This window comes from Loxodonta africana, chromosome 23, assembly GCF_030014295.1.
Source record: "Loxodonta africana isolate mLoxAfr1 chromosome 23, mLoxAfr1.hap2, whole genome shotgun sequence".
NCBI lineage: Eukaryota > Metazoa > Chordata > Mammalia > Proboscidea > Elephantidae > Loxodonta > Loxodonta africana.
The window spans coordinates 58,159,091-58,735,806 of record NC_087364.1 but is presented as its reverse complement, the minus strand read 5'-3'; the positions used below and the strand labels follow the sequence as shown (position 1 = coordinate 58,735,806).

The 576,716-nt window shown below is 43.5% G+C and overlaps 2 protein-coding genes and 1 pseudogene across 2 annotated transcripts; all 3 read right to left on the bottom strand.

Annotated features, from left to right (window-relative positions):
• Positions 1-5,839: 5,839 nt before the first annotated feature.
• On the bottom strand, positions 5,840-31,793 carry TRIM42 (tripartite motif containing 42). The gene is made up of 5 exons (XM_003416179.3): positions 31,362-31,793; positions 27,574-28,274; positions 21,506-22,326; positions 16,537-16,761; positions 5,840-5,962 (listed from the first exon to the last, which is right to left on the bottom strand). Exons 1-5 carry the CDS (start codon positions 31,700-31,702, stop codon positions 5,876-5,878), a joined length of 2,175 nt encoding a protein of 724 aa, XP_003416227.1. The 5' UTR covers positions 31,703-31,793; the 3' UTR covers positions 5,840-5,875.
• Positions 31,794-130,943: 99,150 nt separating this feature from the next.
• CLSTN2 (calsyntenin 2) lies at positions 130,944-564,355 on the bottom strand. Its single transcript, XM_064275381.1, has 17 exons — positions 563,995-564,355; positions 560,683-560,805; positions 277,520-277,715; positions 276,285-276,493; positions 268,733-268,882; positions 243,434-243,619; positions 230,884-231,132; positions 224,454-224,575; positions 179,134-179,296; positions 160,960-161,126; positions 149,070-149,218; positions 146,522-146,739; positions 135,243-135,413; positions 134,606-134,751; positions 134,353-134,476; positions 133,413-133,597; positions 130,944-131,533 (listed from the first exon to the last, which is right to left on the bottom strand). Exons 1-17 carry the CDS (start codon positions 564,353-564,355, stop codon positions 131,336-131,338), a joined length of 3,117 nt encoding a protein of 1,038 aa, XP_064131451.1. The 3' UTR covers positions 130,944-131,335.
• Positions 235,965-237,883, bottom strand: LOC104846449 (eukaryotic translation initiation factor 4E type 1B-like; annotated as a pseudogene).
• Positions 564,356-576,716: the final 12,361 nt, after the last annotated feature.

The window sequence follows — 576,716 nt, the reverse complement described above, 5'->3', positions numbered from 1 at the left end:
AATGTAGCAAATAAAACCCATTCCCTTATGGAATTATAATCACAGGTATAAACCTATTGCCACTGAGTCAGTTCCAACTCATAGAGACCCTATAGGATGGAGTAGAATTGCCCCATAGTGTTTCCACAGCTGTAAATCCTTACAGAAGCAGACTGCTACATCTTTCTCCTGCAGAGCGCCTGATGGGTTTGAACTGCTAACCTTTTGGTTAGCAGCCGAGTGCTTTAACCACTGCACCACCACCGCTCACGACCACATGTTTAGGGGCCAGGATTTACAACACATTTTGGGGGGACACAATTCAATCTGTAACAGTTTTATCTCTTTATTTTCTGGAGTGGTACAACTGTTGAAATGATACCAACATTTCTCTACAAACCTACTTATAATCCCTTAAAATAAAAAGGGAGGCATGGCAAACGGTAAACTCAGAGTTTAACAACTGGAACCAATGAGCATCTTTTGAGTATCTGTTGTGCCTGTTTCCCCATTCATTGCTGCCTCCCTGTTCTTTTGCAAGCTGTCAGTATGGTGGCCTTTCATCTGTCCAATTCCTGCCCATTCTTCAAAACCTGACTCTGGTCCTTCTGTGGCCAGATATCACCTCCAACAACTCCAGCCACCATCTTGTGGTTCCCAAGTGCTTGTTTGTCTGGGAAAGGGCTGCTCACCAGAATCACCCAGAGGCCCTGCCCTGCAGAATCTCATCAGTGGATCTGAGATGGGACACCATCTGCTGTTGTAAAAGCTCCATAGGAGACTCTGATGCTCGTCTGGGTTTGGGACCCACCACTCCAGAGGCAGAGTCACAGATTGAAGCACCTGAAGACAGGAACTAGCTTCAGGCCTCTCTGTTCTACCCCACTGAGCTTAGCTGCTTTTGGGGCACTCTGTCATTTTAGAAGAATCACAAAGTCACATCCACTGTTGACTGCCCAGTTTGTGACCCTGGCTCAGGCCTATCCTTTGAACTCTGGTCTTGCATCCTTGTGCTGATTATTAAGCTGCTGTCTCTCAGCCTCAGACTATCCTTCCTCAGACTATCCTTTCTGTACTACATTTGAGAGTTGGGACTGGGGCTCTGCAGGCTGCCTTTTTCCTTGCCAGCCGGCTCCATTTAGGCTCAGCCAATAGGGGGCGCCAGAGGAAGACTGGAAGCCGGCGGGTGGGAGGTAGAAGGTGCTTTTTTCTGTTTTGGTCTCTGTTCTGGGCGGGATCATTGCGGCCATAATAGTCCTTCCCTGGCAGTAACAGTGGGGTCTTGTAGCAGTTGTTGCTTTCAGTTTTCAGCTTTTTTTCCCCACGCTCCTAGAACCAGCCGCTTGGAACCCCCTCAGACGCACCAGGCAGGCAGGGATCTCTCCGCAGACATTTGGTTCCCAGCGGAGGAGGGCTGTGCTTCCAGCTTCCGACAGCCAGGGGCACATTACCCAGTAAGCAAGGTTCGCACGGGCTTAATTGTGTTTACTTACTGTTCACAGTTTCACGTGGTTTTCACCACGTCTTTGCCGTGGTGAAAACAGGTGCAATTGTGCACTACAGATTAGTAAGTGAGCGCAAGTAAACCCGAGCGTAGCTTGCTTATTGGGTAAACCCACACTGCTGATAACCCACCCTCTTCTCTTCATCCCCCCAGCCCTAGGGGTGACCGTGCTCCCCACATTTGCTATCTGTGTAACCTCAGTGTCCTTCTTCTGCCCTCCAATATCTGTTTAACCAGTTCCCCATATTCAGTTCTCTCTGTTAAAATAACTGCTGTGGTTTGTTTTCCTGACTGAACCCAGACTGCTACCATACCCAACTGCCACTATTTGATTCCACTTAGCTATCCTTCAAGAATATCACACTTCACTTATCTAAGGCAGAACACTGACATTACCCCTAAACTTGTCTATTCTCCCCTGTCTAGATCCATCCTTCTACCCAGCTGCTTAGAGTCTTGGGCATGGCTCTTGATTCCTCTCTCTCCTCATCTCCATACCCCACTGGTCAAAGAGAACTGTTAATTCCACCTGCAAAATAGATTTTGAATCCACCCCCCCAGGCTCAGGTAACCCTACTTTTGTGCCTAGGCAATGGCCGATAGTCTTCCTGCTTTTTCTCTTGTCCCCCTACAACTCATTTCCCACACAGAACCCAAAATAACACTATTAAATATAAACAAGATCATGATGCTGCCCTGCTTAACATCCTTCAGTAGATTCTGGATGTACTTACAAAATCCCTAACCCTCTGTCACAGCCTACAGGTCCTACCAGGGCCATCGACCTGTTCTCTCCTCCTTGTGCCCTGTATTCCGGCCTCATGGACCATGTTTCTGTTTGTTGAATACCAAGCCCTTACTATCTCAGAGCCCTGGTGGTGTAGTGTTTAAGAGCTATGACTGCTAACCAAGAGGTCGGCAGTTCAGAACCACCAGCTGCTCCTTGGCAATCCTACTGGCGCAGTTCTACTCTGGCCTATAGGGTTGCTATGAGTCGGAATCCACTCGACAGCAGCGAGTTTTTACTGTCTCAGGGTCTTGGCATCTGTTGTTCCTTCTGTCTGGAATGCTTTTGTCCTCTGCTCATCACCAGTTGGGTCCTTCCCGTTAACCTCTTTGAGGAGTCCTTCACAGATGCCCACTTTAGAGTTGATACCCCAACTCCAAGCCCCTTTCCTTCCTAGCACTTCCCATAGTTCTCAGTTATGTACAGATTTACGTCTTTAGTTTGTTTCTCTCATTAGACTGTAAGATCTGTGGGACACGGACCACGTCTGTTTAATTTGCCACTGTGTTCTCAGTACCTTGCACAATCCCCAGATCTCAATATAGATGTGCTAAATGAATGAACAAATCTAGAATGTATATCAAAAATAAATAAAAAAGGAAGGAAAACTAATGTTTACTTAGCTAGCAGCTGTACTAATATGCTGGAAGGTGTTTTTACATAGACACTGTTATTAACTCTTTCTGTAGCCATAGACCCTTCTCTAAAACAAGCTGATAATCCAAAACCAAACCTGTTGCCATCAAGTTGATCCCAACTTATACTGACCCTATAGGACAGAGTAGAACTGCCCCATAGGGTTTCCAAGGAGTGGCTGGTGGATTTGAACTGCTGACCTTTTGGTTAGCAGATGAGCTCTTAATCACTGAGCCACCAGGACTCCAAACAAGCCGATAGGGGTGTTGAAATATGTAGCTATACAGAGAGATTAGTGCTCAGCATAGTGGAATATATTTGTAAGTATATATTTATGAATCTATTGATTATATTTGACATACATACATATATACATATGTACTAATCTACTCCTCACTTATCAGTTATCTCATTTTCTGATGTTTTGCATTTATGACAATAGTAAAAAATCTAGTATCTGATATTTTGTGTATTAATGGCATACATCTGGCAGTAATGAAATGAATGCTGAGGTGTGAGGCAAGAGTAATGCTGACTGTGATAGTTAAGATTATGTGTCACCTTGGCTAGGCCATGATTCTCAGTGGTTCAGCAGTTATGTAGTAATTTGGCAGTTATGTAATGATATAATTTGTCAGTTTTATAATGATGTCATCATCCTTCATTTTGTGATCTGATGTGGTCATCCTCCATTTTTGCACAACACTGATTTTCATGTAACTACCTGATCTGTGGAACCTAACCACCAATAAGTAAGAAGGGGGTGTGTGTATACACACACACAGACACACACACACACACACACACCCCTTATAAAATTTTACCCTTTTAAATAGTAGTTTCCAGTTTGAAACATGCTTTCATATATATTACCTCATTTGAACCTGACAACAACCCTAAGAGACAGGACAAGGAGCATTATTCCCATCTTATTGAGGATTATCTGTAAAACATCTCTAATCAAATCACATCATTGTATATATGAGAGAGCTGATACCAGAATGAGAGAGGGACTTGTTCAAGGTCACACAGCAAGGTAATGAAGAGCTAATGTTAGACTCAGGTCCTCTGCCTCCTAGCCTGCTTTCAAACCTCTTGAGGGTGTTTTAGGAGGGGGCACTCCCTGTGCATCAGAACCCTGGGGACCAAACAATGAGCAGAGGCTTCTAAGCCATTAAGAAATCCCATCTTGCATTCGGTAGAATGACTCAGCTACTGATTAAGTGGGCCTCTCAGAGGATCCCTCAAACTGTCTTGGTCACTGAATGCAAGTTTATGTGTTCTCTAGAGAGGCAAGATCAAGGTGCTGTGGCTTAATTCTGGCCGTCCTTGTTTGCACCATGAGTGGGTGTGATCACTGTAATGCTGTATTCATTCAGTTCCATTTTTTTAGTTTAATTTCATTTCAGTTTATTGGTAGCAAAATCCCTGCTGGCATGTCATTTAATTCTCTCCCCATGTTAATAATGATTCTGAAGGCTTTTACAGAAATGATTATATGGTAATACCAAATTTGCTAGTGGATCCAAGCCATCATTTACAGTAATAGGATCGTAGTGAAGCTCCCTGGAGTATCCCTTCTTGTAATATGTTGGAGGGAGGGTCAGGAATCTGCTCAGTATCATCTTCTCACATTATGCGATCTCGCTAGTGACTCCGACACCAAGATTCTGGGAAAAGTAAAGAGTTGCAGAACAGTGGTCCTGCTGGTGAGGCTAGATGGGCTGGTCATACCAACCAATGGGATGCTCATAAAAAGATGGGATTAGAGGAGGTGGAGACCAGTCCTTTCAATGCCTGTCCCTTTCAATGCCTATTCCCACTTCCATGTGTAGACCTTCATTGTGCAAGTAGACATGGTGGGCGGGGGGGGGGGTGTCTGGAGGAGAGTCATTCTGTCTGCCTTGTGGCAGTAGTTCTTCCCTCCCTCCTACTAATGTGTAATATGTGCTTCACTGTGCCAGGCACCGAGGGTACGAAGGTGAATGAGACACCGTCTCTACCCTCGAGATTGGTAACAAATGAGGGCTCCTAAGTGTCACAGGGGCTAGAATGGAATCTTTATGGGAAGTAGGGGTTGGGGAGGAGGGCCTAGTTTGGTGGGAACCCAGAGGAGGAACCAACCTGAAGAACCAGCAAAAGCTTCTCAGAGGAAGTGGCTGAGCCAGGTTTTGAAAGGTAGGTAGGCACTTTCTAGGCAGAAATGGGATAGGGTTTAGGAGAGAGGTCATTCTAGGCAGATGGGGGGCCCTGTGAGGCAAGAAATCCTCAGACTTCATATTGTCTGAGGGCCAGGCTGAGTTCAGCAAGGATGGAATGGACCATGACTCAGCCATTCTTTCATGCCTTGCTTCAAAGAACCATCTAGCTAGAAGAGCCTTGACCAAGCATTCCACCATCCCCTCCTTTGCTCTGAGGCTCAGGGGAGCGAAGAGAAGAGGAGATGCTCTCATACTTGATAGCTCAGAGGCAGATCTCAGAGATGGGGTGAAGTTGTGGGAAGGCAAATTCAGGCTGAATACATAGGAAGAGTGTTCTAACAATGTTGGCTGCTTAATATGAAAATAGACTGCATTGGTGTGTAATGAGCTCCCCGTCAATCTGCCCAACGACCCAAAGCTAGTTAGGTCAGGAACCGAATGCACACTAGGAGTCCTGACTGCAAGTAGAGGGCTCTTTTTACTACCCAGAGGCTTGGTGGATGCCTATACTAATTGCCCAGGCCTGAGCAGATGAGACATACAGACTTGATGACTTTTTGTATCTTAGTTTCATCATAACGAACAAAGTCAGGCATTTCCTTTTATTAGTTCTTAGAAGACTCCTGTTGGAATAGCTCAGAGGTCCCAGGAACATTCGTCTACAACCTCACTGAAGAATGTGGTGAGAAAAATACATATATATGTGTGTATATATATGTCTATTTTGTGCTGTGTCTCTGAGAGGCTGCTGCTTGTTCTGTGAGGGACTCAGAAGCGCTTCTGAAGGGCAGACTGGATGTTCTTCAGCAGGCCCCACTTAGCTCGGTTCTTCCCACGCCCATCTGGTGTTACCACCTGTAATCAGAAGCAAAGAGCTATGGTACCAGCCATGGGAGAAACAGCAGTCCCCAGGAAGCCAGCCCCTGCTGTGTGCCAGACTTTACACACATGATCTCATCGACTCCTCATGCAAAACTCCTAAGGCAGGTGCCATTGGCTCCATTTTACAGATGAGAAACTGAGGCTCATAAGGGTTAGGCAGCTTTCCCAAAGTCCCACAGCTAATACGTGGTGGGGTTGGGATTCCCCAGATCAGGTCCCATTTCCTTTAAGGCAGCTCCTGTGACTGAGTGCTTTTAACTTTCTATGTTTGTACTCAAAGGGAAAGGGTGAAAAAATTAGGCACTATTAACATATGCTGTCTAGTTTTACAAACTTTATTTTCAGTTGTAGGGAAAACATGGCTGCTTGGGAGGTAAAAAGCATGTCATATGCATGGCATTAGATTGCCCATTGCTGAGTAAAAATGGAGATCATAAAAGAGATAACCTGGATAAAAGTAATATAAATAGTAATATAAAGAGTGTAATAGTGTAATAGAGAGAGCTACTGGAGACAGTGAGGAAGGGGGTCATGAGGGGTCAGGAACTGACTCATAAAAAATAGGGGATTTGACCTCTGCCTTATAATCAAGATCTCTAAAAGTAAAGATTGAGGATTGAGGGGTGTCTATGAACAAGGGGGTCTAGGATGGAAGAAAAACAACTCGAAATATAAAAGCAATTGAAATGATAGTTGATATCCTCTTCTTCCCAAATTCCCCAGGAATCATCCAAATGATTCCTATCAAACTGTAAACAAAGAGTAATAGGAAATAGGAAAAGAATAAAAGCTTCTCAGATCATTTTATGAAGCTGATGAAATATTGATTTTAAAACCAGATGAAAACAATATAAGCAAAAAACAATAGGTCCAGTTCACTTATGACCATAAATGAAATAATCCAAAATAAAATATGAGCTAACTGAAACCAAGTCTTTTAAAAAATAATACATCATGATCACATTGAGTTTGTTCCATGAATGCAAGAAGAGCTTAGCATTAGAAAAGCAAATCAATATAATTCAGTTCATTAATGATGGCCTAAAGGAGAGAAACGATATGATTATCTCAATAATGTAAACAAACTCATAAGATTCGCCTACTTATGTGCAAATTTTTTTAGTAAACTAGAAGTAGAAGGACTTTTTCTTTATTTAATAAAGATTATATGCCATAAAAATGAAATAAAAATCATAACTCAATGGAAATATACTATCACTGCCACCATTTTATGTAATACTCAGGTCCCAGCCAAAGTTATAAAGAAAGAAAAAGAAATTCAGGTTCAAGGATTGGAAGGAAAGAGAAAGCGATCATTATTCGTAGATATTAGGACAATGTATCTGGAAAAAAAACAGAATCAACAGATAGACTCTCAGAATAACAAGAAAGTTTACTGAAATTGCTGGAATCAAGATTAATCTACAAATACTAATAGTTTTTATTCTAAACCAATGATACATTATAACATATAACCAAATATAAAATAACATTTATAACATCGATAAAATTTATACATTATCTAATTTAAGCAGGAATACATAGTTCCTGGAAACGCTGGTGGCATAATGGTTAAGAGGTCCAAAAGACCAAAAAGGTTGGCGGTTCAAATCCACCAGGGGCTTCTTGTAAACTCTATTGGGCAGTTCTGCTCTGTCCTGTAGGGTCACTATGAGTCTGAATCGACTCGATGGCAGCAGGTTACATAGTTCCTGAATAGAAAAACTTAAAATCCCTAGTAAAGCACATAGAAGATTCTTTGAATAAAGGGTCAGACATAAATTAATTTGGAGAGAATTAATTTAGAGACTCAATAAATTCTAGCTGGAGTTTTTTTTTTTTAGGAATTCAATTTACTTATTTACTCTACAATTCACTTGAAGAAATAATTTATATGTTTAGCAAAAGAAACATTAAAAATGAAAGAAAAATAAGGAGTAGACTTGCCTCAGCAGTTTGTCAAGATGCAGCACAAAGCTGATGTTAAAAAAATAAATAAATAAAACAAGGGTGGTATTGACATAAAAAAAAAAAAAAGACATAAGAACAGACAAATAGACCAACAGGATATAATAGAGAACTCAGAGACAGGCCCCTAAATATATGGGCTTTAATATAAGATCAAAGTTATAACCCTATTGAATACTCATGGAGAAAAGATATTGCTTGGTAAATAGTGTTAGAAAAACTGGCTCACTAGATGGTGAGAAGGTACATCCCCACCTAGCACTACGCGCAAAAATGGACTCCGAATGGATTGTTGCTGTTGCTAGCTGCCGTTAAGTGGGTTCTGACTCATAATGACCCTATAGTAGGAGAGTAGAACTGCTCCATGGGGTTGCCAAGGAGCAGCTGGTAGATGTGAACTGCCAACCTTTTGGTTAGCAGCCAAGCTCTTAACTGCTACGCCACCAGGGCTCCCCGAATGAATTAAAGACCTAAATTTAAAACAGTTAATAAAAGAATGTGTAGAAGGTTATCTTTGTGATCTAAGGCTTGGGGAACATTTTTTAAACAAAATTTCCAAAGGTTAAGCCACAAGGAAAAAAATTATCGGGGAATTTGATCACAACAAAATTGAAGATTTCTGCTGTTTCATGAAGTACGCTATGAACAAAGTTAACAGACAAGTGTCAGAATGGGAGAAGAGATTAACAATATCTAAAACCATTATGTGGATCCCTGGTGGTACAGTGGTTAAGAGCTTGGCTGCTAACCAAAAGGCTGGCAGTTCAAATCACCAACCACTCCTTGGAAACCCTATGAGGCAGTTAGCTCTACTCTGCCCTGTAGGGTCGTTATGAGTTGAAATTGACTTCATGACAATGGGTAAAACCATTATCTAGAATATAAAAGGAATTCCTGCAAATCATCCAAAAACAGACAACAAATGCGATAGAAAAACGGACAAAGGATATGAACAGGCTATTTACAGAAGAGGAAACCTTCAAAATTAACAATCATATGAAAATGAAATTTAAAACAATAAGGAGATATCACATTTTACCTATTGGACCAGTAAAATAGTAGAAATCTGGATCATACCAAATACAGGTAGGGATTAGGGCTATAGGGATCCTATAAGAATGTAGCATCAGGATTGGAGGAAAACTCATTAAAAACCTGAGATATGTAGATGACACAGCTTGCTTGTTGAAAGCTAAGAGGACTTAAAGCACTTACTTGTGAAGATCAAAGACTACAGCCTTCAGTATGGATTATAAAGGAAACAAAAACCCTCACAACTGGACCAATAAGCAACATCATGATAAATGGAGAAGATATTGAAGTTGTCAAGGATTTAATTTTACTTGGATCCACAATCAATGCGCGTGGATACAGCAGTCAAGAAATCAAATGATGTATTATGTTGGGCAAATCTGCTGCAAAAAAAAAACCTCTTTAAAGTGTTTAAAATCAGAGATGTCACTTTGAGGACTAAGGTGAGCCTGCCGAAGCCATAATATTTTCAATTGCCTCATATGCATGCAAAACCTGGACAATGAATAAGGAAGACCAAAGAAGAATTGATGCCTTTGAATTATGGTGTTGGTGAAGAAGATTGTATATACCATGGACCGCCACAAGAACGAATACATCTGTCTTAGAAGAAGTACAGTCAGAATGCCCCTTGAAAGCAAGGATGGCCAGACTTTCTCTCATGAACTTTGGACATGTTATCAGGAGGGACTGGTCCCTGGTGAAGGACATCATGCTTGGTAAGGTATAGGGTCAGCAAAAAAGAGGAAGACCCTCAGTAAGATGGATTGACACAGTGGCTGCAACAATGGGCTCAAACATAGTAAGATTATGAGGATGGCGCTGGACTAGGCAGTGTTTTGTTCTGTTGTCCATAGGGTTGGTCGTTATGAGTCAGAACTAGTTCAACGGCACCTAACAACAACTAAAAACCAAAAAACCAAAGCCAGTGCCGTCAAGTTGATTCCGACTCATAGCGACCCTATAGGACAGAGTAGAACTGACCTGTGGAGTTTCCAAGGAGCGCCTGGTGGATTTGAACTGCCAACCCTTTGGTTAGCAGCCGTAGCACTTAACCATTATGCCACCAGGGTTTCCCTAACAACAACAACAACAACATCCAGTCCTGATGGAAGTATACATGGGTATAGTCAAATCAAGTATGCATATACTCTATGACCCAGAAAGTTTACCCCTGGTCTATATCCCGGAGACATCCTCATACCCATCCTGACCACAAGCCCAAAGATGTCATGTATGAGGTTGTCCACTGCAGCATTACTGGAGGTCACCTGGGTGTCCATCCTGGCTGACACATGCACATTGTGAAGGATGAGGCAGCGCTAGGAATAAGGGATTAAATGTGCATAACAACATGGATGGTGCACAGTGTTTAGGAAAAAAAAAACTAAATAAGATATGAAACACAACACTATTTGTGTAAATTAATAACACATTCAAAACAATACATATCATGTTAGAACACATAAAAACAAAAAGATATATATCAGAATGGTTGTCTAAGGAGGAATGGTCACAAAAAGCAATAAACAAGGACCTTGCACAGACCAATGTTGATAATGGACCGTGCAATGAGGTATATGATGAATTCAACCCTCCATAATGAGGTTAAAAAAATAGGTCCAGCATGAGCCTAAATTATATTCTTGGTTCCACGGTTCAAGCCCATCTGGAGGGGCAGGTAGGGAGGAACCAATAGGGTTTTATTTGCATGATAGATCAAGTTGATCTTTGGAAAAGAATTCTAAGGAGATAGAGAATGCAAACAATTTTATTTCATTTCAGGGCAGAGGGCCACTGTGAGTGTGTGGGTTGCAGTGGGGGTAGGTTTAGGGTAGTTAATCCGAGTGTGGAATAATGTTGGTCACTCAGATTGTCCTCCAACCCCAACCTTTCAATATGTTGGTCTCAGCCTACGGAGCAGGTCTACAGTAGAGAAGGGAGAAACCAGATGGGCAATTTCATGAAATCAACATAAGACAGACACCCCAGAGGGCAAGGTAGCCCTGCTCTGTGGCTGGACTTCCAACATGGGCGTGACCTGTTCAGAAAGGCAGGGGCACTGCAGACTCATGTAGATGGCAGGTCTACTTCATGAGCACGTGAGATGCCCGGTAAGGTCTCCCAGTGCAGACTGAGAAGGAATTTGAGGGCATGGGTGTGGGCAGGGGTCACTGCATTTCCTGATGAGCTATAGAGAAAGACCCAGAAAAGTACCCGTTTGTGACTATTATTGTGCCTGTATTTTTACCCTCAACTCTAATGTAACCTGGGACATCCAATTTATAGATTGTTGTAGGCAGAATAAGGTGCCCCCACCCCAAAATATCCACATCCTAATCCCTGCAACCTGAAGATATGTTACATGGTAACATAAGAGAATTAAGATTTGCCTATAGAACTGTTTGGAAACCCTGGTGGCCTAGTGGCTAAGTGCTAGGGCTGCTAACGAAAGGGTGGGCAGTTTGAATCTGCCAGGCGCTCCTTGGGAACTATATGGGGCAGTTCTACTCTGTCCTATAGGGTCGCTATGAGTCAGAATCGACTCAACGGCACTGGGTTTGGTTTTTTGGTTTATAGAACTGTTTGCTAGTCAGTTGACCTTAAAATAGGGAAATAAGCCTCAGTCATCCAGGTGGGCCCAATGTAATCATAAGGGTCCTTAAAAGTGGAAGAGGGAGGCAAAAGAGAACCAGAGAGATGGCAACCTGAGAAGGACTTGGGCCAGTGTTTCTGGATTTGAAGATGGAGGAAGGGGCAATGGACAGCCTCTAGAAGCTGGAAAAAGCAAAGAAATGAATTCTTGCCTAGAGCCTCCTGAAGGGACACAACCCTGCAGACACTTCTACTTTAGCCCAGTGAGGCTCATTTCAGATTTCTGATCTCCAGAATTGTAAAAGATAATAAATTTGTATTGTTTAAGCCACTAAGTTTGTGGTAATTTGTTACACAGCAATAGGAAACTAATATACAGATGAAAAGTTAGATTTGTCATGGCAAGACCTCTTGGAAGTGGCAATTCCTTAGCTGAGATTTTAAATTCAAAGGAAGACAGTAGTCAAAGTAAGAGGACTATTTCCAATTGTGGGAATGGTACACTGAGGATTAGAGGAAGAAGAGAGGAGACAAAGAGGCCAAAGGGTTGCATGACTTGCCTAAATGCATTTTAATGTTTATATTCCTGCAGAAATGTCAGTTGCTAAAGGGTAAGACAGTACACAAAACTGGGGAAGCCAGCAGAACTTATCCAAGGCAAGGTCATGGAAGCGCCACCAAAAACCAAAAACCAAAACCCAAACCTGTTGCTGTCAAATTGATTCCAACTCATAGAGATGAGGAATCTCCATAGACACATCCAAACTCCCTGAAGGATGGAATTACTGGGCTGAGGACTGGGCACCATGGTCTTGGGGAGCATCTAGCTCAATTGGCATAAGATAGTCTGTAAAGAAAATGTTCTACATTCTACTTTGGTGAGTAGCATCTGGGGTCTTAAAAGCCTGTGAGCGGCCATCTAAGACACTCCCACTGGTCTCACCCCTGTGGGAGCAAGGGAGAATGAAGAAAACTAAAGACACAAGGGAAAGATTAGTCCAAAGGACTAAGGGACCACAACTACCATGGCCTCCACCAGACTGAGTCCAGTACAGCTAGATGGTGCCCACTACCACCACTGACTGCTTCAACAGGGATCACAATAGAGGGTCCCAGACAAAGCTGGAGAAAAATATAGAACAAAATTCTAACTCACAAAAGAAAGACCAGACTTACTGACTTAACAGAGACTAAAGAAACCCCGGGAGTATGGCTCCCAGACACCCTTTTAGCTCAGTAATGAAGTCACTCCTGAGATTCACCCTTCATCCAAAGATCAGACAGGCCCATAAGAAAAATAAGACTGAAGGGGCACACCAGCCTAGGGACAAGGATTAGAAGGCAGGAGGAGACAAGAAAGCTGATAATAGTGAACCTAAGGTTGAGAAGGGAGTGTTGACATGTTGTGAGATTGTTAATCAATGTCATAAAACAATGTGTACCAAATATTTAATGAGAAGCTAGTTTGTTCTATGAACCTTCATCTAAAGTACAATAAAAAAAAAAAAAGTCAATTGGCCCCTTCTATATTAGAGGCTGTCAGCAGGGGATCATAAGCAAAGGGAGGTGAGCAGAGTGGACTTGGTGCCTATCCTCTTGGGGCTTACAGCCTATGAGGACAGTGGGGTTGGCACTTGGACCTTGGTGCCTGAGCCCAAATCCAGTGTTCTTTTCAATGTGCAATCTTGCCTTTGAAAAAATAGAAGTTCAGCTCTCACTACTGTTGGCTTTGATATCATTCTCCTAATGTGAGGTACCACCATATCCCCAGGGATGAGCCCACCCTGCCCCAGACTTAGTTGCATCTAATTACGATGCAGAAGGGCAAAGAGTTCCTGCTTTGGATACGAACCTAGGTTCCAAACTCCTCTGGGTTATACGAGGCCAGACGCTTTCCCAACAGAGACAAAAACGCCTCCCTTCCCTAGTGGTTAGGATGATCAGGGACAGTGAAAACACAGTGTCTGACAGAGAGTCAGCCTTCAATAAATGGGACCTTTAGAAAAGCATTAAAGTTAATTTCCATGTATCATGTCTTATACTCCAAATAAAATCCCTTAAAAAAAATCAACAAGCCTCAGACTATGAAAATCAAATAGAAAAGGTGTTATTTCTCTCTCTCTCTTTTTTTTTTTTACAAAAGTACACGTGATGGAAACATTGCGTTTGGATAAGAAATGATCCTGCTACCTCATTGTAGCATTTTAAATGGAACCTTTCTGGGATACCTGCATAGAACTGATGCCAGAGAAAAATATATTTCTATTTTATAGGAAAGAGCTGAAGCCATTACTTTTATGAAGCTTTATAAATGTCATTCAGACACACCATCTTACTTTCATTTGCTACTGAAGACTTTACTTATGCAAATCATGACAAATGTTAAGGAAACCAGTGTTTCCCCTGGAATGCTAATAGAGTCGCAAGGAGGGGAGGAAGAATTACTTTTGAAGGAAAAACCTATATTTCAGCTCTGCAAGTCAGATAAAAATGAAGTTTCCAGAAAACCTCATTAATTAGGGCTTTGCTCATTTAGAAATGGTGTTAAAAAGCAAAGGCTCTGGAATGAGTTTCCCTTCCTTACAGAGAGTGTGAATTAATCGCATAAACACAATTCCGGGGGAGTGTTATTTCTTGACTAATTGTATAAAACACTTACCAGCTCTCAGGCATCTTATTGTACTTTACAATTATTAATTTTACTTATGAATTTATTTCTTCATTCTTTAATTTAGACATTCATTCATAGACTCATTTATTTGGTCACATTTTCACTCACGTATTCATTCAATAACCATTAAGAACCTGCTGTAGGCAAAGTGCTGTGGTAAGCACTGTGGGAGAAAGAAAGATGAACAGATGAATTAGACATGGGTTTTGTTCTCGAGGAGTTCATAGTTTAAGAAGCATGACAAAACTTCTACCTAAGAAAGGCCTGGAGTGCCTGGTGGACTCAAACTGCTGTGCTTTTGTTTAGCAGCCATAGCTCTTAACCACTACGCCACCAAGGTTTCCACCAACTTATTGCAACCCTAGAGGACAGAACAGAACTGCTCCATAGGGTTTCCAAGGAAAGATCCTGCTGCATTGGCTGAGAATCTAACCTAGGCCTCCCACATGGCAGGAGAGAATTCTACCACTGAACCATCAATGCCAGTGCTAGGGGGTTGCTATGAGACTTGACGGCAATGTTCTTTTTTTTTTTTTTTTTGGTAAGAACAGCCTAAGAGGGGCTGAGATGGCAGACTGATGACACGTTTAGTCTCTCTGCTCCTGCCCCTAGAAAATAGTCCCCTTTGTGGGTAAGACATTTTTGAGTAATTCTTCAAAATAGCAGATGGAGTTAATGGAAGAAAAAATTCATAGCCAAAAGCTCATGTTGCAAAATATGGTAGCATTCCTGGAGCGTTCCATGGTCTGACGAGAAGGGTATCAACCAAGAAAGACCCTGGGGTCAATGACAGCATAGTTGACTGGGGGCAGTGCTGTTGGACAGACAGGTACCGCTAAGCCACCAGGGGTTAAGAGCTACAGCTGCTAACCAAAGGTCAGCAGTTCCAATTTACCAGCTGCTCCCTGGAAATCCTATGGGGGCAATTCTACATTGCTAAGAGTCGGAATCAACTTGACAGAAATGGGGTTCTTCTCATGTGAATGCCTTACCTCTGTGGAATGGTGGGGGTAGGGTGGGGAGCCTATGGTTTCTGGGCTCAAGAAGCAGAGCACAGACCCCAGTGGCTGACAACCTGGATGGAGTAGAGAGCTCCTACCCCCAAAAGACTGCTGCTGGCATGGCAACCATGAGTATAATTCCACCCGACCCTACCTCACTTCCTGCTTCCCCTTTATCCCTAGAAGTTGCAACCAGATTCTTTTCTTCAAACATTTGACCAAGGACACAAAGAGAGTGTAGCTGGTCAGAAGCCTTTGGGCTTTGGAGTTTACGGTTGCATAGAAGTTGTGCCATGGCAATCCCCAGATCACATGCAAGCTGAATTCAGGAAAGCAGAAACTAAAGGCTAGCTGAAAATGATCGGTATAGATTCAGAGAGAAGCAGAGATGGAAGTTGAGAGAGAGAGGGACTCTGATGACTTTCCAGTTCTCTTGGGTATCAGATATACTTCCTGAAAGTGGTCTCATAAAGCTCTACTTTGTAAATTTCCATTTTCTAAATCTAAAATGAATGGGCTTACCCTCTTTGCTTCTAAAGAATTTCTAATTACTACATAGTCTACTTTCATGCCGAAGAACACCATCATGGTTGTACAGTAAGATAGCTCTCGGCAGTCTTGATGTTTTTCTTTCTTTTTATTGTTTTAATAGCAATAAAATTATACTTATGAGTGTGTGTCCCGTGGGAATATATAGAAGAATCAGCCTTGCGTCACAAAGAAGATAGGAATAATCAGTTCCTTTGTTTTTGATGCTCATCCTGACCTGTTCAGTGGCTATTCCTTGAAATTCAGATATACATTGTGTGTGTGTGTGTGTGTAGTACCTAATTGTGTTCCAAATATTGTAAAGGACATAACTTACATTAAAAAAAAATTATTTGCTGTTTGTTGGAAATTCAAATTTAACTGAGCACATTGTATTTTTATTTGCTAAATCTGGCAACCCTATTCTTGCCTTGAGTCACTTTGGGGGCTAACACCTCTCTTTTTGTCCTTCTCGTACCACACACAATTATTTGTTTACTAGACCATGAGCTCCCTGAAGGCAAGAATTAGGTCTCATTTTCCTCCAGATCTCTACATCCTAACACAACACCTGGCCCAGATGTTTTTAAAACCAAATTGAATTAGCAATTCTCAGGCCTCATTTGCAAAGTCTGGTTGAGCCTAGCAGTCCTCTCTTTGGCTCTGAGTTAACAAGTTTTCTGGGATTAGAGGAAGAGTCTTGTGAAGCATCCAGAACTTATAAATCTGTCTGAGAAATAATATGCACATACCTTGCAGATTTCACTCCATTGCCCAGGCCCATTCTCGTTGATGGCTCTAACTTTAAACAGATATTCAGTGTTGGGGGTCAGGTTGTGCAGTTCCAGATTCTGCTGCATTATGTCCCGAATTTGTCCACAGAGCTCTGTCTGCACATTGTTGGGAGAGGAAGTAATGATTTCATAGAATTCCATCTCAAAAGAGTCCACGTCTTCCATTGGGCATGTCCAGTAAACCTATGGAAGGAATGAACTTATTGGTGTGGTACTGGTACACACCATTCAGCTTTCCTTCCCATAAAGATTTGCATTGTTGACTATCTGCAAGGGAAGATTTAAGCTGATCTCATCCCCTTTACCTGCTGAGGACTTTGAATTAGTCTGTGTACAATAGTCTTGGAAGACTGTGTGATGAGGCCTTACATGAAGGTGAAATAAGTTTCAAGACCAAAAGAATGACCCTCTGGGTTCTGTTACTGTCAGTTAACCTGGAGGTGACCATTGTCCTCTTACAACACTAACGAAAGTAGCTACCATTTATTGAACACCTCTTATGCATTTGATTCTGTGTCATTCTTTTTCCTAATTCATTTAATTCTCACAACCCCTTGGAATTGTTGTGTTGTTGTTAGGTGCTGTCGAGTCGGTTCCAACTCATAGTAACCCTATGAACAACATAACAAAACACTCCTAGTCCTGTGTCATCCTCACAATCATTGCCCATTGTTGCAACCACTGTGTCAATCCATCTTGTTGAGGATCTTCCTCTTTTTTGCTGACCAAGCATGATGTCTTTCTCTTGGGATCAGTCCCTCCTGATAACATGTACAAAGTACGTGAGATGAAGTCTCGCCATCCTTGCTTCCAAGGAGCACTCTGGCTGTACTTCTTCCAAGACAGACTTGTTTGTTCTTCTGGAAGTATATTCAATATTACTGAATACTGAATATACTGATATCTTGAATATTGAGTATAGCGGTATATTCAATATTCTATATTCAATGTTCTTTGCCAACATCATAATTCAAAGACATCAATTCTTTACTCTTCCTTATTCATTATCCAGCTTTCACATGCATATGAGGTGATTGAAAAATATCATGGCTTGGGTCAGGTGCACCTTTGTCCTTAAAGTGACATCTTTGCTTTTCAACACTTTAAAGAGGTCTTTTGCAGCAGATTTGTCCAATGCAATATGTTGTTTGATTTCTTGACTGCTGCTTCTGTGGGCGTTGGTTGTGGATGCAAGTAAAATGAAATCTTTGACAACTTCACTCTTTTCAACACTTATCATAATGTTGCTTATTGGTCCAGTGTGAGGACTTTTGTTTTCCTTATGTTGAGGTGTAATCCATACTGAAGGCTTTGATCTTCATCAGTAAGTGCTTCAATCCTCTTCAGTTTCAGCAAGCGAAGTTGTGTCATCTGCATATGGCAGGTTGTTAACGAGTCTTCCTCCAATCCTGATGACATGTTTTTCTTCACTATAGTCCAGTTTTTTCGATTATTTACTCACATACAGATCTAATAAATATGGTGAAAGAATACAACCCTGACTCACGCCTTTCCTGATTTTTAACCGCACAGGATCCCTTCTTCTGTTTGTACTACTGCCTCTTGGTCTATGTACAGGTTCCGCGTGAGCATGATTAAGCGTTCTGGAATTCCCGTTCTTTGCAGTGTTATCCATAATTTGTTATAACCCACACAGTCAGATGCCTTTGTGTAGTCAATAAAACACAGGTAATATCTTTCTGGTATTCTCTGCTTTCAGCCAAGACCCATCTGACATCAGTAATGATATCCCGTATTCTACATCCTCTTCTGAATCTGGCTTGAATTTCTGGCAGTTCCCTGTCCATGTATTGCCGGCTTCCAACCTGAGGGGCTCATCTTCCGGCACTGTATCAGACAATGTTCTGCTGCTATTCATAAGGTTTTCACTGGCTATTTTTTTCAGGTCCTTCTTCCTAGTCTGTCTTAGTCTAGAAGCTCCACTGAAAACTGTCCACCATGGATGACCCTGATGGCATTTGAAATAGCGGTGGCATAGCTTCCAGCATCACAGCAACATGCAAGCCACCACAGTATGACAAACTGACAGACGCATGGTGGCCCCTTGGAATATAGATATTATTATAGAATATAGATATGAATGAAGCTCAAAAAGTTTATATTCAGTGTGTTCCAGTTGAACCACAGAATACTGGAAGCTTAAAAATGTATCTATTCCAATGCTCTGTGTATGTATGTATTTTATACACAAGGAAATAGAGTTCCAGAGAGGTAAGATGACTTATTTAATTAATGGAGAATATACGTTCACACTCAAAGCATAGAATATCAACTCCTGGGAGGAGATAAACAAATATCAATTAGCAGATTATGCCTGGCATATAAATATTTTATAATAATTGTATTTTCAAACAGATGTCTCATGTTTTTATTAAAATTTTAATAAATTTCAATGTTATAAATTTATAAGAGTAGTTTATAATTAGTGTTACAAATTTATAAATGTTTATAAATTTACATAATTTATAATGACTTTTCTGTATTTACAATATAAGTATTTTTTATAAATTTATAAATCCTATTCATAAAAATTAACTTTTTTTTCCCTGATTATCAGAACAAGACACTCAAATTGTAAAATATTTGGGAAACACAGAAAAACATAAAGAAAAAAAATAAACATCACTTATAATCCCAGTATTCAGTTAATAAGTCATTATTATTTCCTTCCAATTTTGGTATATATGTGTACGTATATATGATATGTCTGTCTATCTCTCTGTGTTATCGATCTATCTACATACATGTACACACACAAATATATGAAATTTGGATATACTGCTTGAACCCTGCTTTCTTTTACTTATATTTTATATTTTTTCCCGTATCATTAAAGCACCAGCTTTAATATGCACCACATAAATGATTTAATCCTATAGTTGAACATTTGGGTTGTTTCTGATTTTCTACTTTAATAGATAATGCTGAAATGAACACTTTTGGGCGTGAATCCTTATCTGAATTTTTAACCATTTCCTTGGGAGAGATTTCTAGAAATAAAATTAATAGGTTTTAAAGAAATCTCTATAAGATTTTTTATTGCATATTGACAAGTTACAAGACTAATTTTAAAAATATTTTCCTATGCCAAAACCCTGAAGAGGAGTGTTAGTCAACCATCATTGGAGAATGATGTCACCACAGACTTAGTCATTTGTATTATTCAGCAGTATGATTCACTCATAAATTTCATTCCATGATCTTAAAATAAGGATCAGTGATATTTCTACATTGAATCCCACTGTTTGATGGTAGGTTTAGGTATCCTCTCTTGACAGCCAGGAGTCACACACAATGACTTGACTAGGTTTTTCTGTGTAGGCCCATTTTGAGCTCATCCGTGAATGACTAATAGGTGGCATGGAATGACTAGTCCCCAAGCTCAAGTATAGGGCAGACATCACCAGTCCTTTCTCTGCAGAGCCAAATCCTCCCAACCTCCCAAGAGGTCAGAGTTGACACAGAACGCCATCATTGAGCTAGTGTCACTACACTGATCCAGCATCATTTGGAAATGTAGGTTCAACTGCTTGGCATGACCATCTCTTACGTGAAGAGCAGAGATACTTTGTTGTGTTCTGATAGCCCATGAAAGGGTATGTTCTACCCTGCAAAGTATGGTTATATAGACTTATATAGACCCCAAAACAGATTATGATGTCTCAGGAAAAGTAAAGTTTTGTCTGTCTCTGGCCTTCATTTCCTTGATTTTAGACCCTTGATACTAAAGTGTGATCTGCAGACTTGGCAGCATTGGCAACAACTGGAAGCTTCTTAGAAACACAGAATCTCAGGCCCCACTGAGATCTGCTAAAACAGAATCTGCCTTTTAACAAGATCCCCAGGTGCACATTAATGTTTGAGAAGCACTAGTTTAGACTTCAAGGATCCCGAAAATCTTTGGGGGTATTCTCATACTGTGGAGGCATATGATGGGCCCTGCCACATGGGCTGGCCTGGGAGGCATCCCTGTAGGGAAACCCTACCTAGCTGCATGTTAATCTCTTTTCTTCCCTAAGTGTTAACAAAGTATTCTGTAAATAGTTCAATTTATGAGTTGAAAAGTCACATTAAGGGAAAGGCCATTTGTGCATGTTAGGTCAAGAGGGTTAAGGAGGAGTGTGACTCCCGAGGCCAGTGTGATAGCAGTTGTAGAGATCTACAGTGAATTGAATTTGGCCTCCCTCAGCATACCCTTCCTTTCCTTATTCTCTTAACACTTCCCTCAGGTATAACCAGCTATCCTCGCTGGCATTACTTCTATCTTGTAATAATAATCTCTGAGGCTTTGAGTCCCAGGTTGAAAGACTGCCTTCTGCCCCTGCCCCCCCCCCCCCCCCCCCGCTAATACTAAATCTCAAAAGACGAGTTGGAATTCCATTGGCAATTATCCTTCCAATCTTTCCAAATCATGCCGAGTCTGGATATTTTCTTTAGGAAAGGCAACAATTTAGCTGATAGAGAACAAGACCTGTATTTCTAATTCCAATTTATGGGCTCAAAAAAAAAAAAAAAAAAAAATTTTTTTTTTTTTTGCTACTATTTCAGGCTTTCCTTTGGGAACTATTACACTTCCCAAGCAGTCCCTTCAAATTACTTTGACTTCCCAAGTTGGCTTCCCTTTTGAAAGAGAATCTTCTTACTGCCTTTTGGATAAGGTTGGGGCTTTCAAATGTACTTCTGACTATAGTTAAACAAATTGACTGCTTAGTTTAACCCAATCTTGGGCTCCTTAAGATTTCAGGAACTTATCCCTTTTGAATGAACTGACTCCAGAGGAGCAGATTTGAATAATCAGACCTCAGGAGTCAGAGACAAGTGTAACCTTTCCCAAATACCCACTTCCATCCCACCCCTCTCCGCCCTCCTACCTTCCTCACCAGGTGGGGCCCAGAACCTTTCTTACCTTGGCTGCTCTAGGATATACCAGAGTTTGGTAGATAATAATTGGGCCTGGTGTCTTCACAGAGCCATCATTGAATGAGTACCAGTTGTGGAAGCTGCTGCTGTTATGCACAGACTGGTTTTCCGGGGCTGCACTCCAGTAGGTGTAGAGGCCATCTGTATGTTTAACAGGTGTGGCAGACTGGGCTCTCCCATGGGCCTCCAGACCCCCCTTGGTCTTCTCGCTGGGGTTGTTGAGGGACAACAAGGACGAGCTTTGCTGGTATATCTGCTGGTTGACTAAGCTGTGGGTGCTGAACGTGACCTTCCTGGAAATCATCATTTCCGAGTGCATGGGGTAGGGAACGTGCAAGGAGTCCCCTGAGGAGCATACCTTCTTGGGTCCCGTGGGGAAGAGATCATGGATGGCACTTGAGAGCTCAGCAAAGTCCAAGGGCATGCAGTGCAAGGAGTGCAGCCGGAGCTGTGGGTCAGGCCTGTAGGTGCTCTGAATGCCATCCTCGATCTGGTCCACCAGAATCTTGGCTGACTGCAGGAATGCCACTTGGCCCGTCTCCTTTAGGGCCTCCTTGGAGTAGGCAATCAGGCCATCCATTTCGTTCACTTTCATGGTGGTGACATACACGTATTTTTCAATCTCCTTCCGCCTGGCCACTTCCAGGTTCTCTATCTGCTCCATGATGATTTTCTCTTTCTCCTGAAGAATGTTGCGCAGCTTGAGAAATCCGTTTCTGATCTCCTTTCGCTTTACCTCCTTGTCAGCTTTAAAGCTGTTTTTTAAAATGTTGAATTCCATCAGGTCATTATCAATTTCATATCGGACTGCAAAACAACCAAGTTAGTTACTTCAGTTAAAATTTTACTTGAAAAAAAAAATGAAAATCAGCAGCCAAGCAGAGGAAATTATCTTGGGCTCCAAGGTTGTGAGGGAAGGAACCGTAGTTGGGCTAAAACACCCTGGAACAGGTTTAGAAAATGAATTTGGCCTTCCTCAATATACCCTTCCTTTCTTCTCTTAATACTTCCTTCAGGTATAACCAGCTATCCTTCTGGACATACTTCTGTACTGTAATAGTAATCTCTGAGGCCTTGGGTCTCAGGTTAGAAGCTCAAGGCCACCCTTGATATTGGTTTTCACCTGATTTCACTTGTTTGGAAGTTAGACCCGAGAAGCTGTGATGTCACAAAGTGACTAGCTCTATTTTTCCCTGAAGGCAAGTTACTTTTGCAGGGTCTAAGAAAAAACTAGAATTTCTGTTGACTACTTCTAAATGCTACCTTGCCTCATCCACCAGGAAGTCAGCCTTTGATAACAGTGGAAAATCAGCAAAGTTTCCTTCACTGAGGTGGCTGTTTTATATGCCGTTATTTCTCCACTGGGGACTTCTATCTCTCTTGTGATTTAGCTGTCCTCTCTCTCTTGCCTTATATCCACGTTCTTTGAGGAAAGGATCTGCTGTTAAACTTCAAGGAGAACTCAATTCATCCTGCATCCTAACTGATGACATTTGAATTTTAAGTTTACTCAGCCAGTCATTCAACAAACACTTACTGGACAACTGCCACGTGCCACGTGCCTTTCTAGGCTCTAAGGATACAGATATGAAATGAGAGGGTACTGTTCTCAAGGGCACTCATGAACACAACACTACAGTGTGGAGGCTGCTATAACAGGGTGAACATGCTGCACATCTCTGTCTGTGAAATGGACATCTTTCTTAGCTTTAAAGGGTCTTAGGCATTAGGCAGCAGCTTGAAGACATGTCAACCTTCTGTGGGTCATGCTATAGGTAGGGTCCTCCACATGAAAGGCCAACTCTGCAGTGAACTGATGGGCTATAATCCTCACCAAATCTTACTCAGGGGTGGAGATGACCAAGCCTTATTATACTTGGCTCTTGACATAGTCCTGGGCCCACAGGAGTCTGTAGTTCTGTCGGTGGTGGTCATTGTAATAATGCTGTTTGTTTGAATAAGATGAACCCTAGAGTTCCATCAGACCACAAAGGCAGGGGCCATGCCTGTCTTGCTTACCACTATGACTAGAATGTGTAGAAGGTGCTTGAAAGGTGTTTGTTGAGTGAAAGCCATTCTGGCTTGTTTTCTAACATCTTTGGAGTGAATGTCAGCAGCATCACTCCCTGGCCCACTTCCCGAAACCCCCATTCCTTTGCTCACCTCCTCTCTCACACTGGCCTGGAAAGGATGGGAGGAGATGCAGGTGGGGGCTGATGGAAACCAGCAGGGATGACTTCAGTGGTGCTGAGAAGTACCCTCCCCAAAGACAAGCCACACTGTGACATATGGCAACTAAAATTCCATTTTATGGATTGATGTCTTTGACTTTCTAATAGTTACTCAGTGTCAAAAATACTTGGATAAGAAACTTCTTGCTTTACTAAGGAATTCGTTAAGTTTACGTAGAACGAGGTCTTGAGGGGTAGAGCGAAAATCTCTTAGATATGGGTGAAGAGTCAGCACCAAGAAAGGAAACAAGAAAGAGGGGGTCAGAAACACCCCCAACCCCCAAACCTTACAAATACGACGGCTTTGCAAAAGGTGGCCTTAATGCCAAGTCAAATCACGATCTCTTTCAGGCAGGACACTTAAAATTGGCTACTATTTGGTAAACGTTTATTATGGACCAAAAACCAAAGCAAACCTGTTGGCGTCCAGTCAATTCTGACTCATAGTGACTGTATAGGACAGAGTAGAACTGCCCTATAGGTTTTCTAGGCTGTAATCTTTACAGAAGCGGACGGCCACATCTTTGTCCTGTGGAGTGGCTGGTGGGTTTAAATCACCAACCTTTTGGTTAGCAGCTGAGCGCTTAACCACTGTATCACCAGAGCTCCTTATTATGGACCAGGCCCATTATAATCATATATTATACATATTTTCTATAAGAAAGATATTGTTCCTATTTATATTTGCAAAAACAGACTCAGAGAGGTTAAGTGACCGTCCAGCGTAACACAGCAACTAAATAGAAGATACCTGGGCCTGTTCCTAACTTTATTCATCTAACTCCAAAGGCCAAGTTCTTAATTGTTTCAGCTGTGGTTCTCAGCTCTCTGGAAGCATGAGAATCACCTGGGAGCTTTAAAAAAAATCTCTTCTCTTGACTTCACCTGCTGAAATTTAGACTCCGTTGGTATGAGTTGGGGCCCAGGAATCTAGGTGACACAGTTCGCGCCTAGGTTTAGAACCTAATCCAGGGAATCTCCTGGGGATTTTGTTAAAAATGCAGATTCTGATGCAACAGGTTTGGAGTGGGGCCTGAGATTCTACATTTCTGATAAGCTCCCTGGCAGGTGGGATCACCCAGTAAGCAAGGTAAACCTGGGTAATCCATCCCTGTCAGAACTGTAACTAGGAAAACAGGCTTTGATTCTGTGGGAAGGTACTGTGGGGTTGGGAGAGAGATAGGTGCAGCCATACCTAGAAGCAGAACCTTTAGATGTGGTGAAAAAATGTGGAATTGTTCACTACAGATGATGTGGTAAGCAAGGTAAGCTCGGTGCTGACCTTGCCTATTGGATAATCTGTCCCTACTCCCTGGTGAGGCCCACGCTGCTGGTCCTTGGACCACGCTTTAAGCAACAGGGTTCTAAACTTCTGAACTCTCTTTAATCCAGTGGGTCTTGACCTTGGCTGCACATCAGAATCACATGGGGAGCTTTTAAAAAAAAAAAAAACCCATTGCTCAAGATGCACCAAACTAATTTATCTGTGGGGTGGGACCCAGGTGGCTCCAGTGTGCAGCCAGGGTTGATCCCTCAGCTCTAAACAATCAGCCCCAACTGGATCTCCTCCAGGGCTCAGAGTTTCTCAAAATACGTTCTTAGACTCCTGCTTTTGAAATTACCTGAAGATTCATTTACAACGCAGATTCAGGGCACCTCCTCAGTGAACTGAGTCCTCAAGAGCAAATTTTTACCCTGGTTAAATGATTTTTTCTTTTTTTTTTTGTTCCTTCAGTAACAATAATAATAAAAAAAAGAAATGGACAGGCTAAATTCCTTATCTATATCTAAATGGATATGCCATGGAGATGACCCCTGCCTCCTTCCTAAATGCTGAGCTCTTGGGGATCTGTACTGGTGTCCCCTACCCTTGGAAACCCTGGTGGTATAGTGGTTAAGTGCTACGGCTGCTACCAAAGAGGTTGGCAGTTTAAATCCACCAGGCGCTCCTTGGAAACTCTATGGGGCAGTTCTACTCTGTTCTCTAGGGTCACTATGAGTCGGAATCGACTCTACAGCAGTGGGAGTGGCCCCTACCCTGAATGGAACTTCACTGTCTGAAGTTTTCTGGACTCTGATAAAACTATCGTAGGCTTCTCCTGTGTTAAAGACCCAGGCCCCCTGCAATTTCATGGGGGCCACAGCCCTTTCCCCATGCTTAGGCTGCAGAGAATCCAGCAGAGCCAGATATGGGCACACAGTAAGTTCTACTTAAAGAAAAACCTTAAGGAGCCAATGGGGTTACCCATTTGCTTGGCAACCTGGCTCTTGTAGGTTTTTTTTTTTTTTTAAAATATAGAAGCTTTTCTGGTTGTTCTAAAACAGAATAAATGCCAATTGACAAATTATGTTTCCAGATATTTCTTAGTAGGAATTGAGAAAATCAAGGTAATCCTGAAATATTCATGTTGGTGAGAGGTCCTCGATGACATGACAATTAGCAGAGTCTGTCTCTGACACATATTTGCATTCAAAGCTTAAGGAAAAGTTTCCTCCCTCTTTTATGTTTACGTTCACGGATGTTAATAGGATGGAGGGTAAAATATCTGACAAGGTGGAAGGGCTGGTTTGACCTGGTACACTTTGGTCACTTGACTCTAGGCCATGCCTCAAGGAAATAGATTCTGTGTGTGTTTAATCTATCTTTAGGTTTTGGCCACTGTAGAACAGTTTGTCAATTGAATGTTGTGAAACTAACATGGGCATTATAGTTAGATAGACTGAATTGGGCGTTTACTAGCTGCCTTGTGCCAATTCTTTGAACCCTGGTTGTCTTATTCATGGAGGGGATTCCGATGTAGTACTTCAGGACTATTAATCAGGTGGAGAAGTGCCTGGAAATCATGGAGCTCTTTTCTGAACCTTGTGAAATATTGTTGTACCTGATTTCATCATGGAAATTTGGGTCAGTTTCCCGTACAGAAACTAAATAAATTATATATAGCTGATAAGAAATAAGGAGTCCTCAAGAGACACAAATGGTTAAATGCTTGATTAGTAGCCAAAAGGTTGGAGATTCAAACCCACCTAGGAGTACCTCAAAAGACAGGCCTGGTCATCTGCTTCCCAAAGGCCACACAGTCTTGGAAACCCTCTGGAGGAGCTCTACTGCTTCATACACGGGTTGCCATAAGTCGAAATCGACTCAACGACAACGAACAACAACATGAAATAACCATGAGCAGGTATGCAGAGGAAAAACAAGCTGTAAACAGAATATTATAGGCTATTTCCAAATTTCCTTGTCATTACATGTTTGCTACCGGCTCACTTGCTTTGTTTGCAACTTTTGGGAAAAAACTCATGGGGGAAAACTTAAAGTTGAGATAATTCCCAACATTGACTTAATTCTTTCCCCCAGCAAAGTTGGTAAGTACTGAAGAAATCCAACTTTAGTAAAAAAATACCTACCTCCAACAGGTTTATAGAACTCAAGGTTCCAAGAGATCAAACCCTTCATTTTTCAATGGGGAAAATGAGTCCTGAGGACATGAAGATAATAACAAAGATGACAGAATTTTGAGCGCTTATTATATGCCAGATACTCTTCTGTATGCTTCACATAGAATAACCAGCTTAATATAACAACCCAACGAGGGTATCACTACTATTGTCCTCATTTCATAGATGGGAAAACCCAGGCACAGATAGGTGAAATGGCTGGTGGCATTTGGGGTTAGCTCAGAGTTTCCCAGTACTTGGGATGCTCCACTAAGTAGAGGTTCATCTCTCACTAAACAGACTGCCCCAAGCCATTTCCCCCCTCAGTTCCTGAGCTACTAGTTATTCCGGCGGAGGGCGGGGACTGGAAGGGGACCAGGACCTGCTTTGAACTTGGCGATGGCGCTGAAGAGCGCAGCGGCCCTCTCGGAGCAGGCGTCAATGAGGCTGATGGTGTCGTGGCCGTTGTGCAAGGCAGTCTTGCAGGAGTGGCAGAGAAGCTGGTTGTCGCCACGGCAGTACTCGACGATGCGGCTGGACGGGTGGTGGATGCAGATCTTCTCGTCCTGGTCCTCGGGGCTGGTATCTACGAAGACGTGGTCCTGCATGGCCACGTCCGAATGGAAGGTCTTGAGGCAGTCGTTGCACAGGTTGAGGCGGCAGGTGACGCAGCGCTTGTAGGCGATGCGCCGGCTGCGGCAGACCTGGCAGAGGATGGGCCCGGTGGAGCGGTCGAAACGCCACTTGAGGTAGCCGTGCTCCTGCATGTAGCGCTTGGTGAGGCGCCCGCGCAGGTAGTTCTCGGGCAGCTGCATCTTGTGAGTGTACGGCATGCAGTGCGAGCGGTCGCACACAGGGCAGATGAGGATGAAGAAGTTCTCGGTGACCTCGGCGTGTTTCTGCAGCTGCCGCAGGCACTTCTCGCACAGGCAGTGGTTGCAGGGCAGCATGAAGGAGTGCAGGCGCAGCCGGTTGCACATGGGGCAGGTGAGATGGTCGACCAGGTGGCTCTTTCCTGGTATCTGCTTCGTGATGTCTTCAATTTGGGAATCGCTGCTTCCGATGCGCAAGGCGGTCTTGGAACTGAAAGTGAAAGCAAACACAGGGCTTCAGGAGGCAGGCTCAAGAGCTCCCTCCGTTCCTTGGGCCCTGAAAGGACCTTGGGGTCACAGAACAACAGTCCAGTGTGAAGGTGAGGTGCGTGGACTCAGTGGACAGAGTGCCTGGGTTCCAAACATGCCTCCATCACGTGCTGGCTGGGTGACCTCAGGTTAGTGAGTTAACCCCTCTCTGCTTGTTCCCTCATTACAAAACTAATACCATGTTACAGCCTTTCCTGAAAAGCCGAAATGCAGTTTATACCCGTAGGGACTTACAGAAGTCCCTGGAACACAGTGCCTGCTGTACAACTGCCGTTGTTGCTCTTGTTATTTTTGAACAAGAGAAAAGCAGGCCCTGACAAACAGACCTGGCCTGCGCTATCAGTTAGACCTTGGTGTTCTTCTGTTGAACATAGTATCACTGAGCACCAACATCATTCAAAGCCTCTCTGGTACTGTGATGGAGCAAAACAGAAACAAGACGACTCCACAGTCATGTCTGAACTTAGACAAAACCAACAACATTGTCCAAACCACAAAAACGCCCACACATTCCCCTACCCTGGCTAATAGGAGTGGAGTGACTGCTACTTCTTTCCCAACTGCAGCTTTATGCTGTCTTCTTTCCACATTCAAGGTAAGATTTATTAAGATATCCAATAAGAGACTTACACCGACGTTCTCACCTAACATGAGTCCAAATCCTGTAACTTTTTAACATCCTTTTATGGAGTTACCACACAGTTCCCCATGGTATATGATCTCAGTTGTTGCAATGAGTCAATAAACCCATTTTTTGTTCAACTAAAAAAATCTGTTGCCATCGAGTCGATTCCAACAAATAGTGACCCTATAGGACAGAGTAGAACTGCCCCATAGGGTTTCCACAGAGCAGCTAGTGGATTCAAACTGCTGACCTTTTGGTAAGTGGCCAAATGCTTAACGACTGCGCCACAACTACAGGTGTGTTATCGGTGGTTTTGCCTGGAGAGTATTGAGATTATTATCATTACTGTCAATAGGATGGAACAGAGAGTAGGGTAGGTAAAGGGCTTTTCCCAGGACATCAGGAGGTCAATAGTAGACAGGCATCAACAGCCAAGAACCTGTGTGTCCCAACCACCAGACTAGTAGGTAACAGTTCAGAGCCCGGGCTCTAGGGGAAGATTATATGTGATGGAATGTGCCAGCTTAGAGCTGCTCCTTTGGGATGAGTTTCTTAACCTCTCTCATCCTCAGTTTCCTCACTGGTAAGTCAAGGCTCACAATAATGCTTCTGTCATGAGACTTTTACAAAACGTAAATAAGATAATCCATGATAAGTGCTGAACTGCTGGTACGTAGTAAGCTTTCAGTAAATGTGCCCATTATAATTACTTTCCTCTGTTACTAGTTGTCTAAGTCCACAGTAGAGGAAAACAGTGGTCAAGTCCATGGAAAGTGTATGCTGCCACTGTTCTGGGTGTATGTGTTTAGTCTTTGTCTGCTTACGTTATGCCAAACGCCTGAGGCTGATTTCCTATATTTAACCATAAGAACTATGAGTGAAGTAAAAGCATACTGGTAAAATTCATGTGTGTGTTCTAAGAAGCTCCAACCAGGGCAAAAGCAGTGTATGAAAAGAAATGAATTAGCTGTGGGAATGGAGGGGTAAACACAATTTGTGGCTGTACCTATCCCTTTACCCCCGTTGACATTGATAAGGATTACATTTTGATCTTGACCCTGTGGCTCTGTTCCTTTCTGCCTCGACTTCTTGCATTTTCTGTATGTCCCTGTCTCCAGGTGATTCTAATGCACAGCAAAGTGTGGAAGTCACTGGCCTGAGTCATTTCCCCAAAGCACCAGCCAATATCATCCCAACTCCACTGAAATGGGCTCAGAAACTCTTTCTTGCTGATACATAGAAAACAGAGCAGTTGAGAGGAAAGGGGTTTGTGGATACAATTTTCCACACCCTAGAACTTCCTGACTTGCATGCAGAATCCCTGGATTCATGCAAACAGCAATAAGAGGTCCATGGGTAAAGGGTAACGTTCATTAAGTGTCTACTATGTGCGTAACTGCAAGATGGATCACACTCCTCTACCCTGAATTCACTGAACCTTTGTGCACAGAAGTACTTTTCCAGGCTTGAAAGGCCTCAATCCTGCCTCCCGTTTCTCTGCCTCTCCGAGTCCTGCCACCTTCTAGGGATGAGCTTTCATCTTTCCTCCTCTAAGATGTCTGTCCTTACTTCCCTGTGCTCTGCTCATCTGTGATATAAAAAGACTGGTTTGGCCAAACTAAGAAGAACATACAGAATGCCTGGCATGGAGGGTTAATACCCCAGATGGGTACTTGAGACCCTAAATGTAAAGGCTTGTGGATGGGAAAGAAAGAAAGGCTGGCAGGAGTCACAGGTGCCAAGGTACCTAGATAAGCCATAGGAGTTAAAAGTGGCCGCTGAAAGTCATCACTTACTCAATAAGTGTTGGCAATATCAAGAGTTCAGAGGAGAAAGGGGAAGAGCAATTTCTGTTTTTATATCACATAACAGGTTACAAAGCATGCCCTCATACCCAGCACATCATGGCAGGTATTGTTCTCTCCGTTCTACAGAACGGCCTTTTAAAAGTTAAGAGCATGGACTCTAGGTTCAAATCCTGACTTTGCATCTTACTTGTTGTATGATCCTGGGAAACGTAGCCTCTCAAAGGCTGGGTTTCCCCATGGGTACAGTGAAGATGATGGGAGGGTTAAATGGGGTCCTGCATGCGGTGCCTGACAAGTTGCTGACGCACTCAGCATTAGCCACGGAACTGTCACTGTGTACAGATGAGGAGGCTGAGGGCCAGTGCTGCACTCGGTCATGGAGTTAGTGGAGCTTGGATTTGGAACTCAGGTCTGTAAGTGGTTAGCACTTGTTTAGGATACATTTAATCACTACAAAATTCTTGGTCTCTTTCTTTTCAGGTGGAAAAGTGGGCCCAGGGGGTACCTGGCCTGCCCTGTGGGCCCCGCAGCTGGCACAGGGCCCCTGGTTGTCCTGAGCCAGCGCGACCTCACATTGGAGACGCCCGGCACTTACGAAGTGCGGATGCTCTTGAGACGGCCCTTCTTGAACGTGATGGTGGCGTTGCGGCAGCAGCGGCTCTCGTAGTAGTGGCACATGAGGTTGCTGCTGGCCGTGCAACAGCACTTGCAGTTGGGGTCGTTGGCCCAAGAGCAGCAGCACCAGTGGCAGTTGGGGTTCTCGGAGCAGGTGCAGTGGCAGCATTGGCAGTTCCGCTCGTCCTTGTAGGGGCAGGGGAAGCAGGTGCAGTTCCGCTCCGAGGTGAAGAGGAACTTGCAGCACAGACAGGAGCATAACCGAGGACAACATCTCTGCCATGTACAACATGGAGAGCAAACACACATAGCAGTCTCCATGGTGCCTACATGATGGCAGCCTGCCCCTTAGGACTTTGACGCCTCCTCTACCAGAGTCCCGCTGTTACTTCTCCAGTAGAGGGGTCCCTCCTCCCCCTGATGAGGCTTCAGCTTGGTGGCAGCAACAGGTTGGCTGTTAGGAGGCCTTCACAGGTGATGTCCCTACTGGGAGGCTCATGGGCTGTTATTTACGCATATCAGCCTGAGGCTTTTTGCTTATGTCACAATCCCTGTCTCCCCACCATTATCTCACCACCCTGTGTAGGTGGGGCAGGAGGGTGAGACGTTGGGGATGGCAGCGGGTGGACTGATGGACACTCCATGCTTCCACAAGACCAGCTCCAGGGGAGTGATGTTACAATGACATTTTGAAGGTTTAGCTGTCACTCGTCGCCTTTCAGCTTATGGGCTGGATTTCAGAAGCTGTTTCTCCTTGCTTAGTGCTGTGCTTGCAGTTTGGGCAAGCTGACTTCAAGGTATGTCTGCATGGGCTACAAGGCCTGGGTGTAATTAATTGGGAAAGTAGACTGACATGTTTTTCCTCTCCTTGGGCTTTTTCTGCATAGAGAGAATTCTTTATTTGATGAACACAGTGTTTACAAATACTAGCAATGCCACACTTAAAGGGATATCATCATTTGGAGAAAGAATTAGAGGAAAAAAACAGATACAGGCACAATTAGGCACTTTCAATACTTAATGGTTTTGTCAGTCACTGCATAATCGCTGCTGATTTTCATGAGGCTTCACGTATAAGTCGGAAATCCTGGTGGCATAACGGTTAAAAGTTCAGCTGCTAATCAAAAGGTCGGCAGTTGGCATCCACCAGGCGTTCCTTGGAAACCCTATGGGGCAATTCTACTCTGTCCTATAGGGGCACTATGAGCTGGAACAGACTCGACAGCAATGGGTTTGGTTTTTTTTTTTTTTTAGTTTCACGTGTAAGTCACTATGAGTGTTTCTTGGTTTTTCTGCAGCTTGATGGAGTCTGGCTGAGGCCCAAGCTCTGTTTACTTTCTCTCAGTGTACTCCCATCCCAGCACCTCTATTAGCAAGAGACTAGAACTTCATATGAGAATCTTTAACTGGGCTGAAGTTTCCTTGTTCTACTAGTACATATACTCTGAATCCCTAGAAACCAGACCTTATATTATAGGGGAGAATTTAGATTTCTACTTTATGTAGCTTGCAGAAATTAAAAGAGCAGACATTTCATGATTATACCACACTGTAATATAAACACTGTCTTATTATTTTCCCAAAACGAAGCAGAAGCGAGAGTTGAAATTTAGCTGCAGGAGTCTTTTGCATAATTTATTATCTCTTCTTATGATTATCACATTCATAATAGGAAAGAGCATTCACTGGGTGCTCTGTGCCAACCACATGTTGAGTCTAGATTCCTACTAGTAAAAATCCTGGGTGATAGGACATGTACTTTATCTTTTTTGATAGATATTATTAAATTGCTTGTTAAAGTGTATGTGCCAGTACATTCTGACAGCAACACTGTATGAGAGACCTAAAAATTAAACAGTTAAACTCATCAAAAGACTTCTCCAAAAGAGTAGAAAGAGAACCTACTATAGACTGGGAAAAAAAAAATTTGGCTGTGATATAGCTGACAAGGGTCTAATCTCTAAAATTCATAGAAAACTTCAACGCCTCAGCAACAAAAGGAGAAACAATCCAGTTAAAAAATGGGCGAGGGATATGAACAGACACTTCACCAGAGAAGACATTCAGGTGGCTAACAAACACAGGAGGAAACACTCATGATCATTAACCGTTAGATGCAAATCAAAACTACAATGAGATACCATCTCATTCCGACAATAATGGGACTAATCCAAACACACACACACACACACACACACACACACACACACACACACACACACACACACCACAGAAAATAATAAATGATGGTGAGGTTGTGGGGAGATTGGAACTCTTCTACACTGCTGGTGGGAATGTAAAATGGTACAGCCACTATGGAAAACAGTAAGACACTTCCCTAAAAAACTAGAAATAGAAATACCATATGATCCAGCAATCCCACTCCTAGGTATACATCCTAAAGAAATAAGAGCTGTGACACAAGTAGGTATATGCACAGCCATGTTCATTGCAGCATTATTCACAATAGCAAAAAGATGGAAACAACCTAAGTACCCATCAGTAGATGAATGAATAAACAAACTGTGGTACATATACACGGTGGAATACTAGGCAATGATAAAGAATAACGAATCCACGAAACATCTTCCACCATGGATAAATTTGGAGGGCATTATGCTGAGTGAAATAAGTCAATCTCAAAAGAACAAATATCGTATGAGACCGCTGTTATAAAAAACAAGAAAAGATTTACACACACACGTTGTTTTGATGATTACCACCGATGGGAGGGGGAAGGAGGGAAAACTACTAACTAGGTAGAAGACACGTGTTAATATTGGTGAAGGGAAAGGCAATACAAAATATGAGGAAAGTCAGTACAACACGACCAAGGCAAAAGAAGAAACTGAAAGGAATGCGAGAATTAAGGACCCCTACGGTAATTACTGTAACATAGATAATCCTGCAACAATAGTATTAACAATAATCTATGAATGGATACACAGGTAAATAAGTATGCTAAAGAGGTGGGGGGGGGGTGTAAGGGAGCACACCTACCCTGCAGATATAGGTTTGGTTGTGGATATTTCTACATATATAATTGTAGGTGCTGCAAGTATGTTAATATAGACAATAGAGCACACAAGGGGCACAGTCATGGAAATTTCTTAGCCATAACCAAACACCTCAATGAAGTTCCTAGGCTTAAAGGTGAAGGACCACAGACTCGGGGACATCTACTTCAATTGACACAACATAGTTCATAATGACAATTGTCTGCATCCTACTTGGCGACTAGCATCTGCGGTCTTAAAAGCTTGTGAACAGCCATCTAAGATACAACTAATTATCTCTTCCCATCTGGAACAAAGGAGAGCGAAGAAAACCAAATACTCCAGTGAGCAATTAGTCCAAAGGACTAACGGACTACATAAACCACAGCCTACATGACCCTAAGACTGGAAGAACTAGATGGTGCCCAGCTACCACTACTGATCATTCTGACTAGCATTGCGACAGAGGGTCCTGGACAGAGTGGGGAAAAAAATGTAGAACAAAAAATCAAATTCACCAAAAAAGACCAGACTTACTGGTCTGACAGAGACTGGAGGAACGTCTGAGACTATGGGCCTAAAACACCCTTCTGACCTGGACTGAAGCCATTACCAAAGACCACATTTCAGCCAAACCATAGACAGGCCCATAAAATAAACAATAACACCTGAGAGGAATGTGTTCCTTAGAAGTATCAATTATATGAGATCAAAAGGACAACATTTGCCCAAAAGCAAAAATGAGAAGGCAGGAGGTGGTAGAAATCCAGATGAAAGGAAACTGGGAACTCAGGGTGGAATTGGGGAGAGTGCGGACACATTGGGGGAATGCAACCAATGTCATAGAACGGTTTATGTACAAACCATTGAGTGGGAAACTAATTTGCTCTGTAAAGTTTCATCTAAAGCACAATTAAGAAAAAAAAAAGCAACCCAGTGTATGAGAAGACACCTTTTCCCCACATTTGCCCAAACTAAATTTTACCAATATCCTTCCCCATCTTTCAGGTACAGAGGTTTGAGTTTTACTCCTGGATTTATGGTTCATTTTCATCATTGGTCTGTGCAAGGTTTCTCTTTTTTTTTTTTTTGAGATGATTACATACCATAACGTTTCCTATTTTAAAATGTACATTTCAGTGGTTTTTAGCATATTAACAAGATTGCATAACCATCATCATATCTAATTCCAGAACCATATCTAATTTCATCACCCTGAAAAGAAACTCTACCCAATAGCAGCCACTCCCTGTTCCCTCTTCCCCTAGCACCTGGAAACCATTAATCTACCTTCTGTTTCTGTAGATTTGCATATTCAGGATATTTCATAGAAATGAAATTATACAACATATGACCTTTTGTGTCCGACTTTTTTCACGTAGCATTATGTGTTCTAGGTTCATCTATGTTGTAGCATGTACCAGTGTTTCATTACTTCACGGCCAAATAATATTCTATCGTATGGTGTCTTAGTTACCTAGTGCTGCTATACCAGAAGTACCACAGGTAGATGGCTTTAACAAGCAGAAATTTCTTTTCTCGCAGTTTAGGTCAGAAGTCTGAATTCAGGGTGCCAGCTCTTGGGGAAGCTTTCGCCCTTTGTTGGCTCTAGAGGAAAGTTTTTGTCTCCTTAACTTCTGCTCCTGGGCGATCTTCATGTGGCGTGGCATCTCTCTTCCCTCATATCTTTCTCGCTTGCTTATTTAATCTCTTTTATATCTCAGAAGAGATTGACTCAAGACCCTAATCCTGCCTCATCAACCTAACAAAAATAACCTACTCCTCATTAACATAACCTAATCCTGCCTCATTAACATATGTTCTTGTTGTTGTTAGATGCTGTCGAGTCGGTACCGACTCATAGCGACCCTATGCACAACAGAATGAGACACTGCCCGGTCCTGTGCCATCCTTACAATTGTTGTTATGTTTGAGGTTGTTGTTGCAGCCACTGTCAATCCATCTCATTGAAGGTCTTCCTCTTTTCTGCTGACCCTGTACTTTACTAAGCATGATGTCCTTCTCAGGGGACTGATCCCTCCTGACAACATGTCCGAAGTATGTAAGACACCGTCTCTCCATCCTTGCTTCTAAGGAGCATTCTGGTTGTACTTCTTCCAAGACAGATTTTGCTCATTCTTTTGGCAGTCCACGGTATATTCAGTGTTCTTTGGCAACACCACAATTCAAAGGTGTCAGTTCGTCTTCGGTCTTCCTTATTCATTGTCCAGCTTTCATATGCATAAAGATGCAATTGAAAATACCATGACTTGGATCAGATGCACCTTAGTCTTCAAGATGACATCTTTGCTTTTCAATACTTTAAAGAAGTCTTTTGCAGCCGATTTGCCCAATGCAATGTGTCTTTTGATTTCTTGACTGCCACTTCCGTGGGTGTTGATTGTGGATCCGAGTAAAATGAAATCCTTGACAATTTCAATCTTTTCTCCATTTATCATGATGTTGTTTATGGTCCAGTTGTAAGGATTTTTGTTTTCTTTATGTTGAGGTGTAATCTATACTGAAGGCTGTGGTCTTTGATCTTCATTAGTAAGTGCTTCAAGTTCTCTTAACTTTCAGCAGGCAAGGTTGTGTCATCTGCATGATACAGGTTGTTAATGAGTCTTCAGTCCTGATGCCCATTGTTCATATAGTCCTGCTTCTCGAATTATTTGTTCAGCACACAGATTGAATAGGTATGGTGAAAGAATGCAACTCTGATGTACACCTTTCCTGACTTTAAACCAATCAGTATCCTCTTGTTCTGTCCAAACAACTGCCTCTTGATCTATGTACAGATTCCTCATGAGCACAATTAAGTGTTCGGGAATTCTCATTCTTTGCAATGTTTTCCGTAATTTGTTATGATCCACACAGTTGAATGCCTCTGCATAGTCAATAAAACACAGGTAAACATCCTTCTGGTATTCTCTGCTTTCAGCCCGGATCCATGTGACATCAGCAATGATATCCCTGGTTCCATATCCCCTTCTGAAACCAGCCTGAATTTCTGGCAGTTCCCTGTTGATATACTACTGCAGCCGTTTTTGAATGATCTTCAGCTAAATTTTGCTTGCATGTGACATTAATGATATTGTTCTATAATTTCCACATTCGGTTGGATCACCTTTCTTGGGAATAGGTGTAAATATGGATCTCTTCCAGTCAGCCAGGAAGCTGTCTTCCGTATTTCTTGTCGTAGATGAGTGAGCGTTTCCAGTGCTGCATCCGTTTGTTGAAACATCTCAATTGATATTCCGTCAATTCCCGGAGCCTTGTTTTCTGCCAGTGCCTTCAGTGCAGCTCGGACTTATTCCTTCAGTACCATTAGTTCCTGATCATATGCTACCTCTTGAAATGTTTGAACATTGACTAACTATTTTTGGTATAATGACTCTGTATATTCCTTCCATCTTCTTTTGATGCTTCCTGCGTCGTTTCATATTTTCCCTGTAGAATCCTTCACTTTTGCACCTCGACACTAGAATTGTTTCTTCAGTTCTTTCAGCTTGAGAAACGCTGAGCGTGTTCTTCCTTTTTGGTTTTCTATCTCCAGGTCTTTTCACGTGTCATTATAATACTTCCCTTAGTCTTCTTGAGTAGCCCTTTGAAATCTTCTGTTCAGTTCTTTTACTTCATCATTTCTTCCTTTTGCTTTAGCTGCTCAACATTCGAGAGCAAGTTTTAGAGTCTCCTCTGACATCTGTCTTGGTCTTTCTTTTCTTCCTGTCTTTTCAATGACTTCTTGCTTTCTTCATGTATGCTATCCTTGATGTCATTCCACAACTCGTCTGGTCTGACCATTAACATATAGAGGTTAGGATTTACAACACATCACAAAATGGAGGATAATTACATCAAATCACAAAATGGGGCACAGCCATACAATACTGGAAATCAGAGCCTAGCTAAGTTGACACATAGTTTGGTGGTGGTGGTGGGGAGACACAATTCAATCCATGACATATGGATAGACTACATTTTGTTTATCCATTCATCACTTGATGGGCAATGGATTGTTTCCACTTTTTCACTATTGTAATATTGCGATAAACGTTCACATACATGTTTTTGTGTAAACATATGTTTTCATTTCTCTTGGGTATACATACACCTAGGAGTGGAATTACTAGGTCATACGATAACACTATAACTTTTTGAGGAACTGCCAAACTGTTCTACAAATCAGCTGTACCATTTTGCATTACCACCAGGAATGCGTGAGAGTTCTAGTATCTCTGCATCCTCCCAAAACTTGCTATTTTTTTTTTTTATTATATTCAACCCAGCCAAAAACCAAACCTGCTGCTGTTGAGTCAGTTCTGACTTATAGCAATCCCATAGGGTTTCCAAGACTGTAAATCTCTATGGAAGCAGACTGCCACATCTTTCTCCCACAGAACCACTGGTGGTTTTGAATCACCGACCTTTCAGTTAGCAGTTGATCACTTTAACCACTACGCTGTCAGGGTTCCTTACAGTCATCATAAAAAAAAAACAAAAAACAAATCCATTGCCATCAAGTCGATTATGACTCATAACAACCATATAGGATAGTAGAACTGCCCCATAGAGTTTCCAAGAAGCGCCTGGTGGATTCGAACTGCCAACCCTTTGGTTAGCAGCCATAGCACTTAGCCACTATGCCACGAGAGTTTCCACAGTCATCATAGTGGGTATGAAATGGGATCTCACTGAGATTTAGATTTTTCCATTCTCTGAAGCCTAATGATGTTGAGAGTCTTTTCATGTTCTTATTGGCCATTTGTATATCTTTTCTGGAGAAATGTCTATTAAGATCCATTTCTTGTTTTTTACTGGGTTATTTGTCTTTTTTTTATCGTTGTAAGAGTTATTTATATATTCTGGGTACTAGACTTTTATCAATATATGTTTTGCAAATATTTTTTCCATTCTGTGGGCCATCTTTTTACTTTTTTGATAGTATTGTTGGAGCACATAAGTTTTAAATTTTGATATAGTCCAATTTCTCTATTTTTTTTTTTTGATGTTGCTTGTACTTTTGGTGTCATTTAAGAATCCATTCCCTAATCCAAAGGTGTGAAGATGTATACCTATGTTGTTTTCTAAGAGTTTTATATTTTTAGCTTTTACACTTAGGTCTTTGATCCATATTGAGTTAATTTTTATATGTGTTATGAGGTAGGGTTCCAACTTGATTTTTTTGCATGTGGATATCCAGTTGCTCCAGCACAATTTGTTGGTAAGACTATTTTTTTCTTGTTGAATGGTCTTGAAAAGGTTGTTAAAAATTGATTGACCATAGATATATGGTTTATGTCTGGGCTGTCAATTTTATTCCATTGATCTATGTGTCTCTTCATATGCCAGTACTACACTGTCTTGATTATTGTAGCTTTGTAGTCAGTTTTGAAACTGGGAGTGTGAGTCCCTAACTTTTTCTTTTAAACATTATTTTTTATATTCTTGGTCTCTGGTATTGCCAATCTAAATCTTAGGACTAGCTTTTTCATTTTTTTCACAGAAGGCTATTAGAAGTTTGATAAGAACTGCATTAAATCTGTAGATCAATATGGGAAGTATTGCAATTTTATAATAGTAAGTCTTTCAATCTTTTATTCATTTACCATGATGTTGCTTACTGGTTCAGTTGTGAGGATTTTTGTTTTCTTTATGTTAAGGTGTAATCCATACTAAAGGATGTAATTTTTTTTCTTCATTTCTCAGCAAAGTTGTGTCATCTGCATATTGTAGGTTGTTAATGAGTCTTCCTCCAATCTTGATGCCTCATTCTTCTTCATATAGTCCAGTTTCTCGGATTATTTGCTCAGCATATGGATTGAATAAGTGTGGTGAATGAGTAAATCCCTGACACACACCTTTCCTGATTTTAAGTCATGCAGTGTCCCCTTGTTCTGTTGGAGCAACTGCCTCTTGATCTATGTACAGGTTCTGCATGAGCACAGCTAAGCATTCTGGAATTCCCATTCTTTACAATGTTACCCATAATTTGTTATGACATACAGTCAAATGCCTTTGCATGAAACACAGGTAAACATCTGTCTTAGTTATCTCACGCTGCTATAGCAGATATACCACAAGTGGATGGCTTTCACAAACAGAAATTGATTCTCTCACAGTCTAGGAGGATAGAAGTCCAAATTCAGGGTGCCATCTCCAGGGGAAGGCTCTCTCTCTGTCTGCTCTGGAGGAAGGTCCTTGTGATGCATCAGTCTTCCCTTGGTCTGGGACCATCTCAGCGTAGGTACCTCAGGTCCAAAGGGTGCGCTCTGCTTCCCTTACTGCTTTCTTGGTGGTATGAGGACCCCAACTGTCTGCTTGCTTCCCTTTCCTTTTATCTCTTGAGAGATAAAAGGTGGTGCAGGCCATGCCCAGGGAAACTTCCTTTACATTGGATCAGGAATGTAACCTGGCAAGGGTGCTACAATCCCACCCTAATCCTCTCTAACATAAAATTAAAATCACAAAATGGAGGACAGCCACAGAATACTGGGAATCATGACCTAACCAAGTTGATACACATATTTTTTGGGAACATAATTCAATCCATGACACATTCTGATAAATGTAATTAATGTCACTGAACAATCTGTGTGGAAATTATAAAATGGAAACCTAACTTGTGTAAACTTTCACAATACAATATTATTTAAAGAAAAAAATCAACGGGTAGACTTTGGGACATGATTTGAAGACATTAACTAAAAAACAGGTCTATTTGATCTGATAGAAAAAGTGTGAATGTGGACTAAATGTTAGAAATTGAGAAGTTATTGCTTGTTATATTACATATGATCATGGTGCTATGGTGATGAAAAAGAAAAACAAAAGCCGTCTCTGTTGGAGAAGCAAATGGAAGTTCATGGGTAAACTGGTATCATATCTGAGATTTGATTTAAAAAGAAACCCAACAAAAAACAACCACCACTGCAACAAAGCAATGATAACATAAAACCCCACGCCAGTCGGCCATCTTTGCTTTTCCTCAAGTCATTTTTTTTTTTTTTTTTTGATTTGCACGGGAGCCTGTTTTGTTGCCAGAAAGCTTCATTATGTGAGTAATAACTTTTCTTATACCTTCTTGGTTCATGTGTGACATCATTATTCTCAACAACTAAACCAAATTTTTGGTGAGGGGGGTCCATCGTGTGTCCGTAGAGGATCATAACATGGGGATGTAAAATAAACAAGATTGGAAAAATGTTAATTATTGAAGGTAGGTGAGAGAAGTACCAGGACACAACAAACTGTGCTTTCTAGTTTGTGCCTGTTTTAAAATGTTCACGATAGAAAGTAAGAATAAAGGCCTTTTTTTTTTTTTTTCATTATAGATGAAGGTTGTGTGGAGTTTTTGGTACACAGCTTTTTCCATGTTATGAAAGGGCCTCTCTCTCTTTTTTTTGGTAAGAAGTTTCTAACTCTCCCATTTCCACCTCATTAGTCAGCATAGGAATTTGTCAAATGATTTCTGTGTATCTCTTGAAATAATCATATTAATTTTTCTCCTAGACTAAACTATTAACATGATAACCAATAGTAATAGATTTTCTGATGTAGAGTATATTCTGGGTAAACTCTCATCGATCATATATTTCATTATTTTTAAAAAATCCCTGTTGGATTTAGTTAACTAATAATCTAAGATTTTTTACATTAATTTTCATAAATATATTTTGTATTGATATGTCTTAGATTGCCTTGCCCAAGATTATGCCCCTATTCAGGGCTTAGCCCTGCCTCAAATTGGGCAACTCAAAAGGGCTGTCCCAGCTACTGAGGTGGTTCCTGTTGAATTTGCTAAATTTCCAGTTGCAGCTGTATTATAGTTCAGCTTTTTCCTCTGCCCAGTCCTGTTACCCTCACTACTCAAGAACACTCTCCAGTAAACCTCTTGTACACAAATATATATCCCATAGTCTGTTTCTTGGAGAATGCTTCCCAAGAAAGTGGTTATGGGAGCCTCTCTGATTTAAAAGTCTCATTCCCCAGAGGAGCCATTATCTTTTATTGTATCCCATGGGGATACAATCCAGGGGTCTCAGCAAGGGACCTGCCTAGTTACAAGAATGCACTGTATTCAGAGAAGCTTAAACTATGGATTCCCACCAGGTATTTATAGCCTCCCAGGCCAGGCATAGTTACTAATTAGGGGTCATTTTTACCATAAGCAGTGCTGCTTGGTAACATACCTGATGCTTCACCTTTATCAGGTTTCCAGGGGAACAGAGCTAGAAAGTTAATTCATGGTCATTTGTTTTCCATAGAGGAAGAGAATACGTTTTGTTAACTCTCTATTCACATTTAGAATGTATGAGTTCTTAATGATAACTCAAAACAGAAAACAACAACCCTCATTTAGAGGATTCTAGGAAACTAACTTGTTATTTTGAAAACTGGTAAATAAAGGGCAAGAATAATTTATCTCAACTCTCATATGAAATGTGCCTCAGGACACTGAGTGAGTTCGTAAGGGAAACTTTCTCTTTATAGACGTATTCCTACTAATTAAATAAAGACAGAATTAGGATATGTCATGGATTGAATTGTGTCCCCCCCAAATTTGTGTCAACTTGGCTAGCCCATGATTCCCAGTATTGTGTGATTGTCCTCCATTTTGTGATCTGGTATAATTATGTTTAAAAAAAAAAAAAAAAATTTTTTTTTTTTTTTTTATAATTATGTTTTGTAAATCCTAGCCTCTATGCCTATGGCTCTGGTCCCATTTGGGACTGAATTGTCCATTAATGAGGCAGGATTAGGGTGTGATGTATCTTGAGTCTCTGCCTTACAAGGTGTGACTCAAGTCACTACCCTTACCCCATTTACCACCCTTCAAGTCATACCCTTACTTGAGTCACACCTTTTATCTTTCGAAAGATAAAAGGAGACAAGCAAGCAGAAATAGGGGCCTCAATACCACCAAGCAGAAGAGACAGGAGTGGAGTGTGTCCTTTGGACCCAGGGTCCTTGTGCTGAGAACCTCCTAGAATCAGAAGACACAGAGAGACAGCTGTAACACCAGAGATGATGCAAGACAACAAGAAGTGGTGGCAGAGAAATGGTGGCAGCAGAACTAGGAGACTGGTGTGAGATGGTGTGGGAGCCAACCCCCCAGAAAGAGATAGCTGAGTGCCTTCAGGCAGAAGGCTTCCTGGCAGAGTGGGGTGCCTCTGAGTACTTATTGGCAAAGCTAAAAAGCTTTGTAATACTTGCCCGAGCAGGGCAGAGGCCTAGCCGAGGGGCTGAGGAGCTGAGTGGTCGAGGGTCAGAGAGAAACTTACCTGCAGACATGTCTGAGAAGAGGCTGTGTTGATTGACACAGATCTTCCTCCAGAGCCAATAGAGAGGGAGCCTTCCCCTGGAACTGGGGCCCTGAATTTGGACTTCCAGCCTCCTACACGTGGAGAAAATAAATTTCTGTTTGTAAAGCCATCCACTTGTGGTATTTCTGTTTTAGCACACTAAGTAACTAAGATAGGATATCACCCTTTTGCAACTCCTACTGAAAAGGTGAATCTAGGTAATAATCATCAGTGACTGCTAATATCACAAGAGACAACCAGACATTGAATACCCTGTAATGGAATTGCATTGCATCACTTATAAGGTATTCTTGTAAAAAATTCAAACCTGAACTGGATCAAACCTCTAGATCTTAATGCCAAGTGATAAGGACAGAGGAATATGTTAAATGATGTCATGGTGATGGAGTTTGCAAAATTCAAACTGTGGTGTTTCTTCAACAAAAATTGAGGGAGAGAGGAAAAGATAGAGGGCAAGAGGGTGAGAGAGAGGGTGTATGTGTGAGTATGAGAAAGAGAGAGAGAGAGGAATTTATAGATTACAAGAGACCTAAGGGACATATCAACAATCGTAATGCATGGATCATATTTGGATCCTGATTTGAATAAACTGTAAAAACGTTTATGATTCAATTGAGAAAACTTGAACACTGTCTGGAGACTGGATGACAAGAAGAAATGATTGTTAAATTTTTAGATGTGATAACGGTTTGTGGTTGTTTTTTTTTGTAATTTTATTTGTTTTGTTGTTGTTGAGAGTATACCCAGCAAAACATACACCAATTCAACAGTTTCTACACGTATAATTCAGTGACACTGATTACATTTCTTTGAGTTGTGCAACCATCCTCACCCTCCTTTTCTGAGTTATTCCTCCCCCATTAACATAAACTCACTGCCCCTCAAAGGTTCCTATCTAATCATTCGAGTTGCCATTGTCAATTTGATCCCATATAGATAGTTCTTAAAAGAGCAAAATAGGGCCTTGGAAGTGAAAGTTTTGATTATTGGTTGGTTATTTTGGTTATTGCTATCTGTAATGTCTAAGAGGAAAGTAAGAGATGTTATGCTGTAGCAGTGGATAGGAAAGCTGCATCTAGAGTGGCTTGGGGTGAAAGCCCAGCAGATTAAGCAAGATGATTGATAGGGGGCCAGGATCTTCTAGTTCAACCCAGCCAGAGACCTAAGGCCATATGCTTACAAATGGATAAGATAGAGAGTGCAAAACAGAAAAGGAAAACTTTTTATCTGGCCCTGGGCTGCAGCCTGCCGTGTGATTGGTCTATTTTACATACCTTGCAGGGACTGGTCAAAATGCTTATGCAAATGCAGTAACTATAGCCTACTATGCAAATGAAGTGATAGTGGCCTAGAGAGTGGCAGTCAGTTCATGGCTGTGATGGGAAGGCCATGCTTTGAAACTGACAAGGAATTTGCTTATATATGCAGCCAACTACAGAGGTTGGTAGACAGAGAGAAGAAAGAAGGAAGCAGTAGAAAAGAGAAGAGGCAGAAGAAAAAAGAGAAAAAGCAAAAAGGGAGGAGGCAAGGAACCTCCTAAAAGAGCTGTAACACAGGTCAAGGTCTATAACACTTGAAGAGGTCTTGTCGCAGAGCCACTGGTGACAGGCCCAGAAAGGGTCCTGCATTAAAGTTGGTGGTGACAGCAGAAACCTACCGCTAGGAATGCAGCTAAAAGATCTGAACAGAACTGCTACTCTGGCTATGAGCTGAGTCAGTTTTCAGTGGAGAGGCCAATGGCAGGGAGGTCAAAGGTAGAAAGACCTGTTCTGAGGGGGCTGAGAGGATGCCTGTTCTGAAGGGCCAAGAAGAAGCCTGTTCTGAGGGGGTGGAGAGGAGGGCTGCATGACTGAGAGAGGGCATGCATGGCAGGGTCTGCTTGCCTGTTCAGCCAGAGTAGCTGAGAGAGCTGTCCCTTACTGAAGAAGGGAGGGATGCGCTCTTCACTTTAGAGGACCCTTCAGGACTTCGCCTGTGTGCTTCCTGATCCTGATCCTGAGTTGTAGCCTGTTGATCCTGATTCCAAGTAGGAGGTGAGGTCAGATGGGAACAGCCCAGATCAAGTGGCCCTTGGAGACATTTGAAGGAATTTGGCTTTCACTTTGAGTATAAAACCAAAACCAAACCCATTGCCATTGAGTCGATTCCAACTCATAAAAAAAAAAACCCTATATGACAGAGTAGAACTGCCCCATAGGGCTTCCAGGGAGTGCCTGGTAGGTTCGAACTGCGAACCTTGTGGTTAGCAGCCATAGCTTTTAACTCTTATGCCACTAGAGATTCCACTTTGAGTATAATGGGGAGCTATTGCAGGTACTGGGCAGAGTAGAGCTATAATCTGGTTTGTTTTTAAAAGGGTCACTGTATTATTTTCCTTTTGCTGCTGTAACAAATTACCACAAACCTAGTCACTTAAACAATACAAATTTATTAGAGTTTTAGAAATCAGAGGTCCAAAACGGATCTCACGGGGTTAAAATCAAGATATTGTCAGGGCTGTATTTCCTTCTGGAGTGTCTAGGAGGGAACCTGTTTTCTTACCTGTTCCAGCTACTGTATGCTGATTGCATTTCTTGGGCCATGGCCCCTTCATCTTCAAAGCCTCCAACAGTGAGCTGAGTCCTTTTCTCATTATGTTATTACGATCTCCTCTTATGTTCTGTCTTTCACTTCAAGGGCCCTTGTGATTACATTGGGCCCACTTGGATAATCCAAGGTAATCTCATATAAAAGTTTTGAATTTAATCACATCTATGAAGTCCCTTTGGCATGTAATATAACATAATCAAATCCTTTTGGATAGGGTTTGGACATGGACACCTTTCAGGGACCATTATTCTGCCTACCAGTCACTTTGGTGGCTATGTTGAGAATACACTGTAAATGGATGCAGAGGGCAGAAGCAGTTAGGAAGCTATGGCTGTGATCCCAGCAAGAGATGATAGGATATTAGACCCAGAGTAGGAGAGAGAGGGGAGAATTGGTGGAGTAATTTCCTCAGGTAGAGAAGTGGGAATGGGATTTGATGTACAGGTAGAGGGATTGGTTTCAGAAAGACATGACATGGGGACTAGCCATTTATGGATATATATAATTTAAGTTATTTTCCCTTATTTTATATTTAAAGAACCTAGCAAAATATCTGACTACTTGTCTCAGTTTGTTGTATAGTGTTGTGCTGTGACAGCAATGCTTGTGTGTTATTATCATGCTGGAAATTATGCCACCAGTATTTCAAATACCAGCAGGGTCACCATCACCCATGCTGGACAGGTTTCAGTGGAGCTTAAAGACTAAGACAGACTAGGAAGAAGGACCTGGCAGTCAACTTCTGAAAAAACTGGCCAGCGAAAACCTTATGAATATCGGTAGAACATTGTCTGATATAGTGCTATAAGATGAGCCCCTCAGGTTGGAAGGCATTCAGAATATGACTGCTTCCTCAAAGTAGAGTTGACCTTTATGACATGGATGAAGTAAAGCCTTCGGGACCATCATTTGCTGATGTGGCATGACTCAAAATGAGAAGAAACAGCTACAAACATCCATTAATAATTGAAATGTGGAATGTATGAAGTATGAATCTAGGAAAATTGAAAGTTGTCAAAAATGAAATGGAACATATAGAGATCAATATCCTAGGCATTAGTAAGCTAAAATGAACAGGTATTGCCCATTTTGAATCAGACAATCATATGGTCTACTATGCTGGGAATGACAAATTGAAGGGGAATGGTGTCACATTCGTTTTCAAAAAGAACATTTCAAGATCTATCCTGAAGTACAATGCTGCAGTGATAGGATATCTATACACCTACAAAGAAGACCAGTTAATGGAACTATTATTCAAATTTGTGCACCAACCACTAATGCCAAAGATGAAGAAATTGAAGATTTTTATCAGCTTCTGCAGTCTGAAATTGATCAAACATGCAATCAAAATGTACTGATAATTACTAGTAATTGGAATATGAAAGTTGGAAACAAAGAAGAAGAAACAGTAGTTGGAAAATATGGCCTTGGTGACAGAAACAATGCTGGAGATTGAATGACAGATTTTACAAGACCAACAAATTATTCATTGCAAATAACTTTTTTCAGCAACATAAGCAGTGACTATACATGTAGACCTTGCTGGATGGAATACACAGGAATCAAATCGACTACATCTGTGGAAAGAAACAATGGAAAAGTGCAATATCTTCAGTAAAAACAAGGTCTGGGGCCAACTGTGGAACAGACCATCAATTACTCATATGCAAGTTCAAGTTGAAGCTGAAGAAAATTAAAACAAGTCTACAAGAGCCAAAGTAAAACCTTGAGTATATCCCACCTGAGTTTAGAGACCATCTCAAGAATAGGTTGGACGCATTGAACACTAATGACTGAAGACCAGACGAGTTGTGGAATGACATCAAGGACATCATACATGAAGAAGGCAAGAGGTCATTAAAAAGACAGGAAAGAAAGAAAAGACCAAAATCGATGTCAGAAGAGACTCTGAAACTTGCTCTTGAATGTCGAGTAGCTAAAGTAAAAGGAAAAAATGATGAAGTAAAAAAGCTGAACAGAAGATTTCAAAGGGCAGTTCAAGTAGACAAAGTAAAGCATTATAACGAAATTTTCAAAGACCTGGAGTTAGAAAACCAAAAGGGAAGAACACGCTTGGCATTTCTCCAGCTGAAAGAACTGAAGAAAAAATTCAAGCCTTGAGTTACAATATTGAAGGATTCCATGGGCAAAATGGAGCCCTGGTGGCCCATCAGTTAAGAGCTTGACTGCTAACCAAAAGAGCAGCAGTCTGAATCCACCAGCAGCTCCTTGGAAACCCTGTAGGGAAGTTCTACTCTGTCCTGCAAGGTCACTGTGAGTCAAAATCAACTTGACAACAGTGGGTTTGGTTTAATGGGTATGGACAAAATATTGAAAAACACAGAAAGTATCAAAAGAAGATAGAAGGAATACACATAGTCACTATACCAAAAAGAATTGGTCAACTTCTAACTATTTCAGGAGGTAGCATATAATCAAGAACCAATGGTATTGAGGGAAGAAGTTCGAGCTGCACTGAAGGCATTGACAAAAGACAAGGCTCCAGGAATCGACACAGTACAAGTTGAGATGTTGCAACCAATGGATGCAGCACTGGAGGTGCTCACTTGTTTATGCCAGGAAATTTGAAAGACAGCTACCTGGCCAACTGACTGGAAGAGATCCATATTTGTGCCCATTCCGAAGAAAGATGACCCAACAGAATGTGGAAATTATTGAACAATATCATCAACGTCACACATAAATAAAATTTTCCTGAAGATCATTCAAAAGTGGTTGCAGCAGTACATTGACAAGGAACTGCCAGAAATCCAAGCCAGATTCAGAAGAGGATATAGAACTGGGGATATCATTGCTGATGTCAGATGGGTCTTGGCTGAAAGCAGAAAATACCACAAAGATGTTTACCTGTGTTTTATTGGCTATGCAAAGGCATTTGACTGTGTGGATCATAACAAACTATGGATAACATTGCAAAGAATGAGAATTCCAAAACACTTAATTGTGCTCATGTGGAACCTGTCTACACAGAACAACAGGCAGTCATTCAAACAGAACGAGGGGATACTGCCATGGTTTAAAATCAAGAAAGGTGTGTGTCAGGGTTGTATCCTTTCACCACACTTATTCAGTCTGTGTGCTGAGCAAATAATTGAAGAAACTGGACTGTATGAAGAAGACTGTGGCATCATGACTGGAGGAAGACTCATTAAAAACCTGCATGCGATATGTGGATGACACAACCTTGCTTGCTGAAAGTGAAGAGGACTTGAAACACTCACTGATGAAGATCAAAGACTACAGCCTTTGGTATGGATTACACTGCCACATAAAGAAAACAAAAATCCTCACTACTGGACCAATAAGCAACATCATGATAACAGAGAAAAGATTGAAGTTTTCAAGGATTTCATTTTACTTGGATCCACAATCAACGCCTATGGAAGCAGCAGTGAAGAAATCAAACAATGCATTGCATTGGGCAAATCGGCTGCAAAGGACCCCTTTGAGGTGCTGAAAGGCAAAGATGTCACTTTGAGGACTAAGGTGCGCTTGACCCAAGCCATGGTATTTTCAAGTGCCTCATATGCGTGCGAAAGCTGGACAATGAATAAGGAAGACCAAAGAAAAATTGATGCCTTTGAATTATGGTGTTGGCAAAGAATGTCGAATATACCATGGACTGCCAGAAGAATGAAGGCATTTGCCTTGGAGGAAGTACAGCCAGAATGCTCCTTGAAAGCGAGGATGGTAAGACTTCACCTCACGAATTTTGGACATGTGATCAGGAGGGCCTGGTCCCTGGTGAAGGACATCATGCTTCATAAAGTAGAGGGTCAGTGAGAAGGTGAACACTCTCTACGAGATGGATTTTCATAGTGGCTGCAACAATGGGCTCAAACATAACAAGGACTGTGAGGATGGCACAGGACCATAGCGTTTCATTCTATTGTACATAGGATTGGTGTGAATCAGAACCAACTTGAGGGCACTTAATAACAACAGCAAAATATCTAGTTCACAGAAGGCCCTCAGTAAATGTTAGTTTCTTTCTCTAGCATCTGCCCTGCCCTGCACTCGCCCCACACTTCTATATTCCCAACCACTCATCTTAATCTTTGCCGGCTCTGTAACTAATCCTTATAGAGCGTGAACTGCTAGCGGCTTAAAACAATGAGTTTATACGTAGTCTTCTGAGGAGTGCTAGCTTTCTGAGAGGGTGCATTGGGGCCCATATGAGGGTGAAGGAGATGCTAAGTGGAGGGATTGCCAGCTATCCTTGCCCATCCCATTCTCCTGCTTTATTCAGAGTACCTCCACATCTGTGTTTTGTAAGTAGAGGTTCCTTGAAGGATTTTATTTAAAAAAAAAAAATTCTATTTTTTAAATAAAATCAATTGTCTTAAAGCATTCCTCTTGTCTGAGACATTTTAAAATCCTGGGTGGAGCAAATGGTTAATGCGCTTGGAAACTAACTGAAAGATTGGAAGTTCAAGTCTGCCTAGAGGAGCCTCAGAAGAAAGTCCTGGCAATCTACTTCTGAAAAATCAGCCATTATAAACCCTACGGAGCACAGTTCTACTCCGATGCACATAGGTTTGCATGAGGCACAATTCAATGGCAACTGGTTGGTTGGAACACCAAAGCAATGAGTCCGTAACGGTGGAATTTCAGATTCTGGCTCTACTGGTTTTGCTAATGTCTCGCTACATATATCAAAACCCAAACTAAACCCATTGCTCTTGAGTCAGCTTCTACTCATAGCCACCCTGTAGGACGGAGTAGAACCACCCTATGGGGTTTCCAAGGATTGGCTGGTGAATTTGAACTGCTGACCTTCTGTTTGACAGCTGTAGCTCTTAACCGCCAACCCACCAGGGCTCCTTTGCCACATATAGTGCTTTCTAATGCATCAAGTCATCACGATGATGACCGTAATAACTAATAGTCATCCCTGTTTAGGATACTGCATAGGAAATTATGGAGAAGGAGGCTATGCAGAGTAAAAGTCAGAGACTCATGAAGCCGTAGAATGTTAGAGCTTGAAGTGCTCTTAAAAAAAAGTCTAGTTTCAGCTCACGTTTTACTAATAAATTAACTAGGTCTGGAGAGAGAAGTTGGTTTGGTCAAGATCACCCAAGGACAGCTGGGTCCGGAATCTTAAGCACCCTGTGTTTGAGGTTCTCAATTTTTCCATTACATCCTGCTGGGAGGCAGGTGTCCTCAGAACGAGGACAGAGTGCAATATTACAGCTGTTGAAACAAAGGGTAGACAGGAAGTGTGCACTGAAGACATTTGATGTGACATTTACTATCCCAGGGAAATCAGGTTTACAAGCTCTACCACATTTAAGAGCCTTTTAAACTCTCTAATTGCTCATTTATCTGATGTTACAAAAACAGTCCCCACAGATAGAGACTGATGGGTAAATAGCTCATTGAGAATTTATTTAAAATGATAAACTAACATAATGCATCTTCTCTTGAGAGAATTATCAAAAGCACAGGATCGAGCCAGTTTGCAGCAGTATTTCTTCTGTAGTCATTACTGGCTGGAGCCTCCTAATTTTCTTGGGAAATATTTCATTCCCTGATCCATGAACTACTGCACTGTAAGTAAACCTAGCAGGTCCTATGGGATGAGTAGATCAGAAGCAACATGACAAAGAGTAAAGAGAACAGCTTTAGGGGTGGACAGATCTGGGTGTGATTCCTGTCTCTGCCTAATAGATCTGTGTTATTTAGGGCAAGCACTTCAGCTCTCTAGGCCTCAGTTTCCTCTACAGTAAAGTGGGACTTATACCTAATTCATAGAATAGTTGTAAAGGAACCCTGGGGGTGCAATGGTTAAGTGCTTGGCTGCTAGCCAAAAGGTCGGTAGTTTGAGCCCACCCAGAGGCTCCAAGGGAGAAAAGACCTGGTGATCTGCTCCCGTAAAAATTACAGCCTAGGAAGCCCTATGGGGCAGTTCTACTCTGTCATATGGGGTCTCTATGAGTTGAAATCAACGGAACACAACAACAGAATAGTTGTGGGAATAAAATGAACAAGGCCTTATTTATTTATTGTGCTTTAGGGGAAAGTTTACAAATCAAGTCAGTCTCTCATACGAAAAGTTATACACACCTTGCTGTGTACTCCCAGCTACTCTCCTGCTGATGAGACAGCACATTCTTCCTCTCCACACTGTATGCCCTGTGTCCATTCAACCAGCTCCTGACCCCCTCTTCTGTCTCATCTTGCCGCCAGACAGGAGTTGCCCACATAGTCTCATGTGTCTACTTAAGCCAAGAAGCTCACTCCTCACCAGTATCACTGTCCTATAGTCCAGTCCAATTCCTGTCTGGAGAGTTGACTTCAGGAATGGTTCCAATCTTGGGCTAACAAAGGGTCTGGGGACCATGACCGTCAGGGTCTCTCCAGTCTCAATCAGACCATTAAACCTGGTCTTTTTACAAGAATTTGAGGTCTGCATCCCGCTATTCTCCTGCTTCATTAGTGATTCTCTATTGTGTTCCTTGTCAGGGCAGCGATTGGTGGTAGTGGGGCACCATCTAGTTCTTCCAGTCTCGGGCTGATGGAGTCTCTTGCTTATGTGGCCCTTTCTGTCTCTTGGGCTCATCTTTACCGTATGTCTTTGGTGTTCTTCGTTTTCCTTTGCTCCAGGTAAGGTTGAGACCAATTGATGCTTCTTAGATGGCTGTTTGCTAGTGTTTAAGACCCCAGATGCCTCTCACCAAAGTGGGATGCAGAATGTTTTAATACATTTTGTTATGCCAGTTGACCTAGATGTACCCTGAAACCATGGTCCCTAGACCTCTGTCCCTGCTACTCTGGCCTTTGAAGTGTTTTGTCGCATTCAGGAAACTTCTTTCCTTTTGATTTAGTCTAATTGTTGAGCAAAATCTTTAAATGTGCAATGTTTGGCTTGTAGTAGTTGTTAGATAGTAGTGAACCACTCTAGTGAGAGGCAAAATAGAGCAGTGCCTGTTACTTCAAGTGAAGTCCTTGGGCCAGCAGTGTCATCCTGCTACACACTACAGGTGTGGCTTTTGAGTCTCCCTGGCTGGGATCAAGTTCCAGTTTGACTACTAATTAGCTGTGTAGTTTTGGGTGAGTCACTTAATCTCAAAGTTGCTGTTTGTTCATCTGTGAAATAGGGATGATGATGATAACAGTACCTATTATGTGGGTTGTTTTTACATACAAACGAGATGCTGCAGAGTCCTTACCCAAGGTCTGACATGTGAAGAATCACTATTAGGATTTTCTAGAGACCACCATCCAGAGGCAACAAACCTCTAAAGAAAACAAATTTATGTGGCATTTTATTTGGGGTAAGGCAAGTGGTTTCTGTGTTGCTGCCTCAAAACAAAGTATTAGATGGATCTTAGGTTTCCAGACCATCTCCTACCACTTGTTCTATGCACTACTGAGCCTTATTAGTGATTAGGACAGGTTGGGGTGGCTGGGCAAAAAGTGAGAGGAGGGGCCTGGAGGTTGATTTGATTATACCTCCCAATAAGAGACTCACAATAGCAGGACTGGAATGGATCTCAGAGGTCATATGATCCAGTCCCCTCTTGGTACTGCAACACTCTCCTCAACATCCCTGACCCAAACATGCTCCCAGCTGCTCTTTGTATCCTCTGGTGATGAGGAGCTTCCCTTTCTGCCTGAGGAAGCCCATTTCAGTCCAGTTTGGGACGTCTGTAGCTGCTGGGGAATTGACTTGACGGCACTGCGTTTGGTTTTTTGGGTAGCTGTTGGGAAGCTCTTAAGTTGAGTTAATATGTGATAAAGCTCAAGGAAATATAGCTGGTTGGGAACCAAATTCTTTGAAGTATTGTTTTCTCTTTGAGAAATCATTTTGATTGATTTTTGTTGACTAACCAATTTTGGTGTGTGTAGGGGGGCATTCCTAGTCCTAAATGATTGGCCACATTTTTTTCTGTGACATATTTGCATATTTAATTTGCAATAAAAAGGTTTTTGAATTCCACAAGAAATTAAGTAATTTCTTGATTGAATAAAATAAACAACCTATTTTGTATTAGCTCCAAGCTATGCTCAAAACCTCAGGTTTCTTTTGTGCTAATAATTTGAAAGATAACTTTGGTGCTCTTATTCAGAACCCTCATTCTATGGCAGTCCTGAGTTTTTTTTTTAACAATTGCTGCTCAATATTATTTACTTGAACGATCTACTCTACCATCCCTGCAAGGCTTGCCTTTACTGGGTAGCAGGTGTGCACTACTTGCGTTCTGGATATGGCCACTGCCTACAGCAATGCAATTTCCCCTTGATAGTTAGAATAATCTATCTGTACAGAGAACTGATCCACCTCTTTGCTTGCTGGATCACTAGGATGCAGAGTCCAACTTGGCCAGGTGTCCATCTTGACTTCCAGTTTAATGAGGCCATTATCATGTTACCAGTGGGAAAATTTTCTTCTTGGGATCTAAGAATTTTTTAACTAGTAGAGCCTAAGGTATAGGTAAAGGAAGTAAAAATTCTGCAATTATGCTATCCAGGTGTAATAATGAGAGGGACTTCTACTTGTACCTTTTCATCCCTGGACTTGTATATGCTAGCTATGGGGGAAACAGTAGAATATATTGGATGCAGATTTAAAGCTGCCTTTAGGCTAATGTACCACCCTTGAATGGTGTAATTTCCCTACTGGCTCTGTAATGTGTCTTCAGCAGGCAATTCTACTATTCTACAATTCTACTATTCAGGCTAGCTGCTTCTAGGCGATGGGGGTATGTGGTAAGACCAGATGGAACCCATGAGCATGAACCATGGCTATACTTCGTTTGCTATGAAATGAATTATTTGATCAGAACAACATTGTGAGGGGTAACAAGAGAATAACTAAGCATTGAATAAGTCCACAGATGGTAGTGGTAGAAACATTTTGGTTAGAGTAAGCGAGTCATTTCACCATGCTTATTCAATCTGTGTGCTGAGCAAATAATCCAAGAAGCTGGACTATATGAAGTAGAATGCAGCATCAGGATTGGAGGAAGACTCATTAACAACCTGTATGTGATATGCAGATGACACAACCTTGGTTGCTGAAAATGAAGAGGACTTGAAGTGCTTACCAATGAAGATCAAAGACTACAGCCTTCAGTATGGATTACACTTCAACAAAAAGAAAAATACTCACAATTGGACCAATAAGCAACATCATGATAAATGGAGAAAAGGGTGACATTGGCAAGGATTTCATTTTACTTGGATCCACAAGCAATGCCTATGGAAGCAGCAGTAAAGAAATCATACGACCTGTTGCATTGGGCGGATCTGCTGCAAAAGTCCTCTTTCAAATGTTAAAAAGGAAATATGTCACCTTGAGGACTAAGGTGCACCTGACCCAAGCCATGGTATTTTCAATAGCCTCATGTGCCTGCAAAAGCTGGACAAGGAATAAGGAAGACCAAAGAAGAATCGATACCTTTTAATTATGGTGTTGGAGAAGAATATTGAATATACCATGAAGTGCCAAAAGAATGAATAAATATTCTTTAGAAGCGAAGATGGCAAAACTTCATCTCAAGGACTTTGGCTATGTTACAGGAGGGGCAAGTCCCTGCAGGAGGACGTCATGCTTGTAAAGTAGAGGGTCAGTAAAAAAGAGAAAGACCCATAACAAGATGGATTTTCACAGTGGCTGCAACAATGAGCTCAAATATAGCAATGATTCTGAGGATGGCAAAGGACTGGGCAGTGTTTCCTTCTGTTGTGCGTAGGATCGCAATGAGTAGGAACTGACTCGGCCACACCTAACAACAATAACAAGCCAATCCATATTCAGTAGAAAGGCCTATTCCAGTGAGGATAAATTATTGCTCCCTCTGTGATGGAAGAGGTCTAGTGTAATAAATCTTCCACCACATGATGGGGTATCACTTCAGGGAATGGTGCCACACCGGGCTTCCAGCATTGATCTCTGCTGTTGGCAGGTTACTATTTAGCAGTGGTAAGAGGCATATTAGGCTTGGTAAAGGGAAGTCTATTTTGAGTTCATGCATAGCTTTCATCCCTGTCACTATATTCAGGATCCCATTGAGTAAACACTGTGGTGCCTAGGTGGGAGATTGACTGACATAAACAGATTTTATTTTGTCCATCTGATTGTAACATCCTCCTCCAAGTGGAGTGCCCTTTAGTGAGCAATCATATGGGGCACAAATGCCCTCACACTTTGTGCCCATTTTGAGAGGTCTATCTACATGATTTTCCCCAGACCTCCTGGTCACCAATCCTTTTCTTTCCATGTTCTTGACCTGGTAGTGAAATCATTAACCACTGCCTATAAACCAATATAGATATGTATTTCTGGGAATCTTAACTCCAGGCAAAGTATACAACAAAATGTACTGAACAATGTTCTGTATACTGGGAAGATAGCCTTTTAGTACTATTATTTGGGGTACTCCTGACTGGGGTTGAAATTCTGTAGCAGCCCACTTCCTGTTTGTGCCAGCATATTTTGCAATACCTGTTGCCGTCGAGTCATTTCTGACTCATAGATACCTTATAGGATAGAGCAGAACTTTCCCATAGGGTTTCCAAGGCTGTAATCTTCACAGCCCCGTAGAATTTCCAAGGCTGCAAAAATGGGCTCAAGCATAACAATGATTGTAATAATGCAGGACCAGTTAGTGTTCCCTTCAGTTCTTCATAGGGTCACTATGAGTTGGAACCGACTCTCCAGCATTTAAAAACAACAGCAATCTTTACAGAAGCAGACTGTCACATCTTTCTCCTGCAGAGCTGCTGGTGGTTTCAAACCGCTGTGTTTTTGGCTAACCGCACGTCTCTAGGGCTCCCTATAACCAGACCTAAATCTTTTATTCCTTGTCAACTGGTTATAGGATTTTCCATGAGGCTAAAGGTTTAGGTAGAGGGAGAGATAGAAGTCTGAGATGAGTGCTCATGCAGTTTACTTATGTTCACGGGACCTGCTCACATCTTATCTTGTCTATACCATTTCACATCATTATGGAGCTGCTGCACATGCCTAGTCTTACAGCTTTGTGACCAGATAATACCCAGTTCATGGAGGACAGTTTATGGATGATAACTTGATGGTTCATAATCAGGGATTCAGCCTCTCCCAGGGTACAAGCCAGAAGCTGTTTCTCAGAAGTTTAAAAGTTAACTGCAGAGAGTATTCATGGCTTTGCTCCAAACCTCCATGATTCTGTGCTATGATCTTCCTTTTGAAAAATTCCAGAGGTTTCATACAGTATCACTATTTACCTCAACCTCAGTACCATTGTGTCTTCTGATCATAAGATCTAAGTGGCATGATAGCTTGTAGTGCACTAGAACTTCTGAAAAGCCTTTGTTTTCTCTGTTTCCCACAGAAAACTGGAGGCCATATGGGTTACTCAGTAAATAGGTCAGAACAGCACACTTACGGTCTATAAAAAAACCAAACCTGTTGCCGTCGGTTGATTCCGACTTATAGCAACAGAGTAGGACAGAGTATAGGACAGAGTAGAACTGCCCCATAGAGTTTCCAAGGAGCGCCTGGTGGATCTGAACTGCCGACCTTTCGGTTAGCAGCCACAGCACTTAACCACTACACCACAAGGGTTTCCTAAATATGGTCTTGTGAGAATATGGTCTACATTGCCTTCAAAATCCAAGAGGCTTAGCAAGCATATGGCCTTTCTTAGGGGTAGGCAGTACAATTAGCAGCAACTTGACTTTTATTTTGGAGGGAATATCCTAGCAAAGTCTCAGAACATTAAATCCCTAGAAAATGTGCAGGTTGGTTGGTCTCTGAAGTCTTATGAGATTTATGTCCTACCCAACAGCACACACAGTTAGAGTTAGGTATTTTCTCTTTCTTTTTGTCGTGTCTGATCAGCATGAAAATCACTAGTGTATAATACATAAGTGTAATGTTTTGAAGAATGTCAAGATGCTTTAAGTTCCTAAATTATGGAAGAAAACAAGAGAGCTGACTTAGCCCTGAGTGAAGAGAGTAAAAGTGCACTGTTGTCCCTAACATGTGAAAGCAAATGAATTCTCGTATTTCTGGAAGAGAGAGAGAAAGAACAATTGTCAGATCAATAGCTGCCTACCAGGTGACAAGGAGTGTATTGATTTGCTCTATTAAAAAGATACTGAATATCTGGACCACCACCTGATCGAGTGTACAGTAATCCATAGCCATTTTTCAAGATCCATCCCCCTTCTTTCCAGGCCGAACAAGCGATGAAGTGGGGATGTGATAAGAGTCACCACCTCCACATAAATCAAGTGTTTAATGTCAGTAATCTCTGCAATTCCCAGTGGGATGCAACATTGCTTTCGGATTAACTATTCTGGTAGAGAGGGAAAGTTCTAGGGGTTCCCAGTAGACTCTTGCTACTATAAAAGTCCTCACTCTGTAATTTTTTTTTTTTTTTCTGTAGTTCAAAGAGTCAGCATGGGGATTCTGCCAGTTGCTAACTATGTTTATGCTGATAATACATTTCAGGAAATACGGAAATAAGCACAGAGTGAGTTTGTGGATCCACCAGACCTACTGTGAGACATCCTTAGGTCAAACTCTATTTACAACCCGATCTCCAATATCCTCAGTTTTTAAAATTTTTATTCACTTATTTTTGCTGTTGCAAAAATGTCATTGGCCAATTTAACATTTTCCAGGTGTATAATTACATTAATCATGTCACGTAACCATCACCCATAATCTTTTGACAAATTTCCCGTCACCATAAACAAACACTCACTGTAAAAGCCTCAGTTTTGAATGCTGCACCACAATGACAGTTTTTGGTTCTTAGGGAATAACGTCAACTTAAAGCCAATATCTAGTAATCCCTGAAAATTCCCTGTATTTTCCTCTCATAAATAATGGCCACAGATCTGTCTGAGTAAGGCTTGAAAAAAAACTTGCATTTATATACTTGTGGAAGTGTTGCAGGGACTTTCCTCAGACGGGCCCAGCCTTACCTTCAAGGAGCTTTGGGTCTGAGAACTGGTGAGAGGCTGTCACTCTCTGTAAGGCGATTCATCAGGTTTTTTGCTGCCAGACCTAGAGTATTTCCAGTTATATCGATAGAGTAATTCTTTAGTAGGCTGCCCACGTTTTTCATTTCTAGGGCTTCTGTGATCAGTTAGCCACTGCCAAAAGTCCCATAGAGTAAAAACATTCTGATAACCACTTCATCTCAGTTTCCCGGTGTGGTAATTACACCAACCTTGTCTCTGGTGATTAAGTTCTACCACATGGCCTCTGCCACTTCAAGATCCCATTTCCAGAATCCCATGATGAAACCATTAAAATGACAGCAGTCTTGCACATCCTTTGTTAAATTTATTCCTAAGTGTTTTATCTTCCTCAACAGTACTGTAATTGGGAATTTTATATTCATTTCCCAGTTGTTTGCTGCTATACTTGATTTTTGTGTTTTGAATTTGTGACCTTGCTAAATTCACTTAATAGCTGTCATAGTTTCTTTGTAGGTTTCTTAGTCTTTTCTAAACAGTCATATCGTTTGTGCTTAAAGGTTTACTTTTTTCTTTTCAACCTTTATGGCTTTATTATTTTTTCTATCCTTATTACACTGGCTAGGACTTCCAGGACAATGTTGAATAGAGGTAGTGATATTGAACATCTTTGCTTCTTCGCAATCTTAAGGGGAAATCTTTTACCATTGAATGCGATGTTGACTGTAGTTTTTCATGTATCCCTTTTATCAGTTTCTTCTGTTGCTCGTTTTTAGGAACTGATTTTCTGCTTCAGTTGAGATGATCAAGTGATAAATATTTTTTTAATTTTCTTAATTCATCAGTGAGACCATCTATCATTTGAGTTTTCTTTATGGGATAACTTCAGATTACAAACTCAATATCTCTAATACTTATAGGAATGTTCATATACTTTATTAAAGCTTGCCAGTTTTGATAGGTTGTGTTTTTAAAGGAGCTTGTCTGATTTTTTTTTTTTTGTAATTTAGTGAATATATATAAAAAAAATTTTTTTATAGATATACTTATTCATAGTACTCCCTTATTTTTTAATGTTTATAAGATCTGTAATGACATTTCCATGTTAATTTCTGATATTGGTAAATTGTATCTTCTCTCTTTTTTTCTTGATCGGTCTTACTAGGGGTTTTTCCATTTATTAGTTGTTTCAAACAACTAACTCTTGGCTTTGTTGATTTTCTCTATTATTTGTTTTGCATTTTATTGACTTCTCTCATCTTTATTATATTCTTATCTTTATTCATTTTGGCTTATTTTGCTCATTTTTTTCTAGTTGCTTAAGGCAGAAGCTTAGGTTATTTATATAATCCTTTTATTCTTTTCTAGTGTAAGCATTTAAAGCTATGAATTTCCTGATAATCACTTCCTTAGTTTTATCCCATAAATGTTCATGTATTTTCATTATTATTGTGTATGTGATATTTATAATTTTCCTTGTGATTTCTTTTTTGACCCAAGAATTATTAGAAATGCCTTATTTGTATTTAAAGCTTTTCTCGATACCTTGTGATTGATTTCTAATCTAATTTTATCGTGTTTAAGAACATACTGTAAGATTTCAACCTTTTGAAACATATTCAGCTTTGTTTTGTGGTCTATCTTGGAGAACATTCAGTGTGCGTTTGGAGAGAATGTGTGTTCTTCAGTTGTGTTATAAATGTCAGTTAGTTAAAGGTGCTTGATGGTATTCTTATCCTCTATATCCTTAACTGTTTTTTTTTTTTTTTTTTGCTAGTTCTGGTATCAGTTACTCAAAGGAATGTGTTAAAAAATCTCCAACTATGATTGTGGTTTTATTTATCTTTTAGTTCTGTCAGATTTCATTTATATGTTTGGAAGCTCAGTCATTAGGCACATATACTTATATGATGGTTATGAGTTCCTAATGAATTGACTGTTATCATCATGATAGCCTTCTTTATATCTGTTAATAGACCTTTTTAAAATACTATTTCGTCTTGTAGATGAAGTAATTCTTTAGTAGGCTGGCCACCTTTTTCATTTCTAAAAATTCTGTAATCAATTAGCCTTTGCCCAAAGTCCCATAGAGTCAAAATTTTTTTATGCTCAGTGTTTGATGGTGTGTCTTTTGCCATCCTTTTGCTTTCAGCCTGTTGTGTCTTTACATTTAAAGTGCATCTCATGTCAACAGCTTTTTTATTTAATTCAACAATCTCTGGCTTTTAATTGAAGTTTTTAACCCATTTACATTTAATGCAATTTTGATTTTTTAAAAAAAATTTATTTATACCATATTGTTTATTGTTTCTATTAGTCTTATCTTAGTTTTCATTCTTTGTTCCTCTTTTGTTTTTGCCTTTTTTTTTTTGGTAATCAAATATATTTTGGTGTTCTATTTTAGTTCATTAATAAGATTCTTGCAATGGTATAGTTCCATTTTATCCCCAGTCCTTTGTGAAAGAATACAAGAAGTAACGTATATTATATTTGCATAGGTTATAAATACCACAATACAGTGTTATAATTTTTGCTTTGAATAATCGTGTGTCCTTTAAAGGAATTAAGATTTCTATAACATTTTGTATTTGCACACACTTTACCATTTCCCATTCATTCTATTTTTCTTGTGCATTTGAGTTTCTATGTGATGTAAGTTCCCTTCAGTCTGAAGAACTTTATTTAGTATTTTTTGAAGTACCTGATGGCAACAAATTTTTCAATCTTAGTTTACCTTTAAAAAGTCCCTTTTTCACTTCTATTCTTTGAGGAATATTTTTCCAGAATTTTTTTTTCCCAGCATTTTACGAATGCCATTTCTTTGTCTTTTGGCCTTTGTTGTTTCTAAAGAGAAACAAGCTGTTATTCATATTTTTTGCTCTCTTTTATTAATGTATTGCTAATCTCTGACTAGGGAAACCCTGGTGGCATAGTGGTTAAGTGCTATGGCTGCTAACCAAAAGGTCAGCAGTTCAAATCCACCAGGTGCTCCTTGGAAACTCTATGGGGCGGTTCTACTCTGTCCTATGGGGCTGCTATGAGTCTGACTACTATCAAGATTTTCACTTTAACTTTGGTTTTCAGCAGTTAATCATGGCGTGCCTCACCGTGATATCCTTAGTATTTGTGTTTTTCTGAGCTTTTTAGATATATAAGTTGAAGTTTACCAAATTTGAAAAATTTCAGCCATCATTTCTTCAAATACGTTTTTCTTCCTCATTCTTTTTCTCTTCTGCTTCTGAGACTCCTATTACATGTATTTTAGACTGTTTCGTATTGTACCACAGGCCACTGAGATCCTTTAATTAAAAAAAATAAATTCTTTGTTCTCCCTGCTCTTCAGATTAATTTATATTGATCTGTTTTCAAGTTCAGTCTCTTCCCATTCCCAGTTGTCCTTAAGCCCATTCAGGAATTTTTAATTCAAATATTATACTTTTCAGATTTTGATGTCCTATTTGGCTCTTTTATATAGTTTCAATTTCTCTGCAGAGGATCTCCATCTACAAATTCACTGTGCCATGTTTTCTTTTGAGTGTTTGAAGATATTTATATAGCTACTTTTAAGTGCTTATAATTTCAATGTCTGAGTCATCCCAGATTCAGTTTATACTGGCTGATTTTCTTTTTTTTCCTTGACTATGGGTCATATTTTCCTGTTTATTCATATATCAAGTAAGATATGTTTATGTACTGGACATTGTGAATGATACATGATTGAAGCTCTGAATTTTCTTATCTTCCTCTGAAGATTGTTGATTTTTGCTTTAGGAGGCAGCTGTCTTGGTTGGACTCAAATTCCAAACTTTGTTTCCCCTGTGATGGGCAACAGCTAAAATATACATTCAGTTACTTTTGCCTTCCAGCTGATGTTTTCTGCTGTGTCTCCTGGTGTTTCCCCTGGTGTATGTGTAGTTAATGGGTCAGCCAAGGATTTGGGTCAGCTTTATATGCAGATTGTGGGGCTTCACGTCAAAGGTTCCTTTGTTTTCAGGATGCTGTCTTACATCCTGCCACTGGCAGCGCGGAACACTGTCCTCTGAGTCCTCGGGCTGCCAGGTTGCGAATTTATGCTTGACTTGCACTCCTACTGTGTGTGGATTGGGGAATGCCTGCAGGTGAAAATCTGCAGAAACAAGTATCAGTGCTGTCCCCTCTATTAAGTGCCTATAGTTACTGTCTGCTTTTGATTGCTCTTCAGTATCATCAAATAAATTTTTCCCAATGTTGACTACAGCTTAAAATTGTTATCTATAGGAGACTTTGTCTGATACAAGCGACTTTTGTTACTAAAGCAAAATTCCCGTATCTTAAAATTTAAATTTCACCATAATGTATATAATTGCAGATCAATTCACCTAGTGTTTGTTGTGGAGTTTTCTTTGCATATGTGCGTCCACCATTTCCAGTTTGGATTTTGTCAAAGGTAGAAAAATAACTTAAAAACACTTATGAAGTGCAAAAGCCCATCTTAGTGGTCTTAGGCTCAACCTGACCACAATAGGCCACACTTAACCCCAGCTTCAATCAGAAAGATATGGGACGGTGAGTACAGCATGCCAGCAGGACAGCATAAAGCACATTTCCTGCATGGAGTCATCAAAATAGTCAAGAGTCTATTTTTTAGCCCTATGAATGACAGCTCAGGTGCTAGAGAAGGAGACCACCATAGTGGGTGTGAGAGTGTGACTGATTGTATTTCCCAGTTGTGGCCACAGCAATATCTCCCATCTCACATGCTCTTCTTAAAAGGTAAACCTGAGACTCGTTTCATCTAGTTGTTGGGACCATGTCTGCTTCCTCTGGGCCTACTATGGAACAGATTTTCTGCCACAGGGTTTATTTTGTCAGTTTTGATAATTTATATTTTCCTTGAAAAATCATACTTTTTTTTCACATTTCAAAGTTATTAACACAGTGTTGAACAAAATGTTCTCCTATACATCTTTGGGTTTCCTTTGGATTTGTATTTTCTCCTTTACTCATTCTTAATTTTATAGTTTTATGTAAACTTTCTCACATTTATTCTTGATTAGGCTACCTAGTGATATATTAGTTGTATTGATTTTTTTCCAAAGAATCTGCTCTTAAGATATTTAATTGTATTATTTCTTGATCACACATTCATTATTCTTTTGAGTTTATACTTTCCTTGAACTCTTGCGTTCCTTAAATTGTGGTAGTGCAATGGTAAGAGTTTGCCTGTTAAACAAATCCACCAGCTGCCCCTTGGAAACCCTATGGGGCAGTTCTACTCTGTCCTATGGGGTCACTGTGATTTGGAATCGACTCAACAGCAACAGTTTATTTGTTTATTATTTTAACATTCTATAGTAAAACCAGTCCCATTGCCATCAGGTTGATTACAATTCACAGTTACCTTATGGGACAGAGTAGAACTTTCCCACAGGGTTTCCAAGGCTGTTTTAATCTTTATGGAAACAGACTACCACATCTTTCTTCTGCAGAGCGGCTGGTGTATTTGAACTGCTGACTTTTTGGTTACCAGCCAAGCACTTGGATGCTAATATTCTATGCTAAATACTTATTTAATTAATTTTAATCCTTGCTCATTTATAATAAAAATGTTTGAGCTTATGAATTTTCCTTTTGGTATAATTTTGAACATATCCCAATTCTAATATGTACTGCTATTATTTTAGTTTTTAGATATCTGACAGTTGCAATTTATGTATTATCTTTGACTCAATAATTAATTAGGAGAAATGTTTCCCCCCTCATTTCCAAGGCTTTTCTATGTTTGCAGCTTGTTTACTGTTTTATTGTATCACAATCAGGGAATGTCATTTGTATTATACCAGCTTTGTGGAATTTATGCCTTAAAGATGATTAATTTTTGTAAATACACCGTAGAAACCTAGAAAGACATAATTTTAATTATATGGTTCATATCTTTTATATCCTTACTTATTTTCATATACTTGTTCTGGCAGGGATCTAAAGAGGAGCATTAAAACCTTTTATTACTTTTATATTTTTCTGAGTTTCTCTTAAATTTCCTGTGGTTTTGCTTTACAAATGTTGATGCTTTGTTATCTGATTTCTAATGGTTCATGACAGTATTACCTCCACTGTGGATTGCAGCCTTCATCATTATGAAGCAATCACTTCTGCTCCCATGCTATGCTTTTGACCTTGAATTCAACTTTGTCTAATACCAGTGTCACGATTCTTGCTTTGCCTCCTTCACTCAGGTTAGGATTCAGGATTGGAGACAATAGAAGTGGTGTGAATGCCCTTCTCTGTCAGCCTGCCACGTTGTTTCCTCTCGTTGTGGAGGAACACCCTCCTGCAGGGTGTCCCTCCTTCTCCCGTTGCTCACACAAGTCCAACGTTACCATCTCTCCTAGGTGAGAGCCCTTCACGTTCCTCTTCCTTATTTCTTCAAGTTTTCTTAGTGCTGGGGATGCACCAGCGAATGAGACACAGAGCCTAGGTCTTAAGGCCCCCCCCCAGTCTAGTGGAGACAGTTGCAGGAAGCAGTCACAGTACAGAACAAAAAGTTTCTGCTCTGCATAGGGGGGTGCTGTGGGACACAGACAAGGGGCACTTCCCTAATCCAGCCTCCCTGTGGAGGTAGCCCAGGGTGGCATATAGATGAATAGCAGTTACCAGGCAAATAGTGAGGAATATGTCGGTACTCGAGACAGAGATCCACCAGCTGCTCCTTGGAAACTCTATGGGGTAGTTCTGCTCTGTCCCATAGAGTTGTTATGAGTCAGGATCGATTCGATGGCAAGACAGAGAGGATGCAGTTATCAAAGGAATAAAAAACAGACAAACCAAAAGAAACAAACAAACTGTTGCTGTTGAGTTGTTCCTGATTCATAGTGACCCTACAGAGATAGGTATTTATGTTCCCATTTCACAAATAAGGTAGTTGACTTTTCAAGGAATTAAGGAATTAGCCCAAAGTAACGGTTAGTAGATGGTAGAGTCAAGATCTGAACCCAGGTCTTTCTGACTCCGAAGCCTGTGCTCTGCCCACTCCACTGTGTCATTACCCCAAATACCACTTCCTCCCTCAGTGGTCTCCCATTTCCTTGTCTTCTTCACATATTTAAGATTCTAGTTATCACACTTGCTTCTCTAGTGGCAAAACTTCACACACAGGAACAAATGACAATGGTTTAAAGTCTGAGCCACTTTCTCTCCAAAGAGATTTGTATTGTAATGGGATTGAAGTCAGAAGATAAAAAAATAAAACTCCAGCAGTGGAATTCCATTCTTTGTTCAGAGAACGTTTGGGAGTGTAGAAAAGCCTGAGAAGTTCCATCACTTGAGCTGAACTGAAGGTGGGCCCTACTCTGAGCCTTCTGTATCTGACGACCCTTTGCTCACACTAATTCACAGCTCCTTTATTTTATTTATTTATTTATTTTTGTGCAAAGGAACCTTTGGCCCATTTCCTCTGGACTGGGTTCAGGGGCCAGAATCACAGAAGAGGCCTGGACCTCTGGGAGGAAGGTGCTGGGAGGAGACATAGCAGTCAGTGGATGAGAACAGATCTTTGCTCAATTTACAGTTTGCTAACCCTGGTGGCGTAGTGGTTAAGTGCTATAGCTGCTATCCAAAGGGTTGGCAGTTCAAATCCGCCAGGCGCTCATAGGAAACTCTATGGGGCAGTTCTATTCTGTCCTGTAGGGTCGCTATGAGTCAGAATCGACTCGAAGGCACTGGCTTTGGTTTTTTTTTTGTTTTTTTAATGCTGTTCCTTCTTATGGCTCAGCTTCTTCTTCCTTTCAAGGACTTGTGGAAATTCTTACTCTTTCCTGAAGTTTTGGTCTGAAAGTGTTTTCAGAGTTACCAGGGACGTTTAACTTGCCAGAGTCAGGAGGAAACCAGTTCCTTCCTGCCATGGACCACAGGCTCTCCAGGTGTTTGAATTCCATAAATTCATGTTGCCCCTTTCAGCCCACACCCCTGTTTCCTCTTTGGGATGGGGACACTGTGAGACACTGAATCTGACCGTTTACTGCTCCAAGGTGTATCTGCAATGTGGGGGTGGGGTGGGGAAGAGGAGCCTTCCCTAAGGTTTTGTCTGTTTCCTGCCTTAAGGGGACAGATGGCTTTGCCAAGGCCAGGCAGGGAGCCTGGTCAGTGAGAGCCTTTGTGCTTACAGGCATTTTATTCTGTGGCTCAGCCTTTACCGAGCTCTACTGTTTGAAACCATTGTGTTCCATAGTGCTTTCATTGGCTGATTTTCAGAAGCAGATGGCCAGGCCTTTCTTCCGACTCCATCTTAGTCGGGACGCTCCAGACTAAGATGGAGTAGGAAAAAAGGCCTGGCTATCTACTTCTGAAACCTGTTCAGCATCATAGCGGCAACATGCAAGCATCTGCTGACAGACAGGTCCCATTCGGAACTGCTCATGAGGATGGCATAGGACAGGACAACATTTTGTTTTGTTGTGCCTGGGGTCATCATGAGTTGAGGGCTGACTCAATGGTAGCCAAAGATAAGAACTCATTAAAAATTGATTGGCAGTTGCATATGTACTCAGGAGGTTGTTGCATTGAAACCCAGAGATTCCCTGGCACTTGACATGAATTATCCTTGACTTTCCTTCTGTATTCATCCAATGCATTGAACACTCATGCACCATCTTGGGAAGCTAGAGTATGCCCAGGTGTGTGCTAGCTACTTTAGGAATTATAGAAATACAGGCTGTTTGGCACACCACTTAGTTTACTTTTTATCTTCAGTGAGTGTATTTTTCAAACCTAAAATTAGGGTACCTGGTGGGGGCATTCAGGGTTTTTGTTTGTTGTGTTTTGTAAGTAAATGAATACACAGTCAAACGTTGCTTAAGCAGAAATTTTAAAAAGAAACTTTTTGGCTCATTTAACTGAAAAGTCCAGTGGTATAGATAATTTCAGGCACAGCTGGATCAAAGCACTCAAAAATATTATCAGGACTCTTTCTCTCGCATCTCAGCAATACCTTTTGCTGTCTTAGCTACAGTCTTGGGCTTCATGTGGTATTGTGATGGCGGCTACAGTTGCACAGTCTATCCTCCTTCGGGTTTCAACCCAGAAAGGAAGAACATTGCTTTCTCCCAGAAGCCCCAGCAGTATCTCATTGGCTCTGGTTGGGTCATGTGACCATTTCTAAACCAATCTCTGTGACCAAGGAATTTCAGTGTGCGGATTGGTTTAGGCCTAAGTTACATGCTCACCCCTGGAGTTGGGCTTGAACTGATTAACTCATGTGATACTCAGACCACATGGGTGGGAGGGGTGGTTCCCCAGAGGGAGATTGTGGTCACTTACCAGCATAATGGTGAATGGACAGTGGGAGGCAAAAGCTACAGATGTTTACCATATCTGGTTTGACCAAAAAATTTTGACCTTCTGGGCATAAAACAAGATTGGGATTCTAGACATATCCAAACACCTTGTGGGATTGACTTACTGGGTATGAAGGCTCACGACCATAGTCCCGTGGGACAACTAGGTCAACTGGCATAACTTAGTTCATAAAGATAATGTTCTACATCCTAAGTTTGTGAGTAGCATTTGGGGTCTTAAAAGCATGGGAGCAGCCATTTAAGATACAACTATTGGTCTCTTCCCATCTGGAGCAAAGGAGACTGAAGAAAACCAAAGGCGTAAAGGAAGAAATTAGTCCACAGGAGTAATGGCCCATGTGAGCCATAGCCTATTCTAGCCTGAGACCAGAAGAACTAGATGGTGGCTGGCTACTACCACTGACCATTCTCACCAGGGACACCATAGAAGGTTCCAGTTAGAATGGGATAAAAATGTAGGACAAAACTTAAATTCATAAAAAAGACCAGACTGACTAGACTGGAGAGACTAGAGGAACCCCTGAGACTATCACTGTGGAACTAAAGCCAGTCCTGAGGTCACATTTCAGCCAAATAATAGACTGGCTTATAAAATAAACAATAACACCTGTGAGGAATGTACTCTTTTAAACAATCAACTATACGAGACCATACTGTCAACATATACCCAAAAGCAAAGATGAGAATGCAAGGAGGGGCAGAGAAACTGGATAGATGGAAATAGGGCAAGCAGGGTAGAAATGGTGAGAGTGCTGACAGATTGCGGGGATTGTAATCTGGGTCACGGAACAATTTGTGCATGAATCGTTGAATGAGAATCTAATTTACTATGTAAACTTTCACCTAAAACACAATAAAATATTTTAAAATAAAAACAAACAAAAAAAACCAGATTGAAAGAAGTAATATGATGTCATTGTATTGTAATTTCCGGAACATATTTTTTGGGCAATGACAAACCTGTCACACAAAATCCATGATTTATGGTCACTGGATTGCCTCAATTCTTATGGTTTTTATAATTATTCAGCAATCTCTCCCAAGGGAAAACAACAGGTAGAAAAAATAGTGTCTTGCCCAGTCTGGATACTATTGATAATTTTGAGAGAGATTGTTTTGAAAACCTATTATGATATGTGCTGAAAACCTATAAATTGCTTCCAACATTTTCCAGAGAAGTGTGAAGTGCTATGTAGGCTGCCAACAAAATGTCAAGTTTCATTGACAGAGAAAGGAAGAGAGCCTTGGAAAAAAGACACTGTTGTTCCCATTAGCTTACATCCCATCTGAATCTAAGCAGCTGACCTGAGGAAGGAGGCAGGAGAGGATAAAGGGAGGAAATGCTGAGCAAACCCTTTACTAATGGTTTCAGTGGGAGAGATGCCACCTTCATCGTTGTAATTTTAAGGGGAATACCCATCGCTTCAAAGACGTTGGAGGCCTCTGCTTATAGAGCAAAACTTACAGAGTAAAAAAGAGACCTCAGCACAAATTTCTATGGGCATCTGTTATTAACAGACTCGGGCTAGGCAAGTGATTCCCCAAAAGCTCTTCAAATTTCCAAGAAAGGCAAGCAAAATATTCATAATTGTTATTGTACATATTTTAGGGAAAACACAGAACAGTGAAGCTATGCCAGGACAATAGTCTGATAGTGTTGGGGGAGAGAAGCTATGGCTGCATTGAGGGGAAAGCTGTGTGGCAGGAAAGTGGATATAGACCAAAAACCAAACTTGTTGCCATTGAGTCAATTCCAACCGATAGCCACACTATTGGTCAGGGTACAACTGCCTCTAGGGTTTCCTAGGCTGTAATCTTTATGGAAGCAGACTGCCGCATCTTTCTCCTGCAGAGTGGTTGTTGGGTTCAAACTGTAGACCTTTCGGTTAGTGGCAGAGCCCCTTAACCTCTGAGCCAAAATCAAGGACTTCCAGGGGAAACTCCTGTTCCAGCGGATGCAGGGGCTCACTGCCAGCTCCATGAAGTATTTGGGCAAATTCACTGAAGACAAAACCATGGTGACCTTCTGGGGAGTTGAGGTGGACCCATACACTTTGCGCATTGGCGTCTCCGGTGGTAAAGTCACTGGAAGTCCCATCAGCTCAATGGATGGAACTTCTCTGGTTCCTATACATCCCCAGACTCCTTCTTGGAAAGGTTTTTGTAAATTAAATTAACATAATATGTTACCTTTTGGAACGATTTTGTGCTAAAGGTCAATGGTCCTGAGGTCTTCTAAGGGACTAGCTTGGGGACCAAGAGGGAAACAGGAAGCATAAAAGCTCAGTGGTCTTATCTGATCCAGAACTGCAAGACCGAATGTACCAACTGGGTTTTCTCTCTCTTTTCCTCCATCTCTTTTGTCCCATGTGCTTGATACGTATATATCAGAGCACCTTCTACATGGAAATTGCCTCACTTGGAAAAGGCCCAGGAGGTGGGCTGAGAAAGGCAGCTATGCTCTTGGTGTTAGAAATTCCTTTCCTCCTATTTTTGGGGGAGCTTTTCCTTGGGTTTACCTTCCCTCTTGTTTGGAGAGGTAAGATCCAGAAAGGGAGCCACCTGGATGACTTTGGCTACAGCTGCTTCTCATTGAGGTAAATGAAGCCCTCCACATGGCTTAGCATGGAGTTTGGGACCAGTGGCTCATGGTACCACAGAGGGTGTCTCTGCAGGTGGCTGTACTTGGTATATCTGACTCCCAAGTAGGAGGAAGGGAAGTGGGGAGAGGAGGCTGTGGCAGAAGTAAATCCTGAATCTTTGGAGCCCTTGTTCCAGATAAATTTAGCCTCTTTCCATCATTTATGACTGTCCTAGGTAGAATTTAAACCAGATCGGTCAGTCTGCCATCAAAGCTTGTGCCCTTTTTCCTAAGCTTCTGCAATCCAGGAGTAGGGCCATGAGGAATAGGCAGACGTTAGAGAAGCAAAGAGATGGAGAAAAGCACAAAGGTGAGAAAGCACTAGGGGTGGTGGGGTGGAAGGTGGGAGGGTGAATGAGGGCACCTCTCTTGCCGGAACTGGGAGGTCTTGAGGGTAGAGGTAATAGAAAAGTCATGGCGGAGAAATGGTGACCAGGAAGGGGCTCTGGTCTTTGAGAGGTGGATGGAATATTTTGGGAGGTTTGAGTAGACATAGGATATGGTGGCAGCAGAGTGTGAGGAACAGGAACCTGGTGGCCACTGTGGTCAGCGCTGAGTGATCTCCCTGCACTTCTTCAGAGACAGACCCACGCACTGGACTCCATTTCTATCATTGCTACTGAGAAGGTTGTGCTGTTGACTCTTTCCATGCTCTCAGGGGCTTGCGGGTCCATGATTAAAGAGGTGCAGTTCCCAGCACCCCTCTCTCAGCACTGTGGGTTGGAGGAACTTGAGAGTGCAAAGGCTCTTGAGGGGTGTCTCAGAGTCCCCACAGCCAAATTATGGCCAGACTAAGACCTTTGTATTAAATGTGGGGGAGATATTGGAAGTGGAGGAAAGTAGGTTTAGAAAGCAAAAGTGGTTCTGTATTTGCTGGACTATGTCATAAATGAACAAAGAAAACTCCTAGAGGCAAGATGACATTCTAGATAGACAGATGGGGGATGGGTTCCAAAATATAAATGGACTCCATCCCACTCCCGACTTACCTTTAGCATTTTGGGGACGGTACGTTAAGGATGGAGCCCTGGTGGCACAGCGGTTAAGATCTATGGCTGCTAGCCAAAAGGTCAGCAGTTCAAATCCACCAGCTGCTCCTTGAAAACCCCATGGGGCAGTTCTTCTCTGTCCTTAGGGTCGCTATGAGTCAGAATTGACTCAATGGCAATGAGTTTGGTTTGGTTTTATGGTAAGGATGCACTTGGCTTTCAAGTGACAGAAAGAAAAAATAAATAAAACAACTGGCTAAAACAAATAGTAAATTCATTGACTCACATGACTAAAATATCCAGAGATAAAAAGATCAGCCTTCAGGTACAATCTGACCTGGGCTTTGGCTCTATTTCTTTGGCATTCTCTCTGCTCTGCCATCTTGTGGGTCAGCTTCATTCCCAGGCTGGCTCACTTAGCGTTTAAGATGGTTGTAGCAGTTGTAGACTTCTCATCCACATACCACTATACTCAGGGCAAGAGAGCTTCTCGTTTCCAAAACATCAAAAGTCCGAATTTTTCCTCTAATTGGACCAGTTACTCTGGTGAGGAGGAAGGGATTATGCTGATTGACTTAGGATATTGGGGGCCAATGGAAGGAATAGGGATGGTGAGCCAGTTGCACCTAGACCTTGTGCCTGCTACACAGTGGGGGTGGTGAGGGATGAATGTGGGGGATGGGGGGTACAATGTCCTCTCCAGGCCCAGGGACAGGTATATCCATGGGAGAAAGAGAGCCACCTTTATAACAACAGTGCATAGCTGGGGGCACACCTGGAATGGGTATGCCATTGCGATGGAATGCAGTGGACAACTACTTCTTTTTTAAATTAACCAATTGTCTTACAAATATAGTACTAGAAATTCTCATTAAAAAGTTTGTCCGAATGTTGCATTTATAAATGTGCTGCTTGTTCAAGGCAAGCTATTTACTTGGGTATATAATGGTGTTTGCCAAGTAACTGAGTACTGAAAGTGAATAACAAAAATTTACTGTAAAATAAAGTATATATAAATATATATTTGCCACAGAAACATATCATTTGCGGCAAAGGCAATACTTACAGAGTCATTTACTTTAGGACATTTCCATAGCCTTGTCACAGAGATATATAGATTCAGATATATAGGTACAGATACAGAGCCCTGCTGGTGCAGTGGTTAAGAGCTCAGCTGCTGATCAAAAAGGTTAGCAGTTCAAATCCACCAGCCACTCCTTGGAAACCCTATGGGACAGTTCTACTCTGTCCTATAGGGTTGCTATGAGTTGGAATTGACTCAACAGCAATTGGTAGGTTGGTAGGGTAGGTAGGTAAAGGACAGATAGATAGATGATAGATAAATAAATAGGTGATAGAAAGATAAAGAGATAAAGGTGGATTCCTGCCTTTTTCATGTTTTTCCAGTGATCTTGACAGACACAGGCTTCTGGTTGCTTCCCTCTCAATGGGACACAAAAGAGTTGATGCCAACTAGTCACCCACTGGAGTCGCAAACTGGAGCAGTGTTTCTCCATGTAAAAATAATTTGAAAACCAGCAGGTTTTCCTTGCTCTCTTTTTCTTCACGGTGATTTGAAACAGGAAGGGCAACTCACTGCCACAGCCACAGCAGAAGGAAGAGAGGGCACACTTCAATTCCCTCACTCCTTCAGCAGAATGGAGAAGTCAGGACAGGCTTCCTCCTGTCCGTGTGGAGAGGGCTTCCTTTACATCTCTGAGGGAATCAGAATGAGAGGAATGTGAGATGGTGTTAGATTTCTAAGTCCCTGGGGAGTGTGCAAAATATTCAGTGTTCATAATGTTAGGATTTAATTATCAACATCAGTAAAGATAACACATCTGAAGAGACAGGACTAAATTATATCCTAGGGCCAGAAAGCATAACAAGCCACCCAGACCACGTGGTTTGCAAGTTTGTAGCTTTTGGTCTAGTCAAGAACATGGCTGCTTTTGTCTAGTCTGTGGAACGGCTATGGGGAGGGTCCTGGGATCCCAAATCTTCACCTTATTGGCCTGTCTCAGGAACTGAACTTTCATTTCAAATTGAAACTTGTTTTTTTTTTTTGTCCTGTAAGACTCCAAAAAAACAAAACAATACAAAAACACCCCAGTTGCCATTGAGTTGATTCCAACTGGTGGTGACCCTCTGTGTTTCAGAGGAGAACTGTGTTCCGTAGGGTTTTCAATAACTGATATTTTGGAAGTAGATCACCAGGCCTTTCTTTGGCAGTGCCTCTGGGTGGACTTGAATCTCCAGTCTATCGGTTAGCAGCCGAGTGTGTTAACCATTTGCACCACAAAGGAACTCCTCTGTAACACTCATAGTGACCCTATAGGACAGAGTAGAACTGCCCTATAGAGTTTCCAAGGAGTGCCTGGCGGATTCGAACTGCCGACCCTTTGGTTAGCAGGCCTCGCACTTAACCATTACGCCACCAGGGTTTCCCTGTAACGCTCAGATACTCAGAACTAGTTGGTCATATATATCAGCACAAGGCATATCATCATCGCTTGTTTGGTGCAAGGCCCTCTTGTTTATTTTATTTCAGTTTTCATCCATTATTCCACAAACCCACTCCGGTTTATTCCATAGGAACCCATTCTAGAATATTTTATGTGCATTTTTGCAATCCACCTTCCACAGGTTTATTCAGATAAGTGTATTCTTAAACATATATAACGTGGTGTGTGTTTTAATTTACATAAATGGCTCTATGTTCTATACCTCATTCAGTTGTTTACTGTTTCTAACTCAATAATATATCTTTTAGGTCTACCCATGTTGCTGTATGAAAGTTAAATTCATTACTTCTTCCTCCTGCATAGCATTCTATCACTTGCAGATTCCATAATTATTTCTCCAGACAGAGGGACACCTTCATGGCTTTCTTCTCTTTGCTATCGGGAACAGGGTGGTGATGAACACCTTGGCATGCGCTCCTTGTGGACTTCCGTTAGAGTTTCTTCCAGATGCAGACTAGGGAATGGGGCTGCTTGTTGTCCTTGGTACCTGCCAGACTGATCTCAAACACAGCGACACCAGTTACTCTTCTCCTAGCTGGGCACTTGATGGACTGTTTAATTTTTGTCAATAATTGAGTGGGGAATATTTTCTTATAATTTTCGAATGAGGTTCTTCGATTGCCAGTGAGGCTGAGAATTTCTTCTTATACTCATTAGCAATTTGGGGTTCCCTTCCTGTGATTTGTCCATATTATTTACCTAGTTTTTATTATTATTATTTTAGATTTTCTTCTTTTTGCTGGAGAAGGGTATGTGTAAACCACAATTTGTTTAACTATTGTCCTGCTGACATATGGGTTATTTCCACCTTGTGGCTATTGTGAATAAAGGACCTATGAACGTTATTGTACAGTGCCTTTGTAGAAGTGTTTCTGATTTCACTTGATAAATACCTAAGAGTGGAATTGCAGAGTCATAGGGTATGGCTAACTTCATGACGCTTTCTCAAAGAGGTTTCACCATTTTACGTTCACTCCAACCAGTAATGTATGAGGACTGTAGTTACTCCATCTGATATTTTCAATCTTTTTAATTTTAGGCATCCTAGTGGGTGCGAACCCTGGTGGTGTAGTGGTTAAGAGCTATTTAGCTGCTAACCAAAAGTTTGGCAGTTTGAATCCAAGGCGCTCCTTGGAAACTCAATGGAGCAGTTCTCTGTCCTATACGGTCGCTATGAGTAGGAATCAACTTGATGGCAGTGGTTGGTTTTGGTTAGTGGGTGTGAACTGGTTTCTTGCTATGGTTTTATTTGCATTTCCATCACGAGTAATGATGTTGGGCACCCTTTCGTTTTATAATTTCTTTTGTGAAGTGTCTGCTTAAGGCCTTTTCCTTTTTTGTTATTGGGTTGTTTTCTTTTCATTACTGAATTTTAGGAGTTCATTATGTATTTTGGGTAAGCGCTCGGCTGCTAACCAAAAGGTCAGAAGTTTGAACCCACCAGCTGCTCCTCGGGAAAAAAGACCTGGAGATCTGCTCCTCTAGAGATTATAGACTATATGGTGAATTACATTGACTGGTTTTCAAATGTTAAAACAATTTTGAATTCTTAGAATATACCCCACTTAATCATTGTGTATTTTCTTTTTTACATTTTGCTGGATTTGATTTCTAGTATTTTGAAAAGGATTTTTGTGTCTATGTTCATAAAGGCTATTGTTCTATAATTTTTACCTTGTCATGTAGGGTTGCTATGAGTTGGAATCGACGGCACACAACAATAACAACATGTTTATATATATATTCTGGGTATACATATTGTCAGATATATGTATTTTCTACCGGTTCATGACTTACCTGTTCATTTTTTAAATTTTGTCTTTTGATAAGCAGACCTTTTAAATTTGACAAAATCCAATTTATGATTTCTTTCTTTTATGTTTAATTCTCATGATTTCATGCCTCAGAAATCATTGCCTATCCCAAGATTGTGAAGATATTTGCCAAGCTTACTTCTAGAAGCTTTTATAGTTTTAGGTTTAGATATATGGTCCATTGTGACTTAATTTTTTTTTTTTTTAGTGGGGCAGTTCTGCTGTGTCCTACAGGGTTGCTGTGAGTCGGAATCCACTTGACGGCAAAGGGTTTGGTTTCGGTTTTGGTGGCGCAGTGGTTAAGTTTTGGGCTGCTAACCAAAATGTCAGCAGTTTGACTCCACCAGCTGCTCCTTGGAAACCCTGTGGGGCAGTTCTGCTCTGTCATATAGGGTCACTAGGAGTTAGAACCGACTCGATGGCAACGATTTCTTTTTGTGTGTGTGTGTGACTTCAGTTTTGGGCAAAGTGCAAAGTAAATGTTGATGTTTCTTTCTTTTTTCCATACACTTAACCAGTTGAATAAGCACCATTTGTTCAAAAGACTTCTGTTTCCCCTATTCAATTGCTTTGGTAATTTTGTTGGAAATCAGTCAACCATATGTACGTGCTGTTTCTGGATGCTCTGTTTCATTCCATTGGTTGATTTGTTTCTGTTTACTAAGACCATACCGTTTTGATTGCTGTATATTACTTAGACTCTTATCTAAGTATTAAGATAGCGTCAGTCATCCAACTTTATTCTTCTTTTTTGAGATTGGTTTGGCTATTCGAAGTTCTTTGCATTTCCTTATAAATTTTAGAATTTACTTATTGACTTCTAAAGAATGTCCAGTGGAATTTTGACTGGGTTGTATGGAATCTATAGATCAATTTGGGAAGAATTGACATCTTAACAATATTGAATCTTTCAATCAGTGAAAATGGTTTGTCTCTCTATTCATTTAGGCATTTTAAAATTTATCTCTTTTGTAGTTTTCAGTATAGAGGTCTTGCTATATTTTGTTAGAGTTATTCTACCTATCTGATATTTTTTGATGCTATTTTAAATGAGATTTAGAAAATTTTATACTCCAGTATTTTGTTGCTAGAAAATAAGTTCAATTGATTTTGTTAAATTCACTTATTAGTTTTAGTGTTTTTGGGAGAATGGCATCACTTAAGATTTTTACATATATGATTATGCCATCTGGAGAGAAGACACTTTGGCTTTATCCTTCCTAATTTGTATGCTTTTTTTTTTTTTATTGTTTGGTTGAATGGTTGATTGCCTTGTGGCACTAGCTAGGACCTCCAGGACAATGTGAATAGAAGTGGTGAGAGCAGATATTTTTGTCTTGATCCTGGTATTAGGGGTGAAACATTCAATATTTCACTATTAAGTATGCGATTAGCTATAGCTTTTTCATAGATGCCATTCACTAGGTTGAAGAAATCCTCTTCTATTTGCTAAGGTTTTTTGTTTTGTTTTTAAAAATATGTTATGAATGGATGCTGAATTTTTTTCCAATGATTTCTCTACATCCGTTTTATAAATACGGTGAATGACACTGACTTTCAAATGTTAAAACAATTTTGAATTTTTAGAATATACCCCACTTAATCATCGTGTATTATCTTTTCTATGTATTGTTGGATTTGATTTGCTAATATTTTTTTTTAATAATTTTATTGAGCTTTAAGTGAACGTTTACAAATCAAGTCAGTCACATATAAGCTTATATACACCTTACTCCATACCTCCACTTACTCCCCCCCTAATGAGTCAGCCCTTCCAGTCTCTCCTTTCATGACAATTTTGCCAGTTTCTAACCCCCTCTACCCTCCTATCTCCCCTCCAGACAGGAGATGCCAACACAGTCTCAAGTGTCCACCTGATACAAGTAGCTCACTCTTCATCAGCTTCTCTCTCCTACCCATTGTCCAGTCCCTTCCATGTCTGATGGGTTGTCTTCGGGAATGGTTCCTGTCCTGTGCCAACAGAAGGTTTGGGGACCATGACCGCCAGGATTCCTCTAGTCTCAGTCAGACCATTAAGTCTGGTCTTTTTATGAGAATTTGGGGTCTGCATCCCACTGATCTCCTGCTCCCTCAGGGGTTCTCTGTTGTGCTCCCTGTCAGGGCAGTCATTGGTTGTGGCCGGGCACCATCTAGTTCTTCTGGTCTCAGGATGATGTAAGTCTTTGGTTCATGTGGCCCTTTCTGTCTCTTGGGCTCATAGTTATCGTGTGACCTTGGTGTTATTCATTTTCCTTTGATCCAGGTGGGTTGAGACCAACTGATGCATCTTAGATGGCCGCTTGTTAGCATTTAAGACCCCAGACGCCACATTTCAAAGTGGGATGCAGAATGTTTTCATAATAGAATTATTTTGCCAGTTGACTTAGAAGTCCCCTTAAGCCATAGTCCCCAAACCCCTGCCCTTGCTCCGCTGACCTTTGAAGCATTCAGTTTATCCCGGAAACTTCTTTGCTTTTGGTCCAGTCCAGTTGAGCTGACCTTCCGTGTATTGAGTATTGTCCTTCCCTTCACCTAAAGTAGTTCTTATCTACTAACTAATCAGTAAATAACCCTCTCCCACCCTCCCTCCCTCCCCTCCTCGTAACCACAAAAGTATGTGTTCTTCTCAGTTTATACTATTTCTCAAGATCTTGTAATAGTGGTCTTATACAATATTTGTCCTTTTGCCTCTGACTAATTTCGCTCAGCATAATGCCGTCCAGGTTCCTCCGTGTTATGAAATGTTTCACAGATTCGTCACTGTTCTTTATCGATGCGTAGTATTCCATTGTGTGAATATACCACAATTTATTTACCCATTCATCTGTTGATGCACACCTTGGTTGCTTCCAGCTTTTTGCTATTGTAAACAGAGCTGCAATAAACATGGGTGTGCATATATCTGTTCGTGTGAAGGCTCTTATTTCTCTAAGGTATATTCTGAGGAGTGGGATTTCTGGGTTGTATGGTAGTTCTATTTCTAACTTTTTAAGAAAACACCAGATAGATTTCCAAAGTGGTTGTACCATTTTACATTCCCACCTTTTTCTAATATTTTGAAAAGGATTTTTGTGTTTATGTTCATGAAGGTTATCAGTCTGTACTTTTCTTCTCTTTTAGTGTGTGTGTCAGGTTTTGGTACCAGGTTATGATGGCCTAAAACAATGAGTAAGGATGCATTCCTGCATATTCTATTATTTCAGTGACTGTGGAAGATTGTATTACATATTTCTTCCTTAAAAGCTTGATAAAATTAACCACTGAGGCCACCTGGATCTGGAGTTTTCTTGAGGGAAGATTTTTAATTATGCGTTCAGTTTCTTTCACAGATAGGTGACTATTCAGATTTTCTTCTTCTAGTGTCATTTTGGTGTGTCTTTCAAAGGATTTGTCCATTTTATCTAAGTTGTAAAATTCATTAGAATAAACTTGTTTGTTATATTCCCTTATTATTCTTTTAATAACTATAGAATTAACAGCGATGATCTCTTTTTTATTCTTGATATTGGTAATTAATATTTATCTTTTTCTTGCAATTCTAGGGTTTCCCAGTTTTATTATTATTATTTTTTAATGAACCAACATTTGGCCTTATTGATCTTCTCTAATGTTTGTCTGTTTTCTATGTCATTGATTTCTGCTCATAACTTTCTTTGAATTTTATTTGTTTGACATTTTTTAGATTCTTATGGCAACATACAATGCATCCTTTATCTCTCTATATTTCTAAACCTTCCAGAGAATCAAAATCAAAAACAAAAAACATTGCCCTCAAGTCGATTCCGACTCATAAGGACTCTCCTATAGGACAGAGTAGAACTGCCCCACAGGATTTACAAGGAGTGGCTGGTGGGTTCGAACTGCCAAGGGTTTTGGTTACCAGCTGAGCTCTTAACAACTGCACCATGACAGAGCTACAAAATATTTAAAACAAAATGGATAGAACTGGCAGAAGAAATAGATAAATCCACAGTTATTGCTAGAGAATCTTAACACCTTTGTCTCACTAATTCTTAGACTAAGAAGACAGAAAATCAGTAAGGATGTAGAATATTTTAATAACAACCAGCTTGACCTAATTGGCATTTCCAAAACACTCCATCCAACAATAGCAGAATGTACATTCTTTTCAAGAGCACATGGAACATTCATCAGTATAGACCCTATTCTGAGCCATAAAACAAGACACGATAAATGTCACAGAACTGCAATCATATAGGGTATATTATCTGATGACAATGAAATTAAACTAAAAATCAATAACATGAAAATATAACAATAAATTTTTGGACATTAAACAGCTTACTTTTAAATAACCCAAGGGTTGAATAAGAAATCTGAAGAGAAAAGAAAATATTTTGAACCAACTTAAAACAAAAGCACCACACTTTAAGCTCATGAGATGCCACTAAAGCTTAGAGGAGCATTTATACTGTCAAGTGCAAAATTTCTTTAAAGAAATAGCAAACTAAACCCCACAATATATAAAATATGTCGCAACCAACTGAAGCTTATTCAAGGAAAGCAAGGCTGGTTTATTATTTGAAAATTTATCAATATAATTCACCATAGTAACAGAAAAAATTGTGTTCATCCCAGTAGATACAGCAGAAGGTTTGACAGAGTTCATACCACTTCATGATAAAAACTCTCAGAAAACTAGACACAAAATGGAATTTCTTCAACTTGATAAGGGAATCTAGGCAAAATGTATAGTTAAAATCATACTCAATGGTCACGGATTGAATGATTTTCTCCTATGTTTGGAAAACAAGGCAAGCCATTCTCACCACTTCTATTTAATATTGTACTGGAGTCCTTAGCCAGTGCAGACAGGAAAAAAATTAAAAAAGAGTATAGATTGGGAAAAAAGTAAAATTATCTTTATTCATAGAGGGCATAATTATCTCCATAGAAAATCTTAATGAATCTATTAAAAAACTAGTAGAACTAATAATTACCTATTTGCAGGACACAAAGCCAATATGCAAAAATATATTTTTTATATAATAGCAACAAAAAATTGAAATTAAAATGCCATTTAAAATAGCATCAAATACATAAAAATACTTAGGAAAAATATAAAATACTTAGGGAAAATTTTAAGGATGCACACAAGATCTGCATATACAGAATATATTTTCAGTATACTGAAAAAGCATTGCCAGGAGGAATTTTAAAAGAATTAAGAAATAGAGTAATATACTGTGTTCATGGATTTGAAGAATTAATATTGTTAAGATGTCAGTTCTCTCAGAATTGATCTATAAATCTAGTGCCATCCCAATAAAAGCCTTAGCTTTCTTGTAAAAATTTAGAAATTGATTCTATAATTTGTATAGAAATGCAAAAAAACCAGAGTAACCAAAGCCATTTTTTAAATGAAGAATAAAATTTGAACATTCACAGTTCCTGATCTCGACTTACTATAAATCTACAGTAATCAAGGTAATGTGGATTTGGCATAAGGATAGACATACAACTCAATGGAATAGAAATAGGAAGAAAGAGTCCAGAAATAGACCCATATATGGCCAATTGATTTTCAACAAAGGTGTTATAATAATCAAATGGAGAAAGGCTAATCTTTTTAACAAATGAAGATAGATTGTTGGGTATTCATATGGAACAAAATGGACTTTGATCTCAAACTCATTCCATATACAAAAATGAACCACAAATGGATAAAAAAAACAATACCTTATTAAAAAGACCAAACCAAATCCACTGCCTTCGAGTAGATTCTGACTCATAGTGTCCTTATAGGATAGAGTGGAACAGCCCCATAGAGTTTCCAAGGAGTGACGGGTGGGTTTGAACTGCTGACCTTTTGGTTAGCAGCCGAGTGCTTAACCACTGTGCTACCGGGGCTCCAAATATAAAAGCTAAAACTATAAAACTTCTAGAAATAAACATAAGAGAAAATCTTTGTGACCTTGCCTTAGGCAAAGAATTTTTTAGATAAAACACAAAAAGCAAAAGCTAAAAGAAAAATTAATAAGTTAACTTCATCAAAATTAAAACCTTCTGTTGCTCTTTGAAAGACCCGGTCAAGAAGATGAGAACACAAGCCTCAAACTGGGAGAAAATATTTGCCGATCATGTATCGGATAAAGGAGTTGTATCCAGAATATATAAAGAACTCTCAAAACTCAATATTGAGAAAACAAACAACCCAATTTTCCAACAAAATAGACAAAAGATATATTTGAAAAGTCTCTTCACCAAAGAAGATACATGAATGGCAAATAAACACATGAAATGATGCTTAACATCGTTTGTCTTAGTGGAAATCCAAATCGAAACCTGATTATTGCTGTATGCCGTTGACTAACTAAAAAAGACTGACAATATTAAATGTCAGAGAAAGTGGGGAACAGTTTGAACTCTTGTAAATTGCCAGTAAGTGAGGAAAATGATGCAACTACTTTGGAAAATAGTTGAGTGGTTTTTTATAAAGTTAAACCTACACCTACCATGTGACCCAACCATTCCACTAGTAGATATTTATCCTAGAGAAATGAAACATATTCCACGTAAAGATTTGTACGTAGAAGTTCATAGAAGCTTTATTCATAATAGACAAAAATATGCATTAACCGGAGCCCTGGTGGCACAGTGGTTAAGAGCTACAGCTGCTACAAAAGGCCAGCAGTTTGAATCCACGAACCACTCCTTGTAAACCCTATGGGGCAGTTCTACTCTGTCCTGTAGGGTCACTATGAGATGGAATTGACTTGATGGCAACAGGTTTGGTTTTTTGGTGTTTGGCGCATTAACAGGTGAACAGATAAATTGTAGTATATTTATACAACATCCTAATGATACATGCAACAACATGGATGTATCTTAAAAGCATTGTGTTAAATAAAAGAAGCCAGACACAAAAGACTATATACTCTATGATCCCATTTATATGACATTCTTGAAAAGGCCAGTTGACATTATATAGATCCGTGGTTGCCTGAGCCAGGAGATTAGGATACGGGCATGGGGGAACTTCATGGGGTGATGCTGAAAATATTTTATAACTTGACTGTACTGGTAGTTACAATTGTCAAAATTTATCAAACTGTGTACTTAAAATGGGTGACTTTTTGTATGTGAGTATAAAACTGAGTTGAAAAGTTGTCACGGTGCTTGCTGTTGTGTTAGTTCCAACTTTCCCATGTTACTGACGGTGGCTCAGGTATCGGAGTGCTCGAGGGCCTGAGTTGGAGTGTTGGATGGAGCATGGTGAGGAACGGGGAGGAGTGTGGGCTGTGGAGGTGCCAGAAGCCTTACAGAAGGCACCTCCTTCCTGTAGTACCTAGAAGGAGCCATCACCTTTCTTTCTGCTACAGCCCCCATTGGTAACCTGGAACCCATATTCGATTGCACAGGTGAAACTCCCAACTTCCAGATTCAAAGGAAGAGTGGGCACAAAAGGTTTAACGAAGTGAAAGGAAAAGTATCAATATTACAGTGAAGAGAACAGTGGTGTGGGGGTCAGACAGGCCAGGGGTACACCTGGCTTGTGGCCACTCGCTGATTCTCTGACCCTGGGGCTTTACCCCGCTGAGGAACTCATTGTTCATGGAGACTGGCTGAGCTCTTTCCTATGTCTGGCCCTCTGCTGTCCACTGGGACTACAGTGATGACTCTAATTTCTAATTCTTTTCTAATTTGTCTCTAATTCCAAGGATCTCACAGCCTAGTATGAAAAGCAGACATAGCCATCAGTAATAATGATAACACATTTGGCAAGTGCCATGCTATAAAGATGGATTTGGGATAATATCTGGGCTGGGACTCACTTGAGTGTCAACATCCTCACCTATTAAATATAAGCAATAACCATAACAACCCTCAAGATCATTGTGAGGAATGAATGGAATACCTAAAAATGCATTTTCAAACTCTATATTGCCCAAGTTGCATAATGAAGCGGTCTTCACAGTATGTTTCTTGTCTCTCCTGAGCCCTAAGTGGCTTTATGCCCACCTTTACCAAATGGAGTATGGCTTTGTGTCTGAATAAACTAATCAAAATAATAGCTACCAGGTGTCATGCAAATCTTATACAATTTAATCCTCATAAACACCGTGGAAGATACGTATCATTAGTCCCATTTTACCCATGAGAAAACTAAGGCTTTTAAAAGTTATGTCACTTGTCAAGTCACCCAACCAGTAGGCACTGACTTTTGTGGAAGGCAGTTAGAAAGGCGGGTTCTAGGTCATTTTTTTCTCTTAGTTAGACTTAGGCTGGCTTGGCTACAATCGTGTCGGTTATCAAGATTCACAAATCCAAAAGCGTACAGCCAGGCAGGTGATGTAGAACAGGCAAGAGGGCTGGTGGGGACTATGGGCAGCTGAGCAACAAAGAACAAAAGTATCAGTCGCTGTGGAGTCAATTCCTACTCATGGTGACCCCACATATGTCAGACTAGAACTGTGCCCCATGGGTTTTTCAATGGTTTATTTTTTGGAAATAGATCATCGGGCCTCTCTTCCGAGGTGCCTCTGGGTGGACTCGAACTCCAACCTTTTGGTTAGCAGTCGAGTGTGTTCACCACGTGCATCACCCAGAGACTCCAGCAGGGAACATGCCCTATCTAAAGAGAGCAGCAGCGTCTCAGCCTCGGCCGTTTGTTGCCAAGCAGGAGTGTCCGTTCAGGAGGGCCAGCTCCTCTGATTTTCCAAGAGAAGCAGGAATCTGAATTTAGAAGTTAAATACCCAGATTTTTAAATGTCAGTAGTATTCTAAATTAACAAAAAATTTGTGCTGGTCAAAGCAGACACATCCGTGGGCTAGATTTGGCCCATGAGTTACCAACATTTGGTCTGTATAATTTTCTTTTAATGTAAGATTGAGAACCAGAGAAGAAAATTTGCCATAGGCTATATTAAAAGATCCGGCATATTTTATCAGATTTTTGGATGAAGTGCTACTGTAAACTGTCTTGGTCAGTGATGTGGATCTTTGAGGGGCAATTTTAAGAGAGAGGGCCGGGCTTCCTTTGGGGTCTGGAGTGGTGCTTATCTGGACTGTGATCAGCTGGTTTATATATGGGGACTGTGTTCAGTATGAGCCGTCCATAAAATACAGTCCAGCAAAACCCATAGGGAACTGGGAAATGGGAACAATAGCCTGTCTTTAAGACCCTGGCAGCCTAAATAAAGTAGCTTTCAAGGGAAAGGCTGAAGAGGTGCCATTTGTGGCTTTTTGCTGCCTCTTGGAACAACTTCATTAATCAGTACTGGCCTCGGGGTTAAAAGTCAGAGAGCTGAAGAAATTGAAGCGAAAACTTCTGATTCAGTGAACGGAGATTTTACCTGGCTATGGGTCTATTTGTCATGCTTGGCAAATGGACAGAAAGCCTTGCTCTGCATATTCAAAGACAAAGAAATCCTCCTTTATTAGTTCAGGCTTCAAATGGAAAATGCAGCTGCCTAGGAAGGCACAGTGGTAGGGGAGAACAAGGTGTCGTGCTAGGTTTGGATGCATCACTAGTGCTCAGAATCCGTGCTGTGTCCCTGGGCACAGAGGTTCTGCAAGGTCAGGGACAAGGGCTTGTGCTGAGGGCTGGAAATTTGGGTTCTAAGTTGTGGGTAGTTCCTTAGGTGCTGGGGGCCTGGAACAGCTACTGGGACCCTCAGTGTCTTCACCTAACACATGGGAGAGTTTCCTGTATGACCTGGTCTTGTTACAATTTTGACTGCATACTCTGCCTTTTCATGTATCTGTAATTATGTAATATCATTTTTATATAGAGAGAATTGAATGGCAGTTCAGTCGTTCCTCCATGTGATTGATCCAAAATTGCTTTTTATTATTGGCGGTTTTAGAAATGGTTCTTTTGGGCTCACAATTCATTTTGGAAATATCATGTAATTTTTTAGGGTTGTCAAATTTGGGAAACCGTCCATTAAGTTTCTTTCATATATGCTCCAAGTAATGACACATGTGCTTAAAATATCTGTGTATCATATTGGTGATGTTTCCTATACAATTAGACAGTTTTGGTCCTTTGTGGTTTGTGCACGCTTCGAGGCATTTCTTTCTGTCTCACCTTTTTTAATCTTTCAAGGAATTTTAGCCAAAAAAAAATTGATATGTCCTTAGAGGAATTGACTAAAGCATCCTTAAATTGTTTAGAAATAGGCAAAACAGAAAAAATAAATAAATAAAAAAAAGCTTTAAAAGGAGCTATACAGACCACATTGAATATGAAGAACTGCATATGATAAATACCTATTTACCAAAGATGCACATTTAGGCAAATTGCCTACCTTGACCAGCTGCGGCCGGTGTGATGGGAAAAGCACATACCTCATCATGCCCTATTTTTCAGCCTGCATCCTTCAGAGGCTTCAACAGGCCACCAGAGAATAGGGTTTCCGTTTCAAAATCCCTGCCCAACCTGCTCTGGCAGCCCTAGAAATGGTATTGAGGGTGAAAGTAAGAGAGCTGGCAATAGGGTCCCATCTCCCAGACTTTTGTATAGAAAACTGATGTTCTCCCTACCAGCTGGCATACTTCTATGTTATGGAAACTATAAATATTGTGGAATGTGTTTCTCTTTTTGCTTTGGCCACTTGGAAGGTCACATTAAACCATGTGATCTTCGTAAATATGAAGCATCACGTGGTTTGCGTTTCTTGGAATTCTGGCTTCAATGCCTTAGTCTAATGATTGCTAATCCTTTTTCTTCCTTCCTTCCTTCCTTCTTTTTTTTTTTTCCATGTATTGCATACAGCTTTGAAAGGCTCTGCAAATTCCATGTGGAAAAATAATAGAGGTATAAATAAAAGAAATGCGATACTCTGGAGGGGGAATGAATGAGATGGAGATGGGCTGTGAATTAAAGAGTTAAGATGGTAAGGGGAGTGGGTTTTGAATATTGAGGAAAATGCTGGGAATGAAGTAATGTCTTCTTGTTGTTAGTTACTGTCGAGTCAATTCTGACTCATGGAGACAGAGTAGAACTGCTCCACAGGTGTTTCTTGGCTGTAAGCATAATGGAAGCAGGTTGCAAGACCTTTTCCTCTCTGGTACTGCTGAGTGGTTTGAACCACTAACCTTAGGTTAGCAGCAGGACACAAACTGTTTGCACCACCTAGGGACCTTCAGAAAACCAACCAAGCCCATTTCCATTGAGTTGATTCCAACTTACAGTGACCCTGTAGGACCGAGTAGAACTACTCCATTGGGTTTCCAAGACGCAGCTGGTAGGTTTGAGCTGCCGACTGTTTGGTTAGCAGCCAAGCTCTTAACCTCTGTGCCACCAGGGCTACAATGTTTGAGAGGGTGTCAGCAAAGACAATGTGCTGAAGTCAAGTGCAGTGAGGAGGGTAGCTAAGGAAGAGGGGTGAGGGCTTCCAGCCCTACTCCAGAGCAATCTACTTGTCAGACTTTATTTCATTAGCTACCTTTTTTTGTATGACTGCTTTTAAGATTTTTCCCTTTATCATTTTCACTATGACCAGTCTAATTTTGGATTGATTTGTATTTGTCAAGCTTTGTGCTCAGAGTGACCTTTAATTTGTGGACTTATGTCTCTCTTAAATCCTAGAAAAATATTCTACCTTTATCTCTTCAAATATTGCTTCTTCAGTATCTTCCTTTTATCTTAACTGTTTTCTCTGATAATTTTTATCTCTATATGGCTGTCCTCTGGGCCATTTCCTCTGGGTAAACTCATATACTTTGTCCATTCCGAAGTGTACTTCTTCACCTATTGAATCTATTTTCATAACTATATATTTAATTTTTAAGATTTCTAATTAAGATTTAAATATTTTCTTGTTATTTTAATTTTTGCCTAATTTTGTCTCAGAATTTGTGTTTTTTATTGATGATACTCTTATCACTAAGAATTTTAGGCATGTTTATTTGAAGTCTTTGTCAAATTGTCTATAATTTTACTTTCATCTGAAGAGAACTCATATTTGATTATTAGCTTATCTTGTTTTCTGTTTTTCATTACATTTGATTTCCTCATGTTTTGTAATTTTGGTTTGTGGGCTCATCTTAAGAGGGAGGTCTTCCTTCATCTCCCTACACACACACACACACACACACACACACACACACACACACACACACTGTTTCAAGTAGGATGCATTTGGTTTAATGTAAGAGGAAATCCAACTGTTGTTGTTGTTGTTGGGTGCTGTCGAGTTGATTTCAACTCATAGGGAACCCATGTGACAGAGCAGAACTACCCCATAGGGTTTTCTAGGCTGTTAAAAAAAAAAAAAAAAATTTTTTTTTTTTTTTTTTAATCTTTATAGGAGCAGATTGCCAGACTGCCAGAGTCACTGGGTGGGTTTGAATAGGCAAATTTTCAGTTAGTAGCCAAGTGCATAACCATTGCACCCCAGCTTAAAACCATAATGATATTTATTATTTGCTTTGGAATTGTAAAGGCTGAGTGTCAGCAATGTCAGAGCCCCAGGCCAGTATTTCTCTTTCCTTTTCTTTGATAGCTGCAAGATAGCTGCTTCAGCTTCAGGCATCCAGGCAAAACACAGTAGCATATCAGGTAAGAAGGGAGGTGTAGGTAGAAAAAGGTACTTTCCCCCAACAAATGTCTTCATTATTTAGAAGAAAATCTCTCCTAGAATCCCCGAACAGTGAGCCTGACTTGGGTCCCTCATCTGATTTTTAACACATAAACTCCCTACCTACCCTGCAAAAATAAAACTCTTAGCTCTTGCAGACTAACTGAGAGCTTAGCAAGACAGCAGCTTCAGCCTCCACTCACCACTTTGGATCTCTTCCATTTAACATCCATAGGCATGGTCACTTTGATTTTGAGCTTGGCTATTTTTGCGTTTTCTTTTTATATTTCATTTATCATTGCTGTGTGTTCAGATTGGAGGAAATGAAGGAGCCTTCTAATTATGTGTTTATAATGCTATCTTGACCCAAGTCCCACTCTCCTTACTGGTTTAAATTATGAGTCATATATTGGGTAAATGATAAAATTGATACGGCTAATGGAGATAGAGTTTACTTAGCTTAAGGGGTGTGGGTCACAGTGGTAAGGAGAGGGCCACTTTTATATAGGGCTACTTTTATAACCCTTCTGGTTGTGTGAGGCACAAAACCTGTTGCTGTTGAGTCGATTCTGACTCATAGCGACCCTATAGGACTGAACTTCGTAGGGTTTCCAAGGAGCGGCTGGTGGATTTGAACGGCCGACCTTTTGGTTAGCAGCTGTAACTCACTATAGCTCTTAACCACTGTGCCATCAGGGCTCTGTGTGAGGCACAGGTGAGGCTCAAAACAGCAAGACACAAATATTCACTTTCAACTTAATGAGATACGTATTCAACTTTAACCAGACACACCTGTGCACATTCAGCTGCCTACCACTGGAGGGTGGCAGAGTTTGTAGCCCAGCTATGCTTTCCATATATACTCCAAAATCAGCTCTGGATCCATCAATTTCTGTTACCTAAACCTTGAATTAACTACACTATGGCACTTTTGGAGGGTATCAATATTTAGTCTTGGTTAATTTTCATGTTAATTAACTGGAGTGTGATTTACTTCTTGGGAACAATGTGCCATTGATTCGGCCCCTGACTAATGGTGACTCCATGCGCAATGGAGCAAAATGCTGCTCAATCCTGTGTAAGCTCCATGATCAGTAGTGGATCGTACTGTTGTGATCCATAGATTTTTCACTGGCTGACTTTCAGAAGTAGATAGCCAGGCCTTTCTTTCTAGTCTCCTAGTCTGGAAGCTCTACAGGAACCTGTTCAGTGTTGCAGCTACATGCAAGCCTCCATTGACAGATGAGTGGTGGCTCGTGCCTGAGGCACGCTGGTCTGGAGTCAAACCCAGGTCTCCCGGACGGAAGGCGAGAATTCTACAACTGAACCAACCACCAGTGATCCCAACTGGGAACAATAAGGATGGGATATCAACCCCTCACCCATTAAAGCCTTTTGGCCTGCCCAGCAGGATCTTTATTTGTACCTCATAACGTGGTGGTAAAGGACAGGGATGGCGGGTGGGAGATGAGAGGACTGTTTCTATTTCTCTGTCTAGGGGGGACATATTTTTCATATAAGTTTCAATAGCAAGCAAATAGCACATTTAGCTCTAATTACACCTACTTGTGGAAACCCCGGTGGCTTAGTGGTTAAGTGCTATGGCTGCTAACCAAGAAGTCAGCAGTTCAAATCCGCCAGGGGCTCCTTGGAAACTCTATGGGGCAGTTCTACTCTGCTGTATAGGGTCGCTATGAGTCGAAATCGACTTGACGGCAGTGGTAGTGGGTACACCTACTTGTTATCATTAGCTTTTCTAGACTGGCTGGACCCATCTTGAAGTGGAGGTGGGTTGTTTCAAAGTCTTTCTCTCAAAGGCTTTGTTTTCAGAACCCATTTTTTTTTTTCTTTTTTCCAAAGGGATACAAAAAATTAGTTCTATACAGTTTCTTTGCTAGCTTTTTTCCCAAGGGTATTGAAGTTCAGTTTCTCAAAGGCCTGTTTTTGGAATCTCTTTTTCCTGCTTTTTTTCAAAGAGTAAAAGTGTTACAGTTTACTAAAGGAGTTTTTCTAAGGGTATATGAGATGGGGAAACCCTGGTGACTTAGTGGTTAAGTGCTATGGCTGCTAACCAAAGGGTCGACAGTTTGAATCTGCCAGACGCTCCTTGGAAACTCTATGGGGCAGTTGTACTCTGTCCTATAGGGTCGCTATGAGTCAGAATCGACTCGATGGCACTGGGTTTAGTTTTTTGGTTTTTGATATATTAGATGGCAGCTTCTAACAGTGCCGTCTAAGCCTACACTGCCAGCTTTTCTCCAGCTCCCCGTCTGCTGCTCTGGAAGCAGAACTGGGCTTTGGCCTGTCACTTCTGGCCACATCGTTGATGGGCGAAACCCATGTGAAATTGTTTACTGCAGATTAATAAGTAAGCACAAGTAAGCCCATGTTTACCTTGCTTGCTGAGTCATCTGCCCGTGTCAAAAAACGGGATCGTAAATTTGAAAAGAGGCTTTGATTCTGTAGGAAGGTGCTTTGGGGTTGGGAGAGAGGCAGATGCCACCCACACCTAGAAGCAGAATCTTTAATGTGGTGAAAAAATGTGAAATTGTTCACCGTAGATGATCTGGTAAGCAAGGTAAACACTATGCTTACCTTGCCTATTAGCTAACCCACCCCTGCCCCTACCTCATAACTCAGCATCCAGCTTCACAACTCTTCAGCTCTGGCCACTTCTCCAGCCCCATCTCTACTTGTGCCCACTTCCACCTTCATGCCCACGTCCATCGTGGCCTCTAGCCTAGATTGGGGCTGGTCAAGGACTGCCTCCACCCCGAGCTCCTCTGTGAGTCCCACAAGCACTTGCCACACCCTGTCCTGCCTCCTCATCCTTCACCTGAGATGGTGGTCTTTGAAACCATCAGCTGCAGGTTCAGCCTCCTTCAGGTGAATTGAGCTTTAGCTGAAAGCTGCCTCAGCTCTGTCTCATGCAGCAACCCGTTGTCTCTCAGCCTCCACGTTTCAGTTGTCCTCATTTTAGGAGCTGTTATTGCATGCAGCTCCTCAGCTGCTGAGGGGCAGGGACGGTTGTGCTAGCTGCATGTAAATGATTGCACTCATGCAGATGCTGTGAAGAGTAAACCAACACTTTACTTTGCTTTAAGGATGTAGAAACAGCATTGTAGGGAGGGAGCATATCAGAGCTGTTGAACCCCAGGAAGGATCTTTGTCATGTTGGTTTAGGGAGCCTACTATAGTCTAGAGCAGGGGTCAGCAAACTACACCCATGGACCAGATCCAGCCCGCCATCCATTCTTGTAGATTACAGGAACACAGCCATGCTCATTTGTTTATGCATAGTCTATGGCTGCATTCTTAATACAGTGCAGAGTTGAGTAGCTACAGTGGAGACCATATGGCTCGCAAAGCTCAAATTATTTACTGTCTGACCCTTCACAGAAAAAGTTTGCCAAGCTTGGTCTTGAGTACGTTGAGTAGAAGAAAATTGAGACTTCCGGCAAAGCTCCGAGGGATGCTGGAACATTTCTGAAATTTTTCTGGCACCTTTATATCTGTTCTGTGTATATGGTGTATGGGTAGTGCTTACCTATATTCTAAGATAAATCTAACTGCACTTAATTTCCTTTGCCTGTACTTGACAGCCTGAGGGTGCTCCATAGCTCCTATGCCTCATTCATCCCCTCTATAAAAACCAAAAAACCAAAGTGTTGCTGGCGAGTCTATTCTGACTCATAGCAACCCTATAGGACAGAGAACAGCTGCCCTATATTTTCCAGGGAGTGGCTGGTGGGTTTGAACTGCCAACTTTTTGGTTAGCAGCTGAGTCCTTTACCACTGTGCCACCAGGGCTCCAATCCACTCTATAGGTTTTTATAAGGACCCCTGGTGGCACAACCAAAAGGTTGGCAGTTGAACCCACCTAGCAGCTCCGCAGGGGTAAGACCTGGCACTCTGCTCCCATAAAGGTTACAGCCTATAATTCCCTGTGAGGCAGTTCTTCTCTATCCCATAGGGTCACTATGAGTCAGAATTGACTCCACAGCACGCAACAACAAAAGATGTTACGTTAATAAGAAAGGACAGAATCCATAGGCAACTACAGAAGATATTATAATGCTAAGAACAATAACCACATGGGTCTGTCAGTTTGTCATACTGTGGGGGCTTATGTGTTGCTGTAATACTGGAAGATTTACCACCGGTATTTCAAATACCAGCAGGGTCACCATTGGTGGACAGGTTTCAGCAGAGCTTCCAGACTAAGACAGGTAAGGAAGAAAGACCTGGAAGTCTACATCAAAAAAATTGGCCAGTGAAAACCTCATGAATAGCAGCAGGACAGTGTCTGATATAGTGCTGGAAGGTGAGCCCCTCAGGTTGGAAGGCACACAAAATATAACTGGGGAAGAGCAGCTCCCTCAAAGCACGGTTGACTTTAATGACATGAATGGAGTCAAGCTTTCGGGACCATCATTTGCTAATGTGGCACGACTCAAAATGAGAAGAAACAGCTGCAAACATCCATTAGTAATGGGAACATGGAATGTAAGAAGTATGAATCGAGGAAAATTGGAAGTCATCAAAAATGAAATGGAATGCATAAACATCAATATCCTAGGCATTAGTGAGCTGAAAGGGGTGGGTATTGGCCATTTTGAAACAGACAATCATATGGTCAACTATGCTGGGAATGACAACTTGAAGAGGAATGGCATCGTGTTCATTGCAAAAAAGTACATTTCAAGATCTATCCTGAAATACAGTGCTATCAGTGATAGGATAATATCCATATGTCTATAAGGAAAAAAAAAAATAAGACCGGTTAATATGACTATTATTCAAATTTACGTACCAACCACTAATGCTAAAAATGAGGAAATCGAAGGTTTTTTTTTTTACCAACTTCTTCAGTCTGAAATTGATCAAACATACAATCAAGATGCATTGATAATTACTGGTTATTGGAACGTGAAAGTTGGAAATGAAGAAGGAGGCTTGGCAGTTGGAAAATATGGCCTTGGTGATAGAAATGATGCTCAAGATCGTGTGATAGGATTTGCAAGACCAACGACTTCTTCACTGCAAGTACCTTTTTTCAACAATGTAAATGATGACTATACACTCAGACCTCAATAGATGGAAAGCACAGGATCAGATAGACTATATCTGTGGAAAGAGACAACAGAAAACTCAATATCATCTGTTAGAACAAGGCCAGGGACCCACTGTGGAACAGACTATAAATTGCTCATATGCAAGTTCAAGTTGAAGCTGAAGAAAGTTAAAAGAATTCCGTGAGAGCCAAAATATGGCCTTGAGCATATCCCATCTGAGTTTAGAGACCATTTCAAGAATAGATTTGACGCATTAAACACTAACGACCAAAGATCAGAGGAGTTGTGGGAGGACATCAAGGACGTCATATATGAAGAAAACAAAAGGTCATTAAAAAGACCGGAAAGAAAGAAAAGACAAAAATGGATGTCAAAAGAGACTCTGAAACTTGCTCTTGAACGTAGAGTAGCTAAAGGGAATGGAAGAAATTAAGAGCTGAACAGAATTCAAAGGGAGCTCAAGAAACAAAGTAAAATATTATAAAGAAATGGCAAAGTCCTGGAATTAGAAAACCAAAAGTGAAAAAACACACTTGGCATTTCTCAAGCTGAAAGAACTGAAGAAAAAAATTAAGCTTTGAGTTATGATTCTGAAGGATTCTGAGGGTAAAATATTGAATGGCACAGGAAACATCAAAAGTGGATGGAAGGAATATAAAAGTCACTGTACCAAAAAGAATCAGTCGACGTTCAGTCATTTCAGGAGGCAGTATATGATCAAGAACCAATGGTATTGAAGGAAGAAGTCCAAGCTGCACTGAAGGCGTTGGTGAAAAACAGGGTTCCAGGAATTTACTAAATATGAATTAAGATGTTTGAACAAATGGATGCAGCGCTGGAGGTGTGCACTCATTAATGCAAAGAAATTTGGAAGACAGTTACCTGGCCAACCAACTGGAAGAGATCCTTACTTCTGGCCATTCCAAAGAAAGATGACCCAACCGAATGTGAAAATTGTCAAACAATATCATTAATATCACACTGAAGTAAAATTTTGCTGAAGATCATTCAAAAGTGATTGCAGGGGTACATGGACATGGAACTGCCAGAAATTCAAGCTGATGTCAGATGGATCCTGGCTGAAAGCAGAGGATACCAGAAAGATGTTTACCTGTGTTTTATTGACTATGCAAATACATTCGACTGTGTGGATCATAATAAAGTATGTATAACATTGTGAAATATGGGAATTTGAGAACACTTAATTTTGCTCATGAGGAATCTGTACATAGACAAAAGGCTGTTGTTTGAACAGAGCAAGGGGATACCGCATGGTTTAAAATCAGGAAAGGTGTGCGTCAGGGTTGTATCCTTTCACCATACTTATTTAATCTGTATGCTGAACAAGTAATCTGAGAAGCTGGACTATATGAAGAAGAGTGTGGTTGCATCAGGATTGAAGGAAGACTCATTAACAACCTGTGATGTGCAGATGACACAAACTTGCTTGCTGAAAGCAAAGAGGACTTGAAGTACTTGCTGATGAAGATAAAAGACTGTAGCCTTTAGTATGTATTACACCTCAACATAAAGAAAATAAAAATCCTCACAACTGGACCAATAAGCAGCATCATGATAAATGGAGAAAAGATTGACATTGTCAAGGGTTTCAATTTGCTTGGATCCAGAATCAACACCCATGGAAGCACCAGTCGGGAAATCAAAAGACACACTGCATTGGGCAAATCTGCTGCAAAAAATCTCTTTAAAGTACTAAAAAGCAAAGATGTTACCTTGAGGACTAAGGTGTGCCTGTCCCAAGACGTGGTGTTTTCAAATACCTCATATGCATGTGAAAGCTGAACAGTGAATAAGGAGGACCGAAGAAGAACTGATGCCTTTGAATTATGGTGTTGGTGAAGAATATTGAATGTATCATGGACTGTCGGAAGAACCAGCAAGTCTGTTTTGGAAGACATACAGCCAGAATGCACCTTGGAAGCGAGGATGGTGAGACTTCATCTCACATACTCTGGATAAGTTATCAGAAGGAACCAGTCTCTGGAGAAGGACATCATGCTTGGTAAAGTAGAGGGTCAGCAAAAAAAAGGAAGACCCTCAATGAAATGGATTTTCAAAATGGCTGCAACAATGGTCTCAAACATAACAATGGTTGTGAGGATGGTACAGGACCGGGTGGATGGCGCAGGATTGGGCAGTTTTTCATTCTGTTTGTTATACGTGGGTTCACTGTGAGTTGGTACTGAGGCAATAGTGTCTGACAACAACAGCAACAACAACAATAAAATATTTGTGATTATTTTCATCTTTGTGAAGGTTTTGGGGTAGTGCGTTATTTGCTTTGATGATATCTGGTTAGATTGTGAGGTGAGTAAAATCCTCTAGCCTCTCATCTTCAGTTTGGATGACTCAAACGTCCTTGGTGGCCTCTAGGTCAGGGAAGGCAAGCAGAGCCGTGGGCTACCGTAATTGTTCCCGGTCCAAACCAATCCACGAAAGCAGCCACACTTGGGGAATGAGCTGTGCCTTCCTCATCTTGGGTTTTCTGTCCATTCAGTCCTTGCCACTTAGATGGAACAACTGAAGCAACACGGTTCACAAAACGTGGCTTATTTTCATTGATTAGCTATACCAGCAGGAGATTCAGCAGGTCTGCTACACCTAAGATGTTCCTGAGCACACAGGAAGTGGGGTATCTAGGGTATTGCAGTGGCCCTGGGTGCGTGGCACCACTGAGCAGTTTCTATTAATCTGGTATGACTGAACGTCCCTCCTCAAGCACAGTAATGTGTTAATTAAAAGATTAATGAGCTAGACTTTTATATTCAAGCTGATATTATGGTAAAGTTATCTAAAAGAGGGGTCAGATGTTTGGACGGGGCACAATTACAGTGCTTGCCATAGGCGCTATTTTCCATAGATATGACGCTGGCCGTACCGTGATAATAGAAACTGCTCAGTGGCACCAGGCACCAGGGCTGGTGCAATACCTGCTGGACTTGCCACACTCTAGTTATGCCTCTGCAGTGCAGGTCAGGGAACTCTTCTGTTTACAATCTTAAGACCATTCTCCATGATCTCTATGTGTCCCTCACATGACTATAAAGAAAAATTACTTGAAAATAAGGCAAAAATCTAGGAGCATATCCTTTTAATGGTTAATGGGCTCAACTAAAATTTAATTATCTGTGAGAATGTACCTATCTTTGACTTTGCTATTTGCTATTTTATTGGAGTCCAGACATTTTAAAGTTACATGTTAACGTTTAGTTCTGTCCAGTAGAAAAGACAACCTCAAATGTTATGGTTTTATTGCCCTGTGGGGCAGAAAATGGAAAATAGTTTTGTATCTGACCTAGCAATCCTATTCAAATGTTCTTTTTTTAAAAAATGCCTTTTATTGGCAGGCTGTATAAATCCTGCTTCTCAAAGTCTCCTAGAAGCTGCTCTCCCATTTTACCAGCATGCATTTCTTGTGGTAACCCAAAGGCAAACCCAAACCTGTAATTTCAAGCCTCTGCTTCCATAACATATTGTAACTTTTCATTGGCCAAAGCAAATCCCAGTAAAGTCTAGGGCAGGGATGTCTCAAAAGGACGTGGGAATGAATATTAGCTGAAAAATTATCTAACCTACCTAATGGGTAAATTGGGGCATCTTATTAGTAGCAGTCATTACACTGTGTATTATCACATACTTTGAACAAATAAAAATGATCATGTACTATGTAAAATACAAAAGCATGCAACCTGACTTCTCAGGGAAAGTACTTATTCCAAATGGTCCCCCATGAATGTGTATCACAGACTGGGTTGAGCATCATGAGAATAATAAGTAAATTCAACCAACCCAGACGTGGTAATACCATAATCCTGCACTGCTGTCATGCACAGTTTTTTTTTTTTTTAATGAAGGCCACCTGTTACGACTTTGTTGGCAAATAGACATAGCTGTTATAAGCATGTTCTTAAAAGACCAAAGTTATACCCATTGCAAAAAACAGGTTGCATGTTTTTATATTTTACATAGTACATGGTCATTTTTATTCTACGATGGGGCAGAAAATTTGAATTGTAAAGAATCGGGAGACTCTAGAATAGGGCTGGCAAACTATGACTCATGGGCCAAATTCGGCCCACCACTTGTTTCTATAAATAAAGTTTTATTGGAACACAATCACACACATTCCTTTACATGTAGTCTATGGGTGATGCAAGTAGTTAATGCATTCAGCTGCTAACAGAAAGGTTGGAGGATCAAGTCCACCCAGAGGCACCTAAGAAGAAAGACCTGGGGATCTAATTCTGAAAAATCGGCCATTGAAAACCCTGTGGAGCACAGTTCTATTCTAATACATACGTGGTCACCATGAGTCAGAATCAACTCGATGGCAACTTTTTTTTTTTTTTTAATGACGGCTTTGGCACTATAATGGCAGGGTTGCGAGTCATTACAGAGATCGCAGAGCCCATAAAACCTAAAATATTTTCTATCTGGTTCTTTACAGAAAACATTCGTTGACCCTTGATCCAGAAGAATGTCAGAGATGATTTCTGCCTGTTCGTGAGCTGCCTCTGGACGTGCCACCGTCTGTAACACCTGCGAGGTGACAATGAGGGCAGCATGGTGAGGATTATGAATGCCCAGACGTGAGAATCGGAGCCTCCACCAAAGTGTGGAAGCAGGCATCTGCAGAAAGATTTCTAACCAGGGCTTCGAACCAGTTTGTTCCAGTCTGGACCCTACTGAGGATCTTTTATTTCTAACAAGTTCCCAGGAAGTTATACGTAAGAATCACCTGGAAATTTTGTTAAAATGTAGCTTCCGGTTCAGTATATCTGGAATGGAAATGCAAATTCTCCGCAGGGAACTTGTTAGAAATGCAGATTCTCAGCAGAGGTTCAAACCAGAACGAAGAACCGGTTCGAAGCCCTGCTCCTAACAGAAGCCCCTGCTTGGGGTACCTGGTGATAGCTTCTCCTTCCCTGCGCCTTCTCAGGAATTGTAGAAAAAAAAAGTTTTCTGAAGGGAAAAATGCTCTGGGTATTATCATCTCTCAAGGATTGGAAAGCTTTACCCCTGTCGCACACCTCGAGCTGGAAACCGGGGCTGTTTATATGAAATGTGAAAAACTCCGTTTGCAGAGGTAGCGACCGCCAGGCACATGCAGTGTCAGGGTGCTCTCTCCCCACCGACATTGCTGGGCTTAAAAATAGCCATTCTGTTTGTCCTTCAGCCCGGTATTGAACTGGAGCCTCTGAGCCCAGCTCTCCTTAGCCTCATGCTTAATGAAGCATAATTGGTATTAAATAGCAGCTATTAAATATAGAGTGCTTAATAGGAATTTAGAGTGCAGGCCCCGAGTCACCGAGCTCCTCGCACACGGTCCCCAGAGAGCTAAGCTCAGGCCTGAACGCCAGTGGCAATGAATCTTGGGCCTGGTAAGCTGAAGCTGAGACAGCCGTGGTGGACAGGAGGAGGAAGAGGGAAACACAGCTTGGAATCTCTAGCTCAGCCGGTGATTTTGTTGGGTCACAGGTCCTGCCTGGTGGCCCCTTGGTTGTGCCACAGCTGCACTTCCAAAAAGGCATTGTTGGGCTCTGGAGAAACCGTGGACTTTGCATTTTTACAGACTGGTGTTCAGATTTGGGCCTTACTCTCTGACCTGAGGTTAAGAGTCTGGTTTCTTAATCTCTCTGAGCCTCAGTTTGCTCACTTGAGAAGTGGATATAATATAGTAGGGATATATAATATAATGGGAGTTGCTATGAAGATGAATATGGAAAGGCAGGAAGGTACTTGGTGCATAGAAATGAAGCCTCTGTGTTGATGCTGTACCTCTATTTTCCCATCCTTCTCTAAAACCAGTTCTATTTCGAATGTGATATGGAAAGATTTCCATAGAAAAATATTTTGGGAAGAAAACAGTTCTGTTTTGGACTCCTATTAGCAAACATTTCCTGTCTTTCCCAGGCTTCCCTCTATTGCCCACTATCTTAGTTATCTAGTGCTGCTGTAACAGAAATACCACAAATGGGTGGCTTTAACAAACAGAAATTTGTTAATCTTCACGTGGTGCGGCGTCTATCTTCCCCCGTTTTCACTCTCTTGCTTATTTAATCTCTTTTATATCTCAAAAGAGATAGACTCAAGACGTGCCCTACACTGATACTGTCTCATTAACCTAACAAAGAAAATGCACTCCCAAGTAGGGTTATAACCACAAGTATAGGGGCTAGGACTTACCACACGTATTTGTGGGGGACACAATTCAAACCATAACACCCACATTATGTATGTGTTATCACTGTGTTGTCACTCTCCCGTTCAAATGTCTGTCTCCACCCCCTGCCTACCCCACTCCCACTGTGAGCTCCTTCAGGGCAGCGGAAGAAGAAGATGGGTTTTTTTTCACCTTTGGCTCCCCATTACCTAGCACAGGGTCTGGCACCAAGTAGGTGTGCAATCGAACGTGGTTGCTGTCATCACCGTTATTTTCACAGTTAAGAAAACGGTGTTCAGCACAGGGTCTAATTGTCTCTTTTAATATCATAATTAGCTGCTTGCCCTTGGGAAAATCACTGAGTCTCTGCACCTCAATTTCCACATCTGCAAAATAAGATGAATAATAGCACAAACTTACAGGTTGTTGAGAGGAGTAACTATAGAAATAAAGCACTTAGAGCAGTGCTTGTCACATAGAAGTGCCTACGTTATTTTTATTAGTGCAGGAAAGGTGCCCTTCGGCGTGTAGCCTGCAGTGTATTCTGACAGTCGCACATTTAGCATGAATGTCCTTTTATGCACAGGGCTCTTGCGGGGGGGCGGGGATGTCCACGTGGTGCAGGCCTGGCTCCAATGCATGACCCCTGCTTAGCTCTTGGGTGGGTGGGAGTTAGCAGCAGATTCTGGACGTTTAAAGAAATGATCAAATGGGACAGCCTGCCTTTGGAAGGGAATGGTTGAGGAAAGCCATTACCACAGCGCCCCAGAACTGTGTAAATGTAGCCAGGAGAAAAATCCCTTTAACAATCTACTAAAGCCTGGAAACAGGAGGATTTATAACAACAGCCCCTGCCTTGGACTCAGGCAGCCACCAGGAATAGCGAAGACCTGGCCATACTGGACCACTGTGAGCCTGAGCATCCTTACTGAGCATACCTTTCCAAGGAACCAGCCGGGGAGGGGATGAGAGACTTCTCTACCATGTTAGAGGACAGGGAGAATGTCTCCATTTCAAGTACAAGGTAAAGAACCTGTAGGCTGTCCACAGAATAGAACACCAAAGAGTGGCATTCCATTTCAGGTGAGTATCCATCCCTACAATGCTGGCTTATTAACATCTACTTAACCACAGAGGCGGGGCCCTTCGCTGGGCTGCGTAAATCACAGGCAGCATTCTCAGGGCAGTTCCTTTGTGTGGAGTGCCTTAGGCTGCTTCTGCAGGGCTGCTGACTGACTTGGCAGAATCTGGGGTCGATCCTGTAGCCCTAGGTATGATAGCCCTTTGGACAATAACCACCAGTTGCCTTGGAGTCAATTCCAACATATTGCGACCCCATGTGTGTTTCATAGGGTTTTCAATGACTGATTTTCAGAAGCAGTTCCCCAGGTGTCTCTGGGTAGGCTCAAACCTCCAACTTTTCTGTTAGCAGCCAAGTGCATTAGCTGTTTACACCACCCAGTCACTCCTTGGACAGTAAAGGACTCTGCATTTACAGAGGGATAAACTGAGGTCTGGAGGAGTAGAGGGAGTCCCTGGGTGGTACAAACAGTTAGTGCACTTGGCTGCTACAGAACTAGGTAAGAGGTCTAGTTCACCCTGAGGTGACTTGGAAGAAAGGCCTGGCCATCTATTTCTGAAAAATCCAAAACCAAACCCAGTGCCATTGAGTCGATTCCGACTCATAGAGGCCCTATAAGACAGAGTAGAACTGCCCCATAGAGTTTCCAAGGAGCGCCTGGCAGATTCAAACTGTCAACCCCTTGGTTAGCAGCCGTAGCACTTAACCACTATGCCACCAGGGTTTCCCAACCTGAGGCACATCCCTGGGTGCGCAGCCACTGAAAATTCTACGGAGTACAGTTCTACTCTGACACCTGTGGGGTCTCCATGAGTCGGAATTGCACAGTAACCGGTAGAGGAGGAGAGTGATTTAGGGAGTCCCAGAGCCAGTTAGCAATATGGCAGGACAACAACACAGCTGGCTCACAAGCTCACCCCTCCTCCAGTCATGCAACAAACATTTGCTGAGTAACTCTGAGGTTCCAGGCACAACGGTGCCTGAGGGCAGAGGCAGGGATGGAAATATGGAAAACAGAGTAGATCCAGCTTTTGTGGGTCCTTTTACTGAATAGAATACAAGGTTATGAAAATAAAATTAGGAAAAAAAGTAAATATTAAGAAAATGAAAAAATTGCAACAAATTACATATTTTAAAAAGTTGACAAAGCTAGAAAAATACTATTGTACTTGGATTACATAACAACTAGACACATCTCTATTTTGGTTACATCCTCTTTGACTATTCCGTCTTATGACAATGATTTTGTAACGTTATTTTCTAAGGAGGATAGAAAGATGATTCAGCCTTTTCCCTTGCATAATTTATCAAAAATTGCTTTGTATTACTGGTAATTTGGAAAAGTTTCTTTCATCCCCGTGTATCTTTATAGTACTATCATGTAAATGTGAGAGTTGTAAATTTGGGGAAAAAATGCTGTCTCCAGTATGTGAATTGTATACTCTGTTTCTCTGTTCTTTTGTCTCTTGTTTGTTAGTGTCTTGATTCTCATAATCTTTTTATCTCTTCTGTTATCATTTCGTCACCTATGTATTTTTTGGTATCATGATTCTTTTCCTTATTTTCGTCTGGACCATCAGCGTGTTTAATCTGTTCTGATGTAAGAGGTTTTCATGTCTTGAAGCTTTTCCTAGTCTTTCTTTCAGTTATTTATTTTGTTTCCCCAGGATACTGTCTTTCTGTCATATTTGGATTTCGGAGAGATCGTTAATTCTCAAAGAAGACACACAAAATCTGTCTGAAGCTAAGGCACACACCAAAGAAACTCAAAGTACATTTTTAAGTACCACTACCTTGTGTTTTACTAGGAGTCCTTGGATGGTGCAGTTAAAGTGCTCAGCTGCTAACTAAGGTTGAAGGTTCGAGCCCACCTAGAGGTGCCTCGGAAGAAAGGTCTGGCAAGATACTCCTGAAAAATCAGCTGTTAAAAACCCTATGGAGGCACAGGACAGGAACCATCCCCGAAGACAAATCATCAGGCATGAAAAGGACTGGCCAGCGGCGGGGAGAGAGATGCTGATGAAGAGTGAGCCAATTAAATCTGATGGACACTGGAGAGTGTGTTGGCAACTCTTGACTGGAGGGGGGATGGGAAGATAGAGAGGGAAGACGGCAAAATTGGCACGAAACGAGAGACTGAAAGGGCTGACTCAATAGGGGGAGAGCAAGTGGGAGAAGGGAGTAAGATGTATGTAAACCTACATGTGACAGACTGACTGGAATGGTAAATGTTCACTTGAAGCTTAATAAAAATTAAAAAAAAAAAACCCTGTGGAGCACAGTTCTGTTCTGACACACATAGGGTCACCACGAGTCAGAGTAGACTCTACGGCAACTGTTTTTGTTTTGTATTTTGCTATGTAAGTGTGAGATCAACGTTTATACTACATACACTGCCTGTGTAGGAGCTTCGCCATGCTAATTTCTTCAGGTCATCTTCCTGAAGAAAGACTTGGTGATCACTTCTGAAAAATCTAATTATTTAAATGAATATAGATATTCATGATCTCAGTAAATTAGTCTGATTAATGCCATGTAGCTTAAACCAACAAGGATTTATTTCCCACTCGTGGTTAATATCTGCCACGGGCCTGTGGGAGTTCTGCTCCTCATTACCCAGGAACTAAGGCAGACGGAAGGTCCACCATCTTGGAGCAGCACCATCCAGAACACTTGGCTTCCTCAGTCACCTCAGCAGGGAAAGAGAGAGCTGCTGTTGCACTTCCTGGCTCTAAAATGTTTTGTCCCTGAAGGGATACATAACCATTTTGATTCATAGCCAGTTGGCCAGGACTAGCTGTAGAGCCCCTTCTAACCTCAAGGAGCTGGGAAATATGGAGTACCTCTGTATATGGTGAGCAGTAAATGTCTTTACCACATTCAATATTGTATCTGGCACTCCAAAGTCCCAAAGGCCAATTAATAAGATCAGAAAATGTAAGCAAATCAATAATAAAATACCTTATAATTAACATTGACAACTATTAGTAAATTTTTTTTCTGAAAATTATCTAAACAAAATAAATGGAATTGCATCTATATAATTTTACAATATCTACCGTATTTTTACATAAATAATGCACACCTTCTATGTTTGTTGGCCAACTGAACCCAACCCTGCGAGATATTTTCCTAAGCACAATATGCTAATTTTTTTTTTAACAGTAACATGTAAAAAATTAGCATAGTGGCACTTACAAAAATACCTCATGGAGGGGTGGGTATGGTTGCCAACAAACGTAGAAGGCACATGTTATTTGGATAAAAATACGGTAAGTTTTTTTTTTTTTTTTATTGAAAGCTTATGCTTAAAAATAAAACACAATTTAATCATAGTAGTATTTTATCTTTTGATTTAGAATTTATCTTAAAACTGGTATAAGTTATAACTTGTAGCTCTTTACAAGCACTTACATGTATTTCGTTTTTTTCCTGATAAGAGCATATTTGTTCCTCAAACAGACTTTTAAAAAGAAGTTGATAAAAAACATTTTTCCAAATGGGGCTTTGGGTTTTCTATCACATGTTTTATATTGGATATTCTGCAGGAACCTTGGCTTATCAGACAACCTCTCTCTCTCGTTTGAGACTCACAATCTCTGAATATCATTTGAGAACTATAAATTACTTTACAAGACGTTTATATAAATTATAGAGCACTAAGTTCACAGCTCAGGTTTAGAAAACACAAGTCCTTGTACTGAAAGATTAAATATGGCATTGGGAATATATTTGTCTGCAAATAACAGAAAACCCAACCAATACTGGCTCAACGGATAATAAGAAGTCAGGAGTGGGGAAGGGTAGGGAGCCTGGCCTGTCCTGGTGGCTTATCAAAGCCGCCAGGAGCCCACACTCCTTCACATCTTTCTGTTCTGTCACCCTCAGCCTTGGTGACTTATGACTACAACATGTTAAAAAAAAAAACATGTTACTGCCCTTCAAATCATCTCATCCATGTTCCAGGCAGGGAGGGGCCAAAGCCTATATCTTAACAATGCTTTGCTTTTTTTTTTCTAATTCTATTTTTTGCAAAAATATACACAGCAAAGGATACCCCGTTTCACCCAATTCCACATGTACAATTCAGTGACATTGTTTACATTTTTCAAGTTGTGTAACTGTTTTTGCTATCCTTTTCTGAATTACCCCACCGCCATTAACCGAAAGCCATTGTCCCCTAAGCTTCTTATCTAGCCCATCAAAGTGCTATGGTCAGTTTGATCCCACGTAAATAAATCTTTGAGAGAGTACCATGCTCAAGGCAGACAGGCTTTACTAATTAGGCTAAACGGTTATTTGGTTCAAAGCAGACTTCTGGGAAGCGTGTGGGTTTGAGATTTAAACTTTAAAGACAGGAACGTCTTCCTTAGTGCCTTTCACCCACTTCTCATTGGCCAAGCTGTCACATCGCCGTGCTCAGCAGCAAGGTTGGCTGGGGGACTGAACAGCTGAAATTGCTCTGTTAGTAAGCAAGGAAGTGGGAATGGATATTGAACAACCAATTAGCAGGGTTTGCTGAACTTACATGAGTTACAATAAAGTTATGGACACAGTTAAAATAATAATTATATACTTGACCAGTGTAGGGGCCATGTTAAATTTCCTTTAATTGTCCTTCTTTTATGTTTTTCTTCCTATGAAGAGAGCCGTGTTAGAACATTTCTCAGCTCCATTCTTGTCACCTTCCAGATCTGACCCCTGGCCATTTATCTATATTTTTAAATAAAAGGACTTTTGGTTATTTTAAAATTCAAATGAGGAGAACTCTTTTGGTTAATTTGTGGGGTAAGCAGGCAAGTGTAAACAGACCCAATTAAGGAAATGCTAGACGCCTTAACACTTATAAATATAAGTGTGTATATGTAATGAGTACTATACTAAGAAATGTTTCACTTCCTGGCTTTGTTGTGTAATATGTTTTAATTCCTTTTGAACTTGCTTGCGTAAAGTCCAAAACAAGTGTTCCTTCCAATGATTCCATCTCCTGGGTCATCATCTTCAACACCCCCTTTTAAGGCTGCAGGCTGATCTGCAGCCAATGGGCAGAAACAGGACTGACTGTTCACAGGAGGGAGCTTCCAAGGGCCAGACTTGTAATGGCTGGTGTCACATCCACACACATCCCATTGGCTAGCACTCCATCACAGGCCCACACTAACTGTAGCCCAGTAGCAAGGAGGGGGCTGGGAACTGCTTGCCAAGAAGAAGAGGAAGAGGGTTTTGGTGAAGAGCTAGCTGGCCTCTGGCACAGCCCATTTGGCTCTTCAACAATCATCAGGTTCTTCTGGCAAATACTGGTTGGGTCTGGCAACTAGAGGCTGTGGTTTTTGTTGGGTGCCCTTGAGTTGATTCTGGCTCATAGTGACCCCATGTGACAGAGTAGAATTGCTTCATAGGGTTTTCTAAGCTGTAAACTCTATGGAAACAGATTGCCAGGTCTTTCTCTCGTGGAGCTGATGGGTGGGTTCAAACTGCCAACCTTTTGGTTAACAGCTAAGTGCTTAACCACTGCACCACCAGGGCTCCTTAGAAGTTAGTGGGGCTATACTTCTCTCTTCCACAATTTTGCTGCAGAAATGACCAGAATAAAACCAAGTTTTAAATTAAATTTTGCTAAATGTATGAACAGTTACCAGAACAGCCATCCAATCTATTCCTGTAAACAAGGAAGTCCCCACTCTCTATCCTTAGTCACTGTAATGAGTGCCTTGAATAAAGGTTTACTCCAGGGCAGATTCAGGTTTACTCCAGGGCAGATTCAAAGATATTCTGATGGCAGAACAGTTAGCTATAAAGTTGAGTGCCATGATGGAATACTCTAGAAAGTGGGGGCTCACAGGGCCAGTGCAGTTCTAGACTTTAGGGCTGTTCTGAAGAAAGCGGGCTGCTGCGCTTATGTTCTTACTTGTTTGTAATACAAGGGAGATCCATGCCGCCTGTGTCTGTAGGCAGCCACATATCCAGAACCGCCACTCATTTCATCAATTACAATTATTTTATTGTAGTACTAATTTGGACCTCACATGAAAAAGGGATGAGTTAATTATGAACCCCTTCTACTATTCATGTCACACTGCCATCCTTGGTCTCTGTTCCCCATTCACACTCTGTTCCCCCCTCCCTCTCGTAGACAATCCAGTTTATGCATTTGATGTATATTCTTTTATTTGTTTGTATTCTTAAAATGTGTAGTTTTGTGTGCATCTATTGTTAATTTATACGTGCTAAAAAAAAAAAATTTTTTTTTTTTTTATTGAGTTAGACCTTAAAACAAGGATGGCGAGACCTCGTCTTATACAATTTGGACATGTTATCAGGAGGGACTTGTCCCTGGAGAAGGAAATCATGCTTGGGAAAAGAGTGTCATCAGAAAAGAGGAAGACCCTCAGCAAGATGGATTGACACAGTGGCTACCACAGTGGGCCCAAGCAAAACAATGATTGTAAGGGTGGCGCAGGACCAGGCAGTGTTTCGTTCTGTTGTACTTGGGGTCATTATGAGTTGGAACCGACTCAATGGCACCTAACAACAACAGCATGGAGTTAGAGATCTCACTTTGTTACTTTTTTGTTTCCTTATCACTATGTTTACATGATCTAGCCATGTTGCTATGTGCCTTAGGTCGGATTTCCCAGGAAACAGACTTTGAGATAAAGATTAGCATGAAGGAATTTACTGCTCTGCTTCGGGACCAACTCCCAGGAGGGAGTGAGGGAAGCAGGCCTGGGCAGAGGGAGGAACTGATCCCTGATGCAGTCACAACAAAGGCCTCAGTGACCACATGGGAAGTCTGGAGCTGGCGTGGCTCAAGAGAGTTGGCCTGCCTGCCAGTTATTAGATGTGAGCGGCTCTGGAGGTGTGAGGGGCTTGCTTTGACTGAGACCAGTTTTCAGAAGGGCACTCAGCTGAGAGCTGTCGTGGCCAACATTTCCAGGAGCTGGGAGAATGAGTGTCTCAATTCTCAAAGGTAGTGGGCAAGGGCGGTACACCATTAATACCTGCTACTCTGGGTAAGTCAAGTCTGATATTTTTCACCTCCTCTCCACATCCCACCACATTTACTCATCCATTTCCTTGGACCGCCTCAACTCCCTGGTACCACAAGTGATGCTACAACAAGCATCTGTATTTATTACATGGACGCTGAGAGAGCGTGTCTAGGGGCTTGCTCACAAAGGGAATTGCTGGGTCATAGGACAGTGGTGCTGGACTGCCCTCCAGCTGGCTGCCCCAGCCTATGTTACCACCAGCACAAGCCTTCCTGGGCCCCACCGACCCATCAGCGTTTGGTGCTAGCTGGCTAAGTTTTGCCAATCTGATACATCTAGGATGCCTGGTTTTGGGTTACATTTGTCTTTCTTTAATTACTAGCGAGTTTGGGAATATCTTATATGCTTTTTAGCCTCTCGCTTTTCTCCTGTGAAACGTCTGTTTATATCTTTGTCCATGTTTCTATTCAGATCTGAAATACTACTTCCAGCCTCTTTGTGGGTGGTAAACAATCCTCCTGAATAGATTTATAAAATGATATCCGAAGAGCACAAGCAACCATTTCTGGAGTGTGGATTCCTGCTCAGAGTATTTCAAACGTTAACTAACCACTCCTCCTCTCTCTGTCTTGCTCTCTCTCACACACACCACTCTTCTTTTTATCACGAAGCAGTTTTGAAGCAATTATCACTTTGATGATGTAACAATCTGTCCAGTTAGTTTTTAACTGAGGATTTCTTTGGAATGGATGATTTTTTTTTTTAATTCTTACTTTTTTCTTTGTGCCTGCTATTAATCTTTTTTATATCTAAATTTATAGAAAACTTACCGAATATTTTACCATTTCTGTGATAGAATGCCTGTCTTCTTGTCTTACAGCCAATTGAGCCTATTAAAAGAGCTGAAGAAGGTAGCAGGCCTGGCCTTCTTCCTTCCAGCTCCCTCCTCTCTTCCCTCCCTCTGTCTCTCTTTTTCTTCTCCCCACTCCCCTCTCTCTTTGTTATACTAGTTAAAATAAGAGTCCTGGAAGCCCTGAGTTCTCTGCTTTTGAGGATGTTTTTAAGTTACACGATTTGTCTAAAACAGAAGGCCCTATTAGATGGAAATGTTTCTTATCCCAGAAGATAGTCTTTATAGCCACACAGTGTGTGCCATTATCCTGCGGGGAAGCATCCTTGGGTTCCACCTTCGTACCTCAGCTCCCACAGGGAGAGAAACACCCCCAGGCTAGTCCCCTTTAGTTTCTCCCCAGGGGGAGTTTGAAGTCAGGGGAAGAATACATTCAGACCTATTTGTCTTGGGTTAAGATGTTTGCTTTCAAATCCTCCAGGGGTCCTTCTTGTGGAAGACCAGGCTGCCTTTAAACTGGGATGACAATGTAGACTGCGGGTACTCCTCCACTCCCAGGAGAGTTCAGGGGTTCCACCTCAGCTAGCAGAGAGTTCTGAAACTCTCACCTGACATTTATTTTCTCAGCTAGAGGTGCGTATTCTTCAGTGCACCTGGGGAGACACGCTCACTGCCACCACAATTATCCTCGAGTGTAAAAACTGTAGTTGCTGTTGGTTGGTTCCGATTCATGGCAGTCCCGTGTGCGTCAAAGTAGAACTGTGCTCCATAGAGTTTTCAATGGCCGATCTTTCAGACGTAGATCACCAGGCCTTTCCTCTGTGGCACTCTGAGTGTACTCAAAGCACCAACCTTTTGGTTAGGAGCTGAGTGTGTAAACCATTGGCACCATCCAGGGATGACTCCTGGAGTATAGACAGCATATGTACTCTCTTCTTAACCTGAATGAATGGGAGACTCTGGCAGCAAAACTGATCAGGGCTGCTGCGCTGACCACACTCCTCCGAGTTCCTTAGTAGGGAGTCCTCCCACTGCCTTTCTGTCAAACACAGCCTCTCTGAGTCAGGTACCTCCTAGTGGAAGAATCCAGCTTCAAGTTGTGTTTGGGTCAAAATCTGTTAGCAGCACACTTTCCTGATAGCTATTGTTGGATGAGAGAGAGTGTGTGTGCCAGAGGGTCTTTCTAATCAAAGCTTTCTCCTGCCAAGTGACACAGGTGACATATTTTTTATCATGTGAGAAGTTACTCTCTCATTTATTAACAGAAAAAACTAGATATCATTCAGCTTTCCAGTTTTTTGGAACGTCTTGTCGAAGAAGGATTGTGGCTGCCTAGTGCTGGTGTTAGAGATAAGTAGCTACCTTTTTCAGAAAGCAGCCTGCTTCTTGCAATCACTTCTCCATTTCCAGCAGGCTTAGCCTATGCTCAGCTACATCTGAGGGACACAGGGATGAGCGCTGGAATGAGGAAAGTGTGGGCAGACGTGTCCATTGCATATAGGAGGTGGCAGGGACTTTAATGCAAACCCTGGTGGCATAGTGGTTAAGCGCTAGCTACAGCTGCTAACCAAAAGGTTGGCAGTTCAAATCCGCCAGGCACTCCTTGGAAGCTCTATGGGGCAGTTCTACTCTGTCCTGTAGGGTTGTATGAGTCGGAATTGACTTGATGGCAGCGGGTTTTTTTTTTAGGGTCATTTTTTTAATGGTAGCGTGAGGCATGCCCATGGGTTTCACTTTTATCTTGGAGTAATGGAGCTCTCTCGGATTTTGAGCAGGGGAATTACCTAGTTTTGACTGATAAAATCTGAGCCCATTGGAAATATCCACATGCCTACTCTATATACTCACTGGCTCTCCTTCAGGTGGCTCATCCCAGCTGAGACACGGTGTTTCAGGATGTAGAATCACAGAGTTTAGGAGTGAAAGTCTTAGGGAAAGAAACAAAAAGAGGAAAAAGCAAGGTGGAAATCCTCCCGGACCTCCAGCCCATCTCTGTACTCATGCCTTGGTTCCCTTCCTCTGGAGTCTAGGCTGAAAGCTCCTCCCAAAGAGCCTGTGAGCTATCAAATATCCCTTCATAAATGCCTTCCATCTTCAACTAGCTGGAGGGGACTTTCTTATTTGAAGCTCAGAACTCTGACTGATACACCCCCCACCCCTTTTCTACCTCTTCTCTCCACGTAATCATCACTTCTTTAGGGAGAACACTGACCCTCCCAGTTATGGCTAGTCACCCTGCTATAGATGCTCGTGGCTCCAGATATCTCTCCTTGGTGGTGCTCATCATAGGTGCAGTTTTACATTTACTCATAGGATTAAACCAAAAACCAAACCAAACCCACTGCTGTTGAGTCGATTCTGGCTCATAGCGACTCTGTAGCAACTCACTCATAGGATTATTTAGTAGTTATATTTCCTTCTTCCACTAGAACAGGAACCATGTTTTTGCTCCACTGATGTCCCCTGTCCTAGCACAGTGTATGAACTCATAGGAGGCACTAAGTAGTAGTAGAAGATCTTTGGACAATGAGTGAGTGAATGAAGGTGTCTGAGTTGCTGTGTGTCTCCAAGATCATGGTAGGTTCCAGGACATGGAGAGGTCGACAGAGACCTTGGGGATAGTCTTCCCATTACTGTTCCAGTAGAGGTGATCTGTTTGCATTTGTTTATAGGTGCATATTTCCACATTATTTGCTTTCCTGGTGATTTTTAGTCTCACTCTGGCTTACTTTTTTTTTTTTTTTTTTTAACACTCATTTTATTTCAGGAACTTTAGTTGTTTAACCCCGGCTTCTCAGTTCTTATCTGGTATGTGTTTTGGGACTGACTGTAGCCCAAAGTGCTAAAAATGAAAACAGCCTTCATCACTGGGCTCTGGCCCCCAGAATGCTCTCCTTGTTCAAAGGTGGAATTTCACTCTTCAAGGCTAGTTATTCCCCAGCAGGGTGGGCAGACATTTGGCTCAGCTGCAGAAGACAGTATTGAGAACACAACATCTGAGGAGGAATCTGGGCCCTGCCACTCACCAGCTCTACGACCTTGGAGGAGAGACCTAATCGCTCTGGGACTCATTTCCTTCATTTATGCAAGGGGGATAAGGATACTTTCCATGCAGGATTAAGTTAGAAAACACTGGTGAAGTGCCTGGTCCAAAGTTAATGCTCTGCAAAGCTTTGCTCCTCTCTCTGCCTGTCCTTTCCCTTTCTTCTTTTTCTGAGGAAGTCAACATTGCGAAGAGGAAGAGGAGGCCACCCAGGGACACGGTTGTCCATGCTAGACTCCAGAGTTACTGAGTGGATGAGTGAAGGACTGAATGAATAAGGGGGTGACCTATGCTGTCTATTCCAAGGAGTGTCAGAATAGTAGCAGTAATAGCTGCAGCGATAGTAATCCAGTCAGTGAGTGCCTAGGGACAGACATTGTAGCAGACACTTCACAGAGATTATCTCATTTAATTATCACAGTAGTCCTTTAAGAAAGGTACCATTATCCCCATTTTACCAACGAGGAAATGAAAGCTCAGTGAGAATGTCACATAACAGTGGTACCATGACTGTTAAGTGGTTTTACTATGATATCATGAAAGTAGAGGGCCAGAGATATGTATGTGTGTGCATATATGTCTCTGCAGATATATGTATATTTACATGCTCATATATGTGTGTGCAATGGTTACTTTTATGTATCAACATGGCTAGACTATGGTGTTTGGTCGTTTGGTAAAACACTTGTCTAGTTGCTGTTGTAATTAAAACCAGTTGTTATCGAGTTGATCCTGACTACTGGCAGTTCCGTGTATTACAGGGTAGAACTGCTCCATAGGATTTTCTTGGCTGTAATATTTACAGAAGCAGATCGCCAGGGCTTTCTTCTGCAGGGCTGCTCGGTAGGTTCGAACCACCAACCTTTAGGTTAGTAGTCAAGTGTACCGTTTGTGTCACCCAGGTATCTGATGGAATATAGATACCCACATTTTGAGTTGCACTTAAGTAGTCTGTCTTGAGTGAGTATATAGGTGGAAACTGGTTTGAATCAGATGGGCCCGGGTGACCCTGAAGTGTGGCATCAGGTACCCTGGGATTATTTTTTTAGCTTCTCTGTGCTTTACTTTTCTCATAAACGTTTCTATGAGGTTAAAATGAAATAATGCATGTACAGCACAGCAAAGTTTCTGGCTCCTAGTTAGTGAATAATAAAGTATATATGAAGAAAACTGTTAAAATAAAAACATTTCCAAGCCTTAGTCCATTCACCTCCAGCTTTATTGTAAGATCATTAAAAAGACACACAGAGGCTCTTTGGGAGATTTGAGCTTTAGTTTACTTTGCAAACATGTTCTGGTCACAGTTTGGTGAGATCAGCCCAGGGTGAGTTGTAAGCCAGGACTTTAACACAGTGAGCAACTCGTGGAGAGAAAAAAGGAAGGTGTTTCCCAATGATGCCATGTGCTGCTTCTGGTACTGGGCCTTGGAAGACAATGTTGGGTCTTTTATTTTTTGTGATTTCCCCTCAGCAGCTAAGCATCCTGGTGCATATTGACACTAGCCAGTTCCAGCACTCTGGAGTCACCACTCCATGCAGTCACTGCTGCTGCCACCACGCCCAGGCTCCACCGCCTCTCAGCTGCAATTCCTGCATCCTCGGACAGCCCCATTTTCCGAAGCCTTTGAAGTGGATTCACTGAACCTGAGATCTTGTCTTCATGTGCAAGGTAGTGAGGACAAACTGGGAGATTAAAGCATAATATTAAGTGGGCCTGGGAGATTAAAGCATAATATTAAGTGGGCTGTCCGAGCAGAGAGGCCTTGAGGTGAGGAAGAAGAGCAGGGTCTCAGGGAAGTCATATCTAGAATGATATTAGCTGTCTGGTTGAGGATGGTTTCCTCCTCGGATGAGGCGCTAACAAAGGGAAGACGTCTGGGCCTCAGCCCCAGGTCCTTATCTCAGGCTTAAGGCAACATTTTCCGAACCACGTTGGAGTGAATGCTTGTCCCAGAAGACTCTTTATGAGGTAAGGGGCTTCATAGTGGAATTGGTCTGAGACACTCTTTCCTATATTCTCCTCTGGACAATTCACAGTGCACATTCTGAGAATTCCTGGAGCGGAGAAACCTGTTTAATCCATTATTTCCAAGAAGAGAACTTTACGAGGGACTCTTTCCTTTTTTCTCTTTTTCATAGCACCGGTTAAGGAACAGCCTGTGGAATATGTATTCTGTGCAGCACACGGTGGGAAATCCAGGCTCACGGAATTCTTCAACAGAAGCAATCCATGAGGAGTTACCTGTTTGATCTGCCCAGCCCCCTCCCCTCTTCTGGCAGTGATACTCTGCGTCTTCCTTGAGGAATGCTCCTCCCCTGTCCCCCAACTATTGCTCTGGGGGGGTGTGGGGGGAGAAGGAGGGCTGTCAAACATGGACTCCACTGCCACGCCCAGCCTAGCTAATTAACCAGTTGCCTTTGACTCCACTGGGACTCATGGTGACTCCACTGGGACTCATGGTGACTCCACTGGGACTCATGGTGACTCCACTGGGACTCATGGTGACTCCACGTGTGTCAGAGTAGAACTGTGCGCTGTAAGGTTTTCGATGGCTGGTGTTTTCAAGCAGCTTTCCAGGCCTTTCTTCTGAGGTGCCCCTGGGTGACTGAGAATTTCCAACCTTTTGGACAGCAGCTGAGCACATTAACTGTTTGCACCACTCAGGGACACCCCACTCCCAGCCATGGTGGGCCAAAATAGTCCTTAACCAAGAACTTTTGAGCTGATCTTAGACAAATGAGCCCCTTCCTTTCTGAAGGTGTAGCAGAGAAGATGTGAGGCTGGGAGTTGCCAGCAGCCACAGATCCCACCTAGTACTGAAAATCTGCCCACAAGGAAAAAGGAGCAGACATGAGGGGTGGAGGGAGTGAACCTGAAGGCTACAGTCGTCAGTGGGGCCCAGCTGTTCTCACTGTTAGGTTACGAGAGCCCAAACGTGTAGCCTCTTGCTTAGGCTTATCCGGGTTTCCACCACGAGAATCCTGGTGAACACAGGTAGCCTCTGGTGTAGTCTGACCCAGTGCTGTCACTAGGGTTAGTGTCACCCAGGAGGTAACTCACGGTGTCACCACCCCTTCCAGGGTATGTAGTGCTGGCATCCCATCCCCCAGTGACTCTGCCCTGCTCCACCCCCTCGCAGGGCCCAGCACCAGGCAGCACAGTTCTGCCCCCTGCGGCTCCCCATAGCTCATCCCCTCTCCCATTAGCCAAAGCAGAGACTGGCAGGTGAAGTGGTGGGGGGGGGAGGGGAGGGGGGAGATGAGTGATACCAACTCTAGTGATGCCACTGCCTTAGTGGCCCCTCCCCCAACAGCCGCGGCCCACCCATTGCTGCCACGCTGCCATGGACCCTGGGGTCATTTTGGTGTCACCCTCTCTGACAGTGTCAGGGGATGCAGTCTGCACCCCCCCCCCCCGCCCCAGTGACACCACTAGCCTGACTCCACATCTCAAGCTTGGCCTTAGATGAGGAAATACTGGTTCCAAAGAAGATTTTAAAATCCCTTACAGATTCCCAAAGGAGAGCACAAGGGAGCAGAGAAGTCAAGGCCCTAACTGAGAATCCTCCACCCTCTTAGGTGGAGACCTGGTGTTGCTGATTTTATTTCCACTTGAATATCCTCATTTCAGGTCTCCATCATTGTGTTCTTTTCCTTTCTTCCCACTCCTCCAGGTCCCCTGGGTCTGCTCGCTTCTCTGTCCTGAAAAGCCAGGATGTGCAGGCTGAACGGTTTTTGATAGAAGAAAGCAGCCCGGCCCTGTTCCTGTCCTTTCCCCTCACCTGGGCTTGCTCCCTCTGTCTTCTGGAGCACACTAATGGAAAGCACCCCTTTTCTATTCTGGTTCCTCTTCCCCCGCATACTCGGTCTTAAATGGTAATAACAGCTTACTTAATGTAACCAGCAGCACACACTCAGGTCATTTGGCAATTAAGGGTTACAGCTCTAAATGAAAGTGGCGGTATTTCATGCCTGGTGGTGTGAAGAAATTGATGGAGGTCACAGAGCCTTCCCCATACCAGGCTGATCCCTTAGCAAGGTAGCAGCTTTATCTGTTCGTGCGCACAGGTGCTCCTGGGTTTTTCTTCAGACCTGGCCTGTAAACAGGGGTGGGCTGGAGCCGCTCCCAAAAGCCAATTGTCAGCGTCAATTCCTAAGTCCGCATTCAGTGATATCACATGGGCAGCTTGCAGTCAGGCATGGTGGGAGTATTTATACCACAGAAATCAGCAAATGCTACCCCTGGGCTTTCTCCCCTCACCCCCAGAGAGCTGATTGGTAACCATTTACCAGCACACCATTACCCAAAAGCCTCTTCACTTTGACCACCTTTAGACTCCCACCTGGCTTACCTTTGATTCTCCCTCTAGTCTTTCAGCCACCCTTGAATTGGCACGCATGAGTACCTGCCACTCACATGACCAAACAACCCGAATTGAAGATGTTGCGACGATTTTATTTTTCTGATTAGGCAGACTGACCTGGTCCACACTAACACAGCCTGAGGAGGTCACCAACTGGTCGCCTGTGTGCTGAGTTCAGCCAGTCAAACCATTTGAATTTGGCCCACTCAGCACTTGTTAACAAATGTAAATGCATTGCCAAAATTTAAAACCTGGTGAATTTCACCTAAAGATCTGTGTTTCTGACGCCTTTTGAAAAGGAACACCAGAATATCTGGCAGTAATGGGCAACCACCCTTGTATTGACAGTCGACTGGAGGCTGAGGGACAGCGCCCCCTGTGGATTTGGCATGTATTTTTCTTTTCACTGTGGGCCCCACCCAAACAGCTGTGCTCACTTTCACTGTAGCCATTTGAGTTTGGCAGGGAACACCACGTCCTGTGCTCGGCTCTCCCTACCCTCTACCCCCACCTTCTCCTCAGGGTACTTTAACAATGAGGCAGAACATGCCCTGTTGCTGCAGAAGGTAAGAGGATCATATTCCACTGGGAAAACCAAGGATGACATCCTGGTAAATAGCTCCGGAGTGGAACCTCCAGGTGAGGTGAGTTCCCATGATCTAAGATATGGGAGGAGGGATGGCATTCCAGGTAGCAGGACCAGCAGGAGCAAAGGTACAGAGATGGGAAGGTTCTCCGTGTGCTTCGGGAACACCAACACCCAGGATTCACGCTACTGAGTTGGGTGATACAAAGGTGCAAACTTAGGCTGAGGCCAGGTCATAGACGACCTTAGATTTGAGATTTAATTTAGTTCAGTTTAATAAATTTTACTGAGCCTTTGCTGTCCCAAGGTCTGCACAAGGGCATGAACACAGGTATGACTGAGATGGAACCTCTGCCCAGTACTTTTTATCCATAGTGAAGTAGTTTGCAAAGTTGTTTTTATAGTGGTTTGTAAGTTTTTGCCATGAGCCCTCTATTAGCTTGACCTAATACGAAGCCTTGTATTCAAACCAGATAAACCAGGGCTTTCTCAGGTTAAACACTAAAGCTCATTTTACCTGATGTGACTGGGGAATCCCTAGAGTTCCAGGGGCCTTTTGTGAAAGCGTAAGTTACTAGGGGTCTCTGTAGCTTGTCAGACCAGGAAGGCACTTCCCAGAAGCGTTGGCGATGCCAGCCTCATGGCAGTCAGTATTCAGAGCCTGAGAGAGGAAAGCCAGGGAGGGAGCTCCTGTGGCAGCTGCAAGATAAGATGATGCTTTTGAAAGAGACTAGATAGAGGGTGTAGGCACAGAAAGAAAACGAGGAATCTGATCAGCAGACATTGAGAACGTGGGCCCAGATTGTTCTAGGGATAAGGGATATGTGTGAGCTGTCAGCGGTCTGGGAGTGAATGATTACATGGGTCTCCAGGAAGGCTCAAGGATAGATAGGCGCGTGTGCGTTTGTGTGTAAGCTGTCAAGGTGAAGCATGGTAAGAGCCCCAGATAGACAAAATCTTGGGCTCCTTGCTGACCCTGAGATGAAAAAGAAAAAAATGGATAGTTCAATATGATAAACGTGCTGTCTTAACACACGTGGTAGACAGGCTCCACTTAGGGTGTTAGTGATGTGTATCTGGGAGAAGATCTTGATGAACTGCTCGGGACAGACAAATGGGCATGGGTTTTGGCAGGAGACCAGGCAGTGAGGAAAAGAGGAGGAAGCTGCTCTTTGCAGAGAAAAAGAAAGGAACTTGATTTTTACTTCTGAGAAGGGATGGAGGGAGATGAGAGCAGGGGAAGAAAAGAGGGGTGGAGAGGGTGGGCAGGTAGCCAAGAGGAGTTATAAAAGCAAGAATGCCTCTCGTGATATTCAGCTGTTGGCTGTATCATATGAATGTGACTTCTCTCCATGACCCCAACACTTCTTCCAAGAGCCCTTTGTTTGAATTTCTCCTTCTTCCCTCTGGAAATCAAGCCAAGGGTAGTGGCTAACCCCTGGGTACACCCAGTATGGAAACATGAGGGAGAAGCAGCAGCAACTATGAACACACGCGTCCTTCCCAGGAACTCCCAGAATCCTAAAGAAGGGCTCTGCATCCCCACCACCTTTGGATGGGGAAGGAAGTTATACTTTCATGGACCTCGGGCAAGGTGGTCCTGGGTGGCTTCTGGAAGTGAGGGAAGATCAGCCTGCGGGAGCAGGAGGGACTGGCTAAGAGAGGGACAGAGCTGTGCTCAGAGGCCACTGCCCATCACTTCTAGGTCTCTTCTTCATTTTAAATAATAACTACCTACTTGAGGGATTGTGGAGCCCTGGTGGCACAGTGGTTAAGAGCTCAGCTGCTAACCATCAATTGCTCAGTTTGAATCCACCAGCCACTCCTTGGAAACCCTATGGGGCAGTTCTGCTCTGTCCTGTGTGGTCACTATGACTCGATGGCAGTGGGTTTGGTTTTTGTGTTTTAATTTAGGGATTAATTAGGATCACACATTTAGAATTCCAGCACTTCTTAGGTGCTCAATAGATGCCCAGTGTTATTATGATTGTCTTCTTATTGGTCTCCAGTAACTCTGCTGCCACGTTCAGCCCGGCGTGTAACAGGGTGTCCGGATCTAGGGCTGATAGGGATCTATTTGCCAAGCCACCACCCCTCATGTGCCACATCTGTCTCTTCCCCAAGCATGAAATGAGGACAGAGCCCCAGAGAACCCTAACCGAACCCAAGCAACTCTCGGCATCCCACCTTATCATATTTTGTCTGAAGAACAAAAGCTCTCAAAGGCCATCTTTATTGTGAAATTCTAAAATCATATTTATTCACCAATTCACAGAAAGTGTCATAATGACCACCAACATGAATCAGTTTGTAGGCATTTACAAGCCAAGGCTGAAAATAAATATCTGTCTTTGTTGAATAGGCATTTAACAAAGTACTTGGAAACTGAAAGGATCTTAGTAGTTCGAAATTTAAAGTTTGTAATTCAAACGTGGGTAAGATCACAGTCATGGGAAGAGGCCCAATAGATTCCCGTCATGGTCCTAATTTCCTTCCTATTTCTTTATGTACATGTAGACTCTCGGCACACCACTCTGTGTCAGTCTGGATCAGATAGGATGGCCGAGTTAGGGGAGGAAGTGGGGAGGGGAAGGGCATTTTCTCTGATCTTCTGCAACTGGGACAACCTCGTTCATTGAGCAAGATGATAACGTGCTCTTCTAAAATTAGCTTCAATTTCCTATAAATGCACACAGTCCTTATAACGAGAGTCCCAAAGTTCCCATTATATCTCACTCATACACACACGATAGTACATTTTGCAAATAAACACATTTTCTAGCTGGAAAGATTCACTCTTGGAGGCAGCCTGAAGGGCTCAGCAGTCTGACCTGCGTCAGGCACACAGTGGGCCACCAGGAGCCGCTCGGGCAGGCCGACGAGAACGGTCTGACAGCAGCAGAGTGAAGGCAGTTCTGTAGGACTGTTCTGCTGCTCCTTCCTCGCTCTGCGGTGCCAACACCACAGAGGCTCCGAAGAGAAGGAGAACCATCTTCTCCTTTAACTCAGACACTTACTCCAGTGTGGTTGAACATCTGGGAATAAACAGCCATCCGAGGCTTCTAAATGGTGGTGACATCTCCAGACATGAGAGAAGGGGAAGGCTGAGAGAAGAAATTGCTAAACCGTTGAGACTAGCTGAACCCAGAAGCTTCGCACTTAGTTTCAGAATCGTGGCTGGAGTTGGAAAAATTTAAGAGCATTTCATCAATTGCTCAGGCAATGGCAGAGGCAATGGCAGAGGAGTCCCCAGACTCGTTCCCTGTAGCAATAGCTTGTTGGGGATTATGTAGATGTGGTCTAAGTGTACACAAACCAACTGTGTGCCACAGCCGGTCACTGCCCCGTACCGGACAGCCAGACCCAGGGCTCACAGCTGGCTGAGTACTGCACCGAGTGTGTGAATTCGCCCAGTGGTCTCCTCAGCTAGGCTGTGATTATGGAAGAAGGGGATGTGGCCGAACTGATTTTTGTGGCTCATTTAATTTGGGGGTAGAGGGGTACTCTTGGGTCCCTACCAAGTAGTGACAAGCTAGACCTTCAATTTCCAATATTTATTGAACCCCTACTATGTGCCAGGCACTGTTCCCAGTTTTGGGGGCTAAAAGTAAACAAGAAAAAAGTGTGACATCTAATCCAGTGCTTCTGAGGAATTTAAACTGTGTTGGGACTACTGACATCTTCATTCTACCTATTCCTTATATATGATATTTATCAGCTGTCTTTAGCTTACTTATCTCTGATAATTTATATTTAATGCACTCGCTAATCTCCCAAACTAACGTCCTACCAAATCATTCTGACTTTCTTCCCTACTGACATTATAGTGTTCATGCCAATAACATACCAACCCAACTCTAATACCTACAGATTTCTTTGGAAACAACTAACTTCTACATTTCCATTTCTTTTCTAAACTAACCAAGTGATTTTTATCTCTTGTCAAGTCTGTCCAGCCCAGGACATCAACAACCCTTCATGGAAACCACTGAGTTCAGGCTGGAAGCAATCAGGTGGCTCATTGATGAGATCCATCACAACTAGTTCAATTAAGAACTGAAATCACCTTTCAAGCAGCCCTGACTGCCTCCTTGGTCACATGGCCAGACATATCTGTAATTTTTGAAAGTTGGGTACGCTTTAAATACAGAGCGGTGTTCTGGCTTCTGGGTTGAGGGTGTTGTGTCTGTTGCTATCACTCCTACCTAACCTTGCCTGTTCCCTCTCCAACTCTAACTCACCTTTCTTTCCATCTCTCTTCTCTTTTTCAGTGATCTGCCCTAGGTATCAAGTCTAACTTCCTCCCCATCAAAAAAGCTCTTGCTTTATTTCCACCACCTGAAGATTGGCTAGTGGAAATGAGCACGAGGTCTTCTAAATCCCACATATCTGGTGCTCCTTCCAGCAGTTGTAAGGGAGCTCAGGGTGGGTGGGGGTGGGACCCAGGTCCTTGTCTTCCGAGCTGACTAGGATAGGGCTAATGTTGTCTCCAGGGGTGAATATGTGCATTGCATTCATATCTGTGACCCAGAAGCACAAGCAGAACCCCTCATCGCTGAGCCCTAATGAATCCCTCTTGATATAGATACTGCCTCCTCATCCATTCCCTTTTCCATGGGTTCTGGCATCTGCAGCTGAGACTTGTGGGTGTATTCTCTGCTTCTAAAGATCCATACAACCTGTGGACTCATTGACTCATTTCTCTGATAGCTCTTTCTGCTGGGCCAAAGAACCTACAACATCTCTTTCTCTCTGTGTGTGTGTGTGTGTGTGGCCCATTTCTGTTCTCAAATGCTCAGGAACAAAGTGCCCAGGCAGAAAGTTGCATTTTCATTTAAAGATAAAAGCAAACAGACCTTAAAGCCAACATGTTTCTGTTGTCGGTGATTAACACACACTGTCTGGATTTTGGTTCTTGTCACATCTGTTGGCCTCTTTAGTCTATTGGGAATTGAGCTTCGTCTTGATGCATCTTCTCTGCAGGAAATCTGATAACAGGGATTGGAGAGCAGCAGGGGCTGGGGTCATTAACAAATTAGGGCTTTCTCTCTTCAGTCAGATCCTGCCCTTGACCTACAGGGTGGAGCAAGTGGGGCTCATCAAGGTTCATCTACTCAACTCTTTGCTTGGGGACTCCTTTCACTGGTTGTATCTGGGACAACCCCACTCCTGTTCTTTCTCCATTTGGGTGACAGGAGTGTGGTCCGCCTTCCACTTCCTTTCTCAATCCAATTTTGTAAAGGACCTTAACTTACAAACTAAGAACATGGAAGAGTCTTTTGGGGGCATCTTAATTTTTCAAACAAGTTCATTCATTGAGGTCAGGTGACCTATGCGGTCACCTAGTCTCTTTTGGATCTAAGTGAAATGAAGAAACACTTTACCTTCCCCTTTGGGGTCTCTCTGGTTTTCCCCATGCTACCGCACATGCAAACAACTGGCAATCCCCATTTTTACGTTTTAGTGTATTCTAATTTGTTAGAGAAAAGTTATTCTTGACACTTTTTTGACACTTATCAAGCACGTGCTGTGGTCCAAGTATAGTGCTGAGCACCCAAGGTGCTAAGATAGGTAAATTATTCTTGCCTTGAGGGCGTAACCTGTGACTGCAGGGGAGGCAAGAGTCGCGGCTCCATGTTAGTCTCATACCACTCTGTTTTGCAGGGTCATAGTCAGTTACCTGGAAACCTGGTGGTGTAGTGGCTAAGTGCTATGGCTGCTAACCAAAGGGTCAGCAGTTCGAATCTGCCAGGTGCTCCTTGGAAACTCTAAGGGGCAGTTCTACTCTATCCTCTTGGGTCGCTATAAGTCGGAATCAACTTGATGGCAATGGATATAAGTCAGTTACCCATCAGATGCCTGGAAAGTAAAGATGGCAGTTCCATTTTATTTTACCAAAAGTTCTCATGTACTGCCTCAGCAGTCCTGAGGTATCAGCTCTCTCTGCTCTTCAGAATGTGAGGAACTGCCAGGAGACTCCCCAGCTTGGTTTGTGAGCACTTCTCTCCAGGAATGACCCCCTCTCCCATCATTGTTTCCGACAAATGTAAATGGCTGGTATGGTCTGCCCAATGATCCACTCTGTCTCCCTCGTCTGTGCCCAGCCTTCCCATTGGATGCCCCTACTCACTCGTACCACCTGGTGTCCTGGCTGGATCTGAGCTCCTAGCCTCCAAGCCATAATTTCTGCCTGTCCTTCCTGACCTGATACAGACCCAGGCCTGCCATAGAGAACAGGACCCATCCTGCTTCCAGAACTACTGAAGGCCTCCTTGACCCACTTCCTGCCTTTCCATTCCTTGTCTTTTTGTCCCACAGGCAACTTTTGTAATAAACAACTAACCCCTAAGGGAAACATAAAATTGCTTCAAGGTCTTGGGACAGAAATGTTTCATCAGAGAATTGACTAGGAGAGCTCAGGCTTTAAAGAAAGTCTCTTCTGGGTCTAAGTGAAATGAAGAAATACTTTACCTTCACCTTTGGGGTCTCTCTGGCTTTCTACATGCTATTGCACAGGCAAACAACTGGCAAGCCTTATTTTTACATTTCAGCGTATTCTAATTTGCTATAGAAGAGTTATTCTCGACATGGTCTCAGGACATCGGTTGGGCATTTAATCAGAAGATCTCCCAAGCTGGCCTGGAGACACGGGTTTTCTTTATGCATTCAAGGCACTCAATGAGGAGACCATTGAGAGGACCAAGAGATAGTTTGAGTTCTTAGGAAATAAAAACTAGGTGCTAGTTCTAAAAAAAAAAAATTTTTTTTTTGTTTTTGTTTTATCTAGGAGCCTGGTGGTGTAATGGTTAAGCACTTGGCTGCTAACCAAAAAATTAGCGGTTCGAAGTGACCCATCTGTCGATCTGTTCCTGTAATGATTACAGCCCCAAAAACCATATGTGGCAGTTCTACTCTGTCTCATGGGGTCACTCTGAGTTGGAATCAACAACAGTTCTTCTAAGCCATGTGTCCAGACTCCTCCTTAGTCTATTCCTCCTCTGTCCTTTCACCCCAAGACCCAGTGCCCTGGTCTTCTGACCTCTAATCTTGAAAATCCTTATATGAGCAGAGATTTATACTACATTTATGTATAAAGGGCTGCTAACGCGCCAACCAGTTCATCCTGAAGGTTTGGGAACTTTCGCCATTTAAGCTCTAAATGAAAGAACTAAATCAATACTCACAGGACCTCAGGGATCTAGGGGTGGGGTAGCAGTGAGTGGGGCATTGGTAGAGCCTAGCACCTTTGAAGCCCTCAGAAGTCAGCATGCCCAGACACTCAGAGATTCAGTCTGTTGATAAGACTGCAGGTTTGTTTTGGGTTTTCTGCTTTTAGTAAACATCCAGAATGAATTACTGCCCTTCCAAGAAAGACCATTTCTTCCCTATCCAATTTAGTATTCGCGTTGTGACACTGCAGGTCCTAGTCCCAATACAAATGGAGCATTGCAGCAGGAACCTGCTGGTGTCCTTAAATGACTGCACTCCGCTCTCTCCCAGGCCTGGTACAGTACCACCCACGTAATGGCTGTGTGGAGACCAGCTTTTCTAATGATCCAGAATCGCCACTGCCTGGTCACATTGTCTCCCTATAAAATATGGCCCTTGAGGATTCTGCTCTAGCTTGGGGAACCTGGAGGGCGGGCTCCTCGACAATGGGTGGCCTCACTAGAGCATCTCCTGGCCTGGTCTGCCTCCAGGATGAAAGGAACCAGGCCTGCAGGAAGTGGCTCACATGCTTGCGGGGAGGAGTAGAGCTGGGACCAGGGTTTGGCCTCCTTGAAACCCCTGTTTGAAGTGAGTGGGAACTGGAGCCTGGAGGGCCCTGGAGGGTGGGGTGGGCACTCTGTTGTGCTTCCCTCTCATCAATACACTAGTAATTAATTATTTACATTGCTAGTTAATAGCCCCTTCCAATGCCAGCTCAAGGCACTCTCCCCATCCTCCTCATCAGTGGCTCTCAAACTTGAACTGCATCAAAATCTGAAAGCTCGTTGAAGCACAGACAGCTGGACCCCACCTCCACAGTAGCTGATTGAGTAGGTTTGAGGTGGGGTACAGGAATTTGCAACTCCCACAAGCCCTGAGTGCTGCTGGCCCAAGAGCACACTTTAAGACCCCCTGCTCCACAGCATGAAGTGAGGCCCCTTAGCAGGTCCTCAGAGTCAGGCCCATCTTCTCCCTTTAGCTCTGACTTTGGGCCTCAAAGGTTCTCCCTCACAGCAGACTGTTTCATGCCTTTGGACCTTTGCTTATGCCGTCCCCTCTGTATTACCCTCCTAACTTTCCAGGTCTGGCTGGCTGCTATTCATACTTAAGAGCTTCCTCTGGCCCAGTGTCACATGACGTTAGCCATGTCTTTCTGCCCAGTGGGCAGGGTGACTGACTTTCATCTATAGATGAACTAAGCCAGCCTTGGGAAAATTAAAGAACATTAAGGGCTACATAAGGAGCCCCTGGTGGCACAGTGGTTAAGCTCTTGGCTACTAGCTGAAAGGTTAGCCATTTGAACCCACCCAGTGGCTACGTGGAAGTAAAGATCTGGAGATCTACTCCCGTGAAGGTTATAGCCTAGGAAACCCTAGGGGGCAGTTCTACTCTGTCACATGGGGTCGATGTGGGTTGAAAATTGACTTGATAACGCCCGACAACAACAAGGGATGCATTGCCTTCTTCCCCAGAGATCTCTTCAGTCTGCCTCAGCAACACATCAGGCCCCCTAGAACTTTACCTACCACCTGATTTAGGGTGGAGAGCTGCCAAAATAAGCAAACTTACCTTCCCAGTCCCAAACTTCTGCCCCCAGCAGTCCTGACTGCTCCCAGACAGCCTCCAGCATGACAGAGGAAATATGTCAGCAGCTCACGAGACAAGGGATCCTCATGGGCAGGGCCAGGCCTCATTCATCCTCCTTTCCCCTGTTCCTGGCACAGGGCCTGGCATACCATGGGTGCCCAGTGAGGTTTTGCCAAATCACCTTGAGCCTAGCTGCAAACACCAAATCCCATCTGTTCACTGACTGCACATAGGGAACATCTGACTGCTTCCTGGGGTGTTGGTGGAGGTCACTATTTCTGTCTCTCTTTGTCTCCCTGGGAGAGAACCAGGCTTGTTTCCTAACTCACAACCCTTGTAAAGCCAACTTTCCTTTTCCAGTTGATGCCAAAAGGAAAACTAGAGCAAAAGCTATAGAGCCTGTACAGGATACATTTATAAAGCAGAGCAAATACAGACAGGGAAATGAGGGTGCTGGAGTAGACTTCAAAACATTCATTGCTCATTTCCTATGCCTACAGCTGGACAAGGGGAAGTGGTTACATGAAAATTAAATTGTGCCAAGGGCTTTGGCTTGTCAGCCTCGATAAATGTCTCATGCAGAGAGACTCCTGTACCATCCTAGCCCGCCAGAGTACATTGCAAGAGGCTTTGGAGATGCCCAGAAGGTCTGAAAATCATCTACTCTTTGCTTGCAAATTCTTTCAAAGAATTAGACCTACTCCCTTACTTTCTTATGAAACCTATTCGGTTCATGTAAGTGAGGGAAAGTTAAGGAAAAGTCCTCTTTGTTCTCTTGCTAATATTGAGTCACAGAACCAAGAAGACTGCTAATTGTAATGTGTGCTGGGTCAGGCTTTCTACTGATTATGTTGCTATTGGTTCAAAGAGTCATGAGACTTTAGGGTCATTTTTGGGCACCAGCATGAGCAGGGCTGAAATGAAAATTGGTCTGAGATAATGAACACTCCTGCTCAGAAGTCATCATGGGTTCGGCAGGGCTGGGGAGGTGCTGAGAATGGAGAGTTAGCAGTTGGCTCAACAGAGTTAGTGTTCAGTAATCGGTCACCTTCCGGGATCCAAGGCTTTCAGCTCTTGAGGAATGTTCGTCTGAGTTTGAGTCAATTCAACAAGTAACAAGTGTTTTTTGTTTTTTGTTTCTGTCCTAGACCACAGCCCTTTAAAAGAACTTGATTTAAGACTGTGGAGTTTTCATGTAGTTCAGTTTGGAGGCAAAGACCTTCAAGATAGCAATTTACTTTCTCCTGGCAAACAGGGCTGGTTTCAGTGCATGGGGTTAGCAAGGTCTGGCCCTTGGGCCAAATCTGGCCGACTGCTAGTTTTTGTATGCCTGTGTAACAGGTTTTTACCTATTTAAATGGTTGAAAATAAAAGAATAAAATTTCATGACGTGGAAATTATACGACTCAAATTGCCTGCTTTTTCATTACCCATAAATAAAGTTTTATGGGAACACAGACATATTATTTATTTATGTATTGTCTGTGGCTGTTTTCACACTACAATGGCGGAGTTGAGTAATTGTGGCAGAGACCTTAAGCCCTGCAAAAATCTAAAATATTTACTACTTGGTTCTTTACAGAAAAGGTCTGCCGCCCCCTGGTGTATAGGAATGGAAGGTCCACAAGGTGCCCCCTTTGTTACATGCAAGGGTATTTGTCTAACCTTCTGATTGATAGGACGATTGAGTGAATTCAAGAATGTGATAGTCTAAAGAGATCCCACTGAAATCATATTTTTTGGTATCTAGATGACCTTGGAGCCTGGTGGCATAGTGGTTAAGAGCTTGGCTGCTCATCAAAAGTTGGCAGTTTGAATCTATCGGCTGCTCCTTGGAAACCCTAAGGGGCAGTTCTATTCTGTCCTATATGGTCACTGTGAGTTGGGATCGACTTGAAGGCAACGGGTTAATAACAGGTTACTTTAGATGACCTTGGTTAGATTTATGACATTTGGTTAAATCTACTAGAATATATTTTTAGTAGTCTTTAAGACAGATCATTAACTAGTTGATTGCTTTACTCCACTGGGGTAACACCTATACTGGCCTTTTCCAATTTCAACCTCCCCTTCTTCCTCCTTACTGTCATCTGAGTCACCCAAGAGGTTTCAGCCTATCTCTTTTCAAGCTCTGGATAGCAGAATCTGGTCGTCAACTTGGCAAGACAAGTAATGGACTGGCCTACGGCCAAACTGGTCAGCTGTTCCTCCCTGGCATGAGCCTGCATCTGCCTGACTGCTGACGTCTGGATGAGCGGTCGCAGGTTGTCCAGACCATCTGGGAATTTTGGTTACAGGATGCCAGCCATATGGAGGCTGGAAAATGCCAGGCTGATTAATGACATGTTTCACTTGTGGTCAGAATAGTTCCTGGAGGGCAAATTACATTACCTATCACTCACCTGGATACTCCTAGAAACTTCTTTTTTAAATAACGGTCCCCATCTTGTTCTCACCATGGTTATGAGTATGATATTGGGAACATGATGCAACAGTATTGTTCTAGTGTCTTGTAGTTGGAGCTGGCACACAGAGTATGATGTCTCACAGCAAGAGTTGAGGGAAAGGGCTCTTTTTGACTATTGTCACCATTGTTCCTCTACAAATGAGTGCAGTCAGACCTTCTTAAATGATTCATCTTTGCTGCCCTAGCCAAGTGCCACTCTCGCCTGTTTTCTCCTCTTCCCTCAAAGACCTGAAACCATATACAGATTTCACAATGCTCCAAATAACTCCCTCACAATGAATAGGTTATACAGCATCAGAGGCGGCCAAAGGGCATGAGGAACGCGTTTCCCACCTCAGCCAAACCTAAAAGACCACACAGAAAGTGCCCTTAAAAATACTAGACTTAAATATTTGAAGTCAAAATATAATTCAAAGAGAACTGATTTTAAGCCTGTAAAGTGTTCATTTCACTGCCCTAATTTCTGAAGAATTAGCTCTTACACGCTCAGCTGAAGAACCTCACTTTATTTAAATAAGGAGACTTCGAGGACTAACCAATCCTGCAGATTTTCTTCTTGTAGATGTAGAGACACAGCCTGATTGAAAAGGGCTGTTTGGTTGGGAGGACTTCACAGGAGTGTCTGTAACCAGTCAGTGAGTATAAACTCCACACCTCTTCCGGTGTTCTTCCCTAAGAAGGGAAAATGAGAACACCAGTTGAGTTTGTGAAGGTGCCCCACTACTTCCTGTGACTTCTCATCTCCCTCCCTCTTCATTTTTCTCTGTATCATTTCTATGACTGTTAGTTTCCCCTCTGCAACTGTCTGATTCTCTGATCTTATTCAGCTTCCTCCCTTTCACACAGTTGCCAGGAGAGTGCTTAGCACATAGTAGGTACTCAGCAGTGCCTGTTAGGTGCTCTGTGTGTACATAAGTAGAATCAGGGTGGTGGGCAGGAGTGGAAGGTGGGGAGGCCAGGCTTGTCTATACCTGTGAATGACTCTGAGAAGACACTGAATCTCTGAGCCTCAGCTTACTTATCATAAAAATGTGTCTAACAGCAGATGTGCCAACTACCTCATAGGATCATGTGAGGCTCTAAGGAGAGAACAGACACAAAAAGCACTTTAGGAGATGGAAGAAGCTGCAGAAAGTGGTTCTTCTAGATCAGAAGATTGCAAAGACCTGCCATGGATCCTCACGGGGTGGAGGTCAGACCGGAGGACACTGATGACTCTCCCTCGCTTCTTAAGCCCTCCCTGATTTGACGACACAAGGACTAGAATGAGCAGACTCTGAAATTTCTTTTTAACCTGAATGCCACTTTGACCAGGGACCAGCTCTGTGCCTGTGCCAAGCCAATATGGGATGGACTTGGTGCAAGGGTAGGGGGATGGGAACAGACTATACATAGGGTAAAGAGGAACCCGAGACATTTGAAACAAAGACGATCTCAGAGCCTCACGGAAGGCTTAATTCTTGCCAGCTAATTTTTTTTTTTTTAGTCTCTTGGTCACCAAAGATCACAGACCAGTTACCATAGCAACAGTTCTCATCACAAGGTGTCCATGTTAGGATGGAGATGGGAAAAAAAGAAGAAAAAAAAAGAAGAAGAAAGAAATTTGGTTTTGGATATATTTGTTCTCTTAAAAAAAAAAAATTTTTTTTTTTTTTTTTTTTTTTTACCCAGAGTTGCTCCTTTAATGAAGGGAAAAAAAAGAGGCTGTTATTATCTCAAATATGCTTCTAATTCCTAGCAGAGAAATTTCCAAACTTTCAGTATAGACTCAGAGCAGTTCACACTTGAGCTCTACAACATCTGAGAGGAATGTATTTTCTCAAGAGGAAAACAGTGTGGAATAGGAGATGAGGGGCATGAGATGAGGTGGTGAGGGGCCTTGTCAACCTCGGGCTGCCATCCAGCCTGGAAGAGAGCCCAGCCACCTCTACCTCTGATTCCCTGATCTGCTCCCATGGTGAAGCCCTGCTGTGTTATAACATCAGCCTTTCCTCTGACTGCTGGCTGCTAGGCTGTCACCTCAGACAGTGCCTGTGTGGGCCACTTCCTGGGTCCCATGATTTCGTGTGGTGAGCGCCCTCAGCTGATCAGGCAGCCCAGCTCAGACAGCTTGGCTGTGGACCAGGCCCTGCTGTGCTGAAAGACCTCTTCTTGGTTTTTGACTTTTCATAAAAGCTTCTGTGGCCTCAGAAAGGAGCAAAAGGAGAGGCCTTCCAAATTGTTGTATGTATGTGTGCATGTGCATATGAACCTTTTCCTGTAAATTAATTCAGCCTCAACAAGGACTTTCCTTCAAAGTGTTGAGTAATAAGACCTTAGGTGCATGAAGTTCAGCCACCCTCCCTGTATAAAAACCTGGAGGGCCAGCGTAAGGAGAACCTGTTGGTCTGTGTGGATGGAGACAATTTAGTCAGGTACACGGACAGTGAGTTAGAACCCAAGGGCCTTGGGAACACTGAGCCTGGGAGAGATGAGTGACAGACAAGCTGAAGCTCTCCCCTGCAGAAAAGAGCAAAGGCAGAACTCTGCAGTTGGTGACAGGATGCTGGATGAACCCAGGGCAGGAGAAGTGGGGGCTACAGGATGAAATCCAGCCTAACGACCCCCCTGATGATGATGCTGGGCTTCTTGGGACCACCCCAGGGCTGGGACATGAGGAGTACCCAAGGAGTAAAGGGTGTGCTCCAAGGGGCTGGGGAAGGCCTTCCCAGACCTGTCACAGAAACCAGAGGTGATGTGTGATAGACTCAGGCAGACATCGAGTTGGGGTTTACAAAAGGGACACATGGGCTGAGCACAGACAGCCGGGGTACTAATAGGGGAGGGTGGAGTCATCCCACTCCAGCTGGGCTTGCCTGGCTCCTCTCTGCCCATGTCTGCCTCGGCCCCTCTCTTCCTCCTCCTCCTCCTCATCTTCACTGTCATCTGAGTCGCTGCTGCTGGAGCTTATGTCTTCCTCTTCCTCCTCTTCCTCAGTCTCCTCTTCTCCACGCCCTGGTTCTTCATGTTTCTGGATTGCCGGGAGAGAAGATGCATACTCATCAGGGCAGAGCAGAGGTTACTTGGGATCTTATGTTTCTCCCTTCATTAAGGAAACATTTATGGCCCCTTGGAATTCCTTTCAGGAGAAAGATGTGGCAGTCTGCTTCCTTAAAGATTTACAGCCTTCGAAACCCTATAGAGCAGCTCTGTTCTGTCCTATGGGGTCGCTATGAGTTGGGATTGACTTGACATTAGTGGGTTTGGTTTGGTTTGGATTTCCTTTCCGTTTAAGGCTTTTATGAAAGTTAAGTTCTCTGGTGAAAGGGAAATCAGAGCGCTAAGAACAAAAACACAACAGCAGCAAATTCTAAGACATCGGCTCGAGGTAAAATGTTCCATGTTTTAAACACTAGACGTTTAAGCCAATCCCATCTGTCATTTAGTGATCCTTTCAGGCCAAAGTGTGTTTTCTGAACTTTCTAAAGAGCCTATTTTCATGATTTTTTCCAAGTCTAGGAATCCCTGGGGGGTGCAAAAACGGTTAATATACTTGGGTGCTAACCAAAAGGTTGGTGGTTTGAGTCCACCTAGAAGTGCCATGGAAGAAAGCCCTGGCGATCTACTTCCAGAAAGTCAGCCATTGAGGACCCTCTGGAGCACAGTTCTCCTCTGACACATGGGGTCACCGTGAGTCAGAATCAACTTGATGGCAACTGTCCCCTCCCCGCCCCCGGCCCAGGTCTAAGTGTTTGCTTCTCAGCGAGAGAATGATATAGGCTTGTACCCCTTTCCAGGTGGGGATATAATCTCCCTGGGAGCAGAACACCTTTCAAGCCAAGACCCAACATGTGCTGCCACTCCAAAGTACTTTTTTTGGAAAAGAAAAGCTCATGGTCCTGACTCACCATACCTGTCCCTCACCCCCTGACTCGTGTCCTCAAAGCCTACCTCCCTCTTTTCCAGTCATATTCCTCCTCTCTCCCCGACTCCCCCCCCCCCGCCCCCAAGCTTTTTGGTGGTTGAGACCCTTTGCAGCCAAATCTTACATCTGGATTTATGTTCTGAGTTGGTGAACCAGGTGATAATGACACACGCGTCCTCACTCCGCTTCATCCCCTCTTTTCTACCTCTGCCTTTCCCAAATCCTACCGATGGTACAAGTGGCTTCCCTTGGGATTCCACATGTTTAGAGCAGAGATCTTGGACACCCATGGATAGATTCTGGGGGCTGTTGGCTAACTGGAAGGATAGGAGCTTAAGAATTAGACCACCTCGAGTTTGAATATTGACTCTGCCATTACCACCTGTGTTTACTTCCCAATTTACTTCCAATCTCTGAGCCAGTTCCCAAGTTGGTATACGAGTGTGATGACTCCTCCTTCATAGGTTGTTGGAAGATTAAAAGATGGGGTGTATAGAGGGCATACTGTATAGTGTCTGGCATAATGGGTGTTCAGTAAATAGCAGGTATTGTTGTTTTTAAGCTATTCCAAGCCTTGAAGTGAGCTCTGCAGACGTTAGGGAGCAAAGTCATCTCATTTACACTGTTAATCAAGAAATTTAATACTGAATTCCTAGTGTGATTTAGCTCTGAGCGAACTCCTACAGGGGAGGCAAGGGAGAGACACCATGTGACTGCTTGCCTTAAGACATTTCTGGATCTGTTTGTGGAAGGAGAGCAATTCACACGTTTTAATCAGTGACTGCAGTTGGTGGGAAAGTATAGTCCCTTCAGGTTGAGAAGGCTGGAGGAACACAGAGAAGGGAAAACCCAGCGGGGCTGGGGTAGTTGAGGCAGGGCTTCTAGGAGCGGACTAAGGCTAGGCTTCAAGCACAGGAAGGACTGAGCTGGGTAAAGAGGGGAAGACATCCTGCCCAGAGCTCCCCAGCCCTTGGGTGAGGTTTACCTCCATGGGGTTGACGGTAATAGTCAGCGCAGAGTCATCCCAATCCATCTCGGCCTCCTTGGCAGCCTCAGTCTCCTGAGTGAAGTGCTGGTGGGCAATCCGGACCCGGTACACACCCATGGCCACGACAAACACCAGCATGCACACGGAGATGATGATGACCACTGTGGCAATGCTTGGGACCACTGGAACAAGGAAGGAACCACTCATGGCATGTGAGCAAAGCTCATTCTTGGGATGGAGCATAAGTGACATAACATCTATGCGTAGGTTAAAGTCTGCCCTGCCACTTCTTGTCTATAGCCCTCTAGGTCAGCAGCTTCCCCTGTCTGGGCTTCACTTTCAAAATCTATGTAATGGACTTAATAATTCCTATCCCAGGGGTACTTGTGAGGAGTAAATGAAATAACCTATGTGACTTTCCAAGCTCATGACTAGGCACATAATAGGTGCTCAGTTAATGCTAGTTCTCTTCTATCCCTTGCTTCTTTTCTCAAACTATAGGAGAGCACCCACCAAACGCCAGATATAATGGAGTTCAGTAGGGACAACACTGACACTATGGCAAGGGGTCAAACAGAACTATGGGCAGGGGCTTTACAATATGACGTGCACATCTATGTGTAAGTGTGTGTAAGGGGTTTAGGGAAAACTTCATACAGGATGTGGCTTGAATTAGGCCTGAAAGGCCTAGTAAGATTTTGCCCCAGCCCTTTGTACAACTCTGTTATTATACGTTGTGTGTAATTTCTTCCTTATTTGCCTGGCTCTACCGAGGCTGAGTGCTTCAGAGGCAGGACCTACATTTTCTCTATCCCTGAGTTCCCTCCCTTGGCACTGGGCACCCATGGCTGCTGCACCATAACTGTCTGTTTAGTGGATCTTCTTGAGTCACAATAGCCACCTGTTGTCCCAAGGTCATTCCTCCCAGGTACCCTACCTGAACTGTGCCGGATGCTGCTCCGAGGCTCGGGGTGATGGACAGACTGGAGGAAGGGAGGCTGCACGATAAGGTGGTTGACATGCTCCTTGTCTGAGACTCCGACCTCATGGAGGACACTGACCTGGGAAGATCAGGTAGAGGTGCTGTTGACCAGGAGTGGCAGGCAGGCCAGTTGCAGCAGCCCTCCTGAATGACTGAGTGCGTGAATGGGCGAACCTGGGCTTCCCTGACAAAAGCAGGACTCGCTCACCTCCAGGTTGAACTCATTGCTGGTGTAGCGCCCATTGAGTTCGGAGCACTTGATCCGGAACCGCCGGGTCTCTAGAGAAGCCGGATGCCAGTTGCGGTAGCGGACATGGTGCAACACCTGCTCGTAGCGACTCATGGAGCCCACACCTGTTATCAGGAGGTAGAGGAGAAGGAAGAGGAGCCAGGGGAGCCAGGCTGGGGCTTGTGTACCTCCTAAATACATCATCGGTAACAGCTTGTTGATAGGCAGACAATGTGCAGAAGCAGAAATTCCAAGGAGTAAATTAAAGTGATCCATGCATGACATTCCTACATAGACTGAGCTCTGACTGGAATGTTCGGCCTCAGTGTGCCAAACATTGCTATAACGTTTACTGAGGTCAAACACTGTGAGAGAAGGCACCCACCTAGTTCTACAGATTTCCCCAAGAGATGGGATAGGGGACAGGTACTAAGGATCTTGGAGCAACTCACCAAAAGAAGGTCTAGAAATTTATGTTCTGAGGTCAAGAATTTGAAGCTGATTCCTGGGCCTTCTCAGTGCATCTCCATGGGTGATAGGGCTGCCATCATATTCATCACCCCTTGGAAAAAGCCATTCTGAAAAGAGGCCATTGGGGCACCAAGCATGGACTTACCATAGATGGAGTAGCCGGCAGTGGAGTTGGTGGCATCCAGGTGTTGCTGGTGGAGCTCACTGTGGTTGAGCTCCAAGCACTCATGTCTTGGGTCCAGGTCCCCTCCAAGTACCAAAATATCACAGAAATCTAAGTTGTGAAGCATTTCTTCTAAGACCGTGGATTTGGGGGCTGTGGGACGACAGACATGTGGGAAACATGGGCATGAGCGAGAGCTCAGACACCAGCTCTTTCTCAGCACCATCCTCTCTGTTATACCCTGGGTTAGGCAGGGTGATTCTGCTTGGCTCCACTGCTTGGCTGTAGTGCCTAAATGTTCATCATTGATGTTACTATGGGCTGAGAGTATGTCCAGGCAGCCCCTGAGGTTGGGTGGTATGAATTAGTGGGAAGGGTATGAATACTGTAGTCAAACAGCTGTGACTGAAAAGCTAGCTTCTGCTATGAGAAGCTGTATAGTGTTAGAGAAATTATCTACCACTCAGTTTCCTCACTCATAAAGAGGGCAAGGGTCTTGAGAGGATTGAAAACAGTGTCTGGCAAATAGAAGTTGCCTAATAAGCAATAGGTGTTATTTGGGGGGCAGAGATAAATGCTCTTCCACCATGTCCCTGTGGCTTTCTCCATGTGATCATGGTGTGTGTGTGTGTGTATGTATGTATGTATCCCTCCCACCTGACTCTGAGGTCCTCAAGGGCAGAAGCACCATCTTATTATGACTCAGTCCTCAGTGTTAGATCCAGGGGCTGCCATGGAGCAGCTGTTAATACATATTGCTCAAATGGAGCTGGATTGGTAATATATTTAAATAATTAAGGAAACTTTTTTTTAGAAGGAAATATGTTACCCAGAGTGCACATTAGCGAGTTGGTCAGTCTAGTTGTCCTTGTCTGATTTTGAGGCTCCAAATGCCACGATGGAATATCAGAGCGTTTGAATGCTGAACAGAGTTTGGTAGTCCTGAATTAAAATCCCACCTTAAAATAAAAGTGCTTTGTATTTATGGAGTGCTTGCTATGTGTCAAGGCAAACACGATCCCAGCAGATGTTAAAACCAGAGTCAAATCTGACTCGTGGTGACTTCATGTGTGTCAGAGTAGAACTGTGCTCCACAGGGCTTTCAATGACTGACTTTTTGGAGGTAGGTCGTCAGGCCTTTCTTTCAAGGTGCCTCTGGGTGGACGCGAACCTCTAATCTTTAATTTCGCAGCCAAGCGCGTTAACTGTTTGCACAACCCAGGGACTCCAAGAAACTTTAAAATGGGTAGTATTATAACCCCACTTCACCAGTGAGGAAATAGAAGGTTAAAGGGGTGAAATGCCCAAGGTCACATAGTAGTAAATAAAAAAGCAGGATAGCACCCATGTTCTTCTGACTCCGCTTTGGAAACTCTTAACCTCCGGGCCAGAAGTCTTCAAATGTCTTTGACCTTGTACCTCTTTATTGGAAGATTTGTGAACCCAGGCTTTTGATATATTTGTTTATAGAGTATATACATGGACTAAAATATTTTGGAGGTTATAAAACATTTATGAAAATGGAAATTAAAAGGTATTAAAGATGAGAATAATTTTGAATATATATTTTTCCTTATCACTTAGAATTTTTTTATTTTATATGTTTTAAAGCTCTTTTAGACTTATTTAGACAGATTTTTCATATATCAATGTTATACATATATAAAAACAAAAATATGAGAGGGTCAGAACTAGCTCCTTTGAATCAATTTTTGACCAAAAATAGGTGATGTACGTATTTTCCCAAACATTATTATCTCCTGTGCCATCCTGGCATTGGTGTTGCAACTTTTCTTAAACGAATGCTTCACTCTTAAATCCAGGATTTTCTTCCAAGCCACTGACATCCGTTATATGAGTTTTAACGGTTATACATTCTATATCTTACCAAAAGGTATTAACACAAGTTTTTGGACCACAATCAGGATTCATGCTTTACTCAAACAATCCTTAATTGGTTTATTGACTGAAATGTGAAGTTAAATTTGTCTAGTCACGCCGTCAAGTTCATACAGTTGTCCAGTAACGACCAAGTTCATGCATATGGGTCAACCACATCTAACTGCTGCCTGGCCAACCAACAGTCATTGTGAGATCCTGTCAGTTAAAAGAAACGTTCTGTTTTCAGAGATGTCTATATGTGAAAAAATGATGTGTGTTTTATAATGGTTGAAATACAGTCTCAAGCCTCTCTGGACCTTGATTTTTTTCACCTCTCAAATGAGGACATTCATCTATCTTTAAAGTCCTTTCTAAATGTCTGCTATTGTTAGGTGCTGTTGACTCCTAGAGACCCTGTGTACAACAGAACAAAACACTGCCCAGTCCTGCCCCATCCTCACAATCGTTGCTATGTTTGAGCCCATTGTTGCAGCCACTGTGTCAATCCATCTGGTTGAGGGTCTTCCTCTTTTTCGCTGACCATCTGCTTTACCAAGCATGATAATCCTCCAGAGGTTGGTCCTTCCTGTTAACATATCCAAAGTAAACGAGTCAAAGTCTCACCACCCTCGTTTCTAAGGAGCATTCTGGCTGTACTTCTTCCAAGACAGATTTGTTCATTCTTCTGGCAGTCCATGGTCTATTCAGTATTCTTCGCCAACATCATAATCCAAATGCATCAGTTCTTTTTCTGTCTTCCTGCTTCATCGTCCAGCTTTCACATGTGTATGAGGCGATCGAAAATACCATGGTGTGGGTCAGGCACACCTTATTCATCAAAGTGACATCTTTGCTTTTTAAAATTTTTTTTTATTGTACTTTAGATGAAGGTTTACAGAACAAACAATACACACATTGTTCTGTGACATTGGTTGACAACCCCACGACATGTCAACACTCTCCCTTCTCAACCCTGGGTTCCCTATTACCAGCTTTCCTGTTCCCTTCTGCCTTCCAGCCCCTGCCCCAGGACTGGTGCACCCCTTTAGTCTTGTTCCATGGGCCTGTTCAATCTTTGGCTGAAGGGTGAACCTCAGCTGGGTTGAAAGGGTGTCTGGGGGCCATATTCTCAGGATCTCTCCAGTCTCTGTCAGGCCAGCAAGTCTGGTCTTTCTTTTTGAGTTAGAATTTTGTTCTACAATTTTCTCCAGCTCTGTCCAGGACCCTCTATTGTGATCCCTGTCAAAGCAGTCAGTGGTGGTAGCTGGGCACCATCTAGTTTTACTGGACTCAGTCTGGTGGAGGCCATCATAGAAGTGGTCCATTAGTCCTTTGGACAAATCTTTCCATTGTATCTTTAGTTTTCTTCATTCTTCCTTGCTCTTGAAGGGGTAAGACCAGTGGAGTATCCTAGATGGCCACTCACAGGCTTTTAAGACCCCAGATGCTACACACCAAAGTAGAATGTAGAACATAGTCTTTATAAACTATGTTATGCTAATTGAGCTAGATGTTCCCTTAGACCATGGTCCCCACAGCCCTCAGCCCAGCAATTCGGTCCCTCAGGGAGTTTGGATGTGTCTATGGAGCTTCCATGACCTTGCCTTGTACAGGTTGTGCTGGCTTCCCCTTCACCAATGATTCCATTTATCTATTGTCTATTAGGTGTTTTTCTATCCCTACCCCTCCCCTTCCTCGTAACCATCAAAGATTGTTTCTTTTTGTATGTAAACCTTTTCATGACTTTTTACAGTAGTGGCCTCATACATTATTTGTTGTTTTGTGATTGACTTATTTCACTAAGCATAATGCCTTCCAGATTCATCCATGTTAGGAGATGTTTCAGAGTCATCGTTGTTCTTTGTCTTTGCATAATACTCCATTGTATGTACCACAGTTTGTTTATCCACTCGTCCGTTGATGGGCATCTAGGTTGTTTCCATCTTTTTGCTGTGGTGAACAATGCTGCATTGAACATGGGTGTGCATGTGGCTATCTGTGTTATGACTTTTATTTCTCTCAGATATATTCCTAGGAGAGGGATTGCTGGATCATATGGTAGTTCTATTTCTCGCTTTCTAAGGAAGCGCCATATCATTTTCCAAAGTGGTTGTATCATTTTGCATTCCCGCCAGCAGTGCATACGAATTCAGATCTCCCTGTGGCCTCTCCAACATTTGTTATTTCCTGTTTTATTGATTCATGCCAGTAATGCCAGGGTGAGATGGTGTCTCATTTCCATTTTGATTTGCATTTCTCTAATGGCTAGAAATCATGTCTGTTGGCCACTTGAATGTCGTCTTTGGTGAAGTGTCTGTTCATTTCCTTTGCCCATTTTTTAATTGTGTGATTTGTCTTTTTGTTGTAGAGGTGTTGGATTTTCTTGTAGATTTTAGAGATTAGACCTTTGTCTGATTTGTAATAGCCAAAAAATTTTCCCTAGTTTGTAGGTTCTCTTTTTATTCTTTTGGTGAAGTCTTTCGATGAGCATACTTGTTTAATTTTTAGAAGGTCCCAGTTATCTAGCTTATCCTCTGGAGCTTGTGTGTCCTTGGTTGTGGTTTGTATCCTGTTAATGCCATGTATTAGGGCCTCTAGTGTTGACCTTTGTTTTCTTCTATGAACTTCATGGTTTTTGGCTTTATATTTAGGTCTTTGATCCATTTTGAGTTAGTTTTTGTATATGGTTTGAGGTATAGGTCCTGTTTCATATTTTTTGCAGATGGACATCCAGTTTTGCCAGTACCATTGGTTACAAAGACTGCCTTTTCCCCATTTGATGGACTTTGGGCCCTTGTTGAAGATCAGGTGACCGTAGGTGGATGGATTTACATCTGGGTTCTCAATTCTGTTCCATTGGTCAATGTATCTGTCATTTACCAGTACTAGCTTGTTTTGACTACCATAGCTGTATAGTAGGTTCTGAGGTCAGGTAGTGCAAGTCCTCCTACTTTATTCTTCTTCAGTAGTGCTTTAGTTATCCAGGGCTTCTTCTCTTTCTGTATGAAGTTAATGGTAAGTTTTTCCATTTCTTTAAAGGATGTTGTTCGTGTTTGATTGGTATTGCATTGTATTTGTAAATTGCTTTGGGTAGACTTGTCACTTTCACAATGTTGAGTCTATCCATGAGCATGGTATGTTTTTCCATTTATGTAGATCTCTTTTGGTTTCTTGCAGTAGTGTTTTGCAGTTTTCATTGTAGAGGTCTTTTACATCCCTGGTTAGGTTTATTCCCAAGTATTTTATTTTTTTAGGGGCTATTATAAATGGTATTGTTTTCCTGAGTTCATCATTCTCTTTATTGGTGTATAGGAATCCAACTGATTTTTGTATGTTTATCTTGTATCCTGCTAATCTGCTGAATCTTTCTGTTAGTTCAAGTAGTTTTCTTGTGGAGTCTTTTGGGTTTTCTATGTATAGTATCATATCATCAGCAAATAGAGAGAGTTTAACATCTTTATTACCAACTTGGATGTCCTTTATTTCTGTTTCTTGCCTTATTGCTCGAGCTAGGACTTTCAACACAATGTTAAATAGGAGTGGTGATAAAGGGCATCCTTATCTTGTTCCTGTTCTGAAGGTGAATGTTTTCAGCCTCTCTCCATTAAGAATGATGTTGGCCATTGGTTTTGCATATATGCCCTTTATTACGTCAAGAAATTTTCATTCTATACCTATTTTATTGGGAGTTTTTACCAGGAAAGTATGTTGGACTTTGTCAAATGCCTTTTCTGCATCGATTGAGATGATCATATGATTCTTTTTATTTATGTGGTGGATTGTGTTGATTAATTTTCTAATGTTGAATGATCCTTGTATACCTAGTATGAATCCTACTTGGTGGTATGCTAAATTGATACAATGCTAAATTCTATTGGCAAGAATTTTGTTGAGAATTTTTGCATCTATATTCATGAGAGGTATTGGTCTGTAATTTTCTTTTTTGTGATGTCTTTGCCTGGTTTTGGTATCAGGATTATGCTGCCTTCATAGAATGAATTCAGAAGTATTGCTTCCTTTCCTGTGTTCTGAAATAACTTGAGTAGTACCAGTGTAAGCCCTTCTCTGAATGTTTGGTAGAATTCTCTACTAAAGCCAGCTGGGCCGAGGCTTTTTTGTTGTTGTTGGGAGTTTTAAAAAATTTTTTTTTTATTACCTTTTCAATCTCTTCTCTTGTTATGAGTCTGTTCAGATTTTCAACATCATTTTGTCTTAGTTTGAGTAGGTAGTATGTTTCTAGAAATTTGTTCATTTCCTCTATGTTTTCAAATTTGTTGGAGTATAGTTTTTCATAATACTCTGCCATGATCCTTTTTATTTCAGTTGAATCTGTTGCAATGTACCCCATTTCTTATTTGGGTTATTTGCATCCTTTCCTATTTTTCTTTTGTCAGTTTGGCTGGTGGTTTGTCGATTTTGTTGATCTTTTCAAAGACCAACTTTTGGTCTTGTTGATTCTTTCTATTGTTTTTCTATTTCCTATTTCATTTATTTCTGCTCTGATCTTTATATTTCCTTTCTTCTAGTGGCGGTGGGCTTCTTTTGCTGTTCTCTAATTGTTCAAGTTGTGTAGCTAATGTTCTGATTTTGTCCCTTCTTTTCTTGTTGTGTGCATATTTCTATAAATTGATCTCTGAGGACTGCCTTTGCTATGTCTCAAAGGTTTTGTTTGGTATGATGTGTTTTCATTCTTGTTTGATTTCTAGGAATTTTTTGATTCCATCTCTGATTTCTTCTATTACCCAGTGGTTTTTAAGCAGGGTGCTATTCAGTTTCCATGTAATCATTTTTTTTTCCTTATTCTTCCTGTTGTTAATTTCTACTTTGATGGCATTGTGGTCAGAGAAGATACTTTGTATTATCTCAGTGTTTTGGAATTTGTTGAGGGTTGCTCTGTGGCCTAAGATGTGGTCTATTCTGGAGAACGTTCCATGTGCATTAGAAAAGAATGTGTACTTTGCAGCTGTTGGGTGGAGTGTTCTATATATGTCTCTGAGGTCAAGTTGGCTGATTGTGCTCTTTAGCTCTTCAGTATCTTTGCTGAGTTTCTTTTTAGGTGTTTTGTTCTTTACCAAGAGTAGTGTGTTGAAGTTTCCTACTATTATTGTGGAACTGTCAGTATCTCTTTTCAGTGCTGTAAGAGTTTATTTTGGAGCCCTGTCATTGGGTGCATAACTCTCTATTATGCTTAAGTCTTCATGAATGGTTGTCCCTTTAATCATTATATAGTGCCCTTCTTTGTCTTTTATGGTGGATTTTGTTTTAAAATATCTTATCTAAGATTAGTATTGCCACTCCTGCTCTTTTTGGGTAGTTATTTGCTTGATATGCTTTTTTCTATCCTTTGATTTTTAATAAATTTATGTCTTTGTTTCTAAAGTGTGTCTCTTGTAGACAGCATATTGATGGATCCCATTTTTAAAAAATCCATTCTATCACTCTGTGCCTCTTTATGGGTGCATTTAGGCCATTTACATTCCGTGTAATTATTGATAGGTGTGAGTTTATTGCTCTCATTTTGTAGTGCTTTTTTTTTGTGGTGCTAACATTTTCTTTGTTCTTTTCATTGTCCTGTGCTGAGTTCCTTTGTTTGTGGATTTCTTTTGTTTTTATTAAGACTTTGTTTTTCTTCTTTATTTTGAGGAGTAAGTTTGTTAATGTTCTCTGTGGTTACCTTGAAATTTACCCTTATTTTCCTAGGTTTGAACCTGTCTATTACTTGGTATCGCCTTGCCTTCCTCTCCATTAGAAGGTTCTATACGTATAGCGTTTATTCCTTCTTTTATTGTTCTGACATTGTCATTTACAGATTAACCTCTCTGGTTCCCTGTTGCAATTCTTTTGGATTTGGATAGTCCCTGAGAGTTCATTTCCTATGTTGCTATCTGGCTGGTATAATCTTGTGTCCTAGATTCACGCTGTGGTCTGATGTTTGTTCTCAGATTGAAGGACTCCCTTTAATAATTCTTGTAGGTTTGGTTTGGTCTTTACATAGTCCCTTGGTCTTTACATAGTCCCTTGATTTCTGTTTATCTGGAAATGTCCTAATTTCATCATCATATCTGAATGAAAGTTTTGCAGGATATATTATTCGTAGTTGGCAATTGTTTTCTTTCAAGATTTTATATATGTCATCTCATTGCCTTCTTCCTGCATGGTTTCTGCTGAATAATCAGAGCTTAGTCTTACTGTTTCTCCTCTGTATGTGACTTTTCATTTTTCTTGAGCTGCTCTCAGGATTTTTTCTTTGGTTTTAGCGAGTGTGATTTTGATATGCCTTGGTGTTTTTCTTTTGGGGTCTATCCTATATGGAGTTTATTGAGCTTCTAGGATGGTCAGATTTTCATCGTTCATGATAGTAGGGAAGTTTTCTGTCAGCAATTCTTCAATGATCCTCTCTGTGTTTTCTGTTTTCTCTCCCTGTTGTGGAACTCCGATTACTCGTAAATTTTTGCTTTTGATTGTATCCCACATAATTCTCAGGGTTTCCTCATTTTCTTTGTTTTTTCTGATTTTTCCTCAGAGTTGTATCCAAGTGTTTGTCTTCAATTTCACTGATCCTGTCTTGCATCATTTCAAACCTGTTCCTCAGCCCTTCTATGACACTGTTCATTTCTGAAATCTTGTTTATCTTTTGGATTTCTAATTGCTGTTTTTGTATGATTTCTAGTTGTGAATTTATTTTGGCATTTTGTTCCAGTATTATTTTCCTGAATTCTTCCATTTTTTCTGTATTTTCCATGAATTTGTCTTTTTTCCGCATTTTTGTCTGCTTTTTGCTTCAACTCTTGAATAGCTCTGAATATTAGAGATTTGAATTCCCTGTCAGGTAGTTCTAGTGCCTTTTCTTCTACTGGAAAGTCATCTGGTGTTTTATTTTGCACACCTATTGGAACTATCTTGTCTTTTTTTTTTTTTTAATGTTTTGATATTGTCTGCTGTCTTCAGGGCATTCAGTAGTTATTTTCTTCATTTCTTGATTGTAGTTTGTTTTGTCCTTTTTTTTTTTTTTTTTAATTTGGTTATCTCTGAGCAGGCAGGTTGTGCGTTTTTTGCTTGTCTGTAGTTCCAATACTATTCACCTCTTTGTCCAATGGGCAGGGCCAGTCACTGAGCTATGGTGCAGCAGGGCAGGTCTAGCTGAAGGGGAAGGGCTGGGATGGGTTGTTTGTGGCACATACTAGGGCCGACAGGGTGGGCCAGGAACCAGTGCCAGGGCAGGTGGATTTGAACTGCTGACCTTTTGGTTAGCAGCCTGAGCTCTTAAACACTTTGCTACCCTTGCTCTCAGTAGACATGTATTTTAAACAATGTTCTGTATGCTTAATTTTTAAGTGCTTGCTAATTTCAATGACTTTGTGCTATTATTAGCAAAATCTAAAACCAGAATAATACATACTTGAGGCAAGGCCTATCACTGACAAGAGTGTATGTATATCTCCATTTCAAATGGCCCGCTCATAGTTTTTGAGTTTTTTTGGCCACCTTCTTATCAGGTCAGGTTAAGCATGCTTGTTTCTGGCCGCATGGTGGCTGACTGGGAGTTCATGTCTCGTGTCATTGCTGTAGTTTTTTCACTGTTCTTCTGTGCTTGCATGATGGCCATTATCTTGCATCTGCAGTTTCCTTGATTCCCACTGTGTTGAAGGGACTGTGCTGGGCCCAGGGGCTCAGAGGCGAATCAGCCATGGTTGAGCCCTTAGGGAGCTCCTAGTCTGGCTCAAGTAAACCACCAGGACTAGAACATGTTCTGTGTTAGAGGGAAGGAGCACACAGCAGGAGACCTCACCTGCCTGGGGGACAGGCAGTAGCCAGGAAGCCTTCAGGAGGAGGAGGTCCTAAAGGAGGAGATATTTGTCAGCACTGAAGAGGAGGGGGAGGGAGAGGGACCTTCCAGGCCAAGGTACAGCACGAGCAAAGGTGTGTGCCAGCACAGAGCTGTGAACAGGAGTGGGGTGTGCAGGCAATCAAAGGGTGTACTGAAAGCATAAAGAATGAGACAGGAGGGGCAGGAGAGGATGCAGGGCAGGTCACCGAAGCCTCATGGCAAATGCCATCAGGCTGCTTGTTTAAGACACCCATAATAATGATGATTCTAACAACAATGAGAGTAAAATTTAAAGAACTAATAATAGCTGCAGGGCGCTTGGCTCTGTGCCCTGCAAGCACCTCTCACAAAGGGAGAGTGAAATGTGGGCTCAGATCATTGGTTTTCCCTGTGCTGTCTGTGTGCTGGAGTCAGGTGGAGTGAATCCACATGCGGTCTGTTACCACTCACAACCACTGAGGTTGGAGGCCCTTCCTTTAACGCTCTGACTTTAGTTACAAATGAGGACAGGGGAAGAGGGAAGATCACAGACCTAATGCACTTTGGCGTGTATGTAGGAACCCATCCTGCCTGGACAGGTGGTAAAACACCATCTATTTTTGAGCTGAGAAGGGCCGCCTTGCCAGGCACCCTATTCACTAGGGACCAGGGTGGTTTACGGCAGTGGGTAATTGGGATAATTACAGAAGCAGCCCTTCAAGGACTCGGGCCCAGCACGTCATTAGCAGCAGCTTTTGGAAGGGAAGAGGGAAAGTATTTTCTTGGAAAAGGCCACAAAGGACAGTTCTCAAACAGGTTATTTCCCTCTGAGTGACAAAAGAAAGGTTTTTCCTCCCTCCCCTTCTTTCCTTACCTTCCATCATTTCTTTTTCTCCCCTACCAGCATATATTATGGGTTTCAGTGCAACTAAGTGTTTCTCTCTGGCAGATAGTTCATTACTTTCACTGAACAGCCCTCCCAGTAATGAAACTCTGGGAAAGAACTTAAAAGTTTCCTGGGAGGTTCGAGTAATATTGCTGAAATGACACATACCTTTTACGGTATATAAGTTGAGATACAGATATATATATATATATATATATTTTCCCCCTTTGGTTGGGCTTCTTTAGCTTTTCTTCTGATTATCAAAATAATACCTGGTCATTATAGAACATTTTTTACAGCTGCAGGGAAAGTGGAGGGTGGCAGAGACAGATTGGCTGTTGTCACGATTCTCAGAGTATCACTGTTTGCATTAGGCATATATCTAGGCATTCTTTTTCCTTCACACAGTTGAGATCACTCTATGTGTGGATACTATGTCGTTTGGCACCTAGCTTTCTGCGCTTATCATTTAGCTCAGCACCTTCCCTCCAACATCATAGCACTTACATGGCTGTGTCCTAATTTGCTAAGCCATTCCTCTCCTGTGGGCCATTTGGGTTGTTTCCAGAGTTTTTTTTTCTGCTATTATTAAATTACCCTGCTATGGTGAATAATGCTACTGTCCCAAAGTATGATTTTACAAGACTGTAGGAAGTTAAGGCCCACAGCCCCATTGATAACCTGTACCTGTGGTTTTCAAGTCCCTGGGGGCCTCGGGTTTGGCAAACGTGCTCACGATCTTGATGTCTGGGAAGAGGATCACCCCTCTCGCACTTGCAAACTGGGTGGCAGGCCTCCAGAAGTGATCTGTGCCCTGGAGGGTGATGCGGGGTTCGATGGCCTGCAGAACCATCACATAGGCGTCCAGGTCGGGGATGCTAATGCACACATCTTCTCCAAAGCACCTGGGAAAACAGCTTCCATCACAGCAGGAACAGCCAGCAGTGAAACCCTCCGTCATACAGCTGAGGTCACAGAATTGCCACCTCTACTCATTAATGGGGCATCCTGACTGCCTAAGAGTCTCCAAGGATGTCAGCAGACATTCAAATTCAAAGCCGCCTTTCTAGTCAAAACTACTAGTAATCTAGGGACTTAAAAAGATTGGCTCTTGGGAGAGACGGGAATTTTCTATATGAGCAACAAGTAAGTGCTAAACCTTTAATTATCCTTTAAACAAGTAACCAATGGCAACGTTAATTAGGTAGCGATGGCTTGCACGTTAGTCTTTGGTAAGCGAATTGTTGTCTCACTGGCTGACTACAGCCATCTTACTAACTGAGACCCCACGGCAAGACTCTCCTTCCTCAGTGTGTCTGTGTCTACGAGGATCTCACACAAGTGTGCCCCTCCCAGGTGTGGGCCAGGGGGTGATTGTAATCACACTCCTTTCCTGATTAAAAAAACAACACAAAAACTGTTGCTGTGGAGTCGATTCCAACTCATACTGATCCCATGCGTGTCGGAGTAGAATTCTGCTCTAATGGGGTTTTCAACGGCTGATTTTTCGGAAGTAGATCATCAGGCCTTTCTTCTGAGGCACCTCCGGAGGGAACTCGAAAACTCCCACCTTTTGATTAGCAGCTGAGTGCGTTAACCATTTGCACTACTCAGATACTGCTTATCTTATAATTGTTGTTAGTTTTAGTTGCCATCGTGTGGATTCCAACTCATGGAGACCTCATGTGTGCAGAGTAAAACTGCTCTATAGGGTTTTCGAGACTGTGACCTTTCAGAAACAGATCACCAGGCCTGTCTGGGTGGGTTCCAACTGCCCACCTTTCAGTTAGCAGCTGAGTGCTAAACCATTTGCGCCACCAGGGCTCCTTCTATCTTATAATAACCTTTGCTGTCAAGTCTATTCTGTCTTATAGCAACCCTAAAGGACAGAGTAGAACTGCCCCATGGGGTTTCTAAGGAGTGCCTGGCGGATTTGAGTCGCCGAACCTTTGGTTAGCAGCTGTAGTTCTTAACCACTGCACCACCAGGGTTCCCAGCTTATAATAGTAAGGATTAAAGGCAAATGATATACAGAAGATGAGTCAGGGCCTGGATCATAGTTTGAGCTCAGTAAATGTCCCTAGGATCTGACTGTCTCTCATCAGACCGCATTAGGGTGTGGGTGCCATTGGCACTGTCTGCTGCTCCTGTAGTCCAAAGACCTAGGCTAAGGTGGGGAATCCCAGGGTCCAGGTGAAGCTCTGGGAATCCTGGGTAGGCTCCAGATGGTGGCAGTCATCCTTTCGTGTCCCTTGGGAAAATTCCTGAGGGAAGGCTAGTCTAGTTGGACCCTATACTGAGCCACTCTATCCCCTTCTATGGGGTGGGTGAGATTGCTGGGGTTGTGGTGGGCTCCTGCTCCCAGTCTCCTCTGGGTCTCTGCCACATCAACCCAGAACACTACACTTTTCTGGCCAGTTTACAGAAGCCTGGTCCCAGAGCTGGAGACTGGCCAGCCTGAGACCCTCTTCTTCACTCCAGTGTGGAGCTGATGTGGAGGTGGGTGCCCCTTCTCCATTGCTCTAGAACTACTGAATGTAATGACCACCTGTGGGCATTATCATTACCTTCTCCCAGGTGCCAGCAAAGTGGCAGGCAAAAAGCTCATCTTCCCCATCCTTATTCCTCCCTTTAGAAATTGTTCACCTGGTTCCAGGTACCTGGAGATGCTGCTTCCACCTCCCAGGAGTTCCTCTGGGATCCCTTGCCTAGCTGCCCTCCCAGGTACATGCTGTGGCTGTGAAATGATATGACAGGCCAGCAAGTGAGTTATCCAAAAGCTTCTGCAGTAGTCTCATCTCCTTCATTTAGCTCTGCTCTCTGAGGGCAAGAACCATAGCCTCACTTTCTCTTGCATATCTGCTGGATTTAGGAGCTCTAAAAAGCTGGGTTGGTTAGTTTAATTCAATTTAATAAATGTTTGTTAAGCACCAGACCCTGTACCTTAAATCAGACCACTTAAAACCCAGCTCTCTGGAATTTTACAGGAAACAATACCTTCTAGGCATTAGCACAGATACAGTATAAAATAAAGAAAGTTGGATTTGAGTTGGCAAAATAATAGAACATTTTCCTTAAGAAGAAAACAAAATAAAAACACAGACCCACTGAGGTGTCCTCACAGGGAAGGTAGAAAAACTAATGACAGCAGAAAAAAGGGAAGTCTATTTTGCGAGGGAATATCTTCAAGGAACCATCCCTATTGTCTTGGTTGGACCCCAGGGTGACCACTCACTGGACTTTCGAAGAGACTTTCAGGCGCCGCACACCCGCTGTCGGGAACTGCCTGGAGTTGATGTAGGAGACCTTCTGGAGAGCGCGGTTGATGTTCCCAATGTCGTCACCTTCCATCACCAGGACGGACTGTGAAGGGTTGAAGTGATACTAGAAGACAGAGGAGGTTGGGAATCATGGAGAGAGTGAGCAATGATGTACACAGTCCCATGGAAATCTTCCATTTCCATGAAAAGACCATTAAGGCCACCATCACACCAAAAAAAAAAAAAAAAACCCAGTTTCCATTAAGTTGATTCTGACCCACGGTGACCCCATGTGTGTGTAGAGTACAACTGTGCTCCACAGGGTTTTCAAAGATGTGAACTTTTGGGAGCAGATCACCAGGCCTTTCTTCAGAGGTACCTCTGGGTGGGTTCAAACCACCAATCTTCCAGTTAGTAGTCAAGCACTTAATGGTTTGTGCCACCCAGAAACTTCTTAAGGCCACTATAGTCATCTCCAAAGCATCAGCAAGTAAAGTAGTTACGTGCACAGATGATTGTTTTTAACCCCTCAAGCAGTTCCTGTTGCTCCCTGGTGGGCTTTGGGACCTGTGATGGGTAAGATTGTGTGTCACCTTGGCTGAGCTGTGTTTCTCAGTGGTTTGGTAGTTATGTAATGATGTATTTATTCTCTCTTTTGTGATACAATGTAATCACCTCCACGATGTGAGCTGATGTGATCAACCAATCAGTTCTAAGGGGAGTTTCCTTGGGAGTATGGCCTGCATCCAACGTGTATGGATATCCTGGCAAGGCTTGCTGACTTTTCTCGTTCTGGATCCTGCATTCAGCTCATCATCATCTGACCTCTGGTTCTTCAGACTTGAGCCAGCATTCTGCCCTGTTGCCTGGGAATCTTCGGATTCTTTGGTCTCTGCAATCTGTGAGCCAGCAGCCTGCTATCTGGCAGGCTGATCTTGGGTATGTTAGCCCCTGCAGCTATGTGAGTCAGGATTAGCCTCCAGCCTGACCCATGGACCTGGGACTTGCCAGCCCTTACAACCATGTGAGCCATTTCCTTGAGATAAATCTCTCTCTCTACATATGCTTCACTGGCTTTGCCTCTCTAGAGAACCCAGCCTAAGATAGGACTCTTTCCTAGGAGGTTGCCCCAGGAATTATAAACTCCTGGTAATATCAGCCTGAACAACAGGATCACATTCAGAAAACCCAGTCACAGTGCTGTTGCAGCTCAGCCCTTGCTGAGGGGGTGGTCCATGGTCTATGCTACCCGTGTGGCCCTGGCCAGCAACTCTTAGTCCTTAGACCACCTGCTCCCTCAGCTAACAGCATGGAAACCCGGGACTTTGGCTCTGTCACTGTTCTTGTCTTTGGTCTTGGACTGCTCCTCAGTTCATCCATCCCACTTCCTGATTCATGCCCCTTCTTCTTAGCAACCAACCTTAAAGCTCATTTTTCAGTTCTTGCCCCAGATCTCATACTTGGTCTTGCTTTTCTGTTACTAAACTCTGGTTTCCCATGGGTTTTATTTCACCTGCTGCTTACCTGACTATCAGCGTCCCTAGGTTTGTTATCTCCATCCTGAGTCCCTATTACCCACATTCAGTGAAGGTCTGTGTGGCTGGGATGCTCCCCACTGAGTCATTTGGGTCACTGTATCAAGCTAGATATAGACTTCCTGTTTGCCCCCCCGCCCCCAGCAGCTCTGCATCATTGAATGGAGCACAGAGAACTGCCTTTGTGCTGCTCTATGAGTTACTGGCACACTTTTGAGCAAGAATTTTTAGGAACTGCTATCAATAAGATATCAGGAACATAGTTATGGATTCTATGTACCAAATGCTCTGCTCATGTTACAGAAATAGAAGACATGTAGCTGCTTGGCCTAACAATTATTTACTTGAGTAGATAACACACACATATTCTTAATGAAAAGCTATTCCTATCTCCCATCTACCCAGTTTCCACAATCCCATCCCATGAGTAATCACCGTTACTAATTTCTTAATGGAAACTTTTATTTTTGTCCGTAATTAGTTGCTTCCCCTCCCTGTGGGAGGACTATACATCCCTGTCCTATTGTCAACAAGCCTGATGACTTGTGGTACCCTTCCCTGCAGGGTACACATTCTTCCCTGCAGAACTCAGTACTGGTCATGGGAGTCGCTTGGTCAGAGAAATGTGGGCAAAAATACTGTTTGGTTTACACCTATGTGGAAGCTTTAACAGCCAGTTCATGGTTTTCAATGTCCCGGTTCCTCTGCCATGAAACCAGCAAAGTAGGGGCTGACCCATCAGCCTGGGTCTCACAGTGAGGATGGCATAGAACAGAGCTGCAGCCTATGCATAATGGACCTGAACTGTAAACAAAAAAGTTTTGTCGCATAAGCCAGTGAGATTTTTAAGTCATTTGTATTGTATGAATAAACTGTAATTTACTTAACCAGTCTCTAATATCGACATTTCAGTTGTCTCCAGTCTTTATTAACAATGGCACAATGAATAATCTTGTACACACACCATTTCATAAGTGTGCAAGTATATCTGTAGGATAAAAAAAAATTTTTTTTTTTTTTATAAATCCCTACAAATAGGATATCTAGATGAAAGAGTGTTTCATTTTAATAAAGTCGACAACTTCCACATTGTTAGGGATTGTATCTGTGAAGAATGGGAATTCCAGAACTCTTGATTGTGCTCATGAGGAATCTGTACATAGACCAAGAGGCAGCCATTCGAACAGAATAAGGGGATACTATATTTTTATTGTATGGTTGAAAATCAGAAAAAGTGTACATCAGGATTGAATCCTTCCCCCATACTTATTCAATCTATATGCTGAGCAAATAATCGAGAAGTTGGACTGTATGAAGGACGTGGCATCAGGATTGAAAGAGGACTCGTTAACAACCTGTGATGTGCAAAATGATGCAACCTTGCTTGCCAAAAGTGAAGAGGACTTAAAGCACTTACTGATGAAGATCAAAGACCACAGCCTTCAGTATGGATTACACCTCAACATAAAACAAAAATCTTTACAATGAGACTAATAAGTAATATTATGATAAATGGAGAAAATATGGAAGTTGTCAAGGATTTCATTTTACTTGGATCCAATCAATACCCATGGGAGCAGCGGGCAAGAAATCAAATGATGTATTGCACTGGGCACATTTGCTGCAAAAGACCTCATTAAACTGTTAAAAAGCAAAGATGTCACTTTGAGGACAAAGGTGTGCCTAACCCAAGCCATGATATTGTCAATCACCTCATGTGCATGTAAAAGCTGGACAATGAATAAGAAAGACCAAAGAAGAACTGATGCCTTTGAATTATGGTGTTGACGAAGAATATTGAATACACCGTGGACTACCAGAAGAACGAACAAATCCATCTTGGAAAAAGCACAGCCAGAATGCTTAGAAATGAGGATGGCGAGACTTAGTCTTATGTACTTTGGACATGTTACCAGGAAGGGACCAGCCCCTGGAGAAGGACATCATGTTTGGTAAAGCAGAGGGTCAGTGAAAGAGAAAGACCCTCAATGAGATGGATGACACCGTGGCTACAATAATGGGCTCAAACAGCAATGATTGTGAGGATGGTGCAAACCTGGGCAGCCTTTCACTCTGTTATAAGCAGGGTTGCTATGAGACAAAACTGACTCGACAGCACTTAACAACAGGGCTTCATCAATATAAACTCCCTTCAATAGTGTATGAGAGCTCCTTTTTCCTCAAAATCTCAATGACAGAGTATGCTGCCAGAGTTTGGGATTTTTGCCAATCTGATAGGTGATAAAATGCCATCTCAGGGTAGTTTTAATTTGCATTTCTTTTACCATGAAGGAGACTGAGTATCTTTTCAAAGGTTTAAGGAAAACTCTCTGTATTCACTTTTCCCTGCCTTGACTTGACTATCTTTGTAAGAGTGCCCTGTCCTGTGCCTGAACCTTGACGAGAGGTGGGTGGCTCATGAGCACTACTGATGATGAACCACATGAATCCCTTGCATCTTGGCTCCTGGCCAACTGAGAGCTCCATCTTTTTCTCCTCAGACTATCACGTGAGTATTTTATTGTTATCTTTTCCTTGAGATTTCCCCAAATTCCCTCACTGAGGCCCCGTTAGACTTTGGTGCAGGTACCATTAGCTCACTGAGGAGAGATACCCTGACTCTTATCCCTGAATCCCAGAACCTAGTGCTCTGAAAGCCCCTGTGAGACGAATGAGTGAATGCTACCTCCTGGCCCACCTTTTACTCAGTATTATCTACTGTCACTCCCTCGAAGGACTTTTTTTTCCTCATTTACTCATCCTTTCAGTCAGGCCCCTGTGGGAGTCATTATCAGTACTCACCATACCCTATTCTTTCTTTCCTGGGAACCCTGAAGACTCTCTTTCCCAGCTTCCTTACCAGTGGGTGGGGTCATGTGACTACATCTGGCCAATGAGATGTGAGAGGAAGTGAGCACTTCTGGGCTGAGGCAGCGAAAAGTCTTATGGGATGGTCTAGCCTCTTCCTCGGCTTTGCAATCAGCAGCATTCTGTGTGGAATCCCCAACCCACCTCCCTGATAGGCAGCAGACTTTGTGTGAGAGAAAAATAACTTTTAAGTGTTAAGCCATAGTAATTACGGAGTCATTTGCTATTGCCTGTTTGGGTGAGTTCTCCGACTCTCACTTCTCCAAGGCTGTGTGGACTATCATACTCCAGTTCCAGGATTATTAGCTGTACAACCTTGGACTACTGACTTCCCTTTTCTGGACTTCATTTCCTCAACTAAAATAATGGTGATATTAATATTTACCTGTCTGGGGCTTAAATGAGATAATGTATATAAAGTATCTGTCACTTTAAAGGTGCTTTTATTATAATTAATTGCACTGGGTCTTTGCTCAGTGCCCCTGCCTTCACCGCTCTTCTTCCCCTGTGCTTCAGTTCCCTCTTGTCCTTGGAAGCCCTGAGGAGGGTCTCTCTGAGCTGTGACATCTGGTTGCAAGGACTACTCCCTTGTGCTAGATTCTGGGGCACCCAGGCAGGGGACTGGCTTCTCTCTTGGGTAACTCACCAGCTTAGTGTGCTCAGCCAAGGAGCTGCCACATTCTAGTGGGTCAATTAGTTTTGACGTGTTTCACAGGTCATCTATTTTGAATTTGAGCAGCATCAAGGTCATCCTTCAAAAACTACCACCTATGTTCCAAGATGGGTTTCTGCCCCACTGAGTCCTGAGTCATCCCTGCTATAGCAGACATCGTGTGGTGCTGTTTGTCTGCCTGCCTTCCTGAGCAGACTGTGAGCGCCTGGAGGGCAGGGTGTAGTGACTTTTCCTCAGCACTGCCATAGGGTCTAGCGCATGAGGAGCATGAAACAAGATGATGAGCTACTGCAGAGGGGACTGGTCTCTGAGCCTTGCATGAAGGCTGAGTAGGAAAATCAAGAGATTCTTCTAGAAGGATAGATGGGCAGCATCCGTGGCAATCAGCAGAGGGCACATTCCCACTGTACCTATCCAGTGAGAGGACAGGCTAGGTTACATGTTGGCTCTCTAGTTAATACCCTGAGCTGGCTGCCAAAGGGCATGAAGGTGGGCACTGGCATAAAGACATAGGTCTTGCAGGATCAAAAACAAAACCTGTACCAAATTATTTTTTTAAGTTGTAGTATTCCCAGCCCTGCAGCATTGACTGAACTGGCCTTTGGTCACATGGAAGATGTGGTTGTCCTGGCATCACCACAGAAGCAGGAGATGGTGGCATCTTGGGGCCTCAGCAAAAGATGAGTGCTCACTCTGCCTGAGAAGCTGTGCTGTGTCCAAGGTGATCTCTTTCTTTGAGCTAAAAAGGTGCTAGACAAATGGGCTTTGCAGAATGGTCAACTTTGCTAGTGGCTTGGCTGGCCTGTTCCTTAAAGACAGGCTGACCGTGGCACTCCAGGTACCCACCATTCCCTTGGACATCTGCCAGCCCTACTGGGCAGGGCCAGATGAAGATTTGCCACTTTAGAGGCTCCATTGCCCCAACTGTCACCTAGGCTTGCCTTTCGATAGGAGCCTGGGCAGCAGGAACGTGAAGTACCGGGCCACCCAGCAGGGAGTTGTGATTTGTTGAGAGCCTATTATGTTTGCTAGGGCCTTTGTAGTCTTATTCATTTCTCACAACATCACTACAAGATACATAGCATCAAGTCCGTTTGATAGACCAGGAAATGGGGACTCAAACGGTTAGGTATCTTGCCCAAGGCTGCCCAGCTAGTAAATATTGGTGTTCAGAGTTGAACCTAGGACTATCTTGTTCCAAAGCTTTTGATCCTTCTAGCTCTTACACACTGTAGAGATGACAAATTGGCAGAGATTATGCAGATCGGAATGTGGTACTCTTCAGGAGTTTGATGATTCCACAGTATCTTGTAAAACAGCAGTCTCCCCAACCAGACATGATGGAGAACAACTCACAAAACATGCATGATCCTGAAAAGGAGCCCTGTGAGCAGACAGGAAGTTAACGTCCCTCAACTGCAGGAGAGCCTCACTCCTTCCAACTAGCCAGAGAGATGGGAGAAGGCCAGCAACTGGTTAAGAAACTAACAGTCATCATTGAGAATGCGATGGATAAATGGAGGGAGGGAAGGAAGGAAGGTTTAATACTTTTCAAGAACGTCTTCTAATCTGATTTGCTGGTGTGGAGGAAAGAGCATGGACTTATTGTGGGCAAGTCCCTGAGCCCCAATCTCCTTAATTTTGAAATAGGGTCATATTTGTTTGTGAAGAGCAGGGATAATGAATGTAAAATAATACCCAGTGGGTGCTCCATAAATTGTGTCTCTTATTAGCTTTTAACAAAGTGCTCTAGTTCTTACCGGCCACACCTAAGGATGGAAAGGAATCATTTGCAGTGACTCGGATATGAGAAGGTGGCATGGTGATTAACCTCCCTACCCCTCACAGGTTTTTGGGGGGCTACTTATTTTAGCACATTGTCTTTTCATAGGCTATTTACTCCTGTGCAGAAACTGCTGTGGTTATTTATAATTCTAAGAGTTTGTGACTGTTAAGTCCAGCGTCTTAGGCTTATTTGCTCTATAGTGGCTCTATAGGGCCTGGAACCCTGAAACTGTGGCTCCACAAAATGGTCCAGAGCAGAGAAGATTTACTCAGAGGCAAGGAGTGAATCCAGGATCAGAGAGGGGAGGTACTGTGGACTAAATTCTGTCCCTGCAAAATATGTGTAGAAATATTTAACTCCTATACTTGTGGACATGATCCCATCTGGAAATAGTTTTCTTATTTATGCCAATTAGGTTATTCTTAAGTAGGGTGGCTCCTAAACCTAGTAACTTCTGAATTATAAAAAGATGCATATGAAGACAGGCACCAGGGGGAAGACAGACACCAAAGAATCTCATGAAATGCCAAGGAACTTCAAGAATTGCCAAGGACTACTGGCAGACCCCAGAAACTAGGAGGGGCCCAGAGAAGGAACTGACATGGCCGAGACTCTAACTTGTACTTTTAGCCTCTAGAACTGTGAGGCAATTTCTGCTACGGCAGCAGCAGCACTAGGAAACTAAGAAGGGTTGGAGGATGGATTTTCTGCCAGCTTTTCCAATATAAGATGATCATGTGATTTTGCCTTCAATGCCAGGTGACTGGCCATCAAAAGTACCAGTATATTTAGGGGGCAGTGAGTTTACGTTAATGGGGAAGGAACAATTTGGAAAAGGAGAGTGAGAATGGTTGTACAACTTGAAGAATGTAATCAGTCTCATTGGATTTTACGTGTAGAAATTGTCAAATTGGTATATGTTCTACTGTATATATTCTCAACAAAAAAAATAAAATTTTTAAAAAAGCACCTGCATGTGTGTGTGTGCTGAATCCACATTTTAAAATGTTCTGCAGTAATAATTTATAAAGAACATGTTCTACGTCCTACTTTGGTGAGTAGCATCTGGGGTCTTAAAAGCGATACTTCACTGGTCCCACCCCATCTGGAGCAAGGGAGAATGAAGAAAACCAAAGTCACAAGGGAAAAGATTAGTCCAAAGGACAAATGGACCACAACTACCATGGCCTCCACCAGACTAAGTCCAGCACAACTCGATAGTGCCCGACTACCACCAGTGACTGCTCTCACAGGGATCACAATAGAAGGGTCCCAGACAGAGCTGGACAAAAACACAGAATAAAATTCTAACTCACAAAGAACAGACTTACTGGTCTGACAGACTAGAGAAACCCCAGGAGTATGGCCTCTGGACACCCTTTTAACTCAGTATTAAAATCACTCCTGAGGTTCACCTTTCAGCCAAAGATTAGGCAGGCCCATAAAACAAAACGAGACTAAATGGGCACACCAGCCCAGGAGCAAGGATGAGAAGGCGACAGGAAAGCTGGACAAGTGAAATGGGGAACTCAAGGTCGAGAAGAGGAGAGTGTGACACAACCAGTGTCACAAAAACAATGTGTATTAATTGTTTAATAAGAAACTAGTTTTCTCTGTAACCCTTCATGTAAAGCACAATAAAAAATAGAAATGTTCTTGCCTTACCATGTCTGGTGTACTCCTCCCATCTCACCCTCTGGCCCCTTCTGAGATCACGCTTCCTTGCCTGGAGCCCTTAAATGGCTTCCTGTTGCCAGCAGAAATAAGTGTCTACAAAAGGCCACATATTATACGGTTCCATTCATACGAAAGGTCCAATAGAGGGAAATCCAAAGAGACACAGTAAATTTGTAGATTTTTAGGGCTGGGGAGGAATGGGTATATAGGGGGGTGCAGGATAGCTAAAGTGGGGTTTCTTTTTGAGGTGATAAAAATGTTCTAAAATTGAATGTGGTAATGATTGCCCATATCTGTGAATATCCTAAAAACCACTGAATTGTACCCTTTCAACGGATGAACCATATGGTGTGTGAATTATGTCTCAATAAATCCGTTAAAAAAATAAATAAAAACGTCAACAGCAAACACGGTTAATGAGATCCTAATAATGTGGCTACTCCCTACCCTCTGGTCACTCTTTCCACCCTTTTCCCCCTGCAGCGTGCACTTGTGACCCTGGCCAGTGCAGGCTGAGCTATTCCTCAGCCCCTTACCATGACTGACGCCCTGAGGATGGAGACAGTCCCCTCTCTCCATCCCCTCTCCCCGCCTTCTTCCTGGCTAAATCCCTACCTATCCTTAAACATTCTGCTCAGGCTTCGCCTCCTGCAAGGAGCTTTCCCTGACTGTTGCTCCCAGGTCTGGAGCAGGGCTACCTGAGTTCAAACCCTGGCTCCGTTTGTTACTAACCCTGGGATCTTAGGCAAGTTGCTTTTCTTCCCCTCCTGGCCTCAATTCATGTGCAAAATGGGAATACGCTTGGCACTCAGGAGCTCTCGGGAAGCATTAGTGCTCATATAATCGTGGCATAATCACACTGCATTACAAATGTCTGCTTGGGCCACTGGGCTCCTGGGTGACAGAAACCATGTGACATTCACTTTGTATCCCATGTCCAGCCCAGAAGTGGACACATCAGTGTCCGTGGTGTGTTCGCTGAGGTGACTGCAGCTAAAAGAAAACCACAACGTGCTCAGACCAGTATGCCATCCCGGTTACCCAGCATCAGAGCCTCACAAGTAGTGGGCCTCTGAAAGGGTCAGTAAGGGGACTTTCTGTTGGAACAGTGGGATCACCCGTCCAGGAGGGCAGGATTGAGCTCCAGGGTGTGGCACGGGGTGGGGAGGTGAGGGGGTGAAACCTCTGCTCTGGCTACAACATCTGTGGGGAATCACCAATAAAGGAAGCCCTTGCAGCTGCTGGGGGCTCTGCGGGGGACGTCCTGTGCTCCAAGGGACCAAGCATGGGCCACCCCAACTTCCAGAGAGAAGACTGAGTGACTGATTCTCACACCTGGGTCCGTTATAATTGAGTGGGGCTCAGTCTTCGTGGATGATTTTTACCCTGTGTTTTGTGTGTGTTGTTAGTTGCCATTGAGTTGATACAGACTCATGACAACCCCGTGTGTGCAGAATAGAAGTGACCTTTTAAAGGCAGATTGTCAGGACTGTCTTCTGTGGCGCCACTGGGTGAGTTTGAAACACCACCCAGGGCCTCCTTCACCCTGTATTTTGCTCTGGACACCAGAGACCTGATGCCTCCAGGTGCTCCTTAAGTCAGGTGAGGGCAGAACTGACCCCTGCTTATCAGAGGGTTCTTGCTGAGGCGACCACATCCTTTCCTGTCCACCTAAGGAGGAACTCTTCAGAAGGAACCTCTCATTCTTTTAGTTAACTTGAGTGTTTTTATCTTCACAGACTATACAAATCATGAATCTCTTCCCACTCCCTTTGACTATCAGAGATTGCTCATAACCTAATCTGTGCCTCAATTTAACAATGTAGGGCCCAGTAAGTGACCTCCATATCTACTTGCTAATTCCACACCACCCCTGTTTTGACCTTTCCCTTTTTTTTTTTATTTGTATTGTTGAAATGAGTTCTTGCATGCTGCCTCAGTTTTATTAGGCAAATAAACAATAAAGCAACTGATTCAGGAAATAATATTGGAGTCATTATTCCCTGACCTTGAGCACAGAGAATGTGACCCAGCTGGAGCTGGGCTCACAAGGACACATCAACTGGGCCCTGAGGTATAAAGACAATAGATAGGATAATCTTGGAAAATACCTTTTAGGGAAACTTTCTCATAAAACAGAACACAAAAGACTTTCCACTGTTTTTTCTAGTAGCATTCAGTGAACAGAAAATTTCTGGGACCAATGAAGACCCTCCTGACTGTCGTTACTGAAACTTGTACTAATGATTGTTAAGAAAGGCAATTCAAAATGTAGGATCACAGTTTTTACCCGATCTGTGAGGAGGTGAAGCTTTCGCTGGTTTTGGCCATTTTGTAATGTTGATATGTACGGATCGCTCTGTAGTATTGCTTGGACTCGGGCAGACACAGCTGTGGCCGTTTTCCCATTCCTGTCTAGTCTATAATATTCTTTGGACTTGGCCAGACATGGCTCTAGTAGCATGCTTGTCTGCTTCTCACTTTTGCCTTTTTAAATATATGCTAAATAAAGCTCTCCTTTTGCTTTATTAAACTTCGTGATGTTTTTTCCCTACAACACAACCAACCAACCCATGAACAAATGAAGTATGACAAGTCCCTCCAGGCTGACATTGAATATGGGCCTACTTTTGTGTGGTGAACTGATTATACACAGGGCTTATCTAGTAGTTTCAGGAGATAGCAGCAGAAGTCCATTGTGGAAGTCAAGGTTCCTAATGCCATCTCCCCCTGAGGCAGCACCTTTGCCATGGTCCCTTTCTATGCATCTTTACAGGACATGACTCCATTTTCTGGAGCACACTGGTGCTGGACAGCTTCAGCCTCATAAATCAATGTTCCATTGTTCTGTTTTCTCAGGGGTGTTATGGATTGAATTATTGTTCCCTCACCGCCCCCCCCGCCTCAAAAAAAACCCAATGTGTTGTAAATCCTAACGTCTATGCCTGTGTTTATAATCCCATTTGGGAATGGGCTGTCTCTGTTATGCTAACGAGGCAGGATTAATGTAGGGTGTATTTTTTGGATCTCTAGAGTCAATTTCTTTTGGGATATAAAAGAGCTTAAACAAGGGAGAAAAGGAGAGATGGGGTAAGACAGATGCCAAGACGCATGGAAATCTCCCAGGAACCAGAAACTGAGGTGACAAGGACATTCCTCCAGAGCTGACAGAGAGAGAAAGCCTTCCCCTAGAGCTGGGGCTCTGAATTCAGACTTCTAGCCTTCTAAACTGTGAGAAGATAAATTTCTGTAAAGCCATCCATTTGCGGTATTTCTGTTATAGCAGCACTAGTAACTAAGACAAGGGGTGAAGCCACATCCCTTACCTTTATTCCTTGGCCAAGGCTTTCCAAGGAATTAATATCTAGCCCTTCCTTGCAGGCCTGCAAGCAGGAAATCACCTTCTGACTCTCCATTTTGCCAGGGCGGATGGTGAGACTGGCCAGGCTGCCATGGAAGAATTGAGCAAACCGGGGTTTGGTGACCTCTCCTCCTAAAAGAAAGAGAAGCAGTGTTATTTGCTCTGTGGAGACTGAGTAGGAAATACTACCTCCAGGTACCATCTTATCATGGAGCCAAGGATAATCTGTGTGTCCCCAAAACCTGAGCTCTTCCTTCTGAGTGAACTCAGGAACCAGGATCTCAACAAGAGGATGGTATATGCCACTAATACCTTGGCAGTCCCCAGCTGCACCAAATATAGAAATCCTGGAATTTCTGAACTTCAAAACAGTTACTCTCAGGGGCATAAACTCTCTCAGAAGACAGGAGGGAGAGGGACCTACAGTGTGAAAATAGCAGGCAGAGGAAGTTAGTATTGATTATAGGCCTCCTGTGTGCCAGGCTCTCTCCCAGGAACTTCATCTGAACGTGCCTGCAATTAAGGTACTATTGTTTCCAACTGGCAAATTAGGAGCCCTGCGTCTTGGAAAAGTTGAGGCAATTCCAAGTTAGTTGTGTAGTGTCTGGGATCTTAAAAGCTTGCAAGCGACCATCCGAGGTACAACAATTGGTCTCTATTCACCTGGAGCAAGAGAGAAGCGTCAGGAAGGGGAAATGGAATGCATGGTTGATTGCCTCCATGAACAACTGCCTTCGTTGCCATGAGACCAGAATAGCTGGATGGTGCCCGGCTGCCATTACTGAACGTTTTGATAAAAGATTCTAAAGAAGAATCCTGATCAAAAGGGAGAAGAATGCAGAAGAGAATTTCAATTCTCATGGAATCCAGACTTTCTGAAACCATTAAGGCTGATGAACTCCCCAAACTACTGCTCTGAGACATCTTTAAACCAAGCAACAGTCTAGCTTAACTAGTAAAGAATGTCTACGGTGAGCATTGTGCTCTTTTAAAGAACTTACTATATGGGATCAGATCGTTAATGGCAGCTCAAAAAGTTGAATTGAAAGCCTAGGGGGAAGTGAGTCTATGTCAACAGGGGAGGAAGAGATCAGAAAGAGGGTGAGAATGGCTGCACAATTTGAAGAATGTAATCAGTGTTACTGAAATGTACATGTAGAAATTGTTGAATTGTATGTTTTGCTGTGTTTATTTTCAATGATATTAAAAAAAAAAAAAAGGAAAGGTTGACATATTTGCTCTGGCCACACAACTAGGCATTGGAGCTGGACGTCTCATCCAGGTCTGTCTGATTCCAAAGCGGGTACTTGCTCCCCTATGTTCTGCTAAGACCTTGGCATGCAACTGAGGAATTTTAGAAGCACCATTTCCCTAAGCTGGGGTTCTTGCGATGACTTGATTTCACATCTGCTCATATTCAGGGCCACTGGCATATAAAGACCTCCCTGATTCCGTTCTACCTCTGGCACAGCAAAACGTTCATCTCCTGCTTCCCATTTCCCGTTGTTTTTGCACCACCTGTGCTGAATCCTGTCTGAGCTCAGGTCCAGTCTCACCCACGGGAATGTGTTCAATGAGGCTCATGTTGCAAAACCAGGCTGGAAGGCTACCTCTCCCATTTGCTCCCTGGTTTTCCAAATCATGTCTCCCCTTAGGTGTGTTTGAAGCCCCCCTCCTTCAGGAGGCCTTCACCACTGACTTCCCTGAACATAGAACTCTTCCATCTCTGGGCAGCCTACACTGACAGACCAGGCCTTGATCTTACACTGGAGCTTGTTCAGAAAGGCAGCAGAGCACATAGAAAAGATGGATCTGGGTTGCATTCCAGCTTTGCTAATTCCATGGGAAGGTTTTTGTAACCTCTCTGAGGCTTTGTTTGCTGTAGGGAGACATTCTGGGTTTTGCTCCCTGCTTCTCTTGCACTCTCCCTGAAGGCTCTGACAGTGGTGTGGTGTCCCCAGTGCATGGCAGCCAGCAGCTTCCCCCAGCACTTCTGGCCCTGCGTGGTTTTGTAGTAGAGTGCTGAATAGTTCACGATGAGATACCTCTCTGTAAGTAGCTTCTCCCACGTCTGAAAGGGCAGATTTCCAGCCAGTTCTGGCAACACAACACCACAGCAGTTTCTCTGCCACTGTGAGCCAAAGCAGTGCCAACAAAATCTGGACCTCGATCTGTAGTGGGAGGCTCCCTTAAGTGCTCTGTCTCAGTCCTAGGGGTTGTTGCTGCTCCTTACACCTGATATTCCTATATTATTTAGAGTTCCCTTTCTTTCTGACTAGCAAATCCCTTGTTACTCCAGCCTCCTACTATAGTTAATAAGTCTTTATATTTCCCTGTTGAAATCACTGTAGCTTTCTCTCCTGATTAGATCTAAACTAATACACTTCTTCCACCCCCTCTGCCTCATTCCTCTTCATACTGAAATGCTCACCTCCAAGCTTCCCAGACTGGGCAAATCCTCCCCATCTTTCAAGGCTCCTTAAGCCCCCTAAGCTCATGAGCCCTCTCCCAGTCTAGATTTCCCAGCCCACCATGCCTTCTCCCTCTCCTGAGCCTTGGAATATTGGCAGTTCATTTTAAACGTATCTCTCACAGCCTGGCATTGTTAGCACTGGTTTACATGTGTATGTTTTATGTCCTCAATAGGCTATAACAGTGGTTCTCAACCTTGACTGCATATTTTAATCATCTGGGAATCTTTCAAAAGAAAAAATGGATGCCTGGTACTGGGTCCCACCCCCAGAGAGTCTGATTTAATTGGTGTGAGGAGTTTTAAAGGCTCTTCAGGTGAATCAAATGCAAAGTTAAGGTTAAGAACCACTAGGCTATAAGCTCTTAAGATTGGTTTTTTAGCATGCTCCTGTGTGATCCCTATCCCTCTATGTTCTTGTCACTCTTGGCAGCTGCTGTAATTTATTTAAGTTTCTCTCTCTGTCTTACCACACCACAAGCTCCTGAGTAGCAGGGATCACTCATGCATTATTCATTTTAATGAAGACAACACTGAGCAGGTATTGGGGGCCGAGCGCTGCACCAGGCACTTTGCGTAAGTGGCTTACTTATTGCTCTCATCAAGACTGGACCCTTCGTGTCGTCCTGGCATACTATATCCTGTCTGGCGTGCAGCAGGCATGTTATAATTACTTGCTGGATTGAATGAGATATTGAGTTGAATGTCAACAAGCAATAGACACTATGGTTGTCCATCCAACTTCTGTCCCACAGTTCCCTCTTGTGATGGCAACCCTGAGGCTTGGGGGATTGACTCCAGCACCAAGGATGGACTTGATTTAGCCTAAGCTAATCAGGTTTTTTTTTTTTTTTTTTAAATCAGGTTACCCCATCAGCATTGTTTCAGCGACTGATTAGGGGTGGACCTGGGACCCAGTACCATTATCAAGTCAATCAGCACCTAGCATTCAACAAGCCACAGGGTTCAGGGATAAGCAATGAGACCAAGTTTAGGCCAGTGAGATGCGAGAAGATGACTGGTAGCTTCTGAAGAAAAAAAAAAAAATCTTCCATTTTCTCTCCAGAAAGTTTCTGGAACCAACTCTCTTTCCCTGGAGATTGTATGTGAAGATGGAAGACCAAGGGCTACAGCAAGCATGTGCAAGCAGACTAGCGGCAAAGCATGCATGCAGGAGGACAGAGCCCCAAGGGGACCTCATCACTACTCTACTTGGGATGCCCTCAGTTATGGAATCAATCATCCATCTTTGTGGTTTAAGCCACTTGACTCATGTTCTTATTACTTGCCATTGAAAGCGTCTTCCCTGAGAAAGGAGAAGCCTCTCTCGAGGGGCAGTTCACAAGGAACTCTAAACAGATTTTGCTTTCCGGAGTGGCCTGAGATGGCCATGGCCTGAGGTCATGGGGCTCCCCTAAGTCATCAGTATTTTTCTGCGCCAGCAAAGGGACATCTCTGCAGACTTGTAGGAAGAAGGGTGTGAGCCTGGGTGTGAATGGTGGAGCTGCCACTCTCAACGGCACCCAGATGGTCATCTCTTTCCTGACTTGTCTGTACACGCTCCCTCCCCTCCCCGCCCCCACCTTGGAGTGGCAGATCCAACAGCAACAACTATTATTTACTGGGCATGAACTATGTACCCAACACCACGTGAAGTCCTCAATGTACTTCATCTCACTGCATCTTCATAAAACCCCTGGAGGTAGGTTCTCATTTTATAGTTACAGAGGAGCAAACTGAGGCTTAAAAAAAGGAGAAATAAGTAGCCCAAGGCCACACTGGTAGGAAGTGGGGAGGCGGGCCTACGGCGTGGGTAGATCCATACACGCACGGGACCAGCTGGTGCGTGCTATGGGCCCAGCAAGCCCAGATGACAGTGAGGCTGAGAGAAAGCCCACAGCAGTCCATCACCTACGCCCTCTCAACCCCTCACTCCACAGCTTCATCCTCCAAGGCCCACCTTTGTGACTCTCTAGGATACTAAGATATTTTCCTACACACTGTTCTCTCTCTGCAAAAAACATTCATGTTCTACATTTTTGACTCTAGCTTTCCAGATCTGTGATGTACCCTATTAATGACACAACTCCAGGAAATTGATTCAATTAGTGTTCTGCAATAGGAGGCCAACATAAAATCTGAAATATATTTGCACTCAGGAGTGGTTCAGATGTACAATTAAAATAAAAGGTAAATTGAAAGTCTCTTTTTAATATCTAGGGTGTCTGCATACATACACCACATGGCTCTGCTGTTAACATTTAGACATAAACCTCTCATGAATCATTTTAAGAAAAAAAAAAAAAAAAACCTGATTTCTTCCACAAAGAACCTTCTTTAAATGTCCGTGAGCATGATTTTGTATTCCTGAGGCCAGATCTGTGCCCATTTTTAAAGCATTTGGTGTATCCCTCGCCTTCTGTTAGTCTGTTAATTATAAGATGTGGACCACGTTCTCCAGGAATTTACATGTAGTTGAAGAACAAAAATATAGACACAGGGAAAGTAAAATAAAAATATAAGAGTAAATTGCAAGTACAAGAGACATTCTAAGGCAAGTGATACCATGTGTCCAACAGGTTAGAGGGAAAACATAATAGCCATCATTTCTTAGGTCCTGAAGACATGGCAGGCACCTTGGAAGAAAGACCTAGTGATCTGTTTCTGAAAAATCAGCCATTGAAAACCCTACTGAGCACCGTTCTACTCTGGCACACAGGGGGTCTCCATGAGTTGGAGTCGAGATGACAGCAACTAGCTAGATCCTTATGAGATAAGGAAAGATAATAGGTAGGGATCAGCATTTGGGGAAAAATTAAGAGGAAGAGAATCTGGCTTCTCCCAGACTAGGAGAATGATGCCCCCAACTGGGGGTGCTAGGGTGGGTGATGAGAAGGGATAAGACATCAGAGATTCAGAGAGAGTGCACCGGAAACCTGCTTCCTGGGCTGAGGCCTGGCAGGGCTGCGAGATGCCAGAGAGAGAATGCTGGCTTGGCACATCTAGGCAGATGGACCACAAATGGTCTTACAGAGAGAGCATGAGAAGCAGTGGAAATTTTTCTGTGTCCCTAATTCAGGCAAGGAAATACTAAGAGAGGTGCCAATCCTGAAGGACCAGTTGAGACCGAGGAGCGAAACAGGTGAAGACCATTTCAGTGGACACCTGCATGGACAGGAGGCCTGCTCAGCACCTTGGCACTGTATAAAGCATCACAATAAGGATATGGGAGAATTCCAGGTTTACTGGGCTAAATTGCCTCCACTCAGATGGAAAGGGGGCCTGAAATGAAAGTAAAAGATGGGTACAGAAAAAGTGATTTTTTTTGGGGGGGGGATTCAGATTCTTGCCTGCTATACTTACAGCTCCTTTTACAGATGAGGTTTTGAAAGTTACATAAATTGCCCGAGCCCACACAGCCACAAATTAGTCAAGTTTTAAACTCAGGTTTTACGTGGTCCCAAGCCTTTGCCGGCATATCCTACAATGAGATGAGGTGGGAGGGATCAAGGAGAATTTCTTGGAGGATGTAATAACTGGGCTGCTTTGTAAAGGTGGAAGGGACATTAGTGGTTCAGTGGTAGAATTCTTGCCTTCCATGCGGGAGACCCAGGTACGATTCCCAGCCAGCCAATGAACCTCATGTACAGCCACTGCCCATCTGTCAATGGAGGCCTGTGTGTTGCTGTGATGCTGAACAGGTTTCAGCAGAACTTCCAGACTAAGAGACCAGGAAGGGAGGCCTGGTGATATACTTCCAAAAACCAGGCAATGAAAACCCTGCGTATCACAACAGTCCGATCCTCGGCCGATCGTGGCGTTGGTGCGGGACCAGGCATTTTGTTCCATTGTGCATGTGGTTTCCATGTGGTCCATCTGCCCAGATAAAGGTTGGGACTGACGTGACACTTGGGGCCAATGTCCATTTATACTGGGTTTTGTGGGCACTTGCTGAAACCCTTTTTTTTTTTTTTTTTAAAAAAAAAAAAAAGGTTTCAGCAGCAACTCTAAATTATCAGTGTCAAGTTCACTGGGAAACACCGTTGTCTTGAAAAGCAGTAGTATTTAGCAAACATGATATAATGTAGCCTATCTCATTCTGGGAAACCCTGGTGGTGCAGTGGTTAAGAGCTATGGCTGCTAACCAAAAGGTCAGCTGTCCGATCCACCAGGTGCTCCTTGGAAACCCTGTGGGGCAGTTCCGCTCTGTCTTATAGGGTCGCTATGAGTTGGAATCGACTCTATGGCAATGGGTTTGGTGTTTTTATCTCATTCTGAGCCCCAGGGGTGCATCGGGAATGCAGAGCTGCATATCCACTGTGCCTCTGCTTTCTTTCATCTGAAGGCCGGGGCCCACCCACAATAGATACAACATTTGAATCAGTAATGCCCACTTTTCTCTAATGAAAAGATCTATGTAGTGTGAATATACTCAGTCTCCTCCCCTTGCAAAGTGTGTGCAGGACGCCGGCCTTTGCTGCTGTCCACAGCTACTTAGTCTGAGAAAACACATGGAAAGGAGGAGGGGGCCACGCTCCCCCTGGCTTGAGTTGGATCCTGCTCTGTGCATGGCTTGTTGATGGGGACGCCCCTCAATGAACACAATTTCATGGATGGTTGGGTATCAATTTTGAGCAATGCAAATGGCGAGGCCATCTGAAATCTCACTTTCACTCATTTCCTCATTCAGTGATGGGGGCACCCACAGAAAACAAAGACTAAGTGAAGTGTGTAGTAAACCCTCATGAGCTGCAGCTCTCAAACTCTGTTCACACAAGCCCGGGGGTGCTCATGCAGCTGCAGGTTGCAGGTGATTTGTGGAGACAGACATGGCCGCTGGCTGGGACACATCTCTAAGCAGTCTATGTCAGCCCTTCCCGATTTTGTGTATCTATCTCTCCAGGCTTTCCAGCCAACATTTAGATGGCACGTTCTAAGTGACTAAAATATACAACCTAGTGATGACCCGAAAAGTCAGTTCTCTGGGTTGAGGACTAATTCATGGAGTTGGAAGTGTCTTCGCATATCATCTAGGCTATCTCCTTCATTCTCCAAATGAGGAAGCTGAGGGGCAGAAAGGCAAGACTGTTCAAAGAGCCAGAGCAAATAAGCAGCAGCAATGAGGGTCCAGAATTCGCCTCTTCTGACTCCAAATTCAATCCTGCTCTCCCTCCCCACCAAACCATTCTGGCTGATGGCCATCTTCAGGCTTCAGCTTAACTTTTTCCAATCTGTGGAGGAAATGCCAAGGGAATTTGGGGAACTGACTTGACCCCATATTCCAAAATTCCCTGGTCTGTCTTGGCTGTGAAAATGCCACCTGATTTTATGTACCCCTAGAAGTCCTGATGGCTCAGTGGTAAGCACTTGGCTGCTAACCCAAAGGGGGGCAATTCTAATCCACTGCGGCTATGTGGGAGATAAGACCTGATGATCTGCTTCCATAAAGATTACAGCCTAGAAAACCCTACCTCCGGGTAGATGACTACCCTAGATAGGTACCTATATAGTTTGACCTACAGGGTTGCTATGAGTCAGAATAGACTTGATGGTACACAACAACAGCAGAAGCAGTGGTGGTCTAGCTAGCGTAATTAAGGGTGAGGGCTTTGGTGTCACAGACATGGGTTCAAATCCAGGCTCTATGTGACCTTCAGCCAGGTACCTGTATTCTGTATGTTTCAGTTTCCTCATCTGCAAAATGGGTATGTAGTCATGCCTGCCCCACTGGGTTGTTGGGAGGATGAAATGAGAACACATGTAAAGTGCTCAGCACAGTGCCTGGCGTATACTGAGAGCTAGTTATACTGGTAGAAGGTACCTAGGAACCCCAAGACAGGATTATATCATGTGAGTTTTCTCTGTCTCTCTTTTTGGTAGTCTCTTTCCCTTTTGCCCTCTAGTGTGTCTTTCAAAGAATCTAAAATGATACAGTTTTTGCTCCAAGACCCTTGTCAAGTTATCCAATTAATATAATCTTCAGGATAAAATACAGAATTAGAAGCATCACTCAGTTATACTGTGCTTCCAGACATGAATCATTGAATTTTAAAGCAATTTCATCTGGGTCATAATTAAACCAATACATCCCCACGTCAAATTGACTCCAGGGCCTAGAGCAATCTGTCCTTTATTTTATAAGACAGACAGTGCTAAGAGACACCCTGTTAGTCACCCCTCCATATATGTCAGACCATGAGCCACATACCTTTGTCAAAACAACCTCAAAAATGAGATGCAATTCAACAAACCTTAATTATCTACCTTCTTCCATAAAAAAAAAATAGGTGGTGCAAATGGTTAAGGGCTTGGCTGCTAACTGCAAGGTTGGTAGTTCAAACCCACCCAGAGGCACCTCAGAAAGAAGGCATGGCCATTTACTTCCAAAAAATCAGCCATTGAAAACCCTAAGGAGCACAGTTCTACTGTGCACATGGGGTCGTCACGGGTTGGAAATAACTCAGCACCAACTGGTTTGGTTTTGGTTTTGGTTTTCTAGCCCTAAAAGAGAGGGAAGGGAAGGAGAGGAGAATCTGTGAGGGCAGACAGTCCTTGTCCTGTACGAACTCATGACCTAGTAGGGGATAGAGACCTGTGTTAATAACTCCAACAGGACGTTTCCCAAAAAGGGCTCTGGGGACACTATTTCACGAAGAGAGGTGAAGTAAGTTTGGGGAATATAGGTATGTAAAGTCAAACGGGGTTCTTTACTGGTGGCCTTTTGAGGGCCTTTCATAAGCTAATGTGCATTGTGACTCTCCAGCGTGGTGGTATGGGGATGGTTGATGTAGCGTTTTTTTTCAAACTTGACCTTGGAATCCTGGTGGAGGGGCATCCTGTGGGACTGGAGCTTCATGAAGCCCCCCTTGGGAAACACCATTTGGAAGTCAGGCAGACTACTTTCTGCTAGTGTAGTACCTCTTTCTGCCACTGGCAGAGACCCTAGGGATGCAGAATAATTTCAACACAGACTTTATTAAGTGAAATTTGCACTAAATTAGACAAAGCTTATTAAGTGAAGGGTTGTACTCCAAGTCTCTGCACTAATGTTAGTATCTGACAGAAAAATGACCTGAAAATATACAGAGGATCACAGGAGCATATATAATTCCCTATATCTGAGGATCCTACACTATTTGATTACTGTAACTCTCAGGGGTTATTTCTGCCCTTTTATCTTTTTTATTGACTATTTCTTTCCTTTGCTCTTTCCAAAAGCCACAAGTACGGATTCTGTATGTCATTTAACAGGGTCTGATTTTTAGAACCATCCTCTTTTCCATCTCTTGCTGGCTTATTTGTTAAGCAGAGGATAGGACTCAGCAAGACCAGAAGCCAGGGTAGAAGTGCTCCTTATCCAAGGCCAGGGGGCATCACAGTCAGAAGTAGGAGAACTGGACACTGGAGGAATGCCAAGGTTGAGAACACTGCAGTAGAGGGATAAGGTAACTCTGGGGGAAAAGTCTCATGGAGGGAACCCAGTGAAGAGATCCACCAAGAACAGATGAGGACTGAGCAAGGGGTAGGGTGGTGGCTTCTTGAGTGAGCGACTAGAACTGTGTTTCTTCAAACAAGATTAGCCATTTCATCAAAAGAATGACTGCCCAGGTGCCTAACGCAAAATAGGTAAAATAGAACTGCTCTGACTGTAGTGTCGGTGGGCAGGTGCTCTGGATTCCCACCTGCTAGAGTCCCCTGCAACAATGGGCTCAAACATTGTGAGGATGGCACAGGACTGGGCAGTGTTTTGTTCTGTTGTACATAGGGTCGCTATGGGTTGGAACGGACTCACTGGCATCTAACAACAACCCACCAGCACAGAGACCCCTACAGCAGCCACTGGGGCATCTTCCTGAAACCCCAGGAGCTCCCCAAGGCACCAGTCTGGAGCGATCTGCAGCCTTCCTGACTCATTTCCATGGACAGCTGGGTTACTGTTCCTGAGTGGCTGGGCCCAGTTCAGAGGGCTGGTGAAGCAGTTGTGAGTGTATAATTTTTATTATTTATGAATAGAACTTGGATTTTTATTCTCAGGAATAACATAAGTAGGAAATCTAAGGAAAAGAAAGAATTGACACAGTCATTTAAATGATCTTCTTCCATGTCATGACCCATAGAGAGACACCACCACCATTGGTTGCTGTCAGGTCGACTCTGACTTATGGTGACCTCGTGTGTGTCAGAGTAGAACCGTGATCCACAGTGTCCTCAATGGCTGATTTTGGGGAAGTAGATTGCCAGACCTGCCTTCTGAGGAGCCTTTAGATAGACTTGAACCTCCAATCTTTTGGTCAGCAGCTGAGCTCATTCACCACTGGCATTACCCAGGGACTCCAAGGAACCTGGTGTTTGTCTAAAGGCAGCAGTTTCTGAGTCAGTCAGCACAGACTGAGTTGCCGCCATGTGAGAAGGTCAGATTCCATCCTGAGAGTATTGTGATACTCCCAAATACACAAATGATGGAAGGTAGTGTCTGTGGTCCATACAGAGGAAGCAGAACTCTTGTGATGTGAGGCCCATCCTGATTGCAAAGTCTTTCCCTACAATTAAGATACACTGCTTGCTCTAGGCCTTACTAGCAACTATTCTTACGTGTAAATGAAGTCTCAATTTTTTTTTTTTTAATGACTGGAAAAAATACTAACAAAAATGAAATACCACTGATTACTTCAGCTTTCAATTTGGCTAACAGGACACGCTAGGGTAACTGGGGCTGCAGAACACTGCCCAGTGACAGGGCTGGAGTCAATTCCTGGGAGAGCCCAATAAGCAGCTGCTAGCAAATCATTTTCTATTCCCATCGTTTCACCCCAGTTGGAAATTTCACAAATGGAAATCGGTTTCTTTGTCAACTTCAAAAGCACCTGAGAAGCTCCCCACAATTTCCAGCCCAGAGGCAATTTGAGGTACACACAGAGGGCTTATAATACAGAGATATATGGATTTCAGAAGGTTTGGAGCCCTGGTGCCACAGCGGTTAAGTGCTATGGCTGCTAACCAAAAGGCTGGAAGTTTGAATCTGCCAGCCACTCCTTAGAAACCCTATGGGGCAGTTCAACTCTGTCCTATAGGGTTACTAGGAGTCAGAATCGACTGGATGACATTTTTTTTTCCCCCCAGAAGATTTAGGGACATACAGAGATAAGGGATGTATTACAGGCCATTAATTTCACAGTGCCATGGCCTATTGGAAGATCTTTTGATGTCTCCATTCAAGGCAAAAGACCTGGATCCAAGGAGGATATAAGTATTTATGGGAGTCCAAGCTTCTTAACAAGGAATATGTGTCCTATGGTCTGGTCTCAACTCCTTTCTCCAGCCTCTTCTCTACTCATTCTGGTCCATGTACCTTCCAGTGATAAGGGACCTTGGGCACATCTTGAGCACAGCCTTTTATGTTAATTGTCTCTGCCATATAGTATAATATTGCATCCTTTACCTTCTTAGTGAACTCTTAGGCACCCTACAAAGCCCAGTTTTAAGAATTTTCTCCTTTGCAGAAAAGTTGCCAATGAGTTGTCTTTCCTCTTATGGAAAATACTCAAATCTTCACCATGGCCAAAAATTCTCTGCATGACAAGGTTCCTGCCTACTTCTCTAGTTCCATCTTCCAATACATGTCTCCTGACTATTCTCCAGCTTCACTGACCTTCTTTTTGTCTCATGGGTGGATCTTCAAGGGCAGAGTCTGTGTGCAAGGGTTAGCCATGGGGGGAAGGAGAAAAGTCAGTACATGCAAAGAGCCATGGGAAATGTGGGAGCCATGAGAACCATGGGAAACCTGGAATCACAGACGCCAGAGTGTGCCAAGGTCTTGCAGATTGTCTGCAGTGTTGGGCTTAGGTGAAAGGAACAGAGAAGGGGGTAGAGGAGAGAACCAGTGGATGTTTTATACCTTACACATCCGTTCAACAGGAACACGCCAAGCACATTCCATGGGCGCAGCACCTAATGCTTATAATAACCTTATGAAGTAGGTATTGCTATTATTTTATAGATTAAAAAAAAAGAAGAAGCAGCTCAGAAAAGTTAAGCATCCTGTTGGGTCCACACGCCTAGTAAGTGGCAGAGCTGGAATTCAACTCATATTTAAAATTTTCTGACTCCAGTGCCTAAACTTTCTTTCATTGTTTTATGGAGGGTCACAGGAGGTATATGGCAGGAGGAAATCAGAGCTCCTAATTTTTTTTAATCACAGAGCTTTCAAGTATCTCCAGGGGTAAAGGATTTTTAGCATTTGTATTAATATGCATCAGCTCCTGCATTTCCCCAAACATATAATTACATCAAAAAATGATCAACCAACAACACAGGGCAGTGAGCCAGTGAAAAGAGTGTAGATTTTGGAAGTGTGGGGTGGGGCAGATTGAGCTGGGTGACGTTAGGTAAGCTATTTTACCTCTCAGAGCCTTAGCTTCCTTATCTATAAATTGGGCCTAATGACACTTTCTTACAGGACTGTAAACACTCCCACATATATGAAGGGCCCTATTGCAACACTGGATCTTAAAGCTTTAACCAGGAAGTGACGTATGGTACTTCCACTCACATTTCATTGGCCAATGCAAGTCACATGGCCACATCTAACTCCAAGGGTGTAGAAAAGAGCAGTCCTAGCATATACCTGGAATGAGAGCCAGAAATATTCTGTGAATGCCTTAATGACCACCACATTCATTTAGAGTAAATATATATTTATACTTTTGTTTAACATTTGGAAAGTGTTTTTGTGAAATAGCTTTAAAATAAATTATAATCATTTATATAATATTAGAGCTGCTATTTATGGAGCAACAATGCTGCCTTCAGATGTGGCCAAGGAGAATACTGGGGAAGGAAACACCTCTCAGAATGGAGCCAAAGGTCACAACAAACACTTGCCCTCTAGTGACCTTTACAACATCTGCCGGAAGGGATTTCAGAATTGCTGTGGACCAATGACAGCTATATTTCTCTCATTCTTCTGCTGCTTAGTGGAAGTGTTTGTGTGGTTATTCTTCCTGGTTCCACTGTTGTGTAGCGTGTGTGTGTGTTGACGGGAATGGTGGTTGTGGTGGCAAGTAACTCTATTAACGTATCAGTCTCCAGATCAAGTGGAGCACATCTGGGCTGGATGTAGAGCCTGAGCATCTCACCCTGAAGAAGAGATCACAGGTCATGGGGAATCACCCAGAGAGCTGGACTTTGAGCTTGGAGCCAGTACCAGATGGAACTTTTGAGTTGTCTCAATTAGGGAAGGGCTAGGTGATGACCTGTTGGGCACACTGGTGTTCATCAGTGTTATACATCAAAATGTCTTTAGTTCTTCTTCTAGACATCACTGTAGGCTTCACATCCCTGGCTTGTTGGACTTAAGTGTGGCCATTTGATTTGCTTTGGCTAGGAAAATGTGAATAAAATTATTGGCATCAGTTCTGGGTGGAACTTGAAGAGCTTGTGCACAATTCTCCATGCTTTCTCTTTCTTCTTCCTCAGTACCCAGCAATGTGGCTGCTCTGTCTGCTTAGATCCCAGAGTGGGGACAAACCAGGGCAGAGCCCTCAGTGATTTGTTTTAAGTGACTAAGGATTGGAGCTAGTTTATTACTGCAGCACACCTTAGCCTATTCCGACAGATCTGAAGAGATCATCTTAATTCTTTATAAAATCAATTTTTATTTTGGTGGGATGAATTCCCTGCCCAGTAGGCATGTAACTGGGGAAGCAGTGGTTGTAGCTGGCATTGTAGAGATGGGGGCAGGCTGCAGTTGTAGATTGAGATAATAAGGATCCAGATGTGGTCTCTGAGGGCCTCAAAGGAACAATCACGGTAACGTTCATAATGAGGACATGACTAGGGCCATCTTATGGACATTGTTAGGTCCTTAGGTGGTAGAAATGGTTTGCACTCAACTGCTAACCTACAGGTTGGCAGTTTGAAGCCACCCAGTAGTACTGTGGGAGAAAAGGCTGGCATTCCATTAAAATTACGGCTAAGAAAACTCTATGAAGCAACTCTACTCTGTAACACATAGGGTCACCATGAGTTGGAATTGACTCTAGGGCAACTTACAATAACAACATGGACATTATTATAGATTGAATTGTGTCCCTCAAAAATACGTGTTGGAATCCTGACCCCTATACCTGTGTATGCAATCCCATTTAGAAATAGGGTTTGTCAAGGCCGGCATTAATCCAAAAAACACAAAATAATAAATGTTGGAGAGGTTGTGGAGAGACTAGAACTCTTATACACTGCTGGGGGGAAATGTAAAATGGAACAACCACTTTGGAAATCGATTTGGTGCTTCCTTAAAAAGCTAGAAATAGAACTACCATACGATCCAGCAATCTCACTCCTCGGAATATATCCTAGAGAAATAAGAGCCTTTACACAAACATATATATATATATATATATATATATATATGCACATCTATGTTCACTGCAGCACTGTTTACAATAGCAAAAAGATGGAAGCAACCAAGGTGCCCATCAATGGATGAATGGATAAATAAATTATGGTATAATCACACACACATCGATAAAGAACAATGATGAATCTGCGAAACATTTCATAACATGGAGGAATCTGGAAGGCATTATGCTGAGTGAAATTAGTCAGCTGCAAAAGGACAAACATTGTATGAGACCACTATTATAAGAACTCAAGAAATAGTTTAAACATAGAAGAAAATATTCTTTGATGGTTACCAGGGTGGGGAGGGAGGGAGGGAGAGGGGTATTCACTAATTAGTAGACAAGAACTATTTTAGGTGAAGGGAAAGACAGCACACAATACAGGAGAGGTCAGCACAACTGGACTAAACCAAAAGCAAAGAAATTTCCTGAATAAACCGAACAATTCGAAGATCAGAGTAGCAGGGGCAGGGGTCTGGGGACCATGGTTTCAGGGGACATCTAGGTCAATTAGCATAATAAAATCTATTAAGAAAACATTGTGCATCTCACATTGGTGAGTGACATCTGGGGTCTTAAATGCTAGCAAGTGGCCATCTAAGATGCATCAATTGGCTTCAACCCAACCCACCTGGAGCAAAGGAGAATGAACACCAAAGACAAGGTAATTATGAGCCCAAGAGACAGAAAGGGCCACATAAATCAGAGACTACATCAGCCTGAGACCAGAAGAACTAGACGGTGCCTGGCTACAACTGATGACTGCCCTGCCAGGGAACACAACAGGGAATCCCAGATGGCGCAGGACAGCAGTTGGATGCAGACCTCAAATTCTCTTAAGAAGACCAGACTTAATTGACTGAGACTAGAAGGACTCTGGAGGTCACAGCCCCCAGACCTTCTGTTAGCCTAAGACTGGAACCATTCCCAAACCTAACTCTTCAGACAGGGATAGGACTGGACTATAAGATAGAAAATGATACTGGTGAGGACTGAGCTTCTTGGCTCAAGTAGACACATGAGACTATGTGGGCAGCTCCTGTCTGGAGGGGAGATGAAAGGGCAAAGGGGGACAGAAGCTGGCTGAATGGACATGGGGAATACAGGGTGGAGAGAGGGAGCAAGCTGTCTCATTGGGGGAGAGCAACTAGGAGTATATAAAAAAAAATTTTTTTTTCAAGGTGTATATAAATTTTTGTATGAGAGACTGACTTATAAACTTTCACTTAAAGCTTAAAAAAAAATGTGTTGGAATCCAAACCCCTATACCTGCATATGTAATCCCATTTACAAACAGGGGTTTCTTTGTTATGTAAATGAGACCACATCAATGTAGGGTCTGTTTTAAACCTAATTGTTTTTGAGATCTAAAAAGAGCAGATTAAGCACAGAAACAAGCAAGCAGACACAGAGGGAAGACAGATAGAGGCAGATGAACCTACCAGCCCAGGAACACCAAGGACTGCTGGCTACTAGAAGTTGAAAGAGACAAAGAAGGACCTCTCCCTGATTTTGGACTTCTAGCCTCCTCAACTGTGAGAAAATAAATTTCTGTTCTTTAAAGCCACCTACTTGTGGTACTTCTGTTACAGCAACACTAGGAGACCAAGACAGTCATTATGCAGGCTATGTTCCATCATAACAGCCACAGGCTAGCTGTGGTGTCTGGCTGAAGTATCAAGCCACACTAGAGAGCCATTACTTTTAGCACAGCTGTGTTCAGCTGTTAATGATTCCTGCGCAACCTCTCAATCAGTGCACTGCTATACTAGTTAGTTTCATGGACTCTTGCCAGATGACATGGTCACCCTTTCCTGTTACCCTGGGGAAGCCCAAGATACTGACGGAGCTCTCATCACCAAGTTCTATGAAAATGTTTAATGAACTTTTTACTATCACATGACACATGTCAGATGTCAAGTAAGTGACCTCAGCTAGCTAAAAAACACATTCTCTTCCCTGACTTGTTCATGCTTTATTTCCTCCCTGAGTTTTATCTGTAGTGCTCCCAGGGCTGTACTATATGCACTTTTTTCCATTTTCTCATGCACAGGACTCACTATTTGTCCGAACCCAGAGCAGCTGGTGTTTGGCCTAGTTCACTCCTGGGTTAGCTAGCTCTCTGAAGGCATATTCTTATACTGCAGACCACCTCCCCCTGAATTCCGCACGCCGAATGATCAAAGTCACAAATTCTAGTAGCTTTCATAGAATCCATCAAGATGAGGTTGGTTTATATCTCAAAGTACTAATCTGCTTTTTTGGGGAACATTTTCCTCCCCATCTGCTCTTTAAAGCATCCCCAGCCCTTAAGGTAGCAGAAACAAAGACTTGGAAGAGAGACAGAAAGGTTCCATACAAGCTTGGAGAGCCACTGTTCCTGTGTCCAAAGAGGAGATCAGCCTGGGTTTGAGGGATTGTAAGAGAGACTACGACAGAGGAAGGGAGGAGGGAGCAGAGACCTTCAAGTGGGGATGTGGGGATGTAACACAGAAGCTCAGTCCTTAGAGACCATGGGAAGGGCAGAGCTGAGCTGACCTTGAGAGTGGCCTCCATGGACTCACGGACTATGCACAACCTGCCCCCCACAGTCCTGGGCATTTGTGAGTCCCCTGAACGGAAGGGTGGGCTGGGGCCTTCGACAGCCTGTGTGGGAAACATGGAGGGAAAACCTTGGCTCCTGACCAAAGTGGAGCTCAACAGAGCCAACTGGGAATTTTGATATAAGAGTCTATGTTCAGCTTTTTCTCTATATATCTCCAGTTTGGAACAGAATAAGGTTCCAGAAAAATGAAAGGCATTAGTAACTCAGAGACAACCATGAAACTGCTCATGTTGATCTAAAAGTCTGGTCTCAAGTCAAGCGCTTTATCATTGCACAGGTTTAGTGTCTGGACTAATAAATTTTTTTATAAGTCCTACTTTATTGGTACCAGTTGCTGTCAAGTCAGCTTCAGCTCATGGAGACCCCTGGCGTATCACAGTAGAACGGTGCTCTATAAGGTTTTCAGTGGCTAATATTTCAGATGTAGATTGCTAGGCCTTTCTTCTGAGAAGACTCTGGTGGATCAGAACCTCCAACCTTTTGGTTAGCAGCTGAGCACGTTAACCATTTGCACCATCCAGATACTCTACTTTTTAAGCAAGGAAGAGTAGTTGTCACACCACATGCTTTTCATTTTTCTAAGTATCTTTCATGGAATGTACACGGATAGGTCAGGTCAGGGAGAAGGGCTTGAGTTAGGTCCCCTGTCCTTGACAGTCTTACCTTGCCAACAAGCACCGACTGTCAGTTGCATGGCTATGTGAGATGGATGAATGGGCCAATCGTTGGTCACCAGGTACGGTTCATATGTTGCTCCATCCATGTATAAGGTTACCACTGGAAACTCCACATTGATGACATAGTAATGCCACTCCTTGTCACAAATCTAATGAAAAGAGAAGAAACATTCAAAATTGAATGTGTGATGCAAAACCAAACAGACTTGCATTTTAATTTTAAGAGGAAGAAAAGACATTTCGGGTCAACAGTTTTTCCCGCAAAGAACTCAATGAATGTAATGGTTGACACAAGCTGAGATTAGAGATGTTCCATCATGGAATATGATGGGGTAAACCATGGGGAAGAAGAACACCTGAGGATCCAATCATGGGGCATATATTTGATTCTGGCCAGGTGATCTCGGTCACATAATTACCAACTTGGCTTGGCTGACAAGCTCTTAGTGAGTAGGTGGGGTGTCAGCTTAAATTTGCTTTGTATGGAACTTCGCTTACTTCTTTGGTTGAGAAAAGCATTAAGTTGAAAATATTTTTCTAAGTTTGGGGATAGATGGAGCTGTAAAAAAAAAAACAAAGGTGCTAGATTGAAAGTAGGAATGAAGATGAGAAGGAGGAGAGGAGGAAAGGAAGGGGAAAGAAGGAAATGCAAAAGAAGGGGATCAGGAGTTAAACCAACCGAAAAACCAAATGCGTTGCTGTTGAGTTGATTCCTACTCATACTGGCCCTATAGGACAGAGTACAACTGCTCCATAGGATTTCCAAGGTGCGGCTGCTGGATTCGAACTGCCCACCTTTTGGTTAGCATCCAAGCTCTTAACCACTGCACCACAGAAGTGGTAAAAGAGAAGGCAACGAGCATAGGAAAAAGAAGAAAGAGATGCAGAAGAATAGGAACCTCCCGTTCTTTTGTCTATATTTTAAGGGTTGCCAGAGAAGCTGGTATAAAATCATGGCCTCTTCAACTCAAGCAAAGTGAACCCTGAGGAGGTAGCCTTCTCAGCAGATCTCAGCTCTGCCCTTCCCCCCATACCTGCGGAGGTAGAGAAGGGTCATACATGACTTCCATGGGCCCGGACTCTGTGTGGACCACTATAACACACAAGTCCTCTCACAACCTTTTGCACCCCAGATGTCTGGTCTTAGGGCTGGGAACCAAAGGCAAACCTTATGGATTGGTAGAGATGTTGGAGGGCTAGGTGGACTCAGAATTCCTGACCTCAGGGACTAAACCCATAAAGCATGATTCAAAACAGGAACCAAACCTGGCATGCAAAGGAGACAGGAAGTATAAAAGGTGGCAAGACTGGGGAATGGAGCCACCACCCCTCCAATCCCCTAAGCAAGTATCTGGGAGTCACACTGGATTCTCTCTCCCTCACATTCCCTCCTCCCCCTCTAATCCCTCTGCACCCTGTGGTGTCCACCTCTAAAGTGTCTCTCATTTGCATCCTCTTGTCTCCATCATCCCTGCTATCTGTGGCAGGGAAGACAGATGAGTTGGCATGAAGGTGACCCCAAGGCAAGGGCATCAAAGCCCTCCCCCCTCCCCCCTCCCACTCTGGATTAAATGTTCTGTTTCTCATGAATAGATAACACTAACAGGGATGCTAAATGATCTTTCTCCTTTCATTTTGGAATAATAATTTTTTCCTTAATGTTCGTTTTATTTTGTCCTGTCTCATGTCTCGGAAAATTGCTCTTTTTGAAGCCCATTAGTCTGATAAAGGCTGATAAATATTTTAGGGGACCTTGGAAAGTAAGCAGGAGGGTCCAAGCAGATCACTCCAAAGTCCTGCTACACTCAGTGAGAGGGACTGACCAGTTCACACTCCCTTCCTGGACCCACCTGGGTGCAGGGCTCTGGGGCTGGGCTTGTGACTGAAGTGGGGTGACCCAGGTGTATAGGGATGGCACAAAGGAAGACCTGAAGACTGAGTCTAGGGAGATGGAAAAGTAGGGAATTAAGGAAGGTATCTGAATGAAATGCCCAATCCAAGGAGGCCTAGTACTCGCTGGACTTTGGGTTTGCCATTAAGGATAGCCAGGAAGCAAAGGGATCCTGGGATATGGTCCACGAGACAGACCCTGGGGGTGTTTCTGGAGGCATCTTGAAACCTTTGACCAGGCCCAGGGTGGGGAGGGGAGATGGTGGGTAGGTAGTCAGAGTCAGGGTGACAGTGCTATGACCCTGACCATGCCCACGTCCTACAGAATATAGGCAGAGCACTGAGAGCCACACCTACAGCACTCAGGAATGTCCTGCTCTCAGTCGCCACCCTGAAAGCAGCCTTCCTCTCTGATGTGCCTGGCATGTTGCTTCTGTGGATGCTACCTTATAGCATTCCTAGTCTGCTCCAGGTGGATGGACAGTGACCCTTTGGCTCCTTTTTTTCATAACACTAACTGCATTCTGAAAGTGAAGAGGACTTGAAGCACTTATTGATGAAGACCAAAGACTACAGCCTTCAGTGTGGATTACAACTAACATAAAGAAAACAAAAATCCTCACAACTGGACCAACAAGCAACATCATGATAAACAGAGAAAAGATTGAACCTGTCAAGGGTTTCATTTTACTTGGATTCACAACCAACGCCTACGGAAGCAACAGTTGATAAATCAAATGACGCATTACATTGGGCAAATCTGCTGCAAAAGACCTCTTTGAAGTGTTAAAAAGCAAAGATGTCACTTTAAGGACTAAGATGTGCCTGATCCAAGCCATGATGTTTTCAATCTTCTCATATGCATTCAAAAGCTGGACAATGAATAAAGAAGACCAAAGAAGAACTGATGCCTTTGAATTACGGCGTGGGCAAAGAATATCAAAAATACCATGGACTGCCAAAAGAATGAACAAATCTGTCTTGGAAGAAGTACAGCCAGAATGCTGCTTAGAAGCAAGGATGGCAAGACTTCATCTCACATACTTTGGACACGTCATCAGGAGAGACCAGTCCCTGGGGAAGGACATCATGCTTGGTAAAGTAGAGGGTCAGCAAAAACAGAGGAAGACTCTCAAAAAGATGGATTGACACAGTGGCTGCAACAATTGGCTCAAGGATAACAACAATTGTGAGGATGGTGCAGGACCAGGAAATGTTTCATTCTGTTGTACAACATAGGGTTGCTATGAGTTGGAACAGACTTGACGGCACACAACAACAACAACTGCATTTATGAGGTGCCTGGGTGGCACAAATGTTTAAGTGCTCGACTACTAGCTGAAAAGTTGGCAGCTCAAACCCACCCAGAGGTGCCTCGGAAGAAAGGCCTGGCAGTTAGCTTTCAAAAGATCACAACCTTGAAAACCCCATGGAGCACAGTTCTGCTCTGCACATGCAGGGTCACAATGAGTCAGAATCGACTCGATGGCAACTAGCAACAACAACAACATTGCATTTTTGTAGGACAAAAGAAAATCCTAATCCTAGTGCTGTCGAGTCGATTCCGACTCATAGAGACCCTATAAGAAGCAGCCAAATAATTCTATAATCCAACGGCAACAATAACCTCTCTCAATATTGCAGTATTTTCTTAGGTACTCCCCCCCAAGTTTTTCTCAAGTGTGCAGAGTTGAACAGCCGCCCCTGTGATGCTCCATACTGAAACAGTGACTCTGTTGAGTCTTCTTCTTGGGGGTTTCCTGTTCTCATTAGCACATCCAAGGCTCTGAGAAGCTTCAAAGTGTATTTGACAACTTTCCAACCTTGCTGGTAAATGGAACTTTCCTATTTATAGCATCCCTATGAACATCCTGTGAGACAACAGTTGGAAAAGATCTATTTGGATCACACTGTAAACACAATTTGAAAGTTTGCATGTTTCACTTAACATGAACATTAAAATGCCTCTCAAACTTCATTTTAAAAGGCTGCATAATATGGGTGTACTATAATACATTTGATGATGATGCTGAGAGCTGCAGTCAAGTAGACCCCGACTCATGGTGACCTTATATACACCAGAATGAAATATCGCTCAGTCCTGCGTCATCCTCACAATTGATGGCATGTTTGACTCCATTGTTGTGACTCTTGTATCAATCCATCTCACCGAGGTTCTGCCTTGCCTTCCCTGGCCCTCTACTTCACCAAACAATGTCTCCCTCCAGCAAATGATCCCTCCTGATGACATGTCCAAAGGTAGCGAGTCAGGCAGCATTCTGTTGTGATCCATAAGGTTTTCATTGGCTAATTTTCGGAAGTAGATCAGCAGGTCTTTTCTTCTTACCCTGCTTAGTCTGGAAGCTCCGCTGAAACCTGTCTACCATGGGTGACCCTGCTGGTATGTGAATTACCAGTGGCATAGCTTCCAGCATAACTGCACTATGCAAGCCATCACAATATGCCAGACGGACAGAAGGTGGTTGCGGTACAATGAATTACTTAATGTGGGCCTTCTGGCCATGGTCTTAGTGACTCACACACAGCAATTGGGTGGGACTGTGCAAGTGAGGTAATTGTGGCCCACCAAGGGAATTGGTCAGTTTTGCCATCCTGCTAGGCTTAAAATGAGCCATCCTAGCAGTGGGAAGAGAGAATCTCACCACCAGCAAGGAGCAGAGTGTGTCCTTTGAACCCAGGATCCCTGCACTGAGAAGCTCCTGGAACCAGAAGACACAGAGCAAGAGACAGAGAGAGACGGAGAGAGAGAGAGAGAGCTGTAACACTGAAGACGGTAAGAAGCAGTGGCAGAGAAATGTTGGCAGAAGAGACCAGCAAGAGGCAGCATGCTGGGCTTCCTAGCCCATGGAGCGAGAAAGCTGAGTGCCTCTGCGAAGGAGGCTTGCTGGAGAAGTAGGGTCCTCTGGGTACTTGGTGAAGCTAGGTTTGCTGAGTCACAGAGCTAGAGCTGAGAGCTGTCTGGCCAAGGCTTACTGGCAGAGTAAGTCAGGGCAGTTATTGGCAGAGCTAAAGGAACTTTGTAATACTTGCCTGAGCAGGGCGGAGGCGAGGGCCAGTGAGAGGCGTGCCTGTGGGCACAGCTGAAAAGAGGCTGTCCTGATGGAAGAATTGTATCTTGAGCATTCTTGAACCTGAATTGTAACCTGTTACTTCCCTAGTAAACCCCATAATCGTGAGTATTGTCTGTGAGGTCTGCAGGGCCATTGCAATGAACCATCAAACCCAGTAGGGAAGTAGGCAGTGCTGTGGGAGGAAGAGTTGGTGTCAGAATTGGTAAAAATGGCGGAGAGAGGAGGCATGTCTGACCACTGCCTCATAGGAGTCAGCCTTGGGCTGTTTATTTTGTTTCTCCCTCCCCCTCGTGAAGTTAGAGGAGGTCAGATGCCTCGCTCACACCATTTTTACAGTGGTGGGGATAATATACTTAACCACTAAAAAAACCCCTCATTATCAGCCATTTACTATGTACCAGCTACTAGAAATGATGCTGTAATGAATATTTTTGTGCATCAATGTTTGGCTGTTTCTGATTATATCCTTAGGAAATATTCCTCAGAATGGAATCACTGGTCAAAGAGTAAGGATATTTTTAAAGCTCTTGATACATATTGTCAATTTATTTTTTTTCTGCAAGAAATTGTCTCTTTACACTCCTACCAGCAGAGTGCGAGAGTGCTCACAGACCACACCCTCACTTCATTGAGTATTAAGAATGCGAACTCCTGGCAATTTGAAAGGGGATACATTTTTATCTCATTTTAGTATGGGTCGCAAAAGATAGTAAGATTTAAACTCTCCAAGATAGATAGGGAGGACATTCTGGGAATGGGAAACAGCCGGAGCTAAGACTCAGAGGTGGGAATGATTGGGAACTTCCCCAGTTACCTTCCCAATGGGCATCCAAACAGGTTTTCCCCTCATACTCAGGCTTATGCCTGTAGACTTCCTGCACTATATAATCTATGACCACAGCTAAAGGAAATGCCTAATTATGGCTTCACAGACGTGGATCTATGGTCATGAAGAGACCCACATTAACCCTCTGTTGGAGCTGCAGGGACACACTGTAATTGAAAAATGATCAAACCAGGGGCAGGAAAAATAAATATGTCAAAGGAAGAAGGAAATTATGCAAAGTGACCTTTCCTCGGGGGAGAAAAGAACTTTCATTCCTGAGCTGTTCGTGAATCATGGTGAACCCATGGGCACCAAGCGTGAGAAGATGCCCAAGGCCTTAGTGAGACCAGACACACTTAGCTCTCTGAAAACCTGAAGATGTGTTCTCCAGGTGGGCAGTTGTGGCTGCCGTTCAGTTGGTGAGAGAATAGAGACCAAAGACCCAGGGCAAATGCTGAGAAAAGGCAGCAGGGACAAAGCCAAGGAGGTCTGAGTTAGGAGTAGGCTGGTGCTCCAGGGCCAGAGAAGGCTCTCCTGACAGTAGGAGATCAGGTGAGAACTTCTCTATGTAGGCTGCTGACATACTCATCCAAATGCCATTTCAAAAATACCAATAAATCAAGTATTTTTGAACGTAACTATTCAATGTAAGATATGTTTACCTACCAACTACTATGTGGCAGGCAGTGCTAGGGGCTTGAAGAGATGCAGCCCTTACAAGTTGAATCCTTTCCTGTCAAGACTTTCAGTCTGGTGGACTATCAAGTGCACAAAAGGCTCAAATGTAATGAGAATTGAGTTGAGTGTCATAGACCAGGTACAAAGCACTGGGAGAACTCAGAGACTGGAGCGATTACTTCTGGCTGGGAGGAGGTGGCTTTTAGGGTGGATATTGAAGGGCTGTTAAGGATCTCTGGGAGCGCAATGGTTAAGTGCTCAGCTGCTCGAATCTACCCAGCACTGTGTGGGAGAAAGATGTGGCAAGTCTGCTTCTGTAAAGATTACAACCTTGGAAGCCCTATGGGGTAGTTCTATTCTGTCCTATAGGGTCACTATGAGTCAGAATGGACTTAATGGCAACGGGTTTGGTTTTTTCGTATTGAAAGACTGTTAATCTTTCATTAGGAATAAATGGTGAGGACTAAATTCCAGGCAAATGGAGCAGCAACCCCTCATTCCTTTATTCATTCATCTTGTCTTTTCTATTGACAAAGAAGGTACTAAGTTTGGGGCATATAGAGAATCTTTCATTCATTCATTCATTCCTGCAGATATTTATTAATATCTGCATATCCTACTTTGTGGATATAAGAAAGCATCTGTCTTTATGGATCTTTAAGTCCAATTGGGGAAGAGACAAAAAGGCCTATCCCAGACTGTGACTCCTGCCCATCACAGATGTGTGGGGTGCCACATTCACCCTGTGGCAGGGGGCACTGGGAGGTTGGGAAGCAGCAAAGACACAGAGCTTGGAAGGGTCAGGTTGTGTTTGGGAAAGGTGAGGAATGAGAGATGAGACTGCAAGAACAGATTTGGAATGGAGGATTGAGGAGTTGGATGGCTTTTATTTTGTGGGCAACCGGAGGTCTAGAAGTTTCTGGACAGAAGGAGGGGGATGGTAGTCATAACAACAATCAATCTTGGGACCATGCTTTTCAATTTTGAAGCTGCTTTTTATATTCCTCACACCATTTAATCCTCGCTGCCACCCTATGAAATAGGAGTGCCAGATCTGTCCTGAGCACTTTTATATGATAAAAGAAACGACGTGGTTTCTTGCCTCAAGGAGCTTACAATCCTATTGGGCGTGAGCTGCAGGCCTCATTCATGTTGGACCCACCGTCTTTCAGAAGTTTCTGGACAGAAGGAGGGGGATGGTAGTCATAACAACAATCAATCTTGGGACCATGCTTTTCAATTTTGAAGCTGCTTTTCATATTCCTCACACCATTTAATCCTCGCTGCCACCCTATGAAATAGGAGTGCCAGATCTGTCCTGAGCACTTTTATATGATAAAAGAAACGACGTGGTTTCTTGCCTCAAGGAGCTTACAATCCTATTGGGCGTGAGCTGCAGGCCTCATTCATGTTGGACCCACCGTCTTTCCATCTCACACACAGCCAGTGGCTCAGCATCACACTTACTGCCCCGTGTGGATCTCCAGCAGAGACTTATCACCTGAGTGGTGACTTCCATGTCACATTGTCTCCTGAATGACCCCACTTGGACGTTCTACAGGCACTTCAAACTCACCATGTCCAACATGAGCTCAGAACCCCCATCTGTACCCTAACTTGCTCCTACTCCTGTCCTCTCTGCCTCAGCAAACGCTCCATCATCTGCTCTTGTTATCTAAGCCAGAGCACTGGGCATTGTTTTTGAATTACCACTATTTCCCTCCCTCCTGTTAGTTTATGGAAACCCTAGTGGCGCAGTGATTAAGAGCTGCTGCTAACCAAAAGGTCAGCAGTTTGAGCCCACCAGGCACTCCTTAGAAACTATGGGACAGTTCTACTCTGTTCTACAGGGTCACTATGAGTCTGAATCAGCTTGACGGCAGTGGGTTTGGTTTAGTTTGGGTTGTTAGTTTATGGCTGAGTTCTGATGATGCTTTTCTCTTATCCATTCTCACTTCTCCTGCCTCACTCCTACTCAGAACTTACGGTATATACTAGGTGGGGAAAGAGATGGGGGGAGGGCAAACTGACTGAGAAAGTGTGTCTGGAACAGGCTGGTGCAAAGCAGAAAGGACTTGAGGAGACAGAGAGGACCATCTGTAGCGGGGAAATGGTAAGAGAGCTTTGGTGCGTGTGACAGATGGAGTGAACAGCCTGCTAGTGACCAGCTGCCCTGGGGCTGGAGGCAGCCACAGAATGAGCTGGGCAGGGCAGCAACAGGTGGGGTGGGAGGGAGTCAATGTAGGCCAAGTCTGTGGGCTAATGGGTTGGGTATCACATCTGCTCTATAAATTTCTGGAGACTCATGTTCTGGACTTTGGAAAACGTATTAAACTTTTCTAATCCTCGGCTGGAGTCCCTGGGTGGTACAAACCATTAATGTGTTCAGCTGCTAAGTGAAAGTTTGTCAGTTCGAGTCCTCTGACTGAGAAGAAAAGCCTGCTGATCTGTTGTTAGGTGCCGTCGAGTTGGTTCCTATTCATAGCGACCCAATGCACAACAGAACGAAACACTGCCCGGTCCTGAGCCATCCTTACAATTGTTGTTATGCTTGAGCTCATTGTTGCAGCCACTGTGTCAATCCACTTTTGAACAATCAACCATTGAAAACCCTATGAAGCACAGTTCTACTCTGACCCATGTGGGGTTGCCATGAGTCAGAATCAACTCAATGGCAACTACAACAAAACCCAATGGCAGCCAGTACTGGTTAATCTGGGGTTGCCTCATTTGTTATGTGAGGTTAACAATAGGATCCACATCATTGGGCTGTTGTATAGATTCAGATAATCATATACAGTGCTTAGCCCAGCCTGAGCAGATATGGGGGCCATTTTTCTGTTCCAAATACATTAAGTTGTTGGATAAAATACAACAGAACAACAAAAGAATCGAAAAATAAGAAAGCTAGAGAGGAACTCCTCAGGTATCAAAAAACAAAGAAACTAAAGCTGTGACTAGGGGGTGAAACTGAACGGCTGTTGAGGAGCTGTGACCCACCCTATCAGTGGTGGTTTCAATGCCCTTGAGGAGAGAGGAATGGAGACCCAGGCCCTCTGCACTAAGAAAACTCCAGCTAGGATGTCTTCATGAAGCCTGCAGCTTCCAAGGGGCTGTCTGAGCACTGGGTCCTGGGATGACTGCTGGCATCGACCTAGGGATGCAGGGTGGAAGCTAGGCAGCCACTCTGGGCAAAGGGTGGAAAGAGTCACCTCCGAGAAGATGGACCTCCATGCCTGTTCTGCACAGGTATACCAGATCCAAATGAATACAGCTCACATGGTGTGGGAATCCCAAGCTCAGAAACGAACTTAAAAATGTGTCCATGAAATCTTGAGGACCCTTAGAAAAGACAAACTCAGACCGACTGCATAGAGATGTACCCACAAGCTAGGGCAGGAGCGGGAAAATTCCTCTCAGAGCTGAGCGCAGAATAACAAAGGACAAAACCAGGAGTGTGAGACAAAGCAGGTGACAAATGGTTAAACTCATATTCCAGGAACCACAGAAAACGGAGCAATTGGAAAGAGAATGGGGGGGCCGGGGGTGGGAGGCAGATCTGAAAAGGAGCTCAATAAAAATTCCAGGAAAAAAAAGTCATTAAAATAAAAATAAATCAATGAACAGGTTCAACTTAGATGAGCAAGCTGAAAATAGAAGTAACGAATTGGGAGACTGATCAGATTATAGCAAAATGGAAAATTTGATAGTGTTTATGGATAATATGGACAATAGGTCCAACAAACGTCCTGAAAGACGTGTGCGGCAGGAGGCGGGGTGGCTGAACGCAGCGAGACTAGACTCTGGAGACAACAGGTACCCTGCTAAGGAGGGCGTCACTTTATTTTAGTGCCTTGCATTCTAGAACCAGTTGGATGGAGTTGATTCCGACTCATAGCAACCCATGCGTGTAGAACTGTGCTCCATAGGGTTTTCGATAGCTGTTTTTTTTAGAAGTAGATTACCAGGCTTTTCTTCCAAAGTGCTTCTGAGAGGACTCACTCCTCCAACCTTTCAGTTAGCAGCCGAGAGCATAAACCATTTGTACCACCGAAGCCATTATTTCAACAGCCTTATCACTAGTGTTAAAGTCAGACACATAGAGCTACATAAACCCCTGCTCCACTGGATGTATTTGATGGGGAGGCCAAAGCTGAACTTCATTTTATGAAATGGAGTAGTGCTATTTTATCCGGTTGGATTGAAACCAGGCAAATCAGCCTCTCGCTGCAGACGTGCAAGGCTGCTTGGCCTCAGGCCACTGTTTGGGAACATTAGAAGATGAGGTTTTGGTCAGCACCAACACCAGCCTCATGCCAAAGCAAAGATGCCACTCTTATTTGTAATTCTGTTTGAGATCTTCCCAGGAGGTCGCCTGTGGTTCCAAACTGGCAGGGAGAAGTTTTCAGTGGAAGGTAATTATGACAGCTCAGAAAGCACCTGCTGCGCGTTGTGTCAAAAGGTAATTGCTGACTTAGGGCGGCGGAGCGCAGGGGGCAGGAAACATGAAAGGTGGCCTCGTCAAAGGGACTACCCCTCTGCAAACTGGTAAGACAACGTTTGGACGAATCCCCAAAACCATCCTGAAAAACTGTCCTTGCAATTTGTGCTTGGAGCATGTACATCAACAACTGTTAGCATCCAGGATTCAAACTCATCATAGGGAGAGACAGCACACCTTTACTATGCACTGATGATGGGCCTGGCGCCATGCTGTGAATGGGCCCTGTCATGGCTTATTGGACCAGCTGGCTTATTCCTTCTCACCATTGCCTGCAAACAGTGTCCATCAGATCTCCCTTCCCTGATGTCACTGGGGCAGACCATTTGACTTTTCCAGTCACCTTCAGGTCTTAATGAATGGGCTCACTTGCATATATTAGAAAGTCCAGTTCAATCTCTTACTCAGTTCAAAGCTTCTCCCCTTCCCCAGCCTGGGCTCAAGGGCAAAGCTCTACAGAGGTAGGTTGGTGGTATTGAAGTGGGAGCCAGTGGTTTGGCAGAAAATCAGCTCTAAATGCAGTGGGGACTCTGTCCCCAAAGCAGTGGGGAAGAGGGAACAGAACCACCAGGGGAGACGAGAACCCTTGTCAGCCATCACTTTGGGAAATGTTCTCCTCAGAACCTTCCGGGCGTTTTTCAACTGGTGTTCTATAAAGCACTCTTCTGCAAGATGTACCATGAACAAAGGTGCCCAGGGTCAATGAGGTTTTAGAAAAGTCTTCACTTGGCACAGTTAAAAAGGTTTCTTTCAGCAGGCCTCCTAGGATCAGTATGTCCCCTGAACCAGCAGCTTCAAGGTCACCTGGGGAATTGTCAGAAATGCGAATTCCCAGGCCCTGCCCCAGATCTGCTGAATCAGCAACTCTGGGGGTGTCTGCATTTCATTAAGCCTGCCAGGTAGCTCTAATGCAGCCAAAATGCTAGAATCATTGCTTCGGGGAATTTAATGTGCTACCGCCAGGGACAAAAAAAAAAAGTAGGCTAATTTACCAAATTTTTTGCCCTTGTTTATTATTTTCTTGCTAGGCATCTATGAACATCACCTGGAACAACGAAAGAAAATTTTAGAAAACACATGCTTTTAAATTCATTCAATTCATTCAACACGTATTTATGGAGTAACTACTGTGCCCCAGATACCTTCTGGGCACTGGGAATGGAACAATGAATAAAACAGAGATTTTGGTCACCTTCCAGCATATGCCATAGCTCCTTCCCCCTCAACCTTCAACTGCCCCCCACATTAACCCCACCCCTCTTGAACATTAGGGCTCCTTTTACCAAAAAACCAAACCCACTGCCATCTAGTTGATTCTGTGTCATAGTGACTCCATAGGGCTTCCAAGGCTGTAAATCTCTACAGAAGCAGACTGCCACATCTTTCTCCCAAGGTGCTGCTGGTAGTTTAGAACTGCTGACTTTTCAGTTAGCAGTCCAGTGCTTTAATCATTGTGCCCCTAGGGCTCCTCTTGCCAACCCGCCCCCCCCAAAAGAAAAAAAAGCCTCCCTTAAGCTCCCCAAGCTTTCTTTTTCCTCCCAGTTTTTGGCTTCCAGGACGTGCCTGCATTTCCTGAACTGGCTGACATCTGTCAGGGCCCTGGGGCACAGATCTGGAAGGGCTGTGGCACAGCCTGCTTGTTGTAGGTTGTAAGCGCCCATGTACAGACAGTTTAATATTTTAACAGGCCAGGAAGCACATGTCTTCAATTTGACAATTAGGAAAGGGACTATCTCTCCTCCAATGAAAAGCTCCTGTTCCTTCCCTGAGCACAATCAGCTGCACAAAGCCCAGGCAGATTGCTTGCCTTGAAACAGGAATTGCCTTGAAAAGGAAGTCGCTTCAGGATGAGGTTGAGATGGTTAGAGTCTCGTCCTGTGGGTTCTACTCCCTCCTGTAAAAGACTGTGAGCTGCTCGGGGTACAGTATAAGAGACAGAAGGTTGTTGTTAAGGGACATTGAGTTGATTTCAACTCATAGTGACCCATGGGACAGAGCAGAGCTGCCCCATAGAGTTTTTTAGGCTGTAATCTTTATGGGAGCAGATTGTCAGGTCTTTCTCCCATGGAGTGCTGGGAGGGTTTGAACTGCCAAACTTTTGGTTAGCAGCCGAGCGCTTAACCATTGCTCCACCAAGGGATATTAAAAAAACAAAAACAAAAAAACGAACCCATTGCTGTCAAGTTGATTCCGAATTCACGGCGACCCTGTAGGACGGAGTAGAACTACTCCATAGGGTTTCCAAGGAACAGCTGGTAGATTCGAACTGCTGACCTTTTGGGTAGCAACCAAGCTCTAACCACCATACCAGCAGGACTCCAAGGGATATAGCATTGTTATTGTTAGGTGCCGTCGAGTCAGTTCTGGTTCATAGCAACCCAATATACAACAGAACGAGACACAGCCTGGCCCTGCACCTTCCTCACAACCATTGTTATGCTTGAGCCCATTGTTGCAGCCACAGTGTCAATCCATCTCATTGAGGACTGTCCTCTTTTTCACTGACTCTACTTTAGAAAGCATGATGTCCTTCTCAGGGACTGATCCCTCCTGATAACATGTCCAAAGAATATGAGACGTAGTCTTGCCATCCTTGCTTCTAAGGAGCGTTCTGGCTGTACTTCTTCCAAGACAGATTTGTTTGTTCTTTTGGCAGTCCACAGTATAGTCAATATTCTTCACCAATACCACAGTTCAAAGGTGTCGATTTTTCTCCCATCTTCCTTACTCATTTTCCAGCCTTTGCATGCATATGAGGTGATTGGAAACACCATGCCTTGGATCAGATGCACCTTAGTCTTCAAGGTGACATCTTTGCTTTTCAATACTTAATTTTAAATTGGTCTTTTGCAGCAGATTTGCCCGATGCAATGCGTCTTTTGATTTCTTGACTGCTGCTTCCATGGGTGTTGATTGTGGATCCAAGAAAAATGAAATCCTTGGCAACTTCAATCTTTTCTCCATTTATCCTGATGTTGCTCATTGGTCCGGTTGTGAGGATTTTTGTTTTCTTTATGTTGAGGTATAATCCATACTGAAGGCTCTGGTCTTTGATCTTTATCAATAAGTGTTTCGAGTTCTCTTCACTTTCAGCAAGCCAGGTTGCAGGTTGTATCACCTGCATAATGCAGGTTGCTAATGCACCTTTCTCCAATCTTGATGCCCTGTTCTTCTTCATAGAGTCCAGCTTCTCGGATTATTTGCTCAGCATACAGATTGAGTAGGTATGGGGAAAGAATACAGCCCTGACACACACCTTTCCTGATTTTAAACCAATCAGTATCCCCTTGTTCTGTTCTATCGACTGCCTCTTGATCCATGTACAGATTCCTCATGAGCAGAGTTGTTTTTGAATTCCCATTCTTCATAATGTTATCCATAATTTGTTATAATCCACACAGATGCCTTTGCATGCTCAACAAAACACAGGTAAACATCCTTCTGGTATTCTCTGCTTTCAGCCAGGATCCACCTGACATCAGCAATGATACCCCTAGTTCCACATGCTCTTCTAAATCCGGCTTGAATTTCTGGCAGCTCCCTGTCAATATACTGCTGCAGCCATTTTTGAATGATCTTCAGCAAAATTTTACTTGCGTGTGATATTAATGATATTGTTCGATAATTTCTGCATTCAGTTGGATCACCTTTCTTGGGAACAGGCATAAATATGGATCTCTTCTAGTCAGTTGGCCAGGTAGCTAGCTGTCTTCCAAGTTTCTTGGCATAGATGAGTGAGCACTTCCTGTGCTACATCCATTTGTTGAAACATCTCAGTTGATACCTCATCAATTCCTGTAGCCTTTTTTTTTTTTTTTTTTCCCGCCAATGGCTTCAGTGCAACTTGAACTTCTTCCATCAGTGTCATTGGTTCCTGATCATATGCTGCCTCCTGAAATGGCTGAACGTCAACTAGTTCTTTTTGGTATAATGATTCTGTATATTCCTTTCATCTTCTTTTGATGCTTCCCGTGTCATTTAATGTTTTCCCAGTAGGATCCTTCAATATTGCAACTCAAGGCTTGAAGTTTTTCTTCAGTTCTTTTAGCTTAAGAAATGTTGAGCGTGTTTTTCCCTTTTGGTTTTCTATCTCCAGCTCTTTGCACATGTCATTATAACACTTTACTTTGTCTTCTCGAGCTGCCCTTTGAAATCTTCGTTCAGTTCTTTTACTTCATCGTTTCTTCTTTTTGCTTTAGTTACTCTACATTCAAGAGCAAGTTTCAGAGTCTCTTCTGACATCCATTTTGTTTTTTTCTTTCTTTCCTGTCTTTTTAATGACCTCTTGCTTTCTTCATGTATGATGTCCTTCCACAACTCATGGAGTCTTCATTCATTAGTGTTCGATGCGTCAAATCTATTCTTGAGATGGTTTCTAAATTCAGGTGGGATATACTCAAGGTCGTACTTTGGTTTTCATTGACTTGTTCTAATTTTCTTCAGTTTCTACCTGAACTTGCATATGAACAATTGATAATCTGTTCCACAGTCAACCCCTGGCCTTGTTCCGACTGATGATATTGAGCTTTTCCATCGTCTTTTTCCACAGATGTAGTCAATTTGATTCCTGTGTATTCCATCTGGCAAAGTCCACGTGTGTAGTCACCATTTATGCTGTTGAAAAAAGATATTTGCAGCGAAGAAGTCATTGGTCTTACAAAGTTCCATCATGCAATCTCTGGCATTGTGTCTATCACCAAGGCCATATTTCCCAACTACAGATCCTTCTTTTCTGTTTTCAGCTTTCAAATTCCAATCACCAGTAATTAACAATGCATCCTGATTGCAAGTTCGATCAATTTCAGACTTCAGAAGTTGGTAAAAATCTTTAATTTATTCATGTTTGGCCTTAGTAGTTGGTGTGTAAATTTGAATAACAGTCACATTAACTGGTCTTCCTTGTAGGCGTATGGATATTATCCTATCACTGACAGTGCTGTATTTCAGGATAGATCTTGAAATGTTCTTTTTGACAATGCATGCAACGCCATTCCTCTTCACATTGTCATTCCTGGAATAGTAGACCACGATTGTCCAATTCAAAATGACCAATGCCAGTCCATTTCAGCTCACTAATGCCTAAGATATTGATGCTTTTGCATTCCATTTCATCTGACGACTTCCACTTTTCCTAGGTTCATACTTTGTACATTCTATGTTCTGATTATTAATGGGTATCTGCAGCTGTTTCTTCTCATTTTGAGTTGTGCCACATTAACAAATGAAGGTCCTGAAAGCTTGACAATAAAAACAACTTGACAATAGCCACTCGATAATTAGTTTACTGATGGAATTAATGAGGGTGGAAGGAAGGAATGACTGCAGTAAGCACAGGAATACTGGAAATGGTTCCTCTAGAAAACAGGGACATGAGGGTTTAGCTTAGAGAACTGGAGCATGGTCCCATGGATAAGGGCTTATCTGTGTCAAATGCTTAGCAACCCCCCACCCCTCCCAGGTTGGTGGCTTAAGAAAGAGTTGTTGCAAAACCCTAGTGGGTGTGAGGGGCCTGGGCAGAGAGTGAGCACCTCATTGGGAGGAAGGTGCAGGTTGTCAGATACAAGCAAGTCCCAATAAGAGCTGGGGTAAAGAGTCGACACATGCTTTGTGGGCCTTCTCATGAGCCTTTGGTCTGGATGTACATCCTGGGGGGATCAACACCTCTCTGTGTTCCCACTGAGAAGCAGTGGCTTTGAAATGCGTCGGCTCTGCTGAAATTTCAGTTCTACCCACTGGGAAAGCTTTTTAAACTTTCTGAGTGACAATGTCTTCATCTGTAAAATGGGTATAACACCCATCTTGCAAGAAACTTTGTTCATTCATTCATTCAGTAGATGTTTATTGGTAGCAATTATAGGTCAGGCATTACTCTAGGTGTTGAGTATGTAAAGTGAACAAAAATACATGCAGTTTCTTCCCTTAGGGATTAGACAAAAATAAAATAGTTGTATAAATACATGTAACATTATAACTATAAGAAATACTATGGCGGGAAGGTACTGGGTGCCATGTCAGCCTGTAATGGGGAGATTTGACTTAGGTATGAAGATTGGAAAGTGATGGTGGAGATACTCTGTAAAGGAAGGGACGGTGGTAAATGGGCCAATGGGGATAAGAACATTCGAGGCAAAGGGAACAGCACAGGCAAAGGCCCTGTGGCTGGACGGAGCACAAGAACTTGAGAACTGGAAAGGATGTCCAATGGCTAGGGCACACAGGCTGAGTGGAGAGAGTGGAACATGGTGGGCAGAAGACCTGGACCAAGCAGGTTCAGGGAAGCATCAGCCTCTCTCCTTCCCCTACCCCCACTGCCACCAGTTGCTCTCTTGGGTCAACCCCAAACACCCCACCCCTAGATTAGTCTTCCCACCTCCTCCCACTGGACTTTTCTCTGTCCAGAACCTATAGGGATGCCCATTCCCCACAAAGTGCTCACTTCTCAGCCCAGAGCCAGAGGGGGACTATATAGTACAGTTCAACACTGAGGCTCTGGAACCACACCTCCTGGATTCAAATCCTGATTTGACTACTATTCCTTGGCTATGTGCCCTCAGGCAAATCACTTTCCCTCTCTGTGCCTAGTTCCTTCATCTGTAAAATGGAAAGGATGACAATAGTAATTACCTCATGGGGTTGAGAGGATTCAATGAGTTAACATGTATAAAACATTTAGAACAGTGCCTGACACAGTGAGAGCTAAAAAAAAAAAAAAATGTACTTGTTACTACTGGTCTTCTCCCTTCTTCCCCATTACCCTAAATTATTTATATTGTTCCTGGCATGAGCCCTCGCTCTCACCCCACTGAGTCCAGGAACCTCCCCTGCCCCCATGCTGCTATTCCTTCCTACCATGACACTTGGCCTCCTGCGCCATCCTCCCTCCATCCAGCCCCTTACACACACACTCAAGACACATATGTAATTTTAAATTTTCTAGTTACCACACTAAAAATTTAAAAAGAAACAGGGGAAATTAATTTCAATAACATACCTTATTTAATCCAATACATTCATTTATCATTTCAACATGTAATCAATATAAAAATTCATTAAGGTATTTGACATTCTTTTTTCATACTAAGTGTTCACAAGCCCATTGTATATTTTACACAAATAGCACACCTTAATTCAAACTAATCACATTTCAAGTGGTTGATAGTCACATGTAGCTAGTAGCTAGGGTGTTGGTTAGGGCAGCTCTTGACTATGAAGGCAAGGACCACGACTACCAAGAACCTCCAGGTACACAATAGGATCTCAATAAATGCTGGTTACTCGAATGGATGGATGGATAGATGGATGGATGGATGGCTGGATGGATGAAGAACAGTGGCCATGTTCTACAAAGCCTCCCCATCTATCCTCCCCTGAGGCTTCTTACCACAGTATATTAAATAGATTACTGTGATGCAGGTAACTAGTCAGTAATGTATTTGAAGAAATTAAATTTTTCATTCTGTCACTCAGAATATTGAGGTTGGCTGTCCATAAATAGAGTCTGCCCCTGAAGTAAGTGAGCAGGGATGGACTCCTCCTTACAAGTTAAAAAAAAAAAAAGATCTCAGTGGATATCTTTAGAGAAACATAATTATAATTTAGTTGACGTATCTCATATCTCTGTGCCGATGACTAAACCTCCCTTGAATAATTCAAATAATAAATTCTGTCCCCTTGGAAAATTGAACTGATCTGAAATGGAATTCGTTAAGTGTTTCCACTTCTAAATACACCACACGTGCTGGGAAGAGAGCACGTACTGCATCTCAAAGCTCCCGGGGCTTGCTCAGGTACAGGCTCTGCAAGGTAGCCCGCGGCCTGGTTAACGGGGCTCTCCTTCAGCCAGAGGCCAGTGGGGTGTGTCTATCTGCTTTCTGGAGGAGCCGCTGGAAAGAGGAATGTACATTATAAATGGAGCTCTTGGGTCTTCAGCCCAGATCTTTCACCACATGGGCTTCCCAAATTGAGCTTGCTCTGGTGGAATTTGGAGTGCCTCTGATTTAATTCGAAGTCCCTGGGTGGCACAAACGATTAAGTCTTCAATGACTAGCTGAAAGATCAGTGGTTGGAACACACACAGAGGCACTTGGAAGACAGGTCTGGTGATCTGTTTCTGAAAGGACACGGCCTTGAAAACCCTATGGAGCGGTTCTGCTCTGCACACACAGGGTCACCATGAGTCCAGATCCACCCTAGGGCAACTAACAATTGATTTAAATGAAAGGCTGTCAGCAGGCAGTGTCCAGGAGCACCACATCACTGCTCCAGAAAAGATGAGCTGTTCTCGAGACATCTGGATCACCTGCTCTCCTGGCAGAGAGATTTTCCAGGAGAGGCCCATTTGCAATTCACAGGGCCTCCTGGGAAGGCGTGCGAACAGGTTGCTTCTGCTTGGAATTTGACAGCAGATAAATTGTGTACTTTTTTTGAACTACAAATCAGCCCATTAAGTTTGAGGGAATTTGCAGGTATCTTTGGGGAAATGTTGCAGTTTTAAATCCATTAGACCATCCGAGATCTTAAGACCAGGCCATTATGGATATTTGCCAAGGGGAATTTTCACACCTGGGTTTTGGTCTCATAAAGCTTCGGGAACTGGCTAAAACGCAGCAACACCTATCCTCTGCCCCCAGCACTCAACACCAGCCTTCCTTCGTTTGGGAGAGAAGCTGAGGATGGCTCCATCACCTCAATGCCCAGGCTTTGATTAATCACTCAGTAAAGACTTCCTAGCAAAGTGTCTATTTGATGATGATGCAAAGCATTCTTCCATTACAAGCTTCAGTCTGGTTGTGTGTAGATGCTGGAAAACTCAGATATAAATGACCCTCTGCATTAGCTGAGATAAACAAAACCAAACCCGTTACAGTCGAGTCGATTCCGACTCACAGCGACCCTATAGGACAGATTAGAACTGCCCCATAGGGTTTCCAAGGAGCAGCTGGTGGATTGGAACTGCTGACCTTTTGGTTAGTAGCCAAGCTCTTAACCACTGCGCCAAAGAGGTTAAATAACTTGCTCAAAGTCATACAATGAATTTGTGTCTAGAACCTGTGCTTGAAACTGGCTTTACCATTCCAAGGGCGGGTCATCAACTGGGGGCATTGGCATCGCCTGGGAGCTTGTTAGAAATGCACACCATCAGGCCCCTCCCCAGGCCACTTTAATCAAACCTGAATCTGCATTTTAACAAACTCTCCAGGTGATTGGCAGGCACATTAAAGTTTGAGAAGCACAGCTCTGAACCACTGTGGTACTATCACTCACGGAGAAAAAGCAAAAAACAATCATTTATTGGATTTGAATTTGAATAGCGTGGCTGTGTAGGGATTCCTGCCAGTCAAACTGAATTAGACACAGTGGGAGGCTGGTGGGTCTGGGGAGAAAAGATGGGGAAACAAGAGGCTTCCTGAAAGATTCTATTCAATCCCTTAGTGAGGAGACCTGGTGGCATAGTGGTTAAGAGCTCAGCTGCTAACCAAAAGGGCAGCAGTTTGAATCCACCAGCCATTCCTTGGGAACCCTATGGGGCAGTCCTACTCTGTCCTATAGGGTCACTCTGAGTCAGAATTGACTTGATGGCAATGGGGTTTAAGCAAGGAGCTAGGGAGTGACCCTCTTCCCACACTCGGCCCCCTCTCCTCCACCTCTGCCAGGTAGGTGAAGACTGCTTGGCCAGGTTTGCTAGATTATTGTGTTTGTCCTCACATGCTGGCCACAGGGAACAACTGGGGCTGCTTCTTGTAAACATCCCTGTTGGGAAGGAATCTTCAGTCTCAGCCTAGGAGGAAGCAAAGGTGGAAGCTCAGAGAAAGAGGACAAAGCAAGGTTGGGTGGGGAGAGAGAGATTGACTTGGGGACGAGGAGCTGTGTGCACTGCGAACTGTGAGTGAAAGGCTGGCTTCCTCCACACCCAGACTCACTCCATTAAACAGCACCAACAACCCCTTCACCCAGCACTCAGCAGGGGCAACACCTTAATCATAATCCTAGCTGCCTTTAAGCCAATTAATTTATATCGTATTTATTTATACCTACCTCATTCCCCAGCTGATTTAGGTTTAATTTCTATTAATAACAGATACCTAATAACCATCATTAATAGCAACAGCACTAATCATTTTCCATTAATGATACTTAATAATTTTCAGAGTACTTCCACAATAATTGCTCCACTTTCCTCAGCATCCCCGGCAGGAGAAATGGGTATTATGTGAATTCTACAAAGGAAAAAAGGCAGGTCTGCAGAAGGACAGTGATTTCATCAGAGGTTTGCCTAGCTTATGGGGGTTTTGGTGTGAACCTGAGATCAGTACCCACAGAAATATGAGGAGTCCATCAGCAGCATCCAGTTCATGAGGCGGGGAGGAGAAGGGGACTGGGATCAGAGCCCAAACAAACAAAATTCAAATCCATTGTTGTCAAGTCAATTCCAACTCATAGCGACCCTACAGGACAGAGTAGAACTGCCCTATAGGGTTTCCAAGGAACTCCTGGTAGATTTGAACTGCTGACCTTTTTGGTTAGCAGCCATAGCTCTTAACCACTACACCACCAGGGTCAGTATTTCTTCCTTGACTGGCTGTTTCCAACCAACTAAACAAACACAGAAACCAACCAACTAAACAAACACGAAAATCAAATGCAGCAGAGACCAGAACGGTTTCAGTAGGAACATTTATTCCAATTTCTCCTCCTTTAACACAATCATGCTTTGGATTTATGACTGTAGAATCGCAGTGGAATGGTTGGGTTTGGTTCATGGTGGGATTGCTCATATCTACTGGAAAGTTTGTCTCCTCATAGTTATTCTGAGCATATTCCTAATTTTCAAATAGGCTTTTCTTCTGTGGTCATATGTAAGTGAATATGTTTGGTTTGTTTTCTTGGATTCTCTGATATTTTCTGGGTCCTTTAAACAGTTACTAGCCAGGCCGCTTGTAGGGCCAGGATCTGATACTCAATTAGAAGCAGCACCTGTGTGACGCTAAGTGGATGAAAACAACAACAAAAAAAACCCAAACCCGTTGCTGACGAGTCAATTCCGACTCATAGCAACCCTACAGGGCAGAGTAGAACTGCCCCATAGGGTTTCCAAGGAGTGGTTGGTGGATTCAAACTGCTGACCTTTTGGTTAGCAGCTGTAGGTCTTAATCACTATGCCACCAGGGTTTCCTGAGTGGGTGAAGGAGATATTTATGCCCAGAATCCCAGGGCCATAAGCTGCCTTTGACTTCCTAAGATCCCACTTTCAGTTTCCTAATCTGAGCCTCCCTGACCTTCCCACGAAATGTCCTCCCCTTTGCATTTTACAGAAGTCTTAGGTACCCATATCCCACGGCATGAAGAGTGAGAACTTCAGGCACTGGGCAGGCCCATCAGAGACCCTCTGCAGAGATATTCTAGAATAGGGTAATTTTACTGTCTGCCCATTCTGTCCTTGAGAAGAACTGCCTCATGCAAAGACCAGCCTCCCTCTTCCCAAATGCTACCCCAGCATCCCAGGCTTGGGGGTGGCTCAGCGCCAAGAAGGGTCTTTGTTTTTTAGGTTGCACTTCTCAGGGCCTCAGCCCAGAAAAAGAAAGGATGCCCAAGCCAAAGGCACCCTCCCAAGTGCTTTGCTGACCATTTAATTACAAGGTCCAATCAAACTAATTACATATTAGGGACTTGGAGACATTAGGTAATTAAAGGCCGCCTGGCTGCTAAGTTCAAGAAAGGTAGATGGTTTTTGTTGCAATCAGTAGATGGGGCTATGAGTCATGCAGTGAAAAGACAAGTCTTCCTGAGACCAAGGGAATCTGGGGAAAGACAAAGTATCTCAAGACAGTGAGCTCTTGAAGGGCACGATATTGGATTAGTGGGTGCTCTGGACTTTTTCAGACTCAGAGAGGTGTACGATTTTTTTTTTTCCTACAAAGTCCATAATCATGGAAATCAGATTTCCTCATCAGATTATAAAACTGAGCCATAGCTTTTAGGAGTTGTGTGAAAATTAAACAAGATAAACTAGTTTGCAATGCTGGGCACATAGTAAGTGTTCTATAATATAGTTATTATAATGTTATTAAGTATATATTGTAATGATACATTGTAATACACTATTATCAATAATGTATTGTAATACATTATATATAATTGCTAATTTTTTTGTTCAGTGCAAAAATTACTTAGTGGTCGCAATGGTAGACACAGTGCTCAGCATTGGGGATGCCAAAGATGTGCTGTCCTTGCACAATCTTGGGGTTTCCAATGATAAATATAACTGAGGCTGAGAGGAAACACTTCAGGAAACAAAAGGATGCTTGCTCAGAGTTAATACGTTTGGCACGATATGGTGAGTTCAAGGCTACCTTGTATAAAGAGAGGTGGTGATGATGGCTAGTAGTTGTGTCAGTTCATCTTCAAGCACCTACTGTGGTCACTCCAGGGGATAAAAGGGAAAGGGTATCTTGAGAATACAGACTGTCATTGGACAACACACAACAATTAATTGTTGACTTTCATTTAGACTCTGACCTATCCCAAACTGAATGTGGCTTGTGAGAATAATAATAAAAAAAAAAAAGCAGGAAATAAGAAGCCATGGAAGGGAAGATGTGGGTAGGAACATTTATCAGACCCCTCTCTGGGCTATCTCACATCCTCTTGGCGCCATGTCAGAGGCGATGGCCACTTGTTTGGTTCTAGCAAACAACACTGCAGGGCTCACCCAGCCGCTGCCCAGGGACTGACATCCCAAGGGCACAATGCAACAGCACCTCACCTCACCTCTTGCCATGCCTTGAGCCCCGACGCCCACGGTGGGGCTCCTCGGTCATCTCTGAGACGTGAGACACAGCAGGACCATGCACGTGCCACCCAGAGGCAGAGGCGCTAATGCTCCTGGGTCAGCCTCAGGCCAATGTAGACAGGTGCCACTGGGTGAGTTCTTCTCCTTTTCTCCGGTCCACACAGCAGCTAATCATTAGCAGTTAATTGCTTTCGAAGAGCAATCAGATGAACCTGGACACAAGCAGTGTCTAGCTTGATAGTTCCCCAAAAACCGTTGCTGTCGAGTCAATTCCGACTCACAGCAACCCTATAGGACAGAGTAGAACTGTCCCCGTAGGGTTTCCAAGGCTGTAAATCTTTATGGAAGCAAACTGCCACATCTTTCTTCCCTAGAGTGCTAGTGGGTTCAAACTGCTGACACTCCGGTTAGCAGCCAAGCGCTTAATCCACCACGCAGTCAGGGCTCCTCGGCTTGAGAGAACGCCCTTTTATTTACCTCCCTCCTTCCCTGCCTCGCTCCCCTCCCCCCTCACTCCTGCTTCCCTGGGTTTGTACGAGGCTCATTGACTTTCGCCTGAGGCTTTGCTTTTTAGGGACTAGAGCTAAGATGGAAAGTTAGATGGAAAGTTAAGATGAAGCTTTGGAGGGGGATATGTGGTTTGTACCCCAAATGCATGCTGAAAGGTTCTCCATTCTTTACCATAAGGGGGAGCCAGCTGGTTCAAAGCAGTGTAGTAGCTACTACAAAGAAGAAACTTGATGAGTCCTATCATGTTATCACGTCCATAAAATGAAAAGATACTTATTGTTAAAGAGAAGCAGAGCTTTTTCTCCCACTGAGGCCAGACGGGAATCTCTCTTATGGGTCCTCAAAAGAAGAAACTGTATGATGGAGAGACCATTGCCCTTAATATCACCCTTTATTAATCTAATAATGAGTTAGGCGAGGCTGGTTTTTATAACGTCTGAAAGTTTAGGCTCAAGGTACACCCTAGGTAGTATAACCCAACTCCGACTTAAAGTGACCCTGTAGGACGGAGTACAACTGCCCCAAAGGGTTTCCAAGGTGCAACTGGTAGATTTGAACTGCCGACCTTTTGGTTAGTAGCCGAGTTCTTAACCACTGTGCCACCAGGGCTCCAAGGTAGAATAGTGCAGAGGTTAATAACATGGGCATTGGGGTGTGATGGACCTAGGATGACTCCCAGTTATGCCACTACCTGTGTGACCTTGGCCAAATTCATCTCCCTAAGTCTTCAGTATTCTTCATCTGTAAAATGAGTTGAGGTGAGAATAAATAAGTTCATTCATGAAAAATGCTCAATGTGACACCCAGCACCGTAGAAGCTTCTTAGTGGGGCGAGTGCTCAGTAGAAACCGCTATTGATAAAACTGTTCTGCAGATGGCCCTGGGACAAGGCCCGGGTGCAGTGTGGTTCTCGGATGGTCTGCCCTAATTCAGGGACTAAGCAGAGAGTATTTTCATTGTAGTTTCCATTTTTTTCATCAATGAAGATCTCTTTTTAATTTCAAACATTTCAGGCTTTACATATAATAGTTGTTATTCACGGACTGAGACTGTACTATAATAACCTAAAGCTACCGTTTATATTTATATGAATATGTTATTTAATTAAGGACCATAGCATTTGAAAGCCAGAAGTACACACAGGCTGTGTGTCAGGTACTTTGATGGGCAAGGAATTCAAGACCCCTTCAGAGTAACTCTGAGGTCCGTGGCTTGGGGATCCTGAAAACGGAAATTTACCGTTTACTTTTCAGAAAGAGTGGAGAATAACCAAACTTTAGGCTCTGTTTGGGTGCTTGTTTTTATGGGCTACAAATGCCAAAGAAGTACAGAGAAAAGAATATTGGGATGAGTTAAGCAATCACAGGGGTTTCCTAAAGGAAGAAGTCTTATTTCTCTTCCTCTCTCCCTTCCTTCTGCTTTCTTTCTTTTTTCATTTTACAAATACTGTTCCAATTACTGTGCTGCGTGCTGGAGATTCAGTAATAAACCAAACAGATGAGGTTTCTGACCTCATGAAGCTCACAGACTGTAGCGGAGACACACATTAAACAAACAATCATACAGAAGACTATGTACTTTATACTGTGATAAATGCTTTGAAAGGAAAGAACAGGGAGTGACTGAGTTTTTATAGGGGGTCCTGTTAGTCTAAGGGTCAGGGAAGGCTTGCTAAAAACTGTCAGGGAACTCCTGGGCAGGGGGGTGAGCCTTTGGACGTGCCTCCCTCCTCTGAGTAGGATGATGGGAACACATCACAGCTCTGAGTAAGGACCCCCAGGAGGCAGTGTGCTGAGTGGAAAGAACACAAGTTTTTAGAGAGACCAGTTAAGAAGCTGTGTGACCTAAGACAAGCCACTTCAATTCACTTAGCATCAAGGTGCCAATTGTGAAATGAGGGTAACGATTCTACTTTACAGGCCGCTGAGATGATTAGCAGAGTGAGTGCAGAGGAAGCACCTAGAGCAGATTGGTAGAGAAGCTCAGTGACTTCCTTCTTTTGACCCTCTTCTTGCTCCTCTGTTGTATTATGACCTTGCTATGTTATGCAGCCCCTGGATTTGACCTGGCTCAGGGGCTTTGACAAGCATTTTTGTGACCCTCATAGCACCTAGCTTAGTGCCTCATATAAAGTAGGTATACACAGTAGGTGCTTCTCACAAAATTTTTGATTAAAGAAGTAAACTTGTCACATTGTCCTTAGGTTCCATGACTAATGTTAGTTACAACAACAGCACCACTGAGATTCCAAACGAACCCTTAATGCACGTAGATGATTCGATTCTCCACCATCCTAAATAATATCACACCAAACCAAATCCACCGCCGTCGAGTCAATCCTAAATAATAACACAGGTTTAATCAAAAAGAGCTTTAAAGGCATCCTCCCAAAGCCTTTCCCCAACCCTCTGTCCCTTCATCAGACTCTCAGTTTGCTGACTTGAGTGTACTTTTCGCTGAAAGCTCTGAACGGCAAAACTACATCTTCACCCCAAAGTGTCAGAGATAAAGCCATGTGAGAGGATGGAATGATTCAAGGCCAAAGAGGTCAACCCGGCCGGGGTGCAAAGGGAAAACACGCACAAGGCAGTGATGTTCGCTGGCGTCTTCTTCTTTTCTTTTGCCGATGAAAGCAAAGGTCTTGGTTGTAAATTACAATCTTGTTCTCCTGAAATATTAATCTACGTCCTAAGTAAAACCCCGTGGTTGATTACAACAAGTCAAACTGCTGGCGAGTGTCCTTGGCAGAGACAAACCCTTTGTGTGTTCCACTGCAGGAAGCCCTTCCTGCCAGCAGTGGCAGAGTTTACCTACAAAATCCTGGTATCTTCCCAGCAATGGTCAATTTCATCCATGCTTGCATGTACTCATCCACCCCTCCGACATATACTCATGTACTTACTGAGTCCCTACTATCAGTCAGACGCGCTACTCCTGGTACGGGGGATATGGCAGAGAATAAGATAGACAAGGTCCTGATTTCACCGAGCGAGATTACATGATTATATATGTGAACCAGGGTTGCCTGTATTGATATTCATTCAACCAAATTTCCTTGAGCAAAGTGCCAAAAGCATGTATGTCCTGACTGTACAAGTAAGTAACTGTGTTTTCCTGAGAGCGTAAGGGCCATCTCTGATTTAGTCCTGCATTCCTTGTGCCTAGCATGAGACCCAGAGTGCAGTGTGCACTCAGAATAAGTATATTCAGTTATAGTGATCTATTCTGGGCTCAAGGAGAGGACAACGTCTTACTGGCTTGTACAAAGAGTGCTCCAGGTAGGCTTCAATTCATTCAACTAGCATTTTCTGAGCCCCCCGCCCCCTTCATTTCCAAAGTGTCGAACATGTCTTTTTGTGAACATATGTGTGCATTTCTGTTGAGTGGACACCGAGGAGTGAAACTGCTGGGTCGACTTTAGTAGATACCACCAAACTGTAGCAGTTTACACTCCCATGGGCAATATATGAGTTTCAATTGCTCTGTGTTCCTTCCAACTCTTGGTATTGTTCTTTCTTTTCTTTTCTTTTCTCTCCCTCCCTTTCCTTCCTTTCTTCCTTCTCTCCTTTCTCTCTCCCCCTCCCTCCCTCCCCTTTTCTTTTTGCCATTCTGGTGGATGTTTAGTATAGCTCACTGTGGATTTCATTTATAGTTCCTGGTGTGTCTAACAGAGCTAAGCACTTTTCATATGTTTACCAGCCCTTTGGATAATGTCTTTTGTGAAGGGCTTGTTTGGGTCTTTTGGAAGGTCAGGAATTGCTTCTGCTTTGTTCCCTGTTGTATCCTCAGAGCCCACGGCCTGCCACGTAGTAGGCGCTTCAGAGAAGTATTTGTTAATAAACAAGTAAATTCACATGCCTCTTCTACTATCGTTTCCTTCGTAGTTTTCTTTTACTCAATTCATTTTACTTAAAGGAACTGATTCAAAATGTAACTTTATATCAGTTTATAGCTGTGAAATCCTGGTTGTAATGTGCAAGTTACAGTTTTTCTAATATACATTAAAATAAATGGGTAATTATTAAAATTTTTTAAAAGTTCATTCATGTATTTCTAATATTTCCCCCTTATGTCATTGGTGATATGCTAATATCCCCCCAACTAAATGAACTGATGCCAGCGGAGCACTTGAATGCTCATTACCCATTAGTTACTATTAGCTTCCCATACACCATCTGTGGTCTGTGAGTCACGCTGGCAAACGGGGGTGTAAGGGTGAAATGGGGGTTCTAGAAATGTGCCTAGGCAAGACAGTAATGTCAGGGCCCTAGTTACATTCTTAGAAAGATCACAGAGGCCGCAGAGTGGAGAAGAGGCTGGAGGGGTGCCAGATGGCAGGACCCACGGAGACACGGAAAGATGAATTAACACTCGACTCCAGGTGTAATGTTAAGTATGTTTTTCAAGATTTTAAGTGACCAGTTGTGCTTTACGCCACAGATAAAAAGTCTCAGTGTATTAGGGACAAATGTCTGATGGGGGGTTAAGGCTGTGCAAAAATCTTATTAAATGAACAGGCTTTAAATGTCCTGTCTCTCTCTCCCTAGATGAGCTTCTATTAGGTGAATTGCAGAAATGGAGCAGCCCAAGTAATAAAGTGTAATGAGGAAGCCTCATCGCTTCTCAAATTGGCCATCACCATGAATGCTCTCCAGCTACACCTGAGCCTGCTCTGGACCTCCCAGCAGGAGGCGGGGCAGTGGGACCTTCCGGAGGGGTAGGGTTTGGCTGCTGATTGCAGAGCAGATGATGGTGTGAAGGTTCAGCCCACCATTCTGCTTGGTGAACAGGCTGCCCATAACTGAAAGATCGGAAACCACAGAATCCTGCTCTTGGAAGCCGAGAGCCTGCTCAGAACACAGTCGTTAAGAGGTTGTGCCACTTTCTGCACCAGTACTGGGAAAATGGCAGTGCAGATGAGAGCCTTCGCTGAGGCTCAGCCCCAGGTTTCGGGATTGAGAGTCAGCAGGAAGCCCCCAGCCCTTGGGCGGTGAATGATGCCACAGGCTGCCCGTTAGCTGATCATAGCATTGTAAACTCTAAGTTCTGTCAGGGCCAGGATGGGATTTCATTCATTGCTATGCCCTTAGCAACTAACTGAATCTCTAGAAGACAGCGGCCCTCAATACATGCTGCTGCTTCTTCCTTTTTGAGGTACTTTATATTGTAACAAACCAGTGCAGAACTTAAGGAACTATTATAGAGTATACATCTGTACAGCCTCCACCCTGGCCAAGAAACAGAACTTTACCAGCTGCTTGGAAGCCCCTTCCCTGTGCTCCACCCCAACCACAACTACCGCCCTCCTCCAAGGGGATCCACTATTTTGACTTTTATAGTCTTCACTTCCCTGGAGTTTTATCACGCAAATCTGCATCCCTAGAGGTTACAGTTTTATCCATTAAAAAAATCACCTGTTATGTTTTTTAAGTCTTTTTTCATCCACAGACTCCCCCTCCATCATCTGCTTCTCCTTACAGTGTATCTGATGAAGAACCAGGACACTTGGCCTATGGAGTTTCCAATCTGAACTTGGCTAATTGCACACTCATCTAGACGTTCCTCTGTCCCTTGTATTTCCTGCAAATTAGCAACTGGATTCAGGCTCACCTTGTTCATGTTTTGCTCCAAGCCTAGAATCAGCTATTCCTTCTAGAATCCCTGATTGCTTTTAGTACAAATGGTATTTCCAGACCACAATCTGGGTAATGAGAGTACGGACCTGTCAAAATTCTGTTCGACACTCTATGCCCAGCTCCCAGGTCAGTGCCTGGTATGTAGCACCTGCTAAAAATCGTGTGTTAAATGAATTCATCAGCAGGGAAGTTCTCATTCCATCTACAGTGCGTGTGTTTGTGTGTGTGTAGGACTGTGCTGGCTCAACAAAACACCTCCATGGGTCAATGTCCTGGTGTCACTACCGCATTAGGCTCATCTCATTACATCCTCAAAGTCACCCCTGAGATGTTTATATTTATTCTCATTTTACAGATGAGGAAACAGAGGCTCAGAGAGGTGAAGTGACTCACCCAGGATCACACAGATAATAAAAGGCAGAGCTGACCTATAAACTCAGGTTTGAGAGACACCAAGGCCTGTATGCCTTTTCCAGCTCCTTCATGAATATGTGCCCCCATGGTTAAGAGCTTAGCTGCTAACCAAAAGGTTGGCAGTTTGAATCCACCAGCCACTCCTTGGAAACACTATGGGGTAGTTCTACTTTGTCCTCTGGAGTTACTATGAGTTGGAATTGTCTCAAAGGCACACAACAACAATAACAACCATATGAGTATGTTCATTTTAATTGATTTTAAATAAGAAATTTCATCTTGACCAAGATTTGCTGAATGAATGAGTGAGTGAGCCTTTCATAGGGCAGAATGTAGACATGCCTAAGTCTGCACTCTGACCCACTAAAAAGAAAGCGTTTTTGGTTCCCAATGTGACGTATTTTTGTTAAATATGGCCGAGGGATATGTTCAGTATTCTGAAATAAACCTGAAGGTATATTTTTGTTCTTGGCTTGTAAGCCTCACCCTATTCATATGTATACAGATGCAAAAATAAGTGGATTAAATCCAACAATTTTTCAAGTAATTCAATTCTCAATTCACATTTATGTTCCAATTATGACCTCATTTTTTGAGTCCAGATAATAGGTATATAGGTCTTTCTTTGCTTTGTGTCCATATAATTATAGCTTCATTGTCCCCTTGCATTTGTGACTCTAATGAAACCTTTTCACAAGGTTGTGTTTGTTTGATGGAAAGGTATGTCATCCTTTAAACACATGCAGACCACATTAGAAGGCTGATACCAAGCTGTTTCCAGGGCTGCCCCAACACAAAGGCAAGGAACACTACTTAAAATTTCCCTTTGAAGTCCCTAATTTACGGCTAGAACCATCACTTTTGCAGACCGCTTCACTCAATTCGTGTCTATACTAGCATGAACTAACTGAATAATAGTAATATTTCTGTTTACAAAGGAAAAAAGTCTCCTTATTCCATCCCAGGTAAGCTGATTGTACAGATCACACAGGCCTCCAGCCCGGTTGGGGTCTTAGGAAGGGCCCACATTGAGACAAGGCTGATGTCACTGTGTGTAATTCTGACAGCAATAAATTCCTTCTTGCTTTATATCTCCGTGGAGCCCTAGTGGCACAGTGGTTAAGAGTTTGGCTGTTAACCAAAAGATCAGCAGTTTGAATCCACCAGCCACTCCTTGGAAACCCTATGGAGCAATTCTACTCTGTCTCATAGGGTCTCTATGAGTCAGAATCAACTCGACGGCAATGGTTTTTTAGGTTTATATCCTTATACTCCTAGGTCATTCTCAAAATCCCTTGAACTTACAAATGCTGGTCCTCTTGCTTTCTTTCCCACATCCGAACCTCAGAATTTCCTCTCTAGGCCCTTTAGAACCCTGCTCCATGGTAAACAAGTGAATCTTCATTCTCTTTAATTTTTTATCGTGTATTAGGTGAAAGTTTAGAGGGCAAATTGGCTTCTCATTCAATAGTTAGCACAGAAAGTGTTCCATGACGTTGGCTTCATTCCCCACACAAAACTACATTCTTCAGTATTGTGCCCAACATCCAATTCAGAGTTGGAAGGTGATATGGGGTCCTTCTAAATCATTCATGACACCTCTGGAGCACTTTCCTTCAGCATTGTCTAGAAATTCCAGGCTCAGTTTCTCCCTTCTTAGCTGTGGCCCATGCACCACCAACTGTTCTTTGCTATTTCTCTGTCCACTTCCAGAAAACTACAAAATCCTGAATTTGGATTCCGTGCTTAAGCATCCCTTACACCACGTGGTCTTTAGCCTCAAGCAGGCCTTCCTTCATATACATTGTTAGCTTGTCACAGTGTAAGTACTTGACATACACCAAGGGAAATTGTATGGAATCAAATTATCTCTGTGAGTTCCTGCTGAGACCAACAGATGAAGAAACACAGTGACGACTTGGTGGAAACCCAGTTCCACCAAGCTACGCAGTCACTTCTCAACAAGATCAAAACATGGAAAAGAACATGAGAATGGTGGGCCTAGTGTAATACCTTAATCTGTCTGTGCCTCAATTGTAGTATCTGCAAAATGGAGTTAAGAAATAACTCCAAGATCTAAGGTATGTAAATCAAACAGCTTGGAAATTGGCACACAACAGCCTCTCAAAAATGCTAGTTTTCCTTTTCTCCCTCACATGTAATGTATTACTGGCTGGCTGCCATTCTTGCACCCCAGGCCACAAGGGCTAATGCAATCACCAGACTTGTTTCTCTTTTGACTCCTCTTTCTATTGCCTCAGGAAAGCTACTGTCTTCTAAGTAACCAAGGGATGCAGTTTCAAAATGAGGCCTTTCTTCTAAATATGCACTGATTGTCAAGGTGATGGAGGAGGTTCATTACTTAAAGGCATAATTAAAGGGCACTTCCTTTAGCTAAACTAATGAGCAGTAAGCGCAGCAATATTTGCATGTTTGGACATTAAGGATAGAAACAGATGACTCGTAGGAGATCGGGGAAAAGCAGGGAAGGTGGGGCAAATTAATCTCACCGCTGGGCCTCCAGGGTTATCGCTTTTGAAAACACGCTCAAAGGAGCGGTCTTCCCTGGGAAACCGTTCCACCGTCTTCTCTTGTTTTATGCGATGAACAGCCCGCTCATCACCGTGCCTCAGTAGCAAGCTGATCTTTGCTTAAAAGGATGCTAAAACATGATTCCTGAGGAGCTGAGTTTGGAATATGTTTCTGGATAGACATCCATACTCTGTTCCAAACACTTCAGTAACAGCATGGATACCAGATGTCATCATCTTGTGTATTCACAAAGGTTGCAAACTCTCCCATGTCAAGAATGGGGCCTTTTACCATCTTGGGGTATGTGTTTTTTGAGGTCAGGTTCAAGGTTCTCCCACTTATCAGATGAGAGGTGTGAGAAGCACCTTGCCATGTCTCCCATTCTTCATTCCTAGCCTAGATTGTTGTTAGTTGCCATCCAGGTGGCTCCAGGTCAAGGTGAGCCCACATGCAGCAGAAGGAAACGCTGCCTGGTCTTGTGCCATCCTCATGCTTGAGTACATTGTTGCCTTCCCAATTAGGGAGCTCCTCTTCCAGCACCATATCAGACAACACTTTGTTGTGGTCCATAACATTTCATTGGCTAATTTTTGGAAGCAGATCACCAGGCCTTTCTTCCTGGTCTATCTTAGTGTGGCAGTGCCACTAAAACCTGTCTGCCATGGGTGACCCTGCTGGTATTTGAAATACTGCTGGCATAGCTTCCAGCATCATAGCAACACACAAGCCATCACAGAATGACTAACTGACAGATGGGTGGTAGCTAACCTGGGTGCAATGCTTAAATTGCAAGGTTTTTGTTAGAATTAAACGAAAGTGTCTGGCACAAAGTAAGAACTCAAGTAATGCAGGTTCCGTTTCTCTTTCTGACTTCACGGGAACTTCACAGTGATTACTGCTTTTGCCTCGGGTCCTCTAAATAATGGGAGTTAGTATTAGAATTTGCCGTTTTATTTTAGAATTTAAATTCAGCCATTTCTTGCCTCTCTATAGCATGGACGTGACAGAGAAAAACATCTTTCATATAAAGAATTCTGACATTTGGGTTCAATGCCAACCAGGAGTCTCCCTGCCTTCCTACTGGCACCCAATTCCAAAGGAGACTAGAAAAGTAGGAGACAGGCATGGCAGTGCAGCGACCTCGCTAATGCTGCTCCCATTGGGACTCCCCAAAGGCTGAGAGCTCCTTAATTTATTATTGAAGAGGTTATTTGATTTACTGAGCATTTTTAATTGTGTTGACATTATTTCCTTCTCTTTAACAGTAAAATGAGAGACACTGTTATTAAATATGTATTACAGAATGTCTACTGACAAAATGCATTCATTGCCTCTGGGCAGATGTACAGGCTAAAACACAAATGATGATTTCACAGGAGCACAGGAAAGGCAGCTACTCATCTGGGAAGAGAGACTAGAGAGCAGCCACGTCTGCCACCAAAGGCAGAAAGGTATAGAATAATTAGCACTTTTGATTGGTTTACATTTAATGATTTTATAGCCTTAAATCTCAAGTCAGAAGGAGACATCAGCAGAAGAGAGCAAGGTTGTCACAGGGAAGAGAACAATAACATCCCTGTAGCTTTGCCTTCACCCAGAATCTGGATTCTCCTTAGTACCGGACTTTCAGATGCCAAATTAAGGAAAATCCTTTGAGTAATAAGGTAAATCCAAGAAAGCCCTGAGAAATCAGCTCTTCAAGCAAATGTGTTGATAAATAGAGCTACAGAATTCTTTCAGCGCGTTTGTGGAGAATACGTCCACAACAGACACAAGTGGAATGATCCAGTAATCATCAGATCGCACCACTGGGTAGAGATGAGATACACTCCACTAACATTTGGCAGCACTGTCCTTCACTTCACTAAACGTCCCTCTCTTCCTTTATTCAGTGCCCCGTGGTCTCTTAGAAACATCCACCTTTTAGTCATGGTTCTGCCTCTGGAACTCTGCAGAAGTCTCTTTCTTCCCAATAACAATAATAACAGCAGTCACTATTTGTTAACTGCCCACTAAGTGAGGTCTCTATGAGTGGGAATCAACTTGATGGCAACTTTTTCATGGGTAAGAAATGAGGGCAGTGGTGGTTCAGCGTAGAATTCTCGCTTTCCATGCAGCAAACCTGGGTTTGATTCTTGGCCAATGCGCCTAATACGAAACTACCACCTGTCTGTCAGTGGAGACATGCGTGTTGCTATGATGCTGAACAGGTTTCAGCAGAGATTCCAGACTAAGATTAGTAAGAAAGTCCCAATCTATTTCTAAAACTCAGCCACAATGGTCTGATAGCCAGCCCGTCATCGGATCGTGCAGGACTAGGCAGTGTTTCATTCCACGGTGCATGGGGTTGCTGTGAGTAGAGGGTGACAGAAGAGCAATTAACGACAAAGACCAGAAACTTCACCTGGGCTACAGAGGTGGATTAGAGCAGAGCTCATTTGGGAAGTGATTGCAGGAAGGAAGAAAAAGGGAGTAGGGATAGTGAGTCAGGGAAGGAGGAAAAGCCAACATCAAAGGCATTGTGGAGATCATTGCTGCGGGCAGTGGGGAGCGCCTTCAACTGGGACCTCCTAGGTAGAGGGCAGGATGCTGCCCAGAATGTCCCTTGCTCCCGGGGGCAATAGCCCATCATACCCTGGACTGTGCTCTCTGGAGCTAAGGGGACTCATGCTGCCTTCCTTGGGGCAGAAAGCTGAAAGGCATAGTGGAGTGTGGTGAGAACTTGGGGAGGGGGGGGTCTGCCTAGGTGATGCAGAGGTCTCTGTGATGAGGGGAAGGTATGCATCATCAAGAGAATTGAGTTCTCTTATCAACTTTAAGCTTTCAGGTGAGGCTCTGTCAAGAGAGACAGAGGATTTCCTCCATTTGTCTTAGCATTTCCAGAACCAAGCACAGAGGACTCAGTGTTTCTTCCTTCAGGCAGAGAAGGTACTCTCTCCATTTATCATGGCTGGTGAGGAGGCACAGTGCTAGGCTGTAGGAAGAATATGGCTTAGAGATGAAATAAGGCCAAAGCCTGCCCTTCAGGACCCCAGCTCAGAGATTTTGGAGGAAGCTGGCCTGGTGAAAATCGAGCAACAGGCTGGGAAAGAGGAAGGTCATAGGCCAGTGCCTCCTCCTCCTTCCTCCTAGGGCCAAACTTCAAAAGACAGGGGCTCTTTAGAGAGCTGTGGGAGAGGTACTATTCCCTGGAGGTAAAGAAGAGTTCAGAGTGCCTGGGTGGTACAAATGGGGTTAAAGGTAGAGGTTCAAGACCACCCAGAGGCACCTCAGAAGAAAGACCTGATGATCTACTTCCAAAAAATCAGCCACTGAAAATTCTATGTGGCATAGTTCTACTCTGGCTCACATGTGGTTGCCATGAATCAGAATCTCTCCATGACAACTGTTTTTTTTTTTTTTTTAATAGGAGTTCATAGCTCTCTCTGAAAGAGCCTGGCCTGGGGACACATCAACAAGTTGTGGAGTAATGGCAGATGCCTGAATTTATGAGCCTGAGGAAGCTCTCAGGGCTCCCCAAAGCCCTGAGTGATGTATTAGTTTCCAATAGCTGCTGTAACAAACTACCACAAGCTTTGTGGTTTAAAACAAATTTACTATCTTACAGTTCTGAAGGCCTGAAATGAGTTTCACTGAGCTAAAAATCAAGGTGTTGGAGGGGTTGCATACCTTCTAGAGGCTCTAGGATGGGATATGTTTCTCAGTGTTTTCTAGCTTCTGAAGGATGCCCATATTTCTTGGCTAGTGGCCCCATGTCACTCTGATCTCTGCTTCTGTCTTCACATCTTCTCTGACTCTGACCCTCCTACCTCCCTCTTATAAGGATCCCTGTGATTACATTGGGCTCACCTGGATAATCTCCCCATCTCAAGGTCCTTAACTTAATCACATATTCAAAGTCCCCTTTGCCATGTAAGGTAACATATTCACAAGTTCCAGGGATGTAAACATGGGTATCTTTGAGGCCTGTTATTCTGTCTACCACAAGTGCCTAACAGGGGACCTAGAAGTACCCTGGTGAGGTGGCATGGAGGTAATGAGGGACAGCAGTGAAGCAGAGACTTGGGCCATGATGAAAAGTTATGAAAGGGGCTTCAAGACAGTGGAAACATGGCCCTATGTGTAGTGGTGGGTGCAAGCATGTTGGCACCCTCTCCCAAAGAAAACAGAACAAATGGGCTAACCATGTGTTGTGCATTGAACTGTGTACCCCAAATTTATGTTGAAATCCTGACCCCAGGACCTGTGAACACGACCTTGTTTGGAAATAGGGTCTCTGAAGATGGTATCAGTTGACATGAGTGGTGGGTCCTAATCCGGTCTGAGCAGTGCCCTTTTAAAAAGAGAAGAGGCACAGAAACACAGAAGGAAGACTGCCATGTGAAGAAGGAGACAGACTGGAGCAATAGATTTAGCAATAGGCAAGGATTGCCAGGAACCACCAGAAGCTGCAAGAGGCAAGGAAAGATCCTCCCTTAGAGCCTACAGAGAGAGCATGGCCCCATGGAGACCCTGAGTTTGGTACTTGAAGCCTCCAGAACTATGAGATAATAAATTTCTGTTCTTATAAGCCACAGGGTTTATAGTATTTTGTTACTGCAGCTCCAGGGAACTAATGCATCATGTCAGCAGCGATCTTTCCAGAGAGCAGGCAACCGGTCCCACAGTGTACCATGTGTGTCTGAGGACCCTTCTCTGGAACACTGTGAAGTCATGTAAGCCACCTCTCCCCAAACACCTAGAAGCTTTCTTGGGGAGGAAAGAGGCAGGGAGGGGGACTCTGAGACAAGTGAGGGCTTTTCAGGGAGCCCATATGTGCTATAGAGAAATAAAGAATCTAGGTTTTCTTTGCACATCCAAGTGAGAGTCACAGTAATTGTGTCTTCCCCATGGATGTTATTTACCTTAACCCTGAAACTGGGCATCTTAGAAAAAGTCTTTTGGAATTCTGCCTAAAAGTACAAAAAAGGAGGCTCTGGGAATTCTTCCCACTCTGTTTAGGATGTGTTCCTAAAGGAAGGCAGATCTTACTGGAGGCCAGAGTGTAGGGCAAGGGTGCTGAACAGGGCCGCATTACTGCATCAGAAGAAACATGGCCAACATATCCAAGAGTTAGTCTTTAACAGCAGAATTAGAGTGCTGACAATGCCCAATTATTTTGCTCATTGAGACGACTTTTCTGGGCTGGACTGACCATTCTCCAATTAACTCCTTGGCACTTGGCTATAATAATGATTGATTTAACCCATCTGACTCCCAATACGTAAACCGACTCTGCATCATTCTTCTACTCTTTCTTCACAAGTCTAAGGATTTATGTACTTTTAGCTTCCACCAGGAGCTCTGGAATTCTATGCGAATGGAATGGACTTGATAGGCAAAGACTTTAGCCTAAGAGAAATATGTGCAAATCCTGGCTCTGCCATTTGTTGTCTAGGAGAACTTGGGCCTGTAATTTACTCCCTCCTTTTTTTTTTTTTTTTTATGTAGGAGGAAGGGAGGCCACCATCAGTACCAGGGCCTGGGTTTGAGGGCCTAGACCATTCATACCTGTTCTTCCCTCTGGGTGTGGCTAGTGGCTCTTGGGGACCAGACATGGTCCAGATCCCTCCCTACCCCAGTCCAGAATCTTATATGGGGGGATAGGGACTGGGAGAACTAGAAGTGTTCACAAAGGACAAAAACCAAACCCAACCCATCGCCATGGAGTCAATTCCAACTCATAGCGACCCTATAGCACAGATTAGAACTGCCCCATAGAGTTTCCAAGGAGTGGCTGGTGAATTTGAACTGCCAGCCTTTTGGTTAGCAGCCAAGCTCTTAACCACTGTGGGCCTCATTTAAGAAGATCCAGACTTTCCAAACAGAAACATTATTGCATGGTTTTGTTGTATCGAAATCATTTTTTCTATCAGTTTTCTCAAACTGGCTACCAGAGGATAAAGGTGAACTATTGAACATTTTGTTGGGCCTGATAGTATTTTTCTAAAAAACTGAGGAAATACTAAAAATTGGAAGATTTTACTTAAAAATGTCTAACTTTTGAACAACTAAAAGTGCAGCACCGGGCTTAGATTCTCATATGGTTTGGAGATGTACAATGGCTGAATCTTTAACGCAGACCCACCGTCACCCAGCCAGATGTCTTCACTCATTCTTGCTACCTCTCTCCCCCATAATCATTAGAGTTTGGGGCTCCTGCAGCAGAATGCTTCCCAGGGAACATACGCTGGGTGTAAACTCGGCCAAGCTGTGAGCTCCCTCAGGTCAGGGCCATACCCTCCTGTCTCTACCCCTGATGCCTACGACAAGGTCTGGCACAGAGAAGACAATGGCCCATTGAATGAAACTGACATTTATATCTTGTGCTTCTTTTGATTTTTCAGAGATGCAATTGTTTTTTTTTTTTTCCTGGTAGTAAGTGGGAGCATCTGTCCTCTTGCTGGTTGGTTAGGGCTGTCACTCAAGTTGTGACTTCCAATAAGTAGAACATGTAAAACGACAGCAGGTTTCCCTCCAAACCCCAACAGGTCCAAAGGGAACATCATTAAATTCACGACACTGAGTCCACCATATCTAAATAATATTAAAGCCGGGAGGGGCTGAAATTAATAAACCTTTCCTGTGTTTGCTGGCAGCTGGGCGCTCTCCTCTGTTCTCGTCTGGGTTTGCACATGACTAACTGCAAGCTTGAGGGATTTGCATTAGCAGATCAAAAGTAAAAATCCCATTAAAATGACATTCTCCTCATCATTATGATCGCGTTAGTGAGGTGCACTGGATTGTCAGAGGCATTTCCTGGAGCTGCCTGGTAATGGATTTACCAGGCTGTCTGCCCACCTTGGCAGAAGCCTTCCGAGGCGTGGGGCCAAGGGGCTGGGCTGCCAAAAGCACGCAGCTCACCTGTGGCCACGCCTCACTCAGTGGGCACACTCTTTGGGTGCTATGTGCAAACCATTCTCCTGTAGACCACACCCTGGTTTCAGTGCCCATGAGGCTCTGTCTGTCCAAACACACACATCCAGTTTGCTTGGTCCTGAGCTCGGCTATGGAGATACAGGAATGGGAGAGAAACTGGCTCCTGACACTGGCCCCATTGCGTGGTCTGGCCTGAGTTATAGTTACTTACATTTTATCAATGTCCTACTAGTATTCTTCAGCCCCCAACTCATGGCAACCCCATGCATACACAATGGGATCTGACCAGGGGCAGATTATCTAATAAGCAAGGTAAGCACTGTGCTCACCTTGCTTACCAGATCATCTGTAGTGAATGATTTCACGTGGGTTTCACCACATCAAAGACTGAAATTGTTCACTACAGATTAGTAAGTAAGCACAAGTAAGCCCATGGTTTACACAGCCCTGAGCCCTCCACTCGGTCCTGTCAGAGATTATAGAGTTAAAAAGCAGATTTGATTCTGTAGGCAGGTGCTGTGAGGTTGGGAGAGAGACAGATGCCAGTCATACCTAGAAGCAGAATCTTTGATGTGGTGAAAAAAATGTGAAATTCTTCGCTGCTTACTTTGCGTATTGGATAATTTGCCCCCGGATCAGACTGTCAAGATCCACAGAGTTCTCACTGGCTGATTTTTGACAACAGATTGCCAGACCTTTCTTCTTAACTTATCCCTAAAGGACGTCTTTTATTGAATAATGAAATGTTTCAATTGTGGCCTATTACTTTGGGGATAAAGGACCAACTTAATAACATATTATAAAAAGCCACTTGAGCTTTAATTCCCACCTGATCCTCCAAAGCTGGCTCCTAACACCTGCCAAAGCCTTCCCCTCCCACTCTATCCCTATTCTCTGCCACACTGAAAACTGACAGTTCCCCAAAGATGACCCTTCTGTTCACCCTTTGCCATCGTGGCTGCCTGGATACATACCACTGAGCCCTCCAGTCTGCCAAAACTGCACCCCCCTCCGGGCCTTTCCCAGACCTTATCCCCAAGTGTGTGCCAGATGCCCCCACCATGGTCTCCCACAGACATCCCCTGCCTGCCCCCACCTTCTGTCCGAGCGCCCATTGCATGGGACTGTAAACTGTCTGCTTACATGTTTGTTTGACCTGTTATACTGGAAACTTCTGGACAGCAGAGGTTCCCATTTTAGCTGCTGTTCCCTGGTACCTAGTACAGAGCCTGACATAGAGTTTGTGCTCAGAACATGTCTGGTGAATGAAGTACAAATGAGGCATCAGGCATTACAAACAGATCTGATGTTTCTGAAATTCCCCGTCAAGCATTAGAACAGATATGATGCTTCTGGAATTTCCGAGGTGGGCAGAGAGCTTGAAAACACAGAAATATATTTGGCCAGCTTGAATCCTTTCTGGCCAAGGCCCTGTAACAACTACAGAGCCATTGGTGGTACATACAGTAAGAGGTCTGAAACAAGATATCAAGATCAAAGCTGAACAACAATCAAAGACACAGAGAGCAAAAAATGACAATATTTTTTAATTTTAAAATGCTCAACAAAATTAATCAATAGATCAATTAATCACCAGGAGGTTTTAAAAGATCTCTGGATTTTGTTTCTTCTCTTCCTTCCTCTCTCTTTTCTTCCCTCATCCCATTTCTCCCTTCTTTTGGTCTCAGTATCCATTCGCTGTTAGGCAATTATTTACCAGGCACCAACTGTATGCTTAGGGCTATAATATGGACTAAGGAGTTGGAAGTAAGACACAGTCCTGCCCTCCTGGAGCTCATTGCCAAGTGAGCACAAAATCAATAAAACCAAACCCATTGCTGTTGAGTCAATTCCGACTCATAGTGACCCGATAGGGCAGTGTAGAACTGCCCCATAGGGTTTCCAAGGAGCAACTGGTAGATTCAAACTGCTGATCTATTGGTTAGCAGCCAAGCTCTTATCTACTGTGCCACCAGGGAAGGCAGGATAAATGGGTAACTATGGTGTAACTAAGCCTTAGGATGTAGTCTAGGTGGCACAGTGGGGAGGAAGCTACCCCACTAGCTGATCTGGGAGGGCTTCCTGGGAGATGAGATATTAACGGTTGTGCACATGATGGGCATCAAGTTACTTACATCCAAGAAGCTTCTGGTACATAGGGCGCCAAGAAGGGGAGAGAGGGACCTGTGAGCTGGTCTCCGTGTCTCACTGGATTGCCACCACGGGTATGTCTGGTGTCCTATATCCTATCCACTGTGGCTCTCTTTGGAGGGAGGACAACCATCCAGGTTAGCTGGGCTCCTGGTCATCAGTCCACCACCATAACCAGTTCCCATCAAGTCCGCTCCGACTCCTGGCGACCCCGTGTGTCAGAGTACACTGGGCTCCACAGGGTTTTCAGTGGCTGCTTTTTCGGAAGCTGACTGCCAGGCTTTTCTTCTAAGGAGCCTCTGAGTGGACTCAAACCTCTAACCTTCCGGTTAGCAGCCGAGCATGTTAATAGTTTGCACCACCCAGGAACTCCTGGTCACCAATAGGCAGGCTTTCAAAAAGGTTTTAAATACTGTATACATATTTTGTTTCTAATGGAGGAAAGACACAGAGCTTGAGCCAAGTGAAGACAGTTTCATGGGTTTCCATCAAGACTATAAGCATCTCGCATTTCAGAGATAGTTGGGAACTCTAATTTAAAATTTTTTAGATTTTAGATTAGTAAGCTCACCAAAGAAGAGGCATGGCAGAGTGGAAAGGGAAGGGCTTTGGCACTAGCCTGGTTGGCTGTGTGACCTTGGGTCAGTTCCTGGACCTGGGTTTCCTACCTCATGACATCCAGCTGTTAGGACTGTGGCTGAGTTGTGGGTGAGCTTGCACCCCCGTGTACCTGGCCCAGAGCAGACACTGGTACATGGTAGTCAATGACATCAGGGTAGTTTGGAAGGCGTTCAGTGAATCTCAGCCCGACCTTAAACTCATGGCTTTGGGAATAGCTTTTAGAATTACTAGATTCATTGTATCTTTCTCTGTAGACCAGAACTCCTTCCTCAACTCTGTGACTTTCAAACTCTGTGACTTCCTTTGCTTCTATCAGTGCTTCTCAATCCCATCTTCAGAAACGCTGCAGGGTATCTGTAATTATCTCAACCAGTATAGTGATGCACTTATTAAAAAAAAAAAGCCCTCACAACATGGAATTTATTTTAATTCACTCCCATCCCTATTACATATTTAAAAACATCCCATATAAGCCATATGGCACTTTAGGAGGTAGACGAGAGATTGCTGGGAAACCAAATAAACAATGTCAAGATTTCACAATTCCTGCAAGACCTGGAATTCCTAACTTAGAGGAATATGTACTAATCCAGATGCCACATTTGCAGAACGCTGGGATCCAGGAGGCTGGGGTTTACTGAGAAGGAATTAGGCAGTTGCCCTAGGCTCCCCCTAACATCTTCCCTGTCGGCTTGGCATCCTTGACCTTGCCACACTGCCTGAAGTTCCACCACTGAATGATCCCCCGGGGTTAATGGATCTCTCTTTTAAAGAGCCTTTATCTGTACTTCTGTGAGGATGAAAGGGGTCTGCAACCATTCACATCTCAACATGAATTAGTTCCCCCTGGAATAAACTGACAGTAACTCTCTCTGAAATCAGCTACACCGGGGGTGTAGGGATTTAGGTAGTACAGGGAGTCCCTGGGTGCTGCAAATGGTCAAGCACTTAGCTACTAAATGAAAGGTTAGCCATCTGAACCCTTTCAAAGGCGCCTTGGAAGAAACGCCTGGCGACCTGCTTCTAAAAACCCATGGAAACCCTATGGAGCGCAGTTCTACTCTGTAACATATGGGGTTGCTATGAGTCGGAATCGACTTGGCAACTGGCAGTGGTGGTGATGGGGGGTGGGAGGGAGAATGGGGCAGAGAGAGAGTAATTAGGAGAGAAAGGGAAAGGATTATGAAAAATCCAGCCCTCAACAAGGCAAGGGAGGTAGTATACACAGTGGGTTTTGGAGGAAGGAAGGGATATGAATGGGTCAGAAAGAACCAGGAAGGAATGCTGGGGGACTCAGGCAATGAGGACCATAGAATGGCACTATTTCATCTGCTTCATTAAACAACACTCATTCTACGATACCTTTCCTGCCTGCCTCCATTCTCCTTCTTGATAATTTAAAACCCTTTAAAAAACTCTCTCCCAAATTGACATGAAGGCCAACTCCAGGCGTGCCGAGGTCAATGCTTCCTCAGGAGCGCAGCCGCCCTGTGCAATTAGTGCCACCCTCGACACTGCACGGCACTCAGAAATCGTTACTTCAAAGCTTCAGACTCAAACCAGACACTTCATCTGTCATTGACAAGTGTGACACTGTAGCCTTTGTGATCAAAAATCATGAGGCTCTGGAGTAAGTCATAGATTATCCACTTCAGAAAGGAACATGTACTGCTCACAGCCAGCGCCGTGTCACTGTTTTCTTCAAAGTCCTCAGGCCCTGTTCTCCACCTTGTATCACTACAACCAAGGCTGCACTGTCACTCAGAAAAGATAGTGGAGCATCGGAGACAAGACACTGATGTAGAGATGTGCTAACAAAGATCATGAACTCAGGTGAGGCAGCCAAGGGAACTAGCTTCCCCTGAGCTCAATGTAGTGCAAATGGATGGGCTCTAAGTTGGCAGGTCCACTGACCAGTGCTGGAAATTCTGGTCCTACCCAACTCCAAGTTGTGGGGAGATGGACAGTTTCCATCCTGACTTTAAACCCTTTCCTTACCATTGGCCTAAACAGTATGCCAGCCACTTCTTATGCCTCTGGGACTCAGAGGTAAGGCGTTACTCAGGTTCTAATACATTTAGCCTCAAGGTGGGTCCCTTTCCAAACGCATGAAGCTCAGCAGATGGGAGTTGGAGCCTCATTGTTGTGTAGGTTGAGCGTTCTATTGGGTGATGCTTCCTGGATGTTTTAGTTTTATAAACTTTTGCCTTTTCCCCCCTTATTTTTGTGAGATCAGGCTTGTAAGCATAATTATGGCTTTCCTGTGTGATCGTTAGGGAGCTCTGATGGGTTTGTTGTTTTGGCTTTTCTGTGTCATATTTGGAAACCAGAGGTTCCCCAGGTAACCTCATGGAAAGGCATCTGCATTAAATTATTTACCTAGTTCTCAGTGACACACTGTCATGTCACAGATCCATGGCACCAAAGTGCTACTCTCTCATTGACAGATTGTACTGCCAGATCCTATTTCTAGAAATCCATATTACCAGCCCCAAATCTAAACACACTCCATTTAGTAAGAATGCATTCCAATACTGAAAACATATGCCATCAAAAACTAAAAATAAATTAATTAAAATTTGGTAATGAAAGGGTTATAACTAAGACACTATTCTCTTCCTGGGCTGATTTTTCCAAAAATCGCCAAGTGAAAGAACCCAGTACTTACCCACGGCCATCATCACTGGAGCAAGCAACCTAAGCCTACGAAGGGGTGTGCAGAGACAAGGTGGAAGGGAGCACCATACCTGGTCCAGCTTCCAGTGGAATTCTGCGGGTCGAAAGGTGTCGGCCTGGTCAAAGTCCTTCCGCAAGAGGAAGACAAGGCGGCAGTTATGGACATAGAGAGCGTAGTGATGCCGGTTCATTTCTGAAAAGCAGAGAGAGGATTTGGGGAGTGACAGACTCTCTGTGTCAATTTCCCTGTGTCAGTGGGGTCTTCCTGCCACATCACTTAAATCGGTTGCTACTGAGTTGACTCTGAATCGTGATGAGCCCACGTGTGTCGAAGAGTAGAATTGTGTTCCACAGGGTTTTCAGTGGCTGATTTTTGGGAAGTAGATCACCAGACTTTTCTTCTAAGGTGCCTCAGAGTGGACTCAAACTTTCAACCTTTTGGTTAGCAGCCAAGTACGTTAGCCATTTGCACCACCCAGGGACTCCACATCAACCGAGTTCACCTCAAAGACAAAACAAAGGAGTGAACATTCTCATTTTCTCTTTTATAATTAGTTCTGATGAATGTTCAGGAACACACATGGTGGAGCTCACTGAAATGGGAGAGGCAGAATCAAGAAAGTCCAAAGCAAAACTTCTGTCAAAAAGCCATTTGGGCGCACATTTCTTTGGCCTACTTTCTTTTACATATGTGAGCGGTGTTATTTGTTATGTGCTATGCAAATTTTTTTTGTTTATGCAAATAGTTGAAGGTTAATTAGCAGTATAAAAAACAAAAATAACCAAACCCACTGCCTTCGAGTCGATTCCAACTCCGAGGGACCCTATAGGACAGAGTAGAACTGCCTTATGGGGTTGCCAAGGCTGTAATCTTTTCGGAAGCAGACTGTCATGTCTTTCTTCAGAGGAACAGCTGATGGCTTCAAACCACCAACCTTTTGGTTAGCACACCACCAGGGCCCCTCAGTTAGCAGTATAACTAAATAGTACTGCGGCCAATCTCCTTCAAATAAATAAAATGAAATTAATAATTAATTAAAAAACGTCAAATACTGAGATACTCAGATACTACATCAGACCCAGGATAAAAATTACTTAAATTAAGTCTTTTTTTTTTTTTTTTTTTAAGTGCAAATGCTTCCAGAAGGGCTAAGAAGGCTCACTGCCTATCACATCAGCCATTCTGGGCTCCTTTAATACAGTTGGCTTCTCCTAGAATTCTGGACTTTTCTTTCATCAGGCTTGCTGATGGTACCCATAGACTACGTCTCCTTCCTCTACCTAATATGGGATAAGTGGAGCTGCCTCACTTTTAGCAGCTGGACAGAGGGAACAGATTGATTTTTTTAGCATCAGACATAGCTCAGTAACTTTCCAAAGCAATGACTAACCACCCCTTTCCCATATGCAAGCAGTCCATGAGACCCTTCCTTCCCCACTGGTATGAAAACTTCCTTTCCTGTTTAGGGAATTTCGTGTCATGGGTCCCAGCCATGATGCCTGTAGCCACAGATACTACCCATTGGGCAGAGAGGAACTGCTCTTTGACCCATACTCACATTTTACTACATTGTAGCATTTACTACCACCAGGTACGGGCTCCATAAATGCTGGCTGAATGAACAGGTGAAATGGAGGGAGCATAAGTCTGAGATTTAGATAGACTTTGGGTTGAGCAGAGTCTCTAGGGCACCTTGACAGAGTTCTTTAGACTCTCAGAGTCTCTGTTTCCTTGAATATATTACGGGAAGGCTGTTGGATTATCCTAATGTATCATGAGAATAGGATATTATGATTGATTCCTGTGCATTGATCCACTCTTTGCCCATGAGGTTTGGGTGGGAGGAATTAACCCTACTTCTAGGGATGGGCCCTGATTTGTCCAGGCCAAACAGGCTCATATAAACCTTTCTGCCACAGAGATTGGTTCAGGAGACCCAGGCCCAAGTCCAGCAGCACAGGACAGGAAGTGGAAAGTGATCCAATTCAGGTCAATGAGATGGGGGGCCTTCTGAGCATTTCTGGGAAAGCACCTACCTCTCTTTTAGCAGAAAGTGAATAGGAGGGACATTCTCTTTCCCTCTGAAAGCTGTAGTGTATTTCTGGGAGGCCTGGAGCTGCTACAGCGATACTCAATAACATGAAATCAATCCACTTATGGGGCAGATCTGAGACAATTGTGGAGTAATGGAGTCGAAGCCTTGATCAAACTCTGCCTGAGGCTGTTATTGTTCAGAACATTTTCAGTTACGAGAAGCCCACATTCCCTTTATTATGGAAGCCAGTTTGATCTGTATTTCCTGTTGCGTGTAACCAAAAGCATCTTCACTGATTAAAAACAAAAAAAAATTTTTTTTCTCCACTGATACAACGAGAAAATGTGTGTAAAGCATCTTGCCCAGAGCAGATGCTCGATAGTGTTAGTTATTATAAGGACCATTACACTGCTTTGTGGCCATAGCAATGTAACAGTGCGATGTCAGATGCTGTTTTCACAAAAGCATCATCCATTCTTCAGCACCTAACCAAAGAACAGCAGGAAGGAGAACGGTCAGATGCTAAGGCTGGCAGGGGTGGCCTAGGCAACTGTCTCGGTGCCTCCTCTCCTGTGGATTACCAAAACACTCACCTAGACCTGGTTTTGGAGATTTCAGTAAATCTTTCTTATCCCCTTCACTAGCATATATTCATAGCTGATTTCCTGAAGTTCCTGTGGATAACTAACTGTTAGGAAAATGTATAAAGAAAGAATTTTTGCCTTTAGTTTTGTTTGGAGCCAGGAGGAGGCTGGGGGTGAAGAGGTGGAACAAGAAAAATGAAAGACTGTACCTTACTCTGCTAGAGCATCTTCTAGCTTAGGCTTCTTCCTCCACCCACCTCCTTTAGTCTAGACAACTGCAGTCACGTAACACACCGGGGCAAGCTGGTTTGGTGAATGGGCTGGTGATAGATTACACTCAGGAAACAGTTGTATTTCTTTTCCTGTCTTAAGGCACTTTTTCTTGAAAAATTCTTTCCTTTCTTTGTCCACGTCTCTAGTAGATCCTAAAGCCTTCTAATCACCTTCAGATATTAGAACAGTATTGAATGGTTCGAGCCAAATCAAGACATCAATCTCTCATCCAATTAAAAGCTAAGCCTCTTGCCCCTGAAGTCATCTTTTAGCTAAATAACAGATTGGCTTACAAAATAAAGAATATCGCCCCTGAGTACTGTGCTCTTTTAAAAAATCATCTATGTAAGACCAAATGGTCAGCAATTACTTTAAAGCAAAGATAAGAATGTAAGGGGGCAGGGAAGCTAGATTAACGGGAATGGAACAACCAGAATGGAGATACTGAGAATTGCTCATAAATTGTGAAGAATGTAACCAATATCACTGAACAATTTGTATAGAAATTGTTGAATAGGAACCTAAACTGGTATGTAGGTCTTCACCAAAAGCATAATAAATTATGATTTTTTTAAAAAAAATTAAGCTCCTCTCCTCTGCTGTCTTGACCCATGGCTTGGTGGCCAACAGTGGGGAAAGGATGGGGTAAGGTCTATTCTTTCATTCTTCTTATTCCACCTTTTCAACCCCCCACTGGCTCTTGATTCCAATCACCATCAGAGGCAGGAGGAAGAGGGACAAGAGAGAAAGAAGCAAAATAATATCCTTATAAAGCTGGTAACCTTTGTCATTTTCTCACGGAAGTCAAACGTCCTCTTTCATGGCAGGTGTCTACATGAATGGATTTGTTCAGCTGCATTAGCTGCAGTTTGGAGAGGCCCTGGAGAGATCCGCCCACTGTACCCAGGACCACCAAAGGAAGTCTGAGTCCTAGTAAAATATATTTTCCAGCCTTCTTCTCTACAAATCTTTACACAAGAATTGAAGTGGCAAGTGGTACAGTCCCTGTCTTAGTTATCTAGTGCTACTATAACAGAAATACCACAAGTGGATGGCTTTAATAAACAGAAATTTATTCTCTCAGAGTCTAGGGGGCTAGAAGTGCCAGCTCCAGGGGAAGGATTTCTCTTTCTGTTGGCTCTCGGGGAAAGTCCCTGTCATCATTCTTCCCTTGGTTTAGGAGTGTCTCAGAGCAGGTACCCTGGGTCCAAAGGACGCATTCCCCTCCTGGTTCTTCATTCTTGGTGGTATGAGGTCCCCCTCCTCTTCTCTCTTTTATATCTCAAAAGAGATTGACTAAAGATACAACCTAATTCTGTAGATTGAGTTCTGCCTCATTGACATGACTGCCTCTAATCCTGCCTCATTAACATCATAGGGGTTCGGATTTACAACACATAGGATAATGACATCAGATCACAAAATGTTGGACAACCACCCAACACTGGAAATTATGGCCTAGCCAAGTTGACACACATTTTTGGGGGATGCAATTCAATCCATAACAGTCCCTTTCTGGATGGCATGGGGCCTTCGTGCCAGCTTCAACCCCTACCTTTGTTGGCTCCTACCTCTCCATTAGTTGGAATCAACGGCAACTAACAACTACAACAACACCTCTCTGCTGCAGTTCCTGGGTGATGCAAATGGTGAATGTGCTTGGCTCCTAACAAAATCTGGAGGTTCAAGTCTACCCAGAGGCACGATGGAAGAAAGGCCTGGAGATATACTTATGAAAAATCAGCCATTGAGAACCCTATGAAGCACAGTTCTACTCTGACACACATAGGTCACCATGAGCAGGAATCAACTTGGCTGGTTTATTGGTGCCTTTCTATTCCCAGGTATGAGTGATGCTCTTTCCAGTTGACCCTTTATTACTCCCCCTCTGCTCCTGCCCTCTCTCAGTAACTCACACATCTGCTCCTCCTGCTGGAATTCCGTCTTCCTGGCACGCAGCCCTCTTGGCTCTAATCTTGCCAATTTCTGGATGTCCACAAGACTAAGAACACCTGCATCCTACCAAACTGGGTAGGAAACCTGCCTCCCCTGCTGCTCCTCTCTCCTCGGCCATCATTGAGTGAGCTCCAGGGAGCCTCTTGCCTTCAGACCCTGTGCATAAGAGTCAGACCCAGCTTTCAAGCACCCTAAATTCCTGGGGATCAAGTCCAACTTTCCCAGAGCTCTCTTGGGCTCTGCTCTGACACCAACCCAGAGCAGACCTAAGAGTTTTCATAGCTTATCTGGCATGCCGCTGGGAGTGAGGCTCCAACTTCCTCTCTACAGCAGGCAACCTCAGTTTTCTAAGTGGTGTTCTGGGCAGCCCTCACTTGGCTTAGGAGTGAAGAAGCACCCCTTCCCTTTCCCGCCAGGCAGAGGGACCATCACAGCACTCTGTAACCAGGCCAACAACTCTGTCTCTCTGCCCTCTCACCTGGGTCAGGTTGCTGGGCCAAGTTGGCCACCTCTTGGCAAGCCCTGTAGGGAAGTGGCTAGCACTGAAGGTGGCCACTTATGTGTTGTTCTCATTGTAATTCAGAGATAACAAGAGGGCTGCATGCTAGGAAGAGGGATCTCAGTAGGAGGAGCAGGAGTGTGCAAGAGGAAGGGAGTTACTGAGAGAGGGCAGGAGCAGAGGAGGAGTCATGGAGGGTTGACTGGGAACAGCCTCACTTACACCAGGGAATGGAGAGGTAGGGGCCAAGAAAGGTAGGAGCTAGAGCTGTGCGGTGCAATGGATCACTGTTGTGTGGCCTTTCTCACCAAGGTCTTGTAACTCCCACCCAAGTGAGCGGGTAGCACTGTGCTAATAAGGTAATTGTGGCCCACCAAGGGGATTAGTCAGTTTTGGCATCCGCTGGGCTTCAAATGAGCCATGCCAGAGACGGGAAAGAGAGGATCTCACTACCACTGAGGAAAAGCAGCTAAGAGCAGAGTGAATCCTTTGTACCTGGGGTCCCTGCACTGAGAAGCTCCTGGAACCAGCAGACTGAAAGAGAGAGAGCTGTAACACTGAAGACGGCGAGAAGTGGTTCAAAGATACAGTGGCAGGAGAGAATGGAAGGGGATGGAATTGTGGGCTTTGCAGCCCACAGAGCGAGAAAGCTGAGTGCCTTCAGGCAGGAGGCCTGCTGGCAGAGTAGGGTGCCTCCAGGCACTTGGTGGAGTTAGGTTTGCTGACCCATGGCACTAGAGCTCAGTACCTTCAGGCCAAGGCTTACTGGTAGATTGGGGTGCCTCTGGGCACTTATCAGTAGAGCTAAATGAGCTTTTAACACTTGCCCAAGCAGGGCAGAGGCCAAGGGCCAGAGAACGGCATGCCTGTCTTGATGGAGGAACTGTATCCTCAGCATTCCTCAACCTGAGTTGTAACTGTTACTTCCCTAATAAACTTCCCACCTTTTGCTGTCTTTGTGTCTGTACCTGTACTCTTCCCCATTTCTGCTCCTGCTCTATCCCAAGCCCAGGAAATCAGCAGTTAGAAAACCAGAGATAAGAATATATTCCCTCACGCTCCTGATTTTCTTTTGCATCCTCTGTGACTGTGTCTGTGGCCAACCAGCTTGGATGCAATGGGCAGTCATGAGGAGGCTGGGCTAGAGACTCACCTGTTTTATCTGAGTTGCAGAGGATAGTTTCCTTCTCAGCTCTCACGCCTGGGCTGGGGCCATGCTTCATCCACATGGTGATGGTGAACTGGTCCGTCAGGTTCTTGGGCACAATCCCATCGGGGATCTTGGCACCTTGCTTGCCATCAAACTTGAAGATCATCTCGCTGCTATCCACCAGCAGTCCCGCAGTCCAGTTGGTGGCAGCGCTGGGGGATGGCAAGAGGTCAATGATGCCGGAAGAGGCTCCTGCAGGGGACAAGAGACATAAAGAGAAATAGGTCATTCCTCATGAGGTGAGTGTCCATACCTTCTGTGTTCTGCCCCTGGGTCAGGATGAACCTCTCAATTACTAAGAAAGTCTCTGGCTATTGCTGAGCTAAGTGACTTGAGGAAAAGAAGGGCTAAATGCCATCCCTGCTTCTGAGTTGTTTATGGTCTATGTGGGGAGACATCAGTAACTTACAGACCAGAAAACGTTGCATGGGCAAGATAGGGTGTGGTAATTACATAAAGAAAAAGTGCTGGGGGAATTTAGAGAACGGGCAGAACACTGGGGGCTTTTATAAGCAGGGAAGGTTCTTGGAGAAGACCAGGGTTGAAGGACTGATTCATTCATTCTTTCATCCATTAACCCGACGGCCATTTATTGAGCACCAACCATGTGCCAAGACCCCTGCTAAGTGCTGGCAATATAGAGGTGACAGACGTAGTTCCTGATCCAGGGGCTGGGGATCAGAGCCAACAGTAGTTACACGGTGTGATCACAGCTGCAACTGGGCTAGAGTTCAAGTGCCGATCCCACGAGGAGTGTGAGCCACCATGTACTCCTCACCCTTTTTTTTTTTTTTTAAACAACAATTCATTTAGGCCAAATGGTACAGTGGTTGAGAACATGGGCTCTGAAGCAAGCAAAACTTGAATTTGACACCTGGCAGTGCCATTTACTAGCTTTTTGATTGCGAACAATGTACTTAACCTTTCTGATTCTCCATCTCCTTCTATAATAGCTCCTGGTATCTTGTGAGGACTGAACGTGATAACGGTTTGATGCCGTCAGCACTGTGCTTGCCACACTGTGAGTGTTCACTTAATGTTACTTGTAACTATACCATTACTATCATCATTACTGTTATTATTTCTGCTAGTACTATCATTCCAGGCTAAGGCACAAGAACTGAAGGCAGTGGGAGTGTCACGGGCAGATTTGTGTTTTAGGAGCATCATGACAGCTTTATAGAGGGCGGAGCTGAGGGATTCTCCTGCTGGGAGGATCCTTGGGGCTCCACTGTCATTTGTTAGAAGCTCAAAGGCTGCCAGCAGAGCTCCCTGCATCCTTATGTTCCATATAGGAGCAGGGCTTAGCTACTCAGGAAAGAGGGGGCCAGGGGGCTTCCTGATACTCTCAGGTAATTAGAGTCAGGGAAAAGGTGTGCGCTATGCTGGGGGCTGGGTGTATGGGGCTGCCTCCTGGTACAGGCACTGACTAATCGGTCATAAACTCTGATGGGTTTAATGGGCAGTGGTTGTGTATATCACCTGCCATTTGTCAAGGAACGTTGGCTTTTTGAATTCTGTCTGCTGGAGCCTAATCTCATCCCGGGGCTGGATCCTGAAGTTAGCTGCAACAAAAATCTCATAGAGTCAAAATGATCCTGAAAATCCCACAGGAAGGTGCCATATGGCAAACCTATATAGTTCTTTGGAAAAGTTCAACTCAGCCAGTTTTCCTTCCAACCTTGATACAGATCATTGGGTCTAGCCTTAGCACCCACTGGCTTGCAATCCAAGGTTATGTTATGTGGCAAATGTTTCCTTAGAGTTCAGATGCTCACTTAGCAGTGTGAGAGGCTCACCCTGGAAGAAGCCTCCAGGAACTGCAGGGTCTGAGGGGGTGGGAGATTCAGGCCTTCCATCCATGCTTATTCTATAGCTTGTGCCAACCAAGGAAAAGTGTGGGGAAACTTGGCTGCATTATTTGCCCGAGTATTTCCTGGAGATTTTGCCTGGTACTGTGCCTGACCTATATTAGGCAGTCAATCAACATTTATAATTGCCCTCCCCGCTTCCAGTGTCCCCATGAGATGCCTCAAGCCATCAATGCCAGCTGACCTGCCCATGCAACCTCTTGTCCATGTGCCACGCTTCTCATCAGTACTGCTTGTCCTGATCCCATGCCCCAGATCCTCGTTTGGGATCCATTTTACTTACCTGATAAACTAATTCACACTCCTGTTTCAATGACTAACAAAGTCTTAAGCACATCACCTTCCATAGGTATTTGAATCATAAATAAAAATATAAACCTATCTTGCTATTAGCAGGTAGAGATTTGTGAGTGGTTTACGGGTAGGAGATATATAGCACCCCCAGAATAATATGACATGGCAGTAGCTTCGCTAACCTGTAAGTAAGGTTGTGTTGGACACCAGGATTTGTCTAGAGTGAAGACAGCCCAGTGACTGGGGCACACAGAGTGTGTACCATTTCCTGGAATCTGGGGTTGTCAGAAAGATGCAGGCTGAGCAGCCAGGGCTCCTGACTTCTAGCTCAGACCAACGAGGCCAATGCAATCTAGCAGGGCCCACTACACAGGCATGATAGGAGGCTGCCGAAGCCAGCTCTGCCACCATACTGAATGGGCAGGCCTCCGCACAGTGAGACCAGGCAGGTTTCAAAGGGCTTGGAACTCCAGCATTTGAGATTTCTTCTTTTGTATAAAAAATTGCTAGAGTTAAAGAGCAAATGTTCATACAATAATTAAAACCTTGTGTGCCGTGGAGTCGATTCCAAGTCATGGTGACCCCATGTGACAGCGTAGAACTGCCCCACAGGATTTTCCAAGGCTGTAATCTTTATGGGAGCACATTGCTAGGTCTTTCTCCCACAGAGCTGCTGGGTAGTTTCCAACTGCCAACTGCCAGCTATTCGGTTAGCAGCCAAATGCTTAACCTCTGTGCCACTAGGGAGTCTTAATTAATACCTTAGACTAGTGCAAGTGTTTATTGTAAATATCTCCCAAAATAGTTGGGATAGAGGGAGAGGTGTAGAGCAAGTACTGGTGTGGAATGGTCATAGCTACGCTATAGGACAGAGAAGAACTGCAGCATAGAGTTTCCAAGGAGTGCCTGGTGGATTCGAACTGCTGATTCCAACTCATGGTGGCCCCATGTGACAGAGTTGTAGCACTTACAGACTACGCCACCAGGGTTTCAAAGAGAAGTTTAGGGGAGCAAAATTGGTTACATTTTTCTCAAAGGTCAGCCCTGGTAAGGGCTATTCCATATTTACATAATTTTTCTATTCATAGTTATGGAACTTTACTATTATTTTTCTAGTTTATCAGATAAGTAAAATGAATACCAAACAAGGATCTGGGGCACAACACTAGAACAGGTTAGTACAGATGAGAGATGTGGAGAAGGGGCAAGAGGCCGCACGAGCAGGTCAGTTGGCATTGAGTAGATGGCTCAAAGCATCTCATGGGATACTGGGAGGGAGTAAGGCAATTATAATTACTAACTGACTGCCTACTATGGGCGCCAGCCCGTGTTAAGTACTTTGCATGCTTTCCCTTAGTTACTCCCTGTCATGGATTGAATTATGTCCCCCCAAAAATGTGTGTATCAGTTTGGCTGGGCCATGATTCCCAGTATTGTGTGGTTGTCCTCCATTCTGTTAAAGAGGATTAGGGCAGGATTGTAATACCCTTACTAAGGTCACATCTCTGATCTAATGTAAAGCAAGTTTTCCTGGGGTGTGGCCTGCACCACCTTTTATCTTACAAGAGATAAAAGGAAAGCATAGCAAGCAGAGAGTTGGGGACCTCATACCATCAAGAAAGCAGTGCTGGGAGCAAATCGCGTCCTTTGGACCCGGGGTCCCTCTGCAGAGAAGCTCCTAGTCCAAGGGAAGATTCATAAGAAAGCTGACAGAGAGAAAAAGCCTTCCCCTGCAGCTGACACACTGAATTTGGACTTCTAGCCTACTAGACTGTGAGAAAATAAATTTCTCTTTGTTAAGGCCATCCACTTGTGGTATTTCAGTTACAGCAGCACTAGATGACTAAGACACTCTTCTATGAGGTGAATACTATTATTATTCCAGTTTACAGATAAGAAAACCCAGGCTTTATGAACCCAAGATCACAACCAGCTAGGGAGTTGGCCCCATCAGGATGATCTAGCTCCAATACCCACACTCCCTATGCACCACTGGGGTGAACTTGGAGGGAGCTCTTGTCACCTCCTGCTCATTTTCCAAATATGGAAAGTGAGGACCAGAGAAGGGAGATGACTTGACCAAGGTCACACAGCTACTTGGAGGCAGATCCCAGTCTAGAATCCAGCTCTCCCAGCCAAATGTTTTTTTTTTCCACATATTACAGTGTCCAGCAGGCCAACTAGCTGACCTGTTAAGCACAGCCCAGTCCTACGGGACTCCACCTCCCTACAAAAGCAGCTGCTCCCATAGGGAGGCTTGTTGAAGACACCATGATGCCCTGGCAAAGCCACCGAGTGCAGAGTTCCTGTGTCTTCCCTGGTGAGATGGAGCAGCAGGCCTCCTCCTAACTCACAGATGTTGCCTCCCGGAAAACGTTAAGCTACACTTAACCAGATGGTGCAGACTTGCATAAATTTAACAGACTGTATTTCATTTCTTGGTGCACTTAAAAACTGAGATTTACTTTCTTCTGAAGTTCTCTTTCCTCTCCCCCAGGGATCCCTTGGGAAGGCAGTTGGTAAACAAGACATATCACTTGCAGAGATGGTGCCACATCGGCTGCACATCAGGGTGTTTAAGACGTTCCTTTGGAATTTTGCCTGTAGGTCTCCAGGGGAAAGTTACGCTGCTCTGCAGCACAGCAGCTGCAGCTTGAGCATGGGTGGCATGGAAGCACCAGTGAAGCCTGATTCAAGGGCCCTGAACACTACACGGGAAGATCCAGGCTGTTTGCCTCCTAGGCAATGCCCAGGAGCAGCTGTGTAGGCGCTCTACCCCCACCATGTACACACACACACACACACACACACACAGGCCTCAGGTGGTGAAACTGAAATACGAGTGGTGCCAAGACCACTTCACACCACGAACTTGTTCCTGGGGCTCTTGGCAGCTGTGTCTGTGTGGCCTTAATAACCAATAATAGCTTTTCTCAAGAGGCCCAGGTGTTCTTGGTATGCACGCGCAATGTGCAGTATGCTGGCCTGGTTCTCTACCTCCTGCGTCCACACCGAGATCTTGTCCCCCTTGATGTGGATGTTGATGACAGCCCCCACACACATTCCTGCTGTGTTCCTCAAAGCTCTCCCTGTCTCCAGCCAGAGAAGGTCCAGCTTGCTATAGTGCTGGTGCTTGGTGAGGCTGACCAGCCAGTGGCCACCCCTCTTATCCCTGCTGTCTTCCCACATGGGCTGGATGCCATCCTTGAACAGGGTGTAGTCACAGCCGGAAGAGAGCTTACTGGCCAGCTGGATGTGACTGTATATCACCCAGAAGCTCTTCACGGTGTCAGACTTGGTAACCAGATACAAGTTGTCCCGCCAGGCCCAGCTGAAGTCATTCTCGAAGAACCATAGAGCCCACCTGTTCTGCACAGGGTGTACTTCCAGCTCCACCTCTGCTACCTCCACGGGGCCCTCATCGTGGCTCTTCCTCCCCAGAGGCAGCAAAGCTCTGGAAGAGTTCAGAGCCCCCTTCTCTTCTTCCACCAACACCCCCACCGCTGCCTCCTCCAGAGGCAGAACTGGAGTGAATGGGCAGATTTTGGGGTACACTGTGGTATGAGAGCCCAAATGGGGCCTGGGGTCAGCGGTCACTCCCTGCTCTTCTTAACTGAAGAGTTTGCTCTCTGCTCTAGATGGCTTTGGTGAGGGAACACTGTCCTTGGCACTTCAAGGTGGGCCTTTGGCAATGGTGATTGACCTGGAAACTTCAGGTGATGCCTCCCTGATGATATACCATGGGGCCTCGGAAGGGATGGATAAGTGGGGGTCTCAGAGAAGAACCATTCTGATCAAGGAATCGGGCCTCACTATGTATTCTCACATTGACAATATCAACCCCATATAATTTCAGTAAATATTTACATAATGTCTACTGTACGCCAGACACTGTGATGAGAATGTAGAAACAAACCAGACAGAAATGGGCCCTACCCTCACAGACTCAGTAGAAAGTCTTCTATTTTCAGTGGGTAGAGCAGTTCAGTGGTAGAGAATCTCAGGGGAAACCAGGGAGGCAATCATGACAAACACCCTTCTGATCACTAGGGCTGAGTGGTGGTAGAATATATTCAGTTCACCACATACTTTTCTGTCCCACTGATATCTGGCTTGGCCATGTGACTTGCTGTGACCAATGAAATGTGAGTGGAGGTGACACTTGTCATATCCGGGCAGAAGATTTAAGAGTCAGTGCATGGCTCACCATGTGTCATTCCCATCTGCCATGAAACAAAAAGCTGTTCTAGACAGAGGCTCCTCCATTAGCCTGGACCCTGGTAGGAAGGCAACATGGAGCATAGCCACAGCCAACCAAAGAAGGACACGTGGTATGAATGATAAATAAACTTTGTTATGTTAAGCCAATGAGATTTGGAGGTCATTTGTTACTGCAGCATAACCTACCCTATGCTGCCTGATAACCCACATAAGTGATTGACTTTGGCAGCTGCAGTTCCTATTTCTCCATCTGCAGCACACCTTAAGTATGAACAAGGAGGAACTTCTGATGCCCTAGGCAAGAGGGGTTCCCCAAGGCTTAGGAATTAGAAACTACGATCTTTAGGTGAAGCAAGGGGGACTTTGGATGAGGGACAGTCAGTCAGGCTCCTGGGGCAGGGTCACGGACACACAGCTGCTGGTCAGCTTGGGAAATGCCACTGCAGGCAAAACCTTCTTCCCAACATAGCTGGGCATGTGGCACGGCAGCTACTTAAATGCTCTTGAAGAAATAAGCATATCCAGAGAGGAGCCCCCTGCTCACTGTCACCATCCATGACTCAGTGTGTATGGCCCTTTGCTGATGTATGACTGATAGTTTAATTTAATCTGATTCCCAATGGTGTTCAACTATTTTCCTTGAAGTAAGAGGCCCACTTCAACTCTCTGAGAATGGTGCACTGGCTATGACTAAAAAAATGGGGATGGATAATGGCACCTGTGGAAGCACCAACTCTTTTTTAAAAAATATATTATTATTATTTTATTGTGCCTTAAGTGAAAGTTTACAGTGCAAGTTAGTTTCTCATACAAAAATTTACACACACATTGTTATGTGATCCTAGGTGCTCTCCCTATAATGTGACAGCACGCTCCTCCTTTCCATCCCAGAGTTCCCGCGTCCATTTAACCAGCTCCTGTCCCTTTCTGCCTTCTCATCTCACCTCCAGACAGGAGCTGCCCATTTAATCTCATGCATCTACTTGAGCTAAGGACTCTCTTCACAAGTATCATTTTATGTCTTATAGTCCAGTCTCCAGTCTAATCTTTGTCTGAAGAAAGCTTCAACTCTTTAGAGGTGTCTTAGAGAAACTAACAATGGCTCCCTCTAGTTGGGCTATTCTAAGGGTGTGACAACCTCTGACACGAATTCTCAATGAGAATAGGTTCTGTTAAACTGCAAGGTATAGTAGAAAAAACCACGGACTTGGATAGCTCCTAAAAGAAGTTGCAATGTAATTTTTTAAGCATGTCTTTCTTCCCTGGGAAACTGGATTGTTAAGTGATCTTTTGAATTTCTATATAACCTCATGGGTTAGCATAGAATTAGGACACTCAATGAATATTTGTTGAATTAATAAACACATGAATGAATGGATGGATAGATACATGCGTGCATGAATGAATGATCACTTGCCTGAATTCTTGCTGAGAAAGCTCCTGTGCTCACTGGTATATGATCCCTGAGGACAACTTCACGTCGGGTGATCTGAACCGCTCTGACAGTTCAATCACTTGGTTCTAATGGCATGCTCCTGCTCTGTGGCCTATCCTTCAACAGAACCTGTCCCTGGAGCTCTTGGCTCCACGTACAAAACAGCTGACCTGGGCATTGCATGCAGGAGACACTGTCCAGCTCCCAGGAGCACTGTTGATCCCTAGAGGAACAGCCCCTGGCCTCTGTACTACGAAGGGCATGTGTATCACAAACTACTTTTCTATTTACTGTAATATGTAGTGGCACAGGGTCATTGAAGCCAGCCTTTCCTTGGGCTGTTGTTAATGTCAAATTTAATTGGCCAAGAGGCCTCACTGAGGTCCTTGTGCATTTCATACTCAAGGCAGTTCTGGGACACTTCACCTCTGGCAAGCCCAGATTCTGGGTTCTGAAATGGTGGGGCCCTTGATCCGAATCTCTGAATTCAGAGAAAGTAATAAGTAGTTTGCCCAGCTCCTCCAAGAAGCCTGGCTTTATGCATAGCAAGGGCAGTGGGAGACCATCTTATACTATGTCTGGTCCCACAAGCTAAAGGTGACACAAGATCAGGGCCCCCATCTCTTGTTTCCAGGTAGAATGAAAGTACCTCAGCGCGTAAGCCTGAGGATGCAATATGCCTGACGTCCGACGCTTCACTAGGCCCAAAGAGGCTACTTCAGGCGCTGCTGCATCTGCTCACATCCTTCCGGACAGCAGGCTTTACGCTAGCTACTGTTCCACTTGCCCTTAAAAATGGCTCAATCGCTGCTTCTAAAAGAGTCTACATTGTGGGAATAGGAAACCGGTGGGCAGTGAAGAGACATCGACAATGACTTGCTGGGGAGACACTCCTGCCTAGGTTGCTGCACAACTACAGCATCAGAGAAGAAAACTCCGGAACTCAAAAACACCGAGGAAGCACCACAGGAGTCACTCCCATGTACATGAGAGGGCAGTGAATATTGACTGAAGAAGAGCGTTTGGAAAGGCGAAGGGGAAGAGAGCATCCCAGGAAGAGGAAAACATGAACAAAGGCTTAGGGGTGAAAATGCGCCAGGCATGGGGACCACAAGGAGGCAGCCTGACCAAGAGGAGGAAGAACTTCAGGAAGAAATGGACAAGAAAGAATCAGCAGGGTGGATGCAGATCCTGGAGGGTGTGGAGACTCAGGACAGAGTTTGGTACCCACACCTGGGTATGTGACGGGTAACTGTCTTGCTCTTGCTCCTAGATTCCTAGTCTTGGTTACTGGCTCCCAGGTCCAGTTAGATGCTTATGCTGGAGTCTTTTCGTTCTTGTTCCTGTTAGCTGCCATCAGTTTGGCCCCCAACTCACGATGACCCTGTGTACAACAGAAGGAAATGCCGCCAGATCCCATGCCATCCCCATGATCACTGTGGATAGGACCATTGTGATCCACAGGGTTTTCATTGGCTAATTTTCAGAAGGAGATCGTCAGGTCTTTCTTTCTAGTCCACCCTTGTCTGGAAGCTCCGGTGAAACCCGTTCAGCATCGTAGCACCACACAAGCCTCCACCGACAGGTGGGTTTCCCTTTTTTTTTTATGAGGTGTGTTGGCCAGGAATCCAACCCACGTCTCCCGCAAGGAAAGTGAAAATTCTACCACTGAATTACCACTTCGTCATGGTCTTCTAAGATTCCTTCTCTTTCATCCCTGACAGCTAATCAGTCATCGAATCTTGCTGATTTTGCCTCTTAAATCTCTCTTAAATTCATCCGCACTGCCACTGCCCTGGTTCAGAACGCATTATCTCTTCACCAGGCTCTTGCAATAATGTCATAATTAGTCTCTCTGTTTCCATCCAAAGTTAATAAAGATTTGTAAGAATGAAAAACGAATGAATGCTGAGGCTTGAAGTGGTATGATGCTGCCCTAGGTGAGAAGCCCAGCAGACAACTTTTCTACCATCCATTTGAAACACAGAGAAGCTTGTCTTCAGAGCCAAAGGTGCCCCACAGATGGACAGATTATCCAGTCAGCAAGGCAAGCACGGGCTTACTTGTGCTTACTTGCTAATCTGTAGTGAACAACACTTACCGTGCTTACCTTGCTGACTGGGTAATCCATTCCTGTCAGCAACTGTAAATTTGAAAAGAGGATTTGATTCTGCAGGAAGGTGCTGTGGGGTTGGGAGACAGACAGATGCCAGCCACACCTAGATGCAGAACCTAGAAGCAGAAAATCTTTGATGTGGTGAAAAAATGTGAAATTGTTCACTACAGATGATTTGGTAAATAAGGTAAGCACCTTGCTTACCCTGGCTGTGGGATGATCTGCTCCTGCCCACAGACGTGAGGGATTATAACTCAGACCCTGTCTGGGAAACAATCCAGCCTGCATCTCACTTGGAGTTTGGAGACAGCCTGGGGCTCCTACGAGCCACCACACACGGAAGCAGATCTGAGCACAAGATTCACGTCTGGGTCTCACTCACTTGCTCCTGCCCTTTTATCTGAGCTCTTCCTCAGTGGAATTAAAAAATCAGGCTCCTAATTTTTTTAATATGGAGGCAGGAGTGGCCCTGCCGGTCAGGGTGTACCATCAGTGAAGTCTACCTGAGAGAAATGCAAACGTCTCTCCTTCAAAGGGTTGCTCCCCGCGCCAGATAAGGTCGCATCTTGGGGGAAACTGCTTTCCCGACTGAATTAACCTGCCTTCCTGCAAGGTGAGGCTGGCAGCCAGGTGGAATGAGTTCTATGAACACACTGGATGCAATCTTCCTCTGAAGTTTCTTTCCTCAGAAAATCCTTCTCACCCTCCGTATCGCCTCATCTCTCCCTGGCAACATTCAAAATCAAATCACAAGCGCCTGCCCTTGGGCCCATCTGATCTTTCGAAAGCTGATTCCACCATCTCCTTCTAACCCGGAGGAGTTTAGGAAATGACTATAACCCATGGTGGCACGGGGTCGAATTGATTTATAATTCAGGTATGTGGGGAGCAAGATGGGATATTCATTCCGAGTAAGATACCGTCTTTGATGACTTCTCCACAACCAAAGTGAAGGAGAACACTGAAGGCAGTTTTCTCAATATCGCGGGTCCCTGATATCCATTTTTGCAAGAGATATTTGGGGTTTTGAAGCCATGGTGTTTCTCCAATCTACTGCACCATTCCCTGGGTGGGGGATGAGGGGGGTCTGTGTTTCCACAGGCCCTCCCCTGACAGCCTGGTGTCATGATCAATGGGACATGATGGTATCCACTCAGGGTTTCTTTCATATTCAGTTCTAGAATTTTCTCTTCGTTCTTTGGGCAAGAGCCTTATATACACTGAGTGACAGTGTATGTGTAAGGCAATGCTGCGGGAGGAAAAGTGTCCCAAAGATAGTAGTAGAGCGCCCTGCTGAGGAGGAGGGGATGGCAGGCTAGACTGATGACTAAAAGCCTCCCCTTCCTTTTGAGGAGATACTAAAACAAAACAAAAACCATTGCTGTTGAGTCAATTCCTACTCATAGTGACCCTATGGGACAGAGCAGAACAGTCCCATAGGTTTTCCAAGGCTGTAAATCTTTAAGGAAGCAGACGGCAACATCTTTCTCTCTCAGAGTGCCTGGTTCATTTGAACTACCGGCCTTTTGGTTAGCAGCCAAGCGCTTAACCACTGCACCACCAGGGCTCCTTTGGGGAGATATTGTTACCCGCAAATACAGACCCAAATGTAAGAGAAAGCCCTTTCCTAGGCTTTCCACAGCACAGCCAGAGAGGAAAATGGAGAGTCTAAAGTGATTTCCTGAATATTCTTGAAAAGAACAAGAAAGAAATGAAATGTACCTGGGGGTGGGGATGAAAGAGGCCCATCAAAACTCCAATAACCTGGTTTTTCCAGCACATGGGACCATTCTTGCCTTGTTGAGCATCCATCCTCTCATTCCACAGCTCACTTCAGAGATTTACATTCTAGCTCCAAAGGTCTGGCCTACTTTTGTAGGTGCTGGGCTAAAGAGCCCTCAGTCAGGTAGACCTACCTTCATATTCTGGCTGCCACTTACTTTCTGTGTGACCTTGAACAAGTCATCTCCCCTCTCTAAGACTGGGTGAATAGCACCTATCTCCCAGGAGGGTGGGAGTACGAAATAATGTAATGCATGTAGAGATCCTGGCAGAATGTACACAGTAGGTGCTCAGTAAAGCTGTTTCCTCCATACCCACCTTCATTATCCTCCTCCATTCTTTATGTCCTAGTTCCTGGCCCATCTCCTTTATGGTTGCACCATCTCACTGTCCACTGACAGGAAGCCCTCTTTCTCCTACACAGGTGGATACCTTGCTCCACCTCCACCCCCACTCCAAGCTCTTCTTCTCACTTCTGGGCAGCCAGGACCAGCTTTACAGGTGTGTGACTTGTGCAGTTGCATAGGACCTCGTGCTTTGCTGTGGGTCCCTACTTGGTTTAATGTTCTGCTGTCACCATCTTGAAATCCTTGACTTTTGAACAAGCTGTCCTGCATTTTCATTTTGTACTTGGTCCCACAAATTATACAGCTAGTCCTGTGAAGAGGAGACCAAACTCTCCTCAAGTGTCCAACATCATCCCTCATGTTTTATTTGTATATATCTTTTATAAGCCATCAATTAAAGAAAAACCACAACAAGGAAAAAACCTACCACACAATTTCTGAAGGGATTTCTCAGAGTAGGTCTCCCGGTCACAGCCCTTCCCGATGTAATTGGTCTGCAGCTCTGTGGTGATCTGGATGGAGGACACGGGTCCATCGCATGTCTCCAGGTGGATGCTGGGAAACAAGGGCAGACTCCCCGAACCAGGCTGATACTCAATCCTTTTGGCCCAATCTGAATAAATAAGAATAGAATTTTAAAAAATCAAGCATCTAACAGCGAAAGTACAGGAAACAAAAGAAAAAAATAGACAAAATAGACTTTATCAAAATTAAAAATCTTTGTGCATCAAAGGACTTGGTCAAAACAAAGTGAAGAGAAAACACACAGAATGGGAAAAAAAATCGGGAACAATATATTTGAGAAACGTTAATACCCAGAATAGATAAAGAACTCCTACAACTCAACAAAAAGACAAGCAATCCAATTAAAAGATGGGCAAATGACTTGTATAGACATTTCTCCAAAGAAGATACACAAATGACCAATAAGCACATGAAAAGATGCTCAATACCATTCGTCACCAGGGAAATACAAATCAAAACCACAATGAGACACCACTTCTCTCACACTAGGGTGGCTATGATGTTAGAAGCTATGCCACTGGTATTTCAAATATTAACAGGGTCACCCATGGTGGACAGGTTTCAGTGGAACTTCCAGACTAAAACAGGCTAGGAAGAAAGGCCTGAAGATCTACTTCTGAAAATTACCCAAGGAAAAAAAAAAAAACCCTGCGGCTTACAACAGAGTATTTTCCAATATAGTACTGGAAGAAGAGTCCCCCAGGTTGGAAGGCACTCAAAATACAACTGGAGAAGAACTGCCATCTCAAAGTACAGTCATGCGTTGCTTAACGTCCACGAGGTGTTCTATGAAATAGGATGTTATGTGATTTGGGCATTGTGCAAATACCACATTACATACTTAGCAAAGCTATATGGGATACTGCTCTCACTAGCACTACTTTTGCTGCATATGGGAGCCATGATGCACTTCATGGTAATATTTTCAAAAGAAAATTAAACAGAGAAATAACGCTACAACACTGAAGAGACATGTGATACATGAGATTGGATGCTTCCATCTACGAGTCGAAGCATACACTGTTATACAGTAAACTTTTTATTTGTAAATAGGGAAAGTTCATGTTAAAATAATGATAGAGAGCACAGTATAGTATATACAGAAGCTACTAACATAGGCATTTATTATGACTATCAAGACATATGTATTACAGGTTATATATGTATTATGCCATTCTACGCCTGGCACCACGATTGCTTTGTATACAAGAGAAATGAGATACACGTGCTGCGTGTGGGGAGCTGTTGCATTTGCTACATCTGGTTACATCCCCTACATCCTGTTCTCTGATCAGGATTTCTGAACTCTGTTAAAACCTTATGGGACCGAGGACGTATACACGGTCAGACATTGCCTGAATGGACGTTATGCAGCACGTGACTGTACAATTGACTGTAATAAGGTGGATGATGTAAAGCCTTTGGGAGCTTCTTTTGGTTGATATGACACGACTCAAAATGAGAAGTAACAGCAGACACAACAGTCACAACAATGGACTCAAACATACCAATGATCACGAAGACGACACAGGACTGGGAAACATCTTTTTCTTTCCTTATTTCCTTTCTATGTTCACTGATGACATTTTGAGTGTTGTGCCTCTAACTCCATTTCCCCCACAAGCCCTGTGATTTTTATTGCTGAGTGCAATGATTTTTAGTAATGCGTATGTCTAGTCACAAGACAAAAGAGCACAGTAGTTCAAGGATTATATGAGGTCACCTCTATGTCTAGTCACAAGACAAAAGAGCACAGTAGTTCAAGGATTATATGAGGTCACAAGGTGAGGTGTAAGTATTCTTTCTCAAACACTTAGGACTGTGACTCAGTTAAGTAAAGCTAATGATCCTGCCACTGCTTTTTAGTGGAAAATGAATTTGGGGACAATAAAGCACTGGAGAGGAACAAAATCACAATCAAAATGCAACTACACAAGAACAGAGCAATCAACAAAAATAAACACTAAGAGCGAGTGTACACATAAATTGATCGACACCATAATAGATGGCAACTGAAAATCAGAGCCAATTCAAGGCAAAACTCATGGCGAGTTATTACACCTTGTCTTATTTACAACAGTGAGAATTCTTTGCTCTGTGCAGACATTTGCCTGAGAGGAGCTGTGCCACAGCTCTAAGTAGACTTAAGGCTAGGAGAGTGAATTTGCAACATAAAAAACACGAGTTATGGGTACTATTAGTTTACCAATCCCAAATGTTTGTCACACAGACCATTGCTAGAAGGTAGCCTTTTGCTGAGTAAAAACGAAAATCTAGGGAATTTCCTGCACTCACCCATGAGAAACCCAAAAAGCCGTGCATTTATGGGTCAGTCTGTAGACATGAGGGGTTCCTCACAAACTCCTAGTGGACCGCTGACCATCACCATGGCCAATACCAGTTGTGTAGCAAAGAATTGGCCTTGTCCAGAGAGAAAGTCTGGCCTTTGCCCTTGGCTTTGGGAGGTAATCTCAAGGCCCTTGGAATGCTATACCTGATAGGAGTGTCTTTGTTTGCCTGGGGCCTTGGGTCACAGTGGATAGTCTAATAATGTGACTTAGGGTGGAGGTTGGCCACACATGTGTAGTCTTAGGGTGGGGACTGGCCATGCCAGAAAGACCAACAATATGACTTAGGGTGGGGGCTTTGGGTCATGTGGCATCAGTTGACTTGGAGACCGAGATCAACAAAATGGGCAATCAGCCAAGCCTACATAATGAAACCCCAATAAAAATCTGAACCCCGAGGCTCAGTTATCTTAGGCTGGGTTCTTCAAAGAGGGAGAGAGAGAAATATTTATTGCAAGAAAATGGCTCATCCAGTTGTGGAGGCTGGCAAGTCCCCAATTCATGGGTCAGACATCAGGCTGGAGGCTTCTCCTTACTCATGTGGTTGCAGGGACTTATGAACCCAAATCAGCAGGTCAGACAGAAGGCTGCTGGCTCACAGGGTTACAGGAGCTGGGGAATTTCAAGATCTGCAGGTCGAGCAGCAGGCTACTGGCTCATGTCCCAAGAACTGGAAGTCAGAGGATGATGAGTCAAATGCAGGATCCAGAGAAAGCTTTGCCAGAACATTCATATATACTGGGTGCAGACCAAACCCCCAAGAAAACTGATTGGCTTTCTACTTACTGGTTTTCAACTGATTGGCTGCTCGCATCAGATCACAAAATGGAAGATGATTACATAATATCTGCCAAACTACTGAGAATCACAGCCTACGGAAGTTGACACATAACCGTAACCATCACATTGGGTGAGCTTCCTGGTTGGTAATGCTCCATGCGTGTGTTCCACATAGATACTGAGAAAGTAACGTGCCCTGTCTCCACAGGGGGAGGACAATGGAAGCTCTGTGTTTGGTACTTCTCCTGAACTTTGCCCTATGATGTTTTCCTTAGCTGATTTTAATCTGTATCCTTGCCCTGTAATAAAGTTTAACCATGAGTATCACAGTTTTCAGTGAGTTCTGTGAATCCTTTTCAGCAAATTAATAGACCTGAGGGTGGTTTTGTGAACCTCTTGAACTTGCAATTGCTGTCGTAAATGAAGGCGGTCTTGTGGAGGACAGCATACCCTCTAACTGCAGCTGGCTAACTCACAGTTGACCTAAACTCCTCGCACCAGTATAGTGGAAACTGCCAGGCTTCGGGGCCAGCAGACAGTTTCATTTACTGAGCAGCTATTTACTCAGGGTTTCCGTGTGGCAGGTTCTGCTTTGAGTGCTGAGGACCCTGCAGTGAACAAGCCAGGAAAGACCTCGGTCTCGTGGAGCTGGGGGTGAGGAGCAGACAATAAATACGGGCTGCAACATCAGAGAGAGTAGGTGCCAAGAAGGACGATGCTGGGGATGGAGGGGCCTCCTTCAGAGCGGGAATCTCCTCCTCACCTAGATATTTTGGTGCTTATCTATGGTAAGAAACTCCTCTCCAAATGCTTTTTTAAAAGAAGTGCAAATAAACAAGCAAAGAAGTACTGAAGGGAAAAAGTCAGCGGAGGCGTAGTCCTGGTAGAGGTTTGATTCCCCTCACTGACGCCCTGGCTGGGAGGGCATGGCCCTTCCGACCAGCTGGGGAGAAATCGAGTACTAAGAGTTTGAGGAACATGACAACTGCCAGTTGCCTTGGTGACCTCGTGAGGCTTGCTTTTGAGGGTTTATGAGGAGCAGGCAAAATTGCAACCACATAGTAAAGAAATCGATGAAGCTTTCTGAGCACTGTATCCTTGAGAGAATGGAAAGCTCAAACACCTACCATTTTTTGAGAGGGTGTTGGGATGGAGATTCAGAAAGCAAAAGGTAAGTCATCAAACTCATTCTTTGTCGTGTGAAATGTCTATTCAGCCTCAATTCCTGAAGGGTAGGACAGCATGCTGGTTCAAAGTGTGGTGTCTAAATTCAGCATATGTGGGTTCGAATCCAAGCCCTGCCACTTACTGTATAACTTTGGACAAGTCACTTAACGCTCCCTGAGCCTCAGTTTTCTCTTCTGTAAAATTAGTCCCTACCACCCAGCATTTTGGGGGGGATTAAATACCAAGTCTTTTTAGCACTGAACACAAGGTAGCGCTCAGTAGATGTATTTTTTGTTAAATCAGCATTTATTCAGTAACATTTATTGCAGGAGATAACCATTATTAAACACTTACAAGGGGCCAGGAGTTCCTGGCTGGTACAAACGGTTCATGTGCTCAGCTGCTAACAGAAAGGTTGGAGGTTTGAGTCCACCCAGAGGTACCTCAGAAGAAAAACCTGTGACCTACTTCTGAGAAATCAGCCGCTGAAAAACCCCATGGAGCACAGCTCTACTCTGACACACATGGGGTCACCGTGAGGCGAAGTCCACTTGACAGCAACTGTTCCCCACCTCCCCCCGCCCAGGTGCCAAGCACCTCTACATCTATTCTTTCGTGTATGACCCAGTGACCCAGGGAGCAGGCGTCCTCTTATCTGCACAGATGAGGAAACCATGGCTGAGAGGTGGTGTGACTCTCCCAGGGCCACACAGCCCTTTTATGAAAGCTCCTCTGTGCTTCTGAGGATTGGCCAGACTCGAGAAGCACCATCTCTCTTACAAATTACTTTTGAACATTTGGTTTTCACTGATTTTTTTTTTTTAAAGAAAAGATAATAATCTCTGATGTTGACAAAGGACTAGGGAGCGCTGGCAGTCTCATCTTGCTTTACTGCGAATGCAGTTTGCGGAGGGATGGGGGTGGGGGTTATTTGACACCAAAGACCAGAGAGCGCTGACCCTGAATCTCCCCTGCCCGATGGAGTTCACATGAACTTTGCAAAGCAGTTTTCATCTCTGCCTCATCTATAACTAATTGCTGTGCGTCAATGCTGACTCACGGTGGCTCACGTGTGTAAGAGTAGAACTGCGCTCCACAGGATTTTCAATGGCTGATTTTTCTGAAGTAGGCTGCCAGCCCTTTCTTTCCAGGTGCTGTGGGGTAGATCTGAATAACCAATCTTTCAGTTAGCAGGCTTGCTTTTGAGTGATAACTGTTTGCATTACCCAGGGACTCTGCCTCATCTGTATACTTGAGATCATTACACCTTCTCAGGGGCTTGTCTTGAGTTTTAAAGGAAACAATACATACCAAAGGCCTAACAGAGACCTCCCCATTGAAGCCTCATTATAGCAACATCCGGCCTCTTCACTACAAGCTGCCCAAACTTCTCTGTTCTACTCAACAACAAAATCCTCTCACTTTATAAAGAGCCTGGAGACTAGTTTACAGATTGTGATTTAATTTTTTTTTCTAAGTGAAGAGGAAGGAAGCAGACCTTCTGATTTAATTTTCTGGCCTAAATTGCACCATAAGTATTTCAGAAGATGTTAACATTGGATGCCACTGGGATTTGGACTCATTCTCTGCAGATTAAGGATTTAGAAACATGATGATTTTATTGTAACTCCAGTTAAATTGGGGGAACATATGCTTTTTTATCAGAAGAATATTAAGTACTTAGAACTTTCATAGTAGATGCTCGGAGGTGGGAAAAAGCTAAGTCGAGACTTCTGGAAAGAACAAGCTTGGAGGCCCTTGGAATTCAAGAAATTCAAGCCCACTCTTCCAATTTTCCACTCAGAAATGCTGTGAAGGGAACAAGACACAGGTGTGGCCAAGACACTCGTCTTTCCTTAACTGTGCGTGTTCAGGTGCCTCCAGCTCCTCCTGGTCTCAGCTCATCCAGAAATTTCCTAAAAATCCTGATGCTTCTTCAGCTGCTAAAAGCTGAGAGAATAGTAGTAACTATATTTCTATTTCTATTTATTGAGCACCTACTATACACCAGGCAGAGGCCTAGGCCTAGGAGGGAGAGGAGGATAAGCATGACCCTTAAGCCAAAGAAGCTCTCAGTCTGGCACAGTTGGGCAAACAGAGGGACAAAGAACAGACCCTCAGAACAGAGAGGAAGGCACAATTTATGCTAACAAGGGGGGTCTGAGGAGACTCCTTAGAATGAGGGGACTGCCAGAGGGCAAAAGAGAAATGTGGGATGTCTCCAGCAGGGCCTCTCCTTGGCTGTACAACTCCAGGAGGTGCCATTTACATGGAAAATAATGTGCCTGGTCCCCACTCCCACCTCCCTAGAGCTGTAGAACTTAGTCACCCGGCTCAGTTTGGGAAGTGTAGACATCTGTGCCAGGGGAAGGGCCTCAAGGGGTTCCAGTGTGAGACGAGGCCAGGTTATAAGGGCCTTGAGTGCTGGGCCAGGGAGTATTTCCTTTATTAAGTAGATAATAGACTCCTGCAGGCCTTTGTGGAAGGGCTTGACAAAAGCTGACTTTTGAGATTTGCCTGCTCAATTCTGTTCTTGAGAGGAGTCCTGGAGGCACAGTGGCTAAGTCCTAGGCTGCTAACTGAAAGAAAATTTGGTAGTTCGAACGCATCAGCTGCTCTGTGGGAGAAAGATGTGGCATTCTGCTAGGGGCAGTTCTACTCTCTCCTATAGGGCTGCTATGAGTCAGAATTGATTGGAGGGCAATGGGTTTGTTTTTTGGGGGTTCTCCTCTCCTCGAGCGGCCCCTAGGGATGAGCTCCTCAGTGTCGAAGCCTGACTTGCATAGGCCAAGGTGAAACTCAGAGAGCAGAGTACAGCGGTTAGGAGCGAGGCGTTCAGATCCTGCCTCCTCCTCTTACCAACTACTATGCCTCGGGCAAGTTACTTAACCTCTCTGTGTCTCAGTCTCCTCATCTGTAAAATAGGGCAAAATGACAACAACTACATCTACATCTCGTGTGGGTGTATTGTGAATTAAGTGAAAGGATACATGTAAAATGCTTAGCAGAGTGCCTGGCATTCAGTGAGTGCTCAGTACACATTAGGCTTCAAATTCTGGCTCCTTCTTATAAATCCACGGGGTGTCTGAAAGCTGAACTCTGCCATCCTTACACTCTGGCAAAACCATGGGCACCTCCCCTTGCTCTCAGGGGAAGTGAGAGAAGGACAGTTCATGGGTCCCTCACCCCGACTCCCCACTGCTTGGCCCTAGCAACTCTGTAAGGGAAGAACTGTCTGAAGGGAAAAGGGATTTGGGGAGAGGTTAAATCACAAGCCAGTTGTTAGTACAGCCAAGACTTGTGCTAGGTCGACCTGATTCCAAAGCCAAATCCCAAAAGTGGTTTCTTGCCTTTTTAAATTTACATATATGAATATTTACATTTTATCAATTGCTATCGTGGGTCTACAACTGTGAGATGGGAGAGTCAGCTGGAAAGAGGCAGGAAGGTGCTAAGGAGTAGGAAGGCTGAGCATCCAATCCTGGCACCAAGTCCAGCTTCATGCTCAGAAGGGCCTCACACTTGGTTTAATGCTCTGCTATGGGTGTCTTGAAATTCTTAATGATATTTAAACAAGGGTTCCATTTTGCACTGGGACACACGAATGAAATAGTTGGTCCTGCCTTTCCAGCTGAGTGACTACGGACATGTTCCGTAGCCTTTCTGAGCCTCAGTTTCTTCATCTGTAGAATGCAGGTATTCATCAACTACCCCAAAGGGAGGCCGCAGAACTAACTGCCAGGAAGCAGGGACTTGGAGTCAGGCCCAGATTTGAGTCTCAGCTCTGCCACTTGGTGTCACATACCTTGGGCAAGTCATTTCCTCTGTCTCCATCTGAGTTGAATCATGCAAACATGAAGTATTTCCCATTTCAGAGTTCTTTTTAAGGGTTTATACGAGATAATACCTGTAAACCACTTACGCCTATGTCTGACACATAATAGACACATACATTTGTAAGCATTAAATCATGTGTCTTTCTCTTCACCAATTAAAAACAATTACACACACACCCAAAAACAAAAAAAACTAAACCTGTTGCCATCGAGTCGATTCTGACTCACAGCGACCCTACACAACAGAGTAGAACTGCCGCATAGTTTCCAAGCGGCGCCTGATGGTTTTAACTCCTGACCTTTTGGTTAGCAGCCATTGTACTTAACCACTACGCCACGAGGGTTTCCTTAAAAAAAAACAAAAAACCAAACCCACTGCCGTCGAGTCGATTCCGACTCATAGCAACCCTATAGGACAGAGTAGAACTGCCCCATAGAGTTTCCAAGGAGCGCCTTGTGGATTCGAACTGCCGACCTTTTGGTTAGTAGCCATAGCACTTAAACACTATGCCACCAGGGTTTCCAGGGTTTCCTTATTACCCTTTAATTCCTACTTAAAAGGGATAGCTTAATTGACTAGGAAAGAAAAGGAGGAGGAGGAAATTTCTCTTTGCTCCTATCACTGGTTGCTTTTGCTGTTCCCTCTGCCTGATGCTGGTCCCTGTCCTTCCTGTACCACTCCTTCTCTTCCCTCAGGTCTCCTCTCACACACACCTCTTTGTGAATGAGGCCTCCTCTGCCTCACCTTGATGAAGAGGCCCCCCCTCCACCCCAACTGCTTCCTATCTATCTCTCCCTGGGAATTATTTACTTCTTTCTGGCCTGTTCCTGCTCCAGAGCATGTCTTGCTCATCACTGAAAAGTGCCTGACACATAATAGGTGCTCAATAAATATCTATGAAATGCACGAGTGAGCAGATGTACGCAAATCAGAAAACACACACACACTCCAACGCCAGCTGCCAAGGTGAGAAAGGCAGTCATCAACCATCTGGAATCCAGGGAGTCCTTGTACTGGCCACATGGGATGGCCTGGCTTGCCTGTCATCTGGAACCCAGGGAGTGTTTGTACTGGTCACATGGGATGGCCTAGCATGTCTGTCATTAGGAACCCAGAGGGTCTTTGTACTGGCCACATGGGATGACCTAGCTTATCTGTCATCAAGCTCTCACCAGGTACAAAATGACAGGCTTCTAGGCATTAAAGAGGGAGCGGTTCATGACAGGGCTGGCGTGTGTGTGTTTTCCGATTTTCATTTATCCAGTGACTCACTGATTTTAAAGATGTTTCTTGAGCACATATTATGTACCAGGCACTGTACTTCCAGGCACAAACTCCCTGGGTTTGATCCTCCTTGGGCAAGTGTGTGTGATGAAAGTACACTTACATGGCTCCACACTTGGAAACCCTTGTGTATTTTCAACCCTTTTAGTTCCTTTTGATGTTTCAATAAATGTCAAATGAAACAATCAAAAATCTGTCCCCAAATTTTGTCCTGTTCATGAAGTTCTCTCTAGTTTCCTGATGACAGAGGGGATTTCATTTTGTCCCAAATCAACACCGTCGTTACCAACTCCTCAGCCTGAGGAAACCCTCACATCTTCCCTGGCAGGCCTCAGAGTCACCTCATCAACAGACACTGGCAGGCCTTATTCTGAGAGCACCTGAGAAGCTCAGCAGGCAGCAGCTTCCTCCCAACAGCCTGGTTGAAGGCTGAGGCTTGTATCATGCCCCCTTTCCTGGCCCATCACTGACAACCAGAACTGGTGGCAATAAGGTGAGGATAAACATGGCTTGTTGAACCGACTAAACTTGAGAGATGATTCAAGCCTAAGACATTTCAGGATTCATGCAGGGTAAAACCAAGGACATGTTCTAGAACAGTGCTGCTCACTGTGGTTTACAGCCTGGTGCCAGTACTTGAAATGTTTCCACAGGTCTATGGTAAGTACAGAAATTGAGAGTAAGCATTTAGAAACTTTTACAGCAATTTGACAGGGTAATTTCATGTCTGTCAAATCTAATAATTTAAAAATGGGCTTGTATTTTATATTTCTTTAAGGTTCCTTTTACTTTTCTAGAAATTTATTTCTATTATATTTTATGAAAGATTGCTCCATGACTGATTGGGAAAAACAAAAACAAAACAAACAACCAAAAACAACAATAACAACAACAACAAAAACCCCAGCTCTTGTCCTTTACCACAGATAGTTTGAGAAACCCTGTTTCTTGCTCATTACTATTTTCTAAAATATACTTCAAAAGCCTTTTGCCCTATATATCCAAAGGGACATTAGGACCTCTTACTTCTGAATTAGATGTCTGCTAAGGTCAAACCAATGGGGATGAACATGCTTGGCATTTCTCAAGCTGAAAGAACTGAAGAAAAAAAATTCAAGCCTCGAGTTGCAATATTGAAGGATTCTATGGGCAAAAAAAAAATTTGAATGATGCAGGAAGCATCTAAAGAAGATAGGAAGAATACACAGAGTCACTATACCAAAATGAACTGGCCAACATTCAACCATTTCATGAAGTAGCATACGATCAGGAACTGATGGTACTGAAGGAAGAAGTCCAAGCTGCACTGAAGGCAATGGCGGAAAACAAGGCTCCAGGAATCGCGGAATACCCACTGAGGTGTTTCAGTAAACGAAGGCAATGTTGGAAGTGCTCTCTCATCTATGTCAAGAAATTTGGAAGATAGCTACCTGGCTAACCGACTGGAAGAGATCCATAGGTTGGTCACAAGTAATAGTGAATGATAAATAAATCCTCATTGTAGGCTATTGAGATTTGGGGGATTGTTTTGTTTTTTTTTTTGTTACACAGCATAACCTAATAGAAACTAATGAATCACTCAGGATAGTCCAGGCAAAGTGGTCACCAGGATCTTGCCAACCATGCTGGAGAGATGGAACTTCTGAAAACACCACTGACAAAGAAATTTTCTGTAGGAAACTTAGAGCATGTGCTTAGGTAGAGATGAGGAATAAAGATTCTGAACCAAGGAAGGGAGCAATCCTAGAACTACTGACATGGGCCAAGACTGGTGTGGACAAAGAACTGGGGGTCAGTGGAATTTGGATAGGGTAGGGAGGTCAGGATTCCAAGAGACAGGATATGAGCTAAATTGGCCCAAAACTCTCATTAGTTTCTTAATGAAGTAGTCTGGGAAGTTTCTATTAGTAACATTTACAGCGGTTGTAGAAAGTAATTGTATTTATTTAATACATAGCAAACTGGATCTTCTCCTCTTTCCATGAAGTGGGCTCAGTCCTCCCAGCTCATCCTGTGTCTACCTGGAGCTGGAGGAAAAGTCCAGGAATCAAAGAAAAGAGAAAGATGCTGCAGAGCCATCTCTAAACCTACTTGACCACTGTAAGGCTCTGAGGCTCCAAATGGGTTAGACAGATGAGGAGCTCCCTTTGGAACACTCTCTTGAGCTTTATTCCCACCTAGCTGTGCTCTATGTCTCACACACATTGATTATTTTTAGTTAGTTATTGTTATAGGTTGAATTGTGTTCCCCGAAAATGTGTGTGGCCATGATTCCCAGTATTATGTGGTTGTCCACCATTTTGTCATCTGATGTGATTATCTTATGTGCTGGAAATCCTACCTCTATGACATTAATGAGGCAGGATTAGAGGCAGTTATGTTAATGAGGCAGGACTCATTCTACAGGATTAGATTGTATCTTGCATCAATCTCTTTTGAGATAAAAAGGAGAATCTAGCAGAGAGGAGAGAGACCTCCTACCACCAAGAATGAAGAACCAGGAGGGGAGAGCATCCTTCGGATCCAGGGTCCCTGTGCTAAGGAGCTCCTAGATCAGGGGAAGATTAATGACAAGGACTTTCACCCAGAGCCAACAGAGACAGAAAATCTTCCCCTGGAGCTGGCACCCTAAATTTGGACTTCCAGCCTCCTAGGCTATGAGAGAATAAATTTCTTTGTTAAAGCCATCTGCTTGTGGTATTACTGTTACAGCAGCACTAATTACCTAAGACAGTTACATAAATAAAATTCAATGCCGACTTTGAGCCAGATTGGACCACTTAAATCTCCCACCCTCTATTAGCACTGTCTGTCTTTCATGGTACCACACTCATTTTTAACTATTCATTTACTTCGGTGAGTATTTGTATGTCTGCAACCCCCCTTCCTAAGCTCCACAAGAACAAGGAGTGCGTCTATTTTGTTAGTTTTTAAATCTCCAGTGCCTGGTGCAGTTCCTGGAGCATAATAAAAAAAAAAAAATTTTTTTTTTTTTTTTTATAATAGTTGCTAATAAATATTTGAAGGATGAATGGCAATGGTGCTTTATGAAAGGTGCCTGTGTCCAGGTCTTGGGGATCAGGGAACGCCCCTGGCTCTCTTGCTCTGGTAGGACTTTCTTGTTGCATCTCCTGTGGATTCTCCCACAGGTCCCAGCCCCTCTGAACTGAAGACATCGTTGCCTCTTCTGCTGGCCTGGGTTTGGAGTATATGCTATATGCTGCTTCCCCATGGCCCCTGGATCTGCTCTAAACCCATGTTGGCTCAGGCACCTGAGAGACCACATGCCAATCCCAGCCAGCCCTTGGCCTTCCACTTACCTCGAGGAGGAATAATTCCATTCTGCATGGTCCTCTGATGCTGGTGTGAGTGCTTTAGTTCCCCAATAAGTCTTATAAACTTGCTAGTGTTGGAATCACCTCTTTAAATCCTGTGCCATCCTTGAGAACCCCAGGTCTAAGCCCTCTGGTGGACAGTATGGTCAATAGCCAATGCTGCCACTGACATTAACTGCAACAGTGATCAGAAACAAGGACACCCACTAAAAGCTTTGCTACTGATTTCTGCCCAACTCTTCATCCCCACAGACCCTGAGCTCATGTGCTTCTCAGCTCCCAAGAGAAAAATCTCCAGCAAAATTGATGCGGAAAGGTGCAGAAGCCAGGCAATTTAAGAGCAGCCTTTCTGAAAGATAATCCTCCCAACAGGGAAATCATTAACTCAACCAGCCGGGGTACTTTCCCTAGAATTTATAGAAACCCTTCTCTCTTATGTCCAATAAACATGAGCGTTTTCCAGGGAGTTTTCTTATCTTGGGCCAAATGTGTTGTTGGTGTAAGACGAAGCAGCTGTTCTTCAAGCATCTTTTATAGTTTTGAAGAGCGTTTACAATCGAAGAGTGTCGCTTTCCATGTACACATTTCCTGTCTTTTCATAAAGATGGCTTATATATACTTTTCATATTCCAGTTATGTAAATTCCTTTAACCTATAGCTCCATTGTACCTGGCTTCAAACATTATTTTTTTTAAATAAAAGGACCGTGTCATGAATGCAGGCTGGTCTGAGTGGTGGGCTTGTGTGGTAGGAGTGATATCTTTCTCCAGTCCTTTCCCCTCACCCCCGCCCCTGTTCCCTGTAAGCCATGGTTCCCTCTCAAGTTTGCCTTGCCGTCCAATTATACATTTTCCTTATAATATGAGCAAAGGGTTCTAACTGCAGAATTTTCCTTTAATAGGTCAACCTAGTAAATATCCAATCATCTCAAGAGACGGCCAGTGTTCTCCTTTGCTATGTGACACACTGTGGATTACTGGCCAGGAGGTCCATGTCTGGACACAGATGGAACTGGGGTTGTAGGCTGGTCCTGGCTATTACTAGCTGTGTGGCAAGAGTATGAACCTCAGTGTTCTCATCTGTAAAATGGGTCAACAACAGCTGTTACAGTGTGGAGAAGGGTAAATGAGACAGGGCAAGCAATGTTCTTGGATAGTGCTCAGTCAGGGTTAACTATTATTATTACTGATTATTGTTAGGGATGAGAGCAGTCTACCAGTCAGCCACTCCCTACCACCCCCCAACTCCCTCTCACCCCACCCTACTCCCTTGCAGGGCTGAGATTATTGGACGCAGAAAACCTCCAAGACCCCATTTCTCTAGGCTCACGCTGAGCCGGCTTGAGTGTGTGTGCTTTTACCCAGAGGGTCTTTAAGCACATTAAGACGCCACTGGGTAGGTAAATCAGCATCCCGCACAGAGCCATTTGTTGCACCTTAATGATCGGCTATGTCAGTGATGTCAAAACAAGTCGTTATTCACGAAGGGGAGCCCCACAAGGCCACTGCCAGGAATATGGCCTGCTGGCCCGCCAGGCAGATCAGGGCTAACCCCAAAGCAGTTGCCTCGGGTCATGCTGTGGGTGTCAGGCAGTTCAGGCCTCAGTGATGGCTTTTCCAATCATTTGGGGAAAATGCTGCATTGTGATTTTAAAGCGATCAGAATAAAGAGAATAAAGAGCTGCTGTTCATTGAACCTCACTGTTGTGTGGTTCCAGTGCAAGGGGCCCCACTGGCAGCCATTAACTGAGGTCTCATGAGAAGGTGTTACTGTCCCATTGGCAAGGGTGACACCGAAGCCCAGGCAGAAGTGGCTTTCTTGAGGTTACAGAATATGCCAGAGCCAACCTGAGACTGAATCTGGGTGCCAGGGCCCCCTGGACTGTGCTCTTTCCACCCCACCCCATCTTAAGCACTAAACTTCAGAACACAATGTTCAAGCCACATGCCTTACCCCACTCTATGAATTTAAATATGTGTGTTCATGTGTGGACCTACACATGTATATGACAAGCACTTGTCATTTACATGACAGTACTTATTTTCTCAATTGTAATCATAACGTTATTTGCACAGTGATTTAAATTTTGTAAAACACTTCTACATATAGAGCTACTTTTGGTCTTATTAACAATCCTATAAAATAGTTCAGCCAAGAATTATGATTCTCAATTTATAGTCAAGGAAACAAAGACTCAGCCAGGAAAAATGGCTTAGGCAAAGTCCCTCTGGCCCAGATGGTGAGGGAGCTAACCTTGGGGTCCAGCCCTTCTTACTCCAGACCCCAGCTCTGTCTTCACTGGTTTGTACCTAATGCCTGCATCCCCCACGCCCCTTTGCCTTCCTCTTCAGGACATATGCTTGGGAATGGGAGGAGAGGGAAAGGAATCGGAGGAAGAATGCAGGGGGAATGAAGGGCAGGGGTAGTTAAGTAAAGAGTGAGGAGGCAGGGAAGGAGTGAAGAGAGCAGAGAATGCTGACAAGGGGCACGTCAAGAGGAGAAAACCGAATGTGGACAGGACAGAGGAGGCTGGGGAGGCTGAGCCCCTGAGGATGAACCTCAATAAGGTCAGGTAATATCCTGTTAGACAAAAGAATAGATAGTAGGTCATTTTTTATGTTCAATTACCTTTGAAAAAGGGTAGAGTCTGTGTGCTCTTGGGCAAAGAGCCAGGCTTGGGCCCAGCCTCTTTGACTTTGAGGCTTAACACCCATTTCTTTGGTGAATGTTAAGTTTCCCTGGCCCCATGAGGTGACCAGAGGCAACTTTAGATTTGATACATAGTGACTGAGAGAGAGGAAGTCTGCAAGCCTGGATTTATTTTGGAATGAGTTGTAATTTCAAAGTTCACTAGACTAGGCTCAATCAAGGAAATGTAGGTTAGGCAGGGCAGGGAGAAACTCTAGCCACCCTTTCAAGATAAGGCTGCTGCACATTTTATAAATAAGGTCACTGTTGTGGACTGAATTGTGCCCCCTCAAAATAGGTGCTGAAATCCTAACCCCTGTACCTATAAATATGACACTGTTTGGAATTAGGAGTTCTTCTTTTGTTATGTTAATAAGGCTGTACCAGTGTGGGGTGATCCTAAACCTAATCACTTCTGAATTATAACACGAGCAGAATAGACACAGAGACACACAAGGGGAAGATAGACACCAAGGAATGCCAAGGAATTTGTGGGGCTACTGACAAGGAAGGATTTTCCCCTCAAACCAATGCCCTGAATTTGGGCTCCTAGCCTCCTGAACTGTGAGAAAAGAAACTCCTGTTCTTTAAAGCCACCCTCTTGTGGTATTTCTGCTATGAGATCCTCTTTTGTAAAGCTGGTAACATGCCTCTTCGGAACTTCTCAGCCTCCTTTTTCCATCTCCTTATTCCTTACGCCCCGGTGCCCTCCCTTTGGGATAGACCGACAGGAATTTGAGTTCCATCTCTGCCATTTACAGATGGGAGATGTTGGGAAAGCACTTAATTTCTCTTGGCCCAAGTTTTCTTCATTTGTAAGATGAGTGGGACTCCTGGTCTCACAGAGCCCTGGTAAGGAGTAACTCTGACATCCTGTGAATGTGCTGAGCCCAGTGTCTGAGAGGTTGTGGCATTCAGCTGATGTTAGCTGTGTCCCGTGGCTGTCTGACACCTGTCTGTCTCTGTGCAGTGATCCTTGGTTTGGACTTTTCAATTCCTTTACCTCTGTCTAAATATATCCATTTGGTATCCTAGTCTTTCTAGGTTATGTCATGTAATTCAATAAACTAATTCCTACTAAGGAGTCAATGGATAGCTTAACGTAGGGGCAAACTTTTACTGCACAGGGCCAGATAGTAAATATTCAGGCTTTGTGGCCATACCATCTTCGTCGTAATTTCTCAGCTCTGCTGCTGCGATGCAAAAGCAGCCATGTTGTTGTTGTTGTTGTTAGATACTGTTGGGTCAGTACCAACTCATGGCAACCTCATGTGTGCGGAGTAGAACTGCTTCATAGGGTTTTCAAGGCTGTGTCCTTCCAGAAGTAGGTCACCAGGCCTGTCTTCTGAGGCACCTCTGGGTGGGTTTGAACCACCAACCTATTGGCTAGTAGTAGAATGCTTAATCATTTGTGCCACCCAGGGACTCCAAAAGCAGCCATAGACAAAATGTAAACAAATGAGAGTGGCTGTGCTCCAATAAAACTGTACGGGACATTGAAATTTAAATTTCATATGATTTTCCACAGGTTATGAAATATTCTTTTTATTTTTTTCAACCATTGAACAAGGTAAAAAACATTTCTTAGCTCATGGGCTGCATAAAAATAGGTGATGAACAGGATTTGGCCTGTGGGCTACATTTTGCTGATCCTTGGCTTAAAATGTTACTCCTGCAAGAGGCATTTACATTAAGTGGGGATTATCCTTTAGGACAAAAGGTTGGTACTCTCATGGTGGAATCACAGATGCTGGCAGGACAGCGAAGGAGAGGTCTGATAGCAAGGAGCCCCCATTCACTCTGTCTTTCCGGCAATGCCCTTGGGCATCAGCCTGCAGTAGGGGTAACGTCATCACAGTTGATAGACACAGACACAGTTCCACCTTCTGAGCCCCACACGGTTCTGTTTCCCCAAGCAGACCGGGGCACCTTCCTGGACTTACCACGCTGCGATTTGAAATCAATGCCTTTCATGAAGTAAAACCTAAGCCAGCTCTTCAGTTCACTTGGTCAATAATTGATCTGACTTTTGGAAGGAACAGGGTGAAGCTGGTTGACCACTAGGGCCTGGGCTGTTTTTCACCCCCCAGCAGGTGGCAGGTGGGTGGACGGCTGCAGAAGGGACTGGGACACCTTGCCAAGGCTAGCAGGGGCCTCCTCTACTCCAGATGTGCTTGACCGCCAGCCTTGTTCCGTTGCATATGGAGTCTCACAGGATTCAATTGCGAATCTAACTTCCTTTGCTACATAAAACTTTAAATTGGCTTTGGAATAAAGACATGACTTTGGATGCTTATTAGAATGTGTACCACTTAAAAGTGTACCCAGGAATAATCATCCTAGTCAGCTGATCTCCCTGCTCCCAATCTCTGCATCCCAGCCACTGTCTATGTGGTTGGCCAAGGAGTCCTTCTTCCCCAAGATCTCCCCTCATCACACTGAGGCATGAAACCCCTGAGGGTTCCCTACTGCTATTAGGATGACATAGGTGGCCCTCTGTAATCTGGATCTGTCCAGTCATCTCTCCCATGTCCCAGCCACATCATGCCCCTTCCTCCCTTCTTTCCCTGTTTCCTAGCCTGGAAGACTCTTCCTATCTTTGCTAACGCCTATTACCCTACAATATTTGGACCAGGTGGCATTTGCCCAGGGCCACTGCCTTGTAAAAAGCTAAATGCCTCTCATTTGTGCTCCTCCGCCTTCACTTCTGCCCTCAGTATTGCCATCATCTCCCTCTCTCTGTGAGCCCTCGCTGCTCACATCTGCCTCTGTACCACCAGCCTTCAGCACATAGTGGGACTTCAATAAAGGGTGAATGAATTCAACCCAAAAGCATTTCCTACTATGTAATGTGTATACAAATTTCAGTTATCTTTCAGAATGCAAATAATTAAGTGAAAAATTAAGCTGTGGCATTTAGGCTGCTGTCTTTTCAACACAAAACTGTTAAATATATTAAATATCCTGTAGGTGTTCTGTCAACATTTTCTACTTGAACTTTTCACTCGAACTAAAGGCCATGGACCAGCAGAATCCAGACTGACTCTAGACTTATTAAGTGAGAGTCTGTATTTTACTCAGACCCCAAGTGACTTATCAGGCTTGAGAAGCAATCTTCTGAAAACTACCACCCTTCCTTTCTAATGAAGATCTGATTTGTGGAATGGTAGAAACACTGAACTCTTTGATGCATCTAGAGAATTATCCAGAACCTAAAGAACAGAGGGAAAATCATTCAATTACGTTGCTGCATCTCCCCTTCTTTCCATTATAAACAGGACAACTAACTGTGGAAGTGACAGGAGCAGGAGCTGGGTCTGTGGGAGAAACTTGGCAAACTGGTGGGTTGATGAGCTGCTGCTGGGCGAGTGTAGTTCGGTGCTGTGGGATGGGGCTCAGGAGTGAGGCAAACAAAGATGGGGTTCCGCAGGGACCAGAGTCTCAAGAGCTGATTCTGTGATATGGGAACCCCTAATCCAGAATAATGGGATGGCTGGTCAGTGGCATATCCCAAGGGAGGCATGGTGAAGGACCACCAGGAAAGTCTCCAGTGGCTCTCTCTTCCAAGAGGAATTATTTTGCATTAAAAACAAAAACCAAACTTTTTGCTGTCGAGTCGATCCTGACTCATAGTAACCCAATAGGGGAGAGTAGAAATGCCCTATAGGGTTTCCAAGAAGTGGCCAGCGGATTCCAACTGCTGACCTTTTGGTTAGCAGCCAAGCTCTTAACCACTGTGCCACCAGGGCTCCACTTTACATAAAGGGACAGTGAAATACTGAACTTTGGGTCCAGATTGGCAGGGGCCGATAATAACTATAAAATCTGAGTTGCAGAGATAAATGGGAAAATGTACCAATGGGTGTCGTGGAAGACAATGTTTTTAGCTTGAAGCACAGAAAGAGATGGGCCGAGGGATTATAAAGAACAATACAGGAAAGGATAAAAAAAGGATGCCTTTCTCCAAAAAATATAGCATAAAATAAAATAAAAACTAAACAAATAAAGAACCCAGAACTAGCAACTGATGTATAAAGCATCCTCTAGGGGGAGGGTCAGTTCCCAAATAGGAGGACACAACACTGTCACATGGCCAACTCCATCTCTGACTGGGTCCACTGCTGTTATTGCCACCATCACCCTAATAGCCTCAAAGGACCATTTGTGGTCAAGTTGGTTGCAACTCATAGTGACTCTATAGGACTGAGTAGAATTGCCCCATAGGGATTCCAATGAGCAGCTGGTGGATTTGAACTGCCAAACTTTTGGTTGGCAGCCGAGCTTAACTACTGTACCACCAGGGCTTCAAAAAAAGGGTTATGTGACTGGGAATGGAACCAGGGCCTCGGCAGTGAAAGCACACTATATCCTCTTTAGTGCTCTGATCGTGAATGGTGCAGCCTTCTCCCTGAGTCCTCATAGCAGATGGCCCAGGTGTGGATATTTATATCTGGTTGGCAATAGGGAAACAAACACCAAGAAGACTGCAGATTCAGACGCCTGGCATGAGAGGCAGGACATAAACCTGCCTTTAGCTTGTGGCCTCCTGTAGGTCTACTTCCTTCCTGGTTCCTAATATAATCTTTCATTTCTGTGAAAAAAGGCTGCACATAAGGACACCTCGACTTCTCAAAGACGTCATTCTCCCTTCCAGTCACACAGTCTGGGTTGATGCTTTGAGGACCATCTTCTTCCATGGGCAACTGAGAATGGAAGTGATGTCCCCTTTGGCAAAGTTCCACATTCCCCTGCAGAGTGACCTGACCCTTTCCACCTATCACAACCACAGCCTCAGAACACAGCAGGGAAGATAACCGAATACAAGAGGAAGACACGTGTGCCTGGCAACCTGGGGTTGTTTTATGGATTCAAAACCTTCCCTCCTCCCCTTGGGGCCAGCTGAATCCCTGATAAACCCCACTCTGCCCACTGGTTGGTGATGCTAGCAGGCAAGCCTTCAGTTTTTGCCTAGGTAATGTATGGAAAGTTCAGCACCAGGGCTGCAAGAAGTGTAGCTCAGTCCTCAAGGAGTCCACACCCTTTCTGGGAAGACAAGACCAACCCAAGGAAAAAAGGCAGAGAATGGAAAACCATAGCCTGTGTAGAAACGTGCCTTGCCCAAGGACTGAAAGACCAGGGTCTGAGATGTCCTCCTGTGCCTAGCTAGGGAAGGGCCAGAATCTTGTAGGGAAAGTTGCAGAGCCCTGCACATGGAGGGGGTTATTATGATGGAAAACTGGGGCATTACCCTGGGGCATCCCTGGAGCCTGGGAGCTACTCTCTTATGGGGCTCTGGGAAGAGAGGGGAGGCTCTAGCTGTGGGCGGCTTCACGTGCTCTGAGACAGCTCACTGGGAGAAGCTGCCTGCAGTGACGGCTGGGTGACAGTGCTGAGTGGCTATGCTTGGAGAAGGCGGGGGCTCCTGAGTGTGATGGATTGCTTTCACGGTGCTGCAATTCCATCCTGCCTGGAAGGAAATGACTAAGAACAAGTACAAGGATTCAAACTGTCAAACTGTGTTTGCTTGGTAACTTGCCTTGCTTGTGAGAAGTCAGTTCAGGGAGTGGACTCTGATCTCCTGGGGGATTCCGTCTGGCACATGCACACAGACCCCTCACAGCTGGATCTAGAGGGGCCTGAGGATTAAGACAGCTCCTCACCTTGCTATTCAGGGCCGTACAGAATCTCCGCTGCCCACCTAACCCTGCCCCTAGCCTTTCCAATCTTGCTTCTCACTTCTCCCCAGGCCCAACTCTTTATGCAAGCCAGGCTAGTCTCCTTACATTGCTTCCTGGTGGACTAACTGGCCTCCTGTCTCTGCTCCTCTCCCATCCTATACCACACAGGCTTTATATGACACTGGCTTCCAGAAGAGCCAGCCCTTTCCCCAGGGTACCCGAAGACCTCTCACAGTAAGGGCGCATCCTGCTTCACTTGCGGTCAGTAGAGACATCTGGTAAAATGTGGCTCACTCCAACTTGTCCTACAACACCCAATGGGGCCAGAGAAGAGCTGCACATTTGGGACGGGGGGTGGTAAGCTCTCTTGGAGAAAGGTGTACTTCCAGCTAAGAGGCTGCAGGCCTGGCCAAGGGAGGAAGGCAGAGCAGGCCTTGGGGAGGGTCAGTTGGAGGTGCGGGCATGCCAAGTGGAGAAATAAAATGGAGCAGTGTGCTGGAAGGTGTGGGGACAATATTGTGACAGGAGTGGCCAGAAGGCACTTTGTCCACTGGCTACTACAGATGTCAGAGAATCCAGAGCACCAGTCTATGATCTGCAAGCTAGCTGGGGCTATGGCCGGGGCAATAGCTAGGGAGAGGGGACTTTGCAGTGGTTAAGTGGCTGCTAACCAAAAGGTCGGCAGTTTGAATCCACCAGGCGCTCCTTGGAAACCCTATGGGGCAGTTCCACTCTGTCCTATAGGGTTGCTATGAGTCAAAATCAACTCAACGGCAATGGGTTATAGGGATAAACTGGAGGGAGGAGGACTGCCATGCAGTATCAGGTGTCAGCCTCTGCCATCCCAGGCTGGCCTGCTTAGACAGGGAAGCCACCATCAGGCAGTTGACTCTGATGTTATGCGTGTTTCAGTCCCTTTGCCTGACAGGGTTAACTGATGCAAGGTGTTGCTTCTTCCCTCTTTTCTTTGTTCCTTGTTGTTAGCTGCTGTGGAACCAGTCCCCAACTCATGGTGATCCTCTGTACAATGGGACAAAATGGTGCCCAGTTCTGCACTATTCCCGTGATCGGCTGTGGATCAGGCTGTGTGATCCGTAGAGTTTTTGCTGTCTGATTTTCAGAAGTAGATTGCCAAGCTTTTCTTCCTAATCCATTTTAGTCCGCTGAAACCTGTTCAGCATCAAAGCAACATGCAAGCATCCACTGACAGACAGATGATGGATCTGCATGAGGTGTGCTGGCTGGGAATCAAACCCGACTCTCCCACATGGAAGGCGAGAGTTCTACCACTGTGCCACCACGGCCCTCTTCTTTGTCCCATAAACCAAAAAAAACAAACCCGTGGTCGTCGAGTCAATTCCAACTCACAGCAACCCTATGGGACAGAGAAGAACTGTCCCATAGGATTTCCAAGGAGCAGCTGGTGGATTCGAACTGCCAACCTTTTTGTTAGCAGCTGAAAATTCCTACATATTTTAATAAGGTCTCACTCATAATTCATTACTTCATCTATGTATTTATTCATTCAACTCTTGTGTCTTGAACTGCCCTCTGCTGGGTACTGGAGACACAGCAGTGAAGGGGCCCAATCCTCTGTTCCTAGGAGCTTGCTACCTAGAGCTACAAATAGCAGTGTGCCCCAGAGGTGGGTGCTCAATACATTCTTCACTCACAGAACTAAACATTATTACTGTTTTTCTTTGTATATATTTAACCCTGAAACAAGTGCAAACTCCATTAGGAAATTACACCTAAATATAAGTACTGAAATATAATTCCAAAGCTATAGGTGCCTTATTTGGCAAAGACAAAACACATTGTTACCACACTCCAGATATGCACTTTTATTTTGCTTTTCCCACTTAAAATCCCACTGTGAGTATATTCCATGCTTAGAAACCTTTTATATTATTTCAGGCTTTCTTTTCAAAGGCCAGACCTTCATTGGGGCCAGTCCTTACAAGCTAACATTTGGAGTTGCTGTTGTCAATTTGATTCCATATGGGTAGATCTTAAAAGAGCACAAGGCTTAAGGAAGACAGTCTTGAGTGAAGTTAAACTATTGATTGGTTTAAAGAAAACTTCAGGAGATATTTTTGGTTTAAACTTTAAAGATGATCTCAGGGCAATAGACTTGGGGGTTCAACCAGTCTCAATGACTCCAGAAAGTCTGGATTTCATGAAAATTTGAAATTCTGTTTCTCATTTCCCCCCTTTTGATCAGGATTCTTCTATAGAATCTTTGATAAAAACCTTTAGTAATGGTAGCCAGGCATCACCCCGTTCTTCTGGTCTCGTGGCAAAGGAAGCAGTTGTTCATGGAGACAATTAGCCACACATTCCATTTCCTCCTCCTGTTCCTGACTCTCTTCTTCCACTGTTGGTCCAGGTAAATAGAAGCCAATTGTTGTGCCTTGGATGGGAGTGGCAAGTTTTTAAGACCCCAGGCACTATGCACTGAACTAGAAGGTAAAACAGAAGCACTAAACATGATATTAGGCCAATTAACTAGGATGTCCCATGAAACCATGACCCTAAATCTCCAAACCAAGAAAAGAAATCCCATGAGGTATTTGGTCATACATAAGCAGCCTCAGCAGCTGCTCCTTTCTGTCGTTGAAAAAAAAAACATACAACATTTGCCAACTTAACTTTCTACAGGATTACAGATTATTGTCATCTATTACATTAATTAGCTGTGCAACCATTACCCTTGGCTCTTGCTTGATCTTAAACACAAAACGACTCTACTTTTTTTCTTTACCTCTCTTGTGCCTTGCCTGTAGCTCCTCTATTGAACAATTTTTGAATTTTGTTTAAAGGGCAATGACTCTGACTCCTCCAGAGGTGGGTTTAATTACTCTCCCTTCTTTCTAGTTTAAGGGAGATAAAGTTGCTGGAGAGGACCACTTTGAGGGCTACCTTCTGAGGGGGGTGCTCTAGGTGGTTCCTCAGGCACAGGTTTCCTTGCTTTGTACCATGAGGTCCTGCCATTCTGACCATGATGAATTAGACCAGGAAGGGACTCCTGACCAAAAGGCAGCCACTCAAAGCCTGACCAGTGAACTATATGGTGGTCTGGCATTAGTCTGCCCAGTAGAGATGCGTGTGACTAAGACTTAGTGAGACCCTTTCTAGGGGAATTTAAGAATGAAAGATGCAGAAAAAGAGTGAGACAAGGACACACACACACACACACAGAATGAAGGAAGGAAGGAATCCAACAGGAGGCCAGAAGCTGGAAGACACACTAAGAGAAAGCCGTAAGCAGAGGCCACAGGTGGATGACTCCATGAAGTACCATGAGTAAGCAGGACCGTACAGCAGCAGCAACACATGAAACAGAGTAGTCTGGTGGCACAGGGACAACTCTAGCACCCCTGCTTGGCCACCAGAACTGCTGTCACCAACAGAACTGTTGTGAGTCCATAAACCATACACTTCTCTGCAAGATCCATCTATGCAACTGAACTTGCCTTCCTTGTGTCCCTGGTAGCTCAGTAATAAATCATCATCATCTATGGGGAACCTGAGAATGTGCTCTGTCTGCAACCTAGAAGATCAAAACTAACAGAAATATCCACCTCCATCTCAGGCCATTGATTCTCAGAGTCAACACGTATGAAACCCTCTAATAGACAGGCTGGATTCTGGATCTCCCAGCTCAGTGTGCACACCCTCCGTGTGAGGAACTTGACAGTCTCCCCAGGTGCTGAGTGCTGAAGCAAAGCTAGTCTCGATACCTCTAGATAAAGTGAATGGGCTTGCTGGTAATTTCTCCTGAGCACAGTGGGCTAATTACCATTGATCCAAAGATGTCACGGGATTTGAGAAAGGAAGCACTGGATAAACTAAGCCCATTATTTTAGACGAGTTGCCTCGGATGTTGTCAGCTGTGAAATGGGGATAATACCTCGTGTAAGAGTTGTGAGAATAAATAAGCGTCTCTGTCTTGTGGCAGAGTAACTGTACTTTACAATTCCTGTAGTTGTCTTTTGCAATGATTTGAGAACAAAGCTAAGCACCTTCTCTACGCCATTACCAGCCACCTTCATGTGACAGTTCTGATGGAAGCAGCACCCACCTTGCCAGCCAGGCTTGCACACTGGCTTCACGTCCACCTGCACCAGGGTGTCCTGAGCAGCTGGCTTCTGCCCACAGTCGTAGGCGGTCACCAGGATCTCATACTGGTGTTGCTTGTCGTAGCTCAGCTTCTCTGTGTTCCGGATGTTTCCTGAGGACACAGGAATGAGCAGAATCATCTCAGATCAAGTTAACCACAGTACACTTTCTCAAAATCGCTTCTCTACTCCACCAAACTGCATACGAATTAAACGGCCCTTTCTTCCTTATCTCTTTGTAAAAAAAAAAAAGGGGGGGGCAAACAGGAGCATAGCTTCCACTCGTGACCTGCATTCCACCTGTCACCACTGATTAGAGGGACCCTGGCTATGCAACTGTGCTGCTAGGGAACTCTGAACACACAACTGGAATCCAATGGGTTTGTGTTTATGAGTAATGGGTTACTGAAAACATCCTCCCAAAGGGGACTCAGGTGCTGTGTCCCTGATGTAGGCTGCAAGAGCTTATCTGCCATGCAATCTCTGGGAAAAGGACGGAATTCAGAAAATGTCCTGACACATATTTTTTAACCTCTGGGCTTGTCGCCAGGAACGCTCACTGCTGCTTCTCACATGATTTTGCTACCAAATAGGAAGTAAAATCAATAAGAAAATCTGTGACCTCCCTTCTGAAAGTGACACAGAATAACTGATTCCCTGCCCTAGTGGCAAAGACATCTTTCTTCTTCAAGAGAGACTGAACAATTTTTCTGAGCCACTTGTGTGTTTTTGTTCCCGTGGGTTTGCTATTATAATGCAGAAACAAATATCCTTAATTAATGAGCATATTTTTAATTGACTACTTTTGCTGAAATGCAATGTTGGTCCCCAGGAACTAATATAGGTCCAACATGCATTTAATACTTTCTTATTTCTCAATCCCAAGAGATTAAAGTCTTCCTTTGCTGAGAAGAATTTCATTCCTGCTTTCTTTTGATGGAGGAGTTGAGAGCAAATTAGAACTCAAATGCTATTATCATCTTTTCCCAGAAGTGAAATGAGGAAAACAGAAATGAAAAAACAGACAAACCAACCAACAAATAAACGAACACATGTTCTTTGTTGGTTTGTCTTTTTTTTTTTTTATTTCATCAAAATGGAGGGAAAATACCTAATGGGCTTTCTTTCCATTCATGTAAATTGAGACAACATAGACTAAGATTAGGAAAGTCAGGTAATGTTTTAAAAATTAGAAAAGTTGATCCATTGATCATCCAATATTAGTAAACCAGTACTCAATCCTAGTCCTGAGCAGGGGCTATATATGTGAGTAAGTGCTGGGGGTGGGAAGATGGGGAGGTAGAGGCTGGCGGGGGAGGGTTTAGTACAAAGTTGGCCAAGACATTAGGGCAAGAATGAGACTCGTTTATTCTGATACTTAGGTCCCCAGGTGGCACAAACAATTTCTGCTTGACTACTAACCTAGAGGTTGATGGTTTGAACCTACCCAGTGGTACTGCAAAAGAAAGGCCTGGCAATCTGCATTCATAAAGATTACAGCCAAGAATACCCTAAGGAGCAATTCTACTCTGTAACGCATGGGGTTGGGAAAGGGTTTGGTTTTGGTTATTCAGCTATCTGCTTCTGGACTGCTTCTAAAAAATGTGCTGCTTCCACCAATTTGAAGTAGAATTTAGTTTAATATAAAAATAGTTTAATATAGTCAGTGAAAAATCTTTGAAGAAAAACAGGCTTGATGTATTTCTGGTTCTTGTGGCTGGCGTTGAGAATCCCTTTTGTTTATCCCCAAATATCTGTTTCACTCTCCATTCCAGGGCCTGCACAGCTCTGCAACAGCTCAGGATCGGGTTGGTAACATTCCCAGTGGATTCTGTTAACCACTTGTTTGTGGTTCTGGTCATCACAGGGGGAGGAATTCTGGCTGGTGTGAGCACTTTCATGTAACCACAAGAGGTATGTTTCCGCAACATCAGGTTGAATTTTGAACAACAAAGTTTTAACTTGCTCTTTCTTTAAAGTTCCATGGCTCTGGAAAGATAGTCCTCTTCGACGGGGAAGACTCCATGTTTACAATCCGCATGACATTAAGCAGACCAAACACTATTGATTGTGGTAGAAAAATAAACACACCGGCTGAATCCATGGCTCAATTTGTTTGCAGCTCCACTTCCATAACAAGTCTTAATGAAACCGTCTGAGAAAATAATTCACCTTCTCCACCACCATCAACTTCATGAATGTCAGAATGGATTCCAAAGCACAGAATTTGAAGCATTAGGTCATAAATGAGGATATAATATTGGGAGCAACTATTGCAGGGAGGAGGCTCAGATTTGGATAAGACACACATTTAAAGCTTTTTTAAAGCTCAAAGCCACCCATCTGGTTTTTATCCCAATTGCAGTTTTTCTACACTTGAATGATTTCTCCTAGTACCGCCTTCTTAGGAAACTTGAGTTCCATTTAGCCCAGGTGAGCAGCGGTCCCTGGGCTTGTTTCTCCAGGTCTAAATTTGTGAATCTGAGAGGCTAACTCTCAAAGATCAATACCTACCTTGCATGTTGGTGAACACATTTTTTAAAAACTCCCCTACTCAGAGTTGGGAAGGAGGGTGAGGAAGACGAGCAGTCTAAACAGCACCCTTATTTTGGTGGAGCTTAAATAAGAACAACCCCTCAGGAATGGCACCCGGCAATATACAACAGTTGCTTTGAAAATGTTCATATTTTTTATACATGCAATTCCATGTCTAGAAATTGATTCTAGGAAAATGATAAAACTGACAGATATATGTACAAATATGTTTATCTAAGCAGTATTTATTACACTGGAAAACAGGGAAGAAACTGGTGTCCAATGGTAATGGAAGAGCTAAATAGCTCAACTGCTAACCAAATGGTTGGAGGTTCAAGTTCACCCACAGGTGCCTTGGAAGAAAAGCCTGGTGATCTGTTTCTGAAACCAGCCACTGAAAACCCGATGGAGCACAGCTCTACTCTGACACACATGGGATTGTCGACAAGAGTTGACTCAACGGCAACTGGTTTGGTTTTGGTTTTTATATACAGTATGGAATGTTATTTGGCATTAAAAGCTGTGATTATGAAGTGTTTTCAAGAATGGGGAGAATACAAGTAACGAAATGTTACGTAAAAAGGGGAAGATAAGGAATGGCAAGGGTAGGGTGGCCTTAATTTAAAAATACATAGAAAAAATATTGGAAGTATGATAAGATGTCAATAGTGGTTATCTCTGGTGGAATTATGGGTGACTTACTCTCTCCTTCATGCTTTTCTGTGCTTTCCAAATTTCCCACAAAGGGCATGCATTACTTTTATATTCAGACAGAAAAGAAGTATTTTCATTTACTTTAAGTATATGCAGACTTCTCTGAAGCATCAGAGTCCCCTTACTTCTAGGGCAGCCTTCTGACAATGACACAGGCCAGCTGAGACTGCGTGAAAACCAAACAATTGCTCGAAAAGTAGAAAAATCTGACAGGTGGTAATTTGGTATCATTGGGGACCTCTGCTGTCATCCCCTATCATTGTTGAGCGCCTGTTTGTACCAGACAGTCTGGTGAGGGCTTTGCTTGCCCTGGTTCAGATAACAGTCACGTCCACCCGATGACATAATCCCCATTTTACTGATGAGGAACTGCGACATGACTTAAGTAACTTGTCAAAGGTCTCTCTGTCTCATGCTCACATGCTCACATACACACACACACATACGTACACACACAAAGAAGTGGCTATAGATCAAGACACAATTTTGTGTTCATGAACCTAAATACCCTTGCTATGGGATCCTGTCAAATACCATTGAGGAATAGAAGTCTGGTGGAAAGACTCTGGGACCAACAGTCAGGGGACATGATTTCCTGTCCTGACTCTGCCACCAGTGTGACAGGCGGTATTAGGTCAGCTCTTTACGTTTTAGAACTCTGTTTTCTCCATTTGTCAAATGGAAATGAGGATCCACGCTGTGTCTATCTCAGATAGATGGGCCAAGTGCCAGGAGATGGGGCGTGAAAGCCATCTGAAATGGATCCAGGGCTTCTCAAGAGTGAGGTGGTGTCCCCAACTCAGTTACCTGCTACTAATTTCAGCCCAGAAATCCACCAGGGGTAAAGAAACCTCACCTCCCAAACTCCCAGGTAAATATATAAAAATCACAGCATCATTGGTGAAGCATTCCCCATATACAGGGTGCCCTGCAAACATCATACCACAGGCCTCACAACAAGGTAGGGAGTGTCACTGCTGTGTTCTCACAGGGGAAGTATTTAAGAGCAGGGAGGCTGAAGGCCTCCAGTGGGGAGACATTGAGTGTGTAAGTCAATGGCAGGCAGGCTGACTCCACATGCTGTGCTTCTATCCTCCTGCTGTCCTGCCTCCCTTCTTTCCTCCACAGGCAAAGAGCCTGGCAGGTTGCAGGGGCCAGAAACCATCTGCCTCAAGGAATGGGCCCCAAACTCAGCAGTACTTTCCCTGACCTGTATGCTAAGGAAGTTCTGCAAGGAGCCTGAAAGTCCTTGGGAGAAGTGATGGATAAGGGCCAATGGGAAGCTCATTAGAACGGAACTGGTCATGTGTCTGCCCCAGGTCCTGCCTTCATTACTGGGAGAACTGCTCTTGTAAACCTCGCCGCCGGGTACCCATACTTCCCAGGAGTGCCCACTGTCCTCTTCATCTCAGGTTGTAAACCAGAGTCAAAGGCAGAGGCCTGGAGAAGGACCATTCCTCACTTTTAATGAGACAGTAAGGGAGATAAATTGGCATTTGTTAGCAAAATGGCTCATCAAGGTGAGTAATCATTTTCCTGATGGGGGCATTTTACCCTCCGATGAAGGAATTTGCATCTTACCTCTCCTTGGGCAGTGGTTCTTCAGAAGGAGAGCAGGGGGTCAAGTGGAGCCTGGGCCCTCTTCACAGATCCATTCACTGACCTAGCCCTGCTGCTCATCAAGGACTCGTCACTCCCTGAATTCCAAAACTTCTTTGGGGGCAGACCCTATGGTTGATCATAGGGAACAGAAATCCCAAGGAGAAAAGGACAAAGCAGTTGTTTTATGTTTTAGGGAGTGTCATGTGTATGTGTGATTGTGTGGTGGGGGCAGGCAAGTCATTTCACAGGGCCTGTGAGAGAAGCTGTCAGGCAGCAGGTCTGACTGTCTTTACTAATTGAAATTACCCTCTTCTTAGTCCTGAACCAAACTTTGACCGAAATCCAGTATTTCCTTCTTTACTTTCTTGTGCATGGATCTTGCACTCTGCACAGTTAGAATCTAGCAGTGTCCAGGTATATAACATACTTTTCATGTGTTTTAGCATTTTATGATGACCCTCTTTCTGCCTCCTTACTTCTTCCCTGTTTTATGAAAATTAATCCCATCTCCAAAGACAGGTAAGCTACTTGAGGTCAGGAATGAGGTTGTCTCCTGGGCTTCCATCTTCTGTGGAATCTGCTATTGTTGTCAGGATGACAGAAGACTACATCACAGAGTAAGTTCTCCCTGGTCTCAACATCCAGGAGTGCTGGGGTTCTCCTGAAGATTTGCCAGCAGGTGACTGATGGTATTTCCCTTTAGGCATTGGCTTCCTGGAGGCTCAGAGCTAATTTGTTGCCTCATTCTGGTTCATGGAATACTTTGTACATCAACTGCACCCTTGATGTCACCTGGTTTCTATTTTAATTTTTTTCCACTAGATGGTAAGCTCCATGTGGGCAGGGATCACATATATTTTGAGTTTGTAAAAATGGCATGGCTGAAGCATCTGACCTCCTCTAATTTTGTAAGGGGGAAAGAGAATCAAGATCAACAGCCCACGGCTGACTCCTTTGAGGAGGAGGTCAGAGAAGCCTCCTCTCTTCACCATCTTTACTAATTCTGACACCAACCATCCCTCCCACAGCACTCTTTACCTCTCTGCTGAGTCCAAACCTTCATTGCAATGGCCACACAGAACTCACACACCATACTCACAGTTATGGGGTTAAAATTCAGGTTCAGGAATGCACAGGATACAGTTCTTCTATCAGGACAGCCTCTTCTCAGCTGTGCCTGCAGGCATACCTCTCAGCCTCTGCCTTGCTCAGGCAAGTGTTACAAAGCTCTTTGAGCTCAGCCCGTAAGTGCCCTGAGGTATCCCACTCCACCAGCAGGCCTCTACCCGAAAATGCTCAGCTCTATCTCTGTGGGTCAGTAAACCTAGCTCCACGCTACTCCTCCAGCAAGCTTTTTGCCCAAAGGCACTCAGGTTTCTTGCTCTGTGGGCTAGGAAGCCCAACACGCCGTCTCCTGCTGGTCTCTCTGGCCACCATTTCTCTGTCACTGCTTCTTACCATCTTCAATGTTAGAGCTCTTATCTCTTGTTCTCCTCATTCCAGGAGCTTCTCAGCACAGGGATCCCAGGTCCACCACTGGCTCTTCTTTCTTGGTGGTGATGAGATCCTTTCTTCTTGCCTCTGAGATGGCTCATTTTAAGCCAAGTGGGTTGGCAAAACTGACCAATCCCCTCATTAGGATTCTATATACCTTATTAGAATGGTCTCACCCAATCATTTAGTGGGAGTTTCAAAGACTATGGCTAGAAGGGTCATATTGAGTAATTCATTGCACTGCAGAGTTCTACCCTATCTCCTTTCCCAGAGTCTGGCACTTTAATACATCATTGCAGAGTGGATGAATTTCAGGGTCTGCAACTTTTGCATCTTTGTATGACTTAAATCCTATTTGAAAGAAAGCAGGGATAATATCCAGGTACCCTCACATTCCCGCTAATAATTAAACAATACACTTGGCAAATAATTATCATTTGATTATAATCAGTGTTTTGAAAATTATAGTCAAATGGGGCTGACCTGATTGGGTTTCTGGCTGTATTGTTTGCACTACAATGAGATTTTCACTAATGGTGATGGGGAACTATCCAAGTGACTTGACAGGATTGTTTTCAGATCAGTTCAATCTAGGATTGAAGTGTAGTAGGAAGGTTCTTTCATTCATCACTCTCATTAGGGCTAAAATTCTCAAGAGACATTACTGGCAAGAACTCTAAAGATTTCTGAATGGATCCGTGGTTTAGAAAGTGTTTCAAAATCCCCACCTTCTCTGTTAGCACGTCTTTAGCTTGGAGAAGGAAGCAGATTGTTGTGGCGTGGCCTAATGCTACAACTTATCACATAGGAAAGGGACCCGGCGTGGCCGAGTTGATGGCATGGCTCATATCTGGCTGACAACTGGAAAATTGTACCAGAAAAATCAACCCACCCTTGGTACCCAGATGTGTGGTATTGTGATTTCTACAGAACGCATTCACCGAGTAGGCTTCTGAGGTTACCTAGGGTGTCTTAGACCTGGCTGGGCTGCAGCTAATGGGAGGCCATTCCCTGGAATGAAGGGCTGAGATCTGGGTTACAGGGCCCAGATCCAGGATGGCACGGGAGGCATAATTCTCCAAGTACACTCAGAGCTCCCCCTTGGCCTTCAGAGTGGAGGTGGTAGGCTTGTTTCCCTGTGCTATCCTGGGGTGCTCTCAGGGCACTCACCGTTCCTGTCGATGGCAAAAGGCACATCAGTCGTGACGATTTCATAGTTGCAAATCTGGCTATACTGGGGGGAGCAGTCCTCATCGACGGCCTCTACCTGCAGAATGCTGTCGTAGATCTTGCCCTCTGTGACAACGGCTTTGTAGGCTGGCTCTTTGAAGGTAGGAGCAAACTCATTGACATCCTTCACTTGGATATGGACCACAGCCCTGGGACCACACACAGGAAGAGGGAGATGGCATAAAGGAAGGGTCACACCACCTCCCACACTGCCCCAGGCACCAACTCAGGCCTCAGGCCAAGTGAGTAGAGAAACCACTAGCCAGTCACAGATGTGATCTGAGTCTTCTATCAGTTCCTCCCATTGGAAATCCCTTTGTCCTTCCCTTGCTCCTCTGAGATGAATCCACACCAGGAAGCCTCCCCATTCCTTGTCCTTCCCTGTTACCCAGGTTTAGGAAACCCATTTCCTCATGATCTTCTCCTCTTTCCCTTATTCATTCCTTGCTCTATTCATTCAGTCCTCCATTCAGTAAGAATTTAATGGCTTTTAACCAACTCTATAGGACAGAGTAGAACTGTACCATAGGGTTTCCAAAGAGCAGCTGATGGATTTGAAATGGTGACCTTTTGGTCAGTAGTCGAGCTTAAGAATGTCCTTGAACCACAGTGACACCAAGGTTCCTTAATCTGTGTTAGACTCTGAACCCCTTCATGAGGCAGAGAACAGTAATGACCCCAAATGAAAAGTGCTGTGACAGAGAGAAGCACATAGTCCTGCAGAAACCCAAGGGAAGTACCCAACCAGGTCTGCAGGAATGGATCAGCTGAGGGAAGGCTTCCTGGAAGAAGTGTCAACTGAACTAGGTCCTGAAGTTGGAATAGAAGCATCTTTGGCTGCTAACTAAAAGGTTGGAGGTTTGAGTCCACCAAGAGATGCCTCAAAATAAAGTCCTAGTGATCTACTTCTGAAAATCAGCCATTGAAAACCCTGTTCTACTCTGACACACACGGGGTTGCCATGTGTCAGATCAACTTGATGGCAACTAGTTGGTGCGAGTGAAGAGAAGGGTAGAGCACCCAGGTGTAGAAAACAGCCCGGACATATGTCTGCAGGTGCTTGGAACACCATGGTGCAGCCAAAAGTCAAACACCTCTGAAAAACTGCATGTGAATGGAGGCAGGGTGGGCAAAGGGCTGGAGGCAGGCCCTGGGAGCTGAGTTAGGCCACTCACTTGTGCGACTTCTTCCAGGCTGTCTCCCGGGGCCCAGCACCACAGTCGTAGGCCTGGATGATGAACGTGTACTCCTTCTGGAGCTCACAGTCGATGGGGCTCTTGGCACGGAGTCGGCCTTCCCCTGATGTCTTGTTGAGCACCACAGCCTCAAATGGGAGCTCCTGGCCATGGATCTTGAATGCACAGATTTCCCCTGCAAAAAGATAGGAGACCTGAGTAAGTGGGAATCCTAAGAACTTTCAGACTGAAAGGAGTGCTTCCACTGAGCCAGATTTGCAAACATAAAACCTCCGTGCAACTTCCCCACATGCACAGAACTTTCGAACCAGAAGAGGCCCCGAGAGATACAGACCAACATGAACATCCATTTCATGGATGGTGAAATTGAAATGTTTCACGCATGGAAATGTCACTCATCAAGTGTATCCTGGTGGAAAAAAGTTGTGAGTCATTGGGTTGGGGGGGCAGGCTGCCTGTCTCAGTTTATCTCACTTGCCCTCTGCCCAGTCTGAGATTAAGGAACTTGCCCACCATCAAAAGGCCAATGGCTGCAGTGGAGAGAGGTGAACGGCCAACGCTTTCACTATCTTCTGTCCCATGACAACATCCTCACTTCCTGGGGTGTGGTCCCTGAACCAGGAGCATCAGCATCACCTGGGATCATGGCAGGAATGCAGAATCCCAGGCTCCCCCCGCCCACCTCCTAATTCAGAATCTTCATTTTAACAGGACCCCCAGGTGATGTGTTTGCTCATGTAAGTTTGAGCAGCCCTACTCTTATCTCTCCTTTAGTCCTTCTTTAAACATCCAACGTTGCTGAAGTCAGATCCCTCTACCTCCCATCCCTCCTTCTATCCCTCCCCCTACCACTTCCCTGTGGCTTGAAGGGTACCCCTTGAAGTTGTAATTTTCTTCTCTTGAAAGACTGAGTAGGAGTCTACGTGAGTTCCAGAGTCCCTGTGGAGCCTGAAAAGCTAACTTCTTAAAGACCTGGACATGTGGTGAAATTAATGCCTTTCTCCCCCTCAGCTGGGTTCATGTTTATTATAACTCTTTCTCTGCATTAAAATTATAAGGCTATAAGAATATGTCCTTTTTCTCAATCAATTGATATTTACTGAACCATGACTGCAAGTAAGCCTGTACAAAATGCCTTAGGAAGTCCCAAACAGTGGAGACATGCATTCTTCCTATCTCATGGAGCTTCAAGACTCCTTGGGGAGACAATGTGGAGATGCTCAGAAAGATCATGTTTGGCATAAAGGAGTATATGCGGGTCAGTAAAAGCGATATGGGCTCCAAAGATTTCAGCTAGAGGCTTCTGGGGAGTAAAACACAGCGGTTTAGAGCTGAGAGGCCTGGATTCACATTCCAGGTTTGCCATTTATTAACTGATGGCTTTAGTCAAGTTATATCACCCCCATGGGTCTCAATTTTGTCATTTGTAAGATGATCCAGGAGATGGTGGGGGGTGGGCATCTACCCTGAGAGAAGAAGCCTTCCTCAACCCTGTTCTGACATTGTCCCAGGTACATGGCTGGGACTAAGGTGAGGCAAGAAGAGTACCTAGGGTGCAGAATTTAAGGAGGTGCTCACTCTCAGGGTGACCTGGACCCCTCACTTGCTTTACCCTAGTCCAAGCCCTGCCAAGCTGTTCCAAAGGGCTGAAATGGTGAGGAGAGAAGATAGCATTGTTGCATGACTGTGCTATGCCAGACGCTGAGCTTCATACCTCTCCCTGGTGATCTCATTTGACCTTCAAAACAAACCTACAAGGCAGGTGTTTTATACCAATTAAAAAAAAAAATCAGACAAGTTAATTACTTGCTCAAGGTCACACAGAGCTAAAGCTGGGTACAAAACTCATGTATGGCTGGCTCCCAAGTCCATGCCCTTTCCACGCCGCTACAGCCCCCTAACTTCTAAGAGGACCATCCTGGGAATTTCTTCTTATGACATTCTACAATTTCAATTTGAGGCTCACTCAGGAGAGAAATCCCCCATTTTACATATTGGAAGCATGTTCAGATCGCTTACTAACAATGTATTCTAAGATGGTCAATCAATACCAATCTCACCTGTAAGCTTTTGTTTTTTATTATTTCATCGATCCTCAATTTCATTATGAACACTCTGTTTTTACTACATCTCCTCCTGGCCATTTCTCAAATGTAGTCGTAGGGTAATGGACAAGACGGATAGATTGTGGACCAGGTTCTAACAAGAAGGCTGGCTCCCATTAAGCAGCCGATGCTCGGGATCTCTGGCATTTCTATACTGCCATTCTGACAAGGTTAGCTGTGGCCTTCTGGGCAGGAGAGTGGATTTCATCCAATCCCCAAGTTAATTTCTTCTCTGAATTAGCTAGAGTTGAACAGATGAGCTTCTGAAGTGCCTGCCTTGTGATTCTATCCCAAGACCAATGTCGACATGTGGATATTATTATCAATGTATGTGCCCAGATTGGTTCGGGGCATTCTCTCAGGGGTGCTACTGCCATGATTACAAGGCCAATCAGAATCAAGTTAACTGAAAATAGATGAGCGCAATTTTCTGTTGGAAACATCTGATCACAACTACAATCTTTCTCAAGACTCAGGGATCTTTAAGAAGTCAAAAGGAGAGGAAGAAGGGAAAGGAGAAAAAGAGGAGACAGAAGGGGAGGACAAGACAGTGTAAACTTCAGGGCATCATATTTCCCTCAAATTAAATTTTGCTCAATTCAATTCAAAAGAGCCAAAATTTTCTAAGAGGCAACCAAGTGCCAGGCACTGTGCCTGGCCAGAGATACAAATACGCCATTATCCTTACTAACTAGTAGGAAAGACAATCAGGTAAACAAAGGCAGTACCACGCTTGCTTAGTTTTCTAGACTTGTGACAGGATTCAGCATCCTCTGAACAAAAGTTAGAATTCATATTGCCCTCGTTTATCCCACCTCTTCACCTGACACTAGTATTCAGGTTGCAAAACAGAAAGCCATTCATTTATTCATCCATTCATTCATCTAATAAATACTTATTGTTGTTGTGTGTCGTTGAGTCGATTCCAAGTCATAGTGATCCTATAGGACAGAGTAGAACTGCCCCACAGAGTTTCCAAGGAGTAGCTGGTGGATTTGAACTGCTGACTTTTTTTGGTTAGCAGCCGAGCTCTTAACCACTACACCACCAGGGCTCCAGTACGTCTTAGGAACCTATTATGTGCTAGATACTCGTGAAACAATGGTGAGCAAAACCAAACCAGTCCTGGCCTATGTGCTGCTTGCACTCCAGTCGGGGAGGGAAGTAAGCAATCGAATAATTACATACATAAATGAAGAATAGCAATTGTGAGATATGTGGGAGTTCAGCAGGATTTAAACCTCGTACCAGGTAAGGGCACTCCATCTAAACTGAATAAGGGAGGGTCGTGACAGTCCCAAGAGGCCATACTTTCTGTTCAAACTATAACTTACATTGAATGCAGAAAGCAGGCAGCAATGTTTTAAGAAACACCGTCAATCAAGGAACCCTAACACATCCTTTCTTCCTTGTGTTACTTCTCTGTATTGGCCAACCACTTATGCTGAAAAAGATGGCAGGGAAGAAAAGATAAGGCTACTACTCATAGTTCCTTTCCTTTCAGGCCTTCTTACTCATCAGTAAATCAATGCTAGAGAGCGTTGGTGGAATGTGTACATATCAAGAAATGAAATAAAAACAGGTGAGGTAGTTTTGTGCAGTATTTATATTGTTTTGGGAAGAATGAAATATATATGTAGCCATGAGCTGCGAACTATGAATTGTTAATTTTGGTGATCCTGCACACCAATTAAATATTCTTTTATATGCATTTAAAACTGACATTGCATAATATAAAGATCAATGGTAAAACATATGTTAATAATTTAAAATTTTAATTTTTCTTGACTTAAAATGATGTTAAGTAGTAAATAAAAAACACCACCGCAGTTTGATAGACCGTGAAAGAAAGGTCCCAGAATTGAGTCCTGAGGAGGAAGGGTGCTTAAAACTTCAGTTCCCAACGTTAGTGTCATGACACATTGGACTTGTTTGCCCTTTTGCGAGGCCTGTCCCTAGACTTTGTTACTAATTATAAAATACTGCAAGGGAAGAAGGAACCCTGGCGGCGCAGTGGTTCAGCACTTGGCTGCTAACTGAAAGGTTGGTGGTTTGTACCCACCAGCCACTCCACAGGAGAAAGATGTGACAGTCTGCTTCCATAAAGATTACAGCCTTGGAAACCCCAGGGGGCAGTTCTACTCTGTCCTATAGGGTCGCTGTAAGTTGGAATCGACTAGACAGCAGTGGGTTGGTTTTGGGGGCAGTGGGAAGATGGTGTACTTATAAGTAGGAGATCATATCCAATGTTTTCCACATAATACTGTCATTTCAAAATTTTGCTTTACAATATAGTTTCCTGGATGGGAGACCTGGCATGCCAGGAATTATGTATGGGGTTGCAACACACAGACGGACATTGGTGTTAGGCAGCAACAGGCTGCATGGGGACCTGCGGTCAACAGCTCCAGGCTTCTAGGTATCTGGGCACTATTTCACACTGGCTGCAGCCTATGGAGCTAAACTCAGCTTCACCAAGAGCCTCCTTGAGAGGCTAGACCAAAATATGAACCCCTGTAGTGCTTCGTGGGACAGGATGGCTCCAATCACCTGTCCTTATCTGACAGTTACTTTCTCCTCAGCAGTAACACACCAGAAAAACATGCATTTGAACTGTGGTACACAGAATATTGATTATACCAGGGGCTGCCAAAAGAATGAACAATCAGCCTTAGAAGAAATACAACTGGAATATGCTTTAGAAGCAAGGATGGAAAGACTTTGGCTTGCTTATTTTGGACATATCATCAGTAAAGACCAGTCGTTAAAAAAAAGGACATCCTGTTTGGTAGAGGGTCAGTGAAAACGAGCGAAACCCTCGATGAGATGGACAGACACAATAACTGTAACAAGCCTACGATCGTGAAGATGGCACAGGACTAGGCAACATTTCATCCTGTTGTACATGGGGTCACCATGAGTCACAGCCAACTTGATGGCACCTAACAACAAGAATACACCAGTTGATGCCTGCAGCTGTCTCTTAATTCCCTGTATAAGATTCTAGAGAAAACATTTTGACATTTTTGTAGAGTATATTTTTGTTCTTACTGTTGAGTGCCCTAGTCAGGGTGTGTTGGTTCCCTTTCTTAGATGAGAAAACTGAGCCTCGGAGAGGTTGAGTGTCTCATCCAGCACTACTTTGATAGTAAGGAGCAGATCAAGGACGGAAAGCTAGATCTCTTTGAATCGAAAGCCAGCACCCTCCTTCTTCTTTCATGTGGCTTCTCACTGGGCGAGTGCGTTATTTTAGGATAATAGTTCTCAAAGTTAAGCTCGTAGACTCCCAGGAGCTACAAGTCTCTTTGAAAGTCAAAACTATTATCAAATTCCGTTTCAACTGTGTTGACATTTGCAGTGATGATATAAAAGCAATGTTGGACCCTTAGTAGCACCTAACTGCATACGTAAAAATATACGTAAAAAAAGAAAAAGCCAATTTCACATCAAAAGGATGATAACAATGATCAGACTTATTAAATCTCAGAAAACAAGTGTTCATTTTTTTAATAGCCCACGTGATCAAGTGAGAGGTACGCATAAAGCAAAGTATGATGGTTGCGTTTAGGAGAAGCATTTGTGCAATTTAATTTGAGTTGTGGGGTAAGCTAGGTGCTTTTTTCACGGAATGCCATTTTTACTGGAAAGAATGATTGACAGACAGGCTATGTATATTCAGACTTGAGTGTGTGGCAGACATTTTTTAAAGTGAGCCTGTCACTTCAAGGAAAGGAGCAGACAGCATTTGTTGCCAATGATAAAATTCAAGCGTTCAGTTTTGGAAAACCTGGGTCTGCCACAGTGAGTTTGACAGTTCACGAGAACGTAAATGCTTTCCTCATGAGATGAGAAGTAATATTAACAGATGTGACTTTTTGATGACATATATTAACTTTTTGGAAGATCTACTTCACAATGAACCAACCAGTTGCTGTGGAGTCAATTCCAACTCATGGCGACCCCATGTGTCTCAGAGTAGAAAGGAGCATAGGATTTTCAAAGGCTGTGACCGTTCTGAAATAGATCACCAGGCCTTTCTTCCAAGGCACCTCTGAGGGGATTCAAACCACCAACCTTTCAGTTAGTAGCAGAGCACTTAACCATTTGCACCAAACAGGGACTAACAATGAACCAATATCTGCCAAATTACTAACGCATAATGTTACACTGGCAGGCATGGGTAAAAGGCCCATTGAAAGTACAAGATACACCAATGAATTTTAGTATATCAGAATATGAAAAATTCATTAATGTGATTTCAGATGCCTTATTGTAACTGACCTTAAAAAACTATTACTTGTCAGGTTCTAGTAGAGAATCAGAGAATAATACCTATCCTTATCTGAAAAGGCTATTAAAATAATCCTCTTCTCCAACTACATACTGGGTGAGGACAGATTTTCTTCACATACTTCAGTCTCAACAATATATCACAATAGATTGAAGGTAGAAGCAGGTATGTGAGGATCTAGCTGTTTTCTACTAACGTAGACATTAATGAGATTGCAAAAATGTATAAACAATGCCACTTTTGTTGCTAATTTTTTTTTTTTTTAGAAAGATCTATTTACTTTCTGTAAAATTATATATGGTCACATGTAATGGGTTTACTATTGCTATTTTTAAGTAAGCATTTAAAAATTTCTCAGTTTTAGTTTCCATTACAGTGAATCTATATAATTTTTCATTGTGCTTTAGGTGAAAGTTTACAGAGCATATTAGTTTCTCATTAAACAATTAAGATACAAATTGTTTTATGACATTGGTTGCCAAGCCCCTGATGTATCAACACTGTCCTTTTCTCCACCCCAGGTTCACTGTTGCCATTTGTCCCTTCCTGCCTTCTCGTGTTTGCTTTGGGGCTGCTGTGCCCGTTAGTCTCATATACTTGAGTGAACTACGAAGCACGTTCCTCATGTGTGTTATTTTTTGCCCTATAGATCTCCCTAATCTTTGGCTAAAGGGTGAACCTCGGGAGTGACTTCAGTACAGAGTTAAAACGGTATCCGGGGGCCATACTCTTGGAGTTTCTCCAGTCTCTGCCAGACCAGAAACTCTGTTCTTTTTTCTGTGAATTTGAATTTTGTTCTACATTTTTCTCCTGCTCTATTTAGGACCCTCTATTGTGATTCCTGTCAGAGTAGTCGGTGGTGGTAGCTGGCACCATCTAGTTGTTCTGGGCTCAGTTTGGCGGACATTGTGGTAGTTGTGCTCCATTAGTCCTTTGGACTAATCATTCCCTTGTGTCTTTGGTTTTCTTCATTCTCCTTTGCTCCCGCTGCGATAGGACCAGTATCTTAGATTGCCACTTATGAGCTTTTAAGACCTCGGATGCTACTGAGCACGGTTGGATATAGAACATTTTCTTTATAAATAATACAATGAATATTAATAGATATCACCCGCATAAACGGAAGCTCTTGAGAGTCCTTAATAATGTTTAATAATGTAAAGGGGTCACGAGACCAAAAAGATTGCAAACTGCTGTTCTCATAATTTGCCAACCCGTTTCCATCTATGAAACTCCTGTATGAAGACACCCAGATTATGATTCCATAGCCTGTTTCTGTTGCTTAAAATAGCAGCCTGTGAGAGAGCTCCCAAACTTAGGCAGCCCAATTCGTTCTCTGTCTCCCAGCTGGGACGGCTGTAGTGAGAATAACTGAGGGGCTTTATGTCTACAGAGTGTTGGTGGTGGAGCACTTCACCTCCAGCTCTTCTTCCAGGCATTCACCTGGATAATGCAAATCTTTTCCTAAAGCCAGATTGCCTGCGTGCAAATCCCAGCTCTGTGATTAACTATGTGATCTTGGGCAAGTTACTTACTTCTCTGTGCCTCAGTTTCCTCACCTGTAAAATGGAATAATATTTGTAATGGTTACCTCATAGGGTCACTGGGAGGACTGAGTTAATAGATGCAAAGCACTTAACACAGAGTCCAGCATAAAATAATCACTAAGTATTAGCTCTTATCACTAACACTATATTGAAGACAGTCTCACACGTTTGTCAAGCTCCCTGCTCTTGTTTGCAAACTGAAGAGGCTGAAATGGAAATCATTTCACCATCATAAATATTTTGAGTATACATCACATGTGTCATTCACAATCTGGCTCAATGAAGCCCCTTCTACCTGTCAGTCGCAGCTTACACATAGTTTTTTTTCCCTTGAACATCATGGGCCAATGACTACAGCATTGATCAATGACTGCCCGTGGGGAGTTTAGTGCAGGATGTTTTTGCTCATCACAGTGACAGGGGGTGGCTATTGGGCTTTATTGGGCAAGTCCCAGAGATGTGAGCTATCCTGTCCTGAAGTGAGCAAGAACCATCTCACCCAAAATGGCTATATTACTCTCTTGAGAAGCACTGGGCCCCAAACATGTAGCTAGTCTTCTTGGAGTACGCATCAGACCACGCCCTGCCTCCATATTTGAAAAGAAGCTGGCTCTTGTAAAGGCTTCCCCTCCAGACTGGTTAGGGCCCTCCAGACCAAGTATGATACCATGTGCTGTCAGCTGCACACTCTGTCCTCCCTGGGACACCCCTGGCAGAGCTAACTCTCTGGCCATACTGTCACAGGGCTGGGCAAATGCAGTTTGTAAAGTATACTGTACACCTCCACCTGGCATCATCTGTAGTCACTCTGAGTAGAATAAAATGGAAAATGACAAATGCTAAGCACATCAAGAGGTAAGCATGTCCAGGATATCAAATTAGGGCCGGACTCAGTAAGAAATAAATCTATACTGAAAATAAAAAAACTTTAAACCTTCCCACTTCAGATAAAAACTTAACATTTTCAAAAGTAGAAAGCTAAAGGGAAAGGTTGGTGGGTTATCACTTTGGGTGTTCCCTTACATGTCCATCCAGGTGGCAGGGGGATGCTTGGACAGGATTTGGGCTTGGCAGGTGGAAACAATTGGTTTGAGTCCCATATCTGTTTTTCTTAGCTGTGTGACCTTTGACAACTCCCAAATTCCTTTTCATTACAACTAGGGATACTAGCCATGCCTAATCCTGAAAGTACCATGAGGCTGAAATGACACAGTAAATGTAAAGGGCTTTAGAAAGCCTAACAGTCTGTCTACTTTTTATTACTGAATTATAATAAACCCTCCCTTCTAGCCTGCAAGCAGCTAAATGCATACTGGCAACTTACCTTGTTTCCACTAGAAACCAAAAGGGAGGGGACACAATTTGTAGCTTTCTGTTTACTTAGTATTGAGCAAAATAACACATACTCTTCTATTTTAAAAGTCAGTTTTTGTAAAGCTTTGTGCTGAGATTAAAATCTCCCTCGTTTTGGAAGATTAACAGAGCACAGTTATTATGTTGTTGAAAAACCAATATATAACAATACATTTTTTTTCTTCTTTGGCAGTATTTGTTGGCTAAATAAATGATGTAACAACTTACATACAGGCTGAGAGACTTGGCAAGGTCCCCATGGCTCAGCCAGTCACAACTAGGTCAAGTACAGCTTGAAGAAATATAAAGAGGTCATTTGGCCTGACTGATGCCCAATGGTTCTTGACTTGAAGGACTTTAGGTACAAAAACATTTTGTGCTCATTCTCTCGCAAGCTTTCCTTGGGCATAAATAATACAGTAAGAAGGAAATGAATAATGGTAGTAGTCTATAAAAATCACTGCAGCTTATATTTACTGAGCGTTTATTTAGCGCGGCAGCGAAAACAGTCTCCATTGCTGTATGTGTTGACCTGCCTGGATAGGGACTGGACACTTAGATGAGTCAGAAAAACTAGCTCTGTCTTCACGGACGGAAGAAAGAGGCAGATGGGCAAAGAGTTAAGTGCAATGAAGTACTGCAAAGGCTGTAACAGGCAGCTGTTCTGGGTGTTGTGAGAACACAAATGATGATGGATCAGTCAATCTCACCTCCTAAATACTTCTAGAATCAGTTGTTTCGCGTCATGAAGCTAAAGGAATGTGGTAGCTACAAAAAAGAAGGAAGTCCAGGCTAAACAACACTGCTGACACAAGCCCCCAGTCCTATAGACAAGGTCATGTCTCCCTCTCTTTAATGGCATTTGAGAGCTTCTACTCCAAGACAGGAGCCCTGCTGGTGCAGTGGGTAAGGATCTTGTTTGCCTGCACCTGCTGGATTACAGTTCAGACATTATCCATCATCATTATCTGGACCCTTGGCTAACTCCTACTTGTCCTTCAGGAAAATAATAGATGTTGAAGTACCTTGAAGAGTGGACAAAGACCCATACAGATATAACGGGCCTTTACTGTTGCTACGGAGTCCCTGAGCAGTGCAAACAGTTAACGTGCTTGGCTGTTAACTGAAAAGTTGGAGGTTTGAGTTCACCTAGAGGAACCTTGGAGGAAAGTCATAGTGATCTACTTCTGAAAAACAGGGCATTATAAACCTTATGAAGCACAGTTCTAGTCTGACACACATGAGGTCACCAGGAGTTGGAACATGAGTAAATTCAACGGCAACTGTGTTTGTTTATTTTTTAAACTGCTGCTACAATTATCTCTAACAACAGAAATTTTTGTAAGCCTCTACCTCCTGCAGGCAGGGGATCTTAGGTGATGCTTAGGTTCCCAGAAACCCAAGACTCTGTGCTTGCCCTCCAGCAGCTTAGGTTTGGGTTTCAGAAACAGGAACTCTCCATAAAAAAACCAGCTGCTGTCAAGTCGATTGCGACTCAGAGCGACCCTATATATGACCCAATAATTAAGAGTGTTTGCAGTTAATAAGTGCTGATAAATTCTTAAGATGTAGAGGCTGCATATCACAGCCACCTCAGCTAACCAGAGGAAGGACTAATATTCAATGGACTTGGTAGGAATTATGCTAAGTAAAATCTTTGGAATCTGTTCCCTTCCTGTCTTTCTTAGCATTCAAACAGGGGTCCGACAGAGGAACCAGTCAGAGGCTACATAAAGGCTTTGTTTGTCCCCAACCAATTAAATATATATGCACATATTATTTTTCTCAACTTGATTCTGAGTTTTTCTTATCTACAGTGCTTTTTTTTTTTGGAAACCCTGGTGGCGTAGTGGTTAACAGCTATGGCTGCTAACCAAAAGGTTGGCAGTTCGAATCCACCAGGTGCCCCTTGGAAATCCTATGGGGCAGTTCTACTCTGTCCTATAGGGTCACTGTGAGTTGGAATCAACTCGGTGGCAACAGGTTTGGTTTGTTTTTTTGGTTGCCAGAAAATCCACAATTATGTGTGTGACCTGAATTACGTTTCTATTGAACAGGCCTGCTCTGCATAATTCATAATTCACAGGACTAAAGGCTAGTTTTCCCACAGAAATAAACATAAGGCAGAAAAAAAGGTATTTTACCGTCACTTTGTACAATTATTCTGCTTTAATGCTGATTTTTATTTTCTCAGCATTATCTCTAATACTTAGGCAAGTACTCCCTCTTAAAAATAAACAACAAAAAAAGACCCCACCCATTTAGACTTCTTCAGAAGATTAAGTGACATTTAGCTTGAGTTCCTAAAGTGCTGCATGTCAGTCCTTAAATGAACATTACCTTTTAATGATGGCTTGGATGGCATTGTTATAGGATATAAAGATATTTAAAAATTTTAGTAACATTGAATGTTAAAATAATAGCACATGGGTCACTTGCACTGACAAATGTCTTTTACTGACTATCAGCTAAAGCGGAAGACTTTCAACAATAAGGTTCACATTTATAATTCACATGGTCACCAGAAAAGAAAACGTGTACTTCTTTATAAAGGAAAATGTCAGCATTTGGGGGAGAGGCATTAACATTGTTTCAAAAATTTGCATGTCAAGTCATGCTTTATTGATATTTTAATTGCACTATTTCTAACTAGAATAATTCACATTCACACAAAATGCAATGTACTATGCTTAGTTTCTCTTCAATGGGAGGATAGAAAATTTAGGATTACAAAAGGCACATGTAAAAGTACCTTGGAAGTTCTGCTCCTAACACCCTGACCCTCTCACCAGAACATCCATAAACTGGAAAGAACACCTCAAAATACCTAATGGCTCTGGAAAGGGATTAAAAATAGGCAGATTTTGTAAGAGAGCTAAAACTCGAGGGAAGCCACTAGCAGTGGTTGAGTTTTCTGTTTTTGAGCCTTTATGTTGAAGGCAGCTGTGGTCACAGTGAGGTACAGAGTGGTTAAAACCCTGATAAAAACTCTGTTGTTTTTCTGGTCAGAGGAACCAGGGGAAGGGGGCCTGAGCCAAAGAGGACTGCTGGAGTGTGAGAGGGGAATCCCAAAGAGGAGAGAGCAAGGAGGGGAAGCCCACATTCTATGTCTAAACTCCACCCAAGTCTCTGGCTGACCCCAGAACTATGCATGTATGGGCAGACTGAAAACTGTGTGTGAGCTGAGAGCCGAACTGACACCCATAGCAGGCAAGGCAGAATTTGCAGTTTGAGTTTAGCCAAGTTAATTACCTGTTAAAAAAAAACCATCAAGATGTTTTGGAAGAACATGACAATCCAGAGTCTTCTCAACATGACATTCAAAATGTTCAGGATACAATCCAAACTTACTTGACAGATGAAGGATCAGGAAAACGTGACCCATTCTTATGGAAAAAGACAACAGAGCCCAACCCTGAGATAACATGAAGATTTAAATTCTTAAACAAGTATATTAAGTAAGTTCTTATTTATAAGTTCTTATAAATATGTGAGGAAGACATAACAATTATAAAAGTATACGCACCTAAGAGCCTCAAAATACATGAAGCAAAATTGACAGAGTCAAAGGGATAGACAATTCCACTCTTAGTAGGAGATTCTTAACACCATGTTCTCAGTAATTGATAGAACAAGACAAAACAATCAATAAAGTCGTAGATAATCTAAATGCTATCAACTACATAGTCGTGATATTTATAGAGCAATACATCCAACTGCAGGGTACATATTCATTGCAACTGCACATGTTATGTTCTCAAAACCCATACACTAGGCCATGAAACAAGTTGTCATCAATCTAAAGGGCTGAAATCATACAGAGTATGTTCTTTGACTACCCAAAAAAGAAAACAAAAAAACCCTCAAACCTATTGCCTTCAAGTCGATTCTGCTTATGGCGACCCTATGTGTTACAGAGTAGAGCTGCCCCATGGGGTTTTCTTGGATGTAATCTTCATAGAAGCCAATCATCAGGACTTTCTTTTGCAGCACCGCTGGGTGGGTTATAACCACCAGCCTTTAAGTTAGTCTAGCACAAATTGTTTGTACCACCTAGGGACCTTTCTCTGACCACAATAACAAATTAATTTGGAAATCACTATCATTTAACAATAAGATATCTAGAAAAAACCCAGATACTTGGAAATTAAATAATATACACCTAAACAATGCATGGATCCAAGAAGATTGAAAGATAAATTAAAAAGATTTTAAACTGAAAGGTAATACAAATACAACATACCAAAATCTGTGAGATAGTTAAGCCAGTGCTTAGGGGCATTTGTAGCTTTAAATGCATGTATTATAAATGAAGAAAGATCTAAAATCAAGAAGCTAGAAAAAGGTCAAAATAAAGTCAGAGTAAGTAAATTAAAAAAAAAACCCACTTTTACCATATTTAAGCCACATATTAAAAAATTTAAGTATTTTATAAAAAAGACCTTCCCACAGAAAAAACTCCAGGCACATATAGTTTCATTGGTGAGTTCTATTAAGCACTCAAAGAAGAAATAATACCATTTATACATAATTATTGTTTAGAAAAGGTAGGGGAGGAGAACATTTTCTAATCCTTTTTATGAGTCCAGCATTACCCTAATACCAAAATCTGACACAGAAAATTACAGATCTCTATCTGTCATGAAGAGCCCTGGTGGTGCAGTGGTTAAGAGCTCAGCTGTTCAAACTAAAAGGTTGGTAGTTCGAATCCACCAGCCACTCTTTGGAAACGAACCCTTAACATATTAGCAAATTTAATCCAACTCTATAAAAAGAATTATGGCTAGGTAGGATTTATCCTAGGGATGCAAAATTTGTTTGATAGCCAAAAATCAACCAATGTAATCTACCATATTGACAGACCAAAAGAGAAAAACACTATGATCATTTCAGTATATGTCAAAAAGAAAACAACAACACATGCATGAAAAAATTTGCCAAAATTCAATACCCATGCATAATAAAATCATTCAGTAAACTAGAAATAGAAAGGAACTTCTTCAAATTGATAGAGAGCATCTATGATAAATCTACAGCTAACATCACACAATGGTGAAATATAAAATCTTTTCTCCCTAAGACTGGAAACAAGGCAAGGGGGCCAACTTTCACCACTTCTACTTAATCTTTCAAGAAAGATGGAAGGGAGGAAGGAGGGAGGGAGGGAAAGGGAAGGAGAAAGGAAGGGAAGGAGAAAGGAAGGGAAGGAGAAAGGAAGGAAGGGAAAAAATAAAAGGAAAATATACAAAGGAAGAAGTAAAACTGCCACCATTTTCAGATGCCATGATTGTATATGTAGAAAATCTTAAAGAATTTATACAATAACTATCAGAACAGATTAGAGAATTCATGATAGTCACAGGATGCCATGTTAAATCAATTGTATTTTATATACTAATAGAACCCAACTGGAAAATACAGTAAAAATTCTATTTTTAATAGTGTGAAAAACGTAAAACTTGGTAATAAATTTAATAAAGATGTGCAAGACCTCATCACTGAAAGCTACGGAATACTGTTGAGAGACATTACAGAAGACCTAAAACATAGAGAAATATACTATGTACATTGCTTGAAAGACTCAATACTGTTAAGATGTCAGTTCTCTCCAAATTTATCTATAGATTCAATAAAATCCTAAATCAAAATTCCAGTAGCTGTTTTTGTAAAAATTGATAATGGATGGAAATGCAAATTAACTAGAAGAGCCAAAACAATTTAAAGAAAAAGAATAATGAAGTTGGAGGACGGACACACTAGTTTGTTTCAAGAGCTACAGTAATCAAGACAGGGTGGTGTTGGTAAAAGGATGGACCTACAGATCAATGGAACAAAATGGAATCCAGAAACAGACCCACACATACATAGACAATTGCTTTTCAACAAAGGTTCCGAGGCAAGTCATTCAGGAAAGTAAAATTTTGTCAACAAATGGTGATGTAACAACTGGGTATATAGGGGAACATCAACCCTTGCCTTGGATTGTATACAAAATTTACCCAAATTGATCACAGACTGAATTGTGAAAGCTAAAACCGTAAAATTTCTAGAAGAAAAGAGGAGAAAATCTTTGTGATCTTGGGTTAGGCAAAGATGCCTGATAACAGAAAAAGCATGAACCATAAAAGAAATAAAATGATAAATTTGTATATCTCCTTTTGTGAAGTGTGAGTCAAATAACACCATTTAAAAATGAACACAAGACTTGAACAGACACTTCACAAAAGGAAATACGCAAATGGCTAATAAGCACATAAAAAGATACTAAACAGCATTCCTTATCAGGGAAATGCAAGTTTAAACTACAATGAGATACCATTACCCCCTCTCTGTAATGGCTAAATTTAAAAAAGATCGACCAGACCAAGTGTTGGCAAGAGTGTAGAACGTGTGGAACTCTCACGCACTGCTGGGCCAACCTCTTAGGAAAACCGTTGGACAGTTTCTGAAAACATAAATATATGCCTACTGTATAACTCGGAGCCCTGGTGGTGTAAGTGGCTAAGCATTTGGCTGCTAACCAAAAGGTTGGCAGTTCGAATTCACCAGCTGCTCCTGGAAAACCCTATGGGGCAGTTCTACTCTGTCCTATAGGGTTGTTATGAGTTGGAATCGACTTGATGGCAATGGGTTTGTTTTTCCATACCATACAACTCAGTCTTTTCACTCCTAAATATACGCCCAGGAGAAATGAAAACATGTCTACGCATAGACTTCTTCATGAATGTTCATAGGAACTTTTTTAAAATAAAACTGAGAACAACCCATACATTCATCAACAGATGAATGGATAAACGAAATGTGGTATACTCATACAATGGAATATTATTCAGACATAAAAACCAGCTATCCATACATCATGAAATGGCTGAATCTGAAAATCATTAAGCTGAGTGAAACCAGTCAGACATAACAGAGTACATTCTGTATGATTTTCTTTACATAAAATTCTAGAAAAGTATATATATATGTAAAAAAAAAAATTTTTTTTAATATATGTAAAAATATACTTTTCTAGAATTTTATTTTAAATATATATAGTAGTTGCCTGGGACCGAGGACCAAGGGAAGAATGAATAGCAAATGGCAAAAATCTTTTGAGGTTATTGAAATGTTTGTATCTTGATTGTGGACATGGTTTTATCTGTCAAATTCATACTTAAAACACATTACTGTACCTTGAAATATGTAACTCTATGCAAACTATACCTCGATAATGTTAATTTTTTTTTCAGGTTCATTTTTTTTATTGTACTTTAGATGAAGGTTTATAGAACAAACTAGCTTCTCATTAAACAACCAGTACACATATTGTTTTAAGACATTGGTTAACAACCCCACGACATGTCAACACTCTCCCTTCTTGACCTTGGGTTCCCTGTTACCAGCTTTCCTGCCCCCTTCTGCCTTCTAGTCCTTGCCCCTGGGATGTGTGCCCCTTTAGTCTTGTTTTGTTTTATGGGCCTATCTAATCTTTGGCTAAAGGGTGAACCTCAGGAGTGACCTTACTACTAAGCTAAAAGGATTTACAGGGGCCATACTCTCAGGGTTTCTCCAGTCTCTGTCAGGCCGGTAAGTCTGGTCTTTTTTTTGTGAGTTAGAATTTTGTCCTATATTTTTCTCCAGCTCTGTCTGGGACTCTCTATTGTGATCCCTGTCAGAGCAGCCAGTGGTGGTAGCTGGGCGCCATCTAGTTGTACTTGACTTAGTTTGCTGGAGGCCATGGTAGTTGTGGTCCGTTATCAATAAAGTTAATTTTAAGAAAAAGTTGGTGACACCAAGGGTCTGGGATACTTGGAGGTTAAAATTCTCAATTGTTCACTGGTGTTTCTGTATGTTGTGAACCACCAGAAAGACGACCGGTAAAACTAGTTGCTGTCCAGTTGATTCTGACACATGGCGACCCCATGTGTGCCAGAGTAGAACTGTGCTCCATGTGGTATTCAATGGCTGATTTTTCAGAAGTAGATCACTAGCCCTTTCTTCCAAGGCATCTCTCAGTGGACACAAACTTTCGCCTTTTCAGTTGGTAGTTGAGCACCTTAATCATTACTGAGTACTTACTATGTGCCAGGTACTGTACCAATGACTTTAGAGCAACTCTTCGTGCAGGTACCAACTTTTCTCCCATTATTTCAGATGAAGAAATGGAAGCATAGAGAGGTTAAGAAATCTTCCCAGTGTCACAAAGTAATTGTACTAGATTGGATAGGGTCCTCTCTAAATCCACGTCCTTTCCACAACCACAGAATGTGACCTTATTTGGAAGAGGGTCACTGAGATGTAATAAGTCAAGATTAGGTCATATTGGAATATGATGGACCAATATGACTGGTGTTCTTAGAAGAAGAAGAGAAGGGACATGAAGACACAGACACAGAGGGAAGAAAGCCTTATGAAGACAGAGGTAGAGACTGGAGTGGCACATCTAGAAGCCAAGGAGTGCCAAGGGTTGTCAGCAACACCAGAAGCTAGGGGAGAGACATGGCACAGATTCTTCCCTAGAGCCATCAAAGAGAGCATGGTCTTACTAACAGGTGAATTTCAGACTGTTAGCCTCCAGAACTGTAAAGGAATAAGTTTCTGCTATTTTCAGCTACCCAGTTTGTGGTACTTTGTTACAGTAGTCACAGGAAGCTGACACAGTAATCACAGGCCCAAATTTGAATTCAGATCTCCCTGGCTTCAGAGCCCAGCTCTTAACCGTAACTGTCTTCTCAGTAGTATAATAGTAATTATTATTATAGGAATCTAGAGGCACCCCTGTGGTTGGTTCCTTATTCACACGTTCCCCTCCCTCAGACCGAGAGGCAAAAATAACTGTTAACTACCATCACCAGGGGCAAAGCAGACACAGGCTAAATAGTTAGTGCACGGTTTCTGGGTGCTGCTAGAGGGAGCTGCCGCCTGATTTACACATCTCCATCAAAGCCCCCGTTTTATCCATCAATAGGAATATTCAAATTACAATGGCATTTGGCTACTAAAAGCAAGCCTAATTTGTTCATTTTCGTTATTTAGAGGCAGTTAATTAAAAACCCAGCAGATATTTATTTCGCTCCCTTCACATCGCCGGTGATTTCTCGCTGCTGTATTTTCACGGCATCACTGTTTTATGACTTGACATGGCCTTTAGTGGGATTCTTATAGTTGTGTCTCCCATTACTTTAATTCCAAGCAAGACATTAAACTTTCGTAAGAGTTCAGCCGTTGCTGGTGAAGCGTGAGGAACAATTGTGGTATTTGTCTTTATGAAAGAGCAGACGCTATCAGAATATACACCAGGAAACCGACCCTGGTTCCTGCAACCGGCAGAGTGGGCGTGTCCGGCTCTTGGGCAGGTGAAGGACGGACACCCAGTGTCTACTCACCAGAAACAAGAAACCTGAGTCCTGCACTCACTCAGCAACTTTATTTTCTAACGATGGAGAAGGAATTGCTATGCCAAAAACTGGCCCCTGTCGACTGTGATGGTTCTAAGATAGCTAATGCTTTATTTTTTAAGCTTCCAGCTAATTTTGCAATTCACTTCTTAAAATACCTAAATCTCTCTTAATATGGAATTAATATTATTTTACTCTTGTGTCTTCAAGTAGAATTAGCATTCCAGGAAAACGTGTCCTGTTTATCTGGGGACTCTGTATCTGCTTGACCAGGGCTGTTTCTAGCTGAAAGGAGCCCTGCTCTGAAATTGCTGGCTGAAGGTTAGACCAGCAGGGACCCAATCTGCAAATAACTTTTAATCTAGAAATTAAGGAAGAGTCCCCACCCCACCAAAGACAACCTAATAAGTAAGCTTTTGCAATTCCTCTGCAAACAGAAACCTGTGCAAGGTTCGAGAGCTGCTTGATTCAGAGGTTAATAAACAGCTGTAATTGCCATCAGCTGTCTTTGTTGCCAAGAAAATGACCCATTCTAATTGCTCTTGGTCAACTAACAGATGACTCTCCTTTATATCTACTCAGAGAGCTCCTATACAACCTTCAAAACCCAGCTCAAGCATTACCTCCACTAAAGAGCCTGCTCTGGCTTCTCAAGCTGAGATAGGCAGTACCTGCTCCATGCGCCACCATGCTCCATGCTTCCCTCTGCCTCTGCATTTTTCCTCTTGCATTGCCAGCTGTGCCCAGACATCTTCTTCCCCTTTGAGCTCCCTCAGGTAAGGATCTGCACTGACTCATCTCCCTGACTTTACCACCTCGCTTATGGTCTGGCTTAAGATAGGTGCTCGTGGATTGCTTGTTCACTGTCAAATAAATAAAGTCTCCATCAACTCATAGGAAGTATAGCATAATGGTTAAGACATTTGGAATTAGAATGGCTTGGCTTTAAGTACCAGCTCTGACATTACTAACTCTGTGGCCTTGTCCAGATTGTGTTAACATCTCTAAGCCTAAATCCCCTCATCCATAAGGTGGGGGGTGATAACAGATCCTACCCTATTGGACTATTGTGAAGCTTAAAATCAACGAGGCAAAGTACATAGAGTGCTTCGTATAATGCTGGCCTAGAGAAAGTGCACGTACATGCTGGTGATTGCTAACCTCAGCAGTGGCACCTTCATGCTGAGGTTGAAAGTCTGGGTGGCACAAATAGTTAAGCGGGCAGCTACTAACTGAAAGGTTAGTGGTTTGAACCCATCCAGAGGTACCTCAGAAGAAAGGCTTGGCAATATGCTTTCAAAAGGTCATAGACATGAAAACCCAATAGAACACAGTTCTACTCTGCACCCATGGGGTCACCATGAGTCAGAATCGACTTGAGGGCAAACGGTTTGCTCTCCCAGGAAAGTGCCTCAGAGAAGACTGCCATCCAGTGTTGGGGTACCCCAATGAGGCCATCGCTAGGACCTACCCCCCTCCCCCGCCATGCCCTCAAGGTTCTCCCTTGCTGAGTTCTCAAGCCCCAGCTCCTTTAACCAGCCTGTCTTTCTAGGTCCTTCTGTCGCTGCCCCAGGCCTTGGTTGCTCCTGGGTCCTGCCCACTGAGCCATCTCTGTTGGGCCCAGGTTCAGCTATCAGGGCACATCTCCTGTCTTACTCACCCCTGAGCATGGTGACATCCCCTGGCACACATCCTCCCCTTAGTGACACCGCTGGATGCTCTGCTCAGTCATTCCCACAATCATGGCCTTGTGAGTGGCCCCCGCTGTGTGCAAGACACTCTGCCGGCATATTCTTTCACCCATCAATAATCCTGCTGCCCCAGGGCATTCACCCCATTTGATGGATGAGCAAACAGAGTAACAGAATGGCTTGCTAAGGTCACACTGGGATCTGACCCCATGTTTTCCTGGCTCTGGTGCCCATGCTGTACACAAGCTGCCTGTTTGTACGGCAAAGCCCTGGAAATCAATGAACAACCGTAGGTACACGACACCTCATATTTCCACTCGCTGACAAGTCTCACCCTTAATCCATATGTTGTAGTCAAGTTCCCAAATATTCAGGTGGGGAACCCCAACGGGAGCAGAGGCATATTCTAAATGTTTAATTCAAGTTAAGGTAAGTGTCAGGAAAATCCATATTTTGAGCTGGAGAATAAAGAGAAATGGCAGTCCAATCAATAATACAAAAGTATATGGACTCTTTTATTGTTCTATCAATTCCTGGAGCTAATAAGTCAGCATCTCAGGGGACGGCTTCATAGTTTAAAACCAAAGTTCAGAGGCCTGCTGCCTGGTGGGCGTGGCTCCAGCTTTCGAGCTGGTCAAGGTGAGTGGAGGTGAAGGGCTTCTCTTATGTAGAGACCATGTGACCCTGGTCACCACTCAACAAGGCCAGAACCGCTCCGCTGAGAATGAGTGCATCCAACATGGCTGGCTAATTCTTTGTTTCCTTATCATCGATACCACCAGCAAAGCCCCCCCAGAAAGCATGCAGATTAAAATGTTAAACTCAGAAGAGAAATTTGAAAAATCAATTTTTAGGCTCCTGGAGAAAAGGCCAGGGAGGATAATTAAGACTTGTAACTCCCAGCTCCAATGGCTTCATTTGCTAATTCTGGTGCAAAATGAAACCATGATTTCCCAAGGAATCAGCTGGAGCAGGAACGCGGTGTCGGGGCTGAGGTTCTCCCAGGCTGAAAGCCAAGGTCACGGGCATTCCCAGCTCACGGACGCGCACGTCATTGAGCTAGCCCATCAGCAGACAGACTCCCAACAACTCACTCATTGCCTTTTCATGGTCCATTTTTCGGCTGCCAATAGAAAGCTGACTCAAATTCAAAAGGTTGGCTGCTTCCGAGTTTACAGTAAATAACTTGAAAAAGCTGTAGATTATCCAGGGCCTGGGTGTCAGGAGCTAATGTGTTCTAAATGTAACCCATTTCCAGCAGAGCCAAATTCTGCTTTGACATTTTCCTTCACAGCATGTGGATATTTGTCTGATCAGTGCTTTGCTCTGGCTCTAATTTGCCTATTGTGATACGCATGGACGAGCAATGCTAATAGGACGCTTCATTTCCCCCCTGGGCCAATGCAAGATAAATTACAGCCTCATGATTCATCTCACTGTACAGTAAGTACCCTTGCACTGGTTCTTACTTTCCATGGCTGCCTAGAAATGGGAAACAAAAAAAAAACCCCACTGCCATCAAGTCAATTCAGACTCATAGAGACCCTTTAGGACAGAGTAGAACTGCCCCACAGAGGTTCCAAGGAGTGCCTGGTGGATTCAAACTGCCAGCCTTTTGTTTTAGCAGTGGTAGCACTTAACCACTACGCCACCAGGGTTTCCTAGAACTGGGAAGGGAGACAGAATTCCTGTGGAGAGGGTATTTGAATGATACCTAGTAGAATTTAATTTCCTGGTCTCCAGCAGCAAAAGTCATATGATTATACCACCCTCAGTGACATACCAAATTCTGCATACCCCAGAGAAATAATATCATCAGAAGGAGTCGTTTCGGCAGCTCCTTGGAACTGCCAACGTTTGTATTGATTGGGAAGTCTGCACTGTGTGTTTCTGCACAAATTTATCAGCAGTTGTTTTTCATCCTACTCCTGTTTGGCAAATGGTATTTGGCCTAGAATTTCCACGATAAGCTTAGAATTCAGCCACTTGTATCTTTTGTCACTTGTCCTTCTCCTGGTCAATCACATTCATGCATGGGATATTAGGACTAGTTAATGAGCACCAGCTATATACCAGACACAGCAAAGGAGGCAAAATGGGTTCCATCCCTGTCCTCCAAGCTGACATCTCTGTAGAAAGACGATCTGGGTACACACAGCACCCAGGGGTTTTAGGGCCGAGAAAGATCTCATGAGCTTGTATTCTAATGTTGCCCAGTCTTCAATTTGCCAAGGATCACCTTCATGATTTTGGCTATATTTGAGGACAACCTGTAATATTTCCTTCATAATTTTCTTTAATTAAATTTGCTTGTTTTTACTTAGAATTATTTATAAAGAAGACTTTAATAATGACTATAGTTGGAAAAAGGAGCCCTGATGGTGGAATGGTTAAATGCTCCTTGGCTGTTACCAAAAGTCAGTGGTTCAAACCCACCAACTGCTCCGTGGGAGAAAAGACCTGGCGATCTACTTCTGTAAAAATTATAGCCTATGGGGCAGTTCTACTCTGTCCTATAAGGTCCCTATGAGTCAGAATCAAATTGATGCCACCCAATGATGACATAGTAGGAAAAACAGCACGAGATAGAAAGAAAAGGCACTACTTACATACTCTTTCTAGCTTAAAAGCATTATCTGCATAATGGAGGGACAGACATGTGTCCCATTTAATTGAAATACAGCGTGTTCAGTGCAACTGAGAGAGCAGAGAGGAGGGAGCAATTAACGGACTACAACCCAAAAGCCACAGGGGTAAGGGAAAAAAGGCTTCCTGGAGGAGGAGACATCTAAGGTAGGCTGGAAGGATGATCAAGACTTCTTCATAAAGACAAGAAAAATTTCCATATTTTCTTGTGGTCTTCTTTGTGGCTCTGGAATGTCTTTGTGTTAATTTAGCAACTGTCCTTTCTAGAACAGCAAAGATGTCACTTTGAGGGCTAAGGTACACCTGACCCAAGCTATGGTATTTTCAGTCACCTCAGATACATGCAAAAGCTGCAAAGTGAATAAGGAAGATCAAAGAAGAATTGATGCCTTTGAATTATGGTGTTGGCGAAGAATATTGAATATACCGTGGACTTCCACAAGAACAAATAAGTCTGTCTTAGAAGAAGTACAGCCAGAGTGCTCCTTAGAAGTGAGGATGGTAAGACTTTGTCTCACGTACTCTGGATATGTTATCAGGAGGGACCAGTCCTTGGAGAAAGACCTAATGGTTGGTACAGGGTCAGCGAAAAAGTGCAAGACCTTCAACGAGATGGATTGACAAAGTGGGTGCAATAAGGGGCTCAAGCATAGCGATGATTGTGAGGATGGTACAGGACCAGGCAGTATTTCATTCTTTCGTACAAAGGGTTGCTATGAGTTGGAACTGACTCAATGGCACCTAAAAACAACAACTTCTCTAGGACAATGCAGACATAGTAAATTACTGATTATCTACCAGGGACAATGTATTAGTTTCCTAGGGCTGTCACAACAAAATACCACAAAATGGATGGTCTTAAACAACAGAAATTTATCATTTCACAGATCTGGAGGCAAGTAATCTAAATGCAGGGTGTCAGCAGAGTCACATTCTCTCTGAAAGCTCTACGAGGGCTATCCTTTCTTGTCTCTCTCTGCTTCTGGTAGCTCCAGGGTTTTCTTGGGGTATAGATGCATCGTGACATGGTTGTCTTTCCTTTGTCTTTCTCTCTGTGTCCCTTTTCCTCTTTTACAGGGCATCACTCAAGTAAGATTAGGGCCCAGCCTATTCCAGTATGACCTCATGTGAGCTAATAGCATCTTCAAAGACCCTATTTCCAAACAGGAGCCCTGATGGTACAATGGTTAAGCACTCATCTACTAACTAAAAGGCTGGAGGTTTGAACCCGCCCACTGGTTCTGTAGGAGAAAGTAGCCATCTGCTCCTGCGAAGATTACATCCTAGGAAAGCCCACGTGGCAGTTCTCCTCTGTCACATGAGGTCACTATGAGTTGAAATTGATGGTACCTCCCCAAAACAACAACATATCTAAGCAAGTTATGTACCAGGGGTTAGGACTTCAACATAAATTTGGGGGGCAGAAAATTCAGTCCAAAACAGATTTCAAAATTGATTTGTACCAGCAACTTTCAAACTGCTTAGGCAGTTGCAGGGATATAATCTGAGCATTCCTTCCATGAAACAATTCTAAAACGTTGCTTCTTCTTACTCTCGGCAACTCCCCTGTGTTTTGATGGTTGTGATTTATTTAAGACCACTCTTAATTTCTCTAGGCTGTGATTCTAACTTAGGCCAAAAGTCTCATCCCTCTAGATTGCCCCGAACTCCACAATCTTCAAAGGGCACAGGGCTCATGCTCAGAGACTTGGCTATAGCAGCCTCTCTGCAATGAAAAATCCCTTTCTGGATCACCTGGTTGTCACATAGGGGATAATACCCCAAAGCTTTTAGGTGAATTTCCTTCATTTCTTCTCCTTGGGGAAAAGAATCACCTCACTGCTCCCACAGAGCATATCTGAGGTATGCTTGACTGCTGGCGTTTACACAAGGTAGAGCAGTCTCTGTCTGGTGTCTCCTGCTTGCCTGGCATCCGTTCTTTGTGGAACGGAGGATTTCGGCAGCATGTTCCCATTATCTTGTACCCCTTCCCCACGGATGAGGGAGAGCACAGCTCCCCAGGCAGAACAAAGATTGCTCTGGCTGCAGGGACGCTTATTGACATCTATAAAAAATAAGCCAGCTTCCTTGACAAATCCCACTGATTAAATCGGATTCAACTATACGATGAACAGCCTCCCTCAGCCTCATGGAGCCACCCATTGTCTCGGAGAAATTGTGACTGTTTCTTCCATTTAGATTTCCACAGTCCCCAAGCACCTACTATGTGCAGGATCTGAGGTAGGTATGGGGTAGCCTATGGAGAATAAAGCTGATATTGTCCCTATAGTCTGGGGGCTGGCTTCATGGAGAATGAAGACACACAAATGAAAACGTAAGCATGAAGATATGGTTACAAACTGGATTAGGCCACTTGGGAACAAGATGCTGGGTAAACAAAGAACAAGAAGAAATTAGACAAATTGGGGGGTTGGGAAGCAGGTGGAAGGTAGCTGCACAGTGTACTTGCTGATGCTGTTAGTTGCCATTGAGTCAATTCCTACTCATAGTGACCCCATGCGACAGAGGAGAACCATCCCATAGGGTTTCCTAGGTGGTAATCTTCATGGGAGCAGATTGCCAGGTCTTTTTTCTGCAGAGCAGCTGGGGTGGGTTTAAACCAATAAGCTTTTGGTTAACAGCTAAGTGGCTAACCATTGCGTCACCAGGGCTCCAGGGAAGAGAAAACAGCAAATGCAAAGGCCCTGAGGCAGAAGAATGTGAGGCTCCTCTTATGGAATAGAAAGGGGACCTGGACAAGTGAGGGAGGGGTCAGTGGCACGAGAAGAGTTGTGGAGGTAGATATGGACACATCATGCTTTCCGATTCAAGGCTTTCAAGTCTAACCCCAACTATATACCCTTAAGTCCCCTGTTTCCACTTGGCCTCATGGCAAATGTGGCCACCAAGAAGCTGTTTTAAAATGGTGAACTCTGATTATTTAATTCAGCAAACTTTGACAAATCACCAGCCTGTGTCTGGCACCACGTTCTTGCTGTGGACCCTGAGCTGATCAGCCGGGGATGTCCCTGGTAGCATGTCTTGTCTGGACCCTCTGCACTGTGGAGTCAAGGTCCAAGTGCCAGGCCTGGATGGTTCAGCACAGAGACTCTGCCCTGGATGGAGTAATTGTGAGGCCAGTAAGTGGAAGCTTCTGCTGTGTTTCTCAGAGGAGAAAAATCATCACGAGAAGTCACACCTTGGATGAGCCAGGCTTCATGCTATGTGCTTTAGGTGCATTACTTCATTTAGACCTTGCAGTGACCTTAGGAGTAAGGTGCTCTTTTTACACTAATTTTACAGAGGAGGTGACTGAGGTTTGAAGAGGTCATATGACTCCCAAGGTCACATAGATGGTGGTCAGTGGAATTCTCCTTAGAAACCAAACCTGAGGCAGACACACTCCATGCCTCAGGACATGGTGCCCACACCCATTTCTCCTCAGTGCCTCCTCAAGTCCATGCTGGCCCCACATGGGAAGCCATGGGGAATGAAGAGGGAGGGAGAGAATGCCCCAGAAAGAATGCACGGTCTGGCCCAGATTGTCTCTGCCCCCCTGCTCTGTGAGACAAGCAGGGGTCATAGCTCACGGAGGAGCTCAGAGCGTGCCTCCTACATAAATCAGTGAGGGAGCCACAGAGGCTGAGTCAGTGAGCTCAGAGAAGTGGGTGCTTGGGGTGGTGAGGGTAGCTCAGGTCTGCAGGAAATGCCCTCCAGATTTGCCAAAGGTGTTGAAATAGGCTTCATGCCTCTGACCAGATGTTCTCAAGAGGAATGAAAATAATCCTGTCAAAACTTGGAGGGACTGCAGGATTAAAAAAAAGAAAACAAAACTTAAATATGTCAATAAAAGCGATATAAATAAACTTGTTATTATTTCATTGCTAAGTGCGGTACCTTGAGGAGGCCGATCTGACAAGCATTCCAACTTACTCCTGGCTAGACCAGTCCTGATCACATCTGGAGGCCTCCTTTGCTCTTCTCAGGAAGTAGGGCCAGGTACTGTAGGGCCTGTTCTTCCCCTCCAGCAGGATCCTACAACAGGGGCTGATTCTGATGGGATCTCCTGGCTCTGTGACGGGCAAGCACAAAGCATCCCAACTGTCCCTCACAAACACTTCTGGTTCTCTTTCCAAAATCCGGCATTGTCAGAGCTTGCTCGATGATCAGTTCAATAGACCACTGCACAGGTGGGGTCACTCTACAGGCACAAGATGGCTTTCATTCCAACAAGTCTCCCCCTGGCGGTGCCTGAATTCCACCATTAGTGCTCCATTTCTTGGGGCTCAGTGTCACCCATACTGGTGTTTCTTGGTTTTATTTTTGTTTTGTTTTCAATTTTAACTTTATGTTCCGTAGATAAAATTTACAAATATAATAAGGCAAAAAAGAATGGTAATCCTACTTCTGGGAGGCAATGGACATTAACTTTTAGGCATATTTATTTCCAATCTTCTTTTAGTGACCTTTTTGTTAAGCAGTAGAGCTCACACTGTATGTATAATTCTGTATCCTGTACCTTTGTTTCATACTATAAGAGCATCTTCCCCAGCTTAGTAAACACACCTTGCAAATATACTTCTAATAACTCATTGGCGTCAAGTCAATTTCGACTCATAGCAATGCTATAGGACAGATTAGAACTGCCCCATAGGGTTTCCAAGGAGCGGCTGGTGGATTCAGACTGCTGACCTTTTGGTTAGCAACCACAGCTCTTAACCACTGTACCACCAGGGCTCCATACTTTTAATAAAAAAAAAAAAAAAAAAAAAATTTTTTTTTTTTTTTTTAATAGCTTCACAAAATTCCATTCTTCGACATGGAGAACATATTTAGCCTATATCCAAACAGTAAAATATAGATCATTTCCAATTTCTTAGAACCATAAATAGCGCTGCAATTAATAGTTTTTTTTATCATTGATAAAATGATGACAAATTTCTGGAAGTGGAAATACTGAGTAAAAGAGTATGAATATTTTAAAATTCATGATATATTCTGCTATTTTATTAAAAAAATCCAGCCGTCCATCCTCCTTCCTAGTAGAACACAATCTATCACCAACACCCCATTGCTCTGATGGGGACCCGCCAGGGACTGGAGCCAGCCTTCCCATTTGTGGGGTGGATCCTAAATCACTGGCCTGTGACCCACTGCAAGTCCCAACCAATGAGCTACTCTGAAGAGTCACTACTCCCCTCTCTCTCCCACTTCCCCCTACAGTCACCAGGAACACTTCCCCTCACTCCCATGCTCCTCTCTCTCAGTATGGTCCAGGGAGCTCCTCCTTGCTTTTTGGGACCTGGAACTGACAGCAGAGAAGCAACAGGCTCCTGCCGGCCAAACGAGATGGCCTCAGCTCCTACTGGTAGACAACAAGCAGCAACTCAAGGGGAAAGTGACTCATCTCTGCCTCTTCATTCTCCCAAAATGGGGGGCCCTATGGAGGTTTCAATTAGCACCTCTCCCACCACACAGCAGGAAGGGAATGGAATGGAAGAGAGCCAGGTGTACTACAGCAGGGGAAGGCCAATGGCTAAGCTCATGCTAACGGTCAACAACAACAGCCGAAGGCTTCAGACCTCAAGCCCATTTCAGGGGGTTGCTGGCGGGCTCAGGCTGGGACTGAAGTCACATTGGTGGCAGTAGGAAGGGAAGGAGGAAAGAGTAAAGGATTTATAACAGCATCTGGTATACATCAAGCAGTAGAGCAGGCATAGCACACTTAACCCTGGCTACACTCAGGAGAGAGAGTTCTCTTTACCAAGTTTTAGAATGAACTGCAGCTCATAGAGGGTATCTGCCAAAGCCCTAACGGTCTTTGCTCATGGGGACTGCAGCCTTTGGTATATGCCCTGTAGCCAAAAGTGCTCTATCTTCTCATCCATTTTGTTTTACTGCCTGATTAGCCTAGTTTTATAGTTTGTAGATTACGTTCTCTCAGTATTCATTTTGCTGTTTTGTTTCTCTCATTTTAATTGTTCTCTGCTGACTTCCGATTTAATGACTTTCTTTTATCTCTCTTTCACTTTTCTCCACGGCTTATATTTTAGCTAGTTCTCTCCTCGCATTTGACTTTTATTTTGGGCTTTATTTTTATCTTGCTCATTTTTATTTTAGCCTTGTTGTTTGCCTTTTATGCTGTTTTAAATGACTTTTGCCTTGATTCATCTTTTTGTGGATAGCATACTGTTATGTGATTGTCTTTTATGGTCTGTAATTACAAAGCGGCAAGTCTGAAGCAGAGTTGTGAGTCAACCAGATGCATGTCTTAGAAAGTACATCTTGCACAGTAAGGAACGACGAGCCAGGAGCCACTAGTGCTAACTCCATACAGTGAAGGTTTATTAGAAGGATACAGGCAAGTATCAAGGAAACACAGTACATTAAGGATATCCAAGCCTCATTAGAAACGCAGGATTATGACCAACAACTACCTTTTCCATCTGTCCCTCACTGTGGGGTCCCTTGTTTCTTCCTATCTGCTCTTCTGCTTCATATACTTTCTCCAAGCAGTTGAGGTCTGCTTTCCCAAGGCACAGCCTAACCACCAAGCTCAAGCCTGCACGCCTTATACCCCAGAAGGTGTTACTATCTAATTCACTCAGTCACTGCCAACCAGTTCCAAATGTGCAGTAGAGCAGATCTGATTGAATAGTCAGCCTGACTCAACTTTCAACTGTCATCCCATCTCCATCAGCTGTAGCCAGGGTGGAACGGCAGCAAGAGGTCCTCAAAGCTGCTCCTTCTAGTTTGTGGCAGGAAGGTTCCCCAGCCACGAGTAGTGATGGACAGGGAAGGAAAGGGAGCTGGGTGCTTTCTTCCTTCCGGATTATTTTGCAGCAGCATCACAGCCTCCCCCCAAGATTCCTCTTCTTTCTTCATCATCTCTCCATGTCTTGTAACTCTAAAAATATTTAGTTGAGCAATTCGATAAAGAACTGACCAAATTCCGAGTTCTAGCCTAAGGAATAAAAACCCTACATGGATTTTGCTTTTAAATGCTGGAACCAAGTTGTTCCTTCATATCACATTCTATCTGGTCTCTACAAGGAGTTGGTTCTAAATCCAATGTCTTGGCTGCTAACAGCAGAGAAGTGTCTAGGTTTAATTTAAATAAGCCACCATTCTAGTAAGGCTCGTTGGAAGAAGGCATAGTGAAAGATCCATGAGCTACGTTTGGGATCATTCATCTATCAACATATCCTGATGAGACCTTAAAAGTGGTGGGAGCCATGTTCCTGCTGGGTGGGGTTAAGGAAAGGAACACCCTCTTGCTGTGATTACTCCCTTGTTCTTCTTTCTCCTCCTTGTAGGTCTGTATAGGAATTGGCCAGAGCCGAGATGGTTCCCTGTTAGGTTGCTTTGTTTTTTAAATATAAGAAGATCCTTAAAAGACAGATAAGAACATAGTTTAAAACAAACAAAAAAATCCTTCATCCTACTCTGGATGACATATAGTAGATGCTGAGTAAATATTTAGTGAGCTAACTATAAAGCCACCTGGCTGGCCCTAATGTAATAGAGAAAGGAAACTAATATCTTCACATATCTATTATGTTCCAAGCACTTCACATACTTAGGCTGTATAAGGCCGGTGATCATGACCTTTCTGACTTTAGGAGTTCTTCCAAAGACTACGAGTGCTCTACTGGAATAGGAAAGGAGGGTTTTGAAATGCAGTGACTTTGATCTGTTTATTTATCATTGGGGATATAGTATCTGTCTGGCAGAGAGTGAGACCTAGGCTTTCTCATTGGTATTAGAATCCTATTGTCCATTGGAACCTGGCTTTGGGGAAAGCAGCAGGGTGGCTGTGAGGATCCAATAGGAAGGGCTTCATTTTAGACTGGTACCCTGCAAGAGCAAGTGCGTGAGAGTTAGACAGACTGGGTCTGGAGCCTGACTGCCCCTTCCTAGCTGTGTAACTTAATGGATGTGTACAGCTGTTTCTTCTCATTTAAAATTTTTTTTAATGTGCTTTAGATGAAAGTTTACAGTACAAATTAGTTTCTCATTCAAAAATTTATACACAAATTGTTTTGTGACATTGGTTGCAATTCCCGTAATATGTTAACACTCTCCCCCTTTCCTTTTACATCTTGATTCCCCATGTCCATTCGTCCAGGTTTCCAGTCCCTTCCTGCCTTCTCACCTTTGCTTTGGGGCAGGAGTTGTCCATTTGGTTTCGTATACTTGATTGAACTAAGAAGTGCGTTCCTGACATGGGTTATTGTTTACTTAATCGGCCTGTCTAATCTTTGGCTAAGAGGTGGACTTCATGAGTGTCTTCACTTCTGAGTTAGCAGGGTATCCAGGGGCCATAGTCTCGTGGGTTCCTCCAGTCTCTGTCAGGCCAGTAAGTCTGGTCTTTTTTTTTTGGGAATTTGAATTTTGTTCTACAATTTTCTCCCACACTGTCTGGAACCCTCTATTGTGATCCCTGTCAGAGTGACTGGTGGTGGTAGCCTGGCACCATCTAGTTCTGGGCTCAGGCTGGTGGAGACTGTGGTTCATGTGGGCCATTAGTCCTTTGGACTAATGTTTTTGGTTTTCTTCTTTCTCCTTTGCTCCATATTTCTTCTCATTTTGAATCGTGCCACATCAGCAAATGAAGGTCCTGGAAGCTTTACTCCATCCACATCATCAAGGTAGACTCTACTTTGAGGAGGCAGCTCTTCCCCAGTTGTATTTTGAGTGCCTTCCAACCTGAGGGGCTCACCTTCTGGCACTGGATCAGACTGTGTTCCACTGTTACTCATACGGTTCTCACTGGCCGATTTTTTTTTCAGAAGTAGATCACCATGTCGTTCTTCTTAGTTTGTATCAGTCTGGAAGCTCTGCTGAAACCTGTCTACCATGGGTGACCTTTCTGGTATTTGAAATATTGGTGGCATAGCTTCCAGCATCACAGCAACACCCAAGCCACCATAGTATGAGAAACTGCCAGATGAGTGGTGGACTTCAATGTTCCAGAGTGAAAACATGACTCCTGCTTCAGTGCAAACTGACCAGATCATCTGATCTCTGTCCCTCAACTATATTTTGTGAATAGTCAAGAGCAGTGCCCACACATATAGTACATTACAGAGACCAAGTATCAAGATTCAGAACTGCACATTGACTTCCTGGATGGGGAAAGGGAATGGGCAGCCTAGGGAAATTGCCAGTCTGAAATTCTGCAATATACACAGAGACTTTGAGTTAGCAAATAGAGCTGTCTATAACCAGTTGTTCTCCTTCTCTCAACCCTCACCAGGGTGCTGAAAAGGGTCAGATGATCAACATCAATCAGGCAATATAGAAATATATTATGATGCAAGGCCATGCTAAGAGCTTTTAAGGAGCTGCCAACATGGTCAATGAAAACGGGTAACTGACTATGAAAACTTACTGATTCCACTTCTTTAGGAGTTATAGGATCATTTAGGTTTTCTGTTTCTTCTTGAATCAATTTGATAAGCTGTATTTTTTGAAATTTGCTTGTCATTTAAATTTTCAAATTTATTGTCACAAAGTCATTTATGATACCATCTAATTATCATTTAACATTTGATATCCTCCTTTCATTCCTGTTATAGATTATGTTTTTTCTCTTTTTTACTTGATCATCCTTAACAGAAGTTTATCGATTTTGTTACTGTTTTCAAATAACCAGCAAACCCAAAGAATAGAAATTAGTGAAGTAGCAAATAAATATGCAGTAGAGAGGATCATTAGCGTAAAAAAAAAAAATCAGCTATAAAAATTAGCTAATAAAACAGGAGAGGAAAGCTACATGTCACAAGAGTGTTAAGTATTAAATCCTATCAGAGATTACTTTGCTACGGCACAGCAGGCAGCAAGATGTGGAACTTGAGTGGAGTTGCAAAGGGTGGTAGTATCTGGACAGGCGGAAAGGAGGAGGAAGAGGGAAAGGCCTGAGCAACGGTGTAAAACAGACAGGTTGATCAATCTAATTTTGTCATAGAATCAAAGGTCGTGAAGTTTAACAGTACACAAGAACCAGATCCTAAAGGGCTGTGAAAGCTATGGAAAGGAGTTTGGGGCACATCCTGATGTTAGTGGGCAGACATTGAAGGCGTCTGGTGGATGAAGAGCCTGTCTAGTAGGAGGACCTGCCTGCAGGAAATCAGAGGGGAAGGAGGTGGGGACAGGAAGATTGTCTAAAAGGCCATCGAGGTTATCCAGGCTCGTGGGCAAGGGCCTGCAGCAAGAAGCCTGCAGAGAAGTTGGAGGGGAGGGGTCTGGAGTTGGAGAGGTCAGGAAGGGAAGAGAAGAGCTGAGGGCAACTCTGAGGGCCCTCCACCAGGAAGGCTCCAGAAAGTTCTGGCAGGTGTGAATTTTAGTACATTTTAGTACACTAGTGCTGGCAGTAAGCCTCTTTGCTCTGTCCCTTTCACTCCTGCTGACTGGGAAGACAGACTCCACCTTGTTCTTAAAAGAGGCCAATATGCTTTCCTGGCTTTCCAACTGTCCGAGCCTCACACGTGACGATGTATGTAGGTCAGGGTGATTGTTCCCCTGCCCTAAAATAGAGCTCTCTCCCTCCTGAGTCAAACATATTGATTGCCTGTGTGCCCTGTGTACTTAGAGGGATCCTCCCCTCCACTGGCCCCACACCCTGACTGGGCAGCCCACAGATTGAACCAAGTCGGGGTGGGGGGCGAGCTTTGTTCTGGCCTTTTGGCCTCTGATTGTCCAGCTCACTGTGACAGACAGCACACTACAGAGCAGCACTCAGAGTGGACCTTTTGTGGAAGCACCGTGAAGCAGAAATCCGATAATTTTCCACTTGAAAATGTAGCTGTCAGCACGTGGCACGTTTTTATGCCTGGTGGTCACCCAAGCAGTAGTAGGGGAAGGAGGTCATGTTTTCTTGATGGCTGAGCTGTGCATCTCCCCAGACTAGGAACAACAGTGCCTAAAGTCCCCAAGTGATTATGTTGTCAATGTTGGAACAGCATTGCGACTATATTGGCTGGAGTATATTCTGCAGTGTCTTAGTGGATATCACACACACTTGCTGTTGCTTTCACAGCCTCAGATGTTTGAATGCTGGCTTTAAAACCAAACAGGCTTCTCACCTGCAAAGTTTTTAGAGCCTTTAGTATGCTAATTGGAAACCCTGGTGGTATAGTGATTAAGAACTTTGGCTGCTAACCAAAAGGTGGGCAGTTCAAACCCACCAGGCGCTTCTTGGAAACCCTGTGGGGCAGTTCTACTCTCTGCTATAGGGTCACTGTGAGTCAGAATCAACTGGAGGGCAAAGGGTTTTTTTAATATGCTAACTGTATTGTGAATTCCTAAGGGAAGGAATGTTCCTGGAAACCTCTGTTTTGCACAGCTTCTTATGACACCAGAGCTTCACAGGGTATCTATGGGGAAGACAGTTAAATGGCTATGTCACCCGCATATTGACGGGAGCTGGTTACATTCTGAGGATTGTGTTCAGACACACCTCTCCCTCACTTGCTTCCAGAACAGAATCTCACTGAACCTCAGTGACGCCAAATAGCCTAGAGTTATTAAGTCAGCTCAATGTGTTGTTAAGGGCTTCTCTACACTTCCCCACCTTGCCTTTCACTCTTTCTTTCCCCAAGTGCTCTATGGTCACTCCAGACGAAGTCTGTTCTCCTCAGTGGGTAAATAATTCACACTAAGGTTTAAATGGCTGATGGCTGTTCACTGGTCACCGACCCATACGAGTGCCCTTTTATTTACTCATGTAGTCATTTAAAAACATTCAGCGTGGACGGTATGAGGTACTGGGATGCAGGCAAAAATGATGCTGACCCTGCCCTTGAGGATATCACAGCCCAGGGGGAGAGGCAAAGAACTAAAGAGATAATTAAGCTCCTGGGCAATATGCTAAGGAAGACAGAAGAACCAAGTGCTGTGGGAACAGATGAGGGACACCTTTCCCAGAATGCATTCGAGATGACTTCCCGAAGGAAGTGACACCTGACATGGGATGCTTCAGCAAAACAAAGAACATGAGCAAAGGCTGATGGAGAGACGTGGCATGTTATGGTTAGGAGAATTGTGGGCAGCCCAGCATGGCTGAAAGGATGACTTTAGAGGACAGACTGAACATGAGGCCCACAGGGAGGTAGAGGCCAGATCAGGATGTTCTCATGAACTGAGGACTGTGGATTTCATTCTGGAAATTGTGATGAGTGCTGTGACCAGGAACAAAGGCACGAGTGTCTAAGTGTGGACTCCTAGGTAGAACAACAGTATATTGAGTTCCTGCTCTCCCTGCCCTGCGGATGTTTGGGTTTGAGACGTCCCCACCAGCTGCACATCCCTCGGCAAATTCACCCTAGGTCCTTGAAGTTCCCCCTGTTCCCCCCAGATCTCCCTATTATAAATGGCTTTCCATGCAGGAGGTATAGGCCTGCTCTCTCCAGCCACTTCAGGTCCATCGTGAAACATCAATGTATTACAACAGATCGATGTCTGTCCAAGAAGGGAGAGATGGATATTGTGGTGTGTCCCCAGGGTTAGGGTCAGGTTCAGACAGCATGGCCAATTACTGGCAGTGCCATTGTTCAATGTGAAGCTCTGTGTGACAACATATTTGCTGAACACATGCTACTCAGCTGCCGTATCCTAACTGATTTGGTGAAGAAATCTTGAAATTAATGAATAAGTAGCCCTAGGCGAGTCCTATAATCTCCCTGAGTTGCCATTTCTCAGCTAAAAATAAGGATATAATTTCTGTCCCAGACCTTCTTTGGGAAGGATTACACGGGGTGGAGAATGTTAAGGCTCTAGTCTGATAGACTGAACCTAAACTGGGATTCAATATGCCCGGACATAGGTGGCCAACTGGAAGGTCGGGCCTTGGGGGCTGATTTGCATAAAGGGTTCGGAGGCCCAGTGAAAGTCAGGGTTGAGGAGGAATGTGGGATGACCCCTGCAAGGTCATAGGAGACACTCTGGGAAATGCAGAACTTGCAATGTGAACAGCTTGGACATATGGTGTGTTATTAGCACTGGGGCCCCATTTTCATCAAAAATTGGTGGGGCCTAGGGAAAATTGGTTGTATACAAGAGTGTCTGGCACTTGGCAGGTCCTTAGTACATGCCAGCCCCTTGCCTCCTACCCCTGCCCACTCCCCAATTCCCTGCATTCCAGCTGAACATAACTTTCCTTAGTCCTTTATGGATTCTTGCAACTACCTCCAGGGCCATCTCTTCCAGACTTACCCGCTCCTTCCCTTCAATGACCAACCTAAATGCCACGAGTGGCCCCGAACCCCTTTGCTTCCCAAAGCCCTCTCAGTTTCCTGCCTCCACAGTACCTGCCAAGACTCTTGGAGGCATGCCTCACCTGGCTCCATTTATCCTTCAGCAGCCTCAGCGCCAGGGGAATTGGTGAAATATGTCACCTTTGAGAAGTAAGAAAATTCCTGCAGAAGGTGTTTGCCAGAAAGACAGTAAAAGGTGTTGTTTTCACTTAGCAGGTGTTTAAGTTTTTATGAGACACAAACTAGATAGAAATCACAGACTTTCAGGTGGCTGTTTGTTGTCTTCCCATGTTTGGTATGTTTCCCATGTTTGGTATGTTTTACCATGTTTTCCCACCCAAGCAGCTAGAGGTGTGGGATGGGGAGTGTGTCTGCATGTGTGTGCTGGAATTCTGATGGAGGAAATAAAGTAAGCTCATGGGTCCACCATGGCCCCTGCTAGGAGCTGGTCACGGGATACAGCAGTATTGCACTCACAAGACAACTCATGGTTGAAATGTGTATTTGTTCTCCTGCAGGCCCTAATGGCTTTCTTTTTCAGATGTGTGTACTTCCCACCGAAGATTGACTCCAGACTGCCTGGAGTGAGAGCACGCTGAGTAAATACAGTTCTCTCAGGCCAGCTGAGTTGTACTGGGGTTTCTTCTCTCCTCCTTCAAAACTGACACAACAACCATATACTAGAACTGCCAAATCCATATCAAGCAGGGCCATAAGCTTTCCATGACAATTCACTCTCCCTTCCTTCCTTCACCCTCCCATCCATCCATTCATAACTATTTATTGAGCATCTACGATGTGCCAGACACTATGCTGGGTGAAAGATGTAGGGTAAGCAAAAGCCTTCTTGGGTCTTTGGTCTGGTGGAGCAGGCAGAGGCCCCAAGCCTTAGATCCAGGACTGCACTTCAATCCTGTGACCTAGTCACCTACTGGGACAAGTGATTCTTAACCCTGGCTGCATATCAGAGTCACCAGGGGAGATTTTATATCTGTTGATACCAGGCCTCCTCTGAGACCGACTCAATGAGAATTTCTGTAGGAGGGGTTCAGGCCGTGTGTTCTAATACAGAGCCTGGGTTGAGAGCCTTGCTCTGGATCACTTCTAGGGCCACCCTTTCAGACAACCTGTTCACACATCCTCTCACCTGTAATCCACCTTGGTTAGTGCCCATTAATGGCAGAAGGTGTTTCTGGACAAGAAACTGGAGTCAACCCTTCTGAAGGGAGAACTCTCAGGCTGAAGACATAATCCCACAGCTCCATGAAAGGAATCCTTACTAATTCCTAGGATAAATAGGTACTTATACATTTTGATAGGTACTACACACCTGTAATGTAAAATAATCTCCAGAAACAGCTCATAGGGGGCCTACTGTCTGCTTTGCGCCGTGCTACACATGGTGGGGAACATGGGTCCATCTGTAGACACGATCCTCCGCAACCTGAGGTTAGGGATGTCAATGCCTGGTACAAGCCTAGGGAACAAATTGAATGAAGCAGGCTCAGCGGAGGACCACAAGTGGCGGTGGGGGCTGTGGCCCCAGGAGTGTGAATGCCAGGTCCAAAGTAAACCAAAACCAAACCATGAGCCATCAAGTCGATTCTGATTCATGGCAGCCCCTTGTGTTTCAGAGGAGAACTGTGCTCCTTAGCGGTTCCAATGGCTGTGATTTTTCAGAAATAGATTGCCAGGCTTTTCTTTAGAGGTGCCTCTGGGTGGAACCGATCCACCAACCTTCAGGTTAGCAGCTGAGCGCGTTAATCATTTGCACCAAAGTGGGTGGCTATCATTTAGATCCAGCTGATTGTGCCCAGGTAGAAACTGAAGACCCATGTGCCAGATCTTCAGAAATTTTACAGGTTTTTATGTGAAATTGCTGGAGTTTAAATGTTTAAAGGTAATCAGTTTTTAAATTTTTTTTTTAAAAAACATATTGGACAATGCAAACAAATATGTCAACTGACCAGCTTCGGCTTCCAGATCTGGAAGGACACCAAGCACATTGCCCAGCCGGGGCTCCAGGGACAGACCTTCTGTGCTGGATCACCCCTGTTGTCCTAAGCTGGCCTCCATTTAACTAGCGATGTTAGAGGCAGGAAAGCTGTACAGCTATGTCCCTCAGCCGCACGCTGTGGAATGCATGTCTGAAGTTCATGAAGAACCATGACATAAAGAGCTCTCGCACCGACTCTGTATTGGCTTATAACGGCCGTTGATGAATTTTACACCAGACGGTGAAATAGTAAGCTGTAACCATAGAAATGGCTAGAATCCAATTGATGGATTTGCTAATTATCCTTCCTCACCTAACCAAGTGGTCTTAGGAGTTGCCAGGTAACAGCTGCCACAACCTAGCCAAGAGGGGCACACTGTGACCCAGAAGGGACGTGCGGTCCCCGCCCTCAAGGAGTACATATTCAACTGAAAAACCAAAAAACCTGTTGCCGTCGAGTCTATTTCGACTCATAGTGACCCTGTAGGACAGAGTAGAACTGCCCCACAGAGTTTCCAAGGAGCGCCTGGTGGATTTGAACTGCCGACCTTTTGGTTAGCAGCCGTAGCACTTAACCGCTACGTCACCAGGGTTTCCTACAAATTCAACTAGAGGAGAATAAAAGGGCAGTTAAAATGCCTCCCTCACCTCCATTTTGCTCTGAGAGGGAGGTAAGCCAACCCTGGTGGTACAAGGAGGCTCCAACTACCTTCTTTCTAACTGCTTTCCAGATGGCTTTCATTGTGAGGCTCACCCAGAACTTAAGAAAATCAATTAATGACGACGCCATAAAATAATTCGGAAACTTCCACAGCAAGCGAACAGCAGGCAGTGGGCGCTCTGGAGGAAGGGGGCTGGGAATGGAGAGGGCTGGAGGCAGAGCTTACAGACCCGGGTCTGCTGGGCGCTGGCGTGGCTCGTTTGTGAACGCCACGCATCAACTTGGGGGCCCTTTCGCAGAGGTGAGAAGGGTCCAGTTGAGAAAGAAAGGCAACTTAGAAACAGTGGGAAAGATGAGAATTTCTGGCTCTGCCCCAAAGAGAAGGGGCGCTCCTTCAGGCTAAAGATAGTCTCCTCCTACAGGGTCCAATGCTCAGGGTCCCACCCAGCCTTCCCCAAAAGCTGTCTCCTCCAGCCAGGGTGAACTCGTCCTTCTCCTGGGCTATTCCTACACTTGAGCCTTTCCTCATAGAATCACAGTTCCCTACATTGTCCTCTGCACATTCCCCAAAGCTATCTCCCTCTCATGCCAGCTTTAGTCCTATGGAGCCTTTTCTCCCAGGTAGCCCTTCCTATCCACTGCAGCCCTTTCAGGAAACTCTTGCACACGTGCATTTATTGTCTACCACGCACTAGGTACGTTATCTATAACTTACCCACTGTAATCCGCATCACAACCCTGAATAAAGACCTCTATTATGGAAGAGGGAACGGAGGGTCAGAGAATTTCAGCACTGGGCATGGAGCCATGCAGCTACTAAGAGGTAGATCAGGAATCTGCATATTCTCCTTCTTCCACTCCTTGCAGATAATCCCCATATAGTGGGAACAGGGCTCTGAGAGCGCAAAACTGGGGAGACAATGAGGGCTGTGTGTTGGGGAGCTATCCGAGGGGATAACAGGTGGACTGGGTCTGGAAAGAAGAATGGGAGTGGGTCAGATGATGCAATGCTAGTGGGCATGGGGCTGGGAGTGTTAGGGAGAGGAGACGGATCATTTTCTATAGGGTACTTCTTTCAGCATTTCCTTCAGGAACAGATATACTACATACAAGGAAACTAGATTTTTTAAGGCCATTTTAAAGAATTCATCCTTTCCCTGATATGTATTCTTTTTCTATATTTTTATGTTGTTATAAACAGAACCACCATCTACTAAGTGTTTTGATCCAGAAATCTGGGAGGTTTCCTAGATTCTTCCCTTTCCCTCATTTTTCACGCCTCGCATAATTAATCCCTAGACTTCCTACACCCCTTATCATCTCATCGATACATCTTGGCCTCTCTTCGTACTTTCCCGCTTGGAGTATTGCAGAAGCCTCCTAACTGGCATCCTGGCTCCAATCTGGCTCTTTTGCAGTCCATCCTCCACGCTATAGCCAGAAAGTTCTGTCTGTAAAGCCAAGCTGATCACTCCACCCAGTGCTTGAAGTCCTTTGGTAGGTGGTTAGCATTTACCTCTGAATAAATTCTGACCTTTTAGTACAAAAGCCTTCCATCATCCGGTCCCTGCCTACCTCTCCAGCCTAACCACCCAGCAGTCTCTGGAGCAGAATGCCTTGCAGGGCCCAAGTCTAGATTTAGCCTTTTCACATGTGGTAGATTCCTCTCCGCCTCCTCTCTGTCTAATCCCTCCGCTACCAGTCAGAGTCCCAGCAGGACACAGGACAGGTGGGTAAAGGGACTGTTCTTGAAGGTGAGGTTCACGTGTAGAGAAAGCAGAGGGGATGGGGCAGGAACCAGGCACACAGATGCCACCTCTAGGCCTAGGGGGTAGGTGTGGAAGTCGTTACAAGGACCTGAAGCCAGAGGCTGTGAAGACAGAGTCACCTGACAGGACCTCTGACCTTTGGTCAAGGTCAGGGCACAGGGGCAAAGAATAACCAGTCACTTTCCTTCCGGAGTCCCTGGGTAACACAAATGGTTAAGTGCTTGGCTGCTAACTGAAAGGTTGATGGGTTCAAACTCATCCAGATGCAACTCAGAAGAAAGGCCTGGCAACCTACTTCTGAAAAATCAGCCACTGACAACCCTATGAAGCAGTTCTACTCTGACACACATGGGGCCCCCATGAGTCGGAGTCAACAGCTACTGAAGGCTTTTTTGTTTTTTACTCTGTTTCCTGCCCTCGAGCTTCCTCTGAGTCTTGCCTGGCACCATTGGCTGAACCAACTGGAAGCCAGAGGGCAAAGGAGCCTATTGACGGTCACTGCCCAGGGCACAGAGCAAGGCAGGAAAGGACAGAGAGTGGACCTAGAGTGCAGACGGACACCAAGAGAGCAGGCTGCTCCCCCTCTAACATCCAGCCAGGCTACTTCTTCTGGGAGGCCTTCTGGACCACCCCCTCTCCAAGCTAATTGCGGCATCGCTCTGTGCTCCTGCAATCAGTGACCAGCTCATTTTAGGCACCCACAGTAAAGATTCGCTTAAGGGAATGTGTGAATGCATCTTTTTACATTTCAGTGACTGTCGCTCTCCCGTCAAACTCTCAAACTCGGGTAAAAAGTTTCGTATATTGACATTTCTTTAGCTTAATCAGGATATACCTGTTTTTTGTTTCTTTTCTTTTTAAAAACAATCATCTAGAAGTTTCCAAGGCCCTCCCTGGTTTAGATTTCAGGGTCTGGAGGGCAATGTGACATGTGCCCTTACTGCCTCCTCACACCCAAGACAGAACTAACGGTGGCCATATTTACTGAGCACTTACTCTGCTCCAGGCACTGGGATGGGAACTTACAGGCTGGCCTAATCTAATCAGACGTTCCTATGAGGTGGTTCCTATCATGTTAGTTTCACGAATGAAGAAGTTCAGGCTCAGGTTCACAACTGTGACCGAGGCTGCAAGTGTAGTAAGTGTTGGAAACAGGGCTGGATAAGAACTTCCGGGGATCTCATGGAGCCCCACAGCCTTCACAATCCAACACGTAAACAAATAAGACAAACCTTTAACACAAAACTCATACAGATGATGGAAGTAATTCTGAAGTTCTGGCTACATTTCCCTAGAGCTGAACTTTTCTCCTTTTTTTGTGTATCCCTTTGCTTTGCCTGTTGGCAGGCATCTGGGTGGTGGGCCCAGCAGTAGGCTCTCAACCACTGCAGGAGCTCCTTCTGGTCCAGAAATGGCCTCAGAATCATCCCCGGCCTGGCTGCAGGCAGTCACATCTGAGTGTGGCTTTGCCTTCTTTCCTACAGACACTGGCCAGGCCTCACCCAGTGCTGGCTTTACTTGGGGTTGGCCCCATCTTCAACCATTCTCTGTCCTCTGTCGCTAGCTAGCCCCTGGGGCTGGAAGGGCAAAAGCCAAATACGCAAGAAAGGTCCCAAGGGCCAGGGACAAATCTCAGATGGAAACAACCTCGGCTGGAGTTTTGAGAAGGAAGTGGCCACTCTCAGCTGAGCGCTCTACAGGCACTCCAGAAGCATCTGAGGGTGGAGGAGATCTGGGAGGGAGCAAAGGGAGCCTTGTGGCCCCAGGTTGGCCCAGGATGCAGGGCCAGGCAGAGGAGAGAAGAAGGGCAAGGAGTTAATGACAGTGCTGTTCTAGCCACGTGGGGCCTGACATCAGCCCCAGAGCAGTTTGGCTACCACCAGGTATTTTAAGTGTCTTGGGTTTCACTTGTATTTTCCTTTCTAAATACCCAGTGCCTACTTTCTTAAATGTGCTCTTAAGGCAGAACAAACCCCTGTCCACTGTGGCTCACAAGTGGTTTGCCCTGAGAGGTGAAGAAATTAGACTGACCGCTGCAGACTGGCCCGCTGCCCACACAGAGTGCCGGCGTTCTCCTCCTGTTTACCCCGCAAGGTCTCTCCAGCAGGAAACATAACCAGTGCCTTCTGGGCAGGTGGAGGTAGAAGGGGGCAGGGGGGACACAGTGTCCCATCACCCTGTGCATCAGGACGATAGAGGAGAGCGTATGAGTATGCCTCTGTGACACGGGCTGAGGGGCAGGTCAGGCTGCCACAGCCATGGTGCTGTGTTCTCCTCTCCTGGGTCAGCTTGTCCTCCTCCAGCTAGTAGACAAGCAGCGAGTGGAGAGGGAGCCATTCTGGTCCAGTGGGTGTCAGCCCAGTTCTGGGAATCTCCTTATGGAGGTGTCCTGGGAACGGTCCCCCAGGCAGTGGAAGGGAACACAAGCTCTTTGGGAGACCGGGGTGTTGGGTGGTACCTCATTGTCTCTCCAGATGGTCCGCAGGCCCTTGGGGTAGCTTTGTGAATCATAAAAGAAGGGGTGGTTGTTTCAAATGCGCAGCTCCCCCTGTCCCCCACTACCTCCAAAGCCCCGGGCCTAGGACAGCGCCTTGGCATGCTACAGGTACTCAGTGAATGCTGAGTGGACAAACAAAAGAATGGGGAGAGGATGCCATCAATTCAGGAGTCAGATTTTGGAACTCGGTTCTGGCACCAAGGAGCCCTCGTGGCACAATGGTTAAGCACTTGGCTGCTAACCAAAAGGTCGGCAGTTCAAACCTACCAGCAGCTCCATGGGAGAAAAAGCTTGGCCATCTGCTCCCATAAAGATTACAGCCCAGGAAAGCCTATGGGGCAGTTCTACTCCGTCACATGGGATTGTTATGAGTTAGAACTGATGCAATGGCACACAATAACAACAGCTCTGGCACCATCTTTAACCACCTGTGTGGCTTTGAGTTACTCCCTACCCCTTTGTGGGCCTCAGTTTCCCCCATATAAACTTGCTATGAGCATGATCGGACCAGCCCTGCTGTCCTCCCTGGGCTAGGTGAAGGAGATGTGAGATAACACGTGGAGGTACAATTGAATAAATGGTAAAGGACTCTGCAAACAAGACCATCTATTTGTTGATCGATTTCTGAAACTCTGTGTAAGTCACATCCCATTTTAAAGATACTAACAGAATTGACTCGATGGCAGTGGTGGTTTTTAAGAGAATCCTGGAAACCCTGGTGGCATAGTGGTTAAGTGCTACAGCTGCTGACCAAAGGGTTGGCAGTTTGAATCTGCCAGGCGCTCCTTGGGAACTCTATGGGGCAGTTCTACTCTGTCCCATAGGGTCGCTATGAGTCGGAATCGACTCTACGGCACTGGGTTTGGTTTGGTTTTGGTTAAGAGAATCCTTGGCTTGGGAACCCTGTAGGGTATCCCTTTGCAGGATCCCGAAGCATCCCTTCTCTGCTTATTTCAAGGATTCCTTGGCTCAAGGAACTCAGGCATCCGCATACTTATATCAATGCCAAATACTCTTTGGCCTTCCCAATTTCAGGGGCAGCCATTTATTCATGGGTATATTGATGAGTGTGTTGATTTTCTCCCCGAGATGATCTACCCTGCAGGATTTGCCTCTCACTCTCTACATCGGCTCATGCAGAGGGTCTCCTCTCTTTCTCTTCCCCATTCTGTTGTAACTCATACTCATTGTTCAGGTCTCAGCTGGCATGTCACCACCTCCAGGAAGCCTTCCCCAGTTCTCCTCAGGTTTGGAATAAGTGATCCCTCAGTCCCCTGGGCTTCCCCCAGCATTGTGGGTGGCACACCACTGTACCATGTAATAATTACTGGCTTTCTTGCTTGCCTGCCCTTATTTATCACTGTGACCTCAGTGTGTGCCCAGTACCCAGAGCAGAGCCTGGCCTACAGTGGGCACTCAATATTAACTGAATGAATGCATAAATGGACTTCACTTGGGTTGTAATCTGCATTTCTCTCAAAAGATGGTGATGGTATGAAATTTGAATCAAGGATCACCTACACACCCTTCCAGAAGTGGGCCTCTGCTTCTATACTGATCCACTTCTACTACCTTGTTTATCCCCCACATGCCCTAGGGGTTGGATTCTCTTAACCCCTTTTCCCAACTGCAGTCATGAGCATTCCTTATCTCACTCCTGCCTCCTGCTCCTAGCTGATTTTCAGGAGATTTCCAGATCTTTCTTCCTAGTCTGTTTTAGTCTAGAAGCTCCAATGAAACCTGTTTAGCATCATAAAAAATAGCAACAAGCAAACCTCCAGTGACAGACAGGTGGTGGTTGTGTGTGAGGTACACTGACCAGGAATTGAACCCAAGTCTCCTGCACAGAACTGGAGAACTCCACCACTGAGCCACCACTGCCTCACACTCAGCTTCTAGTGCCTGTATATGTAACAGTGGGGTACAGACATTTACTATACATTTCTCAGCTATGCATGTCTTTAGGCTGTGACCAAGTGACTAATTCTGGCCAAGACAATGTAGCCGGAAGTAAGTCTGTTATGTCTCTTCTATCACGACTCAGCAAGTTAGGTATTATTGTTCTCCTTTAAAGATGAGGGTGCTGAGTGTCGGAGGTTAAGCAACGTGACCAAGCTCACCCAGCTGGCAAAGGGTTTAGCCAACACACCTCTTAAATATAGTTCAATGGATCTAAGATCCTCCAGATGTTTTCACTGGCCTGGGCAACCTACCCAGGAGTAATTATGTCATTAAATTATTATAAACAATTAATGTCATTGATGGTTTACTGTGAGTTAGGCAGAGAATCAAAACCTTACTCTGTTTTCCTTTTCCTTTCTTAGGATGAGTACACATGCTGTTTAGTGTCAGCACAGACTTAGCTAACTATCAAAATGATTTTTATGCTGACTCAATTAAAATGTAGGGCAGAAGAGAGAATTAAGCATAGAAATGGTTTCTTTATGTGACATACACGGTCCAAATTTAAGTCTTCTACTTGAGCACTTTGTTATGGACTGAATTGTGTCCCCCCAAAATATGTGTTAACTTGGCTAGGCCATGATTCCCAGTATTGTGTGATTGTCCACCATTTTGTCATCTGATGTGATTTTCCTATGTGTTGTAAATCCTACCTCTATTATGTTAATAGGGCTGGACTCAATCTACAAGATTAGGTTGTGTCTTAAGTCAATCTCTTTTGAGATACAAAAGAGAGAAGATGCAAACAGAGAGACAGGGGGACCTCATACTACCGAGAAACAAGAGCCAGGAGAATAGCACATCCTGTGGACCCAGGGTCCCTGCACTGATGAAGCTCCTTGACTGGGGAAGACTGATGACAAAGACCTTCTCCCAGAGCTGAGAGAGAGAGAGCGAAGGCCTGAATTTGGACTTCTAGCCTCCTAGACTGTGAAAGAATAAGTTTCTCTTTGTTAAAGCCATCCACTTGTGGTATTTCTCTTATATTAGCACTAGATAACTAAGACACACTTCCAACCCTTTTGTTGGTTGACTCACTCATTCACCCATCAGACATGTTTTTCTGGTTTCCTCTATTAGGGGATGTAGAGCTGACAAGACTCAGCCCCTGCCCTGAAGTGCTCAGAGTCTGGAAGGAGAGCTAGAACAAAGGCTTCATTTCCAAATGCCAACAAACTGCTGTCTCCTGCCCTGGCAACAATCCACAGGACAGCATTTGTGGCAGATTCAGATACTAGGTAGATCACGGGGTGATCACAGACTCAGAGATGACACCTTTGAATGGCAGGATCTATGTTCTTGGTGGAGAGGCCTGGATGTCAGGAGAAGAGGGTATGGTTGCCAGCCCTGCCTGAGACGGTGTCTAGTGGCTAACTTGACCAGCGCTGGGTAGCACAAATGGTAAGGTGCTTCACTACTAACCAAAATGTTGGTAGTTTGAATCTACCCAGAGGTTACTTGGAAGACAGGCCTGGTGACCTACTTTCAAAAGGTCACAGCCATTGAAAACCCTATGCGCAGTTCTTCTCTGAAACACCTGGGGTCACCATGAGTCAGAATCAACTCAATAGCAAAGTGGTTTTTTTTCGTTTGTTTGGTGGCTAACTAGGCGTGTGCCCATGCAAAAATCACCACCCTCCTGGACCTCAGTGAATCATCACCCACAAATTGAAGGGCTGGATCAAATCAAGCTTTCCTAGTCCAACTGCACACATCTATTGTGTTGTTGTTGTTAGGTGCCGTTGAGTTGGTTCCGACTTATAGTGACCCTACGTACCACAGAATAAAACACTGCCCAGTCCTACCATGCTCACAATCATTGCTATGCTTGAGCCCGTTGAAAAATATAAAAAAGCACCTGTGCTTTGATCCCACTCCCAGCCTAATGGGATCAAAATCTGGGAGCTGGGGGATTGGGGTGATTCAGGGGGGTCAGGGGTGGATTATCCAATAGACAAGGTAAGCATGGCGCTTATCTTGCTTACCAGATCATCTGTAGTAAACAATTTCACATTTTTTCACCACATCAAAGATTCTGCTTCTAGGTATGGCTGTCGTCTGTCTCCCAACCCCACAGTGCCTTCCTACAGAATCAAGGCCTCCTTTTAAATGTATAATCCCTAACAGGAAATTTGGGCAGAGTAGAGGCACAGTGGTGTGTAAGCCACAGGTTTACTGGTGCTTACTTATAATCTGTAGTGAAATTGTTTACTACAGGTGACTTGCTAAGCATGGTAAGCATGGTGCTTACCTTCTTATTGGATCATCTGCCCCTCACAGGGGATGGTGGTGCTAAAGGACTGATATTTTTGAAAAAACTCCCCAGGTGACTATAATGAGCTGCTAGGGCTGAGAACCAGAATAGTAATCTAGAAAAAGATCTTGGGTCCCTTCCGGCTCTGTGCTAAGATTCAAATATGCAAGACACGATCTAGGAAAGGGTCACAGTCTCGAATCTCATCTCCCTGGCTGAAAGCATATCCAACACCTTGCCTTTGGTAATGCATTATGTTTTTCTAAATACTTTCATATTCATTAAGAAATTGATCTTTAAATACTAATTCTATAGCCAGATAGATATATTAAGCACTTTGTAGATGAAAAATCTCCTCCAAAAAAGAACAGTTCAGAGACTTTCCAAAGGTCATTGGCTATTTCACCACATTCTGGGACCAGGAACCAGACAGGCTGCTGACTCCCAGCTCAGAGCTACCCCCAGAAACCCTAGCTGCTCCCTTAAAGCCATGAAGTTTCTGGAAAGATTTTCCAATGGTGAGGGGATGAGGGTTGGCGTGATGTGTGTGGCCCTGACACTCTCAGGCTGGAAAGCCAGGTTTCACAGGATTCTGAGCAGAGAAGACCCCTGGGGTCACTTGCTGACCCAGAGGGTGTGGGGAGCCCTAGGTCACTCAGCAGGCCCTCTGCCAATCCATCAGCTCTGATTGGGGATCAAAGACAATGTAACCCAAGTGTGTGGTGTGACCAGACTCCTGCTGGGTCAGCTGGCTCACACTGCAACAGTGAGAGTGGTTCTTGTCAGGGCAGTTGGCACTTAACCTGTTGTGACTGGCTAACGGGCTGTCGGAATCCATAAAAGTGTCTGCATTCTGGGTTTTTTTTTTTTTGGTTTAATCAGAAATTTATCATTTTTTCTAAGTATTAAGTCACGGAGGCTGACCAGCTCAGCAATGATTTAACTGCTCAGATGGAGAAGTCTGAGCCTCCAATGCACACTGGGGACCCTTGGCCATGGTGGAAATGATGGCCTCTAATGCCCTAAAACCACAGTCCTATGTGCTCTGCATGAGATAATCTGGACCCCAAATACCTCTATCCCTGAACCTCATTTCAAGGTCCCTGGGTGATGCAAATAATTTGAGCTCAGCTACTTGCCCAGATGGAGCCCTGGTGGCACAGTAGTTAAGAGTTTGGCTGCTAATCAAAAGGTCAGCAGTTTGAATCCACCAGCCACTCCTTGGAAACCCTACGGGGCAGTTCTACTCTATCCTGTAAGGTTGCTACGAGTTGGAATCTACTTGATGGCAATGGGTTTTCCTAGCCTAAAGGTCGGCAGTTTGAATCCACTCAGTGGCACTGCAGACGAATGGCCTGGCAATCTGCCTGCATAAACATCACTGCTAAGAAAACCCTATGGAGCACTTCTACTCTGTAATCCATGGGGTTGCCATGAATCAGAATCAACTCAAGGGCAATGGGTTTGGTTCTGGTTTTTCTGTACTTCATTTAAAGGCACACTGGGAAAGTATTAAGTGGAATAGACCATCAAATCCCTGCATAGCTCTCGTCCCTGCAGGCAGTGTCTCCAGGTATCCTTTGCTCTGCCAGGATTCACTGTCTCAGTCTATTTCCGTCTGTCCACGTTTGCCTCTCTCTAGCCCATTAAGAGACCATCTTGGGTCAAGGAGGTGAGTGCTAAAATGACAGAAAAAATAAAAACCTCTATGCTGTAGGAGCACATATCCAGGGCCCCCAGCCCAGCCTGAGGCCAGGGAAGACTTCCCGGAGGAGAAGATGACTGAGCACCAGGGGCATGCCCAGTGGGTGCATCATGAACGTTGGCAAGGGATGGAAGGGGCCATGCGGCTTTACGGCAGCCTCCTGGCTGAGGTCTCCCCTGCTCCGTGTGACGGCCACAAGATTTTATTCTGTCTTCAGGAACTGCAGATGGAGTCACTTCACCCACAGCCAGCATCTGGGTTGGGGCAGGGGTGAGGTCTTCTGCAAACCCCAGGACTGGGCTTTAGGAGTCTCTGGGGCTCCCTGTTTATACCAGGTCCTGCTCTTTGGCAGACCATTCAGGTTTTTGGCCAGGGCCTGCTGAACACTGAGATTGTACATCTGCCTGCCTGGGAGGGCTAGTAAGGCCCTTTCTCCTCACATTCATCCTCAGCTAAGGCTTCTCCTGATTGGGAGCAGCAGGCTGCAGTGTCTGGGACCTCATGGTGCTCCTTTGGGAGACTAGGGGGCATGGTGGCTGAGGGCCCAGCCCACTACACTCCAAAGAGAGTTGGCCCAGCTTGCTATCTACTGCTGGACTCCTGCAGAGTTTCTCTGCTGGGGATGGGAGAGGGCTTTGGCCCCACATCTGTGTGTCTGCTGAGACCACATGGGCGTGTGTCTGTGGGATACGGTGTCTGCGGAGGTGGCCCTCACGTTGTTGGTCCAGAGGCAGCATTTAGAAACACAGGATCAGTTAATCTTTCTGGCCCCTTTCTGCTAGGACATTCTGTAACCATCTAATAAATCCTTTGAGGAGTAATCCACTGCTGCCATTTAGAAGATCTGTGGAATCCAATGGATTTAATTGGTAGCATTTCAGGCAAATTAACAAAATCTATCTGTTAGATACCTACTCCATCCCGACCCTCTGCCAGGAACTCTAACATAAAATATCTTATTTCATCTCCATTTTCCAGATTGAGGTTCAGACAGGGTGCTTGCCCAAGGCCCCACAGCTAGTAGACAGTGGAGCTGAGTGCCAAGCCTGGATCTGCCTTCCACACTCTTCCTCTGCTTGTGTGGCTTTGGGTCACTATCCTCTGTGTGCCTCAGTTTCCTCACCTGAAAAAGGAAGAGAATGCCAACTCTATCACTGGTATATTGTCAAGACTAAATAACGTGGCTGTCACCGAATGTCTTAGTTACCTAGTACTACTGTAACAAAAATACCATGAACGGGTGGCTTTAAAGAACAGAAATGTATCATCTTATAGTTTTGGGAGCTAAAAGTCCAAATTAGGGCATTAGCTTTAGGGGAGGGTCTCTCCTTGTCAGTAGCCCTTGGGATCCCTTGGCATTCCTTGGCTTGTAGATGGTTCTTATCATGGCCTCTTCCCTCTGTATGTGTGTCTCTCTTGTGTTTATTTTCACTTCAAGACACTACTCAGAAGAGATTAGGTTTAGGACCCACCCTACTCCTTTAAGACCTCATTAACATAGTAATACAAAAGTCTATTTCCAAATAAGATCACTTTTACAGTCTGAGGGGTTAGAACTTCAACATAACTTTGGGTAACACAATTCAATCTATAGCACAGGGTAACTGCTACCCCGTTCATGGCAAGATAATAGAAAACATTTGTGCAATATGTTTTGAAGTTTTCTTTTTAATTGAAGACTATTATTTCTCTTGTCATCACCTAAACTCAAGCCAACGTAGGGGAAAAGTACTTGATCTCACCTTAGCTCATAGGGAAGTCTGTCTGCCATAGGAGCTTAGGTTCAAAGAGACCTGAAAAAGCTCTGCTTTGGAATCCACTCCTGAGCTGCCCGTTGGGGTGATCTTTTGTCCTGCTGACTCCCAGACCACTTCATCCACGCTTTCTACTTCCTCTGTTGATGGGCTGGCCCAAGCTCACACTCCCTTTAAGTTCCCATATTTATTGAGCTATGGGTCAGGGGCTATCCTAGCTGCTGGCCACAGCCTCTCCCCTAGGGGAGCTGATGGTTGGTGGAACAGATTAATCCAGGTGACAAGTGCTCTAACAGAGGTGCTATGGAACCAGGAACGCTTCTCAGAGGAGGTGGTGATGCGGAGCTACGGCTTGACGAACGTGAATTTTGCTGCCATTGTTAGTTGCCATCGCGTCTACTTTGACTCGTGGTGACCTTACGTACAACAAAATGGAATGCTGCCCAGTCCTGCGCCATTCTCACCACTGCCAGCATGCTCAAGTCCACTGTTGGAGCGATTGTGTCTCCACCCTCACTGGTCCTCTACTTCACCAAACACGGTGTCGTTCTCTGGAGACTGGTCCCTCCTGATAAGGTATTCAAAGCAAGTGAGTCAGTCAATGTTCTGTTGTGATCCAAAAGGTTTCCACTGGCTAATTTTCAGAAGTAGGTTGCCAGGACTTTCTTCCTGATTTATCTTAATCTGGAAGTTTTACCGAAACCTATCCACTGTGGGTGGCCCTGCTGATATATGACATACCTGTGGCATAGCTTCCAGCATCATAGCAACATGCAAGCCACAACAGTACAACAGACTGACAGATGGGCGGTGGGAATTTATTTTTCATTCGTATGTTTATTTTTCAGTCATTCTTATTCAAAGACAAAAGTTTACACTAACTTATATTACTGAAAAGCAACAAACAGATGTTTCTCCTCCTAAGGAAATGAGTGCAGTCACTGGATGAAATAAAACCTCTCCCCCGCGGCGTCCTGGACAGGAAGGTCTGTCTGTAGACTGCGACTGCCATGAGTGGTCCTGTGAAGCCTGTCTGTAGACTGCGACTGCCATGAGTGGTCCTGTGAGGCAGCCGCTGATGTGGCCACGCACCCCCAGTTCTCCTGGAGGGTGGGAGGTGCTGCCTGTGGAGACGGCCAGCAGGACTGGCCCGGTCCTGCCTTCTCAGTCCCTGCCCACTCTCGGTGCCAGCCAGGCTGCCTTTCAAACTTCCCTGACTCGCAGGGCACAGCACACTCGTTTCCTTCTCCAGGATGCCTTTCTGGGTTGCTCCAACCCACACTGACCCTTCACCCCTGAATCTCGGCAACATGTCCTGAATGCCCCAGCATTGTCCGGTAAGCCCATGTTGATACAGCCTACTGAGGAGTTTTCTGAACACCCTCCTTATGCAAAATGCTAAGGGCATTTTCTCATCTGAGCTTCCCAACAATCCTTTGAGATTGATAATAATATTCGTATTTAATAGATGGACCAGGCACTATTTCGTTCTCTACTACACAGGGTCGCTATGAGTCGGAACCAACTCGACGGTACTTAACAACATTTAACAGATACAGTGAGGCTCAAATGACTAAAAAGTACCTGAAATTGCAGACAAATTCCCTGAGTCAAAGTATTTATTCAGGAGACTAAAGGTTGATAGTAAAGTTGAAAAAGTGAAATCAGAGCTAACAATATTCTGTAGCAGTTCATGTAACTCTTGTACCCGAGCACACTTTAACAGCAAAGCCACTTTCTTTCTGTAAAAGGCCCCAGACTTGCACATCAGTTTATCTGGTCTTCCCACACAACATGGTGAGAGTTGGGTGTGGCTTCTCTCCCTACCAACTAACTCTAGATCATACAAGGACAGGGACTAGGTGCCATGTTTTCCCAGACACTTCTTACAGTGTGGCACCAAAACAAACAAACAACAACAAAAAACAGTTGCCATCGAGTCAGTTTCTGACTCATGGTGATCTCACGTGTGTCAGACTAGATCTGTGCTCCACAGGGTTTTCAATGACTAATTTTTTGGAAGCAGGTAGCCAGGCCTTTCTTCTGAGATGCCTCTGGGTAGGCTCGAATCTCCAACCTTCAGGTTACCAGCTGATTGTGTTAACCGTTTGTCCCACCCAGGGGCTCCAGAGTGGCACAGAGTGGGGCAAACAACTGTGACTGAAGAGCTGCTTCAATCTCTAAACAGTTCCTGTCAACAAACAGGAAGGCAGCTGATGCCGGGAGCAGGGGCCACATTCTCCAGAGGTACCGCCTCATTAAGGCAACATGTTGACCTGATGGCTGTGAAGATGATGATGAAAATCCAGGAGAGGAAGTAGTGAGAAAGCAAAGCCTCTCTCAGTCTGTCTTATACAGAAAGGAGTTAAAAAGGGTGACTTTTTATGCCTTTGATTCCCACCATCCGTGGAGTGGGCCTGGGTGAATCCATCTGATTCAGCCAGGTCCACTCCAGCCACCGTTCCTTGTCAGAACACGGATCTACCACTAGCTAGAGCTCAGGCTGGGTCTGCATCCTTTTGGGAATGGTTTCTGGCAGTGTCTTTGGGGTATCTGAGGAAGAGGAGGGAGGGAGGATCGGGAACAGGTGGAAAGTCTCGTCCCCCAACAGTGCCACCCACAGCTCTAGGAAATTTGTCAATGTGGGTCTGAAGTGACATGATTACTCCCTGTGTATGCAATTACGAAGGGTTGTGACACAGAAATAATTTACCTGGATGTCACAAGGTACCACCAACTAATAATTAAAAGATGTAAGGTTTCTTCAAGGAGCTCTAGGTGCCCAACAGTTAAGCACTTGGCTGCAAACCGAAAGGGTGGCAGCTGGAACCCACCCAGTCCTCCTGGGGAGAAAGACCTGACAATCTGCTCCCCATAAAGATTACAGCCCAGAAAACTCTCCAGGGCAGTTCTATTCTGTAACACGTGGGGTTGCTGAGTCAGAAGCGACTGCATGCCACACAACGACGACAAAGTTTCTTAACTACATGAGATGTGGAATCTTACAAAGCTCCACAGTCAAACATAAGGCAATACAGCCCACTCCCTGATGCAGGTACAGTGTCCTCAACTGGCCCAAAGTTTCGGTCCTGATCCATGCAGCTGTGGGTGATATGAGTGTGTGGAGGAAGGGTGCCTTCAGATACAAGACACTCCACTTGACATTTTCAGGAGGATCTTTTGTAACTCTGTCCGCCCACACCTCCTCCACCCCTCTCCTCTTCTGGATGGAATTCAAGGATATGTGTCTGGTTACTCTCCAAATGCAAGGAGCCATTGCAAAGCAAGCCAGCACATTTCTGAGTGTTTAGAGCGTGATGGATGAATCGGAGGCTGGTTCCCCAGCCTGAATGTTTTCCAGTGGGCTCAGCCTTCAGACCTGCCTTAGGTCTGTGCTTGTAGTTCAGCATCTCTGCAGCAGGACTTAGCCCTAGCACCCTGCACTTTGGGGCTGTCCCTCTGCCCAGGCCTCATGGAAGCCTTTTTGGTTGAATTCAAAGATGGAAAGCACCACATAGCATTTGTATTATTCTTTGGGTATTACTAATTACGAGTGAGAAAAAAATACAGAAGTGCCGCAGAGTATGTACTTTATCATCATTACTTATTGCTATTTTTTTTGTGGGTGTCACAGTAAGCTTTAAGCTGCTAATTGGGGCAGATATTACTAGCAACTGAGTAGAGCAAGCAGTTTGCATTCGGCTGCTAATCTAAAAGTTGGCCGTTCACACCCACCAGCAGCACCTCGGAAGAAAGGCCTGGTGATCTGCTTCTGTAAACATTGTTGTTGTTGTTGTTAGGTGCCATTGGTTCAGTTTCAACTCATAGCAACCCCCTGTGTCACAGAGTAGAACTGGCCTATAGGGTTCTCCAGGCTGTCATCTTTATGGGAGCAGAACGTCGGGTCTTTCTCCTGAACAGCCACTGGGTGGGTTTGAACTGCCAACCTTTCTTTAGGTTAGCACCCAAGTGCTTAACTTTTGTGCCACCAGGGCCCCGTCCTCATAAAGATGACAGCCAAGGAAACCCTACGGGGCAGTTCTGCTCTGTAACTCATGCAGTTGCTGTGAGCCCAAATTGACGACAATGGGTTTGGTCTGGTTTTGAGTGAAGCAAAGACTGCTTCCTGCAAAGATGAAGCCTGGATGAGAATGCCAGGGGGTTGGGTGGAGAGAGATAAATTTCCCTGCCCTGAAGGAGATAACTGGTCCCACTTAGGAAAAAAAAAAAAAATCCCAGTAATAGGTATTATTTTAAGGAAAGGCTCAGAGTAAGCACAAGGGCATAAATGAAGGGGGCTGCTATATTTCTTAGAGACTCTTTTTAAGCCTTTAATGAACAGGTAGGAATCATTGTTAATTAGCACGTCCATTGTCATAACGCAAACACAGCTGCTAACCTCAGCAGCTTAACCCTAAGCACCCTGTGTCCTTGTTTACAAGGTAATTGTTTCCAGAACCCTTGTTGATTATTAATTGCTACTAGGGTGGGAGGGAAGAAGGGGATTCTTAAGAGCAATTCCAGAAAATTCTTGATTTCTAACCCTGGTTGGAAACAGCCCTGGTGGTGCAGTGGTTAAGAGCTTGGCTGCTAACAGAGAGGACAGCAGTTTGAACTTAGCGGCTGCTGTGCAGGGGAAAGATACAGCAGTCTGCTTCTGTGAAGGTTACAACCTTGGAAACCCCACGGAGCGGAGCGGTTTTACTCTGTCATACAGGGTCGGTTTGAGTTGGGATCGACTTGACAGCAATGAGTTTGGTTTGGTTTGAGAAGGCTGGTTAGGTGTTCTAGGGGAATGAATGAGTCTGTTTTGGGACAAAGTTTTATGGCCCGAAGACCCTAAGTGGGAAGGAAGTGAGCCATAGGAATTTCAGTCACCCTTTGCGATCCCAATACCTACCCTTTCCAAAAAATCATCTGTAGGCCTAGAACCTGCCCTTGGCTTTGGCTGATAAATGATAAATGCTTGGTAATTAAGAACAACTTAATAATTAAAAGCTATCATTCATTGCAGTCTGCTTCCACAGAGATTTACGGCCTTGGAAATCCTATGGGATCACTATGAGTTGAAATCAATGCCACAGCAGTGGGTTTGGTTTTTTTGGCTTTATTATTCATTGAGTGCTAGGAAATGCATCATCACTTTTAACTTTCACAACAAACTCTGGGATAGGTCCAATTTTTATCCTTATTTTGAGGCAGGGAAACCAGAGTTTAGTATGATTAGCTCAACCGTCTCAGGTCATCGGGATCACAGTTGGGATCCCGTTTTGCCCAGGTGTATTACTCAGATACATTTACGCTTACAGATGAAAACAGGGCTGATTTCCTCTCTCATTTTCCAGCTTTATCGCACTCCCAATCTCTAACACACCCATATTGGTGCTCCAGGGATTTTTAGGTGGTGCAGATGGTTAAGTGCTTGGCTACTAACTAGAAGGTTAGTGGTTCGAACCTACCCAGAGGTGCCTCAAAAGAAAGGCTTGGCAATCTGCTGAAAGATCACAGCCTTGAAAACCCTGTGGAGTGCAGTTCTACTCTGTAGACATGGGGTCATCGTGAGTTGGAAGCAACTCGATGGCAACCAGCTAGGGACTTTTTTTTTGTGGGGGGGGGGGTATAAAAAAAACCCAGACTAAACTCGTTGTTGTCAAGTCGATTCCAAATCATAGCAACCCTATAGGACAGAGTAGAACAGCCCCATAGGGTTTCCAAGGAGTGCCTGGTGGATTCAAACTTTTCATTAGTAGGCAAGCTCTTAACCACTGTGCACTAGCTCTCCATTGACCTCAGGCCTTAGTGCCTTTGCACTTGCTGTTGCCTTTGCTTTAAGACTATTAAGAAAAAAATAAAATGAGACAGAACAAAAAACTTGGAAATAAGTTAAAAAGAAAATTATATGACCCTTTAAAGTCATCCTAGAGCAGGGGTCAGCAAACTACAGCCTGTCAGCCAAATCCAGCCAATGGTGTGTCTCTATAAATAAAGTTTTACTGGAACACAGCCATGCTCAATCATGGAAGCACTGTCTCAGGCTGCTTCTGTGCTACAGTGACAGAGTTGAATAGTTAAGATAGAGATCTTAAGACCCGAAAAGCCTAAAATACTTACTATTTGTACTTTTACAAGAAAAGTTTGCCTACCTCTGCTCTGGGGGATGTGACTGATTTGACTTACCATTTACTATTAATTAGAGCACTAACATTTTTTATTTTGCAAAGGTTAGCAGTTAACTCACAAAAAACAGATAAGGGGAGATGGTGGCAGGAATAAAAATTTCTAAAGTTACAGTTTTATGACCCTGTAGGACTTACCCAGTTTTGTATCTAACTTATCTACCTCTTTTCAGCACTCCTTTTTATTTCACAGACTATATAAAATCCCAGGTCTCATGTTCTCTTTTGTATTGATTTTGTCATTCTGCTGGTTCCCTTACTAAAAAGTTAAATAAAATTCTCTCTGTCTTTACATTTTTGGAAATCTTATTTTGACAAGTCCTTCCGTTCACTTCAAATCATACTTTAATTCTTAACTGGGTCATCCACTTCTCTGGGACATCTTCCCTGATGGTGCCCCTTCATTTCGTCCTTGTTACCAGCCTCTCTTTCTGCGTGCACTCTGAGTACCTTTTCCCAGGTTCTCAGTGACACAAGGTGTGCTAAGTAAGGGACCAAGTAGGTAAATCCTACCTTCGTTGCCAATTGCATGGTGAGGAACAGCATAGATTCAATCTCCAAAAGGTGGGATTGATCCTGTCCTCACTTTTCTACTTCTCCATTCTCATCACCAGCCACCCATACCTGGAGCTGGGTCAGAACTCACAGGTTAGAAGGACGCTGCCCTTCAGACTCCCAAATAGGGGAGTACACTTGACACACCAACCTTCTGACCTGATGGTTGCAGATTCAGGGCTGGTTTCCCATTAACCCTTCAAGATACCAGCCACAAGCTCAGGAGTCCATACAATACCCTTACTTTCTGACTTGGTAGCTCCCACTCTTCCTTTGGGTTTGCTAATTCATTGGAATGACTCACAGAACTCACAGAGAGTATATCATACTTATGACTACAGATTTATTACAGCCAAAAAAGAATACAAATGAAGAGATGCATAGGGTGAGGTCTGTGAGGGTTCCCACCATGAAGCTTCCACCACCCTCCTGGGAGCAGATATTCTCATCAACCAGGAAGTCCCCTGAGCCTTGACGCTCAGTGTCTTTACTGGCCTCACCACATGGTCATGATAGATTATATCATGCCTTCCAAAGCTAGTCAACATTGAGGTACCAGGGGGTCTTCTCGTGTGGCCACCTTCCACTCATTAGCCTCAGGCATTCAGGAGTCAAGAACTAAGCCCAAAGTGCTTTCTGTCTCTCATACAAGTAATGTTGAGCAAGCAAGGACTAAACTTTCTTGGGATCTGAAAGAAAATAGAGCTTAGGTATGGACCAGAGTGTCTGTTTTGGGGAGGCTGGGTGGGGGTTGGTGTTAAGGGGTCAAGGGATTTGTAAGACACCTAATCAGTCATTTCATAACTTTGCTCAATGACTTCCTCCATTTCATGCATCTAATCTCCAATTTTCCGGCCCCAGGCATCAGTAGCCAGGAGTCGAAGGCAGAACATCACTTATTACCTGGATGGAGGAAGAGACCAACATAAATGCTTCATTACATGCATACCACCTGCAAAAAGCAAACATGAACTTAGAATTGTATTGCTAAAACATCCGGTAAGAGAGAAAGCCCCAGAAGTTTCTAATAAGCAAGGACTAGGTGGGTAAATGGAACCCAGTCATCACATTCTGAGATGGTAATATGCTCTTTTCTTGTTGTTGCATCCTTAAATATTTACTTTTGGAAACACAAAACATGTATAAAGGGTTTTCACAAATCACCCCTCCCCCCATCCCATTTTCTCCATTAGATCTAGTTTCTCACTACAGAACTTTCAGGAACCCAACTGCCTTGGCAAAGCTCTGGGTTGGAGATAGAAATCTGTAGCTGGGGTTTCAGTGTCCACATACTACCTGCATTTGCAAGTTCATTTTGCATGAGCAAAACTCCTCTAGTCATTATTTCCTTCTGAGATTAGCATGGATTTCTGGCAGGTAGTATTCTTGGCATCATTAAAGAAAGATGTGGTTTTCTGGGATGTGTTCCTTTTAGCTTTCCAAAGTTATTATCTTTCTTTCCGTCCATCCCACCCTAACCTGCCCCAAGCAGAGAGGTGGAACCATGCTCGCTGTTGGCGCCTGCTCCTTTTCCCCAGGGGTAGCAAGGCACATGTAGTAGAAAGAGCATTACCATCCTTCAGCTCCCTCCTGACTTCCTGGCTCTCCTTCCTGGACTTCAGGCAAAGTTTCAAAAACTGTCATCTAAATGACTCCCTCATCTGGGAGATGTCAACAAGGCAGGAGGCAGGAGAGCCTGGGAAGACCTTGGAGAGAGGCTCCATCATGCAGGATGCTTGTCCTCTGTTCAGAAGCCAACCACTGGCACAGTGATGGGGAAACATGTGGCTGCTCACTCCCCCTTAACCATCTGAAGAGTCTTGTTAGAGAAGGTGTAAAAATATCTAGCAAACGGTAAGTGGGTATCTGTTGCTTCTGTCCCGAGTCCTGCTGCTGTACAATTAGGTTTAAGCATCTGGACTCTCAAATGTATGAGCAAACATTCCAAAGACTTCGTTGATTCACAGATTTCAGGTCTGGCCATCCACACCCCCTTATGACACTCACTATGGCAGCCATAGTTTTGACCCCACTGAAATGCCATCTCCTGTCTTCTCGATGAATCTACAGGATTATATAGACAGCCATCAGCAAATGTTTCCGGAATGAATAAATGGATTACTCATTTTGCAAAAGGGAACATGGACTTTTTATTTGCTACACTAAATTCCTTCGGTGCATTCTAAAAGTAATTGGATTCTGACCCGATGAAAAAGTAGAGTGCACCTTCATTGTGTAAAGTGAAGACAACACAGACAACCACAGAAATGACTGACAGCCAGTCTTGGCAGGGTGTGCTGTAGTAGGGAGAGGAGAGGGGGAAGGCAGGAGGAGGGGGCTGGGAGAGCAGGGGAATCCTAGCTGGACCTCAGGGAACGTACTTACACATGTGTGCATGTGTCTTTGACCCGGTAGAATTTTCAGGGGCAGGAATAACCTCCAGTACAGGTCTCACACACAGACAGGTAAGGCTATTATATATTTAGTGTGACTTGGAGCATAATATAAAGGTCTTTCTGTCTGAAATTATGTTCCCACTCACTACCTGGGCCTACCTTCCTGTTATGGGGGGAAACTTTCAGTCATAAGAGAAATCCCAAACTGTGATTCTCTGAGAGATAGGAAAAAAAAAAAATGAAATTCATGCTGAGATGTAAATGACTGGTAGCAGATCTTTTTCAGAGGGCAGATTGCCACTGATGCCTGCTGCGGAGGAGAAGAGCCCTGGAGACACAGACCCAAGGAGAGAGAAAGGAGAATGCAAGGCAATCAAAGACAGTCTTTGCTGATTGACCCGAAATTGGGGCGTGTGCATAAGGGTGGTTAGAGCAAGAACAAACCCTTTTAACTTGAAACACGTATTTTAAAAATTTGGTTTTTGGCTCCAGTGCACAAAGAAATGAAACTACAGAGTTGAGTCTATCGAAGCCCATTTTGGTAACTCTGTGGTTTCAAGAGTGGGAGAAGAACTTTCCCAAGAGTCAAAGCTCTGTAACTTGGCCACAGTTGGTAAACTTTGCAAGTCAAGGAGATAGACCCAGTATCTGATACCTGAGCCACCAGCCTCCCTTTCTATTTTTTTAGTGGAAAGGAGGCTCTGATGACTTCACCTTGGCCATCACTACCCAGTAGTCATCAGAGCCTCCTTCCCACTAAAGAGATATAGGCCTCAAAATCGTTTCTAACCCAGATCTCCAGGTTGTCAGAATTAAATGCTCGGCCTTGGTTCTCGGATCAAAACCTATTTTTATTTCTTGGTCAAAAGTGATGAAAATTGCACAAGTTGAAGAATGGAATCGATGTTACTGAAGTACACATGTAGAAACTGATGAAATGTTTTGTTTTGTTATATGTGTATCAGTATAATGAAAAAAATAAAAAAGCAATGAAAAAGTACCACAAAAAAAAAATCTCCAAAGGTGTCATCTCTGTGCTTCTTCCCCCGAAGAAGCAATTCGGAGTAGGCTACTGTACTAGATACGCAGCGGGTCTATGGCAGTTGATGAAAACAAGAAACCACACTGTACCCATTAACAACAATCCCTGAGAGGCAGGTGAAAGGAAGCATTAGCTGGGGACCATGCAACTCACTTAGCTGTGATTGCTCTCTGTTGCTTCAAGAAGAAGAAATGACCCATGGAGGGAATATCTTACTGAGCTCCCGACATGCTCAACAAGAAAGAAACGTACCCTGTGTTTTAACTGTGATGAGTTCATTTATCCGTACCAGGTAACCACTCACCTTTGCTCACTCTCTGGTTTAGGTCTCCAGGAAAGTGACTGGAGCTCACCAATATGGCAGACTCCAGAGAACCACTTGAGCCATTAAACAAGACCACAGTGGACTCAAGCATTAACAGTTCTGTGAAGCCTCCTTGGCATCTTCAACTCTCTCAGATTCCATGTCACTGGTAATTACTAAACCCCTCTTGTTCAACAAGAAAATGTTCAATAGCAAAAAAAAAAAAAAAAAAAAATTTTTTTTCCTAGTAGGAAATGCCAAATAACACATTTTGCTCAATGGTTCAATCAATACTGTTTGGTGAGAAAAGCATCAAGAAAAACGATTCTGTTCAAAATGTCTGTATAATTCTCAGGAGAAAACAGAATCTGGACCTTTTTAAAGAAAATAAAATAAAACTTTAGTAGAGCTGTGAAATCCCTCCTAAGAGATGGAAGTTGTGAAAAATAAAGTTTAGAAAAGATATTCTTCCAGTATTTACCATCGATTTATTAGAAGAAAAGAGAAACATGGGGGCCTAAGGCACTCAAAGAGGGAGTCTCTGCTACCAGCTTATGCAGGCTAAGTGCATTGGTAGCTGCAAGGTCCTAATTCACCATTATTCCAAATTCTGGAGAATCTACCAAGGCCCACATACACTTCACTCTCTGTTACCCATAATCCTCACGATCATATTCAAGATCAACATTATCTCATTTTGTAGGTGAGCACATTGACAGGCTGAGGATAAAGTCACCGGTCAACATCACAAGGCTGACAAGTGGCACAAATAAGGTTAAAACAAACAAAGAATAATTAACTAACCGTAAAGCCTATTTGGAGCCCTGGTTGTGCAGTGGCTAAGCACTGGGCTGCTAACCAAAAGGCCGATAGTTCGAGCCCACCAGCCACTCCATGGGAGAAAGATGTGGCAGTCTGCTTCCCTAAAGATTACAGCCTTAGAAATCCTATAGGGCAGTTCTACTCCTTCCTATAGGGTCGCTATGAGTCAGAATCGACTTGATGGCAACGAGGTATAAGTAAAGCCTATTCCCTCTGCAGAAGGAACAGATAAGGAAAATGTAGGAATGCTGGATAATTGCTTCGTCTATCATGCCTAAGGAGAAGAATGGTAGTAGAGGAAAAAGATCAACTGAGGTCCTATTTGGTGGAGAGTAAGTAGAAAGTCACAAATAAGACATTCCAAGTGCCAGCGAGGTGACAGCTAGAGAGAAAAGGAGCCACGTGTGTTTCCTCTAGAGGCAGAAGCATGCTCGACTCTTAAATTATGGCAGCAGGTTGGTAGGTGAGGCTCAGTGAGCCAATCTGATTCCCCAGCAGTCCAGAAGATGAGGCCCGGGAAAGAGGGGCAGGCTAAATGTACAAAGAGAAGGAAGTTTTCAGGCCCGATTTTGGAAAAACAGGGATTCATCATGACATAGTTCAGAGTTTCTGCATATTTGATTCTTGTTCCTAAATTTGTTCACTTAATTCTCATAATTTGATGTCACAGACTTATTGAATATCTGCTCTATGTGAAGCATTGTGCCAGCAGATGTCATTGTCCAGGATGATCTGGATGGACAGACCTGGGAACACGGGCAGGCAGAGTGGAGGGGCGTGGATGCATGGAGTGAGTTGAAGGGGAACAAGACAGAGTGTGGGTCCCTGAAAACAAGATGGAAGTACCAGACACGCACTATGCCTACGCAGTAATTCTTATTCTAGCTCCTTAGAGCCTTTGTCTAAGGAGCTCTGGTGGAGGAATGGTTAAGCACTCAGCCGCTAACTGAAAGGTCAGCAGTTTGAATCCGGGAGCCACTCTGTGGGAGAAAAGACCAGCTGATCTGCTTCCATAAGGATTAACTCAGTTCTGACTCATTGTCACCTGATAGGACAGAGTAGAGCTGCTCTATAGGGTTTCTAAGGCAGTAATCCTTATGGAAGCAGACTGCCACATCTTTCTCCCACGGAGCGGCTGGTGGGTTCGAACTGCGGACTTTTCAGTTGGCAGCTGAGAGCTGAACCACTGCCCCACCAAGGCTCTCCATGAAGATTACAGCCTAGGAAACCCTATGGTGCAGTTCTACTTTGTTCAACAGGGTTGCTATGAGTCATGATCAAATGGATGGCTCAAAACAACACAGCCCTTGTTTAAATGAGAGTGCTCGAAAGAGCTTGTTTGCACCATGATATGTGGAGTGGCTGAGTGGGCTTGGCTAATATGAAATTGTGAAATTTAATAAATGGTGTGATATCTGAGAAATTTTACAGTCAATTTAACTGGTATGGGAAAAACACCTCTGTGACGATGAAAGTCATCTGCATGCTTGTGTGCTTAGTGGGTGAGAAATGGCAAAGAAGAGACAGTGGGGCTTGGGGCTCTGCCATCCCGTGCCATCTCTCCTATTCTGTGTTGATTTGGAAAAGGCTTCTGAATGTCTCACTCACTTCTCTGGATGAAGACCCGGCCTGGGAAGCCACGCATGGTTTTAGTAAGCTGAGATGATAGGCTGTTATATCAAAGAGTACCATATTGAACTGGCAAACACAGATAATTGAGTTACCTTCAAAATACTCACTCATAGTGAAAGGCTTTGGATTCCTTCAAATGAGGAGCAGCTGTGTCTTTAAAGTACCACTCGGCAAACATAAATTCCCATTTCCAGCCTCGTTCTAAAAAGACTGGAGTCTGGAGTGGATTGAAAGCAGCCAGCATGTCTATCCCCTCTGTTCTCCCCATTGCCTCTGGAAAAATCTAAACAGAGGTGAGTGGCAGCCACACATGCTTCTGCCTTTTGGGACACGCACGTCCTTCTGCTTCATGCTCCCACCCCGCCCCCTTTCCAAGCAATCAATACACGGATGCCAGGACGAATACTGCAGAAAGGAGCTCCCGGTGTCCAGTTCCCCAAAACAGCTACTTGGGAACCAAACTGGCAGCAAATCAGGCCTGCTCATCACCTAAGGCAAAAGAGACAGAACAAAAGGCAAACAGGGCAAATGAGGATTTGACGCAGTCGGAACAGATCCTAAGCCACATGGTCTACACTGATTTCCCAGTCTCCACATGCCTTGAAAGCAGATGGTGTTTGTTGGACACAGTCACGTGTGCCCAGACGGTATATGTAGTGCATTCGACACGGCCCTCTGGCTTGGAAATGCCAAAGCTCCACTGCTTTCTGTGCTTTCCCAGGGCCAAGAAGAGTGTGTGGCGGTCACGTCCCCTGACCCAAAGCCACTAGCACAGATAGATGTGGTTTTCAAAACTTCTGAGCCCTGTGCACATGCTGGGGAAATGATGGCAAACAAGATGTGGTTCAGCAAACCCAGAGTGGTGGGGGAGATGAAGACAAATGGATAACTTCACTTTGTGAATATAATAGGGTCCAAGTGTACAGAATGTTACGCGAACCCAGAGGAGAGGCAAGAACTCTAAGTGTGCTATCAGGAAAGGCATCTTAGAGGAGGTGGCCTTTGACTGGAATATCAGAAGGTGAGTAGGGATTAGTTGGGATTGGGGTAGTTTAATACCTGAGGGGAGGGGATTTCAGGCAGAGGGGGCAGCATACCAAAGGCTCAGAGGCCAGAAAGAGCATGGCACTTATAGAAACAGTATCGGGTATGACAGACTAGATTACTGTTCAGGGGATATTCGCTCGCTCTCCTTCTGCCTACTGGGAGGAGTCTGCTTCCCTGCAACCTGCCTTTGGGCTGGGAATAAGACTTGTTTTGGCCATTTGTATGTTAGTGGATGTGAACAGAGGCTTGAAATGCGCTCGCACACTCAGGCTTGCTCTCTCGTGCTCCTGTCTTTCATCATGAGAACACAGCTTTGACAGCTCCAGGTCCCACAAGAATGAAATATGTGTAGAGTAGACCTGAACCCAATCCCAACTATTGTTATTGTTGTTAGCTGCCACAGAGTTAGCCCCCGACACATGGCAACTTCATGTACAATGAAAAAAAAAATGCTGCCCATGAGCGATTGGGGATCAGGTGATGTGATCCATAGGGTTTTCATTGGCAGATTTTCCTCCTAGTCTCTTAGTCTGGAAGCTCCACAGAAACCTGTTCAGTATCATAGCAACACAAGCCTCCATTGACAGATGAGTGGTGGCTGCAATACGAGGTGCACTGACTGGGAATCCAACCTGGGTCTCCCATATGGAAGGCGAGAATTCTACCACTGAATCACCACCACCCCCAATCCTAATCCCAGCTGTGCTCACTCTAAATCAGCCAAACCCCAGATGATGGCAGACAAGTGAGTGGTAGCCAAATGCTTATTGTTGTATGTACTGTGCTTCAGGGTAGTTTGTTATGTAGCATTACTACTAATATAGCAGACTGATGCACTGGTATGGGGAGAGAGGCTAGAGAAGGAAGAATCTGCCAGTTACAACCAACCGGAAACAAACAAGGCAGAGAACCAAAGGAAACAAGAAGCAGACCTGAGACTTGAGGGCCGTGGCTGACTTCTTCTGAATGGTCACCCACGCCTGGAGCCTAGCACAAATCCAAGTGCCTAGCAGCTACTCAGTAAGGACAGTCGAATGAGCAAACCAATCAGTCCTTGGGCAGCAACAAACATTGGGATGCAATACATCAGCAACAACAGACCACTTACAAAACTGGATCAGAATTATCACAGGCAAACAGCTAAGGCCACAGCCTAGAAAGGCTTTCAGTTAACAGAATAATCATATGAATTTGCACAAAGGAACCAGAATTTGGACAAAGAGTAATAGGGATTCACAATCATATTCTAATTATATCTTGCCTAGAACTTCCAGGTTCAAGAAAAATCTCAAAAACCTCTGGTATAGGCAATATTGGGTACAAGTAAATGTCCAGTGACTTAGATCAGAAACATTTATTAAGGACTTAGTGTGTGCATTACACATAAGCAGGCCCTGGAAGGCATTAGTTCACCACGAGATAAACCAAAAAACAAACCCATTGCCATTGAGTTGATTCCGACTCATAATGACCCTATAGGACAGAGTAGAACTACCCCATAGAGTTTCCAAGGAGCGCCTAGTGGGTTTGAACTGGTGACCTTTTGGTTAGCAGCTCTTTGAAATAGTCTTTTAAGAGTAAAGATTGACGTGCACTCTTATTTCAAGTACATCAGTGCCACAATTCTTTGTTTGGCTAAACTCATAGTAACCAGCCCGATGGTTTGGCCTTGAAAGGAGCTTTCTCAAGATGAAATGGAATTTGCTACTCTTAGAGTCTCCAGAAGCGAGAATCAAAAGGTTTTCCAAGTCACTGAGGATATTCAGAGGGTATAAAGCAAATGAAAACAAAAACCCAGGCTCACCTTCTGACAGAGGTGGAGGGTAAACTGAGAGGGCTGTCTCTGTCAATAAGAAAAGGAAGTCAATAAGAAAAGGAAGAGGCTGACACTACTACCACCTTCAGATACGGATACCTCACTGATGCAGAAGTGAGGAGCCCAAAAGCTTCTCTTTCACCTTGGCAGGTAAATTGACCGTGGCAGGTAAATTGCTTACCAGTTTGGCTTAGAGGCTGGCTTCTCAATCTTGATGGCGTCTTGAGTAAGAACAGCTTCTGCATTTTATGGTCTGAATAATGGCAGAGCCACTGGTGGGTGTATGGGAACATGCACCTGGGATGGTTCAAGCCCAGATCCCTAGATGTCTGTCTTTGGTTCAACTGATTATCCTTGGCTGTCATCACACACAGTGTCTCAATCCCAGCCATGAGCTGACTCTTGACTCTTGCTTGTGCAACTCCTGGCCCCATCCAGAGCCCTGGCCATAGCCCGGGTGATGTCAGCTTCAACCAGCCATCTTACATACATGTGCAGTCAGATGCTGTGAAAGGCTCTTGCCGGGAGAACGCATAGCAAAGTCAGGGCTCTACAGGCTGATGGGCAGATTAGTTTCAAGATCATTAATGGCACACTTCTTGGTGTAAAATCAGAGAAGGGAAAGCAGCTTACATTTATGGAGTTTTTACTATGGGACTGGCACATCTCATTCACTCATAACTCTGTGAAATAGAAATTTCTACTTTTAAGGTACAGTGACTTGCCCAAGGACCCATAGCTTGTGAATTGTAGAGCTAGGATTGAATTCCATGGTTTTTGTTTGTTGTTTTTTGTTTTTCCATTGAAGTCCATTCTCTTTCAACAATACAATACTGCCGCTCCACTACCTTCTCCACAGTACCTAACAGAAGGCTGGGCTCACAGTAGACCCTCATGAAACAGTACCAACTAAGCCTCAGTTATTGGCCAATGTGTAAAGAGGCCCTGCAGAGTCAGGAGTTAGTGATGATAATTAGCTCTGATTACAGGGGAGCTTCTGCGATGAATGAAAGGAGAACAGAGAGCCTGAGAGAAGAGAGCCAGGAGCCAAGGCCCTTGGAATGGCGGTGAGGGAATGGGGGACTGGCACAGATTATTTTTTCTAAAAACAGCCACAACATGTCCTGCATCAGGTGTTCTTCTTGCAATGTGACGGTGACATCCCTCCCATCTGGGAGGACTTTGGCTATGGCAGAAGTGACACTATGTGACCTCCAAGGCTTGGTCATGGCTAACACCTTTGGATCTCTAAGATACAACGCAAGCATATAAATGTCCTGAGGCTGCCATGTTGTGAGGAAGCCCAGGACACAGGGAGAGGCCCTGGGTAGATGTTCTGGTCATAGCCCCAGCTTAGTTCTAGATGACAGCCAGCATCAACTGCCAAACATGTGAGTGAAGGGGACTTTAGATGATTTCAAGTTCCACGTGTAAGATACCCCCAGCCCGTGAGTCTTCCTAGCGGGGGCTGAAGACATTATGGAGTGGGGAAAGCCATCCTTGCTATGTCTCTTCTAAAGCTGATAGAATCTGTGAACATTGAAAATGGTTCCTGCTTCATCTCACTATGTTTGGGTTGGTTTGTTACACAACAGTGTATAACTGGAACAGGAGCCGTGATGGGACTGCCTTCCTGGTTTCACCCTTGTACTCTCCACAGTTAATGGTTAGCAGGTGATTTGCCCTACCCAGGCAGAAACTGCTGCTATCTCCCAGATCCTCAAGCAGAACTACAAATATGTTGTGGTTGTTGTTGGGCGCCGTCAAGTTGATTTTGACTCATAGTGACCCTGTGTGACAGACTAGAATTGCCTGATAGGGTTTTCTTAGCTATAATCTTTATGGAAGCAGATGGCCAGGTCTTTCTCCCTCAGAGCCGCTGTGAGGGTGGGTTCGAACTGCCAAACTTTTGGTTAGCAGCCTGGTGCTTAACCATTGAGCCATCAGGGCTCTTTACAAGTGTTTTAAAAGGGTACAAATGTGTTTCATTTTACAGAACCTAGAGAGACACCCATCCCTTTAGAATAGTGGTTTTCTACTGATGGCAAGTTTGGTCATTTGGCAATGTCCAGAAACATTTTTTCGTTGTCACAACTGGTGTGTGTGTGTATGTGTGTGTGTGTGCTACTATCATCTAGTAGGGAGAGGCCAGAGATGCTGTGAAACATCCTGCAGCGCACAGTACAGCCCCCACAATAAAGAATTATCTGGTCTACAATGCCAATAGCGCGGAGGTGGAGAAATCTTACTTTACAAGACAGCATCCCCTCAAAGCAGCATAATTTACTAAGAATGATCCATTTTCAGATAGGAATGCTATCTTTGCCAGGAAGACAAGGTAATGACAAGGTATGATAGAAGATTCTTTTCTTTTCTTTCAGGTGTTAAATAAATGAAGCCTTGTTCTGCAGAGCTGTCTGCTCCAAGGGGCCCAGCCGCCACAATACCCTCTCTGAACCTCGCTTTCCACATTAGGTTCCCCTTAAAGCAGAGCAATTAGCCACCTGCTCGCAGACTCCAGTCTGGAGAACTGTTTCTTTGGAAAACAAAATTATTCACTGGGAAGAGTAAATTTAAAGACAGTGTGTCTGCTGCAGTTGGCCAGGAAGCTGTCACTGTAGCACAAGCTACCTGATCTCAATGTATCACTCGCACAAGCTTCTTTGACTAAAAAAGCCATTGGGGGAAACCATGGCTCCAATACACACGTTCAACCACTGGTAACCGAATGCTGTGTGCCTGGCCCAGAGCTAAGTGGAAGGAGGTGTGAGGCAGACTGTCCTCCAAACTGCCGGGGTGTTCTCAGGTGGCTGGAGAAGAACCTCCTCTTTCAGCAAGATTTACACCCTGTTTTTTTTTTTTTACCTTCGGCAGCAAGGAGAAAGTGCAGCTGAGTGTCCCCTTTGCACAGCAGGGGGAGCCTCCTGGACTGATTTATGGGATTACTCAGGTGGCACTAGCGGACTTCCCATGCCCACTACACACTCCACAAGGGGGCGGCATGGGGCCGAGGCAGGACTCAGGCTCAGCAGGAACTGTGCCAGGAACCGCACAAATTCCCAATGGTGACTTCTGGAGTAGTGTGCAATATCGTTGGGAAAAACAAAAACAAAAACAAAAACAACATATAAAGATAGGACAAAGGTCTTATGAGACCTTGCCATTTCTTTTTCCAAAATAAAAATAGCTTCCCACCCTCCCCCCGATTATACAAGAAATGAAGGAATCCTGGCGGTGCACTGGTTAAAGTGTTGGCTGCTAACTAAAAGGTCGGTGGTTCGAACCCACCAGCCACTCCACAGGAGAAAGATATGGCAGTCTGCTTCCATAAAGATTACAGCCTTCAACCACAGTTCTACTCTGTCCCATAAGGACTCTATGAGTCAGAATCAACTTGAGGTTAACGGACTACAGAGGTAATTAAACCTGAAAAACCAAATCTGTTGCCATTAAGTCAATTCTGACTCATGGCAACCTTATATATACAGAGTAGAACTGTGGTCCATATAGTTTTCAAGGCTGTGATCTCTCAGAAGCAGATTGCCAGGTCTTTCTTCTGTGATACTGCTGAGTGGGTTCAAACCACCAACCTTTTAGGTCTGTAGTGGAGCTCAAACCATTTGCGCTACCCAAGGATCATACTGGTAATTATGACCACTGTAAACAACTTCAGATAATATAGGGCTGTTATGAATTGAATTGTGCCCTCCCAAAATTTATGTTAAAGTCCTATCCCCTGGTACCTATGAACATGACCTTGTTTAGAAATAGGTCTTTGAAGATGTGAAATGGAGTAGGGTGGGTCCTAATTCTATATGACTGGTGTTCATATGGAAACCCTGTGGCATAGTGGTTAAGTGCTACAGCTGCTAACCAAAAGCTGGGCAGTTCAAATCCACCAGGCGCTCCTTGGAAACTCTATGGGGCAGTTCTATTCTGTCCCATAGGGTCGCTATGAGTCGGAATCGACTCCAAAATAATGGGTTTGGTTTTGGTTTGGTGTTCATATAAAAAAGGTGGAGAGACACAGAGAAAAGATGGCCATTTACACAATATGAATCTAAGCAACACCTGGGGCTACCAGAAGCCAGAAAAGACAAGATGGGATCTTTCCCTAGGGGCTTCAGAGAGAAATGGGCCCTGCCGACATTCTGAATTTGGATTATCAGCCTCTAGAACTGTGAAATGATACATTTCTGTCCTTATAAGCCATCCAATTTGTGGTACTTTCTTTTTTTTTAATAGAAGCCCTAGGGTACAAATATAGGCACAATAAAAGGAAATGAAAGAGTATAACACAGAAAGGAGGGAAGGGAATAACTACAGTGAGAAGCCTGACAAACACTACCTCAGCCAGGTGATCAAGGTCCACATCAACAGTGGTAAGTCAGGTTGATGTGTGGGCCCGTGGTATGATGTGATGAAAATGACACTTTACCTCTGAGGTCTTCTTCCCCAAAACCGATAACCTCAGCTTAATCATGAAAAAAATACCAGACACATCCCAGTAGAAGGACATCCTACAAAAGACCTGACAAGGACTCCTCAGAACTGCCAAAGTCATTAAAAACAAGGGAAGTCTGACAAATTGTCACAAATCAGAGGAGCCTAAGAAACACAACTAATAAATGTGATGTGGTATCCTGGATGAGATCCCGGAACAGAGGAAAATTTGAATAGCGACAGAGTAGAACTGCCCCATAGGGTTTCCAAGGCCGAAAATATTTACAGAAGGAGACTGCCATACCTTTCTCCTGAGGAGCAGCTAGTGCGTTCAAACTACCAACCTTTCAGTTAGCAGCTGAGCATGTGACCACTGTGCCACTAGGACTCCTCGAATAAACTACAGACTTTAGTTAATGGTAATGTACCAATCCTCCACATGTCTGTCAGTTTCCCGTACTGTCGGGGCTTGCGTGTTGCCGTGATGCTGGAACCTATGCCACCGGTATTCAGATACTAGCAGGGTTTCCCATGGAGGACAGGTTTCAGCTGAGCATCCAGGATAAGACAGACTAGGAAGAAGGACCCGGCAGTCTACTTCTGGAAAGCATTAGCCAGTGAAAACCTTATAAATAGCAGCGGAACATTGTCTGATATAGTGCAGGAAGATGAGCCCCCCACGTTGGAAGGCACTCAAAAGATGACTGGGGAAGAGCTGCCTCCTCAAGGTAGAGCCAACCTTAATGACGTGGATGGAGTAAAGCTTTCGGGACCTTCATTCACTGATGTGGCACGACTCAAAATGAGAAGAAACAGCTGCAAACATCCATTTATATTTAGAACTTGGAATGTACGAAGTATGAATCTAGGCAAATTGGAAATTGTCAAAAATGAAATGGAATGCATAAACAACGATATCCTAGGCATTAGTGAGCTGAAATGGACTGGCATTGGCCATTTTGAATCAGATAATCATATAGTCTACTATGCTGGGAATGACAACTTGAAGAGGAATAGTGTTGCATTCATCGCCAAAAAGAACGTTTCAAGATCAGTCCTGAAGTACAACGCTGTCAGTGATAAGATAATATCCATATGCCTACAAGGAAGACGAGTTAATATGACTATTATTCAAATTTATGCACCAACTGTTAGGGTCAAAGATGAAGAAATAGAAGATTTTTATCAGCTGCTGCAGTCTGAAACTGATTGAACATGCAATCAAGATGCATTGATAATTACTGGATATTGGAATGTGAAAGTTGGAAACAAAGAAGGATCAGTAGTTGGAAAATATGGCCTTGATAGAAACAACGCTGGAGATCGAATGATAGAATTTTGTAAGACCAACGACTTTTTCATTGCAAATACCTTCTTTCACCAACATAAACGGTGACTATACACATGGGCCTTGCCAGAGGGAACACACAGAAATCAAATTGACTGCATCTGTGGAAAGAGATGATGGAAAAGCTCGATATCAACAGTCAGAACAAGTCCAGGGGCCAACTGTGGGACAGACCATCAATTGCTCACATGCAAGTTCAAGCTGAAACTGAAGAAAATCAGAGCAAGTCCATGAGAGCCAAAATATGACCTTGAGTATATCCCACCTGAATTTAGAGACCATCTCAAGAACAGATTTGACACATCGAACACTAGTGGCTGAAGATCAGATGAGTTGTGGGGTGACATCAAGGACTTCATACAAGAAAGCAAGAGGTCATTGAAAAGACAGGAAAGAAAGAAAAGACCAAGGTGGATGTCAGAGGAGACTCTGAAACTTGCTTTCGAACATCAAGCAGCTAAAGCAAAAGGAAGAATTGATGAAGTAAAAGAACTGAACAGAAGATTTCAAAGAGTGGCTCGAGAAGACAAAATAAAGTATTATAATGACATGTGCAAAGAGCTGGAGATGGAAATCCAAAAGGGAAGAACACACTTGACGTTTCTCAAGCTGAAAGAACTGAAGAAAAAATTCAAGCCTTGAGTTGCAATAGTGAAGGATTCTATGGGGAAAATGTTAAACGACGCATGAAGCATCGAAAGAAGATGGAAGGAATACAGAGAGTCGTTATACCAAAAAGAATTAGTCGATGTTCAAACATTTCAAGAGGTGGCATATGATCAGGAACTGATGGTACTGAGGGAAGAAGCCATGGAATCAACAGCCATGGAAGGAAAGGTCAAGAAATCAAAAGACACATTGCATTGGGTAAATATACTGCAAAGGATCTCTTCAAAGTGTTGAAAAGCAAAGATGTCACCTTGAAGACTAAGGTGTGCCTGACCCAAGCCATGGTATTTTCAATCACATCACATGCATATGAAAGCTGGACAATGAATAAAGAAGACTGAAGAAGAATTGACGCCTTTGAATTGTGGTGTTGGCGAAGAATATTGAATATATCATGGACTGACAAAAGAATGAACAAATCTGTCTTAGAAGAAGTACAACCAGAATGCTCCTTAGAAGCAAGGATGGAGAGGCTGTGTCTTACATACTTTGGACATGTTGTCAGGAAGGATCAGTCCCTGGAGAAGGACATCATACTTGGCAGAGTACAGGGTCAGCAGAAAAGAGGAAGACCCTCAACGAGGTGGATTGACACAGTGGCTGCAACAATGGGCTCAAGCATAACAACGATTGTAAGGATGGCTCAGGACGTCCGGGCAGTGTTTCGTTCCATTGTGCATAGGGTCGATATGAGTCGGAATTGACTCGACGGCACCTAACAACAATGTACCATATTGGTTCATTAATTGTACCAAATAAACAAACCAAAACCAAACCCAGTGCTGTCGAGTCGATTCCTACTCATAGCGACCCTATAGGACAGAGTAGAACTGCCCCATAGAGCTTCCAAGGGATGCCTGGAGGATTCAAACTTATGACCTTTTGGTTAGCAGCCATAGCTCTTAACCACTGTGCCACCAAGGTTCCCTTCTATGTATATAGATTTTGTTTATTTACACAAAACTAGGATTATTCTACAGTTTCAGTTCTTTTAACCTTTTATCCCCACTTTGGAGCCCTGGTGGCACAGTGGTTAAGAACTATAGCTGCTAACCAAAAGGTCGGTAGTTTGAATCCACCAGCCACTCATTGGAAACCTTATGGGGCAGTTGTACCCTGTCCCGTATGGTGGCTATGAGTGGGAACTGACTCTACAGCAGTGGGTTTTATTTCCACTCTGGTCCTCATTTATAAATCCAGTTAGCATATCCAGGGGAAGGTGAAATACCTGAAAGAAGTATGTCATGACTTCTTAAAATCAGGCCTTCATCACATATTAGCCTGGGCCAAGATAAAGCACATGGGTTAGGAAGGTATTTGCTAGGCAAGTGCTAGTTTAAACAAGATTGTAAGGGGTTCTACCAGGAGGAGAGAGAGTCGGAGAAGAACTCAAGCTTATTACACACCACTCACTTCACAACCACCCTGTCTTGATTCTCACAGAAATCCTGCAAGTTCCATCTAATTGTCTCCATTTTCAGGAAAGGAATCTGGGGCTCTGGGAGACATTTGTACCTTGCCCAAGGTCACATAATTAATAAGTGGTGGAGCCTGTGTCTGAACCCAAGTCCAACTCCCAAACTCAGGCTCTTTCTCCTGCATAGTATAGCACTGTTGCTTGGACGAGCTCTAGCTTTTAAAACTGAAGACACTAAGGCCAGGATTGACTGTGGACTAACTGCTGATCAGCCAGCTAGTACAATGTTCATTATGCATGTAATGTGTGCCAAGTTATTGTTTTTGCATAGTTTGAATACCTGAGTAGCTCATGTGGCTCTATGTGTATCTTGGGGAACCACAAAAAAACTAAAACCAAACCTGTTGCCATGGAGTTGATCCTGACTTATAGATTCTGACAGGGTAGAACTGCCCCACAGAGGTTCCAAGGAGCAGCTGATGAATTCGAACTGCTGACCTTGTGGTTAGCAGCACTGTGCCACAGGGCGAATGCAACCCAGCTAATGACTAAAATGCCTAAGCCTCTGTTTCAAGGCCCCACAGCTCTGAGGAAGCATAAGGACAGCCTGAATGCAAAGATTCCTGGGCCCTGACCCCAGAGATCTCATTTAGTAAGTTGAGTTTATGGCCTGGGAATTGGTATCTTTTTAAAGTTTCCCAGGTGTCCCTAATGCAAAGCCAGATTTGGAAACCACTAAGATGGCTGCTCCCCTCTAAGCTCTGATATTCTAAGAGCAATCGATTAGCAAATTAAATCCTTGTAATTACTCTTCACAATCTCACTGTAATTCCAAAGGGTCTCTTCTGGTCTTCTTAATACCTTCTCCTTAGAGGAAAGGGAGAGAGGTAGAGAGAAGGGGTGTGGGAGAGGGAAAAGGTTCCTTAGTTTCCAAGTGCTGCCGTAACAAAAATAGCACAAGTAGGAGGTTTTAAAGAAGAGGAACTTATTGTCTCTCAGTCTGGGAGGAAAGAATCCAAATCCAGGGCTTCAGTAGGGCTACGCTTGCTCTTTCTGTTGGCTTTTGGGGAAAATCCTTGTCAGTTTCAGCTTTCGTAGCCCCGGATGTTTCTTGGTGTTCCTTGGCTTATAGGCTGATCTTCACATGGTCTCTTCCCCTCTGTGTGTGTGTGGCTCTCCATGTCTGTGTTCCCTTTTTATAAAATATCACTTGGAGGTGATGGTTTAGGAGCCACCCTACTTTGTTAACACAAAAGAAGGAAAACCCTATTTCTAAACGGGGCCACATTCACAAATACAGTGGTAAGGGCATCAAAATATTTTGTGAGGGGGACAGTATCTAGCTCATAACAAAAGGAGAGAGAAAGAGAGACAGAAAAGGTGAAAGAGAGAGTGAGAGACAACGGGAACACAAAAGGGAGAACCACAGTCCTCCCCTTGGGATTTCAAAAAAGCATAAACTCTAATTAAAAAAATAGGCAAAGGATATGAACAGGCACTTCACCAAAGAAGATATTCAGATGACTAACAGATACATGAGAAAATGCTCATGATCATTAGCTATTAGAGAAATGCAAATCAAAACTACAATGAGATGCCATCTCACCCCAACAAGGCTGGAATTAATCTAAAAAACACAATAAATGTTGGAGAAGTTGTAGAGAGACTGGAACACTTATACACTGCCGATGGGAATGTAAAATGGAACAACTGCTTTGGAAATCGATTTGGTGCTTCCGTAAAAAGCTAGAAATAGAAGTACCATACGATCCAGCAATCTCACTCCTTGGGATATATCCTAGAGAAATAAGAGCCCTCACAAGAATAGGTATATGCACACCCATGTTCATTGCAGCACTGTTTACAATAGCAAAAAGATGGAAACAACTAAGGTGCCCATCAATGGATGAATGGATAAACAAATTATGGTATATTCACCCAATGGAATACTACCCAACAATAAAGAACAAAGAATCTGTGAAACATCTCATAACATGGATGAATCTGGAAGGCATTATGCTGAGTGAAATTAGTCACAAAAGGACAAATATAGGAATTCAAGAAAAGGCTTAAACACAGAAGAAAACATTCTTTGATGGTTATGAGGGTGGGGAAGAAGGGAGGGAGAGGGGTATTCACTAATTAGATAGTAGACAGTTATTTTAGGTGAAGGGAAGGACAACACACAATACAGGGGAAGTCAGCACAGCTGGACTAAACCCGAAACTAAGAGGTTTCCTGAATACAACCAAACACTTCAAGGGACAGAGTAGCAGGGACAGGGGTCTGGGGACCATGGTTCAGGGGATATCTAGATCAATTGGCATAACAAAGTATACTAAGAAAATGTTCTACATCCCAGTTTGGTGAGTGGCATCTGGGGTCTTAAAAGCTAGCCAACGGCCACCTAAGATGCATCAATTGGCCTCGACCCACCTGGAGCAAAGGAGAATGAAGAACACCAAAGACACGAGGAAAACATGAACCCAAGAGAAAGAAAGGACCACATAAACCAGAGACTCCATCAGCCTGAGACCAGAAGAACTAGATGGTGCCTGGCTACCACCAATGACTGCCTTGAGAGGGAATACAATAGAGAATCCCCGATGGAGCAGGAAAAAAGTGGGATGTAGATCTCAAATTCTAAAAAAAGACCAGACTTAATGGTCTGAGACTGGGGGGACCCCAGGGGTCACGGCCCCTGGACTCTCTGTCAGCCCAAAACTAAAACCATTCCCGGAGCTACCTCTTCAAAGTTTAGACTGGACTATAAGACAAAATGATACTGGTGCGGAGTGAGCTCCTTGGCTCAAGCAGACACATAAGACTATGTGGGCAGCTCCTGCTGGAGGTGAGATGAGAAGGCAGAGGAGGACAGGAGCTGGCTGAATGGACACAGGGAATACAGGATGGAGAGACGGAGTGTGCTGTCACATTGTAGGGAGAGCAACTAGGGTCACGTAACAATGTGTGTATAAGTTTTTGTATGAGATACTGACTTGAATTGTAAACTTTCACTTAAACAATTAAAAAAAAAAAAAAGCATAAACTGTCCAAATGGGAAAAACATCCCCAAGACCCTTCAAGTCCAACCCCTTATGTTACTGACAAGGCACCAAGGTTGCAAGGACACTTTCAGCCCTGGACCGCCCACCTTCAGTCCACACCCGAACCACTGTCTAACGAGCAGATGTTGTGGCTGCTGGCCATGCCCACGGACACAAGACAGCTTTGCTGAGACAGCCACTGCATCGCATGACACATTTCCAGTCCCTCCTAATAGAGCAGCATATGTGGGCCTGTGTCAGGCTTCCAGAACCCTGCTCTCTGCCCCCCACCTCATTTGATAAGAGCCTATAAAGCCCGCCCCACTGTCTGTTTGGGAAAATCAGCTTAAGAGAGCAGCTGGCCAGGCCATGGAGTGGGCTCAGCGTCTGTGCACTGGGCTTCTCAGACCTTGCAGGAGGACCGCCCGCACTTTCCCGTCTGTTCTACAGGATGCAGGTTCCCCTAGATCCTGGGCAAGGAAGGAGTTTGGGGACTAGTGCCCAAGACTGTGCAGAAAGGATGCCAACCTCTGCACAATTCTCAGACATCCTCACAGGGCCTCCACAAATAAGAGCTCTCTGATGAGTCTAATGCCAAACCAAACCAAACAAACAAAAAACCCAGTTGCTATTGAGTCGATTCCACCTCTTGGCGACCTCACGTGTGTCAGAGTAGAACTGTGCTCCTTAGGGTTTCCAATGGCTTCTTTTTTGAAGGTAGATCTCCAGGCTTTTCTTCTGAGGCACCTCTGGGGGGACTTGAACCTTTGACCTTCCAGTTACCTGCTTAGCATGTTAACCATTTGCACCATTTAGGGACCCCACACAGTTTTCCTGGCAATTACGAGGGTGCACTTATTATAAAAGTTAGTACTTACTGACCTAGGACAAGGTAGAACTGGACATTTTATACAAATTGTCTCATTTCATCCTTGCGGCCCCCCTTGTGGTAAAGCTGCTTGGTTCTCCTCTCAAGTGTGCATCTTCTAAGGGGGAGGGATGAGCATAGTAATTCTTCCTGCTTTATGGACAAGGCCCAGAGAAATGACGATGCTTGTTCCAGAGTATTGGCAGAGCAGGGGCTTGAACCCAGTCCTGAGCAAGGGTTAGCTCACAGAAGGCCCAGGGCAGTGTTATGGATCCAGGTTTTATTCTAAGAGTGATGGAGTTACAAATCTGTGGCCCCAGATTTGCATTTCAAGTGTATTCTCCTGGCTGGTGGACAGAGAGGAAAGTGGAGTGGAAGCAGATGGAAAGCCATCACTTAGTGTCTGACAGGAGAGAGACAGCAGTTGGAGAACCAGGATGCATGAGCTGCCCCGAGGCCTGCAGGCAAGGGAAAACCCAATGGGACAACTGTTTATCAAACTATAGTCCACAGACCATCTGCATCAGAATCACTGCAGGTGCTCTTACAATTCAGATTCCTGGGGCCCATGGCGGATTTACTGAATCAGAAGCTCTGGAGGAAAAGCCTAGACACTGGCATTTTCAGAACTTTGGGATTAAAAGATCATGCTCTGAAGCCAGAATGCCTTGGTTTTCACCCCACCTCTGTCCCTTCCCAGCTCAGTGGCTCTGAGCAAGTTACCTGCTCTCCCTGTAAAATGGTCAGTAAGCTAGTGTTGTTGGATGCTGTCAAGTCAATTCCGACTGATAGCAACCCTATAGGACACTGTTCCATAGGGTTTCCCATGCTGTAATCTTTACAGGAGCAGAGTGCCAGGTCTTTTCTCCCTCCAAGTGGCTGGTGAGTTTGAACCACCCATCCTTCAGTTAGTAGCCGGAAGTTAGGAAGGTTGAATAGGTTAAAACATACAAACTCCTTAAGCTAGTTCCAGGCCAAAATAAGAGACTGATTACTGTCCAGTGCTAACTGAAGTCAACTGGTGGAGTGTCAGGCTCTGAGACATCCCAGTGGGGATGCTTTCATCACAGGGCTCATTGCAGAGATCAAGAAGTCAGAGTGATCCAAAGGGGTAATGAACCACAATTATCACAGTCTTCACCAGACTGAGCCCAGTACAACTAGATGGTGCCCGGCTACCACCACTGACTGCTCTGACAGGGATCACAATACAGGGTCCCGGACAGAGCTGGAGAAAAATGCAGAACAAAATTCTAACTCAAAAAGAAAGACCAGACTTGCTGGGCTGACAGAGTCTGGAGAAACCCTGAGAGTATGGCCCCCGGACACCCTTTCAGCTCAGTAATGAAGTCACTCCTGAGGTTCACTCTTCAGCCAAACAAAGATTAGACAGGCCCACAAAACAAAACAAGACTGAAGGGGCACACCAGCCCTGGGGCAAGGACTAGAAGGCAGGAGAGGACAGGAAAGCTGGTAACAGGGAACCCACGGTTGAAAAGGGAGAGTGTTGACATGTCATGGGGTTGTTAACCAATGTCATAAAACAATATGTGTACTGTTTAATGAGAAACTAGTTTGTTATAAAGTACAATTAAAAAAAAAAGGTCAGAGTGAAGGTGATTATAGTCTCTGTCTTGGCAAGGCCAGTCCCACAACCTGGGTGTGTCTTCACTACCATGATGGTCAACACCAGCACCCCTCCCCTTGCAGATTCAGATGGAAAGGCAGCCTCACAGCCAACCCAGAACAGGCAGTGACTGGGGCTCCAGAACTTCAGAGCTGGCTGACAGCTCCCAAGGAGTCAAACCCACATTCCTGAAGTCTGGCTCCTGAGTCCGGCCTGTTGAGCACCAACTGAGGCCATAGCCATCTGGAGGCAGCAGCATTGGGGCTGATCGGTAGGAGGCAGCTGCTTGGTTCGCCTCTCAAGTGTGCACCTTCTAAGGGGGAGGGATGAGTACAGTAATGGCCACCAGCCCCTCCCTCGCTTGTGAAGCTGTGTGATTTGGTTCACGATGACTGAGCGGTCCTCAGCAGCCCCATTAGCCACTGTCCAGTGAACGCCAGCAATAAGCCCCTGGCAGTTGATTCTCTGCAGCACAATTCACACAGAGCAGCAGCAAATGGTTCCATGAAAGAAAACACAAAAGCCCTCCCCCTCCAGGGCTCCAATTTTAATACCATGAAAAGCTGTTGACTTCCAACAAAATCTTGGCAAGTCTACACTGGCTCTGACAGGCTGATGAAAGGTGGGGTGCCTGTGCATTTGGCAGAGGGTCAGTTCCCAGTTCCACCTCAGTCGGGTCAGTGTGTGGGGGGGGCGGTGTTCTGCACCAGACTGAGCCACAGAGTCCTGGAGCCCAGGAGCAGAAACGCTCATGGTGGGAGATCTCTGTCCGTATCTCAGGGGCCACCTGAGAGAGGCCAGCCCACAGGCAGAGCCTGAAAAACCAGAAAGGAGGAAGTCTGCATGCCCCGACTGGAAGATTCAAGCCCATCGTGTCCCATCTCCAACTGCAGTTCAGTCTCATCCCTGTCCTTGTCTCTTGTACTTCAGTCTCCAGAAATGCTCCACAACCATGCCAGGCCATGTCCTGCCTCTGCCTTTGCATGTGAGGCTCCTTTGCCTGGCCGTGTCTTTCTTTCTCTTATTTTCCTCAGTAATTCCTCTCCATTCTCCACAGCCTGATTCCTGGAGATCCTCTCTAACACCTGGGTACCCTGCCCTTGTCATCGACTGTACACACGTGTGCCCCCATCAGACAAAGGTCTTCAAGGGTGGCCCCGTACCCAGTTCTCTTTATTTCTAGAGCCCAGGGAAGAACTTGGCACAGAGCAAATGCTGAGAAATGGTTTATGAATGTACTACCTGGAATACACTTTTAACCATTTACGAAGCCACCCTTGCACCCAGCCAGGCATAACAGTCCTAGGGAGTCACTCCAGGGAGGGAAATCTAGTAGTGATCTGGCCAGGTCCCTCCATGGGCATGGTTTGTTTAGTGCGCAGTCTGGTTTTTGATCTCAGGTCATTTAAGGGGAAAGGTGGAGGATTCGTATTTTCCTACAAAGTCCACCGAGCATTCCTTTTCAATAGAGAGTGACTTTGGTGCAAGTAAAACTGGTTTTAGATTGACACACAACTATTTCATCCCTCCCCACTCCTATCTGGGTTTGGTGATAGAGATCAGGTGGCTGCTTATTTTTTCTCACAGATCCTTCTTCCATCATAGAACACCCTCAAAGGCAGTTATGCTCCTCTGTCCACAGTTTAGCCTCTGATTAGTGTAGGGTCCTCTATGAGATACAGCTTTTCTACCCATTATGCTTTTACAGAGGAGCCCTGGCAGTGCAGTGGTTAAGTGCTTGGCTGCTAACCGAAAGATCAGTGGTTCAAATCTACCACGGGAGAAAGATGTGGCAGTCTGCTTCCATAAAGATTTACAGCCTTAATACAGAAGAAGTCAGCACGACTGGACTAAACCAAAAGCCAAGAAGTTTCCTGAATACAACCAAACCCTTTGAGGAACAGAGTAGCAGGGGTGGGAGTCTGGGGACCATGGTTTTGGGGAACAATTAGGTCAATTGGCACAACGTTTATTAAGAAACTGTTCTGTATCCCACTTTGGTGAGTGGTGTCTGGGGTCTTAAAAGCTAGTGAGCAGCCATCTAAGATGCATCGATTGGTTCCAACCCACCTGGAGCAAAAGAGAATGAAGAACACCAAAAACACAAGGTAAATATGAGCCCAAGAGACAGAAGGGACCACATAAACTAGAGACTCCATCAGACTGAGACCAGAAGAACTAGGTGGTACCCGGCTACCACCAATGACCACCCCGACAGGGAACATAACAGAAAGTCCCGGATGGAGCAGGAGAAAAGTGGGGTGCAGAACTCAAATTCACGTAAAAAGACCAGACTTAATGGTCTGACTAAGACTGGAGGGACTCTGAAAGACATGGCCCTCAGACTCTTTGTTAGCCCCAAACCAAAACCATTCCCAAAGCCAACTCTTCAGACAAAAATTAGACTGGACTCTAAGACATAAAATGATACTTGTGAAGAGTGTGCTTCTTATCTCAAGTAGATGAAAGAGTGTGTCACACATAAGAGTAAATGAGCACCTCCTGTCCAGAGGCAAGATGAGAAGGCAGAAAGGGACAGGAACTGGTTGAATGGACACGGGAAATACAGATTGGAGAGAAGGAGCGTGCTGTCACATTGTATGCAGAGCAACTAGGGTCATATAACAATGTGTGTGCAAGTTTTTGTATGAGAAACTGACTTGAATCATAAACTTTCACTTAAAGCACGATAAAAAATAAAAACAAAAAGATTTACAGCCTTGGAAACCCTGCGGAGCAGTTCAACTCTGCCCTATACGGTTGCTATGAGTTGGGATCACTCAATGACAATGGGTTTGGGTTTTTTGTCTTTTATGCTTTTACAAAATGGCACTTCGAGATAAAATAGGTAAACATGGAAGGTTATATACTCTTAGGGTGGTAATCATTTAAGAAATATGCACTTAGGTATAACCTCCTGATTCTTCAAAAAGATCAGTTATGGCAGGCATCAGGCAGGGCAGAAGTTGTTGGGAGAGTTCAGAGCTGTGTGCACCTGCTCAGAATAAATGAAAGGCAGGGAAAGTCCCACTGAGACTTGACATGGCTTCTCCCTGCTGAGTAGAAGGGCTCAGTGCACCCCCAGTTCTGGAAGGAAGGAAAGACCCTTCCTTCCTCCACAGGGCCCGTGTCTGCAAGGCTCTAGGACATAGAAGCCTGCAGTCTGATTTCCCCTGGATTGAGTCAGCCAGGCCTTAAAGACAGTTAAAACCAAGATAAATTGGATTGGAAGCCTTAAGAGACTACGTTTGTCATTGATTGTCATAATTTGTAATAAAGAAAGAAGGGAGAATACAATTACTTAAAAAGATCTTTTTAGATGGCTGCTGATTCCCCCAATGCTGGTATTAATTTAATCATACATCTATAATTTTGGGGCTTCAAACTTTAGGAAGTCAATCTATCCAAGAGGAGGAAAAAAAATGAGCCATCAGGAGACTGGAGTCTGGCTGTGGGTGTGTGTTGTGGTCGGAAGGGGTGGGGAGTCCCTGATGGCCTTCTCTCCTCTGATTTTCGCTGCTTTCAGAACCCCGCACAGAGCTGGGGCTCCAGGTCACACTAGAGTCTAAGTAGAACCAGTACTCTCAATTGAATTGTGTCCCCCAAAATATGTTGTAAATCCTAACCCCTATATATGCAGAGAAGCCCTGGTGGTGCAGTGGTTAAGTGATACAGCCGCTAACCAAAAGGTCAGCAGTTCAAATCTACCAGCCGCTCCTTGGAAATCCCACAGAGCAGTTCTACTCTGTCCTTCAGGGTAGCTCTACTCTGTCCTCTAGGGTAGCTATGGGTTAGTCGGAACTGACTCGACAGCAATGGGTTTTTAACAGGTATACATGTGGATATAATCTCATCTGGGAATATGGTTTTCTTTGTTATGTTCATGAGGCAATATCAGTGTAGGGTGTGTCTGAAACCAATCACTTTTGAGCTATGAAAGGAGCCATTTAGGCACAGAAGCAAGTAAGCAGGAATGAGGGGAAGATAGATGTCATGGCACATGAAGACGCCAAGGAACTGAGGACCTTTCCCCAGAGCCACCGATGAGAGACAGCCTTCTCCTATACCAGATGAGGATAAGCGCTGGCTGCTAACCTGAAGGTTGGTGGTTTGAACCCACCCAGTTACTCTACGGGAGAAAGACCTGGCAATCTGCTCCCATAAAGATCACAGCCTAGAAAACCCTACGGGGCAGTTCTATTCTGTCACATGAGTTCACTATGAATCCAAATTGCCTAGACGGTACCTATCAGCAACAGGACCGGTGCCCTGAATTTGGACTTCTAGCCTCCTACACTGTAAGATAAACTGTCTGTTAAAGTCATCTACTTATGGTATTTCTGTTATATAGCAGCACTAGGAAACAAAGGCAGCCAGATGCCTGGAAACTTCTCTTTAGTCTTTAACAGTGTCATTGCTGGGGCACTGGAAGCAACTGGGGAGTTAGATTGGACATGTCAATTACTGGTCTTTGGATTATTGGTAAGTCTGTCGTCAATTGGTAGAGTTATTTGTGGATTGAGTACTGGGGAATTAGGTTATTGGTGAATGAGTTAATGATGGCCAATAATAGCTGCCACTGAGTACCAACTGTTTGCCTGGGCACTGTGAAGGTACTTTAAACATTTGATCTCATGTAATCCTTATAATAACCACAAAGAAGAGGTTTGTCTTCCCATTTTACAGAGGTGGAAACTGAGGTTCAGCGTCTTAACCAAGTTTATAAAGAAGGTACATGGTAGAAGCAAGATTTGAACTCAGGTCTGTGTGACTTTAGAACACTAGATTTTTCTACTATTTGATGCTGCCTCCATCCATGTTCAAAACTCTCAGCAATAGACAAAAGCCAATGAGACTACTTCCCACAACTGACTAGGCTGAGTGATCTTTGTCTTGATTAAAATCCAAGTGTGAGACAGGCAAGCTGCCTCTGGGACCTGTGGACCTGGTAACCCATTTGTTAGCTGCGGTGAAGGAGAAAGAACAGGTATTGAAGCCGAGGCATAGAACCCATGCCCTCCTGAATTAGGTTTGTGCTCTTCCCTGGGACCACTATGCTTCTCTTTTCTGATTCTAGAAACTTAGTTTGTTTCTAGGAAACTCAAGATGTAATCATCTGTCAAGATGTCATAATGGCAATCACTGTCTCCTCGTGTGCCTATCTTTTTCCATCTTCTCTGCCTTTGTCCTTGCTGTGCTTTTTAGCTTGGGCACCCTTTTGAGAGGTCAACCTAATGAGCCATCACCAGACAGAGGGGGAATTTAGGAGTGGCTTTTAGGGAAAGGATGCAACTCATTCCTCACAGAGCAGGAGACTCAGCAGCAGCATTTTCCCAATTAGAAGGAGAAGATTCCCGGCCTAAAGTCTCCACCAAGGCAACCCTCAGCCAAAGAAACATCCAATCAGGGTAAGGAGTCAGCCACTCCTTTGAGAATCCCCGTTTGCCGTTCCCCTATGGGAATTTATACCCTCCTGGACTTAACCAGCTCCCCTGGAGACTCTGGTCTTGGGCTTGCCTTCCAAAGAAGTAGCAACATATGGTAACACGACAGAACATTCCTGAGGCTCTATGGTAAAGAAAAGGTTGCTTTTCAGGTCAACTTCCCAGACTGCTGGCTTGGCTTGAGGTTTGCTTGTGGGTTGATTCCTGCACATTCCCTCCAAATTCTGCCTGTTAGCATTCAGCCTAAACTCCAAGGCTCATCTCATCTGCACCTTTGGGCTCCCCCTTACCCTTCAGCAAATGCCTTACCCACCCTTCAAGTCTCCTCTTAACTACTATCTCCTCTGTGAAGCTGTCTTGACTCACCCAACGTGATTTAGTGATCCTTCTTCTAGCCTCATGTGGAATGTCCCTGCATTCTGTATCTATCAGAGTATTTTAACTGTTTTTGTTCATGAGGGCCTCCTACATGCTGTTCCATTCATGCCTCCATAGTCTATCGTGGGCCTGGCACAAAGCAAGTTTTTAGCAAACGTTTGTGGTGTGCTCACTGGATGAGCACAGAATAGTAAATATACAAGTAGCACGGGAACAGAAACCTTCAGTCAGGTAGTAACGAATGAGGCCACCAAGCCGTTCTTGCATTTTAGTATTTCAGAGCCACCACACTTCCTTCATGTATTCAGGTCACATCCGTGGGAATAAGTCATTTCTCAGTGGCTGGGAGTGGGTGACTGGTTTTGCTCATTCTAGGAAGTCTTTCTGTAATGGATGATAAGCAATGACTTCATGATAATACTGCCTCCCTTTTTGGGGGTAGCATGTTGATGTTTTTTTCCCGATGCACCTTTACGAGCAGTATCTTAATCAGGTGTTATACCGCTCCAGGGATAAGAGCATCTTTATCTTGCAGATGAGGAAACTGAGGTCCAAGAAATTAAGCAGCAGGACCCAAGGTCACAGGGAGAGCTAGGATAAAGCTGAAATGAAGCCCCATCCCCTGCCCTCTTCTGCTGCTTTCTACAATACCAGCCTGCCTCTCCTTGATCAAAATGACATATCATTTAGACATAAAATCCATGCGTAATTTTTTTTTACATTTTCTTAGCCTTTTACCTGATCTCATAACAGCCTCAACAGCAGCTTAATGTGGAGGTGCGAGGACTTTGAGGCTGGTGTTTTTCCTTAACAATTGTCTTCTGACCTAGTCTAATTTTCCAACCATATTTATGCTTATAAACCAAAGCTTTTTTAGTCTTTTCCACAGTCATCCTTTCTCATGATGAAATTTCAAATCAATTCCACAAAATATTTACTGTATGTCTCCTTTCTGGTCAATCCTGTTAGGTGATATGAGAGGATGAGTGAGGGTAAGATACAAGTGAGGCAGGGGTCCAAGGTGGTAGCAGAGGATTCCACTGGGTTGGGAGTTGGGGGCCTGAGCAGTGGGAAAGAGAAACTGGGGGGGGTGATGAGACTAAAACTGTAGTCTGTCCATGGGCCGGGGTATTTGGGGGAGACCCTTAGGAGAGCTTGCTTGCTATATACTAAGGCATTTGGGCTTTATTTTCTAGACACTGCGGAGCCATGGCATCACAAAATCCTTGTTAGAGTTAGAAGTACTCTCGGAGATCATCTGGTCTACCCTTCCATTTTACAGATGAACATACTAAGGCCTAGAATGAAGTGTGACTTGTCCAAAGTCAGATGGTGAGTTACTGGTAAAAGAAGTACATAATCAGAGTTCTCATTCAGGAAATACTTACCGGTGATGGCATGCGGGGGATAACCTGCAGAGAGGTGAAGGAGAAGGCCAATGCTGACATCCTTTGGCATTGGGCCCATGCACTTGAACCAACCTTCAGTGAGCTCGGTCTGGCATCAAACTCAGAGTCAGGTTCCGTGCCAGTCACTTTATGCTGAATTGTCTCCCTTAACTGACCTAACAGCCTAGTAAGGAAGGGATCGTGAGCCTCCTTGAAAAGTGGATCTGAAGTTCAGAGAAGTTTGATAAGTTGCCTGATCAAATACCCAACTCTGAATTCAGGTCAGTTAGATATCAAGACCCAAGTTCTTTCTGCTCAGCTGAGCTTCCCCAAATTTTACAAAGACCTGCTAAAATCAGGAGGAAAGGAACAGAGATTGAACCCCTCTACCAGTTGGGTTACCAGCCCACTGTAGCTGCTGCCTGCTTTATCTCTTTCTGCTCCTGCCCTGGTACTCATGCCTGTCTCCAAAAGAAGGCCAAAGGGGTTCTTTCCACAGACCCTCTTGCCAGAAAAGATAATTGAGCTCCCCTGGTAGATATGTACACCAGAAAACCCAATGTCCTCTACATGAACAGACTGGGGGGTTGACTAGTTGTACTGACTCAGCAGTTGCAGCCTCTGAACTTACTATTGACTCAGCACCTTCCACTTTTAGGAGACCAAGGCAATACTCACAACATGTCTGATCCATTCGTTACAGCCAAGTGTTCCTCCTAGCCCAATGCATCCCCACTTTATGTGGCTTTCCATCCAGAAACAGGTAGATTTTGAAAAATGCGTTGAGTTTCTACTGTTAGTAAAACTTAAGGGAGAGCAAAGACCTTGCTGAACACCCTGGCGTGTCTCCCTGTTCCCACCAGTGTTGAGCATAAGCACCCAAGTGAACTTTTCCTCTAGGACAGGGATGGGCTTCATCTTTCCCTTTTCCCTGCCCCCAATTTTACACTCCAACAACACTAAAAAGCTTTGAGTCCCCCGTATGCATTTCTCATCTCCCTTGTCTTTGAACCTGCTGTTCTCTCTTCTTGGAATGCCTTCCCACCTTCCGCCTTTCACCTAGCTGGAAGACAGCTCAGGTGGGTAATCACCACCTTCAGGAAGTTTCCACTAACCCCCAGGCGAGGGAAGGGACTCCCTTCCGGCTCCTACAGCCCCTGCACCCCCCTCTATTCCTGCCCCTATCACTGTGTTCGTCTCCCCACTTGTTTTCCCCATGCGGAGATCAGACTGATTCATGTCTGCGACCTAAAGGCAAACACACTATTAGAAAACACGGAATGCAGTATTGAAGAATAAATGTATGAATAAAATGACCTAATGGATGGATTTCAATAAGCACTATCGTGTAGGAGGGGAGAGACACAAGCGAGCTTGGAAGCTTATGAGAAATGATGGAGGCTTGAAGAGCAAGCACTGGAGAAAACGGGAGCGCCTTTTGAGAAGAATGAGGGAGGGAGTCAGCACGAGTTAAGGGCAGACGCAGAAACAAAAGTGCTGTCGGGAGCAGGGGAGAGAGACTGCCCTGGCTACAGCATTAGAGGTTCATCAGAATTGCCCTCCCAAGGACGAGCAGGTGGGACATTTCTTGACCACTTCCCACCTCCTGTTAGGTCCCTGGGCGGTGCAAATGATTTGTGCTTAACCACTAACCGAAAGGTTGGCGGTTTGAATCCACCCAGTGGTGCTGTGGAATAAAGGCTTGGCGGTCTACTTCTGTAGAGAGTAGAGCCAAGAAGACTCTATAGCACACTCAGTTCTACTCTGTAACACACGGGGTAGCCATGAACTGGAATCAGCTTGATAGCAATGAATTTGGTTTCTGGTTTTCTCACCCAGTTAGTGCAGGGTTGCCACAGTGAGCATTAACTCCCTCGCACTTCTGGGCGGTATCTGACCGTGAGCTGAGTGGTCCCCAATGGTTACGGAGGTTCTGACAGTGTCACTGAACCCATCACAACTTCATAAAATCAGGTGGCCCTGGGGTGTCACGTGGGGCACAAAATTAGCTGCTGGAGCCTGTCCTCAGGCTAAATCAAACACTGAGGGTGCCCTCTTTATTTGAAGAGTTTAGGAAGGGGAGCTGCCTCTCTGGCCTTCTCCCCCAGGAGAAGCCAAGGATGTAGGGCAAAGGCCTGGCTCTCTGTCATTCATTCTGGCTTCAGTTGCCAGCATCATGGGACTCTAAAAAAGGCAGCCTCCAGCCAGGAACAGAAAAGAGTCTGGTACAATACCCCACTGGTACCTGGGGCCAGGCTGGGTACTCAGGGCCCTTCTTCCACAAACAGGGGAAGGAAAAGGCACCAGGCTTGACTCTGGCTCTTGGCCAACACTGAATTACTTACATTTAATATTTTATGACAGGTATAATGATATAAGCTGCCTTCTTCTGCATCCATTAGAAATGAAGGAACATTTATATTTTAGTGGCACCCGGCCATAGATTCCCCAGGCCTATTTTGCTGGGGCCATGCTGTGAATACAGGACGCCAGATGAGAGGCCATCCATCAGAGCTTGGATCTTAACCCCATAAATATGACCCGAACTGCTTACTCCTATAAAATCAAAGGAATGAGTTTGATTTTTTTTTTTTTTATGAGGTTGGACTGAATTTCTTTTTTAATTCAAGATGTGCATCACATGTATTTATAAGCCAAATCAAAACCCTTTCTCTAAATGATTGGAGATCATTCTGTGACTACCTAGTACACAGTGCAAGAGGCAGCCATGGAAGGAGGCACCAAGCAGGGGGCTGGGCAACAGACCCCAGGTTCAGCCATTTTTGCCACATCAGGTATAAAATCATGAGGTCACAACATACAGAAGAGAAGCGGCCTTGTTGATGATCTATCTCGACTCACTAGATACAAATGGGGGAAACTGAGGCCCACAGACAGAAGGTAATTGCTCAAAGTCACACATCAAATTGATGAGGGAACCAAGACTAGAATTTAGATCTCTGGCTCTCAATCCAGTGCCCTTTTTTTTAATAGTGTTTATTTTTTTAGAGCAGTTTTAGGTCTATAGGAAAACTGTGCAGAAAAGGCAGAGTTCCCATATATCTCCTTTGCAACCTGTACACCGTTTCTCCTCTTACTAACACCCTGCATTCATGTGGTACATTTGTTATAGTTGCTGAGCCTACAGTGCTCTTTTGAAAACCCCATGTTGACTTACTTCATCACGAAACACTTAGGCAAAGCGTCAATGAGATGTTTATTGAACACTTACTATACGCTAAGCCTTGCTTAAGGCCTTCACATGGATTAACTTGTTGAATGCTTACAACAACCCTATAAGGAAAGAACTACTGTCATTATTTTACATATAAGGAAACTGAGAGAGGGAAAGGTTAAGTAACTCGCCCAGGGTTACCCAGTAAAAATGTCAGGATTTGAATCCAGAGTCCACTGTCTTAACTAGTGTATTTCTTCTCCTCAGGGTTCTCCACACCCTGTGTTTCAAGGGATGCCTTCTCACCTACAAACAATCTGAAGAATTGTATGGTGAGGACATATTTCAGTCCTATTCATTGTATATATGCTGAATTCCTTTAGACCCTCTAGCTAAAGTACAATTGGGAAAAGAAAAGGAGTGAGAACCACAGGAAGACAACAAACATGCACTATCCAGAAAAGCCTAGATATTTTACAACCCAATGAGGAGGTTGATGAGGGAAGAAGTCTGTGTGGACTGGGAAGCTCAGTGAAGCATTCACGTGGAAGGTGTGTTTTACCTGAACTCTGAATGATGAGAAGGACTTGGCTTAATGAGATGGCTCATGTGTTGATTATCTAAATGTGTAAGTCTCATCCTGGGAACTTTGGGGAAGATCAAGAAACAGACATCATTTATCTACTTTCCAACACTGTGGAAAATGTCTGTCTATGCTGGTTGGGTGGGGGGAACAGAGTCCAGCTCCAGAAACATTCTAGACTGTAGCTGGAGAAGCCACCTAGTTTCCCTCTGGAGAAGTTAAACCAGTGGCAAGTCCAGTGTGAATGAAAGAAGGCACAGTGATTACCCAGAACAACTGGTACTATTTTTTTAGAGCAGCTTTAGGTTTATGGAAAAATTGGGACTACCAAGGGCTTCTGGGACACCCTCAGGGTAAAAAAAAAAAAAAAGCTGGGATTAAATGGCAATGGGCCTGAGATGCTGGGACTCCAGGTCTCCCATCCATATAGCCTAACTTTGAACTAGCTAAATATGTTTGAAAACTATAGTTAGAAATTATCACGCTACATTGCATTCTTCCCATCCTACAATATAAAACAGTGACAAGAAAACTAACATCTATTGAGTGCAGGGTACTCACTTCAATTCATCCCCACAAAAGCAATAGGAGGTAAGTCTCACAGTTGGGTTCACTCTATAGATGAGGAATTTGAGGCTCATGGAGGTGAAGTGACTTGCCCAGGATCACACAGTGGAGCCCGTACTTGGACAGAGAGCTGTCTAACTCTAATGCACATATTCTCTCCAGTGCACCAGGCAGCATGTCCAGAAATCTCCCTGACTCCATCTTCTGGAGTTTGAAGAGAGGTTGAGGAAGGTCATCACGGGACCTACATTCCAATCTTGAGTCCAGCAAAACGTGGGGACAAGCAGGCTTTGGGGCTCCTCCCCTGCAAGAAGGCACTTCACAAACTGTTCATCCTGCTGGGGACAGGGGGCAGGTGGTGAGTGTTGGGGGTTGTTTCCCCCATCATCGTCCTTCTGGAGTACAGGATAGGGCTATATCATAAAGAGCAGACCTACCATCTGCTACCACAAGGCACGACAGAGCATCAGACTACCATTGGGCGCCAGTAAGCTTGGCTTCCACTCCAGCGATTCACAATTTTCCCTCTAAGAATTAACTCTGGCTCATTCAGGGATGAGACGCAATTAGACTTGTCCTCTTTGTCTTCCATGTGCTTCCCAGCATTGCTTTAACGAGACTGACCTGTTTGCCAAGAGCTACCACACAGTCACTTTAACGAGGTGTTATTTTTCTGTCTGTGCAAAGGATAATCTTATTTGATCACATTTTTAGTTATTCTTCAGGGCAAATAGTTTGTATTAATCTTAGAAATGACAGATAAAAGGTCATGTATACAATATTTCACATACAGGATGTCGACCTTTCAGTCTTAAAAGAGATACTTAGAGCAAATATGGTTGTAGAGGGTACTTGGGGAAATGTCGCACCAAACTGCACAGATCAATGGTAAAGCTTTGTTTGAAGGTGCAGGAGCAAAACAAAAGCTGTAGCATATAAATTTAAGGATTGGCTTTTCCATTTCTGCCAAGAAGGCTGTTGGAATTTTGAGGGGTATAGTGTTGAATATAAAGAACCCTGGTGGCACCATGGTTAAGAGCTTGGCTGCCAACCAAAAGGTTGGCAGTTCAAATCCACCAGTTGTTCCTTGGAAATCCTATGGGGCAATTCTACTCTGTCCTATAGGGTTGCTATGAGCTGGAATCGACTCAACAGCAATGGGTTTTGTTTTGTTTTTAGTATTAAATATATAGATTGCGTTAGGTAGTATTGACATCTTATTACTTATTAAGTCTTCCAATTCATGAGCATGGAATGTCCTTCCATTTGCGTAAGTCTTCCTTGATTTCTTTCAGTAATGTTTTATAGTTTTCAGTGTACAAGTCTTCTACTTCCTTGGTTAAATTTATTCTTAGATATTTTACTCTTTTAGATGTTACTATAAATGGAATTGTTTTCTTAACTTCTTTTTCAGATTGTGCATCATTGATATATTAAAAACTTCACTGATTTTTGTGTGTTGTCCTTGTATTTTGCCATTTTGCTGCATTAGTTTATTAGCTCTAGCAATTTTCTTGTGGATTCCTTGGGGTCTTCTATATATTGGAACATGTCATCTGCAAAAAGGGATAGTTTTACTTATTCCTTCCTGATTTGGATAGCTTTTATTTTATTTCTTTTCTTGCCCAATTCCTTCTGGCTACAACTTCCAGTACAATGTTGACTAGCAGTGGTGAGAGCAGGCATCTTTATCTTGTTCCTGATCTTTAGGGAAAGCTCTCAGTCTTTTTTCATTGGATATGATATTCCAAAAAAAAAAAAAACAACCCAGTACTGTTGAGTCTATTCCGACTCATAGCGACCCTATAGGACAGAATAGACTACCCCATAGAGTTTCCAAGAAGTGCCTGGAGGATTCGAACTGCTGACCCTTTGGTTAGCAACTGTAGCACTTAACACTACACCATCAGTGTTTCCGGATACGATATTAGCTGTGGTTTTCTCATAAATTCCCCCTGAATTACAAAAGCAATCTTGAGAAAGAAAACCAAAGTCAGAGGACTCAAAGTTCTTGATCTCAAAAACATATTACAAAGCTACAGTAATCAAAACAGTCTGATACTGATATAATGATAGATACACAGACCAATGGAATAGAATTGGGAGCTCAGAAATAAACCTGTACATTTATAGTCAATTGATTTTTGGCAAGAGTGCTAAGTTCATGTAATGAGAAAGACTTTGTTGCTGTTATTGTGTGCCATTGAGTTGATTCTGACTCATAGAGATCCTATAGGACAGAGCAGAACTGCCACATAGGGTTTCCTAGCCTGTAATCTTTATTTGAGCAGATCACCAGGTCTTTTCTCCCGTGGAGCTGCTGATAGGCTCAAACCACTGACCTTTTGGTTGGCAGCTGAGTGTTTCACGGTTGTGCCACCAGGGGTCCTTTGGGAAAGAATAGTCTCTTTAATAACTGGTACTGTGACTCCTGAATTTCCACAAACAAAAGAATGAATCTGGATCTGTACCTCACAATATACACAAAAATTAACTCAAAATAGATTAGAATTAAAACTGTAAACCTCTTAGAAGAAAACAGGGATAATGCTTCAGGACCTACTTTTTAACAACTGATTCTTAGATATGACACTGAAAGCACAGCAATAAGAAGAGATAAATGGTACGTCATCAAAATTTGAAACTTTTGTTCATCAGAGGACTCTAACAATAAAGTGAAGAGACAACCTACAGATTGAGAGAAAGTTTTTGGAAACCATATACCTGATAAGGGCTTAATATAAAAAATATTCAAAGAACTCCTATGATATAACAAAAAAAAGACAAACAACCCAATCAAAAAAAAGGGCAAAGGACTTGAATAGACATTTTACCAAAGAAGAAATACAAAAAGCCAACAAGCACGTGAAAAAATACTCAGTGTCGTTAGTCATTAAAAACCATTTGCTGTAAAGTCAACTTTGACTCATGGCAACACCATGGGTGACAGAGTAGAATTATATTCATAGGGTTTTCAAGGGCTGGTTTTTCAGAAGTAGTTTGCCAGGGCTTTGTTCCTAGCCACGTCTGGGTGAACTCGAATCTCCCACCTTTTTGGTTAGCAGTTGAGCATGTTAACCATTTGCACCATGCAGGGACTCCCGTTAGGAAATGCAAATTAAACCACAGTGAGTTATTACCTCACATCTACTAAGGTAAAAAGCAAACAAACAAAAACCCGTTGCCCTTGAGTCGATTCCAGTTCACAGTAACCTTATAGGACACAGTAGAACTACCCCATAGGGTTTCCGAGGAGCAGCTGGTAGAATCAAACTGTCGACCTTTTGGCTAGCAGCCAAGCTCTTAACCACTGTGCCACCAGGGCTCCAGAAAACAACTGGTATTGGTGAGGGTGTGGAGAAATCGGAACTCTCATCCATTGCCCGGTGGAAATGTAAAACAGTACAGCCACTCTAGAAAATAATTCCGTGGTTCTTCAAAAAGTTAAACACGGAATTACCAGATGATCCAGCAATTCCACTCTTAGGTATATACCCAAAAGAGCTGAAAGCAGGAACGCAAACACATACTTGGACACCGATGTTCACTGCAATGCTATTCACAATAGCCAAAAAAGCAGAAATGGCCTAAATGTCCATCAACAGATGAATGGATAAACAAAATGTGGTGGTGTATGCATACAATAGAATAAAGAGAAATGAAGTCCTGATGGATGCCACAACGTGGATGAACCCTGAAAACATGGGACTGAGTATAGTAAATCACAAAAAGACTTACATGAAATAGGCAAATGTATAGAGACCAGAACTTCTTAGTGGTTACCGCGGATAGGAGGGAGGGGAAAAGTGAGAGTCTTTGCTTAGGGGGCACTGAGTTTCTGTTAATGGTGGTGGAATAATTTGGAAAAGGATAGTGGTGATGGTTGCATGACACGATGAACATAATCAACGTCACTGAATTATACATGTAAAAATTGTTGACTTGGCAAATGTTTTGTTATATGTATTTTTACCACGATTGAAAAAAAAAAAAGTTTTGACCCAGTGAGAAGTGATGGAGGAGGAGTTTGGAGAGGGCATTCAAGACCACCCCACCCATTCTGGGGTGAACTGTATCGTCCAATCATCTACTTTACAGCAAACTGGTCCTCTGGCAAGCCCACCTTATGCTTCTTCATCTGCCTTATCGAATGTCTTGTTTGGGGGGCACCTTCAGCTCTTTAATTTCTTCATAATCAGAATAAATCTCTTAATAAGGATGCATGCCAATCCTCTTGAATTTGTTACAGACATGAACCGTGGTTTCCCAAACCTTCAGCATTTTCTTGACGCATCTGCAGCCCCAGGAGTCTCCCCTAACCCGCATTTCTGTGGTCACCGTCCCCACAGTATCGCTTCTGGTTTACATAACCTGTTCTCGAGGCACCGAGGTCTTCTCCCTCATCTCTCACTTGTTTCAACAAATCTGTTCAAAATGTATGAGATGCAGGGACTTTCCCACACAGTCTGGGCTGTCTTTTCACATGTATTTGGATAGAATGGAAAGATATAAATATACCTGCAGACCCATGCCAAGAAGGCCTTCTCTGCATTCAGGCTAAGCACCATTACTTTTTTTTTTAAATTGTTTTTCTCCCTGTTAAAGCGGTAAACATGCGAATTACAGAAATTTTGGAACACTGCAGAAAGGAAAAAGAAAAACCAGTCAATCAGACTTCTAGAACCCTAGAAAATCACCACCAACATTTTGTCCTGCTTTCTCCTAGCGAATTTTTTCCCTATACATAATTTTATTTTGTACACGTTTTGCTTTTCTTCATGGAAATAATGTGGTATATACACAGTATATAGTAGCTTTTTTATATGTCATTTAAAAATTATTTTTAACATTGCAGAATTAGAGGAGTATACCATTGATTATTTTCTCATCCTTCCATTGTTAGGCAATTGCTCCTTTTGTTCTTTCTTTTAGAAGTTTCACACTGGACAGCTTTCTACACAAAGGATAAACATTATAAAGCATGAACATTTTGAATAATTGAGTTGTCTGTTAATTGTTTTAATTGGTCAGCAACCCTTTCAGGAAGGCCTGTTGTATGCACAGTATTTTGCAAGGTAGTGTGGGAGAGGTCTGGTGGTACAATACCACGTCCACACCCTCTGAGCTTTATTCGAAGGGGTGTGACAGATATTTTTATCTGGCTGTCCCTCAGAGATCCACTCATCTTCCTTGCTGTGGATTTCCCATTCTACTGACATCATGAGGACATCTGCTTCTGTGCATGACCTTTGAACACTGTTGGGTGAGGCTGTGATGGTGGGAACTGCTGCAGCCATTTTGTGATGAAGAGAATAGACCAGTCTTAGGACAGGAGCTGACACTGGAACCTGGATCCTTGGTGATGTCACTGAGCTTCTTATTTAACTCGTCCCTGGGTCTCTTCTAGTACCAGACTTACTAAATGAGAAAATATGTTTTATTCATTGTTTTTTATAGTTGAATTAGATTTTTTAATTGCATCTAAAAGCATCCTAGCTGGCAAATTAAAGATGACCAATACATATCATAATAATGGGTACCATTTATGAAGCATTTTATAGACTTTATCTTTAATTGAATAGTAACTCCGATGAAAAGATGGAATATCAGGGAAGCTATAGGATGTGCCCCGTCATGAAGTTGGGGTATGAATCCATATCTGTGTGAATCTGGAAACTTACTCCTGGGTAGATTAGAGAAGTGAAGTCTGTCAAGTTCATTGTCTATGAGGCTGACAAGGAAGTGGGTAGCTTCCCCAGCTCCTGTCCCCTTTATTGAGACGTGTGGAACTTTCTGCATTATAATCCTTTTTGTATTTATTAATTTATTGGAACCTCCCCAAATATCTTGGGGAAGAGGAAACAGCCCAGAGAGGTTAAGAGCCCTACCCCAAGGCACAATCCTAGCTGGGGATGGAGGCTGAGCAGCGGCTAAGAGCCTCCTCCACTGAAACCCTCTGCCCAAGCACTCAGAGAGAATCTAGGAAGCCCACTGCTGGGGAGGCCCTTTCCTAGTTGTATCTTAGTCCCCACCAGTAGACGATCTTATTTTCTCAAGTGCAGCATCTACCCTGTGGTGCTGTTAACAAACATAATACATCAGAGAAAGAATTACAAATATTTATGGCTGTAATAACTTCCCACCCAAAAAACGGGCATGGATCAGATCATTACAGAAAATCAACCCAGCGTGAGGTGTGCTTTTTATTTGCCCCTTCAGATTTTAATTCAGATAATGTATGTGATTTTCTGGGGGGTGAGAAACTTCTACTTAGGGCAACGGGATTTGGCATGGCAGGGAGGCTGGTTTGCAAATGGGGGATTTATTTTGCGATTCACTGATTCTGTGAGAACTGTGTAACCCAGAAATCCTCGGAGGCTTTACAGTGGGGACGCGGAGATTCCAGGAGGGATAGCGTTCTGTGGATGTGTGAGTCTGAGACCCAACAAGCCTTCTCTTTCAGACACTCTGTGTCTTTTACAACCTGCATTTGGGAAAACCTTTTTGTTCATTTCCTTTGAAGGTTCAACAAGAAATAATAACATGAGGGATCACTCTAAAAGGGTCAGTTCACTGGTGCCTGCCCTAGAAAATTTCCCTGAACACTGCTCACCCTCAGGCTGCTTTGGGGCACCTCCTCTATCTTCCATCACTCCCTTGAGGTGATTCTCACTCAGCATCTATCACTCTGCCTCACGTTTGACTCTTTCCTCATCCATCTCCCTCACTAGAATCTGAGGACCTTTAAATAGAAACCGTATCATATTTGTGTCTGTGCCTTGTCCTCAGCACAGAATCTGGCATGGGGATAAAACTAGAAACCAAACCTGTTGCCGCCAAGTCGATTCCGTTTCATGGTGACCCCATGTGTTACAGGGTGGAACTGCTCCATAGGGTTTTCTTGGTTGTAATCTTTACGGAAGCAGGTCATCAGGTTTCTTGTGCAGCATCGCTGGGTGGGTTTGAACCACCAATCTTTCAGTTGATAGCCGAAAGCAAACCATTTGAGCCACCTGGGGACTAGCCACAGGGATAGGCGCTCAATACCTATTTATTCAGTGACTCCAAAATGGCACGCAGGAAAAGGACTCGGGATTGTTTCACACCTCGGCATTCAGGTAGGGAGGTTATAACCAGGTTATCTCAGATTCTGGGTAGGGCAGCCCGAAGGAGACCAGCAGCGTATAACACACACAGTCAGGGGCAGCCCCCAACTCTCCCTGACACTGCAATTCTGTCTCTATCTGCTGGCACAGCTCCTGCCCTGTGAACTTAGCTAATTTTAAGGCTCTGCTCCTGTGGACAGTGTCTGCCCCAGGGTTTCCATTCTCTTGGGGGTCTGGAGTGAAGAGACAGAGCCACAGGAGGTGGGAGAAGGTGACAGAGCTCTGATGTCTGCCCTGAGCTAAGAACAAGTCCAGGCTATCTTGTTCTAAGTGTTGATCGTGTACCGTACAAGGCCACAGGCTTACAGCCCTCCTGTCCTCAAACTCTGTACTCCCAGGGACGCTGAGAACGAGGCTGGTTCCTTGTGTACCATCTGTATTAAACACCTGCCATTAGCTGCTGTTGAATCGGCCCCCAACTTGTGGCGAGACCCCATTCATAATGGAAGGAAGTTGTGATCCGTAGGGTTTTCATTCACTGATTTTCCGAAGTAGATTGCCAGGCCTTTCTTCCTAGTCCGTTTTAGTCTGGAACCTCTGCGGAAACTTGTTCAGCAACATAACAATATGCAAGCCCTCACTGACAGATGGTAGTGACTGCATGAGGTGCAGTGGCCAGGAACTGGACCCCGGCTGACTGAATGGAAGGCAAGGATTCTATTACTGAATCATCAATGCCTTATCTTCAACGCCAAAATAATAGAGATGGAAAACACGTATTTCCCAGAACTCTCTTCAGGGAGAGCACTCTGATACACACTTAGGGGCAGATGTGGGGTTGAGGAATGGTCCGCATCTCCTGACTGCCTTCTAGGGAGGGTAGCTCTGGTTATCCGAGGGCTCTGGTTTTTCGGGAGTGGGGATGGGCGTTGTAAGCTGGGTCCTGCACCTCTTCAGTTCCTTCCCCTACCTGCCCTCATCTTCAACTCTAACTAAATGTGTAGAACAGTTTAAGAGCTGTCAGTTTGGAGGGCGTCAAGTGATTAGCTTCTAGGGTCCCTGATGGTCTCTACCTAGCCCTGCTGAAAGGTAGTGGGCCTGAGCATGAATCTACACACCAGGGAATAGGAGCAAGACTGGACAGGACAGGCCACTGCTGGGAGCTGTGACAGTTCCAAGAGAGGGAGGAGACTGGCTGGGCTGAGGGGTGACACTCACAGACAGGCTGGGCTGAGGGGTGACGCTCATAGACAGGCTGGGCAGAGGACAATACTCAGACAGGCTGGGCCACGGGGCGACACTCACAGACAGGCTGGGCAGAGGGGCAACATCCACAGATAGGCTGGGCCGAGGGGTGTCACTCACAGACCGGCTGGGCTGAGGGGCGACACCCACAGACAGGCTGGGCCGAGGGGTGATACAGACAGGCTGGGCCGAGGGGTGACACTCACAGGCTGGGCAGAGGACAATTCTCAGACAGGATAGGTCGAGGGGTGACACTCACAGACAGGCTGGGCCGGAGCTCAGCTAGCAGACAATTACTAGATGGCTTTAGCCAGTCAGGAGTGTTGAAGGTGTTGTCCAAGAAGAGGGAGGCTGAAGAGGCCTGAGCAAGGAGGCTGGACTTACTCTGGACCTAAGGACATGGAGGGTCCTGGGGCAGATCCATCTAACCTCCTCAAGTCCCTGAGGGCCCCACCCCAGGAATAAGTTGCGCTTTGTCTAAGGGAGACATGCACAGTCAAGGGAAGCCGCCATTTCCACAATGACCACAATCCCTCAGTCACCTAGGACACCCTTGCTCTTTTCCCTCGATAACCAAGACCACTGGTTTCAGTCCCACATCCACCAAAGCATAAGAGGCGATACTCTCAGTGTATTCTTTGTACGGTACCATTTGGTGGAGTGTTGTTCCGGGCACCCAGTAAAAATAACTTTAGATCCTATTTTCTGTCACGTCTGCTCACCTCCCATCAAACTAACAAACCTGACCACGCCAGCCTCTGAGGGACTGCGTTTGCTTTCTATATCTGCTTTCCCCTCCCTGCCATCTAGTCTCACATTTCTGGGGCTGTCTGAGGCCCCACCTGCAGCTCCATAATGACCTTTTTCCTCTCTTGACATGGTTGAGGGCCCCCACCAATAATGAATGTGCTCCTGAATCCTGTATAACCCAGAAAACACCTTGAGCCCCCTCAAAGAAGCGTGGCATTGCTGGCTAGAGGCAGGGCCTGCTTGGTGTCTCCAGCTCTCAGTGACACAGCTGTGTGTGATGCCCTGAGGTGTACACTCACTGCCAACAGGGGAGGAGTGTGCCCAGGACAAGGTGACACCTGCGTCTAACAAGCACTAAATCGTTCTCCTTATGAATTCTATCACGTCCTCATTTCCCTCTCGCGAGAAGGTGATTGGGTTGTTATTTCCATTTTGGGACCTGCCCCTAAGGCTCCCCTCCCTGTCTTCCTCCCTGCCCAGTTTCGCCATTCCTTACCTACCCAGCAAGTACAAATGAGAGTGAACTCTGATAAAGCCCCTGACACCCCACTGAACCCGCTGCTCCCTAGTCGATTCTGACTCATGGTGGCCCCATGTGTTATAGAGTAGAACTGCTCCCCTCAGGGTATTCTTGGTTATAATCTTTAGGGAAGTAGATCTCCAGGCCTTTCTTCCATGGTGTCACTTGGTGAGTTCGAACCACCAACCTTTCGGTTAGCAGCCGATTGCAAATCGCTTATGCTACCCAGGCTCCTTTCCCATGATATTCTCCAGGTGGGCATTGGTCCTGACAGCCATGTCCCCCTACTCAGGAAGTTGTTACATTCTCAGGAGCTCCTGGAGGGTTTGCATTGTGCATGTTCCTAAAGAATACTGAGCACAAAGGCTGTCAGAACAGCAGGGCTGAGCTCAGACCACCTGGACATACATCACGCTCTGAGGTGACACTTCAGATGTGAAACGCATCTCACGGCTGGAACAAGGTCATTTATTTAGGGTGCTGGAACAAAGTGTTCGAAGACTGCTGGGAACGCACTTGAAATAAAATGGAAAAGCCATAAAGCAGTGGTGAAGTGTGTGCAGCGAGAGTGGCTTTTTCTCTGAGGGAGGAGGCTGAGTTGCCACTTCCCCAATCCATCCACGAACTGCGGTGCCTGGGGCGTGTTTCCAAAGAGCAAAGATTATTTGATATAGAAACAGACAGAAATTCCTAGAAGGGTTTGCACCTTTTCTTATTATTAAAGTGATCTACAATCACGCCCAGACACGACGCTCGGAACTTTCCACCTGTCACCCCTTTATTCTTCATGACAAACCTCTATCACGGTGCTTGTGGTAGACACTGCTGTCAGCTGCCTTTCCAGCATCCCTTTTCCCTTCTCTCTTTGCACCTGGATCCCGATTTGTTCTGTAACCAGCCCTCTACCAGCCCAAGGCACAGCCTGATTACCTAAGAAGTAGATCTGTGCACGGTATTCCCCCGGCCACTATTGGTGGGGGGACCCATGATTAGTCAGCATGGGCCATGGTTAGAGGGATTGATTCTCTCTTGCTCTCTCATGCTGGGTGTGCACAGTCACCCACATACCCAAGTGGCCCTGGCTGCCATCTTGTGAGTACAGGGGGGTTGGCCTTAGGCAGGGCAGAGGAGATAGGGAGGGAGACCTGCTGGGTCTGCCCACCCTGCTCCGGGCTTCCTGCAATAATGTGCGATAAGGCATTTTCTGAATTCCTGATTCAAGGTTAGCTGTAACGACTCTTCCTACACCTGGGAAAGATCTAATAGATCCAGGACTATCATTACCCTCATTTTACTGATGAAGAAACTGAGGCTTAAAGGATTCATTAATGGACACAAGGTTATTCAGCTAGTAAACAATGTAAAATCCAAGGATAATTTGACTCCAAAGTCCACACTCTTAATTACTGTTACACAGACATTCTTATAATTAATATATGAACATTTTGCCCTTCACCTTCATTGAAATGAAGAAAAATACACTAAATTTACAATATTATCCTCCAAGGACTCAGATCATTTTGCAGGATGAACTGCTCAAAAAAAAATTCTTTTCAAGTTCAAATCTTCCACTTTTTCTCCAGCTTCCTCTTCATCATGGAGGACAAGACTGGGTACAAGTAGGTACTGAACAGGTGCTGATGAAGATGGCACAGGTAAGGCCCCCAGTAGGAACGGTGGCTCTGAGTCATGCCCTCAGGTTCCTGGAGCCTTTCCCCCATCACAGGAAGTCCCTGGAATCCCAGCACTTGGAAACATTCATGCCAAGGTCCATTTGTTCAGAAGCATGAAGAAATCATGAGCTCTCAGCTGTAGCGAAGTTTTCACAATTAATCACTAATACTCAGAATATCACAAACTGAGACTTAGGGGACCTACAATAATCTCCTAGGAGTGGGTATCCCAAAAGGGCCCCTCAATTTCTGTTCAGCACCTTTAGGTACCATCCGTCAACTTTTGCATAAACACAGCATCCTGACACCCACCCTTTGTTCGAAAACTTGAATTCCCGATTCCCCTGCACTGTCTCTTCTGAACCTGACCCTGCTCTCTGTTTTCCCCACAACCTTGGAATTCATCTCAACACTAGTCCTTCTAAGCTTCCTCCTGTCCCTTCACCATAGGTCATGCCCTCATCTGCCTACTTCATGACCTTGGCCAGTCATTGGCCCCCGTATCTACTTCTGCCCAAGGCACTTCGGGTGAGCACGGGCAATACCATTCCCAAGGAGCCCTGGTGGCACAGTGGTTAAGCACTTGGCTGCTAACTAAATAAAAGGTTGGCTGCTGGAATCCACCAGCTGCTTTGCAGGAGAAAAGACCTAGAGACCTGCTCCCATAAATGTTATAGCCTAGGAAAGCCTATGGGCCAGTTCTACTCTGCCCTATAGGGTCTCTATGAGTTAGAATCAACTTGAAAGCACACACCACCACTACCATCACCATTCCCAGGAGACTTCCCCAGAGACTACACAGTGCAGGAGTTAAGAGCATGTTCTCTGGAGCCAGACCACATGGCTCCATCACTTATGACACGAGTTACTTTGGACAGGCCACCTAATTCCTCTGTACCTCACTGTCTTCATCTAAGATGGGTGTAGTAATGTACCTCACTGTCCTCATCTAAGACGGGCATTGTAATAGTTCCTAACACATACGCGCAGGTACTATGCATTGCGCCAGGGTCACAACTTCAGAAGGCCCTATCGATATGGTGCACAGCCTGAACAACAGTCCGAGATGGTCCTACCTTGCATGAAGCAAGCAATTAATACATGCTATATATTATTTTTTATTATTACTATTATTGAATGAGTTTCCTGGGTCCATCCTTGCCATCTGTGATCATTAAGGTTATGTATCAACTTGCCCGGGCCATGATTCTGGGTGGTTTGACAATTATGATATAGTTTGGCAGTCGTATAATGATGTGATTACCTCCACGACAAGATTTGATATAATGTGATCACCTTTGTGATGGAATCTGCTGTGAGTAGCCAAGCAGTTGAAAGGGCATTTCCGTGGGGGTGTGGCCTGCATCCAATATAAGTGGACTTTCTGGCAAAGGTCATAGGTCTTGCTCACACTGGACCCTGCTGCTGGCTTCTGTCCGTCTGACCCGTTCTTGGGACTTGAGCTAGCAGCTTACCTGACATTTTGCCTGCTGGTCTTGGGATGTGTCAGTCTTCGCAGCCTGTGAGCCACAGCCCTGCTGTGTGACTCGCCAGTTTTGGGTTCACCAGTTCCTGCAGTTACGTGAATCAGGAGAAGCCTCCAGCCCATCCATGCTCCAGCCTCTACAACTGCACGAGCCATTTCCTTGATATAAATCTCTAAGTATTTATATATGCTTTACTGGTTTGGCTTCTCTAGAGAACCCAGCCTAAGATGTCATCCATATTGTCCCAGCTGCCCCTCTAACTGCTATGTCCCTACAGAAGGGGCAGAGTGGATGAGAGACCTTCAGAGGCTGTGTTTGGCAGGGATCTCAGAGTAACCAAGAAGATGCAGTCTCTAGAAGCCTTGATTACAAGAATTACAAAACTGTGGGAGGCATGGTGACACTTCCTAAGGAACCAACAAACCCGATCTTAAACATGAGGGGAGCACAGTTATATCTCACATGGATTTCAATGTTTTCTCTTTTCTCTAACGGTTGTACCTTGTGCCACATCACAGTAACAGGCCCTCACACTTTTTGGTGAGGAGGTTACATGCCCAAGGGTTTTCACATACATTGTCTCATTTGAGCCTTAGTGGCCCTGAAAGGAAATCAAGGCAGACAGATTTTACTTTACCTGTGAGGAAAACAGTCTGGAGAAGCTGGTGACTCCCAACATGCCTGGGTACTAGTGGGTGTGATACTGAGATCTTGAGCATGTGACCACCAGGCTGTAAGGTCTATCTTGAAGGTGGCTCCTCCCATGGGCTGGGGCTAAGTGAGGGGGTTAGGAGTCTTCTGCAAGGAGACAGGCCTGGACAGGAGGCCGCCAGCAGAGGTCTCTCCCTCTAACACCTTACTCCCAGCTCTCCCCCTTTGGGGCTGAAGGTTGCATCAGTAAGCTTTGGCTTCCAACCACCTGAGGCGACTTATTAAATGTGTCCTCCCATAAAATTCCCAGAACTTTTCCAACCTGTGCTTTCAAAGGATGATGCAAAGAGCAACAACCCTGCTTATAATTGAGCCATATGGTCCACTCAACACTTCTTTGGTGTAATTTACGGAGACTGTCTCTCTTTGTTTTTTTAAAGGCTCAGCTTCATTATAAAGATGCGTTATTCCCAGAGGACCCACTAATCGGGGAAATCACTGAAACCCTCAAACGGAAATGCCTCTGATAACTTACTTTATTGTGACTCCACCAGCACCAGGAACTTATTTTCTTTATTTCCTTGGATTGTCTCTAAAGTGAGACAATTTTCCTATCAGCACTCTGACAGCCTAGCCTGCATTACTCCATGGCAGACTTGATTTGCATTCACAGTGAGCTTAAAACTTGGAGTAGTTTGAGAGATTAACATGAGGTGTCTCTTCAAAAGTTGAGTGGTATAACAACTTAGCAATGCCTCCACTATGTGAAACGAAATATTAACTTTGCTAACATGGTGACAGATTAGAGTATCATTCGCCTCCAAGGCAATTACAGCTTCTAATCACACCTCCCCACGGCCCCTGGGAAATGTATGAGCCCCGCTGGCAATCACTCCCTCACAGGTATTGACCGTGATTGGGTCCCACTCTGCTCCGAGAGATTTGAGACACCGTCCTTGGCCTTACAGAGCTAACACACTAGCAGAATTAACTAGGGATTAAAATGATATGCACTTGAGAGGCAAAATGGGTGTCCAGACATCAAGAGATAGTGAGAAAAGGAGGTTAAGTGTGGGCTGAAGAAGGGGCTCCATGAAAAGATAATATAATTGCAAGAGAGTAGGTGCTGTTGGAGTCCCTGGGTGGTGCAAATGATTAACGTGCCCCACTGCTAACTGAAAGGTTGGTGGTTCGAGTCTATGCACAGTGCCTCGGAAGAAAGGCCTAGTGATTTATTTCTGAAGAATCAGCCATTGAAAACCCTATAAAGAACAGTTCTACTCTGACACCCATGGGTCACCATGAGTCGGAGTTGATTCGATGGCAACTGGTGGTAAGCACCATTGAGCAAGTTCCTCCTTATACAAGGGCCCAATCCACAAATGATCATGAGGATGACACAGGACTGGGCAGCATTTCGGTCCATTGTGCATGGGGTTGCCATGAGTCAGGGGCCAACTCAACAGCAGCTAACAACAATTTACACAAGCACCATGCTAGGCACCTGATACACGCTATTGGATTCAGACAGGATCACAACTCTGTAAGTCTGAGGCTCAGAGAACTGCATGACTCACTTAAGTTCAAACAGCTGGTCATTGCTGAAGTTTCCATAACCCTGGTCTGTTAGATTTTTTTCCACTTTGCTTTGCTACCTCTGCTACAGGTAATGACTGGGTCTTGACTGAAGGATGGCATGAGAGGGGCAGAGAGGAAGGAGAATGTTTTCAGGAATGAGAAAGAAGCACTGCATGAGTAAAGGTATGGTAGCAAGTCCAAAGAGAGTGTGTCGGGGGGGCTGCGAGCCCAGAGAAGACAACGTTATGTCCATCTTGAAAATATTTACCAAGTGCCTTCTGTGCGCCAAGCCAGCTGCCTGGGTAGACAGGAGAATGAACGTCTTTCCTTTTGAATGATGTGGTCCTAAGATAATCGCTCACACATCTGTCAGAGCAGCTATCACTTTGATGTGGTTGTCTGTTTACCCATCTCTCCCTCTAAAATATGACTCCCCAGAAGGCTTCCTGAAGGGGCAGCTCCTTAACAGAATTGTGGAGAGCAAGCGTGTGCTGGCATGGAAGAGTAGGGAAGAAGGGCTTTCCAAGACGAGGAAAATGTATTCATTTAAAGATTCATTCATTCCTTCAACACATATTTACTGAGGGCCAACCACTTGCCAGGGCCTGTCCTCGGGGCCCAGGGATTCAGCCATGAAAATGGTAGACAACTTCCTAGTCCTCATGGCACCCAAGTTTAGTGGGGGAGATGGAAAATAGAAATGTGAACACATATATAACCTAAGGTGGTCACATGATAGATCTATGGTGGAAAGTCAAGTAGCACAAGAGAGAACAGGAGATGGAGGTGGGGAGTGGTATTTGAGCCTCACTGAGCAGGGACCTGAATGAGGGAGGGAAGGGAACCAGGGGACTTATGGAGGAGGCCGTTGCATAAACTGTTCCTGCTGCCTTCCCTCCCCACCTATTTCTGCCTGCCTAGCTCTCCATCTCCTCCAGGACTTGAGATTCAGGGCTATTCCCTTGATGATCTCAGGATGGGTTAAATGTCATTCCCTCAGCTGTCACTGCATGGGGGCTTCTCTCCTTCACACCACTACTCCAGCTGAATTTTAATCATATGCTAACTGGTCTGTCCCCCAACTGTGCTGTGGAGAACGTGGTTTGGTTTCATCTATCGCCATCCCTCTGGCACTGGTCACAGAGCCCGACACAACTGTCACTCAGCAAATGCCTACAGAGTGAATGACTGAGTCCATAGACTTCCAGTGCTCCCAGGGCTGAGTAAATCCACCCTCCTCTGGAAGCCCATCTTGACTCGTCCTCCTTCTGCTGAGAGGCCCCTGCCTGCTGCCTCAGTGAAAAGAAGGCACACTGGGGCAGTGGCCACGCACTCCCCATTTTTTCCTCTTTCTTACTGTCTACTGTAGAGTCCCTGGGTGTGTAAATGGTTAGCAGCAGTTAACATGATAGGCTGTTTACTGAAAGATTGGCAGTTGAAGTCCCCCTTGGAAGAAAGGCCTGGCAATCTACCTTGAAAAATCAGCCATTGAAAACCCTTTGGAGAACAGTTCTACTCTGACACACATGGAGTTGCCATGAGTTGAAATTGACTTAATGGCAACTGGTTTGGTTTTGCCCTCTACCCAGACACTGCATCATGCTGAGCTCATAGCACGTGCTCCAGAAACTGGTACAGGTAGGATGTGACCTTACTAAAAAGACATTAACCATGGGACAACTCAGCCAATTGGCACCACATAGTTCATAAACTTTATGTTCTACATCCTAGTTTGGTGAATAGTGCCTGAAGTCTTAAAAGCTTGCCAGCAACCATCTGTGATACTACCATTGGCCTCTACTCATCTGGAGAAAAAAAGAAATAAGGAAACCAAAGACTAAAAGAAGAAATTAGTCTACAGGACTAACTGCCTACACAAACCATGGCCTAATCTATCCTGAGACCAGAAGAACGAGATGGTGCCCGGCAACCACTGTCGAACCTTCTGACCGGGGACACATAGATGGTCCCGGATAGAATGGGAGAAAATTGTAGAGCAAAAGTCAAATTCTTAAAGAAGGCCAGACTTACTGAACTGGTAGAGACTAGGGGAAGCCTCGAGACTATTGACCTGAGATACCCTTTAAATTTTGTACTGAAACTACACCTGGAGGTTACCTTTCAGCTAAATAACAGATTGGCTTATAAAATGATAAACAATATCAGCCAGGAGTCCTGTGCTCCTTTAAAAAATAATCTATATGAGACCAAGTGACCCTAAAACAAAGATGAGAAGGTAAGCTGGGGTGTAGGGGGAAGCAGGGAAGCTAGATTAATGGAAATGGAACAATCAGAACAGAAGTGATGAGAATGTTGACAGATTGTGAAAAATGTAACTAATGTCACTGAACAATATGTATTAAAAAAATAGCAATTGTTAAATGGAAATCTAATTTGCTGTGTAAACTTTTTCCAAAAACACAATAAAATATTATAATTAAAAAAAAAAAAAAAGACACCTTTTCCTGGCCTGCGACTTTTGCTCAGAGAGAAATGGCACCTGGGTCCCCCTGGAAGGCAGTTGCTGGGGGAGCCTCCACACTGAGAAAATGGCCACTCCATGCAGAGTCTCGAAGACATTTTAACCTTTTAATCTTTCTTCCACCGAAAACCAGTTCCATAAGCAAAGGCCCTGAGCTAGAGAACAATGGAAGGCCTCATATTTGGTCTATGGGGAAGGCAAAATGCCACCTTCCTGAAAGATAACTGGATCTGCATGAACAAATAAACATTTTCATAATTTGCCTACTAATTAAAATAGCAAATACAGTCAAATCCAATTAATGTGGAATGGTCTGTGCGGCTTTGAGTCAGAGGAGCCGGGTTGATTGCTCTGGGGTCATTAATTAGGCCTGATGTGACTTCTTCCCAGCAAATCCTGTAGGCTTTCTCCTTTCCTGATTGCAGCACTCATGACTGGCTGGGAAATCGTAGGTGGTGTTCAGAACTGGACGTTTGCAAGGGCCTACTGGAAAGGTTTCTCATGATTTTATACATGCTCTCATTTATTTGGGTCAGGGAAGGCCTCCTGAGCTTTAGAATCTGGCCTGTATACATGTGTGTGGGTGTGGGTAAAAGGGCAAGGAGGCAACCCCAGAAGGTGAGGCCAGTTTCCTTCTGTCCACTTTGACTTGCCCTCAATATTCCCAGACTGGCAGTTGTCATTTCCCCAAAGGCCCAAGGACCAATGGCAGGGGAGTCGCTGATGCATTTGCTGTGATCTGGAGATTGGTGTGCACTGTGCTTTGTGTCACAAAGCCATTATGATGTCTGAACTTTTTTTTTCTTTACCAATGACACACTTCACTTTGTGAGTATAGAAATAGCCTCTGAGTAGCTGGCACCAAAGCACTTGAAAACTGTAAAAGCCTCCCCGTCAATCTCTGAGTCATCGCACTCCTGGAGTCATTATGCCCCTCTGCTACAACTTTATAACCCATTTGTGCTTCTTCCAAAGCCCTGGCCACAGCTGCCACCTCCTCTATGCACTCTCAGCTCTCCTCTGCTCTCAGCGGTAATTTGTCATATAATTCAAAATGACACTACGCTCTGCTGGACCACCATCTCTTCCATGAAGTCTTTTGTGAGGCCCCTTCATAGGCAGAAAGGATTCCTCCCCTCTTGGCCTCCGGTTGGAGCTGCAGTTGGAAAGAACTATGGGCTTTGGAGGTAGAAAGCTCTGCATCCACCATACCTCACCAAGGAACCCTGGCCGACGTCTCTGGGCCTCAGTTTCCTTATCTGTAAAAGGACCTAACAGTTCCTAATTGGCAGGAACACGATGAAGATGAAGCAACATGAAATTCATGGCATCTGGCATGTAGAGGGCTTCAAAAAAGAGCTGTGAAACAGCTTCTTGCACTTGCTTTTCTCTCTTCCACTTGAGTCCAGGCTCCTAGATGGTGAGAATGGTGTCTAATCATCCAGATTTAAAACTCCAGTACCTAAAAAACTAGTGCCATAAAAAAAAAAAAAAAAAACCAAACCTGCTGCCGCTGAGTCGATTCCAACTCATAATGACCATGTAGGACCAAGAAGAACTGCCCCACAGGGTTTCCAAGGAGCAGCTGGTGGATTCAAACTGCTGACCTTTTGGTTAGCAGCCAAGTTCTTAACCACTATGCCACCAGGGCTCCATTATTGGATTCATTAAACGTAACTGCCTGAACTCCCCCCACCCCAGAGTCCTTGCATTGCTGTTTTCTTTATGTTAAAAAAGAAATTAACAAATATACCAATAGCACAAAATCAAAATCGCCCAAGATGAGGGTGGGAACCTTTGGAGGCAAGCTAACAGATAACCCAATTGCTGAAAATGTCAACCCTTAAGAGGTTTTGCTCTCAATTTTTAAAACAAATGCAAATTCCCACCTCTATTTCTCCCAGGTACCCATCATCAAGACTCCTAAACCAAGGCAAACCAAAATGTGTTCCTCTGAATACTACCCTTTTTTTTTTCTTGACCCCAATTAATCGCAGTTTCATTACGGTTTTATACAGTTCACTTCACTGCAGATTACAACACACTGGCTTATCCTGGCTCCTGACAATGCTAACAACACAGCAGGTAGAGAGACCTAGAAGGTGTCCAGCCTCCAAATTTCTCATTATTTTAAAAGAGAGCTTAAAATTCTCTTGCATGCTCCTGATACAGGCCAATTACTTCTAACAAGCTCAGAGTTCAAACTCCACAGAAATAGTTGTCAACGGAAGGTGATAACCATGGCTGTCAAAACAGTTTGCTTACTTCCCTGGTGGAAAATGACTTGAAAGAAAAATAAAGAGGAAAAAAGTCAGACTCCTAAGATGCAATGATGATGAACAGGTCAAGGGGCCAGAGCTGACAGCTCCCCAAAAGGGCCACTCCCCAGGAAGGTCACACCCTGCAAAGCACATACACGCTCAAAGGAAGGAGATTGTTTATCTTCGTGTAACTGGGATACCGATTTGTAAAGTAATGCCCACCTAGAGATCTGAAACCAATTACTTGTTAGAAAAACTAGCACAGAGCAAACAGCGGCCGGGAGGAGATCCTAGATTCACATCCTAATGAAACTCTTGGCCCTTTCATTAAAAATAAATGTCTACAGTGCTTCCGAGCATTTGGGAAGGCAACCACGTACTGTAGGGGAGAAAGAGAAAACGCTGTGCGTTTCAAGGAACCACATAAAGCAGAAACTGGCTTAATTGGATTATCTCTAATTAGGTGATTCTAATGAGAACTAAAGAACACCGATGACACACATGTAGAGAAGGAGCTGGAAAAATCCTCATAGTTAGAAAACTTACTGAAGATAAAGCTTCTCATCCTGGGTGGTTTGTCAGCAAAAGTTTGTTCCTCCATCTATCCATCCACCCAGAGCCCAGCACCTGAGACAAAGTGCCTGGGTGGAAATCTGGCCCATGCTCCCTAGCTGGGTGCCTTGGACGAGTTACTTAGCTCCCTGTGTCTCTCTTTCCTCATTCCTATCCCCCTGCCTCCCCCCCAAAAAAAAACCCAAACCCATTGCTATTGAGTTGATTCTGACTCATAGTGACCCTATTGGACAGAGTAGAACTGTCCCATAGGGCTTCCAAGGAGTAGCTGGTAGATTCAAACCACCATCCTTTTGGTTAGCAACTGAGCTCTTAACCACTGTGCCACCAGGGCTCCCTTTCCTCAACAGCAGGATATAGGCTGTCATGACAATTATATGAGTTATTATATACAAAACCCTTATAAGAATGCCTAGAACATAGTAACTGTTCAATAACTCTTAGTTGTTGCTACTATTATTAGTTATTCCTATCACAATTTATAATAATAATTATCATTAATGTAACTATTATTCATTCAAACAGCATTTACTTGGTATTTTCATTGTTCCTGATTCTTGGGCTAGGCAAATCAGATCACATTAGCCCTGATCCAATGGCTTCCCTTTATCTGCTTCGGCAGTCCTGGCCTCCCTCTAGTCCCTCTGGCCAGACATGCTCACCCTCCACAGGGCCTTTGTACAGGCTGTTCCCTAGGCCTGAAATACTCTAAAAGGACAGAGTCAGTATCTCTTTGTATTTGTTATTGGACCCACAGCACCTAACACAGAGGCTGGTTTGTAGTAGGTGCCAAATAATATTCATTGATCTAATAGATAAATAAATGAAAGATGAAAATAATAAATCAGACGATACCAAGGCATGAAAATAGCTGACATTTATTTTGCGCCAGGCACTGTTCTAAGCATTTTTCACATATTATCTCATATCCATTCAGTCTTGACTTAAATAAAATAGAATGAGATGGAGTGAAGTAGATTTGGAGCAGAATGAATTGGGAGAGGATAGTATAGAATAAGGTGGGAAGGGATGAGATGAGATGGGATTAGATGGGGTGGGGTGGGATGAGGTGGGGTGGGGTGGAATGAGGTGAGGTGGGGTGGGGTGAGGTAGGATGCAATGAGATAGGATAGGATAGATGATCCTAGCCTAAGTGAGTACTGGTGGCACTGTGGTTAGACATTTGGCTGCTAACCAAAGAGTCAGCAGTTTGAATCCACCAGTTGCTCCATGGAAACCCTATGGGGCAGTTCTACTCAGTCCTATAGGGTTGCTATGAGCTGGAATTGAGTCTATAGCAACAGGTTTGGTTTTTTTTTTTAAGTGTTTAAGGGAGGGAGACCATTCTAATAGTGAGTTAAGCGCATGATTAGAGAGAGTATTCCCAACCATGTTTGTAAATGCTGAAGAAGGTCTCACAAAGGAGACCAAATACTGTAATGAGGTTGAAGGACCAGTAGGAGTTGTCTCCAGGAAGGGGATGGGGCCCTTCCAGGAAGAGGGAACAGCAGTTACAAAAGCATAAAAGCATGGGAAAGCCTGGCACACCATCAGTGTGTGAGACCAGGTCAGAGGGTATATGCCCACAAGATACAGGAAAGGGGTTGCGGAGATAGGTGGGGCCAGTCAGATCAGGGAGGCCTGTGGGCCCTGAGTGTTTACTGAATGCTTTAGAGTGAAGGACCAGATGTATATTTCATAAACATATGTCTAGCTGCAGCACTGAGTTTAGGCCAGGTGGGACCACGTAAGAGACAAGGAGAAGAGCTGGGAGACTACTGTAACAGTCCAGAGGACAGATAATCAGACCTGAGCTTCTGCAGCCATAGCAGTAAGTGGGGGGAAGGGCCAAATGAAAAGAAGGAGGACAAGGAAGAGTAGGAGAAGGAAAGAGCAAAGATGGAAGAGGAGGAAGAAAAATGGTGATAGTTCAAAAATATATATGTAAACTCTTTGCCACTCCTCCCTGGGAAAGCTGGAACCCAATTCCCCTCTCTTTGAACATGAACTAGACACTGTGACTCGTTTTTTAACAAAATGTGGTAGATGTTGATGTTATATGACTCCCAAGGCTATGTCAAGAAAAGATGGAGCTTCTGCCTGGCCCTCTCTCTTGAATCACATACTCTGGGGGAACCCAGCCACCATGGCATTAGGACATTCAAGCAGTGCTGAGGAGAGGCTCATGTGGTGAGAAACTGAAGCCTCCCACCGACAGCCATCACAAATTGTCAGTCTGTGAGTGAACCATCTTGGAATTGAGACCACCAGCACCAGTAAAACCATCAGATGACTGGAGCTCCATCTTGATTGTGACTCATGTTGTTGCTATTAGGTGCCATTGAGTGGGTTCCAACTCATAGCAACCCTATGCACAACAGAATGAAACATTGCCCGGTCCTGTGCCATCCTTATAATCGTTGCTACACTTGAACTCATCGTTGCAGCCACTGAGTCAATCCACCTCTTTGAGGGTCTTCCTCTTTTCCACTGGCCCTGTACTTTGCCAAGCATGATGCCCTTCTCCAGGGACTGATCCCTTCTGACATCATGTCCAAAGCATGTAAGACACAGTCTCACCATCCTTGCTTCTAAGGAGCATTCTGGTTGTACTTCTTCTAAGACAGATTTGTTCCTTCTTTTGGCAGGCCATGCTATATTCAATATTCTTCGCCAATACCACAATTCAAAGGTGTCAATTCTTCTTTGGTCTTCCTTATTCATTGTCCAGCTTTCACATACATGTGATGCGATTGAAAATACCATGGCTTGGGTCAGGCACACCTTAGTCTTCAGGGTGACATCTTTGCTTTTCAATACTTTGAAGAGGTCCTTTGCAGCAGATTTGCCCAATGCAATGTGTCTTTTGATTTCTTGACTGCTACTTCCATGGCTGTTGATTGTGGATCCAAGTAAAATAAAATCCTTGACAACTTCAGTCTTTTCTCCATTTATCATGAGGTTGCTCATTGGCCCAGTTGTGAGGATTTTTGTTTTCATTATGTTGAGGTGTAATCCATACTGAAGGCTGTAGTCTTTGATTTTCATTAGTAAGTGCTTTAAGTCATTTTCACTTTCAGCAAGCAAGGTTGTGTCAACTGCATAACGCAGGTTGTTAATGAGTCTTCCTCCAATCCTGATGCCCTGTTCTTCTTCACATAGTCCAGCTTCTTAGATTATTTGCTCAGCATACAGATTGAATAGGTATGATGAATGGATACAACCCTGATGCACACCTTCCCTGACTTTAAACCATTCAGTATCCCCTTGTTCTGTTGGAACAACTGCCTCTTGATCTATGTAAAGGTTCCTCATGAGCTCTGGAATTCCCATTCTTTGCAATGTTATCCATAATTTGTTATCATCCACCTGAATTCCTGACCTACAGCAACTGTGAGATATAATAAATGCTTATTGCAGTTTTAAGCTGCTAAGCATTGGGGTGATTTGTTTCATAGCAATAGATAACTAATATAAAACCAATCAACCAAACAACCCAACAAAACATAAACCACTACTACCAAAAATTCACTTCTGAGGTCAAATTGGTAGGACTTGGTTACCAATTAGATATGAGGGGTGAAAGATACAGAGAGCCTCAAACAACTCTTGGGTCTCTGGCCTGGGAAACTAGGTGGATAAATAATGATGATTTTTGCCAATAGAGAGAATTAGCAGCAGAAGCAGGGCTGGGGGTGGGTGTGATGAATTCAATATTGTACACGTTGATATGAAGTACCCACGTGACATTCACATGAACATACTGATGAGGCTGTTAGGTATACCAGGTTGACCACCACGGTTACATTGCCAGTCCTGACTCTCCAGATGATGGCTTGTCTGAAAAAAGGAGGAAGGTCAGAGAAATGAAAATCAAAACCACAAGGAGATACCACTTTACACCCATTAGGAAGCCTACAATTAAAAAAAAGAGAAAAAGATGGCCAATAATAAGTGTCAGAGAGGATGTAGAGAAACTGGAACCATTATGCACTGGCAGGAATGTAAAATGGTGCAGCCACTGTAGAAAACCGTTCGGCTCTTCCTCAAAAGTTAAACATAGAATCACCATACAACCAGAAATCCACTGCTAGGTATATACCAAAAAGAATGGAAAACGTGTATTTGCACAAAAACTTGTACAAGAATGTTCATAGTAATATTGTTCAAAATATTAAAAAACTGGAAACAACCCAAATGTCCATCAACTGCAGAATGGGTAAAACGTAGTATAGTGACATAATGCAATATTATTCAGCCATAAAAAGGAGCGAAGTACTGATAAATGCTACAGCATGGATGAATCTTGGAAACATTATGCTGAGTGAAAGAAGCCAGTCACGAAAGGCCACATATTATATCATTTCATTTACATGACATGTCCATAACAGGCAAATCCAGAGAGAGAGAAAGTAGATTCGTAGTTGCCCGGGAGAGGTGGGAGGGTGGAATGGAGAATGACCAATAACAGGTACAGGGGTTCTGTTTGGGGTGATGAAAATATTCCAGGATTATACAGTGGTGACGGTTGCACAACCTTGTGAATATGCTAGAAATCATTGAATTGTACACTTTAAAACGATGAATTTTATGGTATATGAATTATATCTTAATTTAAAAAAAATTAAAAAGAGCATGGGAGGGCCAGTCTGTGGGAAGCAGCAGATGGAGGCACCAGGTGGGAAGTTGAAGAGAGGAGGCACAGCACACGTGCAAGGGGGTTAAGACAGTTGTCACCTCCAAAGGGAAAAGAAGGCTAGAACCCCAAGACCAGACCTCTCCTGGGGGCGCTACAGGGAGGACAGGGCAGAGGGGCCCTAGCAGGGCACGCAGGCAGCAAGGAGCAGAGGTCAGAAGCTTCAGGCCTAGAACCTGACGCCCCAGTTCTGGAGGGGTTGAGTGTGTTTGCATGCGCATGGGCAAGAGGGGACAGAGCCCGAGCCTGAGGATACAGGAGGACAGGGCCATTGCCAAAGCAGGATGCAGATATTTGGGTCCCACAGTGTGGGAGGTATGGAGGGGCTGTAGAGACTTAGACACTAGGGAGGTTCCTGGTAGGGAATGTGAAGTAATTCTGGTGACCTAAAACACTTCCCTGAATGCCTTAATCCTCAAGGAAACTCGTGGACCCAACAGGTCTGCTGGCATCATGACCAGGCCCTGCCTTCTCTACCTGCCCTGCCACATCCTTTGCCCTCCACATTATTGTGACGTCATTGGTAGGACTAGTCTCCAGGCCTTCCCTTCACCCTACTGTACCCTCAAAGCCCTCAGGGGCACCCACCTCCTTGTCCTCTTCACTCAGTGTCTAGGCTCTTTCTCATTTTCCTGTATCTCAGAAAGCCCAGAACCAATTCACCAATGCAGATCACAGTCCTGGTCAGAGCCCACCTGGCCTGTTTAACTTGGACCACTTCCTGGCCTAGTCTCAGCAGGCACACGAGACTTCTTCCTGTTGCATCTAAGCATCTTGCTGCCTCAGGTCCTTCACAGGCTGTTCATGCCTCTCCTGCCTACACTTCCTACTCTGCCTTCAGTTTGAACCCAAATGGGCTGTCCTAGATGAGCTTTCTCCTGGACTCCAGCTAGCCCAGGACCCCTGGTTACATGTTCCCAGCACCCAGTACTTCTGCTTTGTCTCACCTGTCAAGATTATAACTCAAATAATTAGTTGATTAATCATGTGCTTAATGCCTGACTCTCCCACTGGACTATAAGTTCTACGAGGGCAGAGTTTAGATCTGCCTTGTTCGCTGTTGTATCCCGGGCAGCTAAAACAGAGCCAAGCACACAGCATGTGCTCAATAAATATTTGTTGAACAAGCAAATGAATGAATGGCCGGTGTAACCACGACTCAGAGAACACATAGCTAGCACGATGTTGAGTCAGGATTCAAATCACCTACTCACCTAGAATCCAGGCCAGCTGAGCAAGGAAGCCATTTTTAATGGCCAATGTACCCTAGGGATGGCTCTTGGGGAGACAACGGAATGGAAGAGGATGGGAAGAGATTCTAACAAGCTAAAGAACGTTGGTTTTCTGAGAATACTAGATGGCTTAGTATAACACTGAAGCAAAGGTTGGGTTCTGAAATATTAAACATTGTTTAATAATTTGGCACTGTACTATGAGAGGTTTCTGTCAACCTCAAACATGTAGCACTCCAACTGGCTGAGAAATAAGCAGGGGTGGTTTTGAAAAATTCACCAGTTCTCTTGGGGAAAGCTAAATAATCTGATTTTAATGCCTCACACAATGCTTTGAAATTGCGCTCGTTCACTTCATAATGTGCTTCCTAGAATTAACTAGGTAGACTCTCCCAAAGGAGATGCAGAATCCTGAATAAGCAGCGTGCACTGATTTATCAGAATGTAGAGCACGTTCCAGCAAGGATTTATAACAATCAGGATCATTTATCAAAAGCCTACTATGCGCCAGCACCGTGCAGGTCCTTCACTCACACCAACTTCCCAGTGTTGAACAACGCTCTCTGAGTTGTTGAGACTTACATCTACTTCTGTGACTGACTTTCCTGGGGCTCCACTTCTAATATGAAGAGGAGCTGGCCTGAGTATCTGAGGACCTCTCGCCCCCGAAGCCTGCGTTCGTTCTCCAGTCTCATTTTGTCCAGGTTGATACTGGTCCCTTCAGTCATCCAGAATTAAGATGTCTTGGTGATTCCACGGTAGAATTCTTGCTTCCCATATGGGAGACCTAGGTTTGATCCCCAGCCAGTGTATCTCATGCACAACCATCACCTGTCTGTCAGTGTTAAGTGTGTGTTGCTATGATGCTGAGCCTTTCAGTGTAGTCCAGACTAAGATGGACTAGGATGAAAGGCATGGCCATCTACTTCTGAAAATCAGCCCACAAAAACCCCATGGATCACAATGGAACATTATCTGATCCGCAGACAACATTTTGTTTTGTTGTGCATGGGGCCACCATGAATCAGAGCCAACTCAATGGCAGCTAACAACAATAGGTTTCCATAGATGCCAAGGGCCAGCTCCAAGAGTGACAGACCACACCCTGGGTGCACTTTCCCAAAAGACCTGAGATGGAGTTGATCGGCTAAAAGTTTAGCAAATACAGTCTTTCATTGAGGTGGAGGTGGTGGTGTTGGAGAGGTACTTTGGCCCACCCTTGACATTCAAGAAGAGCCTCAGATTGAGACTCACTCTTCTGTCTGCATGGGTTATACCTGCCGACCTTGTTAAAGGTAAACTCTGGCCAATTTCAAAGGAAGGCTTAACCATGCAATTCTAATTGTTAAACGTAAGCATTTAAAGGTACCACCGTGTTGTTGACTGGTTTGGCAGTTCTCTATTTTTTAATATACCAGAAGCCTCAAGCAATGGAAGTAGCTCAGATCCCTCTGCCCACATGAACAGTAGAGATTTAAAGGCAAGTGGCTATCTTTCAGAATTAAAGAAGGCAGAATAGTTTTAAAAAATAGGGTCCAGCCATTTTAAGGAAATTGGTTTCACCAAGACAGAGGGAATGCTAGAGAGGAAGAAAGAGGAAGAGACAATGAGCCAATAAAAAGCATTCAGTCAACAAGCATTTATGGAGCATCCACTATGTGCTATGTCCTGAATAAGGCATAGTCACGTGGAGATGACTAAGCTCGGCCTCTGAATTCCCCAAGATTTTTGAGCACTTTCTAAATGTTTTTGTTTAGTTGCTGTTGAGTCAGCTCCAACTCATAGAAGAAAACATTTTCTGGCCCTGCATCAACTTACATCAGATCACGAGGGAATATTGTCTAATACAGTGCTAGAAGGTGAGCCCCCTAGTTGGAAGTCGCTCAAAATACACAGTGACCGCAACAACAGACTTGAGCATATGAATTTGCTAAATACCACATACTTTATGCCAAATACTGGAGGATTATTCAGATTATTAGAGCAGCCTTTTGTGTGGATGTAAAGCTGTAAAGTGAACATGGGCTACTCCCCCTGCCAAAGAGGTCAGGAAAACACAGGGGCCAGGATTCCTGAGGCAGTAGAGTCAGGGAGGGGTCCTGCGGGGTATGCAGCAGGAAGCTAGTCAGAGAGGGTGGGAGAGATGTACTAGAGGGGAATGGGCTCTGAGTTACTCTAGCTTGTTTTACGTGGAAACAACAGTTGTTGCTGAAAAAAATAACAAATAACAAAAACGGATCCCGTGACACCAGAAATCTGGTGGGGGTGAAACAAACTGCGTGGAGTAAGCAGAAAACCACTTTGGCAACTGAGACATAAATTTGCTGGAAAAGCCACCTTGTGTGGGGGCTGAGTCCAGAGACTCAAAGCAGTAATAGGATTCGGTGTCTGAAACACAGTGAGTCAACCAGGGAAAACAAGTTATTTAAGGGTAGGACAAAGAGGGAGGCTGGGACAAAAATTGGTGAAGCAGTTATGTGGCAGGCATTGCTTTTATTACATGCATTTTCTCTTACTCTCAAGTCCTGCAAATCAGGTTCTGCATTTTACCTCCATTTTACAGATGTGGAAACTGAGATTCAGAGTTGCAGCAACTTGCCCAAGACCACAATATGGTGGAGCCAATACAGCTGGTCATAAAGTCTGCAGCTCTTCTTCCTAAACATGCTGCTGTCCTGTTAGAATTATGAAGAGGTGGGGAAGAACGATGCCTTCTAATGAGAGAGGTAATGATGGATGTTTGTAATAAAGGGGAACATTAAAATAGGAGACATTCTCCTTTGCATGTGATTCATTGATTCAAAGAAAATTGATGAGCACCATCTGTGTGCACAGAACTGTCCTAGGCACGTTGTATTCAACATGAACACAATGGAAGCCACATGGGAATAAAGGTGATGTGCAAACTGAATGCTGTGAGTATATTTGGCAAGGTCAATCTGGATGAGACTGAGTCTTGACACATGTATAAAATATGGTTACGAGTAGAAAGGAGGAGAACTTTCCACAGGGGGTTAGCAGGGGACACAGCCTGAGAAATAGCCTGAGTGGTGGGGATGACTACAGTATACCAGGCCAGCTCTTATTCAAAGTAAGGAGATGTTGTTGTTGCCCTTGAGTTGCCCCAATTCGTGACGATCCCTTACACAATGGAATGAAAACTGCCTGGTCTTGCACCGTCCCCATGATTGGTTTCGGACCAGACCGTCATGATCCATAGGATTTTCATTGGCTGAGTTTTGAAAGTAGATTGCGAAGCCTTTCTTCCCTAGTCCATCTTAATCTGGAAGCTCTACTGAAACCTGTTCAGTATCGCAACACGCAAGCCTGTACTGACAGATGGGTGGTGGCTATACATGAACTGCATTGACCAGGAATTGAACCCTTGTCTCCTGCATGGAAGGCAAGAATTCTACCACTGAGCCACCAATGTCCCATAACTGCCCCCATAAAGTAAGGAGATGAACACTTCAAACTATCATGTCCCCCTCCTATAATGAAAGAATCATATGATGATTGCAAAAATTCTTTAAAAGACAGAAGTACGAAGAAGAAACTAAAAAATCATCCATGAGCCTCCCGTTGAGCGAGAATGACTAATTCCTTTTCATGTCTATCCTGCTAGGCTTTGTTGTGTGTGTGTGTGTGTGTGTGTGTGTGTTTTAAGGCAAATTCATGATTAGACTGTATATCAATCCCCTGGCCTACTTCTTACTTCAAAGAATATTGAGAACATTTGAGTCTCTAAGATACTTTTCAAGAGTCTGGATTTCGATGGGTGCATGGGGCTTGGTTAATGGCCTCTGTCGATGTGCTTCTTCAATGCTGGGAGTATGTTGATCAGACCTGGGAGATGAGGACCATGGCTGTCTAAGTTCACCAAGACCCCTTCTGGTTCCTCTGAGACACTTCCAAATGGGCCCACTAACCCTCTCATTCTGGTTGTACAGAGCGTACAACCAGAATGCTTCCCAGAAGCAAGAATGTCAAGACTATGTCTCACATACTTTGGACATGTTATCAGGAGGGATCAATCCCTAGAGAAGGACATCATGCTTGGTAAAGTAGAGGGTCAGCAAAAAAGAGGAAGACCCTCAACGAGATGGACTGACACAGTGGCTGCAACAATGGGCTCAAGCATACTAACAATTGTGAGGATGGCACAGGACTGGGCAGTATTTCGTTCTATTGTGCATAGGGTCACTATGACTTGGAGCTGACGCCGCGGCACCTAACAACAACCTTCTCATTGTTATCTGAAAGTGTCCCCTTCCCCTCAGGGTGCCTCTGGCCTTGCTAGGGGTGGTCTAAAGGAAATGAAGGGAAGAATGTACTTTCCCTTTGGAGGCAAGAGACCTATAAGGCTTTCTCCTCCACCACATTTATAAACACAGCACCTAAAGGATTGTAGAAGACATTATCTAGAGATAATGGAGTTTAAAGTAATCTGTTTTGGGTTTCTGGAAGTATTAAGCAATGCAATTGCTAATTCAGCTCCTTGTTGGATGTGAATATTATCTGTCTATTAATATACCAATGGAGCTCCTCCTGACCCTGTCTTGTGTGGTGACGGCTTGAATCCATTTACAGGATCCTCAGCACAGAGTGGAGGGTTCTAGAGATTAGAACTGAAGGTGGGCAAGGGAGGGTCTCCATAGTGTGCATGTGTGCGTGCGTGCGTGTGTGTGTGTGTGTGTGTGTCTGACAGCCTACTCCTGTCTTCTAGGGAGAAGTAAACCAGCACACATAGTTCACCTCTTACATGACACGCAGGGCACTAGTCCCTTCATATAGATTATTTTGCTTTGGACTACAACAATATATTCAACAATAGGCAAAGAAAAAATAACTGGCAGTTTTTCCTACATGACAAGACAGAGAGGCTGAGGATTTAGTCCAGGATGACGCAGCTTGTGTGGGATGGGGTTGTGGACGGAGCTCACATCTGCTTGGATCCAAAGCCAGTTTTCTCTCCACTACACACCCCCACCCTCCTGCAATGACTCAATGACAAAGAGGCCTCCTCCTGTCTCCAGGCCACCACAGCCCTGGAGAGCCATCAGCACTCAGACAAAGACTCAGAGCCCTGCAGTCAAAAACAAACCAAATCAATTCAACAACAATGGGATGGGTCTGTTCAGAATGGAACCCAGCATTTCAGAAGATCACCAGTGATGATGAGAGAAACAGGTATTGCTTTCAGGTTAGCCACAGTTACCAGAACACAAAAGATATGAAGTTTTCACGTAGTTCCAGCCAAGGGGCTGTTTAATCTTCTGTCACTTTCTGAGGTAACTACCTAGCTCCAACATACACTATCTGAGTATTGCGTATACTGTCTCATTTATTAATCCACAGAACCACCCTAATGAGTAGGTTTTGCGACCACCATTTCAAAGACAAAGGAGACTCAGAGAGAAGTAACTTGCTTAAAGATCATGGGGAGGAAGTGGCACCATGCTACTTTGAACTTCACTTTTCCAAAGATTCCAGATTCTTAAGGTGCCATCACCACAAGTCCTGCCCTGTGAATGGTGACCCCAACTAAGTCCAGAGCAGGCTTCTTGGACTTGGCTGATCTCCTCATGTGTCTGGCCAGAGCAGATTGGAGGAGGGCACCCAAACCTGCCTCCTAGGACCCAGGGCCAGTGTCTTTCTCCTCTAGGGCCTCTGAACTACTGGAGCCAGGTCACAGTGGCCAAGGAACAGGCTGCAACACTGAATTATCTCTTCAGGCTAAATTTGCTCTGATACTTTTTGTAGATGTCTCTGGAAACCATCACCACCCCTTTTGCCCCAACTGACCTTCAGCTGGGTTCATTATAAGTTTTCAAAGTAAAAGATTTTTGCAAACTGTAGAGATCTCTTCATGCTTGGAGACTATTATCATAATCACGGTTGGAAAGAACTTCTGGAAAAATTATTTAGACCAAATTCTCTTTTTACATATAAGAAAAACAAAATGAAACAAAAACTGTCCAAATAATCCAAGTATCTTGTCAGAGATCACAAGGCTGGGCAGTGGCAGAGTTGGGACTAGAGCCTGAGCTATCTGTTGGATCAAGTCAATGAACTACTACTTGGACACCTAGTGTACACTCGACATCTTGCTAGACACATAGAAGAAGAAGACACAAGTTCCTGGACAGGAGGAGCCATATCTTGATGTTCTCTGGTTTCCCAAGCTAAGTGGTATGCTTGGCACTTAAGAAATACCGATTCAATGAATTGAATGGCTGATGTTCACACTCCTGCTTCCTCTTGTGGACACTGAGAACCTAAAATGTCTCCTGAGATTCTGAATTCATTCAAGAATGTCTCAGGTTTTCCCGTCATTACTTCATCTGTATTCATCTGCATCCCCCAAAAGACTGTGTGCTCTTTAAGGGCATAGACCCTGATCCAGGCACTGCAGGGCTGCATGGGGCCTGAGGACTCAGAATGACTGAGGAATCACAGTTCCGCATCTCTTCTGGCCCACGTCAGAATGCCAAAGTCCATATTTGGAACCCTGGGCCTGCCTGGCTTCACAAAGGAAACCTTCAACCCTCCCTACAAGCCACCTTTCCCCATTTCCATCCTCACCCTCTGGCCTATCACAGCCCGTATGCTCCCCTGTCTGCTCTGCACACCTGGCTTGCTCCCCCACCTGGACAGCACACCATAGCAAGGGCGAGAACCATGTCTCTTTCAGTTCATTTGTACCCCCAGTCACACCAAAATCTAGATCAGGGTTTTGCAAATGACAGGTACTCAATAAACGTGTGTTAAACACAGAAAACATTTTGGCCACACGACTGCAGGTTGTTTTCAGCCAAGGTTTGCTAGCCTTTGAGAGCAAATGCTTTGAAGACCATATTTTTCAAAGAGCTCCTACACAAACCCAGAATTAATAAGCATCTAAATTACAAATCTCACCATGTAGAACAAATTGGATTTCTTTTCATTAATAGCAAGGAAGCAGAAAACAAGTCCAATCCCAAGGGAGCTAAATGAACACAGTTATTTACCATTTTCTCTCTCTCTCTGTTTTTTTCTTCCATCTTTAAGCCCATCTTTATTCAATTACATAGCTCATAAATATGGCCCCTGTGTGTCAGCACAGCTAACAAGTGGTTTCCAGTGTCAGGGCCTTCTGGCAACTCACCCAGCCTTGCAATAACAGTCATGGCTGTGGAGCTGGGATTTTTTTCTTTTTTTAAAGAGGGATAGTAAAAAAAAAAAAAAAAAAAAACTAGCAAAACTCAACCAAGCCTCAAATGATCACAATGTTCCGAATACTAAGATGTGGACCTAGTGGCTTTTTAATCAAATAAATGATAATGCTGTTCTATATAATGGCATAAAAAACATGTCACTCATGGAAAACAAAGTCCCATCCAAGCACAAAATATTTTTATATTTTCCTTCTTAAAAATGTATTAAAAAAAAAAAGGGGGAGTGAAGTTTTTGCCCAAGTCTAAGCACCCCAATATAGAAGACTCTTCTCCAAAAAAAAAACAAAACTGAAAGTGTTTGAGGAAATTCCACCTCTGTCCTGACGTACCTCTTGTACATCTCCCATTGCCTGAAAGGTAGCTCTGTGTGTGTGTGTGTATGTGTGCGTTTGTGTGTGTGTGTTTGGGTAGGGAAGGGGGCGGGGGGGAAGGGGGAGATGAGGCGAGGGCTCCTATTTGACAGACCTATTTAAAAAACAAAACAAAAACCAAACCAGTTGCCCTGAAGTCCATTCCAACTCATGGCAACCCTGCATGCTTCAGAGGGAAACTGAGCTCCATAAGGTTTTCATGGCTTTGACCTTTCAGAAGCAGTTTGACAGGTCTTTCTTTTTAGGGGCCTCTGGATGGGTTTGAACTGCTAATCTTTTGGTTAGCAGCCCAGCCCTTAACCATTTGTGAGATCCAAGGTCTCCTGACAGAGTTACAGTTTCCAGGAAAAGCTCTTGGTCTCCCTGCGTACACAGCAGAAGTCCAAAGCTGGCAGTCTAGACAACTGGTACACCCTTTAGCTCCCTAATCCCTAAAACAGTAGTTCTCAAAGCGTAGTCCAGGGACCCCTGGGGTTCCCTGAGACCCTTTTGGGGGAAAGGTTCATGAAGTCAAAACTACTTTCATTATTACATCAACATGCTCTTTGTCTTTCTCACTCTTACTCTCAATGAAGTTTTACAAAAGCTATGTGAAATATAATGCTGCAGCAGATAGACTGACTGGAAAGAGCAGAGATGAGAATCCAGCATTAAGCCAGACATAAAAGAGATTTCCAAGAATGTAAAGTAATGCCACCCTTCTAACGAGATTAGATTTTTTTTTTTTTTGGAAAATAGTTATTTTTCATAAATGATGTTATGTATGTTAACATGTTATTGGCTAATTGTTATTTAAAAAAATGAATTAATATTTTAAAAATACATCAGTGCTCATTTTTAATAAGGTGAGTATTGGTAGACATAACCTACAGAAATAACCTCTTTGTGGTCTTCAATAAATTTTAAGAGCATAAAGAGGTCCCAAAATCAAAAGTACAAAGGACGAGAACCATTGTTCTAGAAAATTCCTCAGCCCTGCACTGGCCTCTGGTGCTCCTACCCATCCCTCAGACCATCTCCAAGACACTTTCTGTGGGAAGCCACCTCAGAGCCCCTAGTCCCCAAATAAGCCCTGTGCTAGTCTCTACAATAGTCCTATTTCCGAACAAAGCCAAGTTCATCGGTACTAGGGTTTCAACATATCTTTTTTGTGGAACCATACACTCCAAAGCGCCATTTATGAAACCTGGGCTTTGAGCACAGCCTTGCCAACCTGAAGCAGACGTCCCAGCCGGAGCCGCTTAATTGCTCAGTGCTTCGTGCTCCTCTGCACAGTCTGTTCCTGACAGAAAGGCTCTTCACCCCACCAGGCTCACTACCAGCAGCTTCTCCCCATCGACCCCCTCCTTGGCCTACCCTGGCCAATGTGACTGTGACCTCCGTTGTGCCCCTCTGCGCTCTTGACGTTTCTTATCATACCGCAGCTGTATGTTTCTTTGCTGTCTCCCTCTCTAGACTGCGTACCACGTAAGGTTCCTAAGTCAATGTAAACTACGGTTACTGTTATCACTGATATTACCTTCCATTCAGTGGACACTACGCTCCAGGTCTACCACGTATCTGTCAGTTTTTTGTACTGTGGTGGCTGGCAGGTTCCTGTGATGCTGGAAGCTATGCCACCACTACTTCAAATACTAGCAGGGTCACCCATGATGGACAGGTCTCAGCGGAACTTCTGGACTAAGACAGGTGGGGAAGAAAGGCCTAGTGTTCAACTTCCAAAAATTAGCCAGCAAAAATCCTACGAATCACAGACTTCAACTCGCTTAGACGCACCATCACTGGTGGCTGGAGAAGGACATCATGTGTTGTGGATGGTAAAGCAGAGGGCCATCGAAGGCGAGGGAAATCCTCAATGAGACGGACTGATAAAACAGCTGAAACAATGGGCTCAGCATACTAACAATCGTGAAGATGGCGGAGGACTAGGCAACGCCTCATCATAGAGTCACCATGCGTGATATGTTCATACCCATTTCTGTGGTTGTCACTAGAGCAGCTCACTTAATGGCAACAAACAACAATACTCTAGGTATTCTTCAAAGGATGTTATATAGAATATTTCATTAAATATTTACAGTAGTCCTATGAACTATTATAAGCATTTTATAGATGGACTATACACTCTGCTGCTTACCAAAAGGCTGGAGGTTTGAGTCTACCAAGAGGTGCCTTGGAAGAAAGGACTGGCGATCTACTTTTGAAAAATCAGCCATCGAAATCCCTATGGAGCCAAGTTCTACTCTGACAAACATAGGATTCCTATGAGTTGGAGTTGGCTCCATGGCAACTGGTATATACTGTTATATCAATACACTACATAATATCAAATAGAGTATTAAGGAAGATGATCTAAATTGTACTTACAGATGGACTATATTATGCCCATTTTACAGATGAGGAAACTGAGTTCAGAGATATGAAGTGACTTGCCCAAGGTTACACAGTATGCATGTGGCAGAGCCCATAGTTGTTTGAATGAAGAACTTTAAATCACCACCATTTACATCATCCTAGTTTTATTTACCTCACTTAACACAAGGCCTAGCATGTTGTTGTTGTCAGTAGCTGTTGAATCGGTTCTTCCTCATGGTGACCTTATGTATAAAGGAACTAAATGTTGTCCAGTCCTGTGCCATCTCCATGATCTTTGATATTTTGGAGTTCATTGTTGCTGCTATTGTGTAGCATAGCAGATGCTTAGTAAATTGTTGATGAATGATACAAAGCTAAGTTCCATCATAATGGAACTCAAAAGCCCTACATGTTGCTCTACGTTCTCAGAAAAGATAATTCATGTAGGTTCTCAAGCCTCAAGCCTCAGTTTCTTCATTTCTTAACTATCTATAAACCAAAAGCAAACCCGTTGCCATTGAATCGATTCCAACTCATAGCGACCCTATACGACAGAGTGGAATTGCCCCATAAGGTTTCCAAGGAACAGCTGGTAGATTTGAACTGCCAACCTTTTGGTTAGTAGTAGAGCTCTTAACCGCTGTGCCACCAGGGTTCCAACTACATGTTAGGGGTCAGCAAACTGACCAAGGGCCAGATCTACCCTGCCACCCATTTTTGCATGGCCTGCAAGGTAAGAATGATTTTTACCTTTTTAAATGTCAAATGTACAAAGGACTCTTAGCTTTTCTGGTAAACCATTGCTCAATTTTGCCTCTTGGCCTTCAAAGTCAAAAATACTTACTATCTGTGACTTTACAGAAAAAAGTTTGCACTATGTAGTGATTAGTTCACAATCTCACTGTGAGAATGAAGTGAACGTTGTTGGCAGAAGTTCTCTGAAAAGGACGATACAGTACACTAAGTACGTTAATTATTAATACTAATGAATGTTTTGATGCCAGAAATGGGCCTTTTTCCCAGTCCTTTGTATCTGTCTAAAAGCAGTGGGCATGAGATCCTGCTTCCTCCAGCCCCTAGAGTGGCTTCACGGTTTCTGAGTTGGTGCAAGAACACTTCAAGGCCTGAGGCTGGCTGACTAAACTCCAAAATGACCTGAAACACTTGGCAAACAAATCAGATTGAGTCCAAATCTTTCTTAATTAGTCAAAAAATTAGTAAGAAGTTAATTAAGCAATGCCCAGAGAATTCCTCATAGAAGAACAGCTGGAGGGTCTAAATTTCACCTGAGGGAAATCCAGGCCTCCCGGAAATGGCTCCCCGGAGCCCCGCCCTCCTCCCTCAGAGCAAGCAGGCCCCTGAGGCTCATGCTGGCTCTGCCTCAGCTTTCTCGTTTCCCCTCCAGAACCTCAGGTCCCAAATCTATAAATTAACTTATGTTACACCTTTGCTCTCTACCTAACAGGGACATTATGAAAAAGTGGCTGTGATAGCATAACCTTCAAAATAATAAAACACATTCCTCCCCAGAAAGATGGTCAGGGCCAGAAACCATGAAGAAAATACTGGTAGTTTTGATTTTATTAATTATGTGTTCAACTAATATTTATAAGCTCTTAAAATACTTCTACGGGGAAAACAAGTTTGAAGTCAAATAAATTAAGACAAATATTTGCATTGTATGTGACAAAGGGTTGATGTCATTCATTTATAATCAGCTTTTACAAATCAGTGGGAAGATGATAAGCATCGCAATTAACATAGGAAAGGCTGTGAATGGGCAATCCATAAAACATAAGCAAGTGAGCTGTAAACATTTGAAAAGATGCTCAACCTTAATACCAGTAATCAAAGGAATGTAAATTAAAATGACAATGAGATGTCATTTTCCACTATGGCAATGGAGATCAAGACTGGAAATGCCTGACTCTAGGCAGAGGTGTGAGGAAAGGGTGAGAATATAAATTAGCCCAAACTTTCCAGAGGGCAGTTTATCAGTGTGGATCAACATTTTAAATGCACACACCCCATCTCCATCAACTTTCCTACAAAATGGCTTTTTAGGAGCTGACTCAAGGATTCTAAAGATCATCTTCAAGAATAAATGTATGAGGACTCCAGAAAACCTCAGGACAGGAAGAGCAAGCAGGGTGATTAGCCTTCCAGAGCCTAAGACAGTTAAAGCCACAGTGATCAAAATAGTGGTGCCATTGGAGTGCACCCGTGACAGGGAAGAAAGGCTCGGTAATCTACTTCTGAAAGGTCACAGCCATTGAAAACCCTATGGAGTACAGTTCTACTCAGACTCATAGGTCACCATTAGCTGGAATCCACTCCATGGCAACTGGCTTGGCTTGGCTTGGCTAGATGCAAGAAAAAACAAATAGGTCAGGAGAATAGAATAGATAATTCGTAAATAAATCCGAATATAAAGGCTGAACTGTAAATTGTAAATCAGTGTGGGGAGAATGGGGGAGTGCGGAAAAACTATTCAGTAGAATTGGGACAGCTGTATGACTCTTTGGGAAAAAAAAATAAAGCTATATCTCAAAGTCATTCTTTATACTAGAATAAATTTTAGCTCTATCAAAGATTTATATGTAAATAATAAAAGTACAAACACTGAAAAAATATGCATGAATATTTTTATAATTTTGAAGTAAGAAAGGCTGAAGCCACTCAAAAAAACATTGAATTAGATTTTAGCATAAAAGTCTATAAAGGAAAAACCACAATGATCAAGGTTAAAAGATGAATAAAAAATTTAGGGGACATATTTTAACTTATTATTTTTTTTTATTTTAACTTAGGTGATAGATAAAGGCTAAAATCCCTAATATACAAACTGATTTCAAAGCCATAAGGAAAGGTTAATAAAAAAAAAAGAAGGTTAATATCTCAACAAAAAGTGGACAAAGAAAACAAATAGGCAATTTACAGAAGAAATATAAATTGCCAATAAACATATGAAAATATGATCAAAAGATCATCCTTGCTTATAATAAAATAAGAAAAACAAGATATTACTTTTTTTTACTAGAAAATTGGCAAAACAACATGTATAAAATCAAGTGTTGCTAGAAAATTTTACAGGGAGGGAAAGAGAAGGGACAGAGAGACAAAACGAATGCTCACGGATGGCAGGGAATTGACGTACTCATCACTGTGGACGAGGATGAAAACTGGTCTTAACTTCATGGAGTCTCTTCCCCATTGGCTAAAATTGAAACTGGCAATAGCAACCTGCCGGCATTATCACGAGGGATAAAAGACAGAATAACTGGAAATGGCTGGGAAACTGTAAAGTGCTTTGTGCAAACAAGGAATTATTACTGTTACTGTTATTGAGAGGGTGCAATATTTGTGCTAAAGTCAGGCTCTTAACGATTAAGTTTTCTGCAGCAGTTCCTGCCATAATGCCATTCTTATCATCCCATCAATAAGTCAAGCTGATTTTAGCCTCAGGGTCTTTGCATTTGTTGTTCTCACGCCCTAGAACACCAGATATTCCTATGATTCACTCCTCACTTCACTCAAGTTTCTATTCCCATATCACTTCCTTGGGAGGTCCTCCCTGAGAACCCATCTGAAATAGCACCTCTCCTCCAGGGATAGCTGTGTTCTTGCATCCAGCCCTGCCCTCAGTACTGTGGGGGATGCAAGGAGATTTGGCTTCTCAAGCAATGTACAGCTTACTCAGGGAGGCTTATAGACACATAGTATAGTAGCTAACACTCTTCAAAAGCCTTGAATTTTAATTCTCACATCACGCCTGTGAGATAGGTGCTATTATTATGCTCATTTTACAAGTGAGGAAATTGAGGCACAGAGAGATTTAGTAACTTGCATAGAGTCATACAGCCAACTAGTTGTGTGGGATAAAAACATAGTCACATATGGCCCGTCACCTGTGGCCAGTGGGTTGGGGAATGATAAGACCCACTTTGTACCCTGTGTTCACAATAGGGCTTTGAATTGGTTTGTTCAGTTAGAACCCCTGCTGAGAATTTGCATTTCTAACGATTTCCCAGGAAGTTATACAGGAGAGTCACCTGGAGATCTTGTTAAACTGTAGATTCTCAACCTAGTAATTCGGCTCCTCATGGAGTTTGGATGTGTCTGCTGGGCTGAGGGCTGGGGGCCATGGTCTCAGTGAACATCTAGCTCCACTGGCATAACAGAGTTTATAAAGAAAATGTTCTACATCCTACTTTGATAAGTAGCGTCTGGGGTCTTAAAAGTTTGTGAGCAGCCATCTAAGATGCTCCACCGGTCCCACCTCATCTGGAGCAAGAGGAATGAAGAAAACCAAAGACACAAGGGAAAGATTAGTCCAAAGGCCTAATGAACCACAACTAACTACCACAGCCTCCACCAGACTGAGTCCAGCACAACTAGATGGTGCCCAGGTACCACCAATGACTTCTCTGACAGGGATCACAATAGAGGGTCTCGGACAGAGCTGGAGATAAATGTAGAACAAAATTCTAATGCACACACACACACACAAAAACCAGACTTACTGGTCTGACAGAGACTAGAGAAACCCCGAGAATATGGCCCCCAGACACCCTTTTAACTCAGTACTGAAGTCACTCCTGAGGTTCACCATTCAGCCAAAGATTAGACAGGCCCATAAAACAAAATGAGACTGAACGAGCACTCCATCTCAGGGGCAAGGACAAGAAGGCAGGAGGGGACAGGAAAGCTGGTAATGGGGAACCCAAGGTTGAGAAGGGAAGTGTAGACATGTCATGGGTTTGGTAACCTATGGCACAAAACAATATGTGTATTAATTGTTTAATGAGAAACTAATTTGCTCTGTAAACTTTCATCTAAAGTAGAATAAAAAAACTTTCAACTTTATTAACGGTTTTATTTGTTATGCTATAACTGAAGAATATGTTAGACAGTAATTTAGAGATCCCTCAGTCCAATTGCCTCTTTTGTAGATCAATAAATAGAAGCCCAGAGACAGTGTTTTTTTTTTTTTTAATTTGAAAATTTTATTGTGCTTTAGGTGAAGGTTTACAGAGCAAATTAGTTTCCCATTCAATAATTTATATACAAATTGTTCCATGGCATTGGTTGCAATTCCTGCAATGCGTCAGCACCCTCCCCAATACCACCCTGAGCTCCCCGTGTACATTCACTTGGTTTTCCTGCCTTCTCATTTTTGTTTTTGAGCAGATGTTGCCCTTCTGGTCTCTTCTAGATGATTGTTCTAAGGAGAACTTTCCTTACAGGTGTTCTTGTTTATTTTACATGCTGGTCTATTATTTGGGTGAAAGATTATCTCTGGGAGTAGCTTCAGTTTCAAGTTAGAAGGCTGTCTAAGGGCCAAAGTTTAGGGAGTTCCTCCAGTGTCTATCAGACGAGTAAGTCTGGTCTTTTCCTAAGAATTTGGGTTTTGATCTATATTTTTTTCCCCACTCTAACTGGGACCTTCTATTGTGATCCCAGTCAGAGTGGTCGGTCATGGTAGCCAAGCACCATCTAGTTTTTCTGGTCTCAGGCTAGCGGAGGCTAGTGGTTCCTGTGGTCCATTAGTCCTTTGGGCTAATTGCTTCCTCGAGCCTTTGGTTTTCTTCACTCTCCTTTGCTCCGGGCAGAAAAAGACCAATAGTTGTGCCTTAGATGACTGCTTGCGCACGCAGTATACCAAAGTAGGACGTAGAATATTGTCTTTATGAACTGTGTTATGGCAATTGACCTAGATATCCCCTGAGACTATGGTCCTTAGCCTTCAAGCCCGGTAACTCAGTCCCATGAAGTGTTTGGTTATGTCTAGGAAATTCCCATGACTGTGCCCCTTGTGTACTCTATTATGTATATGGATATACATGCAGTACAAATATATATGTAGAAATATCCATAGCCAAACCTATATATGGATGTGCTCCCATACACCCTGCCACACCTTGCAGGATTGTACATGTTACAGTATTTACCATAAAAAAAGATAGTTACCTTTTATTCTTGCATACCTCTCAGTGTCTTCCCTTGCCTTGGTCATGTTGCGTTGACTTCCCCTGTAGTGTGTGCTGCCTTTTCCCTTACCAAAATTAACATGTGTCTACTATCTAGTTGGAAACCCTGGTGGTGTAGCGGTTAAGTGCTATGGCTGGGAACCAAAGGGTTGGCAGTTCGAATCTGCCAGGTGCTCCTTGGAAACTCTATGGGGCGGTTCTACTCTGTCCTATATGGTTGCTATGAGTCGGAATCGACTCGATGGCACTGGGTTTGGTTTTTGGTTTTTTACTATCTAGTTAGTGATTTTCCCTCCCTCCCTCTCCCATCCCTGGTAACCATCAAAGAATGTTTCTTTCTGTGTGTAAACATTTTTTTTACTTTTTATAACAGTGATCTCATACAATATTTGCCCTTTTGTAATTGACTTATTTCAGTCAGCATAAGGTCTTCCAGATTCATCCATGTCGTGAGATGTTTCACGAATTCATCATTGTTCTTTATCATTGCAAGTATTCCATTGTGTATATGTTCCACAGTTTGTTTATTCATTTATCTGTTGATGGGCATTTAGGTTGTTTCCATTTTTTTGCTATTGTGAATAATGCTGCAATGAACATAAGTGTGCATATGGCTATTCATGTCATGGTTCTTATATCTCTAGGATATAAACCTAAGAGTGGGATTGCTGGATCATATGGTATTTCTATTTCTAGCTTTTTAAGAAAGCATCATACAATTTTCCATAGTGGTTGTACCATTCTATATTCCCACCAGCAGTGTATAAGAGTTCCAATCTACCCACAACTTCATCAGCATTTGTTCTTTTGTATTTTTTTCGGTTAGTGTCATTTTTGCCAGGGTGAGATGGTATCTCATTGTAGTTGTGATTTGCATCTCTCTAATAGCTAATGATCGCATCTTTTCATGTTTTTGTTAGCCACCTGAATGTCTTCTTTGATGAAATGTCTGCTAACATCCTTTGCCCATTTTTTAAATCAGATCATTTGTCTTTTTGTTGTTGAGATGTTGAAGTTTTCTATAACTTTTAGAGATTAGACCCTTGTTGGATATGTCATAACTAAAATTTTTTTCCTGGTCTATAGTTTCCCTTTTGGTGAAGTCTTTTGATGAGCGTATTTAATTTTTAGGAGGTCCCAGTTATTCAATTTATCTTCTGTTTGTGCATTTTTGTAATGTTTGATATTCTATTTATGCCATAAATTAGGGCCCCTTGCATTGTCCCTATTTTTTCTTCCATGATTTTTAAAGTTTTAGATTTTCCATTTCGGTACTTGATCCATTTTGAGTTAGTTTTTGTTTATAGTGTGAGGCATGGATCTTGTTTAATTTTTCTGCAAATGGATATCCAGTTTTGCTAGCATTATTTGTTAAAGAGACTTTCTCTTCCCCATTTAATGGACTTCAACCCTTTGTCAAAGATCAGCTGTGCACAGGTAGATGGATTTACTTCTGGATTCTCAATTTTGTTCCATTGGTCTATGCACCTGTCATTGTACCATTGTACCAGTACTCTTTTGACTACCATGGCTGTATAGTAGGTTTTAAGATCAAGGAATGTGAGGCTTCCTATTTTGTTCTTCTTCAACAATGCTTTGTTTATTCGGGGCCTCTTTCCTTTCCATATGAAGTTGGTGATTTGTTTCTCCATCTCATTAAAGAACGTTGCTGGAATTTGGATTGGGATTACATTATATTTATAGATCACTTTGGGTAGTACTGACATTTTCACAATGTTAATCCTTCCTATCCATGAGCATGGTATGTTTTTTCCATTTATGTAGGTCTCTTTTGGTTTCCTGCAGTAGTGTTTTGAGGTTTTCTTTGTATAAATCTTTTATATCCGTAGTTAGATTTATTCCTAAGTATTTTATCTTTTGGGAGGCTATTATGAATGGTATTGTTTTCCTGATTTCCTTTTCAGTGCTCTCTTTGTTAGTGTGGAGGAATCCAACTGATTTTTGTATGGTGACCTTGTATGCTGCCGTTTTGCTGAATCCTATTTGTTCTGGTAGGCCCCACTGCTGGGTGGGATGAATGGTGGATGAGGTTGGAGGAGGGAGAAGGGAGACTCAGACTGTGTCCCTGGCAGTTGGGGGCTGCAGAAATGGGGGGGGGGTTCATGCCTTTAATCACCAGGAGGTTGGAGGGAGGGGAAGCGTGCTCCTCAGGTCACCAGGTGAGGGTGCCTGGGCACTTTCTCTTGGGTGCAGTCAGCACTTGGGACTTGGCCCCAATCAAGTATGAGGAAGCCCATGGTCTAGTCAAGTAGAAGGCCTCCTGTTAACACTCTTGGGATCTGTCACTCTATATATGTCACTCATCCCAATGATCTGGGATTGACACTTGCAAGCCACCCTGTCTCTGGGTCCCAGCTACCTCCTTGCACCATGGATGCTGGAATCCCTGGGGCTCTAGCCCTCCTCCTACACCCTTCCTCCCTAGGTCTGGTTCATATCCCGCACACCCACTTCATTCTAAGTATGTCAATGCAGTTTCTCTGTCTCCTGTTGGGGATTCTACAGAGCTCCTCATGGATTACCATCCTTTAGTAAATGGCATCAATGCTGTCTTCATCTCTGAGGATGAAAGTTCTGGGACCCTCTTAACTCCTTCTCTCCCTTATCTACTTCATCATAGAAGTCCTAGAGACACTCCTAATTCCATCCCTTCCACTCCTCATTCAGGCCATCATCATTGCGTGGCACCTCAGCTCAGCTCAGTTCAACTGCCTTTTCTTTGACATATCCAGTGTTAAGCATTTGTGATGTTACGTAAAGACAGGTTCCCTGCCACTGAACTGACCACCTCTACAGCCTATCCATGAGGAAGGGAAAGGGCTTTGTAGCTTTGGAGGCAACACTTGTACCTGAAGGTAGAAGTAGGATTGAGAGGGAGTGGTCAAGTTGGGCAGACTAGGAAGTGACCCCACCCCACCCCCTTAGTTCTGCCTACTAAGTGAGTGCTGTTCCTCTCCCTTTTTAATCACTATCTGTCCCTTCGGTCTAGACTAGAGATTTCAATTTCTCATCAACTCAGTGAACCACCTTGAAGTACCTTTTCAAAACCCACTTTTTCCAGGAAATCCTAATTATTTTCTCTCTCTGATGATGCAGCTTAGAGAAATTGACTGGTGATGGTGCTGTTAAGGAGAAAGAAGGAAGAGAAATCAAGCTTGATTCCAATTCTGCTTGCTGGGTTCTGTAAGTGTCTCCTCTAAACCTGGGGACAGTTTTCTAACTGTCTGGGCATTGAGAATGCAGGTGACGCAGGCAAAACACCAATCAGAAGGTCAGTCTCACTTGTTTTCATAAATGACTAAACAATTTTGTAGTTATCAAAAGTTGAAAGCTGTGGTTCCTTCAATCATAATGACTACTTCAGATGGATTCTATAATTTATAAAGCATAGTCACACATATTATCTGTGTAGGTCTCCCAGCAACTCCATGAGGGATATATTGTTATTCTCACCTTCATTTGACAAATGATGAAATTGAGCCTGAGAGAGGTTAAGTAAATTGCTTAATATCAATTTGCTAATAAAAGCTGGAATGTGAATTTAAATACAAGTCTTTTGACTCTGAATTTTGCATGATTCTATCTTCTATGTAGTAGTTGTTACAATAGGCACTCAGAAAAACTGAGGTAAATAGAGATTAATGTTGCATCTTGAGGGTCAAGGTATTAATTTGTTCATTCTTAACAAAAATGTACGGAGGAGTTAGTTCTTGTCCAGCACCGCACTATGCTAGTTGCTCAGGGCACAGCAGTGTTCAAGGAAGATAATGTTCCCTCAAATTAGTGAGACAGACAGAAATGAAACAAATGTCCATGATAAATCAACTGGGTGAAGCCACTTATATAGAGTGGTCAGAGAAGATCTAATTGAGGAGGAGATATTTGAGTCAAGATATTAATAATAAGAAGGAACTAGCTATAACCATGAGGAAAACAAGCAACAGCATTCACATAGAGGGAGAAGCAAGTACAAACATCTAAGCTGTTAGAGGGATGGAGAGAAGGTCAAAGGGTCTGGAGTAGAACTTTGAACTAGTTCTGCACTGTTCAGTTATGGCCGATGAAGCTAAATCTGAACAGACCCAATTTTTTAAAATGTGGGCGAAGTGGAATGATAAACGAAACAGGGAAAATTACAGGTTAAAACCCTGTAAGGAACTTAATCTCCCCCTTAGAAAACAAGGGCAGTGTGTGTATTTTACTGCAACCAAATCCCTTGACCGGCAGAGTCGGAATAGTGGTGTCCTGCTCAAAGATGGTGCCTCTCTGAATGTGTGTTGCTCTTCACAACTCTGGCAATAATCCAATCTCCCACATCAGGCTTCTGAAAGGGCTCACTATGCCTCTTCTGAGTCTCTCATTCCAGGGCTTCAACCCATATTGTTTTCCTTTCCACTTATCATTCCACTTAAGCCAAATTTTAAAAATTCAGGTCTATTCTGATTTTACTTTGTTGGGTATGACTGAACCAGTTCAAGCTAGTTCAAATCCCTGGTCTGGAGTGTAGGGGAAGAGTGGTGAGAGAAGAGCTCAAGGCAGGCATACAGGCCATCATGGGCTTTACAGGCTATGAGACAGAGATTGTCTTTTATCTTAAGAATATTGGGACATTTTGAAGGACTTTAGCAGAGGAAAGACATGATATGGTTTTTGTTTTAAAAACCCAACCCAAAGATCACCCCATATTTGAGTGGATAGTGCATTGAGAAGGAGCAAGGGTTAAAGCAAGGCCAGTTAGGAGGCTCCTGAGGTTGTCCAGGTGGAAGATGACGTACATGGAGGGGGTGCACTGACTTGAGATGTATTTTAAAGTTGGGACTGATAAGACTTGCATGATGGTGTGGATGGGCAGGAAGGACTCAACGATGATTCTGAGTTTCAGTGGTTGGAAGATGGGGAGAACTGGGGACCAATCATTTAGGTGGGAGGAGGAGACAAAGCTCTGCTTTTTAAAAAAATAATTTATTTTGTTGTTGTTGAAAATATACACAGAAGAACGTATACCAATTTCTACATGTACAATTTAGTGATACAAAGTCTTGACTTTGATATACTGGATTCAAGGTGATTGTGAGACAGCCAGGTAGAGATGTCAAGAGACAGGTGGATATGCCAGTCTGGAGTTCATTAGAGAGGTCTGGCCTGGAAAGGATGGAAGCATCAGCAATATAGATATGACCAAATGATAATTTCGAGGGAAAGAGTAAAATCAGTGAATAAAAATAAGTACTGGGAAATGACATCAGCAAGATGGTAGAATAGGCAGCTCTAAGCTTTTATTACCCAACAGAAACATTGAAAAACAAGCAGAAACTATGGGAGCCAATTTTGGCATTACTCTGGAAAACAGTCAAATGTTTACAGCAACCAAGTGAATGTTGAATCAAGAAAAAGACAACTAAAAATGATAGTAACACTTTGTGTGTGTGTGTGTGTGTGTGTGTATGTTTAACTTGTTCTGACCCTATCCCCTCAGTCTTGGAAGTAGCAGCCCACAATCCCACATGGGGTCCTAGTCCCTGGTTCTGGGGGGAGCAGAGCATGTCTTATTCAGAAATTATTGTGTTTACCTGTTCTAACCTGTTTGGGCGCTACCTGAAGCATGAGTGGCAGGCCCTTGTATTTATTTCACTTATCTTGAAACTCACTCAGGATAAAAAGTGGGCAGTGTTTGAAAACATTATATGGCAAATGATCAACTCATAACTGTCTAGTGCAAAAGAATATGGTTGGGACATAAAATAGGTCCCTGAAGGCCTGGGGGAGAAAGTTTCTTTGGAGAATTAAGATGTTCAAAAGCACTTGTATATATGAAGGAATTCAGAAAGTCGTCCCATACCTAGGGCAAGATGTGTGCTCAGAAAAAACCCAAGAAGTCCCTAAACTTTCACATCAGGTTGATCTCTAGGATCGGTATAAGACTGGGTAAGTGGTGAAGAGGTGCCTCGACACAGAGCCAATCTGCAAAGACTGGGGGATTTTTTATTTAATTGCTTTTGTTTCGGTTTGTTTTAGCTCCTGGAGTTCAAGGAAATCTCTGTCAAAACACTAGCTGAACACCAACCACAAACTTTTAGCTAGACTGGAAAAGAGAGAGAGAGAAAGAAAAAGAGAGACAATTCAAATAACTAAAGCCAGAAATAAAAGTGGGGACATTACTACCAACCTTATGGAAATAAAAAGTATTATAAAATCATATAGAAGAAATGGACAAATTAGAAACACACAAATTACACAAACTGACTCAAGAAGAAATAGAAAATCTTAACACATTTATGATAAGAGATCGAATCAGTTAACAAAAATCTCCCAACAAAGAAAACACCAAGGCTGCGTGGCTTCCCTGCAGAATTCTACCACGTATTTTAAGAATTAATACCAATCCTTTTCAAACTCTTCCAATAAATGGAAGAGGAAGAAATACTAACATTCTATGAGGCCAGTATTACCCTGATACCAAATCCAGATAAAGACATAACAAGGAAATTACAGACCAATAACCCCTCTATATGTATATGCAAAAATTCTCAACAAAGTGCTAGGAAACTGGATTCAGTCACATATTAAAGATATCATACACTTGGCCAACTGGGATTTATCTCAGGAATGAAAGAGTGATTCAGCATAAAGATTATGGTGCAATACATCATATTAGAAAAAAGGGAAAAAAAATGGTCATCTTAATTGATGTAGAAAATGCATTTGACAAAATCCAACATCCTTCCATGATGAAAACACTCATAAAACCAGAAATAAAAGTGAACTTCCTCAACATGACAAAGGCATTTATGAAGAACTCACAGGTAACATCTTTCTCAATGGTGAAAGACTGAAAGCTTTCCCCCTAAAATCAGAAACAAGGCAAGGATACCCGTTTTCATCACTGCTATTCAAGATTGTACTGGAAGTTCTAGCCAGGGCAATTAAACAAGAAAAAGAAATAAAAGGCATTCAAGTTGCAAGGGAAGAAGTAAAACTATCTCTTTTCATAGATGACATATCATGTATAGAAAATCCCAAAGAATCCATAGGAAAGCCACTAGAGTTAATAAACAAGTTCAGCAAAGTTGTGGGGTAAAAGATCAACACACAAAACCTGTTGTGTTTGTATACACAACAATGAACAATGCAAAAAAAAAATAAGAAAACAATTCCATTTAGACAAGGAGGTGAAAGACTTTTACACTGAAAGCTACAAAATATTGATGAAAGGAACTAAAGACCTCGATAAATGGAAAGGCATCCACAGTTCATGGATTGGAAGACTTAATATTAACAGATTAATACTACCCAAAACAATCTATGGGTTCAGTGCAATCCCATCAAAATTGCAACAGCTCTTTTTCTCCCCAGAAATACAAAAGCTGATCCTCAAATTCCTATGGCATTGCAAGGGGCCCCAAATAGTGAAAATAACCTTGAAAAACAAAAAAGTAGGAGAACTCATACTTCCTGATTTCAAAACTTACTACAAAGCTATAGTAATTGAAACGGTGCAGAACTGGCAAAAGAATAGACATACGTACAAAAAGAATAGAATTGAGACTCTAGAAATAAACTCATACATCTATGGCAAAATGATTTTTGACAAGGATGTCAAATCCATCCAAGAGGACACAATAGTCTTTTCAGCAAATGTTACTGTAACAACTGAATTTCTATATGCAAAAGATGGAGTTGGACCCTGATATAATATAAAACACACCCCTCACAACATGTATAAAAATTAACTCAAAATAGGTCAATATCCTAAATATAGGAGCTAAAACCATAACACTCTTGGAAGAGTTAGAAGAGAACACAGGCAGGCATAAATTTTCATGCTTTGGATTTGGCAATGGATTCTTAGATATGACACCAAAAGCATGAGCAACAAAAGGAAAAAAAAAAAAAAGATAACTTGGACTTCAACAAAATTAAAAACTGTCCATCAAAGAACACGATAAATAAAGTAAAAAGACTACTACGGAAAGGCAAAAATACTTGCAAATCATATATCTGATAAGGGTTTAATATCCAGAAAATATAAAGGACTCCCACAACTCAACAACAAAAAGACAATTCAATTTAAAAAGTGGGCAAAGGACCTGAATAGACATTTCTCTAAAGAAGATATACAAATGACCAATAAGCACATGAAAAGATACATAATATTAGCCATTGCAGTTGTTCTTGGGTTCCATCAAGTTGATTCCGACTCATAATAACCCCATGTGACAGAGTAGAACTGCCCCATTGGGTTTCATAGGCTATTATCTTTATGGGAGTAGATCTCCAGGTTTTTTCTCCTGCAGAGCCACTGGGTGGGTTCAAACTACCAAATTTTCAGTTAGCAGGTGAGCACGAAACCATCAGGGAAATGCAAATCAAAACTACAATGAGAAACCCCTTTACACTCACTTGGATGGCTACTGTTTACAAAAAGGAAAATAACAAATGTTGGTGAAGATGTGAAGAAATTGAAACCCTCATCAATTCCTGGTGGGTATGTAAAATGGTGCAGCCACTTTGGAAAATAGTTTGGCTGTTCCTCAAAAAATTAAACACATAGCATTACCATAAAAAAAACCCAGATTTTTTTTTCGGGTTTTTATGACCCAGCAATTCTGGTCCTAGGTATATACTCAAAAGAATCGAAAACAGGGCTGCTAACAGATACTTGTACGTCAATGTTCACAGCAGCATTACTCATAATAGCCAAAGGTGGAAATAGGCCAAATGTCTATCAACAGATGAATGGATAAACAATTGGCGGATGTTGTACCTACATACAAGTAGGTATTATTGTCATGGAAATGAATGAAGTTTTGATACATGCTACAACATGATGAACTTTGAAAATAATATACTAAGCAGAAAAAGGAAGACACAAAAAGACAAATACTGTTTGATTCCAATTCTATGAAATAACAAGAAAAGGCAAATTCATAGAGACAGAAAGTAGATTAGAGGTTACCAGGGGCTATGAGCAAGGGGGATGGGGAACTGTTGCTCAATAGGTAGAGACTTTCTGTTTGAGATGATGGAAAATTTCTGGAAATAGATAGTGATGATGGTTGTACAATATGGTAATTTATGCCACTGAAATGCACACTTACAAATGGTTGAAATGGCAAATTTTATGATATATTTATTTTATCACAATAACATAAAAATGTGAGTACTGTACTCTTCAGTATATGGCTCTCTGGTTGAAGAAGAGGAGGGAGCCAAGGCACCTGAGAAGAAACTTCTAGTGAGATGAGACAATGGAATCACAAACTCCAACAAAGAAAAGTGTTTCAAAAAGGAGGGGCAGTCACCATGGCTGAATGATGTGAAAGGTCCAGTAGGGAGTGGACAGGCAAGCATTAATCTGATTTGGCTGCATGTAATTCACTGATGACCCTGACAAAAGCAATTTCAGCTACATGTTAGGAAGGGAGGACAGACTGAGGGGAGTAAAGGATGATACAGTGAGGAAGCGGGGGCCATGACTGAAGGGAACTTGTCAAAGATTAATAATCGCTAACATACAGCGAGACCTTATCACAGACCAGTCCCTTTCTAAGTTCTTTACGTGGATTAGCTGATTTAATTTTTCAATAACTCTATGAGAGGATTATTAACACTCACCCTCTTCCAGATGAGGAAACTGGGGAACAGAGAGGTGAGCGAAGTTTTGCTGGGAAGGGTGGTAGAGTGGTTTGGTGTGGCTAAAGGTGGTGTGAAGAAAAGACAGAGTTTTAATTTTTTTTTTTAAACATCAGATAGATGAGTCTGCTTGTATGCTGACTTGAAGGATTCAGTAGAGCAGGGAATGCAGAGGAAGGTATCACTGCAGACTCAGGTGAGGGATTTGCCCTGAGAGGAGCAGGGATACTCATTCCTCTAAAGGGATGGGCAGATGGCTTCTGTTTTCACAATGAAGTGTGAAGTGCAGTCATCGGCTAGAGGAGTAGAGACCAGAGCAGGTTTGAGGACTGAAGAGAAAGTGTGAATCAGAATACTTATGCTGACACATTGATTTATCCATCCCACACTCCAGCGTGGAAGGTAATCCAGGATATTGGGAGGATCTCTATCAGGGAAAAGCCTTTCTCTGCCTGCCATTTGTTGGTTTGTGTCTGTTTTCCCCATAGACAATGGAATTCTGAGGAGATAAGAGGATGCCCCTTTCTTTCCCACCTTTTGTGGAAACCTCTCCTCCTGTCCCACAACCCTACCTCAGAGACCACCCCCTCTAAGAGGACTGATCTGGTCTTCCATAGCCTAGATCCATCACACCCTTCCTGATGCTTTGAAGTACTTTGGAGGCTCCCCTTCCTCTGCTGTGGGCAATGGTGGTTCAGTGGTAGAATTCTCACGTTCCATGCCAGAGACCCGAGTTTGATTCCCCGCCAATGCAACTCAAGCACAGCCACCACCCATCTGTCAGTGGAGGGTTGTGTGCTGCTGTGAACAGGTTTCAGGGAAGACTGGTGATGTACTTCCAAAAATTAGCCAAGGAAAAGCCTATAGATCACAACATCTTAATTCCATTGTGCATAGGCTTGTCGTGAGTTAGGGGTGACTCAACCACAGCCAACAACAAGAACTTACTGTACCCTCTTCTGGACCTCTCTCCCCCAGTGGATGGGATACTTCCTGGAAGTGGGGCCCAATCCTCTTACTGACCTTTGAAGCTCCCTGCACTACCAGCACCAGCCCTTAAGCCGCCACCCCGACCTGGGGCTTAATGCAGTGCCTGTCTCATGGGAGTTGCTCACTAAATGATTTCAAGATAAACTCAATGTGATGGTTAATGCCATGTGTCAACTTGGCTAAGCTATGATTCTCAGTGGTTTGGTAGACACTGCTCTTCCATAATGTAATATGATGTCATCACTTCCAGGATGAGATTTGATATAATGTAATCACCTCCATGATGAGATCTGCTATGAGCAGCTGATTAGTTGGAAAGAGAGTTTCCTTGAGGGTGTGGTCTGTCTCCAGGACGTACATGGATGTTCCAGCAAGGCTCACTCTTGCTCTGGATCCTGTACCGGAGGACCATCATCCGACCTCTAGTCCTTGGGAAGGTGAGCCAACAGCCTGCCAACTGACCTGCCAATTTTGGGTTCATCAGCCCCTGAAACCACATGAGTCAGGAGAAGCCTCCATCCTGAACCCTGACTCATGGATCTGGGGACTTGCCAGCCTCTACAACTGCTTGAGCCATTTCCTTGAATTAAATCTCTCTACATATATTTATACATATACATTTCACTGGTTTGGCTCCTCTAGAGAGAACCCAGCCTAAGACACTTAATTACATGATCCAAACTAGGCTCAAAACATTTCATAAAACAGTGTCCAGAGGCAATTCCAGAATTCATCATTATCTTCAAAATGCAAAAAGATAATGATAATCTTTCCTGATGCCTACTAGCCTACTAGCAAAATTAGAAAACACTAAAGGGGTTTTTGACTCTTATTTTTTTTTTACCTCTTACATAAAGTCTAGTTCTAAAAACCCTAAAAATGGTTGTTCAGCATCTAGTAGATTGGTCAGAGACTTCACAGGCTATTTTACATGCCTACAAGCCCTGTTTCTAACCTGAAAACACAATATCACCTGACTCGATATATTAATTTGTCACCATTTAGCACATATGAGGATCCAGGAAAAGTCCAATGTTTTAGGTTTTTTAACTTTGTCTGATGTTTAAGAAACATACCTATGAGACTATTGACAGGGTTATATTTTCAGTTCGTGATCAGGTTGGCTGGGATGTGGTTTAGAAAGGTAGCAATTGCTAAATTCCCTGTCCTCATTCAGGTATAGCTTTCAGTGCATTTATTCATTCATCAGATGTGAATTAAGCCACCTGTGCTGTGCCGGTCACTCACTGTCTGTTAAAGAAAAGACTGTAACTGTTAAAGAGTTTGGCCTTGACTCTGAGCGTAAAGAGGAGCCATAGGAGGCCTGGTTGGCACTGTGCCACAGATGGGATTAGGCTATGGAATTAAGCTATGACCCTGGTGTTTGCTGTTCCTTTGGCTTTATTTTTTTGACCAGCTGCAAACAGAGATTAACTAGGTACTTGAAAGAAGGACCACATTTCTAAAAATACAACTCAACAGAATATAACAAACTTAAGAAATCGGGCTCTGGAACTAGGCTGTCTGTGTTTGAATCCGAGCACCTCCACACCTTTGATGTGTGACCTTGGACAAGTAACTGAACTGCTCTGTGCCTCAGTTTCCCTATCTACATAATGGAGATAATAATGCACTTTATTTCATAGTTTTGAAGATTAAAGGATTAGATAACAGGTAAAGTCCCTGGGACCATGCCCAATACACAGTAAGCATAGTATAGCTGATATGAGCAATACTGGGATTACTCTGTGTTGGGTTCTGTGGACACAAAAGGGAAAACCCATAGTTCCTCTCTTCACAGAGTGGCCAGTAGGGATCCCAGAGGATTTCAGCATAAGGTAATCAGGGTAAGAATGGAACAACAAAAGCGTGACCCATATGAGGGGTAACAGGGCACTGGAATTGGGGAGGAGCGTCTGAGGATGCTGCCTTGACAGGTGATGGGCGAAATGGGTATGAAGGAAGGACAGAAACTAATCCAATTCATTCAGGGGGCTGTGGAGAACACCAGCGCCTGCTCAGAATCAGCAGGATTTTCCAGATTTATAGGTTAATTCATTCGTGTCCAAGCCTGGTTCACAGCCATTTTTATATAAATCCCTCAGAAAGTATTAATGGGACCTTCCACAGCAGCAGTAACGGCATCACAAGCGGTAATTAGTCACCGGTGCTGATGAGAAACAGAGGGTGCTAATTGGGGCATGGTAAGAAGAAGAAAAATCAGAACAATTGATCAGCATTTCTCCATCCAATATACAAACCTTAGAAACTATGTCCTGGACTTGGGAGGCTGAATCCCACTGAAATATTAGGGGAATGAAAGTGTTGCAATCAGTCACACTTTTTCTCAGCCAGCACTGCTGAAGGCTACTTTAAAAATATCCTGAACACTGAGTTCAGTGATCACAATGGAATCTTCTCTCAACAACTGGCTATCCGAAAGGATCTTAGGGAGCTGATGTGATCACTTCTTAACCAGGAAGGTTTTAGGGGGAGCTAGAAAGGCCCAAGAGAGTTGAACCAGCTACACACTGATCCTGTCATAGACCCTGAAGATAAGAGTTTTCCCCTCCATCTCCTTTCCTTCCTTCCACCTTTCTTATTATCCTTCTTTCTCTGCTTAAAATTTTATATTTGTTTATGTGATACATAAACATGTTAGTGATTAAACATTCCAACAGTATGATAGGTCTATCTTTGAAATGTTAAGTCACCCACATTAATCTCTGACCATCCTACTTCCTGTTCTGCTAAAGTTGCTTTTCAAATGAAGGTTATGACTTGCCTATTGAGAAGACGAAATGATTTGAGATCAGTTGGCTGTGTTAAAAATTTGAGCTACATCGGGGGACATGTAAGTAAACTGGCAAGATAAAATCTATTAAGAAAACATTCTGCATCCCACTTTGAAGTGTGGTGTCTGGGGTCTTAAATGCTAGCAAGCAGCCATCTAAGATGCATCGATGAGTCTCAACCCACCTGGATCAAAGGAGAATGAAGAACACCAAGGTCACAAGGTAATTATAAGCCCAAGAGACAGAAAGGGCTACATGAACTAGAGACTACATCATCCTGAGACCAGAAGAACTAGGTGGTGCCTGGCCACAACTGATGACTGCCCTGACAGGGAACACAACAGAGAACCCCTGAGGGAACAGGAGAACAGTGGGAATGCAGACCCCAAATTCTCATAAAAAGACTAGACTTAATGGTCTGACTGAGATTAGAGGACCCCAGCGGTCATGGTCCCCGAACCTTCTGTTGGCCGAGGACAGGAACCATTCCTGAAGCCAACTTGTCAGACATGGATTAGACTGGACAACGGGTTGGAGAGAGATGCTGATGAGGAGTGAGCTACTTGCATCAGGTGGACACTTGAGACTATGTTGGCATCTCCTGTCTGGAGGGGAGATGGGAGGGTAGAGGGGGTTAGAAACTGGCAAAATGGTCACGAAAGGAGAGACTGGAAGGAGGGAGCGGGCTGACTCACTAGGGGAAGAGTAAATGGGAGTATGTAGTAAGGTGTATATAAGTTTATATGTGAGTGACTGACTTGATTTGTAAACTTTCACTTAAAGCACAATAAAAAGTATTTAAAAAAAAATGAAAAGAAAAAAAAATGATGCCAGGGAAATCATAATTAAAATGGGAACATGGTGAATAACAAGAGTCCCTTTCCTTGAATGTGAAATAAATTTTAACAGCTACCTTAGCTAAAGAACCTAACACATTCGACTTTCCAAGAAGGGTAAGCAGAGTTTTCTATCAGAATGAAATAGAAACAATAAATCAAACGTTTCACATCTACAAAAAAAAAAAAATTTTTTTTGAGCTACAGTCACCTTGATAATCACAAGGTAGGATCCTCCTTGCCCCAAACCTGTTTTGAAAAATGAGAAACTGAGTCCTCTGAGGTTTTGATGTGCTGTTTGGCCCATCAGCTCATCTCCCTCTCCTCTTGAGCACTGGCACCTACTCTCAGGTGGAGAATGGAGTTTGAGAAGCACACAGATTTGGGGATCAGACAGACCTGCTTTGAATTTGGGCTCTGCCTATCACTAACAAGCTGTGTGGCCCTGGACAAGTCACTGAGCATCTCTGAGCCTCAGTTCATCATTTGTACAATAGGAATTAAGTATCTACATCATCGGGCTGTTTGTAGGGATGAAACGAATTGACATATATAAAAAGTATTCCCTTTTCCTTAGGAAAGAAACTATGTTTCCTCAACTTCCATCATGATTATGGTTTACCTTTACATTAACTGGACAACCTTTTTTTTGTGTGTCCTTCTTTTACAACTTTAACCTGTAACCCATTGCCATCAAGTTGATATCGACTCACAGCGACCCTATCGGACAGAGTAGAAATGCCCATAGGGCTTCCGAGGAGTGGCTGGTGGATTCAAACTGCCCACCTTTTGGTTACCAACCAAGCTCTTAACCACTGCCCCACCAGGGCTGTTTACAACTTTGGTGAGGTATAATTGAGGTAGAAATAATTGCACACACTTAAAGTGTACGTCTTGATCAGTCTGGGCATAGGCCTATGCTGTGAAACCACCAGCACAACCAAATAATAGGCATTTCATCACCCCAAATGTTTTTTCCATACCTCATTTATAATCCACCTCTCCCTCCACTTCCATCTCCAGGCAACCACTGAATGATTTCTGTCTTCAGAGATTAGTTTGCATTTTCTAGAATTTTATATAAATGGAATAATACAATATGTTCTTTTTTTTTTTTTTTTGTCCTGACTTCTTTCACTTGGCATAATGATTTTGAGTTTCATTGATGTTATTGTACGTAACAACAGTTTATTGTAAACTGCTCTGTATTGCTGAGCAATATTTCATTAACTAGACAGCATCTAAGGCGTTCTTAATAAATCTTACAACATCTTCAAGAATCTGGAAGTCAGGAAGATTCTATTGGCCCTAATTCTCAGAAGCCTTCATTTACTATTATATTCTAGTTTGATACGCACATGATGCCTGCTCCTCAGCTGGGCTGTTAAGGCCCTTCATTATCTCCTCCGTTATCTGAGCATATCACTGTCCCTTCTGCCAACCAGCCTGATCCCATAATTCCAACCAAGTTTTACCCACACTTTCTTTCCAGGAGCTCTCCAGCTTCTGTACCCTGGCCTAAAACTTCCATCTCTTACATTCCCACCTCTACAAAGCCTACCCATTCCTATGGTCCAGTGTCCACCCTACTTGCTCCAGGACCCTGCTATCATCCAGTCCCACTGTTCCTGACCTCCCCAGTATGCTTCACAGCTCAGTTTACAAAGCACCCTGATTGCCACCCCCCAGCTCTGAGCTGAGAACTGGGGAGGGGAGAGAGATGAGACATGGCTCCTGCCCTCAGGGTGCTCTGGTCCAGGGCTGGGGAGGGATACAGACAGGCATCCTATCACACTACAGAGAGTAGAGTGACAGCGGGAGAGGAAGTACATACATCTGTCTGTCTGCTGGATTGGGAGTTGGGGATGGGTGTCGTCAAACCATCCTTTTCTCCTCAGTTTGTCAGGGCTATCACTGGGAGCAAGCTTTACACACCTCCTGCCTGTCCCCTCCCAAGTAAACATATCCATTCAAGGCTGAACAGAGAGGACAATCAATTAGTATCTAATTGACTTGTGAAGAAGGAGAAATAACCCAGGGAGTCTCCCAGCTCTCCTTGAAAACATCACACTCGGCAAAGAAAGCAAACCACCGCCAGGTATGAACACAAGGCCCCAGGCAAAGCTCTGGCCAATGGTCCATTCTGCAGGTTGCCAGCGTTGCCACCATTAGAACCAAGACATGGTCAAAGAGGCTGGTTCTTGACCTGGGTGGCAGCTCTGGGCGGCTGCTCAGAGATTGGGGATAAGATCAAGGCTCTGTTGCTTCGGGCACCATCTTGATTCCCTGTTGTTCGTTTACCAGCTCATCTTAAAGCCACAACACTGAAGTTGCAAGGACAGAATGACTCTCCCTGATAGTCACTAACACCTTGGCTGAGCAGGACTGTGGCTACACTTCCTGTTTGGCAGGTGAAGTCACTAAGACACAGGGGACAGAGTGCTAAGCCCCAGTCACTGTATTGGACACTTTCTGTGCTCAAACTGGGGTGATCGACTTGTCTGTGTTTCTCTGGGATTGTTCTGATTTTAGCACAGAGAACGTTTCCAGAAAGCAGAAAGCCCTATTGGACAGCTGTGTTCTACACAGCTCCCCAGAAGATCCAGAGAAACTGAACCCTACTTTAATTCAGCCATGGACACCTTTGTATTGACTTTTCCTTCTTCCTATTTCACACCATCTAGTTCCCTGACCCTGGTGGTGCAGTGGTTAAAGCGCTGGGCTGCTAACCAAAAGGTTGGCTGTTCAAATCCACCAGCCGTTCCTTGGAAACTCTATGGGGCACTTCTACTCTGTCTTATAGGGTTGCTATGAGTTGGAATTGACTCAACAGCAATGGGTTTTTTTTTTTTTTTTAGTCCCCTGGTGGTCCCTCAGTGATGCAAATGGTTGCTAAGTGACAGGTTGGAGGTTCAAGTCCACCCAGAGGTGCTTTGGAAGAAAGGCCTGATGATCTACCTCTGAAAAATCAGCCACCACAAACCCTATGGAGCACAGTTCTATCCTAACACACATGGGGTCGCCATGAGTTGGAGTTGATGACAGCAACCTGTTCCCTGGAATCACTTCTCTTTGCATGTAAGCCTTTGCCTCAGGCTCTGCTTTCTAGGGCTGAAGAAAGGGGGCAAGCTAGGACAGAGTGCTACAATTAAGGGTTGGATGGTAGGCCAACCCCCTCCTTTTTCCCAGCCCAGCCCTTCACTCCACTCTGTCCATCCTCCCTGTTCCCGGCGCCAGAGTGAGCAGTCCAATAGGTGGAGGCTCTGCGGACTGCCCAGCAGACCCGGACTGTTGACAGAGGGAGTCTTTACCTTGAGAAATGTAACTTGAAGATTACAGGAGAACAAGGCCTTCTGTCAGAGGTTTGCATTGACCTTGAGGGATGGTTTGCGCTGCTGGAGCTTTTCTTTCCACAAAAAATAGCGCCTGAGGCAGGTACATCTTGATGGAGTGGCTCTTGAGCTTAGAAATCCACAAGAGCAACTCGGCTCTGAGTCAAGAACTTGATCCCCGCAATTTCCTACAGCTTGTGAATAATGGGATTTTCTTAGGGGAAAAAATCACTCTTACATTTTCCTTAGGACTACTCCATCAATATTATACATATGAAACAGCTCTACAAGCGGCTGATGTGTCTGAGAAGCCTGGTTAAGGGTGATGTTATTTTAACGTCTTTTCAGTTCAGTTCAATTTGACAAGCATTTATTGAGTAATTATGGTGGCCACAGCACCGTGTTTTTTAGCCCAGCCTTCAGTTAGAAGCTTAATTTATCCCTTCATTAAAAAAAATCTAACATCAGTCAGATTTCAAAAATACATGTAATTCTTCATTTTTGACAAGAACCTCCACGGTTTTTACACGTCATTGCTGCATCTTTTGGGGGTAATAAATACCTCCTGCTTTCTCTCAGAAAAAAGCAAGAAAAGAAGATGGTTCATTTTTTTTTTGGTTCTTTTGGGTGACAGTTTTATCTAATCAATAATTGCATCCATTCCTACCAAAAGCACATACCAGTTGTCCAAGGTGAAATTTACCAGCTTCCAGTTTTTAATTAGGCAAGTATCTTCTCCTTTACAGTTGCAGCTTCTAACAGAGAATTAAAGCAAAGTAACTCACTGAAGACCTTGTCATGCAGAAAGTGCCAATAGCAATTTCCTAAACAAGTCATAACTCCAATGCCGCCCAACCAGTTCCCAGCCCAAGCTTTAAAGGGAGAAGCAATCAAAGAAACGGATTGGGCAGGGAACATCATAAGTTAGTGAGAGATGTTAAAAGGAAAAAAGGCTGCATGAAATAAATGGGAAAAACAAAGTCCAGTTGAGGCTTGGTATTTTTTTGTCTGAGAAGCAATGGCTGTTCTGTTTGAACTTAACCATCTTTTCTCATAACTGAACAATCGTGAGCAAATAGGAGCCAAGGCCTTAAGGCCCAGGAAAGAGGATGAGTCCCGCAACCAGACAGAGGTTCAGGGTGCAAGTCTGGCTTGGCCACTGCTTGGGTGACCTTGTGTCCATCTCCTAGCCCCTCCTGAAGTCCATATTCCTCCTCCATAAAATAAGGGTCATGTATTAGCCCCCTTGACCCCACAGGACCACCGTAGAGGCTGGAGGAGATCAGGGGTGGATGTGGGTGTATGCACACATGTGCTCACATTCTGACGCACCAATATGCTTGCATGGTATGTGTGCACGCATGTGTGTAACCTAAAAATGTGCATAGACTTAGGCTGTTAGAAAGATAAGGAAATGCCAAACCCTAACTACGATGATGAATGCCTCTGGAAGACTTGGTCAGAGAGGAGCACATAGGGCTTTGCCTGAACAGGTGATATTGGATAATAGGAAAATAAAGACAGCTAGATTTGTCCTTGGAAACCGTTGGGGCAGATCTCCTCTGTCCTATAGGGTCATTATGAGTCAGAATTGACTTGATGGCAAGAGGTTTTTTTTTTTTTTTTTTGGTTTATATTTGTCTTAGGTCCCCGGGTAGTGCAAATGGTTTATACTCAGCTACTAACCAAAAAGGTGGCGGTTTGAACTCCCCCAGTGGTGCTGTGGAAGAAGGCCCTGGCAACCTGCTTCCATAAAGATTACAGCTAAGAAAACCTTATGGAGTTCAGCTCTAGTCTATAACACAGGGGGTCACTGTGAGTCAGAACGATGGCAATGGGTTTTCATTTTTTCTTTTGTATATTAGTTTTTAGAACCTTCTGTATTATGAAATATATCTTTAATAATTTTTATAAGAAGGACAAGGGGATAAATCGCAGCTTGCAATAGAAAAATAGGAGCTCTGAACACCATGACTTAAGGGATAATGTCTCACTCCCAGCTTGGAGGACAGCCCCTACATTGCATGTACTCTCCTCATTGCCGGGAGAGACAGTAGCTCGGTTTCTGCAAAGAAAGCCATTTCTAGCAAGGAGCGATAACCACTCTCCCTGTGAAAACAGCAGCCCAGGGACTCCTTTGCAATGGAGCAGTCCTCTGTTCAGCTTGGCAAGAGTAGGTTGCCAATGGCAAAAGTCAGGATGGTCATGGAAATTTTAAAGTAACACACACACTGTAAGATAGCACAGCAAGAAGAACGTGAGTCACCGTGAACTCAGATAGAGCTAGTTTTGAAAGTCAGGTCCTTTGGCCATTAGCTCTGGGGCCTTTGGCAAATCAGAAGCTCTGTGCATTGGTCTCCATGGTGTATACACCATCAGGATGCTCTTTGAAGAAGACAGAGATCACGCTTGGGGGGAGGGGGAAAGAGAAAGTCTTTGGACTAAATAAATAAAAGGTTATAGATAAGTTTCTTTCATCTGTAGAGTATTTCTAAAAAATTGAATTTGTTGTCAATATTTTAAACTTCAGAATTTTCACAGGAAGCCCTGATTTCTAGTCTGGGCTGCCTGTTTAAGATGCAAGTTCATTCTTCCCCTGAAAGCAACTGCTGTCATTGCCAACAAAGACTTATTACTTGTCTACATGTATTGTTTATTTCCTCTTTCAATAAAGCGTCACGGAACATGGAAATTCCTTCATTTCCATTTTTATTAATTGCAATATCTTCGAGGTGAATCTAAGGCTGTGCAATCAATAGTAATGACGGAACCACCAAATGCAAACAATATCTCCTCCGCCGCCTCTTCCCCAGCATCTATCTGCTTTACTAAGTGGCATAGTATATATATGTATGTATATACATATTTTTTTTTTTAAAGTACATCGGTAGGGGAAATAAATCTACAAATAATTATTTTAAAAACATAACCTGTGGTATAATTCAATTATGTGCCATGCAATGCAGGAAAGTTTTCTTAATTACAAGAGAATTGAATAGAAGATTCTTCAGCCTTGACCTTGTTATTTTTCAAGGTGAGCTATTACTAACTAAATTCTAGGAGGGCTTTCAATAGCCTCTCTTTGTGGCAGTCATGTGCAGAACTATTCTGAAGGAATCTGTCGCAGGCCAGATGCAATTGGAGATTGCTGGAGGATAATGGATACCTGGAGGCAGCCTGTGAAAGGCTGGACATACCTTGCCTTGACACAAAGCCATTGACCTTGGGGGGAGCAGGTTTAGCTTCTCAGACCTGCAACTTACCTCATCAGCCCTACCTTGCAGAGTTTTAGGAAGAGTTTAACATATATAAAGCACCTGAGGAATAACTCATAGCGGATGTTATTGATATTTTGCCCTCACGCCCCCTTGGCTCACATCTGCATGGATTTTCCCCTCTGTATGTTGCCACTTCTCATCTGAAGGGCCTGCACCTCTCTGCTTTTTTACCTGAGGGCTTTCTCTGGTACCACACAGCTTGCTCAGGTCCTTTTTGGAGGCAGCTTAGAGGTGCCAAGCCCCAGAGGCAGCACTCAACCAATGAGGAATGATATTCTAACTTCCTCATCCCCTGATACATATTCAACATGATACAGGTGACTAACCCTCCTGGTCAGGGACTAAGTGGATTCCCAGGATACAGGACTTTCAATGTTAAAACTGGATCAGTCTGGCCAAACCAGGGCAGTTGGGCACCCTAATTACAGTTCAGGGGATCCCCAGTGGGATGTAGTCCAGATGCCCACAGCATAACCTGTGCATGCCTGCACCGTTTATTGGCTTTTCTCCTTTTCAGTCTCGTGTTCTCCACTCTTGCGCTTGAGCTTCTGGGACCAACACCCATAAAGTACCTGGACCCAAGTCCTTGTCTCAGGGTTTGCTCCTGGGGAAACCTATACTAGGATTGTACTTGACTACCTGGTAGCTCCCTTTCTTTGATTCTTGCTTGTTTAGATCCTTTCTTGTAATTGGGCTGTTAGGAGTGTGGGCTCATAAGGCAGTTAGAGAGGACATCAAAGAAAGGACTGCCTGCTGGAAGCTGAGGACAGCCTTAGGGCCTTCGTATTGGGGAAGTCAAGGGGATACACCTTCCACTCCTTTCTCAGTTATCTGTGAGTGGATAAGGAGTTATCAGCTGGCCCATTCAGTTCATGTCAGGTGGGGAGAAGAAAGGTACTTTCTTTGCTCTCTGGGTGGATAGGAAAGGCAGGTCTCTGTAGTTTGTGCTCAGGTTCTCTAACAAACCATGTTTGAGCCCAGAGAGCCAGGCCTCCCTCCTTGCTGGCCCTATGTAGTAATCAACACAATAAAATATAAAATACTGAATATATATATAATTTTAAATTACAGAATTTATATAATTCTAATGACTGTGATCTCAATGATGGGCTAGCTACTGTGTTCTAGACCGTACAGGTCTCTCCCCATAGAGAATTTTATTTTATTTTATATGTGCCCTGTGGGGTATTAATTACTGACCTTATTCAAGTCCTACGATAGTGACAAAATTGTTACTCTTTCGTCTCAGAGAGGATGAAACTGGGACCAGCAACATTAAGTCACCTACCCAAGGTCACTCAGCTAGTCTTGGAGGAGCTGGGATACAGACCGAGATTTAACTGGTTCAAAACAGCTATTTTTTTCTTCCCCCACCTCACTCCATGGCCTTTTATGAATCTCCCTCCCCTGATTCTAGAATGGCAGAAAGTTAATGGCATTCACTTGAAGAAACAGCCATGGTAGCTGCTCTAAACACTAGGCTATTATCTTGGCTAACAAGAAAGAATACCGAAGGAGGTTCAGTAACTCAGGGTTCCATTCTGTTTGTATTTCTGTTTTAGAAGCTAAGTGTTCATTGGTTTAAGTAAATACATTTTGCCTCAGCTGGGGACCCATACACATTGGGTGTCTGCATTTCACTAGCTCGCTTAGTTTGGATTTCACAAAGCTGTCCTTCTTTTGAAAGCAGTCATGCCCAGCAAGCAACTTGATGTGCTAGTAAACAAGCAGGCCTTTCAATTAAATAAATAATTACTCTGGAGGGAAGGAGGGCAAAGAGAAGCTCACCTAATAACCTAATAGTCTGCTACCTGGCCTCTCCTGCTTAGACAAACATTTGCTGGCTTTCAGGCTTCTGCCTTCACATGTATACGGGGCCCCGGTGAGCAGAGGTGACCTCCAAGAGATCTGGGGACAAATGATCACAGAACACAATGGTGCTCTAAATCCATTCGATTGGGGGCAATGATGCACTGAGCCATCAGCTGTTTGGTGAGGCAGTGCAAAGTGATTATGTTGCTCCCCAGGAAGGAAATCACCCAGAGACGCTGTAAAGAATTATCTGGCATAAGGATGTCAGGGAGTAATTCCTTTAAAATTATTACTGTGTTGCAAGACTTTTGGATGGTGCTAAATTATCTCGGTGCTAGGATGAGAGGTCAAACTCAGACCTCTTCCCGGGTATGCCGGAGAGGAGGGATGATGGGGAAGGAGATGCAGGGCCTCCCTTGGAGCCCTGGACCACTCTGGCCTTGGGTTTCAGAACTCTGCTAGTAGCAGCCAGGTGATCAATAACGCATGTGCCTTTTGAGTAAGGGTGAAGCTCCAACCATCCTGAGGCCCATAAGCTCATCACCTGGAAATGTGGAGCATCCCCATGACACTTGCTGCCTCTTGGATCAGGGTTTCCAACTTCAAATCCATGAACCAACAAGGGAAATATGAATGCCTGACACCACTCCAGCAAACCCCCACCCCAACATACACACACAGACGCACACACGCACACAAAATCAGGCCTCCCAGTAGAGGATTCACACTCTTTATGGATTTAATCTGTGAATCGTTGGGAGGAGACACCATGATTAATGGAGAATAGATGGTGGGTCACACCTAGTTTTCAGTTCTTGGCTTCTTCCAGAATTCTGTCCTCAAAACCAGACTGTAGGCATCTCCCAACTGGGACCTTGTCTCATTTTATCACCAAGGTGGCTGACATGTACAGTGGATGACTGCCATCTTCCTTTTGGCCTCTCTCTCCCATGGACACTCCCAGCAACCAGACCCAGGGTAGAGTAGGGCGGAACCCCGGCTTGAGCCAGATATATCTGGGTTTGGGTCCAACTCCAGCACTGATTCTTGCACATGCACTCTTCAACCTCTCTGAATCTCCATCTCTGCCCCTGTATCAAGAGTTTCCGAATATCGCAGGTGAGTGGACAAGGCAATGGATGTGCAGCATTCAACAGCGGCCACATGGATGGTCCTCTCCATGAATGGTAGCTCTCAAATCCTCACTCGCTAGAGCATCCGTGCAGTCCCGGTATTTGCTCTTTTCTAACTTTCTGGGCGGCCATGTTCATCAGTGGCAACGAGTTTAATAACATCTACCTCGCATGTTGGCTTTGTGGCTTCAATGTGCTCCTGTCTGTAAAGATGGGTGCCCAGCAAAGAGCTATTTGCTCAAACAGCTTCATCTTGCTTTCTGTTTTTCTATCTCAACCACTGCAGACCTCATCAAATCCTTACCAAAACCTTCTGAAATACATACAATTATTATAACTGCCATTTAACAGATAAAGTAAGATGGCATGACTCAGAGAGATTTAGTAACTTTCCTGGGATCACACAGCTAAAGAGTGATGGAGCTGGGATTTGAACTCAGAAGGAAGGCTCTCTCTCAACAGATCTCCAAACTCATCTGGGGCCAGAAGCATCCTGGGAGGGCAGGTTAGGAGCTGTATTTCACACAGTCTCAATTTCTAAAACACTTGGTCTGTCCCCCATTGGTTAAAAAGAATTGGGCTACACACACAAAGCTTATCTCAACCGTAAGGGAAGTGTTTTCTTCCAGAAGGGGCCACTGGTTAATTATGCCTGGTTCTGTGACTTCACCACAGGCCTGGGCTACACTGACCCACATCAGTGTTGACCGTTAGATTTCCGTTAATTAATACCAAGTTTAATCTTCTTTGCTTACAAACATTGATTGTTGCTGATCTTTCAGCCATCCCCGCCAGCGGGTATGTATTTGAGTTCCAAAACACTCAGGCATCACGTGCCAGGAGAAAGGTGAAATGAAACATTAAGCTGGGTTTATGGTCAATTTAATTAATGCAAATGCCCAGCTTGGTTCATTTGTCGCAATAATGCTTTCCAGTAAAGCTATTGGGGACAAACACTTTGTGACCGTTTATTTTCTATGTCCTCTTAAAAAAAAAAATCTTTTCTGCAAGAAACTAAGCAAAATATGGCCTACAGGATACTGTTAGGTTTTAAGTTGCGGTTTCCGATTCTCCAACTCCATGGAAAACCCGCCTCTTAACTAGAATCCCAAAGACAGAGGTCTCTCAGCACAGAGAGGGCATGACTGTGAATCGGCAGGGCTTGTGGTAAAAGGTTAAGTGTGTGAGTATGAATGCGAGTGTGTGTTTGAGTGAGCAAGACAGGAGCAAGAAGAGAAGAGGCCGTGGAATGCCTGGTTTATCCACTAGCAAATTTATTAATTCTCTGATCAATTAGTCAATAAGGAAGACTTTATTGAATAAGAATATTTAACATCCGTATAGAGTCTTCTGGGTTCCACAGCACCACTACATACATCTTCTCGTTTGACTGCTGTTCACCGCAATCAAGGTAGGTGCATATTGTGATTTCTTCCTGCACATACAGAAAACGAGACTCAGAGAGGTCAAGTGGGTTGCTTAAGTTTGCACAGCATCAAAGCTAAGACCTGGGCTGTATGCTTTAGCTTGTTGCCACTGGGGGGCTGTGTACAGTTGTGCAGGCTGCACTCTGCACAAGGATGCCTGGGACTTCCCACAGTTCACTGGCCAAGTCAACATCATGGCTGGGCACTGAGTCAGCCAGGACGCTGGGATCTCTTTTCCTAGTTTGCACAATGAAGCCTCTGCTTGTGGTCATTGCGCAAATGGGTGTGCCTATGGGTGGTGTCTGTCTGGAAGAGGCACCATTCTCTGATGTGCCCCAAAGCGCCACATGCAGGCTTATAGCAACCAGTCTTGCCTACCCACTCCATTGCCCGTCAGATCTATCACAGCACCCCAAATACTGTAAAGTACATATCTTTTTCCATACGCGAGCTTCTGCTCTAGAATTTCCTGAGGGCAGGCACTGTGTTCTCCTCACCTCGGTCTACAGTGCCCAACATGGGGCTTGTAAAAACACCAAGTGAATGACTGGTCATGAATGCATGACTGCAGGTTCAGTGCTCCTTTTGCTACGTAATCCTGGCCCAGCCCTCTGCTGGATGATCCCTCCCTTGTCTGAAAACCCAGAGCCCTCGGTCCCTCCCTGTCGGGTCTTGCAGTCATTTATCCACTTACTTCCAGTACCAGTAGATAGTCCCTTGGTGATATAAACAATTAAGCACTCAGCTACTAACTGAAAGGTTGGCTGTTTGAATTCACCCATAGGCACCTTGGAAGAAATGGCTTGCGACTGACTTCTAAAAAATCATTGAAAACTCTATGGATCACAGTTCTGCTCTGACACACACGGGGTCGCCATGAGTTGGAGTCAACGGCAACCTGTTCTCTGGAATTACTTCCTTATGGATGAAAGCATTTGACTTAGGCTCCTCTTTCTTGGGTGGAGGGAAGTGGATAGGCTAGGACAGGGAGCTACCAGGAAGGACTGGAGTAGAGACCAAGCTCCTCCTGAACCCCAGCCCTGCTGCTGGTGCCCGGCTCTGTCCACTTCCCTGTTCTCAGTGTCAGATTGAGCAGTCTGAGTAGGTGGCACAGAACTGGGTCCAGAATGTCAACTTCTTGATCAATGTTAAGCTGGGTGAAGGCTCAACACTATTTCCCCAAGGGTCAGCCTCGGGGAGAGGTCATCAATGGGTTCCAAGAACATCAGAGGTAGAAGTCTCAGAGACCAAGGCTGCCCAGAATGGATGAGCGGGCTGGATAGTAGGAAGCAAGTGAAGAGAGGGGAATGAGGTATGGGTTGAATATCCCACAGTATAGTCAAGGAACCAGAAAATGTTGGGGGTCAGCAGGAAGACCCTGCTGATGCCAACATGGGACCCTGAGAGAAATAGCAGCAGCGTGTTGCCTGGATCCTGGGTTGAAGTGCAGCAGACTTTAGGGATTGGAATATGTGGACTGAGACTGTTAGACCAGGACAGAAGTATTCTACATCAGGGAGACCTCAGAGTAGCAACAGAGATCTGGACAGATCTCTATTTACTGTATTTTCTCCTTAGGTTGCGTTCTCCTCATCATACTTCTTAAAAAAAGGTCTAAAGCTCCTGGTGGGTGATAGATGCTCAGAAAAGCCTTGGTAGATTGAAGGGTCATTGCGCAGTGGTGTAACAGACAGGAAGATACACAGTCTCTCCCCAGTTACCCACTCAACTTAATGGCCTGGGAGAAACACAATCCATTCTCCATCCTCCTAGGGATTCCTAGGTATAGCTGTTCTTTTAAATCTTACAGCTCTAATCCAGGAATGAAAAACATGGGTCTCACTTATTCCAATTCTCTCCACCTGCACTCATGGCAGACACTGATAATTGATCTTGATAATGTTCTCTACTGAGTCAATTTTAGCCTTGGGATTCTTTCCAACATAATGTCCCAGACAATAGCTAACAATCCAAGTTGGCACATGAAACACCATAGCTCTGTTCATGCTCGCAATATAGCCAAAGACAAATCATCGCCTTACGCCCATGGCCAGGTAGACAACCAGTGGGTCGATGGACTGGGTCTCTATTTAAACTTAACGTGAAGGATGATACTTGTTGGGGACAGATCCTATTTGGTGACATGCATTAGCCCAACAGTAATTTGTCTAAACTTCGATGCCAGGAATAAATAAGATGAATGAACTCAAAACATAGCAGTGGACACCCAGGCATATTTTCAATTATTCAGTCTCTACTCAAGGCAGAAAAACCCACTAAAACCAAAGGTGAGCTTTAGCAACAGATAAGTAAACAGTATACCAGTGAATATATCTTCTGATTGCTCTCTAGTAGCTGAGAGATGGATTTGTTCTACTTTAAGCATGTGCACATGTGACCATGAAGCAAGGCATCCCTTAAACTTCAAATAAAAGAAAGTTAGAAGATGTTGTCTTAGTTTTGAGGGCACTGGTGGTCCAATGGTAGAATTCTCATCTTCCACGCCGGAAACCTAGGTTCAATTCCCAGCCAATGCACCTCTTGCATAGCCACCATCCATCTCTCAGTGGAGGCTTGCATGTTGCTATGATGCTGAACAGGCTTCAGAAGAGCTTCCAGACTAAGATAGAACAGGAAGAAAGGCCTGGCCATCTACAGCCAATGAAAACCCTAAGAATCCTAACAGTTGATCTGCAGCTGATCATGGGGATGGTATAGGACTGGGCAGTCTTTCTTTCCATTGTGCATGCGGTTGCCAGAAGTTGAGGATGGACTAGACGGTAGCTAACAACAACATCTTAGTTTTATAAGACCACCAAAACTACCCTCCTATAATAATCATTCAACACTTTTTCAACTCTGCTGCTTTGTTAGGGATCTAACTGTTGCTGTGGGATTGCCAATGTTGTTTTACTTTATTTCTTTTTTGCCCTTTTATGTTTTTACTGGTTTCATTTCCCTACAAGATTAAGAATTTAGGAGCTTCTGCTTAGAGAAACGGCATCTTCTCTGCAGCTTTCACTGTTCCCTCTGGCAATCAGAGGAACAAAGGACACTGGGGCTGAGCAGACGACGAGTGTAGAGTGTGGGAAGTAGAATAATGGACTAGGTCACCCTGGGTGGTCACACGCCTCTGCATCTGGTGCTGAGCTTTTGAAGAGAGTTGAGTACAGAGCTGTAAGGTGTGTTAGGAACACCATGAACCACAGCCGGTCCATCAGTAGCTGGCTGAGCCCAGCAGGGGTGGATTAGCCAACAAGCAAAGTAAGCACGTGCTTGCTTGTGCTTATCTACTAATCTGTAGTGAACAATTCCACATGGGTTTCACTACAGATGTGAAATTGTTCACTACAGATTAGTAAGTAAGCACAAATAAGCCTGTGCATACCTTGCTTACTGGGTCATCCACCCCTGTCAGGGACTGTCAATTTGAAAAGAGGCTTTGATTTTGTAGGAAGGTGCCGTGGGGTTGGGAGAGAGACAGGTGCCAGCCATACTTAGAAGTACAATCTATCTGCCTAGTTTTCCTTGGCCTCTAAAAAAAAAAAAAAAAAAAATGGCCTCTAGCTCTGAATATTCCTTCGATGTGCAATATTCTTGCTGACTTATAAACTTTCTTTTTCAAGAGCTCTGTGTGGGAGTGGGAAAAATGACGACAATCTAGCCCTTTCCTAAGAAGACTTGAAGCATTAACGGCTTTATTTTTCTTCCAGATCAAACCAGTTTTATTTCATATCTGCAGTAGGAGAATCACTTTTAAAAGTCAATGCTGATGAAAAGTGCATTCAACCTGCACTTGATCACACTCAATAGGCACAGGCCAGCCAGAGTGATTGCTTTTTTTTGACAAAAGCTTGTTTTCTTGAAGGCTGGCCTCATGGGACCACTGATGGCCTCTGCACAGCTGTGATTTAGAACCCTGACTCCATCGAGCCTGTTTAGCCCTCCGGAGTCTCAGCTTTCTCAGCTCTGTCGAGAAATTGTTGGTTCACACCTTCTCTTTACTGCTAATTTCTAAACCTCTGGAGGTGAAATTAGAATCCCTGCATTGCGCAAACAGTTAAATGCTTGGCTGCCAGCTCAGAAGTGCCACCGAAGACAGATCTGGTGATCTACTTCCAAAAAATCAGTCATTGAAAACGTTATGGAGCACAGTCCTACTCTGACACTCATGGGGTCACCAGGAGTTGGAGTTGCCTTGACCGCAATTGGTGGTGGCGGTGGTAATAGAGGTGAGACTGGCCTCAGGGCTCCTCCTTCGTGCTCCAGAGCCGCTGTCTGCACCGCCAGCAGAAAGCACCTACAATTGGAACTGTCTCGGCATCTCTCTCCCCAACTGGGAAGGGCAGTGCAGATTTGTAGTTGAGGGCCTGGGTGTCTGCAGCTCCACTGTTTGGGTCCAGTTTTTGGCTCTGGCATGTATTGAGTGAATTCAAGCAAGTCACCTGACCTCAGTCACCTTCTCTTCAAAATGACAAGAGTAATAGTGGCTCCTCTTAGGGTCATTGTGCAGATTAAGCGGATTATGCTATGTAATGCATTACAACAATGCCCAGCACAGACTCAACACTCTTCAAGTATTGGGGGGTAAGAAATAAAAGATCATGAGCTCCCGGAGGGCAGGGGCCTGCTGAAATCACTTCTGTAATTCCAGAATCTAGTCTGGCACAGAGAAAACTCCCCAAAAAATGTGTATGGAAGTAGGTATGTACTCTCAAGTCTTCTCACAGGTCTAGATAGCAATAGCCATTGTTCAATGAGAACCACCATTTTTTTAGCTGCCCTAAAAAACAATGGCCAGTTCTCACTCCCCTCTCTCTCCGCTGTGCACCCCTGGGTTGTTTACCTAACAAGCCAGAAATTACGGCTTGCTCACAGGTCAACGGATGACAACGTAAGAGAATCATCATCACCTCTATGATTATATGACACAGAAGGGAAATACTTGGTGTGGCATTTGTAATTGAATGCCTGTAGGATCACAGCCTCAAATGTTCTGACTACCAGACTTTCACTTTAATCTTTCTCTAAGAGCTCTTTTTCCTCCTTGTAACTATTAATGATTAGTTAGTTGTTGTTTTGTTGTTTTTCTATAAGGAGTCAGTTCTATAAGGCAGAATACTTAATTAGATTAAGCCAGTTATTCAAAGTCACCAGGCCCTGGTGCTTCCAACTTTTGCTTACTTGTAGTCAGCAAAACGAAGAGGAAGGAATATTAGATTTTTTGAGGGTCTACTCCGTGAACCTTGGTGGTGCAGTGGTTAAGAGCTCAGGTTGCTAACCAAAAGATCAGCAGTTCAAATCCACTAGCCACTTCTTGGAAGTTGTACTCTGTCCTACAGGATCTCTGTGTGAGTTGGTATCGACTCGATGGCAACAGCACTCTGAGCTACAAATAGCAATTGTCATTACACATCTGGTCTCAATAAACACGGTTAATTGAGAATTATGCTCCCTGTTTTTTTAATAGATTAAGCTACAGAGGCTCAATTTCCCAAGGCTCTGTCTATGTTTCCTCCATAGGCCAACACACCCCACAAACAAGTGAGCGACCACTGAGCCCCATGAGATGATCCAATGTGCCCTCCATGTCTTCCAGCTGGGTCCCCATAACTAATCAGCACCAATCCCACCATTCCACACAGCCCTGTTTACTTCAGGCCAAACATCCTAGGTCATCTTTTTCTACCCACAGCATTCCCCATATGGCAATTCCAGGTATTTCCTAACCTGAAGTAAGTCCCCATCTTCCTGTACCTTTCCATTGTTGTCTCCGCAATTCAGGTTTGCCATCACTTGATTCACTTACAGTCTCTACTTCTTCTCTGAATGAGTTCTTCATCTTCTTTCTCTGACTGAGCCAGGCTGCCCTCTGAGGACACCACTTTCCCTGTAGCCCCTTCATAGGAAGCCATTTTCTTGTCAGGTTCCTTCAGGCCTTTTTTTTTTTCCTTCCTTCTTCAAAAACCCCAGCATCAGTGGTCTAAACCAAAAGCTAATAAGTTTCCTGAAAACAACCGTATACTTCAAGGGACAGTGTAGCAGGGGTGGGGATCTGGGGACCGTGCCTTCAGGGGACATCCAGGTCAATTGGGATAACATAGTTTATTAAGAAAATGTTCTGCATCTCACTTTGGTGAGTGGTGTCTGGGGTCTTAAAAGCTAGAGAGCAGCCATCTAGGTTGCATCAATTTGTCCCAATCCACCTGGAACAAAGAAGAATGAAGACCACCAAAGATACAAAGAAAATATTGGCCTAAGAGACAAAAGGGGCCACATAAACCAGTGACTCCATCAGCCTGACACCAGAAGAACTAGATGGTGCCCGGCTACCACCAATGACCACCCTTGACGGAGCAGGAGAAAAGAGGGGTGCAGAACTCAAATTCTAACAAAAAGACCAGACTTAATGGTCTGACTGAGATTGGAGGAACTCCAGAAGACATGGCTCTGGGCTCTCTGCTAACCCAGCACTAAAACCATTCCTGAAGCCAACTCCTCAGATGAAGAATAGACTGGACAATAAAACATAAAATGATACCCATGAGAAGTGTGCTTCTTAGTTCAAGTAGATATACGAGACTAAATGGGAAGCTCGTTTTGGGAGGCAAGATGAGAAGGCAGAAAGAGATAGGACCTGGTTGAATGGACATGAGAAATCCGGGGTGGAAAGGAGGAATGTACGGTCACATTATAGGGATAGCAACTAGGGTCACATAACAACGTGTGTATAAATTTTTGTATGAGAGACTAACTTGAGTTGTAAACTTTCACCTAAAGCGCACACACACACTTACACACACACACAAATCCCAGCTCCATTTCCAAGTTCATCCCACCTAGCTACATAGCTAGGAGTCCCTAGGTAGTACAAATAGTTAACACTCTTGATTGCTAACTGAAAGGTTGGCAATTCAAATCCATCCAGAGATGCATTGGGAGAAAGGCCTGGTAATCTTTTTCTGAAAAATCATCCATTGAAAACCTTGTGGAGCACAGTTCTACTCTGACACATGTGGGGTCGCCATGTGTCAGAGTCAACTCAACAGAGACTGGTAACTATATAATTCATCATCCTTCTGGTAGTTGTCACTAAAAAAAACTATTGACCTTTAAATGATTGCTGGCATTCTCTGTGGTTCCCAACTTACTGTATTCCTTGCCACACACACTCCTTTCTGTCCCCATTCCTGGTGACAACAATATCTTTCTAAAGGATCTATCCTACTGACTCCTTCCTTAACTGCTTCCTTCACCCAAACCCAGTCACCCATTCTTGTGTTCACTCAACTCCAGTCATCCATTTTTGCGGTAATACCAAAGATCCTGTCTTCACTGACCACTGCACCACTTATGTAGTCTGGACACAATGCAGTTCTTTCTTTGCACACCATCTACTATCCTTCCACTTCACTTTCTATGGGCCCCAAGAAATGTCCAAGCCATTTATCTTGTCACTTTTTCATTCTCTATCACCAATATTATATCTTTACTTCCACTTTTAACTAGTTAGATAGATTTCATAATCCATCACAAAAATAATTTAATTTGCATTATCCTTAACTCTTTTACATCCCTCTCTCTCTTTTATCCTTTCCATGACAAATCCCATTCACAGATAAATTCCTTTCTTCCTCCAGTCCTGCACCTGAATGTACAGGAGAACACCCCTGTGATGGGAAAGATGTGTCTTTATTCCTATCAAAGGCCAGCTTCACCACTCACTCTCTGAGTCTCATCCCCACTTGCTTTCACTCCAACAAGCAGCCCATCTTGCTTCCACATTATATGTTTTTTCATACTGTAGTGGATCATTTCCAACAGCATGTAAACATAGAATATATAAATACGACAACCCAGCAAAGCTTTTTTTTTTTCTTTCTTTTTCCAATCTCCACTTTATAAATCAAGAGAACAAGTCTCAGAGAGGTTAAGGAACTGGCTGAGGTCACACAGCTCCATCAGGCAGAACATTGTGACTCTAAAACCTATAGGGTTTTTATAGCATTGTGCTAATTTATCTGTCTGTTCAATTTGACCTTGAAATAACCTTTAATGTCAATGATAATTGGTAGAGCAAGCTCTAAAAACATTTTGGTAGTTAAGCTGTAAAAAATGTGTGAAGGCTAAAGTGAAATTATAAAAGGGATTGACCCAAAGGTGTGTGAGTCAATAACATGGTATAGACACTGAATCTGAAGGTGACCATTTACTGCCAAGGATGCATCCACGTGTTGTTTAATGTCCCCTCCACATAAAGAATCAGGATGTTATATACATATCATGATTTTCCTCAGTGAGAAAGTAGATATTGTGAACAGGTTTTGAAAATAAAGATAATTCCACAGAACACCCATCTGAAGTACGCTCTGCCATCAGAGAGTTTTACAGTTTCTAACAGTCATATGGCAAGTGTCAGGATGATGGAAAGTTCCAACATATTGTTAAAACCCAAAGAGGTGGAAGTTTCCACAAAAGATATTAAAGAAAGGGGAGGAAAAAGATGAATACAGAGGAAGTAATGGAATTTACCACTTGCAAGTAGAAAATTCGTCCTCATTTCAGCTTTGAACAGAATACCTACCACAGAGGCAAATGGAAAATGACAAACCTCCTACCAGAAACATGACTTGTCATTCCCATTGTGGAGCAGTTGCAGCTTTTCCAAGGATTTGACTAAAGACAGCCAGAAGAAGAAAAAGGAAAAGACAAATGAATTGGAAATGACCTCATGAATTATCTTATGGCCACAGGTAGGAAATATGCCTTCCCAAAGCAGAGCCATGGATTAGTTGTCAAATAAAAAGCCTATGTATATGACCTAAGCAGAAAGTATTAAAGTAATTTCAGATTCATATGTCTACAAAGAAGTCAATGCCCATCTAAAATTAGCAAATCGTAGGTGGAAGTTTTCACAAAGGGCCTTTTCTTAATCTCAAGGTCTGTTTAAATAACTTTATGAAAGAGAGCTTAGCACAATAAAAGGAGGCTGAACAAGCTTTGAACAGAGAATCTGTAGAAGAGGAAATAAAAAATGCTCACTAAACATTGGAGAAAGTCCTCGATCAATAATTAAAGACTAATAAATTAAAACAAAGATGAGATAATTTTGCTATCAAAATAGAAAAAAGTACAAAATGTTCAATACTGGCAGGGTTTGGTGAAATGGAGGGTACCTGAACACTGTTAGTGGGAAAGTGGAATAACAAACTTGAAAAGAATATATGTGAAGAGCCTTAAACATTTTTACATACTTCGACCCAGCAATTTTTCCACTGAGATTTCACCTTAAGAATCTGAAGTGGACTGATATTTAGGCAAAAAAGTGATCATTGCAATACTGTTTTCATTATTTATAACAGCAAAAGTTTGGAAACAGCCTATAATATGCCCAGCAGCAGGAGAATTTTTAATTAAATTATGATACATCTATATGTCAGAACAGTTTGCAGCCATTTAAAAGCATATTTTCAAGACATTTAATGACATGGGAACTTTTTGATATAAAGAAAAGTAATTTTTTGTACAAATAATGTGACCTCATAGAATATGCACTCACAGAGAGAGAGAGAGAGAGAGAGACAGAAGCAAACCCTGGAAAGAAATAGGCCAGGATACTAACAATGCTTGCTACACCATGACAACGAAAGTAAAGATGATTTTGCTTTCCTTCTCTATAAACAACTGAGCAATAATGAATTTAAGATACAAGAAGATACTACCATGACATATGGTCTCTAGTAAATCCTTTTCATCATTTCACCAAGTAATGCTTGAACTCCAAACACAAGACTTCCTCATTACACATGGCCGCCTGTGTCACAGTTGATTATGTCTTGTCCACTACGTCATGGTTTTCCATTTTACACCTTGTGATGGTTAAGGTGGTTTGGCAATTATGTAAAGATGTAGACTGGCAGTAATGTAATGATATAGTCATCTCCCACGATGTGATCTGATAGCCGCCTGCCTCTACAACCATGTGAGCCATTTCCTTGAGATAAATCTTTCTGTCTATACATATATATATGCTTCACCGGTTTTGCCTTTCTAGAGAACCCAGCCTAAAACATTTGGTACTGAGAGTGGTTCTAGAGAAACAAAATTGTAAAGATGAGTTTTCTAAATTGGTTTTCAAGTCTGACTAGTCCTAGAGGTGCTGATTGACTGCCTCCAGGATTAAAAAGTATGCTGCTAATCATGGTGTGAGATGGAAATATTAATACACAAAATATCACTACCAATAAATCAAGTAAGTATTGGCGAGAGATGAAGTTCTAGGTGATTGCATGTTTGATATTTTTCTCACTTTTGTCAGAATAAGAAGTATAGGGAAGCTGGTTGGTTAATCCTACTTTCACTAGACAAAGTGACGAAAGAAAGACGAGAGCTCAGGGCTTTGGAGTCACAGCTCAAGAACCACATAAAAGACGTGAAAGTTGCCACTTGTGCCCGGAAAGAAAGCCTTATTTCTTGTGGTAACAGAGCTGGTATTACTGAAAACCAAATCCAGAGTCTTATTGCAAGAGCAGCTGAATTACAATGCCAATTGAATTCCAACCTTAAATCGTGTCTAAAGTTAAAGCGAGGGCAGTGACTGGGTAGAAATGGGATCTTAAAACTTGAGATGGGGACATCTGGGCAGACAATCTGGAAGCTGGAGACACCAAGCCCCTAAATTCCATTGAATCACTCAGAACCAGCTCTCTTACCCCCATCTCATGAGATTAACCCAGCTGTACCTCAAGACAAAGTCTGAGATGTCGCCTGGGGTGCCACCTGGGGCATTGTCTGGAGCTTCACCCGAGTCAGATGCCCAACAAGACACTGATGAATGTTCTCAAAAGCCATCCTCACCGTACATTTTTGCTTCTAGACCTATAACTAAAGTCTCGGTGAGCCCCAAAGGTGAAGAACAAAGCATGACCTGGGAGGAGGAATGCTATACTCCCAAAGAACTGGTTGACTTTTCCAATATCTACAAACAGAAACCTGGGGAATACGTGTGGGAATAGCTATTAAGGGTGTGGAATAATGTTGCAAGATATATAACGTTGAATCAGTCAGAGTTTATTGATATGGGCTCGCTAAGCACAGATTCTTTAAAGTTTCAGCTTGAGAGATTAGGAAAGGATAAATAATTTATTTGGTTGGTTTGCTGAAGCATGGATTATGCAGTAAACACTAAATCAAGTTGAAGTATCAGACCTGCTTTGGTGTACCGTAGAAGAAGATATTCAAAGGCTTAGGGAAACTGGCATGCTAGAGTGGATATATCAGGCTAGACCCACAGACCCACACATGGAGTGCCCAGAGGACACACATTTTACCAAAATGGTAAAGAACAAATTTGTGAAGGGAGTCCCATTATCCTTGAAAACTGCTGTGATTGCTATGTTATGTAAGTTAGATTTGACAGTGGGAACTGCCCTAACTGAATTAAGACACCTAACTACAATGGGGCTGATTGGACCTGATGGTGGTAGGGGCCAAAGGGTGGCACTCAATCAACAAAGACAAGCAGGGGATGGTTACCATAATGGATGATGGAGTCAAAGCAGTCAAATAGATGGGAAATCTACTAAATATTTACTTGATCTGTACAAGCAGAATAATTCTAGGTCAAGTAAACAGTAGTCTAACTTGAATTGCCAGAATAGAGGTTCAAGGCCCCTCAATAGATTCCCAGACTTGAGCCAGTTTATAGACGCAGAACTCTTTGAATGAAGGGGAGGCTAGGTCCCCTTGAGGTAGGTCCCAGTACACTGCCAAAAATTTTTAAGGTTGATTTTTCTCCCAGCCTTCCCAAAAGTGATCTACAGCCTTTTATGAGAATGACTGTTCACTGGGGAAAAGGAAATAATTAGACTTTTCAGGGATTACTGGACACTGGCTCTGAACTGACATTAATTCCGGGAGATCCAAAATGTCATAACATCACTGTGGCCCACTAGTCAGAGTGCGGATGTATGGAGGTCAGGTTATTAATGGAGGCTAAGTTCAGTTTTGTCTCACAGTAGGTTCAGGGGGACCCCGAACCCATCCTTTAGTGATTTCCCCAGTTCCAGAATAAAAGGAATAGATATACTCAGAAACTCACAGAACCCCCACATTGGATTCCTGACAGGATTAAATCCCATTCCTGCCACCATCGCCACTTTGTTCATGAGTCCATTGGACAATGACAGGAGTGGCTGGGGAAAGAGGATGACTGGTTTCCACAAAGTGTGTCATCCTATCCACTTGGTTGTTAAAATCCCCCTTTGCTAGAACAGTGGGATGCAGACCCCAAATTCTCATAAAAAGACGAGACTTAACAGTCAGACTGGGACTGGAGGGACCCCGGAGGCCATGGTCCCCAGACTGTTCTGTTAGCTCAGGACAGGAGCCATTCCCTAAGCTAACTATTCAGACAGTGATTGGACTGGAATAGGGGATGGAAAATGATACTGGTGAAAAATGAGCTTCTTGCATCAAGTGGACACATGAGGCTATGTTGGCACCTCCTGTCTAGAGGAGGGATGAGAGGGCAGAGGGGGCCAGAAGCTACCCGAATGGACATGAGGAGAGAGAGTGGAAGAACTGTGCTGTTTCACTGCAGGGAGAGCAATTAGGACTGTATGGCAAGGTGTATGAGAGACTGACCTGATATGTGAACTTTCACTTAAAGCACAATAAAAATTAGTTCAAAAAAAAAAAAAAAATCCTCCTCTGCTGAGGTCACCCTTTGGTGAGCATTCACATGAGACACAAATATCTTCACTTCTTTGGCCCATTCAGAGAGGTCTGTCCACATATTTCTTCCCCATACCTCCTTGTCACCAATTTTGCAATCATGTTCCTTCCAAGTCTCTAACCATCCAGGCAAACCATAGGCCACAGCCCATGAATCAGTATACAGTCACACATCTGGCCATTCCTCCTTCCAAGCAAAGTGAACAACCAGGTGCACTGCTTGAAGTTTTGCTCATTGGGAGGATTTTCCCTCACCATTGTCCTTCAGGGAAGTCTCAGAAAGGGGCTGCAGTACCGCCACTGTCCCTTTTGAGTGGTGCATGCATATCTCGTAGAGCCATTTGTAAACCCGGCATGAGCCTTCTCTTCCTCAGTCAACTGATCATAAGGAACTTCCCTTGAGGACATAGATGCAGACTGTGAGAAGCAGGTAATGTAACAGAAGTGGAGACCACAGGCATTTGGGCCACTTCCTCGCAACTTACTTGTGCCTTTGGGTCCTGCTCAAGCCTGATTTCATGTATACAACTTCCATTTAATGATGGAGTGCCGCTGTGCAAATATGACTTTATGACTCTTGGATTCGTAAGCCCCCACAGCCTGCGAGCTAGCAGCCTGTTGTCTCATCTGCTGATCTTGTGTTCGCCAGCTCCTGCAGCTTCGTGAGTCAGGAGAAGCCTTCGGCCTGATGCCTGATCCATGGACCTGGGACTTGCCAGCCTCTACAACCATATGAATCATTTCATTGAGATAAATTCTCTCTCTCTCTTTCTCTCTCTCTATATATGTATATGTTAGCATATGTGTGTGTGAGTATGTGTGTGTGTGTATATATATGTAAAAACCCAAAACCAAACCCACTGCCATCGAGTTGATTCCGACTCATAGCCCACTAAACCCACTGTCATCGAGTTGATTCCAACTCATAGAGACCATATAGGGACAGAGTAGAACTGCCCCTTAGAGTTTCCAAGGAGTGCCTGGTGGATTCGAACTGCCGATCCTCTGGTTAGCAGCTGTAGAACTTAACCACTATGCCACCATATATATGTATATATATATATATACACACACATACATATATTATGCTTCACTGGTTTTGCTTCTCCAGACAACCCAGCCTAAGACACACCTAATCATCTTTCCTTATTAAATCATTTTAATCTTCCAAGTGATCCCTAGAGACTTTTCCCCTTGCAGCTGCACCAAAGGTTATTTATGGAGCATACATTTAATTACTGTAGTTATCAGTATGAAGCATATTTGCTTAAAAAGTTTGAAACTGATCTTCCCTACCCTTCTTCAAATGTTGCCATGAACACTGACTTCGGTTTCAAGAATAAATTCATTTATTTAAAAAAATATTTATTGAGTTCCCACTATGTGCCTTTCTATACCACATACACTGATCTCAAAATTGCTCCCAAAATGTGTCCTGTGTATTAAGCTCCTCTCCCAGTCTAGACTTGGGCGTTGATGTCCAACTAGTTAGTCATTGAACGAGCACATGCCCAGCGTGTACTGATTGGAAAGGCACCCACTTCTTGTATCAAAAACCAAAGTCAAAACAAAATGAAACAAAACTGAATACATTACCAAACTGTAAAACAGCTCTGATTATATTTTAAAGCTAATGATATTTATTTGGCTCCTTTCTGTTGGACTGGAAATACTACTTAACCAAATAGAAGTCTCAAATCACCAGAGATTTTTAACCTGGAGCCAGACAAGCTCAAAAGGGAGGTGTAAAGTCTTGAGAAACACCTCTTTTCTAGAATGTCAGGCTGAGTATATGTTCTTCTAGGTTAGAAAGGGGGGTAACAGAGAATGGAAATCACCTGAAACTAATTCTGAAGGATACCAAGGTAAATTATGTCTGAGCTTCTACTCTGGGCCGGAAACAGTGCTGGAATTTTCTTTTTTTTATCTTAATCCACACAAAAAACCCAGCGAGGCAGATGTAATGACACCCACTTTACAGAAACTATAGCTCAGGGAAGTGAAGTATCAGACTTCTATCCATATGCTGGAAAACTCTGCAGCCATTTAATATATATATTTTCTCTGAGGATTAGTTTAAAGATTAAAAAAACACAGCATTCTCTAAGGTTGCTTTTTTGGAACTGTGTGCCTGAAAACATGGTTTAAGGTCTTCCTCATCAAAGGGCACAGGCATTTGCATTTTGAACCACTTTGAACAAAGAGGTCCCAACTCACCAGGACTGGATAAAAAATGGGAAGGAGGCTGCTGTGGATATTTTTGAGGAAAAGACTTTCTTTTCTACAGTTGCCTCTCCTACAACTAACTTTGACCTAGAAATAGTTTTGTCCACGCAAATCACTTCAGCAAAATGTGGGGAAAGAGATTATTTAGGTAGGCAGAGACCTGACTAGGTAAAACTGTACACACAGAAATCCATTGTCCCAGGCTCTAGATTTGGGGATCTTAATGTCTCAAAATGTCCAAATATCTTGGATTATGTAGATGGAGCCAATAATTTCTGTTCTTAAAACTTGTGCTGGAGTTAAAAGAACAGGAGCTAGATCCAGTTTCTGTGGAGATAATGGTCTCTGCCCCACCCACATCAAAACAATATGAGATACAGCTGATATGCTCTTCATAAACTTGAACTTATTAAAAATCTGTAAGTTCTTAAGCTATTTTTAATTACAACCTTTGAAAGTTTGTGAATGGTACAGTTCTACTTTTCATAAAAATGCACATATACAAAAATTCTTTACACATTTCCAGCTAGTCCCCAGAATCCCTGAAGCCATGAGGAATTCTAGATTAAGAACCTCTCTTGTACATTTATACGGGAAATTCTCATAAGAGTACCCCACATGGAACCCAAGACCGCATGACCCCCACATGGGATGATTTTTCCTTCTCCCAGGAAGCCAAGAAGATTAGTAATTTGAGGAGTCCCTATTGCTTGTAGGTAAAGTTTACGAGGGTCCACATGCACCTTCTCAGGAGATTTGTCATGGATTTGCAATGAGAAGTGAGGACATGTGAAATCTGCAAATATCTTGTCAGGAGTCCTTTGCTGTTTGTTTTAATATTTCTACAAAAAAATGAGGAAAAATGTCCCCAGATTAGGTAACGGGTTGGGTACCATTATGGACCTATGATTTCTGCCCTGAGTAAAGCTCCAAAGGGTCAGAGCATGCCTCCCCGGCTCTTGTGAAGCTACCCAGTTGCCTGTGGCTTTGAACAGAGCTCCAAAGGTCCACCCCCGCATCACCAAGCAACCCATGCAAGCTTCAAATTCAAGGAATGTCAATCAAAGAATCCCATGTCTGTCAGAGGGGTGAAAGGGCGGCAGCAACATCTGGATGTTGCTCTACCTGAGAGGGAAAACACAAAGACCAAAACCCTTTAATCAATCCCTGTCTCTTGGGATCCTGAAATTTCTCTTTGCAATGAAAAGAAATGAACTAAGGTCTGCTCCAGACAACACAGCCATCCCTGATGTTGGCAGACCCAGAAACACAGCTCTTCATGTGGCCAGACTGTATTCTCTGTTAGCACAACCTTCTGTGTTAGGAGAGGCTGGAATGCTGACATGCCAGGGGGCCCTGCCCGCGCTCTCCCTGCCTGCACTGTGGTGTTTTGAAATTTTTAAGTGAGTTATAAAAGAGCAATTATACAAATTTGATTATGTAACACCATAAACAAAAGTAACTGCTGCCAACACTAATTACGGAACATCACAGTTCTCTGGTGACACGTGCACAGAGCTGGCTGCTGAGTTCAGAAGAGCTGACAGCAGGTTTCCTGGGTATGGAGACAACTCCTGTAGGTCCCTGTGGAGAGAGTTCCCAAAGCCCACCCTCCCAGCCACCAAAGCAATTAGCAGTGACCACAGCAAGGTTCAAGGGCTGATCCAGATTAACCCGACTTGATTCCTGCATCCTACCTCTGGCCAAGATTGCCTTCCTAGCTGCCCAGAATCTGTCTCCTGCTCTCTATTCCTGCCTCTTCCCTGGCGTACCTGGTGTGTACAGGCAGCCAGGTTGACCCCAGTGATCTGGCTCATAGTTGTATAGACCGTTAGATAATCTTCTTAGACAGAAATGCACATTCAGTGGACAGTGAATAGCTGGGGGGATACTCGGGGATTGGCATTATCTTGGCATGGTGGCCTGATTGCCCTGGCTTCCCTGGTGACACGCTGACCAGCAGATCCAACCATCACTGGCTTTCAGAAAGTGGGCTGGGTAAGGCTGAAGAGAAACTCACAGGGTTTCTCAGCTGCCCCACATGGCCCTTCAAATCTCTAAGCTGTAGCTGCTACTTGCCTTGAACAACATAATCATCTCAACAAGATATATCCATGCACCACACTGTTCACACCTTAGGCCAAGTGCCCTTACAGTGTTTGTGCTCCTCCTTCCCATGGTCCTCTGCAGCAATGCTTCTCAAGTTTTCACATACACCCATGTTACCGGGAGATCTTGTTAAAATGCAGATTCAAATTGACTAAGTCTGGGCTGGGGCTGAGATTCTGCATTTCCTACAAGACCTCTGGTGGTTCCCACGCTGCTGGTCCATGGACCACACTTTGAGTAGTGAAAGTCTCCGAGTGCTAGCGCAGGACCTCCAGTAAACATGGACAGCTAAACACCTTTAAACAGGATTTGAGCAGAAGCTTTGGGTCTCATTCTGAAATCTGCTCCCTATTCTCCTTCACCTCCACTCTGCCACTAAATGTGGATTTTGCAGCTGCCTCCTAATTGGTCTCCTTGTCTCTGGTCTAATTTAGTCCATCACTGCTCCCCTCAATTTCTTCTCCAAAGTTTTCTTTATAAGTAAAACTCATATCTCATTTTGTCCCTGGGTTGTGCAAACAGTTAACGGGCTCAGCTGCTAACTGAAAGATTAGTGGTTCACACCCACCCAGAGATGCCTGGGAAGAAAGGCTTGGAGATCTACTGAAAATTCAGCCATTGAAAACCCTATGAAACACAGTTCTACTTTGACACACAAGTGGTCTCCTTGAGTCAGAATCAACATGGCAACTGGTTTTATATCTCATTGTGTCACTCCCTTTCTGAAAACTCTTCAATGCCTTTCCATCATGCTTAGAAAACAAACTTCTTAATATCGCATTTGAGCCCTGGTGGTGCAGTGGTGGAGCCCTGGTGGTGCAGTGGTGGAGCCCTGGTGGTGCAGTGGTTAACAGCTACAGTGAGCTACAGATGCTGAACAAAAAGGTCGGCAGCTTGAATCCACTAGCCACCCTCTGGAAACCCTATGGGTCAGTTCCACTCTGTCCTATAGGGTTGCTATAAGTCAGAATAGACTGGACAGCCACTGGTTTGGGATTTTTTTAGGCTTGGTGCATTGGTTAAGCAGCTGCTAACTAAAAGGTCACCGATTTGAACCCACCAACCACTCTGCAGGAGAAAAGACCTGACGTTCTGCTCCCATAAAGACTACAGCTTAGGAAACCCTATGGGGTAGTTCTACTCTGTCCTGTAGGGTTGCTATGAGTCAGAGCTGACTTGATGGCACCCAACAACAACAACGATATGGCATTTATGCTCATTATGATCTAGGCTCTGTCTTCCCACGACAGCCTCCTGTCTCCACATTGCTACTTTATCCTGAGCTACAACCAAACCAACCACTCTGCAGTTCCTGGGTTTGTCATGACTGCTGGCCTCTAGCCTTTAAGCATATTGCTGTATATCCAAAACCTACTTCCAACCTACTCCCTCTTCTCTGTTACTCCTTCTCCAGGCTGGGTGTTTCAGAGTACATGGCTCCTCCTTTTGTGCTATTTATTCCTTTGTTTCCCTCACTTGACTGAGCCTCATGGAGGAAGGAGCTGGGTGTCTTTTTGTGACATACATAGATTGCTGTTGACAGTACAGAGCACAGGACTTGGCTCAAAGCAGGGGCTCAGTAACTATTTGAAGAAGGAAAGACGGAAGAAAGGAAGGAAAGAAGGGAGGGAGTGAGGGAGGGAGGGAGGGGAGGGGAAGGAGAAGTACAGCAGTTGCCCTGATTGGCTTTTCTTTTCCCTGGCCACCCCACTCAAGGAACCAGGGGTCAATCACCAGGCTAGAGGGAAGCAGTCATCTCCAAACCAGGGCTTCAAACTGGTTCATTTAAGTTCAAACCCCTACTGAGAATTTGCATATCTAACAAGCTCCCTGCTGAGAATTTGCATCTCTATCCCAGATATACTGAATCAGAAGCTACAGTTTAACAAGATCCCCAGGTTATTCTTATGTATAACTTCCTGGGGACTTGTTAGACATGAAAATTCTCAGTAGGGGTTCAAACAAGAACAAGCTCTGCTCCAAACTTCGTGAAACATTTTTAGCTTGTCCTGCCAAAGGTTCGAGGAAAGCCAATTAGCTCTTCAGACTCTTAGTCACAAAACATTCATTTAATGACTAGGCATGCTACCAAAGTATAAACACTGAATAAATCACATAGGCCAGAGCAATTTTTAAATGAAAGAAGACATCCATAGTATGACTGTTATTTTAAAAAAAATTTTTTTTTTTTCCACAAATGGCAACCCAAATGATTGTCTCGCCCCAGAGGAGATGCCAGGTTTTACTACTGAGAACAGTATAATTACTCCTTGTCAGTGTCACTCATTCATTCGTTTGTTCCTTCCACAAACAGTGGCTGAACGTCTACCAGGTTAGCCTCAGAGATCACCAGTTAAAGAAGACATGGTTTGGGGCTTCCAAGCATTCACAGAGGAGGGTACACATTCATATATTCCCATGCATGAAAAGATCACAGAACTCACTGCCATCATATGCTTGGCATGAACGTCATGGTATGAACACAGCTGCCACCAGTCAGCATGGAGAAGGCTCTTCTCTGGGCTCAGCTGTTTAAGAAATCCTTTACAATTCTACATCCCCAGCTCCGGATTTATTAAAGGTCACACAAAAAGCAATATTCTTTTCCAGTGAAAAAAGTAGACTTCACATTAATGAAGACTATATTATTAAAATGGATTTCAATTTTATTGTTTTACTCTCAAGTTGGGAAAAAGTGATTAATTAAAGAGAAGGTTTTCTTTTCTTTTCTTCCCCTGGGTGGGTGTTCAGACCCATTTGGTTTAATTACCGCTGGCCAGCGGCCCATGGAATTGCAGCTCTGCTGTGAAGGGCTAAGCTCCACCCTCCCTATGCAGACATGTTTGGCTGCTCTGCTCTGGGGCTGAGACACCTGCAGGAACAGCAGCTCTAACACCACTCCAGGGAAACCCATAATGAACATCATTACATCAAATGACTATGCAAATTCGACTTCTAAAAAGTAACTGAAATAGATTTTTCTCATTTTTTTTCCTATGAAAACTTTATGAAACATTAACCCTAAACCCCCAAAGAAGTACAGCCAAGTGTTCGTGAGTTACAGCTGTAGCTATCTAACATAGGAATGTTCTAGAGCCTCCAGGGATCCATCCCACTAGGAGGGTTTGTCTTGTTTTTTGGAGAGCCCTAAGGGAATGTGAACTCCTAGAGGGCAGGACCCAGATACAGCTAACTCAGTATTCTCAGACCCTGGAACAGTGCTTGGCACAGAGTGGATGGCAGTGAACTTGTGAGGAGTGAATGAATGATCACTCAGAACATGTTTGCCAGCACCAAATGTTTGGTTGGTGAATAACACTAGTCTTCCCCCATATATTGTCCTTAGTCTTGTTGTGCTATACCCCCATGCTGTTGCTGCTAGCTGCCATCAAATTGGCTCCCAACTTATGGTGACCCTGTGCACAATGGAACAAAATACTGCCTGGTTCTGTGCTATCCCCATGGCTAGTTGTAGACCCAACCATTGTGATCCATATTTCATTGACTGATTTTCAGAAGTAGATCATCAGGCCTTTCTTCCCAGTCCATCTTAGTCCGGAAGCTCCACTGAAATCTGTTCGGCCTCGTAGCAACATGCAAGACTCCACTGACAGATGGGTGGTGGCTGCATATCCCCCTATAGCACGAGTTATTCCCAAGGTCTGATAAAAAATAAAGCAAGACCCTCTTGAAACAGGGCACTTGCTATTTCTTAAATTGACAAGATTTTTGCTTGGCATCTGAGGTCACACTGCTTATCTTTCCAGGCTCCTCCCTGCCAGTCATAGGGCATTAGCTGGGATGTCCAGCTGCATTGGTGTTGACACTGCTGCCAGACTGTTGCCCTGCTGGGCAGGGGTTTTTGGTGACTGTCCTAATCCCTCCCTGAGGACTCTCATCTCCTGCACTCCCAAAGTTCTCTTGGCTGGACCCTGTGAGTTATTGCAATTTTCAAGACTATTGGGCAAAATGAGGACAGCTAGGATGTAACATGTAATAGCAGAGATAGAATGGTCTTTCATGTCAGACAGCTCAGGGTACAAACTAATCTTCTTATCGGCACCCCATAAGCCTCAATTTTCTCATCTGTATAATAAAGGCAATAATGCCTTGAGTTAATAAGATGATTACATTAGATAAAATGTGTAAGTTGCCTATATTATACCTGGAACACTATAGTGATCAATACAGAACCTATGTGCTAGGACTGCACATAGCCCAGGTCATGTCTGCTAGTCAGGCCACACTTCACAACCCTTGACTCCCTCTGATGATTCTCTCCTGAGAGCTCTGGCCCAAAAAGCAATATGGCACCTGATCAGCCCTCTGCAGAGCCTTGGCTCAAATCACAGCTTTGCCAGACTTGTGCTCTCGGCGGGGCGTGTTGACTAAGTGTTCTCACATGAGCTGCAGAACAATTGTTTTAGCCAGAACATCTGTCTGTATCAATCTATCTTCACCGTGGCTCAGATTTTCAGCTGGAGTTGTTTGAACAGGAAAATAGCTTTAGGTGCAGGATGGTCTCTCTCTGGGCCCTGTTTGTCAGAGTAACGGCTTAATGTCCCCAGGTTGCCATAACAAAATACCACAAAGTGGGTAGCTTTAAAGATCAGAAATTTATTTTCTTACTGTTCTGGAAGCCAGAAGTTCAAATTCAGGGGGCTGGCATGGCCATGCACCCTCTCTCTGTCAGCTCTAGAGAAAGATCCTTCCTTGTTTATTTCAGCTTCTGGTAACTCCAGGCATTTCTTGGTGTTCCCTGGCTTGTAGACAGATCCTCACATGGCATCTTCCCCGTGTGTAAGCCTATTTCTGTGTCTGTTGTCTTTTACAAGAGACCACCCAGAAGGGATTAGGACTAGGACCCACCCTACTCCAGTATGACTTAATGGTAATATCTTCAAAGACTGACCTTATTTCCCCAAACAAGGTCATTTACAGGTACAGGGGTTGGGACTTGAATATATCTTCCTGGGAGTCACAATTTAATCCATCACAGAGAGGTAGTATAATACCTGCACCAAGCTGGCTGTCATCTCCAGCTCTGTGTAGGCCCAGGGGCAGGAAGGCCATGTTGAGGAGCAGCAGGGAGGGAACAGGGGACTGTGGCTAGGGCAAAGGAATCAGGGACCCCGCTGGCATCCCCTTCTTCAATGGTGTATCTCTGTTTACATAGATTCTCATCTCAAAAAAGATAAGTGCTAAGAAATCTCCTAGAGGTCATCTAATCCACTTTTCTCATTTTAAAATTGTTAAATGGAGGGCTAAGGAGGGAAAGTGACTTGTCCAGGGTCACGCAGTTAGTGGAACAACTGAGATTGAAACCTGGCCTCCATATCTGTAGACTATTGTTCCTTCTATTTCTTGTGGGTAAGCAAAATTTTTATAATAAAATGATTTTCCAACATACTGGTGTTGGGTACCATTGAGTCAATTCTGATTCATAGCGACCCCATGTGACAGAGCAGAACTGCCCCCATAAGGTTTTCTAGGCTGTAATCTTTACAGGAGCAGGTCACTAGGTCTTTCTTCTACGGAACAGCTGGGTGGGTTTGAACCACCAAACTTTTGGTTAGCAGCCAAGAACTTAACCATTCGTACCACCGGGGCTCCTTCTAACATATTATAACCAAGGCGAACCAAACCCGTTGCCATCGAGTCGATCCCAACTCATCCCTATAGGACAGAGTAGAACTGCCTCATAGGGGTGCCAAGGAGCGGGTGGTGGATTCCAACTGCTGACCTTTTGGTTAGCAGCCAAGCTCTTAACTACTTCGCTACCAGGGCTTTCAATTGAAGAAATTCTATAAGGACCCCTCTGCTCTTGCACCAGTGTGAACATCTCCCTTCAATGCCAACTTTGGGTTGTTTGTACTTTTAAGATCGTGATCACCAGGCCTCGAGCCCAGTGGACCTGCTATTAGCTAACACCTGAATGACACTAGTCCTTTAGCCCCTCCCTCCTATCTGTAGGATTTCAGCATCTCTATTCTGACTGCAAGTGTTTTCCAAGGTACCTACTACTGCAAATTCTCAGAGTGAGTCCCACACGTGCTTGAGGGCAACTCCACTTGATGCACTCCAGTCCCCGGCTCCTCACTGAGGCCTGATGGCCAATGGTCACATGAGGAGAAACGTCCGTATACTCCACTGCTGCCCTAAACTGCCTCCTCCTCCTCCCAGCTTGGGGCAGCTTCCAGTCTACAGCAATCAGGAGAAGGGTCTTATTCCTGATGAAGTGTGCTTCCTCAAGATGTGCCTGGGCAGTACGGCTTGTGCCGCCTCTTCAAAATGGCCCCTTTCAGTTTAAGCTGTACCCCGTTGTTCTATGGAGTGTCAAGTCTAAGGGTTTGTTCTGTCCAGGGTTCTGCCCCATCTCTCACAACACTGCAGACAGGACCTTGAAGGTCCTCTCTCATATGCCCATTAATTCACATTCTTAGAGGCCTGAGAGGCGGCTGCAGGTATGAAAGGCATTGGCACCTGTGGGTCATCTACTGCTCACATGACCTGCGTGACTAGAAAAGTGATCAGTCTCCGAAAAGCCGCAACATGTAAGAATCACCCTGGAGAGCTTTTAAAAAATCCTCACACCGGCCTAATCCAGACCAGTTAAATCGGAGTCTCTGTGGGAGCGCCTGGGAGTTAGGACATTTGAAAAGCTCTTGATGCAGGAATAGTGGTACCTGTGGGGGCATGCAGGAGCCTTCCAGGATGCTAGAAATGCCCTGTGTCCTCATCTGGGTCGTAATTACCTGAGTATATACGTAAGTAAAAGCCCAGAGATCTGTACGTACACAAATTGTGAATTTTTTACATGTAAGTTATATCTCAGTAAAAAATACCTATGGGAAAAATAAAGATTCTTCAGGTGATTTTAATGCGTATCGAGAGTTGAGGACAATGGGACCAGAAATAGTGAAATTCTAACAATTGATCAAAAAGTGCTTCCAGGCCCTTCATTGGAACGAAGCTGTAAATAGCTAATAGGAGATTGTTGCTGTTGCTGCCGTTGTTAGTTGCTGCCGAGTCGATTCTGACTCATGATGACCCCGTATGTGCAGAGTAGAACTTGCCCCATGGGATTTTCAAGGCTGCAACCTATCAGAAGCAGATCACCAGGCCTGTATTCTTAGACACCCCTGGATGGGTTTGAACCATCAACCTTCTGGCCGGTAGCCGAGTACTTAACCATTTGTGCCACCACGTTGCCTTAAAACCTTTCATAAGGGAAGAGACCCCTCGGTGTTGAGGAGTCTAAGAGCTAAAAGACCTGGGTTCGAGATGCTATTCAGTTTTATAAGCAGTTTATAAAAAAGTGTCAGAAGTTTCAAGGGGGAGGCAGAGAAATTTCTGAATTGATAGGACAGAAAACTGAAGACAAACGCCACCTGTGTCTCATTTTGCCTGGGAAAATCCTGGCCAGTGTCCACTGAACACCGTCCTTTCCTTATTGGCTGGCATTGACCCCATTCCAAAACTCTTGTCACATAAAGGGGACAGAGATTTTCTCTACAGAGGGTTGTGAGGGGCATATGTGTCATCACTGCCCATGTCCCTTGTGCCGCACCCACCATACACTCTCAGGTGCCTGCTGTTGTGGACTTACTTATGCCCCACCCAAAAGATATGTTGAAGTCTTGACCCTTAGTACCTGAGAACATGATCTTGTTTGGATATAGAGTCTCTGAAGATGTTAGCAGTTGCGTTAACGTGATGTCATACTAGAGTATGGATTATAATCCAATATGAGTGGTATCCTATAAAAGATCAGAAAGAGACACAGAGAAACACACAGAGGGAAGACATCCATGTGAAGCCCAAGGTACAGGCTGGAACACCAAGCATCGCTGTCTGTCACCGGAAGCTAAGAGAGAGGCATGGGACAGAGTCTCCCTCAGAAGGAATCAACATGGCTGACATCCTGATTCCAGGCTCCTAGCCTCCAGAACTGTGAGAGAATTCAGCTCTGTTCTTAAAAGCCACCCAGTTTGTGGTACTTAGTGTGGCAGCCCTAGGAAACACCCTGCCTTTCCCACTCAAAGAATACCTGTTCAGAAAAATAAACAAGGATGCCAAAAACCATTAGGAAGGAAGAACTGCAGTAAATAACTCATATCATCTTGTTTTACTTTAGAAACCCAGGTGTTCTGTGTAATTGTGCCTTCTTTTTAAATGAAGGAAATTTGTTCTAACATGCCATTTTGAAGTAGGTTTCTTTTCTTTTTTTTTTTTTAAAGCTTAGGATAAAGATGGCCTAACACAAATGTTGTCCTGAGCTCTGCAAGGATGTGGAGCTTTCTGAAGGTCACAAGTAGGGTGACCAATCATCTCAGTTTGCCTGGGACTGGGGGTTTCCAGGGATGCAGAACTTTCAGCGCTAAACCCAGGACCAACCGAACCAAACTCACTGCCGTCAAGTTGATTCTGACTCATAGTGACCCTATAGGACAGAGTAGAACTGTCCCCATAGGGTTGCCAAGGCTGTAAATCTTTACAGAAGCAGACTAGCAGACTGCCACATCATTCTCCCTCGGAGCAGCTGGTAGGTTCGAACTGCCAACCTTTCAGTTAGTAGCAGAGCACTATAACCACTGTGCCACCAGGGCTCCTTAAACCCAGGAGAGTCCCTAGAAAATTGGATGAGTTGGTCATCTTACCAAGAATCAGGTCCTAACTGCAGCAGGTACTTGGCTAGGTTCTCAATATGACTATGAAGGGGACATGGGGTTAAGAATCACAGCCTTGTACGACAGATATTACCGTCAAGTCAGAACTCCAAAGCCTATGGCAAGGCCCCTTCACTATCTCCAACTCACTTTGCTAAAACCCAAAACCAAAGCCTCAGTGGCATTCATCCTTCATTAGAAGAGGGGGCTTCATAAGCCTACTAGAGTGGATGTGTCCCCGATTCTCTGTTGTCTGCTATCAATTCTTAATTATGGCCCCAAGTACTGAGTACCAGGCACTTTGATGATGCTTTTATACATTATTCATAATCCTCGCAATAACTAATAATAGTGTTACTATTCCCATTTTAATAACCCTAGGACTAGATCCCAGGCTCATATGAATTCAAAACCTATACCATTTTTACTATACTATGCTGCCTCCCCCGACGTGTCTGTCAGTTTGTCGTACTGTGGGGGCTTGTGTGTTGCTGTGACGCTGGAAGCTATGCCAACAGTATTCAGATACCAGCAGGGTCACCCATGGAGGGCAGGTTTCAGCTGAGCTTCCAGATTAAGACAGATTAGGAAGAAGGAGCCGGCAGTCTACTTCTGAAAAGCATTAGCCAGGGAAAACCTTATGAATAGCAGTGGAACATTGTTTGATATAGTGCTGGAAGATGAGCCCCCAGGTTGGAAGGCACTCAAAAGATGACTGGGGAAGAGTTTCCTCCTTAAAGTAGAGTCGACTTTAACGACATGATGGAGTAAAGCTTTTGGGACCTTCATTTGCTGATGTGGCATGACTCAAAACGAGAAGAAACAGCTGCAAGCACCCATTAATAATCAGAACCTGGAATGTACGAAGTATGAGTCTAGGAAAATTGGAAATCATCAAAAATGAAATGGAACACATAAACATTGATACCCTAGGCATTAGTGAGCTGAAATGGACTGGTATTGGCCATTTTGAATCAGATAATGATATAGTCTACTATGCTGGGAATGACAACTTGAAGAGGAATGGTGTTCCATACATCGTCAAAAAGAACGTTTCAATATCTATCCTGAAGTACATCACTGTCAGTGATAGGACAATATCCATACGCCTACCAGGAAGACCAGTTAATGTGTCTATTATTCAAATTTACGCACCAACCACTAGGGCCAAAGATAAAGAAATAGAAGATTTTTATCAGCTGCTCCAGTCTGAAATTGATCGAACATGCAATCAAGATGCATTGATAATTACTGGCGATTGGAATGTGAAAGTTGGAAACAAAGAAGAAGGATCAGTAGTTGAAAAATATGGCCTTGGTGATAGAAACAAGGCCGGAGATCGAATGATAGAATTTTGCAAGACCAACGACTTTCTCATTGCAAATACCTTCTTTCACCAACATAAATGGCGATTATACACATGGGCCTTGCCAGAGGGAACACACAGAAATCAAATTGACTACATCTGTGGAAAGAGGTGATGGAAAAGCTCAATATCATCAGTCAGAACAAGGCCAGGGGCCGACTGTGGAACAGTCCATCAATTGCTCATATGCAAGTTCAAGCTAAAACTGAAGAAAATCAGAGCAAGTCCATGAGAGCCAAAATATGACGTTGAATATATCCCACCTGAATTTAGAGACCACCTCAAGAATAGATTTGATGCATTAAACACTAGTGACCGAAGACCAGACGAGTTGTGGAATGACATCAAGGACATCATCCATGAAGAAAGCAAGAGGTTATTGAAAATACAGGAAAGAAAGAAAACACCAAGATGGATGTCAGAGGAGACTCTGAAACTTGCTTTCGAACATGAAGCAGCTAAAGCAAAAGGAAGAATTGATGAAGTAAAAGAACTGAACAGAAGATTTCAAAGGGCCTCTCGAGAAGACAAAGTAAAGTATTATAATAACATAATAACATGTGCAAAGAGCTGGAGATGGAAAACCAAAAGGGAAGAACACACTTGGTGTTTCTCAAGCTGAAAGAACTGAAGAAAAAAATCAAGCCTCGAGTTGCAATGGTGAAGGATTCCTTGGGGAAAATATTAAACGGCGCAGGAAGCATCAAAAGAAGATGGAAGGAGTACACAGAGTCATTACACCAAAAAGAATTAGTTGATATTCAACCATTTCAAGAGGTGGCATATGATCAGGAACCGATGGTACTGAAGGAAGAAGTCCAAGCTGCTCTAAAGGCATTGGCAAAAAACAAGGCTCCAGGAAATGATGGAATATCAACTGAGATGTTTCAACAAACAGATGCAGCACTGGAGGTGCTCACTCATCTATGCCAAGAAATATGGAAGACAGCTTCCTGGTCAACTGATTGGAAGAGATCCATATTTATGCCTATTCCCAAGAAAGGTGATCCAACCGCATGTGGAAATTATAGAATAATATCATTAATATCACACACAAGCAAAATTCTGCTGAAGATCATTCAAAAACAGCTGCAGCAATATATCGACAGGGAACTGCCAGAAATTCAGACTGGTTTCAGAAGAGGACGTGGAACCAGGGATATCATTGCTGATGTCAGATGGATCCTGGCTGAAAGCAGAGAATACCAGAAGGATGTTTACCTGTGTCTTATTGATTATGCAAAGGTATTTGACTGTGTGGATCATAAAAAACTATAGATAACGCTGCAAAGAATGGGAATTCCAGACCACTTAATTGGGCTCATGAGGAACCTTTACACAGATCAAGAGGCAGTTGTTCGGACAGAACAAGGGGATTCTGATTGGTTTAAAGTCAGGAAAGGTGTGCGTCAGGGTTGTATTCTTTCACCATACCTATTTAATCTGTATGCTGAACAAAATAATCCGAGAAGCTGGACTATATGAAGAAGAATGGGTCATCAGGATTGGAGGAAGGCTCATTAACAACCTGCGTTATGCAGATGACACAACCTTGCTTGCTGAAAGTGAAGAGGACTTGAAGTACTTACTAATGAAGATCAAAGACCACAGCCTTCAGTATGGATTACACCTCAACATAAAGAAAACAAAAATCCTCACAACTGGTCCAATGACCAACATCATGATAAACGGAGAAAAGACTGAAGTTGTCAAGGATTTCATTTTACTTGGATCCAAAATCAACAGCCATGGAAGCAGCAGTCAAGAAATCAAAAGACACATTGCATTGGGCAAACCTGCTGCAAAAGACCTCTTCAAAGTGTTGAAGAGCAAAGATGTCACCCCGAAGACTAAGGTGTGCCTGACCCAAGCCATGGTATTTTCAATCACATCGTATGCATATGAAAGCTGGACAATGAATAAGGAAGGCTGAAGAAGAGTTGACGGCTTTGAATTGTGGCGTTGGCGAATAATATTGAATATACCATGGACTGCCAAAAGAACGAACAAATCTGTCTTAGAAGAAGTACAACCAGAATGCTCCTTAGAAGCAAGGATGGCGAGACTGCGTCTTACATATTTTGGACATGTTGTCAGGAGGGATCAGTCCCTGGAGAAGGACATCATGCTTAGCAGAGTACCGGGTCAGCGGAAAAAAGGAGGACACTCAACGAGGTGGATTGACACAGTGGCTGAAACAATGAGCTCAAGCATAATAACGATTGTAAGGATGGCACAGGACTGGGCAGCATTTCGTTCTGTTGTGCATAGGGTCACTATGAGTCGGAACCGACTCGATAGCACCTAACAACAACAACAACAACAGGCTGCCTCTTAGAAGGAAGTAAGGGTGGCCTGGCATATAAAAAGCCCCATAGAGAGGTGCGACAGAGCCCAACATTCTCCTCCAGAATTCCCCCAGACTCACCCCTAGCCTTCCTACCCACCAAGATGTCCCCTAGTTGCCCTTGGGTCAGCCTTTCAACTCATTTGCTAATTTGAGACTTTCTAGGTCAGAACTTCAATTAAATAATAATGATAACAACAACAAACAATGATAACAGTAACACTAGTGTTAAGTGTAGTCTGCCATGCACTTTACAACCTTGTTTCATTAAATCCTCAGTCTATGAGGTAGGTATTATGCCCATTGTACGGTTGAGGAAACTCAGGCTTAGAGAGGTTAAGTAACTTACTGACGTGTATGGGCTACTAAGTGGATTGGCTGGTTTCAAATCCACACGTGTCTGACCCTTTGACCTGGCTCAGAATCAGGGAAGAGAAAGGGCTCTAGAAAGGCTGTTTGAACCCACAGCAGTGAAGCATCCCCCAGCAGCAACTTCCCATTAAGAACCACCATTATTTACCAGGAGGACCCTCTGACCAAAGGGGCAGGAGGTGCACTCAATTAGCATTTCACATGCAGAGTCAAAATTCATGACTCTTCTGGGGAAAAATAATAAAATGTCACCTTAATCATAATTAAAAATGACACTCAGCTTCCATCTGATACACATCTAAATCTATTTTAGGGTTATTAGTATGGAAACAGATTCTCTATCAGTGTCGTTCTAGGCTCATAAATAAGCTAAAAAAAAAAGTAAGAGCAAAATAAATTTTAAGTTGGAAGTATCAACGTAAATGTATTTTTACAAGTTGTCTTATTTACAGTCACAGATTCACAGTTTATTGATTGCAAGCTTTAAAAAAAAAATCAGGCAACACATATCTGCACTGCATAGCAAGAAAACAACTTCAAGCAAAAATGGCTATGGAAGATACACATGTCTAGCGAGCTGCCAGCAGCCATGCTGGTTGGAGTAGGGGCCATGATCTAGGGCGGGGTCTTCCTCAGGCTCCAGGAGAATTAAATCGGAGTTCACTAAGGGTGAAGGGGCTCTGGTGGTACAGTGGTTAAGAGTTCGGCCACTAACTGAAAGGTTGGCAGTTTGACCCCACCAGTCGCTCTGTGGGAGAAAGATGTGGCAGTCCACTTCCCTTAAGATTCCGTGGGGGCAGTTCTACTTTGTCCTATAGGGTTTCTATGAGTTGGAATAACTTGATGGCAACAGGTCACTAAGGGTGCAGCCACCTGTCCACAACCACTATTGATTTCTGCAGTCAAGGAGTATGGTACCTTCCTAAATCAGAGTTGGACACTGTCCCCACAGGCCTGCACTGCCTCTGGAGAAGGAAAAACGTACTATCTGTGCCCAACGGTATTCTCAACTCCAACCTCTGCCAGTCATTACATTTTCCTTTGTTGGAAGCTAATAGTTTCTGAGATGTGGCAATATGTTTATACCTGCAAACCCTTGACCACTGTACCCTCTGCCTGGATTATACTTTGCCCTCCTTGTCAACCTGGTAAACTCCCTGTTACCCTTCCAAAATCTATTTTAGCCATTATCTAGGTAAAGGATTAAACATTCTCTTTTCTTTGTAGCATCTGAGCCTTGGACACTCATCCTTTGTCCTATTTATGCACAGTTGGGAATTGCTTTATTTAAATTCCTGTCTCTCCTTTGGAGCCCTGGTGGTACAGTGGTTAAGAATTACCACTGTTACCCAAAAGGTTGGCAGTTCGAATCCACCAGCTGCTCCTTGAAAACCCTATTGGGGCAGTTCTACCCTGTCCTATCCGGTAGCTATGAGTCGGAATTGACTTGACAGCAACGAGTTTGGTCTTCCCTTTAAGTCTTCGATCTTCTTGAGGAAGAGTTAGGAATTTCTGTTTCACCATGCCTAGCACAGTGCCTGGCCCAGAAGCAGTTATCTATAAATGTTCACTGAGTCAAATTCAAATTAAGTTGATTAGACTTATTTCCCCCTGGAACTTTTATCTATTTAGCTTTCTCACAGGCATACTTTTATCTAGATATTTATTCAACAGGCATCCCTTGAGTACCTACTATACCCATGGCAGTGGTGGTGAGAGTTTGGCTTCACACTAAAGTAACTCCCTCCTTGATAACTGTGACCTCACAACCACCCCACTCCACTCAGGTAGCCCCACTCTACACCCATTTGGTTCCCTGCCATATCAGTCAGGCAGTAAATTCCCTGAGGGTGGCATCCGAAGATAGGAGGTACTAGGAAGACCCCTGGCATGTTAGCTACATAATCGTGGGCTGATTACTCTGCTTCTGGTCGAGCTCAGATGCTAGTCCTCCCTCTCTCGGCACCCAACCCAGACAGCCTTGCTCTCCGTTCTTCCTCTGGTATTTCTGACAAACAGTTCTAGCTCCTTTCAGAAGATCCACAGAGTGGTCAGGAGAATGGTGGACACAGGCCTCAGCTGTAACAAAGAGGGCCCAGGAGTATTCTGCGTTTCCCCAGGCCTGGCTGTGGACCAGCTCTGACACTGCCTGCCTGTATGGCCTCACTCTGGGCCTCAGTTGTCTCGCCTGTAAAATGCGGGGAGATAAACTATGCATTTCTCACATTTCAGTGTGTTTGTGACTCTCCTGCCGTCTGGTAACGCTGCAAAATCTGATTGAGTAGATCTGGGCACCTGAGATCCTGCATGTCTAGCAAGCTCCCACATGATGCTAATTCTGCTGGTCCATGGACCACACCTTGAGAAGCAAGACTCTAAACTCCCTTCCCTCCCTGAGAGTCTACAGTGTATCTGAGTTTTCAGCATTCCCTTGTGAAGACTGAGACTATGGAACCTGCAGAGGCCCTGGGCATGTATACAGATAATTGCTACCTGATTTTTGGGCAGTTGAACCTGAACGGGTTGCTTTTACTGTGTAGTGACAAATAAGCATCCATGCAGCACGCATTCATTTGCAATCATGCACACATATGTCCACATGCCAGGCATCCTCCCTCTTTGCCATCCTGTGTTCACCAAGCGCTCCTTTCATCTGCTAAATAATGGGCAAATGAGAGCAACCAGAGACTCCCCGGTCACTCGCTTGTGGAGAAGCACGCTGCTAGCTGCTCATCTACCCATCCACGGCTTTTTTCAAATGTCTGGATTAAAATACTGAGTGTCAAGTTAGCCCCTAGATAGTGGCACAATAAGGCACCTTGGTGGTGTAATGGTTAAGCTCGGCTGCTAACTGAAAGGTTGGTGGTTCAAACCCACCAGTCACTTGGCGAAAGATGGGGCAGTCTACTTCCCTAAAGATTATAGCCTGGGAAACCCCACGAGGCAGTTTTACTCTGTCCTAGGGAGCCCTGGTGGCTCAGTGGTTAAGAGCTCAGGCTGCTAACCAAAAGGTCAGCAGTTTGAATCTACCGGCCACTCCTTGGAAACCCTATGCGGCACTTGTGCTCTGCCCTGGTAGGTTGCTATGAGTTGGAATCAAATTGACGGCGATGGGTTTGCGTTTGGTTTTTTTACAGCGTCAGTATGAGTTGGAATCAACTCAACAGCACACAACAACAAAGTGAGTAATCTTATTCTACCTTAGGAAGGGAAGACCGAGGCACTTTTTAGTCCCTGTCCATTACTAATGAGCTTCACTGTGTGCACCTTCCATGTTCCTGCCCTCGAACACGATGGGAGTAGGGTGGGCATGAGACTCGAGAAGACCTCGCCCCCAGGGCATGGTTGACAAATGGGAAGTACACAGTCAACAAACACATGCTTCAAAAGAAGGAGCAAATGCTTCAAGAGAAGGAGAAAATGCAGTGGTTGTAGTGGCTTGGGAAGGGTTTTGTAGGAACCAGGGATGGAGAACAAGTCAGATAGAAGGGACAAGAGAGGGTGCTGATAAAAACAAGCACGTAAAAAGTACAGATGATGCTGGTGGTGAGATGGTAGCTCCTGGGTGTGAGGGACGGCGTAGGTCAGCGCGGGCCCTTCACCCAGCAAAGGGGTAGTAATGTTGCAGTGCTCCGAGGGGAGACACTCACCTGGCGAATAAGCACTTTTCCTCCACAGGCTGCTGGGCAGCAAGGACTCTGTCAGGTCCCATCGCCTCTGTGAGTACCAGACACAGGCTGCTTGGGGAATGGGAGCTGTGTCCTCTAATAAAGTTCAGGGTTCTGTGAGCTCTTGTGGCTTTTAAGTTTCCCATGGGAGGGTGATGGCTGAGTGTCAAAACCCTGGAGCTTCATAAAAACCCTGTAGCTCCCAGGTCACTGTCTCATGCTCCACGAGGCCAGGCACAGAGACTTTCACAGGTAGAGGTTTGGTAAAAGGCAAGCCAGGCTCCGAAAACAGTGCTTTATATAAAAAATGCTCTCAGAATCTAGCCTATAGAAGGCATACCATAAAAACCTGTTGCCGTGGAGTCAATTTGGACTCACAGGGACCCTATAAGACAGATTCAAACTGCCCCATAGTGTTTCTAAGGAGCGTCTGGTGGATTTGAACAACTGACCTTTTGGTTAGCAGCCACAGCTCTTAACCACTACTCCGCCAGGGTTTCCACAGAAGGCATGGGCCGCCTTTTCCAATACATTTCTGCTCATAGTCTCATATGCAGATTTTCCCAAGAAGTATTGAGGATGTTTTTAAAAATGGCAATGTGGTTTCTGTAAGTCTTTAAGGAAACCTCTGCTGACTCCTGGAATATGTATTCATAACACACTGCACAGGTCCTCTGTACCCACAAGGCAACTGTATTAAACAATGTGCTTGCTTGTTGAAGGCTTATCTTCACTCCTGATAATGCTGACTCCATCTGTCTTGCCCATTGATGTATTCCCAGGGTCCAGCACAATTCCTGGGACACAGCATGTGCTCAATCAAAACTTGTTACATGAGTGAGTGGATGAATGAATACATGGTCATATCACATGCTCCAGAAGACTCTGGGAAACTAGAATCCAGTTAGAAGGCCTAGTTAACAGTCATGGGACATCAATAGCAAGATTGGAGCTCAGTACAGGATCAGCTTACTCCTCAGATCTGCACTAGTGGCCGGGACCAAAGGGCAGGGTCAGTGGATTCAGGGAACACTGAGTCCACTCTCCTCTTCCTTATCCATGGCAGATACTAATATTAATATTTTTTTACTTAAATTGTTTTAGAAGCCTGGCTTGCCTTTTCCTGAACCTCTACCTTTGGAAGTCTCTGTGCCTGACCTCGTGGAGCATGAGACAGTGACACGGGCACCCAAAATAGTGCCTTCCCACTTGGCTGGGAACTACAGGATTTTTATGGAGCTCCAGGGTTTTGACACTCAGCCATTGCCTTCTCATGGGGAAACTTACAAGCAGCCACAATCCCACCCTTTGCTGTCAGTTCCTACTCCTAATGACCCGGTAGGACAGAGGAGAACTGCCTGATAGGGTTTTCAAGGCTGTAAATCCTCACAGAAGCAGACTGCCACATCTTTCTCCAGCTAAGGAGCAGGAGTTACCGCCAATTGATTGGACCTGACAGGAGATAAGAAACCTAATTACCATCTTGACTACAGATGGTAGGGATGAGCAAGCACAATTTGACATAACAGGTATAACTTTCACCATGAGATGGTGCTCTTGTTGTTGTTGTCAGGTGCCGTCGAGTTAGTTCTGACTCATAGCGACCTCATATACAACAGAACGAAACACTGTCTGGTACTGCGCCATCCTCATAATCATTGTTATGGTTGAGCCCATTGTTGCAGCCACTGAGTCAATCTATCTCATTGAGGGTCTTCCTCTTTTTCACTGACCCTCTCCTCTACCAAGCATGATGTCCTTCTCCAGGGACTGATTCTTCCTGATAACATGGTACTCTCAGTTTTCCTTTACTTTCATTTTTTTGAAATTTTACTATCTTGTTAAAAATATTATGAAACTAAACAAATAGAATCATAACTTACAAACCATAATTTCTACAGCTGATTTCATGTATTATCATTTTTTCATGTTCTGTCACATTGTCAACAGTTGCAATCCCTCGTCTCCTGGGATGTTGGTACATTATATCATGATGACAGGGGGACATATATCACTTCCCCCCACTCTGGACATCCAGATAATGGTCATCACAATGCCTGGGAAGAGGAAAGTTCTTTGGTGGTATGGGGAGTACAGAGTCAGGGACCTAGTACCAGCTGCTGTCAAGTTGATTCTGACTGATGGCAATCCCACGTGTGTCAGAGTAGAACTGACCTCCATAGGGTTTTCATGGCTGTGACCTTTTAGAAGATTGCTGGGGCTTTCTTCTGAGGTTCCTCTGGATGGGTTTGAACCACCAACTTTTCTGTTAGTATCTAAGTGCTTAGCCATTTGTGCCATCAGGAACTCCAGGGACCTAGTATTGCCACATAAAATTTTGGCTTCTTTAACCCCAGTTTCAGAATACTCTTTGCCCTCTGATCAGTCTTCATTGTTTCAACCTCTCAAGCTTGCTTCTTTCAGTCTTGCTTACTCCCAAACTATTCTACTTGGCTAGTAGCTAAGTCAAGGGTCAATTACATCAACCAAGGCCCTGCCTCCTGGCCTGGGTGAATTGTCAGTACACTGGTGGCATAAGTGAGATTCATGTGTGCATCATTTTACATTTGTGTAAATGTTATCTCATCTACCCTTTAAACACAATCTGTCAAGTTGGTATTGTTGCATTGTCATTTTCAAATGAGGAAATAATGGGTTGGTAACTTGCCCAAGGTTTTTTTAACTTGCCCAAGGTCTTACGGGTGGTAAATATTAGAGCAAGTTGGGGCTCGAATCTTGTTCCTCTGCTTCCAAATCTCATTCTCTTTCCACAGTCCCACTCATTTCCCCACGCTTATTGTCTTTGTTCTTTATGAGTTATTGCCTATGTACTACCATAAACGCAACTGAGGTAGAGCTCTATGGTTAGAGGTTTGGATAAATGCCGAGGCCAGAGGTAGGTGCACAGATATAATGCTTATGCCCAGGAAAGGTATCCTCTGGAATGAGATCCTACACGACAGATAGATATAAGTCTATGTATCTAGAATGAGATCCTGCAAGATCTCTATCTCCATCTACCTCTATATCTATATCTATACACACTCACACATATAATTTATCAATTCTAAGATGCATGTTTTTCATACTTCATCCTCAATGATATCGTGATGCATCTTATAATCAATGAATCGATGGCATTTCACAATTGCTGGCCAAACTGCAGTCATGATGTAAATGTTATTGCCAGTGTGTACACATCAAAATTTGAAGAATGGCTTTTAGCACTTGGAGAAAGTCCTAGATGTAATAATGGAGCACTTTTTAAGAAATGTTACATTACCAGCGTTCTTAATGGCACGCAGTTCTATTGTGTGGAAAAACACAGCTTGGATACCTCTGAGCCACAAGTGGCTAAAAAATTCAGCCTCTGGATGTGACGATGATTTCCGAGTATCTCAACCATTTAATTTTAACTGTATTGTATTATCCTTTTTGGAGCCCTCATGGCAGAGTGGTTAAGAGCTCAGCTGCTAACCAGAGAGTCAGCAGTTTGAATCCACCAGCTGCTCCTTGGAAACCCTATGGGGTAGTCCTACTTTGTCCTATAGGATTGTTATGAGTCAGAATCAACTTGACAGCAATTTTTTTTAACCCTTTTTATGTATGCATAAGAGGGCTAACATTCTTCTATTTTTAATTTTTTTTTAAATAAGTATAAAATAAAGATTCCACGTATTAAGAAAGCATAGGCCATAGGTTAAGGCCATAGGTTAGCTGGCAGTTTTTTCTTTCTTAGCAGTAGATAAAATAATGGTACATGTTATGCTTGATGGCATCTTAGATTCAGTGAACTCGCATGTGTATTGTGTATGTATGTATTCATGTGTGTGTGTGTGTATTCTGGAACCAGAAAGAAAAAAATTAATTTCAGGTCTGGACTGAATCAAAATTGTATAGTTATCTTATTTTGCTTTTCATGCCACCAACCACCCTGCCTCCATCCTCACAACCAATATCTGGGGAGACAGGCAGAAAAACTGCATCTATTGAGGTCTTTGTACAACCTAAATGTAGCAGAAGATTGCTGGGATAGATGATGAGATGCAGAGCACATTTGAGAAATGTACAGAAATATTCTCTCCATGTGTCATTTTGAGTTTTTCCCCCCGGTGAATGCCTTCAATTCATTTGGGCAATCTAACTTTCCTTTTAGATCCACATCTACTGTATTTTACACCACGAATGCTGAACTAAAACTCTGGAATTCAAATCCTGCCTTGGCTTAATCGTTGTATTATTTCAATGCATCACACATTTCTTTGTAGCTGAACCCAAGGCTCTGAGGCATTCTTCACATAGTCCTTTTAAAGATGACATTTTTTAATCACCCCTAAATGAAATGAAAATGGTTTTGACATGGAGTTCTGAGAAGGCACAGCACTTAACACCAGACACTCCTTGAGTATTAAGCAGGATTAGTCAGCCTAATTCTAAAAAGATGCCATAATGAGTATGCCGCAATAGATGTTTTAAAAATTTGGGCGAAATTTGCTTCTGTTTTTTCCCTTTTAACATCTTGGAGCATGAAGGTAAAGTTCCACTTTTGAAATTGCAGGGAAATCTCTGATAACAAATTATAACATGAGATTCAAGAAAAACAGATGAGGTTCAGACATTTCTTTTTCCTGGTAGAAGTAACATATATCAAGAGTAGCTGCTTCTGGAAAGTACAGAAATTTTTTCTGCTTTGTGCAGAAAATATTCCTAAAATAGAACACAGAGAACTTTACCTAGCTGAAAACCATGCATAATTCAACGTAGAGAGTGAACCGTAATCTCTCTACACTGTTTGGGTAAATGGCTTGTGCTCTGAAAATGGGAACTTTCCAGATAGCAGTGAAAAGTCAGATTATATTTCTATTCAATACAAGTGTCTGTCACAACCGGAGGCTCTGGCAATCTATCCTGTGGCCTCAAGGGGTCAGGAGAAATGTCTTCTGTCATCCGAGGCAGGATACAAACATGGCATTGGCATAAACTCCTGGAAAAGCATTTGCGTGTAGCTCTGAGCACAGGGATGAGGGAAACGGGCCTATCCTTTTGAAGTTGGGTCTATGTATGTGAAAACACATGTTTGTTTTCTTCCTCTGTAATTGAAAAACACAAAATTATCATGTGTAAAGATTTTGACTTGATTCACAGAAATACTTTCGAGACAACTGAGCCTAAAGTTTAAGAAACAGACTGTGTAGTCAAAACTGACTGAGTTCAAATCCCTGAGTCTTCCAGTTGTGAACCATACAACCTTGGGCAAATTATCCAACCTCTCTGTGTCTCAGTTTCATCATCTATAAAGCAAAGATAAAAATAATATCTAATATGACTTCCACTTCCCACCATGATGGAATGATAGGAGCCTACTGCCTTAAAGCCATCAGAACACTGGAAAACTATATATAAAACAATGTTTTCCAGACACTGTAAAACAGGCAGCACAGGAAAGTGAGGCCTGAGAGAAGAGAAACAAATGAGGTGAGCCTCATGCCCCTGCTTACTGACTGGCAAGAGGTTCTAGGCTCTAGCACAGGGAGAGAGAATACCCAGGCAGAGCTCAGCAGTCTCCCTGAGCTAAGGAGTCAGAATATGAAGTTAGGAAAAGTCAAGGCAACTACAGTTCGTGGGGCAGAATACCAGAGGGGATGGAGCTGCACAGACAGGCAGAGAGAGTGCTCTGGAGAGCCGTAGAGGGTTCTTCTTAAGTCTGATCATAGTACTCATTCAGAACATACCTATGAGAAAATGACTAAGTCTAAATAAAGAACTACTGAAAAGCAGCAGGCAGAACAATCTCCGGAGCTCACACAGTGCTGGGAATAGTTTCTGTTCCCACTATCCAGTGGGGAAAAACCTTGTACTACATGAAGCATGGAGCACTGCCGCAGTAAAAAAAAAAAAAAAAAAAAGCAGTAGTGGGGACAAATTGTCCTTCCACTAACAGCTGATCCGGTCCCACCTAATCATGCTGCGAAGCAAGCCTTGGAAAGCTCAAACTGATTCCAAGTAACTGAACTGCATTCCAGAACACAGTACCAGAATACTTAAATGAATAATGATAATTTAAAAAATCTAGCAAATCAACAATGTACAATTCAAAACGTCCAGAATATAATAAGAAATAATCAGGCATGCAAAGAAGCAAGAAAACATGACTCATGATGAGCAAAAATCCAGCCAACAAAAAAAGACCCAGAAGTAGCACAGATGATAGAATTAATAGACAAGAACATTAAAGCAATTATTAAAAATACATCCCATACATTCAAGAAAATACAGAAAAATAAGCATGAGTGTGCATCTGAGTATATATGTGTATAAAAAACTAAAAACTAAACCCATTGCCATCGAGTCGGTTCCAACCCATAGCAACTCTATAGGACAAAATAGAACTGCCCCATAGGGTTTCCAAGGAGCAGCTGGTGGATTCGAACTGCCGACCTTTTGGTTAGCAGCTGTAGCTCTTAACCATGGTGCCATCAGGGCTCCATATTACACATGTGTATAGGATGGGAATAACAGCAGATTACACACTGGAGGAGAAAGAGTGGTGAATCTGAAGACAGCAATAGACACTACCCAAAGTGAAATGCAGAGAGAAACAATGATTTAAAAATAAAATGAACACAGCATCATTGAACTATGGGACAACATCAAGCAACCTAACATACATGTAATTGGAGTCCCAGAAAAAATATTTGAAGAAATAATGATTGGAAATTTAACAAATTTGATGAAAACCATAAACCCACAAGAAGCTCAATGAACCAACCACAAGCAGAAGAAATAATATATATATATATATGTATATATATATAAAGGCACATCTAAATCAACTTGCTAAAAACTAGTGTTAAAGAGTAAAATCTTCAGTCAAAGGAAAAAGACATTAAACATAAAGAGACAAAGATAAGAATGAAAGCAGACTTCTCATCAGAAACAATGTAAGTCAGAAGAAAGTATAGTTTAAAAAATAGAAGCTAACTCTTAGGGCTGTGATAAGGATTAATAGAAGAAATATTTTTATTTTAAAGTACATAAAATGGCACATGTTGTTAGTTGCTGTTGAGCCGATTCTGACTCATGGCGACCTCGTGTGTTAGAGTATAGGGTTTTCTTGACTGTAATCTTAATGGAAGTATCGTTATGCCCTTTCTTGTGTGGTATCTCTGGGTGGGTTTGAACTGTCAATCTTTAGGTTAGCAGTTGAGCCCAAACCGTCTGCACCACCTAGAGACCCCAGGGGTTGTTGTATGCCATCAAGTTGACTCCGACTCATAGCGACCCTACAGGACAGGGTAGAACTGCCCCCATAGGGCTTCCAAGGCTGTAATCTTTACAAAAGCAGACTACCACATCTTTCTCCCATGGAGCAGCTGGTGGGTTTGAACCTCCAACCTTTCGGTTAGCAGCCAAGTGCTTAACCACTGTGCCTTCAGGGCTCCCTAGAGACCTTGCATAAAAAAACAAACCAAAACTGTTGCCGTTGAGTCAATTCTGACTCACAGTGACCCTAAAGCACAGAGTAGAACTGCTCCATGAGGTTTCCACGGAGCATCTGGTGGATTTGAACTGCTGACCCTTTGGTTAGAAGCTGAGCTCTTAGCCACTGTCAGCAGGGTTCCCATAAAAGAAAAAAAAGAAGAAGAAGAAAAGAAAAAAAACCATCGTCTTTGAGTTGATTCCAACTCACAGTGACCCTACAGGACAGAGGAGAACTACCCATAGGGTTTCCAAGGAACAGCTGGTGGATTCGAACTGTCAACCTTTTGTTTAGCAGCTAAACTCTTAACCACTTTACCCCCAGGGCTCCCACATTAAGTATTATTTAAGTATTTGCTAAATTAAAAAAAAAAAAAATTGTAGAGTTCCTTTCCCAAGGGATCCCAGAATCTTTGGTGTGTGGAGGGGCCTTTAGAAATCAACAAATTCAATCTATAATTTTACAGAATTGATGCCTGAGGGACAGAATGGGGATGAACTTGTCTAAGGACACATGCTGAGATGCAAGCAGAAGTAAGTTTAGAACTCCAGCACCTCATGCGACCTTCAGCACCATCTGCCTTAGTCATCATCCACGCCCAACCACTTGTTTTTCCCCAGCACATTCCCACTATTCCTCTTCATTGATCACCTCTTTCCACATCCGTGGCTTTTCTCAAACAATGCATTCTTCATTCCCTTCCTTCCAGTAAATAACGGGCCCTCACCTTCTCATGTCATTTAGCTCAAGGCAAGGTTTAAACCTTGCATGAAAACAAGTCCACCATCACCACCAGCTTGGGAATGCCTTGGTCTACTCACTGGGAAGGTGGTTAGGAACCCTGAATATCTTCTGGTCCTTCCCCTCCAGCCCCTCACCTCTCCTAGCTCCACCAGCAAAGGAGATCTAGAGAATACTGGCACAGATGAGGTAAACAACAGAGACTCCTCACTGGTCAGAGCATAATGAAAAGGAAAGCCAGGTGATGACCAGGCTCTCTGTCATTCACAGCTTGTTGTTGTTAGGTGCCATCAAGTCGATTCCAACTCATAGCGACACTATGCACAACAGAACAAAACGTTGCCTGGTCCCGCACCATCCTCACAATCCCTGTTATGCTTAAGCTATCGCTGCAGCCACTGTGTCAATCCATCTAGTTGACGGTCTTCCTCTTTGTCATTGACTCTGCTTTACCAAGCATGATGTCCTTCTCCAGGGACTGATCCTCCCTGAAAGCATGTCCAAAGTATGTAAGACATAGTCTCATCATCTTTGCTTTTAAGGAGCATTATGGTTGTACTTCTTCCAAGACAGATGTTTGTTCTTTTGGCAGTCCATGGTATATTCAATATTCTTTGCCAACACCACAATTCAAAGGCATCAATTCTTCCTTATTCGTTGTCCACCTTTCACATGTATATGAGGTGACTGAAAACACCATGGCTTCGGACAGGTGCACCTTAGTCTTCAAGGTGGCATCTTTGCTTTTCAACACTTTAAGGAGGTCTTTTGCAGCAGATTTGCCCAATGCAACGCGTCTTTTGATTTCTTGACTGCTGCTTCCATGAGTGTTGATTGTGGATCCAAGTAAAATGAAATCCTTGACAACTTCAATCTTTTCTCCATTTAACATGATGGTCCAGTTGTGAGGATTTTTGTTTTCTTTATGTTGAGGTGTAATCCATACTGAAGGCTGTGGTCTTTGATCTTCATCAGTAAGTGCCCCCAAGTTCTCTTCCCTTTCAGCAAGCAAAGGTTTTATCACCTGTATAATTTTTTTTTTATATAACGCAGGTTGTTAATGAGTTTTTCTCCAATCTTGATGCCGAATTCTTCTTCATATAGTCCAGCTTCTCCAATTATTTGCTCAGCATATAGACTGAATAAATATGGTTGAAAGGATACAACCCCGATGCACACCTTTCCTGACTTTAAACCATGCAGTATCCCCTTGTTCTGTTTGAAGGACTGCCTCTTGATCTATGCACAGGTTCCTCATGAGCACAATTAAGTGTTTTGGAATTCTCATTCTTTGCAATGTTATCCATAATTTGCTATGATCCACACAGTTGAATGCCTTTGCATAGTCAATAAAACACAGGCAAACATCTTTCTGGTATTTTTTGCTTTCAGCCAGGCTCTATCCTTGTTCCACATCCTCTTCTGAATCCAGCTTGAATTTCTGACAGTTCTCTACTGATGTACAGGTGCAGCTGCTTTTGAAGGATCTTCAGCAAAATTTTGCTTGCATGTGATATTAATGATATTGTTCTATAATTTCTACATTTGGTTGGATCACCTTTCTTGGGAACAGGCATAAATATGGAACTCTTCCAGTTGGTTGGCCAGGTAGCTGTCTTCCAAGTTTCTTGGCATAGGCGAGTGAGCACTTTCAGGGCTGTATCCATTTGTTGAAACATCTCAATTGGTGTTCTGTCAATTCCCAGAAACTTGTTTTTCGCCAATGCCTTCGGTGCAGCTTGGATTTCTTCCTTCAGTACTATCAGTTCCTGATCATACACTACCTCCTAAAATGGTTGAATGCCGACCCATTCTTTTTGGTATGGTGACTCTGTGTTTTCTCTGCATCTTTTTTTTGATGCTTCCTGCATCATTTAATATTTTCCCCATAGAATCCTTCACTATTGCAACTTGAGGCTTGAATTTTTTCTTCAGTTCTTTCAGCTTGAAAGATGCTGATCATGTTCTTCCCTTTTGGTTCTCTATCTCCAGCTCTTTGCACATGTCATTATAATACTTTACTTTGACTTCTCAAGCCACCCTTTGAAATCTTCTGTTCAGCTCTTTTACCTCATCATTTCTTTTGCTTTAGCTACTCGATGTTCAAGAGCAAGTTTCAGGCTCTCTTCTGATATCCATTTTGGTGTTTTCTTTTTTTCCTGTCTTTTTAATGATCTCTTGCTTCCTTCATGTGTGATGTCCTTGATGTCATTCCACAACTCTTCTGGTCTTTGGTCATTAGCATTCAATGTGTCAAATCTATTCTTGAGATGGTCAGGTGGGATAAACTTAAGGTCATACTTTGTCTCTCGTGGACTTGTTCAGATCTTCTCCAATTTCAACTTGAACTTGCACATGAGCAACTGCTGGTCTGTTCCACAGTTGGCCCCTGGCCTTGTTCTGACTGATGATATGGAGCTTTTCTATCGTCTCTTTCCACAGACATAGTCAATTTGATTCCTGTGTGTTCCATCTGGGGAGGTCCACTTGTATAGTTGCTGTTTATGTTGGCAAAAAACAGTATTTGCAATGAAGAAGTTCTGGCAAAATTCCATCATGAGATCTCCGGCATCATTTCCATCACCAAGGGCATATTTTCCAACTATTAATCCTTCTTCTTTGTTTCCAACTTTTGCATTCTAATTGCCATTAATTATTAAAGCATCCTAATTGCATGTTCGATCAATTTCAGACTGCAGAAGTTGGTAAAAAACTTCAATTTCTTCACCTTTGGCCTTAGTGATTGGTGCATAAATTTGAACAATAGTCACATTAACAGATCTTCCTTGTAGGTGCATGGATGTTCACCTACCACTGATAGTGTTGTACTATAGAATAGATATTGAAATGTTCTTTTTGATAATAAATGCAAGGCCATTCCTCTTCAAGTTGTCATTCCCGGTATAATAGACCATATGATTGTCCAATTCAAAATGGCCAATGCCAGTCCATTTCAGTCACAGCAAACTAGAAGATTAGTCAGAGCCACTCAGAACAACAGACGTGTCCACAGAGTTGCAAGGCACTGGACATATCTTAGGCCCTGATTTACCAGTTGGAGTCCTGGTGGTACAATGGTTAAGAACTTGACTGCTAACCAAAAGGTTGGTAGTTTGAATCCACCAATCACCAAGCATGTGTTAAAATTTCTCTCCAAACACACCATTCTGCTTCCACACCTGGCAGCACATCAGCGCTCCCTTACCCACTCTTCTGCTCGGAGGGCTATATTGCTGACCTGGAAAGTCTTTAAGGAAAGGGGAGGATAGTCAGGGCTGGTGTGGAACTCTCAGGGCGCTCACTCTAGCCTTTAGAAACCAATCAATGAGAGTAGTGCTGCTGGCTGGGGCAACGTATATTAATCAGTCCTTGTGCCCACCCATGTGCTATAAGCCTGGAGGACAAAATGAATATATTTTCAACCAACTATGTGCAAGAAAGAAAAGCCTTAGTGGCACAGTGGTTAAAGTGCTAATTGAAAGGTCGGCAGTTTGCACCCACCAGCCACTTTACGGGAGAAAGATGTGGCAGCCTGCTACCGTCAAGATTTACAGCCTTGAAAATCCTGTAGGGCAGTTCTACTCTTATAGGGTTGCTATGAGTTGGAATTGAGTCAACAGCAATGGTTTTTTTTTTGTTTTTAATGCGGAAGAAAGAAGTCCATGAGACATGAGACAGTTAATGTGCTCTTTGCTAATCAAAAGATGGGCGTTTCAAGTTCACTCAATGGTGCCTCAGAAAATAAGCCTGGCTATCTACTTCCAAAAAATTATCCACTGAAAACCCTATGGAACACAGTTCTACTCTGAGATACATGTGGTCACCATGAATTGGAATTGACTAGACAGCAACTTTTTTTTTTTATGTGCAAGAAATTCTTGCAACAACCCTGAAAGAAAAAATATATATATCCATTATTTCTATCTTATAGTTGAGGATATTGAGGCTCTGAGAGGTTAAGTGAGAAACATAGCCATAGAAAAGTTGAGAAGACAAATCTCACAGAAGGTGCAGGCATCTCTTCTGGGGTCATAAGAACTCCAGGAAGAGGTGAGCCCTGTGCCTAGTGGCAGTAGTCATAAGCTGCGTCCTGCAGGAGGCAGAGCTGCTGCTGGGTCTTCAGAGAAGGCAGAGAGGGGAGTGAGAGCGTGTCAGTTTGGGGCAATAGCATAGATAGAGTGAAAAAGCAAGACTGGCCAGGGCAGTGAGAAGACCCACTGATGGGGGCAGAAGGTGGTGCTGAGTGAAAGCCAGATGGATGAAATAGATGGGATCCCAGTTGTGACCTTCTAATACAGGCAACGGAGATTTATAGATTTTATGCAGGGGAGTGGTACGGAGGAAATAAAGTTTTAGGCATCTGGCTATTGTGGGAAGTATGGCTGGGAAAGGGAATGCAAAGATCAGGGAGATCTCCTTTCAACTTCTCGCCATGGTAGTAGCACACAATGGGACATGGCCATAACAGTTGACATTTATCAAGCACTTTAAATACACCAAACAATGTGATCAGAGCTTTACGTGGTCCCATCCACCCTTCAGTATAGCCTTGGGAGTTGGGTGTTACCATCATTGACAACATTTTACAGTGGAGAAGACTCAGATGCAGAGAGTTAAGTACCTTGACTTGCTCAAGTTCAAACCACTGGTAAGTAGCAAGCCATATTTCGGCCTAGGCGGTCAGCTTCTAGAGTGTGGTCTGCAAAGCAGCAGCCTGGGCCTCCCCTGGGAGCAGTAGTATTTGTATTTGAAGACCTTTTCCTTAATGAATATGAAACTACTCAGAAAAACATAAGGCATTATCAAAGGGAAGGTATTAGAAATGCCTTTCAGCCATGGAAATTGAATTTGAGACCGTGACCATTTCTTGGGTTATGCCTTGCATATTTGAATCCCAGCACAGAGCAGAATGTGGCCCAGATGCTCTTGAGGAAGACTCTAAAGTAAAAAAAAATTCTAAAGTAAGCACTGGCATTTTCCTTGTTTTTTTTAATAAAGGGCCAGAGAGTAAATATCTTAGGCTTTGCAGGTTATATGATCTCTGTCATGACTACTCAACTCTGTCAATGTGTTACAAATGCAGCCACAGACAATACATAAACAAGTGTGGGTTTGTTTCAATAAAACTTTATTTACAAAACAGGTAGTGGGCCAACTTTGGCCCTTAGGCCATAGTTTGCCACTCCTGTTCTAGAGTACCAGCTCTTCCTCTTTGGAAAAGAGGCTGTGGAAGGAAGGGGCAGGTGAGAAAATATGTTTCAAGCAGAGCAAGCCTCCTGGTAGCCTCCTCTGATAGCCACCAGGATGCCAGAAATTTCAGAGAGGAGGCAAGAAAGCTTTGGATTCTGGGTGTCCAGGATAAACACCAAAAGTACTAACAGAATGAAGAAGATATCAGAGTATTTATGGCAGGAAAGACTCCCTGTCTTTTCACACCGAACTCTTTCTAGGTGGACTCTATAGAGTAAAAAGAAATGACAACTAATCTCTACCAATTCTTTCTCATACATTCATCTTTATTGAACGCCCAATATGTAGCAGGTAGGACCTGTGCTAGGTGCTGGGAAATAAAGGACAAATGATCCAGTATGCCTGTTCCCAAAAGGTTTATAGTTCAATAGGGAAGGAGAACGTAGCCAGCCAGCCAAAACCGGCCCTGTACATGCTGAAATGGAGATAACAATGGAGTGCTCTGTGAGCTCAGAGCAGGACACGTGACACAGACCAGGAGCAGGGGAAAAGGAGTGGCTACCTAGAGAAAGGTAAGACTGGAAGGTTTGGAGGATGTGGAGTCAACCAAGTGAAGCAGGAGGGGCAGAGTGAACAATGTGCAAAGGCTTCAGGCAGGAGGCAATGCCAGTGCAGAGCCAGAGAGTTGGATCTGAGAAGGGAACAGAGAGTGATGGTGTGAGGGAGGATATGGGGCCAGCATGTCAAAGACCTTTACACACTCTGAAGGAGTTGGGCTCAATCTCTAGGACAATGGCAGTACATTGAAACCTTTTAAACCAGGGAAATGACATACAGAATTCTGTTTTAAAAATATGGAGAAACTTTACTAAGGATTCACCGTGGAACCTGGATGGACTGAGGGGCGGGTGGGCAAGCAGTGCGAGCCCAGTGAGGAAGCTCTGGTGGCCACCCAGGAAAGAACTGGTGTCCTGAGCTAAGCTAGTCACAGGGATCTGAGATAAGGGGGTGGTATTAGAAAAAAGAATTATAGAGGTAGGGCTCATCAAGCTTGGTGAGTGTCAGGATACATCAGTGGTGAGAGAGAGGGAGGAGTTAAAAAAGGCACCCAACTTTCAGGCTGAAAACTGAGTGGGCACTGGCGTATTTCACTCCGATATTAAATACTGGAGGAGCGTCAGGTCTGGAGAAGAGGTAATGAGTTCAGCTTTAGACACACTGACTGAGTGTCCGTTGAACAGACCAGTGGAGATTATCAGGAGGCAGGTGGGTATATGGGACTCAAGTGTAGGGAAAAAATCCGGGCAAGAGGCAGAGATTTGGAACATCCAAAGCTGCAGATGAGATCACACAAAGAAGGGACAGAGAAAGGACAGCAGAAGGTCCAGGTAGGATCTTTGGTTAGAGATGGGCAGAGAGGGGAAACCTACAAGGAGGAAGGGGAAGGACACCCATGAGGAGAGGAGGAGGACCAGGAGAGAGTGGCATCATATACATTGTCAAGGACAGTGCACAGACTATCTCATGTAATGGCTAGGTATGTGTGATCACTAAGCTCGTGCATCAACGTGGCTGGGCCATGATTCTCAGTGATTTGGCAGTTATGGTGTAGTTTGGCAGTAATATAATGATATGATCACCTCCATGATGAGATCTGATATAACAGTATCACCTCCATGATGGGATGTGCTGTGAGTAGCCAATCAGTTGTAAGGGAGTTTCCTTGAGAATGTGGCCTGCATTCAATATAGGTGGACTTTTTGGCAAGGTCTTTGACTTTTTCTATCTCTGGATCCTACAGCTGGCTCCTGTTCATCTGATCTCCAGTTCTTAGGACTTGAGCTAGCAGCCAACCTGCCAATCTAGGGTTCACCAGCCCCTATAGCTAGGTGAGTCAGGAGAAGCCTCTAGCCTGAACTATGGACTTGGGACTTTCCAGCCTCTACAATTGCATGAGCCATTTCCTTGATATACATCTCTCTCTCTCTATATATATACATACAGATTTTCCTTCTCTACAGAACCCAGCCTAAGACAGTATGGTTATTCTTATTTTACAGATAAGGGAACTGGGAATCAGTCAGCTAAAGCAACTTGGTTGGGTTTGCAACAGCAGTAAGTTTTGGAGGTGGGATTGACATGTCTGTTGTTTTTTTCTTCGAAGCCTATGTACTTCTATCCCACAAGCTAAATCACAGGTTTTGATAATAAAATACATAACCTTTCTTTAATATGTACTGTGCTCTAGGCAGAGATGGGTAAACTCTCAGCTATTAACTGAAAGGTTGGAAGTTCAAGTCCTCCCAGAGGTGCCTTGGAAGAAAGGCTTGGCAATCTACTTCCAGAAAACCAGCCATTGAAAACCCTATGGAGTATGGTTCTACCCTGACATACATGGGGTTGCCATGAGTTGGAGCTGACTCAATGGCAGCAGTTTTTGTTTGGTTTTGGTGCTCTAGGCACTGTTCTAAACTCTTCAGAATCCTCACAATAATCCAGTGAGATAGGTACCATTATTATCCTCATTTTTTTTCCAAATGAGGAAACTGAGGTAAAAGAACTTGCCCAAAATCACATAACTAGAAAATAGAAGACCTAGTATGTGAGCACAGGTGGTCTGGCTCCCAAGTCTGTGCTCCTAGCCACTACACTATAGAGCTTGAATTGGTCTGAAGTCTTTCATTCAGCAAAAGCCAACAGAGTGACTATCACATACCAGGCATTGTGTTAGGTACTGCAAAACAAAAGTAAGATAAAAACAAAAAAAATTACAGTTCCAACCCAAACTTACAGTCAAATGCCTCCTAGAATTGATTCTAAATCTTACCCAGAAAAGAAAAACAATTAAGAGACAAAAGAGAGGCAGAGTGTGAAGAAGACTTAAACTGGGGACCACTCAAAGGAAATACAAGCCTCTGTTGAGTTCCTCAAGGTCTCTAGGCCTGTTGCCATCAAGTCAATTCTGACTCATAGCGACCCTACAAGATAGAGTAAAACTGCCCCATAGGGTTTCAGGGAGCAGCTAGTAGATTTAAACTGCCGACCTTTTGGTTAGCAGCTGAGTTCTTAACCACTGAGCCATCATGCCTCCTCAAGGTCCCTAATAGGTGGTACAAATAATTTGCTCTTGACTGCTAACCTAAAGGTTAGCAGTGTGAACCCTCCCAGCAGCACCATGGAAGAAAAGCCTGGCAATCTGCTTTGATAAACATCACAGCCAAGAAAACCCTATGGAGCAGTTCTACTCTGTAACACATGGGGTGGCCATGGGTTGGAATCAACTTGATGGCAATGGTTTGTTTTGTATTTTTGTTTATCTATTGACTGCCTCACTGTGGAGTCCTTTGCTACACCTGAAATGAATTATATTGGACAAACTAGTTTAAGAGGCATAGTCACTGTATATTTCAGACTTTCCTTGACCTGAATTTGTCTACCCTTGTTTTTTCCTGTGGGAAGTATTTTTGTGATAGTTAATTCGCTACTCATGAAACAGCCTGAATTTTTGTTTTTTTAGATTGTAGGGCTTTTTTACAACCTCACATGTGATGGGAATAGAGTAAGAAATTTATAACTTTGAAGGTTAGAATTCATGGAATCCTGGGGTTCGTCCAGTGCGAGACAACAGGAAGGATACTGACAACCCTGGTGCTGGGAAGGGGAGAAAGTATGTCTCCATCCAGATGGGAAGGACTCTTTGTGTCTGTCTTAGTCATCTAGTGCTGCTATAACAGAAATACCACTAGTAGATGCCTTTAACAAACAGAAATTTATGTTCTCACAGTTTAGGAGGCTGGAAGTCCAAATTCAGAGTGCCTGCTCTAGGTGAAGTCTTTCTCTCTCTGTTGGCTCTGGAGGAAGGTCCTTGTCTCTTTAGTTTCTGCTTCCTTTTTCCCTGGAGACCTCCATGTGTCTTGGCATCTTTCTTACCCCATCTCTCCTCTGCTGGCTTGTTTAATCTCTTTTACATCTCAAAAGAGCTTGACTCAAGATAACATCCTATACTAATCCTGCCTCATTAACATAAAGACAACCCATTCCAAATGGCATTACAACCATATGCACAGAGGTTAGGATTTACAACACATATTTTTAGGGGACACAATCCAATGCATAACAGTGACATCATGAGATGGGGGAGTCCCCAAGAAGATGAGACTCCTATTGCTTCTTAATAAAGACCTTTCAATCTCTTGCTGCTTCCCCTTTCCCCCAATGCTCAATGTGGGATTTGATTTCTATGACAATGATAAATGTCTGAATTAGGAGAGATTTACAAAAGATGTTTCAATGCGGAGAAAACATTTAAAAAAAAAAAAGGAGTGGGGACTTAGGCATCCCTTAAAAGCCAAGCTTGAGACACCACATTGCCTCCAGGAGCTGTGGACTGACCTCACCGAGCCAAGACAGTCTCCTGAGAACCTACTTTCTTTATCCTCATGGTGTTATCTGAGATCTCAGGGGAGCCACAATATTCTGGGAGAGGTTTGAGAGAGATGCTTTCTACGGAAAACAGGTGAGCATCCTTAATAGGGTTTACGAGGCATGCAAAGGTGACTTCTGAGATGAATATATTATACGCTGTTTGAGACATGCTTCAAGCACTAGACCAACTCTACTCATTGAGGGTGTTACAGGTAGGTCTGAAATACTCACGGGTTTGACATATTCCTCTGTCCTTAGGCTGGTTGTCCACTGGACCACACTGTACTGACACGTGAAGCCTCTCCAACAAATACATTTGCCTCATGTCACTGCTGTCAGTATGTAATGTCCCATACATCAGAAACCAATGGGAAAACTACCTACTGCCCCTGCACACTGAGGCCTAATATTTCATCAGTGCCCCATTCATCCATCTGCCCATCCATCCATCCCAGTCATTCAGTAAGCACTGGCTAAGCATGTATCCTCTACTGAGCCTTACCTTGGGGGTAAGGAGATGATTCAAATATACCCTTCAAGCTGTTGACAGATTATTAGACAGATAGGAAAGCAAGAATTTCAACATAGTATTATAGATTCTATGATGATCGTGCATTAAAAAAAAAAAAAAATGATTAAGCTACCTCACATTCTTGTCTAAGTGACACTTTTGAGAGAGAGAGCGAGAACTAGCCAGCCAAAGGCTCTATGCCTCCAAAGAGCAGAAAGGAACCCTTGAGTAGTCAGTACATTTCAGGGAACAGGAGTTTTATTTGTCTCTTTAAGAGAAGATCTTGACAGGGAGAAGACTGGAAAGCTGGGTCTAGAGGAGCCCAGAGGAAGAGGTAAGAGTGGGATACAGCATCTTAAAACCATCACAGCAAGCATGGCTGTTATTGTTGTGTGCCATCAAGTCCATTCTGATTCATTGCGACCCCGTAGGACAAGAGTAGAACTGCCACATAGGGTTTCCTAGGCTGTAATCTTTATGGGAGCAGAATGCCAGGTCTTTTCTCCCAAGGACCTGCTGAGTGGGTTCGAACTGCTGACCTTTCAGTTAGCAGCTGAGCGCTTAAGCACTCTGCCACTAGGGCTTTCCCTGTTTACTCACTGACACCCACTTCCTTAATTGAATGGTTTCAGCTCTCCTGAGTAACCAAATGAAAAGCATCAATATGGGTTTTGCTTTGTCAAAAGAAAGACAGCTTAGAGACATGTAGTCCAGGAGTCAAGGGTAGGAGGAAGAAGAAAAGGAGGAGAGAGGGCAGGGGATCTGGGTCACGTGGTCCCTGGAATGTGGTGATACAGAATCTCAGACTTGCCAGCAGCTCCAGCCTCTGAAGGTCTTGCTTTAAATAGAGCCCCAGAGTCATTTGGGTTGGTGAACTGTTGCTGTGTTCTAACCCACTACCCACTGCCGTCCTACTGCTCTGATAATGAAGCAACAACTTGCCCATTGTTGAGAAATTGTTGGAACTTGATTTTGATTGACTGCCACTGGGTGTGGGCCTTGTTTGCAAATACGTATCATGCAAATAACATCCTGAGCATTGTGGTTTGTTCTTAATCAAACCCTTAGCCCTTGGGAATCCTGGCAGAGATGGTGGCTGGCTCCTGTCCTGGGCCCATCTAGACTCCTGCAACTCCTGCAACTTATGCCAAAGCTAATGGCTCGCTCCTCAGGATTCCTCAGGCAGAGTTCCATGGTGGGACTCGGGCTCTTCTCTCTGGCTACTGGGAGGAACAAGGAGACGGCTGTGCCCACTGAACCCCCAGTCTCTCAGGGGCTTGCTCTCTTCCTCGCTCACACACAGAATTGGGATGTGTCTGTCTTTGCTCTATGCCAGGGCCAGGTCATCAGCTTGGATCTCCAGCACTGCATAGTTTGGTCCAGTATCTATTCTCCTCTAGACTTTTGCTCACATGTCCAGTATCTTCTTTTTCCAACCTTTTACTGTAAAAATATCCATAAAAGAGAAAAGTTTCAAGATTTTCAACATGGAGAATTGAAAGAATTGTACGGCAAACAACCAAATACCCAGCTTTATCACATATCAACAATCTCTCATCTAGCCATGACTCCACCTTATTTTCAAATGTGTTTTGTTTTTTTTCATTAAACATTTTGAGATATTTGTAGATTCACATGCAGTCAGAAGAAATAATACAGAGAGAACCTGTGTATACTTTACCCAGTGTCCCCCAGATGGTAACATCTTGGGAAGCTATAGTGCAATATCACAACCAGGATATTGGCATTGATACAGTGAAGACACAGAACGTTTCCGTCACCACAAGGATCCCTCATGTTGCCCTTTGTAGCTACACCCATTTCCCTCTCACACCCACCACCTCCTTAACCCTTGGCAACCACTAATCTCTTCTATAATTTTATCGTTTCAAGAATGTTATATAAACAAACTCATACAGTAAGGGTACCTTTTGGGATAGGCTTTATCTACCAGGCGCTCCTTGGAAACTCTATGGGGAAGTTCTACTCTGCCCTATAGGGTTGCTATGAGTTGGAATTGACTTGATGACAGTGGGTTTGGTTAGGTTTTGGGTTTTATTCACTCAGCATAATTCTCTGGAGATTCACCCCGATTGTCGTGTGTAGCAATAGTTCATCACCAATGTGTTTTTAAAGGTGTTTTCACACCGAGGGGAAGTTCTTTATGAACTTGTGTCAATATCACCCAATAAAATCCCTAGCAGCGCTACAGAAGAGAACATATTCTTTAGAGTCTTTCCTTTTTAAAACAATCAACTTATGGAGGTTTTGACACTGGGTGGTTATTGGCCACAAACGTTTTGAAAAGTTTCCAGTGTGATTGTTGTGTGTGTGAATTTGAGAAGGGCATAAAAATGTCAGTGGCCATATTCATCTGGCAGAAAATATTTGAACTTTATGTTGCACTAAAACAATAAATTGTCTCTGTAATAAGACATGGGCAATTAAACAAGCAAGAGAAACAATTCACGTAGCTTGAGTTGAATCGAGGCACTGCCGATGAAGTAACGTAACCACAACCCAGGAGCCAGAGGAGGAGAGGTGTGCCCGGGAGAGGTGACTGCTTTATGCTTCTTTATATAACATATAAGAGAAGTGTAATTTAATTTGCAAACAGCGATCTTTAGAAATCAATTAGGAGTTTATTCCAAAGAGGGCAAACACCAGCCAGAGATTTATGGAATCCTGTGGAGACTTAGCATTTAGCGCTCAAGCTCTGCCATCCACATCTCCACAGGAAGAACTCTCAGGGGGAAGAACTGTGATGGGAGCAACTGGGACTGATGAAAGAAGGTGTCTCCCTGACCTCACTTGGAAAGGCAGGCCTGCCACAAGGAGAGGATCCTGTCTTTAAAAGGATGGCAAAGCTACTTACATAAAGCTGGTGAAGGAAGAGAAGGCTGCTGCAGAGAGAGAGAGCTCTGCAGTGGGAGTGTGAGCTTGTGCCCAGAGTCGTGAGGCTGCTGATGCAGACCAGCCAGGGCTGATGCCTCATCTGTAGGTTGTTACTGAATCCACACCAGCAGGTCAACCTGGGATATGCCCGCCCAGACATGTTGGAGGGCTGGCCCCTACTGGTGGTGAGACCCACCTGTCCCAGGGAGCTGGGAAAGCCCTTCTGCAAGGCTGCCCACTGCTCAGACTTCTTGGCTGAGGTTCAAACCACCTGGTATTTCTCACTATGTTGTGGGCTTGTTTTTTAAATAATCTCTATAATCTGTGCTGTAGTTGTTGCTGTTAGCTGCCACCAAGTAAGCCCCTGACTCATGGCAACCCTATACATGACAATAAAACCATCTGCACGCTCGGTTGAGGATCAGTCCACTGTGATCCACAGGGTTTTCACTGGCTGATTTTTGGAAGCAGACCACCAGGCCTTTCTTCCTAGTCCATTTTAGTCTGGAAGCTCTGTTGAAACCTGTTCAGCAATATGCAAGCCTCCACTGACAGATGGGTACTCGCTGAGCATGAGGTGCACTGGCTGGGAATGGAACCTGGGTCTCACGCATGGAAGGCAAGACTTCTACCACTGAACCACCAATGCCTCTCACCTATAATCTATAGCTCAGTGTTTTCCTTCATGTAGTCCTCAGAACACAGAGCCACAGGAGTCTGGTAGGAATTATCCAGCAAGGATTATGTGGTCATCTCAGCTTGGGGAATGCTGGTTTAATCAAAGTCAAATAGGTGTCTGTCATGGATTGAATTGTGTCCCCCAAAAGTATCTGTCAACTTGGCTAGGTCACGATTCCCTTGTACGATTGTATGATTGTCTACCATTTTCTCTTCTGATGTGATTTCCCTATATGTTGTAAAACCTATCACTATGATGTAATAAGATGGATTGGCAGCAGTTATATTGATGAGGTCTACAAGATTAGGTAGTATCTTAAGCCAATCTCTTTTGAGATATAAAAGACAGAAGCGAGCAGAGAGGCATGGGGACCTCATACCATCAAGAAAGCAGCGTCTGGAGCAGAGCACATCCTTTAGGCCTGAGGTTCCTGTGCTGAGATGCTCCCAGACCAAGGAAAGACCGATGCATCACAAGGACCTTCCTCCAGAGCCGACAGAGAGAGAAAGCCTTCCCCTGGAGCCGGCACCCTGAATTCGGACTTCTAGCCTACTGGACTGTGACAGAATAGGCTTTTCTTTGTTACAGCATCCACTTGTGGTATTTCTGTTATAGCAGCACTAGATGACTAAGACGGTGTCTCTACTGCAGATCTTCTCAGACCCTTTGAAACAGGGCTGTGCACTGGGGATCTACAAGATTACTGTAAGATTGTAAGAGTATAATTACTAGGTATAAGGTTATAACTGGTATCTTTGTAACTTATTTGACCAGGAGGCCTCATTTGTTTGTGAAGCTTTACCCATAGTAAAGTTTTCTGGGTCACAGTTTGAGAACTACTGATCTGCTTGTTTTATATTAAGCTGATATGAACGTGAACACAAGGATATAAGCTCCATGTTGACAGCTCTTTCCATTTTGTTCCTTATCTCCACTGCCTAGAACAGCTCCTGGCTCGTAATAGGTGCTCAGTGAATGCTGGTTAAATGGCTAAAAATAATAATTTTTATTTCTTGGGTGCCAGGAATTGTGCTAAACATATTTCAGGTATTATCTAATTCTCAAAACGATTCTGAGAACTAGGTCTCATTATTGCTCCCCCTTTAAAAAAAATTTTTTTTTTAATTTTTATTGTGCTTTAAGTGGAAGTTTACAAACCAAGTTTGTCTCTCACACTAAAAAAGTATATACACCTTGCTGCATACTCCCAATTGCTCTCCGCCTAATAAGACAGCCCTCTCCCTCCCTCTACTCTCTCTTTTCGTGTCCATTTCACCAGCTTCTAACCCCCTCTACCCTCTCATCTCCCCTCCAGGCAGGAGATGCCAACATAGTCTCAAGTGTCCACCTGATCCAAGAAACTCACCTCTCACCAGCATCCCTCTCCAACCCATTGTCCAGTCCAATCCCTGTCTGAAGAGTTGGCTTTGGGACTGGTTCCTGTCCTGGGCCAACAGAAGGTCTGGGGGCCATGACCACAGGGGTCCTTCTAGTTTCAGTCAGACCATTAAGTCTGGTCTTTTCATGAGAATTTGAGGTCTGCAGCCCACTGCTCTCTGTCTGGTCCCTCAGGGGTTCTCTGTTGTGTTCCCTGTCAGGGCAGTCATCGGTTGTAGCTGGGCACCATCTAGTTCTTCTGGTCTCAGGCTGATATAGTCTCTGGTTTATCTGGCCCTTTCTGTTTCTCGGGCTCATAATTACCTCGTGTCCTTGGTGTTCTTCATTCGCCTTTGATCCAGGTGGGTTGAGACCCATTAATGCATCTTAGATGGCCGCTTTCTAGCGTTTAAGACCCCAGACGCTACTCTCCACAGTGGGATGCAGAATGTTTTGTTAATAGATTTTAGTATGCCAATTGACTTAGACGTCCCCTGAAACCATGGTCCCAAACCCCTGCCTCCATTACGCTGGCCTTCAAAGCATTCAGTTTATTCAGGAAACTGCTTTGCTTTTGGTTTAGTCCAGTTGTGCTAACTTCACCTGTATTGTGTGTTGCCTTTCCCGTCACCTAAAGTAGTTCTTATCTACTATCTAATTAGTGAATACTCCTCTCCCACCCTCTCCCCTCTGGTAACCATCAAAGAATATTTTCTCCTCTGTTTAAGAAGTTTAGGGAATTTATAAAAACCAAACCAAAACTACAGGAAATACTAAAGGGAGTTCTTTGGTTAGAAAATCAATAATATCAGGTATCAACCCAAGACTAGAACACTGGGCAGAGCAATCAGAAGTCAACCTAGACAGGGAAACAAAAAAAATAAATCAAGACTGAAAAAAAAAAAAAAACGCTTAAAACAGAACCCCTGGTTAGTGGTAGCTGGGCACCATCTAGTTCTTCTGGTCTCAGGATAGATAAGGCTGAGGTTCGTATGGGTTATTAGTCCTGTAGACCAGTTTCTTCTTTGAATTTTTGGTTTCTTTCTTTCACTTTTGCTCCAGAGGAATAGAGACTGACAGTTGTATCTTAGATGGCTGCTCATAAGTTTTTAAGACCCTAGGCACTTATTCACTAAACTAGGATGTAGAACTATGTATTTATGAACTATGTCCATAGGGTTTTCAATGGCTGATTTGTCAGAAATATAGCCAGTCCTTTCTTCCAAGGCACTTCTGGGTGGACTCAAACTTCCAACCTTTCAGTTGGCAGTCGGACATGTTAACTCTTTGCACCAAACAGTGACTCTATCTTCATTTCATTGTGTATAATTCTCTTTGAAAGAGTCAACACTGAAGCATTTGGGAAAAAGTAGGAAAAGTAGTTAAGGGCGAGGATGAAAGTCCTTGAAGCAATCAAGTAATTGCTACAGCTTCTAAACAAGAAATTAGAAATATTTATTTTAGCACAGTAGATATAGGCTTGAGAAAGAGGGCACTGCAACCTTTCAATGTTCCTAGCATGTCTCTTAGAGACTTCTACGCAGCAATGTGGTTGACGATAAGTAATGAACAACCCTCAGAAAGCGGATTTGATACGATAAAAAGTCAGGTGCAAAGAGGCTGTTTGTGGACCTCTCGGAAATTGGAAGCACAGCTTTTCACAGAGTGCTAAATTCGTGCCCTAGCACTTAAGAGCCTCCCTTGGCTCTAATCAGAGGCTAACCACGGGCTCTAGTCCCTGCAAGTGGCTGGCCCGGGTTCTGTGAGCTGGCTGCTTTGGGGCCCCTCTCAATCAATACTTAGTCAGACAAGGCCCCGCCTTGAGGAAAAGCAGCTGCTGCTAGTATGAAGTATTATTATGTGCCAGAAGTCCCTGTCTTGAAAGCAGTGCAGCCAGGATGCTCCTTAGAAGTGAAGATGGCAAGACTTCATCTCACTTACTTTGGACATGTTATCAGGAGGGACCAGGCCCTGGAGAAGGACATCATGCTTGGTGAAGTACCAGATCAGTAAAAAAGACCCTCAATGAGACGGATTGACACAGTAGCTGCAACAATGGGCTCAAACACAGCAATGATGGTGAGGATGGCTCAGGAGGTTTTGTTCTACTGTACACAGGATCGCTGAGTCAGAACTGACTCGACAGCACCTAGCAACAACAGGAGTATCTGGGTGGCAAAAAACGGTCAAATGCTAGGTTACTAACCAAAAGGTCAGCAGTGTGAATCCACTCAGAGGTATCTTGGAAGAAAGGCCTGGTGCTGTGTTTTCCAAAGACCACATCCATTGAAAACCCTATGGAGCACAGTTCTCCTCTGGCACACATGGCGTCTGCATGAGTCGGTCGACTTGGTGGTAACTGATCACTAGTACGCAACCATCACTCTTACCCACTTCCAACTTTTTCCATCACCCCTAACAGAAGTTCATCGTCCCCTAAGCAGTGAGTCCCCTTATTCTCCTCCCTCCTGCCACCAATAAGCTTATGTCTGCATACATTTGCCTATTCTAGATAGTTTATATAAGTGAGAGCATATAATATCTGTCCTTTGGTGACTGAATTCTTTCAGTCAGCATGATGCTGTCAAGGTTCACCTACTTTGAAGCATGTATCAGGACTTCATTTCTCTTTATGGCTGAATCATATCTTCATGCCTCTTGTGTTCAAGCCAAAGATGGAGACCTTTACTGGCTGCAGGGAAGATGCAGCTCTGGCCCAGGGAGGCAGGGCAGTTGGGTCAGCAGGACGTTTCTGAGTTGCCATCACCTCATCTCAGCACAGAACAGTGATGAAGAAGGCAGGTTCCCAGCCAGATTGCCTGGGTTTGACCTTTAGCTCTGCTACTTACTAAGTGCGTCCACTTGGAGCAAGTCATTTTATTTTTCTGGACCTCAGCTTTCCCATCGCTACAATAGGGATAAAAGTAAGAACACTCCAAGTGGACACATGAGGCTATGTAGGCAGCTCCTGTCTGGAGGCGAGAGGAGAAGGCAGAGGGTGACAGGAGCTGGTTGAGTGGTCACAGGGAATACAGGGTGGAGAGAAGGAGTGTGCTGTCACATTGTAGGGAGAGCAGCTAGGGTCACATAACAATGTGTGTATAAGTTTTTGTGTGAGGAACTGCCTTGAATTATAAACTTTTACTTAAATCACAATAAAAAAAATATTAAGTTTGACTAAAAAAAAAAAAACACTCATCTCTTAAGATTTCGGCAAGGATGAAATGAGAGAATAGATAGAAGGCGTTTAGATGTAAGGCCTGGCAGATACGTGTTAGCTGCCATTATTGTTATTCCAGGTCTGCATTTTCTTATCCTAAATCCTTGAGTCCAGATGCGTTCCAGAATACAGAATGTTTTGGAATTTAGAAAGGTAGCATGGTGTATACAATGTATATTCCATAGCAATCCCTGTACAGTTTAAGGTACCCCATAATCGCCAAATGACTTCTAGCATCAAACTATGAGAAGACTTTCAGTTTTCAGAGTCTTTGGACTTCAGGTAAGGGATCGTTCAGCTTTCTTACTGGTACCCTTGCAGCCGTTGCTCTGTGTATACTGCAGCGGATGTCACCTCTGCTTGGGTCCCCTGGGCTGTGAGTGTTTATTCCACAAGCTGGAGGTTCCCACTCAGACTTTATCCATGAGCCTCCAGGGAACCTCTAGGCTGAGCCTGGGAGCTGTGAATGGAACAGAAAGGTCAAGGCTCCCATCCTGTGAGTACCTGCCTGGTACCTGACCAGCGCTGCTTACTGGCTCCTGATACTGTGTGGGCAGTGCCTGGTATGAGCGATGGACTAGTGATGGATCGCACCTAACAGCTGGTCCCCTGTACAGAGACGCTCCTATCACTCATGCAGGCAGCCTGATCCCGTCTCGCACCAACACCGGGGATATGGCAAAAGCAGAGTCAACAAACAAGTTCTCTCTTGAGGTTCTGAATCCCAGACCTGCTGGCAGCTGAGTGAGGGCTGAACGGTAAACATCTGCTGAATGCCTACTGTGCATGCCCCCTACCAGACCCTGCCCCACCAGGGGTCCCCAGAAAGCCACAGCAATGGCTACCAGCGACTGAGCACTCAGAATGTGCCAAGCACTTTGCTCTGTACTTTGCCAACCAGCCGAGTGGATTCTTCTGTCCCTCCGTCCTGAGGCCATGGGAGGAAGCTATCTGAACCCTCTTTCCCAGGCCAGGGGTTCTGGCTCTGAAACCCTGGAAAGTAGTCCCTGTGAGATTCTTCATACTCCATGAAGAGGTATTTTCCCTCAGTCCAGGACTTGGTTGCCACAGCAGCCCTAAGTTAGCTGGAATGGAAAGCAGGGACTCATCTGCCAGTATTCGTTCCCCTGAACTAAACGAAAATGCTTCGAAGATGTGGCGATTTATGCGGCAGAAGCCTGGAGTGACCAAGCCTGGCCCTGTCCAGGATCATCAATTCGTCCCCCTGCCTAGGGAGGCCTAGGGCCCTTGGGACACCATTTGTGGTAAACAGAGGGCAGGCGGGCAGCGCGAAGGATGGGCTTCTCTCCTAGGACCTCCTTATAGTATTGGTACTCAGTGTGCACCCCCCCCCCACGCTTGTCATGCCCCCCTGGGCACAGCCTGTCATTCAACACACACAGCTTTTCCTTTTTCAAGTGCTGAGGAAAGAGTAGACGGGGAGTCCATGGAGACACCGAAGGCTGCTCCTGTGGTCACGATGACCACAAGAACGGCCAGTTTTCCAGCCCAGCCTTGGGCTCTGTGTTTTGCACACAGCATGTTGTTTACTCTTTACCTGCTGAAGTTGATGCTGCTTTTCCATACTATACAGGGGAAAATGAGAAGGAGGGAATTGCAACAGCCTACACAAGGATGTGTGGATATTAGATGGAGGAGCTGGGATTTGGACCCAGATCTGTGGAATTACAAAGCCTTTGTTTTTATTACCTCTGTACTGAGAGGTTGTCAGGAGGGACCAGTCCCAGGAGAAGGACATCATGGATGGTGAAGTGGAGGGTCAGCAAAAAAGAGGAAGACCCTCAAAGAGATGGACTGACACAGTGGCTGCGAGCATGGGCTCAAGCATACCAATGATCATGGGGATGGCGCAGGGCTGGGCAGTGTTTTGTTCTGTTGTACATAGAGTTGCTCTGAGTCAGAATTGACTTGATAGCAACTAGCGACAACAATACTGAGGGGTAAGAGCCCTGGTGGCACAGTGGTTAAGTGTCTGGCTGTAACTGAAAGGTCAGCGGTTCAAATTCACCAGCTACTCCACAGGAGAAAGATGTGGCAGTCTGCTTCCGTAAAGATTACAGACTTGGAAGTCCTATGGGGTAATTCTGCTCTGTTCTATAGGGTCACTGTGAGTAGGAATTGACTTGACGGCAGTGGGATACTGAGGGGTATGGCTTTTAGTCCAGATAACTTTTTGGGAAAGAAAATTTAGACTTGGAACTCCAGCTTGAGCTTTCACATGAGCTCACCTGGCCTGTGGCACTCATTGGGAGGTCTGTGGGGGGAGGTCTGCTACCCTGGCCTCAGACTACGAGCCACAGTGGCTGCTATGTACGTCTGGATGCTCCATCACACCCACCTGAACTGTCAGGGGTGGCTCTGGGGGTCAGGAACACAGTGGGGTCTTGAGAGCATTCTCCAGCCATGCCTATGGTGGCCATGGGGAATCTATCACAGATCCACGCTTTATGTAGAAAGAGACAACAAGGTGCTCCTAAAACGGAGCCTGACCCTACTTAAGACAACACATACTGCTGAGATCACAGAGACGCTAAAGACATTTTTTTAATTATAAAATATAAATTATAAAAATATAGATAACACAACATTTACCAATTCAACATTTTTCAGGTGTACAACTCAGTAACACCAGTTGCATCAATCATGTTGTGAAAGATGGTTGCAAAAGGCATTTAACAATCAAATGCTTCCTGAGCTAGAATCACAAACCTGGCTGAAACCTTTGCTCATGAAAGAAATGGGCCAACCTATAAGAGACAGCACCACCCACCCAAGAAACCACTGAGAAAGAGGGTTCCCCCCTCCCTAGGAAATGCCCTTTCAGCCCCTGTGGACCACCTGCCCTTGGAGTTAAGATGGGCACATTGGAATTTCAAAATGAGTAAAACCTTGACAACCTTGTCTAACTTTTCCTCCTGACCCTGGTGTCAGATCCTCAGCTGTCTAGTTATACTTTTGTTCTTTACAAGGAGAAGGCTCACTGGTCAGCCCAACAGTGCTTGTCTTCGCATAATTATATGTCTTGGCAGTCTTCCGGCTTTCACGTCAGTCTCATGTGTTTGGGTAGTGGGAGGCAGCCTTGTTGTGTTGGATTTACTCCGGAACGCTGATAAATTCAAGTTTCTGGGGCTGCAGGATGGGCTGCAGTCTTGTAGCACCCAGTCAGCCCATGAGCCACAGGCATGCCAGCCTTCAGCACAGTTAATCATGCAGAACCTGAAGGATGTAGGCATCGCTGGAATCTGCTGGGCTTAGAATGAGACCCTCCAAACCAAAAAAACCAAACCTGTCGCTGCCAAGTCGATTCCGACTCATGATGACCCCAGGTGTGTCAGAGCAGAGCTGTGTTCCGCAGGGTTTTCAATGGCTGTGATCTTTTAGAAGCAAATCACTGGGCTTTTCCTCCGAGGCACGTCTGGCTGGATATAGACCACCAACCTTTTGGTTAATCACTGAATGTTTAACTGTGCCACCCAGGGTCTCCTTATATAGAAACAGTACTCCATAATTTTTGTCTCTTTTTAAATGTTTACAATAGCAAACCCTGAAATCTGGCCTGCTCTCAAGTTGCACAAGTCCCAACATTTGCCCCATATTCTGATGGGAAGCTTAGTTCTTAGCTGCAGACACACACTGAGGAATGGCTGGAGTGACCCTTGAGAATGAAAGGCAAAGGCAAAGATTTGAGGACAGAGGTCGTGAGTTTAAATTTATTGTCCTTCTGAGTATCCACCATATTTCTGGTCCATAAGAGCCCTCAAATGATATTATTGATAAATTCATTCACTAATATAAAACACATTTTTTCAAGCAACCAGTAAAAGTCCAACATTGTGGAGACATAAAGAACAAGTCTCGGCCATGATTTCTGTTTTCACCGTTTGTGCAGTTGAAGTCAGGTTCAGCGTGGGGCTGGGCTACCGTGAATCCTGAGTCTGCCTGACTTCTCATCTGTGCCCTACTCTCCTTCTGCTCCCAGCCTGGTCTCCCCCAGTACCAAACTCACATGCAGAGGAAGATGGGCTTGGGAGTGTCACAGAGCCAGTGCCACAGTTCACTTGTCCTTCCTGGGCCCCAGTGGCCACATCTATTAAATGTGCATGATAATATTTAACCCCCCAGTTGGTTGAAAGGATCCAAAGACACGGTGTAGCTGAAAGTCTTGGGCGTACAGTTCCAGGTATGCAGAGGCATCTGGAAGTTTCATTTTCCTTTCACTCAGCAGAAGATGCCTGGTCTCCATCACAACTCAGCACAACATGATATTTGGTCTCATTCTTTAAGTTCACGGGATTTTGCTTTTGGATTTTCAATTACATGGAAAGTATCCTGGAAGTGGGCAACAGTTCTGCTCACGTATCCTCAGCATGGGGATGGGCACGTTATAGGCACTGAAGACATGCCCACTGAATCAAATGGAAGTGGCCCTTGGTGAATCCCCTCTGAATGCACCCAGAATCTTCTTCATGAGTTACGGGGTCAATAATAACAGACACGGGAGCGGTGCTTGATAAGCTGCCAAGGCAAGGTGGCCAGGTTCCAAAGATAAAGACCAAAAAACAAAAACAAAAAAAAACAGTTGCCAGTAAGTTGAATCTGATTCATAGTGACCCTATAAGACAGAGCAGAAGTGCCCCATAGGGTTACCAAGGAGCACCTGGTGGATTCAAACTGCCGACCTTTTGGTTAGCAGCCAAACTCTTAACCACTACACCACCAGGGTTTCCAAGCTAAAGACATCTACATCAATTTAAGGCCGTAAGCCGAAAATGTAAATTAACCAAAGGGCTCAGGTAGGAGGAAGTTAGACCGAATTCCACATGGCAGACCTGAGAATGCCCATAATTCTATTCTCCCAGGGAACTTGCACTCCTCACCCTTGCCAGTGTTACACGCTAGTGACCAGATAGTATTATGAGCATTATGCGATGGCACCGGGAAGGGGAGGTGATGTCCACCAGGGGGCGCTGTGGGGCAGATAAGACTGCCGGCCTCAGAGAAATCCAGCAACAGGTGATGGAGCACAAAGTGCATTTGTGATGCTGAAAGCTGAAGTGATGCACTTGATTGGTTTCATCTGCTTGTTATTTTCCTGGCTGCAGGGAAACCATGAGAGGCAGGATAACATAGAGGTTCAGAGCACAGCATCTGGAGCTGAACTGCCTGGGGTTGAAAGAACACTCGGCCACTTACAGACATTTGTGACACAACCTAACCCCTCCCCTCTTCCGTTCCCCCATCTATAATATAGAGCAATAACAGTGCATATCCCTTCTGGGGTAGACGAGTGATGTTCAGTGAGCTAATATGGCCAAAACACTCAGAACAGTGCTGGTAAGCAGTAGATTCGATAGTGACAATGATGTCTCTTGGAGACATTCCTATGTCACACTGCCTGACATGGCACATCCCCAGGGAGGTGCCGACATCAACCAGGAAGCTTGGAAGGAGCAAAGCTTCCAAACCAGTGTCTTCAGAACTCACTTTACCAATGTGCGGGAGGTCCTGCTGACGCCCCCCAATGCCAGAGCTAAATCCACCTAGTTGCCTGGAAGGACTGGTTGCTGCCCCTTAATCATGAGACCATGAGCCTTCTAACAGGCCTTGTAGCCCTTGGATGCCAACACAGGACATGCTTTGAAGGATCAGCTGCAACAATAAAACAGTAAAAAATATGTTCAGTAAAAGAACACTGGAAACAAGATGGCTCCCAGGAAAAAACTACCTTGTTGTTTTACTACGGAGCTTTGGAGTCTCTGAATTAAGGAACTGTGGTTTGAAAGGTTACCTTCGGGAAATCTAGAGCTTTTAAAGCCTGGGGCTTTAATTAAAACTCACTCATGCGCAACTACTATGTGAGCCCAGAGGTCCTCTGTGTGCCCTCGGGGAAGGCAGGCCAGAGAAGGTCTTTGATGAGAAGAGAAGCTCCAAAGTCCTCAGCGAGGCCTTCTCTGCCCTCATTCCCCACTCCACTGGAAGCCTGTGGGCCCCACTCTCCAGACACCAATGCATCTGAGCAGGGTGCCCATCAGACATGCTGGTCACGTTTGACAGATTGCTGTGGTGGTACCCAGATGGGTCACAGCATGGTCGGAATTAATGGGCTAGTTATAGTAAAATAAATTCCTAATTATTAAAATAAGTAAGTGACAAAACCAAGTACATATACCATCTATAATAATCTTGTGTGTGAACCAAACATGGCCAACTGGGGTTTTCCACTCCATCCAGGTTTGGCTCCTTTCTGTTTCCACAGAGCCACCTCTAAGCATCTCATGCTGTTCATTGAGATGGTTCAAATGGTTGTACCATTTCGCCCTGCCTTACATGACCATGTCTGTGAAGGCTGTCCCAATAGCCTTGTTCCCCAGGCACTCTACACACCCTGTTATTAGAAGTATATTCAGGCCAACATTTCCCTCAATAGCTCCTACCCTGAACAATATCTTTACTCCAGGTTTCATGGGACTTTAGTTATTTTATACAACTTCTGTCTGCCTTGAAAGATTGCTGGGGAGAAAGTTCCTATGGGCTAAACTTGACCCCAAAGCATGTTTGCTTGACCTACACGATGTTTTAAAAAAATTAACTAGTTGTTAATATTTAAAAACCAGGAAGTTTTCATGTACTAACCCAGGTTCTTCCTGTTGTTGTTAAAAACCATCAAATCAGTTCCAACTCATAGTGACCCTATGTACAACAGAACGAAAAACTGCCTGGTCCTGTACCATCCTCACAATTCTTGCTATGTTCGAGACCACTGTTGCAGCCACTACATCGATCCATCTCGTTGAGGGTCTTCCTCTTTTTCCCTGGCCCTCTACCTTACCAAGCATGATGTCCTTCTCCAGGGACTGGTCCATCCTGTTAACATGTCCAAAGTATGTGGGACTAAGTGTTGCCATTCTTGCTTCTAACGAGCATTCTGGCTGTACTTCTTCCAAAACAGATTTGTTCATTCTTCTGGCAGTCCATGGTATAGTCGATATTCTTCGCCAATATCATAATTCAAATAAGTCAGCTCTTCTTCCTTATTCATTGTCCAGGTTCCTCTTGACAATCAGAATATCTAGCAACATGGGCTAACATTCCAACAAGGCAACAGTTGGATGGGTTCTTCTTTAGTGAGGAGTCCCTGGGTAGCACAAATGGTTACATGCTCAACTATTAGCCAAAAAGTTGGCAGTTTGAACCCATCCAGAGGCTTCTCGGAAGACAGGCCTGGCAATCTGCTTCCGAAAGATCACAGCCTTGAAAACCCTATGCAGTAGTTCTACTCTGCACACGTGGGGTCACCACGGGTCAGAATCGACTCAACAGCAACCAACAACGATTTCTTTTAGTAAGAGCAGGTCCTCTCCAGTTTACCACAGTCTCGCCAGCCCTTTCCTCTTAGACCCTGCTGGCTCGCTCATTTTCAGTCACTGTGGGCCCTGGATAGACCTTTCTAACCCAAGGAATAAAGGAAAAATAAGTGTGCAAAGGCTTATTAGTATCTGGGTTGCCTTGGGAGCATCAGAAAGACTTTGCAACTAAGGGAACAAGTGGGGTTTGCATGTTGCTCACATAGTTTGCAGATTAATATAAGCAAAACAACAACAAACACAGTGACTCAGGAGAGTTTTGTTATTTAGTTTTCCTTGACGAGTCTGTGGAAAATGACCCAGGGACCTATTCCCAGGCATTCTTCTCCTGGGGCAGATAGAAAAAGGACCAGTCCATGTCTGCTGAGTCATCATATTAAGGCTTTGGGGTGGATCCGATTCATTCCAGGGCCACAGGAGTTGCTAGTGTGCTTCTGAGCTGAAGCAGAGGATGGCTTGATTTCTCCCTCCTTTCTGCTTCAGAGAACTTTAAAAATTTAAAGCCATAATTTCCAAGCTTCCTCTGCACTTGACATTTCTTGAATAGTTTCATTTTCTTGCCCAACAACTATGCTCTGGCTCTTGAAGGCCAATCTACCCCTTTCAGCTCTAGAAACAGCTGACTGGGAGAAAACCAAGGATGAAGGAAGAATATTAGAAAAAATGCATCATATGTGCTACAAACCCTAGGGCCACAACCCTCAAGATACCAACCACTTCTATTTCTCCCTGCTCTTAAAAAGGTGCTGAGAATATTATCATCACACTGTAGGGCAAGGATTATTTTTGCTTAATGCATTTTTCAGTTCCCTATTTTTGTCATGTGCAAAATAATTAACAAAAAAAATTTGGGGGGGGGGATGCTGACTGTTGAATGACAATCAGTTTCACGTGGATCTTGGAGAACCATGGAGGAGGTGCCATTATGGGAGGAACAATGATCGATTCTACAAAAAAAAAAAAAAAGGCAGGACCCTGGGCAGATCACAGCTCTGTGTCTGGGTCAGTCTCAGGTAGTGTTGCTTAGTTACTTTGTCAAATTCTTCTTGATAGGAGAAAACCTCCCCAACCTTTGAACAGAATCACTTCTAGAAGAGTGAAATAAGAACCTGTGTTTCTCAAAATAATCTTTGAGGATATAAACACAATGCTGGTAGATGTAACCGACCCTTGGCTACAGCCAGAGCCAGCTCCCAGGGACAGTGTAAAGCCAGCAGACTGTAGCTTGAGTATCCCCGTCCTTCACCAGGATGTGCCACTTACAAAACTGTACCCTGGAGTCACACTGCTGTGCTACAAATCCTGGCTTGATCATTTATGAGCAGTGTGACCTTGAGTAAGTTACTTAACTTCTCTGAACCATGCTTTCCTCATCTGTAAAATGTGGATATGATAGTACCTACCAAATGCATTTTCATAAGAATTAAATGAGTTAATACACATGGAGCATTTATAACAGACCTGGGAAAATAGTAAACTTTTAAATGTATCCAACTATCCGTGGAACTTCCTCTCATTATCCTCTCACCTAGTTTCCCAGGTTCTCCTGCCTGGTCTTGGATTCACTCTCTGGGTCTATTCCTCCCACTTCATCCCCATTACCATCAAAACCTAATATCTAAGTGCAACTTCGAAGTTTACAGAATGTTTGTACATTCTAGATCTCACGTTACCTTCACATCCATCTTGAGTATCATACCCTCTCTGCCTGATTGCTTTCTTTTGGGCAAGTCGGTACTATTTTCTCTCCTCTAAGTTTGCCTCGGCTGGATGTAGGACAGTTTGAAGGAGGGGGAGAAGCAGCGGCGGGCCGCCCTATGGGCTGCTCAGCAGAAGGCAGATGATATAAAATGATGCCAGGAGCATCTCTGTCTCCTCCTAAGAATCATCCACTTTGGTGCTATAATTCCTGACTTCTTAAATGCTAGTGATGGCTCTCTTGTTCTTTCGTCCCCTCAGCTTCCCTAAAGACCTTGTATCTTCTAATTCCCTCCATTAAATCCCCTCCTGCTTGAAATATCTACTGTGTGTTTCATCTCCCTGATTAAACCCAGAGTGATCTATCCACTTTCTATTAGATAACGTACAATGAGTGCTTACTATATGCCAAGAACTCTTTAAAGCATTTTGTATGAATTAACTAATTTAGCCCTTAAAGCAACTCAGTTAAAAATAAGGCACTATTATCTTGATTTTATAGGTAAGAAAACAAGGTATAGAAAGGTTAAGTTACCTGTCCAAGAGTATTACTCTTGCTCCACTGACTCTCTCAATGTATTGAATGTTTACTATATGCCAGGCATGGTGTTAAATGCTTATATGAAAAATAAGTCTCAGATTTTCCCAAGGTTGCACACCTAGTTAAAAGCCAAGCAGGGATTCCCATCCCTTTTTAGTTCCATACCCAACGTTTCTTTCTCTAAAACCTTGGATGCCTCTTGCATGTAGACAGTTATCATGGGAGAAAGGACAGATACACTACTAGAGTTAAAGAGAACATGACTAATAACAAATTAGCTGCCTCCTGTTCTATGTGCTCTTTACCGTATTTTTTATTTTTTGCAAATAACACACCTCTTATGTTTTTTTTTTTAACAAACTGTGCAAAACTGCCCCTCGCATGTTATTTTCATAAGTGCACTATGCCAATTTTTTTAACATGTTGCTGACTTTAATTGACACTAAGAAGATACAATTAAACTATGAAATAAGCAGATTTAATATAATCTAATGGTTCCACTTAAGACGATCTGATAAGGTTTTCACAATCAACTGTTGAGCTAGTACATTCTAATTATCAACTTAAATTAATAGAAACAAATGCATATTTCAATTGTTTATTTTCTGATTATTGGGGGACTGCCAAACTTGATCCATGACTTCTTGATCATAGCTTAAATCTTTATTACACAATTACAACTAAAAGTAACATTTTTAGACTGTTCTTATACACCTAAGCAGGAGATTAAAGAAAATGAACTGAATAAAAGAAAATGAACAGAATGATATGATTTACTTATAATATGAGAGGATAGGTAAATAAGGCCAAAATTCACTTCTGGAAGTGTCACAAGACATGTGTGGTATCTCATGGGCATGCTATGCTGGAAGTGTTTCACTTAATTTCATCATACCCATATGCATGGGTATGTTATTTACATGGGCACGTTATTTGCAGAAAAAATATAGTATATTTTACCAAGGCAACCGTTTTATTCCAGAGAATAAGCCGGTAATGATGGCTCTTCAGGCACAGGGATAGTCTGGCGTTGCCATACAAATTAAAAGTAAGGGGATATATGGGAGAAGGAGGGAGAGAATGAAGTGAAGGAAGAGAAGAAAAGGGAGGTGGAAGAGTAATGAAGAGAAGAAGAAGGGTAAGGAAAAAGAACAAGGAAAGAAGAGGGAGGGCGAAAGAAGAAGGAGAGCAAAGCAACAGATACCTTTTTCTGATCATCAAGCCCACCAGCCACACATAAAAGTACAGGAAGAAAAGAGATTGTCCAGCCTCCTGTTTCTATCAGGGGATCCAGTTTTGTCATCGCAGGGACTAAGCAGAGTTACTAAAATATTTATCCCCTTGCCCTAGATTTACATCATAAGGCACAATCTATGTGTTAGTTATTTTAGTTTCTTGATAAAAATTTGATATGTTCTGATTAACGCACATATAATAAATAGTCTTATTATGTTGTATAAAGACTTTGAAAATATATGGTGTCTGTGCTTTCCCAAAGTGACAACAGATAAGGCTTTAGACAGTCAAAGAAAGATTGCTTTCATTAAATTATGCAGTTATTGAATTTCTTCCTCTATGCTGTACTCTTTCTGTTTTCAAAGCTGTCTGCCACATGAGCAATTACTTGGGGTGGGAAGTTTCCCAACACCACTGGAAATGGTCCTCGAAGAAACTATTCAAATAATTAGCAGACTATTAAAGGTCTACAAGCAGTGAGGATGTGCTAGAAAGAAGTGAGACAAACCGGGTAGTGTTATACTGTGGTTACTTTGATATGTCACGGGGTAAGACTCTAGTCCATGGGATATTTTGAAGCTGAAGAATATCAATCACCTACTCTATGTAAAAAAAACCCAGCGCCGTCGAGTCGGTTCCGACTCATAGCGACCCAATAAACACCTTTAAGATGAGCATATTGATCCTTATTTTGTAGATAAAGAAATTGATGCTTGGATAACTTTATCCAAGACAGAGCTGGAATGGTTGCATTCGAACTGCCTGGCACTGATTGTTCTTTATTTTAGATGAGAATTATAAATAAAGGTGCAAGGCCAATTGAATTTTCTCTCCAGATCATTGAATCTTGAATGGCTGGCTCAAGGACAGAAATTAAACCTGGGTCTTCAACATCCTATGGGGCCTGTTAGCAACCCTGCCCTCACATCCTTCTGTAAATCTCCTTCTGTTTTACTCATCCAGGTTCTGCTTCCGTTGCTTGGAACCAAAGTGTTCCTGACTGATAGAGATCAGGGCTAGATTTATGCCCTGATTTTCCTAAAGCCACATGCTAGGCTTCATAGAATCTCTATGAAGGAAAGTGAGACTCCACCCTCTTCATCATCCCATCCAGGGGTCCAGAAATCCAAATCACAAAGTCAGGAAGTCAGGACTTCCAATAGGTACGTGAAGTAAAACAGGCACCCTTCTGGACTGGCCAGAGAAGAGAGGACCTTCCTTGGCCACTAGTAGCTACTGCCTAGCACAATGCTCCTGCCCAGTATCCTGTGCTGGCTCTGGGGCTGCCTCCCTGCCAACGCTTGCAGGTCTAGCTGCTCTGGATTGATGGGCCCCTCACTTTACTCTGATAAGAATCTATTGTCATGGCTGCAGTCCTAGCTTCCTTAGAAATAAATCCCCCACAGATCACTCCAAGCAAAATGATCAGGAGGGATTATGCACTCTGTCTCTTTGCTCATTTTGGAATTTTCCAGGGATATTCAGGATTCTTTCATTGCTCCTTAGCCCTGCCCAGGTCCTTATTCAAAGGGAACAGCCCTCACCCAAGATCAGACTAGTGCCCATTCCCAGTCCATTCCAAAATCTACTAGTTCTGCCCCTTCCTTTTCCATTATCTGAAGCTAAGCAGATAAATGATGGCATTAATAGGAGTATACTGGTTAGACTGAGAGAGATGATAATCTCATAGTGCCCAGGGCTAGCTAGCCCTTATTTGGTGTGGTGCCTTGTATCCAAAGAGCGACACTTTTAAGATTTTCCAAACTGAAGTACATTCAGAGGGTGTTCCAAGAGTAATACGGTCTAGAAACCAAGTCACAAAGAATTTGGCAAAGGACTAAGAAGCGTGGTTGGTGGGAGACATGACAGTTCTCATGACACATTTGGAAGGTGGGCATGTAAATGAGGAGGAGGTACACCTGGTGGCTGCACATCCAGAGGACAGAACTAAGAAAGAAGGGTGGGAGTTAATGGGGGCAGATTTTACTTTAGTGTGAGAACAAATGTTCTAATTAGGGCTTCTGCCTTCGGTACTGAACTACCTGTTCATTAACTATCCAAGCAAGAGTGGGTGACATCTGCATAGGGATGCTACTGGAGGGACTCCAGGCTTTGGGGGAAGACCAGGTCCTATGATCCCAGAAGTTCCTCTATCTTAAAGATATCAGGATTACCTCATACTTAAATGTTGATGGACAATAGGGGAGTAGCTGAATTAACTGTTGTATCCATGTTCTAAAACCTTGACAGTCTTTAAAAATAATGAATTACAGCTATGGTTGCTAACACAGAATCTAATTTACAACATGTTATAAATTTGTAAAAGCAAGTTGCTGATAGATATTTCCATATAATACTATATAATTTCCTTGGCAGATATGTGGGTACATGAATACAAACATGTAAATACACACATACATGCACACACATATCACACTAAATACAGGGGAGGGCTTGGGATTGGAAATGGAAATAAGAGAGGAGTTTAGTCTCATCTGTGTTGTTTCTTTTCTTTTTTAACAAGAGGAATATATTAATATACTACTTCAGGAATTAAAAATGAAAAGTGCTAATGGCTATCAGGCTATTTCTCCCAGATACAGAATTTGAAGTTTAATCTTGATTGATGATGGTTCATTCATTCATCGGTATCCATTTACCACCTCCTGTGTACCAGATGTTATATAAGAACACAGGGCATAGTGCAAAGACAGAGTTCTTACCCTCAAGAATTTCATGATAGAGGGCATTATAGTAGAGTATGAAGTGGAGAGGACATCAGGGCAGCCTCTCCAGAACATGAGGCCTGAGGCTTGGTAGGCAAGTAGGAGTTACCAAGGTTAGAGGTCTTATAGTGTATATAAGTATTCCAGGTGCAAGGAACAGTATGTGCCAAGATCTGAAGTGAAGAGACATATGGCCTATTAGAACCCAAAACCATAGAGTTGGCTCCGACTCATAGTGACCCTATATGGTCTACTAGACACAATTAAATCAGTTTGTCACAACTACTTGGAGGTAGGAGGCATGGTGAGAGATGAAGGTATAGGCAAAAAGTAAAAGGTCTTATGGGTCAGGTTAAAGGGTATACTTTGGCCTAAAAGCAGTGGGAGACTTCCCACCAGGCCATGTTGCACAATCACAGCCTCAGAGCCACTGGCCCACCACTACCCCAAATCTGCCCTGCCCCCACCTGCCAGCTCTCATCATGCCAGTTTTTTATTTTATTTATATATTTTTATTTTTTCACCCTTTCTTCCTTTTCTTTTTCCCTTCATCTAGCCCATAAACTACCTCCACCCCTTTATGCTGTGACACACCATGCTGCCTCGCCTAGAGTCACAGGCCCGCCACCCTACCTACTGGGTTCCACTGTGCTGCAATTCTTTTCCCCTTTCTTCCTTTTCTTTTTCCCTCCATCTAGACCTGTACACCACTCCCCTTCCCACCGGCCCCCACTGTGCCACCATGGAAAGAGCATCCCTAGTGCTCAAGTCCACTGCTGTACCAGGCCCACACTCCCCCTCCCCTCCTGCCACTCAACCAGTTGCTGAACGGTGGGAAGTGAGCCTGAACCACTCCTTGTCTGATAGCCCTGCTTATTTGGTAAGGGGCTGTGAATGCTTCCATACTGCTGGAACATCAGGAGGCAGACAGTGCCCACCCAGTCCTCCCTTAACTACCTTGTCAAACCAGTGTACAGTGAAGCAGGATCAGCTTGCCTGCTGCTGCTCTGCCCACTAAGACAAGGTGGTGAGAGCTATTGTGCCCAAAGACAAGGAAGCAGCAAAGCATGCCTGGCCCACCCACCCAACATATCAAAACAAAACAAAGAAAGTGGGTGAAACAAATGAACATATAATCAATCAATAAATAATATTTTAATGTCTTGGAGACAGCAGAAAATATCAAAACATATAAAGAAGCAGGACAAGCTGGCTCCAGCAAGTGACCAAAATAAAGACTCAGATGACCTTCTGGTAGAATAAAAGGCAGTAGAAATACCAGATATGGAATTCAAAAGACTAATATTTAGGAATCTCTAAGAGATTAGGAAAGAGATCAAGGAAAACACAGACAAAACCAAGGAAAAAAATAGACAAAATCATGGAAAACACAGACAATACCAAAGAAAACATAGCTAAAATAAAGGAAAACACAGACAAAGCAATAGAGGGCTAGAAGAAAACACAAAGTCAAAATAAATAAACAATGAGAAATCACACAAAATCAGCAACTAGAAATCCAGAAGATAAGAAACAAAATTTCAGAAATCAACAACTCAATAGAAGGTTTTAGGAGAAATTTTGAACCAATGGAAGACAGAATCAGTGAAACAATGGAAGAAAGGACCAGTAAGATTGAAGACAAATTTAGGGATGCCACTTTGTTTGAGGAAAAATCAGAGAAAAGAATGAAGAAAGCCTAAAACTTACATGGGACACAATCAACAGCAAAAATTTCTATATGATCAGAGTTCCAGAACAGGGCGAGAAGACAGAAAACACAGGGAAGATTGTAGAAGATTTGCTGGCAAAAAACTTCCCAAATATCATGAAAGATAAAAAGCTGATCATCCAAGAAGCTCAACGAACCCCATATAGGACAGACCCCAAAAGAAAGTCAACAACATATATCATAATTACACTTGCCAAAGCCAAAGACAAGAAAAAGTCCTGAGAGCAGCTCAAAAAAAAAATGAAAAGTCACTTACAAAGGGGAAACAATAAGACTAAGCTCTGATTATGCAGCAGAAACTATGCAGGCAAGAAGGCAATGAGATGATATATATAAAAGCTTGAAAGAAAAAACAGAAAACTGCAAACTGAGAATAATATATCCTGGAAAACTCTCTCAAATATGATGGTGAAATTAGGACATTTCCAGATATCAGAAATTAAAGGAATTCATAAAAAACCAAACTTACAAGAAATATTAAGGGGAGTCCTTCAGTTAGAGACAACAACCAGAATCTAGGACACAGGACAGCATCAGCCAGATACCAACCTAGGTAAAGAACTGTCAGTGATAAAACAAAGCTAAGAGGCTTAAAACAGGGAAATAGAGATGTCAATCTGTAAATGGCAACAATGTCAAAACACTAAAATGGGGAATAAAGCGTGTAGGTGTAGAAATTTCAAATGCAGAGGAAGTCAAGGCGATACCAAGTAATAAAAGACTGGTTCAAACTTAGGAAGACAAGGGTACATTTCAAGGTAATCACAAAGAAAGTTACCAAACTTACGCATCAGAATAGAAAAGAAGAAAAGCGTAAAGTCACAAAATCTATATTAATGAAAGAAAAGAAAATCCACAAATAAAAGGAACTCAACACAGAATAGTAAGAGGAACAAAGAAAACATCAGCATCACAAAACAAAAGCACAATATGACAGCAATAAACTCATACCTATTGATAATCACACTGCATGCAAATGGCATAAACACATCTATAAAGAGACAGAGTGACAGAATGGATAAGCAAGCACTACCCATCAACATGCTGTCTACAAGAGACACACCTTAGACACATAGACATAAATATATGAAAAATCAAAAGATTAAAAAATATATCAAGCAAACAGTAACCAAAAAAGAAAAGAAGTAGCAATACTAATCTCAGATAAAATAGACTTTTAGGTAAAATCAACCATAAAAGACAAGGTAGGACATTTATAATGATTAAAGTGACAATCCACCAAGAAGACATAACCTTAATAAATATCTACGCACCCAATAACAGGGCTCCAAAATACATAAAACAAAATCTAACTGCTCTGAAAAGAGAAATAGTTCCAAAATAATAATAGGAGACTTCAACACACCACTCGTGGTAAAGGACAGGAGATCTAGAAAGAAACTCAACAAAGATACAAGAAGATCTAAAGGCCAGAATCAACCAACTTGACCTCACAGACATATATAAAACACTCCATCCAACAGCAGTGAAGTATATGTTCTTTTCCAAGGCACATGGAACATTCTCAAGAATAGACCACATTTTAGACCACAAAGCAACCCTTAATAAAATCCAAAACATTGAAATAACACAAAGCATTCTCTCTGAGTCCAATGCTATAAAATTAGAAATCAATAATAGGAAGAGCAAGGAAAAAAAAAAATCAAATACATGGAAACTGAGTAGCACCTTGCTTAGAAACAATTCCATTCCTAGGAATATATCTTAGAGAAATAAGAGCTGTCACATGAATAGATATATGCATACCCACGTTCACTGCAGCATTATTCACAATAGCAAAAAGATAGAAACAACCTAAGTGCCCATCAACAGATGAACGGATAATCATATTATGGTACACACACAATGGAATCCTATGCAACAATAAAGAACAAGGACAAATCTGTGAAACATTTCACAACATGGATGAATCTGGAGAAATAAGTCAATCACAAAAGGACAAATATTGTATAAGATCACTATTATAAAAACCCAAAAAAAGGTTTACACACAGGAAAAAAAAAAACTTTGATGATTATGAGAGAGGGGAGCAGTAGGGAGGGGAAATCACAAAATAGATAGTAGATAAGCGTTAATTTTGGTGAAAGGAAAGACAACACACAATATAGAGAAAGTCATCACAACCTGACCAAGTCAAAGTCATAGAAGCCTCCTAGACGCATCCAAATATCTTGAGGCACCCAGTTACTGGGGCTGAGGGCTGGTGATCATAGTTTCAGGGGACATCTAAGTCAACTGGCATAACACAGTTCATAAAGAAAATGTTCTACACCTTACTTTGGTAAATAGTGTCTGGGGTCTTACAAGTTTGCAAGTGGCCATCTAGGATACATCTATTGGTCCCATCTCATCTGGAGAAAAGGAGAATGAAAAAAAAAAAAAAAAAAGACACAAAGAAAATATTAATCCAAAGTACTAATGGACTTAAGAACCACACCCCTCACCAGCCTGCGCCCAGAAGAACTAGATGGTACCTGGCTACCATCACCGACCACTCTGACAGGGATCACAATAGAGGGTCCTGGACAGAGCAGGAGAAAAACGTAGAACAAAATTTAAATTTACAAAAAAAGACCAGACTTACTGGTCTCACAGAGACTGAAGGAACCACCAAGACTATGGCACTCAGCCAGCCTGCTAACTTCAGAAGTGAAGTCACTCCCAAAGCTCACCTTTCAGTCAAAGGCTAGACAGGCCTATAAAACAAACAATTACACAAGTGAGGAACGTGCTTCTTAGTCCAATAAAGTATATGAGGCTGAAAGAAAAGCAAAGATGAGAAGGCAGGAAGGGACAGGAAAATTAGATGAATGGACACAGGGAACCATGGGTGTAAATGGAAAGAGGGAGACTGCTGACACACTTCTGGGAGTGCAACCAATGTCAAAAAACAATTTGCGTATGCATTTTTGAATGACAAACTAATTTTCATTGTAAATTTTCACCTAAAACACAATAAAATTTTTTAAAAAGCAGAGGGAGAGGAGACAACTGAATTATTATAAGCAAACGAGAGATTAATGGTGGAATTTCAGGATAGCTAAGGGGCTTTTCTGGGCCCGGGTGCCACTGCGTGGCTCTCAGAACACAACACAAAGTTTTCTTCCTATATACACCACAGTTCTGATTTCAAAGAAGTACGACAGACTCAACCTGTAATTGTCTGTATGCAGATTAATTGCTTTGCGGATTACCTGTGTCAAATGAAGAATGCTAATCCCAAACTGATCTTCCATTCTTGTGCAGGACACTGATGGCTGCCTTTATGTCATTAGTCACCGGTTCCCCTAGGCCTGCAAACTCATTTTAACACTGAATTGAGACAAACCAAATCTAGAAGGTAAATCTCTGCTAAAAATGATTAGCATAATGCATGAGAAAGCCAAGTGTAAATGACTGCTCATTCAGGGAGTAACCACACCAGCATTTACTGTGTTCCTGCTGCGGAAGGAATGTCCACATCAGTGACTGGGCGCAGCCACACGAGAAGTGGGGGACGGAGAATGGTCTTGGTCATTTGGTACAACTGCATTTGAATCTTGGTTCCTCATTAGATCCACGGTGTCTGGTAGATGACTTAATCCCTGGGCATCAGTCTCTTCATCTGATGTCTAAAAATAGATGATGCAGGGAAAATCACATCTATGTAAGTCGAGGGAACAAAAGTCAGCAGGCATGTTGAGAGCTAAAAGTCAAGCACAGCCAAAAGTATACTTGAAAAAAATATACCTCAAAATCTCTAAACTGTGAGCACCAGGTCCTTAGAAGACCAAGATTCCATTTCTTTTATTGTTCCCCATGTTTTCCTGATTCCTAGACGTCACCGTCACAAACAGCAGAGTTCCTTGAGCCTCAGTGCCTCATCTGTGAACTGGAAACAATGGTCGCAACCTTCCAGGGTCATTACACAAGACACAGTCAGGCATATAAAGCTCTTAAATTAGGGTGACATGGCAAGTGTGCCAATTTGTCATACTGTGGTGGCTTTCATGTTGCTAGGATTCTGGAAACTATGCTACTGGTATTTCAAATACCAGCAGGGTTATCCGTGGTAGACAAATTTCAGTGGAGCTTCTAGACTAAGACAGACTAAGAAGAAAGACGTGGTGAGCTATTTCTGAAAATTAGTCAGTGAAAACCTTATGGATCTCAACAGAACATCATCTGACTTACTTGCTCTGGACATGTCATCAGGAAGGATCAGTTGCTAAAGGAGAACATTATGTTTGGTTAAGTAGAGGGTCAGTGAGAGCATGGGAGACCCTTGGTGAGACAGATTGGCACAATAGCTGTAAAATGGATTTGAACATGCCACCAATGTGAGGATGATGTACGACTGGGTAATATTTTGTTCTGTTGTAAGGAGGACACCATGAGTCAGAGTCGACTTGATGGGAGCTAACAAAAATAACAAAGACGACAGACACAGAGATAGAGGTAAAGACACAGATTAGGTAGAGTATCTAGCACGTGCTAGGTGATTTGCGACCTCTCCTTCTGCCTATTCGTCACAGATAATTGAGAACTGATTACTCATTCCTGCAGACCAAGCATCCTAGAATGAATCTTAAAAATTAGAGCTGGAAGAGTTTTTAAAATAATCTAATCTGAAGAGCATAATTCATAGAAGGAAGCCAAGAGCAGGGATAAGAAAGATCTGCTAAAACCACACTGCTAGTGAGTGGCAGAGCTGGGACTAGGTCCCCACTCTCCTAACACCCAGCCAGAGCACCTTCCATCCCAGCACGCTGACCCTCCATAGGGGCCTGGTTCTGTCCACCCAGGAGATGATACGAACACTCCCAACCCCAAGCCTACAAAACTTTTTGAAAAAATCATGTTCATATTAATGTAATGAGCAGATTCTCTGGGTACTGTTGGCTGCATACTTGGGGGTGGTGGGGTGGGGACAGAAATGTTATTATGATTTGGAGACTGGAAGTTTCCCAGGAAGCTGAGGGAATGTTGGGTTATCCTCAGCTCCATGAGGTGTAAGTACTTGTCACCACCCCCTTCCTGTCCCCAGATCTCACCTCAACAGTTGTTCAGGCAGGTCCCTTTTACAAGTTTCTCTAAAGACCCTCCTCCTGCAAACCCACTGCACAGCTAGGGGCCACCAATACCTACCCAAGACAAAACACCCTGGCAAGCGGTACCACCCCTGGGAATGGTCAGAGCACTGTGGGGCTTCACTGTGACGAATTATCCAACCAAAGGAGACAAAGCTCGATGTTTGTGCATGATTTCCATGAGGATTACAAGAGAAAAATGCAAAACTACTCTCAGGCTTCAGGAGTCTGTATTCCAGTTGGGAATATCTCCTTCCTACTGGGTCTGTAGCATGTTAGTTGACTGGCTCATTGACGCCAAACACCTACTTAAAAGTGTGTCCCACCTCCAGATGTTTCTTAGCATCCAGGTGTACGGTATGCGCCAGCTAGTACTGCATTGGGCTGAGCACTGTGTCTCTAATTCTGGAGTCACATCCTGGCAAACATTCTTACCATTCATGGGATGTGGGAACTGGTGGATTTAGGAAGACTGAGCCAAAGACCTCACAGTCAGGGAAACAAGCTCAATCCTGCCTCTCCACAGGCACAAACAGCAAGTTCCCTGAGCCTCAATACCTCACTTGTGAATTGGGAACAATGGCTGCAACCTCCCAGGATCATTACACAGGTGCAGGGATGCACGTAGGGCTCTAAATAAATAAGGTTATATTGTGTTTGTTTTTTTTTTTTATATTGTAGGTGTGCAATGAAGAACAGGTTTTCCTGGAAAAGAGAGGGAAGGTTCTGTCTTGTGTATCACTATATCCCCAGCACTTAGTACACGACAGGAACTCAATAAATATGAATAAGGGAGTGAATGGATGAGCACCTGAATAGTCTCTGCTTTGCAGCCCTGTAAGGAGCCCTGGTGGTGCAGTGGTTAAGCACTTAGCTGCTAACTGAAAGGTTGGAGGTTTGAATCTGCTAGCTTCTCCATGGGAGAAAGATGCGGCAGTCTGCTTCCATGTTTACAGCCCTGGAAATCCCATGGGGGCAATTCTACTCTGTCCGATAGGGTCAGTATGAGTTGGAATCAACTCAATGGCAATGGATATGGTTTGGTTTTTTAGTGCTTAGAAAAGTCCTTGAAATCTATGCTTGCAGGGAGAACTTGATTAACTAAGGCTCCAACATAGATACAAAAAGTCAGAACCACTTCAGAGTTAAACCACTCAACAGCTCTCTTCTGCTGCCACCTGAACAGAGAGTTCATTTTCTTTCATCATGCTGGCCTCTTCATGCCATCTGTCCTTTCCAGCTTTGAGCCCTTGGGAGAGAGTGGAGGGCAGGGGCTTTGTCACCTTCTCAGTCACTGACTATCTGGGTGCTCTGTGTCCTTAGCCTGGGTGCTACAGGAGCAGACAACAATGCAGACAGTGCTACACTTTGAGGGGGTCTGCATTCTGGCCTGGAAGTGGACCCTGCTTAGCATTAGCTGACTCAGTCTCCCTCAGCACTAATAGGAAAGACCACAACTCACGAAAGCACCCAAATCTGGCCCTGACCGGTTAACCTACTGCAAAAATCAAAAGGAAAGTGCTATCTGCTGCCAATGAAATGGAAATGAAAAAATCCAGCAATGGCCACCACAGTTATGAGGCTAGTCTGCTCATCTGAAAGTATGATGGATTCAAGTCCATTCATTCCATCTGTCTACCCCCAATCCAGAAATGCAAAGTCAGCACCTACCCAAACACTGAGCCATCTTTTCTCTGCTGGTTTGAGAAGGCTGAACACTGCACCACCTATCATTTCCCCAGCTTTCCCCCTCACTCCTGCTTACAACCACTACAGTACACATGGCATGGCTTTTTTATTTGATAGATAGCTGGAGTCTCTAAGTTTTAAAAGTCTGAGAGCAAGAAATGGGTATAAGGTAGACTAAGTGGTGCTGTCATTAGGTGGCATCAAGCAGGTTCCAACTCATAGAGACCCTAGGTACGACAGAACAAAACAAGGCCCCGTCCTGCGCCATCCTCACATGGGCTGTTTTAGCCCATTGTTGCAACCACTGTGTCAATCCATCTTCTTGAGATCTTCCCCTCTTTCATGGATCCCCTACCAAGCATGATGTCCTTCTGCAAGGATTGGTCTCCCCAGATGGCAAGTCCGAAGTACACAAGACGAAGTCTCACCATCCTTGCTTCTAAGAAGCATACTGTCTCTGTACTTCTTCCAAGATGGATTTGTTTGGTCTTCTGGCCGTTTGCGGTCTATTCAACATTCTTCACCAACACCATAATTCAAAGGCATCAACTCTTCTTCGGTCTTCCTTATTCATTGTCCAGCTTTCGTGTGCATATGAGGCAATTGAAAATACCCTGGCTTGGGTCAGGTGCACCTAAGTCCTCAGAGTGAAATCTTTGCTTTTTAACATGTTAAAGAGGTCTTTTGTAGCAGACTTACCCAATGCAATATGTTGTTTGATTTCTTTTTTTTACTTCCATGGGCACTGATTGTGGATCCAAGTAAAATGTAATCCTTGACAACTTTGATATCTTCTCTGTTAAGTGGTAGTGACACATTTTTTTTCCTTAAATATGTGGTTCTCATAGAAAGGTGTTGTGATGGTGGCCAAGATGGGAAGAAGCTTGGGAGCCCTTCAAACTGGGAACTGTCCTTTTCTATAGACTGTATCTTTTCAGAATGTGAAATAACTAGATGGTGGGGGATGTTACTAACAATAGTTAAGATTTATTGAACCCTTAACTGTGTGTGTGCCAGGCATAGTTATAAGTCCTTTGCAAGAATTGTTTCATTTCATTCCCTCAATTACCCTCTGAGAAGAACAAAGAAGTTAATTAAGCAACTCACTCAAAGTCACATGGCCTATAAATGGCAGAACTGGGTTAAGAGACAACAAATAATATAACTTAACAGAACAGACTAAACCAAGATGAATGACATAAAAAGGACTGTAACAGAACCCATAAATGTAGCATCTAAATTAAAATTCACACGGGTAGCAAAATGAACACTGGAAGGCTGAATCAGAGATGCAAAGAATAAAATGAGAAAATGGCTAAGAAGACAGGGAAATGCCAGAGCAACAAATGACGATGTCAGAACACATGATAGACACGGGGGACAGAAACTTTAAGCATTATCTGTATTTGTGGGAAACCAGAAAAATGGAAACTCATCAGAATCACGACACAGTAAATCTTCCTTGACTAAAAATAAACAAAAAAAGACCTACTCATAAAGGTTAAACAATACAATTAGAGCAAAAAGTAATGGGAAAATGCACAAAAAGGAACTACCAATGGACCTGACTTGTACAGTTTAAAACTTCTATCAGAAAAACCTAATCCAAATTAGAAAGCACCAAACAGAGAAATTCTTTTGACAAAAGAAAAAAAAAAATGGCAGACCATGGGTTACTGTTATGAAGAAAGTTAGAGATAGTTATTTGTGTATTTTAATAGGTAAGCAATGATCGTTTCAGTTATAAAAATATATGAAAGTTAAACTTAGAAAACAGGAAAACACATATACTCCATAACTGTTTTGAAAATGTTCACACTCACCCAATACTCAACAAAATGCAAAATAAGATGTGATGGCAATTTTGCCTATAAATTGGCAGAGGCAGAGGAGAGAAGCAGGTCTACCAGGTCTACTAATTGTTGGTAAGCTGGTTCCTTTCTGAAAGCCAGTTTTGCATGGGATACCAAGGTCATTAACAGCACATGGACTTGACCCACCAGTCTAACTCCTGGAAATTTATTCTCTGCAACAATCAAACAAGTGCACCAATACATACACATGAAGGTTTCGCCAAGCACGAGATATTGTACCTACCCTGGTCTCAGCTGGACATTATATTTTTAAAAACTACCATCAACATCAGTCCTTATAAGTGTTTGAACTTCTGAATTTATGGAGCATGTTCACAAGTGTCAGATTTAATTCTTAAAGCAACTACCTGAAGAAAGCATTATTACAATGCTCTCACTGAAAGGCAAAAAAGGTGAGTCAAGTACACTTGAGTTAAATGTCACAGAAAATGTCCTATGACATCTGAAATTGTGCCATTAAGACATAAAATAGAATTATCCAACAGTAAGGTAAATCATTTAGACCAACTCCTTCCTCTTACAAACTAAACAATTGGCATTCAGAGATGGGAAGTTTCTTACTGAGGTTCACACACTGACTCTGGGATTCTAACCGGGTCTTGTCACTCATACCTCAGTATATCAGGAGCTAACCACTCCGTTCTTTGCACTAACTCATCGTGCCTTTATAAATGTGAACATTCCCAGGAAGGAATACCATGCGGATCTACACCCAAAGTTCTTATCTTTGTTGGTATTTGTTGTTGTCCATCAGGGAAGTTCCTGTCCCCTGAGGAACTGGAAATGGGACAGGTGATGGGTGATCTATGATGGGTAAATAGCAAGTTAAAGAAGGCCTGGAGGAAGGTCTGGTAATCCCTCCAGCCTCCCACCCCACCCAGTATGGCTCTGGGTAGACAGTGAATACTTGGATGGGTAAACAGGGAGGAAAATCAGAGCCAGAGGGAACCAATAGCAACTGCCTAATCACCAATCAGGCCAAGAAAGGCTCTAATTCCTGCTGGGATTAGAATTCCAGCCTCAGGCAGATGGTTGGAATGGTGCTGTGGATCCCACACCTGCTATTTCTGGCCCACCAGGTGTCTATTCTGTCACCCATCTGTCAGCCTGCCGTACCGCGGTGGCTTGGGTATTGCTGTGATGTTGGAAGCTATGCCACTGGTATTTCAACAACCAGCAGTTCACCCACGGTGGACAGGTTTGAGAAGAACTTTCAGCGTAAGGCAGGCTAGGAAGAAAGACCTGGTGATCTCTTTCCAAAAATGAGTCAGTGAAACCCTACGGATCGACAAGAGTATTGTCAAATGTAGTGTCAGAAGATGAATCATGTAGGTTGGAAGGTACTCAAAATACACAGTGGCTGCAACAATTGACTCAAGCATACCAATGATCGTGAAGACGGCACAGGACCAGGCGACATTTTATTCTGGTGTAAATGGGGTAAGGAGGCTCGGTGGTGCAATAGTTAAGTGCTTGGCTGCTAACTGAAAGGTCGGCAGTTTGAACCCACCAGTGGCTCCGTGGGAGAAAGATGTGACAGTCTGCTTCCATGAAGATTACAGCCTGGAAACCCATAGGGGCAGCTCTGCTCTGTTCTACCGGGCTGCTATGAGTCAGTGTCAACTTGATGGTAACAGGTATGGTTTTGGTTTGGCACATGGGTCACTATGAGTTGGAGCCTGCTTGATGGCAGCTAATAACATAAAAAAAAATTTTTTTTTTTTTTCATTATTTGCTGTGGTTAAGAAGCGGTGAAGCAGTGGTTAAGAGCTTGGCTGCTAACCAAAAGGTTGGCAGTTTAAATCCATCAGCCACTCCTTGGAAACACTATGGGGCAGTTCTACTTTGTCCTATAGGGTCCATGTAAGCTGGAACTGACTCAAGGGCAACCAGTTTTTTCTATTTTTTTTATTTGCTCTGCGCATTCTCTGGCAGGACCCTGGACAGCACTCTCTAAGCACTCAGGAAAAACCCCCAGACCCTCCCTAAACAGAGCTTCTAACAGAACAAGTACAAATGTCTCCCTGGAGAGTTCGTAGGGGAACAGCACTGGGATTTTAAACCTGTCTTAGCCTCTCCCCTTGGCTGCTCTGAATCCACTTGGCAACACAGATGCTTCATTATTTCAAAAAGGAAGCCCTGAAGAGTTGGTTGGAGGTGGGGTGGGGGGCTGGAGGAGGTGTTTGCCTGGAGAGTTCCTTGACTCACAAAGACACGTAACTATGAACTTACACAGAACACGGCTCTGTGTGAGGTCAGGTCCAATCCATAATTATTCCCAATCCTCCTCACCTCTCCTCTGTGGCTCTCCAAACCCCACCTGCTCTTCAGGCTCATTTTAATATTGCTCCAATAATCCCACCTTTATGACCAGTGCAGAACCAAAAATCGCCTTTCTCTGGACTCCTGCTTCACGACATGGCCTGACCATTGGACACTGAGCAGAGGTCCAGGTGCTTTATGAGCGTCTGTTTTGCATGCTCCCTTGTCTACACTGCATACCCCTCACAAGCAGGCATCATGCTTTCTGCCTCTGTTGGGCATATCCCCCCTTCCGGCAGCGAGAACACAACATGAACTCAGTGAGTATATGAACTGAGCTGAACCGTAATACACATAATGATAAAGAAAAGAAATAAAAACCATAGGATTTGGGGATCAGAGGACCTCGTTCAGATCCCAGCCAACTGCTTCGGGTGATATATGATCTTAGGCAAGTTACTTAACCTCACTAACTTTCAATTTCCTCAACTTTAAAATGTAGATAGTAAGGTCTACCTTATCATGGGTAAGAGGCCCTGAAGATGAAGTGGTTAAAACACCTGACTGCCAACCAAAAGGTGTGCAGTTGGAACCCATCAGCTGCTCCATGGGACAAAGGTGTGGCAGTCAGTTTCCATAAAGATTTCAGCTTTGGAAATCCTGTAGGGTGGCTCTACTCTGTCCTTTAGGGTCACTATGAGTCAGAATCACTTCATTGACAGAGGGTATCATGAGTAAAATCACCACATCAACTTATAGAAAGTTCCCACTCTCTTCTCACAGCCTCCCTCTCTCACTTTGCTCCCACTTCCACGCTCCCTCTCCATCTCCTCCCTCCTCAGTACGAACTGTTTTCACTTGACTACCAACCTGAATGTTGGCAGTTCAACCTACCCAGTGGTGCTACCAAAAAAAAAAAAAAAAAAAAAGGCCTAGTCTCTGCTTCCATAAAGATTACAGCCAAGAAAACCCTATGGAGCAGTTCTACTCTGTAACACATGCGCTTGCCGTGAGTGGGAAATGACTCAATGGCAACAAGTTCGGTTTTTGGTTTTGAAAGAATCACTGAGGACATTGATAGTTCAGTGATATAGAATGCTCGCCTTCTCTGTGGGAGACCCAGGTTCAATTCCTGACCAATGGACCTCACGTGCAGCCACTACCCATCTATCAGTGGAGGCCTGTGTGTTGCTACGATGCTGAACAGGTTCCAGTGAAGCTTCCAGACTAAGATAGACTAGGAAGAATGGCCTGGCCATCTAGTTCCAAATATCAGCCAATGAAAAACTCTGTGAATCCCAACGGTCCAATCTGCAGCTGATCATGGAAATTGCACAGGTCCAGGCACTATTTTGTGCCATTGTACATGCAGTTGCCTTTAGTTGGGGGGGCAACTCAATGGCAGCTAACAACAAGAATCATCAGCAGGTTAATAATGTTATGAGGTCCCCCAGCGTGGCGGGATTCCCAGTGGTCTCTGGCTCGGAGGCAGCCCCAGGATGGGTATGGCAGACTTGAGTAATCACAACCATCACTGCGACCTGGCTGCCTGGGGGGGTACTAAGACTACTGCCAGCCCCTTCAAGGTGGCTCATGTTGCCCTCAGATGGTGGAGTTCCCCTCAGCAATCCAGTTCCCCCAGGAAGGGAAATTTGGGCACATCAGAAGTGACAGGTTGAGTGTCACACTGCTATCCTTTGTTCCAGATCACACATACCCCCCCACCAAGTTCCACAACCAACCAGCCAAGGGATGTGTCCTTTCCCAAATTAATACAAAATCACCCCCCCCCACACATACACACACACAAATAACCCTACTAGATAATTCACTGAGACATTATTCTGTGCCCAGCACTAAGTATTCTACACGTCTTCGTTCATTAACACTTCCATCAATGCTGTGAGGTAGGTACTGTGACTGCCCTCCCTTCACAGATGAGGGGACAGAAAAACAGACAGGTAAGTAACTTGTGCCGGGTCAGGAGAAAGCACCAGATGATAACGCAGGCAATCTGGTTTCAGAGACTGAGCAGCTGCCTAGCCTGGCTCTCTAGGTTATCACATCTCCTTGGATGGTCCCACATAACAACTGCTCCCACTTGTGAACACCTACCACATGCCATAAGCTATTTCACATATCACTATTTCTATAGTCCAGTGGTGGAAATTCAGGACTGGAAGAGTTAGGTGACTTGCTTAAGATCACACAGGTAGATATGGGTGATGCAGGAATTTAAGTCAAACCTTCCTAACCTAACACACTACATCCCAAAGGACATCATTCCATAGGAAAATGGGGGGCACAAAGGGGAGATCCAGCAAGGTTTACTGTAAGAGAACATCTCATGGGGTAGCCTAGCCCACACCCTGAAGAGCCGGGTGTCCCCTGCATCTCTGTTCCCTACTCCAGAATCTGCCAGTTGGCCAAGACCTTAGAGTTATTTTCCTTCCCTTGCTCCAGGTTCCACCTTAAGTAAAATCTTTGCAGACTCCTTTTCTTCCTCTTTCTCCTTCTCCTCCTTCTCCTCTGTCTTCTTGCTCAATGCCGTTCATTACCATCCCTGGAACTTCTCCAAGACAAGCACTGCCAGGAGAAGCCATTGTCTTGTCAAAAAAGTCCATTAAGGCTGTCAGGCTCCCTAACAAATCAATCAGGCACCAGGAGGCCTTTCAAAATGATATCATTTGCCATTCAGGCGGAAACAAATAACTATCCCAGGTGAGCGGCTCAGAAACATGGGCCATGTGCCAAATTGCACCACAGTCTCAGGAAAAAGACCTGGCATTTTCCACCAACAAATGGCAGAGGGTGTGCTTATTTCTCCCAACTCAAAATATAAACAAACAAAAACTCTTCACTGCTCCTCCCTCATCAGCCAGTGCCCCGTGTCTTTGTTCCCCTTTGCAGTCATGCCCCCAAAAGAGTTCTTACTGTTACCAATTTCTCTCCTCCCATTTTCTATGGACCCCACTCCAATCAGGGCTTGATTCACCCTGCCACTGAAACCACATTTTTCAAGGTCACCAGTGACCACCACATCCAATGGCTCATTTTCAGCCCTCATTTTGCTTAACCTATCAGCAGCATTTGATCACTCCCTATATTTGTCAGATTTCACTATCTGTTATAACAACCAACTCCCAAATCTTAGTGGCTTAAAATAACAAAGGTTTCTATCTCACCCATGACACATTCCACAGTGGGGGGTGGGGGTGACTCTGCTCCACAGAGTAATTCAAGAGACCAGGTCCTCCCATCTAGAGGCTCCACCATCCCCTGGGGCCCTAGGGTCATTCACTGCTCTAAGAGAGCAGGAGGTTTTATTAGACGGACCTGGAGGTGGCATGCACCACTTCTACCCACATTTCACTGCCCAGAACTTAGTCACATGGATGTACCTAACCTCAAGGGAATGTGAGAAATGTAGACTAGTTATGTATCCAGGAAAAAGAGGAACTGGTTTGGTGGTCATTTCACCAGTCTCTCCCATGCATCTGCATACGTTCTTCACTTTGCCTACAGACACACCACTCTCTTGGTTTTCTCCTAACGGACCGGCCATTTCTTCTCAATCTCCTTCACTGGTCCCATTTCTTCTTCCCACCACCTTAATGCCCCATGGCTTAAAAGAGCAGTTCTATACCACTGACTCCCCATTCATTTCCTCAGTCAGACCTTTCTCACCAATCCCAAACTTGGGTATCCAATGGCCTGCTTGAAAGCTCTACTTGGATGTTTAGAAGTGATAGCAAACGGCACATGCTAAAGTGAATGACCGGTCTTCCTTCCCAAACCCACTCCACACACAAACAACGGCACCTCCTTCCTTCTAGTTGTTTTGGGCCAGAGCCTTGGAGTCATACTTCACTACCACCATTTGCCAACATATCAATTCTGACTCATGGAGACCCCTTGTGTGTCAGAGTAGAACTGCCTTCCAGGCTGTGGCCTTCTGGAAAGAGATCACCAGACCTTTCTTCTGAGGTACCTCTGGGTGGGTTTAAACTGCCAAGTTTGGAGTTAGTAGCCAGGTGCTTAACCCTCTGCACCATTCAGGGACTCCTGGACTCCTTTATTTCTCTCACACCTCAAATATATTGACTGTACCATGAATGGTCTACATTCAAAACATATCCAGAATTCCATGACTTCTCACCCCCTGCTATAAGCCACCAGCACCTCTTATCTGCAGTAGCCTCCTACCTGGCCTTTCTGCTACTGCCCTTGTTCCCCTAAAATCTAATCTCAACACAGCAGCCAGAGAGGCCCTGTTAGAATGTAAGTCAGATCATGGCACTCCTCTGTTTGCAATCCTGCAATGACTTCCACGTCACTGAAAGAAAAAGCCAACGTTCTGATCACAGCCCACAAATTCTCACCATGCTATTACCTCTGGCCTCTCGGTGGGGGAATCTCACATTCCATTCCAGCCACATTGACTGTTAGAGAGTGAACCGTGTCCCACAGAAAGGTATGTTGAAGTCCTAACCCTGTACCTGCGAATGGCCCTGTTTGGTGAAATGGGGTTTGGTGAAATTAGGAGGCTCCTAATCCTAATTGCTTCAGAGTGGTGTCTTACAATAGGAGAGACAAGGTATAGAAACAGGGTCACACGCAGGGGAGATGCCACATGAAGGTACAATTTACAAGCAGCAAAAGAACTTCCAGGATTGCCAGCAGCCAATAGAAGCTGAGAGAGGCATGGGGCAGTTAACTCCCCTCTGGCAGCCCTCAGAGGGAATCCACACATCTAAGACCCTGATTTGGGCTTCTAGCTTCCAGAACTGTGAGATAATCATCTCTGTCCTTTAAAGCCACTGACTCTGTGGAACTTTGTTCTGGCAACCCAAGGAACTAGGACACTGGCTTTCACGCCTTCCCATGAACAGTTAGGCAAGCTCCCACACCCGAGGCTTTGTCCTGGTGGTCCCCTCTGCCTAAAACATCCTCAACCCCTCATGGCACAGGCTTCATTCCCTCCATCCCTTCAATCTTTGCTCCATGTCACCTTCACAGTGAGACCTACCTTCCCACGTAATTTACTCATTTATTACATCAATCATTAATTGCCTGTGTCTCCTCTTGCCTCTGCTAGGATGTCAGCTTCACCAGGGCAGAGGGACTCTCTTTTGTTCACTGATGTATCCTAAGTTTCTAGAACATAGTAAGTGCTCAATAAATATTTGTTGAATAAATAGTTTGTATTTTGTACCATCAAAAGTATTTGCAGAGTATTCACAGCTGCTCTCTTAGTGGCCAAGACGTGCTTCTTTGATTTCCACGTCTTAGTTACAGGCACATCACTCCTTTTCTTTGAAACCATCCTTGGATCCCCAAGGCTACAGTGAGCATCTTCCACATTTTGGTTTCAGTACTCCTTCCCCACTGTAGCTCCCACTTTCCCCATACATGAGGCCTGGCAAAGTAACTGACAGCCGGTACCTTGACGTGGCTACATTTCTCTCCTTCTGTGTATCTGCTCCTGACTTTCCATCTCTCTTGAATGCAGCCTCTGGAACCCAGTCATCTTCCAATGGCCATTTCAAGCATGACCTCCCATACTGAAGCCTTCTCTGATGCTGCCAACTGAACAGAGACCATACCAACCTTTAAACACCACAGTGCTCCAGTGTGTCCCTAATGCCAGCTTCCTCTCAGAGTAAACCCTTTAAAGAAAGGAGCTTTGCTGTATTCATCTCTTTATTCCAATCAGTAAGCATAGGTCTTTAGACTCCTTTATCTAGCCTTTCATTCAACAAACATGTTTGCTCTGTGCCAGGATCTGGGGACCTAAAGTACGTCACATTCTCTGACTTGAGGGTGCTCACAGTATGGGAGAGGAGACAGTTGGGTGAATAAGCAGTTTCAGGGTAGAGTTATCAAGGTCCTGTAGAGGCAAGTATTGATGTGTCCACATGGACGGGAGGGGAAGAAGGTGGGAAAGCTTAGCACAGGAGGGGACACCAGAGCTAAGATGCAGAGAACGGATAGGTGTTTAAAAGAAAAGGCAGCTGGGAGAGAAGAGGCATCTAGAATAGAAACAAAGTAGGGACTCAATAATGGAATCCCTCCGTGATGAAAATGGTTACACGCACAGCTACTAACTGAAAGGTTGGAGCTTCGAGTCCGCCCAGGGGTACTTCCGAAGAAAGCCCTGGTCACCTACTTCAGAAGAATCGTAGCCATCAAAAACCCTGTGGTGTACAGTTCTACTCTGACACACATGGGGTCGCCATGAGTTGACTTGATGAGAACTGAGGTTTTTTGGTTGACGTTTGTTAAATTCAATAGATTCACTAAGGAATGCTCTGTCTTTGATGCTCTTTCACACACCTGGTTATATATGCACAGTGTCTTAATGAGTCTGAGGAAAAACCTCTTTAGAACCAGAAATGCTTTTTTTTTAACCATAAAAAAGGATCCTGCATGTCAAAATAGCCTTTTTAATACTTCCGGAGGTTTTCATATCCATGATGTATTTTGCTTTTCACAACTATCCTGTAGGTATAAAGAACATGGTATTAGCATTCCCGTTTCACAGATTTAGAAACAAGCTTGGAAAGGCCATATGGGACAATGACCATCATTGACAGGCCAGCTGATTCTGTGGTTAAACACAGGCCCTTTTTGTCCCCTCTAAGACTTTCTGCTCCATTTAGGGCTCATTTCCTGGAGTGTAAGGATGGGTTTCTTGAAGTGATTTAGGGACTCCTTGGGTCCCCTGAAAATCATGTGGAAAACCCTAAGCACTTTTGATTTATCTAACTTTTTGTTTAATAGACATTTTTGTCTGTTCTTCTGTATCTTTTACTAGATTTTCAAAGAAACTCTGCTTATAAAAGTATCATATCACAACCAAGGCTATTTAGATGGACCAGAGAAATCTTGGTTTTCATGATGACCTTGACCAAGGGCAATCTTGAGGCTGGTTTATACAGTCCCTTCCTAGAACGAAGCCTCCAGGGGAAAGAAGCATGTGGTTACATGCAGAATACTGACTCCTCTGAGCAGAACTGCCTTCTGCCTGGACCAAAGGTCTCCTAGAAGGTACCTGGACACAGAGCCACTGGCTGCTCTAATCCTAGAGTAAATAATGCCCTTCAGCCAGAATATGAACTCTATTTGTGTGCAGTGTTTGGGTTCGGTGCCACTAAATTGAAAAGACTTTTGCAATTTTTAACACCCACTGTCTGACTTGGATTAAATGTCAGTAAAGTCTAATTAAGTGATTGCTAGCACCTAATGCTACTGAGTCCACCTGATGGCCAGGTACAGTTATTTTGTTTGCTCATCCCAGTAGTACCCAAACTTTGGAGAACATCAGATTCACCTATCATGCTCGTTAGACATATGGATATCCAGAACCCAGACCAGGCTCACTAAACCAGATGCAGGCAAGTATAGACTGTCTGGGGTAAAAGGAAATTGAAAGAAATGATGTCCAGTGAATTCCAATAATTCCTGATGACAAAGTTTGATAAGCATCCTGTATGTTACTTATTAACAGAGAGGATTAGTTTGAGCAACACGGATCTAGTTAGCAGCTTTTGAATCTGTCTGCTTCAGAATTGCCCAGAAAGTCTTGAAAAAACTCTAGTTCCCAGGTCTACTCCACATTTACTGAATTAACCTCTCTGGAGATGAAGCCCAGGAATATTTTTTAGAAAGCTCTCCAGGTTATTCTAATACTCAGGCAAGGATGGAGGTACTAACATAGATGATTAGTTAAACGATTATTCTGACAGAGTATGCCTGGAAATCCACAAAGCTTTTCTCTCATTGACTCTTGAGGGTAGCCCTAACCACCCTCATCCAACCCCCACCAGCCAGTGATCAGCCTGGCCAATGGGGGAAAACAACTCTGAGAAAATGTTCTGCCTATTTTAGAGATGAGGAAACAGGCTCAAACATAGAAAGACTAGGCCCAAACCACACAACCTGCACATGGTAGACTATGATTTCCCACCTTCTGACCATGTCATTGGTAAAGAACATTGAATATACTGTGGACTGCCAAAAGAATGAACAAATCAGTCTTCAAATACAACCACAATGCTCTTTAAAAGCAATGATGGTGAGACTTTTGCTTGCTTACTTTCAACATGTCATCAGGAAAGACCAGTTGCTAGAAAAGGACATCGTAGTTGGTAAAGTAGAGGGTCAGTGAAAAAGAAGGAGACCCTCAGTTAACAAAAACGACCCTTATGGGGATGAGAGAAAGGAAGGGAGTTAGCATCTGGATGGAAGATGAGTTTAGGAGAAGACAATCACTGCACACATGGGTTAGGAGCCGAGCCTTGGAAGCAGACCCACGTGGGCACTGAGAGAATGAGGGCAAGTTACCTAAAGGCCCTGCCTCTTAGTTTGCTCATCTCTAAAGTGGAGATGATATATTAACATCAGCCTAATGGCATTATTTAAAACAGACTCTCAGTCAGAGGCCATTCTCAGCTACTAGAGGCTGCCTATCGGTCCCTGCTACATGGCCATCTCCACAATATGGCAACTTGCTTCTTTTGGGCCAGCAGAAGAATTTCTCTGTCATCCTTAAAATCTCTTAGACTTCTTCTGTATCTTACTTCTTGATCCTCTCTTAAAGGGCTCATGTGATAAGGTCAGGTGCACCCACACTCAGAGAGGGTGACGCAGAGTTTACACACCAGGGGGCAGGAAACTTGGGGGCCAAAGGATGGACTGCGGTAGGCTGAATCCTAAAATGGCCTCCACAATTCCTGTTCCTTGGTGTACATGCTCCATATAATGCCCTCTCCTTGAGTGTGGGCAGAACCTGTGAAGTGATGGAGTAGTTCCCTTGACTGGGTTATACAAGATAAGGCAATGGGATAGTCATTCCTGTGATTACATTATATCAGGCTCCATCATGGGGAGACTGGAGTGAGAGTCTCCTGTTGGCCTTGAGGGATCAAACGGCCATGTTGTAGAGAGGGCCACATGGCAGGGATTGGTGGGAGAGCTCTAGAAACTGAGAACAGTTCCTAGTTGACAGTCAGCAAGAAAGCAGGGACATCAGTCCTACTGTTCAAGAAACTGGATTCTGCCAACAACCAGTGAGTTCAGAAGAGGACCCTGAGCTTCAGGTGAGTATGCAGCCTGGCTGATGCCTTAATGTCCACCAGGTGAGATCCCGAGCAAAGGACACACCATGCTATGCCCAGATTTGTGACCCATAGGAACTGTGAGATAGGAAATGGGGGTGTTTCATGCTAAATTCATGATGATTTGTTAAGCAGAAAGAGGCAAGTTAATAAAATACCTGTGAATCTAAACGCACACCAATTTTCTAGTTACAGAAACTACCCATGTTCAGACTTCTGGCCCAAGGGAAGACTGAGATAATAAATGGGTGTTGTTTTAAACCATAAAATTTGTGACAATTTGTTACGCAACAAAAGAAAATGCATACAGGTGTTCAGACACCAAAAAGCTGACCATTACAAATTCTCACCAGATAAAGGCATTCCTACTTTCCCTCACACTCCTGAACTCTCTTTGCCTTATCTTTCAGGTTCTCTATTACCCATGGGGAAACCCTGGTGGTTTAGTGGTTAAGAGCTACAGCTGCTAACCAAAAGGTCGGCAGTTCAAATCCACCAGGTGCTCCTTGGAAACCTCATGGGTCGCTATGAGTAGGAATCAACTCGACAACAATGGGTTTGGTTTTGGTCTACTACCCATGAACCTACACCTTACTACATCTAGCCATCATGAGTTTGAAGTCCTTGGAACACAGGGACTTGTCAACTCAACTCTTTTGTCAGTGGATTCAACCATTCCTCAGGTATCCACGAGCACAGGCTCTGTGCCAGGCACAGGGGATGCTGAGATGAACAAGATGGGATTCCTGCCTTGATGGAGTTCTCCAGTCTAGGGCTGAACAGGGCACGGCGACACTTCCAATGTGGCTTAAGTAGAGCTCCAAGAGTGGGCTGTGCTGGGTCTGTTGTGCTCAGCAACATTCTCTGAGGCCTCTGTGTGCTCAACACTGTGCTCAGCCCTGACAACACAAAAGTAACTCAGTCTGCAAGGAGCTCACACGGCTTTGTTACTCAGGCCCAGCCTCACAGCATCTCCTCTGCTACAACAATGTCATCTACCTCTCAACCCAGTTCTAGTACCTCCCCATCAAGAGATTACCAGGTCCTTAAGGCAGGCACTGAGTCATGCTCACGCTTACATCCCACCCATGACTCAGAGAGTTGAGAATTTAATTTACCAATTTTCAAATGCCCTCCTCTCTCAAGCAAATTCCCACCCACTTTCTTCTCACTGACCTTCACAAAAGCATTAGCAATGAATCTTAAATGCACTGAAGGTCTGTTTTCCACAATTATGAAACAATGAATAAAGTTAAATCCTCATAAATGCAACACCTGTGGTTGAAAGAATTAACCTGTTGCCAAATGTGAAGGTTAAGCTGCGTCTATATAGGTATGTGCTTGTGTGTGTGGCCAAGAAATAATGTTTGGCCTTTGAGTTAGTTTTTGAGTAATTTTTCCCTCTGATCTCCATTGGCCAGCTGGGCTGATGCCAGGAGAATCAAGCCATCGTAGGGGCTTCTGTGGTCTGTCCACGCTGAGGGTTCAGCTGCTCTTGTGGTTGCCGGAGTCTGTACATCCATAACACAGACAACTGTTGGTAATGCAAATATCTCAGTCCTGCTCTTGGCTGATTGGCCTTCCCCAAAGACACTGTTATGGATTGAATTGTGTTCCCCCCAAAATATATATATATATACATATATATATATATATATATATATGTTGTAAATCCTAACCTCTATGCCTGTGGTTATAATCCCATTTGGGAATGGGTTTTCTTTCTTATGTTAATAAGATAGGATTGGTGTACGGTGTGTCTTAAGTCAATCTCATTTGAGATATAAAAGAGATTAAACAAGCAACCCAGAGAAGCAGAGATGGGGGAAGAGAGATGCCAAGCTACATGAAGATCAGCCAGGAGCAGAAGCTCAAAGAGACAAGGATAGTCTTCCAGAGCCAACAGAGAAGAGAAAATCTTCCGCTACAGCCGGCATCCTGAATTCAGATTTCTAGCCTCCTAATATTTTTTTTTTTAATCTGTGAGGAAAAAAATTTCTATTTATTAAAGCCGTCCATTTGTGGTATTTCTGTTATAGCCGCACTAGGTAACTAAGACAGACACCAATACACCATGAAATACCAAGCTAGGCCAGCCCCATGGAAACACAATCATTGGTCAGTTCAGAATGCGCAACCTAGTCACAGCAGGAAGTCAAACTTGAACCAGACCATCCACTAAAACTCAACTACAAAGTGATGCGAAGGCATTTTGCCTATTGCAGCATGAGTAGAGGGTCCATGCATGTCCTCACCATGGCATTCAGTGATGCCTTCCAAAAGCCCTCCAATCAGTTTTGCTCAAACCATTATCATAATTTATAAGGGCTTTCAAGACCACTTCAAGAGCCACAAGTGAAATTCTAAAGTTCCCCAGGATCCACAGGGTATTAAAGCTGGAATTAGAGATATTCCTGTTGAATGGTCCAGACCCTTGTTTAATAGAGAGGGAATCTCATCAGTTTGTATCAGAGAGAACAAATAATTTGTCCCAGGATACAACCTGAAGTAGATGCAGAAAAGAGACTAACACTCTGGCCTCCTACCTTCTTAAAAAACAACAATAAAACTATGGCTTTTTTGTCAAGCCAACTCTAACTCAGAGTAGAGCTGTCCATAGGGTTTGTTTTCAATGGCTGATTTTTCAGGAGATCACCAGCTTTTTTTCTGAGGTGCCCATGAGTGGATCTGAACCACAAATCTTTTAGACAGTAGTCAAGCACCTAACTGCTCCAACCAGGGACCTTCCTACCTTCTAGACCAGTGTTTCTCAATCTCAACATTATTGACATTTTGGTCTATACACTTCTTTGTTGTGGAGGGCTGTCCTGTGTATTGTAGGATGTTTAGCAGCACCCCTAGTCTGACCATAGCACATAGCTCCCCAGTCATGACAATCAAAAGTATCTCCAGACACTGCTGGCTGAATGTCTTTCGTGGGGACAAAATCACTCCTGGTTGAGAACCAGTAAACTGGATAAATACTACATCCGTGTTCATGCTCTATATGAATTGTGCCTCTAACACTTACCTGGCTACGTGATCTCAGCAAGTCATTTAATCTTCCTAAGCCTCCATTTCCTTATCTTAAAGCAAAAGTAATACCAGCTTCACAAGCTCACATGGTTGGTGATTGGTGGATGTCAATGAAGTGACATCTGTAAAGCCCTTGGTACAGTATGAGGCACACAGTAGGCTGGCAATGATGACTATTTTTACAAGATGTGATAGTTTGACACCAGGGCCCAGGCTGTCTATAACCAACTAGCTCTTTCTCCTCTCTGCAGTGGGCTGTAAATGCCACTGAACAATCATTTCATACTGGGGACAGCTACCTTGGCAGCACTGAGCTGCAACTGTGGCCTTCTCACATTTGGAGAAAAGGGGGAGTGCTTTCGAGTCAGGCAGGGTTGTACTGACCATGCAGCAAAACAAATTACGTGCCATTTTTTTGTTTTTGCCATGTCTTTAAGCTTCCTTATCTCCAGTTGCAGGGTTCTGCAAAGTAAAATTCAATTAGTATTTATCATCCTTTTCCTAGCTGAGTAAGTCAACTGCTTTTATTGCTGAAACTCATAAAAAATGTGGAATCGCCAAAGACCTCTGAAGACTTCAAGGTTTTGAGACAGAAAAGGCCTGAATATAAGGGGAGGACAGAAGTAATATTTTTCATAACAAAATAACCATGTTGCTGTTGTGATCACAGATAATGTACAGATAGGAATATAAACAGAAACTTCAATTCTGGGGTTTTCAAACCTTGGCTTCATGACAAAACCTGTGTGTGTAGAAACCCAATGCTTTTCAGTAGAGGAGTGTGGAGCAGCTTTCACTGTCCAGGCTGCCTCTCTCCATTTCCATCTCACCTATAGGCACTTATGCTGGTTAGGATTACAGGGAACTTGAAGACACGTATCTATAGTCAGAGTCAGGACTATTTCTTATCCATCCTGATGACCAAAAAGGGTTAAAGGAATGTGTTCTGGATACTTCTTGGGCCCATTCCTGCCTCCTTTCTCCCTGGAAATGATAAGTGGTACTCATTCCATTCCAGCCCCTTCCAGCATGGGTTTGACCAGGCAAACCCATGGTGAAACAACTGTTCCTGGCCTTGTATCCTATCTCAGGACCTCTTCAGGTAGTGATGGCTCATACCCAACTCTACATCAGGATTTCAGCCCTCCTGTTTCCTTGACCTTCATAACTATGATTCTGGATTTCTTTACCCCATCCCACTCCCTGGCTTTTCCTACCATGAGGCTTGAAAAAGCTCTGGTACTCTATGGCCACCTACCAGGACAGGATGCCCTGATGTAGGTAAGTGGCACCTGATCTTTCCCTTCTAGCTGCCATCAGAGCCAATGGGGCTGTCCCCAGACATTTTTCTTAGACAAGAAAGAAAGATGCTTTGGATTCTGAGGAAATCTGCCTAGGAAAATAGGCCCACTGAAGAAGCTGCCAATGGAGTCGCATCTATATCTGAAAATCTCTTCTCCATTATAACTCTCATGCAATGGATTGAATTGTGTCCCCCCAAAATATGCGTCAACTTGGTTAGGCCACGTGTGGTTGTCCTCCATTTTGTGATTTTCCTGTGTATTATAAATCATCATCTCTGCCTGTGGTTAAAGAGGGTTAGGGTGGGATGTAACACCTATGCTCAGGCCACATCCCTGATCCAATGTAAAAGGATTTTCCCTGGGGTGTGGCCTGCACCACCTTTCATCTCTCGAGAGATAAAAGGAAAGGGAAGCAAGCAGAGAGTTAGGGACCTCATACCACCAAGAAAGTGGCACGGGGAGCAGAGCGTGTCCTTTGGACCTGGGGTCCCTGCACCTGAGATGCTCCCAGACCAATGGAAGACTGATGACAAGGACCTTCCTCCAGAGCTAACAGAGAGAAAAAGCCTTCCCCTGGAGCCAGCTCCCTGAATTTGGACTTGTAGCCTACTTGGTTGTGAGAGAATAAACTTCTCTTTGTTAAAGCCATCCACTTGTGGTATTTCTGTTATAGCAGTTCTAGATGACCAAGACACCCCACTGTGGAACATATACTGTGTGTGTCTTCATGTGAATTCCATAAGTGAGTAGCCTTTGTTTGTCTCATTTACCACTGTGGTTCACACACAGTATACTTAGTAATACCTTGTGAATGAATAAATGAGTGAATGAGTGAACGTGAAATAGGGCAAACACCCCTCTTTGGCAGGGTACAAACCACCAAGTGTACCAAATGTATAGTCTTTCAGCCCTCATAGCCTGAGTTGTTTAAGCCAGAGATCATAAACTGGTGATCTGAGGCCAAACTCAGCTAGCAGTGCTGTTTAATCTGCAGAGTGTCTGTCTACACAGTGCTTAACAAATAAAATTAAATTAGTTGTCTGTTTTTTTTTTTTTTTTATGTGTTCAAAAATGTCACACAAAACTCTAAATTTCTAGCTTCTTTTGAATGACAAGACCCGGCAAACTTAGGCTTACATTTCTGGATGAAAAAACAAAACAAAAAATTTTAGCTATTTTTCTCACTAAGTACAACTAAAAAACTCTGCATATGTGATACACAAAACAAATGTAAGTAAACTCTGAAAGGTGAAGAGAACAAAGCAGGCCAGGTAGGAATTTCAGGACAGTAGTGAGTTTCCTGGGTTTTATTTTTGCCTCATGTATCTCAGACCTGGAGCTGAAAAAGCCCGCAACTCAGAAATAACAAGTGCAGACAAAAAAAGTTTCCAACAAAAGTCTGTTCTCCCTACCAAAGAACCAGGAAAGGGACAGTCTAGAAATAAAGCTTTTAAACAATAACTTCTCTACTCTGGATAAATATTAAAAAAAAAAAAAGGCTGTAATGTGGTACCCAAACACCTCTGCTAGGGTGTTGTCAGAGAAGGTCAAGTAGGGCGCAGGGAGTTTCGTCCCTAACAGCCTGTAATGAGGATTCCCACCCACACAAGCACAGTGTCAATGGAGACCACGTGGAGTCTGGACATCCAGCCTCACCTGGCATTAAGGAGGCACTCTCCCACCTACCTGCTGGGATGGTCAGAGAAGGCCTAGTGGAGAGTCAGGACTTGTACCATCATCCAGCTGAAACAAGGCCATGTTCACCACAGTGACTGTGGAGACCACATGGGAAGCTGAAACCACCACCCTGAGCCAGCAGTAAGAAGAAGTCCTACCACTACCACCCAGGGTCCCTGCATTAAGAATTTCCTAGACCCAGGAGACAGAAAGAGAGAGTGCTGTCACACCAGAGATGGTGCAAGATGGTGAGTATTGGTGGCTGCGGAACCAGGAGACAAGCAAGAAACAACACAGTAGGCTTCCCAGCCCAGAGTAAGACAGTTACAGTGGGCATGCTGACCCAGGGAGTGAGAGCTGAATGCCTGAGGGCTGAGGCTTGCTGGCAGAGTAGGATGCCCCCAGGCACTTATTGACAGAGTTAAAGAGCTTTGTAACACTTGCCTGAGCAGGGCGGAGGCCAGGCCAAGGATCCGAGGGTCCGAGGCAGAGACCTTTCTATGGGCATGGCTGAAAAGCTGTCCTGACCAAAGAACTGTATCCTGAGTCATTCCTGATGCTGAATTATAACTGGTTACTTCCCTAATAAACCCCATAACTGTGACTATGCAATGAATTACTGAACCCAGCAGAGACATAGAGAGTGCCGTGGGAGGGACAGCTTATGTCAGAACAGGTAAAAAGTTTGGAGAGAGAAGGTATGTCTGATGTCTGCCTCATAGCAATCAGCCTTGGGTTGTTAATGCTGGTAATGATTCTCTCTCCTTCCCCTTGTGAAGTCAGATGAACAGGTCCGACAACGATGCTGCTGCCACTTCATTTTTACAGATAGCAACATTTTTACAAAATGTTTTATATACACCAATTAAAAGATAGGTATGGCAGAGAGAATTAAGAGACATGGCCCAACTATAAACAGTCTATAATAAACATACCTCAAATATAATACAGGCAAGTTAGAAGCAAAACAAACAAACAAAAAACCAAACTATCATACAAACCGAAATGAAAGGAAAGATGTGGTTATATCGGATAAACTTCAGAATAAAGATAATTACCAGAGACACAGAATGGCATTATATGATGATAAACAGGTCAATCCACCAGGATGGCATAACAATCCTAAATACAAAAAAAAAAAAATACGTATGTACTATATAACAGACCTATAGAATATATGAAGCAAAAACTGATAGAACTGAAAGAATAAATAGATCAATCCATAATTAGAGTTAGAAATGTCAATATTTCTCTCTCAAAAATTGATAGGAGGCGGAGCCAAGATGGCGGACTAGGCAGACGCTACCTCGGATCCCTCTTACAACAAAGACACGGAAAAACAAGTGAATCGATCACATACATAACAATCTACGAACCCTGAACAACAAACACAGATTTAGAGACGGAGAACGAACTAATACGGGAAAGCAGCGATTGTTTCCAGAGCCTGGAGCCAGCGTACCAGTCAGGTACGGCACAAGCACAGAGAGCTGCTCCACCCCCCTGAACTAACCCCGGGAGGGGGCCCAGTTGGGTCGCGCAGGCGGCGTGGGACGCAGCCGGTAGGAGAAGTCCCTGGGAGGCAGCGACTGGTATTGGAGCAGGGAGAACAGCGTCCCAGCCGGGACACTCCGTCACGGCACAAGCATGGGGAGCTGCTCCACCCACCTGAACTAACCCCCGGAGGCGGCCCAACTGGTTCGCGGGGGCGGCAAGGCAACGTGGCTAGAGGGACGAGAAGTCCCTGGAGGCAGCAACTGATTTTGGAGTCGAGAGTGCACCGTCCCAGAAGGGGAACCTTGACGCTGGGTGTGGGGCTGGAAGCGGAGGATCTGACCTTGACTCCAGCGGGCCAGACCCCCCCGGGGCAATCTCCACACAGCCAGCACACATAGGTGACGCGCCCCGCGGGAATCTCAGATATAATAGTCATTCCAAGCAAGACAAGCAACTCTGGCTATATTCTGAGGTGCTACACTCCTAGCTCTCTGATCCCTCCCCCACCCTCCCCAGGCGGCTCCATTAACATCCGAATAGCCTGAGCCAGAGGGAGAACTCTGATAGGAATCTGACTGCATTTTTTTTTAGCGGATTTTCTGGAAAAACTAGTTTCCCAGTGATGGCTCAGAGACAACAATCCATATCAAACCACTTAAAGAAGCAGACCATGACAGCTTCTCCAACCCCCAAACAAAAGAATCAAAATCTTTCCCAAATGAAGATACAATCTTGGAATTATCAGATACAGAATATAAAAAACTAATTTACAGAATGCTTAATGATATCACAAATGAAATAAGGCAAACTGCAGAAAAAGCCAAGGAACACACTGATAAAACTGTTGAAGAACTCAAAAAGATTATTCAAGAACATACTGGAAAAATTAATAAGTTGCAAGAATCCATAAAGAGACAGCATGTAGAAATCCAAAAGATTAACAATAAAATTACAGAATTAGACAATGTAATAGGAAGTCAGAGGAGCAGGCTCGAGCAATTAGAATGCAGACTGGGACATCTGGAGGACCAGGGAATCAACACCAACATAGCTGAAAAAAAATCAGATAAAAGAATTAAAAAAAATGAAGAAACCCTAAGAATCATGTGGGACTCTATCAAGAAGGATAACCTGCGGGTGATTGGAGTCCCAGAACAGGGAGGGGGGACAGAAAATACAGAGAAAATAGTTGAAGAACTCCTGACAGAAAACTTCCCTGACATCATGAAAGACGAAAGGATATCTATCCAAGATGCTCATCGAACCCCATTTAAGATTGATCCAAAAAGAAAAACACCAAGACATATTATCATCAAACTCGCCAAAAACCAAAGATAAACAGAAAATTTTAAAAGCAGCCAGGGAGAAAAGAAAGGTTTCCTTCAAGGGAGAATCAATAAGAATATGTTCTGACTACTCAGCAGAAACCATGCAGGCAAGAAGGGAATGGGACGACATATACAGAACACTGAAGGAGAAAAACTGCCAGCCAAGGATCATATATCCAGCAAAACTCTCTCTGAAATATGAAGGCGAAATTAAGATATTTACAGATAAACACAAGTTTAGAGAATTTGCAAAAACCAAACCAAAGCTACAAGAAATACTAAAGGATATTGTTTGGTCAGAGAACCAATAATATCAGATATCAGCACAACACCAGGTCACAAAACAGAACGTCCTGATATCAACTCAAATAGGGAAATCACAAAAACAAACAAATTAAGATTAATTAAAAAAAAAATACACACAACAGGGAATCATGGAAGTCAATAGGTAAAAGATCACAATAATCAAAAAGAGGGACTAAATACAGGAGGCATTGAACTGCCATATGGGGAGTGATACAAGGCGATATAGAACAATACAAGTTAGGTTTTTACTTAGAAAAATAGGGGTAAATAATAAGGTAACCACAAAAAGGTATAACAACTCTATAACTCAAGATAATAGCCAAGAAAAACGTAACGACTCAACTAACATAAAGTCAAACACTATGAAAGTGAGGATCTCACAATTTACTAAGAAAAACACCTCAGCACAAAAAAGTATGTGGAAAAATGAAATTGTCAACAACACACATAAAAAGGCATCAGAATGACAGCACTAAAAACTTATCTATAATTACACTGAATGTAAATGGACTAAATGCACCAATAAAGAGACAGAGAGTCACGGACTGGATAAAGAAACACGATCCATCTATATGCGGCCTACAAGAGACACACCTTAGACTTAGACACACAAACAAACTAAAACTCAAAGGATGGAAAAAAATATATCAAGCAAACAATAAGCAAAAAAGAAGAGGAGTAGCAATATTAATTTCTGACAAAATAGACTTTAGACTTAAATCCACCACAAAGGATAAAGAAGGACACTATATAATGATAAAAGGGACAATTGATCAGGAAGACATAACCATATTAAATATTTATGCACCCAATGACAGGGCTGCAAGATACATAAATCAAATTTTAACAGAATTGAAAAGTGAGATAGATACCTCCACAATTATAGTAGGAGACTTCAACACACCACTTTCGGAGAAGGACAGGACATCCAGTAAGAAGCTCAATAGAGACACGGAAGACCTACTTACAACAATTAACCAACTTGACCTCATTGACTTATACAGAACTCTCCACCCAACTGCTGCAAAATATACTTTTTTTTCTAGCGCACATGGAACATTCTCTAGAATAGACCACATATTAGGTCACAAAACAAATCTTGGTAGAATCCAAAACATCGAAATATTACAAAGCATCTTCTCAGACCACAAGGCAATGAAGCTAGAAATCAATAACAGAAAAACTAGGGAAAAAAAATCAAATACTCGGAAAATGAACAATATCCTCCTGAAAAAAGACTGGGTTATAGAAGACATCAAGGAGGGAATAAGGAAATTCTTAGAAAGCAACGAGAATGAAAATACTTCCTATCAAAACCTCTGGGACACAGCAAAAGCAGTGCTCAGAGGCCAATTTATATCGATAAATGCACACATACAAAAAGAAGAAAGAGCCAAAATCAGAGAACTGTCCCTACAACTTGAACAAATAGAAAGGGAGCAACAAAAGAATCCATCAGGCACCCAAAGAAAACAAAAAATAAAAATTAGAGCTGAACTAAATGAATTAGAGAAGAGAAAAACAATTGAAAGAATTAACAAAGCCAAAAGCTGGTTCTTTGAAAAAATTAACAAAATTGATAAACCATTGGCTAGACTGACTAAAGAAATACAGGAAAGGAAACAAATAACCCGAATAAGAAACGAGAAGGACCACATCACAACAGAACCAAATGAAATTAAAAGAATCATTTCAGATTATTATGAAAAATTGTACTCTAACAAATTTGAAAACCTAGAAGAAACGGATGAATTCTTGGAAAAACACTACCTACCTAAACTAACACATTCAGAAGTAGAACAACTAAATAGACCCATAACAAAAAAAGAGATTGAAACGGTAATCAAAAAACTCCCAACAAAAAAAAGCCCTGGCCCGACGGCTTCACTGCAGAGTTCTACCAAACTTTCAGAGAAGAGTTAACACCACTACTTCTGAAGGTATTCCAAAGCATAGAAAATGACGGAATACTACCCAACTCATTCTATGAAGCCACCATCTCCCTGATACCAAAACCAGGTAAAGACATTACAAAAAAAGAAAATTATAGACCTATATCCCTCATGAACATTGATGCAAAAATCCTCAACAAAATTCTAGCCAATAGAATCCAACAACACATCAAAAAAATAATTCACCCTGATCAAGTGAGATTTATACCAGGTATGCAAGGCTGGTTTAATATCAGAAAAACCATTAATGTAATCCATCACATAAATAAAACAAAAGACAAAAACCACATGATCTTATCAATTGATGCAGAAAAGGCATTTGACAAAGTCCAACACCCATTTATGATAAAAACTCTTACCAAAATAGGAATTGAAGGAAAATTCCTCAACATAATAAAGGGCATCTATGCAAAGCCAACAGCCAATATCACTCTAAATGGAGAGAACCTGAAAGCATTTCCCTTGAGAACGGGAACCAGACAAGGATGCCCTTTATCACCGCTCTTATTCAACATCGTGCTGGAAGTCCTAGCCAGGGCAATTAGGCTAGACAAAGAAAGAAAAGGTATCCGGATTGGCAAGGAGGAAGTAAAGTTATCACTATTTGCAGATGACATGATTATATACACAGAAAACCCTAAGGAATCCTCCAGAAAACTACTGAAACTAATAGAAGAGTTTGGAAGAGTCTCAGATTATAAAATAAACATACAAAAATCGCTTGGATTCCTCTACATCAACAAAAAGAACACCGAAGAGGAAATCACCAAATCAATACCATTCACAGTAGCCCCCAAGAAGATACGATACTTAGGAATAAATCTTACCAAGGATGTAAAAGACCTATACAAAGAAAACTACAAAGCTCTACTACAAGAAATTCAAAAGGATATACTTAAGTGGAAAAACATACCTTGCTCATGGATAGGAAGACTTAACATAGTAAAAATGTCTATTCTACCCAAAGCCATCTATACATTTAACGCACTTCCGATCCAAATTCCAATGTCATATTTTAAGGGGATAGAGAAACAAATCACCAATTTCATATGGAAGGGAAAGAAGCCCCAGATAAGCAAAGCACTGCTGAAAAACAAGAAGAAAGTGGGAGGCCTCACTTCACATGATTTCAGAACCTATTATACAGCCACAGTAGTCAAAACAGCCTGGTACTGGTACAACAACAGGCACACAGACCAATGGAACAGAATTGAGAACCCAGACATAGATCCATCCACATACGAGCAGCTGATATTTGACAAAGGACCAGTGTCAATTAATTGCGGAAAAGAAAGCCTTTTTAACAAATGGTGCTGGCATAACTGGATATTCATTTGCAAAAAAATGAAACAGGACCCATACCTTACACCATGCACAAAAACTAACTCCAAGTGGATCAAAGACCTAAACATAAAGACTAAAACGATAAAGATCATGGAAGAAAAAATTGGGACAACCCTAGGAGCCCTAATACAAGGCATAAACAGAATACAAAACATTACCAAAAATGATGAAGAGAAACCAGATAATTGGGAGCTCCTAAAAATCAAACACCTATGCTCATCTAGAGACTTCTCCAAAAGAGTAAAAAGACCACCTACAGACTGGGAAAGAATTTTCAGCTATGACATCTCCGACCAGCGCCTGATCTCTAAAATCTACATAATTCTGTCAAAACTCAACCACAAAAAGACAAACAACCCAATCAAGAAGTGGGCAAAGGATATGAACACACATTTCACTAAAGACGATATTCAGGCAGCCAACAGATACATGAGAAAATGCTCACGATCATTAGCCATTAGAGAAATGCAAATTAAAACTACGATGAGATTCCATCTCACACCAGCAAGGCTGGCATTAATCCAAAAAACACAAAATAATAAATGTTGGAGAGGCTGCGGAGAGATTGGAACTCTTATACACTGCTGGTGGGAATGTAAAATGGTACAACCACTTTGGAAATCTATCTGGCGTTATCTTAAACAGTTAGAAATAGAACTACCATACAACCCAGAAATCCCACTCCTCGGAATATACCCTAGAGATACAAGAGCCTTCATACAAACAGATATATGCACACCCATGTTTATTGCAGCTCTGTTTACAATAGCAAAAAGCTGGAAGCAACCAAGGTGTCCATCAACGGATGAATGGGTAAATAAATTGTGGTATATTCACACAATGGAATACTACGCATCGATAAAGAACAGTGACGAATCTGTGAAACATTTCATAACATGGAGGAACCTGGAAGGCATTATGCTGAGCGAAATTAGTCAGAGGCAGAAGGACAAATATTGTATAAGACCACTATTATAGGATTTTGAGTAATAGTAAACCTGAGAAGAACACATACTTTTGTGGTTACGAGGCGGGGGAGGGAGGGAGGGTGGGAGAGGGTTTTTTATTGATTAATCAGTAGATAAGAAATGCTTTAGGTGAAGGGAAAGACAACACTCAATACAGGGAAGGTCAGCTCAATTGGACTGGACCAAAAGCAAAGAAGTGTCCAGGATAAAATGAAGGCTTCAAAGGTCAGTGGAGCAAGGGCAGGGGTCTGGGGAACATGGTTTGCAGGGACTTCTAAGTCAATTGGCAAAATAATTCTATTATGAAATCATTCTGCATCCCACTTAGAAATGTGGCGTCTGGGGTCTTAAATGCTAACAAGCGGCCATCTAAGACGCATCAATTGGTCTCAACCCACCTGGAGCAAAGGAAAATGAAGAACACCAAGGCCACACGACAACTAAGAGCCCAAGAGACAGAAAGGGCCACATGAACCAGAGACCTACATCATCCTGAGACCAGAAGAACTAGTTGGTGCCCGGCCACAATCGATGACTGCCCTGACAGGGAGCACAACAGAGGACCCCTGAGGGAGCAGGAGATCAGTGGGATACAGACCCCAAATTCTCATAAAAAGACCAAACTTAATGGTCTGACTGAGACTAGAAGAATCCCGGCGGCCATGGTCCCCAGACCTTCTGTTGGCACAGGACAGGAACCATCCCCGAAGACAACTCATCAGGCATGAAAGGGACTGGTCAGCGGGTGGGAGAGAGACGCTGATGAAGAGTGAACTAATTATATCAAGTGGACACTGGAGATTGTGTTGGCAACTCTTGTCTGGAGGGGAGATGGGAGGATAGAGAGAGAGAGGAGCTGGCAAAATTGTCACGAAAGGAGAGACTGAAAGGGCTGACTCAAGAGGGGGAGAGCAAGTGGGAGTAGGGAGTGAGATGTATGTAAACTTATATGTGACAGACTGATTGGATTTGTAAACGTTCACTTGAAGCTTAATAAAAGTTAATAAAAAAAATGATATAACAACTAGAGAGAATCAGCTAGGATTCAGAAGAACAACTCAAGAACACTATAACCAACAGGATCTAATCAACATTTATATAACATGTCACCCCAAAACAGAAAAATATACATTCCTTTCAAGTGTCCAGAGACTAGATACCAAGATAGATCATATCCTGGTCTATAAAACAAATCTCAACAAATTTAAAAGAACTGCAATCATGCAAAAAGTGTATTCTCCAACCACAATGGACTCAAACTAGAAATCAACAACAGAAAGATAACAGCAGGATCTCCAAACATTTAGAAACTAAACAACAATCTTCTAAACAACCAGTGGCTCAAAGAGGAAGTCTCAATGGAAAAAATAAATAAATAAAACATTAAACTAAAAGTAAATAAAGCCTATCAAAATATGTGGGACACAGCCAAAGCAGTTCTGAAAGGAAAATTCATAGGATTAAATGCACGCATTAAGAAAGAGGAAATGTCTCAAATGAGTACTCTAAGCTCCTACCTCTAAACCTAGAAAAAAAAGGAAGAGCTAAATAAACCCAAACAAGCAGAATGAAGGAAACAATAAGAACAAAATCAATGAAATAAAAAAGACAAACAATAGAGAAAATCAATGAAATATGGAGCTGATTTTTTTAAGAGATTAGTAAAATTGACAAACCTTTAGGAAGACTGGCAAATACAAAAAGAGAGAAGACGCAAATGATCAATATCAGGAATGAACCAAAGGAAAGGACTGCATGATTGGGAGCTATGAGGGTGTTGAGCAGGAGAGAGGAGTCTATTTCTAATGACAGTGTAGAGGAGCTCTGAACCAGGTGTTGTGGTTGGGGTGGAGATGTAACTCTGATATGGGGTAGGTGGAATTATATGGCTCCTTTCACCACTTCCCTGCTAGCTGGCTGCATGCAGTGGGTTGCATTTGGCTCAGAACCCTCTTTGTAAATTAAGTTCAGGCATACAAAGTCTTGTCTGATGGGGTGGATGTGGGCAGGAGAGGAGCAGTGAGAGGTCAGGGACAGTGGAAACCAGCTTGTAGGCAGGACTCTCTGAGCTCTTGAGATAAAAGAAAAAGAAAAACAAATGAAACTTTAAAAGAGAAAGAATGGAGATAGCAGAGGTCAGAATTAACAGCTGAGACTGAGTTGAAGGTACAGGTTAGCCCTGTATTTGAACCCATCACTCATATCTAAAGCCTGAGAGCACCCATCCATCTTGGGGAAGAAAGAATTTTATGGTAAAACATAAAGAACTGTTATCACTAGGAGTCCAGACAACCTTTCTGTGGTAACCCCCAACCAAGAGTGGGCCAGAAGAAGAGAAAGCCATTTTCTGAGCTGGGGAGACAGGTGATTAAGAAACATCAGCAGTGGCTCACTGCCTCTCCATGTGGGCCGACCCAGGGGCATGTCAGTTCATGGTGGACCAATGAGGACAACATTAGACTAGTAAGCATCCAGAGGCAGCAGTGATAAGGCACCATGTGGCAGAGGCTGAGAGAGAATAACTCCAAATGGTATGGTCAGCCCATCACACTGAGGCTGGCGTAGCACATCTGCAGTGAGGTAGATCAGCACAGAAGGCCTCAATGCAGACACCATAAACCAAAAGGGGAAAAAAAAATGTTGCCATTGAGTCATTTCTGCCTCCATGGTAAACCCATCTGTTACAGAGTAGAACTGCTCCATAGGGTTTTTTTTGGCTATAACCTTTACAGGGATCTCTGGTGGTACAGTGGTTAAGAGCTTGGCTGTTAACCAAAAGGTTAGCAGTTTGAACCCACTAGCAGTTCGAACCTACCAGCCACTCCCTATGGGGCAGTTCTACCCTGTCCTATGTGGCTCAACTATGAGTTGGGATCAACTCTACAGCAGCAGGTTTGGTCTCTGGTTTTTGGAATCTTCACCAGAAGCAGACTGCCAGGCCTTTTTTTCCTGGTGCTACTGGGTGGGTTCGAACTGCCAATCTTTGGTTAGTAGTTGATTGTAAACTGTTTGCTGCACCCAGGGGCCACTGCAGACACCATAGGCTACAGCAGACAACTGCCAAGGCGGAATGGTCCAAGGAGCAGTTAAGGTGGAGGCACAGCAGAGGAGAAGGCTGTGGCAAGTGTTTTATCTGCTATCTCACCTCTTTAGGAGCAACCAGGAAGAGAAACAAGAAAAGGAAAGGGCCAAGGGGTGCTCTTTGCGCAATGGACTTAGGGACAGAGAGTGCAAAGTTTTGGCCATTTATGAGCCTCGCCTCATGGGACCAAGACAGGGCCATTCACTAGTGTGATCTCACGTGTCGAGTCAAAATTTTCTATTAGTATCAATAATGTGCAGAAAGAACTTTGCCATACTGGGATTCACCTTTCATTAAAAAATAAATAAAAGGAGGACTGTATTTTAGTTAAGTCCATAGCCACCCAAGCCAACCATTGCAAGGGATGTCATTTACCATGACACTCAGCTGGAACTTAGATAAATAATCATAATTTTTAAAGTTGGTAGATCATATTGAACTAGGCTTAATAGGCCCTCTCTCCAAACCTGTGAAAGGATGGCTCATAAAAAAGTAATTAGTTTATATAGACTGTCAAGGTTCATGGGGGACAGCTGGCCTTTGATGCCTCGCCTGTGATTACAGGCAGCTACAAGATAATAAAATCAAGCTCTGAACTCAAGCCAAGGTATTCAGTGATCTCACTCTGGACACTTAGCCAAGCAGAGTGAACTATAAATGCCAGGTTCTACTCCTGTTCTTTGATTTGGAATTTCAAACAAGTCTAAGACATTTAGGGCTTGTATTCGTAGGCCCCAAAGTCCCATTAAAGTAAAACCACTGACCTTACAAACTCATGATCATAATTAATATTTATGGGGGGTTCCAATCTCAGGCCTGGTCAATATGGTCATTGTAGTAAGTCACGGAAATGGCTTCTGGAGAAGGGATTTGAATTGGTATTGTCTAAGCTTGGCTATTAAATGGCCCAATTACTGACAGTTGGAGCTGGTTTTCAATCATCGTTGAATTCACTGTGATAATCACCAGTTGCAGCTTTTTAAGAGGATTTCACTGATGTTTTCCAATTCCCAGTTCATTCTTCCCTATGCTAAGCCAAACTCGTTGCTGTTGAGTTTGATTCTGACTCGTGGCTACCCCGTATGTTTCAGAGTAGAGCTGCTCCACACAGATTTCAAGGCTGTGCACCTTCAGAAGCAGATTGCCAGGACTCTCTTTCAAGATGCCTCTGGGATGTTGGAACCGCCAACCTTTAGGCTAGTAGTTGAGTGCTTAACCTTTTGCGCCACCCAGGGATTCCATTCTTCTCTATTCTGCCCCCTTATCTGAGCTTTCTTGGGCTTTTTTTTCTTATAGCTTAAATGATGTCCTGTGTCCCGATACAGAAAACTATATGTCTTAGTTATCTAGTGCTGCTATAATGGAAATATCACAAGTGGAAGGCTTTAACAAAGAGAAACTTATTCTCTCACAGTCTAGGAGGCCGGAAGTTCAAACTCAGGGCACCAGCTCCAGGGGAAGGTTTTCTCTCTCTTTTGGCTCTGGAGGAAGGTCTTTGTCATCAACCTTCCCCTGGTCGAGGAACTTCTCAGCGCAGGGGCCCAGAGTCCAAAGGATGCATTATGCTCCCGGTGCTGTTTTCTTGGTAGTATGAGGTCCCCATGCCTCTCTGCTCTCTTTTCTCCTTTATATCTCAAAAGAGATTGACTTAAGACACAACCTAATCTCGTAGATTGAGTCCTGCCTCATTAACATAACTGCCACTAATCCTAACCCATTAACATCATACAGATAGGATTTATAATACATAGGAAAATCACATCAGATTAGAAAATGGTAGACAATCACACAATACTAGGAATCATGCACTAGCCAAGTTGACACACATTTTTGAGGGGACACAATTCAGTCTCGAATACCGTATTAACTGGTGGTTTTCTATAAGCCTCTGGGTTTCCAAGGACAGGGACCTACTCTGTCATCTCAGGAGACAGAGTGGCCACAAAAGTGCAACAACAAGGAGAACCTCATGAAAATCCAGGGGCACCAGGATATTGGGATCACTGGAGAAACTGAGGATCCTGTCCCACACAGGGGCCACTTGGACTCTCTCCCCTCCTGGCAAATCTGCTTCTCCCTGGGACCAGCTGTCCTCCTCTTTCTCTGCTAAGAGCCCTTAACTGCAATTTGCAGGTTCACTAATGTTTCATTTGTAACACCCATCCTCTCTGGCTTGACTTCTCAGAAGTCCATGTTTCTGAAACCAGGCTGGCTCATGTAATCTTTTCTATTTTTTTAGGGAGTACTAAACAAATACATCTGGATTGAAATTACAACCATTTCTACTGAGTTCTGGGCAAGTTATACAACCTGGCCTAACCTCAGTCTCTCCTTCTAAGAAATGGGAATAATCATAATGCCTGTTTCAGAAGATTGTTGTGCAAATTAAAGACAAATGTAAAATACCTAGTGCAGTACCTGGTACTAGTCAATGCCCAATAAATGTTGGCGATTTTTTATTTTTCAGTGCTGTTGTGCACAAATTGTTTTCTGTACAAAGATGTATGACCAAGGGAGCAAATGGGGGCCGACATCAGCCTTTCCCTACTTGGACAAGCTGTGCGCTCTGGTGTGGGACTGTCCCCATCTGTGAGAAGGGACACCTGTTTCTAATTTGCACAGTTACCATCTGGGCGGGCAGCAGTCATGCTATTATTATTGATTTCATTTTTCACTTCCATCTTGTTCTGGTAGTCATTAATTCAGAATCCCAGAATTTCAGAATTCAAGTTGTCTGACTTCAAGTTCAAAGACTTCTCTCCAGTGATTTCCTAGTGCCTATGCCCATGCTTTTTAACCTGGACTCCATGCTCCTTTTGGTAAGGCAGCCAACTCATTCTGGCTTGTCTGGAACTTTCCTGGGTTTAGCACTGAAAGTCCCACATTCCAAGAAATCCCTTATTCCTGGGTAAGACAGGACTGCCTTGTTTTTAAGACTGGAAGTGTTGCATTCTATAACCCGTCAGTCCCAGGCAAATGGGGATGGTTTGCCTCTGTATGTGTCCCTTCCTCTTCAACCTTACTGATGTGGAACTATACACAAGTATCCCCTGGTTCTCCCTTAAACATTTGTTTGACCTAGAGCAAGGTCTAGCCAGAATCTTCTCATCAAGAGGGGCCCAAAGCCCTGGGTCAGGGTCACTACTGAATTGGTGTGGCAACCCCCAACAGCCCCATACCTGGCCTCATAAAAGCAGCTGCCTTCCTTATCACCGGCCAGATCATAAAGCCCAGCTCCTGCTGTAGGTATTTACCTGGTATTTATTTTTCCCTTGATGGACCTCCACTGACTCTTGTCTTCCTTTCTCTGCACTCTGGCTCTCAGTCTCTCCTCTGGCCTTGCCTTTGGGGGCATCTCCTTCAGCTTTCCTCCTCAGACTTTCTGCCCTCAGCTCCCATCCCTGCCTGCTCAGTAGCAAGAGGAGCTTTGTGTGACCATACTCATGAGGTCTCCAGCTGCTGCCAAAAACCCCTCTTCAACCAGGCTCCCTTGAACTGCCACTTAGAGAAAGGGGTTCAAAAAGAACTGGGTCATCAGGCTTACAACATGATCATGGAAAATTCAGCAGTAGAATTCTTCAAATGCGACCAACGACCAAACACCCAGTTGCTGTTAAGTTGACTCTGATTCATGGTGACCTCATGCGTGTCAGAGTAGAACTGTGCTCCATAAGGTTTTCGATGGCTGATTTTTCAGAAGTAGGTCTCCAAGTCTTTACTCTGAAGCACTTCTGGGTGCACTCAAGTCTCGAACCTTTTGGTTAGCCGCTGAGCATGTTAACCGTTTGCACCACCCAAGGACTCAAATGAGAAAGGCCATCTTAAATCTACCAAAGCTGAGCTGGTATACAGCAAAAATACACATGGCCTTCAACAACAGAGAAATTAAAAACACCAGGGATACACAGACAGACAGCTTCAGGGACACCAAGATTCAGTTATTGGTGGGAAAGGAAAGCAGATAACTAATGAGAAGAAAGCTTTGAAGGACTTGTTACAGCCGAGAGAGAAAGGCCAGGGCAAAGATCGCAAACTCCTCATAGGCAGCAGAGGGATGGGGAGCTCTTCATGGTTCCAAACAGAGGGTTTCCACCCCAGAAAGGGGCCCCCTACCCTCTCTGTGGCTGGAAAACCGTTTTGTCCTCTTCTCAGCAAGGCAAGGGCTTTGTGACCCAGGCTCCTGGGACGCAGGACTTAGCAGGAAGGTTCCCTGTCCACCCAGTGGAGCTGAGATCTACCTCCCAAACTGGTCAGACAACAGCAGGTAGGAGGAAGAAGTAAAAGGCGTGAAAGCGAAAAACTGGGGTGAATGCAGTGCCCTTGGTGGGATGGCCAAGAGAAAACCCACCTAATACCTCCAACCCCATCATCAATCACCATCCAAGCTGAAATCTGCCAAAACTGTCAGAAGCAAGGGGACCAAGGGACATAGCCAAAAATACAGTTTAATACCAAAGTGACACATGCATGAAGGCCGCCTTTCTCCAGCCTGCCTGGCAGACCCCTCCAGCGCCAACAGAATTAAGTCCAGAGCCTGAAAGGCCTTGCTGGCCAAGGGTACAACAAATGGACCACTTTTGTTGTTATCCACCCATAGATCATAAGCATCAATTTAACTGGGGCTCTTGGCTCATTTACTGGGTACAGTTCCCTGACTTCTCAATTTTTTTCAGCCTTTGGGAAACTCTTATATTGCTCCTATGAGTCTGCAATTCACACCTTGCCTATAGCTGGAAGCCCCTTGGGTTAGAGTCACTGTAATAGGAGCGGAGTGAGGATCCCAGGGATGGAGGCCCAAAGCCTGAGGATGTTTGGATGGAATGTCCATCACAGGTTCCAGACAGGTATGGAAATGTGAGCCCTTTCTCCTCCATCTAATCTGCACCCCACCATCTGCTCTGAAATTGGGCAGTCACAGATCATATCAGCAAAACATTTGACAACACAGTCTCAATCTGTCACTGAAAAAAGAACACATGTTTTTTTTTTTTTTTTTTTTACCTACTACCTATGAACGAAATGACAAAAATAAAATCTTGCCACCTATGTTTGTATCAGAAAGACATTTTCAAACAAAGTTGCTCGTTGAGGTGTTATTTAAAACATTGAAAAAATATTGTAAACAACCTAAATATTCAATAATATGAGAATGGTCACATAAATTATGGCATACGTAGATGATAAAATGATTATGCTAACACTTAATACATTCAAAAAAGTTTTAATCAGCTTGGAAAATGTTTGTAGTAAGTAAAAGCAGACACAGAAACAAATATACTATAAAACACCATGATCCAAATTTATATACACGTTGTTGTTGTTTTTGTTGTTGTTGGGTGCCATAGAGTCAAGTTTCGACTCACAGCAGCAACCCCACGTGGCAGAGTAGAACTGCCCCGGATTTTCTAGGTTGTAATCTTTGAGTGCAGATCACGAGGCCTTTCTCCTGCAGAGCTATTGGGTGGGTTAAAACCACCAACCTTTTGGTTAGCAGTCAAGCACTTAACTGTTGCACCACCAGGGCCCCTTAATATGTGTGTGTGTATGTATTTATACATAAAAAAAATAAATACGTAAATATATATGTGTACATATATGTGTGTGTGTGAATAGAAAAAGTCTAGCAGTGACTGTCTTGGGAGTGTGGGTGATTTTTATTTTATATTCTTCATACCTTTTAGAAATTCTCACATGCACTAGAATGAAGAGAAGCTGTTCCATGTCTTCCTGCTTCCTATTTATTCTTGATTTCAACTCTGTGAGGTCTGATGCAGTAGCTCAGATTCCAGGGGAGGCTGAACCTACTTCTCTGCAGGGACAGCTATGGACTGACTCTGGCTGAGGCCAGATGACTGCTCAGAGATCAAGGTGGGCACACCAGGAGGCACCCTGCCTCTGGCTCTCAGGAGTGACCCCAAACCAATCAACTTGGAATGCAACGACTCATCTACCTATGTGGCTTATCTGCTCTCGGGGCTGGAGCTCAGAGAGCGGTAGGGTGGGACCAACTGAAGGAAGCTGAGTCCAGAGCTAGTGGTCCTGAGGGATGTGGGTAAGGAGTGATGCCCAGATGTGGTTATTCTATGGTGCCCCACAAGTTACTCAGTTACATAACTCTTTCATAGTTTTTATTGTTACCTTATACTATCTAAATTTCTACTTGCTTAACATTTTTATTTAAATTGAGTTAAAAGAAAAAAAAAAAACTCAAATCAGTTTATTCAAAAAGAAAATGACTGGAAATGAAACACCAGCAATATTTGCCTTAAATAGAAAAAAACCTAAATAAAACACAACAGGATGTTATTAAAATTCTAGCTCGATGGTGTTTCCTGTGGAAGGCTTTGAGACAGAGCTTGCTCCTGTTTTGTCAAAAAAAAAGAGATCAGCAAGTATTTGAGAGGCGTTCAAGACACCTTGAACTTCCAAAACTGTGCTTTATCCTTGACATAATCAGCAAGATTGAAAAATAACTCAAAAGGCAATGCCTTACCATGAGCTTCAGTATTTTTAAACTCCATGTCCAGGTACCCTGCAAATCTACTGTCCATGAGATATTTCTCATACTATGGACAAATGGCCAAAGAGAAAGAATGTAGGACTTGGAGTCTGGGTGTCTGGAATTGAGTGACAGGGATGATCCATTAGCAGCTAGACAACTTGAACAGTTTCCTTAATTCCTCTAAGTTTCTATGTCCTCATTTGCAAAATAGAGTCATAATAGCTGGCCTACCTGTCTCATAAGGCTGGTGTGAGGCTTGGATATAATTATCTGTGTGTAGGTTTTTTTCTTTTTTTAGTGGGTTGCACAAATGTGTGTGTGTGTAGTGATATGACATATGTACATGGTTTTTGATAGTCTGAAAGTATATCTTGCAATGAATAGATTATTCCACAAACCAAAAACAAACCAAACCCATTGCCATCAAGTTGATTCCAACTCATAGTGACTCTATAAGACAGAGTAGAACTGCCTCATAGGGTTTCCAAGGAGTGGCTGGTGGATTCAAACTGCCGACCTTTTGGTTAGCAGCTGTAGCTCTAAACCACTGTGCCACCAGGGCTCCAGTTACTCCATGAGAAGTAATACCTAGAATGTAAGAAAGCTTCTCTTCAACTAGCTAATATTTATAGTGCAGTGCAATTCACAAAGCATTTTCACCTGCATTATTTAACTGAGTATCTCCATACTACAGTATAACCAAACAATCGAGGGAAGGTAGCTTGATAGTACAAGTGGGTGATTGCATCAAGCCTTTAGAACAAACTCCAAACTTAACTTTGCAACTTTTCTTAACATCATTATTACAGATTATAATTACATTATCATAACCTAAAATGAATAGAACACTTATGGGTTATTGATGATAAGAATTAAGATTACTATCACTATTACCTTTACTATGATTATCAGAGCCATGATTTATTGGCTTCTTCGGCTGCTAACCAAAAGGTCAGCAGTAGGTTGGAAACCTACTCTGTCCTATAGGGTCGCTACGAGCTGGAATCGACTCAAGGGCAACTGGTTTTTAGGTTACTGGCTGCTAGAAATGGTTCTAGACACTTTGTATTAATATCTTAATTAATTCACATAATAACCCTAGAAGTAGGTACTGTGATTATCACCATTTTAAATATGAGGCAACTACTGCTCAGAGGGGTTAAGTAACTTACCTGAGATCACTCAGCTAGTAAGTGGCAGAGCTCAGAGCCTGTGACCATTCACAACCTCTGCATTACATTCTTACCAGATGACATCATGGCTAAGCAAGCCTCCTGAGAAGGTCTCTGCCATGGGGCAACTATCAGACTTGAGCATGAACTAGGACCTGAGCAGGTCGAAAGACAAGGAAGCAGACAGATGGGCAGGCATTGAGCAGAATAGGGACGACAGAGTTAACCATGGAGGAGATGACGTCCCATGCCACAACCAGCACAGTAACCAGCTAATCAGATCAGGCCAGATCACATCCCAGGCAATTTTCTGGGAAGTCTTCAGAGAGTCACCCAGCCTGAGAAGCCAGCCAATTATGCCTGATCATTCTCTGAAGCCCTGTCCTTATAAAAGACAAGTCCACACTGGCCCAATGTAGACAAATGAGCATTTCTATTATCTCTGAAAGGCAATCTAATTTCTTTCAAATTTAAAAGTCTCCACAGTCTCCTAACAAGCCTCAGTGGGACTCAAGTAGAAATTAATAAGTTCACAGTGTGCCCAGCTTGCTTTCATTATCATTTTTTGCCATGCAGTAGACAGGATTTTCATTATTACTCAAGGATTGGTCTGTATCTGATTCTCTAAGAAGGTCATGTCTACAGGGTTCAGACACTGGATTGAGAATTGAGTTAAGTCTGATGGACTTGACTGAGGTCTGTCTGAGAGAGGTTCATTGACTGAGAGTCACCACCTTCACTAATTAAGTGGGGCAAGGACGAAAAGGCAATGTCACAGGGAAAAGAAAGTCTGAGCAAATGGCTCGGCCCAGCCCCATTGCTGCTGGGATCCTGGGGAAACTGCTTGGACTCTCCGTGAATTAGTTATCTCACTTATGAAACAGGTAAGGAGGAAGGTCTGAAAAAGGGAACTCGAATTTATTAAGCTTCTACTATATCGAACCCAAGCACAACGCTTCACATTCTCTCAATTTAATCAAAACAACAGCCCTGGACAACTTACATTATTTTATAGATGAAGACAGTGTAATCAGCTACACTTCCATATTGCCCTGAAATCATACCACTGGGCTGAGCCATACGGGGGCCAGGGAATGAGGGACTCCTGTGGTGTGGCTGGCGGCACAAACTCATACAATGTTTCTGAGAAGCCATTTAGCATGTTTTAGGAAATTTAAAATGGTCATATCCTTTGACTAATTAATCCCCATCCTGGAAACCCATCCAAAAGATGGAATCTGAAATGCGGACACATATTATAATAAAAGGATTGGAAATACATTGCCCATCAATAAAAGAATGTTAGAGAACCATCCATTGAATGAAAAATTACACAGCCATTTAATCAACTGCAGAAGAATATTTAATGCAATGGGTTATTTTCATTCATTTATGGGAAAATTAAATTATAGCATTGAATATGCTCAAAATTTTTGAAGAAAAAAGAATAGAAAAATGACTGGAAGGAAGTACACTAAAATGTTAGCAGAGGCTTTCTCCGAGGGTAGAAAAATATATACTTTGTAAGTTCTCCTTTCTGCTTTGCTATATTCTCTACATTTTCTACAATAAACACTTATCACTGTCATAATCAGAAGATATACAATGAAAGCTATATTTTTCTCTCTGGATTTGGCATTTGTATGTGGAATACGATCATGACTTTTATTTCAATAAAAATGTACTTGAAATCACATATGATTTCTGAATGATATCCCAGCAGAATCTAAGTGTAGGAAATAATTCCTCTAAAAGTTTTAAAATGGGGGAGGAGCAAGAGAAACCAAACAGAGAAAAAAATATTATGGATGGAACTGTCTTCCTACAAGCCTATAGCTCACCTCCTGGGCTGAACTGGAAATAAACCGCCAGGCGCTCCTTGGGAACTCTATGGGGCAGTTCTACTCTGTCCTGTAGAGTTGATGAGTCAGAATCAACTCAATGGCACAGGGTTTGGTTTTTTGGAGAAAGGGGTAGAAAAGCTGTCACAGGATTCAAGAGTAGTTGATAACGGCAGGGGGCGGGCGGGGGGGTGGTGGTGCTAAAAGCTTCCATTGCCTTTTAGAATGGAACTGGCAGATATGAATTTTTCAATTTTATGAGAATGATAGGGATCTGAAATAAATCTTCAGCATTTTCTTTTAAAGAGAAATGTTTTAAAATAAGTGCCCACGGCATGGATGGATGGCTGGTGCCGCTGTCCTGTCTTAGAGATCACCATAAATAACACTGAGAAAAATAGCTTTGACCATTCTGAAAAGCACTTTTCTTTTTTACTCTCAAGAGCTTGGAAGATTATATTTTGATGCATTAAGCTAACCTTTTTTTTTTTTTTTTTTTTTAATGCACCTGCGAATATCAGGAAGAGTATAGAAATTGTCTTCGGATGGAAGTAACTACTCAGGGCTTAGTTTAGAAGCAAACCTTAGCTTCCAAAAAACCTGTAGGCACTTGTGATGGCCAGACTGCAAATTCCAGTTTAAATACATTGGATGTGTTTACAGTTGTCGATAGAAATCCTGTGGGGAATCTTTAGGTGATGCTATTAATTGTCTTTCAGTCCTACAACCCAGGAAAGTAAATCATCTTTTGTAAATCCAAATTTTCAAATACCAGACCTGCCTGAAATGGGTTGTTTCTATTCTGGCCTCCCTGGACAGTAGGGCGCTTATAACTTTACTAAAAAAAATAGATCAGCTTATTCAATGACTTCAGTTTCCTTTTTCACCACTAGATGAGAAGAAGGCCACATTAAGGGCAGGCATAATAAGTAATCTGACATATCTCTCAGCTTTTCAAGTGCTAGTCTCACTACACTGAAATGACTTAATGGCATCCATTTACTTCCCATTTAACTTGTCATTGATTTTCTCCGTTATGTTTTAAAGAGGAGACACACATTTGAAAGGAAAGGTGTGTGAGGGGCCCTGGCTTGGTGGAAGGACCTTTGCACACCAGCTGTGAGCGAAGGAAGAGGCTGAGGGAAGCTGGGAGCACAAGCTCAGTCTAACAGGAGAAGGCATAACTCAGCTATGCATTTCAGATCTGATGCATCAAGATAAACCAGAATCCTACATTTTTATGCTAAATCTCCCAATTTCTAAATGTTGACTCTATTTTTTTAAGCACACGGTGCATGCCAAGCCAAACATTTCCATGACCCAAATATTTTTTCCAGTATTTGTTTAAAAAATCTCATTTCCAGGGGGTTGCTAAGACTTGCCAATAGATCCCAGTACTGTGTTGGGTATGTCAAATAAAGGCAGGGATTGGAGTGTTTCTAGGCTTCAAGAAGATACCTAATCCTTTGCCGAAAAGACAGCATAGGATTTACCCTTCCAAGTGGAGTATGGCTGAGCTGGGACCTCTGAGGATGGTTGGAAAATGTACGAAGATTCCCCAACTTTAAACACCACGGGAAGTCATAGTTAGTGGTTATCATTCTACAGAAAATAAAGATAAAGCCTTCTTCTGAGAGCTGAGAGTATCTCCCCACGCTCTGCAAGAATGCTTATGGGTTTATCTTCACATAAGGCTGAATTTCTCCCATTTAACCTACCCCTTCGCTCCTTACTTTATAATGTTCTGTAATGAAATATGGGCCTTCACAGGGCTTATCTCTTAGATGTTCAGAAGAGCCAGTTTTTTTCTGCCCAAGTAGCTCATAATGTAGCAGACAAACTGTCAGAAAAAATAGACTTCATTATGGTGAAAACCTCAGCCTGGCACCCATCTATCATAAAGTAATCTTCTAGAAATCTTGAAAACTTTCATTAAATTTCCTGTCTTTCTCCTGACAGGTATAAAATGTTAACAATATTACTCATGATCCAAGCATCTTCAAAAATCCTCTGTCCAATCCCTCTTCCCCCTGCCTTTGCCAACATCTACGGAAACATGTGACATATCCATATCCTTCACACAGCCCTCCCGGTGCCTGGCCCTTCCAGGAAACCAGAGGAGAAGATGGTGGCGGTCCTTATGACAGTGAGAAGGCTCTCTAGCCACAAGCTGCAGAGAACAGAATGCCACTGCCCTTTGGATTCCTCCTCCAAAAGTCACACCTCCATAGAAGCTCAAGGGCTGAACCCTATCCTACTCTTGGGAAATTTTTCCTGGTCCTTTTTTCTTCCCCCCATTTTTTCTTGCTAATCTACCAAGCTACAAGTCTCTACCTGCCCCTGACATGTGAGCAGTAGGGACAGCGGACCACACAATTTCTCATATAGATGAGTCATCTTTCTAGGGGGAAATCCCTTCAGAATCTTACTGGCCCAACTTCTCCAACTCCAGGGGCCATTTCAGCAACTTAATATCCCTCAGAAGTAGAAGATAAAAGTGTCTTGTATTGGAGGCGATGCCAAGGAGAAAAATCATAAGGAGATAAAGAAGCCACACCAGAATAAGAAGAGGCACACAGCTGTCCCATACAAACTCATCTATGAGATACATGGGTGCTTACAATACTATAAAGCCCTAGCTTCAGCTTCATGAAGGTTTCCCAACATGTCTCCAAAGTAAGCCCAGCTCAAGTATACTAAGCTATCATCTTACCCGCAAAAGGGACTGGTGCATCTTTATCCAGGGCTACAAGGGGTGGATCCAAAATGACTGTGTCGTTGTTCTCAGTTATGACTCCATGATACGAAGTCTCGATCCAGGGCTTGTGCTTGTTGACTAGAAAACAGGAGAAAAAACACAACGAACAAAAAGATTGACTTCTAATATCATCACTTGAATAACTAATTCAAAATAATACTATTAATACTGTATTTTCCAAATCATAGGCTCTCATCCAAGATCCCCATGGCAGATACAGAGCATATTAGTTCCATTTTACAACCAGGGAAGCTCCAGAGTAGTTCAGGAAGGTTCAACTACTCACGCGAGGCACTCATAAGGTCAGGGGCACACTGAGACTCAAACACAGGTGTTTTCTCAAGACCATGAGTCATTACCTCACCAAAAGTTCATGATTTATATTCCTAGATGCCCAATGTAGATGATGTTATTGAAAATTTATCAAAAACTTTAATTCTCACATATTACAATCCATTAATAGATGTCACTGTTTCAGAGTTAAAGTCCATTATCGAGTAACAGACTAGCAGATAATGTGCTGGGATTTAATCTAATCCATCATTAGGAGCTGTCACTGCATTTTATATACATACATGTCTCTACATGCACATGGGTGTGTGTGTGTATATATGTATACATATATATATGCAATGTATTTATAGATTGCTTTGGGTAGAATTGATGTTTTTACAATGTTCGGTCTACCTATCCATGAGCATGGTACGTTTTTACAATTATGTGTGTCTCTTACATAGGTTTTCATCTAAGAACCATGGGTATATATACATATACATATACATATACATATACATATACATATACATATACATATACATATACATATACATATACATGAGAGATAAAAACAATCAGCTCCCATAAAGATTACAGCCTAGGAAACAAATGGGGTAGTTCTGCTCTGTCACATGGGGTCACTATGAGTTGAAAACAACTCGAGGGCACCTGACAACACATACACACATATATGTGCATGTATATATATATTTGACTATTTTCTGATAATTTAAAGACTATCTACCTCCATGAGAAAACTATTAGAACTAACAGATTCAGCCAAGTAGCAGGACACAAGATACACATGCAAAACTTAGTTGGATTCCTATACACCAATAAAAAGAACTACAAAAAGGAAATCAGGAAAATAATACCATATATAACTGGTTACTGGGTTATAATAGGCCATTAAAAAAAATACTTAGGGATAAATCTAACCAGGGATGTGAAAGACCTATGCAAAGAAAATTACAAAACACTACTGCAAGAAACGAAAACAGACCTACATAAATGGAAAAACATCATGCTCATGAACAGGTAGAACCAACACTGTGAAAATGTCAATTCTACCCAAAGCAATCGACAAATATAATGCGATCCCAATCCAAATACCAACAGCATTCTTTAAAGAGATGGAAAAACTAATCATTAACTTTATGTGGAAAAGGAAGAGGCCCCCAATAAGTAAAGCACTATTGAAGAAGAAGAAGAATAAAGTAGGAGGACACACTACCTGACCTTAGAACCTACTATAAAGCTATCATAGTCAAAAACAGCCTGGTACTGGTGCAACAGATACATTGACCAATGGAACAGAATTGAGAACTCAGATGTGAATCTGCCCACCTGTGGTCACCTGATCTTCAACAAGGCCCCAAAGACCGTCAAATGGGAAAAAGACAGTCTTTTTAACAAACGGTGCTGGCGAAACTAGATGTCCATCTGCAAAAAAATAAAATAGGACCCATACCTCACACCATACACACAAACTAATTCAAAATGGATCAAAGACCTAAATATAAAACCAAAAACTATACAGATCACAGACGAAAAAATAGGATCAGTGTTACAGGCATAAACAGGATATAAACAGGCATAAACAGGATACAAATCATAACTAAAAATACACAAACATCCGAAGATAAGCCAGGTAACTGGGGTCTTCTAAAAATTAAACACTTAAGCTCATCAAAAGGCTTCACCAAAAAGAGTAAAAAGAGAACCTACGGATTAGGAAAAAAATTGGGGGGTATTACAAATCCTACAATGGTCTAATCTCTAAAATCTACAGGAAAATCCAACACTTCTACAACAAAAAGACAAATAATCCTCAATTAAAAAATGGTCAAAGGATATGAACAGAGACTTCACCAAAGAAGACACTCAGGTGGCTAAGAGACACATAAGGAAATGCTCGAGATCACTAGCTATCAGAGAAATGCAAATCAAAGCCACAATAATATACCATCTCAACAACCTGATGTTACTGGTATGAATCAAAAAAAAAAAAAAACCCAGAAAATAACAAATGTTGGAGAGGCTGCAAGGAGACTGGGACTCTTACGCACTGCTGGTGGGAATATAAAATGGTATAACCATTTCAGAAAACAATATGGTGCTTCCTTAGAAAGCTAGAAGTAGAAATACCATATGATCTAGCAATCCCACTCCTAGGAATATATCCTAGAGAAATGAGAGCTGTCACATGAAGAGACACATGCACACCCAAGTTCATTGCCGCATTATTCACAATAGCAAAAAGATGGAAAGAACCTAAGTGCCCGTTGGCAGAAGAATAGAAAAACTATGGCCCATACACATGATAGAATACCATGCAACGATAAAGAACAACAATGAATTTGTAAAGCATCTCACAACACTGTTGAATCTGGAGGGCATTACGCTGAGTGAAATAAGTCCATCACAAAAGGGCAAATATTATGTGAGACCACTACCGTAAAAACTCCTGAAAAGGCTTACACACAAAAAGAAACAATCTGGAGGCGGGGCCAAGATGGCAGACTAGGTGGACGCTACCACGGATCCCTCTTGCAACAAAGACTCGGAAAAACTAGTGAATCGATCACATATATGACAATCTACGAACTCTGAACAACAAACACAGACTTAGAGACGGAGAACGAACAAATACGGGCAGACAGCGATCGTTTTCAGAACTAAGAGCCAGCGTACCAGGCAGGTGACATTCGGAGCCCGGGCTGGGGCAGAGCCCAGGGGGGCAGACGGCACAGACAAGGGGCCCAGCCCTACCCCCCCCGAACCCATCCCGGGAGGAAGTCTAGCTGGTTGGCGCAGGCGGCGTAGCGGCGCAGCCGGTGGGAGAAACACCCGGGAGGCAGTGACTGATCTTGGAGCGGGGAGAGCAGCGTCCCAGCAGGGGAGCTGTCCCGCCGGGAGTTTGGCGGGAGGCGGGTGAGGCGCGAGCGTGGGGATTACCTATATTTCCCTAAAGCGATCCTGGGGGGGCACCCAGACGTTCGTGAGGGCCACGTCCACCCAGTTCGCGCGAGTGGTGCGGCGCTTCGGAGGGAGAAATCCCCGGAAGTAACTGGTCTCGGAGCGGGGAGAGCAGCGTCCCAGCTGGCAAGCTGTCCCGCTGGGATCTTGGCGAGAGCGGGCGGGGTGTGAACGCATTCCCCTGAATAGACCCCGGGGGCGGGCCCAGCTGTCCGTGAGGGCCACGTCCACCCAGTTCGTGCGAGCCCTGCAGTGCACCGGAGGGAGAAACCCCCGGGAGGAAGTGACTGGTCTTGGAGCGGGGAGAGCAGCGTCCCAGCCAGGGAGCTGTCCCGCTGGGATCTTGGCGAGAGCGGGTGGGGTGTGAGCGCATCCCCTGAATAGACCCCGGGGGCGGGCCCAGCTGTTCGTGAGGGCCACACCCACTCAGTTTGCGCGAGCGGTGCGGCGCACCGGAGGGAGAAATCCCCCGGAGGAAGTGACAGATCTTGGAGCGGGGAGAGTAGTGTCCCAGCCAGGGAGCCGTCCTGCCGGGATTCTGGCAGACGGGGGCGGAGTGTGAACGCGGGGATCAGCTCTATATTCTGTGGTGCTACACGCCTAGCTCTCTGATCCCTCCCCCACCCTCCCCAGGCGGCTCCATTCACATCCGAATACCCTGAGCCAGAAGGAGAATTCAGATAGGGATCTGACTGCATTTTTTTTTAGCTGATTACCTGGAAAATCTAGTTTCCCAGTGATGGCTCGGAGACAGCAGTCCATATCAAACCACATAAAGAAACAGACCATGACAGCTTCTCCAACCCCCCAAACAAAAGAATCAAAATCTTTCCCAAATGAAGATACAATCCTGGAATTATCAGATACAGAATATAAAAAACTAATTTACAGAATGCTTAAAGATATCACAAATGAAATTAGGATAACTGCAGAAAAAGCCAAGGAACACACTGATAAAACTGTTGAAGAACTCAAAAAGATTATGCAAGAACATAGTGGAAAAATTAATAAGTTGCAAGAATCCATAGAGAGACAGCATGTAGAAATCCAAAAGATTAACAATAAAATTACAGAATTAGATAACAAAATAGAAAGTCAGAGGAGCAGACTCGAGCAATTAGAATGTAGACTGGGACTTCTGGAGGACCAGGGAATCAACTCCAACATAGTTGAAAAAAAATCAGATAAAAGAATTTAAAAAAATGAATAAACCCTAAGAATCATGTGGGACTCTATCAAGAAGGATAACTTGGGAGTGATTGGAGTCCCAGAACAGGGAGGGGGGACAGAAAACACAGAGAAGATAGTTGAAGAACTCCTGACACAAAACTTCCCTGACATCATGAAAGACGAAAGGATATCTATCCAAGATGCTCATCGAACCCCATTTAAGACTGATCCAAAAAGAAAAACACCAAGACATATTATCATCAAACTTGCCAAAACCAAAGACAAACAGAAAATTTTAAAAGCAGCCAGGGAGAAAAGAAAGGTTTCCTTCAAGGGAGAATCAATAAGAATAAGTTCAGACTACTCAGCAGAAACCATGCAAGCAAGAAGGGAATGGGACGACGCATACAGAGCACTGAAGGAGAAAAACTGCCAACCAAGGATCATATATCCAGCAAAACTCTCTCTGAAATATGAAGGAGAAATTAAGATATTTACAGATAAACACAAGTTTAGAGAATTTGCAAAAACTAAACCAAGACTGCAAGAAATGCTTAAGGAGATTGTTTGGCCTGATGACCAATAATATCAGGTACCAGCACAACACAAGGTCACAAAACAGAACGTCCTGATATCAACGCAACTCAAATAGGGAAAGCACAAAAACAAAGTAAGATTAATTCTAAAAAATAAATAAATAAACAAAATAATACACATAACAGGAAATCATGGAAATCAATAGATAAACGATCACAATAATCAAAAAGAGGGACTAAATATAGGAGGCATTGAACTGCCAGATGGAGAGTGATACAAGGCGATATAGAACGATACAAGTTAGGTTTTTACTTAGAAAAATAGGGGTAAATAATAAGGTAACCACAAAAATGAATATCAATTCCATAACTCAAGAAAAACGTAACGACTCAACATAAAGTTAAACATTCTGAAAATGAGGATCTCACAATCTACTAAGAAAAACGTCTCAGCACAAAAAAAGTATGTGGAAAAATGAAAAGGCCAACAACACACATGAAAAGGCATCAAAATGACAGCACTAAAAACTTATTTATCTATAATTACGCTGAATGTAAATGGACTAAATGCACCAATAAAGAGACAGAGAGTCACGGACTGGATAAAGAAACACGATCCATCTATATGCTGCCTACAAGAGACACACCTTAGACTTAGAGACACAAACAAACTAAAACTCAAAGGATGGAAAAAAATATATCAACCAAACAATAAGCAAAAAAGAAGAGGAGTAGCAATATTAATTTCTGACAAAATAGACTTTAGACTTAAATCCGCCACAAAGGATAAAGAAGGACACTACATAATGATAAAAGGGACAATTGACCAGGAAGATATAACCATATTAAATATTTACGCACCCAATGACAGGGCTGCAAGATACATAAATCAAATTTTAACAGAATTGAAAAGCTAGATAGACACCTCCACATTTATAGTAGGAGACTTCAACACACCTCTTTCGGAGAAGGACAGGACATCCAGTAAGAAGCTCAATAGAGACACGGAAGACCTACTTACAACAATCAACCAACTTGACCTCATAGACTTATACAGAACTCTCCACCCAACTGCTGCAAAATATACTTTTTTTTCTAGCGCACATAGAACATTCTCTAGAATAGACCACATATTAGGTCACAAAACAAATCTTGGTAGAATCCAAAACATCGAAATATTACAAAGCATCTTCTCAGACCACAAGGCAATGAAGCTAGAAATCAATAACAGAAAAACTAGGGAAAAGAAATCAAATACTTGGAAAATGAACAATACCCTCCTGAAAAAAGACTGGGTTATAGAAGACACCAAGGAGGGAATAAGGAAATTCTTAGAAAGCAACGAGAATGAAAATACTTCCTATCAAAACCTCTGGGACACAGCAAAAGCAGTGCTCAGAGGCCAATTTAGATCGATAAATGCACACATACAAAAAGAAGAAAGAGCCAAAGGCAGAGAACTGTCCCTACAACTTGAACAAATAGAAAGTGAGCAACAAAAGAACCCATCAGGCACCAGAAGAAAACAAATAATAAAAATTAGAGCTGAACTGAATGAATTAGAGAACAGAAAAACAATTGAAAGAATTAACAAAGCCAAAAGCTGCTTCTTTGAAACAATTAACAAAATTGATAAACCATTGGCTAGACTGACTAAAGAAAAACAGGAAAGGAAACAAATAAGCTGAATAAGAAACGAGAAGGACCACATCACAACAGAGCCAAATGAAATTAAAAGAATCATTTCAGATTACTATGTAAAATTGTACTCTAACAAATTTGAAAACCTAGAAGAAATGGATAAATTCTTAGAAAAATACTACCTACCTAAACTAACACATTCAGAAGTAGAACAACTAAATAGACCCATAACAAAAAAAGAGATTGAAACGGTAATCAAAAAACTTCCAACAAAAAAAGTCCTGGCCCAGACGGCTTCACTGCAGAGTTCTACCAAACCTTCAGAGAAGACTTAACACCACTGTACCGAAGGTATTTCAAAGCATAGAACAAGAAGGAATACTACCCAACTCATTCTATGAAGCTACCATCTCCCTGATACCAAAACCAGGTAAAGACATTACAAAAAAAGAAAATTTTAGACCTATATCCCTCATGAACATAAATGCAAAAATCCTCAACAAAATTCTAGCCAATAGAATCCAATAACACATCAAAAAAATAATTCACCCTGATCAAGTGGGATTTATACCAGGTATGCAAGGCTGGTTTAATATCAGAAAAACCATTAATGTAATCCATCACATAAATAAAGCAAAAGATAAAAACCACATGATCTTATCAATAGATGCAGAAAAGGCATTTGACAAAGTTCAACACCCATTTATGATAAAAACTCTTAACAAAATAGGAATTGAAGGAAAATTCCTCAACATAATAAAGGGCATCTATGCAAAGCCAACAGCCAATATCACTCTAAATGGAGAGAACCTGAAAGCATTTCCCCTAAGAACGGGAACCAGACAAGGATGCCCTTTATCACTGCTCTTATTCAACATCGTACTTGAAGTCCTAGCCAGGGCAATTAGGCTAGACAAAGAAATAAAGGGTATCCAGATTGGCAAGGAGGAAGTAAAGCTATCACTATTTGCAGATGACATGATCGTATACATGGAAAACCCTAAGAAATCCTCCAGAAAACTACTGAAACTAATAGAAGAGTTTGGAAGAGTCTCAGGTTATAAAATAAACATACAAAAATCACTTGGATTCCTCTACATCAACAAAAAGAATACCGAAGAGGAAATAACCAAATCAATACCATTCACAGTAGCCCCCAAGAAGATAAAATACTTAGGAATAAATCTTACCAAGGATGTAAAAGACCTATACAAAGAAAACTATAAAACTCTGCTACAAGAAATTCAAAAGGACATACTTAAGTGGAAGAACATACCCTGCTCATGGATAGGAAGACTTAACATAGTAAAAATGTCTATTCTACCAAAAGCCATCTATACATATAACGCACTTCCAATCCAAATACCAATGTCATATTTTAAGGGGATAGAGAAACAAATCACTAATTTCATATGGAAGGGAAAGAACCCCCCGATAAGCAAAACATTACTGAAAAAGAAGAAGAAAGTGGGAGGCCTCACTCTACCTGATTTCAGAACCTATTATACAGCTACAGTAGTCAGAACAGCCTGGTACTGGTACAACAACAGGCACATAGACCATGGAACAGAATTGAGAACCCAGATATAAATCCACCCATGTATGAGCAGCTGATATTTGACAAAGGACCAGTGTCAGTCAATTGGGGAAATGATAGTCTTTTTAACAAATGGTGCTGGCATAAATGGATATCCATTTGCAAAAGAATGAAACAGGACCCATACCTCACACCATGCACAAAAACTAACTCCAAGGGGATCAAAGACCTAAACATAAAGACTAAAATGATAAAGATCATGGAAGAAAAAATAGGGACAACCCTAGGAGCCCTAATACAGGGCATAAACAGAATACAAAACATTACCAAAAATGATGAAGAGAAACCCGATAACTGGGAGCTCCTAAAAATCAAACACCTATGCTCATCTAAAGACTTCACCAAAAGAGTAAAAAGACCACCTACAGACTGGGAAAGAATTTTCAGCTATGACATCTCAGACCAGTGCCTGATCTCTAAAATCTACGTGATTCTGTCAAAACTCAACCACAAAAAGACAAACAACCCAATCAAGAAGTGGGCAAAGGATATGAACACACATTTCACTAAAGAAGATATTCAGGCAGCCAACAGATACATGAGAAAATGCTCTCAATCATTAGCCATTAGAGAAATGCAAATTAAAACTACGATGAGATTCCATCTCACACCAACTAGACTGGCATTAATCCAAAAAACACAAAATAATAAATGTTGGAGAGGCTGCGGAGAGATTGGAACTCTCATACACTGCTGGTGGGATTGTAAAATGGTACAACCATTGGAAATCCATCTGGCGTTATCTCAAACAGTTAGAAATAGAACTACCATACAACCCAGAAATCCCACTCCTCGGAATATACCCTAGAGACACAAGAGCCTTCACACAAACAGACATATGCACACCCATGTTTATTGCAGCTCTGTTTACAATAGCAAAAAGCTGGAAGCAACCAAGATGTCCATCAACGGATGAATGGGTAAATAAATTGTGGTATATTCACACAATGGAATACTACGCATCAATAAAGAACAGTGACGAATCTCTGAAACATTTCATAACATGGAGGAATCTGGAAGACATTATGCTGAGCGAAATGAGTCAGAGGCAAAAGGACAAATATTGTATAAGACCACTATTATAAGATCTTGAGAAATAGAAAAAACGGAGAACACATACTTTTGTGGTTACAAAGGGGGGAGGGAGGGAGGGAGGGAGGGAGAGGGTTTTTTATTGATCAATCAGTAGATAAGAACTGCTTTGGGTGAAGGGAAAGACAACACACAATACAAGGAAGGTCAGCCTAATTGGACTGGACTAAAAGCAAAGAGGTTTCCGGGATAAAATGAAAGCTTCAAAGGTCAGCGGAGCAGGGGCTGGGGTCTGGGGAACATGGTTTGAGGAGACTTCTAAGTCAACGGGCAAAATAATTCTATTATGAAAACATTCTGCATCCCACTTTGAATTGTGGCGCCTGGGGTCCTAAATGCCAACAAGCGGACATCTAAGATACATCAATTGGTCTCAACCCACCTGGAGCAAAGGCAAAGGAAGAACACCAAGGCCACACGACAACTAAGAACCCAAGAGACAGAAAGGGCCACATGAACCAGAGACCTACATTATCCTGAGACCAGAAGAACTAGTTGGTGCCCGGCCACAAACGATGTCTGCCCTGCTAGGGAGCACAACAGAGAACCCCTGAGGGAGCAGGAGACCAATGGGATACAGACCCCAAATTCTCATAAAAAGACCATACCTAATGATATGAATGCGACTAGAGGAATCCCAGAGACAAAGCTCCCCAGAACTTCTGATGGCACAGGACAGGAACCATCCCCGAAGACAACTCATCAGGCATGAAAAGGACTGGTCAGCGGGCGGGGAGAGAGATGCTGATGAAGAGTGAGCCAGTTAAATTAGGTGGACACTGGAGAGTGTGTTGGCAACTCTTGACTGGAGGGGGGATGGGAAGATAGAGAGAGAGGGAAGATGGCAAAATTGGCACAAAACGAGAGACTGAAAGGGCTGACTCAATAGGGGGAGAGCAAGTGGGAGAAGGGAGTATGATGTATGTAAACCTACATGTGACAGACTGGAATGGTAAATGTTCACTTGAAGCTTAATAAAAATTAATTAAAAAAAAAAAAGAAACAATCTTTGATGGTTATGAGGGAAGAGAGGGGTGGGGAGAGAAAAACACTAAACAGACAATAGATAAGTGGTAACTTTGGTGAAAGGTAAGACAGTACACAATACTGGGGAAGCCAGCACAATTTGACCAAGGCAAGGTCATGGAAGCTCCATAGACACATCCAAATTCCCTGAAGGACTGAGTTACTGGGCTGAGGGCTGGGGACCATGATCTTGGGGAACATCTAGCTCAACTGGCATAACATAGTTTATAAAGAAAATGTTCTACATTCCACTTTGATGAGCTGCATCTGGGGTCTTAAAAGTTTCTGAGTGACCATATAAGATGCTTCACTGGTCTTGCATATGGAGCATGGGAGAATGAAGAAAACTCAAGACACAAGGGAAAGATTAGTCCAAATGACTAACGGCGACAACTACCATTCCATCTCCCACACAGGCATTAAAAAGTGATCTAAGATATTAATCCAATCATTTAATCCTGAGCTCCTTAGTTTATTCTTTTTATTCCCCCATAAAGGTCTAGGTGCAGAGCAAGTGCTATAGAGTCAAAATAACAGGTTAGAGAGAGCCCTAGAATAACGAAAGGTGTCCTGATGCTAAACCTCACACCTCAATTCACAGTTTAAAAAGTGCCATCTCATACATAAGGATCCCCACAGCAACCCCGTCAGGTGGGTGTGATCCTTATGAAAATGATGAAGAATCTGCTTCTTACAAGGTGTGACTTTCCCAAGACCATTATGAATAGTAATTATTAAGACCCCTTTTACACTTCATGATATCTAAAATGCACACCCACACATGCATATATAAAACCTTTTTTCAATAGCCATGGCAAAAAAAAAAATTTGGCAAAGCAAGGATTTATAGACTTGAAAACAGCTCTGTTTTGGTGGCTCTTGTTCCCATCCCACCCCATCATCCTTCAAAAGGTCAATAATGGCCAGGATTGGTGGTAGCCTCAGGCTGGGCCACCATTTTATTACTTCTCCATTTCACAGCAACCATGGACTGAGAGGCAGTTTAGTGGGACAAGGAAGTATGCTATTCTCAGGCCTTGGCCTTGGGAACCATTCTGCAGAGTGCATCAGGCCCAGGGCAGGGAGCAGCTCTGCTGGTTTCAGCTCTGAATGGGGCGGCAGCTCATCCTTGCTCACATTTTGACATTCAGACTCGTGCTTCATTATGGACCTGGGAAGAATTACAGCCACCCTGGGCTGTCCCCACACTCCTCTGCTCTTTTATTAGCCACCAACACAAATACAATGTAAATAATTTGCAGCTGTTGGGAGAAACAATTAATCTATTTTCCTCTTAATTAAACCTAGGAGTCTATTCATTAGAAATGTTTACAGAGCATACACCAGGAATTCACCCAGTATTTTAGATTCATTGTGCCACTTGGCTCTGTGGCAGATAATGGAATCTAGAATCCCAGTTCCTGGGTTTCAGCCCTGGCTTAGCCACATCCTGGCTGGTCCTATGCAGCCAGTAGGCCTCACAGAGTTTTAACTCCTTCAACTGTAAAATGAGATAAGGACACCTTGAGTGCCGTCCTGTCATTCATATCCTATGGTGAATGCACTGTCTCTCTCCTTTCAACACCCAGACTCACCACTTTGCCCCCTGGGCAGTAACAGCGTTCGCAGGAGAGGTGGTTTACAGACCTTCAAGTCGAGGATTTTTCCTCATAAGTGGGGACAGATTTACTTCTCTCTATCCTCAGGCCTACCTCTCCTTACTCCCCTCCATCACTACTACAGTTAGTTGGGCACCTATCAGGTCCCTGGGTGGTACAAATGATTTGCACTCGACTAAAAAAAAAAAAATTTTTTTTTTTTTTTTTTACTGACCTAAAGGTCGGTGGTTCAAACCCACCCAGTGGTGCTATGGAAGAAGGGCCTTGCAATCCGCTTCCATAAAGATTACAGCCAAGAAAACCCTATGGAACAATTCTACTCTGTAACACCTGGAGTCACCATGAGTCAGAATCAATGGTAATGGGTTTGTTTTCTGAGGGGGAGAAGGTACCTACCAGATATTAGGTAATCTACGTACGTTAATTAATCCTCACAAAAACTCCATTAGGTAAGACATTAGGTCTCATTTTGAAGATGAGGAACTGGGGCTCAGAGGCATTTAAATGTTTCCATTTTGAACAAAAAAGAATGTTAATATCCTTACTGTTTTTCATTTTTGTTTTCATTTTTCTTCCACTAACTTTCCTCAGATTTATCTCAACTTTTGCTTTGTTGAGGTTGACAAACATTTGCGTTTTAATATGCAACCAAAATTAAATCTTCTGTGTTTTGCCTGTAGGTCAAGTCCTCAGGGTTAAAAACCAATACATTAGATATATATTATTTTGACTATAAGGATATCGTTCACGTCTGAATCAAGTTTGTGCAAATATTAGTATTCTTTCTTAGTGGCTCAACGGTCATTTCAAGGACAACATTCCTTGCATCCAGACAAACTGAATTCTTGAGTCTTTCATTCCACCAAATGGCTTAATCACGCTCTAAATTGCCTTGCATCGTATTTAGAACCACCCTCATTTGCATATTTTTTGTCTTCTGAACTTCAGGACAGACTTTTTACTTCTATTAAGTTATAAAACATGGGGCTTCTTCCTCACCTCTTTACCATCTTACAGCATTTTAACCATTCCATCTATCACTCATTCCTCATTTGTAAAATGGAGATACTTCATAGGACTGTTGTGAGAACTTCACGAGATAATGTAGGAAAATTGTCAGTCCTAGTATACCTAGGATTGTTGTTGTTACATGCCGTTGAGTTGATTCCGACTCATATGGTTGTTCTTAAGGTGCCATCGAGTTGGCTCTGACTCATAGTGACCCTATGTACAACAGAATGAAATACTGCCTAGTCCTGTGCCATCCTTACAACTGTTGCTATGTTTGAACCCATTGTGGTCAATCCATCTCATTGAGGGTCTTTGTCTTTTTCACTGCCCCTCGGCTTTACCAAGCATATGTCTTTCTCCAGGCACTGGTCCCATACTGATAACACGTCCAAAGTATGTAAGACTAAGTCTCGCCATCCTCATTTCCAAGGAGCATTCTGGCTGTACTTCTTCAAAGGCAGATTTGTTCATTCTTCTGGAAGTCCGTTATATATTAAATATTCTTCTCCAACTCCATAATTCAAAAGCATCAACTCTTCGGTCTTTCTTATTCCATACGAGGTAGGATAGTATCCATCCGCCTACAAGGAAGACCAGTTAATAAGACTATTGTTCAAATTTACCCACCAAACATTCGCATATGAGGTGACTGAAAATACCATGGCATTTTTTTTTTTTTTTGGTCAGGCACACCTTAGTCCTCAAGGTGACATCTTTGCTTTTTAATACTTTAAAGAGATCTTTTGCAGCAGATATGCCCGATGCAATATATTCTTTGATTTCCTGGCTGCTGCTTCCATGGACGGCAACTGTGGATCCAAATAAAATGAAATCCTTGACAACTTCAATGTTTTCTCTGTTTATCATGATGTTGCTTATTGATCTAGTTGTGAGGATTTCTGTTTTCTTTATGTAGAGATATAATCCATACCGAAGGCTGTAGTCTTTGATAGTCATCAGTAAGTGCTTCATGTTCTCTTCACTTTCAGCAGGTAAGGCTGTGACATTTGCACATCACAGGATGTTAAAGAGGCTTCCTCCAATCCTGATGCCGTGTTTTTCTTTCCATTGTCCAGCTTCTTGGATTATTTGCTCAGTTAAATTTTTTTTTTTTTATAGAGGCTGAATAAGTATGATGAAAGGATACAATCCTGACACACACCTTTCATGATTTCAAACCATGCAATATCCCCTTGTTCTGTTTGAACAACTGCCTCTTGGTCTTTGTACAGGTTCTGCATGAGCACAATTAAGTGTCCTGGAATTCCCATTCTTTGCAATGTTATCCATAATTTGTTATGATCTACACAGTTGAATGCCTTTGTATAGTGAATACAACACAGGCAAACACCTTTCTGTTATTCTCTGCTTTCAGCCAAGATCCATATGACATCAGCAATTATATTCCTTGTTCCATGTCCTCTTTGGAATTTGGTTTGAATTTCTGGCAATCCCCTATCAACGTACTGCTGCAACCATTTTTGAATTATCTTTGGCAAAATTTTACTTGCTTATGATATTAATGATATTGTTCAATAGTTTCCACATTCTGTTGGCTCTCCTTTCTCTGGAATGGCAACGTATATGGATCTCTTTCAGCTGGTTGGCCAGGTAGGTGTCATCCAAATTTCTTGGCAATGACGGCTAAGTGCTTCTAGTATTGCATCTGTTTGTTGAAACATCTCAGCATTCCGTCAATTCCAGGAGCCTTGTTTTCTGCAATGTCTTCAGTGTAGCTTGGACCTCTTCTTTTACTACCATCGGTTCTTGATCATATGCTACCTCCTGAAATGGTTGAACATCAACCAATTCTTTTTGGTACAGTGACTCTGTGTACTCCTTCCACCTTCTTTTGATGCTTCCCACATTATTCAAAACTTTGCCCACAGTATCCTTCAATATTGCAACTTGAGGCTTGAGTTTTTTCTTCAGTTCTATCAGTTTGAGAATTGCTAAGCATTTTCTTGCCTTTTCATTTTCTAACTCCAGGTCTTTACACATTTCGTTATAATACTTTACTCTGTCTTCTCAAGTCACCCTTTGAAATCTTCTGTTCAGCTCTTTTACTTCCTCATTTCTTCCATTTGATTTATCTTCTCTACGTTCAAGAGTAAGTTCCGGAGTCTCTTCTGACATCCATTTTGGTCTTTTCTTTCTTTCCTGTTTTTTAAATGACCTTTTGCTTTCTTCATGTATAATGTCCTTGATATCATTCCACAATTGGTTTGGTCTTCGGTCATTAGTGTTCAATGTGTCAAATTCTATTTTTGAGATGGTATCTAAATTCAGGTGGGATATACTCAAGGTTGTATTTTGGTTCTCGTTAGTTTGTTTTAATTTTCTTCAGCTTCTATTTGAATTTGCATATGAGCACTTGATGGTCCATCCCTCAGTTGGCCACTGGCCTTGTTCTGACTGATGCTACTGAGCTTCTCCATCATATCTTTCCTGTGATGTAGTCACTTTGATTCCTATGTATTCCATCCAGTGAGGTTCATGTGTATAGTCGCCATTTATATTGTTGAAAAAAGGTATTTCCAATGAATAAATTGCTGGTCTTGCAAAATTCTATCATGCAATCTCTGGGATTGTTTCTATCATCAAGGCAATATTTTCCAACTACCAATCCTTCTTCTTTGTTTCCAGATTTCACATTCCAATCACCAGTAATTATCAATGCATCTTGATTATATGTTTGATCAATTTCAGACTGCAGAAGTTGAAAGAAAATCTTCAATTTCTTTATCTTTGGTATTAGTGGTTGGTGAATAAATAGAAAACTAAATAAAGCGCATAGATATTATCCTATCACTGACAGTGTTGTACTTCAGGGTTGATCTTGAAATGTTCTTTTTGATAATAAATGTGACTCTGTTCCTCTTCAATTTGTCTTTCCTGGAATAACAGAACATGTAATTGTCTGACTCAAAATGGCCAATATCAGTCCATTTCAGCTCATTAATGCCTAGGATATTGCTCTGTATGTGTTCCATTTCATTTTTGACAACTTCCAATTTTCCTAGATTCATACCTGTACATTCC

Bases quoted from the DNA above. Each gene is read 5' to 3' on its own strand.
- TRIM42 (XM_003416179.3), bottom strand. From the start codon at position 31,702: ATGGAGACTGCTATGTGTGTTTGCTCTCCATGTTGTACATGGCAGAGA. The intron at 16,762-21,505 runs GTAAGAAAGGTT...TTCCTTCCATAG, and splicing joins TATATCCTAGAGCAGCCAAG to GTTTACTGGACATGCCCAAT. The intron at 5,963-16,536 runs GTATGTGCATAT...TTCTGATTACAG, and splicing joins AATGGAGTGAAATCTGCAAG to GTGGTAACACCAGATGGGCG.
- CLSTN2 (XM_064275381.1), bottom strand. From the start codon at position 564,355: ATGCGCTCACACCCCACCCGCTCTCGCCAAGATCCCAGCGGGACAGCT. The intron at 276,494-277,519 runs GTGAGTGGCCTA...GTGTGGTCCCAG, and splicing joins GCCTGGAAGAAGTCGCACAA to GGCTGTGGTCCATATCCAAG. The intron at 134,477-134,605 runs GTGAGCGAGTCC...TGATCTTCCCAG, and splicing joins GCAATGAGTTCAACCTGGAG to GTCAGTGTCCTCCATGAGGT.